The 576,716-nt window shown below is 45.1% G+C and overlaps 2 protein-coding genes and 1 pseudogene across 8 annotated transcripts; 2 read left to right on the top strand and 1 right to left on the bottom strand.

Annotated features, from left to right (window-relative positions):
• Positions 1 to 129,332: 129,332 nt before the first annotated feature.
• On the bottom strand, positions 129,333 to 352,371 carry PIGX (phosphatidylinositol glycan anchor biosynthesis class X). Of its 4 annotated transcripts, none has more exons than XM_069213603.1 (7): positions 352,222 to 352,370; positions 289,536 to 289,633; positions 287,776 to 287,845; positions 220,461 to 220,602; positions 164,681 to 164,894; positions 158,816 to 158,916; positions 129,333 to 129,744 (listed from the first exon to the last, which is right to left on the bottom strand). In XM_069213603.1, the coding sequence occupies exons 2-7, from the start codon at positions 289,600 to 289,602 to the stop codon at positions 129,601 to 129,603; spliced, it is 738 nt and encodes a 245-aa protein (XP_069069704.1). In that variant the 5' UTR covers positions 289,603 to 289,633; positions 352,222 to 352,370; the 3' UTR covers positions 129,333 to 129,600. The 4 variants fall into 4 exon arrangements, with proteins under 4 accessions (XP_069069704.1, XP_069069702.1, XP_069069706.1 ...); XM_069213601.1 differs by having other exon boundaries at positions 352,218 to 352,348; XM_069213605.1 differs by lacking the exon at positions 287,776 to 287,845 and having other exon boundaries at positions 352,222 to 352,371.
• LOC138266515 (large ribosomal subunit protein uL14-like) lies at positions 161,161 to 164,105 on the top strand (annotated as a pseudogene).
• A 133-nt stretch (positions 352,372 to 352,504) lies between the features above and the next one.
• On the top strand, positions 352,505 to 501,066 carry CEP19 (centrosomal protein 19). 4 transcript variants are annotated; one of them, XR_011199404.1, is made up of 5 exons: positions 352,505 to 352,641; positions 473,472 to 473,597; positions 473,996 to 474,188; positions 487,086 to 490,429; positions 500,814 to 501,066. XR_011199404.1 is itself a non-coding variant. In XM_069213606.1 (4 exons), exons 3-4 carry the CDS (start codon positions 474,050 to 474,052, stop codon positions 487,445 to 487,447), a joined length of 501 nt encoding a protein of 166 aa, XP_069069707.1. In that variant the 5' UTR covers positions 352,505 to 352,641; positions 473,472 to 473,597; positions 473,996 to 474,049; the 3' UTR covers positions 487,448 to 501,066. The 4 variants fall into 4 exon arrangements, 3 of the variants coding, with proteins under 3 accessions (XP_069069707.1, XP_069069709.1, XP_069069708.1); XM_069213606.1 differs by having other exon boundaries at positions 487,086 to 501,066; XM_069213608.1 differs by having other exon boundaries at positions 352,555 to 352,641; positions 473,525 to 473,597; positions 487,086 to 501,066.
• Positions 501,067 to 576,716: the final 75,650 nt, after the last annotated feature.

Here is a 576,716-nt window from a genome sequence, read left to right as displayed (position 1 = left end):
ATAAAAATGGTACCTCACTTGTGGGGGTAGGCCTAGCGCCCACGAAAGGAAATGGTCCAAAACACAACGTGGACCCATCACATTTTCACAAAGAAAACACCGCTGTTTTTTGCAAAGTGCCTGCCTGTGCATTTTGGCCTCTAGCTCAGCCGGCACCTACGGAAACCTAGCAAACCTGTGCATTTTTGAAAACTAGACACCTAGGGGATTCCAAGATGGAGTGACTTGAGGGGCTCTGACCAGGTTCTGTTACCCAGAATCCTTTGCGAACCTTAAAATTTGGGCCAAAAAATAAATTTTCCTCTTATTTCGGTGACAGAAAGTTCTGGAATCTGAGAGGAGCCACAAATTTCCTTCCACCCAGCGTTTCCCCAAGTCTCCCGATAAAAATGGTACCTCACTTGTGTGGGTAGGCCTTGCGCCATCGAAAGGAAATGCCCCAAAAAACAACGTGGGAACATCACATTTTCACAAAGGAAACAGAGCTGTTTTTGGAAAAGTGCCTAGCTGTGGATTTTGGCCTCTAGCTTAGCCGGCACCTAGGAAAACATACCAAACCTATGCATTTTTGAAAACTAGAGACCTAGGAGAATCCATGATGGGGTCACTTGTGGGGCTCTGGCCACGTTCTGTTACCCAGAATCCTTTGTAAACCTTAAAATCTGGCCCAAAAAATACATTTTCCTCTCCTTTCGGTGACAGAAAGTTCTGGAATCTGAGAGGAGCCACAAATTTCCTTCCACCCAGCGTTTCCCCAAGTCTCCCGATAAAAATGATACCTCACTTGTGTGGGTAGGCCTTGCGCCATCGAAAAGAAATGCCCCAAAACACAACGTGGAGACATCACAGTTTCACAAAGGAAACACAGCTGTTTTTTACAAAGTACCTACCTGTGGATTTTAACCTCTAGCTCAGCCGGCACCTAGGGAAACCTAGCAAACCTGCACATTTGTGAAAACCAGACACCTAGGGGAATCCAAGATGGGGTGACTTGTGGGGCTCTGACCAGGTTCTGTTACCCAGAATCCTTGGCAAACCTCAAAATTTGGCCCAAAAAACACTTTTTCCCCTCATTTCGGTGACAGAATGTTGTAGAATCTGAGAGGAGCCACAAATTTCCTACCACCCAGCGTTCCCCCAAGTCTCCCGATAAAAATGGTACCTCACTTGTGTGGGTAGGCCTAGCGCTCGCAAAAGGAAATGCCCCAAAACACAACGTCGACCCATCACATTTTCACAAAGAAAACAGAGCTGTTTTTTACAAAGTGCCTAGCTGTGGATTTTGGCCTCTAGCTTAACCGGCACCCAGGTAAACATACCAAACCTGTGCATTTTTGAAAACTAGAGACCTAGGAGAATCCAAGATGGGGTGACTTGTGGGACTCTAACAAGGTTCTGTGACCCAGAATCCTTTGCAAACCTTAAAATTTGGCCCAAAAACAAATTTTCGTCTCATTTTGGTGACAGAAAGTTCTGGAATCTGAGAGGAGCCACAAATTTCCTTCCATCCAGCGTTCCCCCAAGTCTCCCGATAAAAATGGTACCTCACTTGTGTGGGGCGGCCTAGCACGATCGAAAGGAAATGCCCCAAAACACAACGTGGACACATCACATTTTCACAAAGGAAACAGCTTTTTTTTTGCAAAGTGCCTACCAGTGGATTTTGGCCTCTAGCTCAACCGGCACCTAGGGAAACCTAGCAAACCTGTGCATTTTTTAAAACTAGAGACCTAGGAGAATCCAAGATGGGGTCACTTGTGAGGCTCTGATGAGGTTCTGTTACCCAGAATCCTTTGCAAACCTTAAAATTTGGCCCAAAAACAAATGTTCCTCTCATTTCGGTGACAGAAAGTTCTGGAATCTGAAAGGAGTCCCGAATTTCCTTCAACCCAGCGTTCCCCCAAGTCTTCTGATAAAAATGGTACCTCACTTGTGTGGGGAGGCCTAGCGCCATCGAAAGAAAATGCCCCAAAACACAACGTGGACACATCACATTTTCACAAAGGAAACACAGCTTTTTTTTGCAAAGTGCCTACCTGTGGATTTTGGCCTCTAGCTCAACCGGCACCTAGGGAAACCTACCAAACCTGCACATTTTTGAAAACAAGACACCTAGGGGATTCCAAGATGGAGTGACTTGTGGGGCTCTGACCAGGTTATGTTACCCAGAATCCTTTGCAAACCTCAAAATTTGGCCAAAAAAACACTTTTTCCTCTCATTTCGGTGACAAAAAGTTCTGAAATCTGAGAGGAGCCACAACTTTCCTTCCACCCAGCATTCCCCCAAGTCTCCCGATAAAAATGGTACCTCACTTGTGTGGGGAGGCCTAGCACGATCGAAAGGAAATGCCCCAAAACACAACGTGGACACATCACATTTTCACAAAGGAAACAGCTTTTTTTTTTGCAAAGTGCCTACCAGTGGATTTTGGCCTCTAGCTCAACCGGCACCTAGGGAAACCTAGCAAACCTGTGCATTTTTTAAAACTAGAGACCGAGGAGAATCCAAGATGGGGTCACTTGTGAGGCTCTGATGAGGTTCTGTTACCCAGAATCTTTTGCAAACCTTAAAATTTGGCCCAAAAACAAATGTTCCTCTCATTTCGGTGACAGAAAGTTCTGGAATCTGAAAGGAGTCACGAATTTCCTTCAACCCAGCGTTCCCCCAAGTCTCCCGATAAAAATGGTACCTCACTTGTGTGGGGAGGCCTAGCGCCATCGAAAGAAAATGCCCCAAAACACAACGTGGACACATCACATTTTCACAAAGGAAACACAGCTTTTTTTTGCAAAGTGCCTACCTGTGGATTTTGGCCTCTAGCTCAACCGGCACCTAGGGAAACCTAGCAAACCTGCACATTTTTGAAAACTAGACACCTAGGGGATTCCAAGATGGAGTGACTTGTGGGGCTCTGACCAGGTTATGTTACCCAGAATCCTTTGCAAACCTCAAAATTTGGCCAAAAAAACACTTTTTCCTCTCATTTCGGTGACAAAAAGTTCTGAAATCTGAGAGGAGCCACAACTTTCCTTCCACCCAGCATTCCCCCAAGTCTCCCGATAAAAATGGTACCTCACTTGTGTGGGTAGGCCTTGCGCCCGCGAAAGGAAATGGTCCAAAACACAACGTGGACCCATCACATTTTCACAAAGAAAACACAGCTGTTTTTTGCAAAGTGCCTGCCTGTGGATTTTGGTCTTAGCTCAGCCGGCACCTAGGGAAACCTAGCAAACCTGCGCATTTTTGAAAACTAGACACCTAGGGGATTCCATGATGGGGTGACTTGTGGGGCTCTGACCAGGTTCTGTTACCCAGAATCCTTTGCAAACCTCAAAATTTGGCCAAAAAAAACACTTTTTCCTCTCATTTCGGTGACAAAAAGTTCTGGAATCTGAGAGGAGCCACAACTTTCTTTCTACCCAGCGTTCCCCCAACTCTCCCGATAAAAATGGTACCTCACTTGTGGGGGTAGGCCTAGCGCCCACGAAAGGAAATGGTCCAAAACACAACGTGGACCCATCACATTTTCACAAAGAAAACAGAGCTGTTTTTTACAAAGTGCCTAGCTGTGGATTTTGGCCTCTAGCTTAGCCGGCACCTAGGGAAACATACCAAACCTGTGCATTTTTGAAAACTAGAGACCTAGGAGAATCCAAGATGGGATGACTTGTGGGACTGTAACAAGGTTCTGTGACCCAGAATCCTTTGCAAACCTTAAAATTTGGCCCAAAAACAAATTTTCCTCTCATTTTGGTGACAGAAAGTTCTGGAATCTGAGAGGAGCCACAAATTTCCTTCCACGCAGCGTTCCCCCAAGTCTCCCGATAAAAATGGTACCTGACTTGTGTGGGTAGGCCTTGCGACATCGAAAGGAAATGCCCCAAAACACAACGTGGGCACATCACATTTTCACAAAGGAAACAGAGCTGTTTTTTGCATAGTGCCTACCTGTGGATTTTGGCCTCTAGCTCAGCCGGCACCTAGACAAACCTAGCAAACCTGTGCATATTTTGAAAACTAGACACCTATGGGAATCCAAGATGGGGTGACTTGTGGGGCTCTGACTATGTTCTGTTACCCAGAATCCTTTGCAAACCTAAAACCTGGAATCTGAGAGGAGTCACAAATTTCCTTCCACCCAGCGTTCCCCCAAGTCTCCCGATAAAAATGGTACCTCACTTGTGTGGGTAGGCCTTGCTCCCACGAAAGGAAATGCCCCAAAACACAACGTGGACCCATCACATTTTCACAAAGAAAGCAGAGCTGTTTTTTTTTACAAAGTGCCTAGCTGTGGATTTTGGCCTCTAGCTTAGCCGGCACCTAGGGAAACATACCAAACCTGTGCATTGTTTAAAACTATAGACCTAGGAGAATCCATGATGGGGTGACTTGTGGGGCTCTGACCAGGTTCTGTTACCCAGAATCCTTTGCAAACCCTAACATTTGGCCCAAAAAAAGACGTTTTCCTCTCATTTTGGTGACAGAAAGTTTTGGAATCTGAAAGGAGCCACAATTTCCTTCCACCCAGCGTTCCCCCAAGTCTCCAGATAAAAATGGTACCTCACTTGTGTGGGTAGGCCGAGCACCCGCAAAAGGAAATGCCCCAAAACACAACATGGACACATCAACAACAAAGAAACCACTAACTAATTATATAATAAGTACAAAACTACAAACACAAAAGCTCTAACTAAATACATGACAGTAATGCCAACCATGAAACTGAACATATGAAAATATAAAATAGGTTGTTTACACTCATGGTATTTCCCCCAAAATCTTTTTTGTGTGGTAACTTCTAAAACAGCTGGCCACACACAGCCCAGGCTTTGAAGGGCAATCGGGACAGTACATCCGGCTCTCCCTCCAGATACCTCTTCGGGCACATACTCTACATTTCTTAGTGGGTAAGTCTTTTTTGGGAGTGGGAGGAATGTGATCTGGAAAGTGGCGATCTTTCAATCAAGCCACATCCTCCACCACTGCTACTCTAGAAACTCTTGCCTGTTCCACCACAATAAGGCTGTCTATCACCGACTCCTGAAATCTAACAAATGTCATCCTTGACTCAGGTGAACACAATAAAAGCATTAAAAGTTGCCAAATAAAATAAATGTAGGGCCAGCTTTTTATACCACACGTAAGACTTACGAAGAGCAGTGTAAGGTTCCAACCTCTGATCTCCTGTATCAACACCACCCATGTGCCTATTGTAGTCCAAAATGCACACAGGTTTGCACACTTCGGCAACCTGACCCCAAACAGTCACAGGGAAGGTACTCTCATCATGGATGGTAGATAGCATGTACACATCCCTCCTGTCTGAAAATTTCAGAGCTAGCAGCTCATTATTCTGCAAGGCACTGCACTGTACCTTCTCAAGTTTTTTACTGACAAGCTCCCTTGGATAGCCTTTCCAGTTAGAACGGATTGTGCCACAAGAAACAGTGCCCACACTAAACAACTCCTTGAAGAACTGCACTTCAGTGTAGAAATTATCTACATACAAATGGTGACCTTTGTTAAACAGTCGTCTACCAAGTTCCCACACAATTTTGTCGCTAACTCCAAAAGTGGCCGGACAACCAGGAGGATCAATACTGGATTCGCTACCAGTGTAGACCTGGAAATTATACACGTATCCTGTACTGCTTTCTGACAGCATATACAATTTAATCCCATACCGTGCCCTCTTACTAGGAATGTACTGCTTAAAAACTAAACGCCCCTTTAAAAGGACCAAAGACTCGTCCACACTTATCTCTTTGCCTGGAACATAGACCTCTGAAAACCTATCTACAAAATGATCAAGTGCAGGCCTAATCTTAAAAAGACAGTCACAATCAGGGTGATCTCGTGGCAAGGCTAAAGCATTGTCTACAAACTGCAGCACATGAAGAAGAAGCAAATAGCAATAACGTGTCATCGTTGCACGGAATATAGCTGTTGCCATCAAGGGACTAGTATACCAATAAGAAGCCAGTGACGGCTTCCTTATCAACCCCATCAAAAAAGTCAAACCTAAGAACTTTTTCATCTCTTCCAGATATGTGGGAACCCACTGAGTGGCTCTAGACTGAGGCCTAAGTCTGGCAGCGTTGTCCCTCAAATAATGCTCCGCATACAAATTAGTCTGCTCCACAATCTCTTCCAAAACTACATCGTCCATAAACAAGTGAAAGAAAGGCAAAAAGTTTTCCGTATTGACTCTACACCCTGGGAGACCAGAAAATGCAGGTAACTGTGGCTGCTCCATGTTTGGGGCAATCCAGGTGTCAGGTCTTCTAGTGGGAAAACCTTCAGCCCCAGGCTGCTGCACTCTTGGCACATCAATGTGCTCCTCTAAAACAGGCCCTTCATCTGCACTGAGTGGCTTCCTCCTCAGAAGAATCCTCTTGGACAGAAAACTCACTGACAGAATCTCTCACTTCCTCCTCTGCCTCAGATGCAGTCAGTCCCGTAATCATGGTCTGAAGACGACTCAAAAAGCATGCCAACAACCTGCTGAGCGGTCACTCTGCGGCTAGCCATGATTCTCACTAACAACAAATGGATTGCCAACTACAACCAGCACTAAAATAAATAATAAACAAAGTGTAGCTTTATCACAGTTATGTACTAAAAAACTATACCACTCACATGCCTGAAAAAGCTACTCACCAGCAACTACTCTGCACAGACACAGCAATCACCAATGATATCCCACTAAAAAGAAAAAGAAAAAAGAAAATTAGACATATGACAACACAAATATTGTTGTGCTCAAATCTAAGGACAATTTCACACACAATACTGCATTTAGTACACCACCTACAAAAATGTCATTCATACATGTCAACAATACTCCTTTGGAGTAAATTGCTTTTACTTACCTAAAACATGCAGCAATGCAAACTGCAGGACAACTACTGCCAAAACCGCAAAGATCCACAGTAAAGGAAGCTAAAGCTTTGAACTAGAACAAAAAGAAGAAATAAACTGTTATAATCACAAATACAAATACTTCGCCAGTTGACAAACACCCCGCCACCAAGAATTTAGAAATTGTCCCTGGTGCCTAATTGGCTTATGCCCCCCTTGGGGGCAGATGGGCCTAAAAGAAATAGCCCGATCTGCCGGCAAGGGGAGCAGAAATGGCCATCAGTAATGTGCTCCCCTTTGGGGAGCGACACTTGCCAAAGGGGCCGCCCCCCCACACAAAACACACACACACAAGATCCCTGGTGCCTCAGTGTATTCTGCCCCCCTTGGGGGCAGATGGGCCTAAATAAAATTGCCTGATCTGCCTCCAAGGGGGGCAGAAATGGCCAACAGCTCTGTGCCCCCTTTAGGGGCGACCCTTGCCAAAGGAGGCACCTCCAGCACAAAACAAAAAAAGGGGGAAAAACAAATCCCTGGCATATTGGTGGTTTCTGGGGCCTAAAAAAATAGGCCCATCTGCCCCAAAGGGGGGCAGAAATGGGCACTACTAATTTTTCCCCCTTTGGGTGGGGTGACCCTTGCCCAAGGGGTGCCCCCAAACACACAAAACACACACACATACCACACAATCCCTGGCGCCTAGTGGGGTTCGACCCCCCCCCCCGGGGTGAGATCGGCCCAAACCATGGCCGATCTAGCCCTGGGGGGGGTGAAACATATGAAAAAAATTGCCCCCGGGGCAGCAACCCTTGCCGGGGGGGGCGAAATAGGATTATGTATTGCCCCCCAGGGAAGCGACCCTTGCCCATGGGGTCGCTGCCCAAAAACATAGGTAAATTACAATCCCTAGTAGTATAGTGGTTTTCGACCCCCCCCCCCCCCCCCCGGGGGCAGATCGGCCGAAAAAATGGCCGATCTGCTCCCGGGAGGGGGGGGGAAGGGAATAGGATTATTTATTGCCCCCCAGGGCAGCGAACCTTGCCTAAGGGGTCGCTGCCCAAAAACATAGGTAAATAACAATCCCTGGTAGTCTAGTGGTTTTCGACCCCACCTCGGGGCAGATCGGCTAAAAATATGGCCGATCTGCCCCCAAGTGGGGCCGAAATAGGATTATTTATTGCCCCCCAGGGGAGCAACCCTTGCCCAAAGGGTCGCTTCCCAAAATAAAACCACAACAAAATCCCTGGTGCCTAGTGGGGAATCCTGGTCCAGGAATCCATTGAAAACAGGCATGGGTTCATTTTCCCCCCTCAAAGCCCCCCAGGAGAAGGACTTACCTAAAAGGACGTCCTCTCTCCCCTCATGCTGGAAGCAAATGGCTGCCAGCGCGTCCTCGGCAGCTTCTGATGATGTTGGCGTGCTGTGAGCGCGCTGACTTCCTCAGATTGCAGAGGGAGGGGTCGGGGTGGAAGTGGAAGGGATTCCCCTTCCATCCTCGACTTGTGGGTATGGGAGGAGGCCCATGGGGGGAGCGCTAGCGCTCCCCCTGTGGGCTGTGGGCTGGGTGCAGGACGAGCTGGTCTCGTCCAGGGCACATGAGCACCGTGTGCCTGGACGAGACCAGCTCGTCTCGGGCACCGAGGGGATTAATGTACTAGAAGAGAAAAGCACTTATCTGATGGATGCAAGCAGCAAAGAAAGAGGAAGGACTATCCGCAGGGACAGATATATATGGGGCAGACATGCGATTGGTGGACAGGATGGACTACTGAGGCACTAGGAAAAAGTAGTTTGTGTTTTTATAAGTCGTTTATTTGCTGCTGTTTAATAATCAGTAAAGAGAGAGAAGCATAATCCGACGCCTCTAGTCTTGACTTACAAAACATTTTCACAGTGTGAGGATGGGGCGGGCCCTTGGAGGAGAATGGGCCTGGTGCCTAGAGCTAACTAACAGGCACCTCACCAGCTCCTAAAAAAACAGAAAAACAAAGTGTCATCGAGGCTGTAGCCGATGCCCCAGGGTGTTTTCACACCTTCTATGGACATCAGCGGCTTACAGCCTCTGCAAACGAGCTGAAAACCCACTGTTTACAGTGGTTTTCAGCTTGTTTCCCCATCCTCTGTGTGATTTCAGCACCTCACTGTGTGAAGGGAGTTGAATTCGTATGGCACCGTGTGAGTTGGCAGGTCTGTAACATCATCATCATCATCGAGGGCTCCCATCACAAGGCACTTGCTGATGTTCATTTTATATATATTAACATTTCACATCACCTTTCACCTTATATGACAAACAAACCAATTCCACATTTATCTACCATTTAAACATAGGACAATGAATAACCAAACATATAATACATTCAATTTAAATCTCAAATGTAACACAGTAACATTTAATACCTCACAAAGTCATCAAACCTTCCGGGAACTTTTCTGATGAGTGGCCCATGTAACTGCTGTGTAGTGCATTTTGTGAACTGTGGCATCTATAGGAGTTTATGATAAGTTATGATTGAGAGCCCTCACTCTGAAGGCAATACGAGTTTCTCACAGTGGCTGCCTGTTAGCCATTAAGGCGTTCAGATGACAAACACATCCAATCCTTGGCCTTGCTGCAAAGCGCACAGAGGAATCATCACATATATGCCACCTGTAAATGAAAGCGGCACTGTGTGCATGCATCCACTTGCTGGGTTACAGCTTGTTGTGCATACTCAGTTGGACAATGTGAGGCCAGAGCTATAGAGCCCTGAATCTTTCTGAAATTCTCCACCTGAAAACCTCGAATGTCAACTATTCTTCTTCAGCACAAGCTTTTAACTTTATCCCTCTGTAAATATTTCCTTTTATCACTGCAGGAAATGTGTGTGGTCCAGGCAGATCGGTAAGCTATTTTTGATAAAGATCTGGGATCCAGGCCATCTTTAGTGAAATGTGCTTAATTTGTCCCAATTTAATTTGCCGACATTGGGGCTAATTCAGAACAGCCCTGCATGTCTGCTTTCCCAGCTCGCCCTCACAGCCGTTCCCAAGTTCCGGAAAAGCACAGCAGGGTAAAGATCCTTCTCCTACCTCGCAGCCCAGACATGGAACACACTAACTCCTAAACTCAGGCAGACCACATCACTAAAGCAGTTCAGGAAGGACCTTAAGACCTGGCTCTTCGATTGAGCAGCACGGCCGCAAACAGCACCTTGAGACCCTAAGGGTGATTAGCCACGCTTTAGCCATCACTGATTGATTTGATTGAGAAGCAGTCTGCAGGGGCTGAGGGAAAGTTTCTTATATTTACTTACAGTTAGGCCAAACACAAAGTCCTCTCTTAAATGGCCATCAGCTCCACTTTTTGTGGAGTCTCGTCTTGACTAGAAGTTATCTTGAACCTAATCTCCAGATGCCAATGCAATGATTAAAAAAAAGGCACTCAGCCTGTTATCACTTGTAAGAGAAACTAAGATCTGGAGGAAGATTTCTGGGCTGTTCAGAAGTATCTGCATGATTTTATGCCAATAAATATTTAAATAACATTTTTTTTTTTTACATAAGACAATGAGGGATACATAGGGGGTCATTCCAACCCTGGCGGTCGGTGATAAAGCGGCGGCCAACCCGCCAACATGCTGGCGGTCCAAAAAATTGAATTCCGACCCTGGCGGGAACCGCCAACAGAGACCGCCACTTTAACACTCCGACCGCTACGGCGGGACAAGCAAACAGCGCGGCGGTCACCGCCAACAGACAGGCGGGAGACAATGTACCGCCCACACTATCACGACCCACCAATCCGCCACCTTTTCCGGGGCGGTTGCCCCACCGATAAAAGCACAGCGGAAACAGACTTTTCGAACGGAAAACGCTCACCTCTACACACTCCACGAGGAATCTGGACAGCATGGAACCGGAACTACACATCCTCCCAGCCTTTGTCTTCCTGCTCCTCTACCAGGAGCACGAACGCCGGCGCAGACGACAATGGTGAGTACTGCACCTACGACACAGGGGAGGCGGGAGGCAAAAAATTACGGGGACACACATACGCCACACACCCACCCCCACCCTCACCTACTACAACACACACATCAATGCAGAGCAACAACTCAGAGTGACACCCCCCAAACCCACCAGAAGAATGCAAAGACAAAATAAAATGATCATTAAAATTAAAGTATATTATAGCATATTTGAAGTTAAGTGAAAAATGAAATATATAAATAAAATATATTACATGATGAACAATATATACATAGGTCAAAAGTCCGGCCCATATTGGCTATCATCCATTGTTCGTGGGCCAATGGGCCTAAACACATGGGCAAAGCCCACACACGAGACCCGATTCCATTGGAGAGAACACTGCAGGGGCATCAGATAGTAAAACTACAGGCACCTCAGGGGGAAGGGAAGGGGGGGCACCTCAGCCAGTTGAGTCCACAACGCCAGATCCACGAGGGGCCACCATGCCCACTGTACCATCCTGGGGAGTGCAAAGCCACAGTCTCCCAAGTCTCTACAGTGGGTGGGTTGCCCACTGTACCATCCTGGGGAGTGCAAAGCCACAGTCTCTCAAGTCTCTACAGTGGGTGGATTGCCCACTGATCCATCCTGGGGAGTGCAAAGCCACAGTCTCTCAAGTCTCTACAGTGGGTGGATTGCCCACTGTGCCATCCTGGGGAGTGCAAAGCCAGTCTCTCAAGTCTCTACAGTAGGTGGATTGCCCACTGTGCCATCCTGTGGAGTGCAAAGCCACAGTCCATCAAGTGGATTACAGACTCCACTGGTTCTGGAGGAGGCATGGTGCCCAGAGTGCTTCGTGAAGCCCTGGCCGACGCAGATCCGGCCCTGCCAATGGGCCAGCGGTGCTTGAGATGAAGGGCCCAGCGGAGCGGTGCTTGACAGGAAGGGCCCAGCGGAGCAGTTCAGAGACGGAGGTGCCCAGCGGAGCGGTGCTTGACAGGAAGGGCCCAGCGGAGCGGTGCTTGAGATGAAGGGCCCAGCGGAGCGGTGCTTGACAGGAAGGGCCCAGCGGAGCGGTGCTTGAGATGAAGGGCCCAGCGGAGCAGTTCAGAGACGGCGGTGCCCAGCGGAGCAGTGCTTGAGATGAAGGGCCCAGCGGAGCAGTGCTTGAGATAAAGGGCCCAGCGGAGCGGTGCTTGACAGGAAGGGCCCAGCGGAGCGGTGCTTGAGATGAAGGGCCCAGTGGAGCAGTTCAGAGACGGCGGTGCCCAGCGGAGCGGTGCTTGACAGGAATGGCCCAGCGGAGCGGTGCTTAACGGGAAGGGCCCAGCGGAGCGGTGCTTGAGATGAAGGGCCCAGCGGAGCGGTGCTTGACAGGAATGGCCCAGCGGAGCGGTGCTTGAGATGAAGGGCCCAGCGGAGCGGTGCTTGACAGGAAGGGCCCAGCGGAGCGGTGCTTGAGATGAAGGGCCCAGCGGAGCAGTTCAGAGACGGCGGTGCCCAGCGGAGCGGTGCTTGAGATGAAGGGCCCAGCGGAGCAGTGCTTGAGATGAAGGGCCCAGCGGAGCGGTGCTTGACAGGAAGGGCCCAGCGGAGCGGTGCTTGAGATGAAGGGCCCAGCGGAGCGGTGCTTGACAGGAAGGGCCCAGCGGAGCGGTGCTTGACAGGAAGGGCCCAGCGGAGCGGTGCTTGTCTTGAAGGACCCTGTTCAGCGGTGCTTGACTTGAAGGACCCTGTTCAGCCTTGCTTGTCTTGAAGGACCCTGTTCAGCGGTGCTTGACTTGAAGGACCATGTTCAGCGGTGCTTGTCTTGAAGGACCCTGTTCAGCAGTGCTTGACTTGAAGGACCCTGTTCAGCGGTGCTTGTCTTGAAGGACCCTGTTTAGCGGTGCTTGACTTGAAGGACCCTGTTCAGCGGTGCTTGACTTGAAGGACCCTGTTCAGCGGTGCTTGACTTGAAGGACCCTGTTCACGGTGCTTGTCTTGAAGGGCCCTGTTCAGCGGTGCTTGTCACGGCGGGGCCCAGTTCGGCGGTGCTTGTCACTGCGGGGCCCTGTTCAGCGGTGCTTGTCACGGCGGGCCCAGTTCAACGGTGCTTGTCACGGTGGGGCCCAGTTCGGCGGTGCTTATCACGGCGGGGCCCTGTTCAGCGGTGCTTGTCACGGCGGGGCCCTGTTCAGCAGTGCTTGTCACGGCGGGCCCTGTTCAGCGGTGCTTGTCACGGCGGGGCCCTGTTCAGCGTTGCTTGTTACGGCGGGGCCCAGTTCAGCGGTGCTTGTCACGGCGGGGCCCAGTTCGGCAGTGCTTGTCACGGCGGGGCCCAGTTCGGCGGTGCTTGATATGTGTTCCCAGGGAACCAGATCTGGCCAATATTTACCGCTCAGTCGCCATCCGACCTTTCGCTTGCGGGGCCCTCCTGTGCTGGAGTCCTGGGCCCATGGGTGTCCTCCTTCACAGCCGAAATGGGGCTGGTGGGGCCCTCCTGGGCAGCTCGCCTGCTGCCGGACTTGTCCGCCCTGCTGCCCTTGCCCTCCTTCGCTGATTCTCTGGGGCCCTTGCCTCCCTTTGTGGATGTGCCAGGTGATGGTGCCAGGGTAGTGCCTTTGGGGGCTGCCGTCTCTGGCCTCTCGCGCCGGCCCTTCCCTTTTTTAGTTTTTTTCCCAGGGGGTGGGCTGGCTGTCCCCTTGCTGCTGGCCGATGTTGCTGCTGGCCGATGTTGCTGCCCTAGAAGCTGGTGGACTCCAATAGCCCTGGACTATGGTCCTTGTAGGTGCAGGGATTGTGGTGGCTGAGGTGCTGTTTGGACTCTTACGAGATGGAGGAGGTGGGTCATGTGATGCAAAGAGGTTAATTTTGGAGAGGAAAAACTTTTTAGGAGCAGTGGGAAGGGTAGGTGCAGTGGGTATGGGAGTGGAGGAAGAGGATGTGGTTGTAGGAGAGTCAAGTGTGCTGTCTTTGGGTGCAGGTGCTTGTGACGGAGGCTGTCGTGAGGTGGATGGCCGTTGGGTGGGTGGCTGCCTGCGTTTGTGTGGTTTGGAAGAGGGGGTGACAGACACAGTGGGAGAGGACACAGGGGATGTGTAAATGGCAGTGGGGGTGGTGACTGCACGTGTGCGGAGTGTTCTGGTGGGTGTGCTGGTGATGGACGTACTGGCTGATGGTGGTGTGCATGCAGGTGTGAGTGGAGACGTCACAGGGAGGGAGGAGGAAGACGAGGAGGAGGGGGACACAGAGGAGGCAGTGGCAATTGGCATGTCTGCATGTGGATGTTGCTTGTGTGAATGCTTGTGGGATGTGTGGTGCTTATGTCTGGATGAGCTGCCCTTGGGTGTTGAGGTGTGTGCAGGCTGGTCTGTAGGTGTGTCTGGGATAGGCAGAGGAACAGGGGAGTGGGACTGGGATGAGGAAATTGGAGGGGGGAGGCAGGAGACAGGGACAATGGCTGCCGTCAGTGCTGAGGCCAGAGCGTTGAACGATCGCTGATGGGCAGCCTGACCCGAATGAATGCCCTCCAGGTATGCATTGCTCCGGTGCACCTCCCTTTCTACACCCTGGATGGCATTCAAAAGGGTAGACTGCCCAACAATGAGCGTCTGGAGGAGGTCAATGATCTCCTCACTGAGGGCAGCAGGGGTAACTGGGGCAGGGCCTGAGGTGCCTGGGGCGAAGGAGATGCCCGCCTTCCTGGCCGAGCGGGCACGGGGCGAACGCTGAGGGGCTGCTGGGAGGGCAGAGCTGGTGCGCTGGGTGGCGTCTGTACCTGTTGTAGCGGTGGGCACGGATGTTGCCGCCACCACAAGGGAGCTCCCTTCCGAGGACGTGTCTGTGTCGCTGACGTCTCCACGGGTCCTCGTTGTGGAGCTCCCCTCGCCCTCCGTCTCACTGGTGAACTCGGAGTCGGTTGCATGGCCCTCCGGGGCCATGTGAGATGCAGCTCCCTCGTGCTCCGATGCCACTTCTCCTCCGCCTGATGATGCTAATGCACACATGAACAGGAAGACCACAACAAAAGGGGGGGGGGAGAAACAAAGACATGTTGAGTGCATGCATTGGCGACACTGTTGCCGGAGAGGACAGACACAGAAGCCCCCTGCACTACGCCGCTCACTCGGTGTACACTACTCAATTATTGTGACTTGGCCTACAAGCCTATGGACCACAAATGCACACATAGGTGACCCAGGGCCATGGATAGCTGTACTTAGCACCCTACTGAGGTGGGGGGCGGGGGCACAGGGCCATGCCTTACGGAGGGGCCTAGCCTACAGAAATCGCCCTGGCCTAGAGATAGCCACAGCCCTCCTCCCCCACCCAGACACCTCCACTGTGCGCTAATATAGCAGAATGTGCTGGTACTCACCCCCTTGTGTCTGCTGTGATGTCCTCACGCGCCCATCCAAATCGGGGTAGGCCACTGCCAGGATCCGGGACATCAGCGGGGTCAATTGCCATGTGGCACCCCTCCTAGGTTGGAGGCCATCCCCAGCAGAGCCTCCGCGGTCTTTCTGCTCCCGCGGCAGATGTCCTCCCACCTCTTTTGGCAGTGGGTGCCCCGTCTGTTGTGGACCCCCAGGGTCCGGACGTCCTTGGCGATGGCACGCCAAATGTCAATCTTCTGATGGGCGCTGACCTATGTGACATGTACAGGGTGGGAAAATAAATATCATCATTTTCTGCATGGTCGATGTGAGTGGCCCCCCCTCCCCAACCTTGCCATATGGCACATGCTCTCATCTGTCGTGCGATGCATGCCTCATTCGCTCCCCTCCCCACCATCTTTCATTCACCCCACTCAACCTAGGCATTGGCTACAAAACATGGTCCCAGTGTACTTACCTGTTGGTCTGGAGGACCATAGAGTAGCGCATACTGGGGGAGGACCCCATCAACGAGTTTCTCCAATTCTTCTGAAGTGAAGGCAGGGGCCCTTTCCCCAGTTGCAGCAGCCATTGTCTCTTCCAGACCGAGGTCAAAGCAGCACTTGCAGTATAGGTCCTCTCCTGTGGATGATCAGGTCTCGAGTGATTAAGCAGATAGAAAATGGCGGTCACGCCCGCGGCGGGGCGTACCGCGACCGCCGGCGCACATCCTCATTGGCTCATGAAACCCATAGGGTTCAATGTTAACCAATGTGGCTTTGCACCGCAGTCTTCGACCGCCTACCGCCAGGGTGTGCCACGCCAGCGCATTGACCTCACATCCCATTGTCACACTTCACAGGTCAGGCAGCCGCCATTTCAAGGGCCCACATGGCTTAATTTCTACTGCGTCACACAGGCCTATGCCTTGCATTGCCACTCATACAATGGAAGAAAGACATGTCATACTTACATACAGACTTGACCGTGCCACTATACAGGAACTGTGTGCCCAGCTGGAGGCAGACCTGATGTCACCCATCCGCCAACCCACAGGGATCCCCCCTCTAGTGCAGGTTCTGTCAGTACTCCATTTTTTGGCAAGTGGGTCATTTCAATCTACAGTGGCCATTTCATCAGGGATGTCCCAGCCTATGTTTTCAAAGGTGTTGTCCAGAGTGTTGTCTGCCCTGATGAAATACATGCGGAGCTACATTGTTTTCCCTGAGGTGGGCGATTTGGCTACAGTGAAGGGTGATTTCTATGCCCTTGGACATATTCCCAACATCATTGGTGCCATTGATGGGACCCATGTGGCTTTGGTTCCCCCCAGAGGAAGTGAACAGGTGTACAGGAACAGAAAAAGTTATCATTCGATGAATGTCCAGGTGGTCTGTTTGGCAGACCAGTACATCTCCCATGTAAATGCCAAGTTCCCTGGGTCAGTGCATGACGCGTACATCATGCGAAATAGCAGCATCCCTTATGTGATGGAACAGCTACAGAGACACCGTGTGTGGCTAATAGGTGACTCTGGTTACCCCAACCTGTCCTGGCTACTGACCCCAGTAAGGAATCCCAGGACCAGGGCAGAGGAACGGTACAATAAGGCCCATGGGCGTACTAGGAGGGTGATCGAGCGGACCTTCGGCCTCCTGAAGGCCAGGTTTAGGTGCCTGCATATGACAGGTGGATCCCTAATGTACTCACCAAAGAAGGTGTGTCATATCATCGTGGCCTGCTGTATGCTTCACAACCTGGCTTTGCGACGGCAGGTGCCTTTCCTGCAGGAGGCTGGTCCAGATGGTGGTGTTGTGGCAGCGGTGGAACCTGTGGAGAGTGAAGAGGAGGAAGATGACGGGGACGACACAGACAACAGGGACAGAGTGATACAACAGTATTTTCAATAACACACAGGTAAGATTCAACAACGGCATTTTTCGATTACTTACATTCTCCTGCCTCTCTACTGTCTGGCCTATTCCCCCAGTGTATGTTAACTGATTTGTGACTTTCCCTTTAAATTTCAGCGATGTGGCCCCCACTGCGTGACCTCTGCTTGGTTTACCCATGGACTACAGCTGTGTGACAGTGGTATGTTCTCATCACTGTGTAACAGGACATTTTGGCAGCGTTATGTCTGATACATTTGTTCACAATACAGGCAGACTCCAGATGATTTTTGTGCAATAAGTGTTTTTATTAAAGTGCAGGAAATGGGGACATGGTTGCAAATCGGTGATGGGTGATGGTGGAGGAATGTCCATGGCAGAGTCCAGCTTTTCAGTCTCACAGGTGCATTGTCCATATGCCTGTGGAAGGATGGAGCAGGGGCAGTTAAAGGTTGGACAGGGTGACAATGTGGGACAGTGGGATGACATCAGGGGGTATCCTTTGCTGGCGGGGTCTTGGCATCCTACTCTGTCTTCTTACGAGATCTCAGGCCCGCTTGTGCGGTGGTTCTTCTTCTGCAGGGGGTGGGGTTCTGGTGGCCTGTTGTTGTGTGGGGGCCTCCTGTCCACTAGCGCTGGCGGAGGTGGTTGCCTGTTCTTGGTCCATGCTAGTGACAGGGGCCCTTTGTGGTGCCACATGGTCCCGCAATGTGGTGACAATCTGGTTGAGTGCCCCGACGATGGTGCCCATTGCGGAACTGATGCTTCGGAGTTCTTCCCTGAACCCCATGTACTGTTGCTCCTGCATGACCTGGATCTCCTGGAACCTGGCCAGTACCGTGGCCATTGTCTCCTGGGAGTGGTGGTATGCTCCCATGATGGAGGAGAGGGCCTCGCGGAGAGTGGGTTCCCTGGGCCTGTCCCCCCCCTGTCGCACAGCAGCCCTCCTAGTTCCCCTGTTTCCCTGGGCCTCTGTCCCCTGGACCGCGTGCCCACTACCACTGCCCCCAGGTCCCTGTTGTTGTTGGGGTGGTGGGTTAACCTGGGTGCCCTGTAGTGGTGGACACACCGCTGATTGACGTGTCCTGGAGACAGAGGCATGGGCCCGCTGGGTGGGAGCTGTGCTGGTGTTCCCAGAGGGGGTTGGGTCTGCTGTGGCCTGTGGCTGTGTGAGGGGAACCGACTGTCCCGAGGTCCCTGATGGGCCGGGCTGGTCATCTGGGTCCAGGGAGACAGAGCTGCTGTCATCACTGGTGACCTCTTCTGGGGGTGGGATGGACAATTCTGGACCCCCCCTGGGCGGTGTGGTGCCGTTCGGGTCCTGCAGGGGTATAGAGGTATAGTTATTGCTTCAGTGTGTGCCATATCGTGCAATGGGTGGGTGCCCGTGTACCCCAGGGCTGGCATTCCTGTGTGGGGGCTTTTGTGAGGGTGGCTTGTGGGGGTGGCTTGTGGGGGAGATGTGTATGTGCAGTGGGCATGCTTTGGTGTTGGGTGTCCATGCTTTGTGGACGCATGCAGGGCTAGGTGTTGGGATGGGTGGGTTGTGATGGTGAGACATTTGCAGGGAGTAGGTGTGATGGGGGTGGGGGTGAGGGTGGGGGTATGATTTGGGATGCAGGTGGGGTGGGGGGGATGAAGTAGTTGAGATTAGACTTACCAGAGTCCATTCCTCCAGCTACTCCTGCGAGGCCATCAGGATGCAGGATGTGCAAGACTTCCTCCTCCCATGGTGTAGGTGGGGGTCCGCCGCCAGTCTTCTGCACCGCGATGTTGTGCCTTGATACCATGGAACGCACCTTCCCCCGTAGGTCGTTCCACCGCTTCCTGATGTCATCCCGATTTCGTGGATGCTGTCCCGCAGCGTTGACCCTGTCCACTATTATTTGCCATAGCTCCATCTTCCTGGCAATGCTGGTGTGCTGCACCTGTGTCCCGAAGAGCTGGGGCTCTACCCGAACTATTTCCTCCACCATGACCCGGAGTTCGGCGTCTGAAAAGCGGGGGTGTCTTTGGGGTGCCATGGGGTGGTGTGGATGAGGTGTGGGGTGGTGTATGTGTTGTAGAGTGTGGTGAGTGTGGTGATGTGTGGTGTTTTGTGCGTGGATATTGTGTGGGTGATGGTGTGGTTTGCCTCTGTGTGATGGTGTTCTCTATTCTGTGCTGTATGTCTCTGGCTTTCTGTCAGATTTTTTGGTCGTGAGGGTTTGTGGGTGATGTGGGTGTGTGTTTTATATTTAATTGGGTGTGTGGGAGTGTTGTTTGTATGTGTATCAGGTGTGTGTATTTCGAATTGTCCAATGTGGTTGTGTTTTGTAAGTGTGTGTGTATTTCGACCGCAGCGGTGTGTACCGCCAATGGAATACCGCGGTTGAAAGACCGCCGCGTGGATTCGTGGGTCGTAATGGCATGGGCGTATTTCTGTTGGCGTGACGGTGGAGGTTTGGTCATCGCCAGTTTCCCGCTGACCTTTGGTGTGGCGGACTTTTGTGGATGTCGGGTTTTTGGCGGTTTGCCAGTTGCGGGTCAGAATGACCGTGGCGGTTTACCGCGGTCCCGGCGGTGTTATGGCAGTCTTCTGACCTGCGGTAAGCGCCTTTTACCGCCGAGGTCAGAATGACCCCCATAGTGTAGGAGTCACATATCATCTGTATTGTTATGTATTAATAGTCCTTGGTTTGGAGAAACACAGAACTTAAAACATTGAGACTGTCTGTACTAATCACACTTTATTGTTACCTAAATTGACCCTTTTTAGTAACCTGTGAATAACCAAAGATTGAGAGAAGAAACGTTAACGTTCTAAACCCATACTCTGCAGTTTACATGGATCTCTTTGATAACACTTCATAGTTCATTGTGCTCTTTTCACAGGACTGTAAATTATGAACTTCAAATAACAAAAAGGTCCTGGGAACAAAAGCAATAACCTGCTGAGCTATTTACATCAAATAGCAATCTGTGATCTACATCCTTTAAGTTGTGACTTGCAGGAGGCACACTATTCTGTGCTACTTTTCAATGAGTCAAAAACTAGACAAAACACAGATCTCTCTATCAAATGCTTTACCCACTGGAGTTATCTTGCCAGTATTATTGTCTCTTTGCCACAATCACAGCACAGACCCCAGTGCAACCACACACCAATCAAGGTGTGGCCCTTGCAAGTCCCCTCCTTCTCACGATCACTCATATTGTCGGAATCTAGTCTGACTGTGTTTGAATCGCTATATATAGGAGGCTGGCCTGGCTTATAGTGGGTACCTTGTGGTTCTTACACCTTGTGCCAGGTCCAGTTATCCCTTATTAGTAGATTAGAAGTGTTCTAGCAGCTTAGGCTGAACTAGGAGACGTGCAAAGCTCCTACTATACCACTTATATCACTTAGCACTATATCATAAGAAACACAATACTCACAGTTACTAAAAACAAAGGTACTTTATTTTAGTGACAATATGCCAAAAGTATCTCAGAGAATATACTCCTTTTGGAGGGAAGTAAAATACACAAAATATACACACAAACCAAAATCAGGTAAGTAAACAGTTACAGTTAGAAAAGTAGTACAAACACTGTAGAACACAATAGAATTCAATAGGAGACAATAGACCCCAGGCCTAGTGTAGTGTGTAGAGGGTCGCGGGAGTGTGAGAAAACACTAAGGGTGTCCAAGATACCCCACCCCAAGACCCTGAAAAGTAGGAGTAAAGTTACCCTACTACCCCAGAAAGACAGTAAAGTCGAGATAGGGGATTCTGCAAAGACAACAACTGACTGCAAAGCACTGAAGATGGATTCCTGGACCTGAGGACCTGTAAAGGAAGGGGACCAAGTCCAGGAGTCACACAAAAGTCCGGGGGGCAGGAGCCCACTAAACCCCGGATGATGGTGCAAAAGGGCTGCCTCCGGGTGGAAGAAGCCGAAGATTCTACAACAACGGAACGTGCCAGGAACTTCTCCTTTGGTCAGAAGATGGCCCATGCCGTGTTGGAGGATGCAGCGTTGTATCCACGCAGAAATACCTCAAACAAGCCTTGCTAGCTGCAAGAGTCGCAGTTGAGGATTTTGGGTGCGGCCAGGGCCCAGGAAGGACCAGGAGGTCGCCCCTTGAAGGAGGAGACAGAGGGGGCGCTCAGCAACAGAGAGAGCCCACGCAGAAGCAGGCAGCGCCCGCCGAAGCACCTGAACAGGTGTTCAGAAGATCTGAGCACGGCGGTCATCTCAGCACAACAATAGAGGGTCCCACGAAGTCGGAGTCCAACTGAGTGAGTTGGGCAATGCAGGACGGAGTGCTGGGGACCTGGGCTAGGCTGTGCACTCTTTGTGTAAGAGCTATAGAATGCAAAACACATGCAAAAAGAGAAAAAAACGAGAAGAAATTAAAACATTTCAACTTATTTTGAGTGCCTCAGGGAGGGGCAAGATTTTAGTACAAATCCCTGTCTATTAAGTGCAAATCACTCATGTAATGTCTATTGCAAAAGTGCACAGAAGCCCTAGCAGCTGCAGTTCACGCAGTACACAGGATTACTGTCTGACGTGGGGAGGCAAGGACTTACCTCCACCAAATTTGGACAGAAGGGCCACTGTACTGTCGGGGATACTTAGATCGAGCTCCTGTGTTCCAGGGACCACGCTCGTCAAGATGAGAGGGGACCCAGAGGAACGGTGATGCAGATGTTTGGTGCCTGCGTTGGCAGGGGGAAGATTCCGTCGACCCACTGGAGATTTCTTCTTGGCTTCCAGTGCAGTGTGAAGACAGGCAGCCCTCAGAGCATGCACCACCAGGAAACAGTCAAGAAAGCTGGCAGGATGAGTCGCTACAATGTTGCTGGTAGTCTTCTTGCTACTTTGTTGCGGTTTTGCAGGTGTCCTGGAGCAGTCAGCGGTCAATCCTTGGCAGAAGTCGAAGTGGGAAGTGCAGAGGAACTCTGGTGAGCTCTTGCATTTGTTATCTAAAGAGAAACCCACAGGAGAGACCCTAAATAGCCCTCAGAGGAGGATTGGCTACAGAGAAAGGTAAGCACCTCTCAGGAGGGGTCTCTGCCGTCCCCTTCTGGTACTGGCCACTCAGAGGTGTTGATTGTGCCCTCACACCTCTGCATCCAAGGTCTGGGACACACTGGAGGAGCTCTGGACACCTCCCCTTGGGAGGTGCTGGTCAGGGGAGTGGTCACTCCCTTTTCCTTTGTCCAGTCTCGTGCCAGAGCAGGGCTGGGGGGATCCCTGAACCGGTGTAGACTGGCTTATGCAAGGAGGGCACCATCTGTGCCCTTCAAAGAATTTCCAGAGGCCAGGGGAGGCTACTCCTCTCTGGCCCTTCACACCTATTTCCAAACGGAGAGGGTGTGACACCCTCTTTCAGAGGAAATCCTTTGTTCTGCCTTCCTGGGACTGGGCTGCCCAGGGGGGCAGAAACCTGTCTGAGGGTTGGCAGCAGCGGTAGCTGCAGAGAAAACCCTGGAAAGTTAGTTTGGCATTACCCGGGCTTATGCTGGAGCCCCGGGGATGCATGGAATTGTCCCCCCAATACCAGAATGGTATTGGGGGACAATTCCATGATCCTAGACATGTTACATGGCCATGTTCGGAGTTACCATGGTGATGCTACATATAGGTATTGACCTATATGTGGTGCACGCATGTAATGGTGTCCCCGCACTCACAAAGTCCAGGGAAATTGCCCTGAACTACGTGGGGGCACCTTGGCTAGTGCCAGGGTGCCCTCACACTAAGTAACTTTGCACCTAACCTTCACTAAGTGAGGGTTAGACATATAGGTTACTTATAAGTTACTTAAGTGCAGTGTAAAATGGCTGTGAAATAACATGGACGTTATTTCACTCAGGCTGCAGTGGCAGTCCTGTGTAAGAGTTGTCTGAACTCCCTATGGGTGGCAAAAGAAATGCTGCAGCCCATAGGCATCTCCTGGAACCCCAATACCCTGGATACCTAGGTACCATATACTAGGGAATTATAAGGGTGTTCCAGTGTGCCAATCAGAATTGGTAAAATTAGTCACTAGCCTGCAGTGACAATATTAAAAGCAGTGAGAGCATAAACACTGAGGTTCTGGTTAGCAGAGCCTCAGTGATACAGTTAGGCATCACACAGGGAACACATACGTTATGAGCATTGGGGTCCTGGCTAGCAGGATCCCAGTGACACAGGCAAAAACAAACATACATACAAGTAAAAATGGGGGTAACATGCTAGGCAAGATGGTACTTTCCTACACTATTGCAGGAGGATAGAGGCTGCACTTAGAGACGTTTACCAATGTAATATATACCATGAAGGATCACAGGAGCGGCTTGTACTCTGTAATTTATGTCCTTTGCGACAGCTGGGTCTCATTAATCCTAATTATGGTGGGGCAGCAGTAGCGACCTGTTAATGGGACACAGTTGGGTGTGTTTTATGCTCTGCCTTAATAATTGGTAAGGGCATGGGTTTAAATTATTTAATTATGATCGGCAAAACAGGTTATTTAAGGAATCCTAGTTTCTGTCATTTGTGTATTTTCTTCCATGGTGCACAACATGTTTTTCTGGTATGGAGAGTGTTGGAAATTGCCCTTTTTGCAGGGTTATCCCCAAACCTTTTGCCTTCCTCCTCCTATTTTCTCTGATATGTTTTGGCTGGTTTATTGTCTCTGCGCACTTTACCACTACTGATCAGTGCTAAAGTGCAAGTGCTCCCTATGTAAATTGTATTGGTGATTGGGTTATCCATGATTGACAAATTTGATTTACTAGTAAGTCCCTATTAAAATGCACTAGAGGTGCTCAGGGTCTTTAAATCACATGCTACTAGTGGGCCTGCATCACTGGTTGTGTCACCCATATGAGTAGCCCTGTGAACATGTCTCAGACCTGCCACTACAGTGTCTGCAGATTTGAACTGCCAATTTGACCTGGCAAGTGTACCCACTCACCAGGCCCAAACCTTCCCTTTTACTACATGTAAGCCACCCCTAAGGTAGGCCCTAAGTAGCCCTCATGGGCAGGGTGCAGTGTATTTGGAAGTTAGGACATGTACTGGTGTGTTTTACATGTCCTAACAGTGAAATACTGCCAAATGTGGTTTTCACTGTTGCAAGTCCCATCTCCCAGAGGTTAAAATGGTAACTGCCTTTAAATAACTCCTAAGTGCAGTTTTCCTTTGGGAGCAGATCGGAATGTGGAGTTTGGGCTCTCTGAACTCACAATTTAAAAACACATCTTTTTGTAAAGTTGGTCTTTAAATTGTCTCTTTGAAAATATCACTTTTACAAAGTGGCCATTTTCTTGCCAAAACCATTCTGTGCCTCTGCCTGCTTGTGTATTCCACGTCTGGGTCAGACTGACAGTTAGGCTGTTGTGAATTCCCTCTAGACAATGACACAAAGGGAGCTGGGGTATATCCTGCATATACTGGTGGGCTATCTGGGCTAGAGTGGAGGGAGGAGTGGTCACTTATACCTGTACCTGTCCTCACACAATGCAGTCTTCGACCCCCTGTTGTGTGTCTGGGGCCTGGCCTGGGCAAGGCAGGATCCTGTCAACAGCAGAGATTTTTTTTAAAAGTTGGGCACCATCTATTCCAGTGTAGTCAACAGATGTCCCTGTCTGCACCGTGACCCATAGACACTGCACGGAGCCCATCCCGCGTCCCAACTTGGGCCTACCAACAACAGCACTTAAGCAAAGATGACGCCACTGCCTGCACTGTGACCTGGTGACACCACACGTCGCACTGTCCCGCTTCGCACTGCAGCCCTAGTCTCACTGTCGTCGCTGGATGCCGTCACTGAGCCGCTGCCTGCACCGTGGCCTGTGAGCACCGCACGTCGCATCGACCCGCTTTGCATCGCAGCCCCGACACCATCCACGCCAGTGCTCCTGACTTCATCAGCCCAGAGCTCGATCTGCAACATGTTCGATTTCCACGGCTCGACGACCCCCGCATCGACTCTAGAACCGACACCGCGACACCGGCGATGCCCCACTCCGGATCTCATTGCAAGGATCAGGCCGCCCTGCATTTCCAAGGTACTGTTTGCGGGTCTCCCCGACACCGTAGCTGGCCCGCGATGCTGCAGCCGGGCTCAACTGTTGGTTTTGTAGATCACTACAACGCCGTGATAGCCCCAGGTGGAGTTATTGACTTCAAGGAACTGTATTTTTAAGTTAATGCTTGCAAAATTCATATCTTTATTACTGTATATTGAATTTTTCTCTTTTTGGTCTGGTTTTACACAGATAAATATCAGCTATTTTTCTAAAACTGGTGTGGTGTCTTTTTTGTAGTGTTTTCACTGTATTACTGTGTGTTGTGTGCAAATGCTGTACACATTGCTTCTGAGATAAGCCTGACTGCTTGTGCCAAGCTACCACGGGGTGAAGAGGGGTTAATTAAGTGGGTATCTCCTTTATCCTGACTAGAGTGAGGGTCCCTAATTGGACCGGGTGCAAACCGACTGCCAACTAGAGACCCCATTTGTGACACTGGTTGTCAGCGGTGAGGATAGGGCTTGCATTTATACTTGACCTACAGTGATTGGTGTACACTACTACCATATCACAGACCACTACGTGCCACATACAGATTTTTGTTTCTGATTTCTTCTCTTTGACCTATTTTTGATCTCAAGTTCAAGTCGAACTTCCAACATCATGTCTCGGTCAAGAGCATTATCAGTTGCGTCCCACAATTTGTTTTGTTTAGGAGGATAGGTTGGAAACCTATACAGTTAAGGAACTTAAGAAGTTTACAAAAGCCTCAAAGTCCAGGTCAGAGGCCTCACCAAGAAGGAGGAGCTACAAAATGTGCAGAGGGCCTGGGTAGCAGCCATAGCTGCCAGTGGGCACTCTGAGGATCTAATTGGAGAAGTTGTGGAGCCAAGTCCTAGGGAAGATGTGTGGATGGTGCAGGAGCTGCTAGGGGGAGGTACCCCTGGGTCAGGCAGCAGTGGCGGTTCTAAGGGCCTGACTCTAGAGGAGCTGGAGGACATGAAAGAAGCCAAGAGGCACCACACAGAGTTGGAAAGGTTAAAAATGGAGGAACAAAAGGAGAAGCGAGCCATGTAGGAAAGGAGGATGCTTTTAGACCATGAGTTCAGAATGAAGGAGCTGGATCAGAGGAGTAGATCCAGCAATGATGGTGGCAGCAATACCTCAGTGCAGTCAGATACAATAGTACACATACCCAAGAATGTAGGAAGAGAGTACAAGAAGTAAGATTACATCCAGAAGTGGTTTCAGGGATATGAGGCATCGATTCACATGAATGGGGTCCCTGAGAAGAATTGAGGAGTAGGATTGTGGAACCACTTCACAGAGGAGGGGAGGGACACTTTACTAGCTTTGGGAAAGGGGTACAGCCTAACCTATGCTGACATGAAGGAGGCTCTTCTCACCAGGTTTAGTCTCACTCCTGACAAGTACAGGGATCAGTTTATAGAGGGAGTAAGAAAACTGATTCACAGACTTGTATAGAATAAGTGGATTATTTTTGCAGGCACTGGATGGTTGGGTGAAGGGCTGTAATATCACAGATTTTCAGGGGCTGTACAACTTAATTGCTTTGGAGGACTTATATTGTCTGTGTTTTGCAGAATTCCGCCAGCACTTGACTGATAGTAAGCTGACTGACCGAAGGAAGCTTGCTATGGAGGTTGACCGCTGGGTGAGTACCCGGGTTCACAAGATTGTGTATGTCGGAGACTCAGCCAAGGGTGGGCTGGGTCCCCAAGAGAAGAAGGAGGGCAAGGGAAACACAGACAGGTCCCAGGATAAGAGATTCGAAAAAGGGTCCCATATCCTTTCTGAAAGGAAGGAGGGCGGTTCCGGTGGGCGGTGGCCCAGGGCACTCCATTTTCAACCCTGGTGCTTTGAGTGTTTCCAGTTAGGACACAAGCAAGGGAACTCTGTCTGTCCTAGGAAAACCCCCAATGGTTGCCCCTCTACAGGGGTGGCCAATGTGGCCTTAGGGGGAAGTAAACCCCAGGGGCAGGTCATAGACCATGCCATGATATCCTTTAGTTAGGAGGTGGACTCAGAGGGGGAGTTTGCGATCCCTGAGGGTAGAGGTCCTCACTTTCACCAGGTGACACTGAATGGGGTCCCAGTCACTGCTCTGAGGGACAGTGGGGTTAGCCATATCATGATGGTGGAAAGGCTTGTCTCCCCAGAGCAGTACACCGGCAAGGTGTGTAGGGTGACACCAGCCCATGGGCAGGACTTCTTCCGCCCTATGGCCCTGCTATCCCTAGAGTGGGATGGAGAGGTGACCCAGAGGAGGGTCATAGTTAGTCATCAGATGCCTATAGACTGCTTTCTGGGAAATGGGTTGCCCCAGGTTTCCGGGGAACTGGGAGGGGCGGCCCCCAGAGGTGCCTTCACAGTTCAGTTGTCTGGGGGACACTCAAATGCAGAAGGTACAGGACCCCAGCAAGAGGGACAGGAGGAGAGAAACCCCACCCCTGTCCCCTGCTCAGCCTGTGGTTATAGACCCTTAGGTGAGCGGTCAGTCTTAGGATACCACCCCTGAACTGGTGGGAGGTGAAGTGGAAAAAGAGTGCTAGTCACCTGGGGTTACTGCCCCCCACTTTTCAAAACCACAGAGGCTAGAGACCCTAGGATGGCCTGGGGCCTGGCTCTTGACACCGACAGTTGTCAGTGGCCTCTGTTGGTTGTTATCCTTGTGGTCAGAGTTTTCCCTGGGAGGGTAACTGAAGTCAGACCCCAGGGGTGGAAGGGCCACATCACACTGTTGGCCATTGTGGTACTGTCTGCCTACTGGGATGCATCTGTGAGCAAAGTAAGGTTAGGTGCTGCACAGATGGAGTTCTCAGATGAGGAGAAGGGTTCCTCCAGGGTTAGTTCAGTGGGCCCTGAGAGTGTTGACTGAAGGATCCACCTGGGTGTAGAGAGGCGTGGAACTGGCAAGAGCCCCTGCCACTGTCCAAGTTCTATTGCCCTGAGCAGGGAAGCCGGCAGGGTATTGATTGGCCTACCCTGATTTTAGGCTGGGAGGTGGTTGTGTTGGAAATAGCCCTTTTTGCAGGGTTATCTCCAAACGTTTTGCCTTCCTCCTCCTATTTTCTCTGATCTGTTTTTGGTAGTTTATTGTCTCTGCACACTTTACCACTGCTGATCAGTGCTAAAGTGCAAGTGCTCCCTATGTAAATTGTATTGGTGATTGGGTTATTCATGATTGGCATATTTTATTTACTAGTAAGTCCCTAGTAAAGAGCACTAGAGGTGCTCAGGACCTGTAAATAAGATGCTACTAGTGCCCTGCAGCAAACTGCCAATTTGACCTGGCAAGTGTACCCACTTGCTAGGCCCAAACCTTCCCTTTTACTACATGTAAGGCACCCCTAAGGTAGGCCCTAGGTAGCCCTCATGGGCAGGGTGCAGTGTATTTGGGAGGTAGGACCTGTACTGGTGTGTTTTACATGTCCTAACAATGAAATACTGCCAAATTTGTTTTTCACTGTTGCAAGGCCTAACTCTCATAGGTTAACATGTGGGCTGCCTTTAAATAACTTTTAAGTGCAGTTTCCCTTTGGGAGCAGATCAAGATGTGGAGTTTGGAGTCTCTGAACTCACAATGTAAAGCACATCTTTTTGTAAATTTGGTCTTTAAATTGTCTCTTTGAAAATGCCACTTTTAGAAAGTGGACATTTTCTTGCTTAAATCAATCTGTGTCTCTGCCTGCTTGTGTATTCCACTTTTGGGTCAGACTGACAGTTAGGCTGTTGTGAATTCCCTCTAGACAGTAGCACAAAAGGAGCTGGCGTGTAGCCTGCGTATCCTTATGGGCCATCAGGAGGGAGGAGTGGTCACTGACACCTGAAAGGGCTATGCCTGCCCTCACACAATGCAGTCTCAAACCCCCTGGTGTGTGTCTGGGGCCTTGCCTGAACAAAGCAGCATCTTGTCAACAGCAGAGACTTTCCTTTGAAGTTGGGCAACTTCAAAGGCAGAAAGGAGTATAAGTAGTGGAACCAAAACCACAGACTTTTAGAATCTTTCCGGAATCAAGTGGAACCTCTGCCAAGGAGAAGAGCTGATGACCTGGAGGAGAAGTACGGCCCCTTTCCTGTGTTGCTTTACTGGTTTGGTCTGCAGTTGCTGCTTCTGCCTTAAAAGAGAGCAAAAGGTGAATGGTGAACTTTGCTGTGTATCCTGCTTGAGAAAGTTCTCTGAGGGCTTGGAGTAGAGGTTGGCTCCTGTTGGAAGTCTCTGGGGCACCAAAGAGTTAAGTTTCATCTGCCTACAGCACTGGAAACCCTGGGCCTTATTATGACAGGGTCACGGTTGCAGTCGGACCGCCGCCAAAGTGGTGGTCTGACCATGACATTACGACCATGGCGGAGCCGCCACAGTCCAACTGCCGACACCACCAGGTTGCCGTCAGTCGACAGCCTGGCGGGTCTCAGCGGTTGTAATCTGCCAGCACTGCCCTGGGGATTACGAGTCCCATTTCCATAAGCCTTTGAATGGTGGTAGCCCTGCCATGCAAAGGCTAGCGGAAAGAGGGTGCTGGGGCCTCTGCACTGCCCATGCACTCGGCATGGACAGTGCAGTGGCCCCCATGGAAAGCCCTGTCACGCTTTCCACTGCCCAAATTACAGGAAGTGGAAAGCGCAACAGGTGCTCCTGCACCCGCTGCACGGTCACATTGGCGCCAGCTTGATTGCGAGCCAGCGTCAATGTTAAGGCACTGTTCACTGCAGGGCCGGCGTGCGGAAACGCTGCTTCCGCCTGCCGGCCCTGCGGTGAACCCCTCATAGGGCCAGCTGTGTTCTAGCCGCACAGGCGGCACTGTATTAGTGTGTGTTGTGTGCAAATGCTTTACACATTGCTTCTGAGATAAGCCTTCTTGTTTGTGCCAAGCTACTAAGAGGATGAGCAGGGGTTATCTGAGCCGGTATCTCCCTTATCCTGACTAGAGTGAGGATCCCTACTTGGACTGGGTGCAAACTGACGGCCAGCTAGACACCCCATTTCTAACAGAGAGCAAGAAGTGTATGCAGAGGAGGTGGATGATTTCCTCCTCTTCTGACTGAGCGGAGCCTGCCTGGGGCTGAGCGATCTAAGAAGCCCAGAGAACAGTCCCGCTTATTTGACTGAAGCCCAGGTCCAGTGCATGACTGTGGTGGTAGTTGCGAAGGCTTTGGCTGCTACGCCTAAGAATAAGGAAAAGAAAGTGGGGTCTTCCAGAATAAAGAGAGAGTTGCAGGATTCTTTCTCAGATTCAGCATCAGAGGTGGTCTAATACTTTAACTTAGGGGAAGCACATTTCCATGGTGGTAAACACTGTCGGCCGCCGTGGCGATGGTGAACAGAAGACCGCCATTGGCAGTGAACAGAAACCCGACATATAAAGATGACAAAAACAGAAACCGCCAAACCTTCTGCTACCACCAGCCACCGCCAGGGCCTTGTCAGCGGAAAGGCTGCACATCCCACCCGTCACCGCCAAGCAGACAAATCCCACGCCCTCCAAATAATGATACACAAATCACTGCGGTGGTTAGTGGATGTTAAACAACCATTGGCGGTACAGACCGCCACGGCCAGCAATTGGGACCAACAGCAAAAAATGCACACACTGGCAAGTTTGAAACCCACACATCCACAACACTATAAAACACTCACAGACACCCCCCACAATCCTTTGCGTTGCCAATAGGATAACTCAGACTGACAACACAACACGCAGACACCGAACGCACATCACACAACTCACACACCCAACCACACAACAGCACCCTCACCAATATCCACACAACACACCACCCACAACATACACCATGGCACCCCCCAAGCACCCACGCTTCACAGATTGGGAGCTAAGAACAATGGTGGATGAGATACTCAAGGTCGAGCCACAAATCTTCGATGCACGGGTCTAGCAGACACCCATCGCCAGGAAGATGGAGTTATGGCAAACTATAGTGAACAAGGGCAGCGCAGTGGGAAACCATCCATGCACGAGGGACAACATCTGCAAGAGATGGAACGACCTGCACAGGAAAGTGAGGTCCATGGCATCCAGGGACCACATTGCGGTACAGAGGGCTAGGGGAGGACCCCTACCTACACCCCCGAATACACCGACTGGGAGGAAAAGGTACTGGCCATCCTCCACTCTGAGGGCCTCACCGAACTCACTGGAGGAATGGACTTGGGTAAGTCATCTACAACTACCCCATATCCACCACACCTGTAATGCATGCACTACCCCACCCCTCCAACTACCACCTGGACCACATCCCACCCTGGCCTGACTCACCACATCCAGGCACCTTGCATGCCCACAAACCCACCAACTGGCCTACATCCCTCCCCCTGTGCATAGCCACCCACCCCTGGAAGGTATCACAGTGGCACTACACCACCCACAATGCACCACCCCATCCCATGCAAAATGCAATGGCAACCCCAGAAAAGGTCCCTTCTTGGCCCAACAGGGATAAAAACTGCACAAAATAGGCCAGAGCTGTGCATCCACATCCGAATTAGCAAATGTAACATACATGTCCATTCACCCCCACAGGCACCACCACCCATGCCACCCTAACGGAAACGCCAAGGAGTGTGCCAGCGCCCCACATGGAGACAGAGGCACCACTCAGGACACTGGAGAGGAAAGTGTGGACAGTGAGGAATACCTGGCTCATCACACAGTCCTGGACTGTCACCCTCCAGCAGCCCCACCCAGGACACCATTGACACCCCTACCACCCAGCCATTAACATCAGCACATGCCAAACGACCCCACACCAGTGTATCCAGGCCATAGACTGGTGGAACACAAGTACAGAGGCCAGAGTCTCCACCTACCAACAGGCAGGATGACAATGGCCCCAGTACAACTGGTACCGCCAGACCTGTGAAGGGGACACAGGCACAGGGGTCTAGGCCCAGTGGGAGGGTATCAGTGGCCCAGGGGGGAGGCCAAAGGATGGATGCTGCAGCCCAGGAGGTGATCTCTGACGTCCTGGGACCATACCACCACAAGACAGGATCGGCCAGATCCTGGCTACCCTTAAGCAGAGTCAAAGGCTGCAGATAGTCCAACATCAAAAGACCATGGAGAAGTGGAAACAACTCAATATCACCATGGCCACTATTGCAGTGGTGCTGCAGCACCACCAACCAACCCAACCTGAGACCCCCACAAACCAGGAAGCCCCTACCACTGCCCAGGACACAGACCAGCCATCAAACTCAGCAACTGGGCTGGTGTCACTGGCAAAGGACACACAGGGGACCAGCATACCTACCCGGGCAGCCGAGCACCAGACAATCAAATGGTCCCTCAGACCCAGTTTTGGCACAGGAACACCTGCAAAGACCAAGGCACCCTCAAAGAAGTGACTGTCACATGAACTGTCTCCCAAGTGTGCCACTGAGCTACCATCACCACCAGCCAATTGTAAGAGGCTGGCCTGGCTTGTAGTGGGTACCAGAGGCACTTACGCCTTGTGCCAGGTCCAGTTATCCCTTATTAGTGTAGAAGAGGTGTTTCTAGCAGCTTAGGCTGATAGAAGGTAGCTATGGCAAAGCAGCTTATGCTGAACTAGGAGACATGTAAAGCTCCTACTATACCACTGGTGTCATAGGCACAATATCATAAGAAAACACTATACACAGAAGTACTAAAAATAAAGGTACTTTATTTTTATGACAATATGCCAAAAGTATCTCAGTGAGTACCCTCAGTATGAGGATACGTTATATACACAAGATATATGTACACAAACCAAAATTATGCAGGTAATAGCAAGAAAAGTAATGCAAGCAATGTAAAGTTACAATAGATTGCAATAGGAGCACATAGGTATAGGGGCAACACAAACCATATACTCCAAAAGTGGAATGCGAACCACGAATGGACCACAAACCTATGTGAGCTTGTAGAGGGTCGCTGGGACTGTAAGAAAACAGTGAGGGTTAGAAAAATAGCCCACCCCAAGACCCTGAAAGGTAGGTGTAAAGTGCACCTACTACCCCCAGAGAGCACTGAAGTCGTGATAGGGGGATTCTGCAGGAAGAACAAACATCAGCAATGCAACAACAGTGGATTTCCAGACCTGAGTACCTGTAAGACAAGGGGACCAAGTCCAATAGTTGCAACAGTGTCGAGAGTGGGCAGGAGCCCAGGAAATGCCAGCTGAGGGTGCAAGGAAGCTGCCACCTGTTAGAAGAAGCTTGGCGTTCTGCAAGAAAGAAGAGGAATAGGAACTTCTCCTTTGGAGGATGGATGTCCCACGTCGCGATGAAGCTTGCAGAGGTATTCCCATGCAGAAAGACTGCAAACAAGCCTTGCTAGCAGCAAGGGTCACAGTTAGGGTTTATGGGTGCTGCTGTTGCCCAGGAGGGACCAGGATGTCGCCACTTGGAAGAGGAGACAGAGGGTGTGCCCAGCAACGTAGGAAGCCCTCACAGAAGCAGGCAGCACCCGCTGAAGTACATGAACAGGCACTTAGAAGAAAAGTGAACTGGAGTCCACCCGAAGTCACAAAAGGGAGTCCCACGACGCCGGAGGACAACTCAGAAGGTTGTGCACTGTAGGTTACAGTGTCGGGGACCCAGGCTTGGCTGTGCATGAAGGAAATCCTGGAAGAGGGCACAGGAGCAGGAGCAGCTGCAAATCATGCGGTACCCAGCAATGCAGTCTAGCGTGGGGAGGCAAGGACTTACCTCCACCAAACTTGGACTGAAGAGTCACTGGACTGTGGGAGTCACTTGGGCAGAGTTGCTGAGTTCCAGAGACCACGCTCGTCGTGCTGAGAGGGGACCCAGAGGACAGGTGATGCAGTCTTTTGATGCCTGCGGTTGCAGGGGGAAGATTCCGTCGACCCACGGGAGATTTCTTCAGAGCTCCTGGTGCAGAGAGGAGGCAGGCTACCCCCAGAGCATGCACCACCTGGAAACAGTCGAGAAAGCCAGCAGGATGAAGCAATACAAGGTTGCTAGTAGTCGTCTTGCTACTTTGTTGTGGTTTTGCAGGCGTCCTGAGCAGTCAGCGGTCGATCCTTTGGCAGAAGGTGAATAGGGAGATGCAGAGGAACTCTGGTGAGCTCTTGCATTCGTTATCTGGTGAGATTCCCAAAGCAGAGACCCTAAATAGCCAGAAAAGGAGGTTTGGCTACCTAGGAAGGAGGATTGGCTACCAAGAGAGGTAAGAGCCTATCAGAAGGAGCCTCTGACGTCACCTGCTGGCACTGGCCACTCAGAGCTGTCCAGTGTGCCACAGACACCTCTGTTTCCAAGATGGCAGAGGTCTGGGATACACTGGAGGAGTTCTGGGCACCTCCCATGGGAGGTGCTGGTCAGGGGAGTGGTCACTCCCCTTTCCTTTGTCCAATTTCGCGCCAGAGCAGGGCTGGGGGATCCCTGAACCGGTTTAGACTGGCTTATGCAGAGATGGGCACCATCTGTGCCCATCAAAGCATTTCCAGAGGCTGGGGGAGGCTACTCCTCCCCAGCCTTCACACCTATTTCCAAAGCGAGAGGGTGTTACACCCTCTCTCAGAGGAAGTCCTTTGTTCTGCCTTCCTGGGCCAGGGCTGCCTGGACCCCAGGAGGGCAGAAACCTGTCTGAGGGGTTGGCAGCAGCTGCAGTGGATACCCCAGAAAGGCAGTTTGGCAGTACCCCGGTTCTGTGGTAGAGACCCGGGGAATCATGGAATTGTCCCCCCAATGCCAGAATGGCATTGGGGGGACAATTCCATGATCTTAGACATGTTACATGGCCATGTTCGGAGTTACCATTGTGACGCTGTACATAGGTAGTGACCTATGTACAGTGCACGCGTGTAATGGTGTCCCCACACTCACAAAGGCCGGGGAATTTGCCCTGGATGATGTGGGGGCACCTTGGCTAGTGCCAGGGTGCCCACACACTAAGTAACTTTGCACCCAACCTTCACCAGGTGAAGGTTAGACATATAGGTGACTTATAAGATACTTAAGTGCAGTGGTAAATGGCTATGAAATAACGTGGACGTTATTTCACTCAGGCTGCCCTGGCAGGCCTGTGTAAGAATTGTCAGAGCTCCCTATGGGTGGCAAAAGAAATGCTGCAGCCCATAGGGATCTCCTGGAATCCCAATACCCTGGGTACCTCAGTACCATATACTAGGGAATTATATGGGTGTACCAGTATGCCAATGTGAATTGGTAAATTTAGTCACTAGCCTGTTAGTGACAAATTTGGAAATCAGAGAGAGCATAACCACTGAGGTTCTGGTTAGCAGAGCCTCAGTGAGACAGTTAGGCATCACACAGGGAACACATACAGGGCACATACGTATGAGCACTGGGGCCCTGCCTGGCAGGGTCCCAGTGACACATAGACTAAAACAACATATATACAGTGAAATATGGGGGTAACATGCCAGGCAAGATGGTACTTTCCTACACAACCCCCCCCCCAACCGAAGGACAATAAGCATGACCTGATGAGTCTTCATTGTCTAAGTGGAAATATCTGGAGAGTCCATCTGCATTGGAGTGGGTACTCCCAGGTCTATGTTCCACTGTATAGTCCATTCCCTGTAGAGACATGGACCACCTCAACCTTTCATTTGTTTTAGCCAAAGTAGAGGTTTGTGGTCTGTCTGAACAATAAAGTGAGTGCCAAACAGGTATGGCCTCAACTTTTTCAGTGCCCAGACCACAGCAAAGGCCTCCCTCTATATGGCAGACCAACGCTTTTCTCTAGGGGTCAACCTTCCTGGCAGGGTCCCAGTGACACATAGACTAAAATTATATATATACAGTGAAATATGGGGGTAACATGCCAGGCAAGATGGTACTTTCCTACACCAATAGCATCTCAACAACTTGCAAGGTACAGATGGGCCTATACCCACTGCCACCAATCGCTGAGCCCATGTACCCAGTATGGACATCCACCATTAGCCCACTCCCTATCACTGTAATGTGCACCAATGCATTCCTGACACCAAATCAAACACATGTACAACAATTTCTATGTCCCCTGTCTTTATGTTGAATCAATTGTAAGTGTGAATGCATTTGCCAGTAAATTCCAATATCAGACCTTTATTGCAGGAATGGCACCGCACACACAACATTGTGTGGAGTAAACGGATATGTACACCATGTTAGTTATCATGGCACATGGCACCTTAAATACATGTAACAGTGTCAATGACTACAGACCCCCACATCCCCATAGTGAATAAGTCAGACTGACATTATGTAGTGCAGACAACATCATCAGTGAACAGTACTTCATAGTCACTGGAAGTATATTGGATCAGTTGGTTCCTGGAGTGGACATCTCCCCCCTCTTCATCCTCACTATCACTCTCATCCCCTCTCAGAGGAAGCAGGTCTGGATATACAGCACCCTCTTCCTCCAGCAGGGGGGTGGATTTTCTCACAGCCACGTTGTGCAGCATGCAGCATGCAACCACTATTCTACACACCTTCTCAGGCCCATAGCACAGGGATCCTCCAGAGAGATGGAGGCAACAGAATCTAGCCTTCAGGAGACCTATAGTGAGCTCTATCACCCTCCTAGTATGTCCATGGGCCTCATTGTAATTTCTCTCTGCATCTGTCCTAGGACTCCTCACTGGTGTCAGGAGCCAATGCATGTTGGGGTCGCCAGAATCACCTGCAAAGGTGGGCGAAATAGGACTGTAACAAACTGCCATCACTTTCAGACAGTCTGGCTGTCAGCTATGTACAGAAACAGTGTCAAACACACTCACCTATGAGCCATCCTCTGTCCCCTTGTAGTTGATCCATTGTGTGTGGTACACTGCTGTTCCTCCGGACAAATGAATCATGGACTGATCCAGGAAACATGGCATTCACATGTGAAATGTACTGATATGCAGCACACATCAATTGTATGTTCATTGAGTGGAATTTCTTCCTGTTTCTGTACACCTGTTCATTTACTCTTGGGGGGGATGAGAGCTTTGTGGGTGCCATCAATAGCACCTATCACATGGGGAATGTTAGCAACGACATAAAAGTCTGACTTGATGGCAAGGAATTCAGGCATTTGGGGAAACTTCACATATGTCTGCAGGTGTAGTACAAATGCATCCAGGAATTTGGACAGGATAAGGCTAAACATTGCCTGTGAGAATCCTTCACCCATGCTCACTGCCACCTGAAATGAGCCCGTGGCCAAGAACTGGAGTACAGAGAGCACTTGCACTTCAGTATGGATGGCATGCTGATTCCATTTTGCCGGTCTCAGTACAGGATCCATTTATGCACAAAGCTCATGATAGTAGCATGAGTGAGTCTGTAATTGATAATGATGTGACGTTCCACCATGGTCTCCAAATCAACAATAGGTCTGTACACACATGGGGCCCTCCCTCGAACATGGGTCTGTACCTAGGAGGAGTGGAGAACACATGTGAGGGACACACATACATTTGCACAACCTGTTGTGTATAAAACACTGCTGTACAACATGTAGGTTACACACAAGCAATGTAAGATGTACAACTGGAGTGACATGTTGGAACTGATACATCTGGACTGTTGTGGGCAGAAAATAGACATGTGGGCATGCGACTGAGGGGTTGGGGCCATAGGGCCTGCATGGGACCCATGACCAGGAAATATCTGCATAGTACTGGCAAAATGGCAGCCCCCCGCCATCCAGATATGTAGCAGTGGAAGTGACCTCATTCCGCTTCTCGGTTGTTCTTATGGCCTTGCACCCTTCATTGGTTAACATGGTTGTCAATGGGGAATATGGCCTATCATGATCGCCGCCGGCGGTGACGGTCCACACCGCCGCGGAGCGTACGCCATTTCGCCACCCCAGGTTCACTTGACTCCCGGATTCCGTGCATGCAAATACTCCACTGAGTGTGCTGCTGTGTCCTGACTCTGGTGACTCAAATGGCATGAGTCACAGGGGAAAGGGCCCCCGCCTTCACCACGGAGGAGCTGGAGAAGCTGGTGGACAGGGTCCTACCCCTGTATGCCATGTTATATGGACGACCAGAGGTGCAGGTGAATAGGCGGATGATGTGCATAGATGTGTGTGATGGTGGTGGATGCCTGTATGCATGTGTGCACGATTTGTAAGTGCACAGGCGTTGAATGTTTGGCAAGTACCGTGAGGGAGGTGGTGAAATGATGTCGGTAATTGTCCGTTCCATAGGGGACGTATAGCCAGCGGTATCAAATGGGGATTGTCTGACTTCTGTGTCACTTGTCTGTGTGTCCCCTACAGGTCAGTGCCCATCAGAAGATGGGGACTCTGGCAGGCCATCGCCAGATAGGTGTGGAGCCTGGGGGTCTACAACCGGCAGAGCACCCACTGCAGAAAGCAGTGGAGGGACCTGTGGCGCTGGGCCAGGAAGACCTGTGGCGCTGGGCCAGGAAGACCTGCGAGGCCCAGCTAGGGAAGTCCTCCCAATGAGGAAGGGGTGCCCGTCGGGCCCTGAGCTCCCTAATGCGATTCATTCTGGCAGTGGCATATCCAGACTTGGATGAGCGCTTGAAGGCTGCACAGCAGTCACAAGGAGGTGAGTACCAAAACAATTTCATGCCTCCTTGATGGATGTCTGAGGGTGCAGTAGTATGTATGCTGTCTAGTGGCAGGGACTCTGACTGGTGTCTTACAGCAATACACCCCCCATGGGCACTGAGAGGATTAGGGGCAGGTGTGCAGTTCCTCAGATCCTTCTGTGATGTGAGAGATGGTTGTATGCTAGGTTTGTGACCACTAGTCAGGGGCATAGGCATGACTATAGCTGTAGGTGCTGCGTTTTGGTGTATTAGCTGGGTGGGAGTATGAGTGGACTAAATATGTACATCCATTCAGGTGTTAACATATATCTCTCCTGTTTTGTCTCCCTACCCCTGTACTCTTGTGTTGTCTGTGTACATTAGCATTATCTGGGCAGGGAGCAGTGGCACTGGCAAGTGGGGATGCAGCGGCCCTCGGTTCCAAGGAGGCAGAGTCTACCGACTCCAAGGGGACCAGTGGGTTGGACGGCGAGGGGAGTACCACAGGGGAGGCTACTACCACTGGCGGTAGTGACTCTGATACCTCCTCCGATGGCAGCTCCCTGGTGGTGGCGGACCCTAGTGGGCCACCCATTCTTTGCCATCTTCCACCACCCCCATACCACCACCACCCTCCCCACCCAGTTGCCTGTGCCCACTCACCCAGAAGGGTGGGTGTCTCCTTCGCCCCAGGCACCTCATCCCCTGCCCCAGTCAGCCCTGCTGCCCTCCCTGAGGAGGCTATTGACCTCCTGAGGACCATCTCTATAGGGCAGACAACCATTGTGAATGCCATCCAGGGGCTAGCATCCCAAATGCAGCAGTACAATGCATACCTGGAAGGCATTCACAGTGCCATGGCTGGCCTACAGAGATCTTTTCAGGCTCCGGCCTCCTCTTTGATGGCAGCCAGTGTCCCTGGTCTTTCTGTCCCCCCTTCCAGCACCCCTACCCCTTCCAGCACCCCACTCCCTTTACCCATCCCAAGCACACGTTCAGACAGCCATGCACACACCTCAACATACAAAAAACATACAGAGAAACATAAGCACCACCCTTCCCACCACTGGCATGACTGCACCCTCAGTCACTGTTGCTGGCCCCATTCTTGCAGTCACCACAACATCAGACATCCAGTCATGCACCCCAGACACCACACCTGCACTCACCACAACGACTCTGAGTGACACTTTGTCAGAGTCAACAGATCCTCGGGGTCTGTGCACGTTCCCAACACGTCCACCACTGAACAGCTTCAAGACTCCGATAGATAAATCACAGAGACTGAGAGAGTTCAAGAGGGGAAGAGGGGATTAGGAAGGGAACAGCTGGGAAGGAGACCTGTAATAAGAAAAAGGTTAGAACACACAATAAGAAAATTATATCTCCTGAAATCAATACTAGACTATGATTCTAAGCCTAGTCACTCTGAAAACATGAACAATCTAAGAGTTAAGTTTAAAATGACTAAGTTTCAAGATGGCCGGATACATGTAGGGCAGTGGTTCCCAAACTGTGCACCGCGGCTCCTTGGTGCGCCGTCAAAACTAGCCAGGGGCGCCGCACACAGTCTGGAAACCACTCGGAGGTGCTTTGAATCGGTAGCTTTTCATCGTGGTATTGGAAACAAAACCCCCTGCATTAATTATTGTGACCAGCGGAGGGCGCCAAAGTACCATTAATAATATCCCTATGACAAAAGAACAAAAATAGTTTCCAATAAATGGTTTTCAGCAACCTGAACGAGAGAATAAAGAAGACAAACTGTAAATAGTGTAGGTACAGGTACAGGCTGGGATTACGTTCCCCCACCCGCCAAAAAAAAGTAACATAATGGGGAGCCGTGGCCAACACGGCCAATAGGTCAAAGGAGCCGGGGATCGAAAAAGTTTGGGAACCACTGCTGTAGGGGAATCGAGATGAATTAAATTAAAACTTTCTTATTCAAGTACTTTCCTTTACATAACAATCAGAAAAACATTCTGACAAAATTTTAAACCAGTCATATAAATCCTGTTTTGAAAATGTATACTAGGACCATACAATATTGCATCTAGAAACTCTGGCCTTCTGTGTACTCTTAAAATGTTTCAGCACAAATTGCGCATATTGCAGATATATATATATATATATATATATATATATATATATATATATATATATATATATATATATATATATATATATATAGAGAGTAAACACCATAAAAGGATTGTGCACCATGAATAACACAATATGGATTCAGGAAACAAATCACATAACTTGTCAACTCGAATATTATATAATAAATATCTTAGAATAGTGGCATGCAATAAGCAACATGAATTAAACTCGAGGAGAGAATCGTGCGTCTTGCCGATTCGAGTGTTGCCATTTAAAATACCAAGAAATGGTAGCACGCAATGAATATCAAAGTCAAATCATCATTAATCGAATCGCGCGTCTTGCCGATTTGTAAAACACGATGTAAATGTCAAGAAATAACAGCTTACAATAAATAGCAAGATCAAAGTACAATGAAACGAATCGCGCTTCTTTTGGCGATTCTTAAGCCACCATGTAAATGTCAAGAAATGGTAGCGCGCAATAAACAACAAAGTTAATTCCTCATGAAACGAGTTGCGCGTCTTGCCAATTCGTAAAACATCATGTAAATGTCAAGAAATAGTAGCACGCAATGGACAACAATGTTTAAACACCATAAAACGAATCGCGCGTCTTACTGATTCTTAAGCCACCATGCCAATGTCAAGAAATGGTAGCACGCAATGAATAACAAAGTCAGACCTTTATGAAATAAATCGTGCGTCTTGCCTATTTGTAAACTACCATATAAATGTCAAGAAATGGTAGCGCACAAGTAATCTGTTACTCATTTAAGAATTAAACTAAGAATATGAAAATTCTAAATAACGGTGTCGGGATAGTCCAAACACCGTCTTACCACCTGGAACAATGATCACCAATGAAGGATGAAGGGCAGAAGACTGGAAGATCCAAATAGGCTGCCGGGCAGGAGCTCAGGAAGAAGCTGCTGCTCTGCACCGGGACCTCTGAATAGTGAACACTGGGAGTTGGGCTGGCTCTCTTTTATAGAGTCTTTGCCCAGCCCAGAACCACACCCAGGCATGTTGCAGGGAAAATCTCTGGAAGGCCCTGGAAAGGGACCACACCCTAACACACTCTGAAAACCTGCAGCAATACATTGCAAAGGAACAGTATTTGTAAGCATATTAAAAATAAGTTTTCAGGTTTGAACTCTGCAGTGCAAAAGGTTAAATCACAACATATCAGCACAATGCATAAATTACGTTGTTTTGAGAGTGCTGTTTTTTTGCATTTTTGTCGCCAATAGAGCGCGTAGTGCTCTGGTGTTGACAGTACTCCCCTCTCCCAGATGCGCTCTAGGGTCTGGTTTGCTTGGATTAAGACGATGAAAGCGTCTCACAAGTACTGGAGCGTGAACATCGGATGTGGAAACTCCTAAATTACTTTCAGGACCATAACCTTTCCATGAGATTAAGTACCATAGATTACGCCCTCTCAGTTTAGAATCCAACACTTTCTTGACTTCGTATTCTTCTTCCCCTTGTACTAGAACAGGAGCTGGATGAGGGTGGACCTTTTGGATCGCCTTTTTCAAGAGGGAAGTGTGGAACACTGGATGAATCTGTAAGGATCTGAGCAATTGTAGTTTATAGGTCACCGGATTGATTTGCTGAAGGACAGTATAAGGACCTATGAATTTGGGGTTAAACGTGCTTCTTCTTGAAGTCTATGGTGGTTATTACAACCCTGGCGGACGGTGTTAAAGCGGCGGTAAGACCGCCAACAGGCCGACGGAAACAAATTTGGAATTACGACCGTGGCAGAAATCGCCAACAAAGAGAGCCACTTTAACACTCCGACCGCCACAGCGGTACAAACAAACAGCGCGGCGGTCACCGCCAACAGACAGGCGGAGGACAATGTACCGCCCACACTATTATGACAGGCCAATCCGCCACCTTTTCCGGGGCGGATTTACCGCAGATAAAAACACGGCGGAAACAGGAATTTAGAAGGGAAAACGCTCCCCTCTACACACTCCACGAGGAAGGAGGACACCATGGACCCTGAACTCCAAATCCTACCTGCAATAGTCTTCCTGCTCCTGTACCAGGAGCACCAACGCCGGTAGCGAAGACCACGGTGAGTACTGCACCTACGACACAGGGGAGTGGGGAGGGAAAAAACAGTGACACACACACCCAGCACGCAACACCCCCACCCCCACCCTCACCCACTACAACACACACACTAATACATATCTATACATTATAGTTACCCCCCCAACCCCCCTGAAAGAATGCAAAGACAAAAGGAAATGAGTGTAACCATTGTATTATATCAAAATGCAGTACGCAAAAATATACATATATACACTATTAACAAAATAAACACCAAGAATAGTAGTCCAGGTATTGCACCATTCATAGTCCGTGGACCACTGGGCCCAAAATGCATGGGCGAGGCCCACACTCGATACCAGATCAAAACAGAGAGAACACTGCAGGGGCATCAGATAGAAATACAACAGGCACCTCAGGGGGAAGGGAAGGGGGGGCACCTCAGCCGGATGAGTGCACGACGCCAGATCAACGAGGGGGCTCCATGCCCATTGATGTATCCTGGGGAGTGCAAAGCCACAGTCTCTCAAGTCTATACAGTGGGTGGTTTGCCCACTGCTGCATCCTGGGGAGTGCAAAGCCACAGTCTCTCAAGTCTATACAGTGGGTGATTTGCCCACTGCTGCATCCTGGGGAGTGCAAAGCCACAGTTTCTCAAGTCTATACAGTGGGTGGTTTGCCCACTGCTGCATCCTGGGGAGTGCAAAGCCACAGTCTCTCAAGTGGATAACAGTTTCCACTGGTTCTGGAGGGGGACTGGTGCCCAGAGTGCTTCATCCTGTGAAGGACAGAGGTAGTGGATTCATGTCTCCACTGGTTCTGGAGGGGGACTGGTGCCCAGAGTGCTTTATCCTGTGAAGGACAGAGGTAATGGATGTATCTCTCCACTGGTTCTGGAGGGGGACTGGTGCCCAGAGTGCTTCATCCTGTGAAGGACAGAGGTAGTGGATGCATGTCTCCACTGGTTCTGGAGGGGGACTGGTGCCCAGAGTGCTTCATCCTGTGAAGGACGGAGGTAGTGGATGCATGTCTCCACTGGTTCTGGAGGGGGACTGGTGCCCAGAGTGCATTACTCACCCCGTGATGGTCCCAGTTGCGTCAGTGCCCCTGCCGATCATGGGCTAGCGGTGCTTGAGTTGGCGGTGCCCTGTTCAGCGGTACTTGAGTTGGCGGTGCCCTGTTCAGCGGTGCTTGATTTGGCGGTGCCCTGTTCAGCGGTGCTTGAGTTGGCGGTGCCCTGTTCAGCGGTGCTTCATTTGGGGGTGCCCTGTTCAGCGGTGCTTCATTTGGGGGTGCCCTGTTCACCAGTGCTTGATTTGGCGGTGCCCTGTTCAGCGGTGCTTGAGTTGGCAGTGCCCGGCCCAGCTGTGCTTGATGTGGCGGTGCCCCGTTCAGCGGTGCTTGCCCTGTTCAGCGGTGCTTGAGTTGGCGGTCCTTCATTGCCCAGCTGGGCTGGGGCTGGCGGTCCTTCATTGGTCAGCTGGGCTGTGGCTGGCGGGGCCCTCTTGGGCAGGTGGGCTGTGGCTGGCGGGGCCCTCCTGAGCAGCTGGGCTGTGGCTGGCAGTGGCCTCCTGGGCAGCGAGGATGGGGCTGGCGGTAGCCTCCTGGACAGCGAGGATGGGGTTGGCGGTGGCCTCCTGGCCAGTGAGGATGGGGCTGGCGGGGTCCTCCTGGGCAGCTGGGCTGTACCTAGCGGGCCCTCCTGGGCAGCTGGGCTGTGGCTCGTGGTGGCCTCCTGGGCAGCGAGGATGGGGCTGGCGGTGCCCTCCTGGGCAGCTGGGCTGTGGCTGGCGGGGACCTCCTGGGCAGCGAAGATGGGGCTGGATGTTGGCTCCTGGGCAGCGAGGATGGGGCTGGCGGGGCCCTCCTGGGCAGCGGGGATGATGGCGGTCTTCGCCGTGCTGCTCCTCCCAGACTTGCCAGGTTTCTTATGGCCCTTCCCCACCTTGGGAGGTGTCACACTCCCACCTGGACCCCTGGGAGCGGCTTGGGTGGCTGGAGTCTTTCCCCTCTCCCGCCGGGCACTGGCCAACTTCTGGTGCTTCACAGGGGGGGACTGGCTGTGCTGTGGCTCCGTGACACACTGCCTGACTGCCTGTGACTACAGGCACCACTGGTCCTGGAGATGTTGTGGCTGAGGTGCTACTTCGGGACCTATGAGATGGATGGGGGGGTGGGAAATAGCTCAAGGCTGGACAGGAAAAGTTTTTGGGACACACTGGGACGGGTAGCTGGAGGGGGTTTAGGAGTGGAGGAAGAGGTGGTGGTAGCAGGAGGTGTACGTTTGGTGACTTTGGGTGCAGGTGCATGCGCTGGAGGCTGTCGTGAGGTGGATGGCTGTTGGGTGGGTGTGTGCCTGCATTTGTGTATCTTCGGAGGGGGCATCACAGACACACTGGGAGGGGACACAGGGACGTGTGGATGGTAGTGGGGGTGGTGACTGCACGTGAGTGGGGTGTGCTGGTGGGTGTGTTGGTGAGGGACGTAGTGGCTGTAGAGGTAGTGCATGCAGGTGTGAGTGGAAACGAGACTGGGAGGGAGGAGGCAGATGACGAGGAGGGGGACACAGTGGAGGCAGTGGATGTTGGTGTGTCTGCATGTGTGTGATGCTTGTGTGAGTGCCTGTGGGCTGTGTGGTGCTTATGTTTGCCTGAGCTTCCCTTGTGTGGTGAGGTGTGTGCAGGCTGGTCTGATGGTGTGCTTGGGATAGGCAGAGGTACAGGGGATTGGGTCCGGGTGGAGGAAGTTGGAGGGGGGAGGTGTAGTGCTTTCCTCTTATCTAGTTTCTAAGCACTAACATAACACAACAGAAATGCACTTCTGAGGTCAAAGAAGACTTTTATTGTTGTTAATTCTTCCCCAACCACAATATTTATGTATGACGAATTAGTAGCTTTCAAGTCTGCATTAATCAAACAAAATATATCAGTTTGCAATATACACAGCAGGTTATATTTATAAGATATTGAATGCAAAGCAAAACAAATACTTCACCGTGTGGGAACTATCTACAGCTTCATCTTTCTAAGGTCTGCAAGCTGATGACCCCTGTCAGCCGCGAGAAAGAGATTCATCTACCCACACGGGATTGCTGGCAGCTGGCGCCAAGCTCCAGCACGAGGTCCGGCAGATTCGAATCTGACTCTCTGCAGCCTGTTACATTCGTTACAAAGGTGTGCCCCCTCCTCTCAGACCTGGGAAACTGAGCAAGCCTTTTGGAGACTGGCCAGGTCTCCAAGACTACTCCTGTTCCCAAGCTCAAGCAGAGAGAACAACACCATGTACCCTCTCTTATCATGTCTAGTCTACTGTGAGAAAAACATCTTGGTTCTCTGGTGCAAAAACACAGCTTGGAAAAATACAGCTTGGATTCTCAACTGCAATGTCTAACTCCACGTTAAAGGCAATAGGCAGCTAACCTAAGTATCAAATGCACTGTCATGTTAAAGGCAATAGGCAGCTAACCTAAATATCAAATGCAATGTCTAGTGTCATGTCAAAGCCAATAGGCAGCTGAGCTGAATACAAAATGCAATATATAATATCATGTCAAAGCCAATAGGCAGTTAAGCTGAATATAAAATACAATGTATAATATCATGTCAAAGCCAATAGGCAGCTGAGCTGAATACAAAGTGTAATGTATAATATCATGTCAAAGCCAATAGGCAGCGGAGCTGAATACAAAATGTAATGTATAATATCATGTCAAAGCCAATAGGCAGTTAAGCTGAATACAAAATGCAATATATAATATCATGTCAAAGCCCATAGGCAGAATATCTAATAGCATGTCAAAGTCAATAGGCAGCTAAATTGAATACATCATGTCAAAGCCAATAGGAATGCAATGTCAAAGCCAATAGGCGGCTAGACTGGATACAGCATGTCAAAGCCAATAGGCAGAATACAGAATGTAATGGCTAATGCAATGTCAAAGCCCATAGGCGGCTCAACTGAATACAGAAAGTAATGGCTAATGCCATGTCAAAGCCAATAGGCGGCTCAACTGAACAAAACATACCATGTGCTACTGGTGAACATTGAGCAACTAATATGCGCAGTGGTGAAACACAAAGTCATTGGTCAAACAAACTCCATCAAATGGCAGTACATTCCGCCCTTTGACCAATGAATTTTTGTTTCACATATCTCTTGTTTCAAACAAAAACCAAAAAAACATCAGCACAAAAAAAACTCTAATTCAACAGTGTTAGCAATTTGATGTGGCATGAGTTCTACTCATGTAAAGGGGCACGGTCCACCTGAAAGGTTTGCTGGAAGGTAAGCAAAAGTCAGAGTTCCATACGAGAGGAAAAAAAAAAAAAACACAGCTTAGTTCCAGTGGAAGAATGCAATCAAACAAGTTGAACTTGAACTGAAGGCGCAGTTTGCGCAAAATGGATCCATGGTGCTGGCACTTTACTCAGCCAGGTTCAGGTTGGGGATTCGGTCCCTTCCCCGACCCCACACGCACACACCGGAAGGGGGACCACACAGCACACTCAGGGACAGTGGCGAAACGTGGTAGGATCTGCAAAAGAAACAAGTATGACTTTTCTTGCAAATAACATTTTTCATTTAAACTGCACCCTTCCTCTTTCTTTCCCTGTTTTATAATCAGCAGGACGTTTTTGAGGCCCTTTGTTATATTTTCTGCAGGTTCTGGAGGATCACTTGGGGCTTCAGCCCACACATCAGCACTGAGGTTTTTATCTGCTGCGCCACAGCTTCCCTTTTCTTGCACTGTCAGAAGGGCTGGGGCAGACTCCTTCTTTAACAAACCTCCATTCACTGCACTTTTGTCAATTTGGGCCATTCTGTCTCCAATTTGTATGAATGAATCAGATTCTTTTCTAGGTATCAGCATAATTTCGATTTTTCCTTGGTAATTTGCAGCAATCACTTTCCCTAAAACCTGATCAATTTGCCATTTCTGATCTGGTAACTTTCCTCTCCCCAACTGCTCTGTGACTGCTTGCATGACAGATTGCTTTTGTGCGTGCTGCACAGTTTTTATCAAAACTAGGGGAATGTGCATCTCTCTCATCTCTGCCCACCTGTAAGTGGCTTTTTCTCTCAGCTGTTCACATTTCTGGGGCACCCACTTAGCCATCCCCACTAAGGCAGAATTCTGGGTGAACACTTCTCTCTCTGAATTTTTCTCATTAACATCTGCAAGGTAATTGAACCAGTTAGGTGCTAAAACATTAGCAATGGACCAAAAATCAGCGTAAAAATGACACATCTCACGTAGCTCTTGCTTTAAAATCTGACACACATTATACAACGCTGTTCCTTCTACTGTGCCAGAAAACAACATTTCAGTCAATGAATCATTAGTAAAACAAACATGCTTCTTATCTTCAGTGGACACGAATTCAAATGGTGCACTCAACTTCATTGATAACTCTTTTACCTGTGGTACTTTAGCCCTGTCTTGCAAGTACCAGATCCATTGTATGATTCTAGCTAGGGGCACTATTTTCTTCCCTTGTTCTTGAATTACATGTACATAAGTATTTCCTTCTTGCACTGCGCAGAAACCTAAAGTCTGCATTATTTCATTTGCCAAATCACAAGCGCGCAACTGCATATAATTTTTCACAGTGACCATATACAAAAGTGTTAGGATTTCACTCAAATGAGAGCTATTCTTTTTCCAAAAATCAAACAAGCTAATGAAACTCGGGGTTTCTTGCTCTAAAATCCTTCGTTTTACTTGTGCATTTTGCAACGGTAACTCGTAAATCACATTCTGGTCTCTCTCGTCCGTGTTATCAGTTAAGGAATGCATTTTGGCTGCCAAAAACCCTGGCTCACACGAAAACTCAGTGCAGCTCGGAGCTGTCTTAACCCCCTCATTACTGGAATGGGACAAGAAAGATTCTTCAAAAACAGCCTTTTTATAACTTTCAGTCGGGCTAATTTGCTCACGTAAATTCCTATTTTCATGTTCCAACTTCCTACATTCCTCCTGCATTTCTCTGTAAGCAGATAAAGGTATCCAGACCTTTCTGTCATCATTACTTCCAAAACACACGTTTTCTACATATGTACAACAGAAATTATTTCTCAAAACACCATCAGGCATTTTAGCTACACATGCATTTTCTTCTGTAATTCCCCAAACAGAAAACAATTCACAGTTTTTCGTAGCACCATCAGGCAGTTTACCAATACATGCATTCCCAGACATGGTCTCCCGTGCTACTGTGATTCTCCAAAAAAAACAATTTCTGTAATTCTCCAAACAACAAAAACAATTACACTTTTAAAGTGTGCACTTAGAAATCTACCAACTCGTCAACACCCTCTTAATCACCTCTTAATGACCGACCCCACTTCTGGTACCAATTGTAGTGCTTTCCTCTTATCTAGTTTCTAAGCACTAACATAACACAACAGAAATGCACTTCTGAGGTCAAAGAAGACTTTTATTGTTGTTAATTCTTCCCCAACCACAATATTTATGTATGACGAATTAGTAGCTTTCAAGTCCGCATTAATCAAACAAAATATATCAGTTTGCAATATACACAGCAGGTTATATTTATAAGATATTGAATGCAAAGCAAAACAAATACTTCACCGTGTGGGAACTATCTACAGCTTCATCTTTCTAAGGTCTGCAAGCTGATGACCCCTGTCAGCCGCGAGAAAGAGATTCATCTACCCACACGGGATTGCTGGCAGCTGGCGCCAAGCTCCAGCACGAGGTCCGGCAGATTCGAATCTGACTCTCTGCAGCCTGTTACATTCGTTACAAAGGTGTGCCCCCTCCTCTCAGACCTGGGAAACTGAGCAAGCCTTTTGGAGACTGGCCAGGTCTCCAAGACTACTCCTGTTCCCAAGCTCAAGCAGAGAGAACAACACCATGTACCCTCTCTTATCATGTCTAGTCTACTGTGAGAAAAACATCTTGGTTCTCTGGTGCAAAAACACAGCTTGGAAAAATACAGCTTGGATTCTCAACTGCAATGTCTAACTCCACGTTAAAGGCAATAGGCAGCTAACCTAAGTATCAAATGCACTGTCATGTTAAAGGCAATAGGCAGCTAACCTAAATATCAAATGCAATGTCTAGTGTCATGTCAAAGCCAATAGGCAGCTGAGCTGAATACAAAATGCAATATATAATATCATGTCAAAGCCAATAGGCAGTTAAGCTGAATATAAAATACAATGTATAATATCATGTCAAAGCCAATAGGCAGCTGAGCTGAATACAAAGTGTAATGTATAATATCATGTCAAAGCCAATAGGCAGCGGAGCTGAATACAAAATGTAATGTATAATATCATGTCAAAGCCAATAGGCAGTTAAGCTGAATACAAAATGCAATATATAATATCATGTCAAAGCCCATAGGCAGAATATCTAATAGCATGTCAAAGTCAATAGGCAGCTAAATTGAATACATCATGTCAAAGCCAATAGGAATGCAATGTCAAAGCCAATAGGCGGCTAGACTGGATACAGCATGTCAAAGCCAATAGGCAGAATACAGAATGTAATGGCTAATGCAATGTCAAAGCCCATAGGTGGCTCAACTGAATACAGAAAGTAATGGCTAATGCCATGTCAAAGCCAATAGGCGGCTCAACTGAACAAAACATACCATGTGCTACTGGTGAACATTGAGCAACTAATATGCGCAGTGGTGAAACACAAAGTCATTGGTCAAACAAACTCCATCAAATGGCAGTACAGGAGGTTAGACACAGGGACAATGGCGGCCATCAGTGCTGAGGCCAGAGTTTGAAAGGCTCGGTGAAGGACCGCCTGACCAGAATGAATGCCCTCCAGGAATGCATTTGTTTGTTGCAACTGCCTTTCTACACCCTCAATGGCATTCAAAATGGTAGACTGCCCAACAGTGAGGGACCTAAGGAGGTCAATGGCCTCCTCACTGAGGGCAGCAGGGGTGACTGGGGCAGGGCCTGAGGTGCCTGGGGTGAAGGTGATGCCCACCCTCCTGGGTGAGCGGGCACGGGGCGAAGGCTGAGGGGCTGCTGGGAGGGCGGTGCTGGTAGGGGGGTGGCGGCTGTACCTGTAGATGCGGGGGGCACAGATGTTGCCGCCACCACAAGGGAGCTCCCATCAGAGGACGAGTCCGTGTCGCTGGTCTCAGCTCCTGTCCCCGCCGTGGAGCTCCCCACGCCCTCCGTCCCACTGGTGAATTCTGAGTCCGTAGTGTGGCCCTCCATGGCCATGTGGGATGCAGCTCCCTCGTGCTCCGGTGCCACTGCTCCTCCGCCTGATGACTCTAATGCACACAAGAACAGGGAGACCACAAAAAAGGGGGGGGGGAACAGAAGAAAGACATGTTGAGTGCACCGTCCGCTGGGACATGTGAGGAGATGGCGGAATCCTCCGGTGTACCGACCGCTGGTGGACCTGTCGACAATGGAGGAAAGACATTTGATAATCACCTACAGGTTTGACCGTGCCACAATCCAGGAACTGTGTACCCAGTTGGAGCCAGACCTGATGTCAGCAATCCGCCATCCCACAGGAATCCCCCCTCAAGTGCAGGTGCTATCAGTGCTCCATTTCCTTGCAAGTGGGTCTTTTCAAACAAATGTGGCCATGGCATCAGGAATGTCCCAGCCTATGTTTTCCATCATGTTGTCCAGAGTGTTGTCTGCCCTGCTGAAACACATGCGGAGCTACATCGTTTTCCCTCAGGTGGAGGATTTGCCTAGAGTGAAAGGTGACTCCTATGCCCTTGGACACATCCCCAACATCATAGTTGCCATTGATGGGACACATGTGGCTTTGGTCCCCCCCCAGAGGAGTGAACAGGTGTACAAAAACCGGAAGAGTTATCATTCCATGAATGTACAGATGGTATGTTTGGCAGACCAGTACATCCCCCATGTGAATGCCATGTTCCCTGCCTCAGTGCATGACGCCTACATCCTGCGGAATAGCAGCATCCCCTATGTGATGGGTCAGCTCCAGAGGCACTGTGTGTGGCTATTAGGTGAGCCCCTGGAAGCAAGACAGTGGGAATGGTTGTCTAGGGTTATCCCTACAGGTTAGTGTGTGACAGTTGTCCCTCGCCATTTGCAGGTGACTCTAGGTAACCCAACCTGTCATGGCTACTGACCTCAGTGAGGAATCCCAGGACCAGGGCAGAGGAATACTACAATGAGGCCCATGGGCGAACTAGAAGGGTGATCGAGCGGACCTTTGGCCTCCTGAAGGCCAGGTTCAGGTGCCTCCATAAGACAGGTGGATCCCTATTCTACTCACCAAAGAAGGTGTGCCAGATCATCGTGGCCTGCTGTATGCTTCACAACTTGCCTTTGCAACGACAGGTGCCTTTTCTGCAGGAGGATGGTCCAGATGGTGGTGTTGTGGCAGCTGTGGAGCCTGTGGACAGTGATGAGGATGAAGCAGAGGAAGAAGACATGCAGAACAGGGACTCAGTGATCCTGCAATATTTCCAGTGAAACACAGGTGAGAATATATTCCTGCCAACTACATGTACTTTTACACTACTACCTCTATCCTCTCTGTCGTTTTCACCCAGTGTATGGTCACTGAGTTGTCACTTTCCCTTCCGGTTTCACAGGTGTGGGTCCCAACATGTGTCATCTGCTTAGATTCCTCATGGACTAGAGCTGTGTGACATAGGTATGTTGACATTACTATTTAATGAACATTTTGTCACTGTAATTGCAAATACACTATTTCGAAATCACAGACAGACTCTAGATCTTTTTGTGCTTTAGGTGTGTTTATTTAAATGCAAAATATTGGAGGGGGGAGTTAAATGGTGAGGGGTGATAGCGGAGGATTGTCCATGGCAGAGTCCAGTCTATTAGTCTCACAGGTGCATTGCCCATATGGGCATATGAAGTGGAGCTGGGGCAGTTTAAATATGGACAGGGTGACAAAGTGGGACAGTGGGATGACAATCAGGGTGGTCTAATTTCTTGGCGGGGGTCTTGGCATCGTGCTCTGTCTTGTTCCTGGATCTCAGGGACCGTTTGCGGGGTGGTTCTCCCTCTGCAGGGGGTGGGATGCTGGTTTGATGGCCCTGTGGCGGTGCCTCCTGTCCACTAGCGCCGGCGGAGATGGTGGGCAGTTCATTGTCCATGCTAGTGTCAGGGGCCCCTTGTGGTGCTACAGTGTCCCTCCTGGTGTTGAGTACTTCCTTCAGCACCCCTACAATGGTGCCCAGGGTGGAGCTGATGGTTCTGAGTTCCTCCCTGAAGCCCAAATACTGTTCCTCCTGCAGCCGCTGGGTCTCCTGAAACTTGGCCAGGACCATTGCCATTGTCTCCTGGGAGTGGTGGTATGCTCCCATGATGGAGAAGAGGGCCTTGTGGAGAGTGGGTTTCCTTGGCCTGTCCGCGCCCTGTCGCACAGCAGCCCTCCCAGTTCACCTGTGTTCCTGGGTCTCCGTCCCCTGGACGGTGTGCCCACTGCCACTGCCCCCAGGTCCCTGTTATTGTTGGGGTGGTGGGTTATCCTGGGTTCCCTGTAGTGGTGTACACACAGCTGATTGACGTGTCCTGGGGATGGAGGTATGGGCCCGCTGGGTGGGTGCTGTGCTGATGTTTCCAGAGGGGGGAAGGTCTGTGGTGGCCTGTGCCAGTGTGAGGGGAACCGACTGTCCCGAGGCAATAGTTAAGATTTGACTTACCAGAGTCCATTCCTCCACCAACTCCTGCGAGGCCCTCAGGATGCAGAATCGCCAAGACCTTCTCCTCCCATGTTGTTAGTTGTGGGGGAGGAGGTGGGGGTCCACCGCCAGTCCGCTGAACCACCTGGTGGTGGAGACCACGAAACGCACCTTCCCCCGTAGGTCGTTCCACCTTTTCCCGATTTCTTGGGTGCTGTCCCACTGCGTTGACCCTGTCGACTATTCTTCGCCATAGCTCCATCTTCCTTGCAATTGAGGTGTGCTGCACATGTGATCCAAATAGCTGTGGCTCTACCCGGACGATTTCCTCCACCGTGACCCTGAGCTACTCCTTCGAGAACCTGGGCTGTCTTTGCCGTGCCATGGGGTGGTGTAGGTGATGTGTGGGGTGGTGTGTGTGGTGATAAGTGTGGTGATATGTAGTGGTGTGTTGTGTGAGGTGCATGGAAGTTATGTGGGTGATGGTGTTGTGTGCCTGTGGATGCTAGTATTGTTGATGGTGGTGTCTCTCTCTGGCCTTCGGTCGTGAATTTGGGTCGTAGGGGTTTGTGGGTGATGTGGGTGTGTGTTTTATATTGTATTGGGTGTGTGGGAGTGGTGTGTGTATATGTGTATGTGTATCAGGTGTGTGTATTTCAAATTGTCCAATGTGACTGTGTTTTGTTTATGTGTGTGTATTTTGAGCGCGGCGGTGTGTACCGCCAATGGAATACCACGGTTGAAAGAACGCTGCGTGGATTTGTGTGTCGCGATAGTGTGGGTGTATTTCTGTTGGCGTGACGGTGTCGGTTTTGTTTTCGCCAGTTTATCACTTTCCTTTGTTGTGGCGGACTTGTGTGGGTGTCTGAATTTTGGCGGATTCCGAACAGTGGGTCATAATGACCGTGGCGGAATTCCGCGGCTGCGGCGGTGTGTTGGCGGTCTTCCGCACGGCGGTAAGCGGCTTTTACCGCCAATGTTGTAATGACCCCCTATATGTTTTGTGGAAAGCCACACTTTGTCACCTGGTTGATATTGCGGTCCCTCACAATGTTTCTTGTCAAAATGCCTTTTATATTTTTGTTTGGCTTTTTCTAAATGTTGTTGATCAGTTTCTGGGTTTGATGTAAATGCTGAATGGTTTCTGACACAGCTGGAGTAAGAGACCTTTCTTGAGGAATTGTGATGGGCAAGGTGTCAGGATGATAGCCAAATAAACCAAAAAAGGGTGTAACGCCAATAGAAGTGTGGAATGAGTTATTGTAAGCTAACTCAGGTAACCAGAGCATAGATATCCAAGAATGAAGTGCCTTTTCAGCGTAGGCATGTAGGTATTGTTTCAAAGTCTGATTTAGTCTCTCCGTTTGACCATCTGTTTGAGGATGGTGACTAGTAGATAGCGTAGATGTCACTTGGAGTGTTTTACACCATGTCTTCCAGAAATTGGAGGAAAATTTTGACCCCCGATCGGAGAGGATAACCTTTGGCAGTCCATGATAACGAACCACTCTGTTCAGTAAATAGTTGCCAATTCACTAGAAGTGGGCAATTTTTTTACAGGTGATGAAATGTCCATATTTCGTGAGACTATCTACTACCACCAGAATTACTGAATGCTGTTGAACCACTGGCAGACCGGTAATAAAGTCTAAAGAAATGTGCTCCCATGGACGACTTGGGGTTGGAAGTGGATGTAACAACCCTTTTGGTTTTGAATGACTTCTTTTAATTTGAGCACAAACTTCACAGTTGTTTACCATTTCTTTTACATCTTTTGTTAGGGTAGGCCACCAAAAATAGCGTTGGATCAGTTCAAGAGTTTTAGGAGTACCTGGGTGACCTGCCGTAGGTATAACATGCAACCAATGAAACACTATCTTGCGAAGTTTGGTAGTGTGTACGAACAAACGAGCGTCATGAAAGGGTAAACCTTGCTTGATTGACCTTTTGGGATCTGCTTGGGCCCATGTTTGCCATTTTTCAACAGTGAAAGAGTTGCGAATTTCTTCAAAGAAATCTTCAGTTTTTATGATACATAGAACCTTGTCAGGATCAATGATAGCTCTGGAGGCTTGAAATGCAGGCAACATGGTAGACTCTTGACGGGACAAGGCATCAGACTTGCGATTATCTTTATCAGGCCGAAAGGTTACTACAAAATCAAATTCGGCAAAAAAAAAGCATCCAGCGTAATTGCCGAGGGGTCAAAAGTCTGGCGTAACTCATGAATTGAAGATTACGATGATCAGTATATACTGTGACAGTGTATTTGGCACCCAACAAATGATGTCTCCATTCTTTAAAGGCGTCACAAATCGCCAGAAGTTCTTTTTCAGCAATGACATAGTTCTGTTCGGCTTCGTTCAACTTCCGAGACATATAAGCTACAGGCTGAAGTTGACCAGTGTCTTTATTTCGTTGTGATAAGACGGCTCCTATTGCTACATCTGAAGCATCAGCTTCCACTATGAAAGGTTGATTCGCATCAGGATGAGTCAAGACTGGGGCAGTGGAGAAAGCTTCCTTCAAAGTCGAGAAGGCTTGATCAGCTTCTGGGGACCATACAAACTTTTCTTTCTTTCTTAGTAGCTTAGTGATTGGAGCCACTGTCTGGGAGAAATGATTTATGAACCTCCAGTAAAAATTTGCAAATCCCAGGAAACATTGTATATCACGAACAGTCCTTGGGGTGGGCCAATCAGATACAGCTTTTACTTCCTTTTCTGCCATCACCATACCTTGAGGGGTAAGAATAACCCCTAAAAACTCAACTGTGGTAACATGAAACTCACACTTGGTTAGTTTGCTGTATAAATGGTGTTTTCGAAGGGCTGCAAGAATTTTCTTGACATGTTGGATATGTTGGTTTTCATTGTCTGAGTAGATCAAAATGTCATCGATGTAGACTATGACAAATATGTCGAGGTACTCTCTAAGAACGTCATTCAAGGAAAATTGAAATGCTGCTGGAGCATTACACAGGCCAAAAGGCATGACGGTGTATTAAAAAAGGCCATATCTTGTCTTGAACGCTGTTTTCCATTCGTCACCCTCTCTCATTCTGTCCAAATGATAAGCACCTCGAAGGTCAAGCTTGGTGTAGATTTTTGCTCTCTTTACTTGTTCCAATAAGACCGGAATTAGGGGTAAAGGATATTTATTCTTGATGGTGACTTTGTTCAAACCCCTATAGTCGATGCAAGTTCGAAGTTCTCCATTAGCTTTTGGAACAAAAAACAAAGGCGAAGCTGCAGGAGACTTAGAGGGGCGAATAAAGCCATTCTCCAAAAATGTATCTAGGTATTTTCGTAAATGTTGATTTTCATGTTCTGACAGGGCATATACAAGACAGTTGGGAAGTATTGCACCTGGCACTAGATCAATTTGTCAGTCATAAGATCTATGAGGAGGTAGAGTCTCTGCTCCTTTCTCATCAAATACATCTTTATAAGATGAATACTGTTTGGGCAGCTGAATTTCTTTCTCCGCGGCAGTAGCTATGTAAGAGTTGCAAACTTTTGGTACTTGAATCTTTTGGAGACATTGTTCGTTACATAGTGCAGATGAGAACACAATGTTTCGTTCTGCCCAATTGATCTCCAGATTGTGATGAGTTAACCATGGCAAGCCGAGGATAATCCCATATTGGGAGCATGGATCACGTCAAGGATGATTTCCTCTTTATGTTTCTTTCTTTGATTCTTATCTTCACAAATCATCGACTAGGGGATAGTCTGAATAGTTACCGGACCTCCAGTAAAGAGTTTTCCATCGACTGCCTGGATGATTTCTGGGTTCTTCTTTTCAATACATGGGATCCCCCATGCACGAACCAATTGGACATTAACAAAGTTTCCAGTAGCCCCAGAATCGACTAGAGCCTTTTTAAAATAGATCTTTTTCTTGACCTGAACTCTTATTTCCAGTTTAAGATGTCTAGATTGTGAAGGGTCCACGGTGACACTCAAGAGCAACCCTTCTCTGCATCTTGGGTGTTTTAGTTTTCCAACTCGACTGGTGCATTGGCTGCGACCTTCTGAACTGGACCTTGCTTGTTCTTTGGTTTGATTGGACAATCTTTGGCAAAATGACTTTTTCGCCCACAATAAAGACATTGTCCATTTTTTCTGCGTAGGTCCTTTTCATCTTTGGTCAAAGGTCTTCTGATGGTTCCAATTTCCATCGGTTCCGGCGTTCTTTCTTTCGGAGTTCTTGAGTCTCTGTTATCATGAACGCGCCATGAATATTTTTCAATCTTTTTGCACGTTCCTTTACGTTCTGCTAAACGATGATCAAGTCTCAAGACAAGATTTATTAATTCTTGACAGTCTGTAGGTTGTGGGTCGATTTGCGGTAAGATATCTTTTAGTTCCTCTTTGAATCCCTTGTAAAACAAGACCGCTTGTTTTTCTTCAGGCCAGGATGTCTCGGCAACCAACCGGTTAAAGTTGGCTAAATACGACACTAGGTCTTGATTCCCTTTGCGTAAATCTAATAATTCACGATCTGCTGACTGTGTTACAGTTCTACGATCAAAAACTCTCTCAAATTCACAAACAAAATTTCTCCAGTTGTACAATAAGGGACTATTTTTACGCAAAAGGGGAATTGCCCAAGTAGCTGCATCCCCAGACAGATATGATAACAAGAAAGCTACTTTGGACTGGGCATCGGGAAAAGTATTTGTTCTGCAGGTGAAGTGTAGTTCCACTTGAACCAGGAAAGATTGCACTTTTAAAGGGTCACCTGAGAAATGTTCTGGGGGAGCTAAAGGAATTGCAGAAGGAACATTTAGGGAAATCGGATTACTTCCAGAACCCTGAGAAGAAGTACCTGGCCAAGACACACCTGTGGGACTTTGTTCCTTATCTTGCAACTGACTCACTCTCTCTGCTAAGCTAGTTGTCAATTCTTTGGATGATACCACCTCTGCTTGGAGCTGGGTGATAGCCTTGACTAACTCGTCTAGCGTGGCCATGCAGGGAACAAACACAAGCCAGGAGGATAATAATTTGTGGGCTCACTATTCTGTCAGAGTCACCAGATCCTCGGGGTCTGTGCACGTTCCCAACACGTCCACCACTGAACAGCTCCAAGACTCCGATAAATAAATCACAGAGACTGAGAGAGTTCAAGAGGGGAAGAGGGGATTAGGAAGGGGACAGCTGGGAAGGAGACCTGTAATAAGAAAAAGGTTAGAACACACAATAAGAAAATTATATCTCCTGAAATCAATACTAGACTATGATTCTAAGCCTAGTCACTCTGAAAACATGAACAATCTAAGAGTTAAGTTTAAAATGACTAAGGTTCAAGATGGCCGGATACCTGTAGGGGAATCAAGATGAATTAAATGAAAACTTTCTTATTCAAGTACTTTCCTTTACATGAGAATCAGAAAAACATTCTGACTAAATTTTAAACCAGTCATATAAATCCTTTTTTGAAAATGTATACTAGGACCAGACAATATTGCATCTAGAAACTCTGGCCTTCTGTGTACTCTTAAAATGTTTCAACACAAATTGCGCATATTGCAGATATATATATATATATAGTAAACACCATAAAAGGATTGTGCACCATGAATTACACAATATGGATTCAGGAAACAAATCACATAACTTATCAACTCGAATATTATATAATAAATATCTTAGAATAGTGGCATACAATAAGCAACATTAATTAAACTCGAGGAGAGAATCGTGCATCTTGACGATTCGCGTGTTACCATGTAAAATACCAAGAAATGGTAGCACGCAATGAATATCAAAGTCAAATCATCATTAATCGAATTGCGCGTCTTGCAGATTCGTAAAACACGATGTAAATGTCAAGAAATAACAGCTCACATAAATAACAAGATCAAAGTACAATGAAACGAATCGCGCTTCTATTGCCGATTCTTAAGCCACCATGTAAATGTCAAGAAATGGTAGTGCGCAATAAACAACAAAGTTACATCCTCATGAAACGAGTTGCGCGTCTAGCCAATTCGTAAAACATTATGTAAATGTCAAGAAATAGAGCGCAATGGACAACAATGTTTAAACACCATAAAACGAATCGTGCGTCTTGCCGATTCTTAAGCCACCATGCCAATGTCAAGAAATGGTAGCACGCAATGAATAACAAAGTCAGACCTTTATGAAACAAATCGCGCGTCTTGCCTATTTGTAAACTACCATATAAATGTCAAGAAATGGTAGCGCGCAAGTAATCTGTTACTCATTTAAGAATTAATTCAAGAATATGACAATTCTAAATAACGGTGTCGGGATAGTCCAACCACCGTCTTACCGCCTGGAACAATGATCACCATTGAAGGATGAAGGGCAGAAGACTGGAAGATCCAAATAGGCCGCCGGGATAGGAGCTCAGGAAGAAGCTGCTGCTCTGCACCGGGACCTCTGAATAGTGAGCACTGGGAGTTGGGCTGGCTCTCTTTTATAGAGTCTTTGCCCAGCCCAGAACCACGCCCAGGCATGTTGCAGGGAAAATCTCTGGAAGGCCCTGGAAAGGGACCACACCCTAACACACTCTGAAAACCTGCAGCAATACATTGCAAAGGAACAGTATTTGTAAGCATATTAAAAATAAGTTTTCAGGATTGAACACTGCAATGCAAAAGGTTATATCACAACATATCAGCACAATGCATAAATTACGTTGTTTTGAGAGTGCTGGGTTTTTGCATTTTTGTCGCCAATATAGCGCGTACTGCTCTGGTGTTGACACACTTGCAGCACACTCACCAGACTTGCAGACACCCAGACAACGTCCATTTACACTGGCAGCCTATCTTGACCCACTTTGTCCACCCCCTCCTCCCAAGGCACTCAAACGTTCCCAGACACCCACCCAACACACATCCACCACACCTCAGCATACTGTACAGAATCCTGCATCCACATCACGCACACCTACACTTGTTACGAGCACTCTCTCTACCTCCACTCCCACACCTTCCTCCATGTCCACTCTGACTGCCCCTAAAAAACGTTTCCTGTCCCGTGTTGACCTGTTTGAACCCACTGGCCCACCCCATCTCGTCCCTAAACGTGCCCTCCTCCTTGCCCTGTCCACTCCTTCCACGTCCAAGTCCGCCCCTGTCTGCCCTTCCCATTCCCGTGCTCCTTCCCCAGTGAGCAAGAAGCCCCGTGCTGGCCCTGATCCATCTGCCACCCCCCATCCAAGCCCGCTCCCCCACCTTCCAAGGCTGAACCCAAACCCCTCCACCTCCCAAACGTAAGCCCAAGCCCACCCTCCCGGTCATAAGTCCCCATCCCCGCCACCCCCTGGCCCTGTTCCTTGAGGTGCCTGGCTGCCCCATTGATGCCCATTTATGGTGGAGTACCATGTGCACATGTAGGAGTCAAGTTTGGGCCATTCAGCCTTTGTGTTGGACTGGCCAATAGCCTTATTTGGACATTCAGATTTACATTTGTAATAAACTTTGTGTGCCCAGTGTTGGTGTTGGCACACTCTGGATACGTGGTTCATCATTTCATTATGGGGTGGTGTTGTGCACATGTGTGTACTTTGGGCAGGTTGTCTTGGCCTTGTGTCGGGTAAGTACCTCTTGCTCAGGTGTATATGGCTTGTGATGTTGTGAGGGGTTATGGGTGCGTTGCAGGGGTGTGTGGGTATGTAACTGTGCCCTTTCTTCCCTTGTTTATTAGGGTGCGGTACTTACCATTGTCGTCTTCGTCAGCGGTCACGTTCGTGTAGGTACATGGCAAGGAGCAGGACTGGCATGATTTCCAACTTTCTCTCCATGTCTGCTTCAGCGTGTTGTGTGTGCCTCAGGTGAGTGTTTCATTTTATTTGGTTCGTTTGCGCCAGGCTTTGTGTGGCGTTGGTTCCCGCCCCGGAACTGACGGCAGTCTTGTGCTTCATTATTTGTTGGGTGGGTGAGGCCTTTCCGTCGATGTCGGCACTCCTCTGCTGGCGGTGAGTGGTTTTCAGGCTGCCTGTTTTTCATGTGCTTCATTATTTGGCCATCCAGCCCGCCAGCCTGTTGGTGGTAGTTACTGCCACCGCTGGCGGTGCAGTCTTTCCCGCCATGTTCATATGAAGGCCTTAATCTTCAGGCATTGGAAGTAGTTGGATCAATCCAGTATTCCGAGTTTCCTCTAGAAGACATATGCCCTTACAGACAGGGAGGAGGTATTTTTGCCCAACATAAGGCTAGATTCAGTTCTGGCACTTTGTTAGGACAGAGATTAACCTAGAGGATTGCTCACCTGCAGACGCTGTGGACAGTGAGATTGATGGTGCTGTTAAAAAGTCTTTTGATGCCAGTTGTGTGTCCATGAAGGTGGCTACTTATGTGGCATACACAGCGCAGTCTTTAGTAAAGGACATTGAGTCTGTCCATCTATTGCCATCCAGGACAATATAAACAGTTCTGACTTGCTGCTGCAAATGGAAACGAAGGCAAAGCTGTTAGCTGATGTTTCTTCAGATATTATTGGATTCTATGCAGTGGCTTTTGGTGCTTCTGACCTGGCACGCAGCCATTTATGGATGCAGGACTGGAAGACTGGTTATGCGGCGAAAGCTTCCCTCATGAAAATTCCATTTGAGGGGAAAAAGTTGTTTGGAGACTAGTTGGATGCTACCATTACAAAGTCTTTCAAAGACAGGAAGCACACTTTTACCTATAAGAGGGCTACCTCGAAGACCTATGGAACAGGGAATATAAAGACTTTTCTGGGAAGGATGCAAAGGGTTATTCTGCCAGAAGAAGGCGGTTTCAGCCTAGGCATTCCTCCAAATCTCAGAACTCTAGCAAACAGGCGGGACCGAGCAACAGTCGTTTGTGACTAGTCTCCCCTTCTGGAGGGGGACTGCACAGTTGGAGGAAGGTTTCTGGACTTTGGCAGCATTTGTCAGGTATCCATCAGATATCAATGGGTGCTCAGCCTACTCAGGAGAGACTATATGATTGAGTTAATTCAAAAACCTATGGGTTCAGGAACTCTCTCTACCTCTATTCCCAGGTATCCAGTAAAGAGAGAGGCTTTGTGGTCCAGCATTCATGCCCTGTTGAAGAAAAGGGCAATTGTGGAGGGTCTGGCAACAGAAAGAGGCAAAAGAGTTTATTCTGTTCCTTGTGCAGAAGGCAAACGTAGAGTACAGGCCAGTTCTGGACCTAAGAGGAGTAAACCAGTAAAGTCAATCCATTGTTGTTATCCTTGCAATAAGTTTTTCTTTTGGTGTCAAAAGGCGACTTTCTGGCCACCTTCCATCTTCAGGATGCCTACCTTCACATCCCAATTTACAGGTATCACCAGAGATTTCTGGGGTTCGCAATGAGTCCATTGCACTTTCAGTTTCAGGTGCTGTCCTTTGGTCTAAAATCAGCAGCAAGGGTCTTTACTAAAGTCATAGCTCCTCTGGTGGAGGTTCTGCATCAGGACAGGATTGCACTCTTTCCATATCTCGTCAACTGCATGGTGTTCTCCTCCTCCCTGGAGACCTCTGTGGCTCGTGTCATGAGATTACTTTCAGTTCTGGAACATCACAGGTTTCTGGTGAATCAGAAGAAGACCCATCAGACGCCTATTCACCACCAGACATTCCTTGGCGCAAGGTTTCTAACCAGCCCAGGATTGGTTTCCCTGACAGAGAAGAGGATTCACTCACATTTGTCGGAGTTGATGGTGCAGGACAATCCCACTGCAGCAGACTGGATGCAGGTGCAGAGCGATCTTGCAGCGACCATTTTTCTGGTACCATGGGCCAGGTTCCATCTGAACAATTTGATGAGACACTTTATGGATCATTGGTCCCCGGTATCTCAGGATTTGACCGTAAGGATTCTGATGACAACAGTAATAAGAGAGGAGATTTCTTGGTGGATGGAGTCCTCTCACATCACTAAAGGGTTCAACCTCATGCCCCAGATGCTGATCATCTTGACAACTGGTGCCAGCTTGGCGGCTTGGGGAGCTTGGATTGGTGCACAACAAATGCAGAGCCTTTGGTCCACTGTGCAGCAGTTGAGGTCCTCCAACTGGAGGGAGCGGGAGGTAATTCATCTGGCTCTGCTTGCATTTACTCCCATGTTGGGTGAGGGGCAAGAGTGTCCTGATACGGATGGACAACAACACAGCCAAGTTCTGTCTAAACAAACAATGGGGCACAAGATCTCCAGCATTGTTGAGTGCCTCTGATCAGATCTGTGGACAAAGGACAACTTAGAGGAGCTGAGAGCGATTTACATTCAGGGGAAGCTGAATGTCAGAGCAGAAAAATTGAGCAGGGAAATTCCCTCCTCTCAGGACCTTTGTCTGACCGGCAGGCCTTTCACAGGTTTGTCAGGAGTGGGGGACCCCAGTAGCAGGTTTGTTCCCATCAGCTCAGAATGCCTTTCTTCCATGATTCTGTTCGAGGGTGAGGAAGGAGAGGGCTTGGATAGTGGTTGCCCTGTCTTATCCTTGGCCAAAGGGGATCCTTTATGCCTTGTCGCCTTTCCTTTTTCTTCTGGGGTTCTTGATCAGGTTAAGGAGAGGGGATTCAGTGGTGATACTGGTATCTTCAGCATGCCCCCGCTCTGCTTGGTAGCATCTGATGATGTCTATAAGGATCAGCGAGGGGTTCCCTCTTCCAGTAGTCCCATCCTCCCTAGCGTTTCCCTGTCTTCAGGTCAAAACATTGAGAACCCTCAAGCTGATGACTCTACGTTTGTGCGACATTACAGAGTGGTGCAAGAAATTGACCTGGAGGAGGTTTGGGGTCAAAGTATGTCTTCAATTAAGTAATAGAAGGTTTGGTTCCAGGATTAAATAAACTGTGTGGTGCATGAATATTCAGTTGTCCTGGTCAGTGTTATTGCATGCTATGTCTCATTAAGTAATTAATTATGGGGAAAACGTTACGAGCAGGTAATGCTTCAATTACTTACTGGCAATTACATTACTCTGAGTACGTTTTCACCCTAATTAATTAAACTCTCCCTCCCTCCCTGTTAGGACTAGGCAACTGTATTAGGTGGGGGCTTGTGTCAACTAAAACAGGTTGTGTGTGGGGGGGAATTTTTCAACTTTTGGAATTGGTGCAGGGTGTGTCTGTGAGGCGCAGCGACCTCATTAAGTAATGAATTAGGGTGAAAACTTACTCAGAGTAATGCAATTACTAGTAAGCACTTGAAGCATTACCAATAAGTAACTATCCACTCTCTCTCTGGTGTCACTTTAACACAGTGATTCCTGTTGTATCTCTGAGTGTCAGTTTTGTCCACAGAATGTGAATCAGTGAAAGTTTAGTTGACAGCAGAGGCTCAAAGACCCAAAGTACAAGAAGGCCACACTTGAGGACTGCAGAGAGAAATTTTGAACTGCAAAGTGGGGGTAGCTAGCATGCCAGTACACTTCAAACAGGGCTCATTGGCAGCATTTCTGTGCTCTACATTAGTTCATGCTGTAACTGGTAACACCACTGATGTGGTGTCACAATTTGATACCACATTACAAGAGAGAGCGGTGCACAAATCATCAGCTAACACTTTAGCCACTAGTCTCTGCTGCTGCCAGGGCTGGTGGTGGGGGTTTTACCTGGGGGAGAGTCTCCTGAGGCAGAGAGAAAGGAGGCAGGTGCAACATTGGCCCTATTGTTCCCAGGAGCCAATGACGATGTACGCCGGCGGTGACAGTACGCACCACCGTGGACGTGACCGCCATTTTCTCTCTGTTCACTCACTTGATACCTGACCTTCGACAGGAGAGGAGCTACACTGCAAGTGCTGCTGTGACCTGTGTCTGGAAGCGACGATGGCTCAGGTGTCTGGGGAAAGGGCCCCTGTCTTCACTTCGGAGGAGTTGGAGAAGTTAGTGGATGGGGTCCTCCCCCAGTACACGCTACTCTACCATCCTCCAGATAAACAGATGAGTACACTGTGAGCATGCTGTATGGGCAATGCCTGTTTGGAGTGGTGTGGATGGAACATACGGGGAGGCTGAGGCCTGCATGAGCGGACGGTGAGTGTATGTGCGTCAGGGCAAGGGTGGGAACGTGGGCCAATGACTGTGACGGTCCGGACGGTTAAAGTTTTTCCTTTTCCCCTGTACTATTCCTCTAGGTCAGCGCCCACCAGAAGAAGGATATTTGGTGTGCCATCGCCAAGGACATCCGGACCCTGGTGGTCCACCACAGATGGAGCACCCACTGCCGGAAAAGATGGGAGGACAATCGCCGCTGGAGCAAGAAAACTACCGGAGGCCCAGCTGGGGATGGCCTCCAAACGTGGGAGGGTTGCCCGTCACACCATGTCCCCCCTGATGTTCCGGATCCTGGCGGTGGTGTATCCGGAGTTGGATGGGCCCTTGAGGGCATCACAGTAGCCACAAGGGGGTGAGTACAGTCACATCCATCTGACTCTGCGCGCATTAGGAGGTGTTTGGGTGGGGGAGCTGGGCAATGGGTTACCCTAGGCCAGGGCGAGCTTTGTAGGCAAGGACCCTTTGTGAAGCAAGCTATGTGGCACCCCAACCCCACCAGGGGTAAGAGCCATCCTGTGACTTCCATGTGTGCAGCAATTGGGCATAGGCCTTGTACCCCATGTGCCTGTGATTAATTAGGGAACTCTAAGTGCATGGTGTAGTGCAGAGGGCTGCTGTGTCTGCAGTGTCCGCCAACTGTAGCGGTATTGCATGCACTGAACATGTCTTTCTTCTTTCTTCCACCTGCCTTTTTGTGGTCTCCCTGTTCTTGTGTGCATTAGCATAATCAGGCGGAGGAGCAGTGCCACCGGAGCAGGAGGAAGCTGCATCCCACATGGCCCTGGAGGGTGAGACAACTGAGTCTGAAGTCACCAGTGGGATGGAGGGCGAGTGGAGCTCCACGGTGGGGACAGGAGCAGAGACCAGCGACACTGACTCCTCCTCTGATGGGAGCTCCCTTGCGGTGGCGGGCCCCTCTGTGCTTACTGCATCTACAGGTTCAGCCGCCACCCCCCCTTACCAGCACTACCCTCCCAGCAGCCCCTCAGCGTGTGTCCCGTGGCCACTCACCCAGGAGGGTGGGCATCTCCTTCGCCCCAGGCACCTCAGGCACTGCCACAGTCAGCCCTGCTGCCCTCAGTGAGGAGGCTATTGTCCTCCTGAGATTCCCTCACTGTTAGGCAGTCTACCATGCTGAATGCCCTCCAGGGTGTAGAGAGGCATTTGCAACAAACAAATGCATACCTGGAGGGCATTCATTCTGGCCAGGCAGCCCAACAGCGAGCATTTCAGGCTCTGGCCTCTGCACTGATGGCAGCCATTGTCCCTGTGTCCAGCCTCCCCCCTATATCCTCCTCCACCCAGACCCAATCCCCTGTACTTCAGCCTATCCCAAGCACACCATCAGACCAGCATGCACACACCTCAACACACAAGGGTGGCTCAGGCAAAAATAAGCACCACACATCCCACAGGCACTCACACAAGCATCATACCCGTGCACACATACCAACATCCACTGCCTCCACTGTGTCCCCCTCCTCCATGTCTCCCTTCTCCCTCCCTGTCTCGTCTCCACTCACACCTGCATGCACTACATATTCAGCCACTACCTCCATCACCAGCACGCCCATCACCACACACCGCTCACGTGCACTCACCACCCCCACTACCATTCACACATTCCCTGTGTTCTCTCCCAGTGTGTCTGTGAGCCCTCCTCCCAAAGTACACAAACGCAGTCACACGCCCACCCAACAGCCATCCATCTCACAACAGCCTCCAGCCCATGCACCTTCACCCAAAGTCAGCAAACGTACACCTCCTACATCCACTACCTCTTCCTCCACTCCCAAACGCCCTCCATCTACCCGTCTCAGTGTGTCTAAAAAGCTTTTCCTAACAAATGTTGACCTCTTCCCTACACCACCCCCCCGTCCGTCCCCTAGGGCCCGCCTTTCCAGGTCCCAACCCAGCACTTCAGCCACCACATCACCGGGCACAGTGGTGCCAGCAATAGCAGGATTTTGGAGTGCGCCAAGCAACAGGGCTGCCAGTGTCCCAAGGAGCGAGGGCAAGGACATTCCCCCACCTCCAAAACAGAAAAAGTTGCCCACATCCCGGAGGGAGAAGGCGAAAACACCTGCCACCAAGGGCTCAGGCAAAACAAAAGTGGAAAGTGGGAAGACAGCTGTGCCACCATCCAAGGTGGGGAAGGGCCCAAAAATCAAAGGCAGGTCCAAGTTGATGGCAACCTGTACCACGGACAAGACCTGCACCGCCACCACAGACACAGCCGCCAGCACCGCAGACACTGAGCCCTTCACCAGCACCGCAGACACTGAGCCCTTCACCAGCACCGCAGTCAGTGAGCCCTTCACCAGCACCGCAGTCAGAGCCCGCCACCAGCACCGCCGCTTCTGACACCGCCGCCAGCACTGCAGTCAGTGAGTCCGCCACCAGCACCGCAGTCAGTAAGCCCGCCACCAGCACCGCCGCCACAAAGACCGTCGCCAGCACCGTTTCCATAGAGCCCACTGCCAGCACTGATGCCACAGAGCCCTCCGCCAGCACCAATGCCACAGAGTTCGCCGCAAGCACTGCAGCTACTCAAACCGCTGCCAGCACCGCTGCTACTGACACCGCCGCCAGCACGCCAGCGGCCCCTCGACATCCTGAGCCAGTGGCACCACCGCAGACATGGCTGCCATCCCCAGTGGTCAGTCGTACGAGGCTGGTGGTCAGTTCCAGGAGCCCGGCCGGCTTGCATGTTGCACCACCGTCAGTGGAGTGTCACATCCACTACCTCAGTCCTTGGCAGGATGAAGCACTCTGGGCACAAAGCCTCCTCCAGAACCAGTGGAGTATCACATCCACTACCTCAGTCCTTGGCAGGATGAAGCACTCTGGGCACAAAGCCCCCTCCAGAACCTGTGGAGACAGGTATCCACTACCTCAGTCCTTGGCAGGATGAAGCACTCTGGGCACAAAGCCCCCTCCAGAACCAGTGGAGTATCACATCCACTACCTCAGTCCCTGGCAGGATGAAGCACTCTGGGCACAAAGCCCCTCCAGAACCAGTGGAGTATCACATCCACTACCTCTGTCCTTGGCAGGATGAAGCACTCTGGGCACAAAGCCCCCTCCAGAACCAGTGGAGAAAGGCATCCACTACCTCAGTTCTTGGCAGGATGAAGCAATCTGGGCACAAAGCCCCCTCCAGAACCAGAGGAGAAAGGCATCCACTACCTCAGTCCTTGGCAGAATGAAGCACTCTGGGCACAAAGCCCCCTCCTGAACCATTGGAGTATCACATCCACTACCTCTGTCCTTGGCAGGATGAAGCACTCTGGACACAAAGCCCCCTCCAGAACCAGTGGAGAAAGGCATCCTATTGAGAGACTGTGGCTTTGCACTCCCCAGGATAAAGCAGTGGGCAACCCACCCACTGAAAAGACTTGACAGACTGTGGCTTTGCACTCCCCAGGATAAAACAGTGGGCAACCCACCCACTGAAAAGACTTGAGATACTGTGGCTTTGCACTCCCCAGGATAAAGCAGTGGGCAACCCACCCACTGAAAAGACTTGAGAGACTGTGGCTTTGCACTCCCCAGGATAAAGCAGTGGGCAACCCACCCACTAAAAAGGCTTGAGAGACTGTGGGTTTGCACTCCCCAGGATAAAGCAGTGGGCAACCCACCCACTGGAGAGACTTGAGAGACTGTGGCTTTGCACTCCCCAGGATACATCAATGGGTATGGAGCCCCCTCGTAGAGCTGGCGTCGTGCACTCATCCGGCTGAGGTACCCTTGCCAAGTCGAATTTATAGTCAAAACGGCACATACAGACACTGCAGTGGCAGGTCTGAGACATGATTACAGAGCTACTTATGTGGGTGGCACAACCAGTACTGCAGGCCCACTAGTAGCATTTGCTTCACAGGCCCTGGGCACCTCTAGGGCATGTTACTAGGGACTTATTTGTAAATCAGATATGCCAATTATGGATAAACCAATCCACAGTACAATTTATATGGGGAGCACTTGCACTTTAGCACTGATTAGCAGAGGTAAAGTGCGTAGAGACAATAAACCAGCAAAAACAGACCTTAAAAAATAGGAGGAAGAAGACAAAAAGTTTGGGGATAACCCTTCAAAAGGGCCATTTCCAACACAACCCCCTCCCAGCCTAAAGCCAGGGTAGGCCAATCAATACCTTGCTGGACTTCCCTGCTCAGGTCGATAGAACCTGGACAATGGCCCACTACTGCAGGAGATCTTGCCAGTTCCACGCCTCTCTGAACCCAGGTTGAACCCTCAGTCAACACTCTCAGGGCCCACTAAACTAACCTTGGGGGACCTCTTCTCCTCATCTGAGAACTCCATCTGTGCAGCACCTAACCTTACCTTGCTCACAGATGCATCCCAGTAGGCAGACAATACCACCAGGGCCAACACTGTGATGTGGCCCATTCCACCCTTGGGGTCTCACTTCAGTCCCCTTCCCAGGGAAAACTCTGACCACATGGATAACAACCAACAGAGGCCACTGACAGCTGTCAGTATCAAGAGCCAGGACCCAGTCCATGCTAGGGTCTCTAGCCTCTGTGGTTTTAAAAAGTGGGGTGCAGTAACACAAGGTGACTTGCACCCTTTTTCCACTTCCCTTCCTACCAGTTCACGAGTGGTGCCCTGAGACTGGTCACTCACCCTTGGGTCTGTACCCTCAGGCTGAGCAGGGGGCAGGGGTGGGCTCTCCCTCCTCCTGTCCCTCGTGCTGGGATCTGAGACAACTGAACTGTGAGGGTGCCTCTGGGAGCCAGCCCTCCCAGTTTCCCTAACACCTGGGGCAACTCATTCCCCAGAAGGCAGTCTATGGGCATCTGGGGACTGACTATGACCCACCTCTGGGTCACCTCCCCACCCCACTCTAGGGATACCAGGGCCATAGGACAGAAGAAGATAAGCCCATGGGCTGGTGTCACCCTACACACATGGCCGGTGTACTGTTCTGGGGAGACAAGCCTTTCCACCATCATTGTATGGCTAGCTCCACTGTCCCCCAGAGCAGTGACTGGGACCCGATTCACTGTTACCTGGTGGAAGTGATGACTCCCACCCTCCAGGATCACCAACTTACCCTCTGAGTCAACCTCCCAACTAAGGGATATCATGGCTTGTCTATGACCTTCCCCTGGGTGCTACCTCCCCCTAAGGCCACATTAGCCACCTCGGTAGAGGGGCCATCAATGTGGGTTGTCTTAGGACAGACAGAGTCCCCTTTCATGTGTCCTGACTGGGAACACTCAAAGCACCAGGGTGTAAAATGGGGTGCCCTGGGCCACCGGCTACCAGAACCTCCCTCCTTCCTGTCAGAAGGGCCTGGGACTCATTTTCTCCCTCCTTATCCTGGGACCTGTCTGCTTCTCCCTTGACTTTCCTCTCCTTCTTCTGGTAACCCTGCCCACCTTTGGCAGAATCTCCCCCATAAACCTTCTTGTGGACCCTGGTACTCACCCAGTGGTCCGTCTCCATAGCAAGCTTCCTGGGGTCAGTCAGCTTACTATCAATCAAGTGCTGGCGCAGCCCTGCAAAACACAGACTAGACAAGTGCTCCCACGCAATTCAGTTGTAAAGCCCCTGAAAATCTGTCACATTACTGCCCTTCACCCAACCATCCAGTGCTCTGCAAAACGAATCTACACACTCTAACCAGGTCTGGGACTCAGTTTTCTTACTCTGCCTAAACTGATCCCTGTACCTGTCAGGAGTGAGACCATACCGAGTGAGAAGGGCCTCCTTCATGTCAGCATAGGTGAGGTTGTACCCCTTACCCAAAGCTAGCAAAGTGTCCCTCCCCTACTCTGTGAAGTGGTTCCACAATCCTGCTCCCCACTTCTTCTCAGGGACCCCATTCATGTGGATGGACGCCTCATATTCCTGAAACCACCTCTGTATGTCATCTCCCTTCTTGTACTCTCTCCCTAAGTTTTTAGGAATGTGCACAATTCTGTCTGGCTGCACTGAGGAATTGCTGCCACCATCCTGGCTGGACCTGCTCCTCACATCAAGCTCTTTTACTTTATGCTCATAGTCCAAAAGCATCTTTCTTTCCTCCATGGCTTGCTGCTCCCTCTGAGCCTCCATTTTTAATTTCTCCAACTCAATCAGGGGGTACCTCCCCCCCAGCAGCTCCTGCACCCTTAGTACCTCTTCCCTAGAATTTGTGTCAGTAAACTCTCCATTCGTATCCTCAGACAGGCCACTGGCAGTTCTGGCTGCTACCCAGGCCCTCAGCGCCTTCTGTAGGTCCTCCTTTTTGGTGTGGCCTCTGATCTGAACTTTGAGGTTTTTACAAACTGCCTTTAGTTCCTTCATGGAATAGGTTTCCAAACTATCCTCCTCAAAAACCAAATCCTGGGATGCATCTGAAGATGCCTTGAGACATGATGTTGTTAGGATTCACTTGAACTCAAGATCAAAAATAGGTCAAAGAGAAAAAAATCCAAAACAAAAAACTGTATGTGGCACGCAATGGTCTGCAATGTGGTAGTAGTGTACACCAATCACTGTAGGTCAACTGCAAATGCAAGTCCTATCCTCACCACTGACAACCAATGTTAGAAATGGGGTCACTAGTTGGCAGTCGGATTGCACCCTGTCCAAGTAGGGACCCTCACTCTAGTCAGCACAAGGGAGATACCCGCTCAGATAACTCCTGCTCACCCCCTTGGTAGCTTGGCACGAGCAGTCAGGCTTATCTCAGAAGCAATGTGTAAAGCATTTGCACATAACATACAGTAATAAGTGAAAACACTACAAAAGGACACCACACCAGTTTTAGAAAAATAGCCAATATTTATCTATATAAAATAAGACCAAATACGATAAAAATCCAATATACAGTAAGAAAAATATGAATTCTTCAAGATTTACTTAAAACTACAGTTCCTTGAAGTCGATAGCTCCACCTGGGGCTATCACAGCGTCGCGATCAACAAAACCAACAGTTCAGGCCGGCTGCGGTGTTGCGGGCCAGCTACGGTGTTGGGAAGACCTGCAAACAGTACCTTGGATTTGCAGGGCGTCGTGATCCTCGCGGTGAGTTCCAGAGAGCGGCGTCACTGACGTTGCAGTGTCGGTTCCAGAGTCGGTGCAGGAGTCGTTGGGCCCTTGAGGTCACATGCGTTGCAGATCGAACTCCAGGCTGATGAAGTCAGGTGCGCTGCCGTGGATGACGTTGGGGCTGCGGTACGAATCGGGACGATGCAAGATGCGGTGTCCAGAGGTCACAATGCAGGCAGCAGCTCAGTGACTGCGTCCAGTGGCATTGGTGAGACCAGAGCTGCGGTGTGAAGCGGGGTGGTGCGACGTGTGGTTTCCACAGGTTACGGTGCAGGCAGCGTCGTCGTCATTGCTGAAGTGCTGTAGTCGGTAGGCCCAAGCCAGCGGTGGGGGACGGGACGGTGCTTCAGGACCCTCACAAGAGGTGTCCACAGGCCACGGTGCAGACAGGATGCCTGGTGATGACACAGGAGTCGATGGTGCTGGCGTCGTTGGACAGGGGCTGCGGTGCGGGATGGGACGGTGCTTCGTGTACCCCACCTGCGGTGTCCACAGGCCACGGTGCAGGCAGCGGCACTGGTGTCAGCAGGAGCGGCGGCGGCGGGGATGCCAAGGCTGCTGTGTGAGCAGGCGATGCTGGTGTGCGGTGCCCACAGGTCGCGGTGCGAACAGCGGCTCGGTGAAGTCGTCCGATGAGGGCGTCAGGGAGACCAGGGTCACAGTGCGAAGTGGGGCAATGTGACTCCGTGTGGCGTCGGCAGATCACCGTGCAGGCCAGCGGCGTCATTGGCGGCGTCGCAGTGGGTTCTCCTCTTGAACAGCACAAAACACACAGTTCCCAGTGCTGCAGGTCGAGGAAACTGAAGTATTTGGGCCCGTATTTATACTTTTTTAGCGCCACATTTGCGCCGCTTTTTGACGCAAAAGCGGCGCAAACTTACAAAATCCAATTGTATTTTGTAAGTTTGCGCCACTTTTGCGTCAAAAAGCGGCGCAAATGCGGCGCTAAAAAAGTATAAATACGGGCCTTGGTGTCCCTGAGACTTCCAACAGGAGGCAAGCTCTACTCCAAGCCCTTGGAGAATTTTCTCAACCAGGACACACAGCAAAGTTCACCCTTTGCACTCTTTTCATGCAGAAGCAGCAACTGCAGGCCAGTCCAGCAAAGCAATACAGCAAAGGGACAGTACTCCTCCTTCAGCTCTTCAGCTCTTCTCCTGGGCAGAGGTTCCTCTTGATTCCAGAAAGATTCTAAAGTCTAGTGGTTTTGGGTACCCTTCTTATACCCAATTTCTCCTTTGAAGTAGGCCTACTTCAAAGTAAAGTCTCTTTTGAATGCGTAATCCTGCCATGCCCAGGCCAGGCCCCAGACACTCACCAGGGGGTCGGAGACTGCATTGTGTGAGGACAGGCACAGCCCTTTCAGGTGTAAGTGACCACTCCTCCCCTCCCTCCTAGCACAGATAGCTCATCAGGAAATGCAGACTACACCCCAGCTCCTTTTGTGTCACTGTCTAGTGTGAGGTGCAACCAGCCCAACTGTCAAACGGACCCAGAAAGGGAATCCACAAACAGGCAGAGTCACAGAAATGGTATAAGCAAGAAAATGCTCACTTTCTAAAAGTGGTATTTTCAAACGCACAATCTCAAAATCAACTTTACTGAAAGACGTATTTTTAAATTGTGATCTCAGAGACCCCAAACTCCACATCTCCATCCTCTCCCAAAGGGAATCTACACTTTAATCAGATTTAAAGGTGGCCCCATGTTAACCTATGAGAGGGACAGGCCTTGTTACAGTGAAAAACGAATTTAGCAATATTTCACAGTCAGGACAAATGAAACACATTACTATATGTCCTACCTTAACCACACACTGCACCCTGCCCTGGGGGCTACCTAGGGCCTACCTTAGGGGTGCCTTACATGTAAGAAAAGGGAAGGTTTAGGCCTGGCAGGTGGGTACACTTGCTAAGTCGAATTTACAGTCAAACTTGCACATACAGACACTGCAGTGGCAGGTCTGAGACATGATTACAGAGCTACTTATGTGGGTGGCACAACCAGTGCTGTAGGCCCACTAGTAGCATTTGATTCACAGACCCTGGGCACCTCTAGGGCACGTTACTAGGGACTTATTAATAAATCAAATATGTCAATTATGGATAAAGCAATCCACAGTATAATTTATATAGGGAGCACTTGCACCTTAGCACTGATTAGCAGTGGTAAAGTGCGCAGACAATAAACCAGCAAAAACAGACCTAAAAAAATAGGAGGAAGAAGGCAAAAAGTTTGGGGATAACCCTGCAAAAAGGGCCATTTCCAACACAACCCCAATCCAAGCCTAAAGCCAGGGTAGGCCAATCAATACCTTGCTGGACTTCCCTGCCCAGGTCGATAGAACCTGGACAATGGCCAACTACTGCAAGAGCTCTTGCCAGTTCCGCGCCTCTCTGAACCCAGGTTGATCCCTCGGTCAACACTCTAAGGGCCCACTGAACTAACCTTGGGGGACCTCTTCTCCTCATCTGAGAACTCCATCTGTGCAGCGCCTAACCTTACCTTGCTCACAGATGCATCCCAGTAGGCAGACAGTACCACCAAGGCCAACACTGTGATGTGGCCCATTCCACCCCTGAGGTCTCACTTAAGTCCCCCTCACAGGGAAAACTCTGACCACAAGGATAACAACCAACAGAGGCCACTGACAGCTGTCAGTGTCAAAAGCCAGGACCCAGGCCATGCTAAGATCTCTAGCCTCCGTGGTTTTAAAAAGTGGGGGGCAGTAACACCAGGTGACTTGCATGCTTTTTCCACTTCCCTTCCCACCAGTTCAGGAGTCGTGTCCTGAGACTGGTCACTCACCCTTGGGTCTGTACCGTCAGGCTGAGCAGGGGACAGGGGTGGGCTCTACCTCCTCCTGTCCCTCGTGCTGGGATCCGGTACCCTCCGTCTTGGAGTGGTACCCCCAGATAACTTAACTGTTAGGGTGCCTCTGGGGGCCACCCCTCCCAGTTCCCCTGACACCTGGGGCAACTCATTCCCCAGAAGGCAGTCTATGGCATCTGGGGACTGACTATGACCCGCCTCTGGGTCACCTCCCCACCCCACTCCAGGGATACCAGGGCCATAGGATGGAAGAAGTCCTGCCCATGGGCTGGTGTCACCCTACACACCTGGCCGGTGTACTGTTCTGGGAAGACAAGCCTTTCCACCATCATTGTGTGGCTAGCCCCACTGTCCCTCAGAGCAGTGACTGGGACCCCATTCACTGTTACCTGCTGGAAGGGATGACTCCCACCCTCCAGGATCACCAACTTACCCTCTGAGTCTACCTCCCAACTAAGGGATATCATGGCATGGTGTATGACCTTCCCCTGGGGGCTACCTCCCCCTAAGGCCAGATTAGACACCTCGGTAGAGGGGACATCAATGTGGGTTGTCTTAGGGCAGACAGAGTCCCATTTCCCCCTTTCCCCCTTTTTCATGTGTCCTAACTGGGAACACTCAAAGCACCAGTGTTGAAAATGGGGTGCCCTGGGCCACCGCCTACCAGAACTTCCCTCCTTCCTGTCAGAAGGGTCCTGGGATTCTTTTTCAGGATAGGCCTTTTGTAATACTGTGGATGGTACATTGTCTACCGCCTGGCTGTTGGCAGTTACCGCTGCGGTGCTTGTTGCTACCGCTGTGGCGGTCGGTGTGTTAAAGTGGCTGTCTGTGTGGGCGGTTTCCGCCATGGTCATAGTTCCTTTTTTTTTACCGCGGGCCTGTTGCCGCCAGCGGTATTACTGCCGCTTTATCACCAGCCGCCAGGGTTGTAATGAGGGCCAGTGTATAATTAACCATTAATTAAAGGGGAGAGCATACTGGCCCAAATATGCTCCAAAATGAGCGACCCACCAGATTAGTTTTTACCGCAGATACAGGAAACTATTGTCCATTAGTGTAGGATGTAGCCCAATTTGACAACACTGCTTGTGGCAACACACTCGAGGACATTGTCATGTTACAATGCAGGTCAAGCTGCATGACCCCATATGTGTCAGCAGTCATGGGAGAACATCCTATGTATCTATAGTAGCGACAGAATAATTGATCATGCACCTCATCGACAGCAAGCAAAATAATAAATATAATAACTGATCTTTGAACAAACCACAATGTGCAAACAGCCGAATCCCTGAATATCCATTTTCCTGAAGCTCACAATGCAGAGTGAAACTGTGGAAGGAAGCATGTTGTGCTTAACCTTTAAAAACCTGTAAGAGAATAATTTACCATACACGATGTTTTTATTTGTTCAATCAGACTCACAATTTTAAAGTGATTTTAGCATATTTGGATAATAGTTCTGGTATAGCCACACTTCATTAATTCCAATCAATTTTAACAGGAATTCAGCTGTCTTTCCACTTGGCAAAACAAGTACAGCCCTGACCTTTGCTTTCCCATGACTCCAGGCCTTCCTACCAGCTACTGGTCCATCTATCATGATGAGCTACATGTCCATCATTGAAGATGATAATTTCACTCCAGCGTGAAAAAACATTTTGTTACCCACTTTAGGGCCGGGAAGGTTTAAGTATCTACAAGTTTGAAAAGAAGACCAGAACTGCAGAAGAATCAGGTGTTTGTAAAAATGCCCTTGATGATCCAGACACATGTTTTATAACGACTGTTCTCACAGCCTTTAATAGCTACTTCTTACAAAGGAATATGGGAATTTCAGAACACATTGAGAATTATGTGGTGGCCTTAAAACGTACAGTTATATGTAAATTTGGTTATATACATGACAGATTTATTCACGAGAAACTCAGAATGCACACAAATAATCTCGGGCTCCAAGAAAGACTGAGTTATTGAAGATTCCTCCTTGAAAGATGTTGTGGCTATTGTGAAGAAAGCAGAACTTTTCAGGAGATGTGGCAGAGCTGTTCTTAGTACCACAACAGACAAAGAAAAGGTCAGTAAAGTTTCACGTGATCGTTTCGAAAACTACAAGATACTGTGCCATAATGGAAGAAGTGGCTCAGAAAAAACACCCCCTGCGGATTAACAAGCAAGGATTCAACAGTTCTAGAGACATCTGTTCAGGCTGTTTTAGGTTCAAGTCAAAAATCACTTTGTATATGAAGAATCGTGCTCGACTATTAAGCAAAAATGTTTGAATTGTGGTATTTGTGTTCATTCAGAGTCTGTAGAAAAAGGCGTACTTCTTTATGCGTAAAGGTTGTTGTAGATTCTGAGTCTGAATCGTCCCAAAATGAAGATATAAATAGAGGGAACTGTTTGTTAAGCATGGATTCTGGGATCTTATGTTTGAATGTCAATCATAGGAACAAAAAGATCTGTGTAATGAGATTCATGGGATACCCATTAAAATAGTAGCGGATTTAGGTTGCCCATGCAATGGCATAGTGGATATAATAAATTTAACGGTGTGATTGGGAATGAGTTGGAGTCATCAGATGTACACCAAGAGAGTTTTACAGGTGAAATGATATTTATATTACAGAGCCATTTCCTTGAAATACAAAGGAAAGAAAATAGTAGGTAAGTTGTATGTAATAGAGAAGGGGCCGTCTGAACTAGGGTGGACTGATCAACATTTGTTAGAAATCACTCTAGATATAACAGCCAAGTACAAGTTGTACTTCTGGAGGATAATGAGGGTTATGTGTGAAGAGTGCCAAAATGTGTTTTAGGAAAGGTAGGAAGGCTGGAAAGGTTTTCCTGCAATGAACAGAATATTCAATACCTGTCACATACAGAGTCAGAAACGTTCCCTTTGGAGAGGAAGGTGCTGAAATTGAAGGACTGCAAATAGCAGGCATCATTGAAGCAGTGGAATCTACAGAGTGGTTGGCTGCTCTTGTGATAGCCAGACATGCCGACTGTAACAGCAGAGTGTATATTGCTTTGAGAGACTTAAATAGTGACATTCTAGAAGACCGTAAAATAAATGAAATACTGGCCATGACAAAAGGTTTGAAATAGATCTCCACTTTCGATTTAGCCTCGGTCTATTAACCTGCATGCCATTTGGGTTACCCTCATCGGCTGCCATTTTGCAAAGACAATTGCATCAGTTGTTATGGGATCTTAAAGGGATCATGTTTTACCAAGATAACATTTTAATGATGGGGAAGAGGAGAAAGGAGCGTCATTATTGTTTGAGTGTGGAGCTTATTAGATAAGAAGGGGTTAACTGCTGAGTTCAAAAAGTTTAATTTGACTATGCAGTCTGTAACATATGTGGGTCATGAAGTAAGTGAGCTGCAAACTAATTGAGGCAGTCAGGTCTGTCCTACCCCCAAAAAGTAAGGGCAATGTAAGGTTCTTTTTGGAGTTGTATGGGTTCAAATCAAGATTTGTGGAAGAATTTGCTTGTAAAATTCACAACTAGATACAATAAAGAATAATTACAAGTTTAAACGGAGTAACAATCTTCAATAAAGTTTTGATACAATCAAGGAGGACATTTGCAAAGCGACATCACTACATGGTTTTGATCCTAGCACTAGGAGTGTAATTACCATTGAAACCACTGACAGTGGTTTAGGTGCCAGACTATTCTATTCAATTGAACTAGATGAGCAGGAAGTTACTGTTGGATTTGCCTCATGTTTGCTAATTCCTATGGATGAAGGCTTTCCTGGAATAGAAAGGGGGATGTTGGCATGTGCTTGGTGTTTCGAACATTTCAAGGAGCAAGTGTAGGGTAGTCAGTGTTCATTGTAAGAACAAATCATAAACCATTCCTAAAAAAATGAACAAGTGGTCTGTTGAAGCCTACCCCTCATATTGGCAGAATGTCTGAGGTTGTTGGACTAAGACTACAAGTTGCAATGGTTTGGGAGAAAGAAACAGAGTAGCTGGTTTCTTGAGTAGAGCACAACATTGCCCTGTAAAGAGACTGTCCTGGATGAGTTTGAGGAATATTCAGTTGTCAGTGTTGGCGCATGAGGGACAGATGTGATTTACAAGGCAGAATGGCATGACAGTTATTCCAAGTATGAAGTTTTGGTGAAGTATGGATATATATCCTTGAGGGAATTTCCTGAAAAAATGCCTTGGTGAGGAATTGGGGAGCTGCTTGGAATCCAGGTGGTGGGTTAACTGATGATGATTACCATTTCCTGTTCATAGGTTGCAGAGCAGTGCTTCTGTTGAGTTTGAGAGATAGAATTCACAAGGGATATCTGGACATTGTTAAAAACAAAAAAATGTTTAAGTACCAATACTGGTTTCCAAAAATGGACTTGGATATCAAAAAGTTGGTGTGGAATTGTGTTGATTGCAGCAATGCAGGTAATTTCAAGTCATTTTCTGCTGAATTATTTTTATTACCAAGACATGCAGTGGAAGCCTTGGGAGTCGGTAGTAAAGGATTCATACAAGATGTGAGTGAAGTTCACCAAAAGGAAGAGATACAGTGATGAGATATGGAAACTGCCAGCAATATATGTGTTGATGCCAGGCAGGCTGGGCAGAGGTTATCCAGTTGCACTCTCTTTAACCTAGGATCTTGTCTAGTGCCAGGGGAACTTCTGGGCCGCGTCCATGATTCCAGGAGACTGCGGGTGACAACTTTGTCTCAGTTCTGAGGAAATTGAATGATTTCCATTTAGTTCAGTATTTTTAGTGTATAAGTTTCCACAACCACTCTCCGTACTGTCCTATGCTTGCAGGACACATATGTTGAAAAAGGATCCGTGCAAAATGAAACATAGAACCTATCCGACTGTATTTTACTCCTCAAAGCAAAGAGGAGCAGCCTTTTTTAAATTTAACTTTCCACTGAGAGTTTCGCAGATTAGGGCAGATAATTAAGATTTTTACTTCTTCTTAGTATGTACCCTGCACAGACATCAGATCACCATAGTATGGGCAACATATTTAGGCATTTTTTACTCCATTTTGTATTTCAGAGAAGCTACATCTACATCAGAACCACAGAAGTACCTGAATAACATTAAACTCCTTACATCTGATCCAGTTGAAGCAGGAAATACTTCATCATCCTATAAAGGTCGACAAAGTTAACGTTGCAATTAATACTTCAAAATTTAATAAAGCCTTGGGCTCTGATAGTTTTACAAGTTTGTTTTATAAAACTTTCACAAAAAATGAGTGCTGTAATTGGATGAATTATTTAATCACTGCACCAGCAGGAGGGCAATCATGAGTAAGATGAGTGAAGCTACTATCACAGTTATTCCTAAACCCTGTAAGGATGCCAGATTTTGCGCATCCTACCGCCCTATTGTGCTTCTCAATATATACAGACTGAACTTTAATCTAAACTTCTGGCTACCTGCTTCAATGAAGTCCTGACATACTTGATTCACTCATATCAGACCGTCTTTGTACAGGGTAGGCAAATCAATGACAATATTAGGGCTGCAATCCATCTGGTTGATAACGCTTCCCTTAAGGACATACTTGTGACCCTGTTTTCCCTCAAAGCAGAGAAGACCTTTGACCGGGTGGATTGGTCCTTCCTGAATTTGAATTTAATGGGGTTTGGATCCCACTTTTTGAACATGGGTTTATCCAACTATTTTAGTCCCACAGCAAGAGGCGCTCTTAATGGCTGCAGGTCAGATATATTCACTGCTGAGTAGCAACAAGGAAGGAGGTCCAATCTCAGCGTTCTTGTTTGGCCTTTTTACTAAACCTCTTGGCTTTCAACTCTGACAATCCAAGGTTGTTGCAGGCATCATATTTGACTCCTGTGAATACAAAATCACCCTGTATGCTGATAATGTATTTCTTAAGCTGGGCTCTCCATGCTCAGCTCTTCTGGCAGTACCTGATCTTCGAAAATCATTCACATTAGTCTTGGTTTACAGGATAGCGAGACAATCAAAGAGTTTGAACCTAACCTGTACAGAGGTCAAGTCCAAATAATTACCTTTCTGGTAAGATGGTTCAAGAAGTACATTAAGTTCTAAGGGGTCAAAATCAGTCGACGTCCAAAAGACTCTTTGAAGCCCCTCTAAATACCCCAATAGTGAATTTACACCAGCTGTAGCGGGGCACCCATTTCACCACTGGAGGAGCAGCTAAGAAACCACAACACTGGACACATAACAGGGAATGGCAACAAACCTTAGGTAAGCACATCTTCAGAAATAGTAAGAGCTTCTGGGAAGTGACACACTCATCCTCTACTTATGACGCAGGCAAGGAAATCCACTATAAATTATGGTACAGGTAGTACTATATCCCCCTCCACCTTCACCAAATGTTCCCTAACACAAATCCTAAATGCTAAAGGGGGTGTGATGCCACACACTACATATTTTATGGCAACACCTGAAAAATCACCCCTTTGGAGTGGGGCTGCCCACTACAGTCAATGAAGTATTGGAATACTCAGATGTAGTGGTATTGGGCTTGAAGTCAGACTTGACCTATGAATATATTACTTAGTGGTAGACACCACTAGGTAGGTAGAGTTAGGACCATGTTTCCATAGAAAAATCATTTTTGACTAACCTATATCTTTGGCACTGTTTGACGAATCTTCACAAAAGTTTTCCAAAAAAAGTGCCCCAGTGATTCTTGTTGCACACAGAAAGTTTCAGGGTGATCTGTTTAAGCGGGGCCAGGAAAAAGGAAGGGGGGGAATCATAAAAGTTGCGTTTCCAATGTTAATTCCCATAGGACATTTAGACACGACTGCAGCCCAAACCACTGGATTGAATTACACCAAATTTGCTTTCGCTTATTTGGTGTAAATCCGTCCAGTAGTTTTGGAGATATGAAAGGGAAAATATATTTGTATATCTAGGGCTGAGGATCCTCCCCGATGACTTCGCAAATAATGATGAGCTCATGCAGGGAAAGGCCCACTTTTTTTTTTTTAAACTTTTTTTAATTAATAATAATTGATGAAGATACACACCAGATAAAAGCACAAAACAAAAAAGAGAAGGCATATAAATACAAATACATACATATACAATACCTCATCCATATATACAAAACAGCAATTAATAATTAGATTCGATAGAACCATCCTTACATATTCAAAAAACAGATGATCAAATGCAAATAAAGTGCATGCTTAGACCTAGTGCAAATCGCCTGCAACCCGTACTCAGCTATCATCAAGCCACTGTGCGAGTGGGGCCCAGATAGAATTACCAATCCGCCTTCGGGTAGGGCCCTTAAACGCATAGGAGCTCATCTCAAGGTAAAACATTGAGCATAGCCGGGCCAGCCAACGATTAAATGATAGGGGGATTGGCTCTAGCCAATCAGACGTAATACAGCAGCGAACCACTGACATAGCTAAGAACAGAAACCTCTGTAGCTGATCCGGATAAACAGCTCCGTCAACTCCGAGTAATACAAGTTGGGGCGTAATAACCACCTCCTGATGAGTGAGCCTAGAGACAAAGTTAGCCACATCCTTAAAGAATCCAAGTAATCTACAGCAACTAAAAAACATATGTACTAAGTCAGCCATCTCACTCTTACAGCGGGGGCATACCACCCCCCTCGAGCTGCCATTTAGCTAGCTTGGCCAGCGTGTAATATAAATGAAATACTGTTTTATAATGATGTGCTTGGGGGCCAGCTGCAAGCAAAAAGCGCTGGCCCATATCTAAAGAGGTCAAAAATGTGGCCTTGGAAGCCCCAGTACTCCGGGCCCACCTCTCAGCATGATTACCCAGATCATCTAGCAATACATCCAAAAAAAGAGGATATAAAGACCGAACCCGCCATTTTGTATGTTTATGTAATACCTCAAAAATAGGGATTCTGTCCCCCTGTGATCCATGTACAGAAGTAGAAATTTTCAACAGAAAATCCCTTATTAGTAGGAATTTAAAAAAATCATTACTATAAAGTTTGAATTCTTTCATCAGCTCCTCAAAAGATTTAAGATGGGTACCTGCATAGAAATCACCAATATACCATGCAGCCCGCTGTGCCCATTTGGCACATTGTTTATCCTTAAAAATATTAGAGGGTATAGATGAATTCATAATCGGGGTGTAAAAATGTATTCGTTCTATTCCCATACAGGTTTTTATGTTGGTCCACACCTTGAAGGCCGCCCAGACAGTCTTAAACTTTACTTTTTGTAAATAGCTATGCTCAACGTTTCTCATAAACGCTGCATTAGCATGACTTCCCCAGATCATATTATAGACAGATGGGCACATCTACCCGGCACCTCAATTGTCCAAATCTTGAGTAATTAGCGGTTGAGTGAATTGCAAAACGGTTGCCCAGTAATAAAATAAAAAAATAGGAGCAGTCCACCCACCTTTCTCTCTTGGGAGCACTAAATACTTGTATGCCCGCCGTGTTTTAGAGAAAGACCATATACAAATATTTGCTAGGTTCTCCATATGTTTAAACCAATCCTTGGTAATTTCCAATGGGATGGTACGAAAAGATACAAAGCCCTAGGCAAAAATAGCATTTTGATGATGTTACAACCCCCAATAATCTTAAAATGTAGATTATTCATGCAAATCAGCTCTTTCCTAGTTTTAGCAAGTACGGGGGCAAAAGTTTTCTCAACAATCTGCTCCAAGTTAGCGGTTAATCTAACTCTTAAGTAGGTCGCTTGCTCAACCCTTCTATTATCAGCAATGGAAATCCATTAATTACCCATAATTTGACTCTTAGCCCTGTTTAATAAATAGCCCGATACCACACCAAACTCGGCCGCCAGCTTCTCTATCTCTTCAGTAGCCACCCCGGGATTGGGTGTGGTAATGGCTATATCATCAGCGTAAGCCAGAATTTTAAGCGTACCCTTTACCGCTACCATGGGCGGAATCAAATTACTATAAAAAGCCTCCTAATTAAAGGATCAATGTAAAGGGCAAAAACAAAAGACGAGCAAGGACACCCCTGTCTAGAACCCCTTGTAATAAAAATAGTATCAGATGCTACCCCGGATGATTGAATTAGTGCCGTGGGTTTCTGATATAAAGCCTGTATGGCCCTAATAAAACCTGGACCTATATTGGTTTTAAGGAGCACTGCCCAGAGATACTCCCAACTCACCCTGTCAAAGGCTTTTTCAGCATCTAACAGGATTAGTGACCTGGGGGGTTGCCAAAACCTGGGATTCATCCAACATGGCAATAACCCGCCTAACATGGTCACCAGTCCCACGCCCAGGAATAAACCCATGCTGCCATGGGGAAACAAGTCCACCAATTACTCTGCTCAACCTGGTTGCGAGATTTTTCGCATACAATTTGACATCCGCGTTTATTAACGAAATAGGACGATAGGAGCCTGGTAGTAATGGATCCTTCACTTTCTTTAAAAATACAGCAATATTAGCATCTAACCATGAGCCCAGCGCTTGCTCTCCATCCTGGACTGGGACAAACAGTGCCAGGATGTCATCTTTCAATTCCTCAAGAAAGGTCTTAAAAAATTCCGTTGGAATCATATCCGGCCCGGTAGTTTTCCCATTAGGCAGAGAGGCTAAAGCTGCTATAATCCCGTCCATCAAAATAGGGGTGGCCAATTGATGGCTCTCATCTATCGATAATCTGGGGCCTGGAATTTCACTCAAATACTGACTAATCTTTACTCCTAGATCACAACAGGGTTGATTTTCCTGCTGATACAACACTGAGTATAATCTTTAAAGACCTCCAGTATCGCCAGATCCCCCCATACGATCTGCCCCTGACTATCCTTAATAGCAGAGATAGTATCCCAAGTCACCCTTTGCCTAGTGTTAAATGCAAGCAGTTTGCCCCCTTCTCGATGAACTCGTAGCACTTCTGTCTACGCACCTGGGCCTTAACAATACGAGTAAATTCAGAACCTAACCATAACCTCCTTGTAACCTTTGTTTTTTTCAGTGAATTTCTATGTTTTTTTTTTCAACGTATAGTAATTTTCATTGAGGCCAACGCCCTATAAGCACCCAACCTTGCACTGTGCACGGTCTTCGCCCATGCACATTAGTGGTAGCCCGCAAGGGCTGGTCTGCAGCCAGTTCCTGCGGCCAACCCCCCTGGGGCACCCAACCCCATGCTGTGCATGGCCTTTTGGCCGTGTACTGCGGAAGTTGGCCGCAGCCTCTTTGGGTGTGAGAATAAGTGTGAGAGGGTGTATCTAGGGGTAAGAGTGTCTGTCAGAGAGTCTGTCTGGGTGTGAGAGTGCGTACATCATTGTTTTAGTGGGTGTGTCATTATATGTGCTGGTCTGTGAGTGGGTGCATGAGGGTGTCAGTGGGTCTGTTAGCATGTGTGTGACAGTTTGAGTGGGTGCGTAACTGACTGAGTGGGTCTGTGAATGGGTACGTGAGGTCTGACTGGGCTGTGAGTGAATGCATGAGAGTCTGAGTGGGTGAGTGAGTGTCTGAGTGGGTCTGTGAGTGGGTGCATGAGTGTCTGAGTGGGTGTGTGAGTGAGTAAAAGACTGAAAGAGAAAGAGTGCGAGGGAGAGATAGTTTTCTAGACTTTGATATATGACATTCTCAGAATGAGATATTTCTGGATAAATTAAAAAGAGTAAGATGACTTTTCAGTTTGAACCTTGAAGATTTGTAGTTTAAAAAAAAAAAAGAGGGAAAAAAGTCCAGCTGGACCCTAACTCTCAACCCTTAGTGTGAAGGTCTGCGACCCTCACACTGAGTTATTGTCTTTAAAAAAAAATGTTTTTTAGCCCTTTATGGGCTATCTGGGACCGCGACGGAGCCCTCAAGGGCTCGTCCGCAGTCCCTATTTATTTATTTTTATTTTACACAAATTGCCCTTACGGGCATTAAGGCTTCCCTCACGGTGCCACTGCTTCAGCAAGCAGAGAGCTGCTTGCAACAGCAGCTCCCTGCTTGCTGAAGCAGATGAAAGCTCCACTGACAGCGGGACCTGTTTTAGAGGACATAGCCCCAGGGAGATGGTGGTCCCCGAGGATAATGGGGGTCTGAAACAGACCCCCTTCACTATTTTTATGCTTTGCCCCAGAGGGTAGTGGTCCGCAGGGGAGGGGGGCAGGCCCCCCACATATATTTAAATCAAAGCCCTGGGGAGGTAGTGGTCCCTGGGGCAAGGGACCCTGCCTATATTTAAATGGAAGCCCCGGGGAGGTGGTGGTCCGTGGGCGGAGGGGCAGGAGGCTCCCCTACACAAAATTAGCAATGGCACCGGGACCTTTTCCACCCAGGGGCCTAAAAAAAAACAAGTGAGGGAGCCTGCGCTTGTTTTTTTTTTAACGAATATTGCGAATTTGCAGTAAAATATTATTTTAAGAAATGCTTTTTTTGCTCTGACCCCCCACCAGAGCTAAGCGTACCCTGGCCCCTTTTATTTTATTTTTTTACTTTTTTACTGGGACTCGACTGAAGCCGAGTCCCAAGATGGCAGCCAATACTTCCTAGTTTGAAGTGTAGGCAACCAATCAGAGCTGTGCATTTTCCTGCACAAGCTTATCATTGTTTGCGGCCAGAGATATACAAATTTGAATTTCCCTGATTAAAAAAAAAAAGTACAGAACGTATTTACAGCAAATAAGCAAAAGTGTAATCTGCTTACAGAAAGCTAGCTTTCTGCCAAATTTGGTGTGATTCCGTCCAGTGGTTCGGGCTGCAGACGTGTCTAAAGGTCCTATAGGAATTAACATGAGAAACGCAATGTTTTTTTACCCCCTTTTTTCTCTGCCTCCACTTGACAGATCACCTCAAAACTTTACAGGCGCAACAAGAATCACTGCAGCCCTTTTTTATTATTGAAAATGTTGTGAAGAGTTGTCAAATGGTGCCAAAAATATAGGCAAGTAAAAAAATGCTTTTTCTATGGAAACATGGCCCTAACTATAACTGCCTAGTGGCGACCGCCACTAAGTTATATATATATATTTGCACTAAGGTAACTATAACTTGCACCGCCACCATGCACAGTTTGTTCGTCAAAAGGTTTACTGCAAATATTACATTGATATTATCAATTATGTTAACAAAGATCTCATGAGTGCTGCTATTTGTGGGGTTATTAGCTGTGCATGGCGCAGGCGTGAGTTATAGTTACCTTAGGGCATGAGTTATAGTTACTTGAGATAACTGTACAGGTGAATTTCTATGGTTTTGTATGTTTCAAATGTGAACCTAACTACTATAAAGTCCCTGTAACCTTCTTTTTTAAGTGAATATATATATATATACACACATACACACACATCAGGGGTGTGGAATTCCTATAGCCCGACCCAGGACATATTGTTTATTTTGTTCTTAAGACAAGTAGGCCCAAACCCCTGCAGCACAAAGCCTTTGGCTTCCAGATTACAGTACCACATTATGGATCAGGGAGGGGCACCATCTGCAGTTAAGGTAACCAATGAGTGCTAAACTGTGTCTGATGACCTTGCTTAGTTATGATCGCAGAACATGGCGGGCCGTGATATGTTTTTGACTTTCTTTCCTTTTCATTCAGTACTACATGCTGGAAGTGAAATGTAAAAAAAATGTATACTGGTTTTTATCTCCTGCATAATAACGGAATATATTTTACGAAAGCTTATTGTAACTCTTATGGCCTTACATTTTTTTTATATATATATATATATGCAAAATCAGGGGTGTGGAATTTAACAAAATATCTACTTGTCCATTGGACAGACTGCGTCATAAATCTACTAGTCCTGTAAAAAAAAATCCAATTAGTGCAGTGACAAATTATGGCAGCAATTTCATTATATAAGATGCTGATAATACCCTATCAGATTTTGCCAGGGCTCATACTATGGTACAGTTTGAATCGTAGTAATTTCCTTCTTTTGCCTCCTCGACACAAATCACAAACTGGGACTGGAAGTAGGTGTGAGTTATAGTTCCAGGGATTGAATACCCTTTTGAATCTGTGCAAACCTTAACCGTAACATTTAATCACAAGTAGACAACACACCCCTGCTTTCCCAGTAGTATCACATAATATCGACCATTCTTGTACTGGAGCAGTAAACTTGTAACACGAAAGGCTTATACTTATACTTCAAAATGGAAACCAATATATGAAGTAATGTGTTGCTGCCTCCTGAATACTGTTTGGACCACGATGGACAGCCTTTAAAAAATAAATATATATATATATATATATATATATATATATATATATATATATATATATATATATATATATATATTTTTATGTACCTTTTTCTCCAAGCAGCACCTCTCCGATCTGCTCTGGTCCAGGAACAGGCTCCCAGCCTGCCCTGTGTCCAGTCCTAATGCTGCTTTCATGCTGCTGGTTCTGGAGGGGGCTCTGTGCCCAGAGTGCTTCATCCTGCCCGTAGCGGCCTCAGTAGCGTCGGAATCATTGGCGCTCACTGGCCTGCGGTGCTGCTGGTGGCAGTGTCCTGGGCAGCGGTGCTGCTGGCAGCGGTGTCCTGGGCAGTGGTTCTGCTGGCGTTGGTGTCCTGGGGAGCGGTTCTGCTGGCGGCGGAGTCCTGGGCAGTGGGGCTGCTGGCGGCGGTGTCCTGGGCAGCGGTGCTGCTGGCAGCGGTGTCCTGGGCAGTGGTTCTGCTGGCGGCGGTGTCCTGGGGAGCGGTTCTGCTGGCGGCGGAGTCCTGGGCAGTGGGGCTGCTGGCGGCGGTGTCCTGGGCAGCGGTTCTGCTGGTGGCGGTGTCCTGGGCAGCGGGACTGCTGGCGGCGGCGGTGTCCTGGGCAGCGAGGGTGCTGGCGGCGGTGTCCTGGACAGCGAGGGTGCTGGCGGCGGTGTCCTGGGCAGCGGTTGTGCTAGCGGCAGTGACCTGGGCAGCGGTGCTGCTGGCAGCGGTTTACTGGGCAGCAGTGCTGCTGGCGGCGGTGTACTGGGCAGCGGTGCTGCTGGCGGCGGTGTCCTGGGCAGCGGTTCTGCTGGCCGCGGTGTCCTGGGCAGCGGGGCTGGTGGCAGCGGTGTCCTGGGCAGCGGGGCTGGTGGTGGTCGTGTCCGCCGTGCAGATCTTCCCAGACTTGCCGGTTTTACTGTGCCCCTTCCCCACCTTGGATGGTGGCTCAGCTGTCTCCACACTCCCAACTGTACCCCTGGGAGGGGACTTTGGTGGCTGATTTCTTTCCCCTCTCCCGCTGGGCCCTGGCCAACTTTTTATGCTTTACAGGTGGGGGACTGTCCGTGCTCTGGCTCCTTGCCACACTGGCTGCCCTGCTGCCTGGCGCACTCCAGATGCTGGTTACTACTGGCACCACTGGTCCCGCTGATGTTGTGGCTGTGGTGCTGGGTTGGGACCTGGAGAGTCGGGCCCTAGGAGACTGAAGGGGTGGGGGAGGTGAGGGAAAGAGGTCAAGGTTGGACAGGAAAAGTTTCTTAGGAACACTGGGACGGGTAGCTAGAGGGGGTTTGGGAGTGGAGGAAGAGGTAGTGATTGTAGGAGGTGTACGTTTGCTGACTTTGGGTGAAGGTGCACGGGCTGGAGGCTGTTGTGAGGTGGATGGCTGTTAGGTGGGTATGTGGCTGCGTTTGTGTACCTTGGGAGGTGGCCTCACAGACACACTGGGAGAGGACACAGGGGACGTGTGAATGGTAGTGGGGGTGGTGACTGCACGTGAGTGGGGTTTGGTAGTGGGTGTGCTGGTGATGGATGTAGTGGCTGAGGATGTAGTGCATGCAGGTGTGAGTGGAGAGGAGACAGGGTGGGAGGATGGAGATGAGGAGGAGGGGGACACAGTGGAGGCAGTGGATGTTGGTGTGTCTGCATGTGTCTGATGCTTGCGTGAGTGCCTGTGGGATGTGTGGTGCTTATGTTTGCCAGAGCTTCCCTTGTGTGTTGAGGTCTGTCCATGCTGGTCTGATGGTGTGCTTGGGATACGCTGAGGTACAGGGGTTTGGGTCTGGGTGGAGGAAGTTGGAGGGGGAGGCTAGAGACAGGGACAATGGCTGCCATCAGTGCTGAGGCCAGAGTCTGAAAAGCTCACTGATGGGTTGCCTGACCAGAGTGAATGCCTTCCAGGTATGCATTGGTTTGTTGCAACTGCCTCTCTACACCCTGGATGGCATTCAAAATGGTAGACTGCCCAACAGTGAGGGATCTGAGGAGGTCAATGGCCTCCTCACTGAGGCCAGCAGGGGTGACAGGGGCAGGGGCTGAGGTGCCTGGGGCGAAGGAGATGCCCACCCTCCTGGGTGAGCAGGCACGGGACACACACTGAGGGGCTGCTGGGAGGGCGGTGCTGGTAGGGGGGTGGCAGCTGTATCTGTAGATGCGGGGGGCAAAGATGGGCCAGCCACCGCAAGGGAGCTCCCATCAGAGGAGGAGTCCATATCGCTGGTGTCAGCTCCTGTCCCCGCCGTGGAGCTCCCCTCGCCCTCCGTCCCACTGGTGAATTCAGACTCCGTAGTGTCACCCTCCAGGGCCATGTGGGATGCAGTTCCCTCCTGCTCCAGTGCCACTGCTCCTCCGCCTGATGATGCTAATGCACACAAGAAAAGGGAGACTACAAAAAGGTTGGGGGGAGCGACAGAAGAAAGACATGTTGAGTGCATGCAATACCGCTACCGTTGGCGGACACTACAGACACAGAATCCCCCTGCACTACGCAGCGCACGTGGAGTTCCCTATTCAATCCCAGGGACATGGGTTACAAGGCTATGCCTGATTGCTGCACACATGGATGTCACAGGAGCCTGTCTAGGTGTAGTTGGCACTGTACACAGGTGGGGTGGGGTGCCACAGGGCCTGCCTTAAGAAGGGTCCTTGCCTACTAAGCTCGCCCTGGCCTAGGGGAACCCACAGCCCACCTCCCCCACCCAGACACCTACAATGCGTGCTGAATCAGCAGAATGAGAGTGTACTCACCCCCTTGTGGCTGCTGTGATGCCCTCAAGCGCCCATCCACCTCCGAGTATGCCACCGCCAGGATCCTGAACATCAGGGGGCTCATGGTGCGACGGGCACCCCTCCCACGTTGGGAGGCCATCCCCAGCTGGGCCTCCGCCATCTTCTTGCTCCAGCGGCGAATGTCCTCCCATCATTTTCAGCTGTGGGTGCTCCGTCTGTGGTAGACCCCCAGGGTCCGGACTTCCTTGGCGATGGCACGCCAAATGTCCTTCTTCTGGTGGGTGCTGACCTACAGGAATAGTACAGGGGAAAAATAAAAGTTATTACCGTCCGCACCGTCACAGTCACTGGCCTGCATCCCTACCCTTGCCATGACGCACATGCACTCACTGTCGTTTCATGCACGCCTCACTCTCACCCCCCCCATCTTTCATCCACACCACTACACACAGGCATTGCCCATACAGCATGCTCATAGTGTACTTACCTGTTTGTCTGGAGGACTGTAGAGTAGCGTGTACTGGGGGAGGACCCAATCCACGAGTTTCTCCAACTCCTCCATGCTGAAGGCAGGGGCCCTTTCCCCAGACACACAAGCCATTGTCTCTTCCAGACTGAGTCACAGCAGCGCTTGCAGTGTAGGTCCTCTCCGATCGAAGATCAGGTATCAAGTGATTGAACAGAAAGAAAATGGCGGTCACGTCCGCGGCGGTGCGTACTGTCACCGCCGGCTTACATCGTCACTGGCTCCTGGGACCCATAGGGTCCAATGTTAACCAATGCAGGATTGCGCCGCGGTCATCGACCACCTACCGCGACGGTGTACAACGCCAGGGCAGTTACCTCATATCCCCTAGTCCCACTTTACAGGTCAGGCAGCTGCCATTTAATGGGCCCACATGGCATTATTTTGGACTGCAACACTCATACAGGCATATGTCGATTTGCTAATATTTTCAGAGTTAGCTGTGTTTAAGTACCTCAGAGTTGGTTGACTCTCTACGCGCTGTTCTCCTCCATAGGCACCGTCCGCTGGGGCATGTGAGGAGATGGCGGCATCCTCCGGTGTACAGACCGCTGGTGGACCTGTCAACAATGGAGGAGCGACATGTGATCATCACCTACAGACTTGATTGTGCCACAATCCAGGAACTGTGTGCCCAGTTGGAGCCAGACCTGATGTCCGCTATCCGCCATCCCACAGGAATCCCCCCTCAAGTGCAGGTGCTGTCAGTACTCCATTTCCTAGCAAGTGGGTCATTTCAAACTACAGTGGCCATATCATCAGGGATGTCCCAGCCTATGTTTTCCAACGTGTTGTCCAGAGTGTTGTCTGCCCTGCTGAAACACATGCAGAGCTACATTGTTTTCCCTCAGGTGGATCATTTGCCTACAGTGAAAGGTGATTTCTATGCCCTGGGACATATCCCCAACATCATAGATGCCATTGATGGGATACATGTGGCCTTGGACCCCCCCCGCAGGAGTGAACAGGTGTACAGAAACCGGAAGAGTTACCATTCGATGAATGTGCAGATGGTGTGTTTGGCAGACCAGTACATCTCCCATGTGAATGCCAAATTCCCTGGCTCAGTGCATGATGCTTACATTCTGAGGAATAGCAGCATCCCTTATGTGATGGGGCAACTCCAGAGGCACCATGTGTGGCTATTAGGTGAGCACATGGATCCAATACAGTGTGAATAGTTGTCTGGGTCTGGGGATGTCCCCATGAGTTAGTGTGTGTCTAACAGTTGTGCCTCGACATTTGCAGGTGACTCTGGTTACCCCAGCCTGTCATGGCTACTGACCCCAGTGAGGAATCCCAGGACAAGGGCAGAGGAACGCTACAATGAGGCCCATGGGTGAACTAGGAGGATTATAGAGCAGACCCTGGCCTCCTGAAGGCCAAGTTCAGGTGCCTCCATATGACAGGTGGTTCCCTATTCTACTCACCAAAGAAGGTATGCCAGATCATCGTGGCCTGCTGTATGCTTCACAACTTGGCTTTGCGACGACAGGTGCCTTTTCTGCAGGAGGATGGTCCAGATGGAGGTGTTGTGGCAGGTGTGGAGCCTGTGGACAGTGAAGACGAGGAAGCAGAAGAAGAGGACATAGAAAACAGGAACACAGTGATCCTGCAATACTTCCAGTGAGACAACACTGCCTGCTACATCTGGTTTAATCCTACTACCTCTCATCTGTCTGTCATTTTCACCCAGTGTATGGTCACTGAGTTGTCACTTTCCCTTACGATTATACAGATGTGGGTCCCACTGTGTGACATCTGCTTTCTTTCCGCATGGACTAGAGCTGTGTGACATAGGTATGTTGACATTACATTTGATATAGCATTTTGCCACTGTAATTGCTAATACACAATTTCAAAATCACAGACAGACTCCTGATTGTTTTGTGATTTAAGGGTGTTTATTTAAGTGCTCAATATTGGAGGGTGTTGTAAAATGGTCAGGGGTGATGGTGGAGGAATGCCAATGGCAGAGTCCAGTCTATTAGTCTCACAGGTGCATTGTCCAAAGGGGCATAGGAAGTGGAGCTGGGGCAGTTTAAGGATGGACAGGGTGACAAAGTGGGACAGAAGGATGACAATCAGGGTGGTCTCATTTCTTGGCGGGGGTCTTGGCATTGTTCTGTGTCTTTGTCCTGGATCTCAGGGACCGCTTGAGGGGTGGTTCTCCATCTGCAGGGGGTGGGGTGCTGGTGTGGTGGTCCTGTGGTGGTGCCTTCTGTCCACTAGCGCCGGCGGAGGTGGCGGGCAGTTCATCGTCCAGGCTAGTGTCAGGGGCACCTTGTTGTGCCACAGTGTCCCTCCTGGTGTTCACAGGTTCCTTCAGCACCCCTACAATGGTGCCCAGGGTGGAATTGATGGATTTGAGTTCCTCCCTGAAGCCCAAATACTGTTCCTTCTGCAGCCACTGGGTCTCCAGAAACTTGGCCAGTACAGTTGCCATCGTCTCCTGGGAATGGTGGTAGGCTCCCATGATGTTGGAGAGGGCCTCGTGGAGAGTGGGTTCCCTGGGCCTGTCCTCCCCCTGTTGCATAGCAGCCCTCCCAGTTCCCCTGGGTTCCTGTGCCTCTGTCCCCTGAACCGTGTGCCCACTACCACTTCCCCCAGGACCCTGGTGTTGTTGGGGTGGTGGGTTAGCCTGGGTTCCCTGTAGTGGTGGACACACTGCTGATTGACGTGTCCTGGGGACAGAGGTATGGGCCTGCTGGGTGGGTGCTGTGCTGGTGTTTCCAGAGGGGGGAAGCTCTGTAGTGACCTGTGCCAGTGTGAGGGGAACCGACAGTCCCGAGGTCCCAGATTGGCCGGGCTGGTCATCTCGATCCAGTTGGACACAGCTGCTGTCATCACTGTGGGCCTCTTCTGTGGGTGGAGTGGACATATCTGAACCCTCCTGTCCGGTGACGTTGGGTAGGGGTCCTGCAGGGGTGTAAAGGCATGATTATTGCACCTGTGTGTGCCATGGTGTGCAATGGGTGGGTGACTGTGTACCCCAGTGCTTGCATTCCTGTGTAGGACCTTGTGTGATGATGGTTTAGGGGGGTGTATGGGTATGTGCAGTGGGCATGCTTTGGTGATGGGTGTCCATGCTTTGTTGTTGCATGCAGGGCTTGGGTTTTGGATGTGTGGTTTGTGATATTGGGACATCTGTGAGGTGTTGGAGTGATGGGGGTGAGGGCGAGGGTGGGGTATTTGATGGCATGCAGGTGGGGGGGTGAAAGTAGTTAAAGATTTGACTTACCAGAGTCCATTCCTCCAGCTACTCCTGCACGGCCCTCAGGATGCAGTATAGCCAAGACCTACTCCTCCCATGTTGTTAGTTGTGGGGGAGGAGGAGGGGGTCCGCCGCCAGTCCTCTGAACCGCAATGTGGTGTCTTGAGACCACGGAACGCACCTTCCCCCGTAGGTCGTTCCACCTCTTACTGATATCATCCCTAGTTCTTGGGTGCTGTCCCAGTGCATTTACCCTGTCCACAATTCTTCTCCATAGCTCCATCTTCCTAGCTATGGTGGTGTGCTGCACCTGCGATCCGAATAGCTGTGGCTCTACCCAGATGATTTCCTCCACCATGACCCTGAGCTCCTCCTCAGAGAACCTGGGGTGTCTTTGAGGGGCCATGGGGTGGTGTGGGTGATGTATAGAGTGGTGTGTGTTGTGATGTGTGGGGTGATATTTAGAGGTGTGTTGTGTGAGGTGCTTGGATGTTGTGTGCGTGATGATGTTGAGTGCCTGTGAATGCTAGTGTTGTTTCTGGTGGTGTCTCTCTCTGGCCTTCAGTCGCAATTGTGGTCGTAAGGGGTTGTGGGTGATGTGGGTGTGTGTTTTATATTGTATTGGATGTGTGGGAGTGGTGTGTGTATGTGTATCAGGTGTGTGTATTTTGAATTGTCCAATGTGGATGTGTTTTGTAAATGTGTGTGTATTTTGAGCGCAGCGGTGTGTACCGCCAATGGAATACCGCGGTTGAAACACCACCGCGTGGATTCGTGGGCCGTGATAGTGTGGGCGTATTCCTGTTGGCATGACGGTGGAGGTTTTGTTATCGCCAGTTTATCACTGACCTTTGGTGTGGCGGACTTGTGTGGGTGCTGGAGGACGCAGAGTTGTTTCCACACAGAAAGACCACAAACATGCCTTGCTAGCTGCAAGAGTCACGGTTGAAGGTTTTGGGTGCTGCCAGGGCCCAGGAAGAACCAGGAGGTCGCCCCTTAGAGGGGGTGCTCAGCAACACAGAGAGCCCAAGCAGAAGCAGGCAGCACCTGAACAGGCATTCAGAAGATCTGAGCACGGCGGTCGTCTCAGCACAACAAAAGGGAGTCCCATGAAGTTGGAGTCCAACTCAATGAGTTGAGCAATGGAGGACGGAGTGCTGGGGACCTGGGCTAGGCTGTGCACAAAGGAAGTCTTGCAAAAGGGCACAGAAGCCCTAGCAGCTGCAGTTCACGCAGTACACTGGATTACTGTCTGGCATGGGGAGGCAAGGACTTACCTCCACCAAATTTGGACAGAAGGGCCACTGGACTGTCGGGGACACTTGGATCCAGCTCCTGTGTTCCAGGGACCATGCTCGTCAAGATGAGAGGGGACACAGAGGACCTGTGATGCAGAAGTTTGGTGCCTGCGTTGGCAGGGGGAAGAGTCAGTCGACCCACAGGAGATTTCTTCTTGGCTTCCAGTTCAGGGTGAAGGAAGACAGCCCTCAGAGCATGCACCACCAGGAAACAGTCGAGAAAACTGGCAGGATGAGGCGCAACAATGTTGCTGGTAGTCTTCTTGATACTTTGTTGCGTTTTTGCAGGCATCCTGGAGCAGTCAGCGGTCGATCCTTGGCAGAAGTCGAAGAGAGAAGTACAGAGGAACTCTGGTGAGCACTTGCATTCGTTATCTGGTGAGATACCCACAGGAGAGACCCTAAATAGCCCTCAGAGGAGGATAGTCTACAGAGAAAGGTAAGCACCTATCAGGAGAGGTCTGGGACACACTGGAGGAACTCTGGGCACCTCCCCTGGGGATGTGCTGGTCAGGGGAGTGGTCACTCCCCTTTCCTTTGTCCAGTTTCACGCCAGAGCAGGGCTGGGGGGATCCCTGAACCGGTGTAGACTGGCTCATGCAAGGAGGGCACCATCTGTGCCCTTCAAAGCATTTCCAGAGGCCAGGAGAGGCTACTCCTCTCAGGCCCTTAATATCTATTTCCAAAGGGAGAGGGTGTAACACCCTCTCTCAGAGGAAATCCTTTGTTCTGCCTTCCTGGGACTGGGCTGCCCAGGCCCCAGGGGGGGCAGAAAACCTGTCTGAGGGTTGGCAGCAGCGGTAGCTGCAGAGAAAAACCCCGGAAAGTTAGTTTGGCAGTACCCGGGCTCTATGCTGGAGCCCTGGGGATGCATGGAATTGTCACCCCAATACCAGAATGGTAATGGGGTGACAATTCCATGATCCTAGACATGTTACATGGCCATGTTCTGAGTTACCAGGGTGATGCTACATATAGGTATTAACTTATATGTAGTGCACACGTGTAATGGTGTCCCCCCACTGACAAAGTCCGGGGAAATTGCCCTGAACAATGTGGGGGCACCTTAGCTAGTGCCAGGGTGCCCTCACACTAAGTAACTTTGCACCTAACCTTCATTAAGTGAGGGTTAGACACATAGGTGACTTATAAGTTACTTAAGTGCAGTGTAAAATGGCTGTGAAATAACATGGACGTTATTTCACTCAGGCTGCAGTGGCAGTCCTGTGTAAGAATTATCTGAGCTTCCTATGGGTGGCAAAAGAAATGCTGCAGCCCATAGGGATCTCCTGGAACCCCAATACCCTTGGTACCCAGGTACCATATGCTAGGGAATTATAAGGGTGTTCCAGTGTGCCAATCAGAATTGGTAAAATTAGTCACTAGCCTGCAGTGACAATTTTAAAAGCAGAGAGAGCATAAACACTGAGGTTCTGGTTAGCAGAACCTCAGTGATACAGTTAGGCACCACCCAGGGAACACCTATAGGCCACAAACTTATGAGCACTGGGGTCCTGGCTAGCAGGATCCCAGTGTCACATATCAAACATGCTGACAACATAGGGTTTTCACTATGAGCACTGGGCTCTGGCTAGCAGGGTCCCAGTGAGACAGTAAAAACACCCCGACATATACTCACAAAGAGGCCAAAAGTGGGGGTAGCAAGGCTAGAAAGAGGCTACCTTCCTACACAAATGTAGAGGCAATTCCACATTGATTGGAACTAGAGATGGAGAATCCAGCGAATATTGACCACCTACCTTTTTAGAGGGCATCGCCAAAGTAATAATCCACAAAATGAAAGTTAACACCTACAAGGCCATCTTACATAAACCCAAGGATGTTCCTCTTACTGGCATATGCCTTTCACCCCAATTACTGGAAAAAATTGTAAGAATGCAGGTCCAAACATCTGCTTATGATGCAATTTATTTTTTCTTGCATGAGCTCATGTGGTTTTCGTGTCTACCTAGCACTACTGACTGCCTATTGTTGATAGCACTGTTCCCTGCAAAGTCCTCTTGGAAGTCTTTTGGTCGTATAAGAGGTCAAGATGTGACTGCTGTATTAGCTCCACATTCAAAAGCCAGACTTGCACATTGCAATAATTACATAATATAGAATAATATTACAACGGTTAAATGTACAAAATAAAGGTATAATAATAAGGTAATTAATTCTAAGCACAGACAGTGTTTAGCCTCTGTGGTGGAGAAAACTCTGAGTTGGAGCCCTTAAGGGCGGCTGTGTCCTATTTCACTTACATGGGATGAAAGCCCTAATGCTAGCATTGCTCAGCAAATAATTGAGGGCTCTTTGTGCATTATCTAAACAATTAAACCATGAGATGCCAGTGCCTAGTACTCGTCATTTCTAGGCTTGCTTTAGAGATGTGTTCATTCTCTCAACTGTTCTGTTTGCATGTGGACGGAAGGCATGAGAAAATCGTAAAAACAGCAGACAGAACTTCAGCTAACATTTGTGCAAACAAAGCAGAACCATTGTCAGGGTGAAAAATGCTAAGAGAAACTGGATTATTATTGGGGGCAGGGTGACTACTCATCTCTAGGAATAATCACAGACCTTGTCAAGTTGAACCGTCAAAGTCACTAAATTAACTTTAGCTCACCCCCCCCCTCATAGCAATGGCACAGAGAGGCTTAACTTAGAGGCAATGTGTAAAGTATTTATGCATTACCAAATCAGTAATAAAGTCGAAATGCAAACAATAAAAATCCCAAAGCCAATTAGAAAATGTGAATAAAATGTAATAAACAAATTGTCAGAAATGCAATAAGTGGAACCAGAGATTTGAATTTTTAAAGTTTTAAGTGAAAATAGCCCCAAGAACCACAAAATGCCAATGTTAATCAATGGCTGTGGTATACTTGGACCTAGACCCAATTTGATATTGGCTGCAATGGAGCGCAGGCCAGACACAGCAACTAGGTTTGTCCTGGTCAAAGATTTTAACTTCAGACTTCAGTCCTTTAAGTCATCCACAGGAGTACACTTCTAAAGCCCTCCCAGGACCTCAGGGGAGGCAGCTAGAGACTCACAGGGTGACATGCAGAGGCCAAACAGCAGGGTCCAGTCCTGGTTCATTACCACTGTTCAGCTACACAGTTGAAAGACAAGACCTCTTGTAGAATGTTGTGTCCCTGTAGCTTTAACAAAAGGTCAACCTTATGACCCCTGATGTCCACTTCTTTCTCCTGGGTACAAGAGAGAGCAGGCACAGTTCTCCAGGGTTCTTTGCAGGTTACTTAAAACAGGTTCAGTCCTCTTCTGAACTTCCACAAGTCCAGGAGTGTTTGCAAGTGGGTGCCTAGAGATGCCACATTCACTACAGGTGTCAGACTGGATCCTGAAATGTTTCTAATAGTACCTCTGAGTGGCAGAAGGTGATGCTGTGTGGACCTGCACTAATGACATTCCTCTGTGAAAGTGACGACTGGAGCCTGTAAAGGCACCGCTCCCGCATGCTGACGTGAGTTGCTTTCGAGGCTGTCTGCGCAACAGAAACGTAGAGCCCCACGTCTGAAGCAAAGTGGTGTATCAATGTAGAATCCTGTACTTATTAAGGGGTAGAGTCCAATCACAGAACTGGGAGGATGGGAGGGTCAATGAAGAATCTGCGTTTAGATAGAGTCTCTGCCAGAAAGAGATTTACAGAAGGTATCAATCAATCAATCAATCAACAAATTTATTAAGCGCACTACTCACCCGGTAGGGTCTCAAGGCACTGTGGGGGTGGGGGGGGAGGTGCTGAGTTACTGTTTAAAAAGCCATGTTTTGAGGTGTTTTCTGAAGGTCAGGAGGTCCTGGTTCTTGCGTAGGTTGGTGGGGAGGGAGTTCCAGGTCTTGGAGGCAAGGTAGGAGAAGGATCTTTCTCCGGAGGTAGTGCAACAGATGAGGGGGACTGTAGCAAGGGCGAGGTCAGCCGAACGGAGAAGACGAGTGGGTGTATGGAAGTTCACTCTTTCGTTGAGGTAGACTGGTCCAGTGTTGTGGAGGGATTTGTGGGCGTGGATGAGGATTTTGAAGAAGATCCTTTTGAGGATGGGTAGCCAGTGAAGGAGCCTGAGGTGGGCGGAGATGTGTTTGTGGAGTTGGAGGTTAAGGATGAGCTGTGCGGCTGCGTTCTGGATCTGCTGGACTTTCTGTTAGAGCTTGACTGTGGTGCCAGCGTACAGGGCGTTTCAGTAGTCTAGTCTGCTGCTGATGAGTGCATGGGTGACTGTTTTCCTGGTTTCTATGGGGATCCATTTGAAGGTCTTACGCAGCATGCGCAGGGTGTTGAAACATGAGGAAGTTATAGAGTTGATTTGCTGGGTCATGGAGAGGGAGGAGTCTAAGATTATGCTCAGATTGCGTGTGTGGATGGAGGGTGTTGGGGGTGGTCCTAGGGCGATGGGCCACCAGGAGTCGTCCCATACTGTCCTGTTGGGTCCGAAGATGATCATTTCGGTTTTGTTGGAGTTGAGTTTTAGGTGGCTTTCTGTCATCCATTTGGCGGTGGCGAGGAGTCCGGCGTGGAGGTTTGTCTTGGCGGTGGTGTGGTTCCTGGTGAGGGAGATGACGAGCTGGGTGTCGTCTGCGTAGGATATGATGGTGATTCCGTGTGGGCGGAGGATGTTGGTGAATGGGGTCATGTAAATGTTGAAGAGGGGGGGGCTGAGGGAGGATCCCTGGGGGACCCCGCAGGTGATCTTGGTTGATGGGGACTGGAACAGGGGAAGGCGAACTTTCTGGGTTCTTTCGGCAAGGAAGGAGGTGAGCCAGTCCAGGGCCTTGTGTCGGATTCCTGCGTTGAAGAGGCGTGTTCGGAGAACTTGGTGTCAGACAGTGTCGAAGGCTGCGGAGAGGTCTAGGAGGATGAGGGCAACGGTCTCACCCTTGTCCACTCTGGTCCCAATGTCGTCAGTGCAGGCGATGAGGGCTGTCTCAGTGCTGTGGTTCTTGTGGAATCCAGACTGGGAGGTGTCGATTGCGTTGTTTTCCTCGAGGAAGTGAGACAGGCTGGGGTTCACAAGCTTCTCAGTGACCTTGGCGGGGAAAGGGAGTAGAGAATGGGGCGGTAGTTTGTGATGTCATCCGGGTGTGCTTTGGGTTTTTTGAGTAGTGCGGTTACATCGGCGTGTTTCCAGGAGTCCGGGAAGGTGTTGGTGTCGAAGGAGCTGTTGATAATGGAGCAGAGCTGGGGAGCGATGATTGGGCTGGCCCTGTTGAAGACGTGATGGGGGCAGGGGTCTGTGGGGGAGCCCGAGTGGATTGAGTTTATGGTTGTTTCGGTTTCTTCGTCATTGGTAGGGGCCCAGGTGTGCAGTTGGTTGGAGTGGGGGGGTGTTGTGTCGTCGATCGTGGGAGTGATAGTGGGAGAAGGTGGTGAGAAGCTGTTGTGTATGTCTAGGATTTTGAGGTGGAAGTGGTTGGAGAGGGAGTGCATAGATGTTGTGTGTTGGTGGGGTCAGTGTTGCAGGATTTGGGTTTGGTGAGCTCTTTGATGATTGTAAAGAGTTCCTTGCTGTTATGTGAGTTACTATCTATGCGTTCTTCCTAGTAGGCTCTTTAGGTGGTTCTGATTATTTGGTGGTGATTTTATATTGTGGTTTTGAGTGTGGAGAAGTTGGATATGGAGGGTTCTTGTCGCCAGGCTTTCTCAGTCTTGTGGCATTCACGCATGGAGGCTTGAAGTTCAGTGGTGAACCGAGGTGCGGTCTTGATGTTGCGGGTGGTGTTGTTACTTTTCAGAGGGGCGAGAGAGTCTGCGCAGGTTGTGATCCATTGTGTGAGGTTGTGGGCGACGACGTTGGGGTAGTTGGCGAGGGTGGGGTTGTGAGAGTTTGGCGAGCAGGTGTTCTGTGGGGATCTTGTCCCACTTACGGTATGACGTGGTGTGCTGTCGGTAGTGGGTGGGGATTTTTGGGAAGGAAAAGTGGACGCAGTGGTGGTTGGTCCAGTGAAGTTCGGTGGTGTGTGTGAATCTTATGTGGTTGCTGGCGGTGAAGATTGCATCTAGCGTGTATCCTGCTGAGTGTGTGGGTGAGGTGACCAATTGTTTGAGTCCTAGGTTTGTGAGGTTGTCTAGCAGGGTGGTGGAGCTGTGGTTGTGGGGGTTTTCTAGGTGGAAGTTGATGTCACCAAGGTAGTGTAGTCTGTGGAGGTGAGGGCGTGGGGACTGATGGTGTCAGTGATGGCGTCGCAGAAGGGGGGTGAGGTCCTGGTGGTTTGTAAATTAGGGTTCCTTTGAGGGTGGTGTTGGCGTTTACGTGAATTAGGAAGTGTAGGTGCTCTGCGCTATCTAGGGTGTCGTGGGTGTTGGTGGTGATCTTGATGGTGATTTTATGTATGATGGCGATACCTTCCCCTGGTTTGTTTAGACGGTCCTTACTAGAGGTTTTGTAGCCTTCTGGCTATGTCGGGTTCAGATGATTGGTTCATTCAGGTTTCCGTAAGGAAGGCGATGTCGGGGGAGTGTGTTGTGGTCAGGTCCCAGAGCTCGATGGCACGCTTGTGTACAGAGCGGGTGTTTAGGAATATACAGTTAAGGTGGTTGCGGGAGCTGCTGTTGTTGTGGAGTGAGTTGTTGTCTTGGAGCATGTTGGTGTTGTTGTGGGGTGCATTGGTGCTGTTATGGAGCATTTTAGTGGAGTTGTTAGTGTTAGTGTGGGGTTTGTTATTGTTGTTGCGGGTGTATTATGGCAGGTGAGTGGTGTGTTAGAGTCGGTGTGGAGCGTGATGGCGTGGTTGGTGTTTGTGTGGGTGCAAGAGAAGTGTCATGCATGACATGTGAAGGGTCCGTGTGTGTGCTTGGGGTTGGCTTGGGCGCAGGCAAGGTGCTGACCTGGGTTAAGGACGTGGAGTGTAGAGGAGGGGTAGTGTTGCCTATGGGGGTTGGGGCAGCGAGAGCCAGGGGTACTGGAGCTGGGCACGGACGGGCTCAGACGAGCGGTGCGTCTGCGCAGCAGCTGCCATTAAGAGGGGGAGGTGGGAGGGTGGAGCAGCGGGGAGGCGGGAGGGAAGGGCGAATGGGTGTGCTAGGGGAGCGGGGCTGCAGGGGATGCAGCAGCAGGAAGAGTGTGACCGGCGAGAGCCGGCAGAAACGAGCGGAGACACTTACACAGCAAACGAGATACCGGGGGGGGGGCAAGGGGCAGAGAAAACAATGCAAGCAATGCAAAAACAAGCACAATGGGTCAGACTAAGAAATAAGCTTTTAAGAATAACATGAAAAACGGAAAAGCAAACACTTTAAAAAACACACGAAGCAATACTTATGCAATAGCAGGAGATGCCACCCACTAGGCAGCAGGGATGAGGCGCAGGCAGGTGCCTGCGGGTGGTGGAGGGCCTCAAACTACAGTCCAGGTGGCAGTCGGCATGGTCAGGGGCACAGGGGCAGGCTGGTGGAGCCAAGAGGACTCCTGGCCAGAATCAGGTCAGGGAGTCACCTGATCGAGACGTCTAACCGCAGATGCTTCACCTTTTGAACAGATACTATAGCAGTATCTATTGGGAGGTGGGTATGTGAATGGACTCAAACCAGAAAGTCCTGTAAGACTGAGCAGGCAAAATGTCCCTCTCACCAAACCTGACTGTCCAGACAATAGTGCTTTGTAAACGTATGGAAGGTTGCCCATGTAAATCACTGGCAAATGTCAAAGGCAGGGACTCTGTGTGCAAATGCAGTAGTAGCAATTTCATCCCTGGTTGAGAGGGCAAGCAAGCGTTCCAGTGGCTGCTTCTCCACCAGTGCACAGCAGATCTTAATGCAGAGCAGCGTGAAGAGGTACATTTCCGCACAACCTTGCCTTTTTTCGCTCTAGCGAACTGCACAACAAGCAGCTGATCGTCCACCCAGTGATCTTAGGTGTGATTGATGTAGAAACTGATTGCTCTTTTGTTGTCCAAGAAATAAAGACTCATTCTCCTAGAGGGGTAAGACGGAGCATAAAACATCTGCAGGGTGATTGTGTGTCTGATGTGGAATGGTGTCACAACTGTCATGAAAAAGAAGGCTCTAGTTCACAGATGGTAGATGAACATACAGAACCTGAAGCTCACTGACACGCTGTGCAGAGGTGGTGGCAATCAGGAACACTGTTTTAATGGTGAGAAGCCAGAAAGAACAGCTGAGGAGTGGCTTGAATTGAGCACACATAAAATAAGTAGGGATAAGATTGAGGTCCCATTGGGGCAACACAAATGGAGAAGAGGGAAACACATGTTGTAGCCCTTTCAGAAATTATATCACAACTGGTGATTTAAACAAGAAGGGCTGATCAGGCAACCGTAAGAAGGGTGAACGATAACCCTTAACTGTGCCCAGAGCAAGGCTTTGCTGGGTAAGAGATAGAACAAATAATAAAACATCAGACAGTTTGACCTGAAGGGAGTCAACCTGGTGATACCAAACCACCAATTTGTCACAATAACAGTTCATCTTTTGTCACAAGGCGCCTGGCTGTCAAGATGACATCCATCACCTGTTGAGAAGGTAAAAGATGATGAGGTGACACCTTTCAAGCTCCACTCATGAAGGTGCAGGTTGTGAAGGCTGGGTGCAGAAACCTGCCCTGTTGCTGCAACAGCAGGGCCTCCTAGAGGGGCAGCCTGATTGGAGGACATATGCTCAAGCCCAGGAGTTCTGGATACCAAACTCACAGTGCCCAATCAAGAGCCACTAGGATGATTTGGGCCTGGTCAGTTCTGATCTTAAGAACTCGCGGCAGGAGTGGTATTGGTGAGAAGGCATATAGGACTTCATTTCACTCCAGGCTGAACATGTCTTTGAGCGAGAGATGTCTTGGAAACTCCAACTTGCAGATGTGCTGACATCGTGTGTACTTGGCACGGTTGAACTGATCAAGTCAAGGTTCTCCCCAATCACAGAAGATACCTTGCACCACCTCTGAGTGTAATTACCACTCATGATCTGCTAGGTACCAACAGCTCAGCTTGTCTGCCCTGGCATTCAAAGATCCTGTCAGGTAATTCATCACTGGGAAGATTCCTTGGTGGTACAGCCATTTCCAGAGGCACAAAGCTTCCTGGCACAAGTTCCTTGACCCTACCCCACCCCGTTTGTTGCAGTATCATATGGTAGTGGTGTTGTCACTGAGCACCTGCACCAGCCTCCATTTGATAGACGACAGAAAGGCCTTCAGTGGCAAACCCATGGTCCCAGCTTCAGAAGGCTGATGTTGGACCCAGGGCTCCGCTTGAGACCAGAGGCCTTTAATCTTCATCTCCCACATGGCTGCCCCGTCCCAGAAGCAATTAATAGGTCACCACTGGGTGGGGAAGGGAGAGTTCTGCCGCTGACCCAATTGCAGTCCAGCAACCACCTCTGAAGATCCTTTGCAGTCTCTTCCGAAATCTAAAGATGGCAGAGAGGTCCTTTTAGTGTTGGGTCCACTGAGATGTCTGATCCCACTGCAGAGCCCACATATGCTATCAGCCTTGCTCAACCAGGAGGATGCAGAAGGCCATCAGTCCCAGAAGTCTCACTCACTGAAATCCAGTACCAAGGCTCTGTGGGGACTGCATGCATGCCAAAAGGAGTCTGTAAAGAGCCAAAGTGCTGGAGCATAGCTGAGCGAAAATTCTTCAATACAGCGAGAGGTGGCTGAAAGCCTCATAAACTTTGGACTTCTGGAACCAGCTGCATAACTGGTCGACTTCCGGAGTGGGAACAGGATCTTTGGTGCCACCCAGGGGAATCATCAGGGAAGCGGAATGGTGCAAAGGAGCGGAACTACGCTTCAACTTCTTATTATTCCTGTGTTTATCAGAAGATTTGGAGTGTGATGAAGACCAGCCTCAAGAGTGACTTTGTCGACATCGGGAATGGCAGTGGGAATGAGCTTTGGACTTGGAATGAACCTGGAGCTGTCCAGACGCTGCATCTTCTAGTGCTTGGCAATGTAGAGTTTTGCTTCACATTCCCTGATGGCCTTCGGGTTCATTGATGAGCAGTCTCTGCAGGCCTTGAAGTCATGGCTTGCCCCTAGAAACCACAGGCAAACCTGGTGGGAACATCTCACAGACATCTATCTGTGACAGTCCTTGGAGGGCTTGAAATCTGTCATCTTATGGCGTGACATCTCTAGCACGCTGTTGAAATAAATGCAATAAATCACAAATGTGGTCTCTGAGAGATAACAGAAGCTCTAGATCCACATTTCAAGACTTAGAAAAAAAGAAACTGATGTCAGTGCGTGGAAGTGGCACCTATAGAGGCCCTGTGTGTCACTTTCAGAGCAGAATGGTGTCAGTGCGGGTCTGCATTGTGCCAACTTTCCAGCACGTAGTGGTACCACGAGAAAAAGTTTTCTTATCCAGGTGAGGAATCTGCAGATAGATGCCTCTGTCAGAATTAGCATTTTAAAAATGTAATAATGTAACAAAGTGTTTTCCTATTAAACAGCCAGCCTTGGTAAAGCGAAAACAGCTTTTGGGGCTTTTTTTTACTGTAAGGACATGCTTAACATTACATTCTTACATGTCCTACTTTCAAACACCATGTACCCTGCCTTGCAGGAAATAAGGCCCAGATAGGGGAGTTTTATAAATATTTGAAAGGAAAGTTTTGACCTGTCAAAAGGGGTTACTTTGACAGGTCGATTTTGCAGTTTAAAACTGCAACAGTCAGGCTACAAATGGTAGGCCTCTAGTCATGCTTGCCCTATCACTGTACCAGGTGGCACAACCAGTACTGCAGTACATTAGTGACATTTACCTTACAGGCCTCAATTACATATTGAACCATACAGTAAGGACTTAGAGGTAAGTTAAATATGCCAATTAGGGGTATGCCAATTTGACCATGTTGAAAGGGGGAGAACAGGTATTTTAGCACTGGTTAGCAGGAGTAACATGCACAGAATTTTACAGCCAGTAAGAATATAGGGTTCAGCAGCAGGTGATAAATCCAGGATGACCCTTCTGAAAGGACAAATTTATTACAACATCTATTCCTATTAAATACAGCATATCTTTTGTAACGCTGAGTTTAGTCACAATGCATTGTGGCTAAATCCAGAAGAATCTGGTGGAAGAATCTACAGCAACCAAAATATACTTGTATAAGTTGACAAGAGGAAGTGGGCACTATGTTCACCTCAAAGATTCGGGGAGAGTGGTTGAATTAGGTATCACAAAGGAAGAAAGTTTTATTAACTGCCAATCTTGGCACCACAAGTATCTTTGTGGAAGATGGTCCTATCAGCCCCTGCTCCATCCTCTATGCCACTACCACCCATTCCAAGAAGCCCTAATATCATTGTGACTGCATTGCTGCATCTCCCAACCACATCCTGTCCATGATGTTGACTCCTGGCTGTCTGTGCTCCAGGTAACGTAGTTCATGCGAGACATGCCTGCTGTTAATAAATAGAATAGGATGAATCCCTTCATGAAAGTGTCGAGACAACACAGTCTCCAAGGACACCCAAAATACATCAGTCTACAGGTGAAAAAGAAACCAACAATCAGGGATCCATAATACCGGTTCAGAAGACAAGGTCATCGTTAGGTCATGAAAGACTTTTGGCCTGATTTATAACTCGGTGGAACGGTTACTCTGTCACAACAGTGACGGATACCACATCTGCTGACATATAAATCCTATTCAATCCTATGGGATTTAGATTTTGGCAGATGGTTACATCCATCCCCGTTGTGACGGAGAAACCTGTCTGCTGAGGTCTAAACCAGGCCCTTAGTCTTGGGTAGACCCTCATTGAATCTAATTGGTAAACTTTTTATTACAAGTCAGTAAGAGGATCTGTATACTCTGAGTACAATGGAATAAAACAGTGATAGCACACGACTAAACCTAAAAATGTCATCACCTCCTTTTTGTGGAAGATGTCGGTGTTTTTGTAAGCATTAGTCTTAGAAATGTGAGATCTAATTATACCATTCTCCATTTCTGTTTATTTGGGATTTATTCCCATTATAGGTTATCTCATTCAGGGATTAATAGCTTGCAGGGCTGCTCCCTGAGAAGTGGTTGTGAGGGACCTGTGCCCATTGTTTGTACAATGGTTGTCTCTAGACCGCATTTAATTTCTCTTACACTGCTCTAGTAGTCGTCTGATTTTATTAGACCCATTCTACAAGCGGGGTTTATTCTGTGAGTAGCAGCCAGGTTTCCCATGGTACTGTTGCAGCAGATATGTTAATATGTGAATATGCTAATGATTTGGGTATAAATACTAATAAGAAGAACAATATTAATAAATGAAAATAGTGCACTGTGCAAAATGTGCCCAAGAGCAGAGGTCACTATCTGTGCTAACAGTACTAAATACTGTGAAATAAAGTTTTGTATTAATATATCATAATTATCTATATAATCTATGTTTTGTAATGCCATAATGTTCTTAGCTTAGCCAGAGGCCTAGTCAGCTCTGGGCCTTACCTGATTAAACATGGAGACGCAATGAGCTGTCACGAACTACACTTGACTTCTCACCTCTTGATAAAGGTTTGGAGAATACACCTGGTTTTCTACAGGTTCTGCATAATCCCAGATAGGGGCGACCCTTTCTAGTAGCCACGGTGCCGCTTGACAGGAAACGCCAAAGCAGACCGTACCCTCCAGAAGGAGCCCTAGAGGAAAAAACCCAAAGCACTGGGGAAAAACCTCAAACAGGAACTCCTGAAAAAGAAGAAGAAAACAACAGGGCTTGACAACAGGAACAAAAACAGGCAAAAATACTCCAAGGCAAAAAAGCAGGAACGAAGAACAGGAGCGAAGAACACAACCAAAGGGAAGTGTTTGCAACGCAAGATGGAGCAAGAATGACTGGCTTATATATTGAAAAAGGGGAAGTGACATCACAGGAAAGGGATAGAACACCATCTTGAATTGGGAAAAGCCCGTAGACAAGAATAGGAAAAAGAAAGCAGTATATAAGAAAAGAGAGCATGCTGGGAATACAAACAGGAAGAAGGCAAGATGGACATTAAGAAGACAACAGCAAGAAGGAAAAGACCAGAGAAAAACCACCACCGACAGAAAGGAAGAAAAATGTTTTACAGGTAAGGGTAACGCGACCGGGAGCGTAATACACACTTCCCAGAACGCGCTACCACTGAAATGAGAAAACGCAGGGAACGGCGCTCCGAATGTCGGCAGCACGTTCTTGCTGCGGAGGCAGAGAAAGACGCTGCGTCAAGGCACAGCGTTACAGTAGGTCCCCTCCCTGAGGCCCCAGGTTTTGTCATGATGATGGTCAAAAAACAGGCGAACCAAACGGGGAGCATGGACGGAAGAAGCATCCTCCTAAGAACAGTCACTGAGAGGGTAGCCCTTCCAGTGAACCAAATATTGCAGTCTGCCCAAAACAAATCGGGGATCACAAATTTCCTGCACTTCATATTCAGGCTGTCCTTCAATGGAAAGAGGAGGAGGACGCTGGAAATGTCGGTGGTATGGATTAGGAACAAAGGGTTTTAACTGGGACACATGAAAAACTGGATGAACCCTCCAGGTATGAGGTAAGCGCAGACACACAACAACAGGATTCAAGATTTGCAGAATCCGAAAGGGTCCATAAAAACGTGGTTTGAATTTATTGATAGAAAATCAGGAAGGTAGAAATCTGGAAGAAAGCCACACCTTGTGGCCCACTTGTTACAAAGGTGCCGTTTGTCGATAACAATCCACTTTTCGTTTCATTGCTTGTTTCGAAGCTAAGAGAGTTGTATGAAGTAGGCCCTGGATTTGGCAGATCCGATGTGAAAAAGAAGTGACTGCAGGAACAAAAGAGGATGTTCGGGAAACAGTAGAGATAATCCTTGGATGAAATCCATAGGTGCAATAAAAAGGTGTGGTCTTGGTCGCACTATGCACTGTGTTATTATAGGAGAACTCAGCAAGAGCAAGAAACTCCGACCAATTACTTTGTGTGGCATTACAGTAACATCTCAGATACTGTTGAAGTTCCTGATTCACTCTTTCAGTTTGACCATTTGTTTGTGGATGGAAACCAGAGGATAAGGAGATCTCAATGTTTAATGAGGCACAAAAGGCTTTCCAGAAACGTGACACATATTGAGGCCCTCTGTCTAAAATGACCTCTTGCAGGAGACCATGGAGGCGAAAAATATCCTGCATGAAGATGCAACTCATTTCTGGGGCTGTCGGTAGTTTCTTTAAGGCGGTTAAGTGTGCCATCTTGGTGAATGAATCTACTGTCACCATGATTACATGGTTACAAGAAGAGGTAGGTAAAGAACATATGAAATATGTGGATAGCGTGCACCAAGTAGCTGAGGGAACCGGTAAAGGCCTTAATAAACCTGCCGCCTTAGTTCGGGGTGTCTTAGTCTGAGCACATACTGGACAAGCTGACACACAGGTTTCTGTATCAGTCTTAAGCGAACGCCACCAAAATGATCGTTGAAGCAGTTCCTGGGTCTTCCTGATTCCTCGATGTCCGGCTATCGGGGAATCATGACACATTTGTAGTGCTTCTGTCTGAACTTTCTTGGTAGGTAAGAAAAGAGCATGTTGATGACAGAAGTAGTTGTCCTTCTTCTGCAAAGGAGTCACTCTATCCCATTCTGAAGTAGACAGAAACTGGTACGCTGATTTAACATGTTCTTTAAAAGATTGAGTAGCTCCGATGATTCTACTCTTGGCCACGTCAGGATATCTACGGGATAAAGCATCTGCCACTGAATTCTGTGAGCCAGGTATGTACATGATCACAAAATCGTACTGGCTAAAGAAGTAAGCCCATCTTGTTTGATGACTGTTGCAACACTGGAAACTCTGAAGACGTTGTAGATTGCGATGGTCAGTCCTGGCTTCAAAAGGCTCGCTGGAACCCATCAAGTTGCCTCCATTCCTTACATGCTACTTTGAGAGCAAGTAGTTCTCGTTCCAGTACTGAATAATTGTGTTCTGCTTCCGATAAGATATTAGAAAGATAAAAGGTAGGATGTTCTAATCCATCGTTGTCTTGTTTCTGCAGCAGAACTGCCCCAATAGCGCTGTCTGAGGCATCAGTCACAATGATAAATTTCTTGGTAATGTCAGGGTGTCACAAAATGGGTGCTTGGGTAAAGGCTTTCTTCAAATCTTGAAAAGCGCATTCAACATCCTCGGTCCAGACGAAGCCCTTCTTCAGGTTCTCTTCCTTAACTGTTTGTGTAATGAAACTTTGTAGGTGGGCAAAATTCTGAATAAACTGACGATAGAAGTTTGATAAGCCAAGGAAACATTGAATTTCATTTATAGACGCTGGAGAAGGCCAATCTAAAATGGCACTGACGTTGTCAGGATCCATGGATATTCCGTGTTGATTGATACAAAACCCCAAACACTTTACTTCAGTCTTATGGAATTCACACTTCTCTGGTTTACAAAATAACTGGTTCTTCTTAAGTCTTTCCAGGACCTGCAGTACATGTTCTGTATGTTGCTCAGGATCACGGGAATATATCAAGATATCATCCAAATAAATGACTACATATTGGTTTAATAAATCAGAGAACACTGAATCCATAAATCGTTGGAAAACAGAAGATGAATTGGTCAGTCCAAAAGCCATGACACGGTACTCATAGTGCCTGAAAGGAGTACAGAAAGCTGTCTTCCATTCATCACCTTCCTTGATCCGAAGAAGATGATAGGCACCCCTTAAATCTAATTTGGTGAACATCTTGGCTCCTTGAATGGCATCCAATATATCCCTAATTAAAGGCAACGGATAACAATCCTTAATTGTTATTCTGTTGAATTCACGAAAGTCAACACATGGATACAGATCTTTAGTCTTTTTGGGGACGAAGAAGAGAGGAGCCCCAGCAGGAGACGTAGGAGCAATTAATCCGTTCTATAAGTTATCATCTAAGTATTCCTTTAGCACCTTCTTTTCTTGGTCTGTCAGAGAATACATTCGACCAAAGGGTACAACTTCCTCAGGAACTAAGGGAATAGCACAGTCGTAGCTTCGATGAGGCGGTAAAATCGGATTACTGAGTTTCTGAAAAACCCCGATCTATTCCTAATAACAATCTGGAACTCCCTGGATCATATTTATAGAGTTAGTAATATCCTTGGTTGACTGACAGGGCCTTTTAAGAGTCCAATAAGAGTTAGTGGAATAACAGTTCTGTTGACAAAACAAAGACGTTAGAGATATAGTTCTCGTTTCCCAATTGATATAGGGGTTGTTTCGAGTTAACCAGGGCATTCCTAAAATCATGATGTGATTTGGTGAGGCTATAAGATCAAAGGCAACATGTTCTTGATGCCCCCCAAATGTTAAACAATGTTTAGGAGTTGAGGCCACCACAGGACCTGAGGTTAACGGAGAGCCATCCACCGTGTGTACCTGCTAAGGAGTTTCTTTAGGAATACGGGAAATTCCTTTATTCATAGCCCATGTCTCATCCAAATAGATTCTACTGGCTCCACAGTCTATGAGCGCCAGGAGATGTTCTTCTTGATTCTGTGAGCTTTGCAACTTGACCGAGAGGATATACAGGGTGGACATACTTTCTCTGGAGGAACATATTGATGGTACTTCACCTCCTCCCGTCTCCTTCCTCCTTACAGGGGACGGGAGTTGGCGTTTCCCGCAGGTCTTGAGGGACGTACCGGACATCTATGAACCAGATGGCCAGCCTTACCACAATACAAAGTCCCTTTCGTCTTCGATCCCCCCTTTCTGATTCAGTCAATGGACCACGAACAAGATCAATCTGCATGGGTTCTCGGGGGGAGATGGAGAGGCTTTGGATGGAACTTCTTCCGTTTTCCGACTGCTAGTATGAAAATTACCAGACTGGTATGGAGCTTGCGTTCTACGTCTCTCCATCTTGCTCTCTTTAAGTCTATATTTGATGTTCATAACTTGATCAATCAATTCCTTCAAGGAACAAGCTGGAGAAGAATGTACACGCTCATCTTTAATTTCTTCACGCAGGCCTCGGCGTAATAGGGTTATAAAGATGCGTTACACCCAAGAGGTTTCAGCTGCCAGCTGTTTGAAACAAGTTATATACTGCAGAACATCCTGATTGCCCTGCTGAATGTCACATAAGGCCCCTTCAGCTGCTGCTTCTACCCCAGGCCTCTCAAACAACTGTTTGAAAAGAGTCAGGAAAGCAGGATAATTAGCCAGGACTGGATCTTCTGCAGAAACCAGAGGAGTCGCTCAAGCAAGCGCAGGACCAGACAAGGCACTGATCAGATAGCCCACCTTAGCCTTATCCGAGGAAAACTGGAGTGGTCGAAAGGCAAAGAAAACCGTCAGGGCGTCCAAAAACTCCTTTATCTTCAGAGGATCTCCAGAATATCGAGGAGTAGCAGCAGATACGGGTGGTATGTCCATTGATCGGGAAGACAAGACCTGTCGTAGTGCAGTGTTTTCAGCCTGTAATTGTTGTAACTAACTCTTGGGCTTGTTGGACAGTCTGCAGCATGGCTTGAGCATTTTCTGCCGCCTCTCTCTGTGGATCTTCAATGGCTGTCTCACAACGCAGAATCTTTTGGCGTTGCAATCTGTCACGAACTACACTTGACTTCTCACCTCTGGATACAGGGTTGGAGAATACACCCAGTCATCGACAGGTTCTGGATAATCCCAGATAGGGGCAACCTTTTCTAGTAGCCACGGTGCCACTTGACAGGAAACTCCAAAGCAGACCGTACCCTCCAGAAGGGTTCCCAGAGAAAAAAAAAAACAAGCACTGGGGAAAAACCTCAAACAGGAACTCTTGAAAAAGAAGAAGAAAAAACAGGACTTGACAACAAGAACAAAAATAGGCAAAAATACTCCAAGTCAAAAAAGCAGGAACGAAGAACAGAAGCGAAGAGCTCAACCAAAGGGAAGTGTTTGCAACGCAAGGTAGAGCAAGACTGACTGGCTTATATACTGAAAAAGGGGAAGTGACATCACAGGAAAGGGAAAGAACACCATCTTGAATTGGGAAAAGCCCATAGACAAGAATAGGAAAAAAAAAGCAGTATATAAGAAAAGAGAGCATGCTGGGAATACAAACAGGAAGAAGACAAGATGGACACAAGCATGGACATGAAGAAGACAAAGGCAAGAAGGAAAAGACCAGAGAAAAACCACCACCGACAGAAAAGAAGAAATATGTTTTACAGGTAAAGGTAGTGCGACCAGGAGCGTAATACACGCTACCACTGAAACCAAAAAACGCTACCACTGAAACCAAAAAACGCGGGGAATGGCGCTCCGAATGTCGGCAGCGCGTTCCTGTCACGGAGGCAGAGAGAGACGCCACGTCAAGGTGCGGCGTTACATGAGCTGCTGCAGACTGGAACTGGAGAGAAGAACCTTGAACTGTACAGAGTTTAACGATGAGCTCTGCTAGAGAAAACTGTAAACTCACCAGCGGACAGGAGACGATCAGAACAGATTGATACAATTATGTGTAGAGTAGGCTAAATGTACTTTCCCAGGACTTGAACAATGGAGCTACAGACTAAAAGCTGGGAGCAACAATTTTGTTACCTGAAGAGCCGGTTGATGTCCTCATTGATTAAAGGACCAATCATGTTAATGGAACTTGACTCTCAAAATAACATAGATCAGTGGTAAACAAAAATTATAGGTTAGAGTCATAATCCCTGATAAGGTTGACCAATGGACAAATTGTGGGGCGGACTGAGAGACCCTAATAAAAAGTCATGACATCAAGGGAAAAATCAGAACGGAGAGGCGAAAGTTGATGACATCAGGAGACGCTGTCCGAAGTGCTGAAACTTGGGCTTGCTTCTGTGAGTCTGATCCTTGCTGATGACTGTAGGAGGCTGGCCTGGCTTACAGTGGGTACCTAAGATACTTACACCCTGTGCCAGGTCCAGTTATCCCTTATTAGTAGATTAGTAGTGTTCTAGCAGCTTAGGCTGATAGAGGTAGCTATAGCAGAGCAGCTTAGGCTGAACTAGGAGACATGCAAAGCTCCTACTATACCACTTATATCATATGCACAATATCATAAGAAAACGCAATACTCAGAGTTACTAAAAATAAAGGTACTTTATTTTTATGACAATATGCCACAAGTATCCCAGTGAGTACCCTCAGTAAGAAGGTAAGTAATACACACAAGTTATATGTACACAAACCCAAAACAGGTAGGTAAGAGTCAGAAAAGTAATGCAAACAGTGTAGAATTACAATAGGTTGCAAAAGGTGAACATAGGTCTAGGGGCAACACAAACCATATACTCCAAAATTGGAATGCGAATCACAAATGGACCCCAGACCTATGGGAGCTTGTAGAGGGTCGCTCAGACTGTAAGAAAACAGTCAGGGTGTCCAAGATACCCCACCCCAAGACCCTGAAAAGTAGGAGTAAAGTACACCTACTACCCCAAAAGGACACAAACGTTGTGATAGGGGGATTCTGCAAGAACAATAAACACCAGCAAGGCACTGAAGGTGGATTCCTGGACCTGAGGACCTGCAAGGCAAGGGGACCAAGTCCAAGAGTCGCAATAGTGTCCGGGGGGGGCAGGAGCCCAGAAAACCCCGGATGAAGGTGCAAGGAAGCTGCCTCCGGATGGAAGAAGCTTGGAGTTCTCCAACAACGAAGAGGACTAGGAACTTCTCCTTTGGATGGAAGATGTCCCATGTCGCGATGAAGGTTGCAGAAGTGTGCCCACGCAGAAATACCGCAAACAAGCCTTGCTAGAGGTTTTTGGGTGCAGCTGGGGACCAGGAAGGACCAGGATGTCACCCCTTGGAGGAGGAGACAGAGGAGGCGCTCAGCAACTCAGAGAGCCCCCACAGAAGCATGCAGCACCCGCAGAAGTACCCGAACAGGCACTTAGAAGATTTGTGAACCGGAGCTGGCTCAGAGTCACAAAGGAGGGTCCACGACGCCAGAGGCCAACTCAGAGGGTTGAGCACTGCAGGACGGAGTGCTGGGGACTCAGGCTAGGCTGTGCACAAAGGAAATCCTGGAAGAGTGCACAGGAGCCGGAGCAGCTGCAAATCAAGCAGTACACAGGTTTGCAGTCTAGCGTTGGGACGCAAGGACTTACCTCCACCAAACTTGGACTGAAGGATCACTGGACTGTGGGAGTCACTTGGATAGAGTTCCTGTGTTCCAGGGACCACACTCGTCAGGATGTGAGGGGACCCAGAGGACCGGTGATGCAGTCTTTTGGTGCCTGCGTTAGCAGGGGGAAGATTCTGTCGACCCACTGGAGATTTCTTCTTGGCTTCCAGGGCAGGGTGAAGGCAGGTGACCCCTATAGCATGCACCACCAGGAAACAGTCGAGAAAGCCGGCAGGATTAGGCGCTACAATGTTGCTGGTAGTCGTCTTGCTACTTTGTTGCGGTTTTGCAGGTTTCCTGGAGCAGTCAGCGGTCAATCCTTTTCAGAAGTCCAAGAGGGAAGTGCAGAGGAACTCTGGTGAGCTCTTGCATTCGTTATCTGAAGAATTCCCCAGAGGAGAGACTCTAAATAGCGAGAAAAGGAGGATTGGCTACCAAGAAAGAGGATTGGCTACCAAGAGAGGTAAGAGCCTATCAGAGGGGGTCTCTGACGTCACCTGCTGGCACTGGCCACTCAGAGCAGTCCAGTGTGCCCCCAACACCTCTATTTCCAAGATGGCAGAGGTCTGGGACACACTGGAGGAGCTCTGGGCACCTCCCCTTGGAGGTACTGTTCAGGGGAGTGGTCACTCCCCTTTCCTTTGTCCAGTTTGACGCCAGAGCAGGCCTGGGGGATCCCTGAACCGGTGTAGACTGGCTTATGCAGAGATGGGCAGCATTTGTGCCCATCAAAGCATTTCCAGAGGCTGGGGGAGGCTACTCCTCCCCAGCCCTTCACACCTATTTCCATAGGGAGAGGGTGTAACACCCTCTCTCAGAGGAAATCCTTTGTTCTGCCTTCCTGGGCCAGGGCTGTCTGGACCCCAGGAGGGCAGAAACCTGTCTGAGGGGTTGGCAGCAGCAGCTGCAGTGGAAACCCCGGAAAGGCAGTTTGGCAGCACCCGGTTCTGTGCTAGAGACCCGGGGGATCATGGAATTGTCCCCCCAATACCAGAATGGTATTGGGGTGACAATTCCATGATCTTAGACATGTTACATGGCCATGTTCGGAGATACCATTGTGACACTACGCATAGGTAGTGACCTATGTATAGTGCACCTGTGTAATGGTGTCCCCGCACTCACAAAGTCCGGGGAATTTGCCCTGAACGATGTGGGGGCACCTTGGCTTGTGCCAGGGTGCCCACACACTAAGTAACTTGCCACCCAATCTTCACCAGGTGAAGGTTAGACATATAGGTGACTTATAAGTTACTTATGTGCAGTAAAAAATGGCTGTGAAATAACATGGACGTTATTTCACTCAGGCTGCAGTAGCAGGTCTGTGTAAGACTTGTCTGAGCTCCCTATGGGTGGCAAAAGAAATGCTGCAGCCCATAGGGATCTCCTGGAACCCCAATACCCTGGGTACCTAAGTACCATATACAAGGGAATTATATGGGTGTACCAGTGTGCCAATAAGAATTGGTAAATTTAGTCACTAGCCTGCAGTGACAAATTTAGAAAGCAGAGAGAGCATAAACACTGAGGTTCTGGTTAGCATAGCCTCAGTGATACAGTTAGGCACCACACAGGGAACACATACAGAGCACATACTATGAGCACTGGGGTCCTGCCTAGCAGGATCCCAGTGACACAGGGGATAAAACATACAAACATACAGTGAAAATGGGGGTAACATGCCAGGCAAGATGGTACTTTCCTACAACGACTGATGACCTGGAGACGAAGACTGACTCGTTGCTGATCTATCTTGGATAGGTATCTATAACTTGACTGACTAATGAATGCTTTTCTTTCTACTGCGCTGTTTTAAACATTTTTCTTTCTAGATAGATTTTTCAAATTAATGATTTTTGACTAAAGTGTTTTAGCATGAAGACCAACATGCGGATGCTAATCTGGAGATAGGTAGGCTAACAAGGGTGTCTTAGGGTGACTTAGACAGACTGACTGACTTATATTGCTGAATCATTTGATATGCTCATGAATTGCTATGTTTTGTTTAACGTTGATTGCCTATTAATAAAGTGCTGAGAATTCATTGCTTATGTTGCTAATAAAGATTTGGAAATCATGATATTGTTGAATAAAGGTTTATGATTAGAGTTGTAACTAATAGGGAATAAACAGAACTAACTTTCATATGAGTCGTGTTTTTTTCTGATTAGATTGCTTCATGGTATTTTAAGTTGATTAGGTTGATTGTTGAAGTTTCTTTTACTTGCTATACGTGACTAGGATACCCTATGCGATCCAAAAGATTCATCGACCTATACGCGTCCCCTTGTAAGTTTACTTACTAAGGACAAGGCGCGCTGGCAGTATCTTGTGTGGACCTATTGAAACAAAGTCTCTGACACGTGGCAAAGCACCCTGAAAGCACTGAAAGTGTTCCAGGCATGTTAATGGTACTTTTAGGCGCTGGCAAGCAGCCCAGTGTGCTAGTGGATTAGCAGGTGTACATCAGGTAAGAAATCTGTAGTGACCACAATTGGAGCAAATGTTACCTATGAAAAAAACTTTTCAGTGGTATGCAGGGAATTTGCTCCCACCACTGATAACACTGCAGTTACCCAGGTTACGTGCCTCCTCCAGTAAGATTGGCAGTAAGAGCTTGCCGTGCAATTATGGGTTGCTAACAGAAGCCATGGTTTCAATCCAGGTGCTAACCAATTAAACTCGACTTCATTTTTGAACTGTTAAGCTTACAACATTGAAAGAAGAAGGGACAGCCATTCTATTAAAAGGAGTTTTTATAAATACCAGACAGATGTCTCTGCTTTTAGTACGCTTTTTCACTGATCTCAGCCTCTCGAGACCTATAAAGCTAGCCTGTGGCCCAATGGGGAGGAGAAAACAGGCAGAGGTTCTTATTAGTGAACCCACTGGCTACTTTATGAGGATACGTCTTTAGGGAGGCTGCTCAGATCTGCCGAAGATCCAAGCATGGTATTCTTGCGTGGTATCCCCATTAGGCTCAGAGAAATCCAGAAACACAATAATCATGTAACTACACGCCTTTATTTTGCATTGTTTGGTGTCTACAAATGACATACACTACCAATACAAACTAATGGTGAAGAAAAGACTTAACCATACAGAAACAAACTAACAGCACTCTACATTATTTTCTGCTGTGTTGCGGAAATATACCCAATCCCACATACCTCACCTTGGCTTCTGCATTGAGTGGAGCCCTCACTTTGTCAAAGGTTCACGTCCATGCGCTTATCACGTTTTCATTCTTCAGGATGCTTCCTAACTCGTGCGTCTCTTTAGTTGCCAGCTAAAACTCTGGCTTCGATTTTATTTTGCAGGTAAATAAGTGAACAGGCAATGGTTTCTCTCCAAAGATATACCTCAGATATGTTAGGAGAATCACATACTTATAAAACAGTGCCACCAATTAGATTTCTGTTTCCTAGAGTGACATATACACATTACTCCTGAACAGAGCATCAGTAACATAAATCGTATATATAAAATATATTCAATCATATATAAAGATCAACCTGCAAGCTCTCATGATACAAGAAGTAACACCAAACCATATTTTATGTCAGCCAAGAGGTGGGGGCCAAAAGTCATTGGTCATGATGATAAAGGCCCACTGCACCATAAATGAATCCACGATGCAAAAGAAGCACAGGTACAGTCCAGGATACAAACGGACCAGCTCTATAGTGGAACATATGTTTAGAAAACTATCAAGCAGGGTCTACCACTGAATTAGATGATGAGATTCCCCCAATCTTGCTGCAGACCGCATTCTTTGAGACCTGCAGAGGGAAAAGCTCCCAAGATAGATGTCACCAACAATTATTTCTGAAGTAATCACCATAAACTGTAAGCTGCTTAGTGCCGTAATCAGTAATTCTACCAGCGCTGGGAAAACTTATTGGTATCCAGGCGCTGTACAAATTAGGTATAATAATAATTATTATATTATTATTATTATTATATAATAATTATTATTATATACAATGTAAAATGAAATGCACATATATAACGTTCAGCATGACCAGCATCGTATACCTGTTTATTTCAAATGCAAAACAAACATATAATCATGTCACTTTCGAGGTGTACTCCATGATGACATTGGCTCAGAATACTTGAATCATTAACAGGATATGAATATAGCACTGACCCATTAACTTGTGGTGACGTGAAATTATTAGTACATTACACTTTCTTCTCCTCCATGTGTCCACAAAGCCGCTCACTTGCGTGCCCTGCGGCAGTGATTCAACTGTTCCAACCATGTTCTTTGTAATTTCACTCTTCCATCACCGATATGCTACTCGTATTGTTAGCTTCCTCACATTGCACACTGGCAGGACAGCCATGACTGCTGCATTGGCTGTCTGCAGCACCACTGCAGTGCAGTTGTTAATTGCAAAAGGCCACGACACACATCCAGCCAGCCAGTGTGGTGCACTAACTGAACCTGTACACCAACTGTCCTGTACAAATCAGAGGTAACAGTGGTCAATCTGTGAACAGATCGAGCAGCGCCCTGTGGCTGGAAATATTTGTGACATTGGTAACTCCTCTGATTCTTGGCAGTCCAAGTGAACAGCTTCACAGAGTGCAATTACTTCCTGACACAATGGTGAGTGCGTGATAGCCTGAAGACAATTAGTCATTGGTGTTGAGACCCTCCATTCCCTTATCCTGTAACTGCACTTAATTCAACACTTCTTCTGTATTTATAGCAACGACCTCTCCAACCCTGGAAGTCCCCATTGGTGGAGGTACCACCATCATACACCATAAAAGACAATATAATATTAAAAATACACAAAATGATAAACAGAAATCAATACAATGCAAAATATACATAGTGAAAGTGCAATTTAAAACCATTAAAAGCCCAAGCAGCAGGACAGCGACACGAAAAATTGATATCATAATACAGTAAATACATACATGCTGACCCGCACATGTTTCCAACTACAAAGTGACTTGTGCAAACAGACAAAAGATAAAATCACAGCTATTTTTCTACCAGGCGTCTTAGTCTTACTGCTGCAGAGATAAATGTATAGACCATCAAACACACGTATTCAGACTGTAAAAGCTGGAGTTGAAGCAGGGCAGGTCCGCACCTCCTAATATTCAAACTTCTCAGCAACGGTATTAAAAACCTCCTTTTAGGTACTTTGTATAAAGTGCAAAAAAAATACAAAGTGTACATGGACTGAGTAGTACACCAAGGACAGGGGCACGGATCAAGTGCAGAATCAGAATAGACATTACTTGGATAACACAGTAAGAAAAGAACAATATTAAACCTGATTTTCACCAGATAAAACTTTTGATGGGACTCTATTGGGACCCAGAGATATGGTTTGATGTCGTCCGTAGTCACTAAAGGGAGATACCCTTCCACCCTCCTCATTCCTTTTATAGAGGCTTCTCTGCACAATACAAATAAGTCAAGTAGATCATGTTTTAACTGATGTCTAGGGACAGCTGCCATGTTTTGGGGGCGGTCAAAAAAGTCTGGTTTCCCCAACATGACGAGATGTTAAACACACGTCATCCATAAAGGAGACACATTTATTTAACAGTTTTTGAGACCAACTCCTTGCCTTGACATTAAACATAGTAATCTGCATAAAGCAGAGCAGATAGCTTCTTAGTGCCCTCCCTAGGAGTGTCTGCTTCTCCATCTTTCAACCAGCAATCTAGGTCATTAATATAAAGACAGAATAAGAATGGTGCCAGTATGCACGTTTCATCTTGACAGGGTCAGTACACTGCCCTTCCGCACCATGTCTAATACTGCTGGTTACGTTCCCATGTATCTTTGCCAGGAAATAAACCAAAGACTCGTCTACCCCCATGGCTAGCATTTTATTCCAAAGCATGCCACTGTTTACCGAATCAAAAGTTGAGGTAAGATCCTTGAAGGCAAGGTCGAGATGACCCGTCTTGGCCAAGGTATATTTGCTGATAACCATATGGAGATTAAGGCACTGACCGATAGTTCCAAGGCCATTCCTGAACCCATACTACACTTCAGATAAACAACCTTTCTCCGCAATCCAAGATTCTAACCAGCACAACAGGATCCTTCCCAGGACTTTACTCATTGAACCAATTAGCGATATAGGGTGATATCAAGAAGGGTTTGCCCTATCACCTTTTTCAAATATCGGCATTATTATAGTGCTGGACCATGACTCAGGAGGACCTACATCGACTGCAGAACCCAATACATTAGTTAGTATAGGAGCCCACAATTCAACATTGTCAATAAAAAAGGTCAACAAGTACTGAGTTCGGGCCCAGTGCATTGTTGTTGCACCCTGCTCCAAATCACAAATAACTTCATCTAACTTGGGGAGCAATAGCTCAACACTAACCTGGGATTGAGCAACCTGGAAGAGGTCTAAAAAGCTTTAACCAACACAGCCGCTCCTATAGACCTCAAATAAATGCTTCACCCATTTCGACATGAGATTAGTGGCGTCAGTGGGTATATTATGGGTAACAGAAAAGTAGGGGGCATTAACAGTTTTCCAAAAAAGGCAGGTATCATTTCTCTTGGTTGCTTCATGTAATTTTACTCATGCTTCTTTCCTAATCAGATCTTTCCTCTCAGCAATTGCTTGTTCAGAGTTCACGCTACATGCTCTTACCATCCCCCTATCTCTGGGCACCAGTTTCAGGGCAGAGATAAGTTCTTTATGGGCGTTTAAACACCAAGCATCAAACCACCTCTGTGGCTTGGGCTCCCGAATCCTCTTCTCAATTGTTAAAAGGCTCAAGATACTGCAACACATTCCTTCAAAAGCCTGCAGAATGAGCTTAGGATCTGATTCATATTCTAAACTCTTCCATATTTCCTTTTATTAGCTCTCTTAGGGTAGCCTCAGCATCTAAAGTCACCCATTTGCGTAAGATCCCCTTATTCCGATGGTAGGTTAACGGGTAAGTACGAAGATCAATACCACAAAGATCAATACCCTGCCTCTGAATACCAAAGTCGAAGGAAATAGTTAATGTCTAATGATCACTCAAATTATTACGCACTATGGCAACATTGTGGGCCATAGGCCTACAATAAAGTGGTAATACAATAAAATCAATTGAGCTACCTCTGCCAAAGTAAGTAACCTTGCCAGTAGTATTCGGTGCGACTAAATCAATTGCAATAAACAATAAATACTTATTCAGAATAGAATTGAAAGTATCTCCACATGGGGTGTGCTCAAAATGGGTATAATCCACTAGACTGCAACATAGCTCCCTACATATAGCATTCTTGAAAATAGGGCATAATCTGCAATTGAAATCCCCTCCCCAGATTATTACAAAATCCATGTTAACTTCACACAGAATCTTACTAAGTGCCTGCTCAAGGGAGGCAGCTATGTCTAACTTGGTGAAAACAAAATTGAGATGATAAAAATTAATAACAACCAGCGTTTCCCTGGGTTTCAACTGAGGCATTACAATTTTAAAGTAGGGGGAATTAAGAAACGTTTTAAATACTGTCAACCGGAAGAGGTTGAAACAAGATTAAAAGGCCCCTTTTTATAAGGACCCACTCTGGAGAGCATGGATGGGGTATGAATTAATAAGAACCCATTTATAAATACAGCCTCAAAGAACCATGTCTATAATTCATTATAGTATCAACTCATTCAGTGTTATGTAATTTCCTGGACATCCCAGCCGCATTCCAGAACATGCAGTTACATTTGGGGCTAGGAGCTATGAAGCTAACAACATATCCTGGCTGAGGCACTACATCGCTGTTCACAACAGGGTCTGCAAAACAATTATCAGATGTTGGTAAAATTGTCATTCGTGTGGTAGTGGGGACTACATCAATCTCCTCTGACCAGCCAAGATGAAGTGAAGTCCCAGCTGCGTTGCAAAGTCAATCAACTTGCTCTAAAGGGGAGAACTAGTTATGCGTTGGAATTCCAAAAGTGCTGTAAGCACAGGAGTTCCTTGGTTGGGGCTTAGATGCATTTCGACCAAGTGGTTTGTAAAAATACCCCAAAGGAACAGCTATAATAGTGCCATGCTGGGGGCAGGTTGTAAGCAGCCTTTCCAACAAAGTCCTGACCACTGACTCATTCCTGAAGTTGATAACTGTACAGTCAATCTGCTCTTTTTTAAGTGATGGGCCAACCCAGTAAACCCAATGGGCTGCTATTATATTGCTATGCTCAGGCTGACGGTTGGTGGTATCAATTATGAGATCACCATTAGAAACACATGGATTGATTGAAATGGCTTAATTATTTGTAATCAGACTGGTCGATTGTTTGTCTTTGGAGACGATGGCTCCAAGGATAATCAAGAGTGCTTTTTCTTGGCCCCCCATTGCTCCTCCATGCTCTCAGTCTCTCTGTTAATAGTCCCCATTGCGTTGGTGAGAACATTTTGTTTCAGTTAAGGGTCGCTCTTTGGAGGGTAGCATTTTAGATTTCCTTTTCCCAATTGCCCTTACCTTATTGGGCACAATAAAGAATTGTAAATAAACAAGCAAATTACAGAGTCAAGAGGGGTGGCCCAGCCCAGCCTCATTCGGTCGTGGACGGGTGTAGACAGGCCGGCTCTTAGCCTGGTCTTGGCCTTGGCACGTGCCCAGTCGCAACCCACATGCATCCCTGGCAACAGGCTTGCACTTGCGCTTTTGTGTGCGTCAGGCGCCCCACCCACCCCAGGCATCAGCAGCAAGATGTCGGCTGGGGGATGAAGTCTCACCTCAGCCAGTAGCTCAGAACAGTTCAGCTCAGCAGGTTTGCAATCACACTTTTGTGTGCGTCAGGCGGCCCCCACAGGCATCAGCAGCAAGGTGTGGGCTGAGAGGATGAAGCCCCACCTCAGTCGGTGGCTCAGAACAGCCCCGAGCAGTGGGTTAGCAATTGCGCTTTTGTGCGTGTCAGGCGCCCCCCCCCCTGCAGGCATTAGCAGCAAGGTGTAGGCTGGGGGATGAAGTCCCACCCCAGCAGGTAGCTCAGAACAGTCCCCGGCTGTCAATAGTTGTACCCTCAGGTTTGGTCTGGCAAGGGCTGCTCTTGGAGGACAGGTGCCATGGCAGCTTCTACCTCTTGGGGCGATGTAAGTGACACACCTAGTGCTCCTGACAAAGTTGCAGGAGATGTAGAAATCTGATCTGGTCATGGTACCAATACTGATGGTGATGCACCGTATGGTGACACTCCTCCACTCTTCAATGCCCCTGCCCCCTTTGGGTAAAACAAAAAGGATGATGGACGGAGTCCTGAAACTTTTCAAACACTCACCCCCAGCCCCAGATCAGTCCCAGAATGGTTGTTTCCAGTCAGGGAGGACCGGCCTGGCAGTTCGGGTTGGACTGTTCCCATGGGGAACAGGGTCAAGACTGATTTGCTTATGGCTGGGTCCAAACTTGGGTGGCATGGTGAGCAAAAGAATTGATTTGATGGATTAAACCCAGATATGTGACTGGGGGTGAATGTTTGATTGTTTTTTTATCCAGTCCATCATTTGTATTTGTTTGCTTTTGTCACCCTAAGTGCAATGGGTATGCCCAGACGTGGGTTCTGTGCTCACCTTGCCACTGGATTCAAGCTAGCCTGGCTGATGAATGGTGATACCCTGAAACTGGTCCCAGGATGCTGAGTATACACACATTCACTCTTCATGTGTTAACATGACGCAGGGATGCCTCTTCTATCTGTTGACACACATTTCATACTTCTGTCGGACATTATGCACATGTTGGATGTGGACACAGTAGTTAAGGGTAAGTGATTATGGGAGTATCCATGATCACATCTCTACTTAATGTATGTCGGAGTACATACTTTGGCACTATAATGTAATGCGTGTGAATCAAAAGTGGAAAGGAATGGACATTATAAATGCTTTTCTGTGTGATAATGCGTTCATAGTAGGGCATGACTCCATCCTCAAGGTGTGCTCTATTACTTTTGTATTCATATGTTTAAATTGTAACATTCAAAGGTTGTGCACCTGTCACAGTAGGTTCGACGGCACATGTGTAGATGTTTCTAACTCCTGCAACTGCCTTGCATTCAAATGTTTTCTCTATGATCTTCTCTAGGGAGGTGAGTAGAAGCTGTGTGCTCTGTCCACCGTCTGTTGCTGATGCTTCCTGTCTCCAGGTAGCACCGCTCTCTTTCATGTACATAGCTAAATCATATATAATTCCTTCTATCTTGTCCACTGTTTAATTTGTCACACTAATAGAACTGATTCTCTGTTATATACATGCATTTTGGTGGCCTGTGGGTCAGTCAGGAAAGTTTTATGAAACCAATTATTATTGCCATGCACACATTCTTCCTTAAGTATCTCTTTGTTCAATGTCAATGAATTTAATCTTTCCGACTGACTCATGCTTATCAAGTGGCTTAATGACCTTCAGTGATCTTTGCAGGTTCTGTCCTCCTGGACTGCTTATTAGAAATGGTGGTGCTGTTTCTGGTTCACTGATGTCACCTGCCACTGTTGATTAAATGGTCACTATTTATGGCCTGTTCCAATATGCTAACTGCAATTTCTTTCTTTAGTATACCAAACCAACTCTATATGTGGACACAACTACTATAGTTGTATCATTATTTAATTGAAAGTTGGTATTCGCAAATTGAGACTCACGAATGTCTCAGTAACCCCTTGCGTGCTAAGGACAGAACAATTCCGTCCTTTGCCGCGATGGGCATGTGCTGAGGACCAAACTGTTAAGTCCTCACACCCGCCTACGGGGGAAGCGCTGGCCCTCCCCCCTGGGCCGCCCATTACAACCCCTCCACAGGGGATGGAAGAGGAAGCACTTCTGCAGTCACTCCCAACCCCCTGTATGCGATCTGGTGACACTGGCAAGTGCACGGTGCGCCAACATCATCAAATGCAGCCAGGATGAGTTTGAAGCTGTCTTCAAGAGAGGACATACTTGTGGTAAGCCCTTCCCTGGAGGGAGGTTTTCGTGGGGAGGGAGAAATGGACACAGGCGGAAAGAGTTTTTTCTTACCCCCCGGTGCCTGTTTGGAGCGGATTCCTGATCCACGATCGTGGTGCGGGCCGAAGAGCAAGATAACGATGATGATGATGAAGCCAGTCTTAGTGCGGAGGAAGTGCATGTTTTAGGGGAGGACAATCCTGTGCCGGTAGTGCAGCAAGAGGCATCTGGATTGCAGCCTGAGGCTCTACCCCCTCCCATCTACCCCCCCACCCATGGTTGTCCGTCCACTTTCAGAGTTAGCGAGAAAATTGTGTGAGAACTTGGTAGAGGACTTTTTAACAAAGGTCACCATTTATGCGTAGATAACTTCTACAATGGTGTGCAATTGTTCAGGGAATTGTTCAAAGTGGCTGGCAGTGTGAATGGCCTTGTGTGTGTCACGTATGAAAGGTGTGTGAATTGCCTATAAAGGGGTTGGTGCCTTGTCATGGCTTTACAGCTCACGAGCTCTGAGTCACTGGTTCCGTTTTTTGACCTTTCAATTATTAACAGCGCATTTCATTTTTGTGAAATCTTTGGTTTTACGTTTTGAACCTTCACTCACCCTTGTGCCAACTCAAAACAGTATGTGTGTGTACTTGAGGAATATATAGTTGTGAAGTAATATTGGTCTTTTCTGTCTTTCTCTGTCAGGGTGTACATTGTCTCTAAGCAATATCTACCAACTTGAGATATTTTCGCAAACTAGACACCCAGGGGAGTACAAGGTGGTGTGCTTCTTGTGGATCACAACACGTTTTCTTACCCACAATGCCCTACATTGTGATTAAAATCACACATTTCCTTGCATTTCTGTGCCAGAACTTTCCAGAATCAGTGGGAAACCACAATAATCTTGCTATCCAGTGTTTACCTACTTGTCCCAATAAAAATTCTGCCCCACTTGTGGCTGGGTCTAGTGCCCGAGATAGCAACTGATGAAACTAACATTAATAGGAGTCATCGCAAAGAGACCCTCCTTGACCTTGGTTTGATTTTTTCTTGTGAAGGCACTAGGCACACTTGGATGGAAGTTTGTGGCTCCCCACGGATTCTCCAACTTTCCATCACAGAAATGTGAGGAAAATGTGTTTTTTTAGTCAAAATTTGAGGTTTGCAAGGGATTTCGGGATAACTTAACCTGGTGAGTGCCACGCAAGTGAGCCCACCGTGGACACACCTAGGTGTCTAGTTTTCCAAAATGTAACCCAAGCCAGCTGAGCTAGGATCCAAAATCTAGAGCTACCCACTTTAGCAGTGAAGGGGTAAAATACTGTTCAATTAAAAAAAAAATTTCATAGTCCAAGTTGGGATGTGCTTGTTAGATGTGAAAAGCAACCACGTGGAGAAGTGTGGCTCAATGGTTAGAGCGGCAGACCCTGAAGCAGAGATCTGGCTCAAGACCAGGGTTCAAGTCCTGCTTCGGCAGGTCTTGGGCTCAATTCCCCTTGACCAGATAATTCTCGCCTCGGTGCCTAATCTAACTCATGGGTCCCACTCTGCAACTCTGGGCAATAGCTTGCTTAATCTCCACAACGGCCCCAACAGCGCTTGGATGCCTGGCTTCACCCTGGGGGTGCTCAGGAGTGGGCGCCTCACAGGGAAAAGCCAGGAGGGGTTCCATAGCGGTATGAGTACAGCGCCTTGAGACCCTAACGGGTGAGTAGTGCGCTATACAAGTGCTAATTTACATTTTTACCATGTTGGTAGGCTTCCTGTTGACATGAAAATCCATATCTTCGTTGCCTAGTGTAACAGTTTAGAATGTCCGTAGCAGTAATTCATTTGATGAACATGCAGTGAAACAGTTTGTGGCCTCTGTGGGATCAATACCTTTTCAATAGTAAATAGATAAGCATATATTTTCACATCTCAAAATAGCTATATTAGAAATATTTCCTAACCTAAAACATTGCCTAGTGAATTAACTGTTTGCATTACGCCACCCTAGTCTGTTTCTTTGGTGAACTAATTTCTACTGATTCCATTTTGCACTGGTACATCTTTCCTTATTGTCAATCTGTTTCTTTACATAAAGAGATCCTTATAGGAAAACGACTCAAATGCCACAATTTATTAAGCTACTGTGAGAAAAACTTTAATTTGATTTTGATAAAGTCCAAATGAAGAATGAGTTGAATGAACAAGACCTTTCTGGACTGTCCTCTTGTGTTTCCTAAAGAATCAAAATTATTTATTTCTGCTTTGTAAGGAAACATAACCCCGTACATAATCACCAATCTAGCCACAAACCATAGACATCAAATGTTCTATTGTAAATGTGCTCATAATTCTTCATTTAAATGTCCCAAGGAAGAGAACAGTCTTTAAATATGGAGTCCTGCACGCCCATATACTGCAACCAAAATCATAACGGAGCATGAGAGTGTCACAAGGAGAGTCAATGCACAAATCACTGAGCTATGCTGGTGGAGGCCAACTGGAACATGTAGGGTCAGCTCTTCTGGCACCTGGAGGGGAAGAGAACAAGCTGTTATGTCTGGTGTTGCCCTTCCTCAAGCACGTGGAATGTAAAATTATGTTCCAAGCTTGATTTACTAACAGAGGCAGACAACCAAATGCCCTTTCTAAATGAACCTCATATATTCCAAATACCAACTATACATTCCATATGACATCAGCGATTTCCATGCCCACCCATCTAGAATGAAGATACCCACAATACAGCTTTCTTCCTTTTGAAAACTAAGCTATAACTACGATAAAATATCAACAGTAATATTTATACCCCACAAAAAACACATTAGGAAGAAAATCTGGAAATCGTCATGGGGTTTTCGAGGGAGAAGAATAACACTGCATAACTATATATATATATATATATATATATATATATATATATATATGATTTTTTATTTTTACTTTAAAAACGCAAGGTTCCAGGGACGTTATAGTTAGTTATTTCAAATAATTATAACTCGCGGCCTAAGGAAACTATAACTCGCGCCCTGCCATAAACAGTTTTTTTCTCTGATAATTTAACTTCTAATCTTTCATTGATATTTTTTTGATGTTTTAAAAGTTGCCATGAGTGTTGTAATATATGGGGTATAATTTGCACTCCTGCCATGCACTGCTAATTACCCCAGATATTACAGCACTCATGACAACTTTTATAACATCAGTAAAGATATCAAGGAAACATTAGAATTCAAATTAATGAAGAAAAACTGTGCAAGCTACTCAAATAATTTAAAAAAAGAAAAGTGTGGTTTTCCCTAAACTGCTGTAAAAATATATAGAAAAATATAAATTTATTTCTCTAGCTAATACCACTTTAATAAAGTGGTAATAGGTAGGAAACAACCTAATACCTATAAATAAGGCCCTAATCCAGAACACTGCTAAAGTGTGCTGAAAACTACATAGATGCTTTTTATGTTTTGTAAAGATAGCCATTACCCAATCAGATACCATCTTGTCATTGGAATGTTCTGTGATGTATCGCTAAGTTACCACGATATATCACAGCACAATAAGTAAGTATTTTAACACTTCTAACTTTAACACTTCTTACACCTGGTACCAAAAATGTGCATTTACATCTCAAAACCTAAATTCCTTCCACATCACATTTACATCCATTCACCCACTTTCACGCTACATCTGTTTTAAGTACCACACTCCACTATATGCCACTCCACTCTACGTTAATTCACTCTACTATACTGTATACCATTACAATCTAAGCGCTCCACTTTATTCTATTCCGCTGCATGCAACTCCTCTCTACACTATTCTACTCTACACCACCCAACTCTACTCCATTCCAGTGTACACCACTGTGCGCTATTCCTCTGTATGCCATTCCATTATAGGCCACTTCACTGTATACTTTTACACTGCACACCACTCCAATATAAGCTACTTTAAGATTCACCACTCCACTCTATGCTACTATATGCTACACTATTCCATTGAACGACACTCCACTGTATGCTATTCAATATATAGCATTCCGCCCTATGTTACTCCACTGTACGCCACTACAGTGAACATTATTCCATTCTACACAACTCCACAGTACATCCCTCCATTGTATGCCACTCCACTCTGCGCTTTTCTGCTCTACGCCACTCCACTCAATGCCACTCCATTCTACGACACTCCACTGTACGCTACGCCACTCTATGCTGTTCCACTCTACGTTATTACACTGTACAGCACTACACTGTACCTCACTCCACTACATGCCACTCGACCCCACTCCAGTGTATACTCTTCCACTGTACCCCACTGCACTCAACTCCACTCTACGCTATTCCACTCTATGCCACTCCACTGTACCTCGCTCCACTCTATTTGTTTCCATGCCACTCTACTGCACACTATTCCACACTATACCACTTCATTCTATGCTACTACACTGTATGCCACTACATGTTACAACACTCCACTGTATGCCACTCTACACTACTCCACTGTACACTATTACACCATACGCCACTCCAGTCTACAGCGCTCCACTCTGCGCTACTCCACGCTACTCCACTATACGCCAATCCAGTATATGCTATTCCACTGTACACAGCTACACTCGGCGCTACTCCACTTTATTCCACTCTACGCTACTTTAATATATGGCACTCCACTCCATGCTATCCCATTCAACTCCACTCCACTGAACCTCAATCCAGTATATGCTATTCCACTGTATTCAAGTACACTCTATGCCAATCCAATGTATGCTATTTTACTGTATCGCACTGTATTGTATGCTACTATGCTCTGAGTTCACTCCAAGCTATTCCACTCTACTACACTTCACTCTATGCCTCTCCACTCTACATTATTCCACTGTGTGCTACTCCACTCTATGCCAATCCATTGTATGCTATTTCACTACATGGCACTCCAATGTACACTACTACACTCTATGCCACTCCACTGTACGCTACTGTATTGTAAGCCACTTTCCTCTTTATCACTACACTCTACGCCAGTGGTCTCCAAACTTTTTAATGCTGCGCCCCCCCATTTGGAAAATAAAAATTCTTAGGCCCCCCCCTCAGAATTATTTTACAATTATTTTATAAGAATGGCAATGTTTAAATATGTCCAGGTCTATTTAAACATTTCAGTTAAGTACTGTTACCTTTTTTTTAATGCAAAAACATGCTTGTGCTTAAAACAAAGGCCTGTTATCTATATAATGCTTGTTTTGGCCAGAGTCTAGCACCCCCCCCTAGGGGGGCCCACCCCCCAGTTTGAAGACCTCTGCTCTACGCTATTCCACTGTATGCCACTCCACTTTACACCAGTCCACTGTACGTTATTCCACTGTATGCCTTTTCACTCTACAGCACTGCACTATAAGTCATTCCAATCTATGCCTCTTCACTACATGCTATCCCACTGTACACCACTCCACTGTACCATACTCCACTTTATGGCACTCCACTCTACACCACTCCACTCTACGTTATTCCAATGTACGTTAGCCCATTTTACAGCACCCCAGTCTACTTCACTCTATGCCATGCCACTTTACGCTGTTTACCTCTATGCCACTCCACTGTATGCCACTCCAATATATGCTGTTACACTGTTCACCACTCCACTCTACACTACTCCAGTTTACGCCAGTCCAGTATATGCTATTCCACTGCATGCCACTACACTCAATGCTTTTTCAGTCTATACCACTTCACTGTATGCAACTTGACTCTATGGCACTCCACTCTATGGCACTAAACTCCACACTATTTCACTGTATGCCACTCCACTCTACACTATTACACTGTAAGCAAGGGCACTCTACCCAGCTCCACTCTATGATACTGCACTCAAAGCCACTCCACTCCTTGCCACACCAGTCTACACCACTTAACTGTGCACCACTCCACGCTATTCCATTTTATGCCACTCCAGTCCACTCAATACTATTCCACTGTATGCCACTGCGCTCTAGGCCACTCCACTCTACGTCACCAGTCTGAATGCTATTCCACTTTACAGCATTCCACTCAATGCTACTCCACTGTATGCCGCTCCACTCTATGGCATTACACTCTATGCCACTCCACTGTACACTATTATACTGTGTGCAACTACACTCTACCCCACTCTACAACATAACATTGTACGCCACTTCAGTCTTTGCCACTCCAATCTACACCACTCAACTGTGCAACGCTCTTGTCTATGCCACTCCACTCTACAATATTCCACTGTACACAACTCTGTTGTATGCCTTGCCACTCTATCCGATTCCACTCTCTCACTCCAGTCTACACCACTCTACTCTACGCTATTCCACTGACACTCCACTAAATGCCACTACACTCTATGCTATTCCGCTCTACACCACTATACTATGTGCACCCCATTCTAGGCCACTGAACTGTACACCACTACACTCTGTGCTACTCCACTGTACTCTGTTCTACTATACCTCACTTCACTCTACCCCACCCTATTCTACGATATTCCACTCTACGCCATTCCACTCTATGCCATTTCACTGTATCCTATTTGATTTGACACCACTCCACTGTATGCCACTGCACTGTATGGCACTCTATTCTATGCTATTCCATTCTACGGCACTCCACTGTACAATATTCCACGGTATGCCACTGCACTATACCATACTCCTCTCTATGCCACTCCACTCTACACTTCACTGTATGCATTTCCACTGTGTGCTACGCCCCTGTAACACACTCCCCTTAACGACACTCCACAACACAAAACTGTACATTTTGAAATACATTTTTGTTAAAATAAAACATTAAAATTTAATTTAAAAAACAAAGGTTAAACCTTTGTTGTAGTTAGGAAAAGTTTATTTAGTCTTTCTATACAACCCAAAGCTAAACTACACAAACAGTACAAATTCTAAAGTTATAGTTATATCTTTAATTTATAATTTTATTCTTTAGACGCAAACCAAACTACCCAAAAATTTGAACTTCTAAATGCATACTAATACTGTTAAGTTATAATTTACACAACACATTCAAATTATTAGAACTTGTGTACCTCCATACAATAATCCTTAACTATAACTTTAGAATTTGTAATGTTTGCCTCAGCGACACACAAGGAGCGGGCCATGCCCCTCCTCCCCAAAAAACACTTTGGGCCTCCCCCCCAGATTTTGGCCCACTTATGTGTGTGTGTGTGTGTGTGTGGGGGGGGGTCAAAATAAGTGCTGAAACCCACACTTTTGTTTTTCCTCTGTGAATTTGCAGAAAAATTTAAAATAATGTTTTGGCCCCAATAGCAGCCCTAAAATGGGCTGCTGCCACAATGTTGTTGATCTGGTGGCCGCTAATCAGATCTGTCGGGTCTGCAGATCCTCCGAGGTGTGAAATATATAATGTTTTTGAGCAACAAAATGCTCCAAAACTACTCAACGGATTAACACCAAATAAGAAAAAGTACTATTTCTGGACCAAGATCTAGCTTTTTGCCACATGTGGAGTAAATTCTTTCAGAGGTTTGGGCTGTAGTTGTGTCTAAAGTTCTTATTAAAAAAATGAATGGGAAAAATGTGTTTTATGACCCCCTTCCTTTTTTGCAGCCCACCTTTGATAGATTTCTCCTAAACCTTTCCAGAAAACAGCTGCAGTGGAAGCACTTTGTTGGGGAAAGTTCTGTTTAGATTCATTAGAAGGTGCCAAAGTTATTAGGAAAAGAAAAACATGTTTTCCTGTGGGACCGTGGTCCTAACTTTAACTACCCAAGGGCACCAGAGCCACACAAATATTCACTGAAAAAACACAAAAGTTAAAGTGAGGTGTGGTTTCTGTAAAGTGTTGTGCGCAGGGTGAAGGTTGATCATACTTGGGTGTCTGGCAGAAGTGTGGGCTCCACAAATAGTTGTGTACAGGGAGAAGCCTGTGTGTAGTAGAAGCTTGTTCTTATAAGGGGTCTTTGGTGTCTTGAAAGAGTGGGCTTCCCTTAATCTTATTTATGCACATATGTCAAAAATAATTTATACTTTACATCTTTCTGCACCATTTACTACTTATGTATATATTTGTAATGCTTTACTGGTTTATGATGTAATTTTAGAGCAGTAGTTTGCCACTAATAATCTCAATGAACATCATGAGTCTTCATTATGTGAGGGAGTAAGTAGCGCATGGTGGGAGCACAGCGCTGGAAGCTAAAGTTAGCTGAACTGTAACTTTGTGTGTTATTCTATCATTTAACTATAATATTAATTTAACATTTGGTTATAATAATAGTATTTATATATATACTTTTCACTTAAAAAAACAAAGTTACAAGGACATTATAGTTAGGCTCACATTTTCAACGTATTAAACCATAGAAATTCACCAGTTATAGTTAGAGTTAGCTCAAGTAACTATAACTAGTGCCCTAAAGTAACTATAACTCGCACCCCCGCCATGCACAGTTATCTGATCAATAATTTTACTGCTGATGTTACATTGACATTATCAAAGAGTGTTGTAATTTGTGGAGTAATTAGCAGTGCATGGCGAAGGTGTGAGTTATAAATACCTTAGCACACAAGTTATAGTTACTTGAAAAAACTATAACTAGTGAATTTCTATAGTTTGATACGTTTAAAATGTGAACGTCCCTGTAACCTTTGTTTTTTTAGTGTTTTTTTTTTTTTTTTTTTTTTAATGTATAGTAATTTCCATTACTATTCTTTAAACCAACCACCAATGCGTACGGCCTTTTGCCATGCGCCTATGCGCTGCTGCGGTTGGCTGCAGGGCCTGGCATGTGGTCAGTCCCCTGCGGCCTTTACCTATAACCACCCAATCCCACGCTTTCCGCAGGGCCAGGCCTGCGGACAGTCCCTGCGGCCAACCTCTATATCCACCCAACCCTGCGCTGCGCACGGCCTGTGGCTGTGCTCAGCAGGGGTTGGCCAGTACAAACCCTGTAACAGCTCAACCCGGCATTGCCCCCCCTCCTCAGGCTGATATCAACGCTGGGGACCCATGCCCTAGGGCTGAGCATACATTTTTTTTTTTTTGCGTGCCCACCCATGGTGATCCATCCTCCAGGGCCTGGTCTAAACATTAAATTGTTTTGGGGGGTCCGAGTTGCCCGCTTCACTAGGGCTATCTTTGCCTTGAGGACCCCAGGGCCCGGCCTAATTATTATGATTTATTTAGGGAGGGGGACTGCGCGACCCCCCCTCCCTATGCCGATCACAGCCCGGGGGCCTCGCCATGTGACCTGCAACTGTGCTCAGCAGGGGTTGGCCGCAGGGCCTGCCCCTATAACAGCTCAACCCTGCATGCCCCCCCCCCCCCCCCCCCAGGCCGATATCGAACCTGGGGACCCCATCCCTAGGGGCCCAGTGTAAATATAACATTTTTTTAGGGGGGGCACGTGGCAGTTCCTAGGCTGATCTCAGCCTCAGGGATCCCTTCCCCTAGGGCCTGCCCTAAACATTAAATTTTGGAGGGGATGGTGGGGAGGGGGCGAGCAGCCCCCCTCCCTAGGGCAATTTTGGCCCTGAGGACCCCAGGGCTCAGCCTAATTATTATTTTTTTAGGGGGGGAGGGAGGCTGCACGGCCCCCCTCCCTAGGGCCGATCACAGCCCCCGGGGCCTAGCCGTGTGACTAGGGTGCCCCCAGGGCACCAAGTCTTAATGTTGTGGACCGTGGGGGAAGCCTGAAGTCCCACACGGTCCCAGCTAGCCTCCCACCTCCTGCAGGAGCCAGCACTGCTGTCACTGAAAGGGTGCTGCTAAAGCAGGTCCCTCTGTGTGAGAGCAATGTTTCCTCAGTATCTCTGCCTGCATCTCCACGGACAGGCAGACAGAGGAAACCTCTGATCCAATGAAAGGAGAGCTGAGTGTTTGGTGTGGCTTGTTCGCAGATGTCAAAGATGATATCAAGCCATAGTAAGCAGCTATGTCCCATGGGTAGGCAGGAGCAGGCACTGGGTTTGGCAGTCCCCAAGGCCATCAGTGGCACTGCTGGGGGGCCGGGCAGCCCCCTCCTACAAGAAAAGCCCCAGTGAGGTGGTGGTCTCGGGGGTCCGAAATGGACACCCTTTCTGTTTTTTTTTTACAGTTTGCCACGGGGAGATAGTGGTACCCGGGGCTGCGGGGGGGGGCATGGCCCCTTGCATAAAATTAGATTGAAGCCCTGGGGAGGTGGCAGTCTCTGGCACTGAGGGGGCCCCCCATAGATTTACATTACAGTCCCTGGGAGGTGGTGGTCCCCGAGGCTGCGGGAGGGTCCGGGCAGCCCCCACCTTAAAATTCATGAAAGCCCCAGGGAGGTGGTCTTCCCAGTGGCTGCTGAGGGGGTGGGGGAATTTGCTAAGGGGTCAGGGTATCGTACCTTGGCCCTTTTTCTTTAATTTTTATATTTTTTCTGGGACTTGGCTGAAGCAGAGTCCCAAGATGGCTACCAACACTTCCTTGTTGAAGTCGTGGCAGCCAATTAGATCTCAGTACGAGATCGGGAGGGGTCGCCAATCCTTCAGGCCTCTAAATATACAAATTTGGATTTTCTTTAATTTCTCTAAAACTACTGAACGGATTTACACCCAATAGTAATAGCAAAAAGACCGCTTTCTGGACCAAAAGCTACCTTTCTGCCAAATTTGGTGTAATTCCATCCAGTGGTTTCGGCGCTATCGCTGTTCAAAATCCCTATGAAAAAATAAATGGGGAAACACGTTTTGGGACCCCCCCTTTTTTCTCAGCCCACGCTTGACGGATCACCATGAAACGTTCCAGAAAGCAGCTGATGTGACTGGCAAATTGTTTTTGGGAACTTACGTGAAGATTCGTCGACCGGCGCCAAAGATATAGGCAAGTAAAAAAAAAAGAAAAAATATTTTTTCTATAGAAACTAGGCCCTAACTATAACCACCTAGTTGTAACCGCCACTAGGTTATATATATATATATATATATATATATAGATATATATATATAGATATATACATATAAACACATATATATGGAAAATGTCACTTACCCAGTGTACATCTGTTCGTGGCATGAGACACTGCAGATTCACATGCTGTGCACATCCCGCCATCTAGTGTTGGGCTCGGAGTGTTACAAGTTGTTTTTCTTTGAAGAAGTCTTTTCGAGTCACGAGATTGAGGGACTCCTCCCCTTTCGGCTCCATTGCGCATGGGCGTCGACTCCATCTTAGATTGTTTTCCCCGCAGAGGGTGAGGTAGGAGTTGTGTATATAGTAATAGTGCCCATGCAGTAAGTATGTATGTACATAATATAGCTAAAAGTGATATATTTAAAAATTTACAAATGTACAAGATTAATTATTTGTCAACTTAAAACAGCTACAGGCTCCCGGGGAAGTGGGAGGGCGCATGTGAATCTGCAGCGTCTCATGTCACGAACAGATGTACACTGGGTAAGTGACATTTTCCGTTTGATGGCATGTGTAGCTGCAGATACACATACTGTGCATAGACTAGTAAGCAGTTATCTCCCCAAAAAGCGGTGGTTCAGCCTGTAGGAGTTGAAGTTGTTTGAAATAATGTCCGGAAAACTGCTGGTCCTACTGTGGCTTGCTGTGTTGTTAACACATCCACGCAGTAATGCTTGGTAAATGTATGAGGCATAGACCATGTGGCTGCCTTACAGATTTCAGTCATTGGTATGTTTCCTAGAAAGGCCATAGTAGCACCTTTCTTTCTAGTGGAGTGTGCCTTTGGTGTAATAGGCAGTTCTCTTTTTGCTTTTATATAACAGGTTTGAATACATTTAACTATCCATCTGGCAATGCCTTGTTTGGATATGGAATTCCCTGTATGAGGTTTTTGGAAAGCAACAAACAATTGTTTTGTTTTGCGAATTTGTTTGGTTCTATCAATGTAGTACATTAGTGACCTTTTGATGTCTAATGTATGTAATGCTCTCTCAGCTACAGATTCTGGTTCTGGAAAGAACACTGGGAGTTCCACAGTTTGATTTAAGTGGAACGGTGATATGACTTTAGGTAAGAATTTAGGATTTGTGCGTAGAACTACTTTATGTTTGTGTATTTGTATAAAGGGTTCTTGTATGGTAAAGGCTTGTATTTCACTTACTCTTCTGAGAGATGTGATAGCTATTAGAAAGGCTACTTTCCATGTTAAGTGCTGTATCTCACATGAGTGCATGGGTTCAAATGGTGGACCCATGAGTCGTGTTAATACGATGTTGAGGTTCCAAGAAGGAACTGGTGGTGTTCTTGGTGGGATAATCCTTTTCAGACCCTCCGTAAATGCTTTCATGACTTGGATTCTGAATAATGACGTTGAGTGCGTAATTTGCAGATAAGCCGAAATTGCAGTCAGATGTATTTTAATGGATGAAAAAGCTAACTTTGACTTTTGTAAGTGTAGTAGGTAGCGTACAATGTTTTTAGCAGATGCGTGTAATGGTTGAATTTGATTATTATGGCAGTAATAAACAAATCTTCTGCACTTATTTGCGTAGCAATGTCTTGTGGTTAGTTTCCTAGCCTGCTTTATGACCTCCATGCAGTCTTGTGTAAGGTCTAGGTGTCCGAATTCTAAGATTTCAGGAGCCAAATTGCTAGATTGAGCGATGCTGGATTCGGGTGTCTGATCTGTTGTTTGTGTTGAGTTAACAGATCTGGTCTGTTTGGCAGTTTGATATGAGGCACTACTGAGAGGTCTAGTAGTGTTGTGTACCAAGGTTGTTGTGCCCAAGTTGGTGCTATCAGTACGAGTTTGAGTTTGTTTTGACTCAATTTGTTTACTAGATACGGAAGGAGTGGGAGAGGGGGAAAAGCGTATGCAAATATCCCTGACCAACTCATCCATAACGCATTGCCTTGAGAGTGAGCCTGTGGGTACCTGGATGCGAAGTTTTGGCATTTTGCGTTTTCTTTTGTTGCAAATAGGTCTATTTGCGGTGTTCCCCATTTTTGGAAGTAAGTTTCTAGTATTTGGGGATGAATTTCCCATTCGTGGATCTGTTGGTGATCCCGAGAAAGATTGTCAGCTAACTGATTTTGAATTCCTGGTATGAACTGCGCTATTAGGCAAATGTGGTTGTGAATCGCCCAATGCCATATCTTTTGAGCTAAGAGACACAATTGTGTCGAGTGTGTCCCTCCGTTTGTTCAGATAATACATTGTTGTCATGTTGTCTGTTTTGACAAGAATGTGTTTGTGGGTTATTATAGGTTGAAATGCTTTCAACGCTAGAAATACTGCTAGTAGTTCTAAGTGATTTATATGAAGCTGTCTCTGCTGAGTGTTCCATTGTCCTTGGATGCTGTGTTGGTTGAGGTGTGCTCCCCACCCTACCATGGAAGCATCCGTTGTGATTACGTATTGAGGCACTGGGTCTTGGAAAGGCTGCCCTTTGTTTAAATTTATAGTATTCCACCATTGAAGCGAGGTGTATGTTTGGCGGTCTATCAACACTAGATCTTGAAGTTGACCCTGTGCTTGTGACCATTGTGATGCTAGGCACTGTTGTAAGGGCCGCATGTGTAATCTTGCGTTTGGGACAATGGCTATGCATGAGGACATCATGCCTAGTAGTTTCATTACTAATTTTACTAGGAATCTTTGGTTTGGGTGCATGGCCTGTATTACGTTTTGGAATGCCTGTACCCTTTGTGGACTTGGAGTGGCAATCCCTTTTTTTGTGTTGATTGTTGCTCCTAAGTACTGTTGTATTTCACACGGCTGTAGGTGTGATTTGTTGTAGTTGAGTGAGAACCCTAGCTTGTGAAGGGTTTCTATTACATACTTTGTGTGTTGTGAACACCGTTCTTGCGTATTGGTTTTGATTAACCAATCGTCTAGGTACGGGAACACATGTATTTGCTGCCTTCTGATATGGGCTGCCACTACGGCAAGGCATTTTGTAAAAACTCTTGACGCTGTTGTTATTCCGAATGGCAACACTTTGAACTGGTAATGTACTCCTTGGATTACAAACCTCAAGTACTTTCTGTGGGAAGGATGTATGGGTATATGGAAATACGCATCCTTGAGGTCTAGTGTTGTCATGTAGTCTTGTTGTTTGAGCAATGGGATCACGTCTTGCAGTGTCACCATGTGAAAGTGATCTGATTTGATGTAAATGTTTAATGTTCTGAGACCTTAGATGGGTCTTAGAGTTTTGTCTTTATTGGGTATGAGAAGGTACAGGGAGTAAACACCCGTTCCTTTCTGATGAATTGGTACTAGTTCTATTGCATCTTTTTGCAACAACGCTTGGACCAGTTGTAATAGATCCATGTGTTGTTTGGACATGTTGTGTGTTTTCGGTGGGACATTTGGAGGGAATTGTAGGAATTCTATGCAATAACCATGTTGGATAATGGCTAGGACCCACGTGTCTGTTGTTATTTCCTCCCAGTGTTGGTAAAATTTTGTTAGTCTCCCCCCCACTGGTGTTATGTGTTGGGGATTTGTGACACTGAAGTCACTGTTTATTTTGCGTTGTCTTGGGACTTTGGAACTTCCCTCTAGTTTTAGGGAACTGTCCCCCTTTGTATTGTCCCCAAAAACTTCCCCTCTGATACTGGCTCTAGTACGTGGGTCTTGTTTTTGAGGTTGAGGGTTCTGTGTTTTATCCTCGAAACCCCCCTCTAAACTGTGTTTTCCGAAATGTGCCTCTGCTCTGTGGGGAGTAGAGTGCGCCCATGGCTTTGGCCGTATCCCTGTCCTTTTTAAGTTTCTCGATAGCAGTGTCCACCTCCGGCCCAAACAACTGCTGTCCGTTAAAAGGCATATTCAGCACCGCTTGTTGAATTTCCGTCTTGAATCCTGAGGTGCATAGACATGCGTGTCTCTGTATGGTGACTGCTGTATTTACAGTCCTAGCAGCTGTGTCTGCTGCATCCATTGCCGACCGTATCTGGTTGTTAGAGATACTTTGGCCTTCTTCCACCACTTGTTGTGCCCTCTTTTGGAACTCTTTGGGTAGATGTTCTATGAAATGTTGCATTTCGTCCCAATGAGCTCTATCATATCTAGCCAGCAAGGCCTGTGAATTTGCAATGCGCCACTGGTTGGCTGCTTGTGCCGCAACCCTTTTCCCCGCTGTGTCGAACTTGCGACTCTCCTTGTCGGGTGGTGGTGCATCTCCCGAGGTGTCTGAGTTCGCCCTTTTGCGAGCTGCCACTACTACCACTGAGTCCGGTGTCAATTGCTGCGTGATGTACACAGAGTCTGTTGGTGGGGGTTTGTACTTTTTCTTCACCCTTGGAGTGATGGCCCTGCCTTTCACAGGCTCTTGAAACACTTGCTTTGAGTGTTTCAGCATTCCCGGTAACTTAGGGAGACTCTGGTACTGGCTATGTGTGGACGAGAGAGTATTAAACAAAAAGTCATCTTCAATTGGTTCTGCGTGCAGGGTGACATTGTGAAATGCGGCTGCTCTTGACACCACCTGTGTATAGGCAGTACTGTCCTCAGGTGGTGATGGTCTCGCTGGATAACAGTCTGGTCTGTTATCTGATACGGGCGCATCATAAAGATCCCATGCATCAGGATCATCTTGACTCATTCCTGTATGAGTTGGAGACTGCATCATTGGTGGAGTGGCTACCGGTGATGGTTGTGGTGAGCGCTGTGGTGATGGTGGCGGAGTTATTTGTTTTGCCACCTTTGCTTGTGGTTGCTTGTCTTTCTCTTGGAAGGCAAGTTTCCTTTTAATTCGGATTGGAGGGAGAGTACTGATCTTTCCTGTGTCCTTCTGAATGTGGAGCCTTCTTTGAGTGTAATCTGGCTCCCCTGCCTCTAGCTCCTGTCCGAATCTGTGTCCTTGCATCTGTGAGGACAGGCCCTGTTCCTCGGTGTAGGAACTTGGTTTCGGCTCCGAGGCCGGATGTTTTGGTATCGAAACCTTTTCGACCATCTTTTTCGGTTCCGATGACACTTTTTTGCCTTTCGTGTTCCAATATCTCGGTGCCGACTCGTTTCGGTGCCGCTCTCTCGATGTCGAGATTGCTCTGACCCGGTGTCTCGGTGTCGAGCTTGTTCTGTGCAGGTATCTCGACCGGAGTCGGATGACTTCGACACGTGCGTGCCCTTTTTCGGTGCCGACGGCCGGTCACCTAATTTTCAGGTTAAGCCATGGCCTGCTTGCGGTGGCGTCCCCTGGGCTTTTATGTACTTTCCGTGAGTTTTGGCCAGGGGTGTTTACTCACGGTTTTCGGCGTCTGTTCGATTTCGGCCTCGTCCGAGTCCGAATCTCCGATGGAGAAGGTTTCTTCTTCCTCCAAGTGTTGTTGTCCTGCTGGCGCCGACGCCATTTGAAGTCTTCTTGCTCTCCGGTCTCTTAGCGTTTTCCTCGACCGAAACGCTCGACAGGCCTCGAAGGTATCCTCTTTGTGTTCGGGAGACAAACACAAATTACAGACCAGATGCTGATCTGTGTAAGGATACTTGTTGTGGCATTCGTGGCAGAAGCGGAATGGGGTCCGTTCCATTAGCCTTGAAGACGCACGAGGTCGGGCCGACCAAGCCCCGCCGGAGAATCAAAAACCCCGAAGGGCCACCGGAGATCTTTAAAATTCGTGTCGATCTGTTTTAACTAACCCGATACCGAACGCAAACAATACCGTAGATTTTTCCGAGCTTTAACTAACTTTCCGAACCGAAACACGGAGCGAAGAGGAACACGTCCGAACCCGATGGCGGAAAGAAAACAATCTAAGATGGAGTCGACGCCCATGCGCAATGGAGCCGAAAGGGGAGGAGTCCCTCGATCTCGTGACTCGAAAAGACTTCTTCGAAGAAAAACAACTTGTAACACTCCGAGCCCAACACTAGATGGCGGGATGTGCACAGCATGTGTATCTGCAGCTACACATGCCATCGAACATATATATATATATATATATATATATATATATATACACACACACACACACATACATATACACACATACATAGAAGATGAACAGAGGAGGCATCTTTGTCGAGGACCCTGCCTTGGTTACTGAACTGATCAACTCTAAGTCTGTCAAAATGTTGAGAAGGCTGTTTTAGGTGGAAAGATAGATGCTCACTCTCCACTGTCTTTCACTGAGCAATTCTTCGGGTTTTAGGTTTGTATGGACTAGCATAGCAAGACCGTGTTATTTTTCATTGCCTGCAAGCAGACAGCGGTTCCAAACCATTAGTTCTAGAGTTTCAGGGGTTTTTGCTTTCACCTCGGTAAGTTTCTTTAGCAAATACCATACTTTAGTTTTTGTAACTTTGATTTGATTGTTTATCTCCTTGACATCCCATGAAATATATTTGATGAACATAACTGTTTAAACACTAGATTAGTTTGACACGCATTATTTCCAAAATATAACACGCTTGAGTATGCAGATCTCTATGAGGTTGGGCTTGTTCCTAAACAGATACACTAAAGATTGAGGTTGTCTTCAAATTTTGAGATTTTATGTTTGCTGTTGTAGTTCATCATTCCTTGTTGTAGATCCTGCAGGAAGTTTCTTGAGCCTTGATAAGCCCTATTTGTGGGTAATCTGTTTTTCTTTGGTAAGAGCTGTTTTGTTATTAACAAATGGAGTAGCCAGTGGGGTTATTGATTTGGGTTTTGTTTATGGGGTGGGAAGTATCATATTGCAAGTGATGGCCTCAGAGCAAAGTTAGTGTACATCGTCTAAAGTATTTTCTTAAGGTCTTATAATATGAGATACTGCAAGGTACACCATTATGTTGAACATTATGTTGGGGTTGCAGAAAGGGGAGCTGTATGAATACTTTCTTACTATCTTCAGTTACTGTATAATTAAGTGGTTTCTCTATTTAGTCTCTATTTCTCCATTGACAAGAGCTTATGTAGGAATTTGTGTAGACCTTTTGGTTTGTCAAACATTTTGTTTCTGTCTCTGGAGGTAGATTTATATTTCTCAGGACTTATTATACCAAATCTTATATTCTGGTGCCTCAGGGTGGGGCTCAGGTGAACGATTTACCTTTCCTTTCTAGATGGTCTTGAGAGATCTAGATCTAGTGTATGCCACTAGTTATTTTCTTCTTTCCATAGAAACGTCCAGTTCCATGCTTGATTGTCTAAACTCCAGGATGTCCATTATGATATACATTTATTCAGGAATATTTATGACACATCTTTGTGGACCAAGCAGGTGGGCTCTTTGAAGGTTTAGAGGCTTGTTTTTTGGTAGTTAAGAAACTTTGGCATGAAATATGTCAAAAAAGTATGATGTAATTTGTTCATTTACTCTCTGGGAGTATATTCTGACATTGCTGATTCATTTTCTATTTCAGTCTTCCTTAGCATATCAGAATCGGCCTCTTGAAATTCAAAATTTTGTCCCCCGTCTGTAAGATGCTCAATCTATCTTTTCTAACTTCATTATTGCAGTTCATGTCCTGCAAGTTGTCTAGTTTTCCTTAGAGTATATGTAGATTAGCTAAAGTAGAGGCTGTCACAGGCTTTAATGTCATAATTCCTCCTTAATGTCTGCCGGGTGGGTTTGTTGGGTTGCTTCTTACGTGAAAAAGGTCACATTTCGGTCTCTCATTGCTCAACTTAAGTTCTCAATTGCTTTGCAGTTTTCTTGAAGCAGCATTATGTTTGCTATTAATGTTCGAAATTTTCTGCAGTTTCTGTATCTTGTTTAGCCAAATGTCCTAGATCGTGTTTGCTTGCTTTTCAACTTTTGCATGCTACTTGCTGGTCTCATGATTGCTTCCTTGCTTGTTACAACTCACTACTTGTTACTTCTTACTATTCATCACAACTTGCTTACTGGTCAATGACTATTTGGTTATGCATGTTGTCAGAACCCCTTTCAGAGGACACGCAGGGGGCTACTGTGCCCCAATGTGGTGGTTGAGGCCTTTTACTCCTAATGTCTGGGGTCTAACCTACTATGGATCCTGAGCAACTGGACGAAGTACCCTTTATGCACATGACTGTCAGTGGTAGCTGCAGATGAGCAGTCAAAGGCTCCCTGGTGGGAAGAGGGGTCATGGAGTGTAGATACAGGTAAGTGAAAACATCTCCTAACTCAAAATGCACACAGTAAAAACAATAAATCAATGTCCAGTCCAAAACTTAATTTCCTAGAGAAAAATAAGTATTTTATTTCTAACTCTAGACATTCAAATGATTAACATTTATGAGCAGAACACAATTCCCTAAAGGTAGGGGCTCTAGTAGTTGTCAGGCAAATTACAGCCCTGCCCTCTTTTTTTTTACTGTGGTCGAGGATATTCAACTCAAAATGCACACAGTAAGAACAATAAATCAATTTCCACTCCAATTCTTGCTTTCATAGCGAAAAATAAGTATTTTATTTCTAACTCTACACATTCAAAGGAATAACGACTTTTATGAGCAATAACACAATTCTCTTGAAGTAGGGTCTCTAGCAGTTGTCAGGCAAATCACTGCCCTGCCCTCTTATACTATGGCTGAGGTTATTCCTCATTCACTGGCGGTGACATCCAGGGAATGCTTACCAGTAAGCCAAACTCAAGAGTTCCCATTTTGGACTTTTAGAAATCAGTCAAAAATTGTCTGTGGTGGCAACCCCTTTAGCAGTAAATCCCCTCGGGCCATACAGGCCCAGGTCAAGTCTTACTCGCTCCTGCAGTATGGAAGCGTTCAGTGCTGCAGCAGGTGCCCTGAGCACGGGCACTTGCAAGTTCGGATCCTGCTCAGAGAAGTAGGACTGCTCCCTGTACACGTGCCAGCATCTGGCAGGTGCAAGCTCACAATCTTGACCACTCTCCCCAGCGATCGGAGCAGCTTCCAGCACATGAATATGCATTAACTCACTTTCTCCCTAGCAGGGAGGAATTGGATTATTCAGCTTCCAACTGGAGCTCTGAGAGGGTGCGACATCATCCTTGGCATCTCCCTGGTCCTCAGGGATCACTCAGGGCAAATCTTGAGATGCGGCTAGACCCGCTGATCACTGCCTCACTCCAGTATTGTGCGATGAGCCAAAGTCTTCGGTGTTTTGGTCCCAGCAGGCCCTCCTGGCACTTCCTCTGGATGCAACAAAAACTCCTCTAGTGCAATCGCCCACAGAACGGCGGCCCCTCCTGGCATACAGGGTCACTGTTAAGACATTCACAAGTCCTGGCAGAATGGTAACACAATTACTTTTACAGTGTCCCCTTCTGGCATATGGGGTCACTGCAACAAGGTAGTGTAAGCTTGGTGCCCTACTCACATCACTTGAACCTTGGCTCAGTCTACTGTGGCATTCTTCGGGCATACAGGGGTCACCAAAAACAATCCTGCATATGGGCTATGCCTCAATCGGTGCACAAGCAAATCCTCACACCTTGCACAAGGAGTCCTCGCGGTAGGGCTCACCATGAACTGTTAAGAAACATAGTGCCACTCTAATTCTGTTACTATGAAGTTTCCTAATAGTAAATGCAGTGCCTGACCCTAGGATGCCACCTTGCTTGAGTCCAACATACTGCCTGAGGGCTAGGCATGGATTAATTTACTATAGTATCTGAGCACTATGGCAGTTTTCTGCTACTAAAATGTCTCTTACTTACCTTTTGCCTCTTGATATCCTGCATCAGCCAAGAAAAGTCCCCTCTACATCATCTGGAATGTTGTTGATGCTTAGACCTGGCTCCGTCCAACACCCTTCTTTTCTTCACTGAGCACACTGTTCTTCAAAAGAAGGCTCTAAGGCAGGTGGCCTTGGTTTCCCTGAGTGATGTCCCCTCACTCAGCAAGGATACTAGCAGACCTTGTCCCCAGTCTTGTTTACAGGCAGAATCCTTGCAGTGCTTCCACTCCTAACTCAGCCTGTCTGGCTGCTTGGCAGATGGCAATATTGAGGGGCTCAACATCCCCTTCTTATAGTCATTTTCCAGACACCAAATGTGATTTAGTGTCTAAGTCTTTGAAGTTTTAATTTGGGGTTCTGCTTCTTCTGAAGTGTACATTTCTCCTTTTATTTTTTCATCTACAAAGGCTGTGCATCACAGAAGGCAGGACTACCACAACACAGATCATGCGAGTGACCAGAGTTTACTCACACCTGGGTGTTAGCCACAGTTATATGTGCATCAAAAGGTTAATCCAGGGCTCCCAGCCCTATTCTTTATCAGTCCTTTATCAGCCCCATCACCTTTCCTGAGATGTGTCCACATCCCCTCAATGTGATCAATCACTGAATCAAGGAGCCACCTTCTGCAAATGGACTGTCCTTTCCTCCAGCTCACATAAATACAGCAATACACAAATCTGTCTGGGGGGATTCCTCCACCCTTCATGTCTTCACCAGGCAGGCCTGGGTTTCCCAAAATGGTACCCAGGTTCCTTCCTGTAATGTACCATTGTAGGCACACTTGCACTCAGTGTACATTCATTGCACACTTACTGTCCAGTAATGTTACCTCCATGCATTGTGCCACTAAAACACACACTTTCATTCAGCACACACATTCAGTCTGCACATATTGCTCAGTACTGTATCTTTTCTGTAGTGTACCAGGGTGTGCTATCTGCAAACCCACACACTCACCAGGTGCGCGCTGCACAACACTTCACTCTTTATGTACGGTACTTCGTGCAAGCACACATACACCCAAGCACATGCTTTTATTGCTTACACACTACATAGCTCTACATCTTTCATGTTATGTATTCCTCATAGTCATATGTACACCCAGCACAAGCACACATATACTACAGAGTACTATTCTATCCCTGTACTTAACCTTTTCCAGGCACACATAAATCAGCACAGTCACTACTCCTGCACTGCACAGCACTCTACATCTACCTGAAGTAGGCCAAGGGTGAGATAAGCACACAGCAGTAGAACTTTTAAAAAGGTGAGTGAGCCTGTGGGCCTCATTCCAGTGACACAGGATAAAAAAGACCAGTTCACTACTACTGATCACTAAATGGTAGGCTGCCACCACTGCTCTTGTGCTGCTTAGCTCCTGGCGAAAGTGGTAGCATTCCACCACCATGAGGGTAGCAATTCTGGTGCCCCTTCTGGTCCATTAAGACAACATTCCGTGGGACAGGACTATGTCATGATGCACACACATGATCCATGTTAACTCATGACAAGTAGCATTAGGGATCCAGACAAAAGTACAGTTGGGCATTCAGGGCGGAAGTACACGTCTTTAACCATGTAGAGGAGTTTTCCATCCCAACACCTGTAACGTCATATTGTCTCTTTAGTTCCTTATAAACTGCCTTGCTGTAATGTCGCTGTTATATGGATTCAGTAGTATGCTATTCAATGCAGGTTTAAGTGTTATTGTCTTGAACTTTATGTTCGAATTCTTTGATTTTAAGTTTGAGCCTGCATTTTTAATACTTCTTTTTTACTTCTGTGTGAACTCAGTGTTATTCTATCTTTAACATTGTTACAGCTTTGCTATTGGTGTTTTGCTGCTCTGTTTTTGGTTTGTTACTGCTGTGCTACTACTGAGTGTTTTTAATGACCACGATGCATTTAATGTTTTTACTCTTTTTAATATCTTCACTGCTGTTTAGTGTTTATTCATCTCACTTTTCCTTGCTTACTTCACTTCTCTTTACATTTCCTTTGACCACCTATTGTTCACTTTTTAAAAGCACATTCCTTTCTTGAGCTGTTGAGAAACATCGTGCTACTGTTTTTCTGACAAGGAAACCTGGAGACAGGGATCCCCTTGTGTGTTTTGCACTCTTCTAGCAAGGTAGAGCTGATAGTGGTGAGAGGTGATGAAGCGTGACATCTAGATCACTTATCCATGGCTTGGGCCAGAAACTGGCTGAGATAGTCCATAGGTGGACTGGTTGTCAGAAAGTCCACAGCTGAAGCATTGAGTGTCTATGCAGTGACTGAGGTAAGAAAACCCACAGGCAATGGTCTCTCCTTGCCTGGGCAAACAGCAAATTGAAGTGGTGGGTGTCTGGCTTGAATGAGGCTGACACCAGAAGAGGCTGAGATATACCAGAGACGGAGAAGAGAACGGTAAGACGAGAAGAGGTGTGATGATGCAAACCTGTCTCTGGACTGCCATTCCTACTTTCTGGTCTTTTTTCATGTGACAATAGGAAAGTGAGGCAGAGGGCAGCAGAGGGTGCTGGTACTATGTGTAGACATCTTACTTGAATGTACACAAATGCACTTCAGAAGTCCTTTTTCAAAAGGACACTAAACCTCAAGGATTGGCATGATGCAGTGAGAGGTGTGCTGCAAAGGGGGAACTCTGAGGCTCAGAGTCTTTCCATAATAAGCAGGACCACTACTGCAAAAGAGATTGTCTATAGTGAAGATAGTGAAATTAATGGGTACCATAGGAGGACACAACATTGGCCTCATTGAAGGATGTTGTTTGGGTGGCCAAGGTGGTCTGGATATGCTGCCAAGTTTTGTTATCCAATTGTTCAATACTTGGAGTTACCAATTTTGATAGCGGGGTGTAGAGCAGCTCACATGTTGTGTCTTCCACCTCCTTTAACTTACATCGCCTAAATATACTTTAAAACTGCAGACAAAACAAAGCTGACCATCTTGCAACTACAATTGTACATTTTGATGAAAAAAATGTTTTGTGATTTGACCAGGGGTGGGAGGGAGAGTGTAATTTAGGGAGTACAAGAAGACTAAGCAATTGGAGAAGCTAAAGAAGTAGGGAGAGGAGAATGCAGGTAGGAAGAAAAATAAATCCTTATTATATAGATATATGTATATGGAAAATGTCACTTACCCAGTGTACATCTGTTCGTGGCATTAGTCGCTGCAGATTCACATGCTGTGCACATCCCCCCATCTGGTGTTGGGCTCGGAGTGTTACAAGTTGTTTTTCTTCGAAGAAGTCTTTGAGTCATGAGACCGAGGGACTCCTCCCATTTCGACTGCATTGCGCATGGGCGTCGACTCCATCTTAGATTGTTTTCCCCGCAGAGGGTGAGGTAGGAGTTGTGTATGCTAGTAATAGTGCCCATGCAATGGAGTGAATACGTATGTGCATAACGAAGTTTAAAGTAATATATTTACAAATTTACAAATGTTCAATATCAACTTCTAAATGGCTACAGGCTCCCGGGGAGGCGGGTGGGCGCATGTGAATCTGCAGCGACTAATGCCACGAACAGATGTACACTGGGTAAGTGACATTTTCCGTTTGATGGCATGTGTAGCTGCAGATACACATGCTGTGCATAGACTAGTAAGCAGTTATCTCCCCAAAAGCGGTGGTTCAGCCTGTAGGAGTTGAAGTTGTTTGAAACAATGTTCGTAGTACAACTTGACCTACTGTGGCTTGTTGTGAAGTTAACACATCTACACAGTAGTGTTTGGTAAATGTATGAGGCATAGACCATGTTGCTGCCTTACATATTTCGTTCATTGGAATATTTCCTAGAAAGGCCATGGTAGCACCTTTCTTTTTGGTTGAGTGTGCCTTTGGTGTAATAGGCAGCTCTCTCTTTGCTTTAAGATAGCAGGTTTGAATACACTTAACTATCCATCTAGCAATGCCTTGTTTTGAAATTGGATTTCCTGTATGAGGCTTTTGAAAGGCAATAAATAGTTGTTTTGTTTTTCGAATTAGTTTTATTCTGTCAATGTAGTACATTAGCGCTCTTTTGATGTCTAATGTATGTAGTGCTCTTTCAGCTACAGAATCTGGCTGTGGAAAGAACACTGGTAATTCTACTGATTGATTCAAGTGGAACGGTGAGATAATTTTTGGTAAAAATTTTGGATTTGTCCGTAGAACTACTTTATTCTTGTGTATTTGAATAAATGGTTCTTGTATGGTAAATGCTTGAATTTCACTCACCCTTCTTAGAGATGTGATGGCAATCAAAAATGCAACTTTCCACGTTAAGTATTGCATTTCACAAGAGTGCAAGGGCTCAAAAGGCGGACCCATGAGTCGTGTTAAGACAATGTTGAGGTTCCATGAAGGAACTGGTGGTGTTCTTGGTGGTATAATTCTCTTTAGGCCTTCTGTAAATGCTTTTATGACTGGTATCCTAAATAATGAAGTTGAGAGCGTAATTTGCAGGTAAGCTGAAATTGCAGTAAGATGTATCTTTATGGAAGAGAAAGCTAGTTTTGATTTTTGCAAATGTAGTAAGTATCCCACTATATCTTTTGCAGATGCGTGTAAGGGTTTAATTTGATTATTATGGCAGTAATAAACAAATCTTTTCCACTTATTTGCATAGCAGTGTCTAGTGGTAGGCTTCCTAGCTTGTCTTATGACCTCCATACATTCTTGTGTGAGGTCTAAGTGTCCGAATTCCAGAATTTCAGGGGCCAAATTGCTAGATTCAGCGATGCTGGATTTGGATGTCTGATCTGTTGTTTGTGTTGTGTTAACAGATCTGGTCTGTTTGGTAGTTTGGCATGAGGTACTACTGAAAGGTCTAGTAGTGTTGTTTACCACGGTTGTCTTGCCCATGTTGGTGCTATTAGTATAAGTTTGAGTTTGTTTTGACTCAACTTGTTTACTAGATATGGAAGGAGTGGGAGAGGGGGAAAAGCGTACGCAAATATCCCTGACCAATTCATCCAGAGCGCATTGCCCTGAGACTGATGTTGTGGGTACCTGGATGTGAAGTTTTGGCATTTGGAGTTTTCCCTTGTTGCAAATAGATCTATTTGTGGTGTTCCCCAAATTTGGAAGTAAGTGTTCAGTATTTGGGGGTGAATCTCCCATTTGTGGATCTGTTGGTGATCCCGAGAGAAATTGTCTGCTAACTGATTCTGAATTCCTGGAATAAATTGTGCTATTAGGCGAATGTGGTTGTGAATCGCCCAATGCCATATTTTCTGTGTCAGGAGACACAACTGTGTTGAGTGTGTCCCTCCCTGTTTGTTTAGGTAATACATTGTTGTCATGTTGTCTGTTTTGACAAGAATGTATTTGTGGGTTATTATGGGTTGAAATGCTTTCAGCGCTAGAAATACCGCTAACAGTTCTAAGTGATTTATGTGAAGCTGTCTTTGCTGTATGTCCCATTGTCCTTGGATGCTGTGTTGATTGAGGTGTGCTCCCCACCCTGTCATGGAAGCATCTGTCGTTATCACGTATTGTGGCACTGGGTCTTGGAAAGGCCGCCCTTGGTTTAAATTTATACTGTTCAACCATTGAAGCGAGATGTATGTTTGGCGGTCTATCAACACCAGATCTAGAAGCTGACCCTGTGCTTGTGACCATTGTGATGCTAGGCACTGTTGTAAGGGCCGCATTGCAACCTTGCATTTGGGACAATGGCTATGCATGAAGACATCATGCCTAGTAGTTTCATTACTATTTTGACTTGTATCCTTTGTTTTGGATACATGGCCTGTATTATATTGTGAAATGTTTGAACTCTTTGTGGACTTGGAGTGGCAATCCCTTTTGCTGTGTTGATTGTTGCTCCTAAGTATTGCTGTGTTTGACACGGCAGAAGGTGTGACTTCGCGTAGTTGATAGAGAAACCTAGTTTGTGTAGGATTTCGATTACATATTTTGTGTGTTGTGAACACCGTCTTAGCTGTTGGTTTTGATCAACCAATCGTCTAGGTACGGGAACACATGTATTTGCTGCCTTCTGATATGTGCAGCTACTACTGCCAGGCATTTTGTAAAAACTCTTGGGGCAGTTGTTATTCCGAATGGCAACAGTTTGAATTGGTAATGTATCCCTTGGAATACAAACCTTAGGTACTTTCTGTGTGAAGGATGTATTGGTATATGGAAATACGCATCCTTTAGGTCTAGTGTTGTCATGTAGCCTTGATGTTTGAGCAGTGGGATTACGGCTTGTAAAGTAACCATGTGAAAGTGGTCTGATTTGATGTAGGTATTTAATATTCTGAGATCTAGTATAGGTCTCAGACTCTTGTCTTTTTTGGGTATCAGAAAGTACAGTGAGTAAACTCCTGTGTTTAATTGTTGTTTTGGTACTAATTCTATTGCTTCTTTCTGTAGCAATGCCTGAACTTCTATTCTTAGAAGATCTATATGTTGTTTTGACATACTGGGGGTTATTCTAACTTTGGAGGAGGTGTTAATCCGTCCCAAAAGTGACGGAAAAGTGACGGATTTACCAACAGCCGTATTACGAGTCCATTATATCCTATGGAACTCGTAATATGGCTGGTGGTATATCCGTCACTTTACCGTCACATTTGGGACGGATTAACACTCCTCCAAAGTTAGAATAACCCCCACTGTGTGTTTTCGGTGGGACGTTTGGAGGGAATTTGAGAAATTCTATTCAATAACCATGCTGGATAATTGCTAAGACCCAAGTGTCTGTTGTTATTTCCTCCCAATGTGTGTAAAACTTGGTTAGTCTCCCCCCCACAGGTGTTATGTGTTGGGGATTTGTGACCTTGAAGTCACTGTTTGTTCGGAGGAGTTTTGGGACTTTGGAACTTTCCTCTATTTCTTTGAAATTGACCTCCTCTATATTGTCCCCGAAAACCTCCCCGCTGATACTGGCTCTGGTAAGTGGGCTTTGTTTGTGAGGTTGTGGCTTCTGTGGTCTGCCCTCGAAACCCTCCTCGAAATTGTGTCTTTCGAAATGTGCCTCTGGTCTGCGGGGAGTAGAGTGCGCCCATGGCTTTGGCCGTTTCAGTGTCTTTCTTAAGTTTTTCTATCGCAGTGTCCACCTCCGGCCCAAACAACTGCTGTCCGTTGAATGGCATATTCAGCACAGCTTGCTGTATCTCTGGTTTAAATCCTGATGTACGCAGCCATGCATGTCTCCTTATTGTTACTGCTGTGTTGACAGTTCTAGCAGCTGTGTCTGCAGCATCCTTTGCTGACCGTATCTGATTATTAGAGATACTTTGTCCCTCTTCTACCACTTGCTGCGCTCTTTTTTGGAACTCTTTTGGTAAATGTTCAATAAAGTGTTGCATCTCATCCCAGTGGGCCCTATCATATCTGGCTAACAAAGCTTGCGAATTTGCAATGCGCCACTGGTTTGCTGCCTGTGCCGCCACCCTTTTGCCTGCAGCATCGAATTTTCTGCTTTCTTTATCTGGAGGTGGTGCATCTCCTGACGTATGTGAGTTGGCTCTTTTGCGCGCTGCTCCCACTACAACAGAGTCTGGTGTTAGCTGTTGTGTGATGTACACTGGGTCTGTTGGTGGCGGTTTATATTTTTTGTCTACTCTTGGAGTAATGGCTCTCCCTTTGACAGGCTCCTCAAACACTTGTTTGGAGTGTTTGAGCATTCCGGGTAACATCGGAAGACTCTGATATTGACTGTGTGTAGACGACAGTGTATTAAAAAGAAAGTCGTCTTCAATGGGTTCTGAATGAAGGCTGACATTGTGAAATGCTACAGCTCTCGATACCACTTGAGCGTAGCTCCTCTGGTGGCAATGGTCTTGCTGGATAGCCTTCAGGGTTATTATCTGACACTGGTGCGTCATAAAGGTCCCATGCGTCAGGGTCATCTTGACTCATTCCCGTATGTGTTGGGGATTGCATCATTGGTGGAGTGGCTACAGGTGATGGTTACGGAGAGTGATGTGGGGATGGTGGTGGTGTTACTTGTTTAGCCACCTTTGCGTGTGGCTGTTTGTCCTTGTCTTGGAAGGCAAGTTTCCGTTTCATTTTGATTGGAAAAAGAGTGCTGATCTTCCCCGTATCTTTTTGAATAAAGAGCTGCCTTTGTGTGTGATCTGGCTCTATTGTCTCTAATTCTTGTTCAAATCTGTGTGTCTTCATTTGTGAGGAATAGGAACTTATTTTCGGTTCCGAGGCCGGATGTTTCGGTACTGAAACCTTTTCGGCTGCTTTTTTCGGCTCGGACGAAACCTTTTTTACTTTCGGTGTCGTGCCCTCTCGGTGCCGGCCCATTTCTGTGCCGCTGTCTCGATGCCAAATCTTTTCGGAGCCACTATCTCGGGCCCGAGATTGCTGTGTGCCGGTATCTCGACCGGGGTCGGATGACTTCGACACCAGCTCGCCCTTTTTCGGTGCCGATGGACGGTCACCTATTTTTCGGGTTAAGCCATGGCCTGTTGACGGTGGCGTCGCCTGGGCTTTAGCGGTCTTCTCGTGAGTTCTTTTCTTCGACGTCTTACTCACGGTTTTCGGCGTTTCTTCGGGATCGATCTCCTCCGAGTCCGATTCCTGGGTGGAGAATGTTTCTTCCTCCTCCTCGAAACGCTCTTGTCCTGTCGGCGCCGACGCCATTTGCAGTCTTCTTGCTCTTCGGTCCCTGAGTGTCTTCCTGGACCGAAACGCTCGACAGGCCTCACAAGTATCCTCCTTGTGTTCTGGTGACAAACACAAGTTACAGACCAGGTGTTGATCTGTATATGGATACTTGTTATGGCATTTTGGACAGAAGCGGAATGGGGTCCGTTCCATCAGCCTTGAAGAGACACGTGGCCAGGCCGACCAGGCCCCGACGGGGATCGAAAAAAAACCCGAAGGGCCACCGGAGCTCTTCTTAATTCGGTGTCGACCTGTTGAAACTAACCCAATAACGAACGCAAACAATACCGACGATTTTTCCGAGATTCTAACTAACTTTCCGACCCGAAACTCGGAGCGAAAAGGAACACGTCCGAACCCGATGGCGGAAAAAAAACAATCTAAGATGGAGTCGACGCCCATGCGCAATGGAGTCGAAATGGGAGGAGTCCCTCGGTCTCGTGACTCAAAGACTTCTTCGAAGAAAAACAACTTGTAACACTCCCAGCCCAACACCAGATGGCGGGATGTGCACAGCATGTGTATCTGCAGCTACAAATGCCATCGAACATATATGTATATATATATCTTTACATGAGTAGCACCATACATTCCTACTACTTTTTCAATGAACCCACACATTTACCAACTGTTCCCGCTCCCTTGTTTCTCAAGTTCTTGCTCCTCAGCACAGCTTTTTTTTTATTTTACATTTATATTAAGTTGTTTATTTCTTATCCTCAGTCTCAGACCCTTACATCTCTCTAAACCTGCAATCTGCGTCCATTCCTCCTCTGTCTCTCTCCCTTTGGGTTCACTGCTCCACCTCTTCTCTTACAGTTCCTTGCCCCTCTGATCCGAGTAGAAATACAAATGCAATTTCCTTTCCCTATTTTATTTCTGACTTACATCTTCTGTATATAATTTTGTTTAATTTAACTTGCAACTTCTTTCATTTTAGAAATTGGGTCGAATTTTAGCAGTCTTTGTTCACTTTCCTTTTCCAGTCCTGACCCAGGCGTAAAGATATAACTTGATTTAGTTTGAGTTTTTGTCAGGTGGAAATTTCTTAAGCTTACTGTGCTTCTTCAACATGTTTCCATAACAATATTGCTAAGTTTGAACAGTCTTGTCTATCCAATGGGTTAATGCAGATGTTCAGTTTGCCAAAGAGGGTGAGATTAAGACTACAAACTGTGCTAAGCCCGAAGGGCAGGATGGAGGTAGAGGGTAGCAACCTAGCCGATCCCTCATGGTAATTCTTGTAGTAAGACACTTTGTGAAAACTCATTTTTGAATCTACAAGCCACATCACTTGCAAGACATGCATGTATACACACAAACAGACGTGGGTCCCTTACTCACTATGCCACTGGATTCAAGCTAGCCTGGCTGATGAAGGGTGATACCGTGAAACCAGTTCCAGGATGCTTGATTCCAAACTGGCCTGGCAGTTTGGGCTGGACTGTTCCCATGGGGAACAGGGTCAAGAGTGATTTGGATATGGCTGGATCCAACCTGGGGGGGCATGGTGAGCAAATGAACAATGGATTAAACCCAGATTTGTGACTGGGGGTGAGTGTTTGAAAAGTTTCAACACTTCGTCCATCATCGTTTTGTGTTGCTAAAGTTGCCCTATGTGGGAAGGGTATGCCCAGACGTGGGTCCCTTGCTGACTGTGCCACTGGATTCAAGCTAGCCTGGCTGATGAAGGGTGATACCCTGAAACCGGTCCTAGGATGCTTGTTTCAGGTCCAGGGTGGACCTGGCCTTGCAGTTCGGGCTGGACTGTTGCCATGGGGAACTGGGTCAAGACTGATTTGCATATGGCTGGGTCCACACTGGGGTGGCATGGAGAGCAAAAGAATGATGGATTAAACCCAGATCTGTGACTAGGGTGAGTGTTTGAAAAGTTTCAACACTTCTTCCATCATCCTTTTGTGACACACAAATCTATACAGACAAATCGACAAACCATGGCAATTCCTACACAGTATAGATAAAAATCATCATTTAGTCAAATATTCCACAAAAATCATCATGCTTATTTTCATCTTGTGAAGCATCACACGTGTACTCTTGCATACAGTACTTTGAAATTTACTTTGTCGAGTACATTAATAGGCACCCCAAACATACAATAATTATGAAGTCCCACCTCAGAAGTGTGTAGCTGCGACCCTCCCAAAAATATTTTGTCTGTTCCTTGAGGTTAACTTCCAGTGACCTTGCTTTTATCAAATCATGTTAATGGCAATCATCCCTTCTCTAAAATAAGGACTCATACAGCCAACAAGTGCCAAATAATTATTTTGGGTCTCAAAATATTTTGTCCTGTGGTGTTTAAAAGCTAGGTATTCTTTGTTTAACACCTTACAACTCCTCCAAACATCATGAACGAACTGTTCTTTTCAATAGGTTTCCACTCACTGCTCTGTACTTGATGTTATTCCATCGGCAGATGATCCCATCATTTGCTGCACATGGGGCGTCCACTTTGGAATACTCCCAGCATTCCTCCAAGGTGCGACCTAATAGAGCACATGGTCAGAAAAAGAAACAGGCATTTGTAAACGCATTAGGTTTGACCTATGTGCTTAATAATATTGTTTTTGTGGTTGCATGTTTTAGCTTGGTGAGCAGTTGTGAAACTTCATAAAAGTGTTATGACTTGTTTATTGAGAAAATCAACAATAAAACTGGTGTAGTCGTTTGTTTGATGTGTATGTAATGGTGAGTGTGTTAACATGATGGTGTGAAATGGTGCCTTATGACGGGTGACACTGTTATTGCATATATTGTCAGATGGTGTGACAGCTTGACATGTATATGTGAAAGACAGAGATGTATGTGGGTTTGTATGTCGAAGTGTTTAAGATCTGTGAGCGTATCTGGATGTGAAAGTGTGACGTGGAGCAAGGTAACAGTACTGCAGTGGCCAGTACAATTCCAGAGGATCTTCCCACTCAATGTCAAAATATATTCTGGACAAATTTATGCTACAAAAACAGGAGCCCCCCTCAAATTATTTTTAAAATAAATCATGCAAAACAGCGCAGCATGAGTTATACTTGTTTACTGAATGCAGAGGACGCGTTTTAAAAATGCTGCTGTGGACTAAGCTTCACTTTCCAGGCATTTTACAAATTTTAAAATCAATTTGACACCTGGTTTACGTCGGCATGGAGCAGGCGGTGACACCTGGAATGTTTGCCTGCCACTGAGCGAGATTATGTGATGGGTGCTCACCACAAACATTATATTAATATTTAAGGGGGGTTAATGCCCCTTCTCTCATTACCTGTCTTCCTTCTCATTTCAGGTCCATAAATGTAAAACTGGCAATTATCAGCGATTAACACCTTCTTCGTGTGCTGCATACCAAAAATATCTAGTAACAATATTTCAGTACAGGTAAAAATAAGTGCTTACAACAGGGCTTGTAAGATACAGATGTAAACGTAGAGTGATACAAGGAGGGATAATGGACCTTGAAACTGTCTCATTGTCTCTGAACTGCCAGTGAACCTTGGCGGGCATGAAGATGACAGATGGTCACCTCTTGTTCAAAAAGACGGAGCTAGCTTCTGCTCGCTGATCAATGGTGTCCGTTTATATACGTCAATACTGAAATTTTAAGCAGCATCGAAAAAGGAGAAAATGCCAAGTCCGGCAGATGGTGGGCAGTTAATGATTGTGGAAAAGTTGTCTATATTAAGGGTCAATTCAAAGAAGTATTTCCTCTTTACCTTCCTGCAGTCACTTCATTGGTTCACTAAGTATATGAGTCAGCCTGTCGAGTAGTTCCAGTACAAAGCATGGACTGATAAGTCCTTGCACAGTAATGAAAGGCCATATTTATTATTCCTTATTATTACATCTGGTGGGAAAGGAGATAGGTACGTGGCCCAGCAGTTCTGCACATTGCATCTATGAAGAGACCCCTGCATTTCTGTGGTTCCCGCTGCATTAGCAATTCTTAGGCTGGCAAAAGAAATGTTACATGCTGAATGTAATGGATTGGCAAGCTGATAAGGGCTGACTTCTCACTTACGGACGCTAGCCACTTAGGGTCAGACTCTCATTTATATGCTGTAGCTGCTATGGGCTGGTCTCTTGAGAGTGAACATGTGACATTATTTATGAAACTTTGCACTCCTCTCCCTACCCAGATCATTATTCCTGCATCACTACAACTGATATTGCTCAAACCCCACAATTTCTTCCTTAAGGATTTGGGGTCTTGACTACACCTTCAGTGATCATGCCCAACATATGAGATGTGTAACAATGAAACCACAAGAGCAATGAGTGCAACTCACATAATAATGTCAAATGACTATTTAGGTAAAAGTTAAAACTACTGAGATGATGAATGTAGGTATCCTAAAACATAGAATCTAATGGTGGGTGCTTGCCAGGTGGAATCAAGCCACTTTGGCAGGCATGCAACTGTTAGTCAATGCTGGCTTTTAAGGCAACAGCATATTACAATACTTGACTTGTGCTTTTGTTGGTTAAAAATCAGGAATGACAAGAGGTGCTACACGTCACATGGGTAAGATAACCAAATGACTATCATCACCATATTCCAGTCATGGGTTTTTTTTATTACATGGTTCACTTTGGGCCCCAGGTAAGGGCCGGAGACCATGCGCACTCCCTGGTTTCTTAGTTTAGTTATTATCAAAGGTGGAGTTAGAGGTTAAGGACTGTGTTTTCATGGTCAGAGAGTAGTATTGATGAGTGGTGTGATATCTAAAGTCATACAAACAATGGCAAATATGTGTAAAATCAGCAAGTTGATGAGACTTGTTCTTGCTGGGGAGGATGTGCTTATGGATATTAGGATGTCCTTGAAGGTTTGTGAATCATAGGGGTCCAACAGTGAGCCAGCTGCCCTACACGCCTTCCTTTTTCAAATCCTTGAAACGGACTCCGAAAGAAATTGGAAGTGGCCAGAGACTGTTTTCTGCTTGTGTCAGTTTACTAGTTATTTCTGGTCGCATTAGGCTGGTTTTTGGGGACCTTACTCCAGAGGTACTGATCTAGATTTAAGTTTTGGAGACAATTTAACTTGTCGCTTTACAGAAGGCTTCAGAGAGAAGGATTCTGTTGGCTGTGCACTGAGTGTTACCTCAATGGAGGCCTGGTTTCCAACTGAGATTTTCACCTTCATGCTCTACACTTGGAGAAACATGAGTTTGTTTTAATGGAAGATGATAACATAAAAGAAAGTAGGACAAAAACGTAAAAGAAAGTAGGAAAGTAGGGCCTCCATAAGGAGGCCTGGTTGACCTGCGTATCCACTCTAGAGTACGAATTCAGTAATGCCTTGTAAGTTTATGTATGGTCTACATGTAGCGACATGGCAAATACCTGAGCTCATGACATTTCTTAGCAATGTTGCAGTAGCAATTTCCCACCCTCTAGAATGGTCCTTTGTTAGTTTTCTGATAACAGAGCTATGGGGAAAACTTTTCATCAGCACACATACTGTTTAGATATTGTTATACTTGTATAAATCAGACCATTATTGACAATGAGCTGTTTAGACTGTCTGGGTTCCTTCATGCTGATGAACTGCAACTGAAAGCCACACAACATCTACTATGTGGAAAGAGCGCTCAGCTGAAGAAGTACAATTTTGGAAATTCAGGGGCAAGGATATTGATTATTATGAATATCCAAAATCACTTTGGTAAAAAGGCTGGAAGAGTCCTCAACTTTTCTATTTTTGTGGAACACCATAAATGACTCTTGGGAACATATTGCCGAGTTTTCAATTGCTCTACAAGTACAACTAATCTTCAAGTTGTGGAAGGCAGATTAGGAAGGATGTCTGCCAACAGATTTTTCAGAGACACCATAGCTATATGCTTGACATGGGATCCCATAAATAATTTCACACGGCAGTGATGAACTTCTGATGAGGGTGTGTGGCGTAAGTGATTCTCCTGTGGGCTTCAGTAAGAACAAGATGACCTGCCGGGCTCACTACACCAAATGAAGCAAATAAGGGTGCACTAATATGTCTTTGCATGCAGTTGGGTTGATATATCTCTTTATACACCAATTACAAACCTCATTTTTTAAAAATGTAATTTGGTCTGGTGGAAATAAGCTTCACGTCTTTAGGTTGTTTGCCCACTCTTATGGGAGATTCATTTGCCTATATTGGATGGACTGTCCACCAAGCTCAAAGATATATGCTGGAGTGTGCAGTGTGACTCTAGGGACTGTAGAGACAATCCTGACTGCACAACAGTGTCTTGGTTGCTCTCTCTAGCCACAGAAGGAGATCCAGCAACCATCTGTTTTACATATTAGGGATTTAGCAGAATCATCCTGAATGTGTAACCTTCTTTAGTGCTACTAGGGTCAACAGTAATGGAGGAGAGGGGTAGAGATATGTGTCTGACACATTGATCAAAATGCGTTGTTCCTTTCTGTAGAATCAGCATAAAGCTGGGCATTTGCTGATGCTTACAGTGGAAAACACACATATTTGGGGAAATACTCAGAAAAGACATGAAGGCACACTTCATCTTTTATGATCTACTGTTTCTTTTGTGGCTGGTATTGATACAATTGAAGGTTTAGAAGCCCCTGTTGGAAGTATTTATTTTTAGAAGATCTGTAATTATGCCTGGAAAAAGTACTCTTTTATTCTGTGGCACAACTCTGCCATTGCTGCCTCTGGCTCCATACTATACATTATATCATCTGTGGGGCTCTAGGAAAAGTAACTTTCCACAAAAATCTAGATTGAGAATGTTATGTTCACCATCCAGTCTAAGGCTTGTAAGAGGGATTCAGTAGCATCGTCACACCTTTGGACCATGGCTGCATGTTCAGGGGAATATGTCAATGCACTTATGGTGTTGTATGAGACCAGAAGGGCTTTTAAAAAGCTTGCTACACATCCTCATGGTAGCTGTTTGAAAATATGGCATGGTTTTGCAGTAACACTGCTGCGCCTGCTGCTTTCATGGCAGTAGTTGAGGAACTGTCTAACTCCCTTCCCATGAACCACACTTCTTTTCCTCTTTATCAGGTAAAATTGATGTTATTGGAGTAAAATAATGCATTTCCCTTAAATCTCCCACAATCACTGAGTCTAATTGTGGATCAATTACATGAAGAGGGGAGTTTGGTTTGGCATGTTGCATTATTTCATGAAATGCAGGATAGCACTCTAGTGGCTACTGGAGCAAGACAAATATCTTCACTGGCTCCAGAGGTCTAGGCTACTGGTAAGTGATGCCACATTGTTGATATCTTAGAGGTTCTGGGACCCAAAATATCTAGGAAATGACGTGATGGTTCGTCCGGTACGAAATGTTGCGTCTCATTTGGGCTTCCTGTGGGAGCCGTGGTCATCTGTGCAGATGACACAGGTGCCGAGAACCTGTACATCATCTCTGTTAAAGGAATAAAAGGTCACCTGAACAGACTGACAGCTGTGGGTGTAAGTGACATAGTGATGGCCACAGTGAAGAAAGGAAAACTTGAACACAGGAAAAAGGTGAACCGGCGGTGATGATAAGGCAGTGGAAATCATATCGGAGGACAGATGGAATTTTCCTATATTTTAAAGACAATGCAGGAGCGTTAATAAATAACAAATGAGAAATGAAAGGTTCTGCAATCATGGGCCCTGTTGCAAAGGAATGAGCATTGGCCAAGAGTCGCCTCCAAAGCTGGCAGCACTGCATAAACTTTGTCTTCCTGTTTGTAAAAATAAAAAAGTGGTTCCACAGTGGTCACGGACTGTGGAACTACACTACAGAAATGCTACAATTCAATATGCCAGAGCCTGCTGAAACCCCTAAAAGGATTGCACCCACATACAGTCATTGTCCATCAATGTTCAAATTTCTATTGCTACATTTGTTCTCTGTGCAAGTATAAAGCCAAGCTGAGCCTGGCCCTGACTTTTTGTATGCTGCACCCAAGAACGATATTATCTTAAGTCACCAATGAATATGATTATGTGCAATGGTACTTGTCCTGGCCAAAGAAAAAGCTAAACGTGCATTAAAGGTTACATAAATCTACTCACTAAAACCTTTGACAAGATCTAATGAATTCTTAGCATCCCTAGAAATGTGCAAAAGAGTCAGTTGCTTCTAAAAGACTGATCTGGTTGCCATGTAAACTATGTTCAGGACTAAAAGGCAAAATACAATCCAGACAACCAATCCTAATGTTTTGGGCATCAATATCGAGAGTACAGCACTGATTGTTCAATAACACTGAAGTCTTAAAATACGTTTTATAAGCATAATTTACCTGGGCTGCAACGAATAAGCAGTTGGGGGCCCTGAAGAGTGACTGAGGCTTCTCCATCTTCCAGAGATGGCTGGTGGTACCGGAAATGCACTGGGATGTCCGCTCTAAAGCATTTAGCACAAGTAAGTAGGTCCGGCTTGGCGAAAATGTAAGCAGCGTGCTCGGTAGATAAATATTCTGGAGCTTCCACATCTACCATGTCAGTTATAATGGCCTGAAGTGGAAGATTAAAATAGAAAAGGTGCAATTAAAAGTCACATATGCATTATTATTGTAGGATCGAGAGGTAGAATGGAAGCTGATTCCTTCTACATAAGAATGAAATTGTTTCTTTCAGTCTATCCCCTATTGAGTTTATGAGCTGTGAGCTTACTATATACGTACGTATCAGAAAAGATGGAGGGATATCAGTTATTTGTGACACAAAAGATATAAAAAATGTTTCTCACCTGTGTCAATGATTCTCCACTGTGGTTCAGATTATCATGGCTTTGTAAATCCCTCCGGCACTACTAAGAAATCCTGCAACAATTTATTTTTTTATTGTTTTTACAGGGCTTTTACATTCAGGCGCATGCTGTTAAATTTGAGCTATTTTATGTCAATAAAGGGCATATTTTGAGTGTGGCCTCAACATTTTGAGTTTGATCTCCATTCCGCATATATTGAGTGTTTTCAGATGCATGGGAGCATTTTCACCAAAAATGTTTCGGTTGATTCAACAGGAGCTCTTTAGGTGACAATCCAAATACTGGCATACTATTGTGGCCTGCTTGCCATTGCCTTTTTAGCAGAAAACAGTACACACAATGGGCGCTTATTTCTGAAAAACAAAATAGCTTTTATCCCATTTTGTAGTTCCTGTTTGTTTTCTTTATCTGTGAGCGCTGTGCTGTGTTTCACGAAAAATATGGCTAGTCTTATGATAGGCCTCCTGATCCTGAGGCGCTGGAAGGCCTTTTGTGAGTGGACTCAGAGCCAGCTTTAGCACTGGTGGCGTCCGGTGCAACAATCCTTTTTGGCGCCAAACCACTCCATGGCCTCCTCCTCTGATTACCTCACTGCCACTGGGAAAAAGTTTCCCTCATCTCTTCAAAGCTCCTCTCTGAAATCCATTTCATTTGTTTTAAAGCGCTGGTTTTACTAATCCACTCAGCTATCTACATAGAATAAAGATCTGTTCTTTGCAGTAGGCTTATTAACCATCTGCGCTGCTTTATGGCGAGTAAAAACCGCCACTAGACACAACTCCAGATGTCTCACTCTAGCAGGAACATTAATCCTAAGAGTTATCTTGACTATTGCTGTCGGAAAGCTGGACTCACACTGAACTCTGCCACAGGTGTTTTTAAATCGTACATTACTGCTAAACACAGCACCGTCCCCTGAGGTCAGCGCCCCCCTCTTCAGGTCAGCGCCCAGCCCTAAAGCCCACCCTGGGTGGACTGACAGCAGACAAAATGTTTAAGATAGTGAAGCCAGCTGAGGAACTTCTGTCAGGAAACGGGTGGTTCCCCGACCTGTAAGTGAGGCAGAGGAGCAAAGAGTGTGACATAACATCACAGTTGTTAATTTAGGGGCGATCTAACTTTTCACCACACTTTACATAGGGCCAGATATATCAAGGAGGCCATTTGCGAGTCGGGCTCGCTACTTCTGATTCGCAAAATGCAATGTATCACATTTGCGAATCGGTAATAGCGATTTCTTAAAAATCGCAAATGCTATTACCGAATCGCAAATTGCGATACCGGCCCCATTCGCACCTATACGCCTGTAGGCCCATATCTGCTAATTGTTTGCATTTCCAAAATTGAGATTTCTTAACCAGAAATCGCAATTTTGGAAATGCAAAACCTCAGGGTGCTGGGGGTCTAAGGCCCCCTCTGCTGCACCCCAAAATAATTTTTTGCAACATGTAAGGTGCACACATGCCAAAAGAACATGTGTGCTTTACATGTAAATTTTAAAAATGCATTTTAAATGCATTTTAAAAATTTGCACATGGTTACCAACAGGTTCAGCCTGGTGCTAAATAGCGATTCCTAAATGCCCAAATCACATTTAGGAATTGCTTCTTACATGTGCTTAGAAATCGCAAATAAGGAATCCTTATTTGCGATTTCTTATTTAGAGAGTCGCAATTTGCGACTCTCTAAACAGGGTCGCAATTTTAAGGAATCGCTATTTTAGCGATTCCTTAAAATTGCATTCAGAATGTCTTTCATACATTCTGAAATGGCTTCTTGCATTCGCAAACGGGCATTCGCACCGTTTGCAAATGCAAAAAGCTTTCATACATCTGGCCCTCAATTCCTTAAGTTTCTTTAGTTATAAGCACCAGGCAACACCTCATTCAAAGGAGGATGTGGTGGCAAGTGAAACTATATTGGACGTTAGACCAAGAAAAATACGGTTATAGGTAGCATTTTCTTCTCTAGCTTAGGATCCTGCATTGACACCATCTGTCTGAAAAAAGGTATGAAGCAAATCAAAACCTCTGGAAGCATGATGCAGGAGAATATACTGTTTCTCCTGCTTGCGGCAACCCTAGCCACTGTTAGAACCCATCCTGTTGTGGGTCTCATGTTAAAATGCAAATTTTGGCATTCTAACAGGTCTAACGACGTTAAACTTGCTCTTATATGATCTTTAACATGACTAAGAAGTATGCACAATTAAAGATGCACACATGCTGAAAATAGCATTACTAAGTGACATAAAAAAATGATAGGCATTTCTGTTCGACTACCTCAAAGTTCGCCTCCGAGTCAAGCCTAATAATTGTATTGCTACACCAGATAATTAGCGCTGTAATTTAGCTCTGACAAACGCGTGGCCTACGAATCTTGGAGAGAACAAAAAAAGTTTGATACATTGCTTCTTTCGATGACATGAATGTTTCATATAATCTGAAAAACGGAAAAATAGAATACAACACATACACTCCATCCTTCAACAGCTATATTAGTTCCACTCTGCGTTATGTTGAATGGGTTCCTTTGGTTCCCACTTTTTAGGTTGAGTGTGCAAGCACTTTGACCTGTTGTAAGTATTGTGGGCTTTTAACTATGCCCACCTCATGCCCTTACCTTTTAAAAATCCCTTGATGTCATTGGTTAATGCTTTACGTTTGTCCCACCTTTAGGCTGTTTTTGTCACACCTTGCAGACTGCTCCTGTTACATGGATTATTGCACGATTGCTGATATATTTCAGCGTGGGCAAACTATTTTTCTTCTTCTGTCCCTCCCCTTCGTGCTGCATGGCGCTCACAGCACAAACAGGCACATCAGCGCGAACTCGAATGGCGATATTGAAGCGCTCACATTGTTCAAATTGTTTGCAGTTACCTTTTCATTCATTTCTTGAGGATCTCCTCTTAAAAACACTTGAAATTGGTAAAAACTTTATGGTAAAAACAGAAATCCTCAAAGTGAAAGCGGCTCTCCCAGCACAGCGGGAGAGCCAATACTACAATATTCACTGGGTAAAAGCTCAACACGTAATGCTTTGCAGGGCATTACTTTTAAAAAACATTTTTGCTCATAACTCAGCCCAGGGTGGTCCTAGGACAATAGAACCACAACCAAATGGTTCCACACAATGTACTCTTGCTTTCTAAAAATTTTTGGGTCCCCACATTAAGTTAGTGGGGACCCCAAAATAGTAACCCCTCTCATAATTCAGTGTCTTTTTAAGTGCTCTCATGGCTAGAACTTTTGCTTTATAGCTGAGAGTAGTTTGTGTGTTTGAGAGCCTTGTTTGCAATATTATTGCTAAAGGCTTGATACTTCTAAAAATGTGTCATGCACTAGGTCCTGTGAGGGCTAAATATATGTGTAAACTGCATTATTTAATGTCATTGTCTTTTTATGTGGTTATTCCTTACATGACTATGGTCCTGATTACAACTTTGGAGGACGGTGTTAATCCGTCCCAAATGTGACGGATATACCACCTACCGTATTACGAGTCCATTATATCCTATGGAACTCGTAATACGGTAGGTGGTATATTCGTCACATTTGGGACGGATTAACACCATCCTCCAAAGTTGTAATCAGGCCCTATGTTTCTTACAAATGTTATTTTCATTGTGGTGTCCTCTATGGACTGCTGTAAGCATTACAGTCACATCAACATACTAACATATGCGTGGCACAAGGAAACTTGCCCCATAATGCTTTGCAGGACATTACTTTGACAAAACATATTTGCTCATAACCCAGCCTGTGGGGGTCCTACAACAATGAAACCACCTCCAAAACGTTCAGCATGACATGCTCTTTCTGTTTACATCATCTCGCGGTCCCCACACTGTTAGTAGGGACTCCAAAATAATAACCTTTACCACTATTCATTATCTTTTTAAGCTGTCCCATGGCTAGAATATTTGTTTTACAACTGAGAGAAGTTATGTTTTAGGGGCCTTGTTTGTAATATCATTGCATTAGACCTGCTAGCCTTGAAAATCTGTAATGCACTAGGTCTTCTAGGGGCTAAATGTATGGTTACACTGCAGTACTTTCACCTGTTTATCATGGGTTATGCCCTTTAGGCATGTCTCTGACAAATTATATTTTTGTTATGGTGTTTTGAGCTTTACAGTCTAATGTCAAAAGCTTATTTCTGATAAAGCTTTGTCTGAAAACTGTATACGTTTTAATAATCTCTCCTTATTACAATTATGACCATAATTCAGGCCAATTTAACATCCTTATTACACTATGACTGTTTGAACACTTGATTTGTTTGGGTGACCCTTCTAGTTTATTTTTCTTCTACGACTGTCATGAATCTTCTTTTGGGGAATTGTGCTAGCCTGCCAGCAACTCTGATGGTGGGATGGTGAGAGTGGTATTCTATTGGAATTAGCATGGCAGATTTAAATTAGGATGCTAAATAGCAACATTTTCATTTTTTGCTGCAGATAGAGGAAAAAGGTAAATTGATGTGCTTTAGTTATATGCAGTGCCACTGGAATTTTTTGTCAGGAAAAGACGAAATTATAAGGTAGGGTTGACCAATATATGTGGCAAGAAATGTCCAGTTGTTAATTTACAATGCCAATAGCTCAAGAACTCAAGAAAATGCAACACCTATTGTATTGCAAATGCTTGTTTTGGAGAGGCTGCAGTGCTAATGGTTTTAGCACCCACGTGCTACACTCTTATGCAGAGAACCAGAGCTTCTGGATCTCAGCAATAAGCGAAAAATTAGAAGGCACTCTGGATCATCAAATCCCTTTTGTCCCACTGCTGGCTTTTTCAAAGAGGATGCTCACTTTTCAGTATCCAGACAATGCAGAGGGAACTGTCCACAAGGTCCTGCATGCATCCAGAAAATCCACTATTAACTCTTGGAAGACCCATGGCCCATTGATCTTAAAGTAAAGAATATGTTGATTTTGAACCTTTGTATGCTAAAGAAAAACAAGTATAGAAGCAAAATGCAACAAGAGAAGGCTGGTTTACTACTTTAACTACACAATCAGTTTATAGAATCAAAGTTAAAGTCACTATGGAGGGGGAGGAAGGAGTGTTGGCTTTACAGTGCCCTTGCAAATGGGTCATACATGTAAGCCAAGCACCTTGTGGCTTCCTTAAGCAGATTTGGTTTTACTTCTTGGGGCACACTGTATATTGTTGTTGATGTTTCTCTGAGCCTGCAGTGTCAATGCAATTGCTATGTTGAAAATTACTCTTATTTTTTAGGTTTGGTGTTAATAACGACCTTTTGACTTTACTAAAATTATTTCTATAATATACTTACTTATAGGGCTTTCAGCCAACTCTCCTCATCCATTGTTCAGTTGTTTTGTCGTTGACATTTCTAACGCCCACTACATCAGGTAGCAGAAGGAAATGGGTCACTTCACTGTAAGTGAGTGTCCTGCCATTGCACAAAATGCATATCCAGGCACAACACAGCTCCCTTCAGTGCCAATGTTTGCTACTGCTTAATTATTATTTTAGTGTTACCCTTTCCTTGTGTGTTTAGATTCTGATGTGATAACAAGGTGCTTTCTACCAGCTCTTCGTATTATTTTTGATGTAGTATAGGACACATTTTAGCTTTATTAGTTCCCGTCTGCTCTGTTGTAAACGTCTTTTGGAGACGCTCTTATTTATTTGACTACTGTGATTTCACAGCATACCAGATTATGTCCATTTGAAGCAGTTCTGTTTCTGGTGGCATCTTTTTCCTATGCATGCATTGAAGTACAACCCTCTCTGGCTAGCTATCTTTGCAAATCAATCTATAATTCAATCTATCTCTCACACATACTCCATCTATGCAGCCTGCTCTTTCTGCCTATCTATCTATGCAACCCTCTTTATATATCTATGCAGATCACTTTGTCCATTTTTGCAAACTACTCTATCTTTACAAATCCATCTGTTGTTCTTTGCAACCCTATCTTTGCAGCACTCTCTTCCTATCGGTATTTGAGAGCATCTCTGCACATCTATCCATCTTTGCAAATCTCTCTCCTTACTATCTACCTATCTCGGCAATCCTCTTGTTTAGTTCTAATAACGATGCGCATCACATTACAACAACAAAAAAGGCATTGGCAAAGGCAAGTGCCTGGCCACTAACATCGGACCTATTGGCCTTGCCAATTTTTGTTTAATTTACTTCATGGAAACTGAGCTCATTCAGTTTAATTAGTCTGATGAATAGGGTGCTATTAGCGTGAAATAACTGCTAATGGAATATTTTGCTCCTCTTTCCCTATACCATATTCAGCGGGTGGTTTAGAACATGTAGGCAGTGGAACTTCACTGTGCATCATGCTATCTGGTTATCTTTTCTTGGCAAAAAGTCCATAATGTACAGAAGTGGTGCTGAATGTGGCATGTAGTGTACAGTCTAGTTAAGGCCTCCACTGGTTTGGGGTGAGAACAAAAATCTGTAGTAAAACAGTCTAAAAATGACATCATCCACATAATTTTTGCTTTTTTTTTTTTTTTTTTAGAAATTATGACAAGACAAGTTATCCAAACACTCTCAAAAGGATGACAGAATGAGTTTGTAAGCGCAAAATATCTAAGACTTCAGGAGACACACAACCAACTTCATCATCGTTGGCTTCGAGTGTAGGATAGTTTATCATTCATGATTAGAGATGCCCTGTTGAAAGTAATGAGATGAAGAACCCAGTAGGGGGAAACAAAAAGCGCTGGTGGAATGCTTTAATTAATTGAATTACTCTCAGCTACTGGTAATTACTTGGACCACTCATCTGTCCATTATTTGTTTGCCTGCTATGCCACTACAGACAGAACCCAACAACCTGCAAATCAGTCTTAGTTCTTCTCCAATAGGAACAGTTCAGCCCCAATTGCAAAGGCAAGTCCTCTTGAGGTGGAAACTCAAGCAACCCCAGACCAGTGTCAGCCTATTTTGGCCTCATCAGTGAAATTTAGCTTGATTCTTATAGCACAGTTAGAGCAGGACCCATATTTGGAACATAAAAAGGTGATCGGTAGAAAACTTGAATTAGTCTCAGGTACTGTTAATTACTTGGGCCCTACCCAAGTCCTAGGGAAGGAGCAGCGGGTTGGCGTACCAGATATCTTTACCCATGGCTAAATTATCAGAATCATATCCACATATTGAGTTTAGGCACAACAGGACAAGTTTCACCAACTGAGTGAGAAGTCCTTGCAATTTTTAACAAGTATCTTTATTAGATTTTGACATAAGAAAATCGCCACTCAATTGAATAACATCAATAAACCAAAACTAGTCAGAAATTAAAAGCATGCCACAATAAAGTTAGAACATACCACAGGGGAAAACAGGTGGCATAGGACTTCAGAAACTATAAACACCATGATAAAATAATTTCTCGACTGAGCTAGTAGTTATTGCAGGAAGGCACAACACAGTCAGAAACCTCTTCTCCCCAGAACTGCCATTCAACAGTTACATGCAGAATGAAAATGGAATGCCACAAATAGAAATCAGCAGTCACAATCCCATACTGGACAAGTCAAGCATTCTGTTTCCAGGTACTACAGTATATGTTGTGGTTTCTTCTATTTGAAAAAACATTGACTACTTTCTCACTCGCGGTTACTCGCAAACGTGCAAGAAATCATTGGCAAGGGTACCTATCACAAATAAGCCTTTCCCAAGTTTTTGCATGTCTCTTTTTTAATCAGGAAAAACAACAAATGTTGCTCACAATGCATGACCTGGTCGTTCTTTGTTGATCACTTCAAAAGCTGATCATGCTGATCTTCCCCCAGCAATTTCAAAAGTATTATGCCCCCTGCATGTATTTGCTCCATGTTCCTCAGGGCAGTCTCAAGGCAAATCTCACCACTATGCCATTGGAGTAGGGTGGGAACTCCATCGATGAACGCAAACAAGATTCAATAACTCCCTTCAAATCAGTCTTGTTGGGTACTTTTTGCCATCTAATGCAGACAACAAGGGTTTTCCAGGCATTAAATTCGTCATCCACATTAACTATGGAGGCAAAAGGTGAAAATGAGTTTGTGACTCACTAGTCTCTTTCTGAGTGACTACAAAAGACACCACTCCGCAGGTTGGGCAAAGGCTTACTGCATGTTCAGCTTCCCATCCTTATTGATATGGCCTCCAGGTCCGATGTCACCTTGCTTTCTCGGCTGTCCACCTTCTTATGGAGGTGATCTAAAGAAGCCATCAGCATTCTTTCACCTGTAGGCAGTTCTAGGGTCAAAGTAATCATTCCAGTGATTAGAAGGTTCCTACGGATCCTCTCAGCTAGGGGCTCCATATAGAGAGCAAGTAGGAGTGGGGATAAGGGACATCCCTGTTGAGTACCCTGCGCTATGTTAAAGGATAGTGATCTGAGTCCAATAACCTGCACTGTAGCTGTGGGTCTGACATAGATGCACCATATCAAGCTCCGAAAACGGGCCGTAGCCCTGCCTTAGCCATCACTAGCTGGAGGAAGGGCCTGTGCACCTGGTTGAAAGCCTATTCGGCCTTGATTGTGTAGGAAAGTACCATCTTTCTAGGCATGTTACCCTCAAATTCTGCCTGATTGTCAGTGTGCTTTGACTGTGTCACTGGGATCCTGCTAGACAGGACCCCAGTGCTTATGGTTTGTGGCCTGCTTGCCAGTGCACTTGCACTGTTTTCTAAATTGTCACTGGAGTTCTGCTAATCAGAACTCCAGTGCTCATGCTCTCTCTGTTCCTACGTTTGTCACTATAGTCTAGTGACTCCATATTTCATTCCAAATTGGCATACATGACCCCCTTATAAGTCCCTAGTATATGGTACCAAGGAACCCAGGGCATCGGGGTTCCAGGAGATCCTTATGTGCTGCAGCATTTCTTTTTCCACCCATAAGGAGCTCATACAAACACTTCTTCAGGACTGCCGTTGCAGCGTGAGTGAAATAGTGTAAGCACTATTTCACAGCCATTTTTACTGCACCCGGTCACTTATAAGTCACCTATATATCTAACCTTCAGATCTGAAGGCTCAGTGCATAGTACCTGTGTGTGAGGGCACCCCTGCACTACCAGAGGTGCCCCCATGTCGTCCAGGCCCATTTTCCCAGACTTCGTGAGTGTGAGGATGCCATTATAAGGGTGCACTACATATAGATCAATACATATATGTAGCTTCACAATGGTAATCCCGAATATGGCCATGTGATGTTTCTAACAACTGGGAATTGTAACCAAATACTGATTCCAGTATTGATTGAACAATCCCATGCACTCTGGGGGCTCCACCATGCCCCCCAAGTACTGCCTTACCAGCCTTCTGAGGTTTCCACTGCTGCCCCAGGTGCTGCCACCTCACAGACAGGCTTCTGCCATCCTGGGGCTTGAGCAGCTCAATCCCAGGAAGGCAGAATAATGCATCTCCTTTAGGAGAGGGGTGTTCCACCCTCTCCCTTTGGAAATAGATGTTACACGCATGGGAGGGGTAACCACCCAGAGCCTCTGGGAATGCTTTGAAGGGCACAAATGGTGCCCTCCATGCATAATCCAGTCGACACCGGTTCAGGGACCCCCACCCAGTCCCTGCTCTGGCGCAAAACTGAACAAAAGGAAGGGGAGTGACCACTCCCCTGTCCATCACGACCCCAGGGGTGGTGCCCAGAGCTCCTCCAGAGTGTCCCTGGGTTCTGCCATCTTGTTTTCAGGATGGTCAGGGAACTCTGGGAGCATCTGAGTGGCCAGTGCAAGCAGGTGACATCAGAGACCCCTCCTGGTAGGTGCTTACCTGGTTAGGTGACCAATCCCCCCTCTAAGGGCTATTTAGGGTCTCTCTTCTGTGTGTTTCCTCAGATTCGCTTTTGCAGGACTCTAGGAGGAATCCTCTGCAACCTCTGCTTCACCTTCTACTGTCGGATCAACCGCAGAACTGCTCCATGAACTCCACAACTGCAACTAAGTATCCAAGAAGGCTACTGCAACTCTGTAACTTCAACTCCTGTCAGCAACTGCAACAGTTTCCAGGTTGTGCACGCTCCGAGGTCTGCCTGTCTTCATCCTGCATCAGAAGGACCGAAGGAATCTCCTGTGGAGTGACAGTGTCACTTCCCTGCTTCAGCAGGCACCTCTCTGCAGCGTCGACCGGTACTCTGGGTCCCCTCTCCCGACGACGAGCATGAATCCTGGAACACAGGTGGTAGACCGAAGTGACCCTGACTGTCCGAAGGTCCTACTGTCCAAATTTGTTGGAGGTAAGAGCTTGCCTCCCTGAGCCAGACAGTACCCCTGTGCACTGCGTGTTTTGCAGCTCCTAGGGCTTCTGTGCACTTCTCCAAGGACTCCTTCGTGCACAGCATAGCCCAGATCCCCAGCACTCTATCTTGTGACGCTCAGCTCCCTGACTTGTTCTCCAGCAGCGTGGGATCCCTTTGTGTAGTGCTGCGACAACCGCCATTTGTAATTCCTTTGTCCCCGAGTTCTAGGACTCCTGCGGGTGCTGCCTGGTTTTCTGAGGGGGCTCCAAAGTGCTGAGAGCCCCATCTGCTTCCTCAGTCTGAGTTGAGACCCCCAGGTCCCTCCTGGGCCCGGGCAGGGCCTTTTCCTGCCAAACACGTCTCTTGCATGAGCCAAGGCTTGTTGGTGGAATTCAACGACAAAAAACAGCCTGCATTCATCTACTCGACATGGGACATCTCCTGCACCAAGCGAGAACCCGCAGCTGTCTTCTTTGGTGCATCTCTGACTTTTTCTTCCAACCGGAGGTCTCACTTTTGCACTTTCATCTGGGTTAGCAGAGGCGCCTGTTCTCCCTGGACTCTTCAGCCGTCTTGGACTTGATCGCCTCTCTCCGTAGTTCTTCAGGTCCAGGAATCCATTGTTGGTGTCCTGCAGTCTTGCCTGTTTTTTTGCATTATTCTTTATCACGACTCCTAGTGTGTTCTGCGGAAACTTGCTGTACTTTACTTCTGCTTTCCTGGGCTCTGGGGTGGGGTACTTTACTTACCTTTGGTGTTTTCTTACACTCCCAGTGCCCCTCTACACACTGCTCTTGCCTAGGTGAGAAACCAACATTCGTATTCCACTATTTTAGTATGTGGTTGTGTTCCTCCTAGGCCTATTGTAACCTGTGGTGTTTTTCATTATTTGCACTATTATACTTAACTGATTTTGGTTACTAGTGTATAGTTTGCATATAATACTTACCTCCTAAGGGAGTATAGCCTCTAAGATATATTTGGCATTGTGTCGCTAAAGTAAAGTACCTTTATTTTTGGTAACATTGAGTATTGTCTTTCATGCATGTAAGTACTGTGTGACTACAGTGGTACTGCAAAGCTTTGCATGTCTCCTAGTTCAGCCTTGGCTGCTGTGCCTACATCTACCTCTAGGCAGCCTGGCTTCTAGACACTGACTACATTTCACTAATAAGGGATAACTGGGCCTGGTATAAGGTGCAAGTACCTTAGGTACCCACTAAAAACCAGGCCAGCCTCCTAGAGATCAATATTAATTACACTGGTACCAGAGAGTGGTGTGATTTATCAATGAGATGTAGAAGGCATTATGACTGCAGCTTCTTTTGGGAATAAACTTGGGTGTGTCAGGGTCATCCAACCCCTGCATGTAGGAGCCTAGGTAGGTTGTGATGATGCTGGTAAAGATCTTGGTGTCTACATTAAGTAAGGAAAAGTGCCTATATGATGAGCAGTGAGTAGGATTGCTACTGGGCTGGGGAATCACAGTAACGTTGGCCTCCCTCATTATATCAGTAAGTATGCATGCATCACTGAAGGAGTTTTAGAAAGGCGCCAGCTGCATAGTAAATGTTTTTTCAAACTTGGAGGCAAAGCCGTCCTGTCCAGGCTCCTTGCCCAACTGAAGCCTTGTGATGGCAGCAAGTACTTCATTCTCCCGAAAATCATTGTCAAGCTGAAGGGCATCTTCAGGTGGTACACCCTCAGTAGGTGCTTGAGCGAGGTAAGCAGCAGCATCCTCACAACCGAGGTATTCCGCCAAATACAGTGTTGTATAAAAGTGTTCAAACGCATGTGCAATCTGATCACCTTAAGTCGCACATCGTCCTTGTGGTCCCCGAATTTCAGTTACTCTCTGTTTGTGGCTTTAGGCACTCAGCTGATGGGCGAGTAGACGCCCGCCTTATCACCTCCAGCGTAGTATTTCTGTTTAGTACAAAGTAGAGCATATTCCTGTGTTGAGGGCTTTGAGTTGCTTCCTAACCAGCATAAGCTCTCTCTTCACTTTGTGGGACCTGGAGTGTGAGTGGGCTACCTCGAGCATCTTCATGTGGGCTTCCAGGTCAGCTGTCTTGTCTTTTCTGTCCTTATTATGTCTAGCAGCGATAGCTATGAAAGCTCCTCTTAGAACTGCTTTTAGAGTGTCCCAAAGTAGGGGGACAGTGTTGTCTGGCATGCTGTTGGTGCTGAGGAAGGTATGGATGGTGTCCTTAATGTGTTTTAATGTTTATTCGTAGGTCAGTAAGGATAAGTTACTTACCTGTAAATCCTAGTTCTCTTCCAGGGGTATCCTCATCAAAGTCATAAACATTGAATATTCCCGCCCTTGTGCGGGGACCCCGGAGCATATATAAAATACACACATATAAAGTATGAAATATACGCGAAAAAAAATATATATAGCATTTTTAGTAGACAGATTTTTCATACTAAACTCATATATACATGTGTAAAACAGCAATGCAGGCTATAATCATAAACAGGCTAAAATGCTTTATTTCTATGAAGTTTTTTTTTTTTTTTTTATCTTTATAAAATTACAATAGAGAATAAATATCTACCCAAGCCCCAACACTGGGCTTAGGGAAATAAGCAGAATTAATCACTAGAGAAAAAGAGAAAAAAACTACATTGAAAAACAATGGAGCATTCTTAGCCAATAGGCTGTATGCAGGTTAACACAGGAGAACCATAAAAACTTTGGCACCGTGCCTTTAAGACCCTGAGCACCTCCAGTATCCCACCATGCCTCAGGGGTGAAGGAGAGGTGACAGTTGGTTCACAGTTAGGTCAGGACTTTTTTACGGTGACAATCTGTGTAGCCGATTCGAAAGATAGTCTGTCCTGCACTTCTAGGAGACGTGCGTCCGGGGAGGAGGGTGGGTTGTTTATTACTTTGATGAGGATACCCCTGGAAGAGAACTAGGATTTACAGGTAAGTAACTTATCCTTCTCTTCCAGAGGATCCTCATCAATAGTCATAAACACTGAATAGATTAGCAAGCCCATCCTCAAACTCTGCGGACTGTCCAATAGAAGTGCAGGAATAGATATGTATCATGCAAACAAATTTCTCAGAGAGGCTTGCCCCACTTGGGCGTCTGCTCTTGCATCTGAGTCCAAACAGTAATGTCTAGTAAATGTATGTACAGACTTCCATGTAGCAGCCTTACAAATTTCAGATATTGGAACATTGTTAAGGAGGGCAGCAGTAGCCGCTTTTCTCCTTGTGGAATGCGCTTTAGGTCTAGCAAGTAGTTGTTTGTTTGCCAACTGGTAAGCATTAACAATACAAGAAACTATCCATCTTGATATTGTTGGTTTAGATGCTGCCTCTCCTGTCCTCAAATGACCATAATTTACAAACAAGTGGTTGGAATGTCTAATCAATTTTGTTTTATCCAAATAAAATTTTAGCACTCTTTTCAGATCTAGGGAGTGCAACGCTTTCTCCGCCGGAGTCTCTGGATTGGGGAAGAAAGTCGGTAGAGAAATAGTCTGATTGATGTGGAATTCTGACACCACCTTCGGTAGGAATGATGGGTGAGTTCGCAGAACTACTCTATTGTCGTGAAAGACTGTGTACGGTTCTTTGGAAGACAAAGCCTGAATTTCACTGACCCTCCTCGCCGAAGTAATGGCTACCAAATAAGCTGTCTTCCACGTAAGGTGTTGCAAAGAGGCTTTGTGTATAGGTTCGAAAGGAGGGCCCATAAGTTTTGACAGTACTATGTTCAGTTCCCATGGAGGGGAGGGTCTCCGGATGGGCGGAAAAACTTTTTTCAAACCTTCCAAGAAATCCTTGACTACTGGTTTCGTAACGAAGGATTCCTGAGAAGGTGACTTACGATAGGCTGTAATGGCAGACAAATGTACCTTAATAGATGATACCTGCAGACCGGACTTTGCCAGATGGAGCAAGTAAGACAATATGACGTCCTCCTGAGCTCGTATGGGATTCTGACCTTGCTGACAGCACCATATGTAGAACCTCTTCCACTTAAACGTGTAAAAACGCTGCGTGGAAGGTCGTCTGGACTCTTTCAAGATGTTCATGCACTCCTGCGAGAGCCCTAGGTGCCCATACTGCAGGAATTCAGGAGCCATGCTGTCAAGCTCAGAGAGGGTAGGTTGGGGTGCAGTACCCTGCCCTCCATCCTGCTCAGAAGATCCGGTCTGCACGGCAGCCTCCTGTGAGGTTGTTCCGATAGGTTGAGGAGATCTGTGTACCAGAACTGACGGGGCCATTGCGGAGCTATGAGAATCATTCTGGTGCTGGATCTGTAAAGTTTGTTGATCACTGCCGGTATGAGGGGGATCGGTGGAAAAGCGTAGAGAAATATCCCTGACCAGTCGATCAACAGGGCATTCCCTCGAGATCCCGGACGGTAGAACCTGGACGCGAAGTCTGGGCATTTCTTGTTTACCTCGTCTGCGAAGAGATCCAATTGAGGTCGACCCCATTGAGCGAAGATGTCTTCGACGACTTCGCCGTGTAGGACCCAATCGTGGGCGTCCTCTAGGTGTCTGCTCAGGAAATCTGCTTCCACGTTTTGTTGACCTGGTAGGTGAACCGCTGTAAGCGACATTCCTCTGGCCAGGAGCCAATGCCAGATTGTTTGGGACTCCCGAGATAGGGGTAGGGATCTCGTTCCCCCCTGTCTGTTCAAATAATACATTGTGGTTGTATTGTCCGTTTGTATTAGGAGAGATTTCCCCTGAATCGATGGAGCAAAAGACTTGAGAGCCAGATGGACCGCTCTGAGCTCCAGCAGATTGATGTGGTACTTCCTTTCGTTGTCGGACCACAGGCCCTGAGCTTGAAGGGGACCTAGATGAGCCCCCCATCCCTGAAGAGGCGCATCCGTTACCAGAGTGTCGGATGGAATTACCTGGTGAAACGGAGCCCCTACTGACAGGTGAGATCTGTGCATCCACCATTGCAATGACTGACGTGCTGCTATCGGCAGCCGTACTCTGTCCTCCCAGCGACCTGTCCTTTGGCTCCAGTTGTTCTCCAACGCCTCTTGGAGGGGCCTCATATGCAGCCTGGCATTTGGGACAATGAAAATGCATGATGCCATGGAGCCCAGCAGAGATATCACCTGACGGGCCGTAGGTGCGTCGGATTTTAACAGGTCTTGACACTTTTTCTTTATTGATAAGTTTTCTTTATTGATAGTCTTTCCTCCGAAGGATACACTCTTTGGAGCTCTGTGTTTAGTATAGCTCCCAGGTAGTGGAGGTTCTGTGTTGGAATCAAGGTGGACTTTTGGTAGTTGACTTGAAGACCTAAAGACTCGAAAACCTTGAGCACAATGTCCCGATGGGTTCTCTCTTGATTCGGAGAGGAGGCTTTCAGTAGCCAGTCGTCTAGGTATGGGTAGTTGAAGATTTTTTGTTTTCGAAGATGTGCCGCTACCACTGCCACACATTTTGAGAAGACGCGGGGGCAGATTTCAGGCCGAATGGTAGCACTTTGAACTGATAGTGCTGTGAGTCTATCTGGAAGCGCAGGAATTTCCGATGCTTGGGAACTATCGGGATATGAAAGTATGCATCCTGCAGGTTGATGGAGCACATCCAGTCTCCCTGATGTAGCTGAGGGAAAATCTGGTGAAGAGCCAGCATCCTGAACTTTTGCTTTCTTATGTACTTGTTCAGAAGCCGTAAGTCCAGAATTGGTCTGAAAACGCCCTCTCAGCCTTTTTTCGCCACCAGAAAATAACGGGAGTAAACCCCCTTTCCTCTGTGCGCAAGTGGAACTTTTTCTATTGCCTTCTTGCGTAAGAGGGCGAGAGCCTCTTTGGGCAATAGGATGACGTGAGATGGATTGCATTTGGCTGGTGGCAAGTGCAGGGGAGGTTGTCTGAAAAGAAGAGAGTAGCCATTTTCGACAATGTTGAGCACCCATTTGTCTTTTGTGATAGAGTGCCACTCGTGAAGAAAATCTGTGATACTTCCCCCCACCGGAGTGGTGCACAGTGTTGAGGGAAGCGAGTTCTTATTGCTTGGCCGGCGCTTTCGGTGTGGACTGTTGAGGTCTACTTGACCCTCGATCCCTTGTGGCCTTACGAGCCTGAAAAAGAAGGCGTCCCTGCCTTTGCTGTGGCCTCTGGGACCACTGAGGGGTTTGAATCCTCTGCTGGAAAGGGCGCCTGTCATAAGGCCTATACCTCCGCCTGAAGTCCTTCTTCCTTTCCAGGCCTACTGCCCTCATGGTGTCCACTTCAGTCTTCATGCGCGCCATTTCTTCGTCCGTATGGGTACCAAACAGCGAGTTCCCGTTAAATGGAAGATTTAGGATGCGCTGTTGTGCTTCCTGTTTTAAACCAGTCAATCTCAACCAGGAAGACCTTTTCTTGCACAGATTCCATGTGCGTACCCATGTGCAGCTAAGTCTGCCCCATCTGCCGCTGCGCTGATGACTTGGTTGGATACCAGACATCCCTCTGGCAGGATCTCTTGGAAGTCCTGTCTGTCTTCCCTAGGTAATTTTTCTGTGAACCTGTTGAGAGAGTCCCACAGAGAACGGTCATATCTGCCTAGGAGTGCAGACGCGCTGGAGACCTTCATTACAGATGCCGCCGTGCCGCACATTTTTCTCCCCAGAGAGTCTAGATGTCTGCTCTCTTTGTCCGGTGGGACCGTGAAGGATGATGCCACTGAGTGAGATTTTCGGGCTGCGGCCTATATTACTGAGTCCGGCGGCGGATCCGTTCTTAGGAATAAAGGATCTTGTTCAGGCGCTTTATATTTTTTCAAAATCCTAGCAGGAGCAGATTTGAGGGTGGCTGGCGCCAAAAAAGTGTCCATGGTTGGCTGCAACAGACCAGGCACTAGCGGCAGTAGCTTTTTCGAAACTGCTCTATGTTGTAGAGTCTCAAAAATGACTGATGAGGAGGTTTATGGTTCTGGAACCTCTATGTTTAACTACTGTGCTCCCCTGAAAAGTACCTCATTAAAAGTAGTGATGTCATCCACCGGTGAAACTCTAGCTGGTGGAGAATCTGTTAAGGTGGGGGAGTATCGTCCGACGGATGACCCTGACGATGACCAAGAGGGCGATCTTCTGTGTCCTGATCGTGACCCAGATCGTCGCTGGGAACGTGACCTGCTGCAAGACGCTGTAACAGAGCGCCCAGGCCTCGTGGTCGGTTGGTGAGAAGCAGAACGAGCCCGTCCTGCCCGCGCTGTCGGTGATGGTATTCTCGGGAGAGAGGCAGTAGGAGAGTACATCCGTGAATACTGCGAATCCGGGGAGGCCGCTGGTCTGTTAAGGCTCTCCAACCATCTTGGTGACAAATTGATGGGTGAAACATGCCCCGATGATGCCGCTCTCGAACAAGATGAATCACTCCTTATGGAGACCACTGGAGATGGAGCGGCCTTACCTGCTGGCGGAAGTCGATGTTCTACTCCCTGCGAGACAGCTAAAACCTGTGTCGACGTCGACAGCTGTGCTGACGTCGAAGGGAGCACCGCCGGTTGTTCTTGCCTTGACGTTGAGTGTCTCGACGTTGAGTGTCTTGACGTCGAACGGCGATCTCTGGACCTCGACCTGCTCGCCGTCGTGTGCCTCGATGTGGAGCGGTGGGCGGCCGACAGCGGATGTTGCTCTCGCCGCCGTGGCGATTTCGACGTTGTGTCTCTAGACGTCGAGGGGTGCGAGGCCTTCGGCGGCGAACGGGCGCGCCGGTGATGGCTCAACGTCGATTGGCGGGCTGCCGTCGACGGAGATATGCCCCTGCGACGGCCATGTTCTCTCGACGCCGTATCCTTCGACGTCGGACGGGTCGCCGTCGACGGCGATCTATGGCGGTGAGATGGTGGCAGCAACGACGTCGACGGGGAACAAACAGGTACTTTCCTACCTGCTGACGTCGACCTAGCCATTTTCTCCTGAGAGTGGCTTGTTGGCTGCCTGGGAAGAGGATGATGTTTTCTGCCTCTCGTGAAGCCCATGAAGCCTGATCTTTTCTCTGTCCTTCAGAGTCCTCTTTGACATGTTCTTGCAGTGTTTGCAAGTGTCAGGGCAGTTACTCTGAGGCAGGCACACAATACAAAGAGTGTGTGGATCTGACTGGGCCTTCTTCTTCCCACAGGAAGGGCATTTGACAAAAAGGGAAGGCATTTTTCTGTCAGGAAAAAACTGCAAACTCAGACATTGATGTTAGATGTCGAGTAAAATAGGAAAAAACGCTGTTTTAAAGTATTTTTCTGAGAAAAACTCAGAAAAACTGAGAGCTCAATGCTCCAGGGACCTCTCAGAAGAAGCCGGAAAAAAGAACTGACCTAACTGTGAAACAACTGTCACCTCTCCTCCTTCACCCCTGAGGCATGGTGGGATACTTGAGGTGCTCAGGGTCTTAAAGGCACGGTGCCAGCGTTTTTATGGTTCTCCTGTGTTAACCTGCATACAGCCTATTGGCTAAGAATGCTCCATTGTTTTTCAATGTAGTTTTTTTCTCTTTTTCTCTAGTGATTACTACTGCTTATTTCCCCAAGCCCAGTTTTGGGGCTTGGGTAGATATTTATTCTCTATTGTAATTTTATAAAGATAAAAAAAAAAAAAAAAATACAAATAAAAATCATAGAAATAAAGCATTTTAGCCTGTTTATGATTATAGCCTGCATTGCTGTTTTACACATGTATATATGAGTTTAGTATGAAAAATATGTCTACTAAAAATGCTACATATATTTTTTTTCGCACATATTTCATACTTTATATGTGTGTATTTTATATATGTTCCGGGGTCCCCGCACAAGGGCGGGAATATTCAATGTTTATGACTTTGATAAGGATCACCTGGAAGAGAATTTTGAGTTAGGGCGCCATGGGTGAGGAGGTGAGCGAGGGCCAAAAATATTCAGGCTATTTAAAATAGGGGAGTGGTCAGACAGGGCAGCTGTGCCTATGTCCACATGAGTATAGGTGGTCGAAACGTGGGGATGTCAGAAAGTAGTATATCCTGGCATAAGTTTGGTGAGCTTCCAAAAAATAGGTATAGTCGTTTGCAGAGGGATTACATGTCTGCCACACATCTACTAGTCTCACCTCCTCATGCCTTTGAGGTGAATGACCCTGTTTGTCCTGGTGAGTTTGCTAAGTGGTCTTGCATTGTATCTGAAATCAGTTTAAAGCCTCCCCCTACGAGGAGGTCTGCATCAGGAGTGTTCAGCACCCATTCTATGGCACCCAGGATGAAGTCCTCCAGATAGGCATTAGGGGCATAAATGTTAGTGATTGTAAATAAGTATGTATTCTATGCAAGTCTCAGTGAGAGGAGTCTGCCTGTTAGATCCATCTGTGGCTGAAGACCCAACCCTGGAAGTGAGTTGCCAGCAAAATTGCCATTCCTGCTTTCTTCCTTGGCTTGGAAGCGCAGTAATGGCGCTCAAACCAGCGGAATCGCATGCGTTTCCAGTACAATTTAAGGAGCTGGGTTTCTTGTATACGGCAGATGTCACAGTTAGTCTCAAAGCACTGAAAGGAGCAGAAGCTGCTTTACTGGGCAGAAAGGCCACAGACATTCAGCCTTAAAAGTTTAATCATTCACTCCCCATAAGTTCTTGTGCTAGTAGTGATGGGCAAAAGTCGGCTAGCAATGGCTCTCCCCTGACAGGCAGGACAGTCAAGCACAAACTATAGGAGGGATGCAGCGGGTCCATCGTCCAGCAGGGAAGGATGGGGTAATAACCGGAACAATGAAGCATATGTACACCTCTCAAATGAGCACAAAAAAGGAGGTGATCAGGGACCCATGCGAGCAAATGCCACATCACTAAGTGTGGGGAAAGGTCGGGCTCCGCCACCAGTGAGAGCCAATCTTTGATATAATGGGCTAAGACGTCCAGCCCCCAGGGTACTTGTTTGAAAGAGGGTGCAGAGGTCAACATGAGCGTATCAACCAGTCTCTTTGCCTGCAGAACTCAGCCTCAAATCCAATTCCCTAGGTGGTTTCTTGGTCCTATGTGGGGCCTTGGCAGTGTGTCTGTTGATGCCAAGACTAATCTCTCTCTGCGACTTCGTCGACGTGGGCCTACCAGATCTTTACTCACTGGTTGGTGAAAGTGCTCTGAGGTGTCAGATGAGTCCAGTGAGCTCCACAGCCCCGAGGATAAGGCTCTGTCCTGTAGAACTTCAAGGCCCAGGATTGTTGGGACTCCTCCAGCGTGTGTACTATACATGTCTCTTTATTCCAGGTGAAGATGGGCGGAAAGGGATGTCCCCATTTGTATCTTCTCTCTAAAAAATGCGGTAGCTGGTCTGAGTGCCCGATGGTATTGCAACAGACCCTGTTCCTTCAAATGTGACCGAACTCCGGTCTCGCATTGTTGCCTTGATGACCTCTTTCTAGCAATAGTGGTGCACTCAGATCTGTATGTCCTGTGGCACCACTGGGGACAGGAGACCCGCCCTATGTGTGTGATCTAAAACAATGTCTTTCTGAGCGAGCTCTGGTAAGATACAACAGAATAGGAGGATCACACAGTTTTCTAGCTTTCCTGAAGCAGCTTGTAGAAGGATCCCGTTGATTCTAATGTTTGATCACCACAATCTGTTTCCGAGGTCTTCCAGATGATATTGCAGTCACACCTTTTTGTCACGTAGCTCTAGAAGTTCGCAGCGTTGAGTGTCACGCTTCTCTTCCTGTATGTCACCAGTTTGTTCTGGAGTGGCTATTCTCTGTCCTAAGTCTCCTAAGGTTGTCTTGATCTCTTTAATATTTACAGTCACTTCTTGCTTGAGGGAAGCTATATGACTCCGTAGTCAATAAAAAGGATTTCCGTAAAGGCATGTGTGATCAGGGCCTCCCACTTTCGAAGGTGCGTGTCCGCTACTTTTGGGGAGGCGGTCAAGGTGTGTGAGGTGTCCCGCTCTGACTAGGATCTCTTGGCCATAGACCTGCTAAGCATGTCCTTAAGCATGTTGTCTTTTTTGGTGCAGTGTGCTGCAGTGTTAGCGCTGGGTCTTTACCCCACGCTGGTGCACTGATATCAACAGGCCAGGGAAGTGCAGTCCAACAGCACTAGCATTTACCATCCCACTACAGCAGGGGGCACCCCTCCTGGTGCTAACCCAGCTTGAGAAGGCAGCAGTGGAGGGGAGGAAGATCAATCTCACAAACTCTCAATGGCTGGGTCCTCCTAAAGGACTCTGGCCATCCCCACCAGTAGCCTCAGCGTGTAGCCCCCCAGTCACTGCCGCCAGATAGCTTCTGGGTGCTTGGCGCAGTCCTCACTGCAACTGCAAGTTGTGCAGCAGGCCCTCCGGGTGGGATAGTCTCAGGTAGGCTCTTTTCACTCACCTGTGTATCACTGACTGCAGAGGGGGGATTGTTACCCAGGACCGCTTCCCAGATCTTGTAAGCCAGCCTTTGACGTGCATTGACTGCAGCCTGGGGGCTCCCATGCTTCTTCCACTGTCCAGAGCTTCTGCTTGTGCTCTTGCACCACTTGGTGTTAGGGGCCCAATGCGGATGCTGTCTGATGGGGCAATTACTATATCTGCGTTTCACCAGACCAGAAGCTTGGCACCGCTCGCTCCGTGCTGTCGCAATGAGCACCACATCCATAGAGTTTTAATTTGCAGGTCTCGTAGCAGCCGGCATCTTGGGCACACTTACCATCCCATGGTGCTGGGACCGCTGTTGGGGGCTACTAATTTTGCCCTCAGTTATTGCCTCGATGCATCCCTCATCCCCATGCACCGTTTTGTGGACCCGGAGGCCCACTGAAACTGCCTGTGAGTCGGGCAGTGGAGCTCCGCGGGTTTGCTGCTACACAGCACCATCTTGGACACACACCTCTAAAAAGGCTTTCTGCCCTCGTATTTAACAGTTTATTTTAATAGTATTTATTCCTAGCGACAGGCAAAAAGTACATAACCACATTTCATAATTATAATTGTTGGTGAGGAAACCAGTGCGCCTTCCTAAAATATTTCAACAACAACAAGGTGATGGATGGAATGCTTGAATTAATTTCAGCAACTGGCAATCACACAGGCCACATTCTGGTCCATCATTTTTCACCCACCATGCCACTTTAGACAAAGTCCACCCTTATGCAAATCAGGACCAACCCTACTCCTCCTAAGAAAAGTCTGTACAAAACTGAGAGGCGCCCTCCAGGAGGGACCACAAGCAACCCCAGACCGGTTTTGACTTACTTAAATCTCATCAATGAGGTACAGCTTAAGTCCTGAGTTAGCAATGAGCAACAGACCCATGTCTGGGCAAACCTATCGCACAGCAATGGACTGGAATGCAGCCCGAGTAATTACAAGAGGCTAACATTAATTCAAGCATTCCATCCATCATTTGTTTCCTAAAAATATTTATTACCTACTGTACAATACTTCACAATTAAGAATTGGGATATCACAATTCTGGTAGAAACCTATTGTTTCATATGTTCATATTCCCTACATGAAGAAAACTGGCCCTAGCCAATTTCATCTTCCACACTCAAGAGGCTTACAGATGCATACAATTTGTAATGCAGTTTAATTCGTAAAAGGGCATAGTGTTAAATCACGCTGTTCCTTGCTTGAAGTAATACTATATCTCTTACATTCAAGAATGGGAATTTGGATGAAGCAAGAGCATATCATTCAAGATCACATTGATCAACTGATCGTCTCCTTCAGATAACTCAGTTGTTTCCTGCACTCATATGAACAAATAAGGTAGGTGCCGTAATTCCTTCTCCTAAAGTCTATATAGTCCTTATATAATATTTAACATTGATCCTGACCTAGTCTGGATATCTGTGGGTTCTAATAATTTTAAAGCAGCCTCAGGATATATAGCCCAAGGAGTGGTTGCTTCACCTATGTTGTGAACGTATCATTCTGAATTAGGTTTTGGAGGACACCATCAGTGCTAATAGCTTGATACATTTCTTGTCTCTCATTGAGGCTTCTGTGTTGCCAGTATGAATGACTCCCTCCTGTAGCGACTGTGTCACCTTGCAGATGGTTTCTTGCAAGTACCACCGGTGATCCAAGAATGGTCAACGTTTGGAGGAAAAACACAGTGGCATAAAAAGACTCCAACTGAGGCAGGAGAATACAAGAAGAAGATTATAGAGGAATCTAGATGTCTCAAATTGATGGACAAGGGTAGATGAGGACAAGATCCAGATGGAGCGGTGTTCCAGGAGATGGATCAGGATATAAAGAGAATGAACAAGATTCCAATTTTCTAGGAACTGAAGCAAGATTCCAGGAGCCAGCAAAGAGGCATGTGCAACCACAACCAGAGTGACTGGAGCGAATGTGGCGTAATTAATAGCAGTTCCAGGCTCGTTATTTAGTGGAAAAACTGAAAATGAAAAAAGAGAAACAAGAGGTGACCAAAAAGGATGAAAGGTAGCCAGGATGGATTGGCTATTCTTAGTACCCCTCAATGGAAGGAGCCATCTTGGACTGTAAAGAATTACCTCACCTAAGTCCTGTGAACCATGCAGAGGGAAAACACCAATACGGAGGCAAGCAGAAGGGAGAATTAAGGTATCAAATATTTCTAAAGAGATTACATTGAATTTTATCCAGCCAAGTATCATGTTTCCCTGGCAACATTTCCGACCAAAAGTAAACAAAAGAAAGAATTTGGATTTAATTACCCTAATGATAGTGGTAGCAGAAGAGCTCTCCAATTTTGCACATAGTCTACAGTTGGTGGAAATTAGCACTCAGCCCCTCTCATTGAGCTTTGCTAAATGGCACCTTGGAGATCCTAGGTCAGATATGCAAATTCCAGGGTAGCTGCTGTTAAAGATAGAATCTGTGTACTCAACTCCGATTTACCAGCAGCCCCATTGACTGTAGCCTTTGGAAAATACTATGACCTGTGTTAATAGAGCTATTCTCCGCCAATCTTTCAGTCTATTTATAACCCTCAAAGCATTAGGTGTTTTCTGTGGTCTAATAAATGTGCAGTCTAATATTGACATATTGTAGCATACTGCAGCCCTTGCAAGTGCTAGCCCAGTAATTCAGGTGGAAAGGCACCTGTCTTGGCTAAAGAAGGCCCAGTTCGGCCATGCAAAGACTAAAAAGGAGAGGTGCCACAACCCTGTAGGTATAAATATGGCCAGAAAGGAGGAATCCATTGCCACGTTTTATTTGGACCCATGTGCTGCTATAGAGCAAATAGAGGGCTCTGGGGGAGTCTTATCAACTGCCCATACAAAAAGCTTGCACCATAGCAAGACCCTGCTCACGCCATCGAAGGCTGCACTGTAATCCATGTATGAGACATATAAGTGGTCCTGAAGACATGGTACACAAGTAAAGAGATGACCAGTAAGTTGTCTATAGTACGCCACTTCACCCAAAAGCCTGTTTGGTAAAAAGGGAAAAGTCCTTTTTTGCTTGTTGATTCTTCCAGTTCATACAGTAGACGTTTCCATAAGCCTAGGCACCAACACCTAAAATGGCAATTAAACAATAATTTTTGGGGTCCTTCAATTGCCCTTCTTAACAACTGTGTAAATGACCGAGCCCCTCCAAGAATCTGGTAGTACTGCAAATTCAAACGTTGCATTGACCAATGGAACACATCCTTTTAATCAAAAAGTGTGTTCCATCCCTGGAAATAGTCACAGGTAAGCCAGTTGAGTGCACAAATTGTCAACATGTAGCAAAACATGCCTGGGTCAAAACTGGGGTGGCATGGGTAGCAAAAGAACGATGGATTAAACCCAGATCTGTGACTGGGGGTGAGTGTTTGACAATGTTCAGCATTCCGTCCATCACTTGTTGTTTTTGCTTTGTCGCCCTAAGTGGGAAGGGTATGCCCAGACGTGGGTCCCGTGCTACCCATGCCACTGGATTCAAGCTAGCCTGGCTGATGAGGGGTGAAACCCCGAAACCGGTCCCAGGATGCTTGTTTCCGGTCCAGTGAGGACCTGGTTTGGCAGTTCGGGCTGGACTGTTCCCATGAGGAACAGGGTCAAGACTGATTTGCATATGGCTGGGTCCAAACTGGGGTGGCATGGGTAGCAAAAGAACGATGGATTAAACCCAGATCTGTGACTGGGGGTGAGTGTTTGACAATGTTCAGCATTCTGTCCATCACTTGTTTTGGCTTTGTCGCCCTAAGTGGGAAGGGTATGCCCAGACGTGGGTCCCGTGCTTCCCATGCCACTGGATTCAAGCTAGCCTGGCTGATGAGGGGTGAAACCCCGAAACCGGTCCCAGGATGCTTGTTTCCGGTCCAGTGAGGACCTGGCTTGGCAGTTCGGGCTGGACTGTTCCCATGAGGAACAGGGTCAAGACTGATTTGCATATGGCTGGGTCCAAACTGGGGTGGCATGGGTAGCAAAAGAACAATGGATTAAACCCAGATCTGTGACTGGGGGTGAGTGTTTGACAATGTTCAGCATTCCGTCCATCACTTGTTGTTTTTGCTTTGTCGCCCTAAGTGGGAAGGGTATGCCCAGACGTGGGTCCCGTGCTTCCCATGCCACTGGATTCAAGCTAGCCTGGCTGATGAGGGGTGAAACCGCGAAACCGGTCCCAGGATGCTTGTTTCCGGTCCAGTGAGGACCTGGCTTGGCAGTTCGGGCTGGACTGTTCCCATGAGGAACAGGGTCAAGACTGATTTGCATATGGCTGAATCCAAACTGGGGTGGCATGGGTAGCAAAAGAACGATGGATTAAACCCAGATCTGTGACTGGGGGTGAGTGTTTGACAATGTTCAGCATTCCGTCCATCACTTGTTGTTTTTGCAAAACACATCATAATCATGTCCGTTATATTCCATAGGGCTAACAGCAGTGATAATGTCCATAAAGTAGATTGTAAGTTGAAATGGAAGGTTGGTCATGTACCTTGCATGGGTGCCTATCTTGTCTACTAACTCAAAAACACCTTGAAGAAAAACAAAGTATATACGAATACATGGAGGCACACCACTCAAGGTTGTTTGACTTCATGTGGATATAGTGATTCTTGCAAGAATTCCTTCCAACCACTTAAAACATTAGACAACCTTTTATAAGTTCTATGGACAAGAGGTCTTCTTCAGAAGCAGACCATTCTCCTACATCCCACAGCCATTGAGCCAGCATGGGTGGTTCAGTGCTCATCCATCTGACTGCAATCCTGCACCTAGACAGGACCAAAATGAGAAAGGCTGACTCCTTAATCATTTTGATCTTAGTCAGGAGAGGCTTAGAAAGTAGGCAGACTTTAAAGGTTTTTTTTTAATCTGCATGCCTATAGCTAGTTTAGGGGATTCTATCAATTGATTGATCCCAATAGTGTTGTCATGCTGTGGTCTGCCACGGCGCGAGCCGAGCATTCTGCTCGGGGCACGGCCGCGGTTCATAGTGGCCGGGCGTGCCGCGCCCCTTCTGTGCTTTACTTTCTCGCTCAAGGCCCCAAATTGGGCATGGGGCGTCAGCGAGTCTTGGGCGCGGTGCGCCCTCATTATTAACTTGGGCACCTTCCCCCATACCCCTCACTTACCTGGTGAGCCTTTCCTTTTTTCTTCTTTCTTTTCTTTTACATCTTTTCCTCGTGTTTTTATGTGTACATTCTACAGCCATGTACTTTCTTTTTCCCAGAATGCCTTCTTTTTCCCTGCATGCCTTATGACCCTTTTTCAAAATGGTGTCTTTTCTCTATATGTTCATATGTTTCTTTCCCATTCCAATATGGTGACTTTCTACTTCCTGTTGGTCATTTCCTGTTCTTGGGTATCTAAGGTCAGTGATTCTTGTTCTCCTTGCGCTGCAACACTTCCTTTGGTGTGATCTTCGCTCCTGCTAATTCTGCTCCAGTTCTTTACCTTTCCTGTACCAGCTTATTTCAGTGTTGTTTTTTCCTGTTGGAAGAGTCATCTTTTTGCTTCTTTTTGTTCCAGGGAGTTCCTGCTTTAGACGTTTTTCCCTTTGGTGGTTTTTCCTCTGGGACCCCTTCTGGAGGGCACGGACTGCTTTTTTGGCGTTCCTATATCAGCAGCACCGGGGCTACCGGAAAGCGCTGCCCTTACCTTGGTCAAGGCAGAACCTATAAGAATCAAGACCCATCTGCAGTTCCAATGGGCCAAATACATAAACGATGAGTAGCTTGTGACAAGTGTGGTTATTTAGGGCTTTCCCATACTTTATGCTAACAGTCACTTTGCTGGCTCTACTTTAGGATATTGTTCACTTTTAATGCGGTCCGGCTTGTACAGTTTTACTAGCATGACCCAGCTAGGGTAAATTTCCTAGCATTGCTCACAGTCTCAGTAACCGCTTTAGAAATCTTACACCAGTCCACATCAGTGATCTCCAACCCACACGGGATATAATTTCTGATGGTATTACATAACAGAGTGATAACTGTGTTATTTTGTCTAACTGTGATACATGACAGAGAATCAGGCAATAAAGATAAGTTATCTATAGTCTTTAGTAATCTAAACTATTGTATAAATTGGAAAGCGGACACTTTGTAAACATTAGGATCTCCTGAAATATCCTAAATTTAGCATTTGTAAATAGGTCCCTATTTTGGTCAAATTACCAAGCCTCCAGCGTGAGAAGTCATTCTGCTTTAAGGTTTTCTAAAACTGGGACACCTGCCACATATCGGACTCTCAAAGACATACACGAGAGTAATCGTTCTGCAGCCAGTAAAATCAAAAAGGGCATTCTCCAACATTTAGCAGTGGTAAAAATGTAAGTCTCCCAGACAGTTTTCCATTTCTAGCTCATGTAGTGATTGTGGAACCCATGCCTGGCTCCTTGGAGAACCGGCTTATTAAATAATACAACTGGGTGCTATATAATTTTCCATTGAAGTAGTTTCAGCTTGTCAGTGTTTCGTTTCAATTATCTAATTAGACTCGGACTCTCTTTCCTCCACTAACGAGATGTTTCAAAAGGTCATCGAGGGCTTTGAAATCAACCCTGGGTTTAGTAACTTGTACAGCACACAGCTGGCTGCATCATAGTAAAATAATAGTTTTAGCCAAGTGCTACCCTGGACTTTCGCAATAGAAATAAGAGCTATTCAAAAGTACATTGTCTTTCTCTGTTCCTTTAGCAATTGTTCAAAGTTAACTGACCACAACAACTACTTTGTTATCATCATACCTAAACTGCCATTTTATAGGAAGAACAGTGAGCACAGTACTATTTGTATCCCTCAATGGCCCCAGTGGAAAGACAATGGCTTATTCCAGTTAAGCCTGAGGCCAGACAATACTTCAAAGCTTTGCTGCACATGCATAGTTTCGGCTGGATCCCTCAAATAGACAAGAACATTATCAGCATAAAGAGATAGCATATGCCTCATTGCAACCATATGAATAGACAAACCCTTCAACTTTTTCCACAGTACACAACACAACGGTTCCATAACTAAGTTGAACATTAGTGCAGGAAGCAGACAGCCCTGTCTCAAGCCACGTTCCAATTCCCATCTATCTGAAACTGGAGATTTCAATTTCGTTCTGGCCAGGCCTTTGCAAGTATGAGAGTTGTCTCCCAGCTACAAAGTTAAAGATTTTGATGTTGTATGTCTAACAAATAGTGTAAAATGCTTTCTCTGAATGCCAGTTCAGATTCTTCATCCCAGTTCAACGCTCTCCCATCATGCGTGCCAGCCTACGCAAATTGGGTCCATTGTTTCTGTGCGACATAAATCCTTACTGATCTGAATGAGTTAGATTGGACACCACTTTCTTCAATCTATTGGCAAACAAATTACTCAAAAACCTAGGGCCTGAATTAGAGTTTGGTGGATGGGATATCCTGTCCGCTGTATTACAATCTCCATAGGCTATAATGGGATCATAAGACAGCGGATGGAATATCAGTCACATTTGTTAATGGGTGTGTTCAACATGAAACGGTCAATATGCTTTATAATCTAGGATTACCTTTTGGGGCTCGCAAACCAATCAATTATGTATCTGCCTGTATCTCCTCATCGTAGTCTCCTTGATTACCACTAATTACTTTGTTGACAGTGAACCCACTAATATTATGAAGATCTCCATCAAAAGGCCATCACTATCCAGTGATGTAACTACAAGGAGTTCCCCTACTGAAAACAGAACTTTTCTCTAGTCTGTACCAAATCCAATGTTCCTCTGTTCCTCAAACAGTTTCAGAAGACTATGGCTCAACAGCAGCTAATCAATATCAAAGACCTTCTGGTGCGGGTGGAGGTATGCAATGTGTCTAGGTATCTTTGAAATGTACCATTCATAGAAATCTTTCTGTAGACTATTACATCATGAATGTTTTTACTGCTAGTGAGTGAGAGTGACTGTGTGTGTGTGTGTGTGTGTCTGTGTGTGGGAAGGGGTGTGGGGCTATTCTCCCATGCTTCAGTTTTCTTGAATTATCATCCTCCCAATGTAAATTAGCACTTGTATAGCGCACTACTCACCCGTTAGGGTCTCAAGGCGCTGTACTCATACCGCTATGGAACCCCTCCTGGCTTTTCCCTGTGAGGCACCCACTCCTGAGCACCCCCAGGGTGAAGCCAGGCATCCAAGCGCTGTTGGGGCCGTTGTGGAGATTAAGCAAGCTATTGCCCAGAGTTGCAGAGTGGGACCCATGAATTAGATTAGGCACTGAGGCGAGAATTATCTGGTCAAGGGGAATTGAGCCCAAGACCTGCCGAAGCGGGACTTGAACCCTGGTCTTGAGCCAGATATCTGCTTCAGGGTCTGCCGCTCTAACCATTGAGCCACACTTCTCCAATGCAGCCGCTGTCTATAGAAGGTCAGTGGAAATCTTTCCAATGTTTCTGTAAGGGTAAGAAGAACAACATTTTCATTCAATGATTGTTGTGTGGGAGGGGCTTCCTTCTGCAAGCAATTCGCCAAAACAGTTACACATACCTAAGGCCGTGATGCCACTGCTTCCAAAATGTTTCGACTCCCACAATGTCTGCTTTGTGAATCCCCTGACTACCTTTGAGGCCTCCCTCTCCATCTACCAGTAAGAGTCAATGCTGTCATTAATTTAAAACTATTGAATTAACTCTGTGTGTCATTCCTTACCAAAATCCAACAATGCAATATAGGAAAGCAATCACATGGGCAAAATCAACTTCATCATGTCTCTCATATCTTGTAATGTCCTTCCCAAAGACTGAGTGTTTATGGAGAACTGCATAGGAGTAGACGGGGGATGGGGGTCGATCGATCCGATCCTATTGTCTATTATAAATACAATTTTCTGTCCTGATCAATAAGGAATTGGCATTGGGGCATAGATGCTTTCCAAAGCGGGGAATAATTGTAGAGTTTCCAAGTTTTGGGCTCAGCCATTTAATAATGCAACATTTAGCCTGTTCTTCCCACAAATAACACATTGTCCCTTTGAAAATATTCGCATAATTAGTAATGGGATTGCAGGAGCGACCTAATCAAACACCAGCTCCTTTGGAGTGGGTGATATAATGTCAGTAGTAAAATCTGCCCCCTCCTCTTTCCAGTCACGTTGAGACTCTGCCCAGGTTTCAGATGTAAATAAATGAAATTGGGGCCAACCTCTCTACTAGTAAAGACTGCTGCAATAAAGGATTCTCACACCTGTCAGTTTCCCAATTTGGAGAAGAAGACGAGACCTCCTGCAGCTTTGTTTCCACACAGACAAATATTAACCTGTTCATCTCATCCCTCAACCATCCTGCCCACGAAATCATTCTTTATTACATGCTGCCTGCATTATATAGGTAGTACAGTGACGCATTAAAATGCAACTGGCCCAACGCACAGTATGTGGCTAATTGTGAAAGGCTTTCCATAATCTGTGCAGCCCTCTAGGTCCAGGAAACCCAGCTGCTTGGTTCTCTTTTCCAATGGTGTGGCAGGTGTAGTAAGGTCTATAAATGGCGAATCTAGAGGTAGTGGGTCGCTAACTATATTTGTTAACTTCGCTGCTAAAAGCAATAGCTCATTCAAATTAAACTATGCATTGGCCATACATCTGGGATTCTAATCTGTTGCATATAAACCAACAGAAATTATTGTTATAAATGTATATTTGAAACCATGCAAGAATATGAGCAATTTGCACTATTGCCAGACCCATCTTGAGGAGCAAATAGAAATGAAAAGCAGGAAAGTGTCTGAAGTCTGTATGTGACTGTGAGAGAACTTGAATGCACGGTTTTCTGATATAGTAAGTCATGATGTTGACTGTTGCCATCGGGAAAGGTATCAATTTCCGGAGAATTTAATCACGATGTTCTAAATCTTGTGCATGAGGAAAAATGCTAAATAACTGGCTAGCAGAATTGGGCCTTCTGATTTAAAGGGTTGCTTCAAAATTGATATACTGACAAAGTGAACATTCCTAGGTGAGAAGTCAGAAATCCCAACTGACTATTTTAGTCTTGACCTGTGGGCTGTTTTGAAATGCTCAAGCTCTGAAGTATTATGGGAATTAAACAATGATCTGACCACAGTGAATGAGTGGGCAACTCTGAGAAATTCATTAGCTGTTTATTTTCCATCAAAGATCAAATAAACTGTCACCTTTGAAATTAGAATTAAATGTGTTAGATCTGAGGCTGCCTGTGGCTGCCATTAATTTGAAGAGACGAGCTTCCACAAATAAAATAATTTCAACTGATTTTGATTCTCAACAGTTTACTGTAGTTTTATCCATAATATAAGTTCCTAGAACAACTAAAAATATATATCTTTGATAAAGAAAAGTTTGATGCCGAGTGTATTACAGCTTATCACTGAAGAAACCATTATGATTATAAACTACAACTAATAATACAAATGTTTTAGTTAAATATAGGACACATTACAAGCCTATAAAATATTGCTTATAACGAAGAAAAAAGCTCCATTGACAAAGCCTACGATTTGGTGGCCACAGCACTTACCCAGAGTGATTTAATGATGTTTTGGTCTATGCTGATGTGTTGTTATGATGAAAGTAGTACCCAGAAGTTATTTGAGATAGCAGGAGAAACGTATTCTAAGGTCCTAAAGGATTTATACCAAGTGCCAATACAATTCTGGGTGACCTTTTTCTTTTAGTTCTTATTCAGTTTAGTAAATACAATCAGTTGTGTGTTTTTTTAAACCTTTATTTTTCATCTTCATATAAACCAACTTGGCAGCGGTTTTAATAGTATGCACAATGTACAGAAGGTAAGAGAACAGTACCCAAGTGTTCTGCGTTTGTTTTCATTCTTGTGCCCCAGATGGGGATAACAGTCACACTACATGGCAGTTACATTCCCCGCCCCCCGTCCGGGCATCCCACCCAGCAAAGAGCTGTCTCCCAGGTTCCGCCATACAAGGATATCTTCCCCCACCTTATTGACCCACCTGCTAAGTTTCATGTGGATCTCTTTTGCAAGGATCCATGCCGCCACCTTTCTGTGCCACTATTGTATCTCTGGGGTATGCAGTCTCATCCAGGTGAACGGTCACCCTAGATCTAGCAAGAACCAGCGCCAGCTGCAAGAATTTGTTTGCCATCTTGCGATCTTAAAGCCTCCTCGTATTCCCCAGTAAACAAAACTGTGGGGTTACTGCGGCTTGCATTGTAGTTGTACCTGTGAGTACACCCACCACTCGAACCCAAAAATCCAGTACTATGGGGCACCCTAAGGCCAGATGAAAGAAGTCAGCCCACTGGGGTCCACAACGCGGGCATTTATCAGACTGGGACTCTGATATCCGTCAAAGAGTCAGGAGTCAGGTAAGTGCGATGCTTCAAGCGGTCATTACATGAGACAGTCTGTGTGAGGGCACACACACATGCCCAGTCCACGACCTCAATGAGCGTCGCCGTGTCCTACTCCCAGGCTGCCGGGGCCTGCAACCTGCCGCCAGATACATGCGCTCTCAATGCTTTATATAGCAAGGATATCAGATGCCTACCCGACCCACAGGACAGTAGGGTCCCCTGAGTGCCAGACGTCACCTGGGCCACCAGAAAAGTGGTCCAGGTCTGCCTGACTATCTCTGCCAGGCCAGCATAGTGCAGAAAGTTGCCCGGCCCCAATGCAAATTCCACCTTCGCATTCTCGAATGAGATAAAGTGCTCCTTGGGGTACAAGTCCCCTAGGACCTCAGCCCCCATTCCCTTCACGCTTGGTAGGACACATTTTCGGCTATCCGTCGGACCGATGTCAGTATCCACACCGGCAACTCCCGGTAAAAGCACGCATGCCTCAGCGCACCTGTGACTAGCTTCTGCCATTGACGAGTTGTCTGCCTAACCATGAGCGTTGCACTGTCTGGGGACACTGGGACCTCCATCAATATCACCGAAAGCCGTCCAGCCTCAACCACCCACGCCAGCATGTGCTTCTCCCAATTGTCTCCAGTCAGCGCGCAGCATGCTGCATGTGTGTGCCACAGTAATAAAATTTAAGTTGCGTCACTTCCAATCAACCCTCCTCCTATTGCTTGGTTAGGGTAGCCAAGGCCACTCTGCTTCATTTTCCAGCCCAGATAAGGGGAACAAGTATTGTGTTGAGCTGTCTGAACACACTGTAGGGCAGAGGGAATTTTGTATGACATATAAACAACGTATTAGGAGTATCATCTAGGAGTTAGCTATTATGTCCATAAATGACAACAAGAGCTTATTCCAAAAGGCAACCAAGACTCGCAGTGCGCCCATCACCTGCCCCATGTTGAGGTGCATCTGTTGCGCTGTGGAATGCGTAACCATGACCCCGGAAATATTCCAGCTCCCAGCGCAGACCGATATCCAGCAGGTGCTCCACTGGTCCCCACCACTGGAGCGAGAAGAAACAATAGGGACTTAACGCAATTGATCAGCAGCCCCAACAGGATCCCAAAGTTGTAGATTAAGAGCAACAGAATCTCATGGGATTCCAAAGGACAGCTAAGGCAAAACAGGGCATCATCTGCACATAATGATACAGTATGCCTAACGTCACCCAGTTTTATGCCCCAGTACTACAGCTCCCACCTAGCCCACACCACTAAGGGCTCCATCGGAAGTTCAAAAAGAAGCGGGGATGGGGACAGTCCTGATGTGTTCCTCCTGTTCAGGACCCAGTTCCCTGAGCAGCACTGTCCCACCTGAACTCTGATGTTAGGCTCGGTGTAGAGCAGCCAAATCCAGCCCCGGAACTGGGGTCCAAACCCCTTGACCCGGAGGACCTCAAGCAAGCAAACCCAGCCAACAGTATCGAAGGGCTTTTCCAGGTCAATAGAAAGCAGGGCCATTTCGTCTCTACAACTCTCGACCTCATGCATAACATGCAAAAAACATCTAGGATTCATTCTTGTGTTTCGTCCTGGGATAAACATGCATTGGTCCTCGTGGACCAGGCTGGTCAGGAGGGTGTTCAAGCAATACAATCAGTCTTGTTAGCCTGTATTCTATTAACCAGTTTCTAAAAGCATAGTTGTGCAGCATGTTCTGATGGTACCCCCAAAATTATTGATTAGAAAGATCCTAACTGTGTGCACCTACACATGTGCCTGTTCTGCGATGTGAGTTCTACTGCTGAGTATCCCAAATCTTGGAGAGGAGGGGTGACAGAAGCAATGCTAGCATATATTGATTTCTTAATTAGATGATTTATTAGATACATTTAAGACCTTTGGAATGATTTGGTCTGCCCCCCCAGACTTAATTCCTATCATCATATATTTTCTCTGTGGTGCATCAATAGAAAGTCTTACAGTTTTGGAAAAATGTTAGAAATGTGGTCTCTGGTTGGCAGTCAGTTTAAACTTTGTCCAAGTAGAGACCCTCCCTCTAGTCAGGGCACTGGAGATACCCAACTCAGCATAACCCCTGCTCACCACCTTGGCAGCACGGCACAAGAAATTAGGCTTGCCTCAGAAGCAATGTACAACGCATTTGCACATAACACACAGTAATACAATAAAAACACTACAAAAGGACACCACATCAGTTTTAGAAAAATAGCCAATATCTGTGTAAAACAATACCACAACGAGAAAAATCCAACATGCAGTAATAAAGATATGAATTTTGCAAGAATTACTTAAAAATGCAGTTCCTTGAAGTCAATAGCTCTGTCTGGGGATATCACGGCATCATGAACAACAAATCCAACGGTTCAGGTCGACCGCGGGGTCCCGGGCCAGCTAAGGTGTCGAGAAGGCCTGCAAACAGTACCTTGGAAATATAGGGTGTTGTGATCCTCGCAATGAGATCTGGTGCGCAGCGCCACTGGCTTTGGCAGGCATCAGTTCCGGAGGTCAATGCAGGGGTTGTCAGGCCCTTGAAGTCACATGTGTTGCAGACTGAACTCCGGGCTGATGACGAAGTCAGGGGTACTGGCATTGATTGTGTCGGAGCTGCAGTGCAAAGCGGGACAATGCGACGTGTGGTGCCCATAGGTCACAGTGCAAGCAGCGGCTCGGTGACAGCGTCCTGCAGCGTCTGTGAGACAAGGGCTGTGGTGTGAAGCGGGGCGGTGCGAACTGCGATGTCTTCAGGTCGCAGTGCAGGCAGCGTTGTTGAAGCTCTGTCGTCAGTAGGCCAAAGGCGGCGGTACGACCCAGGGCAGGATCCGTGCAGCGCCCATGGGTCGCGGTGCAGGCAGGAGCGTCTGTTGACAATGCTGGAGTTGATGGCGCTGGTGTCAGTGGACTGGGTCTGCGGTGCGGGACAGAAAGGTGCTTCGTGTACCTCACGAGTGGAGTCCTCAGACCACGGTGCAGGCAGTGGCGTCGGTGTCAGTGTAAAGCGGCGGCGTCAGGGATACCAAGGCTGAGGTGTGAGCAATTTAATGCAGAGTGTGGGGCCCACAGGTCATTGTGCAAGCAGCAGCCCTGTGACGGCATCTGGTGACAGTGTCAGTGAGACCAGGGTTGTGGTATGAAGCAGGGCACAGCTCCGTGCGGCGGCGTCAGGTCACGGTGCCAGCAGCAGCGGCGTTGACTGTGTTGTGGGGGTTTTCTTCTGTTGCAGCACAAAACACAGCGTTCCCAGTGCTGTAGGCAGATGAACCTGAAGTCTTTGATATCCCTGATACTTCCAACAGGAGGCAAGGTCCACTTCAAGCCCTTGGAAAACCTTCACAAGCAGGATGCACAGCAAAGTCCAGTCTTTGCCCTCATTAAGGAAGAAGCAGCAACTGCAGGCCAACCCAGCAAAGCACACCCAGCAAAGGGGCAGTACTCTTCCTCTGGCTCTTCGGCTCTTCCCCTTGGCAGAGTTTCCTCTTGATCCAGAAGTGTTCTAAAAGTATGGGGTTTGGGGTCCACTGCTTATATTCATTGCTGCCTTTAAAGTAGACAAACTTCAAAAGAAAGTCTCTGTTGTTCACAAAATCCTACCTTGCCCAGGCCTGGTTCCAGACATACTCTAGAGGGTTGGAGACTGCATTGTGTGAGGACAGGCAGAGCCGTTTCAGCAGCAGGTTTCAGCTCCTCCCTCCCCACTCTAGTATAGGAAGACTCATCAGGATATGCAGGACACACCTCAGCTACCTTTGTGTCACTGTCTAGAGGGAATTGACAAACAGCCCAACTGTCTGTCTGACCCAGACGTGGATTCCACAGGCAGGCAGAGACACAGAATGGTTAAGCAAGAAAATGTCCACTTTCTAAAAATGTCATTTTCAAACAGACAACCTAAAAGCCAACTCTACCAAAATATGTATTTTTAAATTGTGAGCTCGGAGACCTCAAATGCCATATCCCTTTCTGCTTCCAACGGGAAACTGCACTTAATAGATATTTAAAGGCAGTCCCCATGTTAACCTATGGGAGAGATAGGCCTTGTAGTAGTGAAAAATGAATTTGGCAGTATTTCACTATCAGGACATGTAAAACACACCAGTACATGTCTTACCTTTTAAATACACAGCACCCTGCCCACAGGGCTACCTATGGCCTACCTTAGGGGTGACTTACCTGTAGAAAAAAGGGAAGGTTTAGGCCTGTCAAGTGGGTACACATGCCAGGTCGAATAGGCAGTGCAAAACTACACTCAATCAGACACTGCAGTGGCTGGTGCATGTTTACAGGGCTAATCATGTGGGTGGCACAACTAGTGCTACAGGCCCACTAGTGACATTTGATTTACAGGCCCTGGCACCTCTAGCGCACTTTACTAGGGGCTTACAGGTAAATAAACTATGCCAATCATGGATAAATCAATCACAAATACAATTTAGATAAGGAGCATATGCACTTTAGCACTGGTTAGCAGTGTTAAAGTGCCCAGAGTCCTAAAGCCAACAAAAACTGGTCAGAGAAAAATAGAAGGAAGGAGGCAAAAAGTTTGGGGATGACCCTGTAAAAAGGGCCCCGCCCAACAGCAATGTATATATCTGCTTTGTTCACTTGCAGGCAGCGTTTGACAAAGCTGATTTTGGCTATTTCTGAGCAAAGTTGGGTAAGATATGTATAAGTAAATCATTATTGACTACAATCAAACCTTTGCTTACTAGAAAACAACTGAACACAATCAGATTCAATTAAGTGATGATGGAAGGTTAACAGGTCAAACCCTAGTGAATGACAAATTTTAGCAAGGATGAATTGTGGCCCCTTTAGTTTTTGCTTTGACTACTGCATGCAGATGATTATGTTTACTGGACCACATTCCTAAAGATCTAATGGATAAATTACAGCAGGTGTTCTACAAGGATAACTGCTTGAGGATTAATTCAGGTAAGATTGAGATAATGACCTTGGAAGGAAAGAATCATCCATGCACTTGGCATACTCTTGGCATCTGGGAAATAAAAAATCTAGAAGTTGTAGATCAATATAAATACTTAGTACTTTTATTCACACATGGGTTATTTGAATCGGAATTCACATCTGGAAAAGGTCACAAATAATGCACTGATCTCTCGCAATGGGCTGTGCCTTTTTAATTATGTTTGGAGATAATTCAGTAGTTTCTTTAATAAAGGTGGTGTTGCGGATTCTTATAAATAAATAAGCTGGAAAACTTCAGCAGTATTCCAAAAGCACGAGATTATTCCAAAAAGGGACACACAACTGCTTTCCAGCACAGGAAACGTCCTGAACAACTAGGTCCTAAACAACTACTTGCCTAAACCACTACTGCTAAACAACTAAAAAGTCTCTACAATGAAGTATTGAACAACTACTGTCTAAACAACGATTTTGCCCGAATAACAATTGACTGAACAACGAAATTTAAGGTAAGTTTTTCTTTTTTTTTTCATGGTTTATTAGTTGTTTAAAATTGGTATATATAAGTTGTTTAGAACTGATATATGTATATATCAATACTAAACAACTAATACATTTTTAGAATTGATATATATGGAAAATGTCACTTACCCAGTGTACATCTGTTCGTGGCATGAGACGCTGCAGACTCACATGCTGTGCATTATCCTGCCATCTAGTGTTGGGCTCGGAGTGTTACAAGTTGTTTTTCTTCGAAGAAGTCTTTTCGAGTCACGAGACCGAGGGACTCCTCCCCTTTAGGCTCCATTGTGCATGGGCGTCGACTCCATCTTAGATTGTTTTTCCCGCAGAGGGTGAGGTAGGAGTTGTGTATAGAGTAAAGGTGCCCATGCAATGGTGTAAGTATGTATGTACATAATGTGTGTAAAAAATGATATATATATATTTACAAATTTACAAATGTACAAGTTTTATCAACATATAATATATATAATTATCATCAACTTAAATGGCTACAGGTTCCCGGGGAGGTGGGAGGGCGCATGTGAATCTGCAGCGTCTCATGCCACGAACAGATCTACACTGGGTAAGTGACATTTTCCGTTCGATGGCATGTGTAGCTGCAGATACACATGCTGTGCATAGACTAGTAAGCAGTTATCTCCCCAAAAGCGGTGGTTTAGCCTGTAGGAGTTGAAGTTGTTTGAAATAATGTTCGTAATACTGCCTGTCCTACTGTGGCTTGTTGTGTTGTTAACACATCCACACAGTAATGTTTTGTGAATGTATGAGGCGTAGACCATGTGGCTGCCTTACAGATTTCTGTCATAGGTATATTTCCTAGAAAGGACATTGTGGCGCCTTTCGTTCTAGTGGAGTGTGCCTTCAGTGTAATAGGCAGGTCTCTCTTTGCTTTAACATAGCAGGTTTGAATACATTTAACTATCCATCTGGCAATGCCTTGTTTGGATATTGGATTTCCTGCATGAGGTTTTTGGAAGGCTACAAACAATTGTTTTGTTTTGCGAAATTGTTTTGTTCTATCAATGTAATACATTAGTGCCCTTTTGATGTCTAATGTATGTAATGCCCTTTCGGCTACTGAGTCTGGTTGTGGAAAAAAAACAGTGAGTTCCACAGTTTGATTTAGGTTGAACGGTGATACAACTTTTGGTAAAAATCTGGGATTTGTGCGTAGAACCACTTTATGTTTGTGTATTTGTATAAAGGGTTCTTGTATAGTAAATGCTTGTATTTCACTTACTCTCATAAGAGATGTGATAGCTATTAGGAAGGCTACTTTCCATGTTAAGTATTGCATCTCACAAGAGTGCATGGGTTCAAATGGTGGACCCATGAGTCGTGTTAATACAATATTGAGGTTCCATGAGGGAACTGGTGGTGTTCTTGGAGGTATGATTCTCTTTAGACCCTCCATAAATGCTTTTATGACCGGGATTCTAAAGAGTGATGTTGAATGTGTAATCTGCAGATAGGCAGATATTGCTGTGAGATGTATTTTAAAGGACGAAAAAGCTAGGTTTGATTTTTGTAAGTGTAATAAGTAGCTTACAATGTTTTTTTGTGGATGCATGTAGTGGTTGAATTTGATTATTATGGCAATAATAAACAAATCTTTTCCATTTATTTGTGTAACAATGTCTTGTAGTAGGTTTCCTAGCTTGTTTAATGACCTCCATACATTCTTGTGTAAGGTCTAAATGTCCAAATTCTAAGACTTCAGGAGCCAGATTGCTAGATTGAGCGATGCTGGATTCGGGTGTCTGATCTGTTGTTTGTGTTGAGTTAACAGATCTGGTCTGTTTGGTAGTTTGATATGAGGTACTACTGACAGATCTAGTAGTGTTGTGTACCATGGTTGGCGAGCCCAAGTTGGTGCTACTAGTATTAGTTTGAGTTTGCTTTGACTGAATTTGTTTACTAGATACGGAAAGAGTGGGTGAGGGGGAAAAGCGTAAGCAAATATCCCTGACCAACTCATCCATAACGCATTGCCCTTGGAGTGAGGGTGTGGGTACCTGGACGCGAAGTTTTAACATTTTGCCTTTTCTTTTGTTGCGAATAGGTCTATTCGTGGTGTTTCCCAGTTTTGAAAGTAAGTTTGTAGTATCTGGGGATGAATTTCCCATTCGTGGATTTGTTGCTGATCTCGGCCAAGATTGTCGGCTAACTGGTTTTGAATTCCTGGGATGTACTGTGCTATTAGGCGAATGTGATTGTGAATCGCCCAATGCCAAATCTTTTGTGCTAAGAGACACAGCTGTGATGAGTGTGTCCCTCCCTGTTTGTTTAGGTAATACATTGTTGTCATGTTGTCTGTTTTGACAAGAATGTGTTTGTGGGCTATTAACGGTTGAAATGCTTTCAATGCTAGAAACACTGCTAGTAGTTCTAGATGATTTATATGAAGCTGTCTTTGTTGAGCGTCCCATTGTCCCTGTATGCTGTGCTGGTTGAGGTGTGCTCCCCACCCTACCATGGAAGCATCGGTTGTGATCACGTATTGAGGCACAGGGTCTTGGAATGCCCGCCCTTGGTTTAAATTTATAGGATTCCACCATTGAAGCGAGGAGTGTGTTTGGCGGTCTATCAACACTAGATCTTGAAGTTGACCCTGTGCTTGTGTCCATTGTGTTGCTAGGCACTGTTGTAAGGGCCGCATGTGGAGTCTTGCGTTTGGCCAATGGCTATGCATGAAGACATCATGCCTAGAAGTTTCATCACAAACCTCACTTGATAGTGTTGGTTTGGGTGCATGTTTAGTATTACATTTTGGAATGCTTGTACCCTTTGTGGACTTGGAGTGGCAATCCCTTTTTGTGTGTTGATTGTTGCTCCTAAGTATTGTTGTATTTGACACGGTTGTAGATGTGATTTTTGGTAGTTTATTGAGAACCCTAGCTTGTGAAGGGTTTCTATGACGTATTTTGTGTGTTGAAGACACTGTTGCTGAGTGCTGGTTTTTATTAACCAATCGTCTAGGTAAGGGAATACGTGTATGTGCTGTCTCCTGATATGTGCAGCTACTACCGCAAGGCATTTCGTGAATACTCTTGGTGCTGTTGTTATCCCGAAGGGTAACACTTTGAATTGGTAATGTACGCCTTGGATTACAAACCTTGAGTATTTCCTGTGGGAAGGATGTATGGGTATGTGGAAGTAAGCATCCTTTAGATCTAATGTTGACATGTAGTTCTGTTGTTTGAGCAAGGGAATCACGTCTTGAAGTGTCACCATGTGAAAGTGATCTGATTTGATGTACAGATTTAGGGGGTTATTCTAACTTTGGAGGAGTGTTAATCCGTCCCAAAAGTGACGGTAAAGTGACGGATATACCACCAGCCGTATTACGAGTTCCATAGGATATAATGGACTCGTAATACGGCTGGTGGTAAATCCGTCACTTTTCCGTCACTTTTGGGACAGATTAACACCTCCTCCAAAGTTAGAATAACCCCCTTAGTGTTCTGAGGTCTAAGATGGTTCTCAGTGTTTTGTCCTTTTTTGGAATTAGGAAATACAGGGAGTAAACACCTGTTCTTTTCTGATGGTTGGGTACTAGTTCTAATGCTTCTTTTTGTAACAACGCTTGGACTTCTAGTTGTAACAGATCTAAGTGTTGTTTGGACATGTTGTGTGCTTTTGGAGGCACATTTGGTGGTAATTGTAGGAATTCTATGCAAAAACCATGTTGGATAATGGCTAGGACCCACAAGTCCGTAGTTATGCGTTTCCAATTTTGGTAATAATCTGTGAGTCTCCCCCCCACTGGTGTTATGTGTTGAGGATTTGTGACGTTGGAGTCACTGTTTAGTTTGTGGGGTTTTTGGGCTTTGGAATTTCCCTCTTGTTTTAGGGAACTGTCCACTCCTATATTGTCCCCGAAAGCCTCCTCTTTGGTATTGGCCCTGGTATGTGGGTCTGGCCTGTGAGGTAGAAGGCTCTGTGCTTTGGGCCCGAAACCCCCCTCTAAAGTGTGGTTTCCTAAAGGTGCCTCTGCTGTGTGGGGAGTAGAGCGCGCCCATGGCTTTGGCCGTGTCAGTGTCTTTCTTTAGCATGTCTATAGCTGTATCTACCTCCGGCCCAAACAATTGTTGTCCATTAAAAGGCATATTCAGCACAGCCTGCTGGATCTCTGGCTTAAATCCGGAGGTGCGTAGCCATACGTGTCTCTGAATGGTGACCCCTGTGTTTACTGTTCTGGCGGCTGTGTCTGCTGAGTCCATAGCCGATCTTATTTGGTTGTTGGAGATACTTAGGCCCTCCTCCACTCTTCACTCTTTGGGAAGGTGTTCATTGAAATGTTGCATTTCGTCCCAATGTGCCCTGTCGTATCTTGCCAATAAAGCCTGCGAATTGGCAATTCGCCATTGATTGGCTGCCTGTGATGCCACCCTTTTCCTCGCAGCATCGAATTTTCGACTTTCTTTGTCGGTGGTGGTGCATCCCCAGAAGTCTGTGAGCTTGCCCTTTTCCGGGCTGCTCCTACTACCACTGAGTCAGGAGTTAGCTGTCGCGTAATGTACACAGGGTCCGTAGGGGGAGGCTTGTACTTCTTCTCCACCCTAGGTGTGATGGCTCTGCCTTTGACTGGGTCTTGAAACACCTGTTTAGCGTGTTTTAACATGCCTGGTAACATTGGCAAACTTTGGTATTGGCTATGTGTTGATAACAGGGTATTAAATAAGAAGTCATCCTCTATAGGTTCTGAATGCGGTGCTACATTATGAAAGGTAGCTGCCCTGGAAACCACCTGCATGTAAGCAGTACTGTCTTCTGGTGGTGATGGTCTTGCCAGGTAGCAGTCCGTACTATTATCAGATACTGGTGCATCGTACAGATCCCATGCATCTGGGTCATCTTGGCTCATCCCTGTGTGCGTTAGTAACTGCCTCATTGGGGGTGTTGCAATTGGGGACAGTTGTGGTGAGTGCGGTGGCGATGGCTGTGGTGAAAATTGTGGTGGTGTTTTTTCTTTAGCCACCTTAGCTTTTGGCTGCGTTTCCGTTTCATGGAAAGTGAGTTTCCGCTTGATTTTAATTGGGGGAAGAGTTCTTATTTTCCCCGTGTCCTTCTGTATATGGAGCCTCCTCTGTGTATGGTCTGGCTCTCCCATCCCTAGTTCTTGTCCAAACTTGTGGCCTTGTAGTTGTGAGGAAAGGCCTTGTTCGTCCGTATAGGAGCTTTGTTTCGGCTCCGAGGATGGATGTTTTGGCACCGAAACCTTCTCAGCAGTCTTTTTCAGCTCCGAAGAAACCTTTTTAGCTTTCGGGGTGCCGATCTCTCGGTGCCGAGTTTGGTCGGAGCCGGTATCTCGGTGCCGAGTATACTCTGTGCCGGTATCTCGACTGGAGTCGGATGTCTTCGGCTGCTGTGTGCCCTTTTTCGGTGCCGATGCTTGGTCACCATGCTTACGGGTAAAGCCATGGCCTGTTGACGGTGGCGTCCTCTGGGCTTTCATAATTTGAGTGAGTTTTGGCCGGGGCTGGTTTACTCACGGTTTGTTGCCTCACCGGCTGCTCACTCTCGGGCTCGTCCGAGTCCCAATCAGGAATGGAGAATGTCTCCTCTTCTTTGACGTCGGGGTGTCCAGCCGGCGTCCACGCCATTTGAAGCCTTCGAGCTCTCCGGTCCCGTAGCGTCTTCTTCAACCGAAATGCCCGACAAGCCTCGCAGGTATCCTCTTTGTGTTCGGGGGACAAACACAAATTACAGCACAAATGCTGGTCTGTATAAGGATACTTAGCGTGGCATTTGGGGTAGAAGCGGAATGGGGTCCATTCCATGAGCCTTGAAGACGCACGCTGTCGGGCCGACCAGGCCCTGCCGGGGAGTGGAAGCCCCGAAGGGCTGCTGGAGCTCTTCTTTTCTTTGGTGTTGATGTGCTATTACTAACCCGATACCGAGCGCAAACAATACCGTCAAATTTTCCGATTGTTAACTAACTTTTCCGAACCGAAACACGGAGCGAAGAGGAACACGTCCGAATCCGATGGCGGAAAGAAAACAATCTAAGATGGAGTCGACGCCCATGCGCAATGGAGCCGAAAGGGGAGGAGTCCCTTGGTCTCGTGACTCGAAAAGACTTCTTCGAAGAAAAACAACTTGTAACACTCCGAGCCCAACACTAGATGGCAGGATAATGCACAGCATGTGTATCTGCAGCTACACATGCCATCGAATATATATGTAGATAGATATAGATATATATATAAATTCTAAACAACTAATAAACCATTAAAAAAAAAAAAAACTTACCTTCAAATTCGTTGTTCAGGCAATCGTTATTCAGGGAAAATCCCCAGCACTGCAACTTTCAAAGTGTCTAGGTTACATGGATCAATTCTAGAGTAGAAATTGTGACATGCATAGGTTCTACATTAAAAGCATAATGAATGAACTAGAAAAGCATAATGCAAGAACAACAATACCCAAATAACAGGTGTATAATCATAAAATAATTCCAATGCCACTGTATGTTTGCCCTTCATTACTACTGGAATAAGATCCTAATTATAGAACAAAAATATTGAAGGGAAAATGTTTAAAGTAAGCACTCCAAAGCACCACCTCTGCTGTGCTGGAAGTGATGCAGTTCAAAAGAGGGCAGTGAAGTTTTAAATAGATACTCTGGGACTGAGATGTTCATGTAGCTTGATTAACGAACAAACAACAGCAAACTTTAGTAGAAATGTTTTTTAAGGACTTGGTAACCACTTAAATATGGTGACTAACCATTCATGTTCACCACATTACCTTTCTGGTGCGTGGACGTGAACGATGATCGACCTCATTGACAACGAAAATCCTTCTGGTGCAAAAACCAAAATGATTTTCTTTTTAAAAAGAAGAAATTCGGAATGTGAGGGAAGAGCTTTCCTTGTGTCTTGAATTTGCTTTTTGTCACTGAGACATGCAGCATTGACATTGGGTTTTGCCGGCACCTTAAAGCAACCTCAAAAGTATTTCTGCCCTGGCAGGAAGACAAAAGGCCACTAAACCCTATGGAAAATGAATAAAATAAAAAAAAGGGGTGGTGGCTGCCCAGACATTGAGCCATTCAGAAAGCCCTTCTAGTTGTCAAGGATATGTTTTTTAAATTACTACTGGGAACCAGCCTGTCATGACATGAGGTCCACACCTATACCTTAGAGCCTTAAGTTATTCAGCACCCCCCTGGGGTTCACAGCATTCCGGTTCTCGTGGCAAGCAAGAGGAAGGAAAATGTTACTTGCCCAGTAAGCATCTGTTGGTGGCATGAAGTGCTGTAGAGTCACATGCTCTACATACTATTGCCATCTAGTGTTGGGTCCAGAGTGTGCAAGCTGCTTTTCTTTGAAGAGGGATTGAGGGACTCCTCCTCTCGGTGATTGTGTGTATGGGCATCAACTCCTTTTTAGATTGTTTTCCCCCAGGCGGGTGTGAAAGGAGTGTAGGAAAAGTACTGAGAAAAATAGATGTCCATGCAAATGTAACTACATATGTACAAATTTACACATATATAATGCAACTGCAATGGCCACAGGCGTCCGAGGAGGAGGGAGGGCTCATGTGAATCTACAGCGCTACATGCCACGAACACATGCTTACTAGGTAAGTAACATTTTCCAGTTGATGGCATGTGTGGTTGTAGATACACATGCTTTGCATAGACTGTAATGCAGTCCCTTCATAAAAGCGGTGGCAAGCCTGTGGGAGTTGCAGTTGACTGAAAAAGTGTTCGTAGCACAGCCTGACCTAGACTGGCTTGCTGGGATCCTAGAATAGCCACACAGTAGTATTTTGTGAATGTGTGTGGTCTAGACCATGTAGCTGCCTTACAAATGTCAGCCATAGGGATATTAACAAGAAAGGACATAGTGGTACCTTTTCTACAAGTAGAATGTGCACTAGAGGTAACCAGCAATGGTCTCTTTGCTTTTTAGCAAAGTATACATTTAACTGTCCATCTTGCTATGCCCGTTTTGGATATTAGTCTACCTTTGTGAGGTAGTAAAAAAGCTACAAAGGGTTGTTTAGTTTTCCTAAACTCTTTAGTTCTGTCAATGTAAAACATAAGTGATCTTTTAACATCTAGGATGTGAACAGCTCTTTCTGCAACAGATGTGGGTTTCTGAAAGAAGACTGGTAGCTCAATGGAATGGTTTATATGGAATTGTGAAACCACTTTAGGAAGGAACTTCGGGGTTGTGCGAAGGACTACCTTGTCTCTATGAATCTGGAAGAAAGGTTCTTTCAAGGTTAGTGCCTAGAGCTCAGCGACACGCCTGTGTGATGTGATGGCAACTAAGAAAGCTACCTTCCAAAAAAAGGTATTGAAGAGGACATGAATGAACTTGCCCAAGTGGAGGGCCCATAAGCCTTGTGCACCCAATGTTGAGGTTCCAGGAAGGTGCCGGGGGTACCCTAGGTGGAAAGACCCTTTTAAGGCCATGAAAGCCTTGATGGCTGGGATTCTGAACAAAGAAATTGGTTGCATTAGCTGCAAGATGTAGGTGAATGGAAGTGTAAGCTAGATTTGTTTTCTGTAAGTGGAGCAAATAACAAATGATCTCTTGAACAGCAGATTAAATGGGTTCAATATGTTTGGTTTGGCAGTACCAAACAAAACATTTCCATTTGGCTGCATAACAGACTCTAGTTGTTGGAATACAGGCCTCCCTGAGAATGTCCACAAATTCAACAGGCAATCCTAAGTAATCAAACTGTATGACCCCAGAAGCCATATCGTAAGGTTGAGTGACTTGGGGTCTGAATGCCTGATTTGTCCTTGATTTTGAGTGAGAAGGTCCGGCCTGTTGGGAAGCGTCTCGTGGGTGCTACTGATAGGTCTAGAAATGTGGGGAACCACGGCTGACGTGCCCAAGTTTGAGCTACAGGGATCATAATGAGAGACATTCGCTTGAGCCTGAGAATCAGAAATGGAATGAGAGGGAGAGGTGGAGAAGCGTAAGCAAATATCCCTGACCAGTTCATCCATACAGTGTTGCCCTTGGATAGAGGGTGTAAGTACCTGGAGGCGAAGCTTGGGCATTTTGTGTTTTCTGCTGTGGCAAAAAGGTCTCTCTGAGGAGTTCCCCACTTTGCAAAGTATGGTTGAAGGACTTGTGGGTGGAGTTCTCATTCATGGACTTGTTGCTGCATCCTGCTGAGCAGGTCTGCAAAGTCTTTGTCCATCCCTGGGAGATACTCTGCTACCAGGTGGATGTGGTGGTGGAGACCCTACTTCCATATTGTCTGACAGAGTTGTGACAATTAGGACCAACCACGCCACCCTCCTGTTTCTGCAGATAACATATGGCTGTCGTGTTTCCTGTGCAGACTACAACAACCTTGTGAGATAGGTGATGAAGAAATGCTTTCAAGCCTAGAAACACTGCCTGAAGCTCGAGGTAACTGATGTGTAGGGATTGGTGACTGAGATCCCAGAGGCCCTATAGTGTGAGGTCCTGAAGGTGAGTACCCCAACCTGTCAGAGATGTATTTGTGGTCAGAATGACCTGAGGCACAGGGTGCAGAGATGGCTGCCCTTTCAACAGGCTGGTGATGTTCCACCATTGCAGAGAACGATTATTATGGCGGTCTAACGTCGCTAAATCTTCCAGGTGACCCTGAGACCACTGATGAGACAGACACTGCTGTAGGGGACACATGTGTAGTCTGGCATGGGGAACGATGCCAATGCAAGATGCCACCATCCCAAACAGTTGCATAGTGTTCCTGACTGTGTACGTATGATTCTTCTGAATTTGAGGGAGAAGAGACTGAAAACTCTGAAACCGAGACGGATTGGGGTATGCTAACCCTGACTCTGCATTGAGAATGGCTCCTAGATATAGCTGTACCTGAAGAGGTTGAAGGTGTGACTTGGAGACATTCAGAATGAAACCCAGTGTGTGAAGGAGATCCACTGTCAACGGGATGTGTTATGGGTACTGTTTTAAGCTACTGGCTTTGTTTAGCCAGTCCTCTAGATAAACGAACACATGGATGTTCTGCCTTCTGAGGTGCGGCAACCACTGCTAAACACTTTGTGAATGACTCTGGCAGTGGTAGTGACCCTGAAAGACAGGACCTTGAATTGGTAATGTTTGCCTGCAATAACAAATCTTCAGTATTTTTGGTGTGCAGGGTGGATGAGAATATGAAAATAGGTGTTCTTTAGATCTAGAGCTGTCCTAAAGTCGCCTGCTGTAGAAGTGAAATAACATCTTGAATAGTAACCATGTGAAAGTGTTCTGACAAGATCTATTAGTTTAGCGGTCTGAGGTCGAGAACAGGCAGAGAGAACCATCCTTTTTGGGAATTAGGAAGTATAGGGAGCATACTCCTGAACCTTGGTGGTGTAACGGAACAGGCTTTATGGCCCCTTTGAGAAGAAGAGATTGGACCTCTTGTTTGAGAAGGGTGAGGTGTACCTGAGATACCCTGTCGGGGACCGAGGGGGAATATTGGGAGAAGTGGTGATGAGCTTCAGACAATAACCATGTTGGATAATGTAGACGACCCAATGGACCGTGGTGATACTGACTTACTGTGAAAGAAAGTTGTGCAACCTCCTCAGACACGTGTGGAATAAGCACAGGAAGATGGAGGTAGTCACGCTCTGCAGTGCAGGAAGAGCCATTTGAGGTGTTGCTCTTACCTCGTCACTTATTATTGTTGCCTCTAACGGAACCTTTAAAGGAACCCCTAGAGCAGGAGGCTTGAGGCTGTCTAGAGTGTGATGTAGATGCCTCAGAGCATGTGGTTTTAAAGAAGCCTCTAAAACTGGGGTGACGAAAAGTGCCCCTCTCTGTAGGAGATTGGAGGGCACCCAATCTGCTGTTACTGTGTCCATGTCTTTTTTTAACTTCTAAAGGGTAGTGTCCACTTGAGGCCCAAAAAGGTGCCCCTTGTCAAAGGGCATGTTAAGGATCACTTGCTGATCCTCTGGTTTGAAACTGGAGCAGTTGAGCAGAGTGTGTCTACAGAAGAGGACACTGGTATTCATGCCATGTGCAGCCCTGGCATCCAGGGCACAACAAATTGAGTTGTTCAAAGTTGTTTGCCCCCGGTAACTAGTTGGTGCTCTCTTTTCCGGTGCACATCTGAAAGGAACTGGAGGAGGAGCTCCTCCATTTCCTCCTATTGAGACTGGTCATATCTGGCCAACAATACTTGTGAGTTGGCAATACGCCAAAGATTGGCTGCTTGCGCAGCAATTCTTTTACTTGCAGCATCAATTTTCTTACTCTCCTTCTCGGGATGAAGGGAGTCACCAATGGCCTGACTGTTGCCACGTTTCAGTGCTCTGTTGGCATAGCACAAAATCATATATATATTGATCAAATACATATTGGGTCAGAGGGAGCTGGTTCATATTTCTTGTCAAATCTGAAGGTGAAAACCCTAGAGCAGAAAGGTTCCTTAAAAATGTCGTCAGTGTGACGAAACAGGCCAGGGAGCACTGGGAGGAACTGAATATCGCTGTGTGTACAGGTAAGTGTATCAAAGAGGACTTCCTGCTCAACAGGGTACTTATGTAATTCTACATTACGGAATGCAGCTGCTTGTGCCACTACTTGTTCGTAGGAAGTAGTGTCCTCTGGTGGTGAGGGGCGTGCGGGGTAGAGGTCTGGGTCTTTAGAGGGGATGGGGTCAGGATCATAAGTGTCCCAGGCATCTAGGTCACGTTGTGGCCCACCCAAATCTCCCCCAATAAATAAAGGGGATTCCTGAGGAGTGTAATCTTCTTGTGTAGGTGAGGCGAGAGAATGAGAAAGGGAGGGAGGAGGAGGGGAAGAAGGGGGTGTAGAATTTGGAGGCGGCGCCGATGAGCGTCCATGGTCTCCAATATAGGCTCCACGGGAGAAGGGGTAGCAGAAGACTGACTGGAGTCTTTGTGGTCTTATGATTTTGGCTCTGTGTGTTTCTTCACCGGAGATTTCAGTCGGTGCGATTTTGTCAGCACCAAAGTGGAGGTTGTAGCCTCAGAGCCGAGGCTCGGATCGAGATGGAGATGACCTCTCGGTTCGATGTGAAGGAGGTAGAAGCCAAAGGTGATGGTTTGGTCTTGGCTGATATTTCCAGTGGCGAGCCGGAAGGCGGACAGTAAAAGCAGTATTCGGTTCTGACCATTGCCTGGTGGTAGTGGCGGACCAGTGACCTCTAGAATGGGCCTCCTAAGAGTCTTGGGGTGGGCAGGAGGGGTTAGGGTACTCACAGGTTGTGCAGAGATGATTAAGTGACTCTCAAGTCCGACTGAATGTCGGAGTAGGAGAAGTCCTGGATGGAAAGAGCCTCCTCTTCCTGAGCAGATTCCTCCTGTGCGTGTTCCTCCCCAATGATGTCCGGGGTGTTGTCTGGAGTCTTGTGTGCCATTTCCATTCAACATGCCCTTCGGGTTCGAAGTGTCTGCTTCATTTGGAATAATCTGCAGGCGTCACAGGTAGCCTCTTGATGAAAGGAGAGAGGCTATACACCAGATGTTGATTGGTGTGGGGATATTTAGTATGGCACCAAGGGCAGAAATGGACTGGAGTCCGTTCCATTCGGTTGACATATTCGTCGGTGCCGCATGGTAAGGTAAGCATGAGTTGGGTGAGGGCACGAGGTAGCTGGCCAGACTGACGATTTGAATCGACGGCTAAGGTGGAAAAGCACGAGTGCAAGCAATACCGTCAAAAGAGCATAAGATGGAGGAAAGATTTTGAACCAGAGCGAATCGAAAGACGGAGCGCCGACACACAAGCCCAAACCCAATGGTTGAGAGAAAACATTCGAACAAAGGAGTTGTTGCCCATTTGCACTATCACAGAGAAAAGGAGTCACTTTATCCCGTTACTCAGATCAGTTCTTCGAAGAGAAACAACTTGCACCACTCCGGACCCAACACTAGATGATAGAAGTATGCAGAGCATGTGTATCTACAGCCACACATGCCATCAAACATTATGTTTCTTTTGGGTACGTTTTTGACATGTTTTGTCTCGCTTGCCATGGTGAATGGCTGCACTATTTGAGCCTTATGCACCCGGGGCAATTCAGACACAGAGGCCCAGTTGAATCCAGAGTGTTGTGACATACATGGATCCCTCTATATTTGTTTATCCAGTAGGCCCTGCAAATGTCAAACTTTGGCTATAATTATGCATTTTCCTCATATTTCAGTGAGGGAAAGTTCTGGAGTCAGTGGGAATCCACCACATTCCTGCCACTAAGCATTCCAAGTGTTCTGATTGGGTAGTGAATAACAGCAAATGTGAACACCAGGGGTCCCATACCACCCCTAGGCCTGATCCCACTGTCCCTATTGCACTACTGATGGTTAATGCCCTCTTTAGATCACAATGATGGGTGGGGGATCCTGTTGTTTTGGACCCTGTTCCCTAGTTGGGCTGTTCCTTCATGTGCTGCCAGGCTTTGGTTTGATGATGTGTGACATTCCCAGTGATTCAATATGATATAGTTGTTAGCAGCACATGATACACCATAACAACTTCTTAGCGCTGTAACAAGATGCAAACAGTGGTCCTTCTCTCGGCGCCCCATTCTAACAAAATAGTAAAGTTTTGTGAGTCTGCCTAAAGGTGATGTGTGCAGACATGGCCATTCGTTGTATCTACACCTTTTGGTCAGTTGTCAACATCTTATTGATATGTATATATATTTTGTTATTGGTGATATCACTGTGTGTTGTTCAATCTTGAACTCTGAAGTTACACAGGTGGTTAAATGTTTCAGGATACTTGTTCTTTGTGGACTTTCATTTATGAAGTAGTCTTCATACATTTTAGCTTTTACACATTGTTGCCCTGTTAGATTTTCTCTGTTCAAAAGTATGGATGGTCTGTGACTGTGGTGTTACATCATGCAAATTGTTGTGAATCTTGTATCAAACTATACATATCTTGACCAAGCTATTTCAGTAGTGACTACCCCATTTGTCATATCTGCAACACTGATTGCTCTGCTGCATTCTTCGCCAATGCAGACTTCAGTGGACTTTCTGCTGCCTTTAAATTGCTCACATATTGAGTGACTTGTGTATTCCGGGTTTGGCTGTCGGCATGATGGGCACATGAGTTTAATTATTTACTGTTTCTTCTGTGACCAGCACAGACATTTCCATTATTCTGCCCTCTTCTTTACATTACAGACCTTGCTGTTCTGTGTATGTTGTATGTCAGGCTATGCTTTCCCACTGATCTTGGACTGTCGGTTTCTACTTTTGACACTCCTTCAGAATGGAAGCTCTTGGTATTATCTTGTTTTTACCTAATAGGTTAGTATGGAACAAAATATTTCAATGTTGGGGAAGGACGGTTCCATGGTCATTGATTTTTCTTGGGTTTTCTTGGGTTCCTATACAGCATTGTTGGTTGATCCTTTGATTATTCTTCAGTTAAAAGACCTAGGAAACATTTATTGGCACTCTATAGTAAGAACTCTGTGATAAGCATTACACTTTGTATGGTTTCTGCTCAAAACCCCCTCTGTCCCCTTAAGTTTCAGGTATGAGTCTTGGCCATGGTCTGCTGCTGGATGGTTACCTACAGAACTGGTGATATTCTGTTGCTGTTCGGTGCCTGGTTATGCACTGGTTTTCATGTAACACTCTTATTCTACCCTCCTCATTTTTCACTGATATGGGTAGTTTTGCATTCCCTGGGCACCTTTCTGTGGCCTGCCTAGCACTGTACCATTTGCAGTAGTCCTTGTTTACACATAGCCATAAACTACCTTCACTTCACTCACTGTTGTACAGACCTGAATGATTTTGCTCCTCTTCTGTCTTTTGGCCACCAGTGCTTGCTGGCACCACGTCTGGGTGTACCTTCTTTTGGCTTGATCTCTCTTCGTCCTCAGCCTAGGCCTTCATTTCTCACTGTCTGAGGGAGTTTGCCTTTTTTGGTGGTTGAGTCTTCCCTTCTGGGAAGCTGCCTATTCTATGCTCAGTGCACCTCCTCGTTTGGGACCAAATAACATTTCCTTTCTTCTCATGTCATGTGCTGTTTTATAAATCTGATTTGCAGATATCCAAAGTGCCTCAATAGATAACAAATATAAATATCACATTTTCAAAATCCATGTCACGGTGTGCTGCATTTATCAGAGAAGGGCACACATTAAAGGGATTCCCTAAATTACTCTGATAGAATGCATAGACCATCTCCCAATAAGTAGAAGGAATTTGCGTTTTTTTTTTGTTTTGTTTTTTTACATTTTTGCAGGTTTACAGAGCGCAAACTTGGCCCAGGGCATTGGACGCTTACATGAGCACCAGATTACATTATAAAAAGTCAGATTTTTGGTAAGGCACGAGGAGATTGGGTCACTTGACCAGATCCACAGCATTTTGAGCCACGGCAGGAGTTGGCAGCTCTGGCTCATAGGCCACAACTCCTCTCCTCACTTTTGTCAGTTATGCTTGTTTTAAGGTTACTTTTAGTTTACTAACAAAAGGAAAAGGAAAAATAATCTGAGATGGGACCATTTCGAAAATATAAAAATTACATTTAATTGTTTTCTCAGTTTTGGGTAGGAGACAGACACAATTTAATAGATGTATTTGATAAAGAGTGAGTCATCTAGGTGAATGTTCATTGGATGTTATGAGTGAGTGAGCATCTCTAGAAGTGTGGGTGTTTTTGTGGGTATGAATTAATTATAAGATACATTTAGACAACACTGCAACTCATGGTGATGAGTGGATTATACAAAGGAGGAAATACATATTTAACATCTTGATGGAGATGTCACTGGAATCATAATGATAGGTCTGCAAAGAACAAGGTACTGGTGATTGATTCTCATATAAACTTATGACAACCATCCCTTTCGTCTGCCCAATTTGTTTGTCTGACTACTGCTTCCTAGGTCTACAACAGTGGTCTTTTTTGTCCAGATGCCATCCTGGAGCCTCATGTCACAGTACGGATGAAGTCAGAATATTTCCACTTGTAGTTTTCTGCTACTTTTCCCCTCATTTTGCATATCCTTAAAGTACCAATTTAAAGGAAAACTTTGTATTGTTAACCCATAATGTTTCCAACTGATACACATAGGTATGTCACAGTATCTCATTCTAATTTTCCGACTACTGAGGCAAGACAATGCACTCGTGGGGAGTACTGTGGAGCCAGGCACTGAATCACTCCACTTGCTTCTCGTAGCGTTACACACTTAATGGAAAACACTCTGTACTGCCTACTACCGAGAATGTCACAAGAGGGGGCACACCTTTCTCTAGGAAAAAAATTGGTGCAGTGTGTTCCTTCTAGATCTTTGAATAGTTTAAGCTGTACAGAACTCGCTATTTTTTTCTCTTTGGGTAGTTCACAAGTAAGTAATTTTCAGAAACAAACTGCAAAGTTGTCTCTTTTCAAAAGAGATGTCATTAATTGTATTCTGAGGGTCCTCTCCTCCTGATTTAGGGCCCAATTTAGTGCTTGGTGGAACAAAATACTTTGTCACAAACGTGACGGATATACCGTCTACCATATTACGATCCCATTATCTCCTATTGGGATCGTAATATGGAAGACAGAATATCCGTCACGTTTGTGATGGATTATTCCCTCCGCTAAGATCTAAATCAGGCCATTACTCTTATACAGACTTGCATTTTAAGTCACAACCCTTATGTTATATGACAATGAGGCTTTCAAAGCTTCTGTGCGATTTATATATGGAAATAACATTGTAAACATAATTGCCTAAGTACAAGAGGTTACTCGCAGAGGTGAAAGATTGCTTCCTTGTGACAAGGAAAGAGGATTACAAGCCAAATGACAAAGGGTTTATATCATAGTTCAAGTCTTTAACAACACACTGCAAATCTGCAAGCCCATATCAAGCATTACGTTTTGGTACTGTGGGTCTCTGGTCATCAACTAGCCTGCAGTCCATAAACATTATTTCTAGCTGTCCATACCTCAGTAATGTTGTGCTCCTGCAGAGATGACAGCTGATAGGGGTCCACGTACAATCCAGAGGGAACCTTCTCCTGAAACATAACTTTGCAGTTGTCCACGTGCTCAGATAATCCAATGAATTTCACTCGAGAAACTAGATCTCTAAAAGAAAATAGCAGCAGTGAGTGGAAGGGTATTTCACTTAATATTAATGTGTGTGAGTCAACAACACTCTTCTGTCAGGGAGATGACCCTCAAAATCCTATCAAGGGACAAGAGCATCTATTTGGTCAAAACATGCAAGTAACAGTTACTGGTAAGGAAAGAGGTGGGAAAAGTACTAGCGTTTGCTTAGCAAAGCACATGTTGCCTGTGTCCACCAAGTGAATCAGCACTCAATTTCCAATAAAAAACTTTATTCGCTGCGTTTCTGTAGCATAAAAGTGCAAAAACCATGAAATTTTAAAATAACAGAAGAATTAATTATATCATAGCCAATTAAATAGGTCATAACACACTCATCGCAGATACCACACATTAAAATGGCCAGGCACAAAGCTCCCCCCACATAGGAAACTTATGACCTGACATAATCATATAGTATTAAATAAAACACATTCATTACAACTCCAAACAATAAAACCAATAAAAGTTCAATTGGCATACATCCTTTGTATCCAAGGGTCAAAGCTACAAACTTTCCCTCAGCTTTAGACAATGCCAAATAAAGACAGCCATCATTTGCCACAATGCAGGGGCATCCAATGTCTTTAAAAAGGAAAAGGCCAGTCTACATTCCCGGAAGTTGTAGCTATTTAGAAGGGGGGCAATATTTTCAGGTGGACTAGATTCCGCTGAATACGGTTTTTCTTTTGGCCAAGATCCATTCTTTGGAAGTTGGGTTGATCACAAGATCCCAGATTTTAACATTTCAAGCAGCTCTCAGAGCTAATCATGTTTGAAACTTGTGCTGGCTGCAGAAGTGGGGGCGAGTGGAGCTAGCTTATAATAAAGGGGTTGTGAGGTGGGTGGTTAATCTGTCACCGACGTTTACCAGGCTCTGTGAGAAGTGGAGTCAAGGTGTTATGATTTGTTTGACGATTTTATCAGCAGGGAGGCAAAAGCCGATCAAAAAAAAAACAAGATTAAGGGATCAGGTATCCATTTATTTTTCTAACTTCGGATCAGTTAGGAGTAACTTGTACACAAACGTTACCGTTAGGTAATTTTTTTGATAATCCAGAAACTAATGTCTCTGCTGCTTTGTCCCATAAACATTTGGCCTCAATTAGCTATGGCCTCACTGACAGGATGGTGAATGAAGAAAGAGTAAGTACAAACTTCAAAGACTATCTGTACATGCTTTCCAGCAAATGGGCCACAGTGCAGCATACAGCTGGGATATACCAAGCGAGTTCTAAATCACTCCTTCCTGTGTCAGTGATTGGGATTATCAATCTTGTAAAAACTGGGGATTATCTGGAGTACACCTCAAGTACTGTCAGCACTTATGATGGAGGCGATCTATCAAATCCTTGAGAGAAAATAAAGCAGAAGTGTTGTGGGTTGAATTATCACAATTCTTGAAGGGCATCAACAGAATTGTGTTTTGCCCATTGCATCTGGTCCCTCATTTAGCTATTGGTGGCCTTCTTCAATATTTGAAAATACCTTTAACGTGGGTGTCATACTCATTGTTAAGACAGTCCTTGTCCTTGTCTAGTGCGACTATCTTCATCAAGGTGGTTCGCCATGCAGGGAATGCCCCACCAGCCCCTTCCAAACGTCTTGAATTCTGCAGCTTTCAGGTAAGCCTAGTATATGCACGGATAGAGAATTGTAAGAATCCAACATGGGTGCCTCTGCTGCAACTTTTCTACTACTGGAGAGAAAGCGCTGCTAAACTAACAGTGTCCTGATTGGTCAGTCGTATACAATCGGAGCACCAAAAACACTGATTTTCCTTGTTTATTACTTCCTACAAACTTTCTTAACATAGAAGTTTTAGAAACACTAAGGGGTACTACAGACACAGGAGGCACTTTTGAAAGGTTCGCTCCAATAAATCTATAAGGTTAAGCGGATGATGCCTTTTCGAGGGGAGACCTGCATGATTAACACCTCCTTCCGGTTTCTGTTACATGCAAAAATCATCAAAATAACAACAATAATAAATATATCTTGTGGATACCAACAAGATGAAAATGAGTCCTTTTATTAGACACCAATAACACTGAAAGACGGCCCAGATTTGTTGGCCTACCAACTTTACTAAATTTTACCCCTGGCAGAAGTGGGGTGGGACACGTGTGACTGTATGGCATCAAAACAAATGAAAGTGATTACACTGATTACAAATCAGAATTTGTACAGATTACCATGCTGTGAATGAAGCAGAAATAAGAATCTTTAAGAGCATTTGTGTTATAGTGTTTCGGACTATTGTTTTCGATATGGTTTCACCTACTCTCCTTGAGCATTATGAAACGCTGCACAATAAGAATAGAGTCTTGTAAATGTATGTGTACATATAGCTGTGTTGCTCATGTTCTCATTTCAGCTAATCGAGTAGCACCAAAGTCAGAATGTAATGTTATAGGTGCCATGGGTTTAAACGTCTGGTGAGTCAACAATGGTAAAGAAAAAGTTACTTACCTAAGGTAATGCATTTCTGGTTGGTACTATAACTTCTTGCCGATTCATCCCCTTATGAATATCTCCAGGTACTACACTAGATACAGATACATGTTTCTACTAGTAGTAGCTCTTCAGCGGCACCAGGTGGTACAACGTGACTTCATTTGCAGCCCCATCTGCCCAGAATAGACATCAGTTTATATACTGGGCTGCGTTTACCTTCTTCATACCTTCTTCATGCCTAGCCAAGGCGTGTGGAGAGAAGCTGAACAAGCTTAGTGGCAGCAGATTTTATTACAAGACCGAAGACTCCTATTATGTTTCCTTTTCTTGCTTTAATTTAAATAGCAGCCAAGATATTAAAACATAAACTACATTTCCCATGAACCCATGGAAGAAAAAGTCATAAATGAAGTCACAAAGGAACAACCAATAGGGAGAGCCCATATGCGATAAATGCCTTATCTGTGAGCAACAAGCCCTCTTTTCTTGCTGCTCGCAGTCAAGATAAGTTTCTATATTTCATGTGCACGCTTTAATAATTATTTATTTATTGATTGTGTTAATGTTTTTGCATGTACTTCTTTATACTCTTTATCTAATGAATGTGCTGTCCGTTAGACGCACAAGCGCTTCAATCCTTCTGTTACTTCTGAAGCGAATGCTCTTCTCGAGCGTTCGCCTCTCTGCGCTCACCATCTTTTGAGGAGACGTGCCTCACCAGAGATCCCTCACGCTTGCGGCTTTGTCCTCTGAATTTCTGGGATTGCTCATAGACATAAAAACAGCCTCTTTATCTCTCCCTCAACAAAAAGTCAATCAAATAAAACATGAACTTCGGCAAGTTCTCAATCTTTCAATTCTTTCTCTCCGATCCCTAGCAAGGATTGTAGGTATTTTAGCCTCTTCTATACAGGCTATCTTTCCGGGTCCCTTAAATTACAGAGCCCTTCAAAGACTGAAGATTCAACATCTTCACAGGGGTCTTCTCTATTCAGACATAATCCATTTAGTCCAGGAGTCACCAGCAGGACCCCAATGGTGGCTAGATCACTTGGACGCCTGGAACGGAAGAGCGATTTTCTCTACAGCCCCAGATATAGTATTAGAATCCGATGCAAGTCGGATAGGTTGGGGGGCAAGGTGTGGCAACATCTCAACTGGAGGCATATGGTCAGAGAAGGAGTCTTCACTGCACATCAATTGTTTAGAGATGCTTGCAGACTCCTTTGCACTGCAGACTTTTGCAAAAGACAAGGTAAGTTGTTCCATTCTTCTAAAGATGGACAATATCTCTGCGGTAAAATACAACAATCATCTTGGAGGAATGAAGTCAAAACCTTTAGCGGACCTAGCCAAAAGTTTTTGGGAATTCTGCCTCCTTCAGAAACTGTTGGTCCGAGCCCAAAATCTTCCACGAAAACTGAACACCATAGCAGACTGGTGCTCCAGACATCTAAAAGACACCAGCAACTGGCATCTTCGTCCTTCAGTATTCAACAGTCTTTCTTTGAAATTCGGCGTCATGTCAGTGAATTTGTTCGCCCCTTGTTTGAATTCTCACCTTCCCAAGTTTTACAGCTGGAGACCGGATCCTCAAGCTCTAGCAACGGATGCTTTTCTCCAAGACTGGTATCTTCACCTCAATTATGCCTTTCCTGATGATAGCCAGTGTCTTAGCTCAAGTACGCCGACAACAAGCTTTCCTAGTACTAGTAACTCCCTTTAGGCAAACCCAGCCTTGGTTCCCTTCTGTTCTACGATTGTTAACCAATTTCCCAGTTTTAATTCCAACCTTTTCCAGTCTTTTTCTCAACCCGGAGGGTCTTCCTCACAATATGATTCTCAATCATTCACTTGCTTTAGTTGCATGGAAAATTTCGGGACAGCCTGGAGATCCCCTGGAATTGCGGAAGAAGCTGCCCAGTACATCCGCCACTCTTGGGCTCCAGGGACGACAAAAGCTTATAAGTCTGCCTGGCTGGTCTGGTGTATCTGGTTTATGGACAGGAACTCAGATCCCTTTTCAGCTGATGTAAGTTTAATTACTAATGTTTTAGCCTCTTTAGCTTTTCAAGGTAAGGCATACAGAACAGTAAACACTTATAGATCTGCTATTTCTGCGAAAAATATTCAAGTGGATGGAAAACCTGTTGATGAACACCCTTTGATATGACGTCTTTTGAATGGAGTAAGATTTGCTAATCCTCCTACACCAAAATATATTCATTTGTGGGATGTTAATTTAATTTTGAATTTGTTAATTTCCTGGCAGGATAATTAATTTCTTACTCTTAAATACCTTTCCGCAAAACTAACAACATTGCTATGTTTAGTTTCATTGAAACGTATCTCTGGCGCTCTAGATGTATCCTCAGTACAATTTTCTCCTACTGGAGTGTCTTTCAAAATTCATAGAAGAACAAAACCAAACCTGTCCATGGTACATTATCATTACTTTCCTTCACATCCTAAACTCTGTGTTGGAAATTGTGTAGAAGTATATATTGCAAAAACTGCAGTTTTAAGAACGTCCTCCTCTCTCGAATTGTTAATTTCCTTCTTGAAACCTTTTAAACCTGTATCTCCTTCTACCCTTGCCCACTGGGTTAGATGGATTATGTCCCTGGCGGGTATTGAAACTAGTTCTTTTGGAGCACATTCCTCCTGGGGAGCAATGGCTTCTAAGGCCTTCTGGGCGGGTGCTAGAGTGGAGAACATTCTGAGATCGGCAGACTGGTCTTTTGTTTCCACTTTTAGAACTTTTTATTGTAAACCAATTTTAAATGTTGTTGATTCTGTTATTAATGTGCTTTAAACAAGCATAATAGGAGCCTCAGGTCTTGTAATAAAATTCAGATTTTCCTAACTTTAGTAAAGGAAAGTCTACATTTTATTAAAGACATGGAGGCAAGTATTATCCCACGGCTTCTTTATAACCCTCCGTATTTTGTTTTTCAGTGCCAGTTCCCCCTGCACCATCTAATTCATCATAAGGATGTCCGCCCTTCTACCAAGTTCATCCCACAAGATCTCCCTGCATCTTCGACTCTGCTTGGTTGTCGTCCTCTATCCTCCTGCCATCCTTTTGAACAGCTGAACATCTTTTCTCCTTCAGTATTAGGCTTCGATGAAGACTTTTTTTACTCCGTTACTGGTGGTTTCTATCGTATTTGCTATTTTTCCATTGTTTCGTTTCCCTTGACATGCTCTCGCAAGAAAAGAGGACTTGTTGCTTGTTGGTTGTTCCTTTGTGACTTCATTTATGACTTTTTCTTCCATGGGTTCATGGGAAATGTAGTGTATGTTTTAATATCTTGGTTGCTATTTAAATTAAAGCAAGAAAAGGAAGCATAATACTTGCCTCTGTGTCTTTAATAAAATCTAGACTTTCCTTTACTAAAGCTGAGATAATCTGAATTATAGCACATCAGCATGTAACAGACACCTTGGAATACTATTAGAACACCACTTCAGAAAGAGAGGAGGCAGTGTGTGAGGAACCTGCAGTAAGATATAGGGGCCTAACAACAGGATTCAGGTTGTACTTGTTTACAAGTATTACTCCCAAGTTCTAGTCACGAACCTCTGATCAGAAATCACTCTTGCCTTCCCTTTCTCTAATGCACCAAGCACAGTGATGGATCATTAGCCACCGAACTGCTCTGCCATGAGCACGGAGAACTCTCCACAAAAGGTTATGCATTTTATAGAAAAGGCTGAGATGGACAATGGGAGTGACAAAAAATCTGGAGTATAATCTCCTAAATGGGTGGAGATAAAGTACAATCAAGGAGGGTCACAGGGAGGCACAATCAAATGCAAAAACACACACACAATAGTAAGCCAGTTGCTATTCACCAAGGTTACACCAACATCTGCACCGTAGTCCTAATGACCATATGGGCTCAAAGCTACTCCAGGCATGCCTTGGAATATATCACACAGGCCCATATAAATAAAGGGAGGCAGAAAATAAAACTATTAGTACGAGAAAACTAGGGAAAAAATGAAAAATATGTTTCTTTGTCAAAAAATATTTTATATTTGTTTTAATTCTTTTATTTTTGCTTTTATTTCTTTAAACATGTAAACACAGGCAGATAACAGTAGACATTGCTAGGATTAGTAGACAACACATACAGCAGCAAAGCTTTATTCATATTCAACAAACCGCTAAACCAATAGGGGAGGGGACACAACACTTATGAATCCACCAAGGGAAATTCACTGCAATACCAATCAGCCCACAAAAGCAAGCCAAAACCATTTTTTCACCATACCAGTGAATGTGTCTGTTGCCTTGCACCTCATTTTGAGGAACAATTACTTTAGGAACAAAGAGATGCTATACGAGCAGAGGAAAAGCATGTTCAATGAAGCAGTTATTGCTATGTACTGCATTTCACCAGACGTGAATACTCACACGATTGCAGAATAGGAAAAGGAGCTAACTTCACCTTTAGTCCGCTCGCAGGCAATCCTTGAACATTAAAATACTGGCTGCACCTCAGGTCCTGGCTCTTTCAGAAAGTCAGTGGGGAAACAGTGGGCATCTCACAGGGAGATCAAAGAAATGTGTCGCTAGCCAAGTCCACCCGTTTATCAGCATGCCACAGTCACTAGTGGAAAGCATATGATTAGCAGGGGAATTTTATGCCATTAACCACTTGTGCATGGTATTAGTTGCTAACAATTACACCCTTGTGGTACTCCAGCCACCCCGACATAAGAAACACTATTTATAGAATCAACACTGCTGGCACTACACCAATTTGCAAGCAATTTTAATGCCAGCGGCTGTGTCAATTATGTGCAAACTGATGTGTACACTGCCCCTTCTGGGTGTGCACACAATATGCATTTAGGCACTTCCAAATCCATATGTTGGATCTACAGGAAACATCTTATTTTCAATTGAAAACTTATTTGAAACAAAATATTAGGAGCACTTATCTGGCTAGTGATTGACACTGCTTGAGGAGTAAGAAGCTGGATTTTGTTGTTTCTACTTGTACTGAGGAACATCCGCAACCTTATCCAACCTGGAATTTAAAGCACAGAGTACGCCGTTTTATACCCTTGCTGAGGATGAACATTTTACCATTAAAGATGGTCATTGGTGCTAGGAAAGGTTTAAAGAGGGAGGAAAGATGTGATCTTTGTATGGTTTCTCCCCACGATCTTGCCCATGTCTTGTCTGTCCTCGTTTGCATTTTAACTGTCATCGTTTTGGGGACAATCATTCTTGAAATATGGGGTATGTTTGTTGACTGATGCCTTGTACTTTATTGCTAACCCACAGATTGAAATGGTTTGTTTGTGAATTTTTTAATTTTTCAAAAGCTTTTTCAAGTGTATTCATTGTGTCATTCTGTGTTAATGACGTGTATCTCATGATATATCTAAATTTTAATAATAACTGAATTTAATTGGGTGTGCGTATGAAAGCTACATTCTCCAACAGTCAACTCCCTAAAGTCATTTCTTTACTGGGGATTTTAGTGACATATTGCAACTAGATAATTTTAGAGAATGGCATCACAAGCTTAGTTATTCTTAAGTTCACATCACAATATACTCTCATAAAATTAACACTGTGCATGCATGTATATAATGTCGGCTACATTTACAGGTAGCCACCGCAAACATTTTTTGCAGGTGATTCAGAGTATACCCGCTCTCCCCATCTCCCCAACCTCTTCTGATTTCCAACTTCACCCCTCAATAAAAGTAAAACATAGCGCATGCATGTAAGTGAGCCTATTGAGCACACTTTCAGCATCTTCAAGCTTCGCTTCTGATAACCTGACCATCAATGGAGGTGTGTGCAGCTGTGATATTGCTTCAATCATCCCAAGAACTTGTATGCAAGTTAACTGTAGCCAGTGCAAAATACTTCTGTGTGACAAGGCTTATCTGTGGACCCTCCCACCTAACTACAGCCCAATCTAGGTTTCTGGTGTGGACAAAGACAGGAGTATGGGTCTGCAGGTGCAAGACCAATTGGTGGCCTCATTTAACCTAAGCTGCTAGCTTGATTGTTGCATACCTGTGGTTGGACAGTGTCAATGATAAATAGAGAAATATGACACTGTTCACATAGAACATTCTAAAAATCACCATGAGTCACCACTGACCACTGTTGCATTACCATGATGTCACATCCAAAAACGCAATTCTCAGTATGTAGTGCTGCAGATTCACATGTTATGCATCATTCCGCCATCTGGTGTTGGGCTCAGAGTGTTACAAGTTGTTTTTCTTCGAAGGAAGAAGTATTTACAGAGTCACAGGATCGTTTGACTCCTCCTCTCGGACATACTGTGGATGGGCATTGACTCCATTATTAGATTGTTTTCCCGCAAAAGGGTGTAGCAAGGAGTGATAGAGTGTAAGAATATAAATGTTGTATGAAATTAGTAAGTAAAAATAGATGTCTATGCAAATATAAATGTATCTACATATGTACAAATAATAAAACTGCAACGACTACAGGCTTCCGGGGAGGAGGTAGGGTGCATGTGAAACTGCAACACCACATGCCACGAACAGATGTACACTGGGTAAGTGACATTTTCCATTCAATGGCATGTGTAGCTGCAGTTACACATGCTATGCATAGACTAGAAAAGCAGTTACTCTCCCCAAACATTGCAGTGGCTAGCCTGTAGGAGTTGACGTTGTTTGAAATAATGTTCCTAAGACAGCTTTGCCAACATTGGCCTGTTGCTTTGAAAATACATCTACACAATATTGTTTAGTAAATGTATAAGTAGTAGACCATGTGACAGCTTTAAATATGTCTGTCATTGGTATGTTTCCTAAGAATGCCATAGATGCACCTTTTTTTCTAGTAGAATGTGCTCTAGGTGTGATCAAAAGTTGTCTTTTTGCCTTAATGTAACAGGTTTGTATGCATTTAACAATCCATCTTGCTAATCCTTGTTTAGAAATAGGATTGCCTTTATGTGGTTGTTGAAAAGCAACAAAAAGTTATTTTCTTTTCCTAAATTCTTTAGTTCTCTCTATATAGTACACTAGAGCTCTTTTGAGGTCAAGAGTATGAAGGGCTCTTTCTGCATCTGAGTCTGGCTGTGGAAAGAAGACTGGCAATTCCACTGTTTGGTTTATGTGAAAAGGTGATACCACTTTTGGCAGAAATTTGGGATTTGTTCTAAGTACAACTTTATGTGTGGGCAATCGGAAAAAAGGTTCCTCAAGAGTGAATGTTTGTATTTCACTAACTCTTCGCAATGAAGTAATAGCTACTAGGAAAGTGACCTTTCATGTCAAAAATTGAAACTCACAAGAATGCATGGGTTCAAAAGGTGGGCTCAGGAGTCTGGTGAGTACGATATTTAGATTCCAAGTAGGAAGAGGTGGCGTTCTAGGTGGAATAATACGGTGTAATCCTTTGATGAAGGCTTTCATAACTGGAACTCTGAATAGAGAGGTGTGTTGAATAATCTGCAAGTATGCTGATATTACAGTAAAATGGATTTTAATGGATGAGAAAGCTAGATTTGATTTCTGCAAATGAAGTAGATAGCATACAATATCTTGTATTGATGCTGTAAGTGGATCAGTATTTCTAGACTGATAGTAGTAAACAAATCTTTTCCATTTGTTAGCATAACATTGTCTAGTGGTAGGTTTACGTGCCTGCTTGAGCACTTCCATGCATTCTAATGGAAGTTTTAGGTATCCAAATTCTATGACTTCAGGAGCCAAATCACTAAGTTGAGAGCACTGGGGTTTGGATGCCTGATTTGACCTTTGTTTTGTGTTAACAAATCCGGTCTGTTTGGATGTTTGGAGTGAGGTACTACCGACAGGTCTAGAAGTGTGGTGTACCAATGTTGTCGTGCCCACATCGGGCTATGAGTATCATGGTGAAAGATGTCTGACAAAAGGGAAGTAGTGGGAGAGGGGGAAGAGCGTAAGCAAATATCACTGACCAGTTGATCCATAGAGCATTGCCTCTGGATAGAGGATGTGTGTGTCTGGATGCAAAGTTTTGGCATTTTGCATTTACGCTTCTTGTACATAAGTCTATTTCTGGTGTTCCCCACTTTTGAAAGTACTTTTGAAGTACCAGAAAGTGAATCTCCCATGCGTGTGTCTGTTGGTGGGTCCTGCTTAGGAGATCTGCCAGCTGATGGGGTATTCCTGTAATGTATTCTGCTAATAGATTAATGTGATTGTGGATTGCCCATTTCCATATTGTCTGGGCTAAAAGGGACAGATGAGACAAATGTGTCCCGCCTTGTTTTTTAGTGTAATACATGGTCGTCATATTGTCTGTTTTTATCAGAACAATCTTGTGTTTGAGAAGGGGTTGAAACGCTTTTAGGGCAAGCAACACAGCTGATAATTCTAAATGGTTTACGTGAAAATTTCTTTGTTTCGAATCCCACTCCTCTTGAATGGTAAGGCTGTTGAGATGAGCTCCCCAACCTATCATTGATGCATCTGTTGTTATTGTGGTCTGAGGCACCGGGTCTTGAAATGACCGCCCCTTTATTAAATTGCTGAGATTCCACCACCGAAGGGACTTGTGCATTTGGCAGTCCACAAACATTAGATCTTGCAATTGACCCTGTGCTTGAGACCATTGTTGTAAGAGGCACTGTTGTAGTGTCCTCATGTTGAGTCGTGCAAGTGGTACTATTGCTATGCAGGATGCCATCATTCCTAGGATTCTCATGATAAATCTTACTGTGTATTGTTGATTTAGCTGTATTTGTGGTATGAGATTTTGGAAAGATTGTATCCTTTGTGTATTTGCATATGCTAGGGCTCTTTGCATATTTAAAATAGCACCTAAGTAAGGTTGTACCTGTGCGGGCTGGCTGAATATGAGATTTTTGGTAGTTGAGAGTGAACCGTAGTGTTTTTAAGGTCTCACGAATTGAGTGTGTTGTTGGTATTTTATAAAATTGCTTGATTTTATTAGCCAATCGTCTAGATATGGAAATCATGTATGTGTTGACCTCTTAGGTAGACTGCTACTACCACTTGACATTTTGTGGATAGTCTTGCAGCTGTTGTAATGCCGAATGGTACAACTTTGAACTGATAATATTTTCCTGCTATGACAAACCTGAGGTATTTTCTGTGAGCTGGATGGATGGGTATATGGAAATACGCATCTTTGAGGTCTAATGCAGTCATGCAATCTTGTTTTTGTAGTAGGGGAATGATGACCTGCAGAGTTATCATGTGAAAGTGTTCTGACAGGATATATAGATTTAGAGATCTGAGGTCTAGGATGGGCCTGAGAGTGCCATCTTTTTTCGGAATAAGGAAGTATAGTGAGTATACTCCTGTTCCTTGTTGAGAATGTGGGATCAATTCTATTGCTTGTTTTTGTAGCAGCGATTGCACTTCTTGTTGTAATACAACATTGTGTTCTGGGGACAACCTCTGGTAACGTGGAGGAATGTTTGGAGGGGCAGAAATCAATTCAAGGCAATTGCCATTGCGGATAACTGACAACACCCAATGGTCTGTGGTGATGTTTTGCCAATGGGAGTGGAATTGCTGCAGTCTTATCCCCACTGGAGAGGTGTGAGATTGAGGGATGGGTAAATAAGTCACTGTTTAGAAGGTGTAGTGACTTGTTTTGAGGTTTGGATCTTTCCTCTGTTTCTAAAATATTGGCCTCTGTAAGACCCTCTAAATCTCCCTCTATGGTATTGCTGCTGCTGTTGTCCTTGCTTTGCCTGGGAGATAGAAGCCTCAGTGGATTGTGGCTTGAATCCTCCTCCAAACTGTTGCCTGTGAAAGGAGCCTCTATACGGTTGTGTATAATGCTCCTATTGCTTTGGCAGTGTCTGAGTCTTTCCTCAGTTTTTCTATGGCTGTATCGACTTCAGGGCCAAACAAGTGTTTTTTATCAAAAGGCATCTTGAGTACTTCTTGCTGGATTTCTGGTTTAAAACCAGAAGAACGTAGCCATGCATGTCGTCTTATAGTAATGGCAGTATTGACACTTCTGGCTGCTGTATCTGCAGCATCAAGGGCAGACCGTATCTGATTATTGCTAATAGCCTGACCCTCCTCTACAATCTGCTGTGCCATTTTCTGATGTTCCTCTGGGAGGTGCTGTAGGAGTTCTTGCATCTCGTCCCAGTGGGCTCTATCATATCTCGCTAGCAGGGCTTGCGAATTTGCAATTCTCCATTGGTTGGCCGCCGGTGTGGCCACTCTCTTGCCAGCAGCATCAAATTTCCTACTCTCCTTATCAGGGGGAGGAGCAACCCCTGATGATTGGCTATTAGCCCTCTTTCTTGCCGCACTCACTACAAATGAGTCTGGAGGAATTTAGTGTGTGATATAATCAGGGGCTTTAGGAGCAGGTTTGTATTTTATTTCAATACGCAGAGTAATTACTCTAGCTTTGACTGGCTCACTAAAAATTTGATCTGCATGTTTAACCATACCAGGTAACATAGGGAGGCACTGATATCTAGAGTGGGTGGAGGATAGAGTGTTAAACAGGAAATCCTCTTATAGGGGTTAAGTGTGCATAAGTACCCCATGGTAAGCAGCTGCCCTGGAAACAACCTGCGTGTATGCAGTAGTGTCCTTTGGTGGGGAAGGCTTGGAGGGGTATAAGTCAGGGTTATGTCAGGAATAAGATCTGGGTCGTATAGATCCCAAGGATCCACTGTATCACCATGTCAATACTGCAAATGCGTTGGTGAAGGTAAAGGTGGTGGGCAAGTGGGTGGAGGTGAAAAGGAAAGCTGTGGTGAACGGGTGGGAGAAGTAGGGGCAGGTGCTGGCTTCTCCTTCTGTTTATACATTTTTGCTGGTGGTTGAGCAGTGTCTAATTGTTCCTCAAAGGACAGCTTCCTTTCGGTTTGCAGAGGAGGTGCAGTAACTATTCTGCCAGTCTCTTTGTGGATGTGAATCCTGGATTGTCTCTCATCCATAACCTCCAGGATAAGCTGAATCTCAGTGTCCTCATCAGAAGGTCTATAGGATTGTTCATGCAGTGATTTCGAACTCTGTTTGAGGTGGCTCGAAAGTCCTTGCTCTTCTGAATGGGAAGATTTTTTTGGTTCCGAAGATGGAAGCTTTTTCGGTCCCGAAAAGGGAGTTGGTTGTTTCAGCTCCGAAGCAGGCCATCGAGGCTTCGACTTCGAGGAGTGAGGACACTTACTCGAGTCCGAGGCAGAACTCTTTACAGATTTACTCAACCCCAATGTTGACGGAGGAGTGTCCTTTTTCAGCGCCGAACCCGAAGGTCGTCGACAAGAGTCTTTTTTCAGGTTGAACCATGGCTGTCTGGCAGTGGTGTACCCAAGGCCTTCGACTGATTTTTATATGTGGGCGTAGGGGCAGACATACTCACGTGCTGTCCAGCAGTGATAGGCCTATCCTCTTCCGATTCTTGTTCGGAGTCGGTGTCTCGGATGCGCCTGTTCTTCCTCCATGATGTCGAGATGTTCTGTACTTTTTGACACCATTTCCAATCTTCGGGCTCTCCGATCATGCAGGTTCTTCTTGGATTGAAACAATCGACAGGCCTCACAATCTTCTTCTTTGTGATCGGGAGAAAGACGCAGATTACAAACAAGGTGTTAATCGGGGCAGGGAAATTTAGCGTGGAACCGAGGACAAAATCGAGATAGAGTCTGGTCCATCCGGCTTTGACGCGGTAGGCACAAACAGGCCCGAGTCGGGCGCACACGCCCAGAAGGGCAAAATCTAGTTTACGACAGTACCATCGGTTTGAGGCTAGGTGGAAACGTGATATAAACAATACCGACGATTAAGGGAGTTTTCTAAAGTTTCCGATTTGAAATCTCGGAGCGAGAGGAAACACGTCCGAACCCGACAGCGGAAAGAAAACAATCTAATAATGGAGTCAATGCCCATGCGCCGTATGACCGAGAGGAGGAGTCACTCGATCCTGTGACTCCGAAAAGACTTCTTTGAAGAAAATCAACTTGTAACACTCCGAGCCCAACATCAGATGGCGGAATAATGCATAGCATGTGTATATGTAGCTACACATGCCATCGAACATATCTATATCTCTCTCTCTCTCTATATATATATATATATATATATATATATATATATATATTCAATGGCATGTGTAGCTGCAGATGGCATCCACAATATATTGTTCTTATTCATCCAAATATACCACCTTACAATTACATACATCATTTCTCCACATCAGTGTGGAGAGGGAGAGAATGACTCATAGCACATGTAGGTGTGTATCTACAAATCTTAATGTTCACATTCATCTACTTCTGTATCCAAAATCATATCATATTTCACATTCTAATGTATTGTCAGGTACCATCACTGAGACTTTTAGAACCTCAGAGGTTGTCTCCCTTAATCAGCTACATATGTATTTTCCCATGTAGTAGATATCCCCTCCTCCTTAGTCTGACAGAGTTTTTCACCAACTAAGACAGACAAGATATAACATACAGGTACAGGAAGTAGGCCACTCCTGAGCCGTCTAAGACACCACACAATCCTCCCCAATCCTGCTGTTCATTTTGTTGCAAAAGTTGCACAAACGGCTGAGGATAGAGAAGATTTGACCCCAGCTTCTCCCAGGAAAATTGGAGGTCACTGTTAAGTGTGCCATCAGGAAATAACCTCATGAGGATTAGACATAAAGCTGAGTAATCCCATGTGGACACAATGGCTGCAGTGCTGTGGGTGTTTACATGTACAAACGAGGGTGCTGAAAACAGTGGGAGAACCTCCTTTGCTAGACAATGCTGAAAGCAGAAAATGTGCAAGGGGTATCCTCCCAGCCCCACACACAGTACCACATGCTTTACCCACTGCACAATAGGCTCCTACAAACCACACACTATACTTTTTGGTTCAATTATGTCTAATGTTTAATGCATCTTTTCATGTTCCTATTATCTTTATTTTACGCTGTCCACTAAAATGTGTATTCGAATGACTGCCATGTTAATAATTATTTTTTAACATTTTTCCTCTATTTAAGTTTGTTGCATCATATGTTGGCACACAGGAACATTGTAACTGCAAATCATCTTTTTTTTTTATTAAACATGTTCAGGATACCATTTTCATGTGGCCCTATTATTGCATTATTTACATGCACCCATCTTCAGTGGCCAGGAACAAATGATAGACTCAGGTGGAAGGAAGGTGAGACTATTTATTATTTGCAGAACAAATCATCCATACATTTTCAGTGGTGGGATGGGTCAATATTAAGGATGGAGTGTGTTGTGGGAGCACTGATCGGTGATTTGTGTGAATTGTTCAAGGGGGTGGTGGTTGCTATTTTCTCTCACGGGGCAAGGTGTCATTCAGATGCCTGGCTATATAATAGTAGGCCTACATTGTGTTGATGATCTGATGGTGGAGTGGGAGAAGGTGAATATGTGGGGGATTGCTGGTATTGATTGTGTGTGGTAAGGGTTATGATGGTGGTTGTGATCCCCAGTTGACTGCTGGCATGTCTTGACCCTGTAGCCTGAGAAAGGCCCATGTGAGAAAGGGCCTGTATCATATGCAGGACTAAAGCATGATACCTTGCAGCCTCCTCCCTCCACATCTGTAGATGTTCCTGGTGCAACTTCACCAAGACCTGAAGACATTTTTCAGTGTTCTAAAAGGCTTTAGTCTATTTATCAACTTGGGAAGCTGTCCCTAATGGGCACATATGCTGTTTAATGTGTCTCCCAATTAAGAAATATCCCCAGCAAAGAGCATTGTTTTTGGAGAAATTGAGCCTTCCAGATGATAGGATTGGTCCTTGCCACTCACCCCCATCCAATCTCTCCATTTGCCACCTATGTGGCTGTTTGACAATCCTAGCAGCTTATCCATCATGTAGAGGAATGACATATGGGCTGCTGTGGGAGGGAAATTACTCAATAGGGAAGAAGTCAGCCTCACAAGGGGTTTCCCTCTACATACGGAAATGCAGGGAGAGCTGGAGTTGCATCTGGGTTAAAGAGTGTAACACGAGAGTCAACTGAGTTGCCTGTAGTCTGAGAGGGGTTAGAGGGGGAGTCCTGTACAGGTGAGGCAAGCATCTGTCGCTTTTTAACAGATGTGTGGGAATTTGCAATCCGTATGGAAATTCTAAGAGGGAAACTGGTGAACAGCCTTGGTGAGACCAACTTCTTCTGCCTCATCGAAGGTGGGAAGACACAGAGATTGCAGCTTGGATTGCACTCTGGCCTCCGCTCATGGATGGTATGGCATCATCTTCAAGTCTACTGATCTCTAGGAGCTGCAAGAGAATGCTTAACTAAACATTAACTTGGACATTCAAGAGTGTTTAAAAGCCAAAACCAGACATGTTGTAGTTCGGATTTTTGCAACAGATGACAATGACACTTTGCACACACACTTAGATTATTAGATAATGACATTATTTCTTTATAATGGGCATATACAAGTGAAACACAACAAAGTTCTACCTTCTGCTTCCACTGATGTTTAAACTGTGGTCAGACCCAGATGTCAGATGCTAAACGAATGTGCTCAAGCAAGTGGTGGACAACTGTTCTTTGAGCAGCCAGAGAACAAATTTAAGATAAAAATTATAACTGGGACAATGCGACTGGGGAAAACTGCGAAGGGTGAGACTAATGGTATAAATGCTCAAAAATGTAACATACGTATGTTCTAATCAGCTCACATGGAGAAATGATTCAATGGACAGACCTTTGTAAGAAATGACAAGGGGGAAAATAAGTTATAATTGGATATTGATAAAGGTGCAGATATTATGGTCATATACCTATCTGACGTACAAACGATAAAGGGTCCAATTGCTCATTGCAGGATGTCTCCTAATGATGTCTCATGGGTGAGACACAGTGTGGAGTTAAAAAATATCTCATCACAAATAGTCTTGGGTATTGTAACCTGTTAATGTTATCCAGTCAATAAAGATCCAGAGAGTTTTGTTCCAGGTGACATGTTCTGGACAAATGGTGCCATTTTAGGTAAACACTTACAGGACCCTCAAGAGTGTTAGTTACTGTGAGAAATTACATATTTAATGCTTGAGGGCAATGGGGATATCTGCGGACAGAATGGAAGATAACAGACAAATATATACACTTACCATTGATGTAGAAAAATGGAAGGATGATTTGTGTGAAATGAAGACACAGTCATCATACATATCATTTTAACTGTTAGACCTGTTATTGAGCCAAGCTGATGTAAATTTACCAGGCTTCGGCATCTGTTTGGTGTCTGTGTCCAGTCACATGTTGCTGCACTGATAAGAGCAGAAGAGTAGGTGGTGGCAGAGGGGCTGACAACACATGACCTTACCATGGATGAGGATGAGTATATTTGAAGACTGTTCAATTACAATCTAAGTATGTTTTGAAAACACTTACTCAAGATACATAAAGAAGATACATTAATGGCAATGTTAATGTACAACAAACAAAGATATACAGTTTTCAGTAGGTCGGTTGTGAGATTGACCGCAAAGTGGTATATCTGTGTGGGTGACAGGGATGCACTTAAGACACAATTTTGGCTGTAGCCCTCTCACATTGCAGGATATCTCTGCTCCACTGGTATTAAGACTCTTTGAAATAAAGGTTGAAAACATGAATATCAGTATAATCAATGCATACTCTAATTAGGGGGTTAAAGCTGAGGGTGGGGAACATGTGTGATATGTGTGCCTATCATAGGAGGAAGACAGTATGACATGATTGGGGAGTTGTACTGTAGTGGAAAAAAAGAGGGGTTTGGGGTTTTACCTGGTCTGAAGCAATCCGGCCTTATAGCAGGTCAGGGTGCTATGTTCATCAATGAGACATAGGACTGAGATGGGATTCAGATTGGGCTCCATGAAGAACCTTTGGCATCTGTACAATTGAAACCTTTTCCTTTCCCCAACTCCTCTCATCTTACCACTTTTTTTTAGCCCCCAAACATTGCATACCTCCACCTTCAGTGCACTAACAAAGTCTGTCAGATCCAGACACAGGACTGTCTTCTCTGCTACACTGGGGGTATGTGGAGGCACTCCATGTTATTCCCACTAACAACCTACAAAAAAGTAAGTTACAACAACTGTGTTCTCTTTAGTGAAATTTCTCTTCTTCTCGAGTATAATGAGTTGCACCTGGAATGCGTAGAGTGGCTTCTGGAAAGTCATGCAATTACCGTCCAGAAAGTCATGCAGTCCAGGGGAACAGGTCAAGATGTGTGTTGAAGTGATGGGCTCGTTGGGTTCATGTCTGCAGGATCTGTGTGAATTAGGTCAGGTGAATGCTCTTTCCCTATTGTTTTCCATGTCGAGTTTTCTGTAGCATGGGCAAAAATCTCCGTCTCTGCTGAGCAGAACTTAGACTATAGGTGTACAACTGAAATTAAATTGTAAAGTCACTAGAGGTAACTTTATGGTTGTAAATTCAGTTATAATTGTCTTCACGCTCTAATGTAAAGGGGTTGGATACCTGTAATCCTTTGATTTTACAAATTCTTCTGCCCCCAGAAATGGTGAATACTGCCAAGATGGAGATTTCTACCCAGGGTTAGACGTAAATCTACAAGTGCAGAGATCTATGCATGTACATTTGCCATATGAGAATACGGCTCTGCATATTTACCAGAAATATTGTTACCAAAGGTTAAGTAGATTTTTCTACCCATCTCCCATTCCCGCAGATTCCTGAACTTGTGAATCAGACCATAAGCAATAACCACTCCGATGCAGGACTGTGTAGTGCCAATCAAACAAGAATGTTTTGAAATATATCTCTAATGAAATAGCAATTTTTGCTTGGTAAAAGTATGCAGTGAAGATCTAATGGCTGCCCAGCAAATATTAGCAAACTGGAAGCCCCTGGGCAAGGCAGTAGAAGATGTATGGCCTTTGCAGAAAGCGTGTTAATGCCACCTTTTTAGGCAAGATGTAACAGATCTTAATGGAACGAATAAGCTAACAATAGTACGCTTGGGCACTGCTTTACCCTACTTCACCAGAGAAAAATAGACAAACAATGGGTTCATCATTCTGATCAATCCTGTGCATTCAAGGCTAGTAGGCCATCACTTGACCCAGAGACTACCTCATGAACTTGTCCTGGCACACAAACAGGGTGAGGCACAGCAAAAGCAGAAAGGGCGCCTCCAAGGGCACTACTTTTGTGCAACATAGAAGAGCACATAATCCTTGTAAATCAAACAAGTAAATCATTGATGATGGACAGAAAGTGGGAGGCCATTTTCACATATAAAGAAGCTGATGGTGGAGAGAGGGGATATCAAAGTGACTTTGTGGTGGCAAAACCAGAGGAAGAGACGAGAGGCTGTAGCTGCCGCTGATGACCTTTTGCTTCACCTCTGACATGGAATAAGCAGAAGAACTGATCCTGAGTTCGCAATAGTTCAGAAGGTTATGTCTTCCAGGAAGGTAGGGCTCTGGAAAAGTAGCAATGGCGTCAGCATGTGTTGGTGAAACTGTTTTGCTCGACAGGCCAGCCCCAAGGAGCACGCTGTAGCATAGCTGGTCTTAAGTGACTCGGGATGATCAGCTTTTTCACTGAAGACCCTCCAACCAAACAATGGCATATACATTACAGTAGACTGGACATCTCCAAAAAAACTTTGACCGCATCCAGGAGTAATTATGCCCTCACTGGTGATAGTGTCAGTTGAGTCTAGTCTGCATTTATGAATTTGCCTGGAAGTTTCAAGGCCATCTTTAATATGTTCAGAAAATGAACATTTTGAGTGTTTTGGGAAGCTAATGGTAGGCAGTTTCTATGTTTTTCAAAAGGCATGGACATACCACTTGAAATTCCAAGCGGCATAAGCTTTGTAAGGCCAGAGGCAAAATCTTTGCACTACACTGAGTCAAGATGTTTGTACTCACCGTCTGAAGGGGCAGTAGGGATTTGCACTGGGGAGTCTCATTTCACTGAAGGTGCTTGAACCACTAGTTTTTCAGGAGAAGGGTTGGTCTACAAGAGCTCCGGGTTAGACGGTGCAGGCCTGTGGCGGCAGGCAATCTGTATATTAACTGATATCTGTGTGAACTGCTTTTCCCATGCAGCAAGCACTTGTTACAGCAAAGCCTCCTTGAAGCTCTGCAGAGGTTCTGAAGCCACAGACATTGGCTGTGGGATTTCTGTGAGAATGTTGGTTGTGGGCTCAGCAGATGGAACGGGCAATTCTGCTTTATACACACGAGAAAATAAGGGGCAAACTTCTTTGAGGGAGGTCTGAAGGACAGGGTATATCCCCTTCTGGGGACGTAATAAGACCACTGACATTTGGAAAGTCCTATTAATTATAGTTATAATAAGGAGGGAGGAGCTTACCAGCCTCAGAAGCTTCCTTCTCACTGTGCTGGAAGTCCACATTTGGCACAGCAACTGCATCAGAATTGAAGTCAAAAGGTTCTTTCATGTGTGCAAATCTCTAGATTCTGTATAGTGAGCTAACAAAAGGCAGGTCATTAATGGACACTTTGACTTTTTCTCGACCAAATTTCCTCTGGTTTTGAACGCTGAGGCAACGGTAGCACAGATCTAGAGCAGTGTCCAAGAAAATGTCAAAAGCGATGTTAAAGTCAGCCAAGATGGTATCTTAGATGTGTGGCTGCAGTAGACCCACCCTAAGGAGCCTTAAGGAACCCAGAGGGAGGAGTGGTGCCCTGATAAGGTCCAAAATAACTTGTTAGGTAGCCTCTGAGACGGACCAGCAGACAGAGCCGTAAGGTCTGGCCAAAGCTTTTTCAAATCCAGGATCGCCTCCCAGGAAGATAAGAAAGAAGCTGGTGTCAGGAACGGTGCTACACAATCTCCGAACAATCTCTGGAGTGGTAGTGCTCTTGGGATGAGGATAAAAAGGGCTTATCTTTCCTATATTGTTTCTGGTGCTTCTTATAAGGGAACTCTTTGGAGGGCTGCATCCTATGAAACATAACTGTTGGAACGAAAAGTGACCACTTATGGGCTCCCTATTGGGCCTGACCAAGAATAACTTAGTCTCTGTTCACTGATTGACCTCAGATGCCTGGAGGCATAGGAAACACACATTGAAAGATCTAATCAGGTTCCAGGTATCACATGGACATATTGTTGAGGTTGGATAGTAACATACATTTGTGACAACATTAACAGCATTTAAACCCTGACATTTGACCTAGTTTCATAGTAAGTTTTGTTAATATTTAGACACATTTTGTGAAAACAAAAGGGGGCCATGGCCCACCATTGATAACGCACAGAAATACAGCAACTGAGGCCAGTATTACAATAATCAGGCCAATCTATTTACCCCCAGGAGAAACAATATTACATAAACATAGCAAGTGGTACTTGTTTTAGTCATCTATGCCATTTTTCCCCAATCCTGGACAGGCACTCTTTTGGCTGCAAGGGTGGCTTCCTCAAAACAATGTTCTTCTTGGCACAAGCACACAAAGTACATTCCCCCACAACACAATCAACCTCTCTGTCCATGGATGGCCACCACAATTTATGTCTGATTCTGTTTTTCCCAAATGTACCTAATGGGCCATCAGTATCAACTTACACCTGACTCCCTCTGGTGGCACTAACTTGTCACCTCTCATTTGAAGACAGTCTTCAACAGTGAGTTTGCCACAAATCTTCCAATAAGGTTGACATGGAATCTGTAGGGATTTCTCAATGGGCCAACACCTGGTCACATAAAATATAACTTGTTTTGTCACTTCACTGAAACCCATTTCTGTTTTCCACTACTCCGCGGTCACCGCACACACCTCTTCAAAATCCATTGCAGCAATCAAACAATCTTTTTTTTACTCCTTCATCCCCTTTGCTCATGCCATCTTCAGTGGAAGGAAATCTAGACAAGAAATAAGGTTGAATGGGGCGTGGCCAACATGGCGACCGGGGCAGCTGCATAACTCGCAGCTCCGCTCCCGGCCTAATTTAAACTTCCTGCTGCAGACGCCTGTGTCCCTAAAAACTACTGGCATCGCTTGCTCTGCAAAGGGGGACATCACCGTTGCGCACAAAACTGATTTGGGCACTGTGAGCGCCTAGGGGCGATTAACCACTCGGAGCGTGGCCGGGCCGAATGCTGGTGGGCGCTGCCTGCCTGGGTGCGGCGCCGGGCCAGAGCGCTGCCTTTTGTTGCCTGGACTGAAGTTGGTGGCAGACTCTCGGTCCCCGCGTGGTCAAAGACCGGACCGGGTCCCGCGATGGGATCGCTGCCCTCGGAACAGGTGAGGGCCTGCAGTGACATTCCGGGGCCTTGCGCTAGGAGGACCGCACCCGCCTGAGGGTGCGGCCTCAGCTGCTGGGTTGTACAGGCTGGGCCGGAGGACTCCCTGCGTCCCGTCCTGAGGGTCCTCGGGGCCTAAACCGGCCTCATCGAAGAGCAGAGAATAGGGCGGCCAGGATGCTTAAACATATCTGGGCGCCATCCCCATATTTACTGGAAGCTCAGATTGCGGTGTTTGCTCGAGGAGCTGCGGCCCGAGCGCCGGGACGTACGTGGCTGGGACTGCGTTGGGCTTGGGGATGCGCCAGTAATACGGGAGGGTATTACACTTCCCGAATATAAAACAAATAGATGGGCATAAACCTGCGATCATCCTCGCGCCTTACCAGCGACATTGATCGAGTTGCGGCGCTTACAAAAGGATCAAGTGCCTCTATGAACGATTGCACACATAGGTGACAGCACAAACTTTAACTAAAAATAGACTTGCCCATTCTGAATTGCTCTAAGTGCTGGCGTAATTCGAGACTTTGTACACCCACTAAACGCCATCTACCCAAAAACTCAAGCTCTCTGCGTTGCACACATTACACAACCAGTGTGCTTCTTCATCAAATACCCCAACCCGGATCTGCCTGCTACAAGTTTAGTCCATGGCTTAAACCTACGGATAAAATGTAAAGCAACCACGCAGCGAATTTATAAAGCCTGTGACCTTGTTACAACACTCAATCCTGTTGCTCCTTGCACTCAAGATCTGGAACACTGAAAAACTTCTCCGCCCAACATTAAATAGGCTGCCTACATAAATGAGACAAACTCCTGCAATGCTAGTCGTCCGGCATCGCACAAAAAGCACCTGTTTGCAATAACATGATATTACAGACAACCAATGGGCAAACCGAAGGCCCCGCGGGCCCCCTAGGGAACATGGAGTCCGGCGCATCATCCCCGTCTGCGAAACCCTCAGTCATGTACCAGGCACTACAAAAGATGGAGGCAACACTACAAACGAACACAACACAGTTTGAAAAGATATTGCAAGCCATATTAGACACCAAAACCACCTTGGAAGCAAAAATAGGTTCAATAGTCGAGGATGTTAACCTGCTGCGCACAGACCAACAGGCTTTAGCTGAAAAGGTCGCAGGTCTGGAAAAAGACACGTCACATCTCTCACCATCGATAATTGAACTCCAATCACAGATGGGGGCTGTATCGGCAGAGGTGGAAGCATTAAAGCGTAGAGCCGAAGATGCTGAAGGCAGGTCACGCTGCAACAACATCCGCTTTGAGAGATTTCCCGAACGTGCCGAAGGCCCTAGCGCAAAACTGTTAATTGAACAATGGCTAAGAGAAACAATATTAAAAAACAATATCCCAAAGTTTTTGTCTATAGAGCGTGCCCACAGGGTCCCTGGAAGGCCCTTGCCTCCTGACGCTCAGCCCCACCCTCTAATAGCAGGATTCCTTAATTATCGCAACAGAGACCTTTTTTGCAGTTGTTCCGTAAAGCAGGCCCAATACGCTTAGAAAGTGCAGAAATCTCAGCCTACCCAGACTTCACCGCAGAGGTACAGAAAAAGCGCAACTCATTTTTCTGGGTCAAAGAGTGACTACGAGACCACAACATCAAATACGCTCTGCTGTTCCCTGCCAAACTTCGAATACAGGATGACACCCGTACTCTCTTTTTTTACTACTCTGGAGTATGCATGGACTTGGCTACACGCTAAAGGCCTCGCCGACCCGGTAAACACAAGAAACTCTACGGACAAAAGGACTCCCCCGAAGGATAAACAAAGGCACTGCAGAAAGTAAGACACCAAACCTACCCCCGAGCAGTCTCGTGAGGAGCGATCTCTACTATTACAGACTACATCTTGCTTTGTGAATGCATGGTCAACGTCCTTGTCTGCTCAATCTGAATTAGATCCTGATCTAGAGGTAAACTCTGATTCCACAGACTCCGCCCGGGGCCCCAATCTAACTCCACGAAGGGCAGATGACATTTGTTAGTTCCTCTAGATTTAAACGTTACGGCACACCGGACCTTACCCCTCCTACAGGGTAACAACTGACCCTAAACAGCTACCTGAACACCGCCTGGGCACGCCTGCAACTCATCGTCACTCACAGCCACATCATCTTGGTCACTGATGCCCCTGGACAGCAGCACCATCACCAAGAGCACAACGGGCCGGGAAACCCATTGATTCGGACCCATCAATCTGAAGCACCCCCCGCTCCATACGGACCGTTACACCAGGTTGGCAAGTACTGAAACACCACCGTCCTTGCCACAACCACAGTTATTGTTATACATAGTTGATGTTTTTGTTTTCACTAAATGGGTCTCATCCCTGTTGCACAAATTAGTCTATGATAATAGAAGTATGCGTCATTACTGTGTAATTATTAAATATATGCTATGTAACTCCAATGCAAAATGGTTAGGTGTAATAGGCACGAAGTACATTATTAGCACGCGTAGGGCCAGATCCACAAACTCACTATGCGAATGAACAAAGCTACACACTCCTCATGGCCTCCCAAAATCAACCTTACGCCCCACAATATAAAATACTCACATGGAACATAAGAGGCATGGCATCCTTGCGCAAACTGCAACAGATCTATGCATACCTTAGGAGACACCAAATATATTTTGCCATGTTGCAGGAGACACATTTGGCTAAGCCCTCGCTGGAGAGCACAAGAGCAAAATGGAGGGGACAGTTATTTGGCACTACCTTCTCTACATACGTCTGCGGGGTGGCGATCTGGATAGCCCCAGGGGTCCCATATGTTATGTCTCGCACACAATGCGATCCAAACGGGTGGTATGTGATCCTAGAAGGTGCTCTAGACGGCAGCCCCATAGCACTAGTAGCACTATATACTCCCAACGCAAATCAACGTGAATTTCTATGGCCAATCAATAATAGTAAGCTTAGCGACCCGGCGACAGACACCATATGGGGTGGCGATTTTAATTGTGTTTTAGATACTCAGAAGGACCGTTCATTTCCCCCACTGGACAGTACTCCAGCTAGGTGAGCTTCACTCGACCTAGCAGACTGGGCCTCCAACAATGGTCTAAGTGAAATCTGGAGAACCGGACACCCCACACTCTGCGAATACTCTTTCTACTCACCAGTGCACAAACTACACACCAGAATAGATAGGATATTTGCATCAACTGACATAATTCCAAAAATAACTACATCTGGATATCTGGCTCGCACCATATCAGACCACAACCCGCTCTGTGTTACCTTGCTATGGGGCCGCACACACACACACTCGTATTCCAACATGGCGCCTGCAGCCAGATGCCCTCACAGATCCTCCTTTTCACGCTGAGCTAGCCAAGTGTTTGTCAGACTATTTCTCCTTAAATAAAAACACAAAATCATTACGCGCCATTGAATGGGACGTCCACAAAGTTGTGATTCGCGGTCACTGCCTAGCAGCTTCTGTAGGGGTCAAAAGAACACTTATTAAGAAGCTACAAGTGCTGGAGCCCAAATTACGTAAGGCAGAGATCGAGGTCTCTACAAACTGAACCTCACTAGAAACACTGAACTCACTCAAGGCTAATCACAGAGAGGCTGACATTAGACTAAGCAAACATGACTACAGACATTTTAAAGCGCGGCAACATGTGGAGGGAGACAGGTCGGGCAAACTGTTAGCATGGCTGGTCCGTCAGCCATCGCAATCCTCGCCCATAGGTGCGATTAGGCTACACTCAGGACCTGTGGCTAATACTCAGGCTGAAATTAATGAGGCCTTTCACATGTACTATCGCTCCCTATATCATCCCTCCATCCCCCCAACTGAACAACAGTTGACTGAACTTCTAGCGCTGATTCCCCAAAACCTAAACATTATTGACAGCGCAGACACACTAGATGGCCCCATTACTACTAAGGAACTACACTTAGCTCTTTCTCAAATGGCACGTGGCAAAACCCCTGGATCAGACAGATTGCCAGTGGAATACTGTAACTCACAAGCCACTCATATGCTGCAACCTCTACTCGAGGTGTTTAACGAAGCACGCAAAAGGAAACAGCTGCCGGACTCCATGCACGAAGCACTGATAGTGGTGCTACCAAAACCAGGCCGTGACCCACTGGACGTTAGATCCTACAGACCACTTTCCCTTCTAAATTCTGACTGCAAACTTCTAGGGAAGATCCTAGCAAACAGACTGCTCCCTCACCTACCTAGCTTAATTCACCCTGATCAATCGGGATTCATCCCAGGGAGAAATACCTTTTTAAATATAAGGCAATTAATCCGCAGAATGCATAGCGTCACAATAGCAGAAACAGTTGTTGTACCTCTAGATATAGAAAAAGCATTTGATACGCTTGGTTGGAATTATTTTTTTCGTACTCTTAAAGCGTTTGGCTTTCAGAACGGCTTCATCAGCTGGATCGCAACACTATATTCCAAACATACAGCCCGAGTCAAAACGGGTCAAGTTATTTAGGAGGCATTCCCCATCGGCAGAGGCACTAGGCAAGGTTGCCCGCTCTCTCCCTTATTATTTGCAATAGCTATGGAACCACTGGCAATTAAGCTCCGTAGCTACGCTAATATATGGGGCATCCCAGAATTTAATACATATCATATAGTATCCTTAATCGCAGATGATGCCCTGATATACCTGCACAATCATACTGCTTCCATAACAGGGGCAATGCAACTTCTGGATAATTTTGCTCTCGCCTCTGGCTTACAGGTCAACTGGACTAAATCATGTATTTTTCCTCTTACATGTATACCCAATGAGCAGCACATGACACTACCCCAACACCAATTGCCAGGGGCTCACCGGACTTTTAAGTATTTAGGTATTCACATATACCACTCCATGGCAGATCTAAGAGAGGGCAATCTAGACAGACTGCTCTGGTCTACCCACGGCTCATTGTCATTTTGGAGCTTGCTCCCTCTATCCCCTATGGGCCGAACGGCCATAGCCAAAATGTTAATCCTACCGAGGTCTTTATATTACTTTACTGCACTCCCGATATTTTTGCCACGCTCGTTCTTTCATAAACTACATTCTCTACTGACTGATTTACTCTGGGGCAAGGGCAGACGCAGGGTAGCACTAGCCATCACACAATATCCACAAGAGGAAGGCGGGCTAGGCATGCCGAATTTTGAATTATATTATGCAGCAGCCCAGTTTCAATGGGTAACTATGTGGCTTAGCGAACCACCCATCCCAGATTGCGCAGCAATAAACGCATACAAAGCACCAAAAACAACACCGACATCAGTGCTAGCTGGACCCCCCCTATCCACTTAATAAATCTCCCCTGTTGGATACAGCCAGACTCTGCTGGCGGAGATTTGTCCAGAGCAGAATCCCAAACCCCCCTTATTCCCCTTCACTGCCACTGTCTCAAGTGCCGGGTATTCATGCTCTCTCATCTCACCATGATATACGCGTTACTAAAACACTGAACATGGGGGACCTTTACTTGGGTTCTAAAGCGAGTTCCTTCGCAGAATTGGTATCCCGCTGGAATTATGCAACCCGGGGCCTTCTTGACATTCAGTGCCATCACCAAACTCCTACACAACCTTTAGGGACGCAATTCCTACAAACCCAGCGAATCTCCTTTACTTACCACAATACTTACTATGGGCAATGCAAAAGGCATCATCACTAAACTATATAAAATACTTCTAACAGGTGCCCGCACTGACTTAGCTCAGGTTAAACTCCGCTGGGACTCCTTCCTTACTACACCAATCACCCAGAAAACTTGTGAAGCTGCCCTCGCCACGATCAAGTCCGTTTTCCCGCAATACCAGACTGAGATATACTCAATTTAACTACATTCATCAGTCATATCTGACCCCGGCCCGTATCAATAAAATATACCCACATTCTAAACCAGAGTGCCCTAGATGTGCCACTCCTGCAGCTAATTTCTATCACATGGTCTGGGACTGCCACCCAGTAAATACTGGTTGGTGTCGCATCAAGGAAACTACAGCAGACATCGTAGCTCACGCGCTTGCGCCCACCCCGGATTCATGCTTGCTGGGTATACGGCATCGTGTTAAGGGAGACAAACATACTCACAAGTTTATAGACCTCGCATTAGTGGTATACAAGCGTTTGATTGCCACACATTGGAAAGCCCCAAATGCCCCTCCTTACTCGCCTGGCTTAGCGACCTGTATAGTTGCACACTAGCAGAGGCTCACACATTAAGAAAATTGCAATATAAGGGTCAGATACAAGAGGATGCTGAAAACTGGGGTCACTTTGTAGTAAAAATAGAAACCATAGACGATATGTACCCTCCCTGAGACGTCAGACACCCGATAGGGGATCCCCTTTTCAATATTCATAACACCTGATCCCTCATACCCTTCCTACTATTTCAGCATGACATCACCATACCCAAATGAAACATAAAATTAAGCAACAAGTAGAGCTCTATCCTGGTGAGAATCTAAATAACAAGATCGAGTACTACTAACCTGTTAACCCTGACCTGACCCCTGACCTGACCTGAACTACATTATACACACATAAGGTAAAGGTAACTCTCTTGTCTCTACAGCCTAATGTTACCTCTATTATTTATGACGCCACTATATATACTTAAGCAAAATAATTGATATGACCATTGTTACAAGTTGCACAATTTTAAGTTGTATGCCTGTACGCTAAATTGAAACCGTATTGTACAAAATCTACAAATAAGTGTAAATGTACATGAGAAGGGAAGATTTGTATTCTCTTTCTTAACTAAGTGGAATGTACTGCTGTTTTTGTATCATGTTTAATAAACAGATTAAAAAAAAAAATTTAAAAAAAATAATGTTGAATATTTTTGGCACCTTTAAGATGTGATATCTCAAACTGATACTGTACGTTTTGTGTCAATACTGCAATTCCAGGTGTTTGCTTTTTTATTTTATCACCTGACAAGATGCCAACAAAGGATTTATGATCGGTACAACCAAAAACTTTTTCCCCAAATGTAAGGTTTGAACTTCTGTATCGACCACCAACAGGCAAGGAGCTCCTTTTCAATAGTAGAATAATGAGTTTCTGTCTCCTTCAGAACTCTTGAAGCATAACAAACAGTATTCTATTCTTTACCATTAATCTGGTTTAGTGTTACCATAAGACCTTGATTGCATGCATTAACTGTAATGCAACACTTGACCTCGGGATTGAATGGCTTCAAAATCCCAGGACTCAACAACTGTTTTTTGACTCATTCAAATGACTTCTGGCAATTGGCAATCAACTTGAAAGATACATTTTTTTCAGAAGAAAAGTCAAGGGTTTTATATGAGCTGCTTAATCCAGAATGAAACAAGAGTAAAACTCACACGTTCTCATAAATGACTTCAACCCAGTTTTATCGCTCGGAAGTTGTGCATCCATGATGGCACTGTCTGAACCTGGTTCAATACCATCCACAGAAATGTTTTCGCTATCTCGCATTTCTCTATTTTCAGCACAACACCTTTCTCTTGAATGATGGACAATACCTGATTATGAATGGACTCATGTTCTTCCCTGGTTGCTGCAAAAATGAGCATGTCGTCCTGGAAAGTGACAACCCCCTTAACATCCTTGAGTAACTGGTGCATAATCCTCTATAACATGAATGTTGGAGGCTACTTAAAATGGCATCTTACAGTACTGGAAAGTACCAATAGGTGACACAAGGGCTGTAAAGTGACTAGACTCTGGTTCTAAAACCACCTGATGATAGGCAGATGATAAGTTGAGCTTCGAAAACCATCTTGCACACGCCAACAAAACCATAAGATCTGTAATTTTTGGAAAAGGATGTGAATCGATCCAAATGGACTTGTTGAGACTACACAAATCCACGCAAACTCTAAATGCCCCACTATTACTCCTGACCAGAACAAGGGGCAATAACCACATTGATGATGCAATGAGTTTGATTATTCTGCAATCACACAACTTTAAAAGCTCTTTTTCTAGGTTTTACCTTATGGAAAATTGAACATTTTGCCGTTTGTGTTTAAATGGCATTGACCCTTCCTTAACATTGATCTTGTGTTTGAAACCCTAAATAGTGCCCAATATATCAGAAAATACTTCAGGGAACCTTGACGTGATGTTTCAGGCACTGCCTTCCCAAATAACTGACACCTGTTTTTTGGGTACAGGGCCTCACCATCATTTTGAAAAGACCTTGGTGGAACAATTATAAGATAACAACCCCTTGAGTGCCACATAGACTTTTCCTACAATTTTCTGTTCTTGAAAACCAGAATATCTTCAAAATATCTGGATAACAATATGCCTCCTTTTGTAAGAGACCAGGGCAACTTCCACTAGGCTACAATTAATTGAACATTTCCTGGGTTAACATTGTTATTCTGGTTCATGAATCAACTAACAACTTAAATAACCTGTCACCCACCAACACATCAACATACAGATCCACACACACACACAGCTGGATTACCAGTGCATACATCATCTCCCACAACCATCACCATGTCCTGTTATTCTTCATGTAATCTTTCTAACTGCAACTCACACTTGTCACCTAGGTTAGATTCTACATTGTTCCCTCTGAAAGACATTCTGTTTTGACTCTGACATTTCTTTGCAAAGTGACCTACCTTGCTATACTTCCTACACAGAACATTTCTAGAAGGACATTGTTCACCAGTCTTGAAATGTGGAACGTTCCCACACCTATAACACATATTTGACTGTTTAAAGAAACCTTTAGCAGATTCAGAAGTTGAATTGTTTTTATGTGTTTTAGTCTCCCTCGTTGTCACTTTACTTCTCAAGTCAATATTTCCTACCACCTCATTTTTCTTCTCATCAAGTTCTTCGACGGATAATTGGGATGTTCCTAAGCTTTTCCCAATTTGCAATGTTTCATCCAGAGTAGGATTGCGAAGGAGCAGAAGTTTCTGTTGATTAGCCTTGTTCGTGCAGTGGCAAATAAACTGATCTTGGATAAGCTGATCAGTAAAATTCTCAAAATAACAATCAGCCACCAACCTCCTAAGTGCAGACACTGGCATATCTACACTTTCATCACTGAGTTATTTTCTCATCGGACATTTTTGATGCAGCACAACAATACTAGGTTGAACATCAAATCTTTTATCTAATTTCTTTACAGTTTCAATGAACTCATCTCCTTGTTCTTCAACTGTAACTTCACAACCAAGGGAGTGAAGTAGTAAATATTTTTTAATTTCTGCACGGAACCTTGCAGCACCAATTACCCCCAAATAAGTCTGCAGTGCATCAAACCAGCTCCTCCAAGTAACATGTTGTTCACCTGGGCTATCAAGAAAAGGTGGACGAGGATTAACAGACTGCATTCTAGAATAGGATTTATTTGCAATAAAATAAATAAATAAATGTTAAATGCAACGGTCTAGGATAAATACTGAATCAGTGATACGCCATAGCATGAACACGAGGCGAATGTCTCACCGTTGAATTATTGTCCCACAATGTAAGTTGATTACTAGGGCTCTAAGCGTAATGTGTGACACACAATGATCCTTAGGTTGTTCTTTTTTTTTAATCAGTGGTGTTGAAAAAGGAACAGATGCTACACTCAATGCTCCAAAAGTGAGTGAATCACTTGGGAAATAAAGGTAAGTGTAAAGGTGATCCACAATGTAACTTGTGACCAGTTGCAGAAATAATAATCACAGATAAGATATGAAAGTGTGCTAATAATCACTGTGACTGTGATCAGCTGCAAATATATTTCAACACTGAACGTCAAACCAGTGTGCTGACCACAGTGAAGAATGACCAGTAGATGGCGTCGTTATCCAAGATACGAGAGTGTTCTCTCATTTAACAGAAAGTAAAACAAAATCTGCTTGAAAGTATGAATCAGCTTGACCTTCCTCACGGTCCGAAATGAGCACTTAAATGACCACAGTTTTTCTTGTAAAATCCCTTAGAAATGAATCGAAAATTGTGACATTATCACCAGTTATTGTGGCCACAGTACGAAACTGCCTTTCCTAAAAGCTATGTGGAACAGTTAACCAAACGACCACTTAGCAGTTATAACGGCCGCAAGGAATTGTCATTGTAATGCAGTGTGAACTGTACAACGCGCAACAGCCTCTGAAATGGCCGCACTCCGACGTCACTGCTAAACACTGTGTGCATGGGCACACATATGATGTCACGCTGAAACTAGTGTCCTGCAACTTGACCCCAAATAGATGCAGGACCCTCCTCGCTGAATTTAAAGTCACAAAAGTAGGGATATAGAAGTTTAAACGTTTCAAGACTTGCGATTCACAAAGTACTCTCGTATCCTGACTGCCTGAGGAGTTACTGGCAGCTCCTGTTCGCTCCCATCCACAAAGTGAATGTGGTGAATGAAGTGAAGAGAAACACCACGCTTGAAGACGAAAGTAGCTTTAATCCTTAGGAGCCATCAGACATGTCGTGAACTCCTTAGCCCCTACACCACCTGCAAACCCCAGTATTACAAAAACCCTACATTTGATCATCTGAAAATTCTATGTTCAGACAACACTAGAATATTCTATGCTCAGACATAACCTAAACTCTTACGTCTGAGCACCACAAATTTCCAGTCTGTATCATTAATAGTCCCAAAAAGTTTCCTTGCGTGCATAAGATTAACAATCAAACTAATGAGAACAGTATCATAATTATCAGAAGTCAAATTGCACATAATTTACAATCCTGCAGTTTTAGTATTAGATTATACACATCAGAATGGAAAATGCTTTTTTTCACAAAAACAGGAAAAAAAGACAAGTAACAACAACGATCCTATACATGAACAAACAGAACTCCAGAGTTCACAAATGAGCGTTTAAGATAAAACAGTGAACCGGAAGATGTGATTACTCTGATTGCTGTGGGGCTTAGTAAGTTATAGATGAGGAATAAAGGAATGGTAGCTCACATATTTTGTCCTTATGATGGCCTCGTAGACTACTTGCTTTTAAGAGGCTAAAATGGCAACGAATATAGACTGTTTCATCCTAAAAAACCCATTTGTAATTTATTTTCCAAAATATCTTTGTGGCTACAAAATACTAAGTTGAACGAAATTCCCATCCATTTTACTACTTGAGGAAGTTTGAAATAAGATGTGCTTGAGGAAGGCTAAAATGAGATATGCTTGTTAGAACTGTTCATTATTTTTATACATGTGTATGATTGTGCAACTAAGTTCTTAGAGTGACAGTCGAGCACTGGTAAATAAACGGTGGCTGTGTGGGTGCATGATGGCAGGTGAGCTGGCATATGATGGTGCCTGTCTGTATGCATGATGGTGATTGTATGGGTTTATGAATGTAGATGTGTTGTCTGATATGGGGTGTTTGGGCGTGTACTTATGAATGCGTGGACAAGTAATAGCTGTTCTATGTGTGTTGGGTGGGTGACCGACCACATGATATCGAGTGTTACCAAAAGATTTTGTGTGAATGAATGTTATAGTGGGTTTGTTGGCATACTGTATTGAATGTGTGAACGTGTATAGGATGGTGGATGTGTGAGTGCATGATGTAGGTACTGAGGTTGTATGTTGCATAGACAGTAATGTTTTAAATTGTAGCGTTATATTGTAAAGTGTGCTTCCTTTTGTATGAAAAGGTGTGTGAATTTGCAAAAACCTGAAAGAGGGGTGAGAGTTAATGGTGCTTCAGTACGGTGGGGTTGGGACAAGAGGTGAAGGTGGCAAATTATTTTGTGAATTTCACAAATGTATTTATGGTAAGCCACTATTAACATATTAGTCACCCTTAACACATTTTCAAGTGAGGTGTGCGGCCCTGTTGGTCCTCTGTCAGCAACTATGCCACCTGCAACTTCTCTGCCTCCCAACTGCTATGAACACCCAGCCCACTGCATTCCATTCATGTGCGCATGCCCCAGTGCAGCTCCTGTGCGTGCCGCGTAGCCTCTGTGTGTGCACCTCTGCCCTGAGAGCAGCCAGTTTATCTGACTCCTTCAACTTCTAAATGTGCCACTCTGAACTTGCAGCCCATTCATGTGCCTCCACTACAGCAGCCTGCAACAATGGCTAAAGCAATAGGTCTGGCTTGTTACTTAAAATACAAGCAAGATCTACCAGCGTTGCTACTAGGATTGTTTAAATCTTTACCAATGTTCACAAACATCAGTGGATTTTTCTTTTTATATAATGTACACAAAGATTGGAGAGATAATGCCTTCATAACCTAATCACTGGGATCACGTTTTTTAAAGCAAAATCCTACCTAAAGCTCACAAACATTAGTAGAGATTGACAAAAATATTCTGGGGATTTAATCTGAAGCCCCCTATTCACCTAGTCACAGAGGGCATTTAAGGTCTTAAGACCATCCGCCTTATCAAAGGGCTAGGGGGTTCTTAGTTGAGGTACCCCCCACCTTGACCAAGGACGGAGTTAATTCATGTCCCATGACCCGTTGCTTTGTCCAAAGTGTTCCATGTTCCCCTGTCCTGTCTGTAAACAGGGTGCAGGTGAGTGATAACATATCCACTGCTACAAACCTGCAGCTTTCTGTGGGCCATGAAGAAGTGGATCAGCTTGGCTCTTTTCACAAATGGCCCATGGTCTACAGAGGAGTGTGAAAGTTGCTAGTTGTCCTTGATTTTTTTTTAAAGGCAGTCTCCCTTTGCCCTGGTCAAGCTGAGGTAGAATGAATGGCCACTTCCCTCTGCAAAGGTGGTGGTCTGGGTAGTCACAGCCCTAACTAGCTAATACATTAAAACATTTCATCCTCCAGTACACAAGGACGGGAGAGGGTGCTATTCCCTGCAAGACTTGGGTAAGGCACAGTGGGATGTGCATGTGAACTTCTTTCACCCCTTAGGCAAGGTGGAACAGGGCAATATTTCTTACATCACCTTTCAAGAAGCTAATGTGGGCTGGCTGTTCAGCCCCCTCATTTGGGGGATGGAGGAGTAATTGATCCCTTTGTGTTGGGTAGGGTGAGGTGGGGTCCTTATAATCAGGTCAATTTGGTCAAAACAAGGAATTAGGTGTAATTCCCGGACCTCACTTTTGGGCAAGGAGATAGGAGTTGTCTATAAATCCCTTTCATCCTTAGATAACATGATGTAGGGAAGGGGCCATTATACATCCTCACCCTTGGGCAAGGTAAGTGCATTGTTTATAAAACCACCATCAAGGAGAGGACTGTGTTTTCTCTTCGCTGTCCCTTAGTCACGACTATTAAAGAATGGAGTAACAATCCCATGTCCTCAAGCAAGGCGAGGGAAGCTACAATTTGTCCCTTTTGTCCTCGACAGACTAGAATGGGTTCAGAAAGATAGATCCTTGTGTTTATTAAGCTCTCTCTATCCAGTCAGACAGGCAGGGGACAGAGATTTATAATACATACAAATAATGAAGCATCTGTTCGTTACCTAGGCTTCTTTCTTTCCATTTCCAATGTGTTACTCATTTTTCACTCCCAGTTTTTGCAGACATTGGAATGAAAAGCCTTGTGAGTGTCCAACACACAAACCCACAGTGATGCTATTGTCCTTGATCAATTAGAATATAAACAATAGCAAAAAAATATACATATGCACAATGGACACTCGCATTCTGCCTTAAATCTCCAAAATAAAAACACCAAAAAGCAGTGGTGGCCGCAGGAACAAATAAATATACCACTTGAGGAATAAACAGTGAAACGATCAGTTATCACAAAATCATGCGTTTAATTCAAAACACTCAATCCATAAATTTCCAAAACCTGTATATGCAAAAATGTGTTCTCTGTACTGTTATTTTTTATTTATTTTTTTAAGATCGCTGAAATTACATTTATATACACCCAATTACATATAACCACATAGTACAATGTTCACATATATCTCAAATGAGATATATACTCCTATTATTCCTCTTTGGTTTAGGAATTCCTTAGTTCCTCCATAATTCCTTATTAATTTGCAAAGTCCAGATGTTATTCCACCGAGTCTAAAGAGTACAGTACATTAGCACTTTATCATCTCTCCTTATGGCTGTACTAGTAGTCTGTTAATATATGTTGCGGGGCTCCTCCTAACTTTAAAGTTGAAGGGTTTCGGGCCTTTATACCTTTCAGGCCTCCTCAGGACCAGGAATACAAAAGGAACGCAAAAACTGTAGATATATCACACAGAGTAATCAGGAGCTGTACACTGCCAAGGAATCAATCCTAATACAAGTCCAAAAAAGGAAAATGTCTCTGAGTGATTAAATCACCATCACCTTTGTCAATCTCCTCAAGTATCAACTGCCAATTCGAGGGGGATGCAGGAAGCATCTCCAAAACAGCTGGATGAATGTTCAGTAAACCAAGAAAAGACACTGTAGGAAGTTGGCTCTGTATGTGCTATTTGAAAGTAAGGAATAGCATGCACAGAGTCCAAGGGTTCTCCTTAGAGGTAAGATAGTGGCAAAAAGAGATAATACTAATGCTCTATTTTGTGGTAGTGTGGTCGAGCAGTAGGCTTATCAAAGGAGTAGTGTTGAGCATTTGTTGTACATACACACAGGCAATAAATGAGGAACACACACTCAGAAACAATTCCAGGCCAATAGGTTTTTGTTATAGAAAAATATATTTTCTTAGTTTATTTTAAGAACCACAGGTTCAAATTCTACATGTAATATCTCATTTGAAAGGCATTGCAGGTAAGTACTCTAGGAACTTTGAATAATTACAATAGCATATATACTTTTTACATAAAACCCATTTAGCTGTTTTAAAAGTGGACACAGTGCAATTTTCACAGTTCCTGGTGGAGGTAAAGTAATGTTAGTTTTTGCAGGTAAGTAAACCACCTACGGGGTTAAGGTTGGGGTCCAAGGTAGCCCACCGTTGGGGGTTCAGAGCAACCCCAAAGTCACCACACCAGCAGCTCAGGGCCAGTCAGGTGCAGAGTTCAAAGTGGTGCCCAAAACGCATAGGCTTCAATGGAGAGAAGGGGGTGCCCCGGTTCCGGTCTGCCAGCAGGTAAGTACCCGCTTCTTCGGAGGGCAGACCAGGGGGGTTTTGTAGGGCACCGGGGGGGACACAAGTCCACACAAAAAGTACACCCTCAGCAGCGCGGGGACGGCCGGGTGCAGTGTGTAAACTAGCGTCGGGTTTCCAATGGGAGTCAATGGGAGACCAAGGGGTCTCTTCAGCGGTGCAGGCAGGCAAGGGGGGGGCTCCTCGGGGTAGCCACCACCTGGGCAAGGGAGAGGGCCTCCTGGGGGTCACTCCTGCACTGGAGTTCCGATCCTTCAGGTCCTGGGGGCTGCGGGTGCAGGGTCTTTTTCAGGCATCGGGATTTCAGAGTCAGGCAGTCGTGGTCAGGGGGAGCCTCGGGATTCCCTCTGCAGGCGTCGCTGTGGGGGCTCAGGGGGGACAACTTTGGTTACTCACGGTCTCGGAGTCGCCGGAGGGTCCTCCCTGAGGTGTTGGTTCTCCACCAGTCGAGTCAGGGTCGCCGGGTGCAGTGTTGCAAGTCTCGCGCTTCTTGCGGGGATTGCAGGGGTCTTTAAATCTGCTCCTCTGGAGACAAAGTTGCAGTCTTTGTTGAACAGAGCCGCTGTTCTCGGGAGTTTCTTGGTCTCTTGGAAGCAGGGCAGTCCTCTGAGGATTCAGAGGTCGCTGGTCCCAGGGAAAGCGTCGCTGGAGCAGTTTTCTTTTGAAGGCAGGAGACAGGCCGGTAGGACTGGGGCCAAAGCAGTTGGTGTCTTCTTTCTTCTTCTGCAGGGGTTTTGGTCTGGGGGGTTAGTAGCCAATGGCTACTAGCCCTGAGGGTGGGTACTCCCTCTTTGTGCCTCCTCCCTATATATGGAGGATTTCTAAAAGTTAGAGTCACTTAAGCTCAGGACACCTTAGGGGCTGTCCTGACTGGCCAGTGACTCCTCCTTGTTTTTCTCATTAACTCCTCCGGCCTTGCCGCCAAAAGTGGGGCCGTGGCCGGAGGGGGCGGGCAACTCCACTAGCTGGAGTGCCCTGTGGTGCTGGAACAAAGGGGGCTCTTTGAGGCTCACCGGCAGGTGTTACAGCTCCTGCCTGGGGGAGGTGATAGCATCTCCACCCAGTGCAGGCTTTGTTACTGGCCACAGAGTGACAAAGGCACTCTCCCCATGTGGCCAGCAACATGTCTCGAGTGTGGCAGGCTGCTAAAACCAGTCAGCCTACAAGGGTAGTTGGTTAAGGTTTCAGGGGGCACCTCTAAGGTGCCCTCTGGGGTGTATTTCACAATAAAATATACACTGGCATCAGTGTGCATTTATTGTGCTGAGAAGTTTGATACCAAACTTCCCAGTTTTCAGTGTAGCTGTGGAGTTCGTGTTTGACAGACTCCCAGACCATATACTCTTATGGCTACCCTGCACTTACAATGTCTAAGGTTGGGCTTAGACACTGTAGGGGCACAGTGCTCATGCACTGGTGCCCTCACCTATGGTATAGTGCACCCTGCCTTAGGGCTGTAAGGCCTGCTAGAGGGGTGACTTATCTATACTGCATAGGCAGTGTGAGGTTGGCATGGCACCCTGAGGGGAGTGCCATGTCGACTTACTCGTTTTGTCCTCACCAGCACACACAAGCTGGCAAGCAGTGTGTCTGTGCTGAGTGAGGGGTCCCCAGGGTGGCATAAGATATGCTGCAGCCCTTAGAGACCTTCCCTGGCATTAGGGCCCTTGGTACCAGGGGTACCAGTTACAAGGGACTTACCTGGATACCAGGGTGGGCCAATTGTGTAAAACAAAAGTACAGGTTAGGGAAAGAACACTGGTGCTGGGGCCTGGTTAGCAGGCCTCAGCACACTTTCAAATCAAAACATAGCATCAGCAAAGACAAAAAGTCAGGGGGTAACCATGCCAAGGAGGCATTTCCTTACAGACACTGAGAGTCTCATTAGGACTTCAGTGGACTTAAAAGCCCAACTGCGAAAGTCCCGAAGGGTAGGTTGCCACCAGTGTGGCAGCCCCCCTGCCAGGCCCATTACAAGCTTCCCGCTGGGTCAGCGGACAGAACCTCAGTTTCCGCCCATTGGCCCAGCGGGAAACAGCCTACTGCATTGTCTCTGGCTTGTAATAGAGCCAGCGGCAAAGCTGTAGTGAGTAGGGTGCATCAACCCCGTTGCAGTGTTCACTGTCTGCAAAGCACCCAGGGGCACCCAGCCTCCGCCAGCCTTGTCATCACGGTGTTACCGCCATGAAATCACTGGCAGAGAATGGGGTCGTAATCCCCACGGCAGCACTGCCCTGGCGGATTAGGACTGCCAGGCCGACGCTCAGTTGTAATCTGGCGGTGCTGGAGGTCTGACGTAATATGACGCTCAGTCCGACCACCATTAGACTGCCAGGATCATAATGAGGCCCTGAATGACAGAAAGGCTTCAAAGTGACGAATATAGAGAAATCTCCCAGAGGAATCTAATTTTATTGCAGAGCAAACAACTGAATCCGATCCTCCCTTATAACTTTGGAACAGCTTGACCATCTGTACTAAATGAACAAGTTACTTACCTTCAGAAACGCTTCTTCTGGTGGATACAATAGCTACCTGTGGATTCCTCACCTTATTCCTCACCTTATGAATTCACCCATGCACCAGTATCCGACGGAAAATCTTCTTCCCAGCTCTCCACGTCGATGAGGACGGCACAATTGCACGACTCCACTCGAGTCCGTCTGACGTCACTGTGCCAATAAGAGGTCCTCGCCGGCGTGCTGATGTCAGTTTCACCCATTTTGTATGTGCCTTTGAGGCAAAGACATGAGAACCGACCTCACAATAACTCCAATAAATACATATATACATAAAACTTCCATGATCCAATATAATCAAAACCATCATTTATATGTACAGGAAAAAAGATCAATATGTAAATACACCTATGCAACCACATAGCTTAGTGTAACCAGACAGGCAACGGGGGGAGCGGGTGGGACTGTGAGGAATCCACAGGTCACTATTGTATCTACCAAAAAAAGTGGTGGATTCCTCACCTTATGAATAGAGTCCCAAAGCAGTACCGCACAGGAGGTGGGAGCCTGCCTGGTACACAAAGAAGTCCTGCAATACAGATTGCGCAATATGGCCGTCCCTCCTAACATCAGAATCAAAGCAGTAATACTTTGCGAAGGTGTGGAGAGATGAGCAAGTTGCTACCTTGCAAATGTCCACCACTGGAACCCCTCTTTACCAGGGCCAAAGTAGCGGACTTAGCCCTGGTGGAATGGGCTCTGATACCCTCAGGGGGAACTTTCTTTGCTAACGAGTAGCAAATCTTGATACAAAGAATGACCCACCCTGAGATTGTTCTTTTATGGACTGCCCTTCCTCTGTCCAATATACCCCACGAACAGCTGGTCCTAAAGGCGAAAGTCTTTCGTCCTTTCAATATAAAAACTAAGCGCCCATTTAGGGTCCAAACGGAGGAATCTCTCTTCCTCCTTCGAGGGGTGAGGAGGAGGGTAGAAAGATGGAAGGGTAATGGTCTGCCCTATATGAAAAGGAGTGACAACTTTTGGTAGGAAGGCCGCTCTGGTTTTCAACACCACTTTATCTGGGAAAAACAAGGTAAAGGGGGGTTTAACAGAAAGAGCTTGAAGCTCACTAACCTGCCTAGCCGAGGTTAAAGCAACAAGAAAAAACTGTTCTAAGCACCAGAAACCTTAACAGGCATAAGTGCATGTGCTCGAAAGGTGACCCCATTAAAAAGGTTAAAACAAGATTTAGGTCCCACTGAGGTACATGGAAAGGAGTGGGAGGAAACCTATTAACTAAACCCTTCAAAAACCTAATCACAATAGGCGATTTAAACAATGTGGGCTGATCCGGGAGGCAGAGAAAGGATGACAGAGCAGCCAAATAACCCTTAATTGTAGCCACTGCACAACCCTTCTTTGCTAAATCTAAAGCAAATAATAAAATATCAGAAAGGTGGGTCTTCAAAGGATCAATTTTCTTTCCTCCACACCAAGCCACATATTTGACCCAACTGCCGGCATAAACAGTCTTAGTGGAGTGTCGCCTGGCCGATAAAATAACATCCACTGCATCTGGTGGGAGAGAAAAGGAACTCAGGTTGCCCCGTTCAATCTCCAGGCAGGAAGGTGCAGGCTCTAGAGGTGGAGGTGTACAACCTGCCCCTGCAACTGCGAGAGTAGGTCTGCCCTGAGAGGGAGGCGGAGCGGAGGGCACAGCGAGAGTTGGAAAAGGTCCGTGTACCACACCCTTCTTAGCCAATCTGGGACTATCAAAATGACCTGAGCCCGATCTTGGCGAATCTTCCTCAGAACCCGAGGGATCAAGGGTAAAGGGGGAAATGCGTAAAGCAACTGGTTGCACCAAGAGATCTCATCCCCCAAAGCTCCTTGCGCTGGATACTGGAGACTGCAGAATGACGGGCAGTGCGCGTTTTCTCAAGTGCCAAACAGATCTATCCTTGGAGAACCCCACATCTGAAAGATGTGCACGACCAGATCTGGATGGAGACGCCACTCGTGATCGGCTGAAAAATGCCGACTGGGAGTGTCTGCACGTACATTGAGCTATCAAGCAAATCCGATGGTCCTGAAGCCAGGACCAGAGACGCAGAGCTTCTCTGCAGAGAAGATACAACCCTACTCCTCCCTGCTTGTTCATATACCACATCGCAGTAGTGTTATCCTTAAGGACCTGAGCTGACTGACCTCAAAGGGACGGGAGGAAGGCCTTGAGAGCCAAACGTATCACCCGCAATTCTAATGGATTTATGTGAAAAGTCTGTTCCACTGGAGACCAACGACCCTTGATCTCCAGGTCCCCCAGACGAGCTTCCCACCCTAGAGAGGAAGCATCTGTCACGCCCGTGGCCACCGAAGGCGGCAGTGAAAACGGCCTTCCTTGTGAAAGGTTGCCGTCCACAGCCCACCATCGTAACTCTGCTGCAGCGTCTCTGGAGATCGTTATCGACTCCTCGAGATCCCCTTTGTGCTGAAACCACTGCCTGCGGAGGCACCACTGAAGAGCCCTCATGTGCCAATGTGCATGAGTGACAAACAGAATGCAAGAAGCGAACAGACCGAGCAGGTGTAAGACCTTGAGGACTGGAACAACCGCTCCATTTTGAAACATTGCCCAATTCAATGTTGTATCCAGTACTGCCCCTATGAACAGGAGGCATTGAGAGGGCTCCAGGTGAGATTTAGGTACATTTATCGAAAAACCCACACTGAACAACAACTGAGTTGTCATCTGCAAGTGACGCAACACAAACTCTGGAGACGAGGCTTTGATCAACCAGTCGTCCAGATAAGGGAATAACGATATCTCTTTCCATCTGAGACTTGCTGCCACCACTGCCATCACCTTTGTGAAGACTCGAGGTCAGTCAGTCAGTCAGTCAAAATAACTTTATTCGGCAGTTGCCATAAAAGTACAAACCAAGACACATTTACCGATCTATAAATAGTAAAAATAAAACTTAATACCATTGCTGAAAACACCACATGAGCATCCAATCTAAAACCCCTTAACATACATAGATAAATATACAAGACATAATTAAAAATCACAAAGTCAGAAAAGTACAAATATTGGCTTTAAAATGATATACTATACGTGCATAAATTTTTTAAAAAGGAGTAGGCCTTTTCCTACTACTTAAGGAAGCTGTGACAAAGTCTAATACATGATGACAAATTTGAATATCAGACAATCTCTGAAAATATAGTAGGGCTTCCTTAAAATGAATGGGTCTAAGAAGACGTAGCGTAGGTAAAATAAAAGCCCCTCTAGGAGTAGCGTATAAAGGGCAAAAAAGAAAAAAGTGCAAAGTGCTCTGAGTTGATTTGGAGTCACAGGGACAAAGTGGTAAATCCTTTTTCCAGAAACATGGTTCGGGGAAAGCTACCTTAAAATGAATTAGATTAAGTCTAAAAAGTGTTAAAAAGGAAATTGTTCTAAAACTCGAAAACCAAGTCAAATAGGGTTCAAGGCATGGAACGGTCACGATCCGAGAGTAGGAATCAAAGGATTTCAATTTCAGGGAATTATAAAATCTCAACTCTGATATATGCTTGAAGTAAGTAGACTTCAAGACAGACCTAGAGTTTATAGTTAACAAATGAGGGTCATCAAACATGTATCTAAGGCCTAGGTTCTCAAAGGAGTTTTGCAAAAACATAAGCCAAGGAATCCTATTTGAATTTTCCAAATGTAGACAGTCAGAGATACAGTCTTGAACCAAACTTGCCGTAGGGTTTGACCAGCATCTGATCCAGAGTAATAGGGGGGCCATAAAGACCCTATCCTCCAAAAAGCACTGACCAAGTTCTTCATGGCAGATGATATTTGCGGTGCATTTTGGAACCAACAATAATCTGCGCAGGAATTTATTTTCAACACTCTGAAGAGATGGTATTTTATTATAGCCCCAGACGCCTGCCCCGTAAAGGACTGATGCAGTGCATTTGGAATTGTAAAGAATTTTCAACTGTGCAGGGGGCCTGTGACCTAATTTATTTGAAAAGCGAAAAATTGCTTCGTTGTTCCTTATCAACTGTTGAAGTTTAAAATTAATGTGTGTCTTCCAGGACAAAGAGGAACTCATGTACATGCCTAGATAACAAAATTCTTTGACCTTAGTAAGGGTGTGCCCTCCCATAGTAAATTGTTTAGACTTTGTATTACGTGGGCCACAAGTCATAACAAAAGTCTTGGGGTAATTTACTTTCAGATCAAGGTTCAACATAAAATCATAAAATACATCCAGTAGTCCCTGTAAACCGTTTGCTGTACGAGCAATTAAAACTGCATCGTCTGCATATAATAAAACTGGAAGTTGTCTCTGGCCCATCCTCGGTATATCCTTTGCATGTTTTAACAGTGAATCGTAGAGCCCATTAATGTAAATCAGAAAAAGAAAAGGGGCTAAGGTACATCCCTGCCTTACACCCCTAGTTGACGGGATGGGGGAGGTTCTCTGCCCGTGTGAGCCGGCCTGGACAGAAATCGTTAGGTCTGTGTGTAGGCGTTTAATAAGTTCCAATAGTGGTGGATCGCAGCCTAAGGCTTCCAAAATTTGCCATAACTTTGACCTATTAACCATATCGAAGGCACTGGTTAGATCGATGAAAGCCATGTGAATCGACTCTTTTTTGGCTGTCACGTATTTGCTGAGTATCAGCTGCAAGTTTAAGACTTGCTCAACTGTGCCTACACCAGGTCTGAAACCGAATTGAATAGGTGATAAAATCTGGGCCTCGGACACCCAATCTTCCAAACGGGACAGGATCACGCTACCTAAAATCTTTGCCGTCGAATCGATAAGAGAAATTGGTCTGTAACAAGAAGGATCTTGTCTATTTCCTTTTTTGAAGATAGGAACAATAATAGCCGATTTCCATGAGAGGGGCACGTTACTATTTACCACACTATTCAACACATTGGTAACTAACGGACCCCAAAGATCACCTTTGTGAAGACTCGAGGTGCTGAAGTAAGACCAAACTGAAGGACCGCAAACTGGTAGTGTTGCGACTCTACCACAAACCGGAGACACTTCCTGTGTGACTTGAGTATAGGTATATGAAAGTAAGCATCCTGCAAGTCGATAGACACCATCCAATCCTCTCTGTTTAATGCCAGAAGTAACTGTGCCAGAGTAGGCATCTTGAATTTTTCCTGTTTGAGGAACAAATTCAAAATCCTCAGGTCTAGAATGGGTCTCAAACGACCGTTCTTCTCGGGAGTCAGGAAGTATCTTGAATAACAACCCTGACCCCTTTCCTGCTCTGGAACCAACTCCACCGCACCTTTTGACAATAGGAGCTGAACCTCCTGCTGCAACAACAGGAGATGGTCTTCTGAGCAAAACAAGGGACGGAGAGGGATGGGAGGAGGAAACTCCTGAAAAGGGAGAGCGTATCCTTTTCTCACAATGTTTAGAACCCATGAGTCTGATGTAACTAACTCCCACTCGTGGAGAAAGGGACGTAATCTTCCCCCTACAACAGAAGTATGGTCAATAAGGGGGAGAAAACTAGGGCTGCTTCCCTTGCTGTTGTCCTCCAGAGGAAGAGGGTGATGCAGGGTGCTGATGGTAGGCTGGTGGACTGTGGACTGGGGTCTCCCATGGTAAATGGCTACACGCCCAAAACCCCTGAACTTCCGAAAGGACCTGAAAGGGGTAACCGAAGAGGCTTGCAGACCCAAAGACTTCGCGTGGCCCGACTATCTTTAAAGCGCTCTATGGCAGAGTCCGCTTTATCACCAAACAGCTTTTCCCCATCAAAGGGCAAATCCAATAAAGTGGTCAGAAATAAACCCAGAGGACCTCAATCAAGCGTGCCTCCTGGTAGCAAAAGATGTACCCTTTGCCCTGGCCACCTAGTCTGTGGAATCTGGACCAGACTGGATTCATTATTTTGCCACAGCCTGCGCATCAGATATGAGTTCACCAAATGGTCTCTGTACATCCTGCGGCAGGTCAGGAACCGTAGCCTTCGCTGAGGTCATCAGAGCGTGGACTTATCTACCCAGAACACAGGTAGCATTCACAGCCTTTACAGCCATGCTGCAGGACGAGAAAGTCTTCTTTGCGGCTTGCTCCATCCTTTTGGATTCCTTGTCTGATCGAATCACAAGGAAGGAACCTTGAGCAGACCCCGTGTAGAGCAAGAGGCCTGAACCTCCATGCTCTCCGGGGTAGGATGTTTCGATAAAAACCCCGGATCACCAGGCTATGTGCTACAGATCTATTCACAGCAGGCGACAACACAGGCTTGCTGAACATCGGACTCATGAGCAGCAGGTGAAAATCGAGGACTCTCTGGAGGTGCTGCAACCTTGAAGACTGACGGTGCCGGAGAAGCCTCAGGGCTCTGAGGTTGTGGAGTCACCGTCGGACTCACTTCCCATGTTGCACGGCGCCGACGAGATGGAGACCTTGATCTTGCTCTGCTCCGAGCCGAACAACGCCAAGAGTCATGACAATGCCGTTTCTTATGCCTCTCTGAAGAAGCATGGGAAAAGGATCTACGATGGCTCTTATGCCCCTTCTTTGCCATGGCCAAAAATAGTTTGGCCTCTCTTTCCTTTAAAACCTTTGGATTCATGCTCTGGCAAGAAACACACTCCTCGACATCATGCTCAGAGCTCAGACACCAAAGGTAATCGTCATGAGGGTCAGTAACTGACATGCAACCCCTGCACTCTCGACATGGCTTGAATCCCGACTTCCTAGGAGGCGACACTGTACCTAGAAACCAGATAGAAACTAGCAACAAGCCTCCAACAGTAGTGAGAGCTAGGAGAAAACCGTTAGCGTGGAAGGCATGGAAAAAAAGGGAACTGACGTCAGCATGCCGGCGAGGACCTCTGATTGGCACGGTGACATCAGACGGAGTCGCGTGGAGCTGTGCAATTGTAACGTCCTCGTCGACATAGAGAGCTGGGAAGAAGATTTTCCGTCGGATGCTGGCTCATGGGTGAATTCATAAGGGGAGGAATAAGGTGAGGAATCCACAGGTAGTTGTATCCATCAGAAATGGCACATTCTTAGTGTCTTAGTGCTCTGATAAACTTTTTAGTTCCAGTTGGCCAAGGGAGTGCAGGAAAAGTTATTATGAGTGCAAAAATCAGAACAGTTGGTGGTGCTGCAAATGTCAAACAGGAACAATTTTCCTAGGAGAGTAGCTGTCTTCCTGCTCATTGAATGGGCCTCAGGTTTAGCAGCTAACAAATGGCATGTTAGCTTTTTGTTTTTGGTAGCAAAAGATGATGCAAAAACTAACCGCCTAACTACAGTCTATTAAAAAGAAAACAGGAGAGTGTAAACAGTTCTATAGATGAAAAAAGGCTGTTTTTGAACTTGGAAATACTTTCTACTATTTTCTGTGCAAATACCTTGTGCCTCTTTTAACATCAAAGATGTGAACAGACAGACGATTACAAAAGATAACTGAGGAATAAGGTCTCATGCAATGATTTGATTAACATGGAGATTTAAAATCCTCAATAAGCCTAAACACGTATGAAGTGAGAGCTCAATGGGAAATGTAATTATGATTAAAAACATTAGGTGCATCAGTGTATACAGTTTGTTGCTTACGTATCCTCCTAACGTAAGCAGCAGCTACCAAGCTGTGCATTATGAGTTTTGCTATAATTGGTTAGCAATACCTGCACCCAGAAATTACAATTCCTAGATACACACATTTTGAGACTCCCCTCCATGCAGATACGACCAGGTTTTTTCCTAGTGATCATCCTTGTTAAATGTGTGCAGAAGAAAATAAATCCAGAGGTGACTTGACTGCACAATTCTTAAATTTCTATTAAAATGTGAATTCCTGAATGAGCAAGCAAGAAGGCAATATTTTAAGCCCGGTGCTCTAGATCTGTCTTATGCATTGGTTCAACAATGTGCTTCATCTCTTAGGACATTTGGCATTCAAGGAGATGCTCTATAAACTTTAAAGAAAACCTTATTAAGGCATTCTAGCAAATCTTTTACCAAGAGAATGATGACCAAATATATGCAGGAGGAATGGTGGTGAGGAGTTTATCAATATGTAATAATTAAATAGTAACCAAATATACTTTAATATTTGGGTACTGCCACATTTAGAATAAAGAAGGAAACGTAGTGCTGTCTCTTTTTGGTGATTTCCCAGCCCTACCTGATTCTTAAGATATCAGGTGCAGAACCTTTTCAGTGTGAAGGCATTGGATGATATTACTGAATAACGCTGTGCTTCCTTCAAAAACTTCAAACAGTTTTCTTGTAGATTTATGTTGCAGTATTACAAGTACTCAAAGGACAGGCGGTGAAGCTAGGTAAAAGTAGGCTGTGGTATCTGAACTTATTGAACATCCAGGAGAGAAGGTCCATTATGCCCTGAGATCACCTATGTGATTGGGATTGGAAGCAGCACATCAACAACACCAAGTCTGCTTCTCCTCTTACACCCACCCGTTCTCAAAGAATCTCACACAGGTACACTGTATACTTGCTCACTCAGATGGTCATTCCCTACGTAAACAGTCGTCTGAAAAATCCATTCAGTCTCAGGTAGACATCCTGTAAACTGTGCCATGGATTCCTCGCCGGCAACAGATGTAGAACACCCAATTAAACAGGAGTGCTGGCCATGTGTTTAATGATTGTCAACGTATGGCACATGTTCCTCCAAAGGACATCCTTGAAGATATGAAGCCTATTGAACTATACATCCTTTTGGCTTGATTGGTCAGGAGTGGCTCATCTAAGATAGAGGAGGGTTTTCTAGAAGAGCACCCTCTCAATACAGCCCTCTGGAGGAACCCACAGGCAGATGTAGAGACAATTACATTCCAAATTCCAAAGCAGATACCCAGATAACAAAATCTATCATTGGCTCCAAAGACAGTTCGATTGGCTACTGGCGCCCTGGTTACATGTATCAGAGGCAGTGATTCAGATTTGGTCTAACTCACTTTTAGACCAATTTCAGGCATAATTCTGTACTATAAAAAGGAGAGCAACAAGGATGATGGTCTGGTTTGTGACATGCAGCAGATTACTATCACATGGGAAATAACATTGTGACCAATGTTCCCTCAAATTTTTTTCCACTGTGTGCGACAGTGTGCGGTCTCTGTGCGCTGCAGCCAAGGTTACGTGCGCCAAGAAATTGACCATTCACGCGCGCGCAGCGTAACTACCCAAGATCTTTGGCATTAGCCTCTCCATACCACTAAAGCAAACAAGGGATATCATTGCTCCATGCAATAGGGCATCAAGGCAGTTTTGTGACCTGGTTGCACACCCCAAGGACATGACCTGTTAAGTGCCACCTACACCCCAGTTAGAAAAAACAGAAATCAGGAGGTTGAACCATTATGAAACTTTAATGAATACTCTCAGAGTGCTGCAGAGGACCCCGCACATCAAATACAGCCAGTTGTACAATTGGTTAACATTTACAGTTTAATGAACACACTGCTGATGAATGCCATGATGCCCCTGCCAAGATACAGGCTGAGAAATGTTCCTACCCCACCCACACACGGACTGTAGGAGAAGCCGCATCAGAGTTTAGACAAGTCAGGTGCCAACGTTAGATGTGTGACATGTTTGTTTTTCTCGCCGGTCCTTGCCATTTTTCCAGTGCTGATAAACTCCGTCTAAATCAACTTTCCCATTTGAGAGGTAAGCCTATGTCCTCATCAGCATATCTAGGTGACTCTCCTCTAGTCTGTTTCTTAATTTGGACTTGATTGAGTTCATGAGGCTGAATCCTCGTTCGCAGTCTGCACTTGAAGCCTGGAAAGTTGCACAGATATCAACAAGCTGAGATACAACACTATACTGTGCAGCATTCTGCAGAGTGAAATTCACCATGTCTTGAAAGGTCCTAAACAATCCGTTTTTTATATGCGCTGCCACCACATATTTATAATCTCTGTACTGCCGAACAACATCACCGGGGGTGTCACAATCACCCAGGACCAAGACCTTCTTATACTTCTCAACAAGTCTTTGTACATTCTCAGTCCCAAAATCAAACTGTGATTGTGTTGTTACTGTATGGAAATCAAAGCTTGTCCATTCCTTCAATTCATCTTCTGGGAACCTTCTTTCTATGTGCTCACAAAGAAGTTTAATGAAAGATAACATTGGCTGACTATCATATTCTCGGTCCTCTCTGCACAAAGCCATCAGATCTCTTACTGTGTCGCTCCAAAAGACAGTGTCGCCCAAGTACTGTTCCTTTATTTGGGTAATTTTTGCTCTTGCATACTGTACAGCTTCAACGGTGGTCAAGGAGCTTTTCTGAAACAACTTGCACAAAGATGCAAGTTCACCCAGAATGTCATTTAGTGCTGCAAAGGAAATATGGTAGTTTGAATCCGATAGTTTTTTGTAGCAATATTTAGCAATTGGGTCATTCTCCTCAACTCTTTCATGATCAAAGTATTTGAGAGCAACCTCATAATTACGCAAGAGTGCACCAACAGCAAAATGCCTTGAAAGCCACCGCACCTCATTGAGTGGCCGAAAGGAGACCGCTTCACATTCAGTGACCAAAGCAATTTCGTCCAGCTTGGACTTTCTTAAAGGTGAGCGGGAGAACGCAGTGTAGACAGTCCTCAGTAATGTTTCCATTTCCCTGATCATCAGCACTTTTTTCCAGGCATCATCAACTCCCAAGTCTTCTCTGTGCGCAACACAGTGCTGGTCAACTAGATGAGGAATGGATTGTTTGAGGCGGGTAGCAACACCATTGTTCTTTCCCAGCATCACTGATGCACCATCTGATGTAAACATGACCATTTTCATAAGGTACAGCTTATTGGCAGTGTAGAACTCTTTTACAGCTGTAGTGATAGCCTCCGCATTGCATGCACTCAGAGTTACAGTTCCCCCAAGCACTGTTTTGTGCTCTGTTGATGTTACAGATTGGAACTTAAAGTAGAGGCCTCAAGTTATCTGCTCAGCCACTCGCTATGACTAATCAGATTTATAAGGGTGAGCCATTTTTAGGCCTACTGGCTCGTTCTGGCAAGCGGACAAAAAAAAGTGTTCTGTCCATTCAGACGGTAAATGAGCAATGAAGGTGCCTTTACGTCTTGTTGTTGTCTTGTCACATTTGCTGTGCATGATGCAGGGAGCGACGTTGCAAGAACGTTGCAACGTGCGCGCTTGCCAAAGGGGCCTGTGCGACGGGGGAAGGAAAGGTGCGCGCGCGCCTTACAGGGAACATTGCCCGTGGCCTTTAAACGCTGTTTTCATTGACTTCAATCCAGATTCAAATATGAGCATTTTCTGCAATAGGAGAGCACGACTATCGCTCTAAAAGGCTTATTTGAGCTGAGAAAGTGATAATGCATATAAACAACTATGAAGTACGACAATGATGGAAAAGTTGATAACAGCACATTTTCTACTGTTCTGAAGCATTTCCTAGCTCAATAACCATTCATTTTCGACATAAATATCACTTGCTCGCTTGTATGCTAAAGTACGGCAAATGATGTTTAAAACAATCCCCGCGGCCTTTAAACGCTGTTTTCATTGACTTCAATCCAGATTCAAATATGAGCATTTTCTGCAATAGAGGAGCACGACTATTGCTCTAAAAGGCTTATTTGAGCTGAGAAAGTGATAATGCGTATAAACAACTATGAAGTACGACAATGATGGAAAAGTTGATAACAGCACATTTTCTACTGTTCTGAAGCATTTCCTAGCTCATTAACCATTCATTTTCAACATAAATATCACTTGCTCGCTTGTATGCTAAAGTACGGCAAATGATGTTTAAAACACTCCCGCTGCCTTTAAACGCTGTTTTTATTTACTTCAATACAGATTCAAATATGAGCATTATCTGCCTTAGGGGAGCACGTATATCGCTCTAAAAGGCTTATTTAGGCTTAGAAAGTGATAACGCATATAAACTACCACAAAGTACAGGAATGGTGGAACAACGTGCGCGCTTGCCAAAGGGGCCTGCGTGATGGGGGAAGGAAAGGTGCGCGCACGCCTTACAGAGAACATTGATTGTGACTGCCACTTCGTATGCCATGGGGATAGTGAGGACTTTGGCAATTTGTGAATAGCAAGTGAAAGGGTGGTAAAATGGAAAAACAATGAAAACAAAACAGGGACATTGGATATTTTGTCTTGTGCCTATGTGTGAGAAATTGGTTTGCAGGTTGACAGGGGTGTGAGCCCTGGCCAACCAACAGCCACAAACATTTGGAGGGAGAATCACAAAAAGTCACTTATTTAACCCTGTGCTTAACCCTGTGTAGCTTGGCACAAAAAGCAGTCAGGCTACACTTAAAGGAAATGTGTTAAGCATTTATACAGCATAAAAAAACAATACAGTAAAAACACAACACAATAAAAAATCCAAACCCATTTAGAAAAAATAGAGTAACAAAACCATCAAAATCCAATTAGTAGAACCAAATTTATGAATTTTTTAAGTTTATGGTTCAAAATAGCAAGTCCTCAGTTTGGAAAAAGGCCACCTGGGCACCTTCAGCACCACGACACAAGAGCCCAGGAGGTCCAAGACTGGACAGATACCTCTTGGGGGTTCAAGACTCACTCAGGCTGGGTCCAGGTGCGGGTTCAAGAAGGTGAGAGCCTGTTATGTCCCTCTGGCTCTGAAAAGGAGGGTAGCAAAATTAGCCCTTGGAATCACTTCTGAAGTTTTGGATGCAGGTGGAGATGAAGGGCTGTGAAGGTTAAAGGCAGGCTTCAGACAGCAAAGCAGTCCTTTGAGGTACAGCATCAGTCTGGCAGAGTGCACAGCATGCCACAGCAGCAGGCAGTCCTCTGAGAGCCCTTCCACAGGTCCAGTAGTGAACTAAAGAGGGGGTCTGAGAGCACTATTTTTATACCCCAATGTCCTTCTCCTAGAAGCTTGGAGAAGTTTCGAGAAGGGCTCTTTGATGTCCCAGGAGCTTCCTGCCTCCAATGCCCTGGCTCCTAGCAGGCTGTACTGACAATACAGGATCTTTAAGCCTATTGTGTGGTAGCAGAGCACAGCCCATTCAGGTGCAAGTGAGGCTGTGCTTAGCTGTCCCCCACCACCACATCAAGTCGGTTAATGGGCCATTTAGGCTCAGTTAATCCCTCTATTGTGTGACTATCTTGAGGAAATTCACAAGGTATTAACTGTTACCCCTAGTCCTGTGACCTAAGTCAGGCTGCCGGCACAGAGGGCTAAGGGCAGGAAAATGCCAACTTTCTAAAAGTGTTATTTTCAAACTTCGAATGATAAATTTGACTTTACAATTAAAGAGGGTTTATCATTCAAGTTCAAAGATACCAAACATGATATATTTATCACCTCAGGTTTAGTAATTACAGCTTAATAAATAATCCCCAATGTTATCCTTTGAGAATGGTAGGCGTCACAGCAGTGAAAAATAAATTAGGGAGTGTTTCACTATTAGGATATATAAAACGTAAAAGTACATGTCCAACCTTTTAATTACACAGCACCCCACCTTATGGGCTACCTAGGGCCAACCTTAGGGATAACTTCCATATAATAAAAGGGGAGTTTAAGGCTTGGCAAGGGATATTAAATGCCAAGTCTACATGGCAGTGGGACATTGCCTCATGCTGCAATGGCTGGCCTGGGATAATTTTTAAAGTGCAGACTTATTGGTAGTATTTAATTTACAGGCTGGTATACCACTCTACAAGGGACTTACATATAAATTAAATATGCCAATTAGGTATACGCCAATCAAATCATGTTTTAAGGAGAGAGTACAAGCACTTTAGTACTGGTTAGCAGTGGTAAAGTGCACAGAATCCTATGACCAATAAGCAAAAATCCAGCAAAAAGTATTAGGAGGAAGGCAAAAAGTTTGTGGGTGACCCTGTCGGGAGGGTTATTTCCAGCACCATGCCAGTCACAAACAGGTGGGACATGAAAGAATTGTCATAGACCTCTCCCACCAGTGTGCCTTACTGGAGTCAGGTCATTGTCAGTTAACTAAGTCAAGGGCTGGAGGATGTAGGGTAGGGTGAATCGTAAAGAATCAGCTCAAAGAGTGGGCTTAACCCTCATGCAGTGTTACTATAGCTGTGAGGAGAGTACTTTCCATACTGTACTTCTAAAGCATATCTACTGAGTGAGATGGAGGGATACAGTATAAGGTGCTAGGGATTAGGTTCAATGAAGGTGGAGGGACCTTCACTTGAACTATTCACCAGTAAATCTTGATGTCTGCATTTACAAGCAAAATTGGGTGGTACATGCCAGAGGACTATGCGGAAGAGGTTTGAGTTCAGGATCAGGGTCATAGAAGAAGAGAGCAGCAATTGAAAAAAAACTCCATTGTTACAAGTTTTGTAGAGGGTAGAAAATTTAGCTCCCAAACCATCCAGTCGAAGGAGTTGAGCAAGGCAACAGCCAAAAGTACATCAACTAGGCCAAGGAGTTTTCTGAAGGTAGCACAGTGCTGCACAGATAGTTTGGGTATGCAGATCTTAATTTAGGGACATGATGTGAGAGAAAAAGAAGTATATAATATCAGACTGCACCTGCAGTGTAGAAACTGCTCCCTGGATCACATGCAACACACCACTGCTATTTCACTGAGGGAACTGGGCCATGCCTCTCTGTAGGAAAGTACCATCTTGCCTGGCATGTTACCCCCATTTTTCACTGTATATATGTTGTTTTAGTTGTATGTGTCACTGGGACCCTGCCAGCCAGGGCCCCAGTGCTCATAAGTGTGCCCTGAATGTGTTACCTGTGTTATGACTAACTGTCTCACTGAGGCTCTGCTATCCAGAACCACAGTGGTTATGCTCTCTCATTTCTTTCCAAATTGTCACTAACAGGCTAGTGACCAATTTCACCAATTTACATTGGCATACTGGAACACCCTTATAATTCCCTAGTAAATGGTACTGAGGTACCCAGGGTATTGGGGTTCCAGGAGACCCCTATGGGCTGCAGCATTTCTTTTGCCACCCATAGGGAGCTCTGACAATTCTTACACAGGCCTGCCACTGCAGCCTGAGTGAAATAACGTCCACGTTATTTCACAGCCATTTACCACTGCACTTAAGTAACTTATAAGTCACCTATATGTCTAACCTTTACCTGGTAAAGGTTAGGTGCAAAGTTACTTAGTGTGTGGGCACCCTGGCACTAGCCAAAGTGCCCCCACATGGTTCAGGGCAAATTCCCCGGACTTTGTGAGTGCGGAGACACCATTACACGCGTGCACTACACATAGGTCAATACCTATGTGTAGCTTCACAATGGTAACTCCGAATATGGCCATGTAACATGTCTATGATCATGGAATTGCCCCCTCTATACCATCCTGGCATTGTTGGCACAATCCCATGATCCCACGGGTCTGTAGCACAGACCCGGGTACTGCCAAACTGCCTTTTCAGGGGTTTCACTGCCGCTGCTGCTGCTGCCAACCCCTCAGACAGGTTTCTGCCCTCCTGGGGTCCAGCCAGGCTTGGCCCAGGATGGCAGAACAAATGTCTTCCTCAGAGAGAGGGTGTTACACCCTTTCCCTTTGGAAAAAGGTGTTAAGGCAGGGGAGGAGTAGCCTCCCCCAGCCTCTGGAAATGCTTTCATGGGCACAGATGGTGCCCATTTCTGCATAAGCCAGTCTACACCGGTTCAGGGACCCCTCAGCCCTGCTCTGGCGCGAAACTGGACAAAGGAAAGGGGAGTGACCACTCCCCTGACCTGCACCTCCCCTGGGAGGTGCCCAGAGCTCCTCCAGTGTGCTCCAGACCTCTGCCATCTTGGAAACAGAGGTGCTGCTGGCACACTGGACTGCTCTGAGTGGCCAGGGCCAGCAGGTGACGTCAGATACTCCTTCTGATAGGCTCCTTCAGGTGTTGCTAGCCTATCTTCTCTCCTAAGTAGCCAAACCCTCTTTTTCTGGCTATTTAGGGTCTCTGCTTTAGGGTTTCCTTAGATAACGAATGCAAGAGCTCATCAGAGTTCCTCTGCATCTCTCTCTTCACCTTCTGCCAAGGAATCGACTGCGCTGGAAGCCTGCAAAACTGCAACAAAGTAGCGAAGACGACTACTGCAACTCTGTAGCGCTGATCCTGCCGCCTTCTTGACTGTTTTCCTGGTGGTGCATGCTGCGGGGGTAGTCTGCCTCCTCCCTGCACTAGAAGCTCCGAAGAAATCTCCTGTGGGTCGACGGAATCGTCCCCATGCAACCGCAGGCACCAAAGAACTGCATCACCGGTCCCCTGGGTCTCCTCTCAGCACGACGAGCGAGGTCCCTTGAATCCAGCAACTCTGTCCAAGTGACTCCCACAGTCCAGTGACTCCTCAGTCCAAGTTTGGTGGAGGTAAGTCGTTGCCTCCCCACGCCAGACTGCATTGCTGGGAACCGCGTCTTTTGCAGCTACTCCGGCTCCTGTGCACTTTCCGAGGGAATCCTTTGTGCACAGCCAAGCCTGGGTCCACAGCACTCTAACCTGCATTGCACGACCTCCTGAGATGTCCTCCGGTGGCGTGGGACTCCTTTGTGCAACTTCGGGTGAGCACCGTTTCACTCCACTTCGTAGTGCCTGTTCCGGCACTTCTGCGGGTGCTGCCTGCTTCTGAGAGGGCTCCTTGTCTTGCTTGGCACCTCCTCTGTCCCCTGACGTAATTGGCGACATCCTGGTCCCTCCTGGGCCACAGCAGCATCCAAAAACCCTAACCGCACGACTTGCAGCTAGCAAGGCTTGTTTGCGGTCTTTCGGCGGGAAAACACTTCTGCACGACTCTTCACGACGTGGGACATCCATCCTCTAAAGGGGAAGTTTCTAGCCCTTGTCGTTCCTGCAGAATCCTCAGCTTCTACTGCCTAGTAGCAGCTTCTTTGCACCCACAGCTGGCATTTCCTGGGCATCTGCCCACTCTCGACTTGGTCGTGACTTTTGGACTTGGTCCCCTTGTTCCACAGGTACCCTCGTCTGGAAATCCATTGTTGTTGCATTGCTGGTTTTGGTCTTTCCTGCAGAATTCCCCTATCACGACTTCTGTGCTCTTTGGGGAACTTTAGTGCACTTTGCACTCACTTTTCAGGGTCTTGGGGTGGGCTATTTTTCTAACCCTCACTGTTTTCTTACAGTCCCAGCAACCCTCTACAAGGTCACATAGGTTTGGGGTCCATTCGTGGTTTGCATTCCACTTTTGGAGTATATGGTTTGTGTTGCCCCTATCCCTATGTGTCCCCATTGCATCCTATTGTAACTATACATTGTTTGCACTGTTTTCTAATTCTATACTGCATATTTTTGGTATTGTGTACATATATCTTGTGTATATTTGCTATCCTCATACTGAGGGCACTCACTGAGATACTTTGGCATATTGTCATAAAAATAAAGTACCTTTATTTTTAGTATATCTGTGTATTATGTTTTCTTATGATATTGTGCATATGACACTAGTGGTACTGTAGGAGCTTCACTCGTCTCCTAGTTCAGCCTAAGCTGCTCTGCTAAGCTACCATTATCTATCAGCCTAAGCTGCTAGACACCCTATAAACTAATAAGGGATACCTGGGCCTGGTGCAAGGTGTAAGTACCCCTTGGTACTCACTACAAGCCAGTCCAGCCTCCTACATTGGTTGTGCAGCAGTGGGATAAGTACTTTGCAACTACTTACCACTTTTGTCATTGTACTTTTCATAAGAGAAAAATATACAAAACAATTTCAGTGTATGTACACCTAACCAAAAAGTTTTGCTTTTCTTCTCTCACTTCTTTACTAAGTGCTGAAAAGTACCTCTAAACTTTCAAAAAGTTCTTAAAAAGTTTAAAAAGTTTTGTTCCTGTTCTTTAAAAAGTTCTAAAAACATTTTCCCCTTTTTCTATCACTTAAACACTTTCTAAAATGTCTGGCACAGGCCAAACTGTTGATCTGTCCAAACTTGCTTATGATCACCTTAGCTGAAAAGGAGCAAGGAGTCTCTGCATAGAAAGAGGTTTAAGTGTAGGGAAGAATCCCTCTAGAGAACTGTTGGTTAATATGCTTGTTGAACAGGATAAGGCCAGAGGTGCCACTTCTGTTGAAAGGTTAGCTGATGGTTCCCAATCTGACCCTGGGGCACCCCTAGCAAAAGATTTAGAAAGGAAACTTTCTAGCCTGCCCATTATCAGACAACCTAGCATAGCTGGTACTGATGTAGAGTCACACCATACTGATAGTGTTGTCTCACATCATAGCAAGAGTATTCCTTCTCATCATAGAAGAAGTGATGTTTCTGTTAGCCAAGCTGTTAGGGTGCCATCTGTTAGGGACAGGTCTCCTTCTGTTCATTCTCACCATACCTCTGTTTCAAGGCATGTCCCACCCACCCACCCTGATGACAGAGTGTTAGAAAGGGAGCTCAATAGATTGAGAGTGGAACAAACCAGGCTGCAGCTCAAGAAGCAACAGCTGGATTTGGATAGGCAGCCCTTAGAAGTGGAAAGAGAAAGACAGAAATTGGGTTTAGAAACCCATGGTGGCAGCAGCAGTATTCCCCATAGTCATCCTGCAAAAGAGCATGATTCTAGGAATCTGCACAAGATAGTTCCCCCTTATAAGGAGGGGGATGACATTAACAAGTGGTTTGCTGCACTTGAGAGGGCCTGTGTTGTACAGGATGTCACTCAAAGGCAGTGGGCTGCTATCCTATGGCTATCATTTAGTGGAAAGGGTAGGGATAGGCTCCTTACTGTGAAAGAAAGTGAAGCCAATGATTTCAAAGTTCTTAAGAATGCACTCCTAGATGGTTATGGCTTAACCACTGAACAGTACAGGATGAAGTTCAGAGAAACCAAAAAGGAGTCTTCACAAGACTAGGTAGACTTTGTTGACCATTCAGTGAAGGCCTTGGAGGGGTGGTTACATGGCAGTAAAGTTACTGATTATGAAAGCCTGTATAACTTAATCTTGAGAGAGCATATTCTTAATAATTGTGTGTCTGATTTGTTGCACCAGTACCTGGTGGACTCTGATCTGACCTCTCCCCAAGAATTGGGAAAGAAGGCAGACAAATAGGTCAGAACAAGGGTGAACAGAAAAGTTCATAAAGGGGGTGACAAAGATGGCAAGAAGAAGGATGGTAAGTCTTCTGACAAGGGTGGGGACAAATCTAAAAATGAGTCTTCATCAGGCCCACAAAAACACTCTGGTGGGGGTGGTGGGCCCAAATCCTCTTCAAATTAAAACAAAGAAAAGAAACCATGGTGCTATTTATGTAAAATAAAAGGCCATTTGACAACAGATCCCAGTTGTTCAAAGAAAAGCACCAAGCCTCCTACCACTACAACCCCTGCTGCTACACCTAGTGCCCCTAGTAATAGCAGTGATGGTGGGAGCAAACCTACTAATAGCCAATCCAAGGGAGTAGCTGGGCTCACTTTTGGTAACTTAGTTGGGGTTGGTCTTGTTAGGGAGACCACAGAGGCTGTGTTAGTCTCTGAGGGGGCTATTGATTTAGCCACCTTAGTTGCTTGTCCCAACTACCCCTAATAAATGGTGTTGAGGTTCAGGCCTACAGGGACACAGGTGCCAGTGTTACAATGGTAATAGAGAAACTGGTCCACCCTGAACAACACCTACTTGATCACCAGTACCAAGTAACCGATGCTCACAACAACACACTTAGCCACCCCATGGCTGTTGTAAATCTCAACTGGGGGGGGGGGGGGGGGTTACTGGTCCAAAGAAAGTTGTGGTTGCCTCAGATTTACCTGTAGACTGTCTACTAGGAAATGATTTAGAGACATCAGCTTGGTCAGATGTGGAGTTGGAGGCCCATGCAGCAATGATGGGTATTCCAGGGCATATTTGTGCTTTAACCAGGGCTCAAGCCAAAAAGCAAAAAGGACAGGGTGACTTGGATCCTGGAAGAATGGATCAAGTACTCCCTAAAGCTAGGGCTAGTAGAAGTAAAGCACTACCTACTATCCCTCCCTCTTCAGTGGATTCTACTTCTGAGGAAGAAGAATGTCCACCCTGTACAGAACCTACACCAGAAGAGCTGGAAGCAGACACTGCTGAGCTTTTGGGTGAAGGGGGGCCTGCCAGGGAGGAGCTGAGTGTGGCACAGCATACCTGTCCCACACTAGAGGGTCTAAGGCAGCAAGCTGTCAAACAAGCAAATGGGGATGTCAGTGACTCTCACAGAGTTTACTGGGAGGACAACCTCTTGTACACTGAAGCAAGGGATCCAAAACCTGGAGCTGCCAGGAGATTGGTGATTCCTCAGGAGTACAGAAAGTTCCTCCTAACTCTAGCCCACAACATTCCCTTAGCTGGACATTTGGGGCAAATGAAAACTTGGGACAGGCTTGTTCCCTTGTTTCATTGGCCTAGAATGTCAGAGGACACAAAGGAATGTTGTAAGTCCTGTGAAACCTGTCAAGCCAGTGGCAAGACAGGTGGCACCCCAAAGGCACCCCTTATCCCACTGCCTCTGGTTGGGGTTCCCTTTGAAAGGGTAGGGGTTGACATAGTTGGCCCCCTTGACCCTCCTACTGCTTCAGGCAATAGGTTTATCTTGGTGGTAGTGGACCATGCCACCAGATATCCTGAAGCAATTCCTCTAAGGACCACTACAGCTCCTGCAGTGGCAAAGGCCCTCCAGGGAATCTTTTCCAGGGTGGGCTTCCCAAAAGAGGTGGTATCAGACAGGGGAAGAAATGTCATGTCTGCTTACTTAAAGGCCATGTGGAAGGACTGTGGTGTTACATACAAGTTCACCACACCCTATCATCCACAAACAAATGGACTGGTGGAGAGATTTAACAAAACTCTCAAAGGCATGATTATGGGACTCCCTGAAAAACTCAGCAGGAGATGGGATATCTTTTTACCATGCCTCCTTTTTGCTTACAGGGAGGTACCCCAGAAAGGAGTGGGCTTCAGCCCATTTGAACTCCTATTTGGTCACCCTGTGAGAGGTCCTCTAACACTTGTTAAGGAGGGTTGGGAACAACCTTTAAAAACTCCAAAGCAAGACATAGTGGACTATGTACTTGGCCTAAGATCAAGGATGGCTGAGTACATGAAAAAGGCCAGTAAAAACCTTCAGGCCAGCCAAGAGCTCCAAAAGCAATGGCATGATCAGAAGGCTGTTTTGGTTCAGTACCAACCAGGGCAGAAAGTGTGGGTCTTGTAGCCTGTGGCCCCAAGAGCACTCCAAGACAAATGGAGTGGACCCCACATAATTGTTGAAAAGAAGGGTGAAGTCACCTACTTACTTGACTTAGGAACTGCCAGGAGTCCCCTTAGGGTGCTCCATGTCAATCGCCTAAAACCCTACTATGACAGGGCTGATCTCACCCTGCTCATGGCAACAGATGAGGGACAGGAAGAAGAGAGTGACCCTCTCCCTGATCTCTTCTCTTCCAGAGAACAAGATGCTCTAGTGGAAGGTGTAGTACTGGCAGATTGTCTTACTGCTGAACAGAAAGACCACTGCATAAATCTCCTGGGTCAGTTTTCTGAACTCTTCTCTACTGTGCCAGGTACCACTTCTTGGTGTGAGCACACTATAGATACTGGAGACAGCTTGCCTGTCAAAAGTAAAATCTATAGGCAGCCTGACCATGTCAGAGACTGCATAAAACAAGAGGTGCATAAAATGCTTGAACTGGGAGTGGTTGAGCACTCTGAAAGTCCATGGGCCTCTCCTGTGGTACTTGTACCAAAACCTCATTCCAAGGATGGAAAGAAGGAAATGCGGTTTTGTGTTGACTACAGAGGTCTCAACCAGGTAACCAAAACTGATGCTCACCCTATACCCAGGGCAGATGAGCTCATAGATACACTGGCATCTGCCAAGTATCTAAGCACTTTTGATTTGACTGCAGGGTATTGGCAGATCAAATTATCAGAAGATGCAAAAGCAAAAACTGCATTGTCAACCATTGGAGGCCATTACCAATTCACAGTAATGCCTTTTGGGTTGAATAATGCACCTGCCACTTTTCAGAGGTTGGTGAATACAGTCCTGCAAGGGCTGGAAGATTTTAGTGCAGCATATCTAGATGATATAGCTGTCTTTAGCTCCAGCTGGGATGATCACCTGGTCCACCTATGGAAGGTTTTGGAGGCCCTGCAAAAGGCAGGCCTCACTATCAAGCCTTCAAAGTGCCAGATAGGGCAGGGGAAGGTGGTTTATCTGGGACACCTGGTAGGTGGAGAACAGATTGCACCACTTCAGGGGAAAATCCAAACTATTATAGATTGGGTTCCCCCTACTACTCAGACTCAGGTGAGAGCCTTTTTAGGCCTCACTGGGTACTATAGGAGGTTCATAAAGAACTATGGCTCCATTGCAACCCCTCTTAATGACCTCACTTTAAAGAAAATGCCTAAGAAGGTATTATGGACAGCAAACTGTCAGAAAGCTTTTGAGGAGCTGAAGCAGGCCATGTGCGCTGCACCTGTCCTGAAAAGCCCCTGTTACTCCAAGAAATTCATTGTCCAAACTGATGCATCTGAATTAGGGGTAGGGGCAGTCTTATCACAACTTAATTCTGAGGGCCAGGATCAACCTGTTGCGTTTATCAGCAGGAGGTTGACCCCTAGAGAAAAGCGATGGTCTGCCATAGAGAGGGAGGCCTTTGCTGTGGTCCGGGCACTGAAGAAGTTGAGGCCATACCTGTTTGGCACTCACTTCATTGTTCAGACAGACCACAAACCTCTACTTTGGCTAAAACAAATGAAAGGTGAAAATCCTAAATTGTTGAGGTGGTCCATATCCCTACAGGGAATGGACTATACAGTGGAACATAGACCTGGGAGTACCCACTCCAATGCAGATGGACTCTCCAGATATTTCCACTTAGACAATGAAGACCCATCAGGTAATGACTAGTCTTATTGTCCTTTGTTTGGGGGGGGGGTTGTGTAGGAAAGTACCATCTTGCCTGGCATGTTACCCCATTTTTCACTGTATATATGTTGTTTTAGTTGTATGTGTCACTGGGACCCTGCCAGACAGGGCCCCAGTGCTCATAAGTGTGCCCTGAATGTGTTACCTGTGTTATGACTAACTGTCTCACTGAGGCTCTGCTATCCAGAACCACAGTGGTTATGCTCTCTCATTTCTTTCCAAATTGTCACTAACAGGCTAGTGACCAATTTCACCAATTTACATTGGCATACTGGAACACCCTTATAATTCCCTAGTATATGGTACTGAGGTACCCAGGGTATTGGGGTTCCAGGAGACCCCTATGGGCTGCAGCATTTCTTTTGCCACCCATAGGGAGCTCTGACAATTCTTACACAGGCCTGCCACTGCAGCCTGAGTGAAATAACGTCCACGTTATTTCACAGCCATTTACCACTGCACTTAAGTAACTTATAAGTCACCTATATGTCTAACCTTTACCTGGTAAAGGTTAGGTGCAAAGTTACTTAGTGTGTGGGCACCCTGGCACTAGCCAAGGTGCCCCCACATAGTTCAGGGCAAATTCCCCGGACTTTGTGAGTGCGGGGACACCATTACACGCGTGCACTAAACATAGGTCAATACCTATGTGTAGCTTCACAATGGTAACTCCGAATATGGCCATGTAACATGTCTATGATCATGGAATTGCCCCCTCTATGCCATCCTGGCATTGTTGGCACAATCCCATGATCCCACGGGTCTGTAGCACAGACCCGGGTACTGCCAAACTGCCTTTTCAGGGGTTTCACTGCAGCTGCTGCTGCTACCAACCCCTCAGACAGATTTCTGCCCTCCTGTGGTCCAGCCAGGCTTGGCCCAGGATAGCAGAACAAAGGACTTCCTCAGAGAGAGGGTGTTACACCCTCTCCCTTTGGAAAAAGGTGTTAAGGCAGGGGAGGAGTAGCCTCCCCCAGCCTCTGGAAATGCTTTCATGGGCACAGATGGTGCCCATTTCTGCATAAGCCAGTCTACACCGGTTCAGGGACCCCTCAGCCCTTCTCTGGCACGAAACTGGACAAAGGAAAGGGGAGTGACCACTCCCCTGACCTGCACCTCCCCTGGGAGGTGCCCAGAGCTCCTCCAGTGTGCTCCAGACCTCTGCCATCTTGGAAACAGAGGTGCTGCTGGCACACTGGACTGCTCTGAGTGGCCAGGGCCAGCAGGTGATGTCAGAGACTCCTTCTGATAGGCTCCTTCAGGTGTTGCTAGCCTATCTTCTCTCCTAAGTAGCCAAACCCTCTTTTCTGGCTATTTAGGGTCTCTGCTTTGGGGATTTCCTTAGATAACGAATGCAAGAGCTCATCAGAGTTCCTCTGCATCTCTCTCTTCACCTTCTGCCAAGGAATCGACTGCTGACCGCGCTGGAAGCCTGCAAAACTGCAACAAAGTAGCGAAGACGACTACTGCAACTCTGTAACGCTGATCCTGCCGCCTTCTCGACTGTTTTCCTGGTGGTGCATGCTGTGGGGGTAGTCTGCCTCCTCTCTGCACTAGAAGCTCTGAAGAAATCTCCTGTGGGTCGACGGAATCGTCCCCCTGCAACCGCAGGCACCAAAGAACTGCATCACCGGTCCCCTGGGTCTCCTCTCAGCACGACGAGCGAGGTCCCTTGAATCCAGCAACTCTGTCCAAGTGACTCCCACAGTCCAGTGACTCTTCAGTCCAAGTTTGGTGGAGGTAAGTCCTTGCCTCCCCACGCCAGACTGCATTGCTGGGAACCGCATCTTTTGCAGCTACTCCGGCTTCTGTGCACTTTCCGAGGGAATCCTTTGTGCACAGCCAAGCCTGGGTCCACTGCACTCTAACCTGCATTGCACGACCTCCTGAGTTGTCCTCCGGCGGCGTGGGACTCCTTTGTGCAACTTCGGGTGAGCACCGTTTCACTCCACTTCGTAGTGCCTGTTACGGCACTTCTGCGGGTGCTGCCTGCTTCTGAGAGGGCTCCTTGTCTTGCTGGGCGCCCCCTCTGTCCCCTGACGCAATTGGCGACATCCTGGTCCCTCCTGGGCCACAGCAGCATCCAAAAACCCTAACCGCACGACTTGCAGCTAGCAAGGCTTGTTTGCGGTCTTTCGGCGGGAAAACACTTCTGCACGACTCTTCACGACGTGGGACATCCATCATCCAAAGGGGAAGTTTCTAGCCCTTGTCGTTCCTGCAGAATCCTCAGCTTCTACTGCCTAGTAGCAGCTTCTTTGCACCCACAGCTGGCATTTCCTGGGCATCTGCCCACTCTCGACTTGGTTGTGACTTTTGGACTTGGTCCCCTTGTTCCACAGGTACCCTCGTCTGGAAATCCATCGTTGTTGCATTGCTGGTTTTGGTCTTTCCTGCAGAATTCCCCTATCACGACTTCTGTGCTCTTTGGGGAACTTTAGTGCACTTTGCACTCACTTTTCAGGGTCTTGGGGTGGGCTATTTTTCTAACCCTCACTGTTTTCTTACAGTCCCAGCGACCCTCTACAAGGTCACATAGGTTTGGGGTCCATTCGTGGTTCGCATTCCACTTTTGGAGTATATGGTTTGTGTTGCCCCTATCCCTATGTGTCCCCATTGCATCCTATTGTAACTATACATTGTTTGCATGTTTTCTAATACTATACTGTATATTTTTGGTACTGTGTACATATATCTTGTGTATATTTGCTATCCTCATACTGACGGTACTCACTGAGATACTTTGGCATATTGTCATAAAAATAAAGTACCTTTATTTTTAGTATATCTGTGTATTATGTTTTCTTATAATATTGTGCATATGACACTAGTGGTACTGTAGGAGCTTCACTCGTCTCCTAGTTCAGCCTAAGCTGCTCTGCTAAGCTACCATTATCTATCAGTCTAAGCTGCTAGACACCCTATACACTAATAAGGGATGCCTGGTGCAAGGTGTAAGTACCCCTTGGTACTCACTACAAGCCAGTCCAGCCTCCTACACTCTCTCAGGCAATTCTTCCTCTGCAAACTGCTAAGTCTTAAAATCATAACTATACTGGTAATGCCCTGATTGTAGGACATGCCACAATACAGTTTCCTAACAGTTAGTTACAGTATGCACCATCATCGGGGTCAGGTAGAGGCATTCTTTAGCTTGTTAAGACTTTGTTAAGGCAGAAATATGCCTGTACTTATTTATGGACCATCTTCCTGTATACTCTGTCTGTGACTGGTTGGGCAACCCGTTTGTGGCCCAGATGTGGGCACGCATCCTGAAAGAAAGGGGTAATTGTTTGCTTGAATATACTGCAACACGTATATAAAATGTCAGTCAGTCCATTTAGACTCAGTAGCCTCTGAAGTCTACCCCCACCCAGCACCAGAGCAAACACTGAACCCAAAAACACTAAACAATATATCAAGACAAGAAAGCCACAAGCAACACTGTTGTAGGCTAAGAGCAGCAAAGCATAATGAGAGTTCATAATATTACGTGGAGCAGAGAACCCAGCCATGAGAGCGAACTGAAGGATAGATAGAGCTCACTATCCCACAGCACCTCCCACTGAGGAAACATGTCTGCATTGGTATCCTCTCTGTGGGTGCGGATAAGGGATGTGTAGAAAGCAGAGTCAACACTGGGTCAATGAAGGCACTGGAGAGGAGAAAATATATGATATTGTTACAATTAATGCATTTCTGCTAAATCAGCTGGCAGAAATCAGGGCAAAAGGAGAGCCTAGCATAATTTTTGGGGGAAGATTCAAAACAGCATGGAAGCTTGCATGACATGTTTGTGGTTTCTATAGTCCAAAGTGAAGCAGGGTTGTCTGTGGTGGCCCCTGGTATTTGTTGTCAGTGGGAACCTGATAATCGAGTAGAAGGTGGAGGAGAAGGATAGTATATCCTGGGAATGCAGGTGTAGCCTTTAAACAGACCACAGTAGGTATGATGTAAAACTGGGAGGCAGTAATTAGAAATGTGGAAGCGAAAGGTTAGAAATATTCTAGAAATACCTAAAAATGACAAGACGTTGATGAATGTAGGCCATACCTGTGAAATCCTTCATTGAAAATCTCACGTGTCACAGTGACCTCAGGACAAATCGCCCAAATGCCTGAAACTAAAATAAAGAATAATCAACATTAACCAAATTCCCCGTCTTGCAGTGAACTATTCTAAGATCACATGTAAGTGAAGGGCTTAGCAAATCCATTGAAACTGCCATTCCGTCATAAATGCCACACTGCCTGAGATAAACTGGTAAAGAGAAACAGAATGATCTGCTGTGTCAGTCAGCCATAAAAAAATAGATCCTAATGGCTTCTATAACATACATTTGTTTATAACAAGGCATGAAGCCTATTATACACATCAGCAGTACAGGAAACAGTTCTACAGGTCTACAAGAAGCAGGTGGACTACAGCGAAGGCTATCATGCTGCCCTGAAAACACATATCCCGCACTCAATATTGTTGGAGGGTGATATTTTGTCACTCAGTTGTGTGATATACATTCGCTCATTAGCCTTTTTCTGCATCAGTAATAGTAATGTCAGTGATACATCAACAACTGAGGGGGAAGGAAAGAGAAATAATGTGGTTGTCACTATGGTCACTGTTGCTACAGATGGATCTTATTGAATGAAGCATTGAATAAAGCATTGAATGAAGCATTCAAACAAATCAGTTAAATGTAAAAGCCCATCGAGGCCATGTGTCTTGTTTGTAGAAGCTTACTTCAGAGTGATGAAGAGGTTGCAAATATATCTCTGAAGAACACATCTGTTTCTAAGATGGACAACTGCGGCTCAGCCTTATGGAAATAAAAGGGAGGAAATAGTGAATGAGTTATAGGTGGAGAGGGATCGCTTTTTGGTAGATTTGACATTTAAGTTGAAGTATGTTTGGTGGTAGGAAACTGAAAAACTCTGCTACAAAGTGTAGAACATATTACCGGAATCTGTGTAAAAAGCCTGTGTTGCTGGTGTGAACTACACAACCTTGCCATTTTTACATCTTACAAAAAACAATAAAAGCAAGAGATGGGCAATTATGCAATATGAATTATTTCTACTGTACGCAACATGCAAGAGTTTTAGGATGCTGAATGTTAATAAAGGTAAGAGATGGATCTGATGCTGGCTGGCTTTAAACAGGGTCTGTGGATGATGTTTTGCTTAACGTTTGGGATGTTGTTTTATACTGTTGATAAGAACAATATTCGTGGCTCGTGGATTTACCTGCACTTAGAAGCGTCAACATAGGTTCAATTAATGTATATGTGGCATCCCCACAGTTTCTTAATGAAAGTCAGTCAATCACAAATGTCTCCGAAGGTAAGAACCCCTTGGAGCATGGAAGAGCACAACACAGTGCAGTTGGAATAGATAAAGAAGAATATTTTCTACACATACCAAAAAGTATTTTGTTTCGCAACCACTAACTACAACAGAAACAATAAAACTCTAATTATTGATATTCCCACCTGTCTTAGGGCTTCAAAACAAACAGTAATTGGATTGAGGTTTTCTGGGTTTGTGGGAATTTTTTTATGTTTTGCTGTAATGGGCCCCAGCTATCAGTCTGTCCTCCTTCCTTTAAGCAAATATAACTAGAGGTCATCAAGAGATTCCAGATAAATGCTAGGCTTTCCTTTACATTGAGGTTGATTTGTTCAGTCACTCCAACAGTGAAATATTTCTCAAACTCAAACTCTGGATGGCATCTTTGCAAAGTCCGGAGAACTGTAGGTTAGCAGTCCAATTGTATATCTGCACCAAAATAGCATAATGTATAAATTCAGAGCTTACTGGAATGTGATGTTAAGCAGAAGAAGAACATTGCGTCCCGCATAGAATATTCCATCCATGGTGCCATTTCTCTACGCTTTCACTTTATGGGAGCAGGACTAAGAAAAGAAAAAAACAAAAAAAGTCAGCATTGTTATCCAAACAATGATTGTGAATATTTGTCAGACTGACACATGTTAAAAACTAATTGAACATTTAGCAAACATAATGAAATACAAAAAGACCCAGACATGCCACAATAAAAAACCAGGGACAATTAGCAAAGTCCGTGAATCTTGAATTTGTTGCTGCCAGTAAATGGGCTATTGCCATTCCCCCTTCAAGGTATAAACAACGAACGCATACATGGCAGAAGCCCATATTCTCACTGAGTCTCTTCTAATTATTATCCATCAACTACCAATGATTTTCTGAAATCAAACTTTGGATCCCTCCCTTTCAACTTAGCACAGCTATGGACTGCGTATAATGGTGGGGATATTGACTACCATAATAAGTATTCTCTTACGCAAAAGGAAAGGGATAAGGTCTCAGCGTATCTAGGCAAACTCTCCTGTGATGCTAAATTCCAATATATTCAGCATAATATTCTACATTGGGCATATCCTACTCCGGCACGCTTTGCAGAGTAGGTGTCGCACTAACTGACCTAGATGCGGAACCAAGACGCTGATATGGCTCACGTTTTGGAATTACCCAGCAGTGTCGACGGTGTGGCAAGATGTCACAGACACATTGACAGATATCACGGAGCAGGTGGGGCTGTGCTCCATGGAAAGTGGCAGTTTGGGATTTTGCAAATGCAAGAAATCAGGAGGCGCCATGAACTGCTTTCTAGACTTGGCTCTGCTGCTAGTTCAGGGGTCTATCATGAGGCACTCGAAGGCCAGCAGTCTCTCAGGATTGCAGTACTGGCATGCAGCCTCAAACAGGGGAAAGGCTGAATCTGTGGCACTCTGGCGAGGTCGCCTGAGCCTTCAGGGGGTCCCCAGTGTGATGGAATGGGACACTCTGCTAAACAAACTGAAAACACTCACGGAAGAGTCACAGTCTGAATAACCCCCTAGGCACCCAGTCAATTATTGTGTTCATTTGCTAATCTGTTTGTATCATGAGTCTACCTCCCCTATACATTAAATGGTACACGTGATATGTCAAGACAATGCATACATACGTTCAACTCCATACAGATGTGTATTTGGGGTTCCCCACGGCACACATGCTAATTATCTAAGTACTTGCATCCTATAGGTGACTGTTATGATCTGGTAGTTGATGTTGCTCTTTTACCTGTACAATTTTAGAACCAATGCCTCCTGTTGTGAAATATTTGCTGTCATAATATGTACAGACCCTTTTCGGGAATAGTTGGCATGTTCTTGTAATTTGAATAGTTTGTACGGCTATATGAAAATAAATACAAACTGGTTAAAAATATATTAAGTATTCTCTTCATCCTAGGGTACTACATCAAGTGCCACTTCAGTCTTCGTCAACCAGATGAAGATCCCAGTATTCATTACCCAAAGGGGTCAACATTTCAACTGTTTTTAATTTTTGGACTGCTTGCACTACCCATTTTGAGGTCCTGAAATCAGATCACTTCAGTCGGACCCTCTTTTTATTAAGTGTTATGCAGCCAAAACCTTTTTCAACTTTACATGCTAAGCACTGACAATTACTTTTGGTGCTTCAAGTACCCCGCAGTGACACTCACTTCTGTAGGAGAAATACACCCATCTCAAAATCAAGACAAATGAAATCTGTTTATGTATTTCACTTCATAGTAGTTTCGCTGTTTATCCAAATAAGCGCACTGGGTGAAGTGAATTTGTTTTTACACCGTTATCTTGGTTAAGACATTGTTTTGGGTTACACTGATATTATCCCAACTTATATGTACAGTTATGCCTGGGTTCCAAGCAATAACGGCTCACTAAATGTTTGTATACACACGCCATAATAGAAGACAAAAATCATTGACAGTCATGTTAGCAATGCTAGGTTTTATACTTTAGCAATATTAATTTTTTTTTCTAGTTTTATATAGAGAGAACATATCTCTGGGATGGTGGGGCACTTTACAATTATGCAATATAAGTTCATGTGAAAATCATATAATTACATTATGGGCACAATCGCTTAAATTGGAGAACAATAGGTACAGAGAACCCCAATTATAAAGAGATTACAAAGATCATCTTTGAACATAACGGAACAAAAAAGGGCAACAAATATATAAACTGCATGGATCATGTTATTGTCAGGTACAGAAACTAATAACGGTGGTTATAAAGTGAAGAACTTTCAATGTGTATAAGAATTAAGGCCCTCCTTACAACATTGGCGGTAAATCCCGCTTACCGCCGTGCAGAAGACCGCCAACACACCGCAGCAGCGGCAGAATTCCACTACAGCTATTACGACCCACAGCTCGGAATCCACCAAAATCTAGACTCCTACACAAGTCCGCCACACCAAAGGTCAGTGATAAACTGGCAATAACAAAACCTCCACCGTCATGCCAACAGGAAAACACCCACACTATCATGACCCACGAATCCATGCGGCGGTCTTTCAACCGCGGTATTCCATTGGCGGTACACACCGCTGCGCTCAAAATACACACACATTTACAAAACACAACCACATTGGACAATTCCAAATACACACACCTGATACACATACACACACCACTCCCACACACCCAAGCCAATATAAAACACACATCTACATCACCCACAAACCCTTACGACCAGAATTGCTAAAGAAGGCCAGAGAGAGACACCACCATCAACAAACTAGCATCCACAGACACACAACACCATCACTCACACAACATCCATGCGCCTCACACAACACACACAAACACATCCCCGCACACATCACAACACACACCACCTCAGACATCACCTACACCACCCCATGGCACCGCAAAGACACCCCAGGTTCTCTGAAGAGGAGCTCAGGGTCATGGTGGAGGAAATCATCCGGGTAGAGCCACAGCTATTCCGATCACAGGTGCAGCACACCTCCATAGCTAGTAAGATAGAGCTATGGCGCAGAATCGTAGACAGGGTCAACACAGTGGGACGGCATCCAAGAACACGGGATGACATCAGGAAGAGGTGGAACGACCTACGGGGGAAGGTGCGTTCCGTGGTCTCAAGACACCAGATTGCAGTTCAGAGGACTGGCGTTGGACCCCCACCTCCTCCCCCACAACTAACAACATGGGAGGAGCAGGTTTTGGCTATACTGCATCCTGAGGGCCTCGTTGGAGTAGCAGGAGGAAAGGACTCTGGTAAGTCAACTCTTTACTACCATATCCCCCACACTACCTGCATGCTATCACATATCCCCACCCTCACCCTCACCCCATCACTCCAACACCTCACATATGTCCCACTATCACAAACCACTCATCCCAACACCAAGCCCTGCATCCAACAACAAAGCATGGACACCCATCACCAAAGCATGTCCACTACAGATACCCACACAGACCCCAAAACAATTATCACACAAGGTCCTACACAAGAATGTAAGCACTGGGGTACAGGGTCACCCACCCACTGCACACGATGGCACACACAGATGCAATAATCATGCCTTTACACCCCTGCAGGACCCTTACCCAATGTCACCGGACAGGAGGTTCCAGACAGGTCCACCCCCCCCCACAGAAGAGGCCCACAGTGATGACAGCAGCTCTGTCCAACTGGATCAAGATGACCACCCCGGCCCATCTGGGAACTCAGGACAGTCGGTTCCCCTGACACTGGCACATGCCACCACAAAGCCTCCTCCCTCAGGAAACACCAGCACAGCACCCACCCAGCGGGCCCATCCCTCTGTCTCCAGGACACGTCAAGCAGCAGTGTGTCCACCACTACAGGGAACCCAGGCAAACCCACAAACCCAAGAACAGCAGGGACCTGGGGGCAGTGGCAGTGGGCACACGGTTCAGGGGACAGAGGAACAGGAAAACCAGGGAACTGGGAGGACTGCTCTGCGACAGGGGGAGGACAGGCTCTGGGAACCCACTCTCCACGAGGCCCTCTCCAACATCATGGGAGCGTACCATAATTCCCAGAAGACGATGGCAATGGTACTGGCCAAGTTTCAGGAGACCCAGCGGCTGCAGGAGGAACAGTATTTGGGGATCAGGGAGGAATTCAAGCCCATCAACACCACTCTGGTCACCATTGTAGGGGTGCTGAAGGACCTTGTGAACACCAGGAGGGACACTGTGGCACAACAAGGGGCCCCTGACACTAGCCTGGACGATGAAATGCCCACCACCTCCACCGGTGCTAGTGGACAGGAGGCACCGCCACAGGACCACGACACCAGCACCCACCCCCTGCAGATGGAGAACCACCCTGCAAACAGTCCCTGAGATCCAGGACAAAGACAGAGAACAATGCCAAGACCCCCGCCAAAAGATGAGACCACCCTGAATGTCATCCTTCTGTCCCACTTCGTCACCCTGTCCATCCTTAAACTGCCCTAGCTCCACTTCCTATGCCCCTTTGCACAATGCACCTGTGAGACAAATAACTGGACTCTGCCATGGACATTCCTCCACCATCACCCCTGACCATTTTACAACCCCCTCCACTTTTTTGCACTTAAATAAACACCCTTGAATCACAAAATAATCTGGAGTCAGTCTGTGCTTTCACAAATGTGTATTTTCAATAACTGAGGAAAATGGCAATGTCTATTGTATTGTCAACATGCCTATGTAACACAGCTCTAGTCCATGAGGCAACATAGCGGAGGTCACACAGTGGGACGCACATCTGTGGAAAGGCAAAGTGACAGGTCAGGGTCCATACACTGGGTGAAAGTGACAGACATATGATAGGTCTAACAACTGTATGAGATGTAGGAGGCAGTGATGTCTTCTTACCTGTGTCTCACTGGAAGTATTGCTGGATCACGTTGTTTCTGTTGTTGATATCCTCTTCTTCTGCCTCCTCTTCTTCACTGTCCACAGGCTCCACAGCTGCCATAAGACCACCTTCTGGACCATCCTCCTGCAGAAAAGGCACCTGTTGTCGCAAAGCCAAACTGTGCAGCATACAGCAGGCCACGATGATCTGGCACACCTTCTTTGGTGAGTAGTAGAGAGAACCACCTGTCATATGGAGGCACCGGAACCTGGCCTTCAGGAGGCCGAAGATCCGTTCGATCACTCTCCTTGTTCGCCCATGTGCCTCATTGTAGCGTTCCTCTGCCCTTGTCCTGGGATTTCTCACTGGGGTCAGTAGCCATGACAGGTTGGGGTACCCAGAGTCACCTGCAAATGTCGAGGGACAACTGTTAGACACACACTAACCCTTAGGGACAACCCCAGCCCCAGAAAACTATTCACAGGGTATAGGGTCCTTGTCCTCACCTATTAGCCACACACGGTGCCTCTGAAGTTGCCCCATCACATAAGGGATGCTGCTATTCCTCAGAATGTAAGCGTCATGCACTGAGCCAGGAAACTTGGCGTTCACATGGGCGATGTACTGGTCGGCCAAACACACCATCTGCACATTCATTGAATGATAGCTCTTCCGGTTTCTGTACACCTGTTCACTCCTGCGGGGGGGGGGGTACCAAGGCCACATGTGTCCCATCAATGGCACCTATGATGTTAGGGATATGTCCCAGGGCATAGATGTCACCTTTCACTGTAGGCAAATCCTCCACCTGAGGGAAAATGATGTAGCTGCGCATGTGTTTAAGCAGGGCAGACAACACTCTGGACAACACGTTTGAGAACATAGGCTGGGACATCCCTGATGCTATGGCCACTGTAGTTTGAAAAGACCCACTTGCCAGGAAATGGAGTACTGACAGGACCTGCACTAGAGGGGGATTCCTGTGGGATGGCGGATAGCTGACATCAGGTCTGGCTCCAACTGGGCACACAGTTCCTGGATTGTGGCACGATCAAGTCTGTAGGTGACTATTACATGTCTCTCTTCCATTGTCGACAGGTCCACCATCGGTCTGTACACCGAAGGATGCCGCCATCTCCTCACCTGCCCCAGCCGTCCCATGCCCTATGAACGAGAACAGCGAGCACAGAGTCAGTCAACACCGAGGTAGTGAAAAAATAATTTATTGCAAACGTTTGTCAATCCGCTATGTGCCTGTCTCTGTGTGTATGCAAGGCCTAGATATGTGTGACGCATTTAAAAATAATGCCATGTGGCCCCCTGAAATGGAGGCTGCCTGACCTGTAATGTGGGACAAGGGGATATGAGGTAAATGCGCTGGCGTTGTACACCGTTGAGGTAGGCGGTCGAAGACCGCAGCACAATCCTGCATTGGTTAACATTGGGCCCTATGGGTCCCAGGAGCCAAAGACGATGTACGCCGGCGGTGACGGTACGCACGGCCGCGGACGTGACCGCCATTTTCTGTCTGTTCACTCACTTGATACCTGACCATCGACAGGAGAGGACCTACACTGCAAGTGCTGCTGTGACCTCAGTCTGGAAGCGACGATGGCTCATGTGTCTGGGGAAAGGGCCCCTGCCTTCCCATCGGAGGAGTTGGAGAAACTAGTGGATGGGGTCCTCCCCCAGTACACACTAACACGCTACTCTACGGTCCTCCAGACAAACAGGTGAGTGCACTGTGAGCATGCTGTATGGGCAATGCCTGTTTGGAGTGGTGTGGATGGAAGATCCGAGGGGGGGGGATGAGGCCTGCATGAGAGGACGGCGAGTGTATGTGGGTCAGGACAAGGGTGGGAACGTGGGACAATGACTGTGACGGTCCGGATGGTTAAAGTTTTTCCTTTTCCCCTGTACTATTCCTCTAGGTCAGTGCCCACCAGAAGAAGGATATTTGGCGTGCCATCGCCAAGGACTTCCGGACCCTGGGGTTCCACCACAGACGGAGCACCCACTGCCGTAAAAGATGGGAGGATATTCGCCGCTGGAGCAAGAAGACGGCGGAGGCCCAGCTGGGGATGGCCTCCCAACGTGGGAGGGGTGCCCGTCGCACCATGACCCCCCTGATGTTCCGGATCCTGGCGGAGGCCTATCCGGAGTTGGATGGGCGCTTGAGGGCATCACAGCAGCCACAAGGGTGTGAGTACAGTCACATCCATCAGACTCTGCGCGCATTACGAGGTGTCTGGGTGGGGGAGGTGGGCAGTGGGTTACCTTAGGCTAGGGTGAGCTTTGTAAGCAAGGACCCTTTGTGAGGCAGGCTTAGTGGCACCTCAACCCCACCAGAGGTAAGAGCCATCTACACCTAGTCAGGCTCCTGTGACTTCCATGTGTGCAGCAATCGGGCATAGGCCATGTACCCCATGTCGCTGTTATTAATTAGGGAACTCTAAGTGCATGGCGTAGTGCAGAGGGCTGCAGTGTCTGTAGTGTCCGCCAACGGTAGCGGTATTGCATGCATTGAACATGCCTTTCTTCTTTATTCCCCCCACTTTTTGCGGTCTCCCTGTTCTTGTGTGCAATAGCATCATCAGGCTGAGGAGCATTGCCACAGGAGCAGGAGGGAGCTGCATCCCACATGGCCCTGGAGGGAGAGTCAACGGAGTCTGAAGTCACCAGTGGGACGGAGGGCGAGGGGAGATCCACGGCGGGGACAGGAGCAGAGACCAGCGTCACCGACTCCTCCTCTGATGGGAGCTCCCTTTTGGTGGCGGGCCCCTCTGTGCCCAGCGCATCTACAGGTACAGCCGCCAACCCCCGTACCAGCACCGCCCTCCGAGCAGCCCCTCAGCGTGTGCCCAGTGGCCGCTCACCCAGGAGGGTGGGCATCTCCTTCGCCCCAGGCACCTCAGGCACTGCCCCCGTCAGCCCTGCTGCCCTCAGTGAGGAGGCCATTGACCTCCAGAGATCCCTCACTGTTGGGCAGTCTACCATTCTGAATGCCATCCAGGGTGTAGAGAGGCAGTTGCAACAAACAAATGCATACCCGGAGGGCATTCATTCTGGCCAGGCAGCCCAACTGAGAGCATTTCAGGCTCTGGCCTCAGCACTGATGGCAGCCATTGTCCCTGTGTCCAGCCTCCCCCCTCCAACATCCACCACCCAGACTCAATCCCCAGTACCTCAGCCTATCCCAAGCACCTCAGTCAGTGAGCCCGCCAGAAGCACTGCAGTCAGTGAGTCCGCCACCAGCACCGCAGTCAGAGAGCCTGCCATCAGCACCGCCGCCACAATGACCACCGCCAGCACCGATGCCACAGAGCCCGCCACAAGCACCGCGGCTACTGACACCGCCGCCAGCACCGCCAGCGGCCCGCAACATCCCGAGCCAGTGGCACCACGCAGACATGGCTGCCATCCCCAGTGGTCATTCGTACGAGGCTGGTGGTCAGTTCCAAGGGCCTGGGCAGCTTGCATGTTGCACCACCGTCAGTGGAGATTGACATCCACTACCTCAGTCCTTGGCAGGATGAAGCACTCTGGGCACAAAGCCCCCTCCAGAACCAGTGGAGAAAGGCATAGACTACCTCAGTTCTTGGCAGGATGAAGCACTCTGGGCACAAAGCCCCCTCCAGAACCAGTGGAGATTCACATCCACTATCTTAGTCCTTGGCAGGATGAAGCACTCTGGGCACCAGGCCCCCTCCAGAACCAGTGGAGACTGTTATCCACTTGGGAGACTGTGGCTTTGTACTCCCCAGGATAAAGCAGTGGTCAACCCACCCACTGGAGAGACTTGAGAGATTATGGCTTTGCACTTCCCAGGATAAAGCAGTGGGCAACCCACCCACTGGAGAGACTTGAGTGACTGTGGCTTTGCACTCCCCAGGATAAAGCAGTGGGCAACCCACCCACTGGAGAGACTTGAGAGACTGTGGCTTTGCACTCCCCAGGATACATCAATGGGCATGGAGCCCCCTCGTGGAGCTGGTGTCGTGCACTCATCCGGCTGAGGTGCCCCCCTTCCCCCTAAGGTGCCTGTTTCATTTCGATCTGATGCCCCAGCAGTGTTCTCTCCATTTTGAGTCTGGTATCAAGTGTGGGCCTTACCCATGCATTATGGGCCCATTGGTCCACGGACTATGAATGGTGCACTACCCGGACTTGATTAGTTGGTGTACAGAATTGTTTATACTGTATATAAAGTTTTGACTAATGGATTTTTATTGATTACAATTGTTAAACTAATTTCCTTTTGTCCTTGCGTTCTTGAAAGGGGGGTGGGGGACGTAAATGTAATGTTGCAGCATTTATTGGTCTGTATGTTGTTGTGGGTGAGGGTGGGGGTGTTGCGTGTTGTGTGTGTGTGTGTCACTCTCTTTTCCCTCCCCTGTGTTGTAGGTGCAGTACTCACCGTGGTCGTCGTCGCCGTCTTTCGTGCTCCTGGTAGAGGAACAGGAATACTATTGTGAGGAGTATTTGGAGTTCAGGCTCCATGGCGTCCTGGTTCCTCGTGGGTTGTGTAGAGGTGAGTGTTTTCCCTTCCAAGTCCTGTTTCCGCCGTGTTTTTATTCACGTTGAATCCGCCCCGGAAAAGGTGGAGGATTGGCCTGTCATAATAGTGTGGGCGGTACATTGTCTTCCGCCTGTCTGTTGGCGGTGACCACCGCTGTGTTTGTTTGTACCGCCGTGGCGGTCGGAGTGTTAAAGTGGCTGTCTATGTTCGCGGTTTCCACCAAGGCCGTGATTCCATTTTTTTTACCGCCGGCCTGTTGGCGGTCTTACTGCTGCTTTAACACCGACCGCCAGGGTTATAATGATGGCCTAAATCTAATCAACACAGTAAAAAGCTCAAGATGAAATACACCATTAAACACTGTGGGAATGCTCTTGATCAATGTATAGGAAGACTTGGGGCAGCATTTGTTGTTGTGCTAGATAAGAGAAAGGAGGGGAGCAAAAGATAGTAATGGGGTAGATGGCTAAAGGCCAGCCATAACGCCAGATGTTGATTAGCGGGCTCCAAGTAAGAAGAGCCTTTCAAAGAAAAGCTATTTGAAATCGGACTTGAATGTCATATGTAAACACTTGTGCAGAGAACAGGAATTTTCAGTAAACCACCCAGAAAAAGGATGAGCCATGTAGGGCTGTCCTTTGAACACTGAGTGTTTCAGAAGTACAGATTTCATGCTTTACAGAGATTTTCGGCTGCCTGAGATTTTGTGTTTTGTGTCAGATACTGTGTATTGACAGTGTGTTTTAATCTAAGGGTAATGCAACTCAGTTTGTACATACATATGTCCTCAATGCATAGCCACTGTCATGCCTGGAGAATAGAGGTAATGTGACACTCTCTCTCTCTCTTTCTGTGATAAAGGTTCATCCCACGCAAAGTGTCCCTTTGGAATTTCTGATAACAGAGTTGCACGGAGAACTCTTCACAGAATTTAAGATTGAACTATGCTGTTAAGGTCTCATTCAGGGATGAAATGATCCAAGCAGGCATAATGAAATTCGTGGCTCATTTTAGGATTTCTTATTCAGACTTTTTGATGGATTATTTTTATTCGCCTGAGTCTGGCCTACCTTAACATTATGGTCCAATCTCGAAAAGATTTAACAAAAAGCACACAATTCCTCCTCTGAAATCGGCGAAGATATAAGCTATAAAAATCCATGAATACTGACCAAAAATATGTTAGAGTGACATCCTTCACTATTTCATTGTGATGGATTTATATGAAGTCTAGAACAAGGACCATAACAGACTGCTTTCGATATGTCCTCTGGTACTGCAATAACCCTCCGAAATTTACAGTTCTGTCTTCACTTCTGCTGTGCTCCATGATAGGATGACAATGTTTTCTATCAATCAATCCCTGTCCCCTTGTCATATCTGCTATTCGCTTATGTATCTGCTCACTTGTTTGCACAACCTTTGATTTTTCTTGGACATCGGTCACTGTTATTTACTACGTCAGGTAGTACAGTGGAGTGTTTGTGGCGTGTTTGTAGTCAAGAATATTTAAAATCCATAACAAAAGATCCACATCTGTTTGTCCATTTTCTCGTCTTACATAGTTTTAAAATTGTAAAAAATACTCTTACTTAACCCACATTGGTCTTAGGCTCTTGATTAGCCAAGGAATAACCTCATGGGATCACTTGTATGCTTTCATGCACTTTTTCTACATACAGCGACAGCTGGAAAACATGACTGTGAGTTTCAGAGTTTTCTGAGTAACTATGAATTTACTGCACTTGCCACGCATACCTCACTCTGCTGCATAATTTGCAGATGTTAACAAAAGTGTTTCTGGCTCAAAGGAATTAGAGGTTATGCTACAAAACATGCCAAACATCGTTACAAACATTAACTGTAACATTAACGCATTTTAGCTGTTGAAAGCTTTTTCAGGTATTGAACTGCTAGAAATGGCATGAACCTTTTGTCCAAAATATTAATGTATCTCATTGATGGACTGGCTGGCTCTTGTCCATAGCATGAAAGTAATATAAACATAATGATTGTTTCTTTGCTGAGAAAATATTGTTGAGTCCTTAGTCACACAAATTCATGTTACACCACTGGAAATGTGCTTTACACATCAGGTATTTCAAGAAGGCATTCCGATTACAACGATAAAAAAATCAGACAGGTTATTTCTCTTTTTTATGGTCTGATGCCTTTAATCTTGAACAAAAATGGAAGCCCAAAGAAGGCCATTTTTTAAAACATAACTGTAATAGCAAAGGGACAACTTTTATTACATGAAGGTTGAACATGCAGGAGTGTTTTTTGCTGAGTGCATACTATCTTTTACACAAAACTATGCTAATCTGGGAGTTTGGGGGACAGTTTAATCAAAATATTGTTGCAGTGCTTCCATGAAAGACAGTATAACTATTTTCAGCAGGATATAGTAATGTGTGTACTTTTCTTTTTTATGAAACCTTTGTATTTTGTAAAGTGTCGGATCACTTTTGCATCACATATGAGTTAAAATAACAAATGTGAGCTAACACTGTGCCGCTTAATGCCTTTTCTTGCTGCATGCTTTAGTCAACCCTGCCACATAATTCCAGTGAAAGCACTATTTAAGTGAAACGGCTGGATGCTGGAGACCTGGCTCTTCGGCCAGTAACAACCCACGCCCTAGCGCGCCTTGAAACCCTCACGGGTAGGTAGTGCGCTTTATAAATCCTATGATTGATTGACTGATTGATTGATGCGGATCAGTACAATGGTCTGGAGATCGTGAAGGTCTTTCATTTCTCTAACTTTCATTATTCTGGGTGTCTCCATTGTATCCTAGAGCGAGACAGAATAACTTTTTCTCTTCCTTTCAAAATATAGTGGGTTTTTTCCTTATTCAAACTAAACATCTGCCTCCAGATCATATCTTGCATCTGTGGTTTTGGGAACATCGGGATTGGTGGACTTTGCCTTAATTGTGCTCTATCTTACTATTACTAGGGCGGGGGATCCTATTTGAAATATTCACAGTTATAGGTCCTCAGTTGTTAATCACCCTCTGTTCATATCTCTCACACAAGCTTGCTTTTTCTGACAGAAGTCAACGGAAGCCTGTAAGCGGACTTCTGTACCACACAGCTCCTTTTTGGTTCGGACTGTTACTTTCCCACACTCTTCTTTAGGAGACCTTCCTTGATTTGTAAGTTGATTTCCTGCTGCTCTTTTCTCTTTTGGCAGGCGCAAGTTATGCATTATTTCCATTTGGTTTTTGTATAACTGCTGTTTGCCTCATTTTGTGCTCCCAGTGCATGGTATGTGTCCCAAATATATGAAATTATTGTTAAGTCTGTGTATGTCGATTTTCAAAATGTTCTACTTTAAATGTCATATAGCCTAGAATTAAAACAGTTATATATATTGAAACTATTTATTGTACCAAATTACAATGTGTAAATACAAATGTGTTCTAGAAAGTGCTAGAAATCAATTAAAAAAACTGGAGCAGCTAGGTTGCATTAGTGGTTCCCTTCACCCCCACACCCCCTCAGCCCCACGCCCTTTCCCCACCAAGACCTACTCCCCTTTTCGGGTAACAGAAATCCTAAATTAGCTCAGATATAACACACCAAGTTAAATAGCTGCCATCTATGTCAAATTTTACTCACGCACACAATTTCCTGTAGGGTTTCTCAGCTGGATACTATATATGCATTGAATTCTATTTGAAGTATGGGCCTCTCTGCAGGGTTACCCCCAAACGTCTTGTTTCTGCTGAATTCGTTTTTGTTGCCCTTAGGGCTCTGTCCACTTTACCACTGCAATAAAGAGCCAAAGTGCTCGTGCTCTCTCCCTTAAAAATAGTAAAAATGATTTAAACATATTTAGCACATTTAATGTACTTATATATCCTTTATAGGGTGCTATACCATATACCCAGGGCCTGTAAATTAAATGCTACTACTGGACCTGCAGCATGTATTGTGCCACCCACTTAAGTAGCTCCTTAAATCATGTCCCAGGCCTACCACCGCAGCCTTAATGCAGTTTTAAACTGCCAATCGGGCTTGGCAAGATAACTCCCTTGTGAAGCCTTAAATTCTTATTTGATTGCATAGTAGTCAACCCTAGAGTAGGTCCTATGTAGCCATAGATCAGGGTGCACTGTAATTAAAAGGTTGGACACATACTTTTAAGTTTTATATGTCCTGATGGTAAAAATTTCCAAATTCGTTTTTCAGTACTGTGAGGTCTACTTGTGCCTCACGATAACACTGGGTTGCCTTATTACCTTTATTAAGTGCTAACATTTGATTTGGAACAGGTCAACATGTCATGGCTGGTGTCTGAGAAATTGTAATTAAAAATCCACTCTAATGGTAAAATCTGATTTTAAGTTGCGATTTTGACGCCACTTTGGAATTTTCCTGCCCGAACCATTTGGTGCCTGAGCCAGCTCCTGGGTCACATGACTGGGTGTAGTTGGACTTTGTTTATTCCTTTCAGACAGCCATACAAGAGAGAGATTAGGTGTGCTAGGAGAGGCCATCAACTGGCAGGATGCGGTGGAGTTAGGCACAGCCCAACTTGCAACTGAATAGGCTGTGCCCTGCCTTCACACAAAGGACTTGTCACCCTTGTATTGTTCATGCAGCGAGCATAGAGCCAAGGCAGGGGAGCCAGGAAATGTCAAGCACTTCAAAGGGAATTCTCTAGAAACCTCTACGTTAAAGGAGGCACCTTGAACCTCAGACTCACGCTCCAGTTCACTTTCTGGACCTGTGGAAGGACTCTCAGAAAAATGCCTGCTGCTTTGTACTCCACAAGATGGCTTTGTGGCACCTGAAAGGACTGCTTTGCTGCCTGGTGCCTGCCTTGAAACCCTCAGAGGCCTGCCCAGCTGTTTGAGCCCTGTTTCATCACCTCCACCCATGGCTACCAGAGTGACTTTGAGGGCTAGTTTGCTGACCTCCTGATCACAGCTTCAGGGACAGAAAAGGCTGCCTCCATCCAGAACCCAGTCTGAGTCAATCCTAACCCCAAGTGGTGCCCCTCCAGTCACTGACCCTTGGTGTGGTGTTAAAGGTGCACTGATAATCAAAATTCAAAACTTGGGACTTTGAAAATATTTGGCTAAAACCTGCTCTCGGAACCAAGAGAAGACCGAGACTAATCTGCTCATCTATCCTCCCATGGTCCATCGTCAGTCGGCCTTAATTTGCGGCAGCTTGCACTACATTCTTCTCCGTAGCTTCAAATCTTGTTCATTGTCCTTCGCCAAAGGGGTATTCAGCCTTGTGGATCTCTTATCAGCTACAACCTCCTGCCTTGTCTTACTGGAGATTTTCAATTACCAAAAAAGTGACTAATTCCAAAAGTAGACATCTACACTGCAACTTTGTCCAGCAGCTCCCTGGAGAGGACGTTCCCTCCTTGGACATCGCCTGCAGCCTTGCACTGCCAAACTTTACCTTTTCAGAACATTTTCTTCAAAATTTATTTTTAAGTCTAAAGGTAAGTGTTGATCCGGCACAATCCACTCTTTTTTTCATTACCCTGGTTCTACTGATTGCAGTTATGTCCTGTGTCAATTCATTAAAATGTACCCTATCTTTTAAATTTATGTGGGATTGTTCTTGGGCAGTGTTTGCACTTTATTACTGTTTGCATGCTGCATAAATATTTCACACATTGGCTCTAAGTTAAGCCTGACTGCTTTTGTGCCAGGCCACCAGAGGATTAATCACAGGTAAATTTAGTGGCTCTTCGTAGTTCACCCTGACAGGGACTGTGGCTGTTACTTGACCAGGGCTAACACCCGAATCAACAAACAACTCAATTTCTCACAGTTTGGAAAAACGTATGAGAGACTCAATAGCCATATTGTAGACCACTTTCTGGTCTGATGAAACTATAATGTAACCGTATTTCTCCATGGAAAAACCCCATGTTGGGTGTACAAATAATACAGCACATCATCTGAAGAAACAAAAACCTACTGTGAAGCATGTTATTAGCATGTTTATGATTGGCAGTTGCTGAAAAACCTCTCCAGATAGAAGGTGATATGAACAGACTAAATAACAGAATTGTCTTGAGGAAAATCTGCCCCTTGCAAGAAAGAATGGAAAATTACATTTACTTAGAAAGATTATGCTTAAAATAGGTTTGGATTATATAACTAGGCTGCAGTAGGCTACATTATTGAAAGTGCATGTTTGATTGTTGTACACAAGCATTGTTTTCCACTGCTTTTCAGAAATAATCGAAATTCAACTGTAGCCACGGTCTCCCTCCGTATCTGTGAAGTAACATTTTTCTCTAGCTTCTTCAGCAGAAGAGACCGTTTTGAAACATTGCACAGTTAGGTGTTGAACCTCCATTGCTATGTTTGTAGCACAGAACAGTCTACTTTATTAAGTTACATTTGTCATGTTTCTGTCCAATGGAAATAATTTGCATAGAGGTATTTTGGAAATAACAGTCTGATCGGTTTGCTTTTTGAATAATATCTTAATGCTGCATTTTTATGTAATCTCCTGCCATGAAATTGTGTGATTTATTTGCCTGAAGCATTATGAAAGGTGTGCTCCTTAGGGAGGAACTAATAATTATTCTTTCACTCAGAGGGCTACATGCTGCGTGGCCCCTTTGTATTAGGCAAATTATATTATTTAATTTATTCATGATTTTACACTTGGATTCTAACTTTTTTACTTTCTGTAATGATTAATTTGACTTCTAAATAAATCTACAAACTGAGAACTAGAAAAGCATTATTGCAGAATTTTCCCTTTCAACAAGTTTTGGTGGCAAAATGGGGGCAAATAAATTAAATAGTTTTTGGAGGAGAAAGAATAAAGGCTAGTCAGTTTTTGGCGAAGGAATGCAAAGGGTAGATGTACATTAGAGGCTAGTTAGTAGATAATTAGAACCTGAATGAGGATCCTGAGGAGTGATGATCCAAGGACAGGTGGACTGTCCTATAGTGAAACGGTACTGTTTTAGAGTCTGACAGAGAGGTGATCTGGGTGTTCAAATTCAATCTTTTGGGTGACTGCTGAGAATGACTTTGTGGTTATGTTGTGTGTCTAACGTTGTGTGCTTATCAAAAGGGTTTGTTGTTGGTGTTTGCAGCTGTGCTGGGTTATGGTATTTTGATTGGGAATTGTGTTTTCTGTGTGAAATATTATTGCCCATTGGTGATGGTGCATGTTGAAATATTGTTGTGATTTATTCATCTTGACACTATGTATTTTATTTGAAGGTTCTGGATTTTGAGAACTCTTGAATTAAGTACAATATATGTACAAGTAAAAAGGTGTGGTGCCAGTTTCAAGTTTTTGAGTTTATGATTTTCTTAATAATCTAATTGTAAGTGTACTGATTTCAAAAGGTAGCATGGTTATTTATGGTGTACAAACAAAGGTAAATTATTCCAGGTCCAAGGGTAGGTCGTCATTGGTCGATGTCTATGTAAATGTGTGATTATGTAGTGCCTTTAAGCTACTGCTTTTGTGGCAAGTTTGATTTCCTTCCTGTTTCCTGGTACAAAACACAAGTTAATGTTATTTTCTTGCTTACGATCTATTCTGTTTAAAGATATATTTTGCGGTTATATTGTGAAGATTGTTAGAATTTAAGATGGGTGCAAGTCTCCATAAGTTTAAAGCTAAGTCATTAGCAGAAGCACAATCACCACAGCCAGTTGGAAGTCATGCACAATTAGATGCTTGTGAACGAAGGGATGCAGATTTGCTTATGGCTTAAAAAAATGGCACTAAACTACCGAGAATGATAAAAGGCTATATTTTTCAGAGAATGGTGCTTTTGATTTAAAGAAAATTGCTTAGATGAGACGATGTTTGTTTAATACAACTACACAACCAAGACATGTACAGTTTGAAGCACTGAATGAGTGGTATACCAGAGTGAATATGAAAACACAACACAAAGTTGAAGGGTCAAGTTGCTAAAGGTGTACATGACTGAATTGATGCTACATTGGTATTAAAGAAAAAGGACTGGCATACAGAAATATTGGAAACTGTTGGTGCATTTACTGTGATCGCCTTGGAACAGGCAAAGAGTGAGACCGCTACTTTTGAATGAGGTTAGAGAATTCCGTTGAGTCATGCGGAAGATGGAGACTCAAAATTTGAAGTGTTACCGGAGTGTATAACAAAACAAGCTCAGAATGGTGCTTCAACAAGTAAAGTGAATCTGCAACAACTTAATGATTAGAGAACCAATTGTGATATGGCTTCGAAGTTGACTTCTGATAAGAATTGTGGTTTTGAATTTGGAAGCAGGAAAGCTATCTTGTTGTGCACATGAGAAGCTTGAGGGGAGGGGTAATCTGGCTCCGCAATATGGAAGACACGTGTTAATGGAACTATGAGGCATGGGAACCGTTATTCGGAGTTAATCTACAGCTTCAGATGCTATCTGCCCTCAGAGGCCTGTGGAGTGGAGGCTGTTGCTGTGTGGCAGCGGTACAGGCCAGGATGGACAACGGGAGCAGTTGGCACAGGACGCACTAGAGGCAGCAGCCAAGGGAGGACTGGTGCGGTGGTCCCATTTCTTCTTACCGATGCCTAAGGCAGCCTGCTCCCCCCTTCACAAGGCCAGAGTGGTGAGTTTGTTACTGCGGGGGGGGGGAGGCGATTACAGGGTTGCCCAGGCTGCATGCGTGTTGACATCCAGTTGCCCTGCTGGACGATCTGGGAGTGGGGCCCGCTGACAACGGGATGAATTGTTTCTTTTTCCACTCTGTGGGGTGAGGGGCAGCCTGTGCCCAGCCTGACTGCCATGGCTATGCCCTCAGGGTTGACAGGAGGCCTACACGGCCCCCTAAATACACCATCCAATTGAGTGCACTGGTGGCGAAGAGACCTATGTCGCAGATAGGAGGCACATAGTAGGTGAGAGGAGGACAGCCCCCCACTCAGTCATATAACCGCCTACCCTTTTCAGAATGAGACATGGATACGCACTGGGGTTCCTGTTTGCCCTTGCGTGGCCCCCACTCCTTGGCGCAGAAGGGAGTTGCCGCTTTGCATACTTTGTGGCAGCATAGACTACTCCTGCTGTGTCCTTTTAACCAACAAAGTGTCTGTCACCCTGGAGGACTACTCCTGAGTTGCACCACAAGGCTACTCGTGCCTCCTCCATCTACTGGATCGTGGTTGCTGACGTTGGAGGACGGCGGGCCAGGATGGATGAGAGAGTCCTTTCCTGGGGCTGGTTGCTGCTATGTTCGTCATAGTGTGGTGAGGAGGCCATGTGCCAAATTGACCCCCCCACCTTGCTGAAGTTGGAGAGAAATTGAAGGCAAGAAGCCATTCCCCTGCCCTGCCCTCGGTTGGGATCTATGAGGCTGGAGCATACCACGCAGCTGCTTGTCTCCATAGTGAATGCAGACTTAGAGAGTGCTGGGGGACAGTAGGCCTTAGTGGGAGATTTTTGTTTATTTCCACTGTCAGATACAAAACCTGCCCAGAGTGGATCCCAGAAAACATATACTGAGGAGAATAGTTTGGAAAAAAGCGGAAAGACCTCACAAGCGGTGACCCACATGGAGGGTCCCTTGGTGGATTAGAAGTCACTCCCACTACCCCTTGGTTGACAACAGCTTCGTCTCTGAATGGAAAGGACCCCGTGGCCAGGAAACTCAACACAATCCTGCAAGTCATTGAGAACACTAGTCTAGAACTTGAAGGCAAAGGCAATGCTTTGTTAAATGAGCTGGGACTCTTAAGAGACAATCAACAGACACTCTTCGAGAGAGTGAAGCAGACAGAATCTGCTTTACAGGACTTGCAATCGCAAACTAAAATCCTCAATGACCAGGTTGATACCCTAACCGCAAACTGTGCGACTCCTAGAGGGTAAGCAAAGGTGACTACCAAGAAAGATCCTGGTACAATATTGGCCGTATTGTGGGCTACCCGGAAGATGCAGAGGGTGACAATCTCGCCATTTTCCTTGGAATTGGCTCTCAACTTGCATAGCCATTTTTTTGGGAAACTGTCTCTCTACCTGCATCGCACCAGGAAGCTTTTTCCACCATATTGCAGTGGAACAAATGCCCAATGGGGGGCCTCCATCTGGTGCCTCGACGAGGCTGATGGCGGCCAAAATACTGAATTATAGAGTCAGAGATGGAATACAGCAGACTCCCATGATTGGGCCGAGTAGCCTTTGAAGATGCACTGATTTTCCAGTTTCTGGATTATACAATTGCGTGCAATGCAAGCAAGGCTCCTTCTTGGGAGTAAAATAGTAACTAAGGTAGGCTGGCCTTAACTATTTCCTACTGTTCGTCGCAAGGCTGAAAGTGCTTGTTATTGAGAAGTCTTAATTTTTCATGGATCAGGAGATGCATGGGACTGGGTTGAGCAACAAAGACATGACTTGCAGAAAGAAAGAGATTCGCCCAAGTAAGAACAGTGCCAGCGACTTCCACACCACAGACGTATGTATATCAGTATATTAAAATGGGGTGCAAACATTTCTTTATTGCATGAAACTCACCTAGTCAAGAGAGAGGACACAAAACTCTAAAAACGCTGGAGAGGTCAGTGCTTTGGCACTGGCTATTCTGTATATGCAAGATGGGCGCTCATATGGAACCGGCTAGTGGTCTCCTTTCACCAAGTAATAGTTAAGATGGACTTGGAGTGGGGCTATGTCCTGTTGGAGGGAACTTGAGACGGTTAGTTTCAGATATCGAGTACCTTGGCAGGACTCTATCTGATCAGAACCCCTTTCTCTCGAGACTCACCTGAGGAAGACACATCCTGCCAGAGTCCACCTGGCATCTACAGCCCACTGCCCTAGAAGACCAAGTGTCCCGAGCGACCCGATGTCAAACGCTCTCAAATTACTTCACTGATAATGCAAGTACAGCCATGTGGGAGGGATGCGCAGAAATATGGCTTAGGAGGCTTTTTTCTTTTTTTTTTTTTTTTTTTTACATATATTGACTTCTATTGATAAGATGTTTTAACAAAACATGGTATTCCGCAGGGTATATGGTATGACTAGATGGTTGCGGTCCACCAGGCATGATGGTAGATGTTAATGTTGCTCTTTTTCTTATCGCCTCAGATCCCAGGAGGCAGTTTGCTGCCACTAGTGCCTTTGGGAAAAGAGGAAAGGATGCAGTATTTAAATCTCCACTGAGCCATTTGTACTTTCCCTCACAAAAACCATGTGTGAAATCCTATAATGAATTTGTGACAGTTTCTCTCGGCAAGGAAAGTGGTCACATCCTGGGTTCTGGGTTTGTAAATAAGTTAGAAGTGAGCTAGCTTTCCTGGATATCGGGAGGGGGAAAGATACACCCAAAATATTGCGCCCTTTTTATTTACCCAATTTCCTTGAAGTCATATCACTCGATGTATGAGGAGTATATGTCTTGTCTCACAGACAGTTTCAAACATCTGGGATAAGACATGCTTACAAAGCAAATTGTGATATTAGTAGCATACAAGAGGGCAGAGAAACATGAGTTTAGGCAGCACATCGTAATTAACCCCTTCGCTGCCAGACCTTTTCCCCCTCAGGTACCAAAAGTTTTTTTGGCTGTCTGTGGCAGTTCGTGCTTAGGCCTTCATAACTTTTTGTTCACATAAGTTACCCACGCCAAAATTGCGTACTTTTTTTTCCAACATCCTAGGGATTCTAGAGCTACCCAGACTTTGTGGGTTCCACTGAAGGAGACCAAGAAATTAGCCAAAATACAGCAAAAAGTTTGTTTTTTGAAAAAGATTTGAAAAAAGGGCTGCAGAAGAAGGCTTGGTTTTTTCCCCCCTGAAAATGGCAACAACAAAGGGGTTGTGGTGCTACAATCACCATCTTCCCAGCTTCCAGGAACAGACAGACTTGAATCAGAAAACCCAATTTGTCAACACAATTTTGGCATTTTACTGGGACGTACCCCATTTTTACTATTTTTTGTGCTTTCAGCCTCCTTCCAGTAAGTGACAGAAATGGATGTGAAACCAATGCTGGATCCCCGTAGCTAAACATTTCTGGAAAATAGACAAAATTCTGAATTCAGCAAGGGGGAATTTGTGTAGATCCTGCAAGAGTTTCCTACAGAAAACAACATCTGAAATAAAACAATATTGAAATTGAGGTGAAAAGACAGCCTCTTTTCTCCACGTTTTACTCTGTAACTCTTTCCAGCGATGTCAGATTTTTAAAAGCAATATACTGTTGCGTCTGCTGGACTCTTCTGGTTGCGGGGATATATAGGGCTTGTAGGTTCATCAAGAACCCTAGGTACCCAGAGCCAATAAATGAGCTGCACCTTCCAATGGGTTTTCATTCTGTACCGGGTATACAGGAATTCATTTGCTGAAATATAAAGAGTGAAAAATAGGTATCAAGAAAACCTTTGTATTTCCAAAATGGGCATTTGCACATGTCTGAATTCCGGGGTGCCCATACTAGCATGTGAATTAAAGGGCATTTCTCAAATAGACGTCTTTTTTACACACTGTCTTACATTTGGAAGGAAAAAATGTAGAGAAAGACAATGGACAATAACACTTGTTCTCCTATTCTGTATTCCCCCGAGTCTCCCGATAAAAATGGTACCTCACTTACATGGGTAGGCCTAATGCTTGTGATAGGAAATGCAACATGGACACATCACATTTTTACAATGAAATCTGACGTGTTTTTTGCAAAGTGCCTAGCTGTAGATTTTGGCCTCTAGCTCAGCCGGCACCTAGGGAAACCTACCAAACCTGCATATTCTTGAAAACTAGACACCTAGGGGAATCCAAGATGGGGTGTCTTGTGGGGCTCTCACCAGGTTCTGTTACCCAGAATCCTTTGCAAACCTCAAATCTTGGCCAAAAAAACACGTTTTCCTCACATTTCGGTGACAGGAGGTTCTGGAATCTGAGAGGAGCCACAAATGTCCTTCCACCCAGCGTTCCCCCAAGTCTCCAGATAAAAATGGTACCTCACTTGTGTGGGTAGGCCTAGCACCCGCAACAGGAAATGCCCCAAAACACAACGTGGACACATAACATTTTCCCAAAGAAAACAGAGCTGTTTTTTGCAAAGTGCCTAGCAATGGATTTTGGCCCATAGCTCAGCTGGCACCTAGGAAAATCTACCAAACCTGAGCATTTTTTAAAACTAGACACCTAGGGTAATCCAAGATAGGGTGACTTGTGGGGCTCTCGCCAGGTTCTGTTACTCAGAATCCTTTGCAAACCTCAAAATTTGGCCAAGAAAACACTTTTTCCTCACATTTCAGTGACAGGAGGTTCTGGAATCTGAGAGGAGCCACCAATTTCCTTCCACCCAGCGTTCCCTCAAGTCTCCTGATAAAAATGGTACCTCACTTGTGTGGGTAGACCTAGTGCTCGCAACAGAAAATGCCCCAAAACACTATCTAGACATATCAAAATGATCAAATACAAAACTACCTGTTTTTGCAAGGGGGGGCCCTGCGTTTTTTATCCTGGGCTCAGCAGCCATCTAGGGAAACCTACCAAACCCAGACAGTTCTGAAAACTAGACACCCGAGGGAGTCCAGGGAGGTGTGACTTGCGTGGATCCCCCAATGTTTCCTTACCCAGAATCCTCAGCAAACCTCAAATTTAGCTTAAAAAAATCACATTTTTCCCACATTTCTGTGTGGGATCACCGCACTGGGACAAATTTCCTACCACCCAATGTTCCCCTCAGTATCCCGGTAAAAATGATACCTCACTTGTGTAGGTGGTCCACATTTCTGTGACAGGGAAGAGCCAAAAACATGCCGAAATTGAAACCAAAGTGGGTCCAAAAGGGTAGTTTGAAAAAATCATTTTTAGGCTGCCAAATGCAGCAGAATTTTTATCGGTATAGATGAGGCAATGTTGGGTGGTAGGAATTTTGTGGATTCCGGAAGGTTCCATCACAAAAATGTGGGAAGAATGTGTGATTTCCAGCAAAGTTGGAGGTTTGCAGGGCATTGTGGGTAAGAAAATGGTGCGGGGTTCATGTGGAGCACACCACCCTGGAATCAACCAGATGTTTAGTTTTCAGATGTGTCTAGGTCTTGTGGAGTTTTCTACAAGGCAGTGTCCCAAAGTAAAAAAAGTGCTGCCCTCACCATTCCAAGTGGGACGATTCTGGGAGTTACCAAGCTCTCATGGCCCAAATGTAAAACCAAAACCCCAAATAATCAAATGTCCTCTTGCTTCCCGTGAGATAAGATGTTTTAGTGTGCGGAGGAAGAGCTGAAAGACTGTTACCCGCTTCAGTTGGGGTCGGGGCATTACCAGGCCCATACTGGTTGGCAGAACAACTTAACACCCACCCTCTTATTTTGAAAAAAAAAATCTTCCTTTGGTCTCTGGTGGGCTTTCTGCCCCCCTTGGGGGCAGATGGGCCTTCAAAAAATAGGCCGATCTACCCCCAAGTGGGACAGATATGGCCACCAGTAATGTGCCCCCATGGGGAGCGACCCTTGCCCAAGGGGCTGCCCTCCAAACAAAACACACACACAGCAATCCCTGGTGTATAGTGGTTTCTGCCCCCCTTGGGGACAGATTGGCCTAACAAAAATAAGCTGAAATGGCCTTAATACAATTTGCCCCCCAGGGGAGCGATCCTTTGTCTAAGGGGTCGCTCTCCATACATAAAAACATAAAGTAAAAAAATATATATCCCTGGTGTCTAGAGGTTTCTGTCCCCCGGGGGCAAATCAGCCTAATTATATTAGGTTGTTCAGCCTCCGGAGGTGCAGAAAAGGCACAAACATATTTTGACCCCCCTGGTGTGCGGCCCTTGCCCAAGGGGTAGCTCCTCTTATACATAAGTATTAAAAAAAAAAGAAAAAAATCCCTGGTGTCTAGTGGTTTCTGACCCCCCGGGGGCAGATCGGCCTGATTATATTAGACCGATCTGCCCCCGGGGGAAAGAAATGACCTAAAAATATTTTGCCCAAGGGGTCGCTCCCCTTATGCGCAAGTATATAAAAATAAAAAAGCCCCTGGTGTCTAGTGGCTTAGCGGACTAATTATATTATGGCCTAAAAATAATTTGGCCCCAGGGGAGAAACCCATGCCTAAGGGGTCACTCCCCACATATATAAAAAAATAAATATACAAAAAGATTTTTTTATCCTGGGTGTCTAGGTGTTTTCTGCCCCATATGAGGCCGATTTGCCCCCCATGGGGGTAGAAATGGCCTAAAAATATTCCCCCCCACCTTGAACTAGCCCTTCCCCAAGGGGCTGCTCGCCTTATGCGTAATATAAAAAATAAAAAAATCCCTGTTGTCTAGTGGTTTCTGCCCCCAAGGGGACAGAAATGGGCTAAAAATAATTCCCCCCAAGGGAGCGACCCTTGCCTAAGGGGTTGCTCCCCTTTTGCGTATGTATAAAAAAAAATCCCTGGTGGTTTCTGCCCAGTGGCCTAAATATAATTTCCTGTATCATCCTCAATATATCCTTCACATTATCCAGCAAGAATATTGTATGCTGCAAGTGTAATAAATTGTACCTGATTCAGGATGATTATCTCATACTTTATGCTATGTAATACTACAAAACTCAATACAGATGGTTTAAAAATCAAAAGACGCTGGAGAGTGTGGCTAGTATACTGGATGGAGAGTTGCAAACTAAAATCCACAAGTCTTACATAATGGTAATGATAAAAGCTGAAACGCAAACAGAAACCATTGTAGAACTGTAAGCAAATCTGAGAAGGCTGCAGAGTTAAACAGAGACTGAGAGAATGGGGAAAAGATACAAAAGAGAATGGATGTCGAATTCACTAAACAATGAAATAAGTGCAGTTGTGAATGATTCTGAGTGTGATGCTGTGGAAGGAAAATATCAATTGAGAGAAGTGCCAGAAGCCAATGGCCAGGCTTATGTTCAGACATGATTTATGGGTATTTGCAAATGAACTTCCAAAGCTTAAATAAGAGCCTGAGAAATGGCATGTAGTTGATTACCGTTGGTTATGGTGCTGACAGTATTATGGGAAGATTTGGATGCACTGTTTTCAATCACATTGCCAAAGGATTTGTGAATTGAACGCAAGATGATGGTGAAGTGGCCAGATGAAGAACATTTAAATGTTCGCCACATTTTAAGCCTTTTTCGGTGGTTATTGATAGATGAGCTGAAGTTACAAAACATATGAAGGGAAAAGTCCAACTTAATAGGTTAATTGAACAAAACTTTTGAGAGGAAAGTAAAATGTGGAGGAGTCAGTTCATGCATATAATGAGACATTGATGTAAAGACTACAGTGGGATGGAAGACAAAGCTATAGTGGGTGCATTGGGTTGAGTGTCAGCTTTTGAGTTGGAATTGCAAACAAAGCCAGGTACTTGAATTCAGTAGAGTATGATGTGCTGTCAAGCAAACTCGCTTGATGAGATGCAAAATACTGTAGTGATTACTGTGAATCTGATTATATCTGATTTAATACACCACCATATGCTAATGGGTCTCAAATGGAGCTCTAAAGTAGTCTAGTGCAACAGAATGTATTGACTGACTCAGTCAATAGATCCATCCCACCTACAGTTGTAGAGAATACAAAGCAGTTATGAAGAACTTTGCATTTGACTCCATCTCTTCGACTCAGCTACAGAATAGTACAGCAGAACTTCCACAGAATTTTCAGCTTAAACAAAATTCAGTTCAACCTCAAGTGAGACACTCAGTGATTAGTTTCCATAATTTGCAGCTATCTTTGGATTTTGGCAGGGACCAAGTAATTTACAATGACGGGCCTGAAAGGGGAGGGGGCCTACATGCTCGGTGCAGTCCTACAGCTATATCAGAATGGCACTTTTGCAGGAGTAGTTATTGGCCATTCTGTGTCATGTTTTGAGGATACTGGTGCTTCCGTTCCACAGATAGAATAGTCGTAGAACGTGACTTTCCCCTCTTGGGAAAGAAATCCCAGTAACACGCATTTCAAATAAACAATGATCAACAAGTTTTCAGCAAATGTTCCAGTAAAGATAGGCCATCTGTAAATAAACACAAATTCACGATTAGTGAAACCAATCTAGAAAATCTGTTGGGTCGAGATTTGTTATGCAAGTTAAATTGCTTAAGTGACTGCACACCAAATGGTCATTACATTTAAAAGATAGACTTCAGATGTAGATTTCAAACGCAAATAGTATATTTTTAGTTCTTATAAAAGAGAACATACTTCCAGATTTAAAACAGACAGTGAAAAGAGAGATTTGAGGTTTTACTGGAAAAGATGTTGGGATCATTATAAGTGCAAAGCCAGTGTGGATCACTGTTAAGCCAGATGCAGTGTATCTACAAATTCCCCAATGTAGACTTTCTTGTGACTCTGAGGACGGGATTACATCACTAACTGAAAAGATGGTGCAGCAAGGCAACTTCAGAGACGTTTTGTGAAGTCCATGAAAAGACTGACCTGTATTGGAGTTGCAAAAACCTGATGGGAAGTGTAAGATAGTTCACAATTTCAGGAAAATCAATGAGATAGTTTTCATAACATGCCCTGTGATTTTGTGATTTCAGCAGTGATTTTGTTTCAAATTCCAACAAATTCAGAGTGGTTCACAGTGACTGATTTGTGCTCTTAATTCTTCTTCATTCCTGTACATGATGATAGCCACTATATTGTTGCCTTCAGATTTAAAGATAAGGTATTCATTTGAGCAAGAATCCCACAGGGGTAAATACAATCACCCTCAATCTTCTCCCAAATGCTTTAAAAAGGATTTGGAATCTTTGAAGTTACACTGCAAATTATTTTTGTTTTTTACAATACACTGATGATATGAGGACTGTAGCAAAAACAATAGAAGGATATAAGTTGGACACCATTTAATTAAAAACTCCTTTAGCTACTAATGGGCATACATTTTCATCTACAAAGGTACAATATTGTCAGAAAAAAGTTACTTATCTAGGACATCACACTAAAAAATTAGCTAAGTAGGTGTCAAAGATCACATTTCTGCAATTCTGAGAAAGAATCCACCCACTACACAGGTAGAAGCAACAGCATTCCTAGTGATGGCTGTGTAGTAATCAGTGGAATCTCAACTTTTCCTTAACTGCAAAACTATTACAAAGGTTACCGCATATCGATGTAGTTGATCTGGTACACTGAGAGGAGGAATGCATGCAACCCTTTCTGGAGCTGAGACACACTTTGTGTATAGCACAGATATAGGAATACCTGCTTACGAGAAAGAGTTGTATTTATTTTGCCATGTAAAATAAGGAAGTTCTCTTTCTGTTCTTGCATAATAAGTAGGATATGGAAAAAAGGCACGTGGCATATCTTGCTGGAAATCTAGACCCAGCTGCTGTTGCTTTCCCGGGTGCTTAAGATCCGTAGCAGCTACTTCTATTGCTATTACTAAGAGTAATTCTGTTGTCAAGGGTCACACATTAATTGGGTTAGTGTGTCATTCAGTGGAGACACTTCTGACCCAAAGCCAAACTCAACTAATGCTAGACTGACTAAGTATGACCGACTATTCTTGTAGCACCATATGTGTCAATAAAAAGATGTGGTATTTTAAATTCTGCAACTCTATTGCCACTTCCAAAAGATGACAGTGATGTGGATGTGTCTGAAATTAAACATGAGTGCCCCTGATGTACCCTAAGTATTGTGCACTAAGCCAAGATCAGCTATTCAAAATGCAGCACTAAATTTGGCTAATTTAATTTCATTTGTGGATGACTCGTGTTTGAGACAGGTCCAAAGAAATTTGGAAATTTACGAGCAGCATATGCATTTGCACATTGACATGCATTAAAGAGGTATTGTACTTGTGCAATGTAACAACTACACAACTGTCTGGATTGGATGGCATTACTACAGCTTGCTGCACAGCCACTACACTGAGAGTTACAATCTATACTGTTAGTCAATAATGCTTTAAAGTAGTCCATGACTATAGCCAATTGTGGCCACAGCGTAGTTTCATGACTTCAGCTATGCCAACACTTCGGAATGGACCATGCATTCTTGATTTGTTATGTACTTTGTAATTGCCATCAAAGATAGCAGTAGTGAATTGTGCAGCTCATGGACATGGAAGTGATGTGGTCACCAGGAAAACATATGCGCACGCAGGTGCAAAATATCACCCTATAATGAACACTACATTATACAAGAAGACAGATGAAAAATCAAAACCAGTTGAGAATGCTTTCGCATGTATTTCAGTACAAACATTTGCCGTTTTGAGAGCTGTACAAAATGAGATGTTAGAGGAAGAGAAGAAAAAGTGTGAACATGTAAGATGTAAACCAAACAAGGAAGACTTTTGTAAATACACTGAATGGAGGTCTGTCTTGCCAGATTCATTGCTACCGCAGATGATACGACTATTTCATGGACCTGCTGAAGTGGATCATGCTATGATGATGAGGTTGTTTAGTACTTCCTGGTTAAATCCTCATTCTAGAAAAGCTGCAGGGGATTAATGTCAGAGATGGATAGGGTGTCAGCAAAACAAAGTTGGATAGGAAACTTGTGTTACATTGAGCCATGCAGAAAACAGCGGGTTCTTTCACATGACTACAGACTGACTTTGTAGACATGCCATCATCAAACAATTTGAGGTACATAAATGTCTGCCTGTTTTCAAAGTGGATTAAGGTATAACCAACAAGTAAGTGGGATGCACTAACAGTTGTAAAATAAATATTGAGGGAGTTGATCCAAAGATTTGGAATGTCAGCTTAAACTGAGTAAGACAAGAGTTCACACTTCAAGAATGAAATCTTGAGAGTTTTGTGTACAGCATTGAGTATTGATCAGACTTTCCACTGCAGCTCTCACCCAAAAGCATCCGGAGTAGTGGAGATATACATTAGTATATGCCGGGCACACTAAACTGATCATCTCCCTGTCTGAGGACTCTGCAAAGGCTAAGAGAAATTTCCACAACGGGATGAGAGCAGTTGCCGCCTGGATGGAGGCCAGCTGCTTCAAACTCTACACGGACAAGACAGACACCCTTGTATTCGGCTCCAACCCTTCTGCCTGGAACGATTCCTGATGGCCGACAGCTCTGGGAAATGCCCCTGCCCCCACGGACTATGCAAGAAACCTAGGCATCATCCTGTCCTTCTCTCTCGCCATGACCTGCCAAATCAATGCCATCTCTTCATCATGCTATCACACCCTCAGCCTGCAGAAGATTTTCAAATGGATCCCCTCTGACACAAGAAAGACAGTCACCTACACACTTGTCACCAGCAAACTGGACTATGGTAACGCACTCTATGCCGGCATCACCAAGAAACTACAATAAAGACTACAAAAAGTCCAGAATGCAGAAGCCAGACTCATCCTCAACATCCCTGACACAGCAGAATCTCCTCCAGCCTCAGAGACCCACACTGGCTCCCAGTCAACAAGCGCATCACATACAAACTCCTGATCCACAACTACAAGAGACTGCACAACACTGGACCAGCATATCACAACCACCGCCTTGCCTTCTACGTAACCAACAGACATCTCCGCTCCTCCTAGCTCGCCCTCGCAGCCGTCCCAAGATCTAGAAAAGCATAGCAGGAGGAAGATCCTTCTCCTACCTGGCAGCCCGGACATAGAACAAGATCAGGCAGATCGCATCTCTGAAGCAGTTCAGGAAGGACCTCAAGACCTGGCTCTTTGACTGAGCAGCACACCCACAAACAGCGCCTTGAGACCCTATGGGTGATTACCTGCGCTTTACAACTGATTGCCTGATTGATTGTTTTATACTTAGGAGCAAGCTTGAAAAGGTGTGTGCACCAACTGTAAAATGGCCAAATTCACTTCCTTTAGTGTTGCTAAGTCTGAGATGTACTCCAAATAAGAAAATGGGATTGAGCCCTTATGAAGGGGTCAAGGGAAGGACAATAAGACTTTGTTTGGGCTTTCCAACTGTTTGCAAAGACAGCGGGCACATAAGCAATTTGGCCTCGGGAGAATATATTTTAATATCTTGTCTCAATCGGATAGTTATCATGTGAGGTAATGCCCAAGCAAACAATTTCCAGACAGTCCTATCCCTTGACTCCCTTTCAGGCTGACACCTCTGACAGAATGGCACCCACTCATGATGGTGTTTATTCAGCTTAGAGACAATTATACCATTCCAAATGTCTGTGAACAGCCGTCCAGATGTTGCGTACCACTTTATTGAGAGAGGAGCTCACAATGGGAGTTTCCAGCATTTAAAAAATGTAATGGGAGGTTTCCTATTACATATTTCCACGGCTTAAGCTGGATTTGTCTTGTGACCTACATTCTGTGAATGTATACCATCATTTGCTTCCGCTAAGTGGGCCACCTAATAATAGGATGCAGGGTCCATCGTGGAGAGATCACCATCATATGTAGATTCACAAAAATTATCAAACATGGGTTGTGGATGACCTCTATAATACAGAAAGAATTGCATGTCGAGATTACAGCTTTGTGATATCCATGAAGTAGGTCATAGAGATCATTTTGTAAACTGTATCATGGGAAGGGTAATCATTTTCCGTAACACGGCTCTCCCCATCATAGATGGGGAAAGCTCATCCAGGTCCGTATGCCCCTAAGCTTGTTATCCAACAAGGAGGTTATAGTCCTAGGGCGGGCTATCACTTCGATTTCCATCACGTTGACCCCAGTTATTTAATGGATTGGTTTGTAATCCAAATCCCACTTTCTCCCATCTATGCCCCTTACGACAATGGGTAAAGTATGTTTTTTGGCTTGTTTTATTTTAGCTGTGAGACGAGGTCAAAGCTATTGAGCAACTGTATCACTGCTGGACAGGAGGTCATCAGGTCACTCAGGTGAATGAGCAAATCATCAGCATAGAGAGATACATTATCCTCCAGACATTCTGCCCGTCTAAAACTGGTTACTGCATCTAAAGCTCTGTTTTTATCTGGCTAAGGGCTCTATTGCAATAGCAAACAGGAAGGGGAACATATCTGCCTCACTCCTCTTTCTATCGTAATCAATTCAGAGAGACAGAGAGAGATCCCCACTCTGACCTAATCTCATAGTCACAGCGGGCACAGGCTACATTAATAGCTGGCTCACTGCAATCGCATTGAGCGCATGCTCTTAATTATGTCTTGTAGCTTCAGGCAGCATAAAACCGCTTTGATCCAGATGTATTAAGTTAGGATAACAGAGGCAAGTCTCTCAGCTAATATCTTGGTGAGTATTTTTGCTCCATATCGATTAGGGAAAATGGTGATATGAGCGAGGAACACCTGGAGGGTGATCTGGTTTAATGATATTCTTTATGTGTGCCTCACCTGGCTCCAGCAAAAGCACAGAAGATATCCTTTTCTCCCAATCTTTCAAACACCACTAGGAGTGTTGTGACAGTGGTGTTGCTAAACACTTTAAAATTCAGCTTGGAATTCAGCTGGAAGCTGCTGGGACCTGGCAATGTGCCTATCAAAATATGGCGTATTTCATCCAGAATATCTTCTAACACCTTTAGGATCGGTTGTAACAGTGGAGTCGCTAAACACCTATCGAGGAGCAGCTTATCCATTTCAGAAAGGCTGGGTAATGCAGTCAAGTGTAGATATTCCTCAAGCGATACTCATACGTATATAGTGGGTTGACTATAGAAGTCTTTATAGTGCTGTGCAAAAAGGTTTGCTTTACCCTCCAGGACTGTGGTGGGCAATCATGGGTCCATAGGCAGTGTTCACCACTCCTCTGTCAAGGCGTCTTCCTCTGTTCCTTGATCCTCCCCTGGATCGACGTTTGTGCTGTCCCAGGTGTTGGTTCTAGCGCAAACTGCTTCTTCAGGTTCTCCTTGGTGGTCAGCGCTGTCGGATCTCCCTCCCTTTATGTATGTCCCACAGATGGTGATCACTTCTCTTCCCCCCCAGCTCCTTGCTCGTCTCCGGTCACATGGCTCCTTCCTGCTTCTTCTCTCTCTGACCCGACGTAAATTGTTGCTCTTTATTTATGCCGTCTGTCCTTCATTTTGTTTCCTTCCCCCTCCTTCCTGTGCTTGTCCTTGTTTGATTTCTGGACATTTCTCTCTTGTCGTCTTTCTTCCTCTAGGGTTGTGTGGAGCAGCCTGAACAGCGTGGGAGGAAACTTAACCCCTTAGGTGCGGATGTTGGCTAATGATCGACACCCACACACCCTCCCCTGTGCATCTGTCGCCCACTGTCCGACACCGGGGAGGGGTGTAAAGGATCCTGCATTGCAAACATTAGAGGATTCCTTTTTTTTTTTAAAGGCTTGGGAGACTCACAATTTCTTCCTTCTGCGTCTCTCCCTTTCCCACCCATCTGTGGCATCAGGGTGCCTCTAGTTCCCCTCAGTTTCCTGACTGTGGCCATGAAAACCCCACAAGGCACCAGGGAATAGCTGTGGAGGTCGGCCCTCGTGGCATAGGCCGGCCCACATCCCAGTGGGATAATTTATTTTTAAAACAAAAGGGTGTTTTTTCCCCTGGGGCAATCACACCTCCCAGGGGAATTTAGAATGAAAAGTGAAAAAATGTAATATATATATATATATATATATATATATATATATATATATATATATATGTTCGATGGCATGTGTAGCTCCAGATCTGCAGATACACATGCTATGCATAGATTCCGTCATCTAGTGTTGGGCCCGGAGTGTTACAAGTTGTTTTTCTTCGAAAAAATCTTTTTTCGAGTCATGGGATCGAGTGACTCCTCCTCTCGGTAATAGTGCACATGGGCATCAACTCCTTTGTTAGATTATTATCTTCCCGCTGTCGGGTATGGAGGTGTTTCCTCTCGCTCTGAGATTTTCGATTTGGAAACTTTATAATAACTTTATTTCACCGCCGGTATTGTTTCAATCGCGTTTCCGTCTATAATCGAGCCAATAGTACAGTTCAAAACCAGAAAACGCCCTTTTGGGCACGCGCGCCCATCTCGGAGATGTTCAGGCCTACCACTTCGAAGCCTGATGGATCGGACTCCATTACGATTCTGTCTTCGATGCCACGCGAAATTTCCGTATACAGATCAACACGTGGTATGTAATCTCTGTCTCTCTCCCGAACATTGAGAAGAAGACTGTGAAGCCTGTCGGTTGTTCTGGTCGAAAAAGACACTGCGTGGCCAGAGAGCCAGAAGACGTGAGATGGCATCGCAAAATAAATTGAAACCGTACAAGAAGAACAGGCCCAGACGGCAGTTTCATTCAGGACACCGACTCTGAAGCAGACTCGGGTGAAGATAGCTAACCGATCACTGTGGCTCAGCATGTGAGTACAACTGCCTCTACGCCCACTACCAAAAGACCAGTTAAGGCCATGGGAGCACCACTGCCAGAGAGCTATGGTTCCACCCGAAAGAAAATCGTCGGCGAGCGACCTTCGGATTCGGCGCCGAAAAAGGCCACACCTGTTTTGATGCCGGAGTTGAGCAATTCCATTAAAAGCTCCACATCCGAGCCGAGCCGGCATCCACACTCTTCGGAGTTGAAAGTTCAGCTTCGGAGCCGAAACCACAGGCTGTATCTTTGAGACCGAAAAAGTTGTCAACTTCGGAGCCAAAAAAATAATCTTATACAGAGGATCAAGGACTTTCGAGCCGCTTAAAGCAGAGCTCAAAGACATTCGATGAACAGTCCTCTAAATCGCATAAAACATCAGAATATATTTCTGAAGATTCAGACATTCAGACTATACACAAAATCATGGACGCCAAACAATCAAGGATACATATCCAAAAAGACTTGGAGGATCATTGCTTCACCTCCTCCACAAACCAAAAGAAAGTTGGCGTTTCAAGAACATCTTGATACTGCTCCACCACCAGCAAAAATATTTAAAAGGAAGTAGAAACCATTACCTTTACAAAATTCTTCACCACATTCACCACAACTTTCTTTCTCACCACCACCAGTTAGCCCACCACCATTGCTTTCACCAAAACACTCCCATACTTATACGCATGGTGATACAGTTGATCCCTGGGATTTGTATGATCAAGATCCCATACCACTAAATGACCCAGACCTCTATCATTCCAAACCTCGCCACCAGAGGATAGCACAGCATATACACAGGTCATTTCAAGAGCAGCTGTGTACCATGGGATACGGATGCATAGTCAGTCTTTAGAAGAAGATTTCCTTCTCAATACACTATCCTCTACACATTCACAATACCAGTGCCTGCCAATGTTACCTTGCATGCTCAAGCATGCAGACAAAATATTTAAAGAGCCTGTTAAGGCTAGAATTTTAACACCAAGTATAGACAAAAAATACGAGCCTGCACCAACAGACCCAGCTTACCTCACGCAACAGGTACCACCAGACTCTCTTGTCGTTAGCACTGCTAGAAAAAGGGCCAATGGCCAATCTTCAGGGGATACACCTCCCCCTGACAAAGAAAGCAGGAAGTTTGATGCTGCTGGTAAGAGGGTAGCTACACAGGCAGCTAACCAATGGCACATTGCCAATTCACAAGCCTTATTAGCAAGATATGATAGGGCACACTGGGACGAAATGCAGGAATTGTTACAAGCCCTGCCAAAGGTACATCAAAAAAGGGCTCAACAAATTGTTGTAGAAGGTCAGGCAATAAGCAACAACCAATTAAGGTCTGCTCTTGATGCTGCAGATACAGCAGCTAGGGGCATAAATACTGCCATAACCATACGTAGGAATGCATGGTTAAGATCTTCTGGTTTCAAACCAGAAATTCAACAAGCAGTGCTAAATATGCCATTTGACAAAAAACACCTATTTGGTCCTGAGGTTGACACAACAATCGAAAAACTCAGGAAAGATTCAGACACTGCAAAGGCTACGGGAGCTCTATACACAACACCTTATAAAGTCTCCTTTCGTAAACAACAATTTGGAGGAGGTTTTAATCCCCAATCTACAGATGCTTCCACCTCCCAACCTAAACAAGGCAAACAGCAATACCAAAGAGGAGCATTTAGAGGCTCTTATAGAGGCCAACACTTCAGAGCCAGAGAAAGAATCCAAGCCTTAAAGAGTGCAACCACTCCATCTCAACAGTGACTTCCTCAGTATACCACAACCCCACATATCTCCTGTGGGGGTGGGGGGCAGACTGCAGCAATTCCACTCCCAGTTAAAAATATCACCACAGACCAATGGGTACATTCAATTATCCGCAATGGTTATTGCTTAGAACTGATTTCTACTCCTCCAAACATTCCTCCTCATTACCACAGGTTGTCCCCTGAACACAAAATTCTGTTACAACAAGAAGTACAATCGCTGCTACTAAAAGAAGCAATAGAATTAGTTCCAAAATCTCAACAGGGGTATACTCACTGTACTTCCTCATTCCCAAAAAGGATGGCACTCTCAGACAATTCTAGATCTCAGACCACTAAATCTATATATCCTGACAGAACACTTTCACATGGTAACTCTAAAGGACGCCATTCCACTACTACAAAAACAAGATTACATGACTGCATTAGATCTCAAAGATGGATATTCTCATATCCCCATACATCCAGCTCATCGAAAATACCTAAGGTTTGTGATAGCGGGAAACCACTACCAATTCAAAGTTCTACCATTTGGCATAACAACAGTTCCAAGAGTTTTCACAAAATATCTAACGGTAGTAGCAGATTACCTAAGAAGACAACACATACATGTCTTTCCTTAGCTAGATGATTGGCTAATACAATCAAGCAATATTATACAATGTCAACATCACACTCAATACACAATAGAAACCCTACACACATTAGGGTTCACAATCAACTACCAAAAATCTCATCTTGAACCAGCACAGGTTTAACCTTACCTAGGTGCTATTCTCAATACACAAAAATCCTTAGCCTATCCAAATACACAAAGGATACAAGCTTTTCAAAACCTCATACCACAAATACAGCCAAATCAACATTACACAGTAAGGTTTATCATGAGAGTATTGGGAATGATGGCATCCTGCATAGCAATAGTACAGCATGCAGGATTAAACATGAGAACACTACAACAGTGCCTCTCACAGCTATGGTCTCTTCAAACATAGTCAATTGCAAGATCTAGTGTTGTTAGACCGTCAAACACACAAGTCCCTTCAATGGTGGAATCACAGCAATTTAATGAGGGAGCGGTCATTTCAGGACCCTGTGCCTTAAACCACAATAACAACAGATGCATCAATGATAGGTCTGGGAGCTCATCTCAACAACCTCACCATACAAGGGGAATGGAATTCAAAATAGTTAGCTTATCACATAAACCATTTAGAACTGTTAGCTGTGTTCCTTGCCCTAAAAGCTTTTCAACCCCTTCTCAAACACAAAACTGCCTTGATAAAAACAGACAATATGGCAATGATGTATTATCTGAAGAAACAAGGGGGGGCACATTCATCTCAACTGTCCCTTCTAGCCCAAACAATTTGGAAATGGGCAATTCACAATCACATTTACTTACTAGAGGAATATATCCCAGGAATGCACAATCAGCTAGCGGACCTGCTAAGCAGGACACACCAACAGATACACGAATGGGAGATTCACTCTCAGGTACTTCAACAGTACTTTCAAATGTGGGGGACACCAGAGACTGATCTCTTCAAAACAAGCGAAAATGAAAAATGCCAAAACTTCGCATCCAGGCACCACACCCTCTCTCCAAGGGCAATGCTCTATGGATCTACTGGTCAGGTATATTTGCCTACGCTTTTCCCCCTCTCCCGCTAATTCCATTTCTGTTCAACAAAATGTGTCAAACTTCTCTCACCATGATACTCATAGCCCCCCCGTGGGCACGTCAACATTGGTATACAACACTCCTAGATCTGTCAGTAGAGCCTCATTGCAGACTTCCAAACAGACCGGATTTGTTAATACAAAACAAAGGTCAAATCAGACATCCCAATCCCAGTGTTCTCAACTTAGTGATTTGGTTCCTGAAGTCATTGAATTTGGATACTTGCAACTTCCATTAGAATGTATGAAAATTCTCAAACATGCATGCAAACCACAACTAAGCAATGCTATGCTAACAAGTGGAAACATTTTGTTTATTGCTGTCAATCTAAAAATATAAACCCACTTACAGCATCCATACAATATATTGTATGCTACCTACTTCATTTACAAAAAGCAAATTTAGCTTTTTCCTCTATTAAAATTAATCTTACTGCTATATCAGCATACTTACAAACCATACAACATATTTCTCTCTTCAGAGTCCCTGTCATAAAAGCCTTTATGGAAGGGCTTAAACATATTATTTCACCAAGAGCCCGACCAGTTCCTGCATGGAATCTCAATATTGTACTCACAAGATTAATGGGACCACCATTCGAGCCCATGCATTCATGTGATATTCAATTTCTCACTTGGAACGTTGCTTTCTTAGCAGCAATTACTTCATTAAGAAGAGTAAATGAAATACAAGCATTCACTCTGGAGGAACCATTTTTCCAAGTACATAAACATAAAGTTGCACTTATGACACATCCAAATGTTTTGCCAAAAGTAGTTTCTCCTTTTCACATTAACCAATCAGTGGAGTTGCCAGTCTTCTTCCCACAGACATACTCGACTGCTGAAAGAGCTCTTCATACTCTTGACATTAAAAGAGCTCTAATGTACTACGTTGATCGAACAAAAGAGTTTAAGAAAACTAAACAGCTTTTTGTAGCTTTCAAACAGCCACATAAAGGAAATCCTATCTCTAAACAAGGATAAGCTAGATGATTTGTAAGATATATTCAAACATGTTACATTAAAGCAAAAAGACAACTTTTGATAACTCCTTAAGCTCATTCCACTAGGAAAAAAGGTGCTTCTATGGCATTATTAGGAAATATACCAATGGCAGACATATGCAAAGCTGCCACATGGTCCACACCACATACATTTTACAACGCATTACTATGTGGATGTATTTTCAAAGCAACAGGCCAATGTTGGTGTACTTGAAACATTATTTCAAACTACTTCAACTCTTACAGGCTAGCCACCGCTTGTTTGGGAGAAGGACCGCTTTTTAGGCTATGCATAGCATGTATATCTGCAGCTGCACATGCCATTGAACGGAAAATGTCACTTACCCAGTGTACCTCTGTTCGTGGCATGTGGTGCTGCAGATTCACATGTACCCTCCCTCCTCCCCAGAAGCCTGTAGTCATTGCAGTTTCTATTTGTACATACGTATATATTTATTTACATTTGCATGGACATCTTATTTACTTATTACATTTAGCTGTACATTTACATTCTTTCACTCTATCACTCTTTCCTATACCCTTCTGCTGGACAACAATCTAACAAAGAAGTCGATGCCCATGCACACTATTACGGAGAGGAGGAGTCATTCGATCCCATGATTCGAAAAACACTTCTTCGAAGAAAAACAACTTGTAACTCTCCGGGCCCCATACTAGATGGCGGAATCTATGCATAGCATGTGAATCTGCACCACATGCCACAAACAGATGTGCACTGGGTAAGTGACATTGGCCACCGCCATGCAGGCCCCTAATTTTTTATTTTTTTGGAAATGTGTGGTTCCCCGGGGGACCAAGTCTGACCCCCAGGGTAACCACATATTTTCCAAAACAAGGTACAGTAATGTCAGTAGGGGGTAGACCCCCCATTGGTGGGGCAAATATGTAGATATATTTATATATATATATATAGATATATCTATCCCTATATTCACTGAAAAAAACAAAGGTCACAGGGACGTTATAGTTAGGAAATGGAAATTAAAAAAATATCGAAATTCACATTAAAAAAACAAAGATTACAGTGACGTTATAGATAGGCTCACATTTTAAACGTGCAGAATCACAGAATTTCATCATATATAGTTAGAGTTATCTCAAGTAACGATAACTCATGCCCTAAGGTAACTAAAACTCACGCCCATGCCATGCACAGTTTTTTCACCAATAATTTTACTGCAAATATTAGTGATATTGTGAATGAAGTTATCAAAGATGTCATGAGTGAAGTAATATCTGGGGTAATTGGCAGTGCATGGCAAGGGCGCAATTTATAGTTACCTTACTACATGAGGTATAGTTACTTGAGAAAACTCTAATTGATTAACTTCTATGTTTTGGTACATTTGAAATGTGAGCCTCACTATAACGTCCCTGTAACCTTTTTCAGAGAATTTAGACTTTTTTTTAACGTAAAGTAATTTTCATTACTATTCATGAATTCACAGCACAAGCTCTTTGGTCTTATGCGGCAGCGTTTGGCTGCATGCACCCAACCCTTTTAACCATCCAACCCCACACATGGCCCCTCTGCCCCCGTCTGCCAGCCAGGGCCTGGTCATGTGACCTGGGTGCCCCTAAGGGCACCCAGTAACAATGTTGGAGACCGTGGGGGAGCATGAATGCCCCCGCCATCCCAGCCAGCTACCCCCCTCCTGTGGGTGCCGGCACTGCTGTCAAAGAGAGGGCGCTGCAAAAGCAGCAGCCATGTTTTCTCTCTTTCCCTACCTACATCTCTGCAGGCAGGGAAACAAAGAAAACCTCCTCTTGCATGAAGTGAGAGCTGTTTGAAAGCCCTCACTTCAACAGAACAGAGAGTTTGCTGTGACTTGGTAGGAGCTGTCAGCTCCTGCCAAGTCACAGCAAACAGCTATGTCCCGGTAATGGGCACCCTGAGACATAGCAGGAGCCGGCTTTGGGGGGATGGCGGTCCCCATGGCCTCTATTAGCTTCTAGAGGGGGGGCCAGACAGCTCCCCCTCTAGCTAAAACAGCGGACACCCTATCTCTTTTTAAGTTAGCCCCAGGGAGGTGGCGGTCCCCGGGGCTTGGGTGTGCCACACGCCCCCAGCACTAGTTTACATTAGTACCCCATGGAGGTGGCGGTCCTCGGGTTTGAGGGGCTTGGGCCGGATGGCCCCCGCAATCGTTTACCTTAGTACCTCGGGGAGGTAGAGGTCCCCCCACATTAGGTTTACTTTGGTGCCTCAGGGAGTTGGCAGTCCCCAGGGATATGGGGGGCCAGGTGGCCCCCTGCATTAGTTTTCATTAGTGCCCTGGGGAAGTGGCGGTCCCCAGGGCAGGTGCCCTCCCCCGGTAATAAATAGCAGACCCCAGGGATGTGGGGGGCCAGGTGGCTCCCCGCATTAGTTTTCATTAGTGCCCTGGGGAGGCTGCGGTCCCCAGGCCAGGTGGGGGGGAGGGGAGCAGGCACCGTCCTCCCTGTAAAAAAATGGCAGTGCCCCCGGTCTTGGCCCACCCGGGAGCCTCAGCATTTTTTTTTTTTTACATTTTCTAGAGATCCACGTATCCGCCGCAACTTCAGTCAGAAAATGTAAAATAATACTTTTTTGCCCTGGGGGGTCCCTTTGGGACCCCAGCACCAGAGCTAAGGGGTCAGGGTATACCTACCCTGGCCCCTTTTCATTTTCTTATGTTTTCTGGGATTGGGATGAAGTTGAGTCCAACATGGCTGCTAACACTTTCTTGTTGAAGTGTTGGGAGCCAATCAGATCTCAGCACGAGATCGGGAGGGTTTGCAAAGCCTTTTCATCCGTATATATGCAAATTTTGATTTTCGTTAATTTCTCAAAAACTACTGAACAGATTTACACCATATAACAAAAAGGAATCTTTCTGGAACAGGAGCTACCTTTCTGCCAAATTTGGTTTAATTCTGTCCAGTGGTTCGGCCATTATCGCTGTTCAAAATCCCTATGGAAAAATGAATGGGGGAAAAAGTGTTTTGGAACCCCCCTTTTCTCTCCCGCTTCACAGATCACCCAGAAACTTCCCAGACACATGCTGAAGTGAGCATCGTATTTTCTTTGAATATTTCGTAAAAAATCATTAAATGGCTCAAGAGTTATTAGCAAAACAAAAAATGCTTTTTCTGCAGGAACTAGGTCCTACTGTAATTACCTATTGGCCTACTAGGGACTGCCACTAGGTTACACTAATTTGGTCTTATAGGCTGTCACTAGAAGGGTTGTCTTTAAGGCTCCCTCTGCTATCTGGATTCTGACCAATAGAGCATACGCCAAACACTTAGGAGTGTTAATGATCAAAATGAGCCAGTTCCTGGTGCACTTCCATGCCACCAGGTAACAGTCTTTCTTAAAAGTCACATCCTCCAAGAGGATGTAGGGAACATTATGCAACAATAGTCCATTAAGACAGATATTAATTATATTAGGCCGATCTGCTTCCATGGGGGGTAGAAATGGTCTAAAAACAATTTGGCCCCCCAGGGAGCGACCCTTGCCGAAAGGGTGGCTCCCTACACATAAAAGAAAAAAAAATGATCCCTGGTGTCTAGGGGTTTTCTGCCCCCCGGGTGCAGATCGGCCTAATTATATTAGGCCAATCTGCCCCCAGGGGGACAGAAATGGCCTAAAAATTATTTTCCCCCCTGGGGAGGGGCCCTTGCCCAAGGGGCTGCTCCCCTCATGTCCATTTCCAAAGAAAACAAAAATCCCTGGTGTCTAATGGGCATTTCTGCTGCCCGATCGCATTGCGATCGGGCAGCAGAAATGCTTGTAGAGACATGAAAGGAAAGGAAAGGAAAGTCCTTTCCTTTCATGCCTCTGCTGGCCCCCTCCTCCTGAGCAGAGGAGAAATGCTGAGCATTTCTCTTCTGCAATCGCGCTGGAAGCATGCTTTCGGCGCGATGGGAGGTGACCTCTGATGAGGTCAGCACGTTATCGCGTGTTGACGTTATCAGACGTCACCGGGAGGGGGGCCGGCGGTAGAAGGGGAAGCAATTCCCCTTCCAGCCCTGAGCCGGGGGGGCGGCCCTCGGGGGGAGCGCCAGCGCTTACCTCGAGGGGCGGTAAATGGACGTAATGATTACGTCCATGGCGCCTGAGAGGTGCAGCCATGGACATAGCCATTACGTCCATTGCGGTCAAGGGGTTAAAAGAGTCAGATTAAAAACGTGGTGGCTATCAAAAGACACAATGATCTATGATGGGGTGTATGGGAAAACAAGGTCAATGTGTTCCTTGCCTTAGGTAAGTCAATAATGGTCAAATGGCGTATCATCAGGACCAATGCTGCCCTAATCTACACAGTGGTTGGAATCTTAGTAAAGTTAAAGTTGTCCAATCCCAGTTAACCTCTTAATGGTGTAATGGTACATAAACAAAGGTTCATTGTAAATGACCGGCCGATCTGTAAAGTCGAAAAAGTAAAGAGATAACTTTGGCCACCTGCTCAGCAATGAAATAGTGGTAGTAGTGCAATATGCATCGATACTGGCCAGCATACTGCTACCAATATCAAGTGCCTCTAGTGCAGTGAATGATAAAACCACACCAAACACACAAGACAAGTGACTCGCACTAATGTGATAACAAACATATAGATTTCACACACTTTATTGCAAGGCAGGGCTGAGGACTTACCCGAGTAGGGTAGCTGTACTGCCTCCTCCTTCAGGAGCAGAGCAGGCGCTGATTTAGCGTCCTATACTCAAAACAGAGAAGAAAAAGGGCCTGTGGAATATATCAAAGTTAAAGGTCCAACTTAGTGCCCAGCGACTGATCGTACTTACAAAGTAGTTGCGTGGATTTCACTGCACAACCTACCCCAACTCCTTCTCCTCTGGAGTGGGGAGGCAGGTGGGAAAGGCGGCATAAGAATCCTTAACTGACAACCCACAGACAGGTTCATTTATTATCCCCAAGACAACTAGAATAGTAACCATCATTATTGTTGGTACTGGCATACTGGACAAACTTGGATGCCCCAAGGAGGGCTTTCTTCATATGATTTCAGGGAAAGTATCTTTTATGAAAAATAATTATGGTCCTTCCAGGCAGACTAAGGAAATTTACCAAACTTCCAAATTTGATCATGGGGAGACTGGGCTTTTTAAAACAGCTGCCCTACCTCGACTTTTATATTTTTTACATAACTTTTTCGTTGAAGTACAGCCTCAGTTTTTCCACATGTTAACAGATTTGATGCTCTCCGATCTGTGGCCGGATGGCACCCAGTGGGTGTCTTTAAAAAGTGCTATCAATCTGCGCAACATGATAGGCTGGGACGGCAGCTATCCTGTACTATCAATGGGCAGCAATCTTCATAGTAGTGAATGATTGGCTGTATTGTGACAGAAATTACCTGACCTTCCATCTTGAGTAGAACGTGTGTATAGACAACTCAGTACATAAGCTGCTGTTTGCTAGCCAGATTTCAAATAAATTCACCCCGCCCACGAAAGTAATATTTTATTGCGCCCCCACCAGGGCAACATAAAAAAAAAAGAAATTGACAGGGTTTGCCCGTGGGCAGGGCAACCCCCTGTGAGGGCAATCATTTTTTTAGTAGTTGTATGGTTTCTCTGGAGGCCATAATCGCCCCCAAGGAAACCATACAACTACTAAAAATATATACACACACACACACACACGCCTCCAGTTTTCTTGCAGTTGCAGCTGTGTCTTCAAAGCAATGCACATACTTAAACTGACGTGTTTCAACTGTAGCTTTTAGGCAGCAATAAAATAGCCAAGTAAGTCTTGTGGCAGTTTTGGTGCCATAAAGAAGTGCAGAAGGTTTATATGCTTACTGCTAGGAGCAAATCTGTATTTTTTGTAAATATCTGAGTTCATTAGTAAAGACAGCCATTACCTGCGCTATAATACAAATTAAATGTATATGCGGGCGGCTATGGAGAGATGAAGGGCACTTTTGCTGGGTAGTAGTGAGGGAATCAGAGGAGGAGGGCATGGGAGTGGGAGCACCAATAATGATTGTTGGACTGGGCGCTGGAGGTGCTAAAGACTGTGACGATTGGTATGTGACAAGGTGTTTTTTGAGTGTCTTGAAAGAACGTGCTGATTGAGGGAAAAAGCGAAAGTAAGGTGACCTATACTGTTGCACATATGACACACACACACCAGCAATTATGTGACTACTACTACTGGCTAGTGTTTTAGGGCAACATTTAGCCAGTAGAAGAGATGGCATCTCATTGGATGACTGCTGCGCAAGCCCTCACTCGGGTTATAGAGGACAGCTCTGACATAGGATCAGAGACCGAGACAGCAGATACTGAAACAGCATCTGAGGGATAGAACAATGGCGCAGACTCTGGGAGTGATTTTTCAGTCGGAGGAGTCCCATTCGATAACTCCTCTTCCAGTAATTCTGAGGGAGGTGATGAGGACAGTCCTGCTGTCCCTTCGCAAGCACAGTTTGTGCAACAGGACAATAGCAGGTTAGCCCAACCCAGTGAGAAGGTGCATGCGCATTGTAAGCACAGAGAGAGAGCTCTCTTGGGAGCTCCCCAATTTAGTTCAGCCCCAAATTCCACCACCCAAATCGTATTGTGGAGACATCAAAATTATCTATCACAAAACAAACTGCTGGTTTTGTAAGGCAGGCACCTGTGTTTTTGGTCCTGGTCTCGGCGGCCATATAGGGAAACATACTAAACCCAGACATTTCTGGAAACTAGACATCCGGGGGAGTCCACAGAGGTGTGACTTGTGTGGATTCCCAATGTTTTCTTACCCAGAATACCCTGCAAACCTGAAATGTTGAATAAAAACTCAATTTTTTCTTGCATTTCTGCCACACAAACTGCAGGAATATGCTGGAATCAACAAAATTCCTACTACCCAGTATTTCCCCACCTGTCCTGATAAAAACACTACACCACTTGAGTGCCTGCGTTAGGAATGGATCACCCCAGGGTCAAAAGTTGCCCTCATGTAAGGACCAACATTGACCAATGTGTGGTCTATTCCTGTCGTGGGCACTAGGCCTACCCACAAATGTGAGGAAAAAGTTGTTTTTGTTTTTTTTGCCAAATATTGAGGTTTGTAAAGGAATTTGGGTAACAGAACCTGGTGAGAGCCCCACAAGTTACCCCATCTTAGATTCCTCTAGGTGTCTAGTTTTTAAAAAATGCACAGTTTTGGTAGGTTTCCCTAGGTGCCGGCTGAGCTACAGGCCAAAATCCGCAGCTAGGCACTTTGCAAAAAACAGCTCTGTTTTCTTTGGGAAAATGTGATGTTTTCACGTTATGTTTTGGTCCATTACTTGTCACGGGCGCTAAGCCTACCTACACCAATGAGGTACAATATTTGGGGGGAGACTTGGGGGAACGCTGGGTGGAAGACAATTTGTGGCTCCTCTCAGATTCCAGAACTTTCTGTCACCGAAATGTGAGGAAAAATTGTTTTTTGGGCCAGATTTTGAGGTTTGCAAAGGATTCTGGTTAACATAACCTGGTGAGAGCCCCACAAGTCACCCGATCTTGGATTCCCCGTAGGTGTCTAGTTTTAAAAAGTGCACAGGTTTGGTAGATTTCCTTAGGTGCCGGCTGAGCTAGAGGCCAAAATCCATAGCTAGGCAATTTCCAAAAAACAGCTCTGTTTTCTGTGGGAAAATGTGATGTGTCCACGTTGTGTTTTGGGGCATTTCCTGTCGCGGGCACTCACCAGGCCTACCTACACAAGTGAGGTACCATTTTTATCGGGAGGCTTGGGGGAATGCTGGGTGGAAGGACAATTGTGGCTCCTCTCAGATTCCAGAACTTTCTGTCACCGAACTGTTTTTTGGCCATATTTTGAGGTTTGCAAAGGATTCTGGGTAACAGAGCCTGGTGAGAGTCACCCTATCTTGGATTCCCCTAGGTGTCTAGTTTTCATAAATGCGCAGGTTGGACAGGTTTCCCTAGGTGTCGGCTGAGTTAGAGGCCAAAATCTACAGCTAGGAACTTTGCAAAAAACACGTCAGATTTCAATGTAAAAATGTAATGTGTCCATGTGGCATTTCCTGTTGCGAGCATTAGGCCTACCCATGCAAGTGAGGTACCATTTTTATTGAGAGACTTGGGGGAACACAGAATAGCAAAACAAGTGTTATTACCCCTTGTCTTTCTCTAAATTTTTTCCATCCAAATGTAAGACAGTGTGTAAAAAAGACCTCTATTTGAGAAATGGCCTGTAATTCACATGCTAGTATGGGCACCCCGGAATTCAGAGATGTGCAAACACGGGGGGTATGGTGGGGAGGCCCAGCAGCTAAGAGGTTAAGGCATGCCTGGAAATCTCATCTCCCAACCACTTGTGCTGTCCCTGAGTTTAATCCACTTAAAGCAAAACAAATAATTGAATGTCTGGGGAACAAGGGAGTTTTGCAAACATATAAAACACTAACTTTAAATGACCACCTAAGTTGTGGGTCCCTGCCTGGGAAAATGATTTAGGTCCTTTAACAGAAGAAAAATGACAGAGGCCAAAATGGTGCCCGAGAAGTGACCATCTTGGTGAGAGTACACCTGCTACAATTTAAACCCTTACACAAGGCATATTACACCCCCAAATATCTGTGACACACACATCACAGAATCTCACTAAGATGCTAGCAATGTTCCAGCTATGCGGGGTACTTTTTCCATGTGGTTTTGGGATGCCCGGTTATCCAGAGGTATTGGGGGAAGCCACTCACATTCTCTTGTGGGTGCTGGATGTTTCCCATAGAACCCCAAAACAGCACTGCTGGGACTGGTTGGTGACTTGGATCTTGCCAGGGTTGCTAACAATCTGATTAACATAGGTTTTCTCTTGGCAGATCATGGCACAGCCAGACCCTGGTGGGCTACAGTCGCACCACAATTAGAGGAAACCCTAAAGGGCATGGATCACTGACTGGAGCATCTACCTGCCAAATGAGGGGATGTCAACACAAACATAAGAAAATCTGAGGCACCTGTTGGGGACACTGGGAATAATCCATGTTCACTAGTGATGACTCTGTCATCTTCTCTGTGTGACACTGATAACAACAGCTACTGATGTACATAACCCACAAGGTTGGGTAGCCTGTGGCAAATCTGTATTACCTATGGTGCTGACGTGAACACTCTCACCTGTCCCAATCACTGCAGCTGTTGTGTGGTTTTGAAGCATGTCTAAACCCACATACAATACATTACTGTGTACTCATAGTTCAGTTAGCCAAGCTTTATCTTCATTCATTCCTGCTGCAACTCCAAAAACACTGGTCACTGGCGTCCAGGTCCCTGTGGTCAGTGGTTTCAGTAACATGAGAGACCAAAGTGGTGCTTCAATAGTGGTTGAATCCAGGGACTCTCTCCAAGGGTGTTAACATGCACCTGGGAGCCCCACTGGTGGGGAAAACAGATGAAAGCTTCCTATGGTGGGTAGGGATGTTGGATTCCAATCCTGTTCAAGCTAGATTGTCTTACTGGTGCAAATATGCTTTCCCAGGACTTGACCAACGGAAGCACTGACTGAAGAGGAACATGCAACATTTTCGATACCTGAAGAGCTGGATGATGAGGACATCGCATAGTGGACCAATCCGCGTCTTGTGAAAGGACTAATATTAAAATTTATAGATTTGGTAAATTAATGTTCTAAGTTAAAGTCATATCTGCTGACTGACCAATTGGGAATTAGGTGAATGGACTGGGAGACCCTAATAAAAAGTCATGACAAAGGGCTAAAACTTCAGATGCGAGGGGAGAATTTGTGACGTCAGGAGACGCTATTCGAGATTCTGTAGTTGGGCTCATACTCTTGAGAGCCTGATGCGTAGCTGATCTATTGATGACCTGAAGACGAAGACTGACTTTGTTGCTGATAAATTCTGTGGATAGGTAGCTATGACAATGTGGCTGACTAACTTGTGCCTTACCTTCTAGGTACCAACTGCGCTGTTTTTATAGTTTTCCGTGCAGAAAGATGTTTTCTAAATTCATGTTTTTCTAAATTGTTTTGCATGAAGCCCCACATGCTAATGTTAATCTTGGTTAGGCAGACTTCCTAGGGGTGACGTTGACAGTGACAAATGACTGACGAACTATTTGCTGAACTCCGCTATTGATGCTGTGTAATCAATTTAGTGGCTTATGTTGGAGCATTCAAGCATATGTTTCTTCAATATCTGATTAGATTATGTTATTGATGTTCATTAATTAACTAATTCTGAGGTGATTGAATAAAGTTTGATCTAATTTGATGACTTAGTATTGTAACTAATAGGGAAATAAAAATGTTAAATGCTTCACTGGGTTGTGGTTATTCATGAATAGATGGTTTTAGTTGTCCTCATTAAAATGTTATTGGTTGGTTATACTGATTATTGATGCCATTGATCACTACATAATTAGGATATTCCATGCGATCCAGAAGGTTCATCGACCTATAAGCGTCCTCTTCTAAGTTTACTTACTAAGGACCAGGTGTGCTAACAGTTTTTGGTAGCAGCTTGATGGTTAGTTTCCTTGGAAGACTAGTTGTGTGGGGATTGCTGGTTATGGTGGTAGTTTAAGTTAGGGTTAATTGTTCGTATTTTTATGAGGTTTGAATTCTGGTTTTCTGAAATGGCAATTGTAGCAAAGATGATGTCCCCTTAAGTCCAGTAATGATTTTCCCAGATCCTGGAGCCCGCTAGCTAGGTTGGGTATGTGCTCGACGTGTTTTGTGATAGTGTGAAAGTGGTATGTTGTGCTTGCAAAGGCTTAAGCAAATTGCAGGTGAATTGTGATGCATGTGAGGTAAAGTAGGGAGTTTGCGTACTCCAGTTGAGGTTAGTGGGAGTGTGCGTACTCCGCAGTATGAGAGTAGGGAAGTCGTCAAACTTCACATGTGTGTGGCGCTTTGTGCTCAAAAATTGTCCACATAGTTGTTGGTGATGTACGCACCCTGTGTGGTCTAAGACTCAGGAGTATATTGACAAGTGTAGAAGACACTTGGTTATATTTTATAATCTGTCTGGTTTAGTAGGTTGATCGGGCGTTGGCAACAAGTCAGTGTGTGAGTTAAGGGGGTAAGAGGAATTTTCGACTGAGATTTGGCGAGTCCTATGTGCACCAGGACAGACCCATTGATAAGTTGAGAGTGAAATTTGCGGGTCGAATTTTACTTGTGAATGTGGGAGACTGAGAAAGAGGAATAGCTACATGAGCGAAAGGGCCATTAGTGAAAATCCGTAAGGTCTCTGAAGTAATTGTATACCGTCCTGTAGTAAACCAGCAGGTTTGTTTTGGTTATTGATTTTTGGTTAAGTGCTGGCAAAATTTTGCATTAGTTTTGTGTGAGTTGATGTTTAGGAGGATAAGCTGCAAGACTTTGTCAGCTGCAGTGTGTGAGTGTGCGTCAGAGTGTACAGCGCTGGGATAGGTTGGTTAGTAAGAAGAGTCGCGAGCGGATTAGCAGCCATCTGCAAGAGGCAATTGGTTGAGTAAGCGCGTGAAAGGAATCTTGGGAGTAAAAGTCATTTGATTATTGAATTGAAATATATATACCAGAGAAGATGACATTTTTTAAAGCGTTTAGGAGTGCCATGAAGGGTGATTCTTACATTAAGGCAACAGTGGGGAAGCCAACCCCACCCGAAAATTCTCCGAGGTATATTGTGATGGAGGAACGAGGTGTCGACCTGTGTCTATGGTTAAAGCAGTGGTGCAAGATGATAAAGAAATTGGGAGCTCTAGCGTTCCCAGAGTATGGAACGTTTAATTTGAGAATTTTGGATGAATTACGAATGACATTATATGAGACAAAGCCATTACCGAGGCCAGCACAGTTTGAGGCTTTAGCGGTTTGGGAACTGGTAGCCAGACAGCAACAAGAGTTGAAATTTCAGAGGAAAATAAAGAAGGTAGAGAAGACTTTGGCAGAAGCAAGGTGGGATTGGGAGCAGAAAAGGTGGAGAACAGAGACATTACAGGGAATTAAATTATTTCCTGCAATCGCAGAAGAAGATGAGTCAGAAAAAGAAGATGCTGCTAAGAGTAATGAGATTTCAGGGACAAAGAAGAAGAAGACCTATGTAGAAGAAGAAGATTCAAATGTTGAGGATCTTATCACACAGTTGTTGAGGGATCGACCTCCGCCATATGCGACGCATGAAGTGGGTCCAAGTACTAGTTCTGCCCCAACTGCTCCAGCACAAGCATCGGGGACAGTGGGACCAGTGCAGGCAGACAATGGACAGATACAAGGAGTAGTGCAGAGTACTTTTAATGCATTAGCTACTTTAGTGGTCCAAGCGCAGTTGCATCCACCATCGATGCAGAGAATTTATCCAGATGTACCAGTTCTTGAGACGATCTCGAACTTAGTGGTGCCATCGGAGCAAGTGCTCCTGAGGCCAATGCTAGTTCAGACTCAGCCGACTCCAATGTTGTTGCCTCCGGCACAGCCACAGGGTTTGCCGAAATTTACACCAATAACAGGGACACAGTCAGATGTCACACCAGTGATGAATCACACTATGGGGGAACCCTTCCACAAAATGTGAGTATCAGGGCAGCTCCAGATGCAATATCGCTACCGATTACTGTTGGTCCAGCGGTACCATTATTCGCATACAAAAAACGGGTGCAGGAGATCAGAGTGAAATGTCACAGAGCCTCGTGAGGAGGGGGTGAGTGATCGTGTGCAGACGGTATCATCTATGGGTCAGCCCTTAAATGGATCTAGACCATTAATGGATCTTAGTCCACTTGTAGCGCTTCCAGATGCTGTAAATGACCCAAGTGCGAGTCAAAGTTTGAAACGTTTGATGCCGCAAACTCCAGGTGCAGCGATGCAACAGGTGCCATTGCCAAATGCAAGTAACATCTTGTTACAGGGATTGACAGAGCAATTGAGTGAATGGTTGGATAGTTTAAATACACCTCCAAATACATCTAAGGGTGGAGAGCAGTTAAATCATGTAAGGCTAGCTACAGAAGTAACAGAGGTAGTTGAGGAAACGATGGGAGTGAATAGGTTAGAATCCTACACCGAAGAAGAGCTGAGGTACTTGTGTCCAAGCATTACAAAGGAAGTGAATAAGAGACATCAGAAATTGGCAGAGCTGGCAGATAAACATGATATAGAGATTGAGAGAACAAAACATTTTAAACAAAGTTACAGGTTAGATTTCGAAGCAAAGGATTATGAGCACATGAGGTCAGCAGGAATGAAGGCTCACTTAAAAGAATTGCTACAGAGGGCACAGGTCTGGGGAACATTAGAGAAGTGAGAAGGTAGAAGGTCAAAGAAGAAGGATAAACGGAAACGAGATTCACAAGAAGGGTCTGAAGGTGTTCAGAAAGAAAAGGACCCAGTAAAGATGTTACCTATGAGAGAAATTCCAGGGGGACAGGTTGTTCATGTCCCATGGCACAGAAGTGATATATTGTCATTCACAAATATTACCCAAAACTGAGAGAAAAAACGGGTGAGTGGTATCAGCAGACAGACAGGTTTGTGAAACTTTCTAAATGTCTGTGGGAAGACTTGAATACCTTATTGGAAATAGTGGTTCCAGTTGATTTATGGGCTGAATGCAAGAGGGCAGTGGATTGGCTGATAAGTGAACCGGAAAGGGATACAGTTACAGGTGCACCATCATCGGAGGTGATGAAACATTATTATAAGGTGATTGAGTTCCTGAAGACGAGAATTTCTCCTAAAAATATTGATTGGCAGAGAATTGACCGGACAGTGCAAGAAACTAAGGAGTCAATACATACCTATTATGAGAGACTGCTGAAAGTATTCAGAGAGTACAGTGGCAAGCCAAAAGACATGTTACACTCTGTGTTCAGGTTTGTCAAAGGATTGAGACCAGAAATAGGGCAGATGATTAAGAGTCATTTGATTTGTTGGCAAGCAAAGCCGATTGACTAAGTGCTGCAATACGCAAAATACTGCAGTAATGAGACTGAACTGAAGTAGAAAAAGCTTAAAGAGAAAGCAATGATGATGCAAATAAAAGCAGCTGAGACAAGAGTGCAAGGAGCCTTAGTACAACCAATGCCACAACAGCTGGGATTAGTCATGTTTCAGCCTCAGATGAGAGTTAGGGACCGTGGAATTAACATGACACGTGGTCTGGAATTGAGTACTGTTATAGTCCAAAATGACATGCAGGGAATGAAAAAGATGTTACCATGTAATTTATGCAGAAAAGTGGGACACTGGAAGCGGGAGTGTCCGTTGATGATGCAGGACGGTGTTGTTCAGCAAAGTGGTGATGTCAGTACATTTCAAACTGTGAAAGTCCCAAAAATGAGAGGATTTAATCCAAATATTCAGAACCGAGTGCAGAATTTCCAACCCATGCAGCAGGTGCAAATGCTGCGTGCACAATTGACACAGTTGCAACCAATACAGCAGCAGGTTCCCATGGTACCTAGACAGCGAATGCAGATACCTCAAGCCCCAATGGAACAGCAGCAGATGATGCTTACTCAGCAGGTCACAGGTCAGAGAAAAGACAGAAGTAATGACACTGTACACCAATTCCAATTTCATAGTGAGGTTGAAATAAACAAAGAATGGATGAGTGACAGTTCGGATGAAGGACTGTGCATGCTTGCAGCATCCTTAGAAGTAGATCAGAGAGGAACTTTTTGGAAAGGAAAGGAAAGGTGATGGGTTACAGGGCCTCATTTCTAGTGGACACAGGAGCTACACGCTCTACAGTAAGAAGTGCTGAAGTTCCGAATTTACCTCTTTCAGGCAGAACAGTTCATGTTGTAGGAGTAGAGAATAGACAGTTGGCAAATCCAATCACAGATCCAGTACAGGTTGAGATTGGTAACTTCCAGGGACTGCATAGTTTTGTAGTCTTTGACTCAAGTCCAGTATCCTTACTGGGAAGGGACTTATTGTGTAAGACAAAGTGCTCCATTAGTTTTTCGAATACTGGAATAGAGGTACAAACTAATAGTGATGATGAGGAAGAACAGACAACCGAGATCATAAATGACAACGTTAATAAGGAATACCCATTGATTGAGTTTTTCCTGATGTTTACTGTGAAAGAATTGCATGTAGATTTACAGGGACCAGTAAAGGAAAATGTGTGGGATCTGACCGGCAAAGAAGTGTGTTTGATTAAGGGAGTGGAACAGATTAAGATCACTTTGAAGCCAAAAGTAGTATTCCTGCAACTTCCACAGTATAACATGGCACAGGACGTCCTGATGAAAGTCGCGCAGATAATTGGTGATTTCCTAAAACAAGGAGTTTTAAAGGAAGTGTTGAGCAGTCCATGTAATTCATTGATAATGGGCTTACAAAAGCTGCGGGGAAAACTGCGCATTGTGCAGGACTTGCGAAAAGTGAATGACATGGTGATCAAGTGTTGTCCAGTAGTGCCAAATCCAGCAGTGATACTGTTTCAGATTCCTTGCGATACAGAGTGGTTCACAGTGGTTGACTTGTCACAAGCTTTCTTTTCTGTGCCTCTTCATGAGGATAGTCAGTTTCTTTTCAGTTTCAAATTCTTAGACAGAGTCTTCAGCTGGTGCAGACTTCCACAAGGGTATACGGAGTCACAGTCTCTGTTTAATCAGATCCTGACAAATAATCTGGAGCCATTGGAACTACCGTACCAATCAACTCTAGTACAGTACATTGATGATTTGCTGATTGCATCCAGGACAAGTGTAAGTACGACTTGATTGCCCTGTTGAATCATTTGGGAAAATTCAGGCATAAGGTGTCACCTTTGAAATTGCAGTATTGTCAGAAATCAGTGAAATACCTAGGACATCAGATTGAGAAAGGGTCAAGGAAAATCTCCAGGGAAAAGATTACCATGATTCTGCAGGGAAGTCCTCCGACTTCACAGAGATGTCAGAATGTTTCTGGGAATGGTAGGGTATTGTCGATAGTGGATTCCAAATGTTGCTGAGATTGCCAAACCATTACAGCAGTTGACAAATAAGGAAGTTACAGACCTGATTACCTTAGATAAGGCTCAGATGAAAGTGTTCACTGAATTGTGAGAGAGTTTGTGCAGAGCTCCAGCGTTGGGAATGCCTGATTGCACACAACCATTCACATTGTTTTGTCATGAACGTGATGCTTGTTCTTTATCTGTTTTGACACAGGTCCGTGGAGGTGCTTATCGCTAGGTAGCCTATTTTTCAGCTACCTTGGGCCCAGTCGCAGCAGCCTTACCAGGTTGTCTGCGTGCAGTAGCCGCAGTTGGTCAAAGTCTTTCTCAATGTGAGGGAGTAGTGATGGGATACCCTTTAACGGTAATGGTACCACAATCTGTTGAGATCTTACTGAAAAGGACGAAAACACAGTATTAGACAGGTACCAGACTGACAAGGTATGAGACGAGCATATTGGGTGCTCCCAATGTAACATTGAAAAGATGTACAGTGTTGAATCCAGCAACATTGCTTCCGAGTTATACTGTTGAAATTGAAAAAGAGGAAGACATCGAGCATGATTGTCTTGAGGTAACTGAACTGTGTATGAAACCAAGGCCTGATATCAGCGATACATAATTGGAAGAAAATGACCAAATTGTCTTTGTCAATGGTTCATGTCTCAGAGATGGTACAGGGACATTGAGAGCAGCATATGCGGTATGCACAATCACAGGTACATTCGAAGCTTCCTGGCTTCGAGGTGTATATTCTGCACAAGTGGCAGAATTGGTAGCTATAACTAGGGCATGCCATGCTTCTGCGAGGCTGAGAGTAACAATCTATACTGACAGCCAATAGGGATTTGGAATTGTTCATGATTTTGGTCAACTGTGGTCGCAAAGAGGGTTTCTAACCTCTACTGGTACACCAGTGAGAAATGGCGAGAAGCTAAAGGAGTTGTAGTACGCAATACAGTTACCTGACGAGATTGCTGTGGTAAAATGCAGTGCACATCAAAAGGCACAGGATTACATTTCATTTGGGAAATCGATATGCGGATCAAGTCGCAAGGTTTTGCGCACTGAACTGTATATCGTTTAAAGACAAGTGGGAACTGATGCCCGAAGAAGACAGTACTTGCACAAGTTTTGCATTAAAGATGATTGATACTCTGGAAGAATTGAAAACATTGCAGGATAATGTTGACAAAGGAGAAAAATTACTCTGGGTTAAGGTAAGATGTGTCCAAAGACCTGGTGAAATTTGGATTTCTGAGAAGGGCCAGATGGTTCTGCCCATTAGTTTATTGTCTCAGATGGCCAGGTACTACCATGGGCAGGCACATATTGGAAGGGATGCCATGGTTAGATTGTTCAAGATTGACTGCTTTAATCCTAAATTCAGATGAGCATCAGAGGCAGTATGTCATCAATGCATAGTTTGTCAGCAACTGAATGTGGGAAAAGGGACAGTGGTGAATTTGAGCCATGTTGGAAGAGCAGGAGGTCCATTCAGCAGAATGTAATTGGATTGGATTTCGTTGAAATGCCTGTGTGCGGAGGCCTGAAGTACCTGTTGGTGATTGTGTGTGTCTTTATTCACTGGATTGAAGCATACCCCACAAGATTAAATGATAGTCTCACAGTAGCAAAACTATTGCTTAGAGAGTTGATACCACGTTTCGGGTTTCCAATCTCTTTAGAATCAGATAGGGGAACTCACTTCAATAACGAAGTGATTAAACTCTTATGTGCAGCACTAAACATCGAGCAAAAGTTGCACTGTAGCTATCGCCCTGAAGCATCAGGACTAGTGGAACAGATGAATGGTACCTTGAAATCAAGAATGGCCAAGATATGTGCTGCTACAAATTTGAAATGGCCAGATGCATTGTATTCGGTGTTGATGTCAATGAGAAACACACCTGGCAGAAAGACATGGCTGTCACCCCATGAAATCCTCATGGGTAGAGCAATGAGATTACCAGCAGTTCCAGCCAATGCACTTGTCAGTATTACAGATGATATGGTGTTGGACTACTGAAAGGGTCTGGCTGGCGTGGTTCGCCCTTTCTCTCAGCAGGTGCAGGCCACTACCCTGCCACCCATCCACGACCCAGGTCACAATCTGAGAGTCGGAGATTGGGTCGTCGTAAAAAACAAACGTCTGCAAGACTTGTTTGGAACCGCGTTGGAAAGGTCCTTACCAGGTGGTGCTAATGACTACGACAGCTGTAAAGTGTGAAGGACTCCCGAACTGGATACACGGAAGTCATACAAAGAGAGTGGTTTGTCCACAGGAGCATGAAGAAGTGTTGTTGAGAGCACCAACAACAGAGAAACAGGTTGCCACACCTGAACCAGAACAGGAGCCAACGGAACCCGAAAATGAACCTGAGCTTGTGGAAGATGGGTCTATCACCCTTGTAAGAGACGAGAGTAAAGAATTACAGGAGAGTGTGCAAGAGCATAATCCAACGGATACAGCAGCAGAGCTCAGCAGAGGTTCTCCCAGAAGCAAACAGTCCTGAAAAGCAGACAGAGCAAGTGCCAGACCAAGAGGGTGAAAGAGTTGAGACGGATCAAAGTCAAAATTATTCAACTCCTCCCGAGCCAGTTGCAGGTCCATCAAGAGAAAACACCATAGAGAAAGTGAAGAGTCCAATTTTGAGAAGAATATTGAGAGGTGGAACAAGAAAAGGAGACAATTGGCCTGAATCACAGATTGGAAAGAAAAATGAATTAGTAATAAATGAAACAACAGAAGAAGAAGTGGATACCACAAGAAAGGAAGAATTAAGTGAGAGAGAATTAGGTGGTGAACAAAGGTTGAAAAGAAAGAGAATAGAAAGTCAACGATACGCAGGCCCTGAGGGGGCATATGCAGATACCAATGAATGGCGACATGAGTTGATGTCTTTTTGTTTTGATAGAGAAGTTACGAGTCAGTATTTTGATGTAACCTGACGTGATCAAGAAGCGGAGTTGCTGAGCTGATCTGAGAAACTTAAGAAAGAGACAGTTGAAATAAAACTGAAAGAGATATTGATAACCTGATATGACAAGTGAAAACTGGATGTGACAAGCTGCTAATCGATTTTGACAAAGGAGAAGGGTTCCTGGATGTGAAACTGAACTGTGAGAACATAATTTTTCCTTCATTTTTAATTTTTACTGCACTTTATCTAAGAGTTACTTTTGCTTTCTTATTCTTTACAGATCACGGCTGAGCTAAATAACCAGGATAGAAATATTAGGAACTGTGGATATCTGAGTGTTGGATTGGCAGTTATGTGTGGAATAATGTTTATAGTAATGTTTGTGGGAATGCCTATTCATGATATGAAAAAGGCTACTATTGCTTCTGTTCCTGAAACTACTACGCTAACAGCTTTAGAGAGGTTTAAGTTAGATGAGAAATACTTGCATGATTATACTAATGCTCAAAGGGAGCTTTCTTCGAATGTTTTCTATCGCTTGTTAAGTGAGTATGTTGAGACGATTGATGCGAGGAATTGTCTTGTGTGTACGCAAATTCCTTCATCAGTAGAGCAAGGAGTTACGTACCATAGTTTGCCTCTAACTTATGGCATAAGCTGTAGTTTGCTACTAACAAGATTCTATAACCAAGAGTAAATACAGTATTTTTACTCAAACTTTGATCTAGTGTTTTCATTTGTTCCCATTATTAAATACCTGAGTAAAGTGGCTAAAGAACATGATATAGTACTAGTTAGAGGATTCTTTGAACCGACCTTAACTTTTGGAACAGCATACACGCACAGGAACAATATGACATGCTTGCTTACACCTTTAGAAAAGAGTTTTATAGGGCATACTGATGATAGGAGAAAGGCATTGAAGGAGCAATTAGAAAAAGGATTAGAGAAAAGAACTTATAAGACTGATTATGCTTACACCACTATTAAAACACAAGGGAAATTAGCACTAGATTCATTACATGTAGGGAGGCTTTGTATATATAGACCAAAATCATGCACCAACACTTTATTTGTGTGCTCGGGTGAATGTAGGCATGTGTTTTTCATTCAGAGTAAATGGACTTTTATGCTGAATGGTCAGGACCCTGCGATTCCTGGGATCTATTATATTTGTGGACTTAATGCTTATTACCGTCTTACTAGAGGATGGTATGAGACATGTTATTTGGGGATAGTTTGCCCTAAAATTTATCAGATAGATGACTTAAAGAAGTTTCCGAAAATGACTTAATTACATCATAAGCAACTGAGGAAGGAAACCTCTTCTGCAATTGTGGGAGATATTTTTGGTGCAGTAATTCCCTCTGTGGGAGTTATTTTGAATGCGATCAAGATACGGAAGTTGTCTACTATTGTGGATAACATGCCGACACATTTTACAGGGGTAATACTTCTGCTAGATACTGAATTAGCTGCGGATAGAGCTATGACGCTTCAAAATAAGCTTGCTTTAGACATACTTTTAGCGAAAGACGGCGGAGTCTGTAGGATGATTAATGCTAGGCATTGTTGTTCAATTGTACCCAATAATGATAAAGAGATAAGAGACTTACTCACTAACTTAACTAATGCTAGAAAATATTTGAAAGAATTGAAGGAACCAGGTGTTTGGGAAAAAGTTGGAAAAGGATTTGCTTCTGTGGGCCACTGGTTTTGTCAAATTTGGAATGAGGTATTATTAAAAATTGTACAGGGAATATGAATTGTGATTGCTTGCATATTAGGTTTATGGGGTATATGTAAATTATGGCAAAAGTTAAAATTGAAGAGATCTAAAAATAATCAGAGGAGGGAAGAACAAAATAGGGGAAGAATGTATAGGGGAAATTGGAGCAGAAGACAAAATACAACTGAGACAGAATTATGAAATATGGTTAAAGAGAGGTGTAATGACATATTTAGTCATCAGAGGAGGGACTGCTGGCGCAAATATGCTAATTAGAAAATTATTAATGAAGGTTTATGTGTTTGATTAATGAAAAGCTCATAGAGAAATTAATCATAGAGAAAATAATGGGCATGTTTGAAAATGTGCCCACGGCATGTCAGCCACTTATACGAAACTGTACTAAATATACCTGAAATTGTGTGAAATAATGAAAATTAATAAGAATAATGTAGTAATATGTCATATCGAAAAATATAACCTATGTTTTGTATTAATTTGTAGAGTTAACTTAGCCGAGGATAAGGCCTAGCCTTTCCAGGCCACACAAGAAGGGCTGAAATATTAACACGCTGTGGAGAAGCAAATGCATAGCCTGACCCTGAACCACCCAATGTTAAAGTTGCTTAGCTAGAATTTTCTGCAATGTACCGGCAGACAGGAGATGATGAAGACAATTTGATACAATTATGTGTAGAGTAGGCTAAATGTACTTTCGCAGGACTTGAACAATGGAAGCATTGACTGAAGAGGAACATGCAACATTTTCAATACCTGAAGAGCCGGAATCCGCGTCTTGTGAAAGGACTGATATTAAAATTTATAGATTTGGTAAATTAATGTTATAAGTTAAAGTCATATCTGCTGACTGACTGACCAATTGGGAATTAGGGGGATGAACTGGGAGACCCTAATAAAAAGTCATGACAAAGGGCTAAAACTTCAGATGCAAGGGGAGAATTGGTGATGTCAGGAGACGCTGTTCGAGATTCTGTCTTTGCGCTCATACTTTTGAGAGCCTGATGCGTAGCTGATCTATTGATGACCTGAAGACGAAGACTGACTTTGTTGCTGATAAATTCTGTGGATGGGTAGCTATGACAATGTGACTGACCATCTTGTGCTGTGTATTCATTTTATTGGCTTATGTTGGAGCATTCGAGTATATGTTTCTTCTAGATCTGTTTAGATTATGTTATTGATGTTCAATAATGAACTAATTCTGAGCTGACTCAATAAAGTTTGATCTAATTTGATGACTTAGTATTGTAACTAATAGGGAAATTAAAATGATAAACACTTCACCGAGTTGGGGTTATTCATGAATAGATGGTTTTAGTTGTCCTCATTAAAATGTTTTTGGTTGGTTATACTGATTATTGATGCCTTTGATCACTACATAATTAGGATATTCCATGCGATCCAAAAGGTTCATTGACTTATACGCGTCCCCTTGTAAGTTTACTTACTAAGGACCAGGCGCGCTAACAGTTTCTAAGGGAAAGCTTCATTCTTCCAACTTGAGCAAGTTCACAGAGGTGTATCTTGCACTACATGTAAGATTCAATAGTGTAATGTATTGGTGAGCTCAAACAACACAATTACTGTAGCATACACATTAACAAGGAAGCACCCATTCCAAGTTCCTGAACACAGTATCAGTTCAGGTGGGGTTTCAGGAGAGTCACACCTTCTGTGTATATCTGCTGTTCACATCAGAGAACAGGAAAATGTCCATGGGGATCAGCTCAGCACACGCCTGCCCTTTTACAGCACTTGCATGTCACCAATTACATTTCAGAAGGTGTCCAAGAGGTTTGGAAACCTATTTTTGGACCAGTTCCTTTTTAAGAACAATGCTCAGCTAACCCGATTCCATTTCAGCTGCCAGAACCAGGAGCTTGAGGGCTGGATGTGTTGGTGGAAAAGTGTCACAAGAGATCACTGTATTACTTCCCTCTTTTTTCTCTTATTCCAAGACACTTGAGCAAAGTTCAATAGAAAGAGGCAGAACTGTAGAACTAGTTCTCATCTGGCCACACATGTTTTGGTTTTTCCTTCTCCAATGCCTGGCAGTATTTCTTCCATGGTGTCTTCTGCTGTCTCCATCGCCTCCTAGATCCTTGACTCTTTTCCAATCAAACTCTATTGGCTTGGAAGTTAAGAGGACAGGCTTACAAAGCAAAGGTCTTCTGCTCCGTATAGCTGAAGCTATCCAATATTCCAAAAGACATATACTTTGAGGTTATACTCTAGATTCTGGTCCTGTTTTCACAAGTGGTGTATTTCTCATTTGCTGACTTCCGCCTCGTGTTCTCTTACTAATATATTCAGTTTTTATGTGGTAATTTCCGACCAAATATTTAGTTTTACCCTCGGAATGCTCAATAATTAGTTTTTCAGGCATTAGGTGGGCCCAGTGACAACCTTCAGGATGATGATGTGCTTGTACAGAGACAGTTTCAATGCGTTTCCCCTTCTAGGCATTCATTATTTTCTGAGCTCTTGCTTGATTCTCAAATTCCTCCAGGCACATCTCATGGAACCACTGTGTTTTGAGGACTTGCAGTTTCTTTCATAAAAGGTTGCCTTCTTGGTGACTAGTACCTCATCCTGAATGAAGTGTGAATAATCTACTATATTGGGCTGTGTTCCCTTTTGAGATTTGTTCAGGAAGTAGTGGTGCTATTACCTGATTCTATATTTGTTCCTAAAGTAAACTTGTCTTTTCATACTTTACAGGAAGTAGTGTTACCAACGTTATTTCCTCACTCTTCGCCTGTAGAAGATGCTAATTATTAAAAAAAAAGCTTTGTTAATTTACCTTGCCAGGTACAGCTCATTAAGGAACCAATTATATGCAACCTTTGGCAAGTCTGGCAAAGGTAAAAAGCCATCTTCAATTGTTACAAGGAGACCTATAAAACTGGTTCACATTGGACAAGATGATACTATTCAATATAGGATTCAAGGTTGTTCTATGAGGTGTTTAGCTTCCTGTGCTGCATTTCATGGAATTGTATTGACAGAGATATGGGGAGTTTGAACATGAGCTCAAGAAAATAATTTTATTAAGAATTACATTTTATGAATGTTGATAAACATTTGGCTTATGGAGTTTAAGTTCTGTAAAATTGTATTAACCTGATATTTCTTGTTTTTGCCTTTATTCGCCATTTATTCATTCAACTTCACAGCTTGTTGTTCTTTAGTGATCTTGGAATATTTCTATTTTCCAAGTCATTATTTGGGGCACTTCACAAGTAATGACTGGGACAAGAATGAGGAACACAGATGTAATGGCCTAATTATTTCATGATAATCATTTTTACTCTGAGCCATCCCTACTTGTTCTTGTCTCAATCATTACAACTCACCATGATCCAAAGCTTTTAAGACTTAGACAGCTTTTGAATCCGACAGAAGGATACTGGGAATGCCAGCCCTGTTTTGGTATCCATCTAGCAAGGCTTACATTTTCACCACTCCTGATGTTTCCTGTCTCAGAGACATGATTCAACTCACAGGAAACATCTTTGGTGAGTACGCGAAGGAGTAATGACGATTACCAGTAAGTAATCGAGTCTTTACCGGATAGGGACTTCAATATTTTCGCAATTGTAAGTGAATTATTGCAGCATTGAGCGCATATTCTTTGTCAGTATTAGTTTGTCACGTTAAAACACAAAATTGTCTAGGCAAGTGCTTCATCGCAACACTAGCAGTCTTAGATCTGATGAATACTACAATCACAATCTGTGAAGTAATTTGTTCTAATCTGAAGGAATATTGCCTGAAATGTTAAGCGTTGTAGTCGCGGGTAAAATCGGACTCTTATCAAGAACCAGTGCTGTAACACTTTTATTTAACATTTTATTCCTACATTTTACAATCAACACCCAAAAATAGACAAGAGTACACGGGGATCACTACGTAACCCACGGCATCTTTTAAGAAATGCCTTTGAATAGTTCGAATCATTGTAAACTGTAGAAGAATTATTATGTATAACCTGCCGTTCGCGGGTCTCCTGCAGATCCCTCCACTATCTTGCTTCATAGCTGCGCGCTTCCTGGTTCTCTCACGTGTTCCATCTCTCTAAAGCACCGCCCCTCGTAGTACTGTTTACCCCGTATGAAATGTAGCTTGACTGGGACAAAGAGATATCTTCTGTCGTCACATTTACACAGGTTTATTTGACTGTTTCCCTTGCAGAATAACATCGGGGTGAATGTATAGGATTTGGGCGTTCGCACACCACGAATGCTTCCATTTCTAACATATCACCTATGTTAATAGGGTTGGCCCTGTTTCGGGTCTCTTTTTGAAAATGTTGCACTTGTTAGTGCTTCTTTTAGAGGGTAAATATGCTGCTGTGTTCATTGCACCTCGCGCTGCTGTTCCCACGTATGCCGTGTTTTCAACGCCGTTGCCAGGTAATGGAAGTTTGCGGTTGGGGTGAACTAGCCTTGTTTTTTTAAATGTTTATTACCTTTATTTGATGCCCCCTTTGATCGTATAATATTAATTATTACGTTTTTTGACTCATTTACACATATTGGATTAAGAATTGTGGACATTTGGAATCAACAACTGGAAACATGAGTTTGCCTACTATACCGAGTGGGGCTATTGACCTGTGGCTCAGCGGAAACAGTACTGTGGAGTGGACCCGTTTGCAAATTGGTAATAGACTTGATAAACATTAGCTCTTTTTAGCGGATTTACACTAAACCATAATCTCCCCTGTTTCATATGAGATTATGCTATTAGTATATACTCTCTCTACCAGTGGCAAAACTGACCTAGCTACGATGTTTTTCAAGGGCTCAACTACACGCAATTGTGTAGTAACGAGTCCGCACACACGTAGACGAAAGCGGGTTTGTTCCAATATAAGAAGAGCAGCTTCACATCCACTCAAATGAACTCTAACTCGCCCATCCTGCGGTTACCCGTCCTACCCTAAAATTCCATCCCCGACATTATACATAGTATAGATATGCAAGCCCCCGCCCATTAAAGATGTAACAAATACTACACTTTTCAAAGGCTCAACCAAAGAAGTAGCTAAAACTTCAAATAGTATGCCAAAGCTATCCTTAGAGTCAATACAGGAAAATAGAGTAATAAATGTGTAAATTGTGTCATTTAAAGATATTGGTCAAACTCAGTATGATTGATAACAAACCTATGTTAATGGATTTGACAATGTTTATAAGGCAGGTCTTTAAGTGGGATGAAAAAGTGCGAAAGGGTCCCTGAAATAGCCGGGTCTATATAATCAAAGGCATGACCTGAACATATACACTAAAATTTGCATAGTGCCACCCTTCCCACACATTTGCATAGAATCATAATTGCAATTGGCATACATGAATGTTGCTCTATGGGCTTTGCAGACAGGCCAAGGATTGGATGACTGTGTATTAGGAACACCTTTTTGCCTCTTAACTGAGAGAAATACCAATTACCAGTTTTCTTTGTAATGCATCTTCCTTTCCTCCTGAGATTGAATAAGTGAGTGCCAATCAGGTGCAGTATTACTGTCTCATAATTATGTTGCCTGCTATCCATGCTATTTAAATTAAAATAAAACAGTCGTTCGTGCCCCACATTGGGCAGTTCTCATATGAGATGACTGAGTTATACACATGCAGGAAGAAACCAGGCCAAAAGAACTGATAAAAAGTTATTTGCCTTGAAACAACCGTGCATCAAATGGTGTTTTAGTATGCAAAAGATACAATTATTGTTTTAAGAGCCAGAACACATAGAATGTGTGGGTGATGGACAAAGTCCAAATCCACTGTAATATCAGTGTTGTTTTTAATTCCTGCAAGGGAAATGTGCATTGTAAAATGCAACATTTGTTATGAATTCTGTGTCAGAAAGGAAGGCAAGGATTATGCTGTTACTTTCTTCACTTTATTTTATTTTCACAGCAGCCATCTTAAAACAACAATAAATACTTCAATTGGGAAAAGGAAGAAGGTCTGTTCAACTAATCAGCTACATGAATCTCCCTTCATATCCCTCAGTAGACTGTCTTTCTTCCTTTTTCTTTGCCACTTCAGCAGCTGTCAGACAAGTGTTTAGTTTCCTGAGTCCTCCTTCTTTATTCTCTTGTGCATATTACCTCTTGTAGTGTGGCATATTTTGTTTTGTGCTCATCTGCAGGAACGCTTTGACGCTCCTTTGCAGCCGCTTTTATCCTAATGCAAGAACTTCCCTGTGGTCTAGCCTGTTCTTACTCATCCCACTGTGCTGACCAATCAGATTTGAATTGGTCTTCTAAATCATGTATATTAATGCTGCACCGCATAAGGAAACTGTTTTTGTTGTATTTTTAAGTGGTAAGCAGTTAGCAACATATATATTTGATAATCCAAGATTCCTTTATTATTCATTCCATTCATTTAATAAGTAGTATTATATTCCAAAAGGTTGATACAGCCAATACATGTTTTGCCCCGTACCATGCCTGTTAGGCTGGGGTTTCTCAAGGCTGCAAAGTTAAGATGCAACAATAGTTTTAAAGAACAATTTGACATTTTTATGTGGCTTCATCTCATGTGATCTTTGTGTAAGAAAAGAGGAGTGTGTTATGATAAAAGAAACACACAATACCCAAAGAAAAGGTGATTAGGTATAGTTTGTAACCCATTGTACTAAATTATTGACATGCATTATAACTCATTATGTCTTTTCCTCATAGTCAAAAAGAAAACTGAAGAAAAAATGGGTGCTCAAAAGAAAAGCAAATCTAGGAAATTTAAAGGGTCATACAACCATAGTTTTCTTTGTGTCGTATGTCAGTAGATTAGTGTTCAAAACAATGAGAAGTGACATAAGTTCAGTTACAGTTAAGAAATATACCTTGTATATATTTTAATACTGTTCATGTACATGCTGTATAACTACCACATGGGTATACATAGCCAGACTCATCCAGCCACTGCAAAAAAGGAAAAAAGAGAGGTAGGTGAATGCATGTTATAGAAAATTGTTCAGAAGAGTCATTTGTTGAAGCAGTCCTAATATATATATATATATTGTATATATTAGTCTGTGAGCCCATTTGTCGCATAAATAGAGTAGAGCATGTAGCCCAATGTATAACATTTGAATGCCTGAAATCATTGCACTATGTTCTATATGGCTTTGCCTGGTTCAAAAATGAATTCACTCTTTATTATTATGGGCGTTCCAATATACCCTGCCCCTGAGGGAAAACGTACATAGGCAGCACTATATGGCCCCTCAAACAGCAGATCCAGGAGCACTACCGCAATATTAAAAAAAAATCAGATCCCAGACTACATTTGGTAGACCATTTTAACCCCTTCGCTGCCAGGCCTTTTCCCCCTCCTGTGCCAGGCCTTTTTTTGCCTATTTGGGGCAGTTGGCACTTAGGCCCTCCTAACTTTTTGTCCACATAAGCTAACCAAGCCAAATTTGCGTCCTTTTTTTCCAACATCCTAGGGATTCTAGAGGTACCCAGACTTTGTGGGTTCCCCTGAAGGAGGCCAAGAAATTGGCCAAAATACAGGGCAAATTTCGTTTTTTAATTTTTTTTGGGAAAAAGTGGCTGCAGAAGAAGGCTTGTGGTTTTTCCCCTGAAAATGGCATCAACAAAGGGTTTGCGGTGCTAAACTCAGCAGCTTCCCAGCTTTCAGGAACAGGCAGACTTGAATCAGAAAACCCAATTTTTCAACACAATTTTGGCATTTTACTGGGACATACCCCATTTTTGCAATTTTTTGTGCTTTCAGCCTCCTTCCAGTCAGTGACAGAAATGGGCATGAAACCAATGCTGGATCCCAGAAACCTAAACATTTATGAAAAGTAGACGAAATTCTGAATTCAGCAAGGGGTCATTTGTGTAGATCCTACAAGGGTTTCCTACAGAAAATAACAACTGAAAAAGAAAAATATTGAAATTGAGGTGAAAAAAACATAAATGTTTCTCTACGTTTTACTCTGTAACTTTTCCCTGCAATGTCAGATTATCAAAAGCAATATACCGTTACGTCTGCTGGACTCCTCTGGTTGCGGGGATATATAGGGCTTGTAGGTTCATCAAGAACCCAAGGAACCCAGAGCCAATAAATGAGCTGCACCCTGACGTGCGTTTTCATTCTATACCGGGTATACAGCAATTCATTTGCTGAAATATAAAGAGTAAAAAATTGCTATCAAGAAAACCTTTGTATTTCCAAAAAGGGCACAAGATAAGGTGTTGAGGAGCAGTGGTTATTTGCACATACCTGAATTCCGGGGTGACCATACTAGCATGTGAATTACAGGGCATTTCTCAAATAGACATCTTTTTTACACACTCTCCTATATTTGGAAGGAAAAAATGTAGAGAAAGACAAGGGGCAATAACACTTGTTTTGCTAATCTATGTTCCCCCAAGTCTCCCGATAAAAAAGATACCTCACTTGTGTGGGTAGGCGTAGCGCCCGCGACAGGAAACGCCCCAAAGCGCAACGTGGACACATCCAAATTTTTGGTAGAAAACAGAGGTGTTTTTTGTGAAGTGCCTACCTGTAGATTTTGGCCTCTAGCTCAGCCGGCACCTAGGGAAACCTACCAAACCTGTGCATTTCTGAAAACTAGAGACCTAGGGGAATCCAAGGAGGGGTGACTTGCGGGGCTCGGACCAGGTTCTGTTACCCAGAATCCTTTGCAAACCTCAAAATGTGGCTAAAAAAACACATATTCCTCACATTTCTGTGGCAGAAAGTTCTGGAATCTGAGAGGAGCCACAAATTTCCTTCCACCCAGCGTTCCCCCAAGTCTCCCGATAAAAATTATACCTCACTTGTGTGGGTAGGCCTAGCGCCCGCGACAGGAAACGCCCCAAAGCGCAACGTGGACACATCCAAATTTTTGGAAGAAAACAGAGGTGTTTTTTGCGAAGTGACTACCTGTAGATTTTGGCCTCTAGCTCAGCCGCCACCTAGGGAAACCTACCAAACCTGTGCATTTCTGAAAACTAGAGACCTAGGGGAATCCAAGATGGGGTGACTTGCGGGGCTCGGACCAGGTTCTGTTACCCAGAATCCTTTGCAAACCTCAAAATTTGGCTAAAAAAACACGTTACTCACATTTCTGTGGCAAAAAGTTCTGGAATCTGAGAGGAGCCACAAATTTCCTTCCACCCAGCGTTTCCCCAAGTCTCCCGATAAAAATTATACCTCACTTGTGTGGGTAGGACTAGCGCCCACGAAAGGAAAGGGCCCAAAACACAACGTGGACACATCACATTTTTTTATAAAAAGCAGTGCCTACCTGTGGATTTTGGCCTGTAGCTCAGCCGGCACCTGAGGAAACCTAGCAAACCAGCGCATTTTTGAAAACTAGAAACCCAGGGGAATCCAAGATGGGATGACTTGCGGGGCTCTGACCAGGTTATGTTACCCAGAATCCTTTGCAAACATCAACATTTGGCCCAAAAAACACTTTTTCCTCTCATTTCGGTGACAGAAAGTTCTGGAATCTGAGAGGAGCCACAAATTTCCTTCCACCAAGCGTTCCCCTAAGTCTCTCGATTTAAAAATGGTACCTCACTTCTGTGGGTAGGCCTAGCGCCCACGAAAGGAAATGGCCCAAAACACAACGTGGACACAACATATTTTTTCACAGAAAACAGAGGTGTTTTTTGCAAGGTGCCTACCTGTGGTGTTTGGCCTGTAGCTCAGCCGGCCCCAAGGGGGGGGGCAGAAATGCCCTAAAATAAATTTGCCCCCCCAACCCCCACCCTCCTCCGCCGGGAGCAACCCTTGCCTACGGGGTCACTCCCCCTGCGTGACATTGGCGCCTAAAAACAAATCCCCGGTGCCTAGTGGTTTCTGCCCCCTTGGGGGCAGATTGACCTAAGCTCTGCCAATCTGCCCCCAGGGGAGCAGAAATGGTCTAAATACAATTTGCCCCCCTGGGGAGCGACACTTGCCTGATGGGTCACTCCCCATCTCTAAAAAAAAAAAAAAAAAAAAAAAAAAAACACAAAAAAAAAATTTGCCCTGGCGCCTAGAGGTTTCTGCCCCCGGGGGGGGGGGGCAGAAATGGCCTAAAATAAATTTGCCCCCCCACACCCCCCTCCTGGGAGCGACCCTTGCCTACGGGGTCGCTCCCCCTGCGTGACATTGGCACCAAAAAACAAACCCCCGGTGCCTAGCGGTTTCTGCCCCCTTGGGGGCAGATTGACCGAAAATTGGCCAATCTGCCCCCAAGGGGGGCAGAAATGGCCTAAATACAATTTGCCCCCCAGGGGAGCGACCCTTGCCTGATGGGTCGCTCCCCATCTCTAAAAAAACAAACAAACAAAAAAAATTCCCCTGGCGCCTGCCTAAAATAAATTTGCCCCCCAAACCCCCCCCCAGGAGCGACCCTTGCCTACATTGGCGCCAAAAAACAAATCCCCGGTGCCTAGTGGTTTCTCCCCCCTTGGGGGCAGATTGACCTAAACTCTGCCAATCAGGGGGGCAGAAATGGTCTAAATACAATTTGCCCCCCCACTGGGGAGCGACCCTTGCCTGATGGGTTGCTCCCCATCTCTAAAAAAACAAACAAAAAAAAAAACACAAAAAAAAATTTGCCCTGGCGCCTAGAGGTTTCTGCCCCCCCCCCCCCGGGGGGCAGATCGGCCTAAAATAAATTTCTCCCCCCCCCAACCCCCACCCCACCCGGGAGCGACCCTTGCCTACGGGGTCGCTCCCCCTGCGTGACATTGGCGCCAAAAAACAAATCCCCGGTGCCTAGTGGTTTCTGCCCCCTTGGGGGCAGATTGACCTAAAATCAGCCAATCTGCCCCCAAGGGGGGCAGAAATGACCTACATACAATTTGCCCCCCAGGGGAGCGACCCTTGCCATCTACTTGCTGCATCAGGAGATTCCTCCTTACAGTAGGTTTCTTTGACTCGATGGTCCACCTCGAGTCAACCTGGTAAGTAAGACAAATGTTTTTCAAATCCTTCCTAGAGAATGTTTCCAATTTATCTGGAGTAAAGTATAGCTCGGGGTGGCTCAGGTCCGTGAGAAAATTCTTTATATAGTTCAACCATGGAATTTGCGGTGAGTAGGTTAATAATTGAGCATCTTATATGATGCCCTGTTCAGCCTAGCAGAGTCAGAAGTCCATACCTTGTGCCAAAGTAAAATAGGTTGCATGCTTATTAAATCTGTGACGTATGTTGCCCCCATTTCTGTATGACACACCAAAGTCGAAGTAGATTTTGGCACACTTAGGATGGACTTTAGAAAGTCATTTTCGGCTAGCTGTAGGGCATTACATTTCCTGTATCCCCAGAGGCCTGCCCCATACAATGCAACAGAAACACAATTTGCATTATAGATTGCCATCATATCTTTGGCTGTAGCCCTACCAACCTTTTTATAAAAAGAAATTAACGTCCATGATAGTTTTCGTAAATAATAAATTCCTAGACCAGATGGCTTTCAACCAAGTACCTTTATTATCGAACATAATACCTAGATATGAAAAAGTTTCTCTGTCATCTAATTTGACACCTTTTAGCGTGATTTGGGTTTACAGGTTTTGTGCCACAGTTCATTAAAAAGGTTTTAGAGTGATTACTTCTAAGACCTAAGTCTTCCATATAGTGATCAAAAGTTGTTAGCAATCGCTGCAAGGCTACTGGGGTGCGTGCCATCAGAACAGCATCGCGTCCAGCAATCTTTGCGGGAGTATCAAGCAGTGAAATCGGTCGATAACATGCTGGATTTTGATGATCTCCTTTTTTAAATATTGGGATAATGATGGACTCTGCCCAGGTTGAAATAAAGTCTGTGACACAACAGGCTCGTAAGACCTGTGTCAATAATGGGCTCCTTAATAAGACATTGGACTTATAAATGTTCATCAGGGCCTGGTGCTTTCCCACTCTTGCTAGCGTTGATAGCATCAGTGACCTCATTTAAGCTAAATGGTGGCTTAATAGGGTGGAAATCCAAGCTGTGGACGTTTGAGTCTAGGACTAGGTTTTATGAGGAGTATATTCTGGAAAAATAAGTAACCCACTCCTCTTCCGGGATGGCTTTCAATAGTTGGTGGTGTTCCATCACACAGGAGGGGGGAGTTCTCTATCCTCCAGAATTTGACATTGTCATTCTGGAGACTTTCGTTGTGAAGAGAATGCCATGCCTCATTTTTTAAATTCTGTTTCCTGTTTTTTATGGCCGTTTTATACTCTTTCCTAAAAAAAGTAGTTTTATGTTTGTCAGGGTTTTGGCTGTGTAGGTGCTGTTTGAGTCTCTTATGGGCCTGTGAACATTCACTATTGAACCACCCTTTTTCTCCCCGTAATCTAGGTTTACTCATATTTGCTGTGAGATACTGTTTTATTCCAGTAGTGATTGCAGTGAATGCTTTGATGCACTCCTGTGATCTGATGTTGTCTGAATGGCAAATTTCAAACTCATTAGTGTATTTAGTCAGCAGTTGTTTCATAAAGCCTATAGGTTCAATCTGAGACCACCGAATAGTGTAACCATTCCTTGCGCCCAGTTCAATATTCACTACCTTCTCAGCTGGACCCTTCTGTTTATTTGTAGCTTAAACTTTGAGGATAGTGGTCGCTAAGCACGATGTTATGAATTTTATAGTCAGATGTGCAAAAAGCAAAGTTACTAGAGGCTAATATAAAATTGATTATTGTGTTAGCACATCTACCGTTAAAGGTAGGTTTTAGCTGTGAGTTGCTATCATTTAGACTATTACAAAAGAGGAGATTGAATTTAAATAAGGCGTCATTCAACAAATTACCATGGTGGTTATTTGTAAAATGAAGTAAATCATCATTTCCACCTGTGCCAAAAGAACAGGGTTTCTCGTCTATTTGAGGGCACAGATGAGTATTAAAATCTCCCCCTCCCCCCCCCCCCCCCCAAACACTAAAGGTCTCTTTATGTGAGGAATTGCATACACAGTCCAAGTCTTCCTGCAATAGCCTAAGTATAGATGAAAATATTTGTTGGGGGGCATTATTATAAAAGTTAATAATCACCAATTGTGCTTTATTTTTTAATTCACATGATATCAATTGATAGAACGTATTAGAAATTGGGCTAATAACCTTTATTAAGTCAGACCTGTTGGTGATAAATGTGGACAGTCCACCCTTGGCCCTGCCCCGTGAACAAGGAACTGCTGGGGTATGAAATGTCCTAAAACCATTTATGTGAATGGGGTCCACGGACCAAGTCTCTTGTAAACAGACACAAGAAAAAGAGCTGATAAATTACAACCACTCCTCATTCTCGATTTTTGTGCGCAAACCCGCCACGTTCCAAAATAAGAAATTGTCTCCCTATATGTTTCTGCCCGGTCCCGCAGATGCGTGTTGTGTTACTTTTAGTTAGTAAGGGAATGTTAATCTCCATCTCTATGTGGGATGTGGGAGTTGATGTAGATATGGCCAATTGAACAGGAACTCCATTTATTGGAGTTTCATCAATAACGTCCTGTATAGGTGGTTTTTCCATTTCCATCCTTACGTCTCCCATACTCCCCACCACGCCATCACCACCCTTCAGTAGCTCAGGCGCAGAGGTCATTAATATAGGCCTAGTCCTGCCCTCAGTCTTATCTATTAGCAGTCAATTGACTTCTTCCAAGGAAAGGGCATGAAATCTGTTTTTAGTGGGAGCCGTAAAATTTCCCTCGGATCTACTTTGTTGTTTTGCAGTGTTAGGACTAGATCGATCATGCCTTGCGTTAAAATTGTAAAAGAAAAGCCTAGGGGGAGCAGTGAAATACCATGATCGGTATTCTGTCGCGGACTTAAGTTTCTCAAAATGTCTTCAAACAATTTTGGGGTTTTAAACGAAAGTACCACACAGTCACCTCTTAGTGTTTTGGGGTTCCTGCCCACCCATTTCACCCTTCTGACCATTTTAATATCCTCAAAGAGTGGGTCTATCATACCAGGTTTCATGCGAGTCCCTATCCAATTCAGGGATTTATTGCTCAAAGCTGTCCATGTTTCCCTATTATCCACGGGTAGGTTAGGGACATGTGCAAGAACTACCACATAAGGAGTTGCAGCGGGAGGAAGATCTAATGTGCCTCTTGTTATTGATGAAATATCCAGGGAAGGTTTCAGTCTATTGTGTGGTCCCAAACTGTTTTTGTTTCCTTTTGAATGTTGGAGGCTTCTAGTACTAGTTTGGGAAAGACCAGGATCTACGTGTCGTTGGGTGACCTGGGAATTAGTTGGTGGGTGTTGACACTCATTAAGAGAGTTTAAGTTTCAGGTTAGATCTGTGTCACCGCAATGTTGAGTAATTACAGGTATTGGACCTAAAGACTGAGCCTTCATCAAATTGAGCATTGACGCTACGTTTTCCTCCACTTGAGTTAAACGCTTTATCATTAACTCAAAGGATGACGTAACTAGACGTTCTGATGGATACAACTACCTGTGGATTCCTCACCTAATGAATACTCCCATGGCGCCAGCATTCGACGGAAATCTTCTTACTAGTCTCTGCACGTCGACGAGGACGTCACTCTTGCCCACGCGACGCCGTCTGACGTCATACAGGCAATAAGAGGTCCTCGCCGACGTGCCGATGACAGTTCCCTTTTTTCTGTGCATTCGAAACGGTAATCTTCGAGGGAGCTACTGTTACCTTCGTGGTTACAGTGTATTGTCTGCTGCGTAGTCTTCTCTGCGGTAATAATGTCTCAGAGGAAGTCTGGTTTCAAGCCCTGTCGAGAGTGTGGGGGCAAGATGTCAGTTACAGATCCTCACTCCGACTGTCTATGGTGTTTGAGCTCCGACCACGACGTCTCGACTTGCGATTCATGTCAACACATGAATCCGAAGGCCCTCAAAGAGCGTGAGGCCAAGTTATTCATGGCAAAGTCAAAGAAGAAGGAGAAACATCATAAGAAGTCTTCTTCGCCAAGGTCTCACCGGCGTCATCGAGACTCCCGGCGCCGTAGAGACTCACGACGTCATTCCAGCAAGGAGTCTCGTTCGAGGTCACCTTCGGCTCGGCGTCGGAAGACTTGGGAGGTCAGCCCCACGGTCACGCCGCATCCTTCGACGCCGTTGCCCTCTCCGGCGTCACCGACTTCGCCTGGTCAGGCGTCGGTGATTGAGGTGGTGCAGCCTCTTGTGTTTTCTCCGGCGTCGCAGACGTCGAGGCCGGCGTCGGGGTCGCCCTCGATCCAGGTACCCCAGTATCCGGCTTTTCCCACTCCTGGAGCCGATAGTACTGCGTTTCTTAATGCGATGTATACCATCTTTCAGCAGATGGCTCCAGGAGCTGCTCCGGCTGGTCCTTCGGGGCCCTTGGCCTTTTCGTTGGGTGATCCTGCGCCTCTTCGGCCGGCACCCTTTATGCCCTTTCTCCCTTTTGGGAATGTGGGCTCGGCGCCGGTGCCGGCGTCGGTGGCCGCTCCGGTGGCTTCGGATGTTTCGGCCCCGGAGGTTGCCCCTCCGTCGAAGTCAGGATTTTGCCCTGTGACTCCGGTTGGTCCATCGGCTCCAAGACCTCGTCCTCCGGCTCCTGCCTCGGCGCCGAAGCTGCCTGTGGCGCCGGACGCGGCGTCAGATGCTTCTGGAGATCGGCGCCGTTCTTCGACGTCGGCGGAGGCCATGTCGACTCCGCGTATCGAGGAGAGACTTCATTCGAGGAGGCGTGCTCTCCGTCTTTTAGAAGAGCAAGAGTACCAGCGAGTCCTAGAGGAGGGAGAGATTGAGGACTCTGGAGACGGACTGCATGGTCTGGATACAGCCAGTGGGCTGGACACTTCCCCTGAGTGGGACCTTTCATCTCCAGGGGAATATACGGAGGAGGCTGCTTCCTTTCATGCTGTGGTGAGGAAGGCAGCGAGCTTTTTGGACCTGCCTTTGCCGGTGGCAGAGGCGAAGCAGAATTTGCTGACAGAGGTGTTGCATCCGGCCTCTGCTGCAGCTGAGCCTCTCTTGCCATTTAATGAGGCTTTGCTGGATCCGGTGTTGGAGGTGTGGAAGAAGCCGGTGTCTTCCTCGGCCGTTCATAGGGCTGTGGCCAGGAGGTATCGAGCTGCACCATCTGACCCTGGCTTTCTCTCTAGACACCCTACGCCGGAGAGCTTGGTGGTGCAAGCCTCCTGTTCCTCAAAGTCAGCGCCTGGTTCCTTCCCGACGGTGCCTGGAGACAGAGACTCCAAGAAACTGGATGTGCAGTCCAAGAAAATATTTTCGTCATGCAGTTTGGCGTTGAAGGCCACCAACGCAACGTGCATTCTGGGGAGGTACATCCATGCTCTGATGGATGATATTTCGTCTTCATTTACGGAGCTTCCCCAGGGTCTCTTGGATGTGGTCTCGGACGCCCAGGCTGCCGCGACCCAGATTATCCAGTCTGGGCTGGACACGACCGACTCGGTGGCCAGGGCGATGGGCACGGCTGTGGTGGCAAGAAGACAGGCCTGGCTCCGAAACTCAGGGTTCTCTGCGGATGTGCAGTCGACCCTGCTGGACCTCCCGTTTGATGGGGACAGACTGTTTGGAGCCAAGGCAGATTCGGCCTTGGAACGATTTAAGGAGAGCAGAGCCACAGCCAAATCGTTAGGACTGCAAGCTCCTTCTTCCTCTGCCTCTTCTAGAATTTTCAGGAGGTTTCGGGGATTTGGGCGTGGCTCTTATTCCTCTTCCTTTCGGGGGAGGTTCCAGCAACCCGCCTCTTCCCTCCCCTATAGGTCATTTAGAGGGAGGGGGAGGGGTGGGGTCCGTACCAGAGGAGCCTCTCAACAGCACTCTGCCTCTTCCTCGTCCTCTGGAGGGGTGCAGCAGGGGAAGCAGCCTTAGGCTTCCACCGTTTCCCACTCACTCCTCTCCTGTAGGGGGAAGATTACAGCATTTTCTCCACAAGTGGAAGTCTATCACAACGGACACTTGGGTTCTCGGCATTGTGGGAAAAGGCTACGCCCTTCCCTTTCGGGAGTTCCCGCCCCTCATCCCGCCCCGCCCATCTTATTGTTCAGAAGAACACCACCTGTTGCTAGAACAGGAGGTTCAAGTCCTCCTTTCAAAGGGCGCGGTAGAGTTGGTCCCAGAGCAGGAAAAGGGTCGAGGTTGTTACTCAAGATACTTCCTGATTCCCAAAAAGGATGGTCAGTTGAGACCAATCCTGGATCTGAGGATCTTGAATTGGTTCCTCAAACAGGAAAAGTTCAAGATGCTGACCCTAGCACAGGTGCTTTTGGCGTTGAACAAGGAAGATTGGATGGTGTCTGTCGACTTGCAGGATGCTTACTTTCATATCCCGATACTCGAGTCGCACAGGAAGTATCTCCGGTTTGTGGTAGGGTCGCAGCACTATCAGTTTGCGGTCCTCCCGTTTGGTCTTACTTCAGCACCTCGAGTCTTCACAAAGGTGATGTCAGTGGTTGCGGCGGAGCTCAGAAGGAAGGGGATAGCAGTATTCCCTTACTTGGACGACTGGTTGATCAAAGCCAAGTCCCCGGAGCTTGTGTTGCATCATCTGCAGTCAACAACCCAGTTGTTGTTCGACCTGGGCTTTTCGGTGAACGTGCCCAAATCTCACCTGGAGCCCTCTCAGCGCCTCCTGTTCATAGGGGCAGTACTGGATACAACATTGAGTCGAGCCTTTCCTCCGCCTCAGCGGATTCAAGATATTCAGGAATTGGTTCCAATGTTTCGAAATGGAGCGGTAGTTCCAGTCCTCAAGGTCCTTCGTCTGCTCGGTCTGTTCGCCTCCTGCATTCTGTTGGTCACGCATGCTCGCTGGCACATGAGGGCTCTTCAGTGGTGCCTCCGAAGGCAGTGGTCTCAACACAAGGGAGATTTAGAAGGTACTGTCAAGATCTCCAGAGATGCTGCTGTGGAATTGAAGTGGTGGATTGCGGGCAACAATCTTTCACAGGGAAAGCCGTTCGCGCAGTCGCCACCAGTGGCCACGGTAATAACGGATGCTTCCACCCTAGGATGGGGAGCTCATCTGGGGGATCTGGAGATCAAAGGGCTTTGGTCTCCAGAGGAACAGGTGTTTCATATCAATCTGTTGGAGTTACGGGCTGTACGTCTGGCTCTCAGGGCCTTCCTCCCATCCCTTCGTGGTCAGTCGGTACAGGTCCTGACGGACAATACTACCACGATGTGGTACATAAACAAACAGGGAGGAGTAGGGTCGTACCTTCTCTGCAGAGAAGCTCTTCGGCTATGGTCCTGGGCAAAGGACCATCAGATTTGCTTGGTGGCAAATCATCTGGCCGGGGTCTTGAATGTACGTGCGGACAGTCTCAGTCGCCAATTCTCGGCAGACCACGAGTGGCGTCTCCATCCAGATCAAGTCTGTTTAATCTTCCAGATGTGGGGGTTTCCTCGGATAGATCTGTTTGCCACTCGGGAGAACGCGCATTGCCCGTTATTCTGCAGCCTCCAGTATCCGATGCAGGGAGCGTTGGGGGACGCGTTTCAGATAACCTAGTGTTACCAGTTGCTTTACGCGTTTCCCCCCATACCCTTGATTCCTCGAGTGTTGAGGAAAATTCGCCAAGACCGGGCCCAAGTCATCTTAATAGCTCCGGATTGGCCAAGGAGGGTATGGTACTCCGACCTTCTCCAACTCTCACTGTGCCCTCCGCTCCGTCTCCCTCTCAGGGCAGACCTCCTCTCGCAGTCGCAGGGGCAGGTTTTACACCCCAACCTCCAGAGTCTGCACCTACATGCTTGGAGATTGAACGGGGCAACCTGAGTTCCTTCTCTCTCCCGCCTGATGTAGTGGATGTTATCTTAGCGGCCAGGCGACACTCCACTAAATCTATCTACGCTAATAGGTGGTCTAAATTTGTTATGTGGTGTGGAGAGAGACAGATTGATCCCTTACATGCTCATCTGTCACATGTTTTGTCTTTTGCACTGTCTCTAGCGCAGAAAGGTTGTGCAGTGGCTACCATTAAGGGTTATTTGTCGGCCTTGTCAGCCTTCATTTGTCTTCCAGACCAACCGTCGTTATTTAAATCCCCTATTGTTCTCAGATTCTTGAAAGGTCTTCTGAATCAATATCCTCCAAAACCATTCGTTATGCCTCAATGGGATTTGTCCTTGGTCCTGACTTTCCTTATGGGGTCCCCTTTTGAGCCTATGCATTCTTGCCCTTTAAGGTATTTGGTTATTAAAACAGTATTCCTGGTAGCTATAACATCTGCAAGGAGAGTGAGTGAGTTGCAGGCCTTATCGGTTAAACCCCCTTATATAACGTTTTATGGGGATAAGGTGGTGTTGAGGACCAAGGCTGCTTTCCTTCCGAAGGTTGTTTCACCCTTCCATTTGGCTCAGACAATTACTTTGTCCACGTTTTATCCTCCGCCTCATCCTTCAAAGGAGGAAGAAAGACTACATCGCCTGGACCCAAAAAGGGCGTTGAGCTTCTATATCGACAGAATGAAGGATATCAGGCTGGAGGATCAGCTGTTTGTCGGATACGTGGGCAAGAGGAGAGGAAAGGCAGTCCACAAGAGAACACTCTCCAGGTGGGTTGTTCTTTGCATTAAAATCTGTTACTCTTTGGCAAAGAAGGATCCGCCTGAGGGCATTAGAGCTCATTCCACCAGAGCTAAGTCGGCCTCTTCGGCCTTGGCCAGGGGTGTTCCTGTGGTCGACATCTGCAAGGCCGCAACTTGGTCGTCCCTTCACACTTTTGTGAAACATTACTGTTTGGACTCTGAGGTCAGAAGGGACGGTCATTTTGCACGGTCAGTGCTGCAGGATTTCTTGGTTTGACCATTTAGGCACCCACCGCCGGGCGTGGTACTGCTTTGGGACTCTATTCATTAGGTGAGGAATCCACAGGTAGTTGTATCCATCAGAAGAATGAGTTACTTACCTTCGGTAACGACTTTTCTGGTGGATACATTAGCTACCTGTGGATTCCTCACGGTCCCACCCGCCTCACCGTTGCCTTTTTGGTCTCTCCAAGCAATCCTTGAGTGTGCTCCTTTTGGTCTTCAAAGTTGCAATACATTTTGCATATATGATATTTGTATATATGTGTATATTTATATATAAATCTATATATATTGTGTATATACATGATTCGTATGTATAAATATATTTATTTGTTAAAAAAAAAAAAAAAAAAAAAAGAAGGTTATATTAAATCTACAGCTATTTTATTGCAATGTTGTGTGATTTACAATATTAAGAGATGTTGCTTTGCTCTTTCATTACATTGGGTTATTATTATTCTCATGCACGTAAAAAATGTTGGTACTGTCATCGGCACGTCGGCGAGGACCTCTTATTGCCTGTATGACTTCAGACGGCGTCGCGTGGGCAAGAGTGACGTCCTCGTCGACGTGCAGAGACTAGTAAGAAGATTTCCGTCGAATGCTGGCGCCATGGGAGTATTCATTAGGTGAGGAATCCACAGGTAGCTAATGTATCCACCAGAAAAGTCGTTACCGAAGGTAAGTAACTCGTTCTTCCAGAGCATTAATAGTGTCTAAGGTGTTAGCTTTTGCTTTAGCTGTAGATTGTTTAGGCTTCTGGACGGGTTTTCTGTTGTCAAGATCAATTTGAGCTTGTTCCATGGGTTGAATTCCAAAATTGCCATGTCTGATTGTAACAGATGGCTTTTGAGTGGAGACTCTACCCTTTCTAACTGGGTTAGGTTTCCTTGTGCGTTTAGGTGAAGGTGAATGCTCGTCAGCCTCTGAGATAGACTCATTTAGATAGTGGATACATCCATTTAAACCTTTTTGTTTGAATCCCGCTTTCCAACAACTTTGTCGATTTTGGGGGGGTTAATGCTGGGGGGGGGGTTAATGCTGGCGGAAGAGGATTATTAGGATTAGGGGAAGATCCCGACAGGCACTTCTGAGTTAATATCCTTTCCTCGTCGTTAGTAATCTGTTTATCAATAGCACCCATAGGTCCTGAAATAAATTTTAGTATTGAAGAGTGGTCTTTATGAGAAGTAATATCTTTTGCACTTAGTTGCTTCCTCTTGCCCATTTTTAACTGAATACTTTATGCTAGGAGATGCAACCAATATTACTCCAAAATACTTCTAGCTAGTAACTAGAATTAGGGAAGCTAAGACGAATAGAACAATCTAAAATAATCTTATAACAATACAAGGATAAAAATAACCTTATCAAAGTACATGCAACCTGTTAGCAAGATTACCTCCTAACGACCACGCACTTCCAAGTCCCACAGTCACAGAGGAAGTATCGGGGGAGCCCAGCCCTGCCTCGTCCTGACGATGACGGGTGAAGGATGGGCCCGCTCTTGGCCCAGGCTTTGCCCGGGCGCCGTCCATGCGCGTCCCGCAGTGCTAGAGCGCGAACGTGAATTTAAAGGGGCCTCCTGGCCGCCCCTCCTCCTGGCTTGGAATTACGCTTCCCGAACTTGAATTTAAAGGGGCCTCCTGGCCGCCCCTCCTCCTGGCTTGGAATCGCGCTTCACGCGATGCGTGAACGTGAATTTAAAGGGGCCTCCTGGCCGCCCCTCCTCCTGGCTTGGAATCGCGCTTCCCGCGATGCAGGAGCGCAAACGTGAATTTAAAGGGGCCTCCTGGCCGCCCCTCCTCCTGGCTTGAAAGGGGCCTCCTGGCCGCCCCTCCTCCTGGCTTGGAATCGCGCTTCACGCGATGCGGGAGCGCGAATAGGAATTTAAAGGGGCCTCTTGGCCGCCCCTGCTCCTGGCTTGGAATCGCGCTTAACGCGATGCGGGAGCGCGAATAGGAATTTAAAGGGGCCTCCTGGCCGCCCCTCCTCCTGGCTTGGAATCGCGCTTCCTGCGGGAGCGCAAACGTGAATTGAAAGGGGCCTCCTGGCCGCCCCTCCTCCTGGCTTGAAAGGGGCCTCCTGGCAGCCCCTCCTCCTGGCTTGGAATCGCTCTTAATCACCCTAATCGAAGAACCTTCTCTTTTGATGGATTTATTAAACTAAACAAAAACTCTAGAAGAGGAGACCCGGAAACTGTGCTTCGCAAAAATGAAAGCAGGATGATCCTTAAATTCAACACAGTAACCTTTGGCTTGAACAAAGATGCTGACTTCCACTATTGGTTGACTTAAAGGAATTCTCATGTTCAGGACTCCCTATGGCTTTGTATCAAATAATGGGTTAATTCCCACTTCCCACCTTGGTCAAAAAGGAATTATGTTCTGTAAAATGGATTTGTTGATTTTTTTTAAATACAAGGTTGAGATTGACTATGGACATCTGAATTGTAAAAGAAAAAATATGAATATTAACATTAGCATGCTATTGTAAAAGTCAAAATAATTTACAAAAGAGAACTTATGAATATGTAATTAATATTAGCAGGCCATTGTGAAAGTCTTATTTTCTTCCATTAGACTTGTGAGCTTGTTAGAATATTAGTGTGATTAAGTTCTTATTAAACTCTAGGGGGGCTGTACGTCACACTTCCATTTTGTTTTTACCTTTCTCTCTTTCCACGGCATTCCTCCATTCTTCTCCAAATAAGAAAAAATCCTCAATATAGTATGCAACATATTAAGGATATCTTTTTATAACTGAGTAACAATGTAGCCTGTTTAGCCATGCACTAGAAATGCTTCTTGAATCTGTTCAAATGATGACTTACCATTAGTGTTATGATTTGCCCTTATGGGCAATACCAATAAATCAGCCTTTCAAAGGGAAAACCTATTTTCACCAGTATATATGTCGTAATACTATGTCACTGGTCCAAGATGGTGGAATCGTTCCCCCGAAATATACCAATAGCACATCAAACAGTATTAAAAGAGAGGAGGGACTTAAGATAATATTAATAATGAAGCCTGAGTAGTACGTGATAGAATGACAGACCGCTTATGGACCTCAGTGACTTTGTTCCTTCTGAAACCTTTACCAACATGAAATAAAGTAGGGATGTTCTGAAGTAAAGAGAAACCCATCCAGCATTGCTTCTTGTTATTTCTAACTAAGCTGCATGATTTGGGGGCCGAATCACCTTTACAGCACCACTTGATTTATAGAAATTGCTGGGCAACTTATCTCAGAACCGAAATACAGTAATCCTAGAGCATGGTTGCATCACTGTTAACTTTAACCATTTGAATCATAGTGGGTACATATGTGACAATAACCAGCTACTTTCAATATATATGCAAGTTGTGCTTTGTATTAAATTACAGATACAGGGAAATTAAAATTTTGTGTAAACGTATTCAGCACATGGTTGCCTAAACTTTATGATTTACAACCATGGTCAAAGCACAGAAATTCCCACTATAGTAAGATATAATCTATTCTTCGACCAGACAAAGCCATATAGTACAGAGGTTTAAGGTAGCCAAATGTCATAAATTTGGCCACATGTTCTACTCTATTTATGTGACAAATGGACTCATATACTAATATATATATTATTAGGATTGCCTCAGCAAATGACTCTTCTGAACAATTTTTTATAACATGCATTCCATTCTGATTGCAATTTTGGGCCCACAGACTATTATATGTAAGTAATGTCTTGTATAAAATAACTGATGCAATTTGCTTCAGCAAATTACTCTTCTGAACAATTTTCTATAACATGCATTCCACTCCCTCTCTTTTCCTTTTTTCTTTCTTGTGAAATGGACAAATGAGTCAGGCTATGTATACCACTTTGAAAATGATATGGCATACATTTGTACAGTATTGAAAGTATATCCAAGGTATCTTCCTTAACTGTGACTGAACTTACCTCACTTCTTATTGTTTCGAACACTTCTTTGTCTATTGACATGCGCCACAAATAACCTTATGGTTGCATGTTCCTTTTTTCCTTTCAGTTTCCTAGTTTTGCTTTTCTTTGTTTCTTTGAGCATCCCCTTTTTTCTTCAGTTTTCTTTTTGAGTATGAGGAATAAACATAATGAGTTATAATGCATGTCAATAATTTGGTACGATGGTTTACAAACTATACCTCAAACTATACCTAATCACTTTTTTTTTTTTGGTAATGCAAGTTTTTTTTGTAACACATTCCTCTTTTCCTACTTCTGGATCACAAGAGGTGAAGCAACTTCTTTAAAAGTATAGTTGCATCTTAACTTTGCAGACTTGAGAAAGCCCCAGCCTAAAAGGCAAGGTATGGGTCGAAACATGTTGGCTGTACTAACCTTCTGGAATGGAAAACTACTTGTTAAATAATGGAATGAATAATAAAGGAATCTTAGATTAACAAATATTTACATTGCTAACTGCTTACTACTTCAAAATACAACAAAACATTTTCCTTACATGACGCAGCTTTAATACACATGATTTAGAAAGACCAGACGCTTAGCTGAATATTCTTCTCAGAAGAGGCAATGTGGCCAGCGTGCATTGGTCAATTGGCCATAGAGGGCATGGGCCTCCAATGCAACGCGTCTTCTGATGTGCACACTTTCCCCTGTCTCCAGCAAGTGGATTGTGACTTCCCGTATAGCCCTTTCTAGCATGTCAGGCAGCAGAGAATGGACTGTGTGTGTGACATAACCCACCTGGAGTATGAACCTCCCCCTTAAATGGGACTGTATAGTGCCTGCCAGCCCGAAGTAGTACACCCTCATAAGACCTGGACACTGATCCAGGCAGCAGTAGTTTGAGCCCTAGTGAGATAAGTGCAGTTTGGTGTCCAGAGGGTGCCTGATCCTGCAATGTGCAAACCAAATCTATAGCTATCAGGTTATATCACAACACGTCCTGGGTCTTCTCAAGCCAATATTGCCCTCCATAGCAATGTATGAGTTGAAGACTCATATACTGCAGAAGAGTCAGTCTTCTTGTATTCCCAATCATGGACTAGTTCTGTGATGCTATGGATGTTTCCATCCACAAGGTGGTCTCAGACGCTATGGCTCCCTTGGAGCAGAAACTCTTTCAAATGGATGAAAGATGCTTTAAACCCCTCACACCAAGGAAAAACCTGTTTGAGCCTTCAGTCCCCATACCTCCAGAGCAGCCTGACACGAAAAATCCAGAGAACCTGTGCTAACCGTGGCATGCCCCAGGGGTTGATTTAGATGCCTGTGCTAGGCTTAAAAAGGCTTTCATGAGACGAGCACAACCACTGCCCCCTCCTACACTCAAAGTGTTGTTGGGGTTAGACACCTATCAGCCTTCTTCTCCCCCTCCTCATGCAGATGAGTCCCCCACAGGATCTGACAGAAAGACAGAACCTGATAGGCCCTTGTGCCTGTCTGCACCCCTCCTCACAGGGGCCTTCCCATGCAACGAGGATGTCCAGGACATGGATTCTGATATGCTATGTGAGAAGCTATTGCATCCTCATCCCTATGACTGGAACCCAGCAGAGAGGTTAGCTACCTGCATGGCATGTAGAATAAGCAAGCCACTGGACAAGCTACTGGGCAGTTGCCTGCCTATATCCATTGCTGGACAGCAAGATGACTTTGACGCCTGAAATAGAACTCAGGATGGCTTTGTTTCTAGCCATATATGTCAGTGAAATAAACAAGGGAATGAACTGCTCATGGCGGTCGTGTCAGGACAAATTCCATGTTGTGACAGATACCCTGAGAAAGATCCTCGAAATGGCTGAGGATGCCAAAGCATCGGGTGTACTAATTTCTCTGGAAATCCTGTGAGGCTGGGCCCAATGCACCATCATCTTTCTGGATAATGCCAACTATGATATCTCTACCGAGAGGCGCAGGGCCCTTCTGATTAATATTGACTCAAAGTTGGTGATCTAATGACCTCCGAGGTGGGCCAGGTCGCTCAAGGTGGGCTCTTAGGAGAACTTTTCATAAAGGAGCTTGCCAAGTTTGGCTCCACATTCAACTCCCTAAATAAAGCCCAGTCCTCAATTAAGCATGTGTTTACTCCCTGGGTTTTTGCAGGGGCTGGCCATGGCAGGGGACGATTGTCCGGCCGCTCTCCATTCCAAGCCTCCTCTAGAGGTCAGGACTCTAACCGGGGCCAGTGGCAGGATATTTCCTGGTTCGGGGTTTCTACCCCACCAGAGGCTGCTCTCGTCAAAGATGCCCCAGAGTCGGTTCCAAAGAAGGTGTTAACTCGCTTAAGCCCACAGTGAGTGCAAACCTAATTTCTCACAAAAGGTAGGGGGCAAGTTAGCACTTTTCATGTACAATTGGAGGGGGATAACTTCAGGCTCATGGGTCCTACAAACAGTTCAGGGTTTCCACATAGAGTTTGACGGATCCCCATTTCAGCCCTCCCAGACCCCTACCCTTATCCGAGACGGAGGCCGCCCTCAATGAGTTGGATGCTGAAGGGGCTATCATTCTTACCACAGCCCTCGGATCCGTCAGCAGTTTATTCCTGGTGGAGAAATGGAATGGAGACCAACGTCCAGTGGTAAAACTCTGAGAGTTCAATGAGCAGTTGGTCTTCCACCAGTTCAAAATGGAGGTGATCCAACTCCTCTAAACCTCCTGAGACCCAACAACTAGTTGGCACATCTGGATCTCAAAGACTCTTATTTCACGATCCCTATATACCTGCCACATCATCTGTTTCTCCAGTTCCAAAGGGGACCCCAATTTTCAAGTTCAAAACACTCCCATTTGGCCTTTCCTCCACTTCCTGCTGCTTCGCCAAGGTTCTGAAACCTTGGTGAAGCACTTTTGGGCCAGTATTATCCCCATGATTGTATGTCTGGAAAACAATCTCTTAATGATCAGTGCCCAAAGGCACTGTTGAACCCCTTCAAATAATTCTCCTCCAATTCCTGGGGTTCATCATCAGCGGAACAAAACCCACCCTGTCCCTGACTTGGACGCTCACATTCTTGAGCTTTGTGATAAGTTCGGTTGAGATAACCTTGAGGCCTTCCCTCCAGAAAGATTTCCAAGATCTGACATGAAATCTGCAGGGCCCTTTCTAAACCATCCACATCTCTTAGGCAGATCACAAGGATAGTGGACCTCCGGTCCTCCTCAGTACAAGCCACATTTCCTGGACCCCTGCACTATTGGGTCTTCCAACAGCTGAAGGCGTCCCACCTCCATAGGGGTCTTACATACTCCCAACAGGTTCCACTCTTGGACAACACCAAAGGCAAACTTCGTTGGTGGCTAACTTGCATGGAAACCTGGAATGGGTGTGCTATTTTCATTTCGCAACCAGATCTGGTTATAGTCAGATGCCAACAGCACAGGCAGGGGAGCACATTGTGGGGATTTTGCCACCAGAGGCAGATGGTCCACCGCAGAGCAGTCCTTACACATTAATTGCCTCAAGTTGATGGCCGACTCCTTCGTCATGAGATGTTGGACCAAGGAGAAAGCTCAATATTGTGTCCTTTCAAAATGGACAACGCAGCGGCATTTCGCTATATCTGTCATTTGGGCACCACCAAATCCAGAGCCCTCCTGAACCTGGGCCAGACCTTCTGGGAATATTGCTTCGAGAATCATATCTTGGTGGTGACGGAACACCTTCCAACCAAGTTGCGGATTGACAGTCATGTTATCTGAGAGACAAGAGTCTTTGCCAGTATGATCTGGCTTTGTTTTGGGAGCTGTGGAACAGCTGGGGCCTGTTCACAATGGACCTCTTTGTGTCTCGGCTGGACCACCAGCTTTCATGATATTTTAGTTGGAAACTGGATCCCAGTGCAGTGGCAACCAATGCACTCTTGCAACCTAGAAAAGCAGAGAAGGGCTACACCTTTCCCCACTTCTCCATGATAATGAGGCTTGCGCTCAAACTCTTGACACCACGGGCCTAGTGTTGGTGCCCTGATCTGAAGGTCTCAAGTGTGGTTTCCAGTTCTGATGGGACTTTCTTGGGATTTCCAATCCATCTACCCCTGTTTCCAGATCTCCTCAGAGATCCCTAGGGGAACTCTCACCAACTGGTTCTGAAAGGAAATCTACAACTTTAGGGCCTGGAGCATTACAGGTCCTGATTGCAAGTCCCAGGCCTTTTGCAAAATGCTGCAGATCTCTCTCTAGAGCCTGGGCAGACATAATGATCCAACAATACCTGTCGGCTTGGAGTTGGTGGCTGGGTTGGTGTCAGGAGAGAAGCTTGGATTCCATGGGGACAGATGTTGTCCACAGCCTGAACTTCCTGGCCTCTCTTGTTTCAGAAGGCATGACATTCAGATATACCTTTCGTTCAGCGATATCACTGGGGTATTCTCACGATGGAGGCCATCTGGTGGGGTTAGGAAATTGCCCAGAAACATTTGGCTGTCCCTTCCCTGGAACTGAGGTATTCATTTCTTTGGGACGTCAATATCCCTCCAGGAAAGAGATGTCAGCGAAGTTAGCTACTCTGCTGTGCCTGGTGTCTTGCAGGAGGGTCTCTGACATCAGGGCCTTGGAAATATCGGGGAGGACGTTTAACCCAGAATGAGTGACCTTTCTATGTATCCCAACGTGGTACTAAGTGTAACTAGCATATCATTTCATATCCTGCTGTTGCATATTCTCCCACGTTATGTGTGGTCTCTTGTATTCAGACACATGGCCATGACAGGATGTTCATCCGCCTAGTGAACAACAGTTATTTATCACCATTAAAAAGCCACATAAGGCAATATCATCTCCTACAATTACAAGGTTGGTAAGATCGGCCATGCAAGAAGCTGGTGTCAACACCAAATTGTTATGGACACATTCCACCAGAGGAGCTATGGCTTCTAAGGCTTTAACCCTTGAGGACATCCTTAACACAGAAGACTGGTCTTCAGACTCGACCTTCAAAAGATTCTATTGCAGACCAGTCTCCTTCATGTCAACCCTGATGGCTGACAAGCTTTAAACTAGCATAATCCTCGCTGCCAGTCCTGATATAAAATGAAAAATATCCTAGCTATTGTAATAAAATGTTTCAATTCTTTTAAGGACATGGAGGTGAAGATTAGCCACCCAAAGCTCATTTAATATTCACCCCACCCAGCAAGAGACAGGACTTGGATCGTTCCAATTCGGTACTTGATTATCATCTTATGCAGTGACCTGTGCTATGTTACTTGTATGCTTACACTTTGAGTGCTGGTGTGCTTCAACTTATGTACACTACTTATCAACTAGTTGTTGATTTTGTTTTCCACAAGTGTTCACAATTGTAAAGGTTCATTTCTCATTTTCTAGTAATGGAGTCTTCCAAGCAGGATTGAACCACTTCAATTCCAGCTTTGGTCGGAGGAAGAAAGGAAGTCTTTTGAGGAATATTACAGGATTGGCTGAACTGATCTTATTTCTTTTCCCAATGGTTCATGGGAAATGAAGTCTTTATTGTTGTTTTAAGATGGCTGCTGTGAAAATAAAGTGAAGAAAGGAATAGCATAATCCTTTCCTCTGTGTCCTTAATAGAATTAAAACTTTCTGTTACCATGGATAGGACATTTTTTATTACAAAATGCACTGTTCTTAATTTGCAAGTGGGCTGATTAGGAAGAGGCGACGCAATACTATGAGGTACAAGAGCAATAAAAATAAATCTCAAACTGTCTCCACTGCCTGTAAATGGCTTTTGGATGCCATTCTGTGGTTGAAGTGTGCTGGATCTATTGGGAAGCATGTTCTCAGTCTTTTTTTGTTAGAAAACAACCTGACTTTTGGATGCCTGTGGCTGAAGGGGAAGGGAGAGGGCTCGTATTCTGCAAAGCGAAGGCAGAGGCAGACAGTAAAAGAGAAATCAAAACTTCTTGCCAGAAGGCCTGCTACTTGAAAGAAATGTATATATGTGCACTTGTATGATCAGCAAATTTAAAGACTGCTTGGGAGCATGTACATGGTTTTATGTAATTCATGGAGTAATTTGAGGCTCAGTAGGATTTATTCTTTTTGAGAGGTAATGTACCTCTATCAACTGAGTTTTGGGGCGTGTTCTTCTAATGGAAACTTTTGTATATTGATTTGTAGTAGGTACAGTCTGATTGCCTATTTCCAAAAATACATGTATTTTTAAAACAGATGTTTTATATAAACACTAAGGGCCTGATTTAGATCTTGGTGGTCGCACCGCCAAGCCACCTTGACGGCAGACCCAAAAAGACTGCCCAGCCAACTGTGTTCTTCCCGCCATATTTAGATGTTACAGTTCTGCAAGCGGATTGAATGGAGACAGATTGCTGGTAGAAGGAGACGGTGGTGGAACCCAGTGGACTTCATACAATAACAGGGACAGGGATAATGACACACACACTGTCCTTATCCATATGTGTTTCCCTTTGCACTACATGCTGCACAATACACCACATACACATAATAACCCATTACCATTCCTCGTACATCTCAAAAACATTGACATACAGCTGAGCCACCACATACACTCACTATAGACACTGCACCCACATATGACACAACCATGACAACCTACACGCTCAGTTACACAAACACACACACATACATGCACAACTGCACACATCACAGCAGCATCCACCGTGCAATAACCACACTCACCTGAATGTGTCACACTGCAACAGAACATACACAACAACATCGGCATTACATGCAAGTGACAAACTTTCAGACACAATCACATCACCCTCTCCAGCTCCCTCCACCTCAAGCAGCCACTCACACTGAGCACACACACATACACGTTGTTAGAAATGGGGTCTCTAGTTGGCAGGCGGTTTGCACCCTGTTCAAGTAGGGACCCTCACTCTGGTCAGGATAAGGGAGATAACAGCTCAGATAACCCCTGCTCACTCCCTTGGTAGCTTGGCACGAGCAGTCAGGCTTATCTCAGAAGCAATGTGTAAAGCATTTGCGTGTAACAGTAATAAGTGAAAACACTACAAGCGGACACCACACCAGTTTTAGAAAAATATCCAATATTTATCTATATAAAACAAGACCAAATACGATACAAATCCAACATACAGTAATAAATATATGAATTCTGTAAGATTTACTCAAAAATGCAGTTCCTTGAAGTCGATAGTTCCACCTGGGGCTATCACAGCGTAGTGATCAGCAAAACCAACAGTTCAGGCTGGCCGCGGCGTTGCGGGGCAGCTACTGTGTCTGGGAGACCTGCAAACAGTACCTTGGATTTGCAGGGCATCGTGATCCTCGCGGTGAGCTCCGGAGAGCGGCTTTGCTGATGTCGCAGTGTTGGTGCAGGAGTCGTCAGGCCCTTGAGGTCACACACATTGCAGATTGAACTCCAGGCTGAAGAAGTCAAGTTCGCCGGCGTGGATGGCATCGGGGCTGCGGTGCAAAGCGGGAGGATGCGAAGTGCGGTGACCACAGTGCAGGCAGCGGCTCGGTTACGGCGTCCAGCGGCGTCTGTGACACCAGGGCTGCGGTGTGAAGTGGGGCTGTGCAACGTGCTGTGTCCATAGGTCACAGTGCAGGCGGCATCGTTGCTGAAGCACTGTCGTCGGTAGGCCCAAGCCAGCGGTGCGGGACGGGACGGTGCTTCGTGACCCTTACGAACGGTGTCCACAGGCTCTGGTGCAGGCAGGATGCCTGGTGACAGCACAGGAGTCGATGGTGCTGGCGTCGGTGGACCGGAGCTGTGGTGCGGGACGGTGCTTTCTGTACCTCACAAGCTGTGTCCACGGGCCACGGTGCAGGCAGCGGCGCCGGTGTCAGCAGGAGTGTCATCGTCCGGGATTCCCAGGTTGAGGTGTGAGCAGGCGATGCCGGAGTGCAGGGCCCACAGATTGCGGTGCGAGCAGTGGCTCGGTGAAGTCGTCCGATGACTGTGTCGGGAAGACCAGTGTCGCAGTGCGAAGCGGGGCAATGCAACTCCGTATGGTCTCGGCAGGTCACGGTGCAGGCCAGCGTCGGCGGTGTTGCAGTGGTTTCTCCTCTTGAACAGCACAAAACACACAGTTCCCAGTGCTGCAGGTCAAGGAAACTGAAGTCTTTGGTGTTCCTGAGCCTTCCAACAGGAGGCAAGCTCTACTCCAGAACCTTGGAGAATTTTCTCAAGCAGGACACACAGCAAAGTTCACCCTTTGCACTCTTTTCAGGCAGAAGCAGCAACTGCAGGCCAGTCCAGCAAAGCAGCACAGCAAAGGGACCTTACTCCTCTTTCAGCTCTTCAGCTCTTCTCCTTCCAGAGGTTCCTTTTGATTCCAGAAAGATTCTAAAAGTCTGGGGTTTTGGGTCTTCTTCTTATACCCAGTTCTGCCTTTGAAGTTGGCAAACTTGAAAGCAAAGTCTCAAGTGTTTGCAAGATCCTTCCTTGTACAGGCCAGATCCCAGACACTCACCAGGGGGTCGGAGATGGCAATGTGAGAGGGCAGGCACAGTCCTTTCAGATGTGAGTGACCACTCCTCCCCTGCAGCACAGATGGCTATTCAAGATATGCATGCTACACCCCAGCGCCTTTTGTGTCACTGATTAGAGGAGAGGTGTGAACAGCTCAACTGTCAAACTGACCCAGATGGGGAATCCACAAACAGGCAGAGTAACAGAATGGTTTAAGCAAGAAAATGCCTACTTTATGAAAGTGGCATTTTCAAACAGACAATTTAAAAACCAACTTCACTAAAAGATGTATTTTTACATTGTGAGTTCAGAGACCCTAAACTCCATTTTTGGATCTGCTCTCAAAGGGGATCTGCACTTTAAGGATATTTAAGGGCAGCCCACATGTTAACCTATGAAAGAGATAGGCCATGCGCAGTGAAACCCGAATTTGGCAGTATTTCACTGTTAGGACATATAAAACACACTAGTATATGTCCTACCTTAAACATACACTGCACCCTGCCCCTGGGGCTACCTAGGGCCTACTAGAGGTGCCTGGCATGTAGTAGAAGGGAAGGTATAGGCCTGGCAAGTGGGTACACTTGCCAAGTCGAATTGGCAGTTTACAACTGCTCACACAGACACTGTAGTGGCAGGTCTGAGCCTTGTCTACAGGGCTACTAATGTGGGTGGCACAACCAGTGCTGCAGGCCCACTAGTAGGATTTGATTTACAGGCCCTGGACACCTCTAGTGCACTTTACTAGGTACTTACCAGTAAATCAAATATGCCAATCATGGATAAACCAATCAACAGTACACTTATAGCAGAGAGCATATGCACTTTAGCACTGGTTAGCAGTGGTAAAGTGTCCAGAGTCCTAAAGCCAACCAAAACAGGTAAAAAAAAAAATAGGAGGAAGGAGGCAAAGAGACTGGCTATGACCCTGCAGAAAGGGCCATTTCCAACACATGTACTGACTCGCACACGCACGACTCGCAGCACAACATGACAGGTACAGGCTCCCTGGCAGTTTGCACACATGGACACAGTTGACAGGTATGAATTCACTGTCATTGCCAGCATTAATTTGCCAGTGAATACGGGCACTATATTGCCAATTGTGTATGCGTGCAATATGTGTTGTGTACCAGTGTGTCCCCATCCCTGTCTGACCCACTCGTGTCTCTGACATATGCATGTCACAGTGATTAAAAATATTTACTGTGGCATGTATATGCCTGAGGTGGCCCGCCCTCCAGTGCATTACCCACCAAATGTATCCTGGCAATGAGGCGTCCCTACCTTTTGAGTTTGGCGACAGGGTGGGGGGGCCGGGACTGTGTTTTCTCTCTGGGTCGGTGGCAGCTGGCAATGGCAGGTATTGTCCAGTCGACGATGGGGGCGGAATATGGAAAAGAGGTGAGTTTTTATCCTCCATCGCCCGCCCTCCACCCACCCAGTCCGTCCAACTCATACATGGAAGTTGGACCTCCACTTTTTCTTGGCGGTAAGGCACATCCAACTCTGTATGGCAGGAAGGCTGTCTAGGGTTCTGCTGTGAGCCACTTTTCCCTGTTGCACAGTCAATGCGGGTGGTCTTTCTTGGGAGAGACGGCCATTCGAATGCAGGCTTTTGTCTATACGACCACCAATATCTAAATATGGCTGGCTGACTGACCATTGTGGCAGCGGATGGGTTTTCAGTCAAAGTCGACAGCTGGACCATTATCTCCAAAATTTAAATCGGGCCCTAAATCTTCTCGCACATTTCGCGGCAGCCTATCTTATACTGGGTGTAGTATAATTTTAAAATAATGGTTGTTCATAGTGCTTTTGGTCACCGTCTGGGACCACGTGTATCTAAAAATGCACGTCATTCTTCCCCAATGCGCCAACCAGGATTTAGTTCGGTGTCTGTCTAGTTAAGCACACAGAAGTATACATTAATCACATCAACCAGTAGAGCTTTAATAACATAAAAAATGCATTTCCACCGATTTATTTAACTTGTATTTATTTTTCATTTCAAGTGTTTAGGTTACTTTTTATATGTATTGACCTTAGGCTGTAACAGCAAAAAAATAGTTGTTGAATATTCTGCTCCGTTTCCCATTGCCCTCCGGATTATAGTTCCCATATTTTTTTTTCACTTAAGCCTCAGGGTGACCGATAAAATAATTTGTATGAGGCTATCTTTGATGCCCCATCTCCAGCGCAGTCCACACACATCACCCCACAACTGAGGATGGGGCTAATACCCTTTTAGCCCCATGTGTGTTGCATGCCTTACATAGAAGGTCTAGCCTCTTTACGTGCTGAGTTTTTTTCTACCTCAGGTGGTGAGGCTTTTCTATTCCCTCTGCTGAGCCCTTTTCGAGGCTTAGGGCAATTAGCATTTAAGTCTTCATAGATTTTTTATTTTTTTTTCCCCACAGACCTATCTAGACAAAATTTGCATTAATATTTTTCCTATGTTAGGGAATCCTCTCAGGAGGGATGAGAAAATAGCTAATATGTAGCAAAAGTATTTTAGAAAAAATAGGATCAAAGGTGCTATGCAAGGAAGTATATGTTTTTTTTTTTTTTTTTCTAAAACTGGCACTGTGAAGGTTAGAAGATGACGTCACTGTCTTCCAGGCTTTCAGGAACAGGCAGAGCTGTAAAATAATCATTTTTACCACAGTTTGTGGAGCTTTTTAAGTGGTATTTATTTTTTCCTATTTTTGTGTTTTCTACCTTCTTGCAGTTTGTGGTGGAAACCGGTTTGAAACACATGGGCGAATCCTCAATGCTATATATTTCTGAGAAGTTGACACAATTCTGATTTCACCATGGGGGCGTTTGTGTAGCTAGCTTGTGGTTTCCTTAAAGAAAGAAATGTTTGAAATAAAAATATAATTAAAAAAAGTATTAACAAACAGAAATAGGTGACATCATTTTGATCTGTAAGTTCTTGACCCGCTGGCCTATTTATGAAAGTAATATGCTGTTACGTCCTACAGGCTCTTCTGACAACAAGGATATGTATTGTTTGTTGGTTGTCAAAAAACCCTTGATAGTACCAACAATGGAGCTGCAGCTTGAGATTTTTCATTTGTACCGACCATACATCAATTCATAAGGTCACCTCTATTGATTAAAAAATGGGCATAAAGGAAACCGATGCATTTAAAAAAAAAAAAGCCCAAGCCAATGAGTTTACATATAGAGCTTATTTGTTCAACTCTGAATTTGGCGTTACCCATTAAAGTTTTGATTGAAATGACGTTTTTCAAAATATTATTGTTCTTGCACAGTGGCTTACATTTGAAAGTTAAAAATAGAAAGATATTACATTGATAATATCAAATGTTCTACTCTTTTGTGTTCGCTAGCTTCTCCCCCTACAAATGGTATCTCCGTTGTGTGGTTGGGCCTGTAGCCCACAAGCGGAACTATTCAAAACGTGAATCACGTGAAGTCATTGTGACTTCTATAAGGTTCTCATATGGTTACCGTTCTTATTTTTATTTTTTTTAACTCTTTTTATTAATTTTTTCCAACCGGTGCATACCAGATGAAAAAAAAATACATACAGAACAGCACTGTACTTTGGCTCCAAAAGTAACAAAGGCGTTACAACTGCAAATTCTTCCCTCCCCCCCTAACCCCTGCAGACATTCTGGTAAAGTTTTAAACAGTTATTTATGTAGTTCCCGTTCTCCTGCGCATGAGTCCCAGTCCCACCCCCTCCCATCTTGCCATAGATTACAGACCTCCATGGACTCCCAGGGAACCCTCAACCTTGCCTCCCTACAGAGACTGTGAATGATACGTCAACCAAGCACTCCATATTCTTTCAAACTTTCTCAGACAGCCTCTGTTTGCATATGTTACCTTTTCTGCCATCATGAAGCCATCCATTCCTCTCCTCCACGTCTATACTGTGGGTCCAGACGCTTCGCCCCACAAACGGGCCACGTCTCTCTTAGCCACCACCAACCCAGGATTGCAGAGTAAAAGTTTTGCCCTGGGCACATCTTCATCATTGGGAATGCCCAGGAGAATACATTTGGGGTCAACCGGTAGCTGCTCTTCAACCACCCCTGTAGTTCCCCCACAATCTTACCCAAGTATTCCTGCAGTACTGGACCATCCCCGATGGTATGGAAAAAGGTGCCTATCTTCCCCTGACATCGTACACAGTTCGGTGTTGCACCCGCCCCATAGCTTGTAGACACTGCCTATCATAATAGATCCTTTGAAAGATTTTCAACTAGATAAGTCGCAGCCTCGATCTGATGGCAACTTCTTGGAGAAACATCAGCACGGGCTCCCAGTCGATAACCTCCATGTCCCCTAAGTCAGCCTCCCATCGGCGGCGTAGTTTACTAAGTTTGTCCAGAATGGTATTATTAATTGTGCTATACACCATAGTTACGGCTTTCGCTGTTAACTGTTCATTTAACAGTCTACCCTCCAGGGAGGTATATTCCGGTATTTCCAGCCCAGGGAGACCCTCCGCCCTCAAAGCATGCCTTAGTCAAGCGTAGTAGAGGAACTGCGTCTCGCTGAGCCCAGAAAGTTCCCTCAGTGCAGCACAGGGGATAAGATTACCCCCTTTCAACTCGTCTCCTAGATTAGAAATTCCGATGCAATCCACGTCTTAAATCAAAAAGGCCTGCATATCCCACTCCAGTGCATGAAAAGCCCCCTGTGTGATGCGGTAATACGTGTTTTGTAGGACAAATAATAACTTTGGTAGGGGGATCATTTTAAACAGGGCTACCCTACTAATCAGGGTGAGTGGGAGGCCCCCAAGTGCTCCATATCAGCCTTGCACATTTCAGTCACCCTCCCTAGATTCTGGGCATAACATAGATCCGCTATGTGCTACACAACACCCTCCCCTTGTCGGTTGAAGGTGGTTCAAAGCCTAAATATATATATAAAAGCTACTAAGACTCAAACTAAGATATATATGTAAAAAATGTCAACAATGACAAGTTAAAAGGATGCATGAGCATATATAAAAGGACAATGTAAAATGATAACATGTGGCATAAAAAGAGGCCGAATCAAGAGTCAGACATTTTGAGAATTGCCTATTGGATTGGGGACAATGGACGACAGGAAATATTCCACTTCGGCAGGTGTTAAGGTTGGAAAGGCATCGCAGAGAAGGACCAAGGAGCAGTCGTGTTCCATAGCCTGAGCCTCAGCCAAGGCAGCAGTGTTCCGTGGTGTGACCAATAATGAGTTCAGAGCTGCATCCTCCAGGAAGGGCAACTCCTAAGCAGCTTCTTGTAGCAAACACACCCTCAACGCACATGTCTGGTAATGAACCCTCAGCGAAAACATCAACAGATCAGCGTCCAATGAAAGCAAGCACTGCGTAGAAAGGCAAAGTTTCAGTGCATGTTGAAACGAGCACCAGAGGCACCGAAACACGGGCTGCACACAATGCAAAATCGGTCTGAATGACAGAGACCAGTCACACTCCAATTCCTCCTAGAGTGTTGCTCCAAAGTACTGCATCATGCTTTCATGACACATCTGCGCTGGTGGGAGCACTTTCATTCCTCCTTGTTGCGGCGGGACAGCCATTGCGCAGAAAAAGTAGCAACAGCAGAATGCCAGCTATTATAGCCAAAGTTATTGGAAATCCCCCGAAAATACTGGAAAATATTGAGTGGGTGGCTGATGGTATTAAACTGAAAATGGAATAGAATGTGTGAACAAACCAGAACCAACAGCTTTAAAGAAATTTGCGATTCCAGTAGTACTGGACGCATTAAATATTCGTCCTACGAGTTCACCAAAGTGTCTCAGAAAGTTGGTACTTAAAAGGGACCGTATCTCTGCTGATGACCTTGCAACCTGAAGTGCGTAGGTCTTGTGTGCAGATGTGAGGGCCACATGTTCTTGGAACAGTAAAGCTTTGAGTCTGCTCACCTTTTGCAAAATTCACATTAGAAGTAGCAGCATGGGGCCAGATGTCAGCTACCTCTTTTAATCTAGTGGGAGGAAAAAGTACGTTCCTGCTGCATCTAACAATCTTAGAGACCGAAACAACATAAACTTTACCGGCTTGCATTCCACAACAGTCTTCCCTATTGAGGAGGACATAGCTGCCATTTGAAAGCACCTGGAACGTAGGTCTAATGAAGGGGACTGGAACTCCCTTCAGGTAACAAGCCAAGTTTGCTGCCAACACATTACACACCCCGTGCAAGGACAGATGTTTACAAACCATCAAATGGCTGACAGAAGTCTTGCATTTGCTACCGCTAAGAAAGACTTCTTTCATGCCACCGAGACATTTGTACGAGAAGGGTAGCTCCCACACCTCATAGATGTAACTATCTCCCAGCCTTTCATATCTGCCTACCGGAATGTGTTTTAAACAGGACATGAATTGAAGTGTGGAAATAGGCAGATTAATGACCCCATGTATTAACCACTCAGCAGATGCTATTACAGCCACAGTAAAAGGCAACTTTTCTAACTTTTCAATGTTTAGCATGACATAAGTCACTTCTTTCTTAGCCATTAGTTGTTGTTGCGTTAATGTTCACAAAAGACAAGTCTCTACGGACCTAGTGAGAAGAAAAATGTAGTTTTAGGACCTCATCCACCAGTTCAACGGTCAATTTTTCAGGAAGAAAGTGACCATGTATTAGTAAAAAGAATGTTATAACACACTCAGTCCAAAGCAGGAAAGCCAGTACGGTCAAGAAGTGACCATGTATTAGTAAAAAGAATGTTATAACACACTCAGTCCAAAGCAGGAAAGCCAGTACGGTCAAGGAAAGCCACAGGTAGTTCCATGGAAGAGTAAAGTAAGTTGCTTCAAGCCAGTTTTTCAGCTTACATGTTTTTGACAGTTCAGGTGTCGAAGAGGAAAATGAGTCTGAAACGTTGTCGTTCATATCGGCAAAGTATCCAGAAGCAGTTTGTGCAAAACTTGAGCCATGTTTGTAGGTGGAGAACCAGTGGGTGTTTCCCGTGGTGGTTCAGAATAAATGACGTCTGTGTTGAAGTTGTGTCAAATCGATCAGTTGTTTCTGTATTGTTTGATGTCAGTGGAACCAATGCACAATAATTTTCCGCCCTCCCCAAGCTCGGGGAGGTGTCAGTTTTGCTGCGTACAACTTGTAGAGGAACGTCCTGACCAGTAGTGATTGGGATTTGGGAAATACTGGCTGTTTATTTTGGTCAGCTGTGCAGGATCGGCCACGTGGTGTAACTTGACATTGTTGATAGATACAAAGCGGTTTTCTTTAGCACCAGCTAACGCTGGTAGAATGACAGTTCTGGTACCGTGTATTCCCAAAACTGGGACCGGTGCACGATAGGAAGGACCATACTCCTTTTCCACACAACCTTTTCATGTACTAGATCCCCAACTTGAGGAATCCAGCCTGTAGGCGTTACAGGTACATCCTTAATTCCTGTGGAGGCAGCACTGACAGAAGCGTTGTCGTCACAGAACTGTTGCAATTCCTCTAAGACAGTGACACGTTCCTTTATGTTGAAGGGTGTTTCTGCAGCCTCCATGCCAAGACTATCAAGATCTGGAACATACATTTGAGTTCTGACCAGTCACTCATATGAAGTACGACACCCCAGGGAAATTCTAGGCAGATTAAGTGCTCTCTGGACTCCATACAAGTGATTAAGCCAACAAAGACCTGTACCTAAGACTCTGGCTGTTAAGGACTGCTTTAAATCATGGTTTAGTCGCTCCACAACGCTATTTCCCTCGGGATAAAATGGAGACGAGTACTGGAGTTGGATCCCCAACAAAGCCATGGTGTCCCTGAATGCCCTTGAGTCGAAAGCAGGGCCCTGGTCCGAATGGAAAGCCGCAACTGCATATGTACAGATAAGGACTCGCAAATCTTTAATACCAGTCCGAGCGTCAGCTGAGCATTATGGCCACACCCATAGAAATCTGGAGCAGGAGTCAATAGCGACTAAGATGTATTTGTATGTACTGTCCAGTGTTAGGGGACCACAATGGTTCAACTGGACACACATTGTAATGGTTTGCTTGAAATGAGGAGGGGTGTCTGCGGTGGGAGTTTAGCAGTGGAAACTTTAATTTGTTGGCAGATGTCACAACAAAGGACATACTGCTTGGCCTCTTTATACAGACCTGGCCACCAAACACAGGCTTGTAACATTGATATTGTAGCTGCCACACCAGCATGGGCAGATGCTCCCCCAATATTCACTGCTTTATTCAACTCTGGTCTTATATCTTTGTTGGGAATTTCTTGAACCCCTCCGCCTGGTATCTTAAGCTCAGCGTTTAGGCAGCCTCCCATTCGGTAGGAATATTTAGCAGAAATGCTTTTGGGTAAGGTGTACCTTCAGCCGTAGCTTTCATGGCAGCCCATATATCATTGTCCGTTTCTCACTTAAGCGGTTACTACAGCAACAGTGGCCGTAGCTACTGCTGACTGTGCGGCTTCATCAGCCAGTGTATTCCCAGCGACGTATACTCCAACGCTGTGGTGTCCAAGTGTATAAACAACATGGACATTTGGTAGCGTTTCCTTCAGATCCACTACTTTTACCCACAGTAGTCTGTGTTTAATGGTGTTGCCTTTAGAATTTCTGAACCCATTCTGGTGCCAGTAATGCAGGTATTCATTGTAGGACTGGACACAGTAGTACGAATCACAGACCATCAGTGTTAGTTGTGCAGGATCCATGTGTTCCAGTGCCATCACCAGAGCCTTTATATCTGCTAGTTGTGCTGTGCAATCCCCTAGGGTTTGCGTAAATGTATGTTGGGGACAAAATGTATTATCCCCCATGTAGCGACTTACGACTGCGCAAGCAGCGGAGTATTGATGCTTTATGCCAGTTGCAGGTTGCACTGAGCCATCGGTGTACATGACTCTTTGATACTGATCATTAGGCAGTGTATTTGCAGGAACTGGGTATTCTAGTTCATATTGCAAAAATTCTTGAGTTTGTATTTTTGGGTCAAAAATGTAGTCTATGTCAGTGGCTGTTAGAGACTTGGCCCATTGTATCTAACGTGGATGTAATGCTTAAGCGTTTGGAACGCTGGCTTTGGTGACAGCATCAAGGGCTGGAATTGGAGAGACGACAATAATACGTTTGCCCTGGGCTAGAGGTCTTTCTTTAATGACAGCCATCTTTACAGCAATGAGAATTTTCTCAGTGGGAGCACAGCGTTGTTCTGCTGCTGAGTACAAATGTGATTTGTATGCAATCAGGAGAGTCTCACCCTCATTGAAAGTTACATAGGTGAAACCAATGGCAGCAGCAATTACTCTGATGACCAAATGTGTTTTGTTGTCCCTTGTGTGTAAATATTGTGCTGCAAGCATGTCTGTCTGCTGGTCTCTGGAATGCGTGCGTGTTTGACAGTCCAAAATTTACTTGTAAAGTCAGGCCGTATTAAGCCATATAAAGGTTTTATGTGTGTTGCATGATCGGGAATGTAAGTTCTGCCAAAATGTAGGAAACCCAATAGGGATTGGAGTTTTTTAATGGTATTTGGTGGTTGTAATTGCGCACATTTTTCCAAGAATTGTGGCTCTGGGCTCATTCCTTCACTTGATAGCTCATATCCCAGAAACAGAACGCTAAGGAAGGCTATTTTTATGTTTTTTAAATTTAATTTGTAGCAGTACTCTGCAAATCCTACAACAATGCAGGCTGCCCATCTTAAGTGTTGCAGTAATTCATCATTTGTGAGATCTTACATAGGACAATGCTTCATGGCCAATGTTGTGCAAAGTTGAAGTCACACGAGCCGCAAACAGTCCTGGACTGTTCTTGTACCCCTGGGGTAAACAACAGAATTTTTTCTGGGAGTCTAGTGCGCTGAAACTTGTTAAGTCTCTACTCTCAGGCGCTATATTTTGGCAGAAAAAAACATTGGAAATGTCCAGTGTTTTATATTTTTTGCGCACTATGTTGTTCATAAGTGCTGTGCTTTGTGAGTTTTTTTGATAGCATATGTCAGTGTATGACTTTTTAAATGTCTGTACTCTAAGGCTATTCTGTACGAATGATCCGGTTTAGCCACTGGGAATAAGGAATTTTTTCTGATGGATACAACTACCTATAGATTCCTCAGCTTATGAATCCGATCCTTGCGCCAAAATCCGACGGAAAGTCTTCTTCCTAGCTGTCTACGTCGACGAGGACGTCATAATGGCACGGCTCCACGTGACTCCGTCTGACGTCAACGTGCCAATAAGAGGTGCTCGTCGGCATACTGACGTCAGTTTTTCCTTTTTCCGTGCCTTCGACGCCAACGGCTTATCTTCCTGGCTCGTTGATAACTGTAACGATTTTTGAAGGTTACAATGTCGCCTCCCAAGAAGTCCGGTTTCAAGCCGTGTAGAGAATGCGGGGGTCAGATGTCAGTGACCGACCCCCACTCGGACTGTATTTGGTGCCTTAGTTCAGAACATGATGTAAAAGGTTGCTCTTCGTGTCAGAGCATGAATCCAAAAGCTCTGAAGGAGCGCGAGGCGAAGCTCTTCTTAGCTAAAGCAAAGAAGAAGGGCCATAAAAAGGATTCCTCCCATGCTTCTCCCAAAAAGCATAAGAAGCGGCGTCATCATGACTGTCGGCGCCGTTCGGAGCGGAGCCAATCGAGGAGCCGATCGAGGTTGAGGTCTCGTTCTTCACGACGCCAGAAGACTTGGGAGATGAGTCCTACTGTCTCTCCTCAGCAGGAGAGTCCGGAGTTGTCACCGGCGCCTTCAGTTTTTGAGGTCACTCAATGTAGCCCTCACTTTTCGCCGGCGCCGAGGGATCCTGATGTTCAGCAGACTTCTGCACAACAGTACCTGGCTTTCCCGACGCCAGGGACGGATCCGGCCGCATTTTTGAATGCGATGTATACTGTCTTTCAGTCCATGGCCCCTGCTGGTGTACCGGCGGGTCCCACAGGGCCATTGGCATTCAATTTGGGCTCACCAGCGTCATACAGGGCTGCTGCATTCATGCCCTTCTGCCCTACAGAGACTGGCGGTTCGGCGCCTAGGGTCTCCCCTGGCAGGAGTCCTCCACCTGTGACTGTGGATCCGCCTGCACGTCAACCGACTCCTTCTCCGCGCCATCCGGCGTAGTTGTCTCCATCCAGACCGGCTCCATCACCTTCCGGCCATTCGACTTCGAGAAGGTCATCAGCCGACTTTGTGTTGGCGCCGGTGGAGCCTAGGAGCCTTCTTGGCCCTGTTCGGGGTTCGAGATCGTCGGCGTTGTTGGATTCTATGTCGACGCCGGCCTTGGAAACACATCTTAGATCTCAGAGGAAGGCATTGAGACTTCTGGAGGAGGAGGACTACAGACAGCTTGAGGAAGGCGAGATCGAGCCTTCTGATGACTTCCAGGGTCTTGCCACTGCAAGTGGTTTGGATACTTCCCCGGAGTGGGACATTGCGTCTCCGGAGGAGTTTACTGAAGAGGCCGCTTCCTTCCATGCAGTGGTGAGAAAGGCAGCTGAGTATCTGGATTTACCTTTGTCCGTGGCAGAAGTAAAAACTAACCTGCTCACAGAGGTACTTCATCCCTCTTCGTCCAGTGCTGACCCTTTGCTGCCTTTCAATGAGGCTTTGACTGAGCCTATTTTGGACTTGTGGAAAAGGCCAGTGTCATCTCCTGCTGTAAATAGAGCAGTGGCGAGGAGACATAGAAGTGCCCCAGGAGATCTGTTTTTTCTATCTCGTCACCCGACTCCGGAGAGATTGGTAGTTCAGGCGTCATGTTCTGCCAAGACTGCCCCTGGAACATTCCCTGGAGTTCCGACTGATAGGGAATCCAAGAGAATGGAACAATCTTCAAAGATGATTTTTTCTTCTTGCAGCATGGCCCTTAAAGCGACTAATTCCACCTGTGTGCTAGGCAGATACATCCATGCCCTAATGGACTCTGCTAAGGAAATGGCGAGGGATCTGCCTCCGGAGATGCAGAAATCATTTGGGTCCCTTTTCTTGGATGCTGAAGCTGCTGCACAGGAGATTATACAATCTGGTCTGGATACCTCGGATTCCATTGCCAGGGCCATGGGAACATCGGTGGCTACGAGGAGGCATGCCTGGTTAAGGTCCTCTGGTTTCTCGTCAGATGTACAATCCACCTTGATGGACCTTCCTTTTGACGGGGAAAAGCTGTTTGGGGACAAGGCAGACTCTGCCCTTGAACGGTTTAAGGACTGTCGGGCTACAGCTAAGTCCCTGGGGTTACAGGCCTCTACTACAACGCCTTATAGACCTTTTCGTAGGTTTTGAGGGTTCATTGAAGGTTCTGCCTTTCGAAGGTCACAGTCTTATGCCCAGCAACCTGCCAATCCGCCCTATCGTGCCTTTAGAGGGCGGGGTAGGGGTAGGGCTAGAGGTCCAGCCCAGCAGCTCTCTTCTTCTTCATCCTCCTCTGGTGGACAACAGCAGAAGCAGCCCCAGTTTTCCCCACTTTATCGTCCATACTTCTCCTGTAGGGGGGAGATTGAGTCTTTTTCTGCAGAAATGGAGGTCAATTACAACAGACTCGTGGGTGCTAGGAATTGTAGAAAAGGGCTATGCTCTCCCCTTTCAGGAGTTCCCTCCTCCCTTTCCCCCCGTCCCTCCTTTTGTTCAGAAGACCATCTTCTGTTGTTGCAACAGGAGGTTGTCACCATGTTGGCAAAGGGCGCTATAGAGTTGATGCCGTTGCAGGAAAGGGGTCAGGGGTGTTATTCAAGATATTTCCTGATTCCCAAAGTGGACGGTCGGTTGCGGCCGATCCTAGACTTGAGGATTTTGAATTTGTTCCTCAAGCAGGAAAAATTCAAAATGCTGACCCTAGCGCAGGTGCTATTGGCGTTGAACGAAGGAGACTGGATGGTGTCTGTCGACTTGCAGGACGGGTACTTTCATGTTCCCATAATCAAGTCGCACAGGAAATATCTCCGTTTTGTGGTCGGATCGCAACACTACCAGTTTGCTGTCCTTCCCTTTGGACTTACTTCAGCACCTCGGGTTTTCACGAAGGTGATGTCAGTTGTTGCAGCACATCTCAGAAGGAGGGAGGTAGCAGTTTTTCCCTACCTGGACGATTGGTTGATCAAAGCCAAGTCTCCAGAGCTTATGTTGTCTCATCTGCGAATGACAACCCAGTTGTTGTTCGATCTGGGTTTTTCTGTAAATGTGCCCAAATCTCACCTAGAGCCCTCTCAACGCCTCCTGTTCATAGAGGCAGTACTGGACACAACAAAGTTTCGGGCCTACCCCCCGCCTCAGCGGGTTCGGAACATTCAGGCGCTGATTCCGTTGTTTCAAATTAGAGCGGCAGTTCCAGTCCTCAAGGTCTTACGCCTGCTAGGTCTGTTTGCTTTTTGCATTCTGTTGGTCACTTATGCTCGCTGGCATATGAGGGCTCTTCAGTGGTGCCTCCGCAGACAGTGGTTCCAGCACAAGGGGGATCTCAGGGATTCAATAAAGATCTCCAAGGGCGCTGTAGCAGATCTTCTTTCGTGGGCAGAGGACGGCAACCTTTGCCAAGGGAAACCGTTTTCACTGCCTCCTCCAGTGACCATAGTGATTTTGGATGCTTCCACTCTAGGGTGGGGAGCTCATCTGGGGGACCTGGAGATCAAGGGTCATTGGTCTCCAGCGGAACAGATGTTGCATATCAATCTGTTGGAGTTGCGGGCGGTACGTTTGGCGCTCAAGGCCTTCTTCCCTTCCCTTCGCGGTCGGTCAGTTCGGATCTTAACAGCCAACACTACCGCAATGTGGTATATAAAAAGCAGGGAGGAGTAGGGTCGTACTTTCTCTGCAAAGAAGCCCTGCGACTCTGGTCCTGAGCTCAGGACCATCAGATTTGCTTGATAGCAAATCATTTGACCGGGGTGCTGAATGTACGAGCGGACGGTCTCAGTCGTCACTTCTCAGTAGATCACGAGTGGCGTCTCAATCCGGATCTAGTCCTCCACATCTTCGGGATGTGGGGTACTCCTCAGTTGGATTTATTCGCCACTCGGGAGAACGCGCATTGGCCGTTATTCTGCAGCCTCCAGTATCCGATGCAAGGGGCGTTGGGGGACGCGTTTCAGATGTCCTGGAGCAGCCAGTTGCTTTACACGTTTCCCCCCCCATACCCTTGATTCCTCGGGTTTTGAGGAAGGTTTGTCAAAACCGGGCCCAAGTCATCTTGGTAGCACCGGACTGGCCGAGAAGGGTATGGTATACAGACCTGCTTCAACTCTCTCAGTGCCCTCCGCTCAGTCTCCCGCTCAGGGCAGACCTCCTCTCGCAGTCGCAGGGGCAGGTTCTACACCCCCACCTCCAGAGCCTGCGCCTTCATGCCTGGAGATTGAACGGGGCAACCTGAGTTCCTTTTCTCTCCCACCGGATGTAGTGGATGTTATACTGTCGTCCAGGCGACACTCCACTAAATCGATTTTATGCCGGTAGATGGGCAAAATTTGTGTTTTGGTGTGGAGAGAACCAAAAAGATCCCTTAAAAGCCCAACTTTCAGATGTATTTTTGTTTGCTCTTAGTCTGGCTAAGAAAGGCTGTCCGATAGCTACAGTTAAGGGTTATTTGGCGGCTCTGTCGGCGTTTCTTTGCCTTCCGGACCAGCCATCTTTATTTAAGTCTCCAGTTGTAAACCGGTTCCTCAAGGGTTTGGTGAATAGATTTCCTCCTACTCCCTTTCACATGCCTCAGTGGGACTTAAATCTTGTTTTGACATTCTTAATGGGTTTGCCTTTCGAGCCCATGTATTCATGTCCATTGAGATTTTTAGTCTTTAAGACCGTTTTCTTAATAGCAATCACTTCTGCCAGGAGGATTGGAGAGCTTCAGGCACTTTTCGTTAAGCCTCCTTTTACCATGTTTTTCCCTGATAAAGTGGTTCTAAAAACCAGGGCTGCTTTTCTGCCGAAAGTTGTCACCCCTTTTCATATGGGGCAAACTATCACTCTACCTGCGTTTTACCCTCCTCCCCACCCGTCTAAAGAGGAAGAGAGGCTCCATAGGTTGGACCCTAAGAGGGCCCTGAGTTTTTACCTAGAGAGGACTAAGAACTTTCGATTAGATGATCAACTGTTTGTTGGGTATGCTGGACAGCGAAAGGCCAGAGCGGTCCAGAAAAGAACACTCTCCAGGTGGGTCATCTTGTGTATTAAGATTTGTTACTCTCTGGTGAAAAAAGTCCCTCCTGAAGGTATCAGGGCCCACTCTACTAGGGCTAAGTCTGCATCTTCGGCCCTAGCGAGAGGAGTTCCGTTATTAGACATATGTAAAGCGGCAACTTGGGCGTCCCTCCATACTTTCGTGAAACATTATTGTTTAGACTCTGAGATGAGGTCATTTTGCTCGCTCAGTATTGCAAGATTTCTTAGTGTAGTCAGGCAGGCACCCACCACCGAGTGCGGTACTGCTTGGGACTCTATTCTTAAGGTGAGGAATCCACAGGTAGTTGTATCCATCAGAAGAACAAGTTACTTACCTTTGGTAATGCTTTTTCTGGTGGATACACTAACTACCTGTGGATTCCTCACGGTCCCTCCTGCCTCCCTGTTGCCTGGCTGGTTACACTCTTATCTTGCAGTTTTTGGATTAATATTTCTTCTTATATTTATATATTTGTGTATATATATATATTTTGGTATATTCATGTATTTAAGGTGATAATATAAATATATGGTTTCAATGGACAAGATTTTTGTGTTTGTATATATTTGTATATAAAGATTTTCATGGTCGGTTTACACCTGCTAGCCATAAAGGCACGAAAAAAGTGAGGTGAAACTGACGTCAGTACGCCGACGAGGACCTCTTATTGGCATGTTGACGTCAGACGGAGTCACGTGGAGCCGTGCCATTATGACGTCCTCGTCAACGTAGACAGCTAGGAAGAAGACTTTCCGTCGGATGCTGGCGCAAGGATCGAATTCATAAGGTGAGGAATCCACAGGTATTTAGTGTATCCACCAGAAAAACCGTTACCGAAGGTAAGTAACTTGTTCATATAGGCAAAACACAGGATTTGATTATGCCTTGGTACTCCAGTTGTGTGAGAATTTCTCTCACAGGTGCTTTAGCATCATGTTTTGTTGGATATTGCAGTTGGGGTTGATTTTCAATAGGAATTACTTGATAGGGGGAATCTTTGTCCCATCCTACTTGGTTGCGATATAACGCGGGTGCCTACGCCAATGGCCAATCAATGGCATAGGATTCTGCGAGTTCTTCAGGAACAAGAGGCGAAAAAGAAGGTTTAATAACATTTTCCCCATATGGGCATATGGGACAAATTCAGGTGGCCAATCTTGTTAGGGCAACAAAATATCATATATGTTTACTACACGATCCCAAAAGATTGTGTCTATTGTGCGTTCACTGTTTCCTTCTAACTGTAACGTTACTTTGTACACCTTGTTAGGCGTGGAGACACGCATGTCCGCAGTTTCTACTTGTAGGAAATCATCATTTGCTTTCACCTCCAGATGTTCTAGAAGACTCCGGCAAACTATTGTGATTTCTGCCGCGTGGTCTAGCAGCACTAGTGCCCACTTCCTGTTCTTCAGTAGAACCCTCTTCTTGAGTGGCATGTCGAACTGCAACTGCTGCCACTTTTTTCCTTTTTTAAATTGGAGTTTTTGTTGGGGAGGTTTATCTTACTTTTTTAACAGAAACCTCTGTTGAGCATTGTTAATCCTGTCTCTGTTTCACATACCCTGTTCTTCGCTCTGACCGTCCACCTCTCTCACTGCGTTTTTTCCAATGAGTCCTGAAAGGAACGAGGTTGACGTGTATCAGTATATTGATATCGGTCAGGCGTCTTTATATTATCTCTATTTCTGAGATTATATCTATTCTTTGGGGCCTCCGTACTCCGAGATTCTCCCCCTTTTTTTTTTTTAGTTTGTTGCTTTTTATCCCAGCGTTTCTTATTAACCTCAGGAGCTTGCTTGGTAAAATTTTTATTAGATTTACACTGAAATTGTGGTTTTGTTGGTCTGGGCCCAAGACTATCTCGACCAATACTAGAATAGGTCTCCGCGATAATCTTTGGCAGCTCAAGTTCTTGATCCTGTTGAGGAACATCCCGGAGCAGCATGCACACTACGAATGCGACCACTTCCCCTTTAAGGTTACTTAAAATAATTGAGGATACTGTCGTAAAGTTACCCATTCATGCATCCCCAAATCCAGGGCTGGGGCAGCCCCGTATTCATCTTGAATTTGTTTCATCACTTCGGTAAATTGGCAAGTGTCAGTGTACCGTGTGCGGTAGTATAGAGCGTGGCAAATACTGTGCCCCACGTATTACAGTTATCTATTGTTGGAACCATCCCAAATGGCAAGCACATTGTTAGTATTCTGTGTTTATCCTGAGGTCCCGTATGGGGAAATACTACTTCTAGTGCATTTATTTTTTGAGCTAACCAAAACTGAATTTCTTCTCGTTTGGCAGGTACCTTACCGATAATAGAATGTAGAGTTGCCGGTTTGATGCCTGGCGTCACTGCATGTGGTTGCTTTGGTGCAGCACATGCTGGGTTTCTGTTCAATGTTTGCATTACAAACTGTACTAATTGTCTATATATTGCCGTCAGCTCAGTAACAGGTAAAATTGTGTGGGGTAGGGCGCCATAAAGCCAATTATTATGTTCTTGATAAGATAAAAGTATTTCTAAATATGCATATGCTCTGTAGTGTCCTGGTGCGTTTGCAAGTGTATAGTGATTAAATGTATTTGTAGAAGAGTTCTGTTCTGTAAGCTGCATGTGCGTCCCTTAGAAATGTGACTGGACCCCCCTGGGCCGTTAGGCCATGTGCAAATAAATGTGCAGTAAGGGGTTGTCTCATATTGACTGCAATTGCTACCTGTTGTGGATTCGCCATATTAAATGGTAAATTTGTTCAGAGCTAAGCACTCCAAATGGGGATTATCCTTTTAGAGTTCAAGCTTGAACAACCTCCAGCTTCAGATAGGTGTTCCCTACTTAGCTGAGGAGGAAATCCTCAATACCACGGACGTCTCCGTATATAGTACTGAGGTGTCTTTGTATATTGTGAGACCGAGATATTCAGGAGGACCCGAAAATTAGAGCTTGACCAAATGTTGGCGGCGCCATGTCGCGTATGCTCTCATTATTTTAACCCCTTCGCTGCCAGGCCTTTTCCCCCTCCTGTGCCGAGCCTTTTTTTGGCTATTTGGGGCAGTTCGCGCTTAGGCCCTCATAACTTTTTGTCCACATAAGCTAGCCAAGCCAAATTTGCGTCCTTTTTTTTTCAACATCCTAGGGATTCTAGAGGTACCCAGACTTTGTGGGTTCCCCAGAAGGAGGCCAAGAAATTAGCCAAAATACAGTGAAAATTTCTTTTTTTTTCAAAAAAATGGGAAAAAGGGGCTGCAGAAGAAGGCTTGTGGTTTTTTCCCTGAAAAGGGCATCAACAAAGAGTTTGCGGTGCTAAAATCACCAGCTCCCAGCTTTCAGGAACAGGCAGACTTGAATCAGAAAACCCAATTTTTCAACACAATTTTGGCATTTTACTGGGACATACCCCATTTTTACGATTTTTGTGCTTTCAGCCTCCTTCCAGTCAGTGACAGAAATGGGCATGAAACCAACGCTGGATCCCAGAAACCGCAACATTTCTGAAAAGTAGACAAAATTCTGAATTCAGCAAGCGGTAATTTGTGTAGATCCTACAAGGGTTTCCTACAGAAAATAACAACTGAAAAAGAAAAATATTGAAATTGAGGTGAAAAAAACATCAATTTTTCTCTACTTTTTACTCTGTAACTTTTTCCTGCAATGTCAGATTTTCGAAAGGAATATACTGTTACGTCTGCTGGACTCTTCTGGTTGCGGGTATATTTAGGGCTTGTAGGTTCATCAAGAACTCTAGGTACCCAGAGCCAATAAATGACCTGCACCCTGCAGTGGGTTTTCATTCTATACCGGATATACAGCAATTCATTTGCTGAAATATAAAGAGTAAAAAATAGCTATCAAGAAAACCTTTGTATTTCCAAAATGGGCACAAGATAAGGTGTTGAGAAGCAGTGGTTATTTGCAGATCTCTGAATTCCGGGGTGCCCATACTAGCATGTGAATTACAGGGCATTTCTCAAATAGACGTCTTTTTTACACACTGTCTTACATTTGGAAGGGAAAAATGTAGAGAAAGACATGGGACAATAACACTTGTTTTGCTATTCTCTGTTCCCACAAGTCTCCCGATAAAAATGATACCTCACTTGTGTGGGTAGACCTAGCGCCCGCGACAGGATATGCCCCAAAACACAACGTGGACACATCACAGAAAACAGAGCTGTTTTTTGCAAAGTGCCTACCTGTAGATTTTGGCCTCTAGCTCAGCCAGCACCTAGGGAAACATACCAAACCTGTGCATTTTTGAAAACTAGAGACCTAGGGGAATCCAAGATGGGGTGACTTGTGGGGCTCTGACCAGGTTCTGTTACCCAGAATCCTTTGCAAACCTCAAAATTTGGCTAAAAAAAACACATTTTCCTCACATTTCGGTGACAAAGTTCTGGAATCTGAGAGGAGCCACAAATTTCCACCCAGCATTCCCCCAAGTCTCCCGATAAAAATGGTACCTCACTTGTGTGGGTAGGCCTAGCGCCCGCGACAGGAAACAGCCCAAAACACAACGTGGACACATCACATTTTTTCATAGAAAACAGTGCCTACCTGTGGATTTTGGCCTCTAGCTCAGCCGGCACCTAGGGAAACCTAGCAAACCAGCGCATTTTTGAAAACTAGAAACCCAGGGGAATCCAAGATGGGGTGAATTGTGGGGCTCTGACCAGGTTCTGTTACCCAGAATCCTTTGCAAAACTCAAAATTTGGCTAAAAAAACACATTTTCCTCACATTTCGGTGACAAAAAGTTCTGGAATCTGAGAGGAGCCACAAATTTCCTTCCACCTAGCATTCCCCCAAGTCTCCCGATAAAAATGATACCTCACTTGTGTGGGTAGGCCTAGCGCCCGCGACAGGAAATGGCCCAAAACACAACGTGGACACATCAGATTTTTTCATAGAAAACAGTGCCTACCTGTGGATTTTGGCCTCTAGCTCAGCCGGGCCCAGAGGGGGCAGAAATGGCCTAAAATAAATTTGTCCCCCAACCCCCCGCTCCCCAGGAGCGACCCTTGCCTATGGGGTCGCTCCCCCTGCATGACATTGGCGCCAAAAAAAAAATCCCCGGTGCTTAGTGGTTTCTGCCCCCTTGGGGGCAGATTGACCTACAATCGGCCAATCTGCCCCCAAGGGGGGCAGAAATGGTCTAAATACAATTTGCCCCCCAGGGGAGCGACCCTTGCCTAATGGGTCGCTCCCCATCTCTAAAAAAACAAACAAACAAAAAAAAAACACAAAAAAACTATTTGCCCTGGGGCCTAGAGGTTTCTGCCCCCAATACCAATAGGCCGATCTGCCCCCTGGGGGGAGAAATGGCCTAAAATAAATTTGCCCCCCCACACCCTCCCGGGGAGCGACCCTTGCCTACAAGGTCGCTCCCCTTGCGTGACGGCACAAAAAAAAGATCCCTGGTGCCTAGTGGTTTCTGCCCCCCTTGGGGGCAGATTCACCTAAAATCGGCCAATCTGCCCCCAAAGCAGGCAGAAATGGCCTAAATACAATTTGCCCCTACAGGGGAGCGACCCTTGCCTAAGGGGACGCTCCCCATCTGTAAAACACAACAACAAAAAATCCCTGGTGCCTAGTGGTTTCTGCCCCCCGTGGGGGCAGATCGGCCTAATAAAAATAGGGAATGGCCTAAAATAAATTTGCCCCCCAGGGGAATGACCCTTACCTAAGGGGTCGCTCCCCTTACGTGAAAAACAAACAAACCAAAAAAACTCCCTGGTGTCTAGTGGTTTCTGCCCCCCTTGGGGGCAAATTGGCCTCATAAAAATAGGCCAATCTGCCCCCAAGGGGGGCAGAAATGGCCTAAATATAATTTGCCCCCCGGGGAGCGACCCTTGCCTAAGGGGTCGCTCCCCACCTCAAAAAACAAAAACTAAGCAAAAAAAATAAAATAAAAATAAATGTATCCCTGGTGCCTAGAAGTTTCTGCCCCCAGGGGGGGCAGAAAAGGCCTTAAAAAAAAAATCCTCACCCCCCCCCCCCAGAGCAACCCTTGCCCAAGGGGTCGCTCCCTTGAGCCACTTTTATAAAACAAAAAGACATCCCTGGTGTCTAGTGGGTGTTTTGACAGCCGGATTGCTTTACAATCCGGCTGCCAAAACGCAGAGAGAGACTTCAAAGGGAAGGAAATAACTTTCCTTCCCTTTGAAGCCTCTCTGCCTCCTCCCCGTGATCAGAAGAGAAATGCAAAGCATTTCTCTTCCGATCATCGTGCTGGAAGCTGAGCTTCCAGCGCGATGGGAGGAGGCCCTGTGACAAACAGCGCGCGCTCGCGCGCTGACGTCACGGGGGGGTGGGGGTGGGTCGGGGGTGGAAGGGAAAGGACTTCCCCTTCCATCCCTGACTTTGGGGGGTGGGGGGGAAACCCCACAGAGGGAGCGCTAGTGCTCCCTCTGGGCTGGGTGCCCAGGACGTAATGGTTACGTCCTGGGCACAGCAGCGCTGTGCCGCAGGACGTAACCATTACGTCCTCGGCACAGAAGGGGTTAATGAGACTACTGGATTTTTAGCGACAGAATCACCTGCGGTGTGGGAGACTGAATCTTACCCACTACAGATGACGCCTGTCGCCCTAATCCGGGTTCTGCTCCGGCTATCTAGCATTGCCTCATCTCTACCCAAGGGCAGGGATGATTGGGCAGCCGAGTGCATGACATAGTTGATTTCTCAGGGAAATCGTGGTCACTCAGGTCTCATCCTTTTCTCTCATTTACATTAGTCTCACATACACAATGACAAACAGAGGCAGTATATGTTTTAATAAGGTTTTAATGAAGAGACTGCATCTTAGATAGCAAAGCATGTACTGCAATAACCAGGACGATACAGCATGACAAGATTAGAATTGTGACAAGGAGAGTGAAGCATAGAAATAACGCTACCATATTGTCACTATAGTCAATAGACTAATTCCTACCCAGGCTATAATAGAGCACAGCATGTTAAGCTCTAATTCAGCCCTTCAGGTTCCCCTGTGAAGACATCATCCCCCATACCTGAGCAAAAGCCTGAAGCCTGCATAAGCCTCTGTAGCAAAGCGTTAAACAATCAGCATACAGTCGTGGTTGTCTGGCTGGAATCTCCCTCTAATGTGTAAGGGACAGGAAAGTTTTTTTTATAATAAAAGAGCTGATGTTCTAAGAAAATGTCCCTATGCAAGGATGTGTGTTTTTCTATGAATGTCAGTGACAAAACTTTTACAACGTTCACCGGCATCCTATCTAACTGCAGCCTTGAAAAAAGCACAGAGTGAACAAGAATGTCTTGTTTAAGAACGTAGTGCTGACCTAAGAAAAAAACAGCCAGATAGAAATAAATAAAACAAGACCGCAAAAGTGGCTATTGTAAGAATAATAAAGTTGAATAAAATATATTTAGGTTAAAGTGCACAGCGGCAGGCCTAGTATGCTAAAATAATGTGCATGGAGCTATAACTAAAATGGCTACATAACAAGGGCGGATCGGGCCTCACCAGCCGGCCGCTTGCAAGATGGCCCAGGGGGCCTCTTCAAATCCGCCCCTCTGCTGCAGCCTCAGCAGGAGCACTGTTACACCACCTTTGATCCTCGGGGGGCCCCATGGACACCAGGGCAGATGGGGAGAAAGGCGGGGGCGATCTGAGCCCCAGACGCCCGTGAGGCCTGCTCCGTGACTCCTGGGCTGCGTTTGGCGCCTCCAGTCTGGGCCCTGTCTCGCAGCGGTGCAGGCCTCATCAGGTGGCCCGCAGGGAGCGAGTCAGGAGGCCCCTACACTGCTGCCCCAGTCGCAACTGCCCCATCGGGGATGCCGCCGCACCTCCAGCGTCACACGCAGGCGCCAGCTGGGAGACAACGGATCTCCCAACAGGATTAATGTACTTAGGCCGGGAAAGAGCTCTCTCAGGGCGCGTCCATCCGTGGCGCCATCTTGGAACCGCCCCCATTTGGTTACAGTTTTGATCAGTTCCTGTGATGTGTGTGAGGTGCACCCACACATGGAAGGCTGTGTTTCAGTTGGGAGGAGGGTGGGAATGCATGGTTATAATAGAGTGACAATTGGCTGGAAGTGCCTGAAATACATAAATATAAAATATATATATATTATTATTATTATTATTATTATTATTATATATATATAATATATCATATAATTTATATATATATTATATCATATAGTGCCTAGTTACATAAATATAGGAAAATAGCGTGTTTTGGCCTATCATTTTACATTTGCAGAGTATTCTGGGTAACATGCCAGCAGCCATTCAAGCCTCACTCCCCTGGGGCCCCCTGGGTCTGTAGGTTTAACAAATGCTGAGGGCTACTAAGGTTTACAGAGCCTGGACTAGGCAGCCATTCACCATGGCAAGTCTGAGGAAACCAGTATTTCTGTAGGTATAGTTTTGACATATGCGTTGGCAGAGATTGAGGTAACCCCCCCCCCCATTCTGCCTCCTCCAGGGGGCAGATATAATACCTGGTGTTGGAGGTAGTGGCAGATACCAAGATGGTGCAACACCCCATTCCATTCCTTTTCTCAGTTTTTTCCTTGGTAGTCTGGTTAGCTTTCAGCCCCAAGGGTGGGCATATTGGGACGTTTACCACCTACCTATCTCCCTATCTTCCAGTCCCACTGGGATCAAAACGCCCACCAGACCATCATGGAGGGAAAATATGAGAAACAGAATGTAGTGTGGCGTTTGCCAATCCTGGCCATGCCCTACATCTCTGACCACCCTTTTCTGGGGCTAAGGAAATGGCTGCCTCTTGAGGGTGGTCACCTTGGGAGGCAGTAGGAGCCAGCCCTGGAGATTTGTCGGTCCCCCGGGTCATATATGGCTCTAGGAGGGGGGTGCGCAGCCCCCTTCCTCATCTGCAGGGGGCCGGCCCTGGGGAGGTAGTGGTCGTCCCTAGGGCAGTGTAGGGCCCAGGAGGGTGGCTGAACCCCCATCCTGTTTTAAAAAGTGAATTGACCATGGGGAGGTGATGGCGCCCTGCGCTTCTCTGCGTATTATTTTATATAATAGCCCAGGGTGGGTGGCTGTCCCCGGGGCCACAGAGGGCTCTGAGCAGTCCCCCGGCATCACAAACATTGTTGCCCCGGGGAGGTGGTGGTTCCCAGGGCTTGGGGGGATCCATGTGCCCCCTCACATTTGTCTTTGTTATTGTCCTAGAGAGGTGGCGGGCCTGGGGGCCTCCTCAGGGCCCCACTACACATAATAATAAGATTAGCCCAGGTAAGTGGTAGCCCCCAGAGCGCCGAAGGGAGGTCCCCTGAAGTTCAGTCTTAAAATGGATGCCAACACTTCCTGGTTGAAGTGTTGGCAGCCAGTCAGGTCTCTGCACAAGATTGGAAGGATTCATGACGCCTTCACGTCTCTAGATATACATGTTCGGTTTTCTTTTAATATTTCAAAAACTACTTAAACATTTACACCAAATAATAAAAAGACTTCTTTCTGGAACACAAACTTCCTTTCTGCCAAATTTGGTTAATTCTGTCCAGCAGTTCGGGCTCCAAAATCCCTATGGGAACTAATATGGAAAACACACTTTTTGTTTTCTTCCCCCTTTTTCTAGGCCTTGCTTGATGGATCGCCCCAAAACTTTCCATGCACAACAAGACCCTTGGGCATGCTTTTGTTTTTGTGACGATTCGTCTAACGGCACCAAAGATCTAGCTAAGTCAAACAATTTTTCAAAAGAAACTAGGTCCTAACTACACCTACTGGTGCCCACCACTAGGTAATATATATTATACACCTGCTTCTAGGTTGTTAAGTATATTGTGTTTAATACAGTTATTTTTTTGTCCACATTTAAAACAGTGTGGGATACTTTGGATTTACAGGAGTAACCGTTGGGAGATACGTTTTTCAGTATGCTCACTTGGGCTGCAGTATGATCATGGCTTCGGGTCAGACCTACTGTCAGTGAGATGTGCATAGTTATTTTCAAGTTTAGCAGGTTTGCCCACTTGGGCCGTTAAGATACATATTTGGAGTATCTGTAATGTGTGATGAAGTTTTGTATATATGCCCATGCCTATTAATCATTGGGAAATATCAATATCTATTTTCTTTTTTTAATTTTCTACATTTATGTGTGCTTTTAGCACCTCCCTAGTTGAGTGATATTTATTGAGGAAATCTAAAACGTAATGTTTTATACTTTAAATTAGGTTGAAATCATGTATTGTTTTAATTTCGTGAGATTTAAGTAGTCCTTGCCCATGACGTTGATGTCTATAAGTTTGTTTATTTTGAAATGCTGTTTATATGATACATTGTAAATAACACTCCAATATGGTGCCCATGGTATTGGACTCTGTAACCATGCTGAGTTACTCCTTTTGCTATGCAATTATGTACACATATATTCACACTGGGGTCTGAACTCCTGTTACCCGTAAGAAAGGCGGGTGGGGCCAAAATGCGTTGGGATAGGTCGTAAGCAATGTGGTGTTGGTTTACATTCAGGAGTGTCTGTGCTGTTCTTTTACCTGGAGAACAACACGTGTCTTATATATATATATCCCTAAAAATGTTTTTTGAAATTAGCAAAACAGCAGTATATTTGTTTAACTTGTATATTGTACACGTAAGATGGACTATTGGTTAACCAACAATACATTTGGCAAGGTACATAAAGAACCTAATGCCTTACAAGTAATCATATCTCAGCAGAAAATGGAACTACTTCCCTTGGGTCCTGGGTCCCTGGGCTAGTTGCCCCAACAGCATTATATTAGGCCAGTGATCCAAGTCCATATCATTGCATGTGTCATGTAGCCCATCATCTTTCAAAGTTGTAATGCTGGTGAGGGGTACAGTATTGCATGTATTGAAAATAAGTGTTAAATCCACGTAGTCAGACTCAGCAGTTTATGTCCAATTTTCATACATAAGTACATTTTGGCAGCTGTAGCCCTTTAGTATGTGGCTTTCACTGTCTTTGAAACGTAGGTGTGGGCTATCAGCCGAAGGTCACCTTTAAAATGTGTGTGAGAAGCTTTTTTGACACTGCATTTAATGTTCTGCCTAGCATTTTACATGAACATTATTAAAAAGAAATGGCACACCTCACACACCGTCCATCTCAATCACATGTCACTTACCTTCTTCCCACTTTAACAAAATGAATAAGAGAAGGGGTCGAAGGAATAAGTTTGAATGAGTGATTCTGTTGGCCGGAGGCCTCTTGTTTGCCCCTCACACAAGGTAGTATCCTCGTCCCCCACCCCATTTCATCCAAATGTTCTGTGGATGAGCTTCGGCTTAGAAATGAGCTAGGTGCCGGAGACAAATTGATGGTTGTTTTACCAACTTGTTTTAGGCAAAATGTAGGTTGTCCTCAGCCTAAGTTGGCCGAAAATCTGGATTTTATTGAAGACATGGAGGCTAATATTATGCATGAATCTCTTTATTGCTGCCACCCTCAGCAACTCCTTTAAAGCTTAAGGACACAGAACCCGGAACTTTCCAAAAACAATAAGATCCTGCGTAATCAACCCTCTTCCTTCTTTTACTATGACTGCGAACTCGGACAGAACTAGTAAAACATTTGATATGTCTAAAACTTCCAAGCAAATTTGTACGACTATATTGTATTGTATTGTAATAGTATTTATATAGCACTTACTACCCCTGACAAGGTGGCAAAGCATTTTTCGGTGAGTAGCACGCTACTCTGGAACCCAACAAGAATTAGTGATGGATTAGTATCAAACTTGCGCTGTAAGAAAATAAATACATCAGCGTAAAGGGTTGGGCAAAATAGGACGGATAATATTATCTTCCATATCTTTAATAAAATACAGATTTTCTGCCCACCCAGTCAGTGGAAAATCTACATATATTGTCAAGACTCGGAGGCCAATATTATGCAGGTTTAAAGCTTAGCAATTAAAGAACTTGATCCACTCTCTACTGCCTTAACCCCTTCCCTGCCAAGGACGTTTGGGTTACGTGCCATGGCGCAGCGCTGAGGCGCCACAGACGTAACCACTACTTCATTGTACAGGCCCTGAGGGGAAGCGCCAGCCCTCCCCCCAAGGTTCCCTCCCCCAGGACAGGGATAGAAGGGGAATTGCTTCTCCTTCCACCCCCAACCCCCAGTGACGTCTGATGACATTATCGCGGGATCGCGCACTGACCTCATCAGAGGCCACCCCTATTGTGCTGGAAGCTCAGCTTCCAACATGATCGGAAGAGAAATTCCAGCATTTCTCTTGCGATCAGGGATGGGGAAGGGCAGAGAGGCATCAAAGGTAAGGAAAGGCCTTTCCTTTACTTTGATGAATCTTTGTGCATTTCTGCAGCCCGATCGTGAGGTGATCGGGCTACAGAAATGCCCACTAGACGCAAGGGATTTTTGTTCTGTTTATGTTTATGAATAAGGCGAGCGGCCCCTTGGGTAAGGGCCCTTCCCCAAGGGAGGGATTTTTTAATTCGGCCTTTTCTGCCCCCCATGGGGCAGATGGGACTTTCTTAATTAGGCCGATCTGAGGGCTCATTACGGTTGGCCATTTCTGCCCCACCTGGGGGCAGATGGGCCTATTTTTGTAAGACCTATCTTCCCCAAGGGGGGCAGTAAGCCCACCAGAGAAGATTTTCTTTTTTTTATATAAAAAAAAGAGGGTGGGGGTATGGCCATACCCCCACCCCAGATAAATGGGGACAAAGTTGTTCTGCCCACCGGTGGGCAGATGGGGCAGTTATCCCCGATCCACTCCTCGGGTGGGCAGAAAGCCTACTAGATGCCAGGGAATTAAAAAAATATATATAGTGGGGTGGTGGCTACCAACCGGTATGCCCCCCAACTAAAGGGGGTGGCAGTCTTTCAGCTCCCCCCGCACACTAGAAGATCTTATCCCAGCGGCAAACAACAGGACATTTGCTTATTTTGGGTTTTGGTTTTACATTTGGACCATGAGAGCTTGTCTAACTCTCAAAATCGTCCCACTGAGAGCTTCACATTTTGGACTTTGGGATGCTGCCAGGTAGAAAAATCTAAGAGACCTTGACACATCTGAATACTAAACATCTGGGTGAGTCCAGGGTGTGTGCTTCACATGCACCGGCACCATTTTCCTACCCACAATGCCTTGCAAACCTCCAACTTTCCTTGAAATCACACATTTACCCCACATTTCTGTGATGGAATCTTCTGAAATCTGCAGGAATCCGCAAAATTTCTACCACCCAGCATTGTTGCATCTATATTGGTAAAAATTCTTCCCCACTTGTCGGCCTAAACATTTTTTTTTTTCAAAAGTGCCTTTTTGGACGCCGTTTGGTTCCCCCTCAAAGTTGACATGTTTTTGCCACTTCCCTGTCATTTTTATCAGAAGACTGAGGGGAATGTTGGGTGGTAGTAAGTTTGTGCCGGTGTGGTGATCCCACACAGAAATGTGGGGAAAATGTGATTATTTTTTTATTTCTTTTTTTTAAGCTAAATTTAAGGATTCTGGGTAAGAAAACACTGGGGGATCCACGCAAGTCCCACCTCCCTGGACTCCCTCGGGTGTCTAGTTTTTAGAAACGTCTGGGTTTGCTAGGTTTCTCTAGATTGCTGCTGAGCCCAGGACTAAAAACGCAGGCCCCCCCCACCCCCACTCCCCCAGTGCCCAGCAAAACAGGTAGTTTTGTATTCAATAATTTTGCTGTGTCCACGTAGTATTTTGAGTCATTTCCTGTCACGGGCACTAGGCCTACCCACACAAGTGAGGTACCATTTGTATCAGGTGAAATGGGGAATGCCACGTGGAAGGACATTTGTGGCTCCTCTTAGATTCCAGCATTTTCTATCACCGAAATGTGAAGAAAAAGTGTTTTTTTGCCACATTTTGACGTTTGCAAAGGATTCTGGGCAATAGAACCTGGTGAGACCACCCCATCCTGAGTTCCCCTAGGTGTCTAGTTTTCAAAACTGCACAGGTTTGGTAGGTTTTCCTAGGTGCTGGCTGAGCTAGAGACCAAAATCCACAGCTAGGCACTTTCCAAAAAACACGTCACTTGTCAATGTGAAAATGTGATGTGTCCATGTTTCGCTTTGAGACGTTTCTTGTTGCAGGCACTAGGCCTACCCACACAAGTGAGGTACTATTTTTATTGGGAGACTTGGGGGGGGGGGATGCTGGATGGAAGGACATTTGTGGCTCTTCTCAGATTCTAGAACTTTCTATCACCAAAATGTAAGGAAAAATAGTTTTTTTTGTTTTTTTTTTTGCCAAATTTTGATGTTTGAAAGGATTCTAGGTAACAGAACCTGGTGAGAGCCCCACAAGTCACCCCATTCTGAATTCCCCTATGTGTCTAGTTTAAAAAAAAAATTATAGGTTTGCTAGGTTTCCCTAGGTGCCAGCTGAGCTAGAGGCCAAAATCCACAGCTAGACACTTTCCAAAAAACAAGTCAGATTTCAATGTAAAAATGTGATGTGTCCATGTTGCGTTTCCTGTATTGGGTATTAGACCTACCCACAGAAGTGAGGTACCATTTATATTGGTAGGCTTGGAGAAACACAGAATAGCAGAAAAAGTGTTATTGACCCTTGTCTTTCTCTACACTTTTTCTTTCAAATGTAAGGCAGTGTGTAAAAAAGAATTCATTTTGAGAAATGCCCTGTAATTCACATGCTAGTATGGGGACCCCGGAATTCAGAGATGTGCAAATAACCACTGCTTCATTTAAAGGTTTCCTTGATACCTATTTTTCACTCTTTATATTTCACCAAATGAATTGCTGTATACCCGATATACAATGAAAACCCATTGCAAGGTGCAGCTCTTTTATTGGCTCTGGGTGCCTAGGTTTCTTGATAAACCTACAAGCCCTATATATCCCCCACAACCAGAAGAGTCCAGCAGACGTAACGGTACATTGATTTAAAATAAAATTGCCATAGCTGGAAAAAGTTATAGAAGAAAACGTGGACAGAAATGGCTCTTTTTTTAACCTCAGTTTCAATATTTTTTTATTTTAGCTGTTACTTTTTGTAGGAAAACCTTGAAGGATCAACAGAAATGATCCCTTGCTGAATTCAGAATTATGTCTACTTTTCAGAAAGGTTTAGCTGTCCGGGATCCAGCATTGGTTTCACACCTATTTCCGTCACTAACTGGAAGGAGGCCGAGAGCACAAAAAATAGTTAAAATGGGGTATCTCCCAGTAAAATGCCAAAATTGTGTTGAAAAATTTAGTTTTCTGATTCAAGTCTGCCTGTTCCTGAAAGATTGAAAGATGGTGATTTTAGCACCGCAAACAATTTGTTGATACCATTTTTAGTGAAAAAACCACAAGCTTTCTTCTGCAGCCCTTTTTGCCAATTTTTCTTTTTTTTAAATGAAATGTTCATTGTATTTTGGCTAATTTCTTGGTCTCCTCCAGGGGAACCCACAAACTCTGGCTACCTCTAGAATCCATAGGATGTTGGGGAAAAAAGGGCACAAATTTGGCGTGGGTAGCTTATGTGGATAAAACGTTATGAGGGACTAAGCGCAAACTACCCCAAATAGCCCAAAAAAAGGCTTGGCACCTGAGGGGGAAAAGGCCTGGCAGTGAAGGGGTTAAAACAACACATGTCTAAACATAGTCTGAAGACCAATCAACGCAACTCAAAATATCTTGCAAAGTACCGACCAACATCCAAGCTTTGGAAACAACTTCTCCATGCACTGAATTAGCACTTAACGAACTCACATCCGCACCACATCTCTTCATTATCTCTTTAACTCTTCTTGATAGAGTATGTGAAAAAAAAGCTTTATGGGGTTGCTTATAGGAAATAAGCAGCCCAGTCACTCCAACTGGCCTTAAAGATTCAGGCCCTAAAGATTCCTCAACTCATACGCATTAACACACCGAACCAAACACAATTTCTCATTTTCATCTAAAAAAAGGATAGAAAATTGAGGTTGAATTTGTCTTTGTTCTGTGTTAAATGAAAATCTGTCCCTTCTGGAGTATATGACCTTCTAGACCCACCCAATGCTCGCACATCTGACACCCTACGAAAGTCACCAGACATAACAACATAGTAAGTTTGAAAGTTAAATCTCCTTAAGGTATACTCTTGTTCACATCCCAAGTCTCCAAAAACCTCAAGACCAAAAAAAAAACATTCCAAAGTGAGTTCTATCTAGAACCAGGAGGTTTAGCAACCTCAATACTCCTCATCAACCTTCTCACCATAACATATTTTTCCACAGATATACCATTCACCAAATTGTGACCAGCCACAATGGCAGACCTATATATATTCACTGTCCTGTAAGCCAAACCCTTCTCAAACAATTCAGATAAAAAATGTAATCATCTGGACTACATTAACTGGAATGTGATCCCTTTCTAAACACTAGCATGTGCATTTTCTCCATGCCAATCTATAAGCCTTCCTTGTTCCTGGAGCTCATGATTCCTCAGTAAGTCTTGAAGCCTCTGAAGAAAGACCTGTTTGCCTCCAGATTCTCCTGAAAGTGTCCATGCCACCAAAATCAGCTGCTCTGACCAATCTCTGTATTTCCTCCTGAGTACCCCTCAGAACATCCTGAAATGTTGGAAGCAATACTGGAGAATCCACCCTCATGTCACAGACCAGGGAACACTTCATACCTTCTGGTACTTTTTCCGGGACTCAACAAAAAACCTCTGGCAAAGAGCACTCTCATATGGCCTGTTGGGCATTGCAGCACCTGCCCGATGCAGCACAAGCCTAATAATGAAGCATGCTACATAATGGTAGGTGAGGACTCTTGCTCCTAATAGCCATCACTTCTGGTGACCCCTTTCTCCCTTCTAAATTTGTATTGAGGTACTCAGTTTAACCATTTTACCCGGGTGGAACCTTGAAATTACCTTAATTAGATGTGAACCGTTCACTGTAAAAATATCATATATTTCTGCATTAGGAACATTAGCCTAGTGTATTATATCTCGTTGCCCAAAACAAGATAGCTCTCTGGGCCAACATGGTTTGTGCGGAGATCTGTGTGTATTCCGGAAGTCTCAGTTTTAAATACTGGTACAATACATCAGGTGAATAGTTACTGCCTTCCTGCAGGGTAATGCCTGTAATTGCCAGGACACACGTTTGAAACTTAGTAAGACAACTAGTTGGTTTACGCATTTATTGCAGTGATATGTATTAATGCTGAGGTCCAGCTGCAACATGAAGCATAAAGGTTCCAGTCCTGGTAATACCACACTGGGCACAAAATCCCTGCAGGTTAACCCAAACATCAATTCCTTATATGGGATTACAGTGGGTACCATTGTGTTGAATATTAACTAATACATTATTATTTATATATGTGTAAAGTGACTATTCTTTTCCCAGAGTCTGTGAAAGCATGAATCTGTACATCTTTGCTCCCTCCTAGCAGATATGTGATACTGTATCTGTGGGAAGGGATGTTATCCCACTCTAGACTCTCCCAAGCCTTGCCATGACACGTAATTACTCAAAAGCAATATGGTGTGGTTAGAAGGTGTCCTATTGGTCAGTGATTACAGTATGTGCTTGAAGTCCTCTCTCTTCATTTGCGTGGTATGGGTATAAAGTTTGTTTCTCCCAATTTCTAGACCTAACATACTATGGGGGGTTATTACAACTTTGGAGAAGGTGTTAATCCATCTCAAATGTGACGGATATACCACCAGCCGTATTACGAGTTCCATAGGATATAATGGACTCGTAATACGGCTGGTGGTATATCCGTCACTTTACCGTCACTTTTGGGACGGATTAACACCTCCTCCAAAGTTGTAATAACCTCCCATATCACCAACTTTTGTTTGGTGCTGCAATTATTGTCTGGTGGATCCATTGAAAATGTTAAATTAGGACAAAAACGGAATAGTGATGCCTTGTCAATGCCTTTTTGAGGGTTGAGGTGTAGGCCGACAAGCATTATTTCCTCAGTTTGCAAACCAATGCAGAAAGCAGTTTCACTCAGACAAGACAAATATTACTATCCTAATTATTTTTGATCAGGCCACTTACTAAAACAGTTTCATGAGTGTATTTGTAACAAGTGCTTGTCTTTCCGAAGTATGTGGAGTCAGTAGAATGGACTCAGGAGTAGGGCATCCTTAACATATCGATTGTGTGTGTTTACTGTGTTGTGTGTATTGCGTGCAAAGTGTAATTGTTAGTGTGTATATCAGATGTGTCCGCTTGTATATCAGTTATAGAGTCTGGTAACTACTCTTTTCAGAGCTACGCTTTTATTAAAAAGATTTATTATGGTGATATTTATTTCATTTTTTTCAGAAGTTGCTGAAGTTTATGAAACATGTTTGCAAACAACTGTTAATAATAATGCATTACAAATTCTCCCATTCTCTTCTGAAAAGTTTCTTTCTTTTTATTAAAAAAAAGTATTCAGAAGAATGTGCCTCACAAGCACATATACGAGACAGGAGTATATGTTCAGGTTATGCAAAGAGCTGGGAGTGTGTGTTCCACGAGTGGAGTCACGTTTTATCATTTTCCGTGTATGCAGACTCATGAATGTATGTGTTATGTAATTTATAGGTGTAATGAGACCTTGTCTCTCAAGATTGGGTGGAGGCTGGAGTATAGAACAAGGAGTGTATGATATCAGTGTATTGGAAGGGTGTGTGTAAGGCGTTGAATGTATATCTTTTAGAGGTTTGTGTTATGAAGTGTGGGTGTATCAGAAGTGTCTATTAGTACAAATGTATATAAAGTCAGGTGTGTATGTTTATATGAGTGTGTGTTTCTGAATTGTATTTAGATGCAAGAGTAGAGAGTCTGCACATACAGGAGTATAGAGTCAGTCAGTTCAAACTTAGGGCCATATGTATGAACACATTTTCCCATAGACACGGAATGGGTAAAACCCTTTGCTACATCTGGCCCTTAATTCGCTGCATTTCTGCAGCATCAAAGCACAGAATAAATAGCACAAATACATAAAAATAAAGTGCGCCACTAAACAGCAAGCAAGGGTGCACAATTTAAAAAACATACATACACAGTTTAAAAAACATGCATATTATATAAAAGCTTTTTTTGGGAAAAAAAAGCAGTTAAAAGGGACCGGCCTTAATGAAGTGAAAACAATGAGACAAGCAACATGAGTGTCTGGGATGATCACTTTTCAGTTAGGTAAGCTCCTTCTTATTTTCAGTGCGTGCCAGCTAAAATTCGCCACTGTAACAAACCAAGGGAGACTGTAACTGCTGGAGAAATAACAGCGCTGGTATACGCTGTCGAAAATGAAATCGTTTTAGAAGTGGGAGCAGCAACTTTTTGCTAGGTGTTGTATAAAAAAGGCAAAAGAACATAATGTGCATGTTTGATTGGGTGGATTTACCATCACAAGGACAGGGGCAAGCTCAGAAAAGGAATTATACTTTGCTGGATAATCCACCATGATTGAAATATAGTTAAAACGAAATCTGGTGAGAGCAAAGGGATCCTGATGATTCTGAACCATAGATGAGTACATTTGGACCCCTCCCTGAGGCAGTAACTGCATCTACATACATACTTTTGATTTGTTACAATTAGCACCTTCTCTTGTGGTCAAAGGTTTCCGCATATATTTCTCATTCAGCCTTAATTTAGAACCGCTGCTACATGTACTAAGGCGTAAAAACAACTCAGGTAACCAGATCTCTTCAAGTTTCAATTTGACGTCCGCAAGCCAATGAATCTCCAAGGCTCCAGACAAATGTAAGCAGTCTTTAATGACCAAACGATTCAAAGGGGCATACTCTCAGGCCCAGATGGCTCACCAAAACAAAACTGTGGCTAATTCAATTTTCTCCTCAATATAGGGCATGCCAAGCTCTTCATGGCGCAAGATGGTGAAAGACCCACATGGGACAGCAAACACATTCATAAGGAAGGCGTTTTCTGCCCTCTGTACCCTGCTGGTGTTCACCATGCCCAAAATACCCACCCATATGTGGCAATAGACACTGAATTTGATTCATAGACGATCAATACCTCTTTCACTGGTTTTGTGCATAGTTGTTTATAAAAATTCTGTAGCCCCATTAAGGTGTTTCCATCAACACCACTCTAGTTGCCACCATTGTCTTCCATGACAATTTACTATCAAAAAGAACTCCCAGATAGGAAAAGGGCAATGTCTCCTCAACTCTAACACTGTTAAAATAAAAAAGTGGGGTTTTCTTAGAGCTCCTCCCACACCTTATGATGAATATTTTGTTAACCTTGACCAGTAGGTCGAGATCCTCCATAAAACTAATTTGATCATCAATGAGGCCCTGTAATGCTCGCCCTGCCCTTATAACTAAAACTGCATCATCCATGTAAAGTAGAATCAGGAGGGGGCGGGTTCCCACACATGGGGGTATCTCTTGGTCTAAAAGTCAGAGCTGCCTCTATTTTATTTGTACAAAGCGAGAGAAGAAAGGGAGTACACACTCTTGCCTCACACCTTGCTTAATATCAGATGGGTACTCCCCATCTCTTTCATAGCGAACAGACGCTTTCGCCTCCGAATATAGTTGTCTGATAAAGGTAATAATATCACCCCCATACCCATTTCAGACATAACTGCCCAAAGCATAGAGTATGGGACATAGTGAAAAGCTACTGATAAGTTCATGAAAACCATGCACAGAGTACCTTTTTTAACAACAGCATATTTTGCTGTGATCAAACTTCGGTTCAGGCACTGATCTGTTGTGGCCATTCTCTTCTGAAACCTATATTGGGCATTCACAAAGATGTTGTTAGTGTTTGAAGGGGGTGGACCAACCTTTGCGATCACATTAAAAACATTGGTTAATAGTGGGCTCCGCAGTTCCTGACAGTCCAGGTATAGGTCGGCACGGACCCCATCCAGATCAGGTGCCTTCCAGCACCCCATAAGGGCAGTAATTACCTCTGCTAATTCAAACACCAGAGGCAAAGGCATTAGCGCATTGATCACATCGCCTCTGCTCTCTGCAGCCTCCTGCTTACGTGAGTATATATTAGAGAAATACTCAATCCATTGTACACCCTGCTCGTGCACCTCAGTAGAAGAATCCAACTGGTCTCTAAAACAAGGGAAATTCGACACCCTCCAAAACTCGGCACTATCTTTGGTGTAACTCGCCAACCTGAGGTCTTCCCATGCCTTTTCCCTAATCTCTCTAACCCAGTCTTCTCTTGTTATCTGGTATTCAGCCCTAGCCCTCTTTTCAGGTCTGTATCCCTCAGCTCCGCATGTAAAGCAGTATGGAGTTTGGCCAGGACTTTGGTACATGCAGTGTTAAACCAACCCCAGGAATGCAACTTCACTGGATCAGGTGCTTTTATAAGTGCTACACCGAATGATTCTGTAATTTCCCTAAAAGCCTCTGTGATCTCTCTGGGACCTGCTTCCATATCAAGACAGAGGGGAAAGGCCTTTTGTTTATCATGAATTAGGTAGGGCATAAAGCTATCCTCATCCACCTTAACCCATTTTAATCAAAAATCTATTTTTCCTAACTAAGATGGGGCATAGTCCAAGGCGCTTTCACTCCCACCCCCTTTAAACTACAGCAATGCATGATTGTTGAAAGCGGAGATTTTGAACTGAAATCCCACCAGGAGAGACCCTACCAACTCTGAACTAAGAATGTAATCAATAGTAGAAGAGCAGTTCCTGCCCAAAAAAGTTGGTGCCAGACCACCTTCCTTCCTTCCTTCATTCGTTATTTTGAGATTATATTTTACAATAAAACGGTTTATGGTATTACTGTACTCATCAAGTCTGAAATAGACAAGTAACTCTTCACTACTATCTGTAAGGCTACAACTCCATTTGGAAAATATTGGACAGTGATGAACATTAAAATCTCCAACCCGAGGACTTCCACTGGTTTCTGTTGAACCTGATTAAGCTGCCTGTAGGGCATCTTTCAGGTGGAGGGCAGTCCCATCAAAGCAGTTATAGTAATTTATTAAAAGGAGGTCCCAGTCTCTACCTAACTCAAATAAAATGCACTGAAAGAAGCAAGACTCATTAAAATGCCTGGCAGTTCTCCACATAAGGAGTTTATAATAAAAGAGCCAAACCCTCTTATGCCCTACCCGCCTTCAAGGGGCTTGCAGGGGAGAAGTATGTCTGGTACCTGACTACGCCACACGTATTGATTGCCTATGTCTCTTTGAGGCATATAATCTGGTAATTTACCCCTAACTCTAACTACTGAGAGTCCCCCCCAACTTCTTGCTCAGCCCTGGGATGTTCCATGATGGAGCCTTTACCATATCAGGTGGGGGGTGGTGGGGAATTCATTATTGGGTAGTCATGTTGTAACTGACCCACAGCTATACTAGCGGGCTCTCCGGCTGGACTGTTAGTCAGTCACAGCTCTCCACCCCCTCTAATGACTCAACCCTATTAGTGAGGGAGAGCCCTATGGCATTACCATAGTGCCCTTTTAGGCTAGACATAGTAGGATTCCCATTGCTCAACTCTCTGGATGAAGATGAGAGATTGAGAGGTTTATAGGAATAACCTATTGGGGGGACCGTGATAGCTGATGGCTGGTGGAAAGATATTGATGCCAGATTCAATGAGTTGGCCACCATCCTTGGAGTTGGCCAGCACCCTTGGAGTTGGCCAGCACCCAGGAGTCAGAAGTGTGTCATCACTATGTTGAGTAGGCATGTGTATCCTGTGGAGTACAAGGGATGTCATGGAGTGTTTGTATCCATTGTGGGTTGTATGTGGAGCATGTATATCGTTCATCAGAGTGTCTATCAGTCTGAGTGCATATAGAGTCAGATTAAAAGTGTATTTACTTGTGTTGTAGGACTTCCGTTTTAGTAACCAGACTGCTGGATTTTGGATGGCAGCACCACTGTGGGGGCACCATGTTACAGCTGACGGCCTAACTTGTCTGGCTGTCTAGCAGTACCTCACCAGTACCAGAGGCAAAGTGATTTGTAGCAGACTATTGCGTGACACTCTAAGACTCCGGAGGGAATTTGTGATAGAACAGATCGTATCCCCTTCTCTCAGTTATACAAGTCTCATACATGCAAAGACAAGCAGAAGCAGAAGCAGAATCTTGGTTCAATAGGTTTTATTGAAGCAGCTGCATTCTATGTAAAAAGGCATGAATTGAGAGTATGAGGCTAATGACACAATACTATTACAGCAGTGACCAGGATAGTTAAACACAGGAAGAGTCCCACTGTATTGTCACAATAGTGTATCTGATGTCCCTACCTACACTACTAAGTTCCTACATGAGAGCAAATAGCAGAGGTAACCCTAATTTGCCCAGGTAGTCCTTTTAAGGAAGCCCAATCCCCATACCTGTGAGGCAAAGAAGAGGTCTGTTAGTCTGCTGGTAGTCCTCCCACGTAGACGAAGAGGAAGCGTGAAGTTTCAGCAGAAACTGCAATGACGTGCAGCATGAGATGGCAGAATGACTGGAATGTCCCCTCTGACTTAGTTTGGGCAGCAGGTTGTTTTATAATAACATGTTGTTCTTCTGCGAACTGACCTGACGTGATAATGTGTCTTTTCTCTGTAAGGTAGACATTGCACTCTGACCCAACAATATCCGGTAAATTATTGTGTGCAGCCTTGGAGTGAGCACATTATGAAATGTCATGCAGAGAAAATAATAACAAATCCTGCATGTAAAGGCAACTGATAAAAATAATAAAACATCACCACTAAAAATGAAGCCTTGCTAAAATAATAAGTATAAACGACAAGTGACTTGGTGAGAGGGCACAGGCATCAGACCTAAGCTAAAATAAATGTGCCTACATAAATGCTAAAATCGCCTCACAACATCCTCCCATTGTTGGTTCGAGAGTTTTCAAGATCTATAAAAATATAACTTACTGCTTAAAATCACTATGTCTACAACAATTATTTTTAAAAGCAAGCTAAAGATTTACATAAAAGTAGATACAAATGTCCATGTTAACAAGCAGGACAGACTAAAATCAATCCAAATGTAAAAGGTCAATTTAGAAGATGGACCAAATATCAACAATAATCGTGATCCTTAAAAAAAAAAAGCAAAAAAACAATCATTTATGTCATAAATTGTAATTGAATTCAGGAAGGATTCCACTTTGGCAAGTGACAAATTAATCAGGTATTTGACAAAGAAAGCAAGGGAGCTCTCGTGTTCCGTTCCCTCAGCCATAACTCCGGCTGAGGAGGCAGCTTCCTGTGCAGTGCCAGTTGTTGTAGCACCAGAAGCCACTTTATCCACAAAGGGTAGATAATAGAAAGCCTCTCGTACCAACCTCAATCTCTCTGTGCAAGACCAGTAATGAGTCCTCATCAAGAACATAATCAGACCTGCATCCTAAAAAGGTATGCGCAACATAGCAAGACACACTTCCGGTGCATGTTCGAATGGACACCACAAACATTGAAAGACAGGCTGCATGCAATTCAGAACAGGGCTGAATGACAAAGACCAGTTGGAGTCCAGTTCTTCCAGGAGTGGTGCTCCGAAATACTGCATCATGCGTTCATGACACAGTTGGGTTGGTGGTAGCGCCACCTGTCTTCTTTGTTGAGGCGGGCAGCAATTGCGGATTAAAAATAGCAACAGCAAGATACTACCAATTATGCTAAAGTTATAGGGAATTCCCCAAAGATACTGAAAAATACTTAGTGTACGGCTGAAGGTATTCTGTCAAATACAGATTGGAAGGTGTTGAGAAAACCAGAACCCACAGCCTTAAATAAATGTACAATCCCAGCGGTGTTAGATGCTTTGAAAATGCGATATATTAGTTCACTGAAATGTTTTGAAAAGTTGTGTTTAGAAGGGATTGTATCTCTGCGGATGACCTTGCTACCTCGAGATTATAAGTCTTGTGTGCAGATGTAAGCACCACGTGTTCTGCTCAGCTTATCAAAATTTACATTTGAAGTAGCAATATGAGCCACATTTCTGCTACTCTTATCTCTTGCGTTGGGGGGGGAGCACATTTCCGCAACAAGTCACAATTTGGGAGACTGAAGCTATGTAGGCAATTTCAGCTTGCATTCCACAACAGATTTTTCCATTCAGCATCACATGACTCCCATTCAAGAGCACCTGGACTGCCGGACGAATCAAAGGGACAGGGAACCCCTTCAGATAACAAGCTAAATTCACAGCTGAAGCGTTACATGCTCCGTGCAAGGACAGCTGCTTACAAATCATTGAATGACTTACAGAAGTCTTGCATTTGCTTCTGCTAAGAAAGACCTCTTTCACGCCATTGAAACATTTGTGCATAAAGAGTAGCTCCCAAAGCTCATGGATGTAACAATCTCCTAGCTTTTCAACTCTGCTTACAGGAATGTGCTTCAACCATGAGGTGAACTGAAGTGTTGAAAAGGGCAGATTAATTACCTCATGTATTAACCAAACTGCAGATGGTATTTCTGCCACTTTGAAAGGCAACTTTTCCAAGTTTTCGATGTTTAACATAATATAAGTTGCTTCTTTCGTAGAAATGTTTTTGTTGCTTTTACGTCAAGTTAAACTCAAAAAACAGGTTCCTGGAGCTGATGTGTTGCTAGGGTACGCAGCCACTTTTCAGAACTTGTAACATCCAACCTAACTGCATAATGAACCTAAGTTGACTCCATCCATGATGTGAAAATGACATATTTTGTATGATGTTGATTGCAGATGAAATAATATTGTTTAGGGTGTAAATGCTGTTGGACAAAGTGATCATACCATTATCTACAATGGCTAGAGCTTTCTGGAGGTTTTCTTGATCGAGTTGCCTCAACTTGGTGGTGGGTTCTTTTTGTGAAGTTTCCAAAATTCATTATATATTGCATTTAAGAAACACTTGGTGCGTGATTTTCTAGGACTAACAAGAAATCTTGTAAGTCTCTGTTTTATGACAGGAGGCTCAGGTGTTCTCTTTCGGCTGCTAGTGTGGAAGACTTCAGCCATTTTCTACATAGTTTGCCCACACTGTATGTGATAATGATACCAGAGTGTTGTTGTGAGATGTCATGAGGGTCAGATCTACTCTTTCTAAAACCCCCTTTGGAGTTTACAAGACGCGCATAACAACCCTTTGTGTCCACTGGCTACAATAACCACCCGTTTGGACCTGAAAGTGTAAAATTAAATGTTCCATTTTGGAGCCACCTTTTAAGTTGTTGTTCAGTGAGATTTAAAATCTTTTGCTATTTGTCAAATGTAGCTGGTGACGGAATACTGGGCGCATTCAATTCCTTAATCTTTGATAAGCCTAAATAACTTTGTTTGTTGTACAGTTCCAATTAAAAATATAAATTGCACCAGAATACGACATGCTCTAAATAAAGCATCCAATCCCTGTATTTGACAATTTCTAGTTCCCTCCACACTCTTTACGTCAATCGACTTAAACCAATATTCATAGCCCTCAATAGCAATCTGGGAAACAAAGGAATCAGAATAGATTAACTTGTTGTCCATTAACAGGACATTCTTCAATTTCATAGGCAGCAGTTTAAAAAATACTCAGTTTTTTCAACATCATGCCCATTAAAATCTGAAAACTTTCCTACATATGTTTTAGAACTCCCCACTGGCGGAGTTGGACAATTTTCCCATTGTGTGTAATTACAAACAGTTCTCAGGGTCCTACCTTTACAAATAAAAAGATGTCTGAAATTATGGAAACAGAACATTTCCCCATAATTTGCTGTTGTTTGGTAAACATTTTCACTTTCAAATACGGTATAGTATTCAAGCTCAGAAAGCATAGCATCAACTGTTTTCTCATTCCAATCATCAGGAACAACCCCAGGTGTTATTATATAATTCATTGAAACTTTAAATGTATATGGAATTTGAATAATTTCCGTCTGCCCTAATATTGCAAAAGGAACTTTACCCCAAACACTCCCATCAGGAATCGGAAGAGCTGAATTGTTCACTATCAACAAGTCTGTTTGGACCTTAATGTGAGTATAGGCAAGATTTCAAAACCTCACCAACGAGTTCAACATGAGAGTGTTCAGGAAGATAATGACCATGTATCCGCAGAAAGAAAACAGTGACAAACCCAATCCAAAGAAGGAAAGCAAGCCAGTTAACAGTACCCATTGATAATTACCTGGACGAGCCAGATAGTTTTAAGCCAATTGAATAGCTTACGTTCTCTTGATACAAATACAGTGAAAGATGCTGAAGAATTTGAAGAAGAGTTGTTGATGTCAGCAAAATATCCAGAAGCAGTTTGTGCAAACACAGGAGCCAGTGCTGGAGGAGATCTGGCAGATGTACCCCTTGATGGTTCGTAGTAAAAATTCCATCCGTTCTGTGTAGAATTTGAGAAAAATAGCTCAGAACTTTGGACATCTCTAGTTGATAATATAGAGACAGGTAATAATGAAGGTTCATTTACACCCTCCCTAAGCTCAGGAAGTCTCATCATTGTTGCTTAAGTTTTGAAGAGGTAAGTCAGAGGGATTCAGGAACTGCCCAGGAGTCCTTGTGTTCTACTGTGTAGAACTGACCACATGGTGTAACTTGACATTGTCAATCGATAAAAAGTGGTTTTATTTGGAATCAGGCAGCAGTGGTAGGATGACAGTTCTGGTACCATGTATTTCCAAGACTGGAACAGGTGCACGATATGCAGGGCAAATTCCTTTTTTACAGCAATCTTTTCACACACAAGAGCCCCAACTTCTGGAATCCAGCCGGTGAATGTTGTTGGTGAATCCCTCATTCTCAAGGCGGCACATGTAGATGAGTTTTCATCACAGGGCTGTTGTAATTCCTGCAAGACCGTGATGCGTTCATTCATCTCAAAAGGTGTGTCTGCCGCCACTGCGCCAGGACCATCAAGATCTGGGACATACATAGGTATACCAAACAGAAACTCATATGGGGTGTGCCCTCCCAAGGACCTTCTGGAAAGAATATTTAATGTTCTCTGGAGTCTAAACGGGTAGCTAAGCCAACCATGACCCGTACCTCGTACTCTTGCAGTCAAGGATTGCATTAAGTCTAGTTTTTTCCACTCCACCAGAGCATTTCTCTCAGGATGATAGGGAGACAAGAAATGGAGTTGGACACCCATCGTCACCATGATGTCCCTGAATACCCTTGAGGAAAACGTAGTTTCCTGGTCTGAATGGATTGCCTTAACTGCATATGTCTTGATGAAGACTTTCAAATCTTTAATAACAGTTTGAGCACCAGCTGATCGTTGTGGCCATACCAAAAGAAATCTGGAGCAAGAATCAACAGCGACTAAGATGTATTTGTATGCACCTTCAGGTGTTAGGGCACCACAATGGCCCAGTTACACACATTGTAGTGGTTTGTTGGAAACTAGGAGGGGTGTCTATGGTGGGTGTTTCACAGTGGACTCTCTCTTATTTTCTGGCAGATATCACTACAAAGGACATACTGTCAGAAGTCTAAGATTGATGGTGTTCCCTTTCGAATCTCTGAACCCATGTTGGCACCAGTAATGCAGATATTCATCAAAGAACTGGACACAATAATAGGAATTACACAAGAAGTGAGTAGAAAAAGAGAGACAGCCTCCAGATCCAGCTCCAGCCGGTGTTTCCCACTTGAAGATAGGATGTTCAGTGTATGCTTCTGTAAACTGCACCTTTCTTCTTATTGGGATTTCTTTAAACGAAGGACCTGCAGTCGGGTGATAAGAGCATAGATAAGTACACTGCGCATTCAACTGTTCAGCCATTCACATTCACCCAATTCTATTGTTCTTCTAACCTGGATCTTTTGAGAGACTAGCCTCTCTCTAAGAGAACAATGTTAACTTAATATTTTCTTTTCTCCAGGAGTCAGAGGTATCCAAGGTTCTCTGGAGAACAGTTCGAAGGTTCACAAATATACAATCTACTAATGACTTTTACAGGAAACAAAAACTCCTTCTGAAGGTTCAGTTTTCTCAATCACAGTCTCTAGAAATTAGTCTGAGCACTGAGGTTTGCCTCTAAGACTGGCAAGTCTGCAAGGCGAAGAGTTTTGGATATATATTATATATATTTTTGATGGATACAAACTACCCGTGGATTCTTCACCTTATGAATTCAGCTTTGCGCCAGCATCTGATGGAAAGTTCTCTTTCTAGCTCTCCACGTCGTCGAGGACGTCACAATAGCATGGCTCCACGCGACTCCATCTGACGTCACCGTGCTAATAAGAGGTCTTTGTCGGCGTGCTGACGTCAGTTTCCTTTTTTCTGTGCCTTCGACGCCAACGTTTTTTTCCTGACTCGTTGGATAGTGTGTATCCTTGGTTGTTACAAGCCTTGTAGTGAGTGTGGAGGTAGGATGTCGGTCACATGAGAACTGCCTTTGGTGCCTTAGCTCTGAGCACGATGTTGAGGGGTGTGGCTCGTGCCAGAGTATGAATCCTAAGGCACTTAAGGAAAGAGAGGCCAAGCTTTTCTTAGCTAAGGCTAAGAAAAAGGACAACAAGAGGGCTTCCTCTCACGCCTCTTCCAGGACGCATAAGAAGAGGTGTTGGCATGACTCTCGGCGTCGTCATGATTTACGGCGCCGGGACACTGAGTTGATCGAGGTCGAGGTCTCCATCAACTCGACGTCGTAGTAATTGGGAAGTGAGCCCTACTGTGACTCCGCAGCCCCAAAGCCTAGAAGTGTCTCCGACGCCGTCAGTATATGAGGTGGCTCCTCATGGCTCTCAGTTTTCTCTGGCGCCCCAAGAGCCTGATGTGCAGCAGCAGGATCAAGAACAGCGTTATCCTGCCTTCCCGGCTCCGGGAACGGATCCGGCGGCACTCTTAAATGCCATATATGCTGTTTTCCAGGCTATGGCCCCTGCTGGTGCACCGGCGGGTCCCACGGGGCCATTAGCTTTTTCTTTGGGCTCCCCGGCTCCATATCAGTTGAAGCTGTTTATGCCGTTCTGCCCTGTTGAGGGTGCCGGGTTGAGGTATAGCGTCCCCATCTACATCTTTGGCGCCGTTGCCATTTCCGCGTCAGCTGACGTCGATGCTCTCCCCTGGCCAGCCGGCTCAATTACCTGCGTGCCAACCGAGTCCGAAGGAGGCGCTATTGGAGTCTGTGTCGGCGCCGGGTCCGAGTGATGTTCTGATCCATGCATCTTCTGTGCCTGGTCGGGATTCAGCGTAGATGGAGTCGATGTCAACGCTGAAGTTAGAATCCCGCTTGAGATGTCGGAGAGAGGACTTGCGTCTTCTTGAAGGAGAATACTGGCAATTAGAAGAGGGGGAGCTTATGGAGCCTTCAGAGGAATTCCAAGGATTGGGGTCGGCCAGTGGATTGGATACTTCCCCGGTATGGGACATTTCATCTCCGGGCGAGTTTACGGAGGAGGCAGCGTCCTTCAACTCGGTCATTAGAAAGGCAGCAGACTATTTAGACCTGCCTTTATCTGCAGCAGAGGTGAAGACCAATCTACTGACGGAGGTGCTGCATCCTTCTACATCATCAGCTGATCCTTTGCTGCCCTTTAATGAGGCTTTGTTGGAGCCTATTATGGACTTGTGGAGGAAGCCAGTTTCGGCTCCAGCTGTTAACAGAGCGGTGGCAAGGAGACATAGGGGGGCACCCGAGGATCCTGGGTTCATCTCACGTCATCCAACCCCGGAGAGTTTAGTGGTTCAAGCGTCTTGCTCCACAAAGTCTCCTCCTGGTTCGTTCCCTGGGGCCCCGTCTGATCGGGAGTCCAAATGAATGGAGCAGTCTTCAAAAAAGAGCTTTTCGTCTTGCAGCATGGTGCTTAAGGCTGTGATCGCTACCTGTGTGCTGGGCAGGTATGTCCATGCCCTTATGGATTCTGCCTAGGCTATGGTCGGAGATCTGCCACAGGAGGCGCAGAAGCCTTTTGGAACACTCTTTTCGGATGCGCAGGCTGCAGTGCAACAGATTATACAATCTGGCCTTGATACCACTGACTCGATTGCTAGAGCGATGGGGACATCTGTTGCTACAAGGAGGCATGCGTGGCTGAGGTCCTCCGTATTCTCCTCGGACGTACAAACCACCTTGTTTGACTTGCCCTTCGATGGTGAATGGCTGTTTGAAGAGAAAGCGGACTCTGCCCTTGAACGTTTTAAGGCGAGCCGAGCAACTGCAAAGCCCTTAGGTTTACAAGCTACCCCTGCTGCTCTGTACAGGTCCTTTAGCAGATTCAGAGGGTTTGGTCGTGGGGCGTTGTTTCTGAGGCCCCAGTTCTAGGCCCAACAGCCTGCCAACCCGTTTTATCGACCCTTTAGAGGGCGTGAGAGGGCTAGAGTTAGAGGGGCAGTCCAGCAACACCCTTCTTCATCATCCTCTTCCTCTGGTGGACAACAGCAGGGAAGGCAGCCCTAGTTTTCCCCACTTTATCGAGCATGCCTCTCCTGTAGGGGGAAGGCTTCATCTTTTTCTCCACAAGTGGGAGTTGATAATAGCAGACTCCTGGGTGTTGAATATTGTGGAAAAAGGAGATGCTCTCCCCTTTCAGGAGCTCCCTCTCCCTTCCCCCCTCGGTCCTCCTTTTGTTTGGAGGACCATCTTCTGTTGTTGCAACAGGAGGTTCTGACCGTGTTATCAAAGGGTGCGATAGAGTTGGTTCCGGAGCAGGAAAGGGGTCAGGGTTGTTATTCAAGATATTTTCTTATCTCCAAGGACGGTAGTCTGAGGCCGATCCTAGACCTAAGGATTTTGAATTGGTTCCTCAAGCAGGAGAAATTCAAAATGCTGACTCTGGCACAGGTTCTTCTGGCGTTGAACAAGGGGGATTGGATGGTGTCTGTCGACTTGCAGGATGCGTACTTTCACATCCCTATACTCAAGTCGTACAGGAAGTATCTCCGGTTTGTAGTGGGGTCGCAACACTACCAGTTTGCGGTCCTTCCGTTTGGACTTACTTCAGCACCTCGAGTCTTCACAAAGGTGATGTTGGTGGTTGTAGCACATCTCAGTTGGAAAGGAATAGCGGTATTCCCTTACCTGGACGATTGGTTGATCAAAGCCAAGTCTCCGGAGTTGGTGCAGCATCAACTGCAGGTGACAACCCAGTTGTTGTTCGACCTGGGGTTTTTGGTAAACGTGCCCAAGTCTCACCTGGAGCCCTCTCAGCGCCTCCTGTTCATAGGGGTAGTACTGGATACAACATTCCATTGGGCCTACCTTACGCCTCCGCGGATTCGGGACATTCAGGCGCTGATTCCAATGTTTCGAAATGGAGCAGTTGTTCCGGTCCTCAAGGTCTTATGCCTGCTTGGTCTGTTCGCTTCTTGCATTCTGTTGGTCAGTCATGCGCGCTGGCAAATGAGGGCTCTTCAGTGGCGCCTCCGCAGGCAGTGGTTTCAGCACAAAGGGGATATCGAGGATTCGATAAGGATCTCCAGGGACACTGCAGCGGATCTCCAATGGTGGGCAGTGGATGGCAACCTTTCCCAAGGAAGGCCGTTCTCACTACCACCTCCAGTGGCCACAGTTGTAACAGATGCCTCCACTCTAGGGTGGGGTGCTCATCTGGGGGATCTGGAGGTCAAGGGTCATTGGTCTTCGGTGGAACAGATGTTTAATATCAATCTGTTGGAACTGTGGGCGATACGTCTGGCTCTCAAGGCCTTCCTCCCTTCCCTTTGCGGTCAGTTGGTTCAAGTCCTCACTCCTCACGGACAAAACTACTGCGATGTGGTACGCAAACAAGCAGGGAGGAGTAGATTCGTACCTTCTCTGCAGAGAGGCTCTGCGCCTAGGTTCAGGACCATCAGATTTGCTTGATAGCAAATCATTTGGCTGGGGTTCCTAACGTACGTGCGGACAGTCTCAGTCGGCGCTTCTTGGCTGATCACGAGTGGCGCCTCCATCCAGATCTAGTCCAGTACATCTTCGAGATGTGAGGGTCTCCGCAAGTAGATTTATTCGCCACTTGGGAGAATGCGCACTGTCAGTCATACTGCAGTCTCCAGTATCCGTTGCAAGGAGCGTTTGGGGACGCGTTTCAAATACCCTGGGGCGGCCAGTTGCTTTACGCATTTCCCCCCATACCCTTGATTCCTCGGGTCCTTAGGAAGATTCGCCAAGACAGAGCCCAAGTCATCTTGGTGGCACCGGATTGGCCAAGAATGGTGAGGCTCGAGGGACGGCCATTTTGCATGATCTGTTTTATAGGATTTCTTGGTGCAATCAGACAGGCACCCACCTCTCAGTGCGGTATTGCTTTGGGACTCATTCATAAGGTGAGGAATCCACAGGTAGTTTGTATCCATCAGAAGAACAAGTTACTTACCTTCGGTAACACTTTTTCTGGTGGATACAATAGCTACCTGCGGATTCCTCACATTCCCACCCGCCTCCCGGTTGCCTGTCTGATTGGACTAGGATATGTGGTTGTATAGATATATGTATATATTGATATTTTTCCCTTTATATATATATAAATGATGTTTTTTATTATGTTGCATCATGAGGGTGTTATGTATATATGTGTTAATAATTGGAGTTGTTGTGGGAGTCGGTTTACACCTGTTCGCCTCAAAGGCACGTAAAAAATGGGTGAAACTGACGTCCGCATGCCGACGAGGACCTCTTATTGGCACAGTGACATCAGATGGAGTCAAGTGGAGCCGTGCTATTGTGACGTCCTCGTCGACGTGGAGAGCTAGGAAGAAAGTTTGCCGTCGGATGCTTGCGCAAGGATCAATTTCTAAGATGAGGAATCCACAGGTAGCTATTGTATCCACCAGAAAAAGCGTTACCGAAGGTAAGTAACTTGTCCATATAGGCAAGTCTGAAAATCATACAGAAGGATTCCTTACTGCAGTTGCTTGAAGTTCTGTTAAGCCCAAACAAATTCTCCTCAGAAAGCTGATATCCAGTTGTTGGATGAAGGACGAAATTCAGCTTCTCCAGAAGAGAAAAAGTAGTTGTAACAAGAAAAATAATTAATTACTCACAACTCAAAGAATTCTCTATGAAACGAAGCGCCTCAGGAAAACTGCTCATTCTCCTCAGGATGACAGTTGAAGTGCTTAGCTCCCAGAGAGAAACAGCTGGAGTGAAGCTTCAGCACAAGACTAAGGTAGAAACACTAGAGTGCTGACCTCACAAAGATTTGCGCCCACCGTCTTGAATGGCAGTTAAACCTGAAGAAGCTAGTCTAAGAACAGCCTCCACAAGAGCCACCGGGAGTGGGGACGGCGCTGCAACCAACATGGCTACAAGGAAAAGGGGAATCGTATTTGCTGAGGGAAGAACTTAACAACACTGGCAATAGTTTTCCTGACAATAGCCCCCTCCAAAGAACTCCCTCCCACAGAAGGTTTGTTGGGAAATTGCGTTATCAACCTTGGAGCATGCACATTTTGGAAGACTTCCCAGGACCTTTCTTCTGGGCCAAAACATTTCCAATCAATGAGGTAATATAATGTTCCTTTTTTTAAACTTTGAGTCTAAAATTCTATTCACTTCATATTCTAAATGTGAATCAACTTGGATAGGATCTGGAGGGGTGGTTTCCCTAACATTGGGAGGGATTATTTTAAGTAGTGGGACATGGAATACTGGATGAACATTAATCTGAGGAGGCAAGGCGAGTTTGACAGTTACTGGATTTACAATTTTCTTTATTTTTAAGCGTCCTACAAATCTAGGCTGTAATTGTTTGTTCCCTCTTAAATGCGAGTGGATAGCCAGACCTTCTCACCCTCGCAATAACCTGGATTGCCTCTCCTCTTTTTGTCATCATGCTTTTTGTAAGAGATCTTTGCCTTGGTCAAGTGTTCTCTAGCGGATTGGTAGGTCTTTTGAATTTTCTTACTGAACTCATTTGCAACTTGGACCGAGCCTCCATACCTTCCTAAGATAATGTTTGGGTGCCTACCAGAGTTCAAATAGAAAGGAGAATTACCCGTGGAGGCATGAATAGCATTGTTGTACGCAAATTCTGCTGTACAGTTGAAATCTGGCCAATCATTATCTTGGTCCAGAAGATATAAGCATAGGTAGTGCTCTATCTCCTGGTTAACTCTTTCTGTCTGTCCATCTGTTTCCGGATAATAACTAGTAGAAAAACATGAGTCTATTCCAAGTTGTTTCATAAACGCCCTCCAAAATTGGGAAACAAATTGAACGTATTGTCTTATTTGAGGGATCATGGCAGGCAACCAGAAATACCTCTGAATTTATTCAGTAGCCTTCAAAATTCCTTTATGGACAGCTAAAGGATCATCATGACTCGCTTGTAGCGCTCGTTTTTGCAACTCAACAGTTGGCAAATATAAAGCATTTTCAACAAAAGGAAGATTTTCTAGAACCTTTCTTCTTTCCTTTTTGTTGGCCCAATCTGAAATTTCGTGGTCAGACATGGATTCTCCAACCTTCCTTTTTATTTCAGAAAATTGTAAGGTACAACAAACTTGTCTGCTGTAATAATTGGAATCTTTTCAGCTTCTCCAGCTCCAGGTATATTATTCATTCTCCATAACGCATCTGCCTTACCACTGTCAGAACCAGGTCGATAGGTAATGGTAAAATTAAAATCTGCAAAGTACAAGGGCCATCTCAATTGCCTTGGAGTTAATGTCGAACCAGCTTTTAAAAACTGAAAACTTTTATGATCGGTGAACCCAGTGACTACATGACGAGCCCCTAATAAATAATGCGGCCATTCCTGAAAGGAATCCTTCACTGCCAATAGCTCTTTGTCAGCAATTGGATAATTTCTTTCAGGAGGAGTTAATTTCCTGGATCGAAATGCCACAGGGTGAAGTTGACCAGTTTCCTTGTGCCTCTGACACAATACACCACCAATTGCTTGGTCGAAGGCATCAGCTTACACAAAAAGTGGCTCCTCAGGGTTAGGATGGAGAAGGATCGCGGCAGTCGTAAAGGCTCTTTTGGGAACTCGAAAGATTCCTCAGCATCAGTTGACCAATGGAAGGGTACTCCTTTTCTCAAACATTTTGTAATGGGGACCATCATTTTAGAAAACTCTTTTATTAAGCGGTGGTAAATATTGGCAAAGCCAATACAACTTTGCACCTCCTTCACCGCTTTAGGAGAGGGCCAACCCAGGATTGTTTGAATTTTAGCAAGATCCATGAAACTCAATTTTCCGATAAGACGAATCCCAAGAATTCTACTTCCTTTTCATGAAAGGCACACTTTTCCAACTTCACATATAGGTTATTTTCCAACAATTTCTTTAGAACTGCTCTCACATGATCTACATGGTCTCGCAAATACTGGGAGAAGATTAAAATATCATCAATGTAGACTACTACAAATTGATCTAAAAACTCTCTCAGAACACTGTTCACAAAGTGCTGGAAAGCGTCCGACGCGTTACATAGCCCATAAGGCATCACTTGGTACCCGTGTAGACCAAACCGGGTGCAGAAGACCGGTTTCCATTCGTCTTCCTTAGCAACTCAAATTAAATGGTACATTCTGCGAAGATCTAGTTTGGTGTAGATTTTTGCATCTTTTACCTGATCTAGCAGCATTGAAATCAAGGGCAGGGGAAATCGATTCTTCACCGTAACTTGATTACACGCTCTATAATCAATACAAGTTCTTAACTCGTCATTCTTCTTCTCTGGGACGAAAAAAAGGGGGTAAGAGACTGGGGATTGCGAGGGATAAATAAAACCGTTTGCCAAATATTTTTCCAAATATTCTTTTAGGAACTTGTTTTCCTTTTCCATAAGGGCATAGATTCTACCGCAAGGTAGATTTGCACCAAGTTCGATTGTGCAATCATAAGATCTGCAGGGAGGTAGCTACTCTGCCTCTTCTTGGTCAAACACTGCAGACAATTCTTTATATTCTGGGGGAATGACAACATTTTCCAGAGCACAAACCACATTGGATTTAGTAGTTAAAACTTGAGCGGGAGATGGCGCACTACTTATCTCTTGAGGACCACAATATTTTCGACAGGAGCTTGAATTTAATTGGACAGTCCTCTTTCCCCAATTAATTTTAGGGTTGTGCTCCGTAAGCCCAAGATCAGCTGAACTTGAGGAGCATCTATGAGATTGAAAGATATATTTTTTGGTGTCCTAGATGATCTTTCAGAGCTATAGGTTCAGTTTCATCTGTGATAGGGCCTGAAGACAGGTTTGTTCCATCCACTGCACAAACAGGCTCTGCAATTCTTCTTTGTTTTGGACAAAATGTATTCCCATTTTTATGGCATACTGGATGTTGCAGAAATTTCCCGTAGCTCCTGAGTCCGTGATCACTGAAACCTCCTGCAGCTTCTTTTCTCTGAAGATGAGGTCAAAGGAGATGGTTAGATGAGGGAAAGCAGACTGTAAGGTGTTTGCCACTACTTGGGATTCAGGGGCTGGTTGGGGTTGTGAGTCAACCAGGGTTACCATCTTAGTAAAATGAGTTTTCTCTTTTCCTGAATTATCTTGTTTAGACTTCTTTGGGCATTCTCTTACAAACTGCCCAGACAACCCACAATAGAGACATAGGGGGTTATTCTAACTTTGGAGGAGGTGTTAATCCGTCCCAAAAGTGACGGAAAAGTGACGGATTTACCACCAGCCGTATTACGAGTCCATTATATCCTATGGAACTCGTAATACGGCTGGTGGTATATCCGTCACTTTACCGTCACTTTTGGGACGGATTAACACTCCTCCAAAGTTAGAATAACCCCCATAGATTCTTAGATCTTCGCTTGTTCTTTTCCTCTTTAGACAGGGAACCTCTAACACTGCTGATTTGCATTGGCTCTTCCGAAGAGTGTGTCTCGAAGGTCTTGATACTTTCCACTTAACTCCTGTCAAAGTGCAGTGGGATAGGGTGAAATTCTCTCTTTCGTTCAGCTTTTCTTTCAAACAAATGCTGATCTTTCTGGAAGAATAGGTAAATTAATTTTGACACATCACTAGGTCGATCTGGAATCTGGGCTAGCGCATCTTTTAGTTCTTCTCGTAAACCTTGGTAAAAAAACGCAGCCCTTTTGCTCTCGGGCCAACTAGTCTCCACAAATAATTTGGCCAGATAATAGATCAAATCCCTATTTCCTTGTTTTAAATCTATGAATTTATTATCAGTGGCTTGGGAAATTGTTCTACGGTCAAAAATTCGAAGGAATTCGGTTTTAAAAACTTCAAAATCATACAATATAGGGTCATTTTCTGTCACCAAAGGCATGGACCATGAAGCCGCATCTCCACTCAAATAAGACAAACGGAACACTGTTTTTGACTAATGTAGGAGGCTGGCCTGGCTTTTAGTGGGTACCAAGGGGTACTTACACTGTACCAGGTCCAGTTATCCCTTATTAGTGTAGAAGAGGTGTTTCTAGCAGCTTAGGCTGATGGAAGGTAGCTATAGCAGAGCAGCTTAGGCTGAACTAGGAGACATGCCAAGCTCCTACTATACCACTGGTATCATATGCACAATATCATAAGAAAAAACAATACACAGATGTCATAAAAATAAAGTACCTTTATTTTTATGACAATATGCCAAAAGTATCTCAGTGAGTATCCTCAGTATGAGGATGCCAAATATACACAAGATATATGTACACAATACCAAAAATATGCAGTAATAGCAAAAGGAAGTAATGCAAGCAATGTATAGTTACAGTGAATTGCAATAGGAGCACATAGGTATAGGGGCAACACAAACCATATACTCCAAAAGTGGAATGCGAACCACGAATGGACCCCAAAACTATGTGAGCTTGTAGAGGGTCGCTGGGGCTGTAAGAAAACAGTGAGGGTTAGAAAAATAGCCCACCCCAAGACCCTGAAAAGTAGGTGTAAAGTGCACCTATATTCCCCAGAGAGCACAGAAATCGTGCTAGGGGAATTCTGCAAGGAAGACCAACACCAGCAATGCAACCAAAGTGGATTTCCGGACGAGAGTACTTGTGGAACAAGGGGACCAAGTCCAAGAGTCGCAACAAAGTCGAGAGTGGGCAGATGCCCAGGAAATGCCAGCTGAGGGTGCAAAGAAGCTGCCACCGGATGGTAGAAGCTGTGGATTCTGCAAGAACGAAGAGGACTAGGAACTTCCCCTTTGGAGGATGGATGTCCCACGTCGTGAAGAAGCTTACAGAGGTGTTCCCACGCAGAAAGACCGCAAACAAGCCTTGCTAGCTGCAAGAGTCGCGGTTAGGTTTTTTGGATGCTGCTGTGGCCCAGGAGGGACCAGGATGTCGCCACTTGGATGAGGAGACAGAGGGGGCGCCCAGCAAGTCAGGGAGCCCTCACAGAAGCAGGCAGCACCCGCAGAAGTACCGGAACAGGCACTTGGAAGAGGAGTGAACCGGAGCTCACCCGAAGACACAAAAGGGAGTCCCACGACGCAGGATGACAACTCAGGAGGTTGTGCACTGCAGGTTAGAGTGTCAGGGACCCAGGCTTGGCTGTGCACAAAGGAAATCCTGGAAGAGTGCACAGGAGCCGGAGCAGTTGCAAATCACGCGGTACACAGTCTAGCGTGGGGAGGCAAGGACTTACCTCCACCAAACTTGGACTGAAGAGTCACTGGACTGTGGGAGTCACTTGGACAGAGTTGCTGAGTTCCAGGGACCACGCTCGTCGTACTGAGAGGGGACCCAGAGGACCGGTGATGCAGTCTTTTGTTGCCTGCGGTTGCAGGGGGAAGATTCCGTCATCCCACGGGAGATTTCTTCAGAGCTCCTGGTGCAAGAAGGAGGCAGGCTCCCCCCAGAGCACGCACCGCCAGTAAACAGGCGAGAAAGCGGCAGGATCAGCGATACAAGGTTGCAGTAGTAGTCTTTGCTACTTTGTTGCGGTTTTGCAGGCGTCCTGAGCAGTCAGCGGTCGATCCTTTGGCAGAAGGTGAAGAGAGAGATGCAGAGGAACTCTGATGAGCTCTTGCATTCGTTATCTAAAGAATTCCCCAAAGCAGAGACCCTAAAAAGCCAGAAAAGGAGGTTTGGCTACCTAGGAAGGAGGATAGGCTAGCAACACAAGTAAGAGCCTATCAGAAGGAGTCTCTGACGTGCCCTGCTGGCACTGGCCACTCAGAGCAGTCCAGTGTGCCAGCAGCACCTCTGTTTCCAAGATGTCAGAGGGCTGGATCACACTGGAGGAGCTCTGGGCACCTCCCCTGGGAGGTGCAGGTCAGGGGAGTGGTCACTCCCCTTTCCTTTGTCCAGTTTCGCGCCAGAGCAGGGCTGGGGGATCCCTGAACCGGTGTAGACTGGCGTATGCAGAGATGGGCACAATCTGTGCCCATCAAAGCATTTCCAGAGGCTGGGGGAGGCTACTCCTCCCCAGCCCTGACATCTTTTTCCAAAGGGAGAGGGCGTAACACCGTCTCTCTGAGGAAGTCCTTTGTTCTGCCTTCCTGGGCTAAGCCTGGCTGGACCCCAGGAGGGCAGAAACCTGTCTGAGGGGTTGGCAGCAGCAGCAGCTGCAGTGAAACCCCGGGAAAGGCAGTTTGGCAGTACCCGGGTCTGTGCTAGAGACTCGGGGGATCATGGAATTGTCTCCCCAATGCCAGGATGACATTGGGGTGACAATTCCATGATCTTAGACATGTTACATGGCCATGTTCGGAGTTACCATTGTGATGCTATACATAGGTAGTGACCTATGTATAGTGTACGCGTGAAATGGTGTCCCCGCACTCACAAAGTCCGGGGAATTTGCCCTGAACAATGTGGGGGCACCTTGGCTAGTGCCAGGGTGCCCACACACTAAGTAACTTAGCACCCAACATTTACCAGGTAAAGGTTAGACATATAGGTGACTTCTAAGTTACTTAAGTGCAGTTGTAAATGGCTGTGAAATAACATGGACGTTATTTCACTCAGGCTGCAGTGGCAGGCCTGTGTAAGAATTGTCAGAGCTTCCTATGGGTGGCAAAAGAAATGCTGCAGCCCATAGGGATCTCCTGGAACCCCAATACCCTGGGTACCTCAGTACCGTATACTAGGGAATTATAAGGGTGTTCCAGTATGCCAATGTGAATTGGTGAAATTGGTCACTAGCCTGTTAGTGACAATTTAGAAAGTAGAGAGAGCATAACCACTGAGGTTCTGATTAGCAGAGCCTCAGTGAGACAGTTAGTCATCACACAGGGAACACATACAGGGCACACTTATGAGCACTGGGGCCCTGTCTGGCAGGGTCCCAGTGACACATACACTAAAACAACATATATACAGTGAAATATGGGGGTAACATGCTAGGCAAGATGGTACTTTCCTACAACTGATCCTCTGTAAAAATGAATGGGTCGACAAAGGAAGTGTAAGGAGCACTGGGTTAAAAACATCTGGCCTTGTAAGGATCTCCACTAAAAGTTTCAGGTGGGGCCAGGGGAATGATAGGGGAGATGGGATGAGTGACTTGTTTGGATATTTCTGAGGTAGAGATAGGGAAGGTTGTACTTGAAACCCTACTAGTCCCAGCGGTATTCGAGAAGTGAAGTCATTTAATTTGTACATGAGCTGTTGGGTCTCAACATGGGATCTTTTTATTCCCTCTCTCAAGTTTTTGTTTTTATTTAGAGCAAGGGTTAACTTTGTTTGCATTTCGTCCATAAGTGCCGCCAAGGCATTAAAATCTAAACCTTCAGCCATTCTGCTCGGGTGGAAATAAGTATTTTTTAGGCACATCAAATTTTCAGGAGATTACCCATTGCATCAAACTTCCAGAGGAGCAGATGCCTTTTACCCAAATCCCTCCAACACATGCGTGCTCAGATTTTTACTGAATATCTGAACCCTGCATCCCCTGGGGGGAAAGGGAAATGGAAATAGAAAAAGAGAGACCGCCTCCAGATCCAATTCCAGCCTGTGTTTCCCACTTGAAGATAGGGTATTCAGTGTATGCTTCTGTAACCTCTACCTTTCTTCTTATTGGGATTTCTTTAAAGGAAGGACCTGCATTCGGGTGATAAGAGCATGGATAAGTACATTCCTACTGCGCACTCAATATATGAGGGACAGGGAGGATTAGGACAGGTCCAGTGTGCAGTCTCCCTAAACATTTGGTATGAAAATAGGTGAGCACACTGTTCCTAAATTACAAATAAAGAGAAGATATAGGGCACTTCCAGCTTTAGAAGCCAAAACCCTCACACATCCATTGGATGTCATGCTTCATCCTCAGGTTTGCTCCTCATCTGGCTGGCGCTGCAATGCCCAACGGGCTCCTGCAAGGGGCTCAATGCCAGAGATCTTTTAGGACTGCGTCCAATCAAGGAGAGTAGGAAAGAATTCAGACCTACTAAGTGAGACAGAGAGCTAGAAAAAACTAAAGTTCGCTCGGAAGCCACCCTACAACCAGTTTATTGTGATTGGTGGGTCTCGGTCAAGGTTAAAAACAAGTAGAGTGTCTGGGAAATTATGTTCCTCTACTCTAACAAAACACATGTGGGGCAAAGGACATTGACTTCATCTCTACTTATTAGGTCAACATGTTTCACACCTTAGACGTCACTAAGGATCAATGGCGTTTCATCAGGACTGAAAAAAACCTTAGCTACTCCCAAAAAAAAAAAAAAAAGCTTACATGTTACGCAAAAAACGCCACACTTCGCGAGAGACCTGAAAAGAGAAAAGAAAGCAAAGGAGTCAAACCAGAACAGTATTTAACTTAAAAAATAAAAACCATATATGAATATAATCAAAAGTGATGGCATGCTAACATGCTGCAAGTGACAATGCATCCAAAGCTATACACAGCCATCAAAGAACCCCTTGAACAAAACCAAAAGGCACATGCTCTGGAGTTTACCCTCCTATATTAAGGCAGATACATCCTGGAAAGAATGCTGGCCGAAGGGCTATCGTCACCTTAAAGAAAAGTAGTCACGATCGATATATGGTTTCTAAAAATAGCCCGCAATCAAAAACAAAATTATGCCAGGATATTCAGTGGGAACAAAGGGTAAACCTGTAACCTAATGTTGCTAATCGTGACAAATGCCATAGTATCACACTCTTCCTGGCCCCAAGTAAACTCTTTTATAAAGAATGAAAGGCGGGAATGCGGGAATGTTAAAACTGCAAGCACCCCTCAAATTAGGCTTGTATATACATAAAAAAAGTTGTGAGAATTATCTCTTAGCTGGCACCAATGGATGTTAAAATATGCATGTCAAATCAACTGTCAAACAAACCAGGGAGAGAGAATACTCACTATTTGTAGATGGGGCCCCTGTGGTGAGTCCTACCTGCATCCACATACTCGGAAGTCAAGTCAGCTTCAAGCCGCCAGGTTAAATGGAACTGCGAGGCCGGCCTCGGGCCAACCACAAGCATCACTAAACCCACCTGGGATGCTCCGATGTGAAGCATCTCCATGCATAGGCAAAAGAAAGGGAAAAAGGACTATCAACCTGAGTGTATCGTAACCGTGATCACAATGGTGGTCGCGGTTGTGAATAAGGCTGAAAGGAAATATATGATGACCGTAAAAATCTGTCAAATTCATTATACAAGGAGTACCTGGGCCTTCATGTCAATATATCCAAAAAGTATCTCCCTCATGTGGGTCACAAAAACGGAGAAAGTATGAAAGGACTAAAAGTCCAGGTTATATGGCAGCCGTGATCGTGATGGTGGTCCTGGTTTATAATAACACGTACAGTGACGTAGGAAGGATGACCATTGGCATCAAAAAAGAGTTTAGAAAAAATATCAGAGAATCCAGAAGTGTCTCAAAGAGAGGTGATAAAAACTCTGGAAATTAGGAGGCAAAACAATACAAATTTTAGGCAATGTTTCAGACAGGGGCAAGAAATTATGTGTAATGTCTGGGCTATTATACTCTATACTCTATTATACTCTAGAACAAAAGTTCATCCATTGTATATTATCGTTCAGATCCTGGATATGCGCTGTTCCTTTTCCAATAAAAAGGGTTGGTCAACTCTTGTGCCATCATATATCTCGAACTACCCAATTCAAATAATTGGGAGAGTGTTTAGTATCTATATTATGCATGCTCAATTTTGTAGAGGGACGTCCACACCTGATAGGGACGTCCACACCTGATATTGATACAGTGTTCGTCAATGCGGACACTAATTGGTCTGGTTGTCATCCCTATATAACACAAATTGCATGGGCATATAGATACATTTACAGGGATTGCAATTATTATTTTTATTGAGGTGCCAAATGCCAATAGGTTCTAAATCTAACCACTCTACTCGTTTAGTCAGTGGACATACAGAACAGTTGCCACATGGATGGTGTCCACGCACTGGAGGAAGGTCCCATAAGGAGCTTTGTCTAGGCTCAAGAGTACCTATCTTGAGGAGAGTATGAACCACCAGATCCATGATGTTTTTAATGCATTTAAGAGCAAATAAAGGTTTAGGTATTTTACAACCACCGCTCTCAAGGATAGGGCAACGTTTATTGATTCTTTTCTTAATGATGTTGGTCAGTGGGGTGTAAGTGGACACACAGGTCAATTTGGGATCCATTGCTTTAGGTTCTGTTGACAATAGAGAGTCGTATTGATGATTTGGCGTGGATAGTGTATGTTTCTGAGTTTCTGGACTAAATCATCTGATTGTTTCTCAAATGTCAGTGTGTTGCTACAGTTGCAGCAAAGTCTCGAATTGGCCAAAAGGTAGATTGTCACATAGTAGTTTTGGATGGGGACTTTCATAAAGGAGCAAACTGTTATGGTCCGTCATCTTGTGGTATGTGCTTTTCTCCAATTTACAGTGGTTAATGGAAATCTGTAAATCCAAAAACGAGATCTAGGATGTAGACATAGTTGAGGAAAATTTCAAGAAAGGGTAGAGGCTATTAACCCAAGTGATGAAGGAGTCAACCAATTGTAATTCTCCTTGCCAAACAATCAAGATGTCGTCTATGTAACGGCGCAAGAGTTTGATGTTATCAGTAAATACTTTACAATTGCTCAGGATGTGAATTTGTTCAGAATTGAACATATACAAACACGCTGGACTAGGAGCAAAGGTGCTTCCCATCGACGTCCCCCCATATCTGGTATCAACTGTTCAGCCACTCAAATTCACCCAATTCTATCGTTCTCCTAACCTGGATCTTTTGAGAGACTAGCTTCTCTCTATGAGAACAATTTTAACTTTTCTACAGGAGTCAGAGGTATCCAAGGTTCTCTGGAGAACAGTTCAAAGGTTCACAAATCTACAGTCTACTAATGTCTTTTACAGGAAACGAAAACCCCTTCTCAAGGTTCAGTTTTCTCAATCACAGTCTCTAGGAATTAGTCTGAGCACTGAGTTTGGTCTCTAAGACTGGCAAGTCTGCAAGGCGAGGAGTTTTTTAAGACAGATGTACATTTTTTATATATATATAAATAAATATATATATATATATATATATACAGGCAAGTCTGGAAATCATACAAGAGGACTCCTTACTGGAGTTGCTTGAAGGTCTGTTAAACCAAAACAAATTCTCTTCAGAAAGCTGATATCCTGTATATGGAAGAAGGAAGAAACTCAGCTTCTCCAGAAGGGAAAAAGTAGCTGGTGTGCACAAATAATAAATTTCTCAAAACTGGAAGAATTTTCTATGAAACGAAGCGTGTCAGGAACACTGCCCATCCTCCTCAGGATGACAGTTGAAGTGCACAGCTCCCAGAGAGAAACAGCTGGAGGGAAGCTTCGGCACGAGACTAAGATGGAAACACTAGAGTGCTGACCTCACAAAGATTTGCGTCCACCATCTTGAGTGGCAGTTAAACCTGAAAAAGCTAGTTCTAAGAACAGCCTCCTTAAGAGCCACTGGGAGTGAGGACGCCGCTGCAACCAACGTGGGTACAAGGAAAAGGGGACTCGTTTTTGCTGAGGGAAGAACTTAACAACACTGGACATAGTTTTCCTGACATTCAAGCTATTTTTAGATTCCACTCGACCCTTCTGGCCAGTGGACAAAGAACAGGTGTTCTGTTCAGTCAGAAACTGAATTGGGAATTAAGAGGCATTTAAATCTTATTCTTGTCACATTTGCTCTGTGTTCAGAGCCAGCGGTCAAAGGTCGGTTTGTCTTTTTGCAGTCAAATACTTTTCCTTGTGACCACAGAGTTCCAGGATTTTGTAAGGTAAACTCTCTGACCTATATGAAATGAAAGGCTACTGGTATCAGGTTTTTCCTAACACACAACATTTATATAACTAAGTCAACTTTACAAACATTTCAAAATATTTTCAGTAGCTGTGAAAGACCATTTTTTGTACTTCTTTGTGATGAACAAAATATTTTGTTAGGATTAAGAAAAAAGTCAGAACACTTCACTTGGTGATGTACAAATGATAAATGTTTTCTGAAACCTATTTTGTACAGATTGTTAATACATTATATAGTTTTATCAGTAAAGCTGCAAGTTAGTGGGAATGTTTTTGCACATTTCTTGGAAATTTACTGTCTGTAAATGACAGTGAGATACCACATCATGCTTTAGTAATATATTTATTAAAAGTGAGTGTTTAAACATAAACTGAGAAACACTCCGGGCTAGATTTATTATACATTGAGCAGATGTTTAGTATGCTTAATCAAACAAAAGAGGATTTTTTTTTTTTACAGCAGAAATGCTGAACACACTTATTTGAAGGTGCACTCATATGTGAGAATGAAGAAAAAGGTGCCTGTAAAATACAATATTAGCCTAGGGCCATACAATTTGAGACCCATTGCTGGGTCAACTACATTACAGATAGGTTGAGTAGATTATTCAAGCACATGTATGTGTTTTGGGGGTGGGACTTGCAATCCCTCATGAATCCGCTCACAGCTAAGCAGGTGGCTGAGTATTGTTTGGTGGCTACTGCTAGTTGTGCTGAATTCAGAGTAAATAGTCACTTGTTATGGATCAAGAGGCAAAATGTTTATAGGTGTTGGGTATTCAAGTTCCTGTTGAAGGAATTCTTGTGTCTGAAGATTTGGATCAAAAACATGATCAACGTCCGTGGCCGTCAGAGACATAGCCTGTTTGATTCAAAGTGGATGTAATGCTTTTGTGTTTGGAACGCTGGCTTTTGTCACAGCCTCTAAGGCTGATATTGGGGTCATGACAACAATGCGTTTTCCCTGGGCAACAGGTCTCTATTTTATGACAGCCATCTGAAGAGCAATCTAAATTTTCTCATCAGAGCAAAGCTTTGTTCAGCTGTTGGATACAAATGTGATTTGTATGCTATGGTAATGGTATCACCTTCATTGAATGTGACATAGGGGAGCCCAATGGCACCAGCAATTACTCTGCTGAACAAGTTTGTTTTGTTATCTCATGTATGTAGATATTTTGCTTCAAACGTATCCTGCTGTAATCCTCCGAGAATGCGTGTATGTTCAACCGTCCAGTATTTATTTAAAAACTCTGGATGTATCAATTCATAAAGTGGTTTTATGTTTTGTGCCTATTCTGGGATATATGTTTGGAAAAAACCCAAAAATGATTGTAGCTGGCAGTATTCAGTGGTTGCAATTGTGCACACTTTTCTAGAAAGTGGGATGCCAGGTTCTTTCCTTCGTGTGATAACTCGTACCCCAAAAACAGGACACTGAGAAAGGCAATTTTTTTTTTCTTGAAATGTAATTTGTAGCCTATTTCAGCAAAACCCACCACAAGGAGATCCACACGTCTTAGGGTTGTGACCAGATCATCTCTATTGGGTACATCTCCATAGGGCAACGCCTTAGGGTCAGTGTTTTGTAGTATGGATGTTACATGTGCTGAGAACAGTCCAGGACTGTTCTTATACCCTTGTGAGAGTCAGCAATATTTTCTCTGCAAGCCTACCACACTAAAAGCACTCAGATCCCTGTTTTCAGGAGCTATATTTTTGCAAAAAAAGTTTGAAATATCCAAAGTTGTTTTGTATTTTTTTGCGCACTAAATTGTTAGGTGCTGTGTGCATTTTGTATAGCAAATGTGCCTGTCTGACTATTTAAGTGTCTGTAATCTAAGACTAGTCTATATGAATGGTCCAGTTTAGCTACGGGGAACAAAGGAATGTTCATTGGTGATATGCAGGGATCTATTGCATCCTGGTGCTCAAGTTGTGTGAGTATTTATCCCTCTGGTGCTTTAACTTATTGTTTAATGGGATACTGTGGTTGTGGTAGTGGTGCCAATATAACCGGTATTGTGTGGTAGGGAGAGTCTTTGTCCCATCCTACATGATTGAGATACAGTGCCGGGGCTTGTGACAATGCCCCATCTTCTGCATCAATCTGTCTCAATTCTTCAGGAACAAGGATCGAGAAAGATGGCATACTGGCAACTTCCCTAAGTGGGAGCTTAGGACAAACTCTGGTGTCCAATCTTTTTCTGCGAATAGAATATCATAACACAATGTTAATTTTTCCTATAACATAACTTTAATTGTGCACTCTGTCTCCCTCGATTTGTATTTTCACTTTGTAAAACCTATCTGGGGGCGGAAACTCACATGTTTGCAGTTTCGACTCCTAAAAAGTCGTTAGTGGCTGTCACATCCAGAGGCTCTTGAAGATTCAGGGAAACTATTGTGACCTCTGCTGCGCTTTCTAGCAGAGTCCGTGATCACGTCCTGCTCTTCAGTAAAATTCTCATTATGTGTGGCTTTTCTGGGCAAAATTGCTGGCACTTTTTTTCTTTTTAAATTGTACTTTCTGTTGGGGAAGTTTCTCTTCCTTTTTTATGGAAGATTCAGATGAGCATTGTGAATTTTTTCTTGGTTTCATGTACTCGTTCCTATGTTCGGAATTCCCTTGTTTCTCACTGCGAATATCCAGTGAGCCCGGAAAGGAACGAGATTGATGTGTATCAATACATTGATATCTATCAGTAGTATCTCTATTGCTAAGGTTATAACATTTCTCTGAGGTCTCCGATTGCGGAGATTCTCCTCTTTCTCTTACATTATCTTTATTCTTTGTTTGTTTATCCTAGCGCCTTTTAGAAGCCTCTGGTGCTTGCTTGGTAGAATCCTTATTGAATTTACCTTGTATCTGTGGTTTGCCTGGTCTGACTCCCGGACTACCCTGACCTATATTGACCCAGAGGGGCCCCAGGGATATATATTTATTTCTTTTGTTTTTGTTTATGTTTTTGATTTAGGTGTGGGGTGTGACCCCTTAGGCAAGGGTCACTCCCCTAGGGGGGAAATTATATTTAGGCCATTTCTGCCCCCCTTGGGGGCAGATTGGCCTATTTTTATGTGGCCACTCTGCCCACAAGGGGGACAGAAACCACTAAACGCCAGGGATTTTTTTTTTTTTTTTTGCGTGAATTTCACACAAGGGGAGCGACCCCTTAGGCAATTTATTTTAGGCCATTTCTGCCCCCCCCGGGGTCGGATCCGCCTATTGTTATTAGGCCGATCTGCCCCCAGGGGGGGCAGAAACCTCTAGGCGCCAGGGCAATTTTTTTTTTTTGTTGTTTGTTTTTTCAGAGATGGGGAGCAACCCACTAGGCAAGGGTCGCTCCCCTGGGGGGAAAATTGTATTTAGACCATTTCTGCCCCCCTTGGGGGCTGATTGGCCGATTTTAGGTCAATCTTCCCCCAAGGGGGCAGAAACCACTAGGCAACAGTTTTTTTTTTTTTTGGCGCCAATGTCACGCAGAGGGAGCGACCCCGTAGGCAAGAGTCGCTCCCGGGGGGGGGGAGGGATTGGGGGGGTGAATTTATTTTAGGCTATTTCTGCCCCCCCCGGGGGCAGATCGGCCTATTGTTATTAGGCCAATCTGCCCCGGGGGGGGGCAGAAACCTCTAGGCGCCAGGGCAAATTTTTTTGGGGTGTTTTTTGTTTGTTTGTTTTTTCAGAGATGGGGAGCGACCCATTAGGCAAGGGTTGCTCCCCTGAGGGGCAAATTGTATTTAGACCATTTCTGCCCCCCTTGGGGCAGATTGGCCGATTTTAGGTCAATCCGCCCCCAAGGGGGCAGAAACCACTAGGCACCTGGGATTTTTTTTTGGGCGCCAATGTCACGCAGGGGGAGCGACCCCGTAGGCAAGGGTCGCTCCCGGTGGGGTTGGGGGACAAATCTAGAAGCATCATTTGGGGAAGTTGGATTGATTTTTATGGCTTGGATGCTGTGGAAGACGATGCTGATGTATTGCACAAATAACTCTGTGACTGTGGTTAATATTCTAGGTAATACTTGATACCCCACTACTAGGAATACTGCTCCCACTATTGTTGATTTACAAGGTAACTGTTTTGAGAAAATGCGCTCTCCATGGCAAGACACAAGGTCCACTCATCTCAGGAAACTATAACTCGCGCCCTAAGTAACTATAACTCGCACCCCCGCCATGCATAGTTTTCTCATCAATAAGTTTATTGCAAATGTTGCAGTGATATCAATGATGTCATAGAAGATGTCACGTCTGATGTAATATGTGGGATAATTAGAAGTACATGGTGAGGGCATGAGTTATAGTTACCTTAGAGCATGAGTTATAGTTTCTCAAGATAAGTATAACTATAACTGCTGAATTTCTATGGTTTTGTGTGTGTAAAATCTGACCTTAACTATGACATCCCTGTAACCTTTGTTTTTTTCAATGTATGTATGTGTGTATATATATATATATATATATATATATATATATATATATATATATACACACATACACACACACACACACACACACACACACAAACTGAAAACACATGCTCCAGACACTTATCCACACAGTGACAGCTTACAGATTTTAACACATATTGCTGTCTCCATATACAAGTTAGACAAGTGTTGTGAGGTTATTTTAGCATTTATTTAGGCACATTTATTTTAGCTTGAGTCTGAGACCTGCATCGTCACTTGTCATTTTATTCCTCTACTTATTTTAGCAAAGCTTCATTTTTAGTGGGGATGTTATTTTTTTTTTTTTATCAGTTGCCCTTCCATGCAGAATTTGTTATTCATTTCTGTGCACAACATTTCATCCAGTGCTCACTCCGAGGCTGCACATAGTAGTTCACCAGGTATTGCCAGATCAGAGAGTGCAATGTCTGCCTTACCCAGAAAAGACGCATCATCACGTCTGGGCAGTTCTCAGGACAACATGTTTTATTCTAAAAAAAAAAAAAAAAAAAAACATACTGCCCAAACTAAGTCAGAGGGGACATTCGAGCCAGCCTGCCATCTCATGCTGCACGTCGTCACAGTTTCTGCTGAAACTTCACGCTTCCTCTTCATCTATGTGGGAAGACTCCCAACAGACTAACAGACATCTTCTTTATCTCTGAACACAGGTAGGAGGATTGGGCTTCCTTCCCGGAATTAGATGGGTGGCTTAGGACTATTACTGCTATTTGCTTTTATGTAGGAACATAGTGGTATAGGTTGGGATATTAGATACACTATTGTGACAATACTGTGGGACTATTCCTGTGTTTCACTTTCCTGGTCACTGCTGCAATAGTGTTGTGTTTCATTATCCTCATAATCGCAATTCATGCCTTTTTACATAGAATGCAGCTGCTTCAATAAAACATATTGAACCAGGATTCTGCTTCTGTTTGTCTTTGCACTCTGGTACTGGTGAGGTGCTGCTAGCTAACCGGAAGAATTATGCCAGCAGCTCACAAGGTGTGGGATCAGACTCAGTCCCCCACAGTCGGTGGTGGTGCCGCCCAAAATCCAGCAGTCTTGTTACTATAATGGGAGTCCTATGACACGGCGCCGTCGATGCTGTTTAGGCACTGGCTTTACGGATCTCCCAAGTATCTCGCTCTCATTATGTGCAAAAGGCACCCTAATTACCATATAGAGAGAAGTCTGTGGTATTAGGGAATATCCTTCTCAGCTAGATAGGTCTTATCTTTTTGATGTTCTAGGCTGTTCAAGTTTGAACCTTTGAAAGTATCTCCAAAATTGGTGTTTCTGTCTCTGAACAATTAAATTCTGTTTAAAAATAAATGGCGGAAGGTGTGGCCAAGATGACAGACGGCTAGGGCCTATCTCCCTGTCCTCCTTCCCTCGTTGTCCGTGTATCCCCTGAAATCCTCCATCTAAAGTTTAAAATATGCCGGGACGGCTGGAATAGCTGCCTGTTGCCTACACAGCGGTACTGTGGTGGATAAGGACTGGGAGCACTGGTGACGGAGGCCGGCGTTGGCCCAAGGGCCTGGGCGCAAGATAGCCAAAAACGTGCAGCCCTAGTTCACCGAGACCTAGCGGCTGGTGCTGGAGATTGCTGGCGACTCTGAGGTGGCCCCTCATCTGCTGTCCCGGGACCTGAGCTGGGGTCCTTTGCCTATGGGGGGGGCCACGTGCCTTAGACTGGTGCTGAGCTGCCACGGGGGCGTTGGTGCGGGGGCTGAACAAAGGAGAGCTGGGCAGAAGGTTGGTGGGGATGGCCTTGACTGGGCCGCCCGGAGAAGTGGTCTACGCTAGCGCTACAGAGGGCTTCCCCTGGTGAAGCCTAGAGATCTGAGAAACAAAGACTCGGGGTTGTTAGGCCTTTCCTCCCCACTGCAGCTCTCCACCCCTGAGAACGACCAGAGGTGGGCCCGGCAGCACACCGCTGCTGCACACTGCGGCAGCTCCTGTAAGAGTAAAAGGGTCCCGAGAGCTGCCGGTAATTTGGGGGCTTGCCCCAGTCCCACGGAACGGTGCCTCAGGCTTGCAGCCTCTCCCTATTGAGCAAGGCTTTCAGTGGAGGACCTGGCCTCTGATGGGCCCTATTCGGTGCTGGATCTGTCGCCTCGGGACCTTCGAGGCGAGTGCACCGGAATGTAGTCAAGGTGGGTGACAACTGTCACCTTAAGGTAGGCCCACAGTGGGCTGGCCATCCCGGTCTGGTGACTGGCAGCTGAGAGGGGGGGGCACAGCCCTGCTCCCTAACTCTTAGGGTGGGGGGCCCACCCTCAGAGCCCCGAATAGACTCATCACACAGATTGCAGTGTGTGCAGTGGACCTTCATGGACTGAGGTCAGCCTCCGGTGTGCTGCAGCCGTCGGACACCTGCTGTGCCCCTGCTCCCAGGGCCAGGAAGAGGGGCCTCACCACAACTTGTGCAATGCGTGGGCCTAGCCTGCCAATTGCACCACTGTGATGCCCGTCACCAGCAGAAGTAAGTGGGGGTGGAAGGGGAGCCCCGGTCACATAAAGCAACGAGTTAGGCATTATCCACTGTTGCCCTGATGCAGCACTCACAGAAGGAGAAGTTTGGCCACGCTACACAACCACCAGGAGGGTGTGCTAGACGAGCAGCTGCCCCTCTTTCGGGGATGCCAGATGCAGTGCACCTAGCTGCACGTTGGACTCCATTACCACACAGAGCTAGTACGAGGGACCGGTTACAACTGCACGTGAGACCTGGACTGCTCAGCCCACAATAGCCCTGTCTGGAGACCATGGATCACACCAGGTTAGTCCAGATGGTGCCAATGCTCTAGACCTGTGCCACTTCCGGAAGGCGTACCCTGCCCTTGCTCCCTACTCATTCTAAAGACGCAGAGGGTCCCTTCTGAGGCTCCTCATGGTGCCAGCACACAACAAAAAAGAGCGCTCTCTAAAGGACATGCTCACCAAATAAGGAGGGCAGGGGACGGGAAATGGCCCACCACACTCAGCCAGGAACCATCAATGGGAAGCAACGACATGGAAAGCCCAGTGACATGTTCCTTTCTAGAAGCCCTCTGCCTCACTAAAGGAGGACCACCAAGCAGTCAATATGGACTTGTCATAAGATTTGAATGTGGTCAATAAAGACTTGGCCAAGATAGGAGACAGGGTCTCCACCCTAGACGCCACACATAAAGCAGGGATGAAGAAATAGAACAACTTCATCAGGAGATTATTTGCCTAAAAGGCCAACATATTGACCGCTAAGCCGAAAAAGAAGATCTTGACAATATATCCAGGCGCAACAACATCCGCATTAGAGGTGCCCCAAGTGCAGCAGAGGGAAATTACATTGGCATATACACAAGAGCCCTCTTTGCCCAGATCTTGGATATTCTGGAGATAGACATTTAACTAGACAGAGTGCACAGAGTCAGTCTCCCCCAAGAAGGGTCATTCCGCCTAAACAGATATCTTAGTATGCATGCACCATGATTTTCTTAATGCTATATTAGGACTTGTCCAGAATCACCCTCCAGAAAAGACGAGACTTCTGTCCTATTACTGTCTTCCACTGAGAGAAAAGTGTCTCCTACTTTTGGGGCCATCCTTCCGCTGGGAGGTTCAGCTACACGAACTTTGAACTCTGGCCGCTGCGCAGGCCCTTCTGGGAATAGAGAAGAAGGAGGATGCTGTGGATGCACCAGCTCAGCAAAGTGCAGTGACCCCAAACGTTCTACATAACAGAAAAAACACATCCTCAAAGAAAGACTTGCAGCTGGATCCTGAAACTATCGTGCAAGAGTGGCAGGAAGTTCTGGGACAGCTTTCCGGTGACATAGACACAACAGAAGCAACCTGAGCCAGGCCCAGCGTTTGGAGCATGTGGAGAGCAGGAAGGTCACATGGTGGGTGGTATGGACAGACAGGCTCTTCCCACAGACCCTGACTGGTGAATTGTTCTGGAAAACGGGCCACCCAAGTTCGGGTCTCCTCCTACCCAAGCACATTGTTGCTAATGTTAATCTTGTGCTTTATTGAGGGTTGTTTCCATGAGGAGGGATGTGGGGGGGGGAAATACTCACTATTCTTACATTGCAGATCTTAGCCTACACACCTGTCTTTGTCTTGGGGCACACAACTGATTGGTACTTCCAGGGCATCAGGGGGCTGATAGGAGCGCCCACTGATGTGAGTTCCCATACCTACCTCAACCAACTAAAGGTTACTGATTGTTACACAATGTAAAAGGCCTCAACAATATATTGAAAGAAGAGCGATCTTGTTGTACATGGAGCAATTGAGGGCAGATATCTGTCTCCTTTAGGAGACACACTTGCTAGCAAGGGACTGGCACCACCTTACATCTCGGGTTTTCCCCCTACATTTCCATTGGTCAATAGCTAACAAGACCATAGGGGTGGCCATACTCGTCTCCAGATCATTCAGGGGGAAGGTGGAAGACAAGCTGGTGGAGATCAGGAACAGACTTCTGGTGCATAGGGTGAGGTTTAAAGGATAGACTCTCTCTCTTGGTTCTATCTATGCGCCAAACGAAGGACAGGAGCGCTTTATACACAAGGCTGTTTCAGAAACCATGACCTCCAAAGAACAGAGAGTGATGCTGGGGGGTGATCTTAACCTTGTCTTCCACAATGACACAGATCGCTCAGCATCTAGACAAAGGACATCAGGGGAGCTCACAGCTGCAAGGGCTCAGTGGCTGCAGGACATGGGGCTGCGGGACCTCTGGCGAGCCCGGCATCTACAAACTAAAGACTACACCTACTATTCACATGCACATGAAACCTATGCCTGCCTCGACCATTTCCTAGGGACCAGGGACATGGAGGGCTTGCTTAGTGGAGTGAACAGAGCAGTCTTCTCTCTCTGATCACGCAGCGGTTACGCTAGATTGATACTCCCTCCCATGAAGGCGGTATCAACCTTGGCATCTGCAGGAGACCCTCTTACAGTGACCAGAAGGGGTTCATCAAATACAGCAAGCCATCTGTCACTACTTGGAGATAAATGATACAACTACCACCTCAATGGCGTGCCTCTGGGATGTCTTAAAGGCTGTTGTAAGGAGAGAACTCCTAGCCATATCCGTGGTGAACAGTAAAATACGCAACCACAAGCGTGACCAGTTGCAACAAAGAGTGAGAGAACTTGAACATGTACATGACCACTCAGGTGCCCCCAGGATATGGCAGCAACTAAAGGCAGCTAGGAATGAGCTAGCAGGTCTTGACAGTGACATAGCAGAATACTTTATTCCTCACCTCAAACATGCCTATTATGTGGGGGAAATAAATGTGGGCAACTCCTCGCTAATCGACTCTGCTCCGAAAGGCAGGCTGCTGCCGTTGAAACGCTATTGAGGGATGACGGGTGAGAAATTAGGACAGATTACCTTATTGTCACTTGCTTCCGGGAATTTTACAAATAACTTTACTCGGCCCAATCCCTTCCCCCGAACAACACAGAGATTTAACTAAACAATGCGCACACCCCACAAACTCACAACAGACCTGGCAGAAGAACTGGACCGACACATCCGAGTGGAGGAAGTGATAACAGCCATTGATCGCCAGAAAGCCAACAAGAGGTTTTCCAGCAACATTTTACAAATTGTTTTGCGGTAGGCTAGCTCCCTTGCTGATACGCCTGTTTAACTCTATCAAAGATCAGCATACCATGCCCCCCTCCGTGATGGAGGAGTCAATAATTGTTATCCCCAAGCACAGGAAATTTAAACGCCGTTTCAGGTCCTATTGGCCTATTTTCCTTCTTAACATCAATGCCAAATTGTTCACCAGCATCTTGGCAGCCCAGCTGAGTCCCCTCATGGCGGGCCTGATAGACCCATATCAGGCAGGATTTATCCTCCACAGCCAATGCAGTGATAATACTAAGAAGATCCTGCACTTTATTTATAAAGGCCAATGGTCCACATGGGGAATTGCTTTACTGGGCAGTGACGCCGAGAAGGTGTTCGACCGGGTCCACTGGCCCTACCTGGCAGCCACACCCTGCCACTATGAGTTTAGCTTGAGGTTCTGCGACTGGGTATTGAGCAACTATGGTACCCTGTGAGTGAACGGGTATATATATATATTGGCCACCTTCCCCATCCGAAGAGGGACATGACAGGGATGCCCGCGCTCTCCCCTATTATTTGCGCCATACATGGAGCCTTTTGCCCAAAGAGTCTGGAACAACCATCAAACTATCACATCATCGGCATCCGCTTTGGGGGTTATGGGGGACACACCATTAGTCTTTAGGCGAGCGATGTCATAGTAGCTCTTGACGATCCCTCAATGACCCTAACGATATTCTTGGAAAGCTCCCCAGCGAGCCAGCAGATTTACAAATAAACATCCATAAGACACAGGTCCTTGAACTCAAAGTCCCAGATTACGTAGAGGAACAGCTCCCTACGCAATTCCTGATTCAGTGGTCAAAGACCTCCATCTATTATCTCAGGATCCAATCAGCCCTATCCGTGTCAGACACTGTTATACTCAACTACCGCACCTTACTCCGACAGGTCACACAAGGTGATAGCAACTGTTGCCTTTCTTGGCTCGGCCAGATTGCCGCAATTAAAATTACCTTTCTCTTGCGCATTCATGTCCCAGATTCTGCCAATGGAACCCCCAGCAGGGGCCATACAAGTGCTACAACGTGCCCTACTCCATTACATAGGGGCAGACACATGCCTGAGAATGAACTGTGAACAGATCTACCGGCCTCCAGCAGAGGGGGGGAGTTTAGGCATTCCTAATCTCTTAGCATATTACCAAACCACCCAGCTACGATATATGGTGAAGTGGGCCAGACCAAAGTCGGAGAAACACTGGCTTTTCATAGACCGGGCAGTTGCATGTGTCCACCTGTGGAAGGTCCCCTTTCTGAAGATGACACATAGGCCTCCGGGTCTCTATTCCTCCCTGGTTACCCAATCGATGCTCAAGGTATGGGACAGTGTTGCACTTAGTAAAGGACTGACGACATTCCCCTCTCCCATGACCCTCATGATAGGAAATGCAGACTCTCCACTATTGTTGGACCAAACTGCCTTTCAGCCATTGCAAACCTCAGGATGCAGCTCAGCTAGCCACTTCTTTGGCCCAGACGTCATTTTCTCCTTTGAGGAACTTAAGGAGGCCTTAGCGCTACCAGAAACAGAACACCTCCACTATTTATAGTTCCAGCACTGGCCCTCTCACCCTATGGTGTGGGAGGGAGGCCAGCAACGTCTTATGTCTAAATGGCTCATAACAAAAGAAACAGATAAGGGTTTGATCATGGAACTGTATCGCTTGTTACCCCAGACACATACATTACCAATGTCTCAGACTCAAGCTAAAATAAATGTGCCTAAATAAATGCTAAAATAACCTCACAACACTTGTCTAACTTGTATATGGAGACAGCAATATGTGTTAAAATCTGTAAGCTGAGCATGTGTTTTCAGTTTGTGTGTGTGTGTGTGTGTGTGTATGTGTGTGTATATATATATATATATATATATATATATATATACACATACATACATTGAAAAAAACAAAGGTTACAGGGATGTCATAGTTAAGGTCAGATTTTACACACACAAAACCATAGAAATTCAGCAGTTATAGTTATACTTATCTTGAGAAACTATAACTCATGCTCTAAGGTAACTATAACTCATGCCCTCACCATGTACTTCTAATTATCCCACATATTACATCAGACGTGACATCTTCTATGACATCATTGATATCACTGCAACATTTGCAATAAAGTTATTGATGAGAAAACTATGCATGGCGGGGGTGCGAGTTATAGTTACTTAGGGCGCGAGTTATAGTTTCCTGAGATGAGTGGACCTTGTGTCTTGCCATGGAGAGCGCATTTTCTCAAAACAGTTACCTTGTAAATCAACAATAGTGGGAGCAGTATTCCTAGTAGTGGGGTATCAAGTATTACCTAGAATATTAACCACAGTGACAGAGTTATTTGTGCAATACATCAGCATCGTCTTCCACAGCATCCAAGCCATAAAAATCAATCCAACTTCCCCAAATGATGCTTCTAGAAGTTACTTTACTTCTAGAAGTTACTCTTTCTGCTGCTATAAATAAGTCCATGCCTTAACACTATTTCCCCAGATTGGGAACCACAGGTGAACTCCATCGCCTACCAAGGTCACATTTAGCAACCACCAGACCCATGTTACACAGCAGCAGTTTCATTCTTGGTATGTCCATGTTAGTGGGTATTTCCACCAGTAAATACTTGGGATAATTTGGGACTTGTAGCCCTAGGATGGCACCAAACTCTGAGAGCACGCAGGGCCAGTATACTTGTAAATTGGGGCAGTTCCAGATCATGTGGGTGAAATTACTGTTAGTACCCACAGCATAGGCAGCATGGGGAGGCTGCTTTCCCTAATCTGTGCAGGTGGGGCCTGTCACTGTAGATCCGATGTAGGATTTTGAATTGTATGAGATGTAATCTGACCCTAATCACTACTTCCTCTGGGAACATCAGTGCTGCCTCCCAATCTAGATTGTCGGGTGTACTGACATCTGTTTCCCATTAAGCCTGTGGTATTTTGACGTTATCAGGCAGGTTATTGTTAATCGTCTTGTAATTGTAGGAAATAGCCTTCTCTGGTATTTCCCTCATGAGGAATCTACTTTCCAAGGGTACATATTCTGAGATGTCTGGCATTCAGCCCACCATGCATGGGAAAATTGCAAGTATTTATAGCGTTGTCTGTCATGTAATTGGAATTTGTTCTGTAGGGAGGCGAACAGCATGAGGGATCTGACACCCCGACCTTGGAGGTACCCAGTTGGTCCCATGATTTAAAGCCTTTTAACTTGGCTATTTCTTTCAGGGTCCTGCCTAGCCACAGCAGAGTTTCACGGGTAGTCTTGCGTTTCCACCCCGTATATGTGGTTTCCCTATCCCAGGCTGTAGCCTCTTTCTAGCATGGTTACCCCCACTTTTGGCCTGTTTGTGAGTGTGTGTCAGTGTGTTTTTACTGTCTCACTGGGATCCTGCCAGAACCACAGTGCTCATAGTTTGTGGCCTAATGTGTATGCCTGTGTAGTGCCTAACTGTGTCACTGAGGCTCTGCTAATCAGAACCTCACTGCTTATGCTCTCTCTGCTTTTAAATTTGTCACTGTAGGCCAGTGACTTCACTTACCAATTTCAATTGGCACACTGGACCCCCTTTATAAGTCCCTAGTATATGGTACCTAAGTACCCAGGGCATTGGGGTTCCAGGAGATCCATATGGGCTGCAGCGTTTCTTTTGCCACCCATAGGGAGCTCAGACAAACCCTTACACAGGACTGCCATTGCAGCCTGCATGAAATAGTGCACACACTATTTCACAGCCATTTTCACTGAACTTAAAAAACTTATAAGTCACCTGTATGTCTAACCTTCACTTGCTGAAGGTTAGGTGCAAAGTTACTAAGTGTGAGGGCACCCTTGCACTAGCAAAGGTGCTGCCACATAGTTCAGGGCTATTTCCCTGGACTTTGTGAGTGTGGGGGCACCATTACACGCGTGCACTACATATGGGTCAATACCTATATGTAGCTTCACAACAGTAACTCTAAATATTGCCATGTAACATGTCTAAGATCATGGAATTGCCCCCCATTCCAAATCTGGTATTGGGGAGCCAATTCCATGCATCCTGGGGGCTCCACCATGGACCCCCAGTACTGTCAAACCAGCTCTCTGAGGCTTGCACTGCAGATACAGCTGCTTCCACCTCAGACAGGGTCTGCCCTCCTGGGGTCTGGGCAGCCCAGTCCCAGGAAGGCATAACAAAGCATTTCCTCTGAGAGCAGGTTGTTACACCCTCTCCCTTTGGAAATAGGTGTTACAGCCTGGGGAGGGGTAACCTCCACCAGCCTCTGGAAATGCTTTAAAGGCACAGATGGTGCCCTCCTGGCATAAACCAGTCTACACCGGTTCAGGGACCCCTTCTGCCCTGCTCTGGCAGGAAACTGGACAAAGGAAAGGGGAGTGACCACTCCCGTGTCCATCACCACCCCAGGGGTGGTGCCCAGAGCTCCTCCAGTGTGTCCCAGACTTCAGCCATCTTGCTTTGCAAGGTGTGGGGGCAATCTGGAGGGCTCTGAGTGGCCAGTGCCAGCAGGTGACGTCAGAGACACTTTTCTTCCGCAACCTCAGCTCCAAGTCAGCAACTGCAACAGTTTCCACAGTGTGCATGCTCTGGGGACTCCCTGTCTTCATCCTGCAGCAGAAGGACCAAAGCAATCTCCAGTGGAGTGACGGAGTCACTCCCCTGCTCCAAGCAGGCACCTTCCAAGGCGACGACTGGTACCCTGGGACTCCTCTCACGGCGACGAGCGTGCTCCTAAGGACACAGAGGGTGGACATCATCGACATAGACTGTCCTGATGTCCTGCTGATGCAATCTGGAGGAGGTAAAACCTTGCTTTCCCCGAGAACCATGGTACCCCTGTGTTTTGTGTCTTCTTTGCCTCCCGAGACCTCTGTGCACTCTTTGCAAAATTCCTTTGTGCACAGCCTGGCCCAGGCCCCAGCACTCCACCCTGCGACGCTCAACTGGCTGAGTTGTCCTCCTGCAGCGTGGGACCTTCTCTTGTTGTGCTGCATCAACTGCATTTTGCACCTCCTTTGAACCCGGATCCTGCAGCTTCTGGGGTATTGGCTGGCATCCTGAGGGCTCTCTAAAGTGCTGAGAGCCCTCTCTTCCTCCTCCCAGAGTGTTGAGGCCCCCAGGTCCATCCAGTGCCATTTTGATGAAAAACGCACTTTTGCCGTAGCCAAGGCTTGTTGGCGGCTTCCAACACAAAATCTCGTCTGCAATGATCTTCACGCCATGGGACATCTTTCGCATCACGCAGGAACCCGCTGGCATCTTCCTAGGGTGCATTTCTGCAGTCTTCAACTAACTGGGGACTCTTCTTTTGCACCCTCTTCTGGGTTGGCAGGGGCTTCTGTCCTTCCTGGAACTTCTTTCGACTTCTGGACTTGGCCATCTTCCTTTGCAGGTCTTCAGGTCCAATAATCCAGCAGATGTTCTTTGCAGACCTGGTTGGCTGCTGCAAAATCCCAAAAACGAGGAGTAGTATGTCCTAAGGAAACTTGCAGTACTTAACTCTTGCTTTTCTGGGTTCTGGGGTGGGGTAATTTACTTACCTTTACTGTATTCTTACTCTCCCAATGATTGTGCACACACTACACTAGTCTAAGGGGGAATAAGTGATTCACATTCCACTTTTTTAGTGTATGGTTTGTGTTGCCCCTAGACCTATTTTCTCCCATTGCATTCTATAGGATTTCCTACTGTTTGCATTGTTCTTTGACTATTTACTTGTCTAATTTTGGTGTCTAGTGTATATATTGTGTATAATACTTACCTCCAGAAGGAGTATTGTCTCTAAGATATTTTTGGCACTGTGTCACCCAAATAAATATCTTTATTTTTGGTAACACTGAGTATTGTCTTTACTTGTGTATAAGTACTGTGTAACTATAAGTGGTATTGCATGAGCTTTGCATGTCTCCTTGTACAGCCTAAGCTGCTCTGCTATAGCTACCTCTATCAGCCTAAGCTGCTAGAACACTACTACATTCACTAACAAGGGATAACTGGACCTGGTGTAAGGTGTAGGTATCCAAGGTACCCACTACAAACCAGGCCAGCCTCCTACACAGGCCTGCAGCGTCACTTGAGTGGAAGGTAGCAGGTCTTTCCATCCTACACCACTGTAAAGGTAATGTTGATAAGGCCGAAGATGGAATTGTACATTTTGAAGAGTGTAGGTGGGGTGGTCACCATCTACAGAGTCCCAGTCATTAATGACTATTAAATGAGAGGCCCAGTAGTAGGCCCTGATGTCTGGGAGGGCGATGCCACCGTTGTAGGCATTTTGTTGAAGTTTACTAAGGGCAGTTCGTAGGAGGGCATCAGCCCATAATAGTTTCTGTAGTTCTCAGTCCATTTTAGTGAAAATATCGACAGGGAGTTTATAGTATATGTTCTGTAGAGCATACAGGAATTTCGAGGGGGGGGGTGATCATTTTGAATAAGGCAGCTCTGCCGAGCAGCATCAGGGAAGATCTTTCCAGTGATGTACGTCCGCCTGGAAGGCTGCCAAAATGGGCATGACATTGTGCTTTGTTAATTGCCATGGGTCTGGTGTGACATATATCTCCAAGTAACTGAATCCCTCTGTGGTTATTTTGAGTGTATGAGGAAGGGCCGTTGGGTCAAGAGTTCCTCCAAGGGAGAACACCAATGATTTAAAAAATAAATAAATAAATACATTTCTCCCCAGTTAATCGTGTAGCCAGAGTGGGATCGGTTTCATTCAAAGGAACGAAGGCCCTCTGGGTGGGAGTCCTCAGGGTGGGAGAGGTAAAGCAGGATGTTGTTTGCATATAAAGATATTTTTTTCTTCTGGAATTGGGAAGCCTCGGTCACTGAAGCTCTTTATCCGGGGATGAGCACATATCATGCAAGCAAGGGGTTCCAGCATCAGGGCAAAGAGGAGTGCGGAGACTGAGGAACCCCTGTCCGGTACCACCCCTAACGGGGTGTAATGATGTGTGAATTTTGACCACTGACTTCACGTTGCACTTAACCTAGCACTACATTAGTGACCACCAGCTTCATTTTTCCTATCGACTTTATCTTAGCGTTAGACACAACTACGTAAAAAGCTGCAAGTAGTTTTCCACATTGTACAATTTGCACATGTTTTTATTCTTCATTTTTTTCCCACCAAGGGCGTAGGCTGATAAGAATGTATTCAGACGGCAGGGAACGGACTTGTTTTGGATTGGCACCTTGGGATTGTGGCCACGTCCTGACATATTATTTTCAAAGCAGGCCTAAAGCAATCAGCATTTTTTTAAAATAAATAAACTTCTACAGGGAAAGGGAAGTTCTAGATCTTTTCTTTCTTGTTTGTTCAAAGTATAAGAGGCCGAGACCAGATGGACTGGGGACAGAGAGTGTTTGCAGATCTCGGGTACATCCAGGACGCTGGATTGTGCCATCCTTCCTGTGAGGATAATTGATCTTCCTTTCCTCTATCGATTCTGGCGATCTGATGTTGAATAGGAGGGAGATGAAGCAGTGATGCCCTTTTCTCATGGAGATGCACATTTTTTAATTCATTATTTGCTTTGCATTATAATATAGATACATATATTTGCTGTGTATATTGCAGTGGAGAATCATTTGTACATTCTTTCATTTTATTGCTGTGACCATTTTTGAACGTGTGCATTCAGCAAGCTAATCTCCTTTTAGGATCCTTGCGTAGTGAAATAATAAATGTCTTCTTTGGACTAAGAAGCGCATTCCAGAGATTTTTGTCAGTGCATGAGTGTTTCAGCTCGGTCATTTGTGAAGCAAAACACAGGGAAATCCGAGACAGTCGTCAGTTCACCCTCACCGCAACCACTGGGTCTGATAAGATAAGGATACCCAATCTCTAAATTGTGGCCCGACGCCCATTCGTTCCAGGATCTAAGTTATGATGGGCCAGTAGATGGCATCAAAGGCTTTCTCGGCGTCGAGTGAGACCAGTAGGTGGGTGTCCTGTCTAAGGCTGACTGTGATCAGCCAGTTATGAGCCTGCACAGGTTTCCCCTGGTGGAGTGTTCCGGCATGAAGCCTGATTGATCATTGTGTATCAACAAGATTATCACTCCCAGGAGTCTAGGGGCAAAAATATTGGCTAGGAGTTTAGTTTCTACATTTATCAGGGAAATCGGTCAGTAGGAGCCACAGGAGGTTAGGGATTTGCCTGGCTTAAGTATGACCACAGTCGTAGCCTTCTGGAGGTCCAGGGGAAGTATCCCCTCCTCCCATGCCCCAGTGTAAAGCTGGAGCAGATGGGTAGCAAGTAGATCTACCTGTTTCTCAAAAAATTCATCAGGAAGGCCATTCGGTCCCAGAGTTTTCTCAGATCGGAGGTGACTTATACCATTCTGGACTTCGAGTAAGGTAATGTCTGTGTCCAATAAGTCACAGTTCTCTACAGAAAGATTTAGGAGATCTATCTCCACAGGAAAGTCTTTGATCTGGGTAGCGTCTGATAGGGGACAAGCCTCATAAAGGGCTGCATAATAGGATGCAAATGCTCTTGTGATGGCCTTGGCAGTGGTATGCTGCAGCCCTCCCCATCTCTGATTTGTCAAACCCATCCAGTCTCCAGCTCTCAGCAGTTCAGCCAAGCCATCAGTTTCCCAGCCTTGTCCTTGTCCTCATAGAGGCGATGCTGGGTGGCCAGCAATTGGACACGGGCTGTGTCAGTAGCCGATTCCCGATATTCTTAACATAGGGTTTCTACTTTGTGGATCAGTAGTGGGTTGGGTGAAGTAATGCGTCTAGTTTGCAATGTTAAGAGTCTCTCTTCTATGGCTGCCACTGCTTGGGTAGCTTTCTTCTTCTTAAATGGAACTATATTTTGAAGTGTATCTCGCATCACTGCCTTGTATGCTTCCCGTGGCGGTGGATGTCACTGAACGTACGTTGGTATTGAAGTACAGCTCAGTTTCAGTATGCACCTCACGCATTGTGGATTTTTCAGTGAGTTCCCAAGCGTTGAGTCTCCAGGTCCTGGAAGTGCCCTAGGGTTTTGGCCCTAACGTGGCCCATAGGGGAAGTGGTCAGAGAGTCCCCTGCCAAATATTCTGCCCGGTGTATCGTGACTACCACTCTAGCTGGTGCCAGGATATAGCTGAGTCTGGAGTAAACATTGTGTGCTCTGGAGTAGTAAAAATAAGTGCGACTATGGGGGTGAAGGTTTCTCCATAGGTTTGTGAGGCCCAGTGTGTCAACAAATGTTGTCTATTCGCACCAATACTTGTGTGAACTAAGCTGGCATTGCAATCGTCTCGTCTAGTGATGTCCCAACAATATTGCTTCAACAAAACCAACCATGTTTGTGTCACTGTAACCCCTCGTCCACACCATTCCATCCTCATGCAGATCCAAAAAACATTTTAGGCATTCACGCTACAGGCCCAACACGGGGATCTGTCGCCCTCCAAATCCCAACCACTTAAAACAAACTTAAAATAACAAAATGGAGAGGAGGGGGAGTGACGGGATCTGGGGACACAGGAAGAGGGGCAAAGCCAGGGAGGGAAGAAGAAACAGGGGAGGAACAAGGACGAAAGGGATGGAGACGAGGGTGGGAGAAGGAGAAAAAAAGAGTATTAGTAAGTCAATAGTGCGCTATAGCCAAGCGAGCACTGTTGGATGGAAGTAATGTCTCTGAGCCTACACCATGGTGTTGTTTTGCCCTTTGGCTATTCTGTTGCCACTTTTGGAGTTTGAAGCTTCGCCTCCCCATCCCGGCCCCAACATCACATTTTTTCATTCAAAACTGACCCATTTTCCACAAAGTGAGTAGCTGTGGATTTTGGGCCCTAGCTCAGCCGGTACCAAGGGAAACGTAGAAAACTTGTATATTTTTAAAAATTGGACATCTAGGGGAATCCAGAAGGGGTTATCTGCGTCGCTCTCACCAGATTGTTTTTCCGCACATTTTCCTCATATTTCTGTAATGGAAAGTTCTGGAATCTGCGGGCAACCACAAACTTCCTTCCATCCACCATTTCCCTAAATCTTCCAATAAAAATGGTACCTCACTTGTGTGGGTAAACTTAGTTGCTTGAGTCAGGAAATGGGCCAAAACAAAACATTGATTCATCACATGTTTCCACTCAAATCTGACTAGTTTTTTCCAAAGTGGGAAGGTGTGAATTTTTGTTCCTACGTCAGCCAGCACCTAGGAGAACCTAGCAAACCTGTACAGAAACCATATAGGGTCACTGCGTGGATCCCTCAAGGTTTTTTTTTTTACCCACAGTTCCCTGCAAACCTCAAACATTACCTGAAACCACATATTTTCCTTACGTTTCTGAAACATCTGGAAACTGCTGGAATCAACAAAATTCCAACCCCCAGCATACCCCACTTGTGCCATTAAAAAACACTGCCCCACTTCTGTGGCTGGGCCTAGTGCCCGTAACAGGAATGGATCAAACCGAGGTCAATGTGAGCCCTTGCTTGGGGACTCCCATTGTCCTAATTTCCATCCTTTTCTGTCACTGGTACTAAGCCCAACCGCGTAAGTGGCACAGCAGTTTTATCAGCACAAGTGGGGCAATGCTGGGTTGAAGGATATTTGTGGATTCCTGTGGATTCCTGAAATTTCAATTGCAGAAATATAAGGAAAATATTTGATTTCAGGAAATGTTTGATGTTTCCAGGGCATTGTGGGTAAGAAAACCTTGTATTCACATAAGGCACACCACCCTGGAATCCCCTGGTTATCTACTTTCGAAAAATGCCTGTGGTTGATAGTTTTGTATGGGTGGCGGCCGAGCATGGCCCTCAGTCCCAGAGCTACCCCTATTGCTGCTCTCACCACATAGCACTTTAGGGCCTTTTGACTCAAGAACTCTTGGCCCACTCACACAAGGTACCGTTTTTATCGGGAGATGTGGGGTGGGGAATGCTGTGTGGTAAGAAATATGTGACTTTCTGCAGATTCCAGATGTTTTCCTCACAGAAATGTGAGGAGATGTGTGTTTTTTTGTCAGCATTCAAATGTTTGTAGGGCATTGTGGGTAAGAACAGGGTGTGGGACGCATGCGAAGCAAGACACCCTGACCTCTCTTAGTTGTCTAGTTTTCAGAACTGTCTAGGTAGGTTTTTCCAGGTGGCAGCCTACCCAAGGCCAAAAAATGCAGCCATTCACCATTGCAAGTGGGATGATAATAGGAGTTAGCCAAATTCTCCTGGCCCTTATGTAAAAACAACACCCCCCAAAAAATTGCTTTAATCTGCTCCCTCCAGGCAGAAAAACTGAAACAAAAAAGAAATTGACCCTGAGGAAGCACAAGCCTTTCTCCAAGGGGCTTCCCCCCCCATCCCTGGGGGCTAGTGGGTGGCTCGCTTCTTGGGGATAGCTCTCCTGTTGTGATCCCCAAGCAGGGATCCACTGCGCAGCAGTACCTTTGGAAAGGGGAGATTCTTCTTTTCCCAGTGATACCTCTCCCCTTAGAATCAGTGCTCGTGGGGCTGAGATAGCCCTCCTCCCCCCTATACTGATTCAGTCAAAGTAAAATTATCCCATCAGCTTAGAAATGTATCTTTGCTATTGACTTTGTTAGGAATTAGTATCACACATATCACTGTTTGGACAAAGAAAGATTTTTTTCTGGTGTGCTTTTTCTTCAACGGTGGAACAGTCAGCAGGGGTGCCAGTTTGGGTACAGGTCCATTAAGCATGTATTGCTGAATTTTCGTCAGGATAAATTATGATTTGGCACATGAATGGCTGATGCACAATGCAGTGTTCCCGGATGGAGGTTTATGGAGCTATTGGTTGCGAGTGATGCACACATTGTTAGAGTAATGTCGTCATGTAGGCATAGATTCAGCAATTTCCTGTGCTGATTTTATTTGGCTTGGCTTTTGATCTTTACATTCTGGGGCCTTGTGGAAAACCGGCTGACTATGGCCTCTAACATGCCAGTGCATTATGAATACTGTCTCAGTTGTAGCATGTTGTGCACTATGCTGATGAACTGTTTAATAAGTTATACTTCTGCCCTATAAAATCTGTTGCTTTATAGTCAATGCAATTTATGCATTATGCTGTGAAGTTTTGTTTGGATCAACACTGTTTTGCATTTTCAGACCACCCCTGTCTGAGATCCTGGTATCCAAGAGCATTGGACATTGGGATAGCATGAGAAGAAATGAGGTTTAAGGAAAAGTATAGCTCTTAATTTCTGTTTCTAATGAAAAGATTGAAGTTTTAAATAGTATTCAAGTTGATTCATGCCATACGAAGCATCTTGAGCTAGTCCTGACTTTAACCAACAGCACAAAGCATTCTGGAACTTGTAGTTTACCTCTTAACATTATAAATTTGTTTAAGCTCAAGTACTCTGGAATGTAATGCTTTGTTGGCGGAAGCCTGGACTGACTAGTAAGCAAGTTAAACTGTTGATTGAGTAGATACATTATTATTCTTTAGAATAAATTCCATACTGAATGATAGGAACTGTATGGAAGTGCTACATCAACCTATATGTAAATAACTGCCTGGGTTACAGTGCATAATTCATCTTGTGATAAGTGGAACACCACACCAAACCAATGAAATCTGTTATTATTAAATATAAATAATAACAAAAGTTAGTAATACTGGCGACATGGTATATTTGGCTTTAGTAGTAACCTCAGTTGTATATTTGTCTCCCCAATTACTAATGTAGCACAGGACTAACATTTGAATTAAGAATAAATGAGTCAGAAATGCTAAATGACCATCTTGAAACGAGGGTCAGGTTCCAGACTTAATTGATATTGCTGAGCTAACTGTCACAGCATTTTTATTGTGTGCATTTCTTCAGCACATAAGCTGCAAATTGCGTATACTTTACCACCATTTAATGAAAAAAATATATACTAGTTCTCATTACAGTAAGGTAAAACTGCAGCAAGGGTATGAACATTATTCTCATTTTCTGCGATAAATATGTACTGTAATTATACATAACCGGGAGCATTTGCCTTCGTTCAAGTGGCCAAAGAGCAGCCTGTACCTACTGGGCTCCAACCATGGTGGCTGAGGTCATTTGCTAATGGTGTCCCTGGGTTATTTCTGCATACTAGGCCAAGTACACTCCTTCTTATACTTGACTATCAGGGTCGCAAGGAAGAGCAGTCCAAGGCTTTGCAGGGATGAGAGCTCAACAGTCAGTCAACAGATCTAATGATGTAATGCCCAGCCCAGTGCTAACATTTTCTTCCTCTAAAAAGAGAGTACTTTAATGTCACAGCAGAACACAATTTGATGTGACATAATAAAGAATTATCATCTAAATTTGGTTTTAGTGTAAAGAAGTTGCTACACCCTACCTAACTCTCCCGCCATTGTCTTCTCTTCCCACTAAGGTCGAGGTCCTATGTTTACAGTCCCCAACAAACTATTTTAGATATTGATCAGGATTTGATTGGGATTAGATCTTTGAATGGGTGCAGATATCATCACATCACATACAACTAAGTTAAGTGACACATACCCATCTGACAGAAGTCTCAAGAATGTGTGCTAAACTCGTTTGTGTACTTTTGTGCCAGGTGCTGGCTAAATGTTGCATTTAACTGCTGGTTATTGATGCAACTGTAACAGTGCTTTGGGTGCAATTTGTGCTTCCACCCTCATGACAGCGGCGCCTCTTCTGTATGAGCTATTACTGTTCTTGGGATAAAATAAGTAAGGCAATTCTGTTTGGCAACCTGAGCCTAGTGGTGGGCCTTTGGCAGCTGTGGCCTCCAGGCCAGTCAGGATTTGCCACCTCGGCTGCGACACAGCTTCTAGCTCTGTCATATCTACAGCCGCATAATTTGTCTTTTGAGCCCTCAGCAGCTTGCCGGCCATCACTGTGGCACCTGATGTGTAGCAGTGTTAGTGTGGCTCACATGGGTATCAGGAGATCCCCTTCAAAGCATGCGTCGCTTTTGGCTTCGTTGTCTGAACTATGTGGATTTCTCTGAATGCTGAACATGTCTGGCTTTTCCTCCTGGAGTGTTGTTCTGCTTTCCTTCTTATCTCGTAATCAGAGCTTACAGAACATATCAAGAATGCACTTCTGAGTTCAAAGAAGACTTTTATTGTTGTTAATTCTTCCCCACCCACAAGTTCGTGAGAGACGAATTATTAGATTTCAAGCACACGCTCAATGAAAACAAAATATATTTCAATTGCAATGTACACAGCAGGTTATATTTATAAGATATTGAATGCAAAGCAAAACAAATACTTCACCGTGTGAGAAACTATTTACAGCTTCATCTTTCTGGGGTCTGCAAGTTGATGACTCCAGTCAACTGCGAGAAAGAGATTATCTACCCACACGGGAGACTGGCAACTGGCACCAAGTTCCAGCCTGAAGTCAGGCAGATTCGAATCTAATTCTCTGAAGCCCGTGTCATCCGTTACAAAAACGTTCCCCCTCCTCTCAGACCCGGGAAAACTACGCAAGCCTTTGGAGACTGGCCAGATCTCCTAGACTGCTCCTCTTCCCAGGCTTGAGCCGAAAGGAAAACACCAAATGTACTCTCTCTTATCAGGTCTAGTCTAGTGTGAGAAGAAAACAGCTTGGTTCATCTTGTGGCAAAACACAACTTGTCAAAAATACAGCTTGGATTCTCAACTACAATGTCTAACTCCACGTTAAAGGCAATAGGCAGCTAACCTAAATATCAAATGTAATGTCTAGTGTCATGTCAAAGCCAATAGGCAGCTGAGCTGAATACAAAATGCAATATATGATATCATGTCAAAGCCAATATGCAGGTGAGCTGAATACAAAATGCAATGTATAATATCATGTCAAAGCCAATAGGCAGCTAAACTGAATACAGCATGTCAAAGCCAATAGGCAGAATACAGAATGTAATGGCTAATGCAATGTCAAAGCCAATAGGTGGCTAAACTGAATACAGCATGTCAAAGCCAATAGGCAGAATATAGAATGTAATGGCTAATGCAATTTCAACGCCAGTAGGCGGCTAAACTGGACAAAACATATAATGTGCTACTGATGAACATTGAGCAACTAATATGCGCAGTGGTGAAACACAAAGTCATTGGTCAAACCCAAAGAATAGCATCACAAGTGTCTCTCCTCTTGCAGAGCCAAGCATACTCCTTTCTGATGTCGGCAGCCAGACTTCTAAGCACTTCAAGCTGGCACAGCCTGTGTGTAAAGGGATGGCTTTCGCATCAGGTAGCAATAAGACTGACTCCATGATGGAGTATCCAAAACAGGAGCATAATCAAGTGTGTGGCCGTCATTAGCCTTCTTGAAGCAGTAAAGAGGGACAAACAAAAAGACAGGCTCGCCTAGAAACGTCCTCATGTTGAACAACAAACTGCAGTCCCATACCTTGTCCTTACCATCTACCAAATGGCAGTGCTCTTAAAGAATTAATCAGAAGTGCTTTGATAAAATGTCTTTGTTCAGTTTCTCGAAAGGTAGCCCTTTATCTATTCTCCCTCACTTCCAATGTCCTTGTTTCAGCCTCGAGATACAGAAATGCATACAATACAATTCCACTGTCTGGGGAAACTGTTCTCTGCCTCCATCATGTGCCATACTAAACCAGGGGCATCTAAAACTGACACTACTAGCCACTCAGTGTTCACACAGCACAGTCTTACTACTACATATCTCCTAAGCGCTCAGTGCACATAGATGCAATCAACATGCACATTGCCAGTAGGCCTGCCAGTCCTTGGCACTAAGAACAAGCATTTCAATGCAGTGGGTCTCGCATTTGTTCTAGTTAGAGCTATTAGCGTTCTAAGGTCCTAACCGGACTTTTCTTGCCACGTAACTTGAAAATCAAAAGTAAAACAGTTTCACATAAGCTAGCCGATTCACAGCTCCATGGCCGCCATGAGCATTAGTGATAAGGAAAGACAAAAAAGGAAAAAGAAGTTCGCTCTCAATTAAACTTATCGGCACAAGTGCAATTAGCCATGTAACAGGGGCGATAGCCAAGGCGACAACAAAACCTCCCCAAGGAGGGACAAATGTGAACTATTTACCAGTGTCATCAAAGGATTTTTGAAGGGCAAGCCCACAAACGAGTGATAGTGATGGGCATGAGGTGGGTGTTGTTAAAAGCCTGGATACATGCTAACACATCAGAAAATGCTCGACCTAAAAAGGGGAAAGAATGAAAAGATCAATGCATTAGCAAAGGAAAAGTATTCAGTTACCAGCCCTGTTACTGAAGTGCATTTTTTATAAGTGAATGTGCACATGAGATGAGGGGTAGGTGATGCTCTCTGCTACGCTGGTGGAGTTTTGGCAGGTCTTGGCAAATTCGGGCAGCTGCCGTGTGGCTGTTTTTTTTCTTGTGAGTGGCTCACCAACGGTAAATTGGCGAGTGTGAGCGAGATTTGCTGTATCCTAGCGTGATTCCCGGTTGCTAGGTGGGCATTCAACGCGATTTCCCTAAAGTAGATGTTGGAGGAGGTCGTGTCCATTCACGGTCAGAAAGCTGACGCTCAAGAGGCAGAAAAAAACAGCTTGAGAAGGAGCGCCCTCTTGTGCGCTGCATGGTGATGTTTGCACTGATTGTTTAGCGCAGAATGATCTCCTGGTGCAAAAAAAAACCAGGGCAACATGCCTAATTCTACCTGTTCACGGAACTCCGAGAACTCTTATGGAGTTTTCATGTAACTCCATGAAATTCCTCAGAGTGAAACTCTGCTAGTTCCACTTACGTGACAAGATCATAAAAAAAGGTTTATTGTACTGTGCAAGAGAACCAGTGGGTAAAGTGGGCCGATGCATTGTCTCTTGCTGTACGTAGTGGTAGGCAGGAGCAAATTGGAAATGACAGTTCAGGAACGATCGTCGAACTAGCTGACCCAAATTCCGTTATGGAAGGATAAATGTGTTTATTTATTTTTTCTTATGGATTTTTTCACTTTGATGCTGGCCAGATACATTCATACACCTCAGAGCCACGAGGATGAAAGATGTTTGCACGGCAGCTGACTTATGGTAAAGCGTCTGTAAAAATGAAAGCTGATGGTGATTTTTGCAGAGCTAGGGCAAGCTCAACGCATTGTTCGCAGCACCTTCCGCTTGCTTTTGCTAGAATAAACTTCAGGCACCCCCAGATCGGGCCAGCCACAGGGCAACATTTCCCTTCCAGTAACTCAGTCAGGTAGACATAATTGATTTTGACCAAACTGCAGAAGAGTACCTCTTAATTGCCATTGAGAGTTCCTGTGAATCACACATTAAAGGGCAGCAGGGGGGCGCTGACCTTCTCAGGGCACTCGGCAGTAGCAGTGGTCTTACGTGAAGCTAAGTGCATTTGCAGTTCTAGAGCTCAAAAAGCACAGCTGCGCTCTCCTTTGCAGTTCCATATGTGACACCATTTTATGTTTTTAAGAGTGACCCGGGCACCAGCATGACCCTCCATGAATGAAATCGAATCAAAATTAATTAAAAAGTCCCAGGAAAGGATGCTTCCTCAAGCGCCTGTGATTTAATGTTCAACTTGTGTTTTTAAAAGTTGCAAGCATACTCAACAACACATAATAATTGCATGTAACTGCGCAATAAAAACGGATGTCTCGTGGAGACCACAAAAGAATTATGAAACAAGACAAGCATCAGTGATGGCTTCTGCTGCGTGATCTTTAGAACATCTGGTTTTAGGCCAGTATGCAAGCGTGAAAGATCTGCTGACTAAGGGATCTTTAAGTAGGGAGGAGGGAGAGAGTGGCGTCGAGGAATGAAAAAAACAGGGCGAACAAGGCTGACGCCAGCAGAGGAAGCCGCCAGAAGTGGTCGCTTGATGCTGCACTGCACAAGATGGTCATCTGCCCAGCCTGTGGCACCAGGGTCGGATGGCGACAAAAAAATAGGCCCGGGCATGATCAGCAAACGAGACAGCTAAAAAATGTGGCTCACATGTACAGGTATTTTGCAAAATATGAGAGACCTCATGCGTTTCTGCTTGCGGCAGGCAATGCTTGTGGTACTATCGGGGAACTCAGCAGTAAAAACCGGCCAACCGGGCCATAAAACCAGAACACAAACTGCTAAAATAAACAAGCGAGATTGCGCTGCAAACAAAAGATAAAAAGTAGTCCACAAACCTGACGGAAAATAGCAAGCCTCGCATGTTTTCAGTACTTGGTCGCTGCGCTCGATGAGGGCTAACTACCGGAAAAGGCAGGACATATGCGTGCCTTCCACTAATGAAAGCGAGCCGATTTTAACAGGCAAGCCCACGAACCAATGAAAGACACTGACGTGATGTGGACGGGGCGCGAGCCCTTTTCTAACTCCTAAAGCGTCTTGCAAGCGAAACGCAAGTGCATGCGACGCAAGCTCGACCCTAAAAAGGTGCGGTGACAGGATTGATTAACAAAACACAGTACAGTGCCACCATCACTTTTTGTGATGTACCTATTTTGGACAGTAGTCCAGTGCAACCATGAGAGCTTGCCTTGCGCGTCACTTCATATTACATAACTGGTATATGGCCTCCCATTACAAGGGACAGGCATAGGCCTCTGTGCATACGCTAAATTAACATGATGCCAGGACCAAAATAAAAAGTCAGGATACCAGTTTAACTTGTAGTTGAGTACTCGGGCATGTCAAGGCTTGTTTACCATACAGGGGACATCCCCAAACCCTACAGTGAATATGCAAACATTTTTCTTTCTCTGTTGTTCCGATCACACATTTATGCGACAAGATGTTCCTTTTGTTACTATCGCCAGATGTAGCAAAATCCGATTTTGCGACTTGCAAATTGCGAGTCTGAGCGACTCGCAATTTGCAAGTCGCAAAATCGGATGCAGAATGGTGTCTCAGACACCTTCTGCGACTCGCTATGGGGTCGCAAAGACCCACCTCATCAATATTAATGAGGTGGGTCGCATTTTGCGACCCCATAGCGAGTCCCTGCACTCACAGGGATGGTGGCCTGCTGTAGTCAGCAGACCTCCATGTCTGTGACTGCTTTTTAAATAAAGCAGTTTTTTTTTTCATTTTGCAGCCCGTTTTCTTTAAAGGAAAACGAGTTGCAAAATGAAAAAATACCAAAACCATTTGGTTTCGTTTTTTTCAGAGTATGCTCTGAATTTTTTTTTTTTTCGACATTCACAAAGGGGAAGGGGTCCCATAGGGACCCCTTCCCTTTTGCGAATGAGTTACCACCAGTGTGACACTGGTGGTAACTGCGAGTTGCTTTGTGACTGCATTCGCGGTCACAAAGCAACTGTGAATTGCGATGCGAGTCGCAAATAGGAAGGGAACACCCCTTCCTATTTGCGAGTCGCATTCCCCAATTCGAATCGGTACCGACTCGCAATTTGGGAATGAGCATTGCGTGAGGCCGTTTTCATGGCGCAAACTGCGTTTTTCGAAGTTTGCGCCATGCAAACGGCTTGCTACATCTGGCCCTATATTCTGTCATACACCTTCAAATTGTAATATTAGGGAATAAAGTTAAAATGTAGAAAGGCATACTTTTTTCTAGCAGTCAGATTAAATTCTATGTAGGTTCAATAATTCATTGTATATGTGTGGCTTACATGCTTTTAAGTTTTGTGGAATTACTATTTTCCATCTCTTATAAAATCCCTAATTTTTGTTCTTCAGTGTCAGTTTGAACTGAGGTTCCATTGTGTGTCATACATGCCACAGGACCATTTCACGTCTAAGCTACTCTGATGAGACCTTGTAAACAACCTCTTAAGTGTTTTGCATTTTCAAGGAAAAAGAAAAGCATCTAAACTCTCATGAGTTGCCGTTCTGTTGTGTAGTTCTATGTGTGATACTGAAGAGCCTTTGTACAGCAGTGATTCTAACATATACAGGAGAGAACCATCAGGCATGGACCACTAGTAAAAGATAATATATGGGCCTTTTGGGCTGTCACGTTACCCCTGTTTGTTTTCATGTACCTAAAACAGTATTCTGGCCATAGGAACCCTAAATGTGGTCGAACATAAAAATGAAGACTGTCCAATAGCAGCCATTGTGCCATGCTCTATTTTTCACTTAATTGGACGTGGAAATCACCATTTATAAGTCATTATATAATTGTTATTTACAAAACACCACTATCATTCAGTGTTCAGGTCAGGCACCACAAACAGCTCAGACGGTGCATTTTAGTCCACCACTTAGGGACTGCTAGCACTCAGTATTAAGATCTGGATTGGTTACACTCTGTGAATTCTTGGACTGAGACACCGTCACCATCAAAGGAAAGGGGATGTTCTCTCCCCTTCCTTAACAAGTAGTACGATGAGTGAAAGAGACACACAAGGTCACTTAAGACAGTGTGATGAACAGTTTCTCCACAAAAGGTTATGGTGTAGTTATCATGACTGGTGGAGAGATTTTATTCTTTACATAATTCATTAATTCACATGATATAATAAGATCTACAGCTGATCACTTAGAGATCGCGCCCAGTGACTGGTTACTAGATGTGCCCATCCTGTAATGAGTTAGCTTACTAATTACTTACTGACTTCTTTGGCATCCTTTGAGTAGCGTGCTCCAGCTCTTCTTTATCTTAGATTGACCTGCACACAGCAGTGACTTGTCATGGCATTGCTGCTAGGCACTTCTAGTAACCATGCACAAAACTATATTACCACAGAAGGATGACGAGCAGAGGATATGGCTGCCATGCTCAGCCAAAGGACGTTTTCCCACCTTTAAGCCCACAGCCTAGTCTAGTCACATGGGTTGTACTTAGGTGTACGGAAAAAAGTGTACATAGCTTGGCATATCTGAGTACGAATTTAAGGCTAGGATTTTACAAATTAACAAAAATGTTTGATTACAGTAATAAATATTAACCCCTCACAAAAACAAAAAAAAATATATATATATATATATATATCAATTCTAATAGTATTTATATAGCGCTTATTACCCCTGACGAGGCGTCAAAGCGCTTTTCAGCAAGTAGCACGCTACTCCGGAACCCAAAAAGAATTAGTGATTGATTAGTATTGGGAAATATGAGTACAATTTTAGTATTATTATAAGTTGATTTGAGCCGCGGATATGAGAGTTTGTTAGTTAGATTGACTGGAGTAATGGAGGGGTGGAGGAGGAAAGAAATCCAGAAGTGTTAATTGGGAGTATATCCCACATTTACTCATCCCAAAGGCTTGGGATGAATAAAGGGGGATGGAGGAGGGAAGAGTCTGTGGAAGGGTTAGTGAGATCGTAGTGGCAGGGTGAGATAAATGAGGGCGAATTTAGTAGGGTTGATTGGGAGGTCATGGTAGTACAGTGAGGTTTGGTGAGTTAGATGTGGAAGCGTAGGGAAGAGCTTAGGCAGAGTTATTTAAAAGATGAACATAGTAAAATGGATTTGGGATGAGTCAGAGTGGGAATGGAGGATAGATTGATAGAGACACGACATACAATGATGGGTAGATAAGTGTGATAAGATGAGAGCAGGGTTTCATAGATATCTAGTATAACAACCCACCCAGGAGCCATGCAATGACCCACAAACATGCCAAGCACAGAATATATATATATATATATATATATATATATATATATATATATATATATATATATATATATATATATATATATATATATACATACACACACACACACACACACACACACACACACACACACACACACACATATGTATATAACTTTTGTGTTTGTGCGCATGCATGCCTATTGATTTGCCATGCATCCCTTTTCTGGTGCACCCTTTGGAGCTAATGAAAGAACGGTGGAATACAGATGAGACCTGATCCATATATGAGCGCAGGAGTATCTGCCAGTTTTGTCATTTATGGCTGTTCAAACGTATTATCTGCGCTGAAGGCTATGATATGATGACTAGGTCTAGCTAAGAGGTGGTGTGTGTTTGTTTCAGTCTAGTAGACACCAGGCCACAAACACTGGACTATAATTGAAATTTCCACACAGGAAAATGAAGATTTGAAGACAGCAACGTTACTTCTCTACAAACCTCGACCTGATTACTGCAAGTGACCTACAGGTGAGACTCTTAACATATTCCAAACAAAAAACTTCTGCTTCTCTTGGTTCATGATCATGCCTTATGAAAGTGGGTTCTTTGGAAGGATATTCTAAATGGCTGACTGTCTTGGTTTCCTTTGTCAATCGTGGATTATTGATAACTTGCACTTAATGCCCCCTGGTTTTGTTGGTGGAATGGCTTTTATTTACCTGCCATTCATTTCAGCAGTTAATTGTTAGTGACCATTACGTTTTTCGTATTATATTTCATTGAGGCATTCTGAACACAACACTCTGTATCCCTTTGCAGCAGCCCTTACTTAGCACATCTGTCCATGCCACATAATGACTGCCTTATAATTTCTGCTGAGTTATTCAGTCGTAACTGATTCAAGTGTCTCCTCTTTGTCTTCCCAGGAGCCTTGTAAACATTACTTCATCTGGTTGATGTGTCACACATCATGAGCAGTCATGAAATATCTTGCAAGAAAGTGTGGGATACGTTACCAGCCCCCAGCCATCATTCTGGTGTACAACGAGGAGGAAAATGGCAGCCAGGGCAAAATGCGCCAGCGCATAATGCCTATAAGGAATTTCTCCAAGTTCTCTGGTATATTGTACTATCTCATCAAACTTGTGTGCATTTCAAATGTTTTTGAAGACCTCAAGCCATAACTTTCTGTTAATGCGCAACTTGATCAAGTATTCTGTATAGTCTTTAACAGTATGCATATTGGGAATTTGAAAAGCCAAAGACTATACAGAATACTTGATCAAGTTGCACAAGATCCATAGTAGTTCAGGCCACAGGACATCAGGAGTAAAAGGCCTCAACACCCACGTTTGGGCTCAGTAACCTCTGCTTGCCATGTGGCCTTCTGAATAGGACTCTAACAGTATGCATATTGGGAATTTGAAAAGCCAGAGTCCTATTCAGAAGGCCACATGGCAAGCAGAGGTTACTGAGCCCAAACGTGGGTGTTGAGGCCTTTTACTCCTGATGTCCTGTGGCCTGAACTACTATGGATCTTGTGCAACTTGATTAAGTATCCCTTCAGCACTTGACTCTCTGAAGTAGCGCAGGTCGAGTAGTCCAAGGCTTCTCAATGGCGAGGTAGATACAGGCAGTGCTTAATTTGTAAATAAAAACATGCTGATGCCCAAAGCCCTCCTCTTAAACACGCAGCTGCTGCATTTAATTTACGAGCACTGAATACTGAGGCAGTGTAATCCTGAAGCCATCTCCAGCCTCTTCAATCCATTTAAAGCCACTCCCGGCCCTTCCAGCTCACTCTGGCAGCTTTCTGCTTTCTATCTTTGTGAGGTTTTTTCGTTTTTTCCTTCCTCTGTCTTTCCAATATGTGACTTTTGCTCACAGCAAATACTGAGGCAGAAAAATAAGCGCCAGCCCTTAAAAATAAGTGCAGGTGCTCATTGCCGGACACAATAAGTACAAATTAAGCACTGGATACAGGGAGTGACCAAACGGACAGAGCAACTCAAAATACGTGCAGCAGAAATAAATGATTGTCCAGTCAAATACTTTCTTTTATGAAAAAAGAAGTATTTATTTTACTGCTACTAACACATAGGGAAATACAACATTCACAAAGAACCTGGTGTCTGCTCTAGAATTTCTTTAGGGAGTTCCCCAAGTGTGTGTGTGTGTGTGTGTGTGTCTTTCTCTCTCTCTCTCTCTCTCTCTCTCTCTCTCTCTCTCTCTCTCTCTCTCTCTCTCTCTTTCTCTCTCTCTCTCTCGTTGTTATTCACCATAGGTGACAGTCAAGTGAAGCCCCACTAATAGCCTGTGCCTCATGGGTTTGACTGTTGGGTGGGGTGGTGGTGGCAGGGGATTGGATTCATGGGTAAGTAGTGCAAACACCTGACACTGATCCTCCATCATGTTGTAGGACCAGAGGGGTCCCCCGGCTACTTCTCGCCTGTGGTGACATTCTCAACCAGGTCAAACTTCTTTCTTGGTCCCAGTGCCCATGGTCACAGTCTCTCTACTGCACACAGGCTCCGATCAGCACAGCAGGTTTTGTTACTGTGGTTACAGGCTTTCCACCACACACAGGCTGGGGCCTTCTCAGTATGGCAGTCTCTTCACAGGGGCATATGAGGTCCCCGGTCCCTTACTGCACACGGGCGATGATCCATTTGGTACAGTGACGATCACAGCTCACTCAGTGGTGGCCCTCCTCTAGCATATGAGGGATGCAGACTTGTTCTGCACACGAGCAATGACCTGATTAGTGCAGCAGGTGTTTCCTCTCACCTCGCTAAGGGAATACACTCTGGACTTCTCGCCTTCCAACGCTCTCCTCTTTTTCACAGGGCACACTATTCTTGGCAAGCAGGTGCTCCAGGGCGGGTTGTCTTTGAGCCCCTGGGTGATGTCCCCTTATCCAGCTGATCTCCTGGGTGATGCCCCCTGACCCAGCTTGGACACTAGCAGGCCTTGGCAAGGTCCTGGTCATAGGCAGAAGTCTTGCAGAGACTCTGCTCCTCTCACAGCCTGACTAGCTGCTTAACCGTTGATAATTTTTGGGGTTACAAACTCCCATTCTGATAATTGATTTCCTGACACCAAATGTGATTTAGAGTCTGAGTTTCAGAAGTTTATGTTGGGGGGTCTGCTCCCTTTGAAGTGCCCACTCCTCGGCACTCTCTCTTCCTTCTAAAAGCAGTCTGTCACAGCAGGTTTGACTCCAAAGCTGATATCCCCACAACACAGGTCCTGGGAGTGACTAGAAGAACTCCGATTCTGCGGTGTATTGTGCCATTCACAAGCCCACAAACACCCAGCAGTTGTACACAACATATACGTACTGCACAGCACCACATCCTTCATGTATTGTTCCCTTTGTAGATACACATACACCCAGCATATACTTGTAGCGAACATGCACTACATCCTCTATGTATTTTACCATTCACAGGCATACATATTCCAGGTACATGCATATAGCATACATGCACTGCACAGTTCTGCATTATCCCTGTATTGTACCATTCACTGGCACACATACACTCAGCACGTATACACCACCCATGCACCACGCAGCACTACACACCAGACCAATTTAGGCCAAGGGTGAGTTAAGCACACAGCAGTGGAACTGTTAATGGGTGAGCCTGTTGGCCTTACTCTAGTGACACAGGCAAAATAGCCTGTTCACTCCCACTATTCACTACACAGTATGCTAGCACAATGAGGGTAGGGCTTTCAGTTCTTCTTTTGGTTCAGCAAGACCACAATCCTTGAGGCAGGCCTATGTCATGGAGCATACACATGATACGCCTTTGCTTAGGACAATTAAAATCAGCATTAGGGATCCAGACATCAAGGCCAGTTGTGGCACTCAGGGTAGGGGTGTGCATCGATTATCATGCAAATGACTTTTCCATCCCAAAACGTACGAACATCAGCAAGCCACAGTGTATTACTTTGGAGAATGTTGCAAGTAAAGCTGATTCATTTTCCCTATATGTTTGGTATATGAACCTCTCAGCATGTGCCACCAGCTTCTAATTCCACCAAACAAATACAGGCCAGGTACAGGGAGTCTAGACAGCTTCAGGATCGTAGAGGTAGAAGGCACTGTAACTTCATGATGTCATTGCTGCACTGAATCTGTTAAGGTGTAAGTCATACAAACTTGTGCTAGTTTCAATCAATCTGATCTAATTCTAAATGAGGTAAAGTAACTGTTAACATAAAGATGGATCAGCCAGTGTTTGTAATCCTCAACTCATTTTGGAGATCTTAAATTTCATTGTTGAGATCATAATTTTATTTCTTAATGTATTATTTTATAAAAAATGTTACATTTTTAGTTATCGTCTAAAATGGAGTTAGCTTAAAACCTGATTACCTAGCATCACCCTTCTGGGTTCTATCTTCAGTAAGAAGAGAAACATTCACTTGGAACTTTGTTATGGGTAAAAAAGGCCCCATCCTTGTTTGTCAAGAGATTTCATGCCACAAAAAAGGCATAAGCTTTGGGTATGCACTTTCTCACAACAACAGACTTGCTCTCTAGTTTTAACCACAAATGTCATTGCAATTCAGAAGTACTCATTCATTGATTGAAACTATGGGACTTTGAGCATTACCTACTGCAAACAGTTCAAGAGTGAGTTGGTAAAGATTTATATAGTTCACTACTGAAAACTAACCTTGTTGAGGTTCTTTATAATGAGCTAAGATCCGCAGTGCCTTGCTACAGTTTAACAAAATCATGTTTCTTATGCCCATAACTCAAAGTCCATTGATCTTGTTCCAGGCCAAACACTAGTTTAAGCTTGATCTAGAGAAGAGAATAAAAACTTCTGACCACCTGGGTTGTATGAAATGTAGTAACTTGCAATCTATTGAGATCTGCTGTGTTTAAAGCCAGTGTACTTAAGTAACTTTATAGGTGCCTCTCCATACAGGACCTTGTGCTTCAGTTCTCTAAACTGCACCCTAGTGCCATTTGTCAGACAGTGGAGGATTCAGCACATTTCTGACCCATGGCCCTTTTTTTGTGCAAACTTACTTCTCGCCTAACTGCAGTGTTCTGCATGATCTGGAATTGGCAAAGAAGGTTAGATGGAGTTCCTCCCTCTCCCACCCCTGGCCCCACGCAGCCTTCATACAGGCCACTGCGGTAATAAAACCTGGAGCTGATTAGAGCAGCTCTTGTAGGAGGCTGGCCTGGCTTGTAGTGGGTACCAAAGGTACTTGCACCCTGTGCCAGGTCCAGTTATCCCTTATTAGTAGAATAGAGGTGTTTCTAGCAGCTTAGGCTGATAGAAGGTAGCTATGGCAAAGCAACTTAGGCTGAACTAGGGGACATGCAAAGCTCCTACTATACCACTTATATCATATGCACAATATCATATGAAAACACAATACACAGAGTTACTAAAAATAAAGGTACTTTATTTTTATGACAATATGCCACAGGTATCTCAGTGAGTACCCTCAGTAAGAAGGTAAGTAATATACACAAGTTATATGTACACAAACCCAAAACAGGTAAGTAAGAGTCAGAAAAGTAATGCAAACAGTGTAGAATTACAATAGGTCTAGGGGCAACACAAACCATATACTCCACAAGTGGAATGCGAATCACAAATGGACCCCAGACCTATGGGAGCTTGTAGAGGGTCGCTGGGACTGTACGAAAACAGTCAGGGTATCCAAGATACCCCACCCTTAAAAGTAGGAGTAACGTACACCTACTACCCCAAAAGGACACTATAGTCGTGATAGGGGGATTCTGCAAGAACAACAAACACCAGCATTGCACTGAAAACGGATTCCTGGACCTGAGGACCTGCAAAGCAAGGGGACCAAGTCCAGTAGTCGCGACAGTGTCCGGGGGGCAGGAGCCCAGGAAACCCCGGATGAAGGTGCAAGGAAGCTGCCTCCGGATGGAAGAAGCTTGGAATTCTGCAAGAACGAAGAGGACAAGGAACTTCTCCTTTGGATGGAAGATGTCCCACGTCGCGATGAAGGTTGCAGAAGTGTTCCCACGCAGAAATACTGCAAACAAGCCTTGCTAGCTGCAAGGGTTGCGGTAGTGGTTTTTGGGTGCTGCTGGGGACCAGGAAGGACCAGGATGTCGCCCCTTGGAGGAGGAGAGAGAGGGGGACCCCAGCAACTCAGAGAGCCCCCACAGAAGCAGGCAGCACCCGCAGAAGTACCCGAACAGGTACTTAAAAGATTTGTGAGCCAGAGTCCACGCAGAGTTACAAAGAAGGGTCCCACGACGTCGGAGGCCAACTCAGCGGGTTGAGCACTGCAGGACGGAGTGCTGGGGACCCAGGCTAGGCTGTGCACGAAGGAAATCCTGGCAGAGTGCACAGGAGCCAGAGCAGCTGCAAATCATGCAGTACACAGGTTTTCAGTCTAGCGTGGGGAGGCAAGGACTTACCTCCACCAATCTTGGACTGAAGGGTCACTGGACTGTGGGAGTCACTTGGATAGAGTTCCTGTGTTCCAGGGACCACACTCGTCCAGATGAGAGGGGACCCAGAGGACCGGTGATGCAGTCTTTTGGTGCCTGCGTTAGCAGGGGGAAGATTGAGTCGACCCACGGGAGATTTCTTCTTGGCTTCTGGTGCAGGGTGAAGGCAGGTGACCCCCAGAGCATGCACAACCAGGAAACAGTTGAGAAAGCCGGCAGGATGAGGCGCTACAATGTTGCTGGTGGTCGTCTTGCTACTTTGTTGCGGTTTTGCAGGTGTCCTGGAGCAGTCAGCGGTCGATCCTTGGTAGAAGTTGAAGAGGGAGATGCAGAGGAACTCTGGTGAGCTCTTGCATTCGTTATCTGTAGAATTCCCCAGAGGAGAGACCCTAAATAGCCAGAAAAGGAGGTTTGCCTACCAAGAAAGGAGAATTGGCTACCAAGAGAGCTCAGAGCCTATCAGAGGGGGTCTCTGACATCACCTGCTGGCACTGGCCACTCAGAGCAGTCCAGTGTGCCCCCAACACCTCGGTTTCCAAGATGGCAGAAGTCTGGGACACACTGGAGGAGCTCTGGGCACCTCTCCCTGGGAGGTACTGGTCAGGGGAGTGATCACTCCCTTTTCCTTTGTCCAGTTTCACGCCAGAGCAGGGCTGGGGGATCCCTGAACCGGTGTAGACTGGCCTGCGCAGAGATGGGCACCATCTGTGTCCATCAAAGCATTTCCAGAGGCTGGGGGAGGCTACCCCTCCCCAGCCCTTCACACCTATTTCCAAAGGGAGAGGGTGTAACACCCTCTCTCAGAGGAAATCCTTTGTTCTGCCTTCCTGGGCCAGGGCTGCCTGGACCCCAGGAGGGCAGAATTGTTTATGAGGGGTTGGCAGCAGCTGCAGTGGAAACCCCAGAAAGGCAGTTTGGCAGTACCCGGGTTCTGTGCTAGAGACCCGGGGGAGCATGGAATTGTCCCCCCATTACCAGAATGGTATTGGGGTGACAATTCCATGATCTTAGACATGTTACATGGCCATGTTCCGGAGTTTCCATTGTGATGCTATACATAGGTAGGGACCTATATATAGTGCACGCGTGTAATGGTGTCCCCGCACTCACAAAGTCCATCGAATTTGCCCTGAACAATGTGGGGGCACCTTGGCCAGTGTCAGGGTGCCCACACACTAAGTAACTTGACACCCAACCTTCACAAAGTGAAGGTTAGACATATAGGTGACTTATAAGTTACTTATGAAATAGGAAATAGCCTGAGAGGATGCAAGGAGACACAGTTACCTTGTGGTTTTCATATACTGCTCAGTGAAAGATAAAGTAGACACGTGGATTACACAGAAAATGACTGTGTGTGTGTGTGTTCAGATTAGGGCAGCAATGTTGTCCGATCATGTATCAGGGTTGGTGTGGCCCAAGGAATAATATACAGATTTTAAGTGTGTGCATTTGGCTTTGTGCTCGAATTAGAGGAGTACTGCTATCAGATCAGGGCCCAGATTCTATCATAGTGGGTCTCATTAATGACTATTATTAGACACCAAGGTGTCAGAGAAAGCTCGTAAAAGGACTTATAAGCATGAATGTTAGACTAGACTCATAATCAGAGACCTAGAGAGGAATCTAGTCTGTGTACAGCAAATACATACAGAGTAACTGGCACACTGAGTAGGCACCAAGCTGTGCAAATAAGGTACATGTATGCTCAGAAGTGTTGCCCAACTTAAGATCACACACTTCCCTGACCCCCACCACTGCAAACACTTTCGGGATATATATGAGCACTTGTATAATGTAGAACCAGTTCATTTATCGATTTGAAGATAAATTAATTTCCAGGCCATCTTCTGACGAAGGTGCACCATAGGCAGAGGAAATAAACAAGAAATGTAAGCCAGAAGAGCTTGACCATTTGGTTAAAGGCTGCCCAATCATCCTAGATGCTTGGACCAGGCAATATATGCGAGAAAGGAATAACAGAATGGAAAGGTTTCCTAGCAGTGGTCATAAAATACCTTTGGAAAACAAACGGAAACCTCCCACAGGAGGGTTTTCATAATTGTCCATCTTAAACTAGGTAAGGACAGTTGAAGAGTTCCTGATAACCATCCCAAACTGCACGTTTTACTCACAGACCAAACAGGATTCATAAAAGACAGATTTCAATGAGATAAAATATCCCACTGGCTAACAATACCAATGCCATTGAAGATGTGAAAGAGGATGCAGCTGGGCTGGTACTGGGAGCTGAGCAAGCATTTAGCCATGTCGATTGTCCATTTACAGTGTTGGTGTCTTAAAGAACGGGTATTCTTTAGAGTCATAACAGTTTAATTCAAATATGCATTAAAACAGATTTGCGAGTAGGTGCTGCCTAACTGATGTGCAATCAAAAGAGGACTGCTCGTGTTATTTGCTAAACTAGTAGCACGTCTACTTCAAAGAGCAGTGAGAAGCAAACTTTACCACCTCAGTTTCATACAATTTAATTGCAATAATAAATGGTATCCTTTAGAGGTGCGGCCAGCACTTGTTTCATGATAACACTCCACAAAGAGCTTTCTCTCATACTGTACCAAAAGGTCAGCAGTGCTGAGATAAATAATATTTAGGTTGTTTATTTTAAATCCAAATTATTCTTGGGTCAGTTCTAAAACATAGCATCCTTAATGGTTGGCCAACTTTATGGCAGAAAACATGGTAATGTGCAGTTAACGAATCACTACTAGCAAATCGGACTCCTGACTAGCTGTAGGTTGTTATTTACTTTAACATAATACTAGTTGATATTTACTGCAATAACGTTTAAGTCTGTCACTCAGCAGGGTAATTGCAGTAGCTGAGTGTTAGTGAGCAGGCACGGACACTGGAGGCTTATGTCTGCCAAGAAACACACACATTTGATAAGGCTGACAAAAATAAAGAACAGCAGGTAAACCTGAGGAAGAGAGCTGTTTCCAAAGAGGAGACACTAGAGGCACCTCACAGTCTATGACTGAACCGCACTGACAGAATATGGAACTCCTAAGGACACAGCAATAAAAACCAAAGGAAAATAGTTCAAGTGCACGTCTTCAATGAGGACGTAGACCCTCTGAAGCATCTGATATGGTTTTATATATGTGACTGGTTGTCTGCTGCCTGGAAAGGACAGTACCCTCTAGCGCACGTGTTGGTTTAATTCTGTGTTGGCAAAAACAGTTGTGTCCTCTTGGTCGGGAAGGTTGTTGTGCAGGAGTTTTACTGGATGAAAGTATTTCACACCTGCTTTTTTGGAATGATCTACTGTGCAAACCCGTTGGGAGTTATGGGCAAAACATTGCATTACTTCCTTCCCAACAGACTGCAGTATCATACTGGCAATGGAACCTGTTGTAATTATAATAAAATATGAACGCTGTACTTGATTGAAGTAGTTTATTCATCACTTCGACACCTCCAAGTCACGTACCATCTCACACTCTAGCTCCTCTGACAAAATTCTAAGTTAGACTCTGGGAGCTTCCAAAGAACGTGGTTAAGGGGGGATGGGAACCAACTATGATTAGAGTTCATAACTAGGAAAAAGGGCAAGTGCATTACTTCTAAATATCATACATATAATTATTATGCATACCATTAAGTGAACTATGTAGTTTACAACACATGTCCCTTATTCATGAAGGACAAGAATTTAAGTTCAACCAAACTGTAATATCATACCATTTGAGGACCACAGGTAAGATTCCAAATACAGCAGAGCATTTAGGCTTGTGTAATTTGCTGACCAGGAAATATGGTACAAAATGACTTGGTGATGAAGTCTCTGAGCCATTGACTCATTCCATTCAAAGTGAGTCCCTTTTTTTATAAGCTTCTTTAGGGGTACAACAATGTCTACAACATTTCATAGAAATCGCGGCATGTATTCGACTAACCCTAAGAATGATTTTAATTCATTTTTATTGGATGGAGGTGGTGCTCCTTTACTGCCTCAATCAAATCTAGTTTAGGTTTTATTCCATCTTTTGATATTGTGTGTCCTAAATAGTCTACCGACCTCCTGCCAATCTGGCACTCCTCCAGCTTTAAGGTTAAGCCTGCATCACGTAAAGCCATGAACACTAACTTAAGGGATTTATTATGCTTCTCTTCAGATTCACCATAAACCAGAATGTCATCTTGATAGCTACAAATTTTATGAATACTTTTGAAGATTTGTTATTATTCTTTGAAAAACTGCAGCAGCAGACGCCAGTCCAAATGGCGTTCTGCAGAATCTTTAGGCTCCAAATAGGGTTATGAAAGACGTGTATGATTTGGAGTCCTTGTGAAGTTCTACTTGGTGGTATGCTGACAATAGGTCTATCACACTGAAGTGGAAGGCCTTACAAATCATACTTAACAACTCATGTATTCTGTCTACGCAGATGTTTTTATTCAGGTCTCTTAAGTCCACACATAGTCTTATTCAATTTCCTTTCCCTTTATTAGCAACTACAATGGGTGCTAACCATTCACAACTTTCTATTGGTTCTGTTAATCCTAATTCTTCTAACCTTTTAAATTCTTCTTTTAATGGTTCTTCCATTAGGTGTGGTACTACCCTTGCGTTGTGTAATACAGGACGATTGTTGTTCTTAGTTTAATTTTGTGCTGGTAGTTTTTAAGGACTCAGTTCGTTTTCAGACAACTCTGGGAATTCATTACAGATCTCATTTTCTACGGAAGGTCTTTCACACAACAGAACTTGTTCTGAATCATTTGGGTCTAATTTTATTCCCAATTCCTTCTGATGCCCCCATCCTAGTAGGTTTGACCCTCGTTTAGTTACATACACCTTGGCCACTGTGGAGCGATTTTTTTAATTGAATGGATACATTTCTCATCCCTAGTATTGGAATTTGATCTTTGTTGTATCCACTGGACTTTGTCGGCCTCTCGTAGTTAATAGCTTTTTTTTACCTAGTTTACTGTCAAACACTGTACTTTCAATTAACGTGTACGGAGAACAAGAATCTTCAAAGACAGTTATTTCTTCTCCATCCATAGTTATGGTGCATGTAGGGTATACATTTTTGATACTCATGCCCTCTCTTTCTTCTTGGAATATTAATTTCTCTTTAGTATGTTCCTCACCTCTGCCCATACCATGTACTTGTTTGACCCCATTGTTCCTGCATACCCTGGCATAGTGTCCTTTCTTGTTGCACTTCCAATGTGTACCTTGGCGGGCAGGACATTCTGGTTATTTGCTGGATGGTTATTGTTTCCACATCTTTAACAATTATATTTTCTACTATTTTGTACAGTTTTCTGTTTAAATTTGGTATCTGGTTGTTTTTCTTTAACTTCCAATATTTTAGAATTACTCACTACACTATCCTGTAACTCATGTATTTCTTCATTGTGAATTTGTGGATTTATTTATTTCATACGTTCGGCTGTATGCTCAATTCCTTTGGCTATATCTATTGCATCATTCAGATCAGGATTTAAGGTGAGTAACTTGTCCTGTATTTTTGCATTGTTTGTACATCTGACTAATTGGTCCCGAATTAGTGAATCCTTTAGAGTACCAACATCACATGTATTTGCGAGCCCTCTGAGTACAGCAATATAACTAGCCATTTTTTTGTTCTTTTCTTGGACCCTGCGAAATAATTTGTGTCTTCCTAGAATCATATTAATTTTCCCACTAAAATGTTCTTTCAGATTTTTTAAGGTAGTTTGGTACACATCCAATGACTCTGTAACGGGATCTTCGTTACTTACTGTAAGTTCTCCTAAATGTTCATATATTTTCCTTCCTTAAACCCCTAGGTTATGTAATAATATATGCTGTTCCTGAAAGCTGTAAACCTCTCACCCCCAATGGCTACCAAGTAGGATTAGAATAATTTAAGACAGGTGGTTATACATTAGGGCCTATGTATACTGTGTTACAATATTTGGTTCACACTATATATTATATAACTTTACCTAACAATTTGTAAAATACTGTTGTACATTAGAAATTAATTTATTTTTATTTATTTCCCTTTTAGATGTCTTCTGCGATTGGATTCTTATCGCAGCTGCGCCTGTCAGCGTGACAGGCTAGAAAGTCCTCCTCTCTTCCAGATCGTTCTATTTCAAAACCAGTCCCCGTGTTCGAGGGCAACTCCCGCCCTTGAGTGCTGTGCCTGTCGGCGTGACAGGCTAGAATAACGCTGAGATTACCAAGGCACCTTCAGCCCCAAATCTGTGTCTGCGACGTGAGTGCTGTGCCTGTCAGGGTGACAGGCTTGAACAGCACTGAAATTACGAAGGGCACATTCTGCCCCCAATCTGCATCTGCAACGTGAGAGCTATGCCTGTCAGCGTGACAGGCTAGGACACAGCAGAGACCACAAATCACGCTGTGCATGCCCTGCGCACCCTCCTCCATCAAAACGATCGTAGTCCCAAAGATGTTTGTTTCTCCGGTCAGATGCGAGCCTTGGCTCGAAGGAAGAGTAATGACCTGCATATCAAAGCATGCCGCGTCGAGTCCACCAGAGCCGCGGCAGTGCCAAAACACGAGCCCACTTTCTCACAGTGTGCTGGCTGAGTCTGTCATTGCTGCATCATAGTTAATTATCATACTACCGCTGAACAGAACAGAGAACAATCTCCCGCAAGTTCCAAAATGCGTGGATAATAAGTAACCCACGTATTTAATATGTATATTAATTTCTCTGTCTCTCATAAGACTGTGAATGTACTTCCACCGTTTAAAGAATTTATCGCTCACACTGACCTTATCTCGGTCATCACGCTGCGTCCTTCTTGTTCGTGATGACGACTGTACTTCTTATTTATGAAGTTTCTCAGTGCTTTAAACATCCGAAATCACAGTGGTAGAGGTGTTGCGCTGTCCCCTGCACAGCCAGGTCCCATTCTTCCTTACCAGTGTTGTAATTATGGTAAAATATGAACGCTGTACTTGATTGAAGTAGTTTATTCATCACTTCGACACCTCCAAGTCACGTACCATCTCACACTTGAGTTCCTCTGTCAACATTCTAAGTTAGACTCCGGGAGATTCCAAAGGACGTGGTTAAAGGGGGCGGAAGGGTGTGAACGAAACATGACTAGAGTTATTAACTAGGGAAAAGGGAGAGTACATTACTTCTAAATATATTACATATAATTATTATGTATACCATAAGTGAACTATGTAGTTTACAACAGAACCTTTGGCCAGCTTGAGGTTGATCATATTAACCTGGTTCCCCTGACATGCAACAAGGTACACATAATTTAATTCTTTGATTTTACTCCCAGCTTACATAACCACAATTGCAGGGTGTGCTGCTTTTAATAATTTATATTTTGGTTCTTCTGGAAAAGCTATAAGATTATATTTATTCTAAACCAGTGTATATTTGGGGTTTGGATGACCTACAAACATTATTGTGGACATGCATGGGCTTTAGGATAAATGTGAGGGCACCTATGAGAGTCTTGCATTGAAACCTTGGTATGTTGGGAGGAGACAGGACCAGAATAGTGCTTGATGGCTCTTTGTTTCTCATTCTCAGATTGTAATAGGGCAGCAGAACAGCTGAAGAACAACCCGCGACACAAATGTTATCTTGAGGGAGTCTCACTGCATCAGTTGGAGAAGCTGTTTGGCGTGCTCCGGGGTCATCTGAGGGGACAGGACCTGTCTCAGACTCTTGAGGATATTAGGCGGGAGACCACACTTGACCCAGAGGAAGATCTGAACAAGTTGGATGATAAAGAGCTAGCTAAACGGAAGAGTCTGATGGATGAAACATTTGAGAAAAACCGCAAGAGAAAGGAAGACCCTGACTTCAATTACAATGTAGAAGTGGAGTTCCCACAGGATGGGCAGCTTGAAAACTGTGAATGGGATGCTGAATCTGATGATGATGTCTAATGGTCTTTACAAAAATAGTAGTTGGTGACTAGAAGCTAGCATAGGCCGGGGAAAGTATTCTGGAAATATTAGTCTTAATCACATACCTATTTTTGAAGTTGGGAAAGGAAAAAGCTTGGATGTTCCCCATTCGAAATCTGAACTTGCCTGTGTCTGCCCGTTTTATCTAACCATTCTGATGCTCTGCCTTCCAAAAAGTGTTCTTCTGCCTGTTATCATGGATTAGCAGACTTGGGTCTGCCAATTGGAACTGATTATTTAGTTCTCCGTCTATCCCGGGATAGTAACCCTATCCACCTTTCTGTGCCATAATAGCCCTTACCCTTTCAGCTAGCTGCAGCAAGCTTGTTTGTTGAAATAAGCTTGTTTTTCCTTCAGTGAAGCTGATGCTAATATCCCTTAAACGTGAACTAGCTTCAGAAAGACGTTTCAAAATTAGTTGTGAGAAGTACTGTGTGTAAATGCACCTTCTCTCGGGCTGTGTGTCTCCGATACGGGTTTTGTTTTGGTGTACATGCACTGATGGGAATGAATCTCATTTGTAAGCCAAGGCATGCCAAAATAATGTTCTGCGCTGTAGAGAAGTTGTCATTTGAAATGTAGCTTTTACTTTCTTCAATGGAACTATTACTTGAGGACTACTCGAATGATTGCTACATCTGACAACTTGAGATGAGTTGTATGAAACCATTCCTGTCCCAGTGACCAGAAGATAACCTTTTCTGATTAGCCTATTTTCTATGTCCTAAAGCTACAGACAGTATATCACTATATTTTTCATTTGACAAGATGTATACAAAAATCTGTGCTTTCAGAATAAGGACATACCTTATTTCATATAATAAGATTTTTTTAATTGAGTTAAACTACTTGACTGACCAGATACAAGTTTAAATGACATCCAACAGTTTATCCAATGGCAAAAGTGAGGAGATCCCTATTGATACACACCTTCGTTGAGTCCAGGCTACTTAGAAGAGACAGAAAGGTATGATTATAATTGATTATTTTCCTTGGAAAATATTAAGATACATCAAATTAGGAACAAAAACAAAATACTACATTATTTTAGGAATGGCCCATTTATTCTATAGAGCAGCGGTTCGTAACTGTTTGACTTCTATGGACCCACACTGAATTGTTAGAGAAAGCCAGGGACCTCTCGCCTAAGCAAATTCTATGAATTGAACCTCAAAGCATTGCAAAACATGCAAAAAAACAAATGTGCACCACACAAATGCTCAATCACATTTTCAAAACGTTTTCATATTTCCAATTTTACTTCTTTATTTATACATATTTAAAAATAAATACATTTATTAATATTATTCAGTTTTGTCATGGGCCACATGAGTGGGTGTCGCGGACCCCCAGAGATCCTCGGACCACAGGTTAGGAACTACTGCTCTGGTGAATTTTGATACATGAGCATCCTTGCACACCGCAACTATTATTAGATGAAAAATATCTTCTTGTAGAGTGATGTGAGAAAATGCGTTTTAGCAGAAAGTCCTACACACTATAGAAAAGGTGTGTTTAATTGACTTCCATCTAACAAACTCTGTGGCTTTGGAGAAGTCACTTTATCTTTTGCCATCTCAGTTACATCACTGCAGGTTTCTTTGACTGTCAGATTGTCAGGTTTTGAGAGTGTTGCCCAACAAATTGTGACAACAATCCCCCCTCTCCCCAGAAAGTGGCTCTCTCCATGGTGAGGAAGACAGACCAGACAAAGCTAAATACCAAATGGAAAGGGAAGTGGGATGACAGAGCATTAGAACATTATAGTCTGCCCAGATCTTCGTGAGTATAGCTCTCTCAGGTTTTACGTCACGTAGGGTCTTTGGTAACAGAATAATTCACTAATCAAAGAGAGCACACACAGGATTTTAGTACTGGTGAAAGACACAAACGATTCACAATGATAGAATAACAAAAAATGATACTCACCAGGGTTGAAATTGAAGCCCACACTAAGACTAAGCCAGGCAGGCGGAAAAACAGCAAGTCTGAGAATCAGATGGGAGTTTAGGACTCTTCTGGGAAGGAAATATGGAAAAACACAGCAATACGATACATTTAAAATGTAATTCAAAATCAGCATAACATGCAAAAGGTCAGGTAACTGAGGAAAGCAGAAGGGAACAATAATGAAGTTGGGGGGCTGGAAAGAGTGAACAAACTATATGGCAAGCAGAACACCGCACAGCATGGAAAGTTGCCAGACAGCTACTTTTAAGTCTTAATTTTGTTTAAATAATGATACTGCCTGTCTAGGCCGAGACATCTCACCTCTGCCCCTGGCTGAGCTGCTACTCATGGAGCCACAGCTGGCAAGATCTGGTCCACCACAGTATTAAAGGAGAATGTCCCACAAGTCCTCGTGTAAGCCCTCAAAAGATGAGTACCATACTGATTCCTGTGAAAACTCACTTCTTTTGGCCCACCTCGCTGGTGCTGGTTTTTCAGGGATTTGTTTCAAAGGAATCCACTAATCTGGTGGCATGACCAAAAGATTAAATTCTGCAATTGACCTTTCGCTCCACGTTGCTGGGGCTGGTTTTTCAAAGATTTTTTTCAAATTGATCCACTAATCTGGGGCATGAACACATGATTACATTCTACAATTGATGTTTCACTTTCCTTGAATCTAATATAGAATCCCTCTGAGATTCTTGGGACTCATCCTTTATAACCATTACAGTGGGAGCTGCGATGGATAGTGCATTCTTTACCCTGAAGATATGATTGAGAGGGTGACCGTCCAGCCATTTGGGAGTACTAGAGCTACCGCTCCCTGTCACTGTCTGTCAGTCTGAGTTTTGAAAATGGACCTAATAACGGAGTGTCAATTTGGAATCAAAAACGGACAATGACAAAAATAGAGTTGATAATCAAAATATTCTTCCTTATATTTGGAACATTTTGTCAATGGCAATCTACTTTAGATTGAATAGTAGAGATTGATGACAGTAACTGAAGGTAAGAGATTTGTTGAGAAATATCTGAAAATAGTTGAGTGTGCTAAATGGGGTTTTGAATGGAAAATGACAGAGATAAATGCAATAAGTTGTTATACGCTAGTTCGGCTAAGGGTAACCAAGCATACCAGTGTTGGTTGTTGGTTCACAATAAAGCAGCCGAGATATTGCCCCAAAGACTGATTGATGCTCTGAATCTTGCCATTCATGTGGGGATGATGACTCGTTGATTTAAAGGTGACGTGCCCTGTCGCTGTATCAGAGCACTTCAGAATTTGGAGATAAATCAGGATGATCTGTCAGTTACACACCTGAATGGTAATCCATGTAATCTGTAAATCTCCCTCATAAATTTAAGGCCAATTGAGGAGGTATGGGTATAAGTATTGTGTGTAACAGAATTAAATGTGCATATTAGAAAAAAAAGTAAACAACCAGAAAAAGAGTGTGCGTTTGTGATGGTAGCAAGTCTAACGTTTTCATTTGACCAAAATTTTCTGCACTTGGGGAGTCATGACATCTGTACAAAGCTTTACTCTGTAAATTGGTAGTGTGAGGAAGCAGTTTGCCCTTATGAAAAAACAATCATTGAGAAACATTCTTTACCTAGGCATTTTCTTTGGCCCATTCATATACTGTCAACATCATTAATTTGAATTTGACTGAGTCCAAAAACTTCTACAACTCAATGGAATTAGTTAATGTGGTGCTTGATTAATTAAAGTCGTTGCAAACACATAATCAAACAACAAAACAGTTTAAGACATTAATATACAAATGCATTTAAAAGAAAAATGTTATTCTTAAATGTACAATATGCACAGTGCAGCTCCATTAAAATCTAATTGTCAGTAAAGTGCAGTATCAGGTTCCCCAATTCTGAGGATTAAGTTATGAATCGTCCAAAAAAAAGATTCTCAAGTTGTTTTTGTCGATCATGGATGTATCGAGCATATGGGCCTTTTGGTCCAGGCCACCTGGATGCGCATCAGGTTCATGACTACTCAGCTCACCAGCAGCCAACTTCATGGACCTTAGGAGCAGTGATGAAAGCTGGCCTGATTTACCTTTCAGGTATGCTTTCACTGCAACGTTACAAGTGTGAATACTTAATCCCTTCACTGCTAGGCATTTTCCCTACCAGTACCAAGCCCCTTTTTGGCTATTAGGAGTAGTTCATGCTCAGGTCTCTAACTTTTTGTGACACATAAGCTATCCATGCCAAATTTGTGTCCCTTTCCCCCCACACCTCCTGGGGATACTAAAGATGTCAGGGTATGTAGATTCCCCTGGAGGAGACTGAGAAAATAGGCAAAATATTGCACGATTTTGAGTTTTTGGAGAAAAGTAGGGAAATGGTGCTCCAGATAAGTTTCTGGGTTTTTTTCCCTAAAAACTGCACCCACAAACGGTTTGCTGTGCTAAAGTTACTATCTTCCCAGCCTTCAGGATCACAAAGCGCTATTTTCCCTATTTTTTTGCACTCTCATCCTGCTTCTAGTTTGTGGTGGAAAACCATTGTGAAACCCATGGGTGACCAAGAAAAGCTATAGAGGGGGTCATACATGTAGACCCCCCAAGGTTTTCCCAAGGAAAATAAATGTTGAAAAAAAGAAATATTGAAAATGAGTAGGAGAAAATGGGCATTTGTGACAACATTTTCACCTGTAACTTTGTCATGATGGCAGATTGAAAAAAACATGTGTCCGCTAGACCCTTCTAGTTGTGGGGATATATAGGGTTTGTAGATTCCCAAGAACCCAAGGCACTGAGAGCAAACAACTGAGCTGCACCATACAATGTTTTGTCATTGAGCAACAAATATAGACCAATTGTTATATCTAAATAGGGAGAGTGAGAAATGGGTATCAAGGAAACATATGAATTTCTAAAATGTGCACATCATATAGAGTTTAGGAGCAGTGGTTATTTCTACTTCCCTGCATTTGTGGGTACCCATACTAGCATATGATTTGGAGGGTATTTTTCAAAATGTTATTTTTCTTATACACTGGCTTACATTTGAAAGGCACAAGTGCCATGAAATCCAATTGGTTATAACAGATGTTATACTATTCTGTGCTCCCACAAGTCTCCAAACAAAAATCTTACCTCACTTGTGTGGGTAGGCCTAGTACCCGCGACAAGAAATGGCCCAAAATGCAACATGGATGCATTGCACTTTACCCCCCAAAAAATGTACCTTCTTTTTACAATGTGGTTTTCTCTAGATTTTAGACCCTAGCTCAGCTGGCACCTATGGAAACCTAGTCAACCTGTAAATGTTTTAAATCTAGACACCTAGGGGTATCCAGGGTGGGCTGATGCGTGGCTCACACCGCATTTTCTTAACCTAGAATCCCCTGCAAACCTCAAACTTTGACTGAAAAAAAAAAAACACATTTCACACACATTTCTGTATTGCAAAGTTCTGGAATTTGTGGGGAGCCACAAACGTCCTTTCACCCAGCTAAGTCTTCCGTTAAAAATTGTACCTCACTTGATAGGCAGACCTAGTGCCCGCAACAGGAGATGGCCCAAAATGCTACATGAAGGCAGCAAATTTTTCCACTGAAAACTGACCCTCTTTCTTTAAAGTGATTAGCTTTAGATTTTGGACTCTAGGTCAGCGAGCACCTAGGGAAACCAAGCTAACCTGTACTTTTTTTAAAACTAGATACCTAGGGGTATCCAGGGTGGGCTGATTTGCATGGCTCTCACCACATTTGTTTTAGCCAGAATCCCTTGCAAACCTCAAACTTTGACTAAGAAAACACATTTCTGTGATTCAAAGTTCTGGAGTCTGCGGGGAGCCACAAACTTCCTTCCACCAGGCATTCCCCCAAATCTCTAGATACCAATGGTATCTCACTTGTGCGATTAGACCTAGTGCCCGCTAAGGAAATGGGCCAAAACGCAACATGGACGCAGTTTATTTGGGGGCGTGGCCTGGGGCCGATGGAGCTGCACGCATCGTGCGACGCTCCCGGGCCACAAACCGGGCCCGACGCATGAATCCTGCCATAATAACGACCGGAGGTCTTGAAAATTGGAGAGGTGGTCGGAGGGCATCCCGCACGGGTAGGGACCGCAGCGCCCCTACTTTGAAGTGGATTTTGACCGAAATTTGCCCTGACTGCTCCACGGCTGCCGCGACCCAAAATGGCGGCTGCGTCGGAGCAGTGAACCCATCGCGGCTGCGGCCCTCGGCTGGGGGAGAGCAGCGGACCCGCAGTGGTGAGGTCCCCCACGCCACCTATCGAAGTGCCACAGGGGTACAAGGCCCTTTGTCTCTGACGGCGAGAGTAATGATATGAAGTGGAGCACTGGCGGACCTTGGGGAACGTAGCAAGACTTAGATGAGGTGCGGAGCCCCTGGAACTTCGGGTGAGAGAGGGACGGCTCCGATGGGTCGGATCCCCGGCTGCCATGAGGCCAGTGAGACTGTGAAGGCAGCCTGCTGAGGCAGGAGCTAATACTGGCACATTGAGGGGAATCGGGGACCTCGTTCTCATACGCCCCGGAGATCCATGATATCACGCACAACGGCTGCCCGGTTGGAAGGGGGAAACGGGGATACCGGAGCTGCACCCTCCCTTGTTTACCAGAACATTATGCGGATGTCGCTGACTGATGCCCTACCAGAGGTGAGATCTTAGCTCTGCCTTTCTGCATTCTCCGGTTGCTCTAACCGGCGACTAGCACATACATAACTGCAGGGGAACACCCTCGTGGACGAGCTGCCCAAAACAGAGGATATCTCGCAGTGCTTCCCATGTAAGAGTGCTGGGACTGGAGAAAGACGACACCCGGGTTGGACGACGTTGGCGAACAGTACCACCTTCTACTAATTTTAACGACCATCGCCTACCTGAGGCGAGTTGCTCTCCTATTACAATGGTAAAACCCAAAAAACACGACATTCCTCACCCACTGAGAACCCACCGCCAACACCCACCAAGGGTTTACAAGCTGGCCATGAGCAACAAGAAACAACTCCGGACACTGTGCTGCTGGCCATTAAAGAATCCCGCGAAGCACTAGTACGCAAGATTTGCGAGGGGAGTGTTGATATGGATCCGCCTGGGTGTCCTTTGCAGGTTCTCCATACCTTGATTGACACGGAAGGGAGATATGTAGTGATTTCTGGTAGATTGGACGGGAGGGAGGTAACCCTTGCGGGACTCTACGCCCCAAATCACGACCAGGGGAAATTTCTAGATCGATTATCGCTGGTCATGAGTACGCTCCTCACCCGCACCACACTAACTGAAGGGGACTTTAATTGTGTAATTGATGCCACAATGGACAGATCGCACCCACCATTGTTGCAATCCAAAATCCATAAAACAGCATTGTACTTTCTGCAGTGGCAGAGACACTGGCAACTAACGGATTGTTGGCGCAAACTTAACCCCCTCTACAGAGAGTAGTCTTTTTACTCAGCAGGCCACGATCTGCACGTACGACTGGACACCTTTTTGGCCTCTCCGGATGTGCAATCTGCAGTGACGAAGGCAGAGTATCTTGGCCGCACCATTTCGGATCATAATCCCTTACTAATTTCTTTGACCTGGTGCGGTGAGAGACCTTTGATTCCCACTTGGCCCCTAAGAGCCGAATCCCTTGAGGACAAAGCTTTTAAGGCTCTAATGAGTACGCATACCACTGATTTCTTTAGGAACAATGCTGAGACTGCTTCGTCTAGATCCATCGAATGGGAATCCTTTAAAACAGTGATTAGGGGATATTGTATTGGCACGACTGTAGGAGTACGTAAGGTGTTGGAGACTGAGCTAGACGGTCTCGAGGATTCCCTTAGAGATCTTGAACGCAAACACCCGGCACAGCCCGACCTCTCAACACAACTGGAAGAGACAAGGGCTGGAATAGCGGAAGCTAACTTTAGACTGTCTCATTTTGATTATAAGCAACTTTTACAGAGGCAGCACGCGGAGGGTGATAAGGCGGGTGCCCTCCTGGCCTGGTTGGTTAATCCACCTCAGCAACAAACCATAGTGGTAGATCTGGAGGTTACCCCGAGTACCAAAGTGTATGGACAGAAGGAGATTAATGCTACCTTTCTCAAATATTACTCGGAGCTATATGCCCCTCCCACCGCATTACTGAGCGATGCTCAATTACAAGAACTGGGAAACCTCAACTTCCCTACATTGGGAGTGGAGGATAGAATAGCCGTGGCGACTCCCATATCACTTGCAGAAATCAAGACTGCAATTCAGAGTATGGCCAGGGGCAAGGTCACGGGAGTGGATGGTCTTCCCCTGGAGTTTTACCTTATGTACCAGGATTTACTAGCTCCCCAACTCAGTATATTATATGCGGAGGCATGGAATAATAATAGCTTGCCTCCTTCCACTACGGAAGCTATAATGATTCCTCTTTTGAAACCCACCAAATCCCCAACGGACGTTCGATCATAACGCCCACTATCAATGTTGAACTTAGATTATAAAATACTAAGCAGGGTGCTGGCTAACGGACTTCTACCACACATGTCCTCGTTGATCCATCAGGACCAATCGGGATTTATCCCACAGCGTAGCACTGCCCAAAATATTCGACAACTGATTTCACTCCTTCATGCCCTGCCTTATGATGCATCTAGAGCAGTGATCATCTCAATAGATGTCGAGAAGGCTTTTGATAGCCTGCGATGGGACTACCTGGAGCGAGTCATGCTACAGCTGGGACTGGGGGAAGGTTTCGTTAAATGGACGAGGCTTCTTTACACAAACCCCACCGCACGAGTGCGCACAGGCCGCACAATATCCCCTTCTTTTGCCATAGGTAGGGGCACTAGACAGGGCTGCCCGCTGTCACCTTTACTCTTTGCCTTAGCGGTTGAACCTCTCGCCCAGTCGGCTAGATCCCAGAGGTTTTATGAAGGCATTACAATCAATGCCTGGACACATCATATTGCCCTATATGCGGATGACATGTTACTTTTTCTCCAGAACGTGGAGGCCGGCCTGCCGGGAGCAATGACAATGTTGGACAACTTTGGTGCTGCGTCTGGGCTCCGGATTAATTGGGGGGAAATAGTCAAATTTACCGGCTACCAGGGGCATCAGGGAGCCTACGGACCGTCGAGGCCTCCTGTGGTCCCAGTCCACATTCAGATACCTAGGGGTTAATATCTATCACTCTGCTGAAGAACTACTGGAGGGGAATATACAGAGCACGATTAGGAATATCAAAAACAGCATGACATTCTGGCAGACGCTTCCGCTGGCGGTCACTGGGAGAGTTGCGCTGATTAAGATGATAGTGCTGCTTAGAGTGTTATACTACTTCGCAACTATTCCACTCATAATACCTAGGGTAGTATTTAAAGCAATCACGTCCTTGATTACAGGATTTATATGGGGACCCAGCAGACATAGGATTGCGTTGTGCACCCTCCAGAGACCGACAGCGGAGGGTGGTATAGCCGTTCCCGACTTCGAATTAAATTACTGGGCGAGCCAACTCCAGTGGCTGGCACAGTTTCTCAGAGCACCTCCAGTGGGGGAGGCCCTGAGAGCCCCTCTCCACTGCTCCTGAGATAGAATTTTGGGCATACAACTAAACCCCAAAAAACAGAATAGGCCGCTGCCGGTAGAGTGCGAGGCATCACGTTACTGCTGGGAACAATACCTAAAGAGAACGCACACCAGAGCTCCATACTCACCAGAAGCCCCCCTGACTTGCTTGAAGTCTATCGCGGCAAATCATGTGATAGGGGGCATCGCCCGATTCATATAATTTCTGATCGACACCATAGGGGCTCTATATAATAATGGGAGACTATGTACCTATGCAGAACTACAAGAAAAGTTCCAGCTTCCACCAGGGCTGTTCCTAACCTATAACGCGATTGTTAGAACTCTCCGTAAGCAATGGGGCACAGGGCTGGAGGACCCCCCCAGACATCTTACTTGTGACCAACTATGCACTATAGGAGACCAAGGGGGGATGATATCAGGGATATATACCTCTTTGCTAACCAGCACATGTCTTCCCTTAAGTAAACTTAAGACCAAATGGCAGGGGGAGTTGGGCGTTACAATAGACGACGCACAGTGGTCCAGAATAACCTCACACATATACACAGTTTCCAGGAATGCCAGGTTTAAATTAATAAATTTATGTCTTTCATAGGGCCTACTTAACCCCCTATATGATATCAAAGATTATGGTGTAGAAAATGCCAGTTGCCCTCGCTGTGCAGAACTGGCAGCGGAACGGTTACACATGCTCTGGAGTTGCCCACTAGTTCGGGATTACTGGGTGGAGATATTTGGGGCGCTCTCCTCCTGCACGGGCAGAACATTACCCCGATCGCCCATTGTAGTGGCCTTGGGTGATTTCCCACACCCCAGCAAGCATAAAATTACAAACGGTTCATAGACCTGGCCCTGATATTAGCAAGGAGAGAAATAACTTTGCACTGGAAAGATCCGAAGGGACCACAGATAAACCGATGGAGAAATGCGTTGATTAAATGGGCGGAAGCCGAAGGGACAGTGCTATTGAGGGAGGCCCTCAGAGGCCTAAGAACTAGAGACAGTGTTCAGCATTTGAATACAATACTGGACAATTTTAGAGCACCCGACACTTCTAATTCTGATGCTGAGGCTAATCTCTCAGAACCAGACCCTGCATAACTAACCAAGATACTCATACAGGAGATTGTACAAGAGGATAACTCTGTTGTTTATTTGTGCATTGGTCTAACACATTTATGCAATTGATAGAATGTGTGGTAGGGAGAAGGGAGGGGGATCACAGAATTGTGGAGTTGTTTCGTCATATATGCGTTGTCATACAGTTATGAAGCAATAAAAGAGATGTAAAAAAAAAAAAAAAAATGGACGCAGTTCATTTTCCACCAAAAATTTACCCTCTTTTTCCAGTGTGGGTAGATCTAGGTTTTTGGCCCTAGGTCTGTCGGCATCTAGGGAATCCTAGCCAACCTGTATATTTTTTAAAACCAGACACCTAGGGGAATCTAGGATGTCATGATTTGTGTGGATCCCATTAGGTTTCATTACCCACAATGCCCTCCAAAGCTCAAACCTTGACTGAAATCTCACATTTTCCTTGCATTTCTGTGATGGCAACTTTTGGAATCTACAGGAACTCACAAAATTCCTACGACCCAGCATTGCCCCGCCTTTGCTGATAAAACCGCTGCCACACTTGTGTGGCTGGGCCTGGTGTCACAACAGGAACATATAAAAACAAGGACAATGAGAGCCCTTGTATTGAGACGCTTATTGACCTTTGGTGGATCGTTCCTATCGCTGGCACTAGGCCCAGGTAATAACCCCCATCTACCCCTCTGGGTCGGGCAGAAAGACTGTGTGTGCTAATGTTTTTGGGAAGGGGATGAAGGGAATTCCAATGCCCATTCTAGGCTGCCCCTGCCCCTATATGGATTAAAATACTAAATCCCTGGTGTCTGGTGGGCTTGATCAGGTGATGTTGCCCCCATACCATCAGACTGAAAATGGCCAAAAAAACAAAGGAAGAGTAAAAGCCTTTGCCCAAGGGGCTGCTCCCCCCTCCCTTGTGTCTAGTAGTGGATCCCTGCTTGGGGATCTCCCTCCTGCATTGATCCCCAAGCTGGGATCCACTAGGGAAGAGTACCATTGGAAAGTGGGAGATTCTCCCACTTTCCAATTATACCTTTCCAGTCTGCCTTAATGCTGTGGGGGGGGGGGGGGGGGGGGAGGTTAGGAGAGTGGTTCAACTTCCGCAATGATTGTCCTCCAATCAGAGAGACTGCATTGGGAATAGCCCGAAATGCCATTGAAACCCTCATAAAACGGTACATACAAAATACAGGTTCTGTGCTATGTGGGAGTGGTTCTTGTTGGAGTTATTACTTTGTTTGTTACTGCTGCCTTGGTATTCAAACACTTGGATTTCCTCCTGCGACTTTGATTCCTTGAGATAGCCCTGCAAGTATCAACTCATTTCACTTTCGTGTTCAGTGAAATGACGTCAGATTTTTGCTGAAAAACAAAAACAGCAAAGGGAGCTAGAGATCCTCTTCCCCAGCTACCTAGGCTGTTTTTAGCAAAAGGAAATATGTTCAAAGCATAGGGATTTCCGGCGCATGTGCAGAGGACAGAGCGGTTTCTTCCAATAAACAAGAGCACTGTGCCCGAGGACAGAACCGTTCTGTCCTCAGCACAAAAGGGGTTAACGACCTAAATTAGAGGTCTTCAAACCGTGGGGCTCACATCAGAAGGGAAAGGCATGCTCTCCACAGCAAAATTATTGTCCTTTGTCCTTCTAAAGTGTTTATGAAATTGGGGCCTGATTAATGAAAAGTTTGCGCTGACTTTGCATCATTTTTTGACCTAAAAGCGGTGCAAATTTACAAAATATAATTGTATTTTGTCAGTTTGCACCGCTTTTGAGTCAAAAAAATTATGCCAAGGCGGTGCTAACCTTTCATAAATCAGGCCCTAGGTTTTCACAAGCGTGAGCACTTCCTGAGGCTGTGTGATTGAAGGTCATTGCGTTCAACAATAATTGCTTGGTAACTTCAGCAATGGCTGTCCTCCGATCAGAGAGACTGCATTGGGAATAGCCCGAAATGCCACTGAAACCAGTATACATAAAGAGGTACATACAAAATACACACTCTGTGCTTTGTGGACGTGGTTCTTGTTGGAGTTATTGCTATGTTTGTCGCTGCTGCCTTGGTTTGCAAACGCTTGGATTTTCTCCTGCGACTTTGATTCCTTGACCTTCACGTTCCTGGATTTGGTCCTGTGTAGCTGCTGCCTGGTCTTTCACGGTGCTGCCTTCATCATCTTCGTGTGGATGCTAACTTGTCCTTCCTACTTCTGGATTTACTTTCTGCTGCCTGAATGTTCGTGCTGCTGTTTTGTTTTCGTTACTGCTCCTTTGAATTTTCGTGCTTCAGCTCTGAATAAATAATAGGTACTTTTGCGCGTCACCACTTGACCCTGCTTCCTACCACGTCTATTGGCAACCCAATCCACCCCTGCCCTTTTTCTTCACAATGCACACGGCACATTCAACCTCCACTGGTGTGTATATTTTATTCCATGGAAAACAAACACAGTGTGCCACCGTTCCCACAACAAGATACTGACCATCTCATCATGTTTTAAGAATCTGCAAAGTCCCTGACATGATTCTTAAGTACAACTTTATATGAAGTTATCAGTGTTCATTTTTAATACTGCCTTTCTATGTGCATCAATTGACTGAGGGGTCATTGAGGTTGTTGTAGAACTCATTTTAAAGTATTTTTTTCTTCTTACAGTTACTGTTTAAAGTATGTACTGATAAGGGGAACAAATACCCGTTTTAGTTGATTTTCCTAATTTTTGTACCAGCAGGGACAACCCGATCAGCAGAGCAGGAATGCCCCCATTCCCAGACAACATTGCCACAAGTTATCCAACTCCTCTCAGTTTGCCATGGTCTCTGATTATATGGCACACCTTATGAAAATGTGGATGTGGTGATCTATACTTCAGTCTTCTTTATGATGTCATATCTTCAAGTGTTTTATGTTCTGTAGTGGGATGTGGGCTTCTGAGTACAGTGCTGTTTATGTTGAGACAAAATAAACCTGTGCTTCCAAAACGCTTCTTCTGTTGTGCACCATGATTACTTCTCCACAATTTGTGACACACTACACTACCGACTGATCCATGCGCACCCTGACAACGAGTGCACCAAGTCAACAGTGTTTGCTTAAACCGTGTACCTGCAAGTGCCAAACGTCTGTCACTCCCAGGTGAACTGCACGCATCATCACGTCTGTACTCTACCACACAACGTGAATGTCCTCTTTAATTGGAAACAAAATCTAAAAAAAACAACTGGAATTGCATTGTTTCTAAGCATGTTGAATGGAAAGTGGCTACATCTACATGACAAATGCATGTTTCTGCTTGTTGGATTGGAAGTGAATTACATTGCATCACAGTGACACTCAATGTGTGTTAAGTCACATCCACAGCTACAGTAACAATGACACGCACTCCACAAACACAGCCTGTTATTCCCCTTACCTACAATGACATGCACACTATAAAACTCTTGTGTCACATAGGTTTGTCGGCAAGTAAAATACAGTGGTATGCTCACTTTCAAATCTACAGCGTGTGGAAGTATGTGACTCCTCACACAGTGACACGCACACTGATCGTTTTCTGAGAAACACCTATTGTTTTATTTTTTTTTTCATCATAAGTTTCAAATGTTGTATGAACTCAACAGAAATCGATAGTGCACGTGTTACCAAACTATTGTAGATTTGTTTGTGTTTTGTGGGTTTTCTGATCGAGATGCAGTCTGTTAATGCTCCTACTCCTTTTTTTTACAGACACCGGGCAAACCGCCAATAAAATCGAAAACATGGTTTAGAGCATTTACTAAGTATTTGGGTATCTTTGGGGGAAGGGTAATAGATACTGCCTAGAGATTAAAAGGTTTCTGCTTGAGCATAATTTAGGTTTTGAAGGTCAAGCATTTTATGAACATTTACCTCTAGTACGTGAAGGATCAGATAAAGAAAACTAACTTCAGGAGGTGGTTGGATAAACAGTTTGATGTGCAACCAAGCTTGATTGTCAATAGACTTAAATTCTTTACTCAAGAGCAGCACTAGAAGGAGTCAATAGACTATTATGTGGATGCCTTATCTTTTTTTGGCTGCTGATTATGAATTTGTGGAGTTTACCACCCAATTAATCAGAGACCAAATAGTAGTTGGGATAAAAAAAAGATCAAGAGAAGTTCTTCATATTAAAGAACCTGTCTTTAGTGGAAACCATTCACATTGTAAAAAGTACTGAGATGTCACACAAGCCCTCCAAAGAGTTAATCAGGCAAAGAGAGTGTCGGAGTTTGTGTGGTGTCTGACAATGCTGCAAATGATCAGGGGAAGTCTAGAATAGTATCCTGAAAGAGGAAGTATGATTTCACAAAGGGAAAAAAAACTTTTTTTTTAAAAAACAAAAAAAACTGCTTTAGATGTGGTTTTTCACAACATCCCTCTGTAGGGTGTCCTTGTCCTGCCAAAAATGCTGTTTGTAAGAGTTGTTGGAAGGTTGGCCATTTCACCAAGGTTTGTCAATCCAAGAGGAACAGAGTGAATGCCCTGGTTGAGTTTGACACTAATGATGAAACTTTTGATGTGCTGGAAAAGACTAAGGATTTGATGTTGGTGATAATACATGCAAATGAGTCTGATTGTGTTGATCCTTACACTGAAATTTGTGTAGATGGGTAAAATACTGAATTTGGTAGTGGATTTTTGAACAAAAATGGCCATTATCACCGGGGCTTAGTTCAAAAGTAAATAATCAGACCGAGAGCTTATGTTGCCTAATAGGTGTTGAGTGTCATAAGAAGGGAAGAAGATTGATTTCATAGCATACTTTGAGAGCTCATTGCAGTTCAAGGGAAAAACATTTTCAGGACTGTCAATGGTGCTAAGAAAGGGCTCGTTATTTTGGGGTGGTATCATCAAGGCTTATTTGGTGTGGCTCTGAGGCCAGGAAAGGAGGTGCAGGATGCGTGAGTGAGGGAAAAGGACACAGTCATAAACAATTAATTGACTGCTAAATTTCTGATAGTTTTTCATTTGAAACTAGGGAGGATTAAAAGTTTTGAACACAGGATGAAGGTTCATGGGGGCACAATGCCAATCAAACATTACCTTTTAGCATTAGAGAGGATTTGGCAAACATTCTCGAGAAAATGTGCATTAAAGGAGTTATTGAGCCTGTAGAATCTTCACTATGGTTATCTCCCTTAGTCATTGCCAGAAAGAAAATTGGGGCTTTGAGGGTCTTCGTTAATATGAAACAGAGTAATTTGGGTGGATTATTATCCTTTGCCAAACATAGATGACTTTTTGTCAAGTTTTGCAGGAGCAAGTATTTTCAGTAAAATCGACTTGTGTCTGCTTACCACCAGGTGAATTTAGAACAATCATGCAGACATCTTACAGCTTTAATTTCTCCCGTAGGTACATTTCAGTTCAAGAGGATGCCATTTGGCTCGGCTCATCCACTGCCTCAGTTTTGCAGCAGATCATGGAGTCAGTTTTGAAAGGGACCAGATGGGTGGTTGCATTTTAGGACGATATTCCTATAGAGGCTAGGAACATTCAAGAGCAGGATGAAACAGTGCATTTAGTTTCTGATGGATACACCTACCTGTGGATTCCTCACCTAAAGAGTTTTCCCCTCGCGCCAGCTTCAGCAGGAATTTTTCTTCTAGCTCTGCACATCGACAATGACGTCACAATTGCCAGACGCAACGCCGTATGACGTCATCCAGGCAATAAGAAGCCCTTGTCGACGTGCAGACGTCAGTTCCCTTTTTTCCGTGCCTTTGAGTAACGGTTTTTCTTTAGGCTAGCAGGGATCTACAGTTGCACTTCGGTGTTACTAAGTCTCAGCCGAGAAAATCTGGCTTTAAACCTTGTAACCAGTGTGGGGGTCGGATGTCGGTCACGGACCCCCAGGAAAATTGTTTATGGTGCCTTAGTTCCGACCGTGAGGTCGAGTCATGTGGATCATGTCAACGCATGAATCCTAAGGCACTTAAGGAGAGAGAGGCAAAGTTATTTCTGGCCCGTTCCAAGAAAAGGAAGGAAAGGCGTCATCGCAGAGAGTCTTCTTCGAAATCTTCGAAGACTCATCTACGTCACGGGGACACTCAGCGGCGGCATGATTCAAGGCGCCGATCGAGCAGGGGCCGATCCAGATCTCCGTCGGCTCGGTGCCGACCGACGTGGGAGGTTAGCCCGACCGTCACACCTCCACCTCCGACGACTCCGGCTTCTCCGACATCACCTTTGTCGGTGTTTGAAGTCGAGCCTCATCAGGAGCCGGCGGCTTCCCCCGGGGCAGGAGATGCCTGGTCCATCGTCGGCCTCCACTCCGGTGCCAGTTCCACAGACTTATCCCGATTTCCTGGCGCCGGGTACGGATCTCGCTGCATTTTTAAATGCAATGTTCAATATCTTTTCCACCATGGCACCTGGTGGAGGGCATGCGGGTCCGTCAGGCCCTTTGGCCTTTAACTTAGGCGCTCCGGCTCCTTACAAGCCAACACCCTTTATGCCCTTCCTTCTGGAGCCGCTTCGGCGCCAATGCCCTGTGATGCCGACGACATCTGCTGTCCCGGCGCCGATGGATTCACCACGGATCCAGTCTACAGTGAAATTGCCTGTGGCGCCGGAGGGTCCGGCGTCGGATGGATCCGAGGATCGGCGCCGGCGAAGATCCAGGAGATTAGCTTTACGGCTCCTGCAGGAAGAGGAATACAGCAGACAACATTTGGAGGAAGGTGAGATCATGGAGCCTTCGGGAGATCTACAAGGCTTGGACACAGCAAGTGGCATTGACACTTCCCCTGAATGGGATTTGGTTTCCCCAGGGGAGTATAAAGAGGAAGCTGCATCATTTCATGCGGTAGTAAGGAAGGCTGCAGACTTTTTGGACCTTCCTCTTCCTGCTGCAGAGGTGAAAACAAACCTTCTGACTGAAGTGCTGCATCCGGCATCGGCGGTGGCGGAGGCTCTCTTGCCCTTCAATGAGGCTCTTTTGGACCGCATTAAAGATATCTGGAAGAAGCCAGTGACTTCGGCAGCCGTCAACAGGGCGGTAGCGAGACGCTATCGTGCGGCTCCAGGTGACTCGGACTTTCTCTCCAAACATCCAACTCCAGAGAGTTTGGTTGTTCAGGCGTCGTGCTCATCCCGGTCAGCTCCTGGTTCGTTCCCCGGGACCCCTGCGGACAGGGAGTCTAAGAAAATGGACCAGGCAGCAAAAAAGGCCTTTTCTTCATGCAGCATGGCCTTGAAGTCAATCAATGTGACTTGCATTTTGGGGCCTTATATTCATGCCCTTATGGAGGAGGCAAAGGGTCATCCTGGATTGCCGGAGGAGGTATTGCACCTATTGTCGGATGCTCAGGCGGCGGCGACCCAGGTGATTCAATCTGGGTTGGACACCTCGGATTCCGTGGCAAGAGCTATGGGTACATCCATAGTGACGAGGCAACAGGCTTGGCTGCGTTCATCAGGTTTCTTCCCGGATGTGCAAACTTCTCTCCTGGGCTTGCCTTTTGACTGAGAAAAACTCTTTGGGGCAAAAGCAGATTCTGCCCTTGAATGCTTTAAAGAGAGCAGAGCCACAGCGAGGTCGTTGGGACTTCAAGCAGCCACTTCCTCTGCCTTTAGATCTTTTAGAAAATTTAGAGGTTTTGGTCGTGGCACCTCCTTTCATGGCTGGCTCCAGGCGCCACAGCAATCTGCAGGAACCCTACCTCACAGATCCTTCAGAGGCAGGGGTAGAGTACGAACTAGAGGGGCCGCCCAGCAGCACTCTGCATCTTCCTCAGGAGGGGTGCAGCAGGGAAAGCAGCCTTAGTTCTCCACCACTCGCTGCTCACGTGTCTCTGGTAGGGGGTAGACTTGCCCGATTCCTTCCCATGTGGGAGATTATAACATCAGACTCCTGGGTCATCCACATTGTGAAGAAGGGGTATGCTCTTCCCTTTCGGGAATTCCCTCCTCCCTTCCCTCCCCCCTTCTGTTCGGACGACCATCTTTTGTTATTGCAGCAGGATGTGAAATCCCTTTTAATGAAAGGCGCAGTGGAGTTGGTTCCAGAGCGGGAGAGGGGTCAGGGCTGCTATTCAAGGTACTTCCTGATCCCCAAAAAGGATGGTCGGTTGAGGCCAATCCTGGACCTGAGGATTTTGAATTGGTTCCTCAAGCAGGAAAGCTGCAAGATGCTGACCCTGTCACAAGTTCTTTTGGCGTTGAAAGGAGGAGATTGGAGGGTGTCTGTCGATTTGCAGGATGCGTACTTCCATATTCCGCAGGCAGTGGTTCCAGCACAAGGGAGATCTCGAGGATTTAATCAGGATCTCCAGAGACACTGCTGTGGATCTTCTATGGTGGTCTGCGGTCGGCAACCTGTCGCAAGGAAGGCCGTTCTCGCTGCCTCCGCCAGTGGCCATAGTTGTAACGGATGCTTCCACTCTAGGGTGGGGAGCTCATCTGAGGGACCTGGAGATCAAAGGCCTTTGATCTCCAGTGGAACAGAGGTTTCACATCAATCTGTTGGAATTGCGGGCAGTGCGTCTGGCTCTCAAGGCCTTTCTCCCTTCCCTTCGCGGTCGGTCGGTTCAGGTCCTGACGGACAACACTGCCGCGATGTGGTATATAAACGAGCAGGGAGGAGTGGGGTCGTATCTTCTCTGCAGAGAAGCTCTTCGACTCTGGTCCTGGCTTCAGGACCACAAGATTTGCTTGGTAGCAAATCATTTGGCCGTAGTTCTGAATGTACGTGCGGATGTTCTCAGTCGGCGCATCTCGATCGACCACGAGTGGCGTCTTCATCTGGATCTGGTGTTTTACATCTTCCAGATGTGGGGGTGTCCGCAGATAGATCTGTTTGCTACTCAGGAGAACGCGCACTGCCCATTGTTTTGTAGCCTCCAGTATCCGGTACAAGGAGCTTTGGGGGACGTGTTTCAGATGTCCTGGAAGGGTCAGCTGCTTTACGTGTTTCCTCCCATACCCCTGATTCCTCGAGTTCTGAGGAAGATCCGCCAGGACCTGGCCCAGGTCATCTTGATACCCCCGGATTGGCCGAGAAGGGTGTGGTATTTGGATCTTCTCCAACTCTCTCTATGCCCTCCGCTCCGTCTTCCTTACAGGGTAGACCTCCTCTCGCAGTCGCAGGGGCAGATTCTACACCCCCACCTCCAGAGTCTGCACCTTCATGCCTGGAGATTGAACGGGACAATCTGAGTGCTTTTTCTCTCCCACCGGAAGTGGTGGATGTTATTTTATCGGCCAGGCGACACTCCACCAAATCGATCAATGCAAGCAGGTGGGCCAGATTTGTAGGTTGGTGTGGAGAGAACCAAATTAATCCCTTAAAGGCTCACTTGTCTGACATATTATTATTTGCTCTTTCCTTGGCACAGAAGGGTTGTGCAGTTGCCACAGTTAAGGGCTATTTATCAGCGCTGTCGGCTTTTCTGTGCCTCCCAGACCAACCCTCCTTGTTTAAATCACCTCTTGTTTTGAGGTTCACAAAGGGTCTCACTATTAGGTTTCCACCCACATTGTTTGTTATGCCACAGTGGGATTTTAATTTAGTATTGACATTTCTGATGTGATCGCCATTTGAGCCGATGCACTCTTGTTTTTTGCGTTTGCTGGTCTTAAAGACTGTATTTCTAGTAGCCATAACATCGGCCAGAAGAGTAAGTGAGCTCCAGGCTCTTAGTGTAGGGTCTCCATACCTTGCCTTCTTTAGAGACAAAGTGGTGTGAAGGACCAAGGCGGCTTTCCTCCTGAAGGTTGTTACACCCTTTCACTTGGGGCAGTCTATTACTCTCTCTTCCTTTTACCCTCCGCCTCATCCATCCAAGGAGGAAGAGAGGCTCCACCGATTGGATCCACGAAGAGCATTGAGCTTCTTTGTCGACAGGACGAGGGAGTTCAGGCAAGACGATCAGCTCTTCGTTGGATACGTGGGGAAGAGGAGATGCAGAGCAGTCCACAAGAGAACGCTGTCCAGGTGGGTCATTCTCTGTATCAAACTTTGTTATTCCTTAGCAAAGAAAGAACCACCTGTGGGGCTTCGAGCTCATTCCACCAGAGCTAAGGCTGCTTCATCGACCTTGGGTAGGGGTGTTCCTGTGGTTGACTTCTGCAAGGTGGCAACTTTGGGCATCCCTCCATACTTTTGTCAAACATTATTGTTTGGACTCTGAGGTCAGGAGGGATGGCCATTTTGCACGCTCAGTGCTGCAGGATTTCTTGGTTTGACCATTCAGGCACCCACCTCCGGAGGTAGTACTGCTTTGGGACTCTATTCTTTAGGTGAGGAATCCACAGGTAGGTCTATCCATCAGAAGAATAAGTTACTTACCTTCGGTAACGCCTTTTCTGGTGGATACATTAACTACCTGTGGATTCCTCACGGTCCCACCCGCCTCCCCGTTGCCTGGCTGGTCTTACCACGAAATCCGTGGGTGAGCACCGTTTTCTTGTATATTTGTATATAATTGGGTCATGTATATAATGATGGCATGTATATATGTATTTCTTTCTCTATTTTATATATTTCAAGGAAACTTGGATGACCTTGACTATGTATATATGTTTCCATATGAAGGTGCTGTTGCCGTTAGTTTCTTTTTATTTTTATTGTAATAAATGTTGCAGTTTCACTGTACTTGATGCGCATATATTCTCTTCAAGGTCAATGTGCACCTGTTCGCCTCAAAGGCACGTAAAAAATGGTGATAACTGACGTCTGCATGTCGACGAGGGCTTGTTATTGCCTGTATGACGTCATACGGCGTTGCGTGGAGTTGGGCAATTGTGACGTCATTGTCGACATACAGAGCTAGAAGAAAATTTTCCGTTGAAGCTAGCGCAAGGGGAAAATTCTTTAGGTGAGGGATCCACAGGTAGTTAATGTATCCACCAGAAAAGACGTTACTTTGTAACAAGGTAAGTAACTTATTTGTTTGGAAAACGTGAACAGGCTGGTAATGTCACAAAGCTGAAGAAGTGTGAATTTACCAACCAAGCATAGGCTATTTAGGCCATGTAGACTCTATACATGGTGTGGAACCATGTGCAGGTTTGGTGGATGCAATCAGAGATTTTCCCATTCCAGAGAACAAGGAGCACGTCTCATCGTTTTTGGGAGATTTCTAATTTAATGCGGTTTATAAAACATTTCTCCAGTAAGATAGAGAATTTGAGAGCTTTGTTTAAAAAAAAAAATATTTAGCTGAGATGAGAGGTGTCAAACAGACTTTATTACTTTAAAAGAAGAGATTGGGTTCGCAAAGATTTTGGCACCAAATGACCCTATCTGTCAATGCTTAATCATGGTTCATGCCAGCAATAGTAGTGTAGGGGCACCGTTGTCTCAAATAACTAAGGAACAGAGAGAACAGTGGGGGTTGCATCCAGAGCTCTAAGAGGCAATGAAAAGATGTTTTCAGTCATTAAGAAAGAACTACTGGCATGTTGTTAGGCAATTGAGCGCTTCAAGAGTTTTGTGTGGGGAAGAAAATTTCTTTTGTTGATAGATCACAAACCATTAGCCAGCATTTTGAGTGGGGATGCTGTCAAGGATCTCATGCCTAGAATAGCCAGACTGAGTTCAAAACTATTACAATACAATTTTGACATCCAACACATGCCATATGTGAGGAACATTATGGTGGATTATATGTCAAGGTCACCTTCATCAGTCGAACTGTCTGGTACACATTTGGATGATCAAGAGTGCCTTACTGCCGCTGTTGATGTGTACAATAAAGGTGTTTTGGTTAAAAACTGTTGGGTAAACTATTTAAAGAAGGATGAGGATTCGAAGCTTGTTCAAAAATACATTATCAAAGGATGGCAAAAAGAAAAATCTTTGCAGTAGAGTATTCAGCCATATTTTCACGTTGCAGATAAATTAACTTTGGGGAAAAATAACATAGGGGGGGATAAGTTTATACCTCCTTTCTCGTTGAAGGGCAAAATTATATGTGGAGGGCACGAAGGTCATCTGAGGCAACCCATGACCAAGAGGGAAATACACTCATTATTTTGGTAGTCTAATATAGATTCAGACATTATCCAAGCTGGCAGAAAGTGTATAATTTGTTTAACTAGTGGCAAATCTCTAAAGACCACAACACCACCTCTTTATCCTGTTGATCGTGGTCAAAATTGGCTGTTGATTTCATAGGGTCGTTCAGTTTAATTTCACCCAGGCTCAAGTATGCATTGGTGATGGTTGATTACTGAAGCAAATGGTGGGAAGTTGATTTTGTTGACAAACCAAACACCAACACTGTAATCACATTTTTCAACAAGAGTTTTCTGAGAGAAGGTTTCCCCAAATAATTGGTATCCAGTAATGGTGTACAATCTGTTACAAAAGAATTGAAAATGTTTTTGACAAGGTGCAGTTTCACACACAGGAGAATTGCTTTATATCCTCCTCGAGCAAATGTTGGGTAGAGAAAATGAATCGGACATTGGTTGAGTGTGTGCAAAGGACATGTAAGAACAAAGTGGATGTATGAATGTTTGTGAACATTATGTTGTTCTCTCATCACACAAGTCCCCATAGGATAACGGGTAAGACCCCTTTTGAGATCAAATGGGGTTGTGCCCCGGCATATGAGATTTGTCCAGTAGGGTTGAAAGAATACCAGTCTCACTCATTGCATGAAACAACTGTGGAAATATAAACAATAAGCAATTGTCTGATGCTTAACATGGGGTTGACTTTAATGAAGATAGGATCCAAGTTAGAGATTGGGTATGTATCAAGGAACAGGCACATGTGCCAAAAGAAAAATCAAAGTAAATTATTTTTCACTGAATTGTGGAAATTCTTCAAGATCATTGCAGAGTTGAGAAGATGATAAGAAAGTCAGCAAAGTTTTGCAATTAGATGTTTCTTATGTCTCTCTCTGTATCATCTTATTGCATATTTAGGCCCAAATGTAACTTTAACTGTTTTCTCCATGGAGCTTTAATTTTGCTTTTAGTGTGTTATTTTTTTAATATGTTATTTTCATTATGTATACAGTTTGTGCTGGATGTTATTTACATTGTGGGTTTTTAGGAAAGGGAGAAATACTTACAGTTACTGTTTAAAGTATGTACTAATAAGGGGGACAAATACCAGCTTTAGGTGATTTCCTATTTGTTTTGTACCAGCAGGGACCACCCTGTCTGCAGAGCAGGAATGCCCCCATTCCAGACAACACTGCCACAAGTTATCTAACTCTTGTCAGTTTACAATGGTCTCTGATTATATAGAACAGTGTTATGTATGATGTCAGATCTTCAAGTGTTTTAGGTTTTGCGGTGAAATGTGGGCTTTTGAGTACAGTGGGAGTTTCCTCCAGGGGCTGTTTATGCTGGGACTGAATAAACCTGTGTTCCCAAGGCACTTCCTCTTTTATGGTCCATGATTACTTCTCAATAGTGGAGCAATGTTCGTTTGTATTGACCATATATAAGTAATATTTTTGTACAGCGCAGGTTCTAAACTGAATTCCTTCAATGTGCTTGTACAATAGTTGTGTAATGGCAGAGCTCCTGGAAAAATGTGATTTTGCAGCCTTGGCTGATTCCAGTACCCCTGTTTAAGGGGAATCATAATACTGAAGTGAAGAATGTGCTGTGGATCACACATGTTGGCTAAAAGTGGAAGCTACGATTTATGCCCAGGTTTCCTGGTTGTAAATTATGCAGTTTTGCTACTGTGTTTTTGTCCCCTTCTCTCTTCCTTAAAACCCCAAATGTCTGTGCTCTGGTTAATATTAAACAAGAGGTCACCAAACTGCACATAACTAGAAGAAACATGTATATAAATGAGGCTCTACTCAACATAGACGTAGAACAAAAGTGAATAGGGACAAAGTATGCACTATAGAGTGAGAACACCGCCCATGCCCTGACGACATTAGCATGATTTACCTCAGACATGTCTATTTATATGGCATAGGATATTAAATGTGAAGCAAAATTAATTTGTATTGACCATATACAAATTAGGTTTTTGTATAGTTAGATCCTGAACTCAATTCTGCTTGCACTCACGTGGCCGGATTAAGGAAAATTATACATAGTGATGGAGATTATGTGCTGTTGCTCACACATGTTGGTAAAGTTTGGAGGTGGGATTTAAGCCTATATTTCGTGCTTGGAAATTCTGCAATTCAGCCACTGCAGGATTACATCCTCTTTTCTATTTAGCACAAAGGTCAGTGCTTTGGATCAAATTAAATCAAGGGCAGAAGGAATTGATTATCTGTGAGTCTGAACTACATCCACGCCCCTTGTAATAAGATGTAATTAGATTACTTATCGGTTGGATTACTGCCATCTAAAAAGATTACAATTACTCAATTTAATGGCACTCAATTTACCAGTCCCAGAAGAATGGAAGGCTGAGTTGGGCTTTCCAGAAGTGAGCTTGTGATCTGCTGATCAATACTTGTTGACAAAAATATGGAAAAGTATATAGAAATACCAATACAGTATCTTGTCAGCTCTCATAACCAGGAAGCAGTAAACATGTCATCCCTTTGTTACCTATTGCTATGCATGAGGAGGACCATGATAACCACTCACAGAGCAACCTACTGAAGAAAGCCAGGACCAGCTGGAATTATGGTTTTAAGCATGTCAAAGACCCCCATGTCTAATTCATGTTTAATGCATCCAACATAAGCGGGTTTTTTTTAAAGTCTTTTTGGGAACAGCCAAAAGTTTAAAGAGCTGTCCCAATGCAGCAGCAAGTGTATGCTACCCCTATTTTAAAACTGCAATTTTATATCATATTTCAAATGCACATTTGACATGGATAGTTTCCTGCTTCCGAGAGATGGTTGGGTGCTCAAGCGAAAGCCTGAAGCAGACGGTGAGAAAAAATCTTCAAAAATAAGGCAGTGTGATGCCTCCTATTTTCAGTTTGGTTTCCCTTGCATCATTGTTACAGGGGAAATTAGGCCACACGTGTGGTTTGTGGAGTGACCTTGATTAACGACAGCCTGAAACCGGTCAAATTAAAACACCACTTGGAAATGAATCATGGGTTGCTGGCAGAAAAAAAGCACAAGTATTTTGCCAGGAAGCTTGAAAACATCACCCACTAAGATGAAACTGTAACAAATATGGTAACCACCCCAGAAAATGCTTTGAAAGCATCCTGTCAAGCCTTCTACTACATTGCCAAAAACAAAAAAGCCCTTGGCAGATTTAGAAAATGTGATTCTCCCAGAAAATCTCAATATGGCCAGGAAAATACTTGGTGAAGAAGCAACAACGAAGTTCAAAACAATACCCCTCTCAGACACCACAGTTCACTGCTGAATCATTGACATGTCAGAAGATGTCCACAGACAACTCTTTGCATGCTTGAAATCAAATGTGTTTGCTTTGCTTTCCAATAGGATGAAGTGACTGACTTATCGAAGGAAGTCATTTTAATTGAAATTGTTAGATTTTGTTATGAAACCTTAATATTAGCAGATTTGTTTTATTCTGCAAGCCAATCGAAAGGTGGGCACAGCATCAGACCTTTTTTTACATTCTCAACAAGTTTATGAGCTTCTACAAGTTTAAATATTGAAAACTGTTACATTCTGTACAGATAGTGCTCTTTCTGTGAGAGAGGTGAGGGCTGGCTTAAAAGCCAAAGTATTGAAATGGGTTCCGCATATTATGTATACCCATTGTATGATACACCATCTCTTTTGTCCAGAACATGGCTGGTGAACTTGAGGATGTTCTGAATTCTGCTGTAAAAATTGTTAATTTCATTCGGACTCACCTCAAAAGAGCCCGCTTGTTTTCAGTTGTATGTGCAGAAATGATTTGGTATTTCACACACATGTCCTGTGGTTATCTAGTGGAAGGTGCAAAATCGCATTTAGTTTTTAACTGGGCAACAAAGTACAGCAATTCCATCTGAATTTGGACCCCAGCAAAGCAGAGCAACTCTGTAATCCTCACTAGCTTGTGCTTTTATCCTAACTTGCTGACCTTTTTGATAAAGTGCGTTCCCTGAATCTGTCTCTGCAAGGGGCTAAAAGCACTTCCTTTACCATGAATAAAATGAATAAAAAAATTCTACCTTCACAAAGGAGCTGGAGTTATTCAGAAGACTAATAGAAGCTGGCCTACTCAAACCATTCCAAAGTTTATCAAATTCTCTTGAGGAAACAGAATATGACCTTCAAAGTGTTGCTGACATAATTAAAAATCATGACTTTTCTTATGGAGAGTTTACAAAAGTAGTTTCCTAAGGCAAATTATATCTTTTCTGGGAGATGCAGGGACCCATCTGACAATTCACCTTCAGGAACTATTAATTGTACTCCATAGTGACTGTGCACTGCAGATGTAATTCAGCAAACTTTTGCTGGCTGAGTTTTGGCTGAAATTTGTCTGCAGAACACTCCACTTTTACAGAAGTTGCAGTGAAAGCTCTTCTGTCTTTCCTCTCATCATATTTATGTGAGATTGGGTTTGGAGCTCTTGCATTACTAAAGACAGCGTATCGTTCAAGACTGGTAGTGGAGCAAAATCTGAGGATGTCAGTAGCAAAAATCAACCCACAGATTGACCAGATCACTGTAGAAAAACAGGCACACTCATCACAATAATACTGAAAGATATTATCCAAATATGATAAGTCAAACTGTGTGTTGAAAATAAAGCTGAGTTGAACATTTTTTGGACAATATTTTCTTGAAGACTTTTCTGTTGAACAGTGCACTCAGTCTCTGGCATTTATTATTATTTCCCTACCACAAATTATTTCCCACTTAGGATCTGGCTGTGGTAATGGTTGTCAGTTTGGAGGGCAACCCAACTCCTAAATTAATGTAGTCCAGGGGGCTTGGCGTGAAAACATTTGAAGACCTCTGATCCAAGTGGAGACATAAGCCACAATTTCTGCAGCATAGTGAGATTGGGACAAATACAGAAAATATGGGTTGGTGATAGTCTCCCAGAGACAACATGATCGATCCTATTCACTCCATAATCACCTGTACAGAAAGTCTTTTAGATTAAATAAGACTGAATCAGAAACTCATCACCTGTGTTTTTTAACTCCAGTAGACAAGGTTGTTTCAGGTACTACAAGACACTAGGAGAATTGTAAAGTGCAAGTGCTAGTTTGGAGTAATATTTTTTGCTAATGTGGCACACGTCGAGCAAACCTGATACTAGCTTTGCTGCTTTGTTTAAAAGCTTGGCAGTTACCTTACACAACACAGCCTTGTTCTAAATCTGTTCTGATTCCAAGTCCAATACAGACTCATTTCCATGCTGTTTTTCTGTTTGTTATGGCAACCTATAGGGAGTTTTTTAAGGTGTTGGGCTGAGTAAATTTAAGCTATGCAAAGGTGAAAGAATTCTGGATTAAATCACCTTGCATTCACCAGGTTCGACGTCAGTTGTAACTGGGCTTGACAAGTGGCACCCCACATCGGATGAGGAGTGATATGTGCTATACTGGATTTTGTCCAACCATCCAGCCAGAGAATGTCTAAAGGCAACCTTTCCGTAGAGTACCATAAGCGTTAGTTTGCATTTGATGACTGTCAAACTGGGTTACGTCTGGTTAGCTTTGCATTTCGGGCTGGACTGTTCCCATGGGGAACAGGCTCAAGACTGATTTGCATATGGCTGGGTCCAAACTGGGGTGGTGTAGTGAGCAAAAAAACAATGGATTAAACCCAGATCTTTGTGACTTGACATGAACGTTTATATTGTTCAGCATTCTGTCCATCATCTATTCTTTTTGTAAAAGTATTAGCAAGAAGAAATGTGGCTGGTCACCAGTTTGGATCTGTAGTTCCCTAACACTCCTAAGGTAATAGAAGTTTCACCATAAACTACAACTTCTAGTACTTTAGTAGTGTTATGGCATTGCAAGCAGTCTGCTAAAAAATCTAAATTATTTCAGACCCTGGTCAGAAATAATACTCTTGGATAATCCATGTAACAGAAAGATATCTTTCAGGAAAGTTATAGCCAATTGTGACGTTGTTGGGCACCAGGCTTGATTTAGATTTCGGCGCCTGGAATACTCCATCACAAACGTGACTGATATCCAATCCCCCGTATTATGATCAGCATAGGATACAACGGGGTTGTAATACAGTGTATGGGATATCCATCACATTTGTGACGGAGTATTCCCCTCCAGCAAGATCTAAATCAGGCCCATAGTGTCTACAGTGGCCGTAATAGTAGGGCATCCATTGGAATCAAGTAAGTCAGAAATGAAATCAGTAAAAATAATTGTCCAAGTTTTATCAGCAACCCCAACATTTGGAAGAACAAAAACAGCAGGATTTTGATGATAGGATTTTGACTGAGCAGAGACAGAAAATGCAAAAAACTCAACATCCTTTCCTTAACCTTGGTCTTTAAAAATACCAGCTGATTAAACCTTTTGTGCTATGTATTCCTTTATTGTCAGTCCCATAAATTGTAATAACATTGTACCACTTGTAACTGAAGTGAAGTAGGTAACCACAGCCGATTCCTAAAAAAGGGTAAGTCTTCTTTAATCAGGAGTAGCACTTCCTCTAGGTCGCCCACCTTTAAATGAAGTGTGTACAGCCTTGACTTGATCTTTAAAAAGGAATAATAGCTGTTAAATAATGATGTTTAGCAATCATGGGAGCAGGTTCTTAAACAGAATAATTTAGCTCTGAATAGTGTCTGGGCAAGGCATCTGCTAAGGTATCTCACTACCAGGAATATACGTAATCAAAAATCGAACTGAGAAAAAATATGCCCATCTCGTTTGTCTGCTATTTCCATGTTACACTTGTTGAAACACTTGCAGGCTTCAGTGGTTATTTTGAATTTCAAACTCATGTAGGGCCCCTCTTAAAAGATGACGCCACTAGGGACAAGCCTCTTTTGTGGCCAACAGCTCTTTCTCAAAAACGGAATACTTTATTTCACAAAGAGAAAGATGTTTGCATTAATCATCCTCCCGCCATTGCACCAAGACTGCTTCTGCATCTCAGTCAAAGCGTTCAGGGCCAGATTTATGAAAATTTAGCTCCACCTTTGCGTCATTTTTTGACGCAAAGGCGGCACAAACTTACAAAATATAACTATATTTTGGGCGCTTACAATGTAATTCTATTTAAGTTGTATTCAGAAAATTACATAAGAATTTCTGATAAAAGTTTGTAAAGCCAAGGAAAAATTGTGGGGCATATTTATACTTTTTCATGCAAAACTGCGCTAACGCAGTTTTGCATGAAAAAGTATACTGCCGGCTAGCTCCATTCGAAGACGCAGGCCGGGTGTCATATTTATGGAATGACAGTAGCCGGCGGTAAGGCCTGGCTAGTGTCATAAAAAAGAATTCTAGCTAGGTGGGGGAGGCGTATAGGGAACAGGAGGTTGTGCGTCAAAGGATCACGCTAATATGGGCTGAGGCATAAAATGCCTCTAACCAGACTAGCCTAATTTTTTGATGTAAAAAACCCCCCATGGACATGACTTTTGTCTTTACTAAGACCGGAGTCATGCCCACCACCCTAATGGCCATGCCCAGGGGACTTATGTCCCCTGGGCATGGCCATTGGGTCCAGTACCTTGTAGGGGGCCCAAGTTAGGCCCCCCTATGGCACTTAAAAAAATAACAAAAATACTTACCTGTACTTACTTTACTTACCAGGGATGGGGTCCCCCATCCTCTGGCATCCCTCTGGTGTTGGTGGGGGTGTCCCTGGGGCTAGGGAAGGGCACCTGCGGGCCCATTCCATGGTCTCTGACCATGGAAATAGGCTCACACATCCCCTAACGCCTGCCCGGACCCAGGCCTTAAATAATAGCTCTAAGAAAGCTTAGCGCAATTATTCAAGGAGCCTTCCCCCATGCTTGATTTTAGCATGGGGGGATAAATATGGCACTAAGGCCATATCGTCATTTTTTGCCCAGGAACACCTATCTTGCATCTAATTGACGCAAAGGTAGTTTCCCACTAGCAAAAAAAGACTAACTCCAAAACTTTGGCGCTAGACGGGTCTAGCGCCAAAGTATAAATTTTGGAGTTAGGTTTGTGCAAATTTGTGTTAAAAAAATGACATAAATTTGGCGCAAAGCAAGTATAAATCTGGGCCTGTGTTTCCTTGACTGAAGCAGGGGTGACCAATCTGAAACCACCTTAAGTTTTCAATCATTCATTAAAATGCTTTGTATTCCACTTATTTGGTATCAAAAACACACTTGTTATTCTTACGGGTCAAATCGGAAGTGGAATAATAATTGATGAATATCTTCAACATGTGTGTCAAGGTTACGGGGAAAAAATAAAATATTGTCAAGATAAAGTTTGTGCTGGGTTACGAGTTGCTTGTAATGTTCCCACCCATGAATAAACTTCTGTTCACACCTGGGTTGGAATTACGAGTTTAAAGGTATTGAACGCATCTAATAATTATTGGATGCATTAATTAACTCAACATTCATTATATTTTAGCAGGTTAAACCTGCTGAAATGTTCTTGTGGACGGTTGATGGAGGTCGGATGGCTGGGGCATAAAGAAATAAAGAAAAACATACTTAATCCTTTGCTGGATGCTGGATCCATTTTGTGTTATCAGGACCCCATTTCACATTGGCGACGAGGGTGGCTCAAGGTGCCCCAACATCATATTGGATATTTCCAAAGATCGAGGCTGTTCAGCTGTTTTTTTTTTTTCTCCGTTTTAGACAACAGGTGAGTGAAGGCCGAAGTTAGTGACGTGAGAAGCGCTCAGCAGTGAAGATATTCAGAGTTGATTTTGTCGAGCGTTATTCCTGGTATGCTGTTTCCTGGAGGCGTGGCCTAAGTTTGTTTTTTTTCCCCTTAAAGGGATGGTCTAAGCTACAGCATTAAAGGGGAAGGTGTTCTTTGCTGTTCAGCTGTCATAGACATTTTCAAAGGAGAAGTGGCTGGATGGTGACAACTGCATACGGTGACAGGCACACCTTCAAGAACGCTTTAGCCTGTTTCGTACATTGTACAGTGACAGGCACACTTTAATCATCTAAGAGCATTTTACTTTGTTGTGTACATTGTACAGTAACTGTAACGTATTTGTATGTGGTGTATTTATTTTGTACAAACACTCATTTAATGGAAAGTGCTTGCTGTTATTCTTGATTTGGGGGTTCAGAATTTTGTTGTAGCACGGGTCTAGCAGTATTTATAAGGAAGTGTTTTGGGTTGGTTACTAAAGATTATCTAAAAAAATAATAATGCAGAATGTTACACCCCCTCCTTTCTTCTTAAGTAGTCCAGGAGATCCTACATATCCGTGGACTAAGGGGAAGAAAATGTTTGTTCATTACGCTAGGGTGTGTGGACTGACACTCAGCACGGAGAGGAAACATGCACTTTTGATGCACTGTTTGGGGGGTGAGGGTCAAGAGGTACTGGAAAACTTACCAGATTTAAGTATTGAAGAGTCTAGAAATCTAAATGAATATGAACTCTGCATTAAGAAATTAGACAAACATTATATTCCGAGAGTCAGTATGATAATGGAAAGATACTACTTTGGCAGAAGAGAACAAGGAAAAGATGAATCGGAGGAAGAGTACATTACAAGTTTGAGGAAACTAGCTGCGTCTTGTAAATTTGGAATGTTAGTGGATGAAAGAATAAGAGATCAATTTGTACTAAGGTGCAATAGCGACAAAATAAGGGAGGAATTGTGGTTAAAAGACGAACCACCTTTGGAAGAAGTAATATTCGTGGCAAAAGGAGTTGAGCACATGCTTAAGTGTGTTAAAGAATTAAATAGTAACAAGGGTATGACTGGAGAATTTCTGAAGGTCGATGAGGTAGTATGTGAAGTGAAAAGCAAAGAACTTAGTGTAATGAAGAAAAAAGCGGATGAGTCTAAGTTTAAAGGAGAATGTTTTCGTTGTGGGAGGAGTGGCCACAAAGCTAATGCTAGCAATTGTCCAGCATTGAATGTAGTGTGCAATGTGTGCGGGAGGAAAGGTCAAAACTATAAATGTTGCCGTAATAAGAAGAAAAGGAATGGAAGTAGCAGCATGACGAGAGAGATTAAAGAGGTGTCTCAGGATGTGGTTTTCCAAGTTAAAACAGGTGGTAAGAGTGAGGAACATCAGAGTGAGGTAGTGAATGTAGAGGGTGTTGATTTGTTGATGAAGTTTGATTCCTGTTCACAGTTAACAATTATTTCAAAGAAGAGTTTTGAGTTATTAACAAATATGGATAGAGTGATAAAAAGTGTAAGATGTACGTCCAGGAGGTTATGGTGGACAACCTATAAAAATGTTAGGATATTTTGAGGGTCATCTTGAATTAAAAGTGAGACATTTAGTTGGAAAGGTCTATGTGTCCAACCAGGGGGACAACCTTTTAAGTTGGACACATCAGAGATTGCTAGGGGTTGTGTTGAATCCAAATGCACAACCGCAACTGCAGTGTATTAACGGTATTGAGGGGGAGTTAGTCTCTGAATTTCCTGAAGTGTCCGTGGAGAAGTTAGGGTGTTTAAAAGGATACAAACATAGAATTAAACTGAAGAAGGGTGCCATTCCGGTAGTATCTAAAGTGAGAAAAATTCCGTTGGCGCTACAAGATTTAGTGGTGTTGGACCTTAAAAGACTGCAGGATTTGGGTATTATTGAAGAAGCAGAAGCAACAGAATGGTTGGCGCCCATAGTTGTAGCAAGGAAGGGAGATGGAGACATCAGATTATGTGTGGACCTTAGAGCTTTGAACAGAGAGGTTGTAGTTGACAAATTTCCCCTTCCTAATATTGAAGAAATTGTGTCCACAGTTGAGGGAGCAAAATATTTCTGGACGCTAGATTTAACATCGGCGTATCATCAGGTAGATTTGGAGGAAAATTCACAAGAGTTGACGGCATTTATTACACTTTTTGGTGCCTTTAAATTTAGGAGGATGCCTTTTGGACTCGTTTCGGCAGCCTCTGTGTTCCAACGCATTATGCATAAGATTTTGGGAAATGTAGGTGGAGTGAAGTGTTATTAGGATGACATTTTGGTTTTTGCAGAACATTGGGAGCGTGTGAGGGTGGTGTTGAGTAGACTAAGTCATGCAGGTTTCTCTCTTAAAAGGCAAAAATGTAGGTTTGGTCTAACAGAAGTGGAGTACCTGGGACATTTGATCACAGGGGAAGGCGTAAAACCCAAACCTGAGTTGGTTATGACAATAAAAAGATTATCAAGTCCTCAAACCAAGGATGAAGTGAGTTCCTTTTTGGGGATGGTAGAGTACTATGGGAGATACATCAGGAATTTGTCAGAGAAGACGGAGAACATGAGAGGACTTTTAAAGAAGGGAAAGGAGTTCATTTGTGACACTGAATGTGAAAATGAATTTGTAAAAATTAAGGAAGAACTGAATAATGCTCCGTGTCTTCAGGCTTTTAAACCAGGCAGGCCTACTATTATTGTCACTGATGCCAGTGCCAAAGGATTGGGTGCAATTTTGATGCAAGATGACAAAGGAAAGAAGTGTTTGATTGCTTGTGCATCTAAAGCTCTGAGTAGTGCCGAGTATAATTACTCTGTAATTGAAAGAGAGCCATTGGCTATACACTGGGCACTAAAGAAATTCAGACATTTTGTTTGGGGTACGGAGTTTGTAGTGTTTTCTGATCACAAACCTTTGGTGGAGGTGTTTAGCAGCAAAGGTTTGAATTGTATATCTGCAAGGATAAGAAGGTGGATCATTTCTTTACAAGAATTCAAATTTAAAGTAGTATATCTTCCGGGTTCATTACATTTTAGTCGGGATTGTTTGTCCAGATTAGTTGTGAAAGATAAGAAGGAGGGTGAATGTAAAGTATTACCTGGGCAGAAGGATGATGCTTGTGATTTATTCTGTGATGTATGTGAAATTTCATGTGGGGGTGATAACTGAGAGTGAGTGGAAAAAAGCTGTGAAGGATGATGTAGAACTAACTGAGGTGTGCAAAGCATTAGAAAATGGAAGATTTAGATCACTGGATAGAGTATGGAATTTGATAAAAAATGAATTAGCAGTGGATAATGGGATGCTGTTGAGAGGCACGAGATTAGTGCCATCTGAAGTGTTAAGGGCTAAGATCATGAACCAAGCACATGAAGGCCATCTAGGTATTGTTAAAACAAAAGAAAATTTGAGCGAAAATTTCTGGTGGCCAGGAATGGATTTGCAGATGGAACGAGTAGTCAGAGAGTGTATTCAATGTTCACAGAGCGATAAAATATAAAAAAACTCACAATATACCGATGTGTTGTAGGAAGTTGCCATGCAAACCCTGGGATGAGGTCGCCATAGACATTGTTGGCCCATTATCAGGGGAACATTTTAACCCATATCTGATTGTGTTAATTGACTTATATTCCAGGTGGGTAGAGGTCAAAAATGTAGGTGATGTTTCCTCTCCAGTGTGATAAGTTTTTTAGAAGACATTTTTAGGAAAGAAGGTTTTCCAAAATCTTTATTATCAGACAATGGTCCACAATTTTGTTCTACGATTTTTGAGAAATTTATGAGTGAGTGCGGTATCAAGCACAAGAAATCAGCAATATATCATCCTGAGACAAATGGTGTAGTAGAGAGATTTAATAATTTGTCAAAGAAAGTATCCAACTGGCAAAGGCGAACTTTTTGAATTGGCGATTAGAGTTGTTGAAGAGGATTACAACTTATCTGTTTTCTCCCCATGCTACCACTGGAAAGTCTCCTTTTGTACTGTTCAAGAAAAGGTTACCTAATACCAAGTTGTGTCCCAGTTGGATGGAGTGGAAGAAAAATGGTTTAAATTTAGACAATTCTGATTGGCGAGATAGAGAATTAAGACACATAGAGAAGAGAAAGCAAAAAATTGATGCGAGGAAAAAGGTTTCAAATGTGAACATATCTGTGGGTGATATAGTGAAGATAAGGGCACCTATAGGGTGTGTAAAAGGATCAAAATTCACAAGACCCTATGTAGTTATCAAACTATTTAAAGATGCTATAAAAACTTCTGATGGGAGAATTTGGAACATGAACTGAGTTGTTCGGATTAAGGATGTGGTTCAACCAGAATTGAGTATGGAAGATAATAACAGAGGAAGATTTTGGTCAAGAACACAAAATGACAGCTCTGATGGAGTGACTAGATGTGATGGGATGAGGAGAAGTAGTCGGAGGAAAGTCTCTCCTGAGCATCTTAAAGACTATTATGGGGGTCATTCTGACCCTGGCGGCCGGTGGCCGCCAGGGCCACCGACCACGGGAGCACCGCCAACAGGCTGGCGGTGCTCCCACGAGCATTCTGACCGCGGCGGTTCAGCCGCGGTCAGAAGCGGCAAGTCGGCGGGCTCCCGCCGACTTACCGCTGCTCGGGGGAATCCTTCATGGCGGCGGAGCGCGCTCCGCCGCCATGAGGATTCTGACCCCCCCTACCGCCATCCTGTTCATGGCGGGAAAGCCGCCATGAACAGGATGGCGGTAGGGGGGGTCGCGGGGCCCCCGTAAGAGGGCCCCGCAAAGTATTTCAGTGTCTGCCTTGCAGACACTGAATTACGCGACGGGTGCCACTGCACCCGTCGCACCTTCCCACTCCGCCGGCTCGATTACGAGCCGGCATCCTCGTGGGAAGGGAGTTTTTCCCTGGGCTGGCGGGCGGTCTTTTGGAGACCGCCCGCCAGCCCAGGGAAAAACTCATAATACCCTCCGCGGTCTTCTGACCGCGGAGCGGTATAATGGGGGCGGAATTCTGGCGGGCATCAGAATCACCCCCTATGTCTTAAATTGATTGTAATTGTACTATGGTTATGATAGGATGGTTTACTTTGTATTTTTTAGTGATAGTATTGCATCCTCTAATTTATTGCGCATCAAAATTTTGTATGTACGTAACACAGTTCTTAATGTTAATGTTTGTTATTATAAAGGGGGAGATGTGTGGTGTATTGCTGCTTCCGCGTGCAGCCGGTCTCCACAGAGACGCCGAGTGTGTTTACCTCGAGCGGTCTCCGCGGAGAGCGAGGCGCGTTGCGGAGAATGACGTTTGATGGATGTCGGATGGCTGGGGCATAAAGAAATAAAGAAAAACATACTTAATCCTTTGCTGGATCCATTTTGTGTCATCCGGACCCCACTTCACACATATCATGCAGATTTTTGTGCGTTTTACACCAAAATCTGCATGCGATTCCCTGTGAACTCGTAAAGGTGTTCATCACACATGATAAGTAACGTATCCCTGGCATCCCTATTTATTAGGGGTGATAAATAATGCTTTAAGCCGTAATCAGGTCCTATGACTTGATGATTAAACATGTCAGAAAACATTGAACCCATAAATCTTTGACAGACCACCAGAGCATTGCAGAGTCCGAAAGGCATAACACTTTATTCATAATGCTAAAAGGGCAACCTGGAGGCAATCTTCGACTCCTCTCCTTTCTTATTGTGCATTAATTGCTAGGCACCCTGTCATTCTAGATTGTTAAAAACCTTTGCCTCTCATAAAGATTCTAGAATTTCACCCAGGAAAGGTAGAGGGAAGCAATCTGTAACAATGATTTTATTAAGATCTCTATAATCTGTGTGTGGTCTTAACTCTGTTGTATCCTTCTTGGGGACGAAAAATAAAGACACTCCAATGGAAAACTTAGACTTAGCAATAAGTCAGTTGTGCAAGTTTTTACCTAAATATTCCTATAGAGCCTTCCCCTCAGCATCAGAGAGAGAGAGTAAATCCTACCAAAATGAGTCACAACTTTAGAAATCATGTTTGTGACACCATCGAATACTTTTGATAGGAGAAAGGTCCAAATTTCATTTGTCTCGGGCACATCAGGAAACTCCATGTAATGAAATAGATTAGTGGTTAAGAAAGCCAGAATAGTTGCCTGAGAATCATGACGATGCTTGGAAGTCTGAATTCCAGTAATGTGATGGGTTCAAACAATTATAGATGCAAACATCATAAGGCCAATATGATAGAATTAGCAGACCAGTTTATGTTTAGATTGTGACTATACAACAATGGAATGCCTAAAATAATTGGATGGTTAGGAGAGTCTGTGAGATCAAAAGTCACTAGTTCTTTGTGTTGGTTGATCATAAGCTGCAAGTGGTCAGTTCTTTCAGTTATTGGACCAGATTTCAATATTGAACCATCAACAGAATGAACCAGTTCAGAATGTGATTTTGGCATTAGTGATATTGTATTCTTTTCAGCCTATGCCGTATCCATGAAAAGTTTAGTAGTCCCAGAATTATTCATGGTGTCTGCCTCAATAGTTGTGTTTGAAAATCTTGAAATCTTGTAAGTTGAATGAAGTTAATAAAAGCATCTTTGCCAAGGTCATAGACATGATTTCTATTTTGACTTCAAATAAATTCAATTCGGAGGCACCCACTCACTCCTCCCCTCTCAGAGGTGGGTTGATTTGTATCCATGCTTCTTTTTTGAAAATATAGGATAGGAATGGATCATGTATCCCTTTTGCCTACAGTACATTTGTGCACAGTACATGCATACCTATGTCTCTTTCACTCTTCACCAGATAATGGACCTAGACATTACCAAACTACATACGGTTTCCTATGTACCCTGGAACTGAAGTAGATTTCGTAGTAGCAGACCTAAATAGTGGTGGACGTTTACTGGTATTCGATCTCCTCTCCGCCTTCCACTCTAGCAACTAAAATCCAGTTTGTAAAGACAAATACATTAACTGTTTCAAGGAATCTGGTTTAGCAACTTTCAAGAGTGTGTCCTTTATTTTATCCTGTAAACCTCTTCATAACAAAGATACATTTGTTTTACAGTGATCAGTTTATCTCTAATGACATTTGACAGAATTTAAATAATATAGGTGAACATGTCCATTTAACATTATTAGAAGTCTTTTAAGGCTTCTTCAGTTGCATAGCCCTTGTCTGGTCTATAATACATCTTAAGTATTTGAAGGAGTAAAGGCATATCCAACATTGCATCTGAATTCACCACAAAAACGCAAGCTAATTACAAGGCATTTCCTCCAGATTGCTAATAATGAAGCTACCTTGCACCTGCCAGTGCCAAACTGCTGAACTAATGAGGATTAAAGGTGAACTGGATGGTACAACTATTTAAAGATTTCACTTTTCTAGGATTACCTTCATTGTTTTTCTGTCATACATATGCTAAAGGAGGATCTAAGGCTATAGATTTTCTCACTGCTACTGCTTGTCACAAGGCAGAGTTCTCCACTGAGAGTTTTTGGACTCGACATTGAGTCCCTCAAGTGCTGTCAATAGGTGCTGCCTCTGATCCATGGTTTTACTTGTGCTGACTGACTTAGCCTGATAAGGGACGGTCATATCTTGGCTTTTACTTCATCAGAATTGCGCCTGGAAGAATTATAAGGATAACTTTTCTCTGACTCAATTCACCACAAAAAGTTAACAGGATGAAATTTGAAAAAAGTGGCAATGTTCTAGATGAAATTAGGCACATAGGAAAAAAACTAAAGCTAAAAAAAAAAACCCTCTCAACTACAGAAAGGTATTAAGAATCAGAACACAATACAAATCAAGCTTCACGATAGAGAAAAAAAACAGGAAATAAATTGCAAAGGGGTGAAGCATGTAGTGTAGAAGGCTACACAAAGCTTTGCAACATCTACTTTCCTTTGATAGGACCTTTAAAAAGAACTTGCTGGTTGTTCCCGGAAGTAATTGCCATTCATCTTGAATTGAAAAGCACCCTTTTAGCATTAAAAGTACATATTCCCAATATAATCCTAGGTTAGCCACCAGTGTTCAGCAACATTATTTAAAACAAAGCCAATTTAACAAGGTATAGCACCTGCTTGAACGAGTGTTCCTTCTGGAGCAAAACGCCTACAGACACCACCAAAGCCAGAGGAATGCCACATAATCAAGAATACTGGCAGTTGTGAAACTACAAGGGGCCCACGACGCTTGGCGGCAACACCCGCTCAGTGTCTACGGGCAAAAGGATTTTGATAGAATGCCTGCTTTAATTTATCAAGATTATGCACTCCTATATGAAGCTTAGTGGAGATTTGCGCTGATCAAACTTCGTCTAGCTGTACAGAGATTAAAAGTAGTGCATACCTATTCTTCACTGCAATAGCATTTAATTCTCTGTGTTGTATACAGAGTCTCAGATCTCTATTCACTCACCGGACAGAAAGATTAGTGCTCTAGTGAGCGAGTATAATTTTTCAGATGTTCATCCTCTTTCTTGGACAAAAGATAGATACAACCTTATTTTATCTTAGCAAAAGGCACTAAATCTTTGAAGCAAACACTTTCTCTATGGGTTGGCAGTGTATCCACACCCTTATCACTGAACACATTTGCACAATAGGCATACGATTTAGGAATCTTATTCTCCAGAGGATCTAACAGGGTGGCCCCGAAAAAGGAATGAGTCAGAATAGCTATGCCTTTAAAAAAACAGTACAATACAGTATTCAGAGGTGAAATAAACCTGTGACATTTTCCAGTCCACCAGTGAATTATATTCTTGTAACTAAAATGTGAAAATTAGGAGTATCTCTGAAATTAAAACACATGGCCCCACAGTGTTCTAAGTCCTTAGCCATGATAAAGACTTCTGTTTCTTTACAAACATCTCCTAAGGTAAGGGGGGTACCATCAATACCTTTAATGGGTTATGGTTTCTGCTTCCTTAGAGTTGGGATATGATGGGCTACTAACACAGTCCAGCATTCTAATGGCTCAATTTGAGTAAAAAATTTAACTTCAACTTTTACATTTTTATGCAAACACTTGAATTCTGTTTTTTGCCTCATCCTGGTCTGCCAATCTGATTGAGACTTCAAGCCACAGTTCATTACTTTAGAATATTCCCCAGGCGTAAGACTGGATCTGGTAATATTTGAGCAGTACCCTTGTCCACTGGTAGCATTTAGCTCGGTGTCATCCACAACAAATGTGGCATGCGTGTTGCCTATGTAGGCACCACCCCAGTGCTCTGACATCAGTTTTTTAAACACCAGTCAGGGCATTCCCGGAAAGAGCTACCCAACTCTTTTTTTTATTACTTTTTTCTTGTCTTTTAGTCAAGCACTTTTTTCAAAATTGTATTTTCTGGTATGCTAGGGATGTCTCCCAAGAAGCCCACAGGGTTCAAACCATTTGGTGCCTGACAGACCTGCATCTGGTATGCCTCTGGTGTTTGGAGGGGGACCACAACTCCAAGACCTGTGAGTAATGCCGTGGCATAAACCTCAAGGGGCTGAGGGAATGATCCCTCAAGCTCCTCACTGCCTGATTCTCACAGAGCTGCTACCAATGGTCGTTGTCTAGATCCCAGTCATCAGGTAAGTTATATAAAAAGAAGTCTAAGAAGTCAAACCACTCTTCGACTTCTCCTCTCTGGTCCAAGCCATTGGACCTGGTGCGGGTGCATCAACACTGTAGGCCTCACTCTGCAATGAAATCTCTATCAGGGTAGTCTCCGCAGCTCCCAGAGTTTCCAGGGGCCAGAGTGGCCCCTGCCCAACTCAAGGAGTTTTATGGGGCTATGCAGCCCATTTTGGGCAGCCAACCCCCTCTGGTGTGCCTTAGGGCTTAACGGGTATGGGAGAGGCCCTACTGGATCTCCACTGGCAGATTCACCCTTGGTACCAGTCTGGCCCCTTCGATCTGGTGCTGGTTTCAGAGTAACTCCATCCACGTAGCTACAACCTTTCCCAGCTTGCGCTCCACTGCCATGGTCCAGACACAACCAGTGCCCTACGATAGTGCAGGCCCCATCATTATACCCAACACAGACATGAAGTCACCCAACTTCCGTTCCAGCGCCGATCGGTACCATGCCTTTTGAGTCAGAGCCAGTGACTTTTCCTTGTAACAGGCCTGGAGAGGGTGACAACAGGGAAGGGTCAGGGGCCCTTATGGTTACCATCACCCCTGGATAATACAGAGGACAACTGATATGAAGAACCTGCAGATGCCAGTGGTTTGGACAACTAACATTCGATGGCCTAGTCACTCCCCCTGCCATGGCCAAGGAGGAGGGTGTCTTATTCGCAGTGGTGTTGTGGAAGAGAGCTTCCCTTCAGCAGCCCAAAGTGGCATTCAAGATAACTGTCTTGACATAGATACTTCAGCCAGTAATTGCTCCTTCACAACCCTTACTCCCATTCAATGAACCCTTAGAGGTGTCCTCCTTAGGGGCTCGGCCCAAGCTCTCCACTGGGGCTCCTGTGCACAGAACAACTGCCCGCTCCAGGGGACCCAGTTTCCTCATCCAACATCCCACCCCAGACAGCTTGGTGGTCCAAGCCTCTACTTATTGGATCAATCCCAGTGCATTCCCCGCCACTACTTCACCAGATAGGGAATCCAAAAGGCTGGATACCTTAAGTAAGAAGGTTTTCTCTTCTGTAAGCCTAGTACTGTGGTTGGTGAAGATCGCATGCTTTTGGGCCAATACCAACACACAGTGTGGGATTTGGTTGTGCAAGTGCTGCCCATGGTCTTGGAGGAAGCCCAAACCATACTCTCTCAAGCAATTGCTGATGGACGAGCTGCAGCAAAGTTCACCATTAAAAGTGGCTTGACATGACCCACTCCCTGGGCAGAGCGATTTCATCATTGGTAGCACTGAGACGCTGTGCATGGTAGAGAACCACTGGCTTCTCAGCGGATGTCCAAGCTTTGCTTATGAACATGCCTTTTGATGCATCTTTGTTGAGAAATTGGACTCAGCACTTGAAACCTTTAAGGATAGCAGAGATACGGTCAATTCCTGGGGCTATCCATGGCAATTCGCCAATCCCAGTTTACTTTTCATCCTTTGCATGGCTATCGTTCCCTGCCCTTTCATGGCCATGGACGCGGTTCCCACAGTTTATGTGGGACCACCAGCCAGAGACCGGATCATTAAACACCCCCACGGCCGACAGCTGCAACCTCCAAATCCATTTAGTTTGCCTTTATACCAGCATGGGCTCCCATTGAGAGGCAGATTCTGGCATCACCTGCCTCTCTGGAAGTCAATAACATTTGACAAGTGGGCTTTGCAAATAATCCAGAAGGGCTACTCCAGCTCTTTTCTGGAAATCCCTCCACCCATGCCACCTCTTATAACAGGCTGACAGAGGACCATCTTTTCTTGCTCCACCAGGAAGTGTTGACCCTTTTGGCCATCAAGAGGGTGGCAACATCAGAAGTTGATTGTGGTTGCTATTCTCGCTACTTTTGACAAATGACAAAGGCTTTCATCCTATCATTGACAAGCGCCTTCTCAACTTCTTCCTCAAAAAGGAGAAGTTCAAAATGACCACCTTAGCTCAGGGCGTGTCTGCCCTGGCCACTGGATGTTAGCATTGGACTTGCAGGACACATATTTCCACATCCATATCCTGCCAGCGCCCAGGTTCTACCTGCAGTTTATGGTGGGCTAAGAGCATTGTTAGAAATGGGGTCTTTAGCTGGCAGTGGTTTGCACCCATCCAAGTAGGTACGCTCACTGTAGTCAGGGTAAGGGAGTCACACAGCTAAAGATAACCTCTGCTCCCACCCTTGATAACTTGGCACAAGTAGTCCGGCTTATCACAGAGGCAATGTGTAAAGTGTATGTACACGCACACGGAGTAACACGTTGAAAACACTACAAAAAGACTCCACACCAGTTTAGAAAAATAGCCAATATTTATCTGAATAAAATGACCAAAATGACAAAAACCAAACATATAAGTCAAGCTGTCACTTTTAAAAGCCTAAGCAAGTTTAGTCCATAGAAATCAATGGATGCATTTGTTTTATGGCAAAGTACCATAGGTGTATCAAAAATCAAAGACTAGAACAGTTAGTTGCAGGGGAGGTTAGGCACCGGAAAAAGCAAACAGTACGTAATTTCTTTACTGCCAGGGGAGGTGATGCGTTGGTTCCCTACAGTGGCAAGGAGGTGATGCGTCTGATCTTTACTGACAGGGAAAGTGATTTGTCTGTTACCGGATGCAGCTTCAGTTCCTTAGTGCGGTGCAGTGCGATGAACAAATTGGCGCCCGGGGACGATGCGTCGAAAATCCAGATGCGCTGTACTGGTCTACAGCGGCGAAGCAGGCATTTCATGGTTTTTGCAGGCGCTGCATCGATTCAACAGTGGTGGCGCAGACACGGCGTCGGATATTTCCAGTGATGGGTCGGATTACAGCAACGTTGGAAGTTGATGCATGGATTTTCACCTTAAGATCACCAGAATTCACTTCCAAGGGCCCAGGGACTGGATTTGGCACCTCTTAGCAAGCCAGGAATGTTGGCAAGAGAGCCCACGTGTGGGCTGGTGAAGTCTTTGATGGCCTTGAGACCTCTTAACAGGGGGCAAGCTCAACTCAAGCCCTTGGAGAACCATGGAAGCAGGATTTAGAAAGCAAAGTCCAGTGCCTTCACTCCCAGGACAGAAGCAGCAAGCAGCAGGCCAACACAACGAAGCAACAGGCAGAGTGGCAGTCCCTTCTACAGCATCCATCTATTCTTCCTAGCAAAATGTCCTCAGTCCAGAAATGTTCTAACTATGTTGTGTCAGAGGTCCAGTACTTATACCCATTTCTGTCTTTGAAGTAGGCAGACTTACAAGAGAAGATCTTGTAGTGCACAAGACCCTGCCTTTACTTGCCCTGGCCCCAGACACACTCCAATGGTTTGGAGACTGCTTTGTGTGAGGACAGGCACAGCCTTATTGAGGTACAAGTATCAGCTCCTCCCTCCACTCTAGGTCAGGAAGAGCCATCAGCCTGGTGATGGGCCATCAGAATATGCAGGGCACACCTCAGCTCCCTTTGTGTGACTGTCTGAGGTGAATACAGAATCATCCTGACCCAAACGTGTGTTCAGCAGACAGGCTCAGGCACAGAATGTTTAAGCATGAAAATGCCCACATTCTAAAAGTGGCATTTACAAATGTACAGTTCAAAGCCACTTTCACCAAAAAATTTATTTTGTGAGTTCGGAGAACCCAAACTCCAAATCTCTATCTGCTCCCAATGGGAAATTATACTTAAAAGATATTTCATGGTAATCCCTATGTTACCCTATCGGAGAGATAGGTCCTGCAATAGTGAAAACGGAATTATCAGTATTTTACTGTCAGAATATGCAAAACACACCAGTACATATTCCACCTTTTAGAGACATTGCACCCTGGCCATGGGGGCTGCCTTGGGTCTACCTTAGGAGTGACTTACGGGTAATAAAAGAGAAGGTTTGGGTACTAGGAAGTAGGTACACTTGCCAAGTCAACATGGCAGTTTAGAACTGCACACACAGACACTGCCATGGCAGGCCTGAGACGTTTGCAGTACTATTCATGTGGGTGGCACAATTTGTGCTGCAGGCCCACTAGTAGCATTTGACTTACAGGCCCTTGGCACACCGGGTGCACTATACTAGGGATTTACTAGTAGATCAAATATGGAAATCATGGATAAACCAATCACCAATACAATTTAGATAGGGAGCACTTGCACTCTAGCACTGTTCAGCAGAGGTAGAGTGCCTAGAGTCCTACAACCAGCAAAAACTAAATCCAGCGCAGGATCAAAAACAGGAGATCAGAAGCGAAAAAACAGGGGAAACCACGCCAAGGTTTGAGGTTGAGGTGAAAGGTCTAACAAGCATTTTCAATTTGCTGTGCTCCCCTTCGGCCTCACCATCTCCCCCTCATGTGTTCATGAAAGTGATGGTGATGGTTGCAGCACATCTGCAGAGGACAGGTCCTATGACGATTGGCTGTTGAAGACGGCAAGGTACAGCAGTCAACACCCACGTCCAGACTATATTGAACCTTGTGCATTCACTGGGGTTCACTATAAATGTGCCAGGGTCACCCCTGTCTTTCTCTCCGATACTTCCTTGCATCGGGCCATTCTGGACACAGTACATTTTGGGGCTTATCCTCCCGAACAACGAGTTTAGGATATTCAGGCTATGATTCCGATGTTTCAGCCTCTATTCTGGATTTCGGTGAGACTGACCTTGAGACTGTTGGGCCTCATGGCCTCCTGCATCCTTCTTGTGACACATGTCTGTTGGCATATGAGGGCTCTGCAGTGGGACCTGAAGTTCCAGTAGGCCTCGCATCAGGGAAATCTCTCCGACCTGGTACAGATCTTGCAGGGAACAGCGAAAGACCTACAGTGGTGGCTGACAGATTGTGACTGGGTCAGCTGCAGACCCCTCTCCCTTCACCAACCAGAGCTGATGGTAGTGACCGATGCGTAACTCCTGGGCAGAGCTGCCTCTGGGAGAGGTGGAGATCAGAGGACTTCAGTCTTCAAATCTGGGCTTCGCATCAACCTGTTGCACTCCGGGGGATCCGGTTGGCATTAAAAGGCTTTCTTCTTTCGATCAAGGGTAAGCTAGTGCAGGTATTTATAGCCAACAGCACTACCATGTGGTACTACAGAAAACAGGACAGGATGGGGTTGTGGATCCTTTGTCAAGAGGGCCTGAGCCTCCGAACATGGCTATAATGTTGCTGCCTTTTGCTGCTGGTTCAACACCTGGCAGGCTGTCTGAATGCCGGATAAGATTAACTCAGCTGTTGATGCTTAGCATATCACAAATGGCGTCTCCACCTGGTGGTGGTGGAAGGTCTGTTACAAGAATGGGAAGAGCCTCGGTAACATCTGTTCACCACTGCCAAAAACATGCAATGTCAGCAGTTTTGCTTGCTGGAGTTTCCAAGGCATTTCTTGCTCTGAGACACTTTTTGTCTCAGGTGAAACTCTGGCCTCAGTACGTCTTTCCATCAATACCACTCCTGCTCAGAGGTCTCAAGAAGATCAGGAACAACCAGGCCCAAGTCAATCTTGTGGTTATGGATTGGACACAATGAGTTTGGTATCCCAAGCTTCTGAGCATTAGTCCTCTGATTGGGCTGCCCCTTTTGAAGGATTTTCTATTGCATGGAGATTGAGTGGCGATAGTTGACAGCTTTCGACCTCCCTCCAAAGTCTGTGACAGGCATCCCTCCACCATGACAGTATACGCCTGCTGTTGGCACACATTTTTGGCATAGTGTGCATCCAGAAACATTGAACTGCTTTCTGCATCCTATCCCAGGTGCTACTATTTGTTCTCTCTGTGGCCCAGCAAGGCTCTGCTCTGGGCACTGTTAAAGGTTATCTGTCTGCCATTCCAGCGTTGTTGTGGTTGACAAATCAACCTTCTTTGTTCAAGTTACCCATTGTGACTAGGTTCCTGAAAAGACTAATACAACACATGTTCTCCCCCAGGCCACTCTTTATGCCTAAGTGAGATCTTTTGCCTGTCCTTACCTTCCTCATGTGCGCTCCCACAACTGCCTAATTTGTTTGTTGACTATCAAGACACCTTTCTAGTGGCTATAATATCCACCGGGGGTCAGCGAACTGCAAGCCCTCGCGTTGCTCCCCTCTTACACCACTTCTATTCCAGTCAAGCTGGTTCTTAGTCCCATGCCTCCTTCCTTCCTAAGGTTGCCACATCCTTTCATGTAGGCAAAAACATCACCTTGCCTACCTAGTATCCTCTTCCTTACTCTTACGAAGAAGAGGAGAGACTCCACTGTTTGGACCCAAAGAGAGCATTATTGTACCACAATGATTGCCCAAGAGTTCTGGGTGGATGATTGACTCTTTGCAGAATTCGTTGGGGCTAAGATAGGAAAGGCAGTGCAGAAACAAAGCATCTCATGATGGATAGTGCTCTGCTTAAAGATATGCTACGCCTTGACCAAGAAGAAACCTCCTCAGGCTTGCATGCTCATTCTACCAGAGCCAAGGCTGTGACCACTACATTAGCTCCCGGAGTCCCTGTTGTGGACATCTGCCAGTCAGGAACTTAGATGTCCTTGCGCATGTTCACCAAGCACTAATGTCTGGAAGGCCAGGTTCGTTGTGATTGGCACTTTCCCCATTCGGTCCTACAGGACATTTTGGTCTAATCTGTTCGCAGAATCACTTCCGGGGAGCTATTGCCTGGGTATCTATTCTAAGGTAAAGAATCTGAGGCTAGAAATCGCTATCAGATAAACAAGTTACCTTTTGTAATGCCTAATCTGGTAGAGACTCTAGACTGTTTCTAGCCGCAGATTCCTTACAGCCCCTTCTATCCTCCCCTCTCTGTGAACTGATAAAGTAGGGTCTCTCTTCTGAGGGCCTTAGTAATGAATACCAGTATGCCAGCATTCCTCGTGGCTCCACCTTTCTGGCAAGGATAGTCAAAAAATGAAACTGAACAAGCGAGCTGAGGTGGTGCCTCTATAAGCACCTTTGCACGTCACATCCAATACGGACGTCTCGGATGCGGAGCAGAACAATGCCACCTACCAGAGTACATGGGTACTGCTAGAAAATTTCCAGATCCAGACTGATGCCTGGGGATAATTCTAAAGGAATCTGCAACTTGATATAATCTCTACCACCTGAGGTGGCTAGGGTGCTGGGACTGCTAGCCTGGAATGTCAAAGTGTTGGGTCTTCCAGGTCATGAGTGGGAGCGGTGCTGTATAAACTGTTCACTTACCTTGGGAATTCTCTGGCCAACTTGGTGTATTGTATTAGCTCCTTCTCTGTCTCCGCAATTTGTTCATTGTATTACATGTTCTTCACATGTATTTTGTTCCTTGTTTTTGTTCTCTTCCTTTATTGGCTTCGGCCGGTGTTGTGACTTGCTAATAGATTACAGTATGGATCGGCTTGATGTGGTTTGTCCTTTGTTTCTCTTAAATATTTTCTGAGGTTGCTTCAACCTGAAGTTCATCCATTTCCCATACCAGCTTCCTCTACATAGGTTCATTGTGGCCCACCATTCTGAAGTCACACATACTGTATGTTAGCCTGTAAGAACACTGCTGCCAGTATCCTGAACTTTGAGAGACATACACTAGAGGAGACTTTACCAATCTGGCTATCTCTTTTGTTTTTCATTCTCATTCCCCCCTTCCCTCCAGATAGGGCCAATTTTACGCCCTGAGAAGTGGGGCGCATTTACTTCAGACTCTGCCATTCAATTAGTTGTCAGCCCAAAATACTCCTCAATATGGGTTTTGTCCAAATCCGCTGCAGGTTAATGCACAGGCCACTACCGACATCCAGGAGGACTGAAAGAGTGCTCACAGTGAACAAACATATTTATTTAATTGTTTGAACCAAATGTCTTGTACTCCAAGAGGCTTAATTAATCCAGCTCTCAGTACTTACAATTCCATTACTATATGTGAAACAAGACCGGCTGCAGTAGCCATCAGTTTGAGGTATCCTAACATGGCACTACCTGATAAATTCATAGGGGACCTGCTCTGTTTTCAGTCCTTTTAGGCTCAGTCTAACCTTATTTTTTAGCAACAGCTCCTGTGTTTTTCTGTGATACTGCTAAGGTTTCCTTTATTTTATAAAGTTGCCCAAGGACGCTCTCATTTGGGAAATGTCCATAATCTTAAACAAAAGTTCTTTGCTTTAGCAACAGGCAACCTTTATAGAATAATTGAAAGTGGTGCTTGGTTTGTGACCCCAAAGACAAAAACTTGTATCAATGTATTCTGACTTCCACAACTGACGTCATGCAGGACACATTTTCTGAAGAACCCATGCAAACTGGGAATGTGCACAAGTCTTTGTCCTAAGAAGAAAATAATCGGAGAAGGAACAATGGTTTATCAATTTATCGCGGAAAAGCATGACACTGAGACAATGCCCTCAGCTGGAGGGAAAGAAACTTCTGATCTTAACTAGCATGCAGAGGTCAGGTGATTCAGCATTACAAGTCTACGGAAAGGAAAGGATTCTGTTTTCTAAAGTCATGTTAGCCACTTCTGTCCTTGAATGTCGAGCATTTTGAGATTCTGGGGTAGCAGGCTGCTTTTGTGGACATTCAAGTAGGGGAATTAGAGGAACACTAGAGGAAAAATTGACCTCAAAACTATTAAAGGTGAAGACATGCACGACTTTGACCTCAGGCAAGCAGCCCCTCCACTATGGCAGAAAAGCATCTCCCTGCTGCTGAAGCCAGAAAAATAAAGTGATAATAAAAGGGGCCAACCAACCCCACGTCACCAGGATTGGTATGTGCACTTCTAAGTGCGCATGTCAGTTTGGCCAGCCGACTGAGGTCGGCCAAACTGACATGTGAACCTAGCCGGGTGGAGACCAAGCGCTAGCGCCCACTCCCTCCATGAGTGGTATTTCTGCCAGCTCAGGCCAATCCTGGTACTTCTCTCATGCTGGTAACAACATGAGAGAAGCTTCAGGATTGGGGAGGGAGTGGAGGAAGAAGACAAAAAGAATCAAGGCTGCGGGAGTGGCGGAACACCGAGGTGACAGGTACGTTTTCATTTTTTTTTATTAATGGTTCCCACCCCCTCCTGCTCCGGTCGCTGACACCCCCTCCCCGCACCCACTCCTGGCAGCAGCCGCTACTGCAGGCGAGGTATATGGAGATACATTAGAGTTGTTAATGGCCACAAATTTAGGACATTCGGAAAGCATATGTTTCGATTTGATACCTTTAATTTCCATATTGTCATAGGAACTTCTTCGCCACTCCAACATAATGTGGCAGTGGATGGGAAATCCTCCAAGTTGCATCTAGAATACTTCAGGAAACATTGCTTCCCAACAGATTTATCTCCAGAAATACATCCCTTGTCTAGTTGCTCCATTTTGAATAATAATGAACTAGAAAATCCTATTCTAGAAGTTTATATAGAATACCAGAATGTATTTTTGTGAAAAAAGGTGCTGATTACTTGCCTCCTTTCAGGGTATACAAATGTGGAATAGAATTGGTTCAGAATAGCAAGATTCCACATGGTTGGACATATTCATTGAGTGTAGATGAAGATGCACATTTATACAAATATACTGATCAAATTTTAGCTAAAAGCTTCATTAGTTTTTCCATGTTATTGGCAGGTGCACCCAACTTCATCCACAAATCAAATAGTGATCTGAGATCATGTGAGGATTCAATGCCATTGCAGTTATGAATCAGCATTCTTTGTCATGGATTTACTAGAGCACGTTCGCTCTGTCAAAATGTTCACTAAATTAGAGTTGAGAGGAGCTTACAATTTAATCTGAATAAAAACTGGTGATGGATAGAAAATTGCATTTTAATATGAGGGATGGTGACTTTGAATATTTGTTCATGCCTTATGAACTGTTGTGATGCTATCTGTATGTAACCACCGACTCCATCTTTGACCACTGACTCCATTTTGTGCTTAGTTTGGCTTCAAATGCCGTCACATCAGTGGTGCAGGTATTTTTCAATGCACAACTTGTTTTCTGCACTCAGTGTGTTTTCGCTCTTCTCACCAGAGCAGGGAACATACCATGGGGGTTACGGAGGTGATAAAAGTGTATCAGGATGAGAATGTTTACAGCAGAGAAAGGTATAGCTCTGTCTCGGGAATGTACATTGGGACCTTGCCATTTCTTTTGTGCATTTTCAACACAGACCAAGTACAGCCAGCGCTTACATTTCATAACTTACTTGAAGGGAGGGGGAAGGTTACTAGAATCTTCCTCTTGGGTTTGTTTAAGGTATATAAGGTGGGTAATCTTGGCACTGGTGCGGAAGAAACTCGCTTTTGAGGGTGGATGCACTGCTCAAAAACCCAAGTCAGATTGGAGAATGTTTCTCTTGTCTCAGCTGTCCAGGGCCCACAGCCTGACGTTGGCAAGGACAAGGATGATGTTGGATTCGATCCGCATCGTGATGCATTTTTAATTCTTAGTTATCAAGCTTTGCTGTGTGCATACATAAATATATATATATATTCACTGCATACATATTCATTGTTGATATATTGCACTTTTTCTGCCTATCATTATTCAACTGCTGTGATTATTTTAGGATTTGCTTGAGTTTTGCTACATTCAAGTTAAATGCTCACGTTAATATTTTTGTATGTCCTCATTTGAGATCTGGGAAGTGCCTTAATAAATTAATTGCAGTGTCTTTGAAGAACTTCGTAATCTCATAAACAACAAATTCCAAATAGAATGTAACATAGCCTATATAATCCACAGAGACTAGCTCCCAATCCCCTTTTATTGGCTCTTCCTAATTGAGAAAAGTGATGTTTGTTATAATTTTATCTTATTTTAGTTTAATTAATTTATTACTAAATTCTATCTAGTGATGATATGGAATTTATAGGGTTTGTTTTCTGTTGTGAATATTGTTAGACAATATAAACTTTTAGTATAATATTTTTTTTCCTTCCAATTATTTGAAAGTAGTTTAGTCGGGTTTCAGTGTTCTATCTTTAATTAGTGTTGCTTTACGCTTGTTTATTTTTTTTTTGGTCAGAAGTAGAGAATGTATTGGTTATCAGGCCATTGGGCAGCTGATCTTAATGTTGGTAGTTAGTTAGTCTTCGCACACTGTTAGTGCGAGTCGTATCTTGCTTAGTTGTCCAGAATGTGCTGGCGTGTGCATTCACCAAGCAGCTTTCTATAACCTGGGAAGCGTAGATCGATCAAGCATTTCAGCATGTGTTGACCGACGATTGTAATGAGATTAGGAAAAAGGAACGTTGATTTACATAATATTGCGAGATTAAGGGGCCCTATTGGATTGGGCTCTGGTTCATTGTTTTTATCAGTGAGGTGTTAGTGTTGCATCGTAGCAACATAATCTGATTAAAAATGCCATTAGAGGCAGTGTTTAGATGAGAGCATTTTTATGATCAAGGGCATTTAACAAATTATATCTAGGTGTCATTAGGGATTTTGAATAAAAATTGAATCAACCATGGCAGATGGAATTGATACCTCAGCAAATATTTTATCTATGTCCGAGAAAAATATAGAGGTTGATTGAAGAAGGAATTAAGAGTTCTGTCAGTGTGACAGTGAAGGATATTTTGAGTAAAATGAAAAGGGCTGTTCATTCAGATGAAGAATTGTGTTCTTAGTCTGAAGAGGAAGAAGGTGGGAATAGGAAGAAAGGTGGTAAGGCTAATAGAATAAATGAGTATATTGATAAGAAAGGTAAAGTGAATATGACTAAGAAGAGTGTGCTGAAACTGAGTAATAAGGCAAATTAGAAATGTGTTCTTAGCAGCATACCTATTCAAGGTGCCCCTAGCAGCACAAGAAGAGGATTTGAGTCCATAGAGACCACTGATGAATTTGGAGAGTTAAGTGAAGAATATAATGAAAAGGATTTTGATGAGTATGCACATGACATACAAGATGAACTTGGTATTTCAAGAGATTAGGACGTGGAATTAAATTGTTCTTCATCTTCTGATGTCATGAAAAGACCAGAATGGAGAACATATTTTCAGTGCTAATTGTTTAAATCACCCAAGAAGCTCTGAGTGGTGGCCCATGGTGCATGTTGTAAAATTTATAACATTTTGGGTCACAAACCCTTTAGAGAAAGAGGCGAGAAATATCATTCAACCAGAATTTTCCAGAATTCTCCAGGCTTGTAATTTGTGTTATGGTGTATGCAACTCAAAAACTGGACCCTTAGTTAATCTCTTTTTATTAAATTGGGACGAGATTCTAGGAAAGGTCCTGAATGTTCCTTGAAACACATTTTGGATGTATTAGTCCTTGGCTCACATAATGGATATGGTTGAGGAGGACCATTTAAAGGAATCAGACATTGATTTGGGCTTTCTTCATAGCTAGAGCCAGTGGACAATTTGTTTGTTGGGTCATGTGAACTCGGGCCTCATATTTGAGAGAAGGGAGTCTGTTTTAATGATGATTAACCTTAAATTGGTAATATGACCCCTAAGTTACCCTCCAAGAAACTGAGAATTTTATTGTTTGGTGAAGTCTTTGGGCAAGTATGTGTCAACTTTTACTGCCCTTAGTATGGCACAGCTAAATGTAAGAAGTTGTCTTCGGATATAGCGTTTCTAGACAGGCTGGTAGGAGAGGACTGGCTGCTGAGAGGGTTGGAGAGATGGTTTGTAAGCAGCCTCTTTCTGGTCAAAAAGAAGTACAAAGGTTAGCAACCAGTTATCATCTAAGAGATCTAAACAAATTGTGGGTTTAAAGAAATTTCAAGTTGGATGTAATGCATCTTTTCAGCAATATTTTGCATGAGAATGCTTTGTTAGTGAAGCTGGATCCAAAGACCCTTATTTCACAATTCCAATGGATGTGGCGAGTCAGAGTATTTGAGGTTCAGGTGGAAAGGGAGGTTGTAGCAATCCCTTTGCCTACCTTGGGTTGTCTTCCACTCCATAGAGATTATCAAGGTTTTGTGTACTGTAGTAGCATTTCCCAGAGAAAGAGTGGTAAGGATAATTATATATTTAGAGGACATTCTTTTAATGTCTCAGGATCAGAAGGAGTTGTTGAATCATTTGGATATGGCAAGAAAGCTTTTATAGAGCTTAGGCTTTGTGATCAATGTAGAACAATCGATTTTGGTATCAAACAGAATTCTAGATGTTTTTGTTTTCCAAGTGGACACTGTTTAGGTGAAATTATTGTTACCAGAAAAAAAGAGGAGTGTAATAACAAGGGAAATTTGTTTGGTTCTGAATACGGGGCATAGTTCCTCAAGTGAATTGGCTTGCGTGTTTGGACTGTTGTTGTCAGAAATTCAGGTAGTTTTCTTAAGACCCCTGCATTACAGGGCATTATAGAGGCTCAAGACAGTGGGTTTAAAGAGAAGTTTGTGGTGTGTGGTCAAAGTGTGTTTGCCAGAGGAAGCCGGGGAGAACTTCAGTGGTGGCTAGACAATTTAGAAGTATGTAAGCTGGTTCCAATCTGGGTCATGTTTTAAAGACTGATGCAAGCAATCTAGAGTGGAGTGCTCATTTGGATATTTAGGATACAGGTGGCCATCGATGGTCAATGGATGAGAAAGTGTTTCACATAAATTGGAAATGATGGCAGGTCTGAATGCTTGAAGAAGCTTCGGGGATCCTTTGAAGAACAAAGTTGTTTTCATGTGTACCCCTAATATATCAGCAGTGATTTATATAAAACGACTAGGTGGAAGCAGATCTAAGAGATTAGTGGACTTGGCAAAGGAGATTTGTATCTCTTTTTAGAGCAGAAAATTGGCTTCAGGGATGAATATTTGACAGGGAAAGAGAATTTGGCGGCAGATTGGAAATCTGGTTATCTCAAAGATTTCAGCAACTGTAAGATGTGAAAGGCTTCGTTTAATAGCATCAGGGGGTATAATGCAAGAGGAAGATGGGGGTAATTTATTTAATGGCACACCTTGTTTAACTACATCAGAGGGAACGCTGTTTGTGAGTTAGGCGAGCACTTTGTTACTTGTACCAGGGGGGTGCACATTGTTTCTGTTGTTGCAGCAGGCACTGTTAGAAGTAAGGGGAACTACGTGTTTACTGATATCCGTGTGGCATTATGCACAATGTAAGGGCAGAGCTTGTTCACTTGCATCAGGGCAGCACTGTGCAACTGTATTCAACAGCATTATAATCTGAAGACCCCAAATTTAGTAAATGCATGGAACCGGTGCTCTGTTTGAGTTTCAATATGAAATGTATAATTTCAACTGCAATTGGCGTATACGACTTTCTTCTGCGCTCTACCATAGGAGTGTGTGTTATTTACAGCTCAGACCAGGGTGGCGCTTTAAACAGGAGACAAGTACCCGCTTCATGGCGGCTTTGCCCTCGGCCCTGCGTCCCTATTCTGATTCTCTGACTGATAGTGTACTCAAGTATGTGCTGCATACATCTTTGTTGAGGTCGGCCATGTGCGTATAAGGAAACTTTCATGACAGCTTGACAGGCAGCTTCCAATCAATGTACCAATGTTATTTAATAACACCGTCCACGACGCACCCGAGTGACTCACCGTTCGGCCCCGGTCATCAGAAGAACACTCGTGGGACTTGTGACTTTGCTCCGAGCGTGCATGAAACCTGTGACCACCATCTCAGCACTCTGCCGCATCCCGGGGCCTCCTGAGCCGCTCTAGATGCCCTTACTGTTTATGTTAGGAAACATCAGGAGAGCAGCATGATGATTGGCTAGCTCAGGCATTGCCAGCGCGTCTTAGGAGACTTGGGGGCTCTGGCAGAAATCCCCGACTGATGCAATTGCACAGTGCTCATGTCGGGTTGGTCAGAGCAAGGCACCTGTCTAACCTGACATGCGCACTTGACCCCAATGAGACCGGTAGCTGACCTGTATATCATCCAAGCTCCCTCCACCACCCACTACGTGACGTATCCTGTATCAAAAGGCTAAAAAAAAGAAATCAAACCACTTCACTCAGTAAACATTTAAGGGGTTCATTGCCCGGGGTGACAAAACAAACAGGGTGGGGGGACACCTTCATGCCCAAATAAAGAAACTGCCCCTGGCAGCTTCTGGGACGATCGGGAATTTCCTTTTTAGCTGTGATACTTCTTCTCTTTTCCTCAGCAGTGGCAGCTCCAGTCTCTCACATTCACTGTGGATTGCTAGGCAACACAGCAATGCCTGTTTTTGCAAAATCTTGCTGCAGTTTCAAACTGGAACTGCTCAGAGACTGGAGTACCCCTTGCAGCACAGATCGACCCAGGCTTCACTCTTTGTGCTAGCAAGCTTTCTGTGGGTGCTTCTCATGCCAGCAACATGCTGGGACAGTCTCTCCTCCTGGACAGTCTCTTCTGTGGCAGGGCAAAGCATCCTCCTTTCCTCTGTCAGTAGGCAGTAAGGCTTCTAGACACTTGAACAGAACCACAGCTCCTCCAACAGACAGCGTAGACTTCTGGTGATTTACCCTCAATTCTGGGAGTTTGGCTGTCAGGCAGACACCAGCCCTGACAACGCATAGTTCTTTAAGATCTCTGCAGAGCACTCCCTTCTTTGGTCAAGAAGAAATTGGAACTGCAGCAGAGTGGGGTGGTTTGGATGCATTCTCTTGCTGACATTTGTTAGGCACAGGATGTGGATCTACTCTCCAAGGTTTCAGAACCTCAATGGGCTGGTCCTTTTTCAAATGTAATTTACTGGCTGATCCTAACATGCAGCATTTGTGCAAGATAAACGCCCTCACAGCAGGTATCAATGGACCTGGCTCCAAGCAGGAGTATCCAAAATATGGGCAAAAAAAGAGTGATATCTCTGTAACTGGTTGCCATTAGCCTTCCTGAAGTAACTATCAGGTACAGACAAAAGGACAGGTCCTGCCTAGAATCTTCCTCATCCTGAACAACAGAAATTGCAGTCCCACCCCCTCACCCTTGCCATCTACAAATTGACAGTGGTCAGGAGAATCTAATTAGCAGTCCTTTGCTTACAAGGTCCTTGTTGACTTTCTAAATAGAGCCCTTTCTCCATCTCTTTCACTTTAGTGTCTGATCTCCACCCAGCAGCTACAGGAATTCACGCAAAACACTTCCACTGTCTGGGAAAGCTTTCCTCACCCTCCAACTTGTGCCATGCTAATACAGGGACATCCAAAACAACATACTTTTGTTATCCACTCACTACACAGAAACAATCATGACATGCACATAGAATGTCAGTACAAGATTCTGTCAACGAAGAGTACTTAAGAAGATTCAGTAGACCCTACACTTCATGACACAGAAAATAAATTCTAGTCACAGTAATAATTATCGAAAACCCAGTATGCAATCAACACTGCTTTGGTTCTCACACAGCATAGACAGTTGGCCTATGCCTACTGTGAGCGCACAAGTTATGTGCACGTCCAGATCACAGAACATTATTTAGATCAAGCATTACCAGAAACAGGCCTATACCTCTGTGCCCACACTAAGTTAGCATGATGCTAGGGCTAAACAAAAGGTCATTATGCCAATTTCATATGCAGTCAGGCAATCAGGACAGTGGTATATGTCTGTTTACCATGCTTCAACACAGGTGCATTATATTGTGCTGCCTTTAGTTCCTCAAAGGCCTGACAAACTGTAGTCCAGAGCATTTCAAAAGCCGGATTGTAAAGTGATCCGGCTTTTGAAATGCCCACTAAACACCAGGGATTTATTTTGAAAAACGAAATGGGCAAGGGTCGCTCTCCAGGAGGGCAATATTTTTCAAGGCCTATTGTTGTTAGGCCGATGGCGCCAGGGATATTTTTGTTCATGTTTTTTTTTTTTTTTAGAGTTGTGGAGCGACCCCTTAGGCAAGGGTCGCTCCCTAAGGGGCAACTTATATTTAGGCCATTTCTGCCCCATTTCAATTCACGGAAGGGGAGCGCCCCTTTAGGCAAGGGTCGCTCCCCAGGGGGGAAATTTTATCTTAGGCCATTTCTGCCTCTGGGGGCAGATTAGCCTATTGTTCTTAAGCCGATCCGCCCCCGGGGGGGCAGAAACTACTAGGTGCCAGGGATAAAAAATCATTTTTCTTTTCCGTTTTTTTAGAGGTGGGGAGTGACCCCTTAGGCAACGGTCGCTCCCCTGGGGGGCAAATTGTATTTAGACCATTTCGGCCGATTTTTGTTAGGCTAATCTGCCCCCAAGGGGGGCAGAAACCACTAGGCACCGGGGATCTTTTTTTTGCACCAATTTCACACAAGGGGAGCAAGGGTCGCTCCCCTGGGGAGGCAAATTTAGTTTAGGCATTTCTGCCCCCCTAGGGGCATATTGGCCTATTGTTATTAGGCCGATCTGCCCCTGGGGGGGACAGAAACCTCTAGGTGCAAGGGCTAAAAAATTTTTGTTTTTTGTTTTTTTTAGAGGTGGGGAGCGACCCCTTAGGCAAGGGTCGCTCCCCGGGGGTGAGGGGGCAAACATATTTTAGGCCATTTCTGCCCCCCCAGGGACAGATCTGCCTATTGTTGTTAGGCCGATCTGCCCCTGGGGGGGCAGAAACCTCTAGGCGCCAGGGATTTATATATATATATATATTTTTTTTTGTTGCTTTTTTTTAGAGATGGGGAGCGACCCCTTAGGAAAGGGTCGCTCCCCTGGGGGGGCAAATTGTATTTAGACCATTTCTGCCCCCATGGGGGCAGATCAGCCGATTTTTGTTAAGCCAATCTGCCCCCAAGGGGGGCAGAAACTACTAGGCACCAGGGATCTTTTTTTGGCACCAATTTCACCCAAGGGGAGCGACCCCTTAGGCAAGGGTCGCTCCCTGAGGAGGGCAAATTTATTTAAGGCCATTTCTGCCCCCTCTCAGGGCAGATCGGCTTATTGTTATTAGGCCAATCTGCCCACGGGGGGCAGAAACCTCTAGGTGCAAGGGATAAAAACAATTTTGGGGGGGGATTTTTAGAGGTGGGGAGCGACCCCTTAGGCAATGGTCGCTCCCCTGGGAGCAAATTGTATTTAGACCATTTCTGTTCCCCTTGGAGGCAGATCGGTCAATTTTTGTTAGGCCAATCTGCCCCCAAGGGGGGGCAGAAACCACTTAGGCACCAGGGATTCGTGAGTGTGTATGTGTGTGTGTTCTTTAGGGGGCAGCCCCTTGGGTAAGGGTAGCTCCCCATGGGGGCACATTACTGTTGGCCATACCTGCCTACCTTGGGGGCAGATGGGCCTATTTTTGGAAGGCCCATCTGCCCCCCAGGGGGGCAGAAAGCCCACCAGAGACCAGGAAAGTTTTTTTTTCCAAAATAAGAGGGTGGGGGTATGGCCATACCCCCACCCCAAATAAATGGGGCCAAAGTTGTTCTGCCCACCAGTGGGCACATGGGGCAATTACCCCTGATCCACACCCCGGGGGCAGAAAGTCTACTAGATGTCAGGGAATTTTAAAAAAACAAAAAATATTGGGGTGGTGGCTACCAACCAGTAGCGGCCTAGTTATGCCCCCACCCCAACTGAAGGGTGTAACAGTCTTTCAGCTCTCACCCGCACTCTAAAACATCTTATCCCACAGCAAGCGAGAAGACATTTGATTATTTGGGGTTTTGGTTTTACATCTAGGCCATGAGAGCTTGGCTAACTCTCAAAATCGTCCCACGTGGAATGCTGAGGGGTGCACTTTATGGACTTTGGGGCGCTGCCATGTAGAAATATCCACAGACTTAGACACATCTGAAAACTAAACATCTGGGTGATTCCAGAGTGGTATGTTTCACATGCACCCGCATGATTTTCATACCCACAATGCCCTGCAAACCTCCAACTTTGCTGGAAATCACACATTTTTCCCACGTTTTTGTGATGGAACCTTCCAGAATCTGCAGGAATCCACAAAATTCCTACCACCCAGCATTGTCTCATCTATACCGATAAAATTTCTGCTGCACTTGTCAGCCTAAAAATGTTTTTTTGCAAACTGCCCGTTTGAACCCCTTTGGTTCCCCCTCAATATCGACATGTTTTCGGCTCTTCCCTTTCACAAGCACTTGGCCCACCTACACAAATGAGGCATCATTTTTACTGGTAGACTGAGGGGAACATTGGGTGGTATGAACTGTGTCCCAGTGCGGTGATCCCACACATAAAATGTGGGAAAAATGTGATTTGTTTTAGTTAAATTTGAGGTTTGCTGAGGATTCTGAGTAAGAAAACATTGGGGGATCCACGCAAGTCACACCTCACTGGAGTCCCTCGGATGTCTAGTTTTCAGAAATGTCTGGATTTGGTAGGTTTCCCTAGAAGGCTGCTGAGCCCAGGATCAAAAAGGCAGGTGCCCCCGCGAAAACAGGTAGTTTTGTATTTGATCATTTTAATGTGTCCGGATAGTGTTTTGGGGCATTTCCTTTCACGGGCAGTAGACCTACCCACACAAGTGAGGTACCATTTTTATCGGGAGACTTGGAGGAACGCTGGGTGGAAGGACATTTGTGGCTCCTCTCTGATTCCAGGACTTTCTGTCACGGAAATGAAAGGAAAAAGTGTTTTTTTGGCCAGATTTTGAGGTTTGCAAAGGATTCTGGGTAACAGAACCTGGTCAGAGCCCCACAAGTCACCCCATCTTGGATTCCCCTAGGTGTCTAGTTTTTAAAACCGTGCAGGTTTGCTAGGTTTCCCTAGGTGGCGGCTAAGCTTGAGGCCAAAATCCACAGCTAGGCACCTTGCAAAAAACAGCTCTGTTTTCTCTGTGAAAATGTGATGTGTCCTCGTTGTGTTTTGGGGCAGTTCCTGTCACACGCGCTAGGCCTACCCCCACAAGTGAGGTACCATTTTTATTGGGAGACTTGGGGGAACACAGAATAGCAAAACAAATGTTATTGCCCCTTGTCTTTCTCTACATTTTTACCTTCCAAATTTAAGACAGTCTGTAAAAAAGACGTCTATTTGAGAAATGCCCTGTAATTCACATGCTAGTATGGGCACCCCGGAATTCAGAGATGTGCAAATAACCACTGCTTATCAACACCCTATCTTGTGGCCATTTTGGAAATACAAAGGTTCTCTTGATACCTATTTTTCACTTTTTATATTTCAGCAAATGAATTTCTGTATACCCGGTATAGAATGGAAACCCATTGCAAGGTGCAGCTCCTTTATTAGCCCTGGGTATCTAGGATTCTTGATGAACCTACAAGCACTATATATACCTGCAACCAGAAGAGACCAGCTGACGTAACGGTATATTGCTTTCAAAAATCTGACATCGCAGGAAAAAGTTACAAAGTAAAACTTGGAGAAAAATCGCTTTTTTTTCACCTCAATTTCAATATTCTTTTATTTCAGCTGTTATTTTTTGTAGGAAACACTTGTAGGGTCTACACAAATAACCCCTTGCTAAATTCAAAATGTTGTCTACTTTTCAGAAATGTTTAGCTTTCTGGGGTCCAGCACTGTTTACTCACCCTTTGCGGTCACTAACTGGAAGGAGGCTGAAAGCACAAAAAATAGTAAAAATGGGGTATGTCCCAGTAAAATGTCAAAATTGTGTTGAAAAATGGGGTTTTCTAATTCAAGTCTGCCTGTTCCTGAAAGCCGGGAAGATGGTGATTTTACCACCGCAAACCCTTTGTTGATGCCATTTTCAGGAAAAAACCACGAGCCTTCTTCTGCAGCCCTTTTTTCCTATTTTGTTTAAAAAAATGAAACTTTCGCTGTATTTTGGATAATTCTTTGGTCTCCTTCAGGGGAACCCACAAAGTCTGGGTACCTCTTGAATCCCTAGGATGTTGGAAAAAAGGACGTACATTTGGCTTGGGTAGCTTATGTGAACAAAAAATTATGAGGGCCTAAGCGCAAACTGCCCCAAATAGCCAAAAAAGGCTCGGCACAGGAGGAGAAAGGCCTGGCAGCGAAGGGGTTAAAGCCCCAAACCATGACCCTAACTTGGTACAGACCCTTAGGATTTAAGTGTTTGTCTTGACACTATGTGCTAATGTGATCTGCTAATGGCTATTGGTCAGATTAGGGGCATTTAAGAAAAGTGCAGCACCCATCCAATCCACTGGCTCTGCAGCCCTGGGAATTGGATATGCATTTGTCTTGGTCACCTCATTGAGGACCCGTTAGTCCACTCTAAAATGTAAGTTGTGGATACTTGCTCAAGCACCAGTAGCACTGCACTATACCAAGGACTATTGGAAGGATGAATCATCCCAACATTCAATATATTGCCAGCCTCTGCCTTGACGCATTTCTGGACCTGTAAACATTACTTCACTGACAAGATAAACCCTGAATCTATGCCATGCACACAGACGGATCTCAACCCCAGAGTCAGAGAAAATCATCCCAGTATGCTTCTGTACTGTCTTTGTTGCTCAGAAGTCAATTCAGCAACAAGTTGTACTCCATCAACAGAACAATTATTCTCATCACTACACAATAGTTCAGGAAATGATTCACTGTCTTCCTCAGCCTCTTATAAATTTTCACTGCCATGCATAAGGCCTGAAATTGAATGCACTGGTAGCCAGTGCAGCTCAGTTAAGGATGTTGTTGCTGACTGATGTCTAGGAATCTTTAGCAGAATACCAGTGGCTGCATTGTGAACCACTTGCAATCTATTCAGCACAGATTGTGGAGCTCTGAGGGAGAAAACATTACCGTAATCCAGGCATGAGATCACCAGTGACTGTACTACCTTTCGTTGAGCAGAAGCTGGTAGAAATTCCAAAATCTTCCTAACAGTTCTCAGTGTACTGAACACAAGGTGGCTTGTTTCTTTGGAGAGTTTATAATCTAGCCAGAAACACAGATTTTTTTACCACTGATTTAGGCCAAGGTTGAGGACTGAGAGATTCGGGCCAGTAGTGCGGAGACCAAAGATTTAAGTTGTTCCAGATTATCATCACTTCATTCTTGTCTCCACTGAGTTTTAGGAAGCAAGAGTCCATCCTTTAGGCAACTGTGGTGAAACAAGATTTTAACTGGGCCCCGTTGGAGGAGGGTTCATGGGCTGAAGAAAAAATTATCTGGGTATCATCCACACATGAGACCAAAGATACTCCAAATGACTTCACAAGGTTGGTCAGCAGTCGAACGCACACATAAAAGAAGGTAGGGCTCTTGGCGGAGCCTTGCGCACACCACACCCAAATGGTAGTGCTTGAGAGTAGAATGGTCTTTCAAAAAAGATGCCAGCCACCTCCAGAGATGGTGTTTTATTCCTGAGTCAGCAAATCTCTTTAGGAGAATTGTCTGAGATACCGTGTAAATTGCTGTCTTTGTGGTATGTCTTGCTATAAATATAGTTTGGGAGGCATGAAATATTCCATTATTTTCCAAGAACTCAGAGAGTTGCTTTTTTACATGTCACTTAATGATTTTGCCGAGAAATAGAAGCAAAGAGATTGGCCTATAATTTTCTGTGGGTAGCATGACTTTGTCCTTGGATCATCACACGTTCCAAGCCTTTTTGGTGCAATGTACCTTTGTATTTAATAGTATGCACTCAATATGTTCACACGGACAAGTCAAAGGTTGCCTTTGTGTTTTTTTAAAATATTTTTTTATTGGAAAAGTATCAACCAGCTAAAATACAGTTAGTGCAAAAGAAAATTATAATACATTCAAGTATGTCACCAAGCCCTCAACAAATAATCATAAAGTGCATTGTAATACATCCATAACTAGCAACATTTATATAATGTCAGAATTATTTAAAATCTCACAAAGGTAGTCGGGCATGCCAAAAGCAAAGCCTTCCCTTACTGGAGCCCACAATTTTCCCAATTTGTGTCTCTTTGGATTAGATGAAATAATTGTGGGTTTCAGGTCACAGGAAAATTAAAATCATGTCAGCAAGCCCTGGGTTGAGGTTCTTCACGCTGCAGCCATGCCCCAGCAATATACAATCTGGCCACAGTTATCGCATAAAAATAGATCAGCGCCAGATTGTATGGAATATAGGTCAAATGGCCCAGCCTGGAATAATAATCAACTTTCCCTCACAATAGATTATTTAGCCTATGAAATACCAAAGTCCAATATGAACTCAAGGAGGGGCAAGTAGCAAAGATATGAGTAGCATCTGTCTCTTGCGTCGAACACCTACAGCATTTTGAACATAGCTGGAGGCCCATTTTTAACCTAAATTTATAGTCCACTTTTGTACCAACTGTTGTAAATATTGTGTACTATGGCCAAAGGGGAGAAAAGTAGGGTACAGAGTACGAATTAACTGTTGCGCGGGCAGGAGATAGAGCTGCTCCAGAAAGTGGGTAAAAAAAAAATCAGTGAGTTTGAGGTATCTAAAATTACCCTGTCCGTGTGCCCCATGCTGAATACGGATAGCCACAAAAGAACAAAATATGCCATTAGTAAACAGTTGGCCAAGTAGCTTAATGTGCAGCTGATGCAAAACTGGAAACACTCTTCTTGCAACGACACAGGTAAATTGAAGTTTCTCCCAAGGAAATTGAACTTATTAAAAGCATAAATTTAACAGTATGTTTTAATTGCATTCCAAACCTTATAATAAGCCTCCAGTGTCTTAAACCTTGTACGTCTGAAATAGACTGTATTACTCAAACCCAACATTAATGGTGGTACAAAGCTAAGAACCCAATGCTCTGGAAATAGATAAGATAACTGCCATTCAGTCGCCCCCATGACTGGCCTAAGTCAAAACCCAAAAGAGGAAACAAAATTCAAACACAAAGAAGCAAGAGCCATGCCACCCATACCTTGAGGAAGCTGCAAATACTGAATAGCACAGTGTGGTTTTGTATACCCCCATATGAATCCCTGCATCTGGTCTCTACCATTCTGAAGAATTTCCTAGGAAGATATGGGGGTATGGACATAAAAAGGTATTAAATACGTGGCGAAATTGTAATTTTAATGCAGTGGCAGCGGCCAACCAGCCCTAACCGAAGGTTATTCCATTCCCAAAAGTGTGACATAGATTCATAGTATTGCCCCACATAATTGAGCTCAATTACACACTCTGTGTATAGAGAGATGCAGACTCCTAGGTAGTTGGATTCCTTACCATTGCAGGGGTCGCCAAGGAGTATGGCAGAGATAGTTACAATTTGAGTTTAGCCAGTCTGTGCCAAAGTCAGCTGCTGCAGCCTCAATATCCACTACAGCATGAGATGATGAAAAGACTGCAATGTTATCCACATAGGCCATTACCTTGCTGATAAACTTATTTAGGTGTAATGGAGGAATAGTATCCAAAAGCTTCAGTCTCTAGATTAAGGGATCCAAATATAGTGCAAACAGTAATAGGGACAGGGGGCACCCTAATGGGTACCCCACTGAAGTGCAATGCTGTCTGTTATTTGCCCCATGCTAACAATTTGAGCAGATAAAGAGGTGTAGAGAGTCTTAGTTGCACCTATAAACTTTCATCCAAGCCCCATTTCTGCCAAAACCTCCCAAAAAAAGCCCCAAACCTCCCTGTTGTAAGCCTTTTTGGCGTTGAGTAGGATCAGTCCAGCTGTCTCACCATTTGTTTCTGCCACATCCAGAACAGATGTGTTTTTATTGACATGGGCCATGGTATCTCATCCTGGAATGAATCTGTGCTGCTGAATGTCCACTAGCTTAGTTATAACCGTGGATAAGCGATTGGCCAGGACACAAGTATACATTTTAGTGTCTGTATTCATTAAAGGAACTGAGCGGTAAGATCTGCAATCATGTGGATGTTTACCCTTCTTTAAAAAAAATTGAAATATGTGCTTCTCCCCAGGACACAGGTACTAATTGCAAGAAAGCTTAAGAGGTACCCAACTCTTCAGCTATAGGGACCAAAATAGCTGCCAATGTTTTATAGAACTCAAGAGGAATCTAGTCTGGTCCTGATGCTTTCCCTGAGGCTAACTTACTCAATGCTTTCTCAATCTCTGTATACGTAATAGGGGCCTCAACGTCTGAGTAGACATTAAATATGGTAAGTTTATCCCTACTAGATACCCCACTATTGCTGCTAAAGAGGGGGAACTCCCCTTCCGATAAAGTGCTGCTAAGAATTCCCAAAAGACAGATAGAATATTGACAGAGCCATGACACACGTGACCTGACAAATCATGAATGCCAGCAATTACAATTGATTGTCTGCCCCTAATCTGAAAGAATCCATCCCATTTCTTCACTGTTTAAAACCAAAGAGCCTGTTTTGTGCACCATCTCCTTCTGGAGACTAATGGAGATGATACTTATTTGGTCTAATACTCTTCCAGCTTCCTGAACACATTTCCACCAATTTTTTGAGTATTCAAGTTCCAGAGTTAATAAATACACAAGGGCCTGTTTTGCCTTATGTCTATCCCTTTTATCGCGTTGGATGGTATAACTAACAGCATGCCACAGGTAACCGTTTTCATCATGTCCCACACAATTGTTTGAGAAGCCAAATTTTGGTTATACAAAAAGTAATCATTTAAGAAGAAAGACATAAAATTCAGGTATCGCTTGTCCAACAGCAGATTACAGTCAAACACCACCTGGACAGAGAGACAGTACCATCACTGAAGTTTAATGACATAAATAAAGAAAGAGAGTTGTGATCAGAAGCAATGCGTGGATTCAGCTTGTTAGAAAGCAATGGGGCAAAGATGCAGCTTACAAAGATCATATCAATCCTAGAAAGGGCTTTATGTGGTGCAGAGTAAAATGTAAAACCCTGTGCCAACCCAGGAAAAATGCGCCATACATCAATAAGGACATGACATTACATCACCCCTCTTATAGCTGCTCTGGATTTTTTCATGCAGGCTGCAAACATTAAACCCTAAGCTGATATCAATGGCAAATTAAAATCTCTGCAACTGACAAAAGCGGGATACCAGTGGCACAGTTCAACTAATAAGAAATTGAGAGCGAGGGGTCATCATTGTTGGGTCCATACACCCCATAGAAAGCCATTCAGACATTATCCTTCATTATATTAACAACGCCCCATCTGCCCACTTGATCAACTTTAGACCTGTAAACCTTCCAGCCTTGATCCCTGGCTAGTAATCTACCCCTGCTTAGAACCTTCTCCACCTGAAGCTGCCAGAATAGTATATCCATAGAGATTCTGATTTTTAGACTTGATTGTAGATTAATGAGTCTCTTGGAGACAGAGCAGGTGAGGTTTAAGTAGGAGAAGTTCCTCCTCCACATGCCAACACTTAGCAGCTGTTCTTAGGCAGTTCGTATTCCAGCTAAGTACATGCAAAGTGCACTACTGCTGCTGCCTCCGTACACTATCACACATTATAGACACCATATTCCACATGACACTGCACACATCAATCCCATTTGATACTTCTTCATTTTTCCTTTTTGCAACTCCCCAGTCCAACACCACGAAAAAGCACAGCAATCCCATCACCAACTTCTGCTGAGCAAAACAACCCCCACCTACCCTCTCCTCACTGCCAAGCCAAAGTCCCTTACCTACCATGGATTCCTAAGAGAAACCAGGATTTTCAGAACAACTACCCTCCACACCTGAGCATACAGAAAAGCTTTTAGCTATACTTTAAGCATTGTACCCTCCCTTTGCTAAGTAACATCCCAGTATCATCTGCTGCCGGTGCGATGGAGCCCCCTTACCATCCCGCCCAGCCAAGCACCAGAATTATCAAGAAGGCCTGTTGCCCTCACACTGGCTCCTTTCTGGTCATGCCATCCCTTATGGATGGGGTAGACTCTGACCATTGATCCATCAGGTGCCTAGCCTGAATAGTATTATTGCAGAAGTAATTCCTGCCCTGATAGCTAATCTTCAGTAAAGCAGGCTCAAGCAAAGATACAGTTGGCCACAACCTCCGTAAGTTCAGAATTAACTTGTGTAGCTGCCACCTACAGGTCGCTGTTTCTTTACAATAGTCAGATCTTACAAAGAATTCAGTACCACTTGCCCTAACCTATGCTCTAGGCCAAACCGCTTGATAAATAAATTGGCATAGAATTGCATTTCCTACATAAATCAAAATAGCTCACAGATATTGGGACTCTTGACCTCCATTGCTACCCGTATTGCGCAACGGAAATGTGTGCCCTCTGAACAGCACTATCCAGATCCTAGTCAGCTAGCCGTAGGGATTGCAGCTTGAAACAATGAAACGACAAAGGATCAAGTGTCTTCTCCTTCCTTGCCTTCTGGTACCCCCAAATTCTGTAAATTATTCCAGTGGAGGTGATTTTCCATATCCTCCACTCAATATATCAGCTGAGCAAGGTTAGAACCATGAAGTTGCGTCTGGGATTGGTTATCCTTGATTTGGTCCACCAAACTGTTCTGTCTATCATCAACTGCTGTAACATAGGTCTACAAGAAAGCCATATTTCTTGACAGCTTGTGAAGGACCACTTTTGTGTTAAAGTGAGCTGTTTTTAAAGAGAGATTGTCCTTACGATTCTCATCTATGAGGGTCTGTATCAGCTCGTAAATCTCTGACAGAGATGGTACAGATTGGACGATAGTTCATCTTGGCCGATTCTGCCCATTTGCAAGGCGTTCTATCAACTCTCTTGCTGTCCGCACCCTTAAGCCCTACTTTTGAAATTGTTAGTACTGTGTCTGGGTGGTTTCTGCATTGCTCGTTTCTTGGCTAAACTGTACTCCTTCAGTATTCCTTAGTAGTTCTTTCTCTTTGCCAGACCAATCTGGGTCTAAGGTGCCAGATTTTAAAACCTGCAACAGCATCTTCTCCACTTGCCCAGTCAAAAGTGTAGCAGAAGCGCTGGAAACACTGGTGAAATTGGGCCTTCAGTTTGTCCAAACATATCTCTCTGGGGAACCGTTTGAAGTCAAGTAGTGGCAATATCTGGCAGAGGAGACCCCTCACTCTGTCTGCCTTGAATCCCCATTCTCCTCAACAGCCTCTTGAGTCTCATAAAGCTCCTGCGTGGTGCCCACAGGTACCTCCTGCTTGCCAATACTTAATCCCACTCCCACAAAGTCGAAAGGCCTGGCTTTCATTGCCCCCACAGTTGGCAGTCCAGTAGGTCTCCAGAAGATTTAACACATTTACAATTATTACTCCCTAATACTTGGAATCCAGTGCCAGTGAGCCATTCTCCCCACAACTAGCAATAGTTTGATTGTCTAAGTGGCTGACCCTTAATGACTCAGATGTGACCAAGCTACCAATGGGGTTGTTAGAGTAGACCAGTTAGTGTACGGGCCGTTATCCAAGCCAGAGCAGCCCTTATTAACATGGTCAGCCTCCTAACGCATAGTGGGCCTTTTTTTCTAAACATGGTCAGCCCTCTAATGCATAGTGTCTGAAAGAGGAAAGCCTTTATTGAATTTCTGCATGGGGAGGGGTTGCCAATCTTAGTGGAGCTTAGATTTTTTTGGAGGTTTTTTTCTCCAATTTGTGTCCCATGAGAGATTCTTTAACTGGCACCCTCTTCTTAGTCCTCACAAGATAACTGGCACTGAATCCTCCTTCCTGCAACCCCTTGCCAGCCTCCTGGTGTAATCTAGGTGTACCCGCTCTTCTCACATCTGCCCCTGGTACAGGTCCTGCCCTCTTGGTGGCTCTTGTACCCGCAGAACACCCTGCTGTTTGGGTGCTCTGAAGCGGCATTCTAAAGGGCCAAATTGCAGTCACCAGTGCACTAGCTTCCTGCAACCTATGATCAAAACAATGGCGTAGCTCAAGACGCCCAAGCCGAGTTATCCACGCATCTCCCTCAGTCAAACCAGGATGTCTAGAAAACAAATGAGGCTGAATCCCATAATCGCTGCACCCCTGCTTCTTGAAGTAAGACAGTTGGTTATGTCTCTCTATGAGCTCTGCTATATCAGTCTGTACTGCCCTACTATCTGTGCTGCATCTTTCTTTATGCACATGCTGCCCGACTAAAAGTGCTGCTGCTGTCACTACCATATGTGAACAATGGCTCCAAATACTTTAAGTAGGTTATATAAAATATTTATTTATATTAGTAAAAAAGCCCACCAGACACCTCTTCTCATATGAGAATCCCAAAGCAACTGTCCGATGAACCGTTGCTTCGAATCTCTTATATGAAAAGATTCCAATGTGCCACTACTAGCGCGTGCCACCATAAGCTCATGAATATATTAACTATAACACATGTAACACACCTCCCCCTTTATGAACAACAATTTACATTCTTATGCAAAGGTTCTTATATAAACATATGATCCATACAAATAAAAGTACTTACATTTTGGAGGTACAGACACATTGCGATTAGGTCTGTAATTCCTAGAATGAATGTGTCACTTACAATCGTCTATATTCAAATAAGAGTCTGTGCCAATATCAGTAGAGATGTCATGTGTAGCTTCCTCATTTACAGACGACGCTGGAGGAAACAAAACAATGAAACATCGTTGACTCGCATCATTTACAGATGACCTTGGAAGAAAAGAAACAGCTGAAGATCTTTGACTAGCAATACAATCATGACTTACTTCACTATGAATTGCTGAATCATCAAACCAAATATAATTATCATCCTTCCTTTTTACTTCAAGAATTTTTTTTGCTTGTAAATTTGTCAATTTTATTAAATCCCTTTTACTCAACCACCCTTTCTCAAAAAGTAAAACTGAGCTTTTAGATACCCTCACAATTTGTGCAGGACTCATAAATTTCGAATCCCCTTTTTTTACTCTATATGTTTTTTTAATCAAAACCCAGTCATCAATATTATAGATCACATCCTTCACTTTGAAAGTTTTATCAAATGTTTCTTTTGTTTTAATTTGAGATTGGACAACTCTCTCCAATATTTTACTTATTTTTCTTGTAGACCTTGTTTTTGCAAAATCAACACCTGCACCCAGTCAGGATTCACCAGCAACATAGAGGCTCTGCACCTGAATAGATCAAATGGTGAAACCCCTGTAGTAGTATGTGGAGCTGTAAAATAATTCCATAACCTTTCCACATCTAAATTATTGGCTTCTGCTGTTTGAACTCCTTCTTTTAGAATCCTATTAAGTCTGTCTACTAAACCATTTGAGGATGGTGAATATAAAGCCACTTGAAGTTGCTTAATGTCCAAAGATTTTACAAAAATGTTTTACTTTTAGATGTAAAATGTGTGCCATTATCCGTGACGAGAATTTAGGTGGGCCCTCAATACCAAATATTTTCTTTAAGAATCTAATTGCATTGTCGGTAGTAGGAGATGGTACAAAATCCATATATAACCATTTTGTAAAGTATCTACTAGCACAATAATGTATCCCTTTTCCCTGTTTACAAACTCAAATGGACCAGCAAAATCAAGTGCCACTTTGTCCCAAGCAGCTTCCGGCATTGGTACAACATTTAGGGGTGTTTCTGAAGTTCTCCAATGCTTATCCGAAAGCAGGCATGTGGTACAGGTATTGATACATTCAGGTACTTGAGCATCTAAACCTGGCCACCAATAAAATAGTTTTAAGTTTTTAACAGTACTATTTGCTCCTCAATGACCTTTATGAGCTAACTCAATTAATGAGCTTCTGATTTTAGATGGAGGAATACATATATCATTATGCATGAGTATTCTCTTCACAATGCACAATTCACGTGCTACTTAAAGAAGAGTTTCTGACTTCTTTGCTAAGTTTTTTTGTCTTTTGGCCATCCAATGTTTAGAAATTGTACTACCTCTTGTAATATTTTATCTTTTTTAAGAGGTTCCACCCAATTTTGGTATGATATACTACTATTACTTTCCACTAAATCTTCCACCATGGCTATGACACTTTTAACATCCTCTACGTACTCATTTTCATCATTATCTACTAGTGGCATTCTTGACAAACAGCACGTACATTTTTACCCCCAGAAATGTACTTGATGTCGAAACTAAATTCTTGTAAGTATGATAACAATCTCACCAGACAAGCAGAAGCTTTACCTGTTCCAGTAACATTGAGAAGATATACTAATGGTTTCTGATGAGTGTACAAAGTGAATCTATTATCCCACAAAAATGTTATACAATTCTCTACAGCCCAAACACAAGCAAGAGTTTCTCTTTCAATAGTACTGTAATTGCACTCTGATCCTTTTAAGCATCTAGAAGTAAAGGCTACAGCAACCTTCTTCCCATTAATCCCTTGAGATAACATTGCACCAAGGCCTACCCGGCTTATATCAACAGTAATTAAACATTGTTCTCCAGCGGTAAAAAGGTGTTAATGCTGATGCTGAGATTATCATGTCTTTAATTTTGTTGAATGCTTCTAACTCTTCTGTGTTCCAAATTAATTTTACACCTTTTTTAAGTATTGCTCTAAGTGTTTGACCAGCAAAAGCATAGCCATTTACAAACAGTGACAAATATTCACTAACTCCTAAAAAACGATCTAAGGGAATATTTATCTTTAGGAACAAGTGCCTCTTTGATTGCCTTAATAAGACTGCATATTGGTTTGATACCTTCTGATGTTATTCTATGCCCTATATAATACATTTAATTTGTCATAATTTTACATGTATCTAACCTTAAGGTAATCTCATGTGCTTTGAAAACAGATAAAACTTGAAGTAAAATACTAAAGTGTTCTTGCTTGCTGCCTGCAAATATTAGAACATCATCCTGAAATGCTTGGACAACCTTAATATCCTTTAACAGTGTCCATAAGTCTCTGAAAAACACTGGCAGCTGAAGCTAGCCCAAATGGCATTCTCAACATTTTATAAGCCCCAAAAGGTGTAGTATAGGTTGTTAATTCTTGTGAATCTGAATTCAATGGAATATTATGATAAGCAGGCTTTAACTTTAGAATACTGAGATATTTTGATGGCCCTAAATTCGGTAACAATCCTTGAATTTTTGTGAGAGGATGACAATCAATTTTGATATTTTTGTTTAACAAACTTAAATCTGCACATAAGCGAACCTCTCCTGTTTTTTTTTTTTAGAACAATTGGACTAACCCACTCAGAAGAATTAGTTTCAACAATAATACCTTCATCACACAAATTCTTTAACATTTTTCTTAAACTATCTTGGGCACTTAAAGGAATTTGTCTCACCTTATGAACAACTGAAACTGCATCCTGTTTCAATCTGATGTGATGTTTAAATTTCTTAATAAAACCAATTTTATTGGAAAATACTTCAGGAAATTCTTTAATAATTTAAATAGCCTCATTATCAAATGAATCCTCAATATGGGAAATATGCCTGGGTGCTATGTTCACTGGTGTACTAGCTCCAGGTACTAACATTAAACCAAGTTTAACCAAATCCTGCCATGCAACCAGATTGCGACCTTTCAATACTACATAAATTGTGGTGGGATTTTTTTGACCTAAACATATCAAGTCGTCAACAAAGTAACCAAGCATATGAATTTCTTGTTCTCCAAAAGCTTTTGGATTAATATCTAGAGGTTGTAATTTCCTATTTTGCCCCCATACATCAAAAAACAAAACATCAGATAAAATAGTAATGGGGGCTCCAGAATCTGTCAACTTAAGGAGAGGAACATTCCACACAAGTACATTACATAACGGGCCTTTAACTTTACCTTCATTTACATTTACATTTAGTAATATTTTGGAAAAATAATTATCTAGATCATGCTTAATGTCATCATTCACTTCAACATCCACATTATTAATTCTTAGTTGTTTCTTTCCTCTTTTACATACACCTTGAAAATGTCCTATTTTTTTACACTTGTTGCATCGTTTACCAATAGCAGGACAAATATAACTGCACTTTTCTTAGTAGAGTACTTTGTTTCTTTTCTTTTATGTGCACTAAACCTACAGTGCCTGTGTCTTTATTTTTAAATGAAACTTGTTCCTAGGAAATGAGTTTACTTGAAATTATTGAACGCTCAATACCTTTAGCTATGTCTACAACTTCTCCTAATGTTGGGTCTCTACAATCCAACAAGCGCTCTTGTATTTTTTTTCACTACAACCATAAACTAACTGATCTCTAATATACATATCTAGTGTTTCTCCAAAATTACAAGAAGAGGCTAATTGCCTAAGAGCAGATACAAACTCATCAATATAATTCACTGTTCATCTGTTTCCTTTTGAAAAAGTTACATCTTTCTAATAAAACGCTAGGTTCCTCAGAAAATGTCCTAGCCAATCTGTAATTGGCTTCTGTATACTCATCACGTTGACCAAAGCTATCCAGAGGGACTTCTAATTCAGGTAATTGTCAAATATTTGTTGGCCCCACTTGCCCCAAATGACTGAAAAGAAAGGCCAACTTCCTTTTTGGTTCAAATTTCGTGGTATCAACTGCCACCAAATAGTTTTCAAAACACCTTAACCAATTTTCCCATTTCACTGGTGGTTTTCCTGGGTGTTGCAAGAAAGGCGTGATTTGAATTAAATATTGATTAGAAGCCATGTTGAAACAACCAGCAAAAGCAGTGCATTTTGAAAGTTGCTTTGTACACAGATGCACTTGAAATGTTCAACCAACAATAGAAATAACCAGCTTCTCCAACTGTTGTATACAGATGTACTGCAAATGTTCAGTTTAGTGTTTGTCACAATGATAACTAATTAAATATGGCCACTGTTGTGACTAACACCACAAACTTTGTATACAGATGTACTGCAAATGTTGAAGTTTGAGTTTGTCACAGTAATAAATAATTAAATATGGCTGCCGTTGTCACTAACATCGAAAACGTTGCATTTATCAAATGTAAATAAATAAATGAAGAAGTCTGCTGAAGTATCTGACAACTCGGGCTTCCGATTCAGGCTTCAACACAGTTAATAATAAAAATTAAAGATGTCCGTCATTATGTTTAAAGCGTGCAGCATATGTAACGTGCTGACAATGCCTGACCTGTAACCTGATTGGCTGTTAATAATCAGCCATTGATGTCATTACCTTTCCGTTGACACAAATCCAGAAAAAAACAAAGCTGATCAGGCCCGACGCTATCAGGCACCTGGAACTCCCCGCACCTCCAACAGGAAAAACACCTCTTCAACTTGGAACAGTTGCTGTGAAGGCACTCTGTCCAAAGATCTAAGACAGCAATAAGGAAGTTGCCAAGCATTGAAAATTCACTGATGGGCTCCGCAATGCAGTCCAGAACTTGTCGCTAATATGTGAAGAATGGCTATGAATACTTTAAGTAGGTTATGTAAAGTATTTATTTATATTAGTAAAGGAGCCCACCAGACGCATCTTCTCATTTTTGTTTTTAATATATTTTTATTAAAATTTTATTAACACTTTGCTGTCATACATGTGCATTTCACGATATGATCAAAACTGGCTTCCGCCCAGTCCATCCTCATTCGTGTTCACATCACACTGTCAATCTATACGTGTTATTATTTACATCTAATCACTCCCGCGTCCTGTATTTCAGCCTTATACAATCTACGTACTCAGTTTGTTGAGGTCTCGTATGTATACATTCATTCCGTGAGCGCGCCATAGTGCCATTTTTACTCTTTTGCACATTTAACAGTCTTCAACTAACATTAAACAACAACTTTACTTAATGGTGCCTATGGGCGCAGGTGGGTGTAATTACAGGGGTGAACCATGGTATTGCTCCACCGAGTTGCGGACTGGACCCCTTTTATTGTTTCTTCTGGCTCTTTGGTATGTAAGTGGGCATCCGGGTCAGTGCCTGGCCAGCCCCAGCTATCTCCGTTCTGCCCTCCCAGGGCCCCGGTCCAGGTCATTGGCCGCCTCCTCTTTCTCCTCTGTTGTAACCTCTGGCCTTTTCTACGTGCTGTACCATCTCTATTATATAGTCATCCCTTTCCCTCTTAACCCGTTCCCAGGCCTGCTGTCTCTGCCTCCTCCTCTATGGTTGGTTCCTCTCCCCTTGCCATATGGTCCCATTTCATCAGGATTTCCTCCCAGGTAGGTGCTATGGGGGTCTGGCGGACGCCTCGTGCCTCTTTGCTCTTCAGGACCTGTAGCTCTGCCCTAGCCCACTTTGTCACGTCCTGTCTCCATACATGCAACGGGGGGCTCTTGGGCGATTTCCATTCTAAAGTGATCAACCTCCTGTAAAAGACCAGGGCTAAGTCCGAGAAACGGCCCCTCACTTTCCCGCGTGGGAATCCGGTTCCGAGTCCCAGCAAGCACACAGTTGGGGCCAAAGTCAGTTCCACATCAAATAATCTATTCAGATAGGTCAATACCACACCCCAGCCCTGCTGGAGTTCTGGGCAACTCCATAACATATGATCAAAGTCTGCATCGTCGCATCTGGGGCATGTCCTTGGGGCACCGCCATATATTAAGGATAAGCGATGTGGGTTATGGTATGTCCTATGAATGTAATTATACTGGATGTATCTTAGTCGTGTGTTTTGAGAGATCATCCTCGGGTACGCCAGCACCCTATTCCGTTCCGTGTCTGTTGGTCCCTGTTCACTGTCCTCTCCCATTTCTCCCTCTGTGATTGGAGTGGGTCTAATGCGTCCTCATTTTGGGCCCGGTACAGTTTAGTATTTAGGTGGGTATCATCCCCAGATAGTAGTAGGAGGTGTAATACCCTGTGAGTAGCCGACTCTGCGTTGATCGTCCCCCAGTGTTCCCTCAAGATGTGTATTAACTTCTGGTATAACAGGAACTGCCCCTGTGGTATTCTACTACCTGCCACCAGGTCGGCAAAGGGTCTCAGTACCCCATCCTGAAATAGGTCCCCCACCGTCTCCACTCCCACTTTTTTCCAGGCTCTTAATCCAGTACCCACTAAGCTCCCCTCTCCCTGCTCCAACATCAGTGCAGACAGTGGCAGGGCAGGTGAGTAGGGCGGTCCTACTCCCACCCGTTTCGTGCATCGCTTCCACCACGCCGCGGTGACCCTCGTCATTAGGCTGTCTGTTTGGCGAGCCACCCGCTGGTTTATCATGTGTGCAATGATCCAGTCCGTGCTCTTCTCACCTTCGGCCGTGCATCTGTCCAGATGACCTTTTCCAGCAAACCACTTGGATACCCACTGCAGTTGGGATGCGAGATAATAGCTTTCAAAATCTGGAACTCCTAGGCCCCCCGAGTGAGCAGGCCTGCAAAGGATGGAGAGCGATGTGCGTCTACGGCCTTCGTCCCATATGAGTTTCCTAAGCAGAGTGTTCAACTCGCGAAACCACACCGCTGGAATCAACAGCAGTAGGTTAGCAAAATAATAAAGGAGGCAGGTAGCATGATCATCTTGGATAGTGCTATTCTGGCCATTATAGATAACTTCAAGGAACGCCAGAACCCAACAGAAGCCCGCAAGGAGCGAAGTGCCCTGCCGATGTTACCGTCCCATAGGTTCCCCACTTCATGGAACACCTGTATACCCAGGCACTTAAAGGTGGGTGGTACCCAAACCACGTCCTCTGGGCACGTGGAGGGGCGCTCACAGCTCGGCAGCACAGGGAAGACAAATGTTTTGCCCCTGTTGAGGCGTAGTCCCGACAGGGTTCCAAAATGTTCTAAATTCCGTAGGGCCCAGGGGAGTCCGGACTCTCCATCTCTGAGGTAAATGAGAATGTCATCAGCGTATAACAAGATAGCATGCACTGACTGTCCCCATTCCACTCCTCTGTCAACTCCGTCGCCCCGCATCTTGGCAGCTAGCGGTTCGATGGCCAGGGCGAATAATAGTGGAGACAGAAGGCAGTCCTGTCTTGTTCCCCTATATATAGGGTAAGTCTCAGATACCATCCTGCCCGTCCTAACCCTTGCTAGTGGAGCCGCGTACAATAGGTCCACCCATTTTACCCATCCCTCCCCTAGGCCCATACGTAGCATCACCTCCCTCAGGTAGTCCCATCTCACCGAGACAAAGGCTTTCTCAAAGTCCGCTGCTAGTAACACTCCCGACGGGGGCTTCTCTTCTCTGGGCATATGTAAGATGGCGAATAGGCGCCTGAGTTTCAGGGAGGTACTGCGGTTCGGGACAAATCCATTCTGGTCTGCGTGCACTAAGGTGGGTATGCAGCGGAGCAAGCGGTTTGCCAATATCTTGCTGAGGATTTTAAACTCGCTGTTCAGCATCGATAGGGGGCAGAAATCAGTCCCCGAGGCCTCCCTTGCTTTCAGTTTGGGCAGAGGGACCACCAATGCCTCCGTAAGCGAGTCAGGCAACATGCCACGATGCAATGCCTCCTTATACATCTCCACCAGCTGGGGGGTCAACAACGTCACATACTTTTTGTAAAAGTCCATTGGGAGGCAATCTGTACCCAGCGTCTTCCCGGGAGCCAGCTGCGAGATGGCCTCCTGCACTTCCTCCACTGTCACTGCCCCCACCCCAATCTGTCACGTTCCTCGTGCGTCAGAGTAGCCAGGGGGAGTCGATGTAAGTAACTATCAAGTTCCTCTGTCCTGATCTCGCCCCGGGCTCCTATACAGATAAGTATAATATTCTTTAAAGGCATCATTTATAGGGCCCGGCTTGCATCTTCGTTCCCCCTCCCTGTCTCGCACGCTCGTGATGGGCTCACTCTCCCCTCCCGGCCGCACCAGCCATGCCAGCATCCTGCCTGATCTACCCTCCTCTGATTGCAGTGAGGCTAAATATTTTTGCATGTTGTGGCAGCGAAGTTGTTCTTCGATCTGAGAGTGAGATCTCCTCGCCCGGACATACTCTTCCTGTTCCTGTGCCTCCGCACCCCTGCCTCGTTCCCCTTCATGTATTATCTACTCAAGACTGATCAGCTCCCATTCCAGTGTTCTTCTCACCCCTACCGTTTGTCCTAGACAGAAACCCCTTGTCACTACTTTAAGCGTTTCCCATTCCGTTGACCTAGAAGGGGTAGATCCCTTTTTAATTTTAATATGATCAGCCAGATGTAAACGGAGGGCTTCTCTGTATGTCTGATCTCCTAGTGAGGCCGGGGTCAGTCTCCACGCCTGGATAGGGGGCCTGCCTTCGGTCATTCTCCATGTAAGCAGTAAGGGATTATGGTCCAATAAGGTACGCCACAAGTATTCAGAGTGGGTCACTCCCTGCACCAAGTTTGCTGTGCACACAAACCTGTCTATCCTGATGTGCACCCGATGGAGACCAGAGTAATATGAGTAGTGTTTGTTGTAAGGGGGCTGTTCTCTCCACACATCCACCAAGCCCTAGTAACCCAACCACTCTCTCAATTTCTTAGCTACCTTATGTGTTGCTCCCCCTGGTAACGGCGGGGAGGAACGGTCCAAGTCAACATCTAGTATGCTGTTAAAGTCTCCACCTATTATTCAATTCTCCTGTCTGTTGTTGGGTAAGGTGTCTCGCTAGACTCGTTATGAAGGGGGGCTGATCCTGAGTGGGAGCGTAGATACTACTCAGAACAATCGGGGTGCCGTGAAGCTTCCCATCCAATATTACAAATCTGCCCTCCCGGTCTATGTCAGTTGACACTACCTCAAAGGGGACCCCCGCACGGACCCAAATCAGTACACCCCTTGCATACGCGGAGTATTCCGTGGCAAACACCTGTCCTCTCCACCTGCGTCTCAACTTCTTTGCCTCTACTGTAGCTAGGTGGGTCTCTTGTAGCATCGCCACCTGAATACCCCTTCTCTTTAGATAGGATAATATTATGTGCCTTTTGATTGGTGCCCCATACCCTGTATATTCCACGTTAAGAGGTTATACTCTGCCATGTTGGTATATCAATAATATTACGGTCTACCCACCCCCACCCGGTGGCCGGTCCCCCCCGATCTAATTGCGTACCTTACACCATCTAACCACATCTGCCCCAGCACCATCAAAACTTGTAAACTTAAAACCCAACTCCCCCTCCCAGAGCGCCTCTCGAACAGTAGGTTGCCCAGAAGATTGTGCAACTGTGCAACGTATTCAACAGTTTAATATAAGTTCTCGCCAGTCTGACGGAATGGACGATAATCCGGTTGAGGGGGGCATGCTCGGAGGGGCCTCAGGCTCGTGCAATGCTCCTCGTCTCGAGGTCATCTGATTTGCTCAGTTATCCAAGTTCATCTGATGTCTGCGGGGTTACCCTCGGGGCCTGCCCGGTGCAGCCTGAGCCCTCCGCGGAGGATGCAGCTGTGTTGTCCGAATCTTCTCCAGAGCCATCCGGGTGGGACGCCTCCCCGCTCTCCTTTCTCCTTCTGTGCTTGGGTTGGCACTGTGCAGGTGCGGTTTCTGTTCCGTCGTCTCCCTGGGCCTCTGTGGGATCCGCTCTCAACTCGGGCTTCTCTTGTGCGCTGCTCTGACTGAACTCCACGTGCCTCCAGCCATTCCCATGCCTCCTCCGGGGACTGGAAGAAAATAGTCTTGCCCTCCTGATCACCCTCAGCCTGGCTGGAAAGAGGAGCGAGTACTGGATCCCCTCTACCCTAAGGACCCTCTTGACCGCCAGGAATGAGGCACGTTTGGTTTGGACTTCGAGTGTAAAATCCGGGAACAGCGTTGCCTCCCCGTTCGCCACCTTAAATGGGCCCGTCTCTCAGGCCCTCTGTAGCAGGGTTTCCCTGTCCATGTATTGTAGCAGCCTAGCAACCACCACACGGTGGCGGCCTGCCCGGAGCCAGGGGCCTCGAGGGCACCCGGTGCGCCCGTTCCAATGTAAAGAAAGGGGTCAGCCGGTCCGGTGCCACGACTGTGCGCAGCCATTCCTCGAGGAATCCCACCATATTTGTGCCCTCCTCCCCCTCCGGAAGGCCTACCACCCGCACATTGTTCCTTCGATTCCGCCCCTCCGCGTCCTCTGCTCTCTGCTCCAGCCTCTTCATTCTGTCCGTTAGGTTCATCAACGTGGCTGTTAGATCTTTTTTTTTTGGTGCTATATCCGCTAGGGTGGACTCCGTCTCTTTAACTCTGTTGGCCAATTTTTGGTGATCCGCCCTCAAGAGTCCTACCTCAACTTGGTTGATGTCGTGCTGTAACATTGTTTTTGTGTCTTCGATTGCGCCCAAGAATTTGTCCAGGGTGTCCTGAACTTTAGATTGCGTGGGGTCCTGTGAGTCTCCACCCTTGCGCTCTGCTGATACTGCGCGTTCCGTGATTTTATTTTTGTACTGGTTCTTGGGGGACATCGCAAGTATGGGACTTTGTTTCAGTAGGGTCTGCACGAGGACTTGTCTGCCACTTCGGTTCCCCCTCCGTCCGCTACTTTTGGTGATCACGCTGTCCCGCCTTCCTTACCACGATGCAGCTATCATTCCCACTCCGGCACAGGTCTCCAGCCGACTACTTGCCCAACAGGGTCAAGCGATTCACCATGGCCTGGTCGCATCCGTCCACCCTAGTCAGTCCAATAACCCACGCCGCTGCTTCCGGACTCCTCACACCCCAATTCCAGGTGGTCGTCAGGTCTCTCCAATCTGTGTTTCACCAGGGGCTACGGTGCCTATCCTGGTATGGCACGGGCAATGGGGTCGCGCCCCCCCTGTTGATGACTGTGTGGCCCATGTTACTCTTCTCCAACCAGTGTCTGGAAGCTCTCTGTCTGGCCTTTCTTGTTTTTCTTTTTTTTTGTTATTCCAGCTCCGCGGCCCTTCTGTTTCCCGGGGGCTAGCGAAGCCGCCGATCTTCCGCACTGCGCTCCAGCACATCACGGGTCAGCACTCCCCGGCTCGGCCTTACTTGGACCCCTGGGGCCCAGCCCTCCTCTCCACTCACTTGTTGGCACCGCGCACGGGAAGCCTCGGGTTCCCCTGCACCGTGCCGGCGTGCAGTTGCAAACGGCTGGCCTCCCCACTCTTCCCGCAGCGCTTCTGGACCCTCTTGGTAGGTCACAGGGTGACTAGGACCGCCTCCGTCTCACTTGTGTCACTCGGCGGTCTGGTCTATTTGCGCTCGGGTGCGCCTAGGCACCTCCGTCCCCGGTCTCCGAGGCGTGTACCAGGCCACCGGCGTCCTTCGTCTCCGCCGCTGCCAGGATCCTCCCTCGGACGGCTGAGATGGGCTCCCCTGCTCCCCACCTGGCTCTCAGTGCCACGCCCGCCGCTGTCCGCGTGGGCAGCCCCAAGATCGGGCTTTAAATGACGGATGTTTCGTGGGCCCCTCCGGAGCTAAGATTTTATGCAGCCGCCATCTTCAGCTGCGCAGCCACACCCCTCCAGACGCATCTTCTCATATGAGAATCCTGAAGCAACTGTACGATGAACCGTTGCTTGGAATCTCTCATATGAAAAAATTCCAATGTGCCACTACAAGCGCGTGCCACCACGAGCTCATGAATATATTAATTATAACACTTGTACCATTGAAGTAAGACAGTTCGTTATGTCTCTCTGCGGGCTCTGCTATATCAGTCTGTACTGCCCTGCTATTTGCGCTGCATCTATCTTTATGCACAGGCCGTCCGACTAAAAGTGGTGCTGCCCTCACTACCACCTCCATTACTATGCTGCCCCATTACTATGCTGCCAGGCAGGCATGATCTTAGCTTTCATGGCCAGGCTCTCATGTTTACCACGGTCATCATTTCTGCTTCAGCGTCTCATCTTGTCTCATCTGCCTTCAGACTAGGTTGTCTGACTATCTGGATAGCCAGTAAGGAGAATGGCAGGGGAAGCCTGCTCCGCTGCTAACAGCAGCACCCCACCATTCTGTTGTAAATGATGTAATGTAAAGTTTGCCTGACCAGAATGTTAAAGCCAAAAAGCAGGACATTTCACAAAAATAGAAGGACTACAATTTTACTTCAATGGAGCACACGTAATGACAGCCATCATCAGCACAAAATGACAGCAGAGGCACTAAGAACATAAATAAAATGCACTTTTTAAAGCCAATATCATGCATAGTAATCAAATTGCCTTCTTATAACAGCTGCTAACTATCCATGCTTTGGAAAAATTAAAAAGGTAACCCCCACCATTTTCAGTCGAGCCTCTCTAAAAACCGGGACATGAGCTAAATTTCCCTAAATCTGCTGGGTCAGCTGGTGGGAAACACTGCAAATCCAGGACACCTGGTCACCATATGTAAAGTTATTGTGAAATTTGTGTTATCCTTTTTAACAAAAGATGTGTTATGTTCAAGGTTTTTAATTTTACGTCACTCCATGCATGTAAGATAATTTATTTCTCCCATAATTCAAGGCTGTTCTTGGCAAGTGGTAGACCTTACAATCAACTCACGCTATTTTGCTTAATCTGCAATATGGGTGCATAGGCATTCTGAGTTATATAGCTGACTTTCACCCACTTACTCCGGAAGCCACATTGATAGATGGGCAGCTGCATCTGCCTATTCCTAAGTTTTAAGAGAAGATCTCAAAGATGCCTTACCGTTGGTTACAAGCATACCCACGACCACCACATTGGCTTTAGTGAATCTCACATTATAATTAATTGGGGTGGATGGAAGTCTACCACAAGTTATAAAGTCACTAATCTGCTAGGTCCAAGCAACTGTTTCAATAATTTAAACCTGAGCTCAGCCCCTGGTAGCTATCAAACAAAGCAGATAGGTTTTACTTAGAAAAAATGTGTAAACCATTTAGAAGCATCAACACATTTAATCAAAATCAAAAACACAACACAGAGAAGTACAGTTAGACACAGCCAAGGGTCCCAGGACCTCAGGCACATTACTTACGAGTCAAAACTCAATCTAGCAGAGGCCACAAGGAGGGTCCAGTCCAGGTTCAGTTGTAATTGCTTAGGTGAGCACTGCAGGGAAAAGGCTTGTGCAGCCTGTTGTGTCCCTGTAGCCACACAGGTGGTCAGTAAACTGACTCTTACAGTCTATCTACTTTTTCTCCTAAGTACAAGTAGGAGCAGGTCCAGTCCTTCTGTTCTTTCACAGGTCAATAAAGTTTTCTGAGGAGGGTGCCTTGTGGTGCCACGTTTATGGTTGTCACTAGCTAGTGGGTGGAGGTGACTACTAGATACTCCATAACCAATTGGGTAAATATTCTTGGGGAATCTCTACCCACTTTGTGAGTAGCTGTTGTTTGCCGTACTGCAAACAATCCCACATTTCACCTCATCCCTAAATTTCAAGATGGGAATAAACACTCTTTCTTGTACAGAGCTTCTGTACCTGCAAACAAGTGTGCTTGTTGAAATGAGTAGCCCCATCCTTTGTGGTCACTCAAAAACGTTTCTCGGTAGTTTCTGTCCCTCTAGGTTTCTCTCTCCCTCTGGGTTTGAAGCCAGCTTTGCTGGAGGAACAAAGTTTTTTCTCCCCGGGTCTCACCTTACATTTACTTGTGAAAGGGCAGGATCGTTACAGGTTAATGATGTTCCTCGGTCTTCCTTACTGGGGAAGAAAAACATATCCTCATACCCAAGCCACTGTTTCTGCTTTAAGAGCAGTTTTCAAATGTTGTCTAGGTCAAACCCTGGCTTGGCAGTTACTGTCAGGCTAATGTAAAATGGTTTCCAGGAGCTCCAGGCTGGAAGAGAGGTGATTTATTACATTTTAAAAGGAAGTTTTTCCCCCTGTCAAAGGGATTTTTTTTTACAGACCCGGCTACCAGTGTCAGCTGTGGCAGTCAGGCTACATTAGTAAGCTTGAAGCCATGTTTTATTTGTCACACGAGTGGAAGGCAGAATAAATGCTGGAGTCCACTGGTAACATTTAAATGTTAATACCATGAGTGTAGTTTTACACCATATACCATAACCTTACAGGAAAGTAAATGATGCTCGCCATCACTGAGCCAATTCCTACATGTCTTATGGGTTGGAGCACATACAGTGGGCACCAAATGGCAGTGCCCAAGCATGCAGAGTCTAAAAACCAGCAATAACATTCAGCAATCAAATAGGGGTTACCACACAAAAAATGACAATTTTTCACACTCAACATAAAGGAATCTTTTTTGCACTGGGCACATAACTTGGAGGAGCGGTACACCTAGTTTAATGATAGACAGATCATAAAAGTCTCTATTTTCTCAAATCAATTAAATATAAAAATCTTCGACGCGCTAGCTGGTCATTATTTTACTCTCTGTTTCAGTATAGCATCTCATACCATCCAGGAAACTGACATGGGAAAGCTGAGGAGCTTTCACAGCAAACAAAACAGATGGAGGTCAAACAACAGACTAAACTTACTCCAGCCAAATCTGTGTCTTCCCTTCATGAAGATGTGAGTTTCTGAAAAGGTGAAGAAAAGTAGCTGATCTATAGTCATTACACAATGGATATGAGTAAAGCCTGCTGGAAGAAAGGTAGAAGATGATTTGTTGCTTAATGAAGGCTGTCTTGAGGGAACTTGGTGTGTAACTTATTTGTTCACTTCCAGGTTTCTGTATACGGAAGAAGTGGTTGTTTGATGAACATTCTAATCATGAGAAAGGGGTGGAAGTTCCTGTTTGTTGTAGGCGTCACAGAGGCAGTTTTTACATGTGGTTCATCCAAAAATATTACCATCTTCCATTCCTTCTGTTTAAGTCCCCTCAGTATCAGCAGTTTTACAATCAAATTGCTGTGTAAGAGAGAAGGCAATCACCCATTCAAAGCAAACTGTGGTTGACTATGAGAGGCTGCTTGGCTGATAAGTATAGGTCACCAACTCCTCTTTAACAAGCAGGGGATCAGCTTTGGCTTGCCTATAGACACACAATGATTCAAGAAACCATTCCATGTTTACTCCTCTTTATTTGTGCCCTTTTAAGATCTTACAACAAATAGCCTCTGCATCTCTCAAGGTAAAACTACCAGAACACTGGCACACAGCTCCTGTTGTCAAAATATTTAGAATCAAGCTTTCTAGTTCTCAGGAGCATATACCACCTCTTCCCATTGCCATACAAGTGACCCCAAGTTTCAGCACCTAGTCATTTGGAACAGTCATGATGCATCAGATGTATTGAGGCCCAGAAGAATGCATACATACTCAGGTATTCTAGGCTTCATTGGTCCTTTCCACACAAAATGGGAATACGCCCAAATAGATAAGGGGAGCTGTTTCAAGGAGTACTGTTAGGATGGAGAGAAGGGAAGTCCTAGTGTGAGGCCAGAGAATATGGATACTGTGAAATACTGCAAGATAGTGCTGTTGAAGTAAGTTAGTAGTCGGACTTTGGAGTTGTAAGTGATGGCTTCTTAAATGTGATCTTTTCATTCTGATCAATTTGAGTTCCCCTGCACAAGAGGATGACAAGCGAAATCCATCATTCACTGGCAATTGTGGGCTTTGCTAAAATATTCTGCTTATGCTTTTTTTTTTGATAAAGACATTTTATTAATTTTCAGGAAGGAAAAAGATCAATGGTACAAACATTTTAACAAGGAGCCAACGTGGCGCCTAACATTGGTCAGTCCCGATTCCCAGCTCCCAGGCATCACAATATAAGTAAGGTCAAACACTACCTAGGTATTCACTGCGGCCTCCCACTTCCCCCATATCCTGTCATATTTATTCGGGCAACCCCTGGCCTCGTATACCAATTTTTCACGTTGTGCACACCAGTCCATCCCCCGCCTCCATTTAGCCAGTGCTGGGGCACCTCTGGTTTTCCAATCTGCCATTATATCCCTCTTAGCCACCAGACATGCCACCCCGAGGAAGGTTCGGTCTGATCTTCTCAGCCCGATGTCTCCCATGATCCCCAATAGGAGGGGCAGTGGGTCCCTTTCTATGTTTCCCTGTAGGGCTCCCGAGATCTCCTGTAAGACCTCTCCCCAGTAGGTCACTATAACTGGGCACGTCCATACCATGTGAAAGAAGTCGGCTGCGGGGCTCATGCATCGCGGGCACTCCGCTGTGGGTTGGAGGCCCGCCCGGTGTAGTCTGGAGGAAGTGAGGTATGCTATGTGGAGGTAAAAGGTCTGTATTAACCGGAAGCGGGTGGCCATTGATAGGGTACGGGGGGCCATCAGTGCTTCGTTCCAATCCATCTCTTCCATAGGGCCCACCCATCCCTCCCATCTCTGGCGGAGCCCCCCTAGGGAGCTGGCAGAGTGAGCGATCAAAGAACGGTAAACCTGGGATACACCACCCCTACCCAGGTTCCCCATCAGTACCTTCGCCTCCATGGGGCTATATTCGGGTATGTTATCTCCTACCTGCATGTGTACTAGTAGGGCGTGCCGGAGCTGGAGATACTTATGAAATTGTGTCCTATTTAGGGAGAAGAGTCTCTGTAGGTCCCCAAATGATCGCATGTGTGACCCTTCCCAAACATCGCCCAGAGTGGAGATTCCTATATTGTCCCATTTCTGGAAACCCTCCAGGTTCACCACTTCTTTTAGGTGCTTCCCGTGCCATAGTGGGGTCCGCTGGGTAAGGCGCCCCCACCACCCCGACAGTTTCTGGGCCATTCGCCAACCCAACAAAATCACCTTGGTCACTTCCGGGATGTCCCGGGAGATCGGGCCCCCATATAGGGTGTCAAAGATCCGCGGGTAGCCCAGCGATCGGAGTTCCAACCGATGCGCCGGGTCCGACCACCCGCCCCCAACCCAGTCGTTGATCACGAGCAGGTGCATCGCAAGGAGATAATAATGAATGTTAGACATGCCCAGTCCCCCGTCGTAAACATCTCTTTGACAGGTTTTGAGCGCTATGCGTGGGTGGGTGTCGTTCCACATGAATTGACGTGCCAGTGAATCCATCTCACTAAACCATCTCTTAGGGATGGGGTGTGGGAAGTTTTGCAATAAATAGAGGACTCTGGGGAGGATCATCATCTTGTAGAGTGCTATTCTGCCAAGCAGATTTAAGGGGAGAGTCTTCCAGCGCTGGAGTTCAGTTCTAATTCTTTTAGTTAGCGGCGTCATGTTGAGCTCCCATGTCAGCTCAGGGAGTAACGAGATATGTATTCCCAAATACTTAAAACTGTTCCTTCGCACTGGGATGTTGTGCTGCCAGTCCACACAGTCCCGGGAACGATGTAGGGGGACCAAAAGGGACTTATTGGGGTTTAGGATCAGACCCGAGGCCTCTGCGAAGAGGCTCAGAATTTGTAGGACGCGGGGACCGCTTTTATTAGGGTTAGAAATGTACAGTAGGACGTCGTCTGCGTATAACGCTATTCGGTCCTCTGGGCAGGCGGGCCAGGACCAGCCCTCGATCAAGGGGTCTTCCCGTAGCAGTATTGCCAGGGGCTCTATTGTTAGTGCGAAGAGCAGGGGGGATAGCGGGCATCCTTGTCGGGTGCCGCGACCAATGGGAAACGGGTCGGAGACCACTCCATTCACTTGTACCCGGGCCGTCGGGTTAGAATAGGGGAGCCTCACCAGGCCTCGGAATTTAGGCCCGAGCCCATTGCCTTGCAGCACTTGGTCTAGGAAGGACCAATCCACCGTGTCAAAGGCTTTTTCAAAGTCGAGCAGGAGTAACGCCAGGGGGGTGTGTGACAAGGTCCTGTGGTGTGCTAGTGCCAGATGTAATCGTCTAATACAATGTCGGGTACTTCGGGTAGGCATAAAACCGCATTGGTCAGGGTGAACCAGGGTGGGCATCACCTCCCTCAGTCTGGATGCAAGGATCGTGGACAGCACTTTGATCTCTGTATTCAAAAGTGAAATGGGCCTGTATGCCGAGCAGTATCGCGACAGGGGTTGGGTCTTGGGGATCACTACAATTGTGGCTTGGTCGATCTCATTGGGGAAGCAACCCTGCCTTTCGGCTTCTTCGTACATATTGAGCAAGTGGGGGCCCAGAATGTCGCCGCATCTATTGTATAGCTCCGCAGGGAATCCGTCCGGTCCCGGGGTCCTGCCTGGCGCCAGGCTAGCGATCGCGTTTGTAACCTCTGCGAGGTCGATGGGTTCATCTAGTCTGTCCCTTATCGCAAGGGGAATTCTTGGGAGAGTTATGTCGTTTAGGAGGGGGGACTCTCTCTCGGCACTGGGTCGAGGGTGTTCTGCGTATAAGCTCGAGTAGTAGGAAGCGAACCTTTGCGCGATTTCAATGGGTGTTTTGGAAAGCGAACCTGAATCCTCCGCAATTTCGGGTATGACCCTGTTGGCTAGAGGGCGGGTGGCCAGCCAGTGTAGGATTTTCCCGTTTTTGTCCCCCCAGCCATATATTCGTGCTGCCGAGGCCCTCCAGATATGTTTTGCTGATTCTAGTGTTATGTGCTTAATTTCTTCTCTAACCATAGTGAGCTGTCTTAAAATAGAGGCCGACGCTGAGGTCGCTTGTTGGCGTTCCAGGGTTAGCGCCTTGGCCTCCAACTCAACCAGTTGTGAATCTCTGGCCCGCTCGCGTGAACGCAGGAGGTATTTGGCTTGTCCTCTGAGAGTGGCCTTGTAGGCTACCCATATTGTACCTGGTGATCGGATCGATCCCACGTTCAGCTCGAAATATTGGGCGAGGTGGTTTCTGATTTCCTGGGTATAGTCGTTGTCCTGTAGGAACCATGCGTTCAGGCGCCACATCGGGCGTCTAGTGGGGTCCGTACCGCCCAGCCAGACGCGCACTGGTGCATGATCTGAGACCCCGCGGGGCAGCAACTCCGCACCGTAACGCTGGTAATGTCTAGGGCGGGCATAAATACTAGGTCAATTCTGGACTGTGTCGAGTGAGCAGCCGAGGTATGTGTATAGCGGCGTTCCCTAGGATGCCAGATTCTCCATACCTCGCACA

Source organism: Pleurodeles waltl, chromosome 11, assembly GCF_031143425.1.
Source record: "Pleurodeles waltl isolate 20211129_DDA chromosome 11, aPleWal1.hap1.20221129, whole genome shotgun sequence".
NCBI lineage: Eukaryota > Metazoa > Chordata > Amphibia > Caudata > Salamandridae > Pleurodeles > Pleurodeles waltl.
Note: the sequence above shows the minus strand (reverse complement) of the source record. Positions and strands in the feature narration are given on the sequence as shown.

Coding starts and splice junctions, on each gene's coding strand:
- PIGX (XM_069213603.1), bottom strand. CDS start 289,602: ATGGCACCATGGATGGAATATTCTATGCGGGACGCAATGTTCTTCTTC. Junction 287,846..289,535: donor CTGCTTAACATCACATTCCA/GTAAGCTCTGAA, acceptor TCTTTATTTTAG/TTTCAGGCATTTGGGCGATT. Junction 164,895..220,460: donor AGGAGCACAACATTACTGAG/GTATGGACAGCT, acceptor CTTCCACTTCAG/GCCATTATAACTGACATGGT.
- CEP19 (XM_069213606.1), top strand. CDS start 474,050: ATGAAATATCTTGCAAGAAAGTGTGGGATACGTTACCAGCCCCCAGCC. Junction 474,189..487,085: donor GAATTTCTCCAAGTTCTCTG/GTATATTGTACT, acceptor TCTCATTCTCAG/ATTGTAATAGGGCAGCAGAA.